Source organism: Aptenodytes patagonicus, chromosome 4 (assembly GCF_965638725.1).
Source record: "Aptenodytes patagonicus chromosome 4, bAptPat1.pri.cur, whole genome shotgun sequence".
Lineage (NCBI taxonomy): Eukaryota > Metazoa > Chordata > Aves > Sphenisciformes > Spheniscidae > Aptenodytes > Aptenodytes patagonicus.
In genome coordinates, this window is record NC_134952.1 from 54926677 (window position 1) to 55503392 (window position 576716).

Genomic DNA, 576716 nt, shown 5'->3' on the forward strand with positions numbered 1-576716 from the left:
ATTGTTTTTGCTCATGTTTGAGGAAAGCAAAATTTCAGCTGCCGTAACCACATTAAGTCAGTAGCTAGTAGCTCAGGAATGCTGCTATTGGCATGTGCTCTTGAAAGCTTATTAAGAGAGAAGAGAGTTTGCTACAATCATTAGATTTAATGAATAAAATCTTACTGGAATTTTGTGCGAATGGTAGATTGTCAAGTACTATATGAAATCTGTGAGAGATGTGAGAAACAGGTTGTATGGCCTAAAATCAGAGCCACTCTTAAAGAATTAGTTTGCTTTTCCTCCAGAGATTAACACTTAGCAGTTCTGGGCTAAATTTCAAGAAGAGCGAACTCTAACCTGTGCATTTTTCCTTCGCTTGTTTTTCTTAACCTGAAAACAGTCTTAAGAGTGTTCGCAATAAAATGCCAGGAAAAATAAAATGAAATTAAATAATCCATTTTCAAGCTTTGGGAACTACTCTTTTTAGTTTGTAAAGAAAGCTAAAAATACCTCCTATACTCAGCAGGCATTTGAAGGCAGGTGCATGCCCCTGTAGAAGTGCCCTCACCCTCCCAGATGAGCTTGCTCGTGTGTAGCACTTGTGGAACCTGCTCCTGAGCTAGCACGTGTGCTTCTGTTTGCTCCTCGTATAGGACGGGAGAGCTCCAGTCTGCTGCTCTTCTCTCCTTCCATCTCTGTCCAGGAGGAAGACTTTGTCCCAGCACAACTGTGATTCATATTTACCACCCAAAAGGTTATTTTTTTCTTCTCAGATATGGAGTATAAAACTAATATCAGAAAGAATGCTACAATAATAGCTATATGAGCAGCAAGTATGGAAGTGCAGTTTAAGGGAAGCCTTGGGAAGTGTACGTCAAGGCACTGTGTTGTCAAAATTTGAACATATTTGAACTCCCATTGAGCTGAAGGCTAATGATATTGTAGCTGGGCGTAGTTTTGGTGTGAGATGTGTATGTGCATTTTAATTTGAATGTTGTTCGTTTGCTCTCTTAGAACTATAGGAATCTCTCCTAGGCCTGAGGTCGTGGTAGGCTGGACCAGATGCCAACCCAGATCTAGGGAGAGGGATATCCAGGCCTGGATGCTCAGGGGATCAGGGTCCTACCATGTATTTCAGCACACTGCTGCTGTGGTTTTGATGCAGCTTTTGATTGTTTTTATGGTAAAAGTAGTAACAAAGTAATTTAAAAGCTGCCAGTTGGCCATATGTTTTAAACAGTTGTTCTCGGTTCCCATTCTTCTGTCTCTTGACTGTTGTTCACGTGGTACATAAAATTTTGTATCTGATATCCAGTGTTTTGAGATGCTCAATGTGCTGAAAAAGGCAAATATCTTAACATACTGCTGCCATCCAAGGGCTAATAAATACAGTAAACGCAAACAGGCTAATAAATACAGTAAATAGTTGTTACTTTCTGAGACATTCCTGTGGCTGTAAAGATTTACAACTTCTTTTTCATTAGTGTCCTCTATCCTGCTTGTCAATTTTAACCTCGATTTTTTTTTTTGAGGTATGATTTTTGTTCTTTACTCAGCCTAAAGTGTTTATTTTTCTACATTACACAATTTTCTAGTGCATAAGAACTTGAACATGAAATTGAGTAGAAAATCATTGTATAAGCTACCGTGAGCCTCATTTTTCTGCTTCTGTTGCCCTCTTGGATAGAGAACTCTGATTCTGTGATCCTGGACATCCTGAATAGATAAGCAAGGACAAAAATCACTTGGGATGTTTTCACTTATGTAGGTAGTTTTGTTTCAATTGACCTAATATGAAATAGGTGCTTTATTTTTGTACAGTTTCAAAATCAGTAAGCTCCCAGAAGTAAAATGCATATAGGAGAAATGAAAACTCTGCAGAACAAACTGATGTCCATATCCATGCTTTCTGAATATCTTTATCTCAGGTTTTTGTCTCTTGGGCTCAAAACTGGAATTTGGCAACAACTAAAGAGCTCCTAGCTTTGACTTGCCTGCCTTTTAGCTAACTTTCTTTTTTTGACTGAAATCCCAGAACTGCCAAAGCTACGGTATGATTCAGCAGGGCCCTGGGTATATGAATACTGACTCACGTGGTAAAATCACAGCACAATAATTAAAGTTATGATCTTTTAGTGCTAATTTAGATTTTTACATTTGAAAAATTAAAAATTGTGTATGAAATTTGCATTTGAAAAATGCTTTTTCCCCCTGAGGCAATAACTATTGAAATAGCTGATGAATATACAGGCATTCATCATGAAGTTGGAGGTTCTTAAAGAGTTAGAAGAATGAAAAAGATACTCCGCTAAAACTTTCGGGGGACTGTGGAATTGAAAGCTTTGTGAATTTTAATTTATCTGAACTGATTTCCTTAGATATAGAGTTAATTTTTAAATCCAGAGGAATTCTAAATAAACCCAAGCCATGTTAATAATAATTGTCTGAAATCTTCCCTAATCACAAGATTTCTCATCTGGTGCACTTGGAAAACATTTGTGTGCCTCATTCGCCTTTGACTCAGTAATACGTACATACATGTTAGCTGGATTTAGCAACATTTTTCCTTTGGGCAATGAGAATGAGTCAAAAGAAATGTTTGATAAAACTATGAGCAACTGAAAAAGTTGAATTGGATTGGAAACTAGGAAGTCTTCACTTAGAGGAATCTGTTTGTTCTTTTTCTCAGTCTTAGAACATATAATCCTTTTTAACCTTCATTCTTAATATAAATCATACTGTACTCCGTAGAGAATCCTGTTGGCTTCTTGGTAATAAAGTTGTAGCAGTGTGAAAAGTATCTTTGGACCATTAGGAGAATAGGGTCCCATGCCCAGCAGCAGTTTAAATTCTGAGGATACCACTCCTGGGTACAGGTCCACAGACACTTTTTGGTGGCAAAAATTAGTTTCTGCCTCATTTCCTCCAATTGTGGGTGCTCATTCTTACTATTGAGCTGCTCCAATAATGGAGGCAGCACAACCAGTGGCATGGAGCCGAGGGTTGGGTGATAGGCTAGAGGTGGGACAGGGCAGGATGCTCCTCAGCCCCATGTTTTCCCTGCAAACCTAGACGTGTGTCTGAAGTAGCGTCAACATGGATTGCTCCCAGCCATATCTGAAAACCTTGTAGTACACTTTTAGTTTAAAAGATAGGAATTCTTCTAAATTGGAAAATGCAGCATTTCTAAAGTGAGGTAAGGTGCTTTCTGAAATTTGGCACCACCAGAGAATGGCAGCTCAAAATCTCCCGGGTCTCATGCTCTCATTTTCTGGTGTCTTGAGTTACTGACTTGCACTGTAGCAGATACATGACTTCAAACACTTGCTTTAGGCACTTTTCTTTCTATCTTGGTACATTGTCTGATCATACTGATATAAATCAGGCATGAGACTTCTCATCTGGAAAGGTCTGTGATGAAGGTGCGTAGGGACAGTATTTGCAAGTGTTTTAATTTGCGCGGCTGGCAGCGTGCCAGCTTTGCTTAAACAGGGCTTGAGCAGGAGAGAGCTGCTTTTAAATTAGGACAATATGGTTCTAGCATTTGTACTAACGACACTCACTCTCCCCCGCCCCCAAATTTTGATTAATAAAGGAATTTATGTTAGAATTTAACCTCTGAGTGACCCCCTCTCTTTTAATACTATTTAATTGGTTGTGCACAGGCATAGAGATGACTTTGAATCTTTTTCTTAGCAATTATTTCATTGGGAAGTGTGGTGCTTGTAGGAGTGCTTCATGTGAGGTGGCAGATGCTAACTGCGGTGGCTCCGAGACCCCTCTGTTCCAAAGAGGTTTTGTTATTTTCAAGGAGGGCCAGGTTTTAACAGGTGTTGTAATAGGAGCAAGACTTCTTCAATATTGTGGGCTGTCTTGTTTGAGGAGGGTAGTCGTTTAACGAAGGAATAATAATTTCATGGACGACTGCATCAATGGGCAGATGTTATACAATTCAAAAAGATAATCTGTTCCAATAAAAAAAAGAATAATGTTGCAGGACTTGAGAGCATTGTTGTCTCCCTAGAGGTAGTATTAATTAAGAGGCTAAACCCAAGAACAAGGTCAGACATTTCTTCCACTTGGAGAGCTTGTTGGAATAAATTGATTTTTGTCTGAATTTGTCTTTTACTCATGTATCTTGTTAAGCGTGTTAAGTCAGAAGTGGCCTGTGAACAGCAAAGCATCTAATTTCTTTTTCCTGTGTTTTTGTGAGCAATAGTCATTTTTGGAGAGTATACTGAACACTTTGACTGCAGTAAAAATAAATATAAAAGGACAGCCGGTCGTATTTTGTGTATTAGCAAGGTCTACTAGTGCTGGTACTTTTTTTTATTAAAAGAACTGTTTTGCCACTTATGTGTTACTTCTTCCCTGTGCCTTCATTTCCCTGGACTTCACTGCCTTTCATTCAGCATACTTGTTTAAGGAAAGATAATTCTTGCACCATGCCTTTCACCTACCCTTCTCTTATATAAAAGGTAGCCACATTTTGGCCTTTAGATCATAAATCAAATGGATTGTGTTCCCTAAAATTGGACAATTTTTACTACCTACTGAATCAAGGTGGAAAGACTCAATAAATAAATAAGTAAACAAACAAATAAATGCAAAGGCATTAGAAAAGTCCAGTTCTGCCAAATGTTGAGCACATTTTGTGAGGAACTCATTGCCCTCAAATCCCTTGACGTCTATAACAATTAAATCAGTTAACTCTTTGCTGAAGAGCATGCCAGAAGAATATGTTAAGAATATATGTGGAAAGGTTGTTGAGGTTTCATTATTTGCAGATAAGCAGAAAACATGGCTTCTTTTTTTCATAGTGCTTTCCACTTGAGGCTAATTGTAAAAATAAAGAAAAAAAATAAATCTGACTTTTTTTTTTCCTCCCAGAAATTAACAATGGATTGTATTTTCTTCAGGTGTTTCTAGATTATTCTGTTTTTACAGAATTAAGAGGCAAAATATTTAGCAATAGCAGGAAGACTCTTCCACAGAAACAGACTTCGCAGACTTCTTGTTTTTCATTTGCGGTGTCTGTAATTTTCTCATTGTTTTAAGAGTTCCATAATATTTTGTTTTCCTGTAAAAACACCTGCCCTCATATTTCATCAGGTATGGCAGCTTTTGCACTGAGAACCATTTATTTTGGTGCAAACATCATAATCCATGCATTTAAAGTGATGAATTTTGTTAAATCAACATTTAGGAAATAGTTGCTCATAGCAGGAGGTCCTCTTTAATATGTGAATTATAAACTGGGAGGTCTCTTTTCTGCTCCAAATTTTTTCTCAAACATATTTAATCCATAAGATTAAAAGGTGAAAATGAATTCTTTGTACGTTGCTGAAACTTGAGAGCACAGTCAAGGAGTGAAATTATCCAGAGTTTTGGCAGTGCCATGAATTCAATAATACACTTTTTGTAATGCATTCATAGAGTACCCTCTTTAATGTTTCCTCACGAGAGATTTCAGTTTTGAATGTGTATTGTTTCTTATAATTTACGCCAAAGTGCAAACCCACTACTTGATGTTTTGGACCAGAGAAATTCTATAGTGGAGATATGCTGAAAGTAAGTTCCCCCGTGTGCTCATCTGATGGAGAAATACTGACAGATTGGACAAGGTGGCATTTGTAAGGCTCAATTTGTGTGAACTGCAGTGACGGTGAGTGAGCAAACCTCAACTGGACACAACGCAGACTGAGAGAGACAGTGAATGGTTTTCTAGGCTGGAGCTTTTTTTTATGGGAAGATGATACAGGACAAGGACTGCTGCCATCTCAGTAATTTGGGTTGTAATCCCTGGGCCATCCTGTAGCTAACTGAGATGTTATTTGTAGGAGTGTAACCAAAAATGAGAACTGTTACATGAGATCTTCAGTGCCAGTTTCGCATTTGCTCTGAATCCTTCATCAATGCATACTGTGCTGTGTTTGCCTCTGGTTTTCCTTGGGTTCTCTTCTAACATCATATTGTCCTGCTGCTAGTCCTGGCCAAAGTACTGTTATTATCTGACACTTTATGCAGACTGTTGACCAAGTTCATACAGAAACCTTTGAGTATGTTTATAAAGAAACAAATTCTCTGGTTTTTGTGTGAACCTTCAAAACTGCAAAGTAGTCTGTCAGGCTGTCATTGAATTCAGGAACTGAAAAGGAATATTCCATCTGCTGAAAAGGCTAGTGTATATATAAAGATGGCATTTACACAAGAGCAATAACTCTGTTCATCAGTGAATCGGGTTAGAGGATGATTAATTAGTCAAGCGCTCCTCATGTGTAGTAAACTGTCACATACAGTGGTAAATGTGTACCATGAAGAAATGGCTACATATTGCTTGCTCAGTAAAGGACATGCTATCATTACATGAAGGATTGAAGTGACCTAGTCACAGGTCACCTAAGTTATTCAAAACCAAACCCAATTTTCAAGATACCTGGACGGGCAACTTTTTCCTCCAGCACTGGGATGCCAGGTGGTACCAAGCTCATCCGAGTGCCTTTTCATAAAGAATTTTCTCATTCCTCATGTATTCATTCCTCATAGACCTTCTTCATTACTAGCCGTATCAGAGCTAGTAGTAGATTATGTCTGTGTCACACCGGCTGGAAGGGATTTGGCAGTTTACTTCATGCAGGGCAAAGGTTCCACATATAAGTGCAGATTCATTGACACTGCAGCTTTTCTGTATTTTTTGGCAGTAGTTTAGTGTTATTATTCCATCAGTTAGGAACAAGGATGTTACTCTTATCCTAGAAGATGAAATTTTGCTGTAATTTCTGAAAGTGACATTTCTAGCTCCCAATGCAGGCAGTAGCATTGAACAAACAGAAGCACAGCAAGATTTGTTTTATTCAGACACTTGCCTGGCAAGCTGTTTATCCTGTATGTGATCCAGCAGGCATTGTGCAAACTTTGACAAACCCTGTGTGGTTTTGACAGAAGGGAAAGTAGTGAAGTGCTCTAGCAACTCTGCTCTGACCTTCCTCCTTAATCTAGTTGTACAGTTTGTTCCTGCAGCTAAATTTCTGAAGCCATGCAATATTTTATTTCTGACCTTTTTCTATCCAGTACTGGCCTTTCCGCCAGTTTATACTGCCACCTGTCTTCCCGTCTGTTTTTGAGGTCTTCCCCTGCTGTGGTTTTTTTCTTATCAACAGTGCTCCTTTCCAAGCTGTATTTCCAGTCTGTGAGTATGTAAAGGAACTGAGTAAACTCTCCTTTCAGTGCTTGCTCATTTGCAAAGGTAATCCACTTTGCCTGAGACATGCTTGCTTTTGCTTAGCATATGATTAAATTTGACTCTGATATCTTCCCTGAGATCAATTGCTCGTTTTAGCTGTTGTTTTTTCTCTGAGTGTCTTGGGGATTTTTGTTGTTGCTGATTTTTTTTTTTCCCTCTGGCTTCATATCACTCATGCGCTACCAAAGCAAACTTGACATTCAAGTAGGATAATGTTATCAGTTTCATGTTGTACTGTACTGGACACATTCTACTTCATTCTCCTCCTGTCAGCAACAGCAAGTCAAGCAGTCTGTAAGTATTCAAGACAATACAGTAAATGAAAGAGAAAATGGTGTGCCTTTTTCTTGTTTATTTGTATGAAAAACCTTTTCACTGCTGAGGCAATGTTAATGTTAACTTTCTTTTTTAAAGATTAAAAATACAGCTGTTGCCTAAAGGATCTTACCTTTTAACTTCAAGTGGGGTTTTTTTGGTTTGTGGGGTGGGGGTTTTTTTGGTATCATTCATACAGTCAAAGAAAGTAAGACCAGAAGGGTTTGTTGAAAAAGTTGTCTGATCCTCCTGTATATCACAGGCCATTGTACTCCTTGCACTTACCCTATATTGAGACAATAAATTGTATGTGACTAACACAAATTTGTACTTTGTCATTGTATATATTCTGGAAAGGTTTCTAACTCTTAATCTGTTGGTATCAAGAGCTGAAGAACCCAACATGACTGGCTTTGGTAACTTAGACCATTGGTTAATCATCCTTTCTGGAACTTCTGTCCATAGCTGAGGTTTTTTTATGTCTTCATCAGCTGAAGCAAGATTGGTGTTTTCTTCCAATGGAGGCACTTGGAAACTGCAGTAAAGTCTGTTCTCAGAGCTTTTCTGTGAGTTAAACCAATTGAACTTTTAGTTGCTTACTACAAATCTTTTGTTGTATTCTCTCTGACTTTAAAATATCATTTAAAGGTGGGCCACAAATTTTTAAGCTGATTTTGATGTCAGTAATGCTGTGTGTAGAAACACTCCAGCTTGGTGTTGAACACTACTGGGCTAATATATGTTCTTGCAGAAGCTTGCTTGATACAGATGTTACTTGTAGAGCTCGGTTCTACATTGGTGATGACTCTGAGATCAGCCAGTCTTTTGAATAGGTGCTTATTAGTTACTTTTAGCATCAACTTTTTTGTTTTTCGATGTCAGATTATAAATGGCCTGTAAGTTATTTGGGTTGTCCTTCTTTGAATGTTGACACAACATTAACTATCTTCCATTTTTTTTAATGTCCTTGGTATTATAGACCTTATTAAAAGCTACTAATGGAGCAGAGATGACTTTATCCAAGCCTGTTAGGATTTATGCCAGATGCCATCAGGGCCTGTTTATTCACAGTGAGAAATGAACAAGTGGTACCTCATCTTACTGTCGTAGCAAGGTATTATCTTGCTTTTCTGGTACAGTGTACAATTAAGGACTATCACTACGTGATTAGAATGGTGCCTTCTGTCTTTATGTAATCTATGTGTTAGAAACTTAATGTGTTTTCTGCGTTGTTGTAGGATCATGTCCATCTTGTAATGTTGATAACCACTGTGCCCAATACTCTTGAAAAAGACCTTGCTATCCTTAGCATTACTAACCATGATCTTTTTTTCATCTTTAGCTTCACTATTTTGACTTACTGTAACTCATATAAGCCTCATGTAGAAATCAAGAGTGGTTGGTGTCCCACCCCTGGATCTGGAACCCTTGCCCACGTGCTTGCTGCATGGGGACCAAATCAGGCCCCTACATCCTGACCCATGTGTGCTCCTGGCCATCTGCTTCTTGGTCATCAGTCTGAGAACGAGGAAGCTATACCTGTAACATGAAACACCCTCCCCCCCATCCAAAGCCAACTAACCTACTCTCCTCTTTCACAGAATCATACAATAGTTTGGGTTGGAAGGGACCTCTAAAGGTCATCTAGTCTGCGATGAGCAGGGACATCTTCAACTAGATCAGGTTGCTCAGAGCCCCGTCCAGCCTGACCTGGAATGTTTCCAGGGATGGGGCATCCACCACCATCTCTGATGCAACCTGTGCCAGTGCTTCACCACCCTCAGCGTAAAAAATGTCTTCCTTATATCTAGTCTAAATCTAACCCCCTTTAGTTTGAAGCCATTCCCCCTTGTCCTGTTGCAACAGGCCCTGCTAAAAAGTTTGCCACCATGTTTTTTATAAGCCCCCTTTAAGTACTGACAGGCTGCAAGAAGGTCTCCCCAAAGCCTTCTCTTCTCTAGGCTGAACAACCCCAACTCTCTCAGCCTTTCTTCATAGGAGAGGTGATCCGTTCCCCTGATGATTTTCGTGGCCCTCCTCTGGACCCGCTCCAACAAGTCCGTGTGTTTCTTATGCTGAGGGCTCCAGAGCTGGACGCAGGACTCCAGGTGGGGTCTCAGCAGAGCAGAGCAGAGGGGCAGAATCACCTCCCTCGACCTGCTGGCCACGCTTCTTTGGATGCAGCCCAGGATACGCTTGGCCTTCTGGGCTGCGAGCGCACATTGCCGGGTCGTGTCCAGCTTTTCATCCACCAGTACCCCCAAGTCCTTCTCAGCAGGGCTGCTCTCAATCCCTTCATCCCCCAGCCTGTAGTGATACCGGGGGTTGCCCCGACCCAGGTGCAGGACCTTGCACTTGGCCTTGTTGAACCTCATGAGGTTCACACAGGCCCACTTCTCCAGCTTGTCCAGGTCCCTCTGGGTGGCATCCCGTCCCTCTGGCGTGTTGACCGCACCACTCAGCTTGGTGTCATCTGCAAACTTGCTGAGGGTGCACTCGATCCCACTGTCTATGTCATTGATGAAGATTTTAAACAGTACTGGTCCCAATATGGACCCCTGCGGGACACCACTTGTCACCGATCTCCATCTGGACATAGAGCTGTTGACCACTACCCTCTGGATGCGACCATCTAACCAATTCCTCACCCTTTACGGGACAGTCCACCCATCCAATCCATACCTCTCCAGTTTAGAGAGAAGGATGTTGTGGGGGACTGTGTCAAAGGCCTTACAGAGGTCCAGATAGATGACATCTGTAGCCCTTCCCATGTCCACTGATGTGGTCACTCCATCATAGAAGGCCACTAGGTTGGTCAGGCAGGACTTGCCCTTGGTGAAGCCATGCTGGCTGTCTTGAATCACCTCCCTGTCCTCCATGTGCCTTAGCATAGCTTCCAGGAGGATCTGTTCCATGATCTTCCTGGGCAGAGTTGAGGCTGACAGGTCGGTAGTTTCCAGGGTCCTCCTTTCTACCCTTTTTAAAAATGGGTGCAATGTTTCCTTATTTCCAGTCACCAGGAACTTCACTTGACTGCCATGACTTTTCAAACATCATGGAGAGTGGCTTGGCAACTACATCAGCCAATTCCCTCAGGACTCTGGGAAGCATCTCATCAGGTCCCATAGACTGACATATATTCAGGTTCCACAGGTGGTCATGAGCCTGATCTTCTCTTGCAGTGGGAAGATCTTCTCTTACAGATCTTGCCCTCATCCGTTGTTACCAGTTTGCCAGTATTGCTCATCAGGGGGGATACACTTCCTTTGACCTTCCTTTTCTGGCTGACATACCTGTAGAAGCCCTTCTTATTATTCTTTGCATCCATTGCCAAATTCAGCTCCATCTGCGCCTTGGCCTTCCTGACCCCATCCCCACACAACTGCGCAGCGTCCCTGTACTCTTCCCAGGATACCTGTCCCTGCTTCCACTGCTTGTGCATTTCCTTCTTGCCCTTTTGTTTGACCAGCAGGTCTCGACTCAGCCATGCTGGTCTCTTGCCTTCCTTTCCTGATTTCTTACACTTGGGGATCGAAAGCTCTTGTGCTGGATGTAAAGCAACCTTAAAGATCCGCCAGCTCTGTTCTGCTCCCTTGTCCCTGAGGGCAGTTTCCCAGGGGGTCCTATTGACTAATTCCTTGAACAGCTGAAAGTTTGCTTTCCAAAATTCAGGGTCCTGACTTTATTCTTTGCCTGACGCATATGCCTCAGGACTGCGAACTCCACCAGTGCATGATCACTGCAGCCCAGGCTGCCTCCAATCTTAACGTCGCTGATTAGCTCACTTGCATTGGTGACCATCAGGTCCAGTATCGCATCCACCCTGGTAGGGCTGTCTATTACCTGGCTTAAGAAGTTCTCCTCCATGCACTCCAGGAGTCTCCTGGATTGCCTACAGCTCACTGTGCTACTTTTCCAGCAGATGTCGGGGTGGTTGAAGTCCCCCAGCAGGACGAGAACCTGTGAGTGCAATGCCTCCTGCAGCTGGAGTAAGAAGGCTTCATCAATAGGCTCCCCTTGATTGGGTGGCCTATAGTAGACGCCAACCACAAGGTTCCTTTTGTTGCCTCGGTCTCTAATTCTTACCCATAAGCTTTCAACCTGCTTGTGGCTGTTCTTCAAAGACAGCTCTTCAAAATCTATCCATTTCTTGATGTGGAGGGCAACCCCTCCACCCCTCCTTCCTCACCTGTCCCTTCTGGACAGCCTGTAGCCATTGATAGCCGCACTCCAGTCATGGGATTCATCCCATCAAGTTTCAGTAATGGCAACTAGGTCATAGTTGCTGCTTTCTAGCAGCATGGTGGCTTCCAGCTCCTCCTGTTTGTTGCCCATGCTGTGTGCATTGGTGTAGAGGCACTTCAGCTGGGCTGTCGGCCACGTCACCTTCTTAAAGGAACACCACTTAATTCCTTTGAGGTGTTTCTCTGGTATTTCCCTGTTGGTTTCTATTACCTCAGGAGCCCCTGGCTTATCTCTGTAATACTTCAAGTGTGCTCCAATGTAGCCAGCACATCTCAGAGCAACAGGCTGAGGGCCCTTGCTAGCACCCTGTCCTTCTAACCTTGGTGTGTCATCCCACAGCTTGTCATGGGCAAGCCTGATATTACCCCCCTCTCCCTTCAAGTCTAGTTTAAAGCTCTGTCAATCAGCCCCACTAACTTGTGAGCAAAGACCCTCTTCCCCCTTTGAGAAAGGTGAATCCCATCTGATGCCAGCAAGCCTGGTGCTGTGTTAGGCCATCCTATTATTGAAAAACCCCAAACTGAGGCGGTGACATGAGCCACGGAGTCATGTATTAATGCCCACTCCATTTTCCCAAACATTATAACTTCCCACATTACTGTTATGCGAATCATCCTAGCAGGTTTCTGCAGCAATCCTGAGTTAGTGAAGTTGATTCTCTCCTTTTATTTTATTTACTTTTAAAATCCTCTTTCAAGTAACCCTCTAACAGTCCCAGCAGCTGACCTGAGCCTTCTGCCAGTAAATTGTGTTGCCACAGGACCTTTTCTTTGTAATGCTTCAGCTGCATCTCTCTTTTGCCAGATGCCAGAAGATCAAATTCCTGATTTGCAAGCACCCAGTAACACAAAGTAATTCAGAAACTTAGAAGGGTAGCAGTGGCTGTCAGGGAGTATCTTAGGAAATAGAAATTTTTACCAGGTTTTGTTTTGTCCTGTGCGGGAACAAAGCTCACGTAGGTATAGGTTTTGCAATTACAGAAAACAGCAGTAGGCCATTTCAAAAAAATAAAGGTTTCACATCTTTGAACACTTCTCAGTGTCTTGTCCTTTTGCCAGCATGACAGTTTGTCAGTCCTCTTTTCTTCAGTGCTAAAATTCTTGGCGTTAGAGATTTTGCCTTCTGATGTAGCTTAAGGAAATCTTTGAGGTAAGGTACATTAGCATATAAACTCTGGAACTTTTTGGTTGCACTTGGGTTGGGATAATAAATGTTTGTTCAGGTGCCCTGTCTTAGTAAGTGAGTGTTTTCTGCCTTGTCACAATACATTAGCTAACGTGCTGTATTTTTGTTAAAACACTTGTCATATTTTTCAAACCTGGGCTTATTATTTCTAATTTATGTTCCTCCCAATTATATATCTTGAATGTTCTTTTGATCTCACCTGCTTTAAGTCAGAATGAAAGTGTTCCTCGCGTGCATATGAATATCTCCATCCCTTGGGGGATTCCTCCTTGACTGGCAGAGGAAATGGAAAGGGATCAATCCTCTGTCACTTAACGGTGTTAAAGATGCTGTGAGCTTTATCTCCTACCATTTCTGATAAAATGCTTGTTCCAGTTGCATGGCAAGCATCCACGTTTGGTAGCTGGTATCTAGTAATAGTCACGTTGTTGTAGGGCTGGCCATATAGCTTGTACCTGGGCAGTGAATCTAAGTGCTCTAAATAGTGCAAATTTACTGTGTGTTGATGAATTGTGCAATTGTTCAGCACATATGCAATAAATTTGACATGTAGAATTTTTTTGGATTAATTGCACATACATACGCCATCTGTGCAGTGATTGTGCATTAAGTAAGGTGCATGAGCCGTCCTCCAGGATAAATGGCCAAACGAGTATTTTCTGTTTGAAGAAAAAAAAAAAGTGTTTTGAAAAATGAGAACACATTTAAACTAGCTGGAATGTGTGATAACTTCATTTTTTCTAAGCAGAAAGAGTATGAACAGAATGATACTGTATGCAAACAGAAGTTTAAAAAGTATATTTTCTTAGAGAGTTTACTAGGGACAGACGACATTTTCTATATTTTGTATGTGTGGTTTTATACAGGATTTACTTTCGGGTTTTAATAAAATTAAATTGTGCTGGGAAAAATCAGCGTAAGAATGGTCTACAATAGGAAGTCTGTAGGACATGTTCATGTGTCAGAGGGACCCTATCATTTGCTTTTCCTGGCTCTGCTGCATTTAAGTGCTCATTTGCAATATGGACAAACTCAAACACAAAAAGGAAGCCTACAGAGGGTGGAAGCAAAGACAGGTAGCCTGGGAGGAATACAGAGAAATTGTCCAAGCAGCCAGGGATCAGGTTAGGAAAGCTAAAGCCCTGGTAGAATTAAATCTGGCCAGGGATGTCAAGGGCAACAAGAAATCCTTCTACAGGTACATCAGGGATAAAAGGAAGATGAGGGAAAACGTGGGCCAACTTTAGAACGAAATGGGAGACTTGGTTACCCAGGACACGGAGAAGGCGGAGGTACTCAATGACTTTTTTGCCTCGGTCTTCACTGGGAAGTGCTCGAGCCTCACCGCCCAAAGAGCAGAAGGCAAAGGTGGGGACTGGGAGAATGAAGACCCGCCCACTGTGGGAGAACATCAGGTTTGAGACCATCTAAGGCACCTGAAGGTGCACAATTCCATGGGACCTAATGAGATCCACCCGCAGGTCCTGAGGGAACTGGCAGATGAAGTTGCTAAGCCACTATCCATCGTATTTGAGAAGTCGTGGCAGCCCGGTGAAGTTCCCACTGACTGGAAAAGGGGAAACATAACTGCCATTTTTGAAAAGGGGAAAAAAGGAAGACCCGGGGAACTACAGGCCAGTCAGTCTCACCTCTGTACCTGGGAAGATCATGGAACAGATCCTCCTGGAAGCTATGCTAAGGCACATGGAGGACAGGGAGGTGATTTGAGACAGCCAGCATGGCTTCACCAAGGGCAAGTCCTGCCTGACCAACCTAGTGGCCTTCTATGATGGAGTGACTGCATCAGTGGACATGGGAAGGGCTACAGATGTCATCTATCTGGACCTCTGTAAGGCCTTTGACACAGTCCCCCACAACATCCTTCTCTCTAAACTGGAGAGGTATGGATTGGATGGGTGGACTGTTGGGTGGGTGAGGAATTGGTTAGATGGTCGCATCCAGAGGGTAGTGGTCAACAGCTCTATGTCCAGATGGAGATTGGTGACAAGTGGTGTCCCGCAGGGGTCCATATTGGGACCAGTACTGTTTAAAATCTTCATCAATGACATAGACAGTGGGATCGAGTGCACCCTCAGCAAGTTTGCAGATGACACCAAGCTGAGTGGTGTGGTCGACACGCCAGAGGGATGGGATGCCACCCAGAGGGACCTGGACAAGCTGGAGAAGTGGGCCTGTGTGAACCTCATGAGGTTCAACATGGCCAAGTGCAAGGTCCTGCACCTGGGTCGGGGCAACCCCCGGTATCACTACAGGCTGGGGGATGAAGGGATTGAGAGCAGCCCTGCTGAGAAGGACTTGGGGGTACTGGTGGATGAAAAGCTGGACACGACCCGGCAATGTGCGCTCGCAGCCCAGAAGGCCAAGCGTATCCTGGGCTACATCCAAAGAAGCGTGGCCAGCAGGTCGAGGGAGGTGATTCTGCCCCTCTGCTCTGCTCTGCTGAGACCCCACCTGGAGTCCTGCGTCCAGCTCTGGAGCCCTCAGCATAAGAAACACACGGACTTGTTGGAGCGGGTCCAGAGGAGGGCCACGAAAATCATCAGGGGAACGGATCACCTCTCCTATGAAGAAAGGCTGAGAGAGTTGGGGTTGTTCAGCCTCGAGAAGAGAAGGCTTTGGGGAGACCTTCTTGCAGCCTATCAGTACTTAAAGGGGGCTTATAAGAAAGATGGCAGCAAACCTTTTAGCAGGGCCTGTTGCGACAGGACAAGGGGGAATGGCTTTAAACTAGAGGGGGTTAGATTTAGACTAGATATAAGGAAGACATTTTTTACGCTGAGGGTGGTGAAGCACTGGCACAGGTTTCCCAGAGAGGTGGTGGATGCCCCATCCCTGGAAACATTCCAGGTCAGGCTGGACGGGGCTCTGAGCAACCTGATCTAGTTGAAGGTGCCCCTGCCCATGGCAGGGGGGTTGGACTAGATGACCTTTAGAGGTCCCTTCCAACCCAAACTATTCTATGAATATTGCATTAATGTAGGGTTTTGGAGTGAATTATAAAAGGAGTGGGTATCAGCTTGCTTTGGCTGTAAAGCTGCACTCATATTTTTGGCAGTAGGTAAAAAGGGCTGATTAGGAGAATCTATTTCCTGTATGTTCAAATATAAACCAGATAGTCATGAAGAAGTCATCCACTGTTTTCCAAAGACCTTGTTTTTTGCCAATGTGAAATGGTAGATTGAGTGGAAAACTGGGCGATGTGTTAGTCCTTACACACAAAACAAGCATCAAGAAAAGATGACTTCCTTCTTCCCTCCCTCCCTCCCTCCTCCCCTCCCCTCCCCTCCCCTCCCCTCCCCTCCCCTCCCCTCCCCTCCCCCCCCCCCCTTCCCCCTGCCTTCCCTCCCTCCCATGTTAGTGCTTTTAATCCTTCAAAGCAGGATTGAAAGTGCAATTACTGTACATGAATATAAAAAAGACTCAGTTCAAGCAGCATTTTTGATGCTCCAGGTTTCATATCATTTTTAGAAATTAAGATCTAATCTGTAGTAGTGGGTGGTCCATATGCTAACTGTTGATGCTTGCACTTTTTTATGGTCATCCCTGTGAATACTTACATTGTCATTCATATTTAGATATGAGAGAGCAGTGTTTTTCCAGGTCCAGTGTGTAAGGACTTCTTTCTGGTGGTGTTCTTCTCTTGGCCTGCTTAGAGCCGCTGCTGTTTTTTCCTCAGGCTGGTCAAGCGGTGGTTGCTCTGAGTAGCTAGGGGAAGCTGTAAAGAACTTAGGTAAACAAGCGAGAAATAGATTCTGGGTGACAGTCAATTACACAGTGATAGTCACATTCTGCCGCTTACGTTGTGCTGGTGAATTATGTAAGGGGCTTTTGGATGACGTGGTAGGGAAAGTGTCATAAGCATAGGCCTATATATCCAGGGAATCTGTTTCTAATGAGGCTCCTTGAAGCAGAAGTACCTTAATCCTCTCTGCAGTGCTGCAGCCTTTTTTCCTGGCTGGGATCCTGAGTATCTGATGTAGCTGACCTACAGGTCCTTGTACGGCAGAGTGGCTGCACCCCACATCACTGGGGTCCGGGAGCAGGAGCAAATGAAGAGTCAGGGGTGCTCGATGGGCTGGGCTGCTGGCTTCATCCCCATACGTACTTTTGTAATGCTCTTCAGAGCAGGGGTCCTGCCTTCCCCTCTGTCTGGAAAGGACTTGGCACTACAGGTGACGGAGCAGAAATCTGCAGAGCTTTTGCTTAAAGAGAAGGGTCATTACATTTGTACGTAATGGAAGAAAGAAGAGGTAGAAAGACCCTCAGTGTAGTGTATATCCTTCCTCGAGACAGCCTCGGACCACCTTCCATCTAGTGGGAGTTATAACTGATAGTTCTTTAAGCATAATTCATTAAGGGGACATTGACTGGTACTGTCCCAGCGGTAGCCACGTATCCCTGTTAGGTTCGTATTGCCTTCCCAGAGCATGTAGTCCAGGAAGCTTGCTCTGCAGTCCTGCCTTGCTGATGGGCTTCTAGCTGGCTAACCTACTCACCTTGCCTCCTACAGTTTAACACCAAAAGGAGGAGGAAAAAAGTGTTCTGTTACCGTTATATCAATGTTCGCTGTATGAACTGTGACCTGACAGTGCAAACTTCCTTACGGAAAATGGCATCCCAGAAGCTCGCGGTGAGGTTTGGTGCTACGGGAGCTTGTACGCTCAGGCTGGCTGTGGTGCCCTACAGGAGCTGAACTCTTTGTACTGGTCTGTGCAGCTCCTGAAACTTTTTCCAACACAGGCCCACTGTTTCCATTAAAGGTTTTTATGGGGCTCCCTACACATCGTATCTTGCACAGCTTGCCATATTGGCTCTTAAAAGTGGCTTTGAATACAATGCCAGGGCCCCCCAGTAGCAGCTTTACGGGCTGCCAGTGAGCTGGGAAGCCCCAGTTGGCTATCCCCATACTAGAGGAGCCCCCGCGCCGGCTTTTCTAGCTAAAATGATGAAGTATCTGTTTTGTCTCGTTTAATTAAACATGGCTTCCTTGCTGAATAAAGCAGGGAGCATTGCAAAGTGCCACAAGCTCTTGTTCCAGCAGTGTCGCCTCCTATTCGAAGGAAAAAAATGGTTGTAATTGAACGCCAACGTCTAAGCCCTCTCTGTACTGCGCCATCAGTGCCTTCATAAGGGTCTTTCATGTAGGCCCTTAAAATGAAAACAAAAGCGTCATCATCAAGGTAGCTTCTGTTTCTTTCAGGATCTCTGGCATGAAATTATTTTTTCTTGTTTCCTGTTTTGCGGAGTTGGTAAAAAGCCACAAATCCAAATATTTTGTGGGGAAATCTGGCACTCGTTGCATACACATCGGCTTATATATGAATGCTGCTGGACGGGATTCCTAAACTCCTCAGTGCTTCTGGATCATTAGATGTGAAATAATGCGCTCAGAACGTTTTTGCCATTATTTTTGAGAGCCAGGTAGATGCCGCAGCCTATAGCAGCTGATGGTGGCTCAGAGGTGGGGTGCTGGCGGGCAGCAGCAGGCAGCAGCCTTACCCCCACCTTGCCTGCCCACAGGCGCTGCCTGCCCTAAGGGGCAAGCTGTGTCCTGGCGCTCTCAGGATGTCGTTGAAGTGCAAAGTGACATCTGGCAGCCTTAGGACGAATCCAGCTCTTTTTAGGGTAGATGTAAGGGGAAGGGTGACCCGCTCAAACATAAAAAGGGTTCTTGTGAGCGGCAGTGTTGTGAGTGTTGTGTTAAGAGGCGCATATGGGTGGATAACGCAGCTTGGCCTCGTTTTCTGCTGCCTGTGTAGTTACTTCCGTGTGCACGGGGGAAACAGGTGTGTAAAACCTGAGCATCTTATTGCATACTGATTTTAAAAGTGATAAAAGGATGTACTAGCAAGTGATGAATCAGGCACTTAAAGCACAGCACAGCTTGTTTTTAGCAGTGAAAGGGACTGAATAATATGTATTTTTGTTCTGCAGGCTTAATTTTAAAAGATGAGGGGAATAAAGCTGAATGCTGTATAAATGCACAGCATTTTTTTTCCTCAGCATAGAATTAAAATTCAGCTGCTTAGTGAACACCATTTAAAGATTAGAGCACTGAAGAAACAAACACTAGATAAGTTTTTAATATAACAACAATTAGTCTGGCTTCTTTTAAAAGAAGAAGAACACCCTAAAGATCATGTGCAGGTAAGAAACACATGAGAGAAACTTGCTAAAGCTGAAGTTTGGTGCTCTGTTTAACTTAGGTGTGAAGATGAAAAGCCTCTGGGAAACAGGAGTACAGGTGGAGTACAAGCAACTCTAGATCTAACCAGGCTTCATCACCAAAGAAAATTTGGGAATTGGTAGTACAGTTTTGAAAAGACACTGCCAGGGTAAATTCTTTTCAGTGTAATTAGTAAAGAAGGAAGAAAGCGTTCAGTTGTTTCATGCTCACCATCTGCCAGTATTGTATTTCTGTTTTGTAAGAATTCTCTACTCACATTGCTGCAGTTGATATTTGGAGGGAGGAGAATACAGAATATATAAGACAGCATTGGACAGGGAAGGGGTGAACTTAAAGATAGGGCTGGAATGCATGTGGATCCTTTCAATGTGTGGGAAAAGCCAGGCAGGACTCAGTGGTTTGATTTAGACCCAATACCGTGTTTTAGATAGCTTGCCCATAGCAAACCAGTCGATAATGGTCTCTGCTTTTGGTTAGTGCTTGTCCTCTAGATCGGAATAGCATGTCGTAGTGCACTTCCAGATGTGATTTCCTAGGGTGATTCAAAGGCTCAAAACACTTCCGTGAGTCACAAAGCAGGGTGTCGGCAGCCACGTTTTTCAAGATCGTTATGTTCAGGCAAGAGCCCGGAGAGGAGGATGTAAAAGGCTACCCCGCAGTTTGATTGCAAAACTGTTGGCTCCACGTTCTCGTGAAGTGTGTGTGTGACTATGGCTGGAGCCTGACATCTTATAGCTCTGTCATGTCTACACATTTTCCAACATCTTTTTTACACAAAGACTACAGGGAACATCAGCCAACATGTGTCTTGTGCTACTTTTGCGTTATTATTGTTAGGATTTTGTATGTTGACTAATCGGTTATTGCTGTGGTGTATCACTGAAACAAAATGTGGCCTTATTTTGACAGGGAAATGTATGTCCTGTGACACAATTGCTTTGGGATATATTGCACTGCCGCCTTAGTTTGATATTTTCCATTAATGTGAAAGGGAAGAGGAGAACGGAGTAGGGGGGCAGAAGAATAAGAGATGTTCATCTGGTCATGAATCTTCCCTCTCATAAGGGAAGCCTTGAAAGGCTCTCATGTCCTCTTACCAGTTGGTCGCCTTCCCTGTACTACGTGATGTGCTTGCCCACTCAGTTTAGCTGCGGTTCAGATGTGGTTTGTTCCCGCTGAAAAATCACTGCAGGTAAAGCAGCTCCACCAGTCTTCCTGGGTTGCCCTGTGGGTCGCTTGGCTGCCAGGATTGTGAAATAGGAGTGCGTTCTTCTGGGTTTAGCCAGAATATAAAGATCCAGGCATTTTCAAATAAGTGTGATCCTGTTTATTTTCAAGTGACCAGGTTTATCTGAGACAATTTATATAGATTACTTCAGACGTTTTGGGTTTTTTGTAATGATTTTTGATGTGAACGAACTCAAATTTTATGTTCACTGCCAGATTTGCTAAGGTTTCATGATGCAGGTAATATATGGACTTTACTGGAGATGCAGATTTAGGGAAGCAAAAATGATGCAATTATGTACTTTAGTGTATTCCTGTTTAACTTTTTGAAGAAAAAAAAAAGATCACAGAAGTTAGTTGAACAGTTAATTTCAACTTCACTGCATTTTTTTGTTTGCTTGGCTGTTCATTCTATTGATCTGATTTTATTCAGTAGGAGCAGCAATGGTTATAGGTATTAATTTCCAATAAAGGTCTTATCTTACTCTGTAAAAAAACCAACCCTACTCCCCCCAATATATTATATTATCTGCCTATAATAATATATAGTATATATATAAAATATATAGTACTATATATATTTATTATATATTATATAATGATATATTTTTATATTATCTGAATAGAAAATTTGAACAGCTGAAAAATCAGAGCAATATACAGGATATATGTGTAAAGGGTGTTTTTCTGGAGAGGCAGAGGAGGTGTTGATTTGGTAGGGGCCCTGAGATCTTCAGGGGAATCCTAAAACAGTTGTGTATGTTTAGTCGTACTGACTTTCTTTGAAATGGATACTTTTCTCAAAATTTAAAAGAAAACTCTGCGTAATACAGGCTCTTAGCTAGCATGCTTACTGTCTTATGTTGGACTTTATACGGCAGAGTGCAAATCTTTTATTTCTATGGCAGAACAGTTGCTCATGCAAAATTGTCCTCAAGATGTGACCGAGACTGCTCATGTCATAGCACCAAACCACGTGTGCATGCCATTGCCACCCGGGGTGTGAGGTTTTAGCCGGTATTTGGAGTTGTGTTTCAGTGGACAGGTGGAAGTAATGATGACAATAAGAATGTCTTTGATGCCATATTTAGCAAGTGCTCTTTTCCTAAAGTGGGAAGATCAAACAACGGGAAACAGTTTCCTCGCTTGTAATATGAAGCTTCGCTTTGCAGCCGGTGCCCTGTCTGAAAATCCGCTTCTCTTTTGCAGGAAGGAATAACCTGTTGATCTCCCTGCTGCCCGTGACTTCCCTGTTGGGTTTGCTCCTCTGTGCAAGTTTAATGCAGGAAATACAGCAGGAACCAAATCAGGTCTTCATCCCTTTAGGTACATCTGTACTATCGCAGTTGGAAGACCCTGAAAGCCTCCTGCCCCTCCTGGGTAGCTTACGCCTTGATTGTCCTCAGGGCAAGCAAAGTAAATCCCCGAGTTAGGGAAATCTAGCCATGGACCACAGGCTGTTGCATATTTGTCCCCATGAGTGATGTGCTCCAAAACCCTGATAGCTCCCGTTATGAATGTCAATCAGATCACACCAGGTGGCCCAAGAACTGCAGAATTTTGTCAAGTACATCTGTCAGAGACAGCAGATGTGTAACTTACTGTTCGTGCTGGTCTTTGAGTGGTGGCTTTCATTGTCTCAGCTGACATTTAACAAAGACCATTTTAATCATCCTCCATTTGGCTAATAAACACATTGACTTTGCAAGGGATAGTCTGCTTATAGTCAAACTTCCTCTAAGACATTGAGAAGATAAGCACTGAAAAGAAAGGACATCCTACTGGTCCAACTGAATGACTGTTGTCTACTTAAGAACTACCCACCTGTGGGAGTCAAATACAGTAAATCTGTCCTGCAGACCTGAGCCTCTCAGTTATATGTTCTTTAAAACAGGGACCCACATGGGAGGTATCTTTTGCTTCAGCTGACTTGTCATCTGTTGTCTTTTGGCACACACTCTCTATACTGTAAACCTAAAACATAACTGAGTTATGAAAAGAGGCGAGAGAGAATACTGATTCTATAAACTGAATGGAAAATTTTGGTTCCACATGTAATATTTTCTTTCTTTTGTGTTTCTCATGACTAATAAAGCAATGGTAGAGGACACAGGAAATGTACCCGAGTTGTGTATGTGTGGATGAGCTAACGTTTGCAGTCACCTGGAGCTGTGGACGTGAGCTGGTATATGCTGTTCAAGCTTGAGTCTAGCAGTGCTGTCTTTTTTCATGCTTTTTGTATTAAAACTGTGTTTGGCATATCATATTTTGGTTGAGGTGCCGGTTTGGAGTTCAGTAATGCAGCATGTATATATTCAGGGTCAGGTTTTGCACTTTCAGGTTTTTCTGATGTTGAAAGGCATCTGCCAATTAGTCTGAAACCTTCTGGGATCCCCCGCTGTTATTTTTCAGTCTTGCTAAAGCATATTCAAAGTCAGCACTGCGTGTTGAGTTGCTGGCGTTATTGGGTTGTTCTTCCTGTTCAAGGACTTGCTTGATTTGAACGAACAGAGTGTGGCTACCTCCCAGTGATGCCCAGTATACCAGTTACTTGTGGTTATAAGCATAAGGGAATAGCGCGGTGGCTACCGGCAAACGATGACTTGGCATGTTACACTATTCATGCTTTTTCTAGTGGCTGGATTTTGAAATCCTTATGTCATCCAGGAGGATGTACACAGACATCTCATGATTAGTGAAATGTATAAGCCCACCAAAGTAAGTATTAGGCAGTGCATATTCATGTGACTACTATAATGCTTGTAATTATGTTAAAGGTAGTATTAGGTACACGTATTTGTAATATTTGAATAATGGAAAATATATTCCCTGTATTTTAATGGCTTACTAGCTATTAAAATTTTCTGGTATTATATGCTAGAGATATATTTGGTCTATTTTCCATGGACATGTGGGTAAACATACTGCATGGGTGTTCCTCTGTTTCATAAAGGAAAGAGCAAGTATAAAGAAATTCCTCTTTCATTTATGTAGATAAGTTTCACATCAGTGGGTGGAAGGGAAAAGACTAAAAATATTGTCATGCCTGTAAGTTAGATTTCAGTTAGCACGAGCACTGTTGTGTGTGATCTCTTAATTTATGTGTGTGGCAAACTCAAAGGTGAGATGACCCAGATCTGATTGCGATCTTGTATCAGTGTAAAGCAGATGGACAGCGGCAGCTCCCCATGCAGCCATGATGCTCTTGTCGGTGGAAGTCAGCCCAAGATCAGAATCTGAAAAATTTACATATTCCAGATAAGAAGGCGAAACTTTATATTTTGTCGTGCTAGTTTTGAAGGAACTGTAAAGGAAACCACATCTTAGCTGGGTTTCTACTTGTCCTCAGTTTTCTACTGTCTCCTTTTCTTATACTGTGAAGTACAAGGAAAAACTAAGCTAAGACATTAGTGTAAAATAAAAGGCTATCTGGTACTTCAGAAAAGGCATCTACTCTGAACATCTACTACTAGTGGGCATACAACTGGGTCTCTGCAATAAATGTACCACAGGGTGCCTCGGGTCCTCTCTGAGCAGGCAAAAAGGGATTTCTGAACTGAGCGTGGTCATCATCACTGGAGACAGCATTTGTGGTTACAGAGAGTTCTCCTCTGTGTTCAGGATAGACAATAAGTATACTAACGTGATGAATTTTTGGCCCTTTTGACTTTTTCAGGATACTGGTGTATTGTAATGGAGCACTTGCATAAACTTGTGCCACATACGCATTTTTCGGATGTTGCTGGGTAAAAATAGCTGCAAGTTGCCAAGAACTGGCTTCTGGTGTATAAATGTGATTTTCACAAGTCTTTTTATTTAAGGTTAAATTAAAGTGAAACCAAGGGAAAGACCTCCAAGGTCTTTGTTTAAAAAAAAAAAACAAAAAACCAAGAAAAAGTGTGTTGTGAATGTTAGGCTTGGGAAAATCTTAATATAGGAAATAACACCCTAAAAGAAACAAGGGTCTTAGCCTCTGCTGGGATGTGATGGGTATCCTCAGCCTAAAGTCCAGAAGTACTAGATTTTCTTTCCAAACAGGAGGTGCCTTCTGTATGTGGATGAGGAGTCAGACAAATCAGTTAGCCAGAATAAGTAATAAAATGTTGCCTAGAGGCATAAGGCAAGGTTGCAATCCAACAGGACTTTAAAATTATGCAAGCTTTAAAAGGAAGGTAAGATAATACAAAAGTACTGCAGCTGATTTTAGAATTGAGTTAGGCACTGGCTTATACTTCTCCTTGTATGGTTTCAAGCAAATAACTGGAACTCTAGGCTTCTATTTCCCATACATGAATACAATGAGATAGTGTTTCTTACTTTCATTAGAGAAGTGAACATTGTTTCTCAAAAATTTCTTCTCTGTGATTTATTCATATTGTATGGGTTTTTTGGGTGGTGGGTGGTGGGTTAAGCTATGTCGTCTTATAAGCATCTTTGTGGAAATGTTTTCATGGCACTATGGAAAGAAAGATTTTCTCTTGAGTCTCAAATTGAAATTCTTGCATTGCACATTTGAGCAACTTTAATCTGTAATGTAGTTTAATGAAAAGTTATCAAGGAATATTTTAGTTATTTTATAGAGAATACTGAAGAAACAAATTTTTTTTTGTTTTCCTCAGATAGGTTATTTCTACATTTGGACTGTGGCACTCCATTACTGTGGATCTTATTAATGCCATCGTACATGAATTTTTCAAATTTCCATATAAACTATGTGTTTTTATTTCAAATGGTTGGGTTTTGGTTTTGTATTGACTGACTGTATAAAGTCTTCCAAAGGTGTGAATATATGTTTTTAAAATATTACTAAATGAACTATTTTGTAATCTCCCTGTCTTCCTCCTACATATATCCTCCAATTTTACCAGAGGTAACAAAAAGTTATGCTAAAAGAATTTGAACCTGTTGAGACCACCTCCCATTTCTAGGTTTGTGTTTGATTTTGGTTGTATTGAATTTGGAGCAGAAATTAACTCGGTGAAGGAATATAGTGCAAGAGCCTGGATCTGGATGATTGGCTTTCCTCCCAGTTTTCCCACACCAACCTAGACCTCCGAGATAGAGATCCTCCTCTCTGAAAACAAGACTCAGACAAAGTGAAAATTCTTCATTTCTGAAATCTCATTGTTGAGGCCAACAAACATGCAGGTCAACGTGCAGGTTGCAGAACAGAAACTGAACACCAGCACAGTTTCCCTGGATCAATGAAGTGTAATTTGAGGCTTGTGGTTGCCTATCCAGCTTGGAGAACCAGCACTGAGAACAAAGGCTCAACAGCGGTTCCTTCAGACATTTGAGCCGTAAAATAGTGTTACCGCTGTTCTCCTCTCATGGCGTTCAGCTCAGTGCTGCACTGTTTAGGTAGGGCAGGCGTAAATTTGTCGTGGTGGTTATGCCAGCAAATTTTCCTAGAACAGAGGCAGCTTGTGCTGTCCCTATGTAGGTAACTTGAAGGAAAAAAAAGGAAAGAAAAAAAAGATTTGAGCTCTGCAGATGTTCACATAGACTGTCTCTTACAAGAAAGCTTCTTGGCCAGCCTCTATAAAATCACTGAGAGTCCTCAGTGAACAATAAATGAAACACTTTACGCAAGTCTGGCAGCAGATGCAGATTAAAGAGCAGTAGATGTAACTCGCGATACTACAGTAGATGTAACTGGTGATACCTAACAGTGTTTTCAGCAAGACATGTGAAAGGTTAAACCCATAGCTTCTGCTTCTGCCAGTGGGAGATGCTGCATATGAATGTGTGCTGTCTTGACTTGAATGTCTTTGCAGTGTGACTGCTGCTTTTTGGATGGAGAGCCTTTTTTGGTCAGTAGAAACTCGGTCTCATAGTGTTTTGTTTAACTGCATTTCAGGATGCTAATTAATAATTAGGCTTCACCGAGTGTTCACTAGGATGTAATCAGATCCTTATTTTAAGCGAGTATGGTTTTTTGTTTGTTTTTACTGAAGAGCTCATTAGAAGTGGGTGGGAGTTGAGTGCATCTGGGCCCAATCATGCACCTCTTCCTGAAGTGCCTAATTCAATTGGCTGGGTTGTTTAGTGACAAGAAATACAATGTCAGCAGCACCTTAATTATTTAATCTATCTAACCACAACATGAGCATTATGAGTAATGCATAGAGGTAGATCAACACTCTTACATCTCCACGTCTGAGCAGAAACACTGGGAAAGGAAAAAGGTACCTCTTATTAGTGTGTATGTGCAATATTGTACAATTATGGCTTGACGTGTGTCTCCATAAAAGATGTGCCACACCATGATAATAGTTAAAATTTTATCTGTCAGTTCACTCAAGTGTGATTGAATTTATAATGCTTATGTTAAATGCACAATATCAAATGTAATTGATGTATCTTTCTGCTCTGTTGCAGGTTACACCATCTTACTTAAACTGCAAGACAAGAATATTTCTTGAAAATTAAGAGTTCTTCAGGTAAGTACTGAGTTAAGTAATTTTCTTTCTATAAAGATCATTGTTGTTAATAAGTACCGGCATGAAGGAAACACAGTTACTCTTTATGAACTACACTTAGAAAAGCTGAAGAAGAATCATGAAGAAGAATCACTTGAGATGTTCACGGTGATACAGGCTGTAGTAAACAGGCTACTTGAGAAAGACACACGTATGCATGTTTGGATGATCTTACTATTTTGAATGCTTGGTACCTAGGGTGTCTTCCAAGAAGGGATTGGTAAAGAATTGTCTTCTGGAAGAAAAATGGGAGCCAGCTGAGAAAGTGGCTGGAGGTAATGGGCAGCACTCTGACTCCAGGTTTTAGCAGCATGACCCTGGTGCTGGCTGCTTGTCATTGTCCGTCTCATATTTTCAGAGAAGCATTGGTAGACCTAAACTTCATGTTCAGGAAATGTCCCTAGTACCCTTGGGGTTATTGCTAAATAATAGCATGCCCAGCAAGTTAAGTTGTCTTTCTTTGACTGATGTCTCCCCTGGGATAAACAAGCAGTAGTTCTGCAGAGCGAAAAATCAGCAGCTCTTTGTTTAAACAATCTGTTAAAACTCCTGCCTTGTGCTTAAGAAAAAGGATTTGAGGCTTTTCAGGAGGATTGTTGAAAGATTAAATAATTACTCTGTTCATTATGGGAAAAGCCCCAATTTGCTGGAGATGGTGCCGTAAAGCCATATAGTCACAGCTGACATAAAAATAAAATGTGAGAAGTTTTACCTTGTCATGTAGTGGGGTGGGGGTTGTGCTTATTTTATTTCTAATGCAGACTGGTACAATGCAGGTAAGCAGTTTACTCGACTCCAAGTAGAGGAGAGAGGAATACATTAATTTGATAGATGTTTACAAAACATATGAAGATACCCTTTAAGTTATGAACTGTCAATTCACTTTTCCAAGGTAGCAAAAACTTTGTGAGCTGTTCAATCTACAGACCCCTTGCCATCCTTTCAGTTTCTTCCATTTATATACATCTATTTCATCCTAGAGCTTATAAACAAAATACAGGAAAATGTTGAAATTGGATAATTAAGCATTTTTCCATACACAGATAGCTCTTCCTGACCACACCATATTCTGTTACCTTGCCTGAGTATCATAAAGAGCCTGAAATTGAGGAATTGTGTTGAAATTCCTTTGGGTTTGCATTCTTGGAACTTTTCCTAGAGCAATTTCATGACTTAATTTGCATTTGGTGTTAGAAAATTTATAAGACTCTGGTGCTTTGTTACTTATGCCTAGGTTTTGAAAGGAAAAAGAATGAATGCCTGTTAAGTTTGAAATAAAATTGTAGCCTTTTCTTATAAAAATGGACATGTTATCATTGAAGTGCCAGTAAGTTGCATGGAGGTATTAAGAAAATAAAAAGCTATCTGTTATCTTCCAAAGCTTATAACCTAAACAAATGAATTAAGCATAATCTTTTCTCTGTTAATCTTTATTTATATAGGAACATGGTATATAAGAATTTTTAAGACCATTAAAATGCTATTAATTTTTTGTGTTCTGTCCCAAACCTTTGTCTTGCCATGCCTGTAGAAAATGATTATTTTTCTTGTTAGCTGCTCAAGCGGGTTTTAAACTGAGTTTAGAAATATTTCCTTTTACAAGAAACTTTTTTTTTCCTGTTGGTTTTGAATCTTTTTAAGGTTAGTAATCCATTAACCATCTGTAACTACATGATAGCAAATGCTAGTCCTGCTTCTCCAATATCCTAGTTTATTGTTTATCTGCTTGAATCTGAGTAGAAATGAGTACAAAGATGATAATAGTACCAATTTCATTGCATGGATGTATACATCACATTTGGTTGTACATCTGCATAGATGTAAATGGCTTTACTGCTTCACATTGAAGATCTTCTGAAGGTCATTGGATTACTCTGTGCTTAAAATGTCTCCCTGGAGGAAGGGGGTACCTTGGACATCTTGTATTATGTGCCTAACCAGTTCAATCATTTTAGGAAGAAAATGGACTAGTAAATTAAACGCAGAAAGAACCATGAGTAGGTCCGTGCTTTTTCTATGTAATTCCTGTACTGTTCCTTGTTTTTAGAGTTATACTTGCATAATACAAAAATTTTGAGCTGGCATACACTGTATTATAGGCTTCTGCCTGTAAAATGCTATAGAAGATTGTCCGCTCTTTTAGCAGTAACTTTTTAACACTTGACCATTTATAATTCAAATCAAGCTTTGAAGTTTTAGTGACTACTTAAATTTTGAATGCCCTCCCTCATGCGATGGTTGAAGTAGCTCCAGTGGGTTGTGCTGATTGTGTCTGCCAGTGCTTTACCAATATAGGGAATTGTTGTACTTCAAAGGCTGTATATAAATATTTTATTTGTATATTTGCACTACCATTTATTACTGGAAAAATCAGTAATAAATGATAGGAAAAAGTAATAATAAGCCTGGTGCTTCATGCATTGTGCACCTGAAAAACCCATTTGAGCTTGGTTTTGCTTTGAGAAGGACTTTAACTTAGTTGTGGTTATTCCACAGATATTTCTTCTGTGGAAAGAAGGAATAACAATATAATAATAAGAAGAAATAAAAACATAAAACCTAATAACTTCAGCTGAAAGCATTTTCTGCTAATATATCACATGGAACCCATGCAGCTGAGATAAGGATATGACAATATTCAGAAAACTGTTGCTCCACGGCCTGGGCTTGAAACCATTCTGATTCTTGAGCTGACTCTTATTAGGCCTATAGTGGGTTGTCTTAGGGAGCACAACCACCTGAAACCTATTTCTTTTGGGTATGGGGGACCAGGGAGGAAGACGACAGAGGTAGCTCTCATGTGGTTTAGCTTTGTAAGCTGGTGTCACAGACAGGGTCATGACAAAAGTAGCGGTAGTCCAAGGGAAATAGAAGGAGGGTGAGGGTGGGACTGGGAGACGAGAGCAGAGCAGTCCCTTCAGTGGCAACCAATGTCTGAGCTCAGCTGTCTCATAAAACTGCTCTTTGCAAGTCGGTGAGGAATCCTCCAGTCTGCTGAGCAGGGCAGAATAAAGGGGCGAGTCTCTTACTAGTGTCAGACCCCATGAAACATCGCCATCCCACTAGCTCCTAAGGAAAATACTCCCCAAGCCTCCCTCCAGCTCAGAGCTCTTTTAAGACTCCTGTTCTTCCTCCTCCTGAATCCTTTTGGCAGATGCAATTTACGTCACGCTCTGGGGATTTGATTAATTTCCTATTATTGGCCCAGTCCTGCAAACCCCCGCACTCAAGGTTGGCAAGTGTGCTGTTGCATCTCAGTATAGACGAGTTCTGCTCCTGCACATTCAACCTATGGCATGTTTATCGTACGGGAAGATACACCCAAACTATGTTTGCTTGATGAATAGGTGGCACTAGAATGTGAAATCTACCCTAGTAACAGAGTGACTAAATTTACTCAGTATAGAACTTTTAAGCAGTTTTTACCATATGCCTTAGTATCATAATTTTAAATTAAATTTGCTCAAAATGGAAATCCAGATTCAAGCTGACTTCATAACATATGACCTCCAGTAGCAGTGAAAATTGAAAACATGAGACAAGGGCATTAATCACTGAATAGTTTATAAGCTTGCCCTGAATGTTCATCTGAAACGTTAACGCTGTTTTATTATATCCAATAACAGCTTAAAGTCAAAATTTATGAATACTGTGGGGTGCCTAAGATAAGGTATTCAGACTCATTTTATTACACTCTGGCTCAAATCTTTTGAGCCTTTAGTTAAGTGCACAGAGCTTACTTGCATGCCTAACCTATTGCTTTTAGTGCATGCGTAACCTATTGCCTTTACTGGGACTGGAAACATGAGCAAGATAGTAGGGATCTGATTTGGCAGCTAGACTTGTGTGGACTCAGAAATTTGTTTGTACGTACCCAGTTGCAGGAGGAAGTATTAAATGGCCTCCGCGTGGTTGTGTCTGTGAAGTTAGGGTCATTGTTTTCTGGGGTTTTTTAGTTTGCTTAGCAATTTGAATTTTGGTTTGGAGTTCTGCGAGTAATTCTTTTTTGTAGAGATAGTTGTAGTAGTAGTGTTGAATGTAGTTTAACATGGAGTATAATGAAAGCAATTTAACTTACGTATGCATAACTGACCAGGGCTGTAATCAAACAGACCTTTTCAGACGACTTGATGGAATTACCACTTTAAACCAATTTGTAGTTTCATTAATTTTCTGAGTCTCAAGGTATTTTCATTGATTTTGTTTGTTTGTAGCTGGTATTTTATAATTAACAGGTAGAAAATTTATTTGATAGTTTGAAAAGAAAGACATTTAAGAATGTCATATTAACTTTCATTTGATCTCAAATTTGTAATGCTTCCTCTATAATATATTCCCTTTACATGTGACCTCATCAGTGTATCCCAGAATATTCAAAATGTGATGTCCTATATAGTTGACTTCAGTGGAGTTTGGAAAAACACAAGGGAAGGTGGGATCATTACTTTCCAAACTATTCATGGCTGCTATTGAGTGGAAGGTCTCCTCTCTTGTCTTGAAGAATATAGCTCTTGCTCCTTCTGCCCTCCCAGTATAGAAGTTAAAACTTTGCCTGTGGTATTTGTGTCTGGTTTGTTTTGTTCTGTGTATTTTTATTGTGACTTTAAAATATTAAACATGATCAGTCTTGCTTTACTTTTCCAGCTCCTGAATATGCAAAAAGTCAGCCTGAATGTTTAAAGACTGTGGGGTCAAAATATGATCTCACATTAGCAGAAGTATATGCATGTTGTGCTAAGTACTTTTGCATGTGTTAGGAAGGCATATTTAGGCCACCATCAGAAAAACCCTTCTAAGCCTTAGGGAGGAGGGCGTAGCTTATCAGAAATGGGACAATGTAAAGATAATTTTTGAGACATCCGGAGAACCACAAAACTTACCTGTTTTCTACCACAAATGCTCCTCTTTTCAATGTACCCCAGGGAAGAGAAGCATAATGTTTGAGCAAGCCTTGGTCTGTGCAGTTTGGAGTGGTATGCAAGCAAGCTGCAGCAAGAGGTGCAAACTTGCTAGGGCCCAGGAGTAGCATCATATAAATGAAGAATGTCTGATTGCTAATTATACGGAGTGCCTGGATGGGACTCCCCTTAGCTGCATGCTTTAATTCCCGAGTTGGAAGTGGGGGGAAACCCCAACAAAACACCCTTCCTAAGGAGCTGAAGTCTATATCTGGTGTTTAAATGTCTCACTTGTCAATGGAGAATCTTTTGCTGGGAGAGCTTCTTGTTCCTATGTAGCTTGAGCCAGTGATTTCAAAATAGATTTTAATGTTTTTATAGGTGAAAATGAGCTTAATTGACAGTGAGCTGGTTGTGGCTTTTGTATTTTGCTTTATTGGGTGGTTCCAGTAGTAAACTGAATTTATTGAAGTAAATCTATGGAATGACCTTAATTGCCTGTTCTCAATAATATTTTTAAGGAACTCCACTCTTTGCCTGTTTTTATTTTAAGGTAAGGTACATGGTGCAGCTCATATACGCGTATTGTTTGAAGGCTTTGAATGGCTTGCCTGTCTGATCCATTTTAATAGATTCCAGCCTTTTTCCATGACATCATTATTGTAACAGACTTCCTAGAAAATATGAACAGCTGCTGTGTATTTTTTTCCTGTGTTTTATATTAAAACTGTAGCAGCTTTTCCGTTCTCTACAAATGACAGCAATAGGCTTGTCTGATGTAAAACAAAATGAAAAAGAGTCAAAGTAAGGAGCTGCTAACAGGCCAGTAATGTAACAGGTCCCCATGTATGAATCATTTCATAATGCAATAAGGGATTACTTATGCTGCTGTCATACTGGTCAAAGGTTGGTCCCATTTCCTTCCCCCCCTCCCCCTGAACTAAACTGTGCATCATTAAAGATGATGAAAACAGTATTGTACTCAGCTTCCTGGCCCAGATGGCAATTTGCATGAAGAATTTTATTGTAATTTTTTTTTTCCTAATATCATTCTTATGCAGACTGTTCACAGAGGTTTTAAAGTTCTTTTCAGTTCTTACAGTTCAGGTCAAGGAGACTTGCTTCATTGTTTCTCTGCACATCCTGGCGTTCAGGGATGGTTTAGAGGCCACTTTACATGGAGCCTAGAGTATTAAATAAAACTAGGAATTCATCAATCTTGTTGTTACACCAAATTTTCTATCTGGCTCCATCTGTAAATAGCTGAAAGGTGTCAACGATGTGGGCCTTTAGATCGTTATATTGCGTTTTGTCTGGAATACCTCAATTGGAGTTTTAGTATCTTTTAGGTGACTTGTACAAACCAACCAGGAAGTTTGGTATGTTTCATTCAGCAATATCTGCATTTGATTTAACAAAAATAGCAGGTATAAACAAAACCTATCCTTTACGTGGCTCTAGATAGAAACATGCAGCGCTGTGCAGGATAGCAAGGTGCTTGTAGGTCACTCCTGCCATCCAGCAAGCCAGGAGTTAACAGCCAACTCGGGGCTCACCTGGGTGCTCCAGCTGGAGTAAGGAGACAACACTGATTGTTGATGGAACAACTGCTGCTTAGAGAAATCTGCAAAATCTACTGTAAAATCCAGCTTCTTGTTAGCTGGGGTGGGTTTCGCTTAATGGTTCTGTAACCAGGGCTCAACTTCAGCTGATCTTTTTCTTTTCTGTGTTCCTCTATGATTCTTTTCAGACTTGGCACCTGTCTAGAGGATCCAAAAATCAGACTGGGTTATTGGGGAAATGCCCAACTCACGTATTTCAGTATATGGTTGCAGTAATGCATGAACTGTGGCTGCCCCCAGGGTTGTCTGATCCCATGATAGATCATGGCTGTGGTGCTCAGCTGAACCCAGGGATGTGTGGTCCGGAGGTGTGCTGAGTATGAATTGCCATAGGAAGTTGGTCCCAGCTGCAGTACAAGAGCTCAGGTGCCAGTTTTGGGTGTTTGCTGTCCAGGAGTGCCCAGCAGGCTCCGGCCCTGCACCCACTCGTGTGGGAAGCGTGGCCAATCTGACTGGGGGAGGGCGTGCTGGAGCCCAGCCAAGCCTTAGGATGAAATATGGCCATAAGACTGCTCATCGTCAATTAATGCTGCTATCTTAGTCCTATGTCTTTTGGTGTGCTTTCTCCCTTCATTTGAAAATAAGACACCTGTATTTCGTCTCCTGTGTGGGGAAAAAAATGCAACAACTAAGTACCTCTCTCCTCTTTGTGATGCAGGGAGGTGGTTTATGCGCCAGCTGGGTGACTGTGACTAAAAGAAAACCAATACTAACCTTGCAATGAGAAGCTAGGTAAGGACAGGGCTACATTGTCCCTGTCTGTGGTGTTCATCAAATGGTGCCCATTTTGTGGCTGCATATATAGAAATAATTTCATGAAAGAAATAACTAATGCCTTCCGGGGATTATCAGTTAGAAGCCCTTCTTCATCGAGCAGGAACTTTACAAAAGACTGCTTGACCTGTTCTCCATTCGTGTCCTAAAGGAGACTTGAAAGCACATAATATATAAATAATATTAATGCAAATTATTATTAGCCCAGATGTGGCAGAACACATGAAAACTACCCTCTGGTTTATAACCACAGAGGGCCTAAAACAGCATGTGAGTATATAATGTGACTGATGCCTACAGAAAAAAGCTAAGGTCATTCCTTCAAATATTTGATGCATCGTGGTACCCAGCGACTAATGGTTGATGTCCATTGCTTCTGTGCTGTACACGCTCTGGGTAGGAGGACACCTTCAAACCGCACACCCCCTTTTGAAGGTCAGCTTGCGCCAGGGTGGTACGGTTAACACAAGTCCAGTTTCATTCCAGCATTGAACAATTTCTGAAACTCATTTTTTTGTCATTCTCTTCTTGTTTACATTGAAATGAGTCTGATGTTCAGTGGAACAAAACCTGTGTATCATTTTCATTTAGTTTTTCCAGGTAATTAGAAAGCGAAATGAAGTAACATCATGTTATGTAGAAAGTATTTTGAGACTGTAGTTCTTATCATACCACTTATGCTCTGAGGAAAGTGTCTGTCTCATCACCCTAAAATTCCCCAATATGGGGAAAGCTGTAGGGACAGACTTTAGCTTACTGTTTGTCTTTTTTAAAGCATGCAAAAATTAATTTCTTCCTTACCCTTCCCTCAACCCCCATATCATTTTAGAAATTATAGCTCTCTGTCATCGCATTTCTAGTCAGTCTGGCTTATTTCAGGTGTACAAATAGGCTGTGGATTGTTTTATTAGTTCATTTCAGTAAATAAATTTCTTTACAAAACATTTTTTCCATTCCTCCCCCCCCCCAAAAAAAAAAGAAGGTTCCAGAGAGTAACTGATATTTGCATAAATATATATTAATAGATTTTAAATAGATGTCAGATAAATATTAGACAGCTCAGCTTATACAAATTTTGCCTACAAAACACAGGTATTTTATAGCTATTATTTTATTTTTATTTAAAAAATGCAAAACCTCAAGCATCCTGTAGAGACAAAACACTTTATGGTGGAAAAGAATTTTGCAATCACTGATACATATAATCTACAATATAGAGCATATCAAGTGATTTAATTATAATAACCACATCCATTTTGACCTGTATGGCAAAGCAAAACTATGGAGAAGGTCCATTGAAATTAATGTAATTATTCTAAAGTTACAACACTGAGTCAAATAAAAATATGGATCATGTATTTGTAATTTGAATACAAAGAGATCTGGAAAATAAAAGTTCTACCATTCTTGACATGTCATTAAAAAATGTTTTGCATTTTACTTCATAGAACTCTGAAATAAAGCTTGGAATATGGCTTGGTAACAGAATATGTATAAAAAAAAAAGTAATTCAATGAAAAATTATTTAAATGTGGCTTTCCTACTGAAGAATCTCCTTACAGTGATAAACCTGAAATGGTTATTATAATGAATACATGAACCTTTCAGTGAGAGGAGAGGACAATGCAAAGTGTTTAAATTCAGTCTGTTTTATAAATAATAGTAAATTGTACGTAGAGGGTGAAAATTGATTTTTCTCATTTGCAGTACAGATTTTTTTCAATTAGATTTGTGCTAAAGTTAATGGTAGACTGTGGGAAGAAAAGTATGTTTTAATTAGCTGAGCATGAGTTTTCAGATGTTTATTGCATCTCCTAGCATCAGTGCCTGAGCATGAAGCAGGTCAGTCAGCTACTTCATCTGTTGCACCAGAACTGCTCAGAACATTGAAATACGTAAAACACAAAGACCTTCCTGAGGCCCACAGCATTTGAAAGGCTTTACTTATTTCTGTGTGTTTTTCTCTCTGCTATGTGAATGTGTATCCTCACGATAAACTCTTCAGGGTGTGGTTCACATGTTAGAGTATCTCTTGCCAAGACCGGTCCTTGTAAGCGTGGCAGTGTTGCCACAACGTAAAGGAAAGTTTTTGGATGTGTCTTGAAAAGAACTTTATCTCATTAGTCCTATTTAAAAATCCCCTACTGGGATTATTTTACTACCCCTTCAGTAGATACTTGAGAATCTGTGCTTTCCTGGCGTTTCCTAATATCGTGGTATGTGTCATACGTGGAGGGTATTCTAATGGTTGGTGTGAATGATAATAAGAGACTTGGGGTTATTTTTGGGGTGGGGGTTAGGGGTTTTTTTTGCTTTTATCACCATCAACTTCAGGCTGGCCCATGTTGGCAATGAGTATAATTTATTATAAGCTATTGCCTTTAAAACCAGTAGCCTGTTTTCTGTGAAATGAGTTGATGCCTATTAGACCAAATGCAGAAGTCTATGCTGCAAACCATCAGTACAACTTAAACATAATAGTATCGCTGTTGTAGCTGTGATGTTCAAAGACTAAGTGGGGCAGGGTTTGCAGGGAGAGGTAATATCTTCTATTAGATGAACCAATATAGTTGGAAAAAACAGACACTTTCAGACAGACAAGCCCTTCTTCAGGTCTGTGCAGGAAAGGCTTTCTGTGCCCAAAAGCTTGTCTGTTTTTTCCAACTGTATCAGTTGGTCTAATAAAAGATGCTACCTCTCCCTGCAAACTTTGCCTGACGGAAACATTAGCATTCCTGTCGGCGGCTTTAACAGAAAAGCCAGCAGCAGCATTCAGTGTTTTGCTGAATTTCATATGCCGTACCTCTGTTTGTGCTTTACCTGCCCTGCACTTCTCAGACATGGGGCAGAAAGGGAGAATATCTTCAATTACAAAGATGTCTCCTTAGACACAGACTGACAACACTCATCGGAGAGTGTTTATTGCTTTCCTTAACTTAAATCTTTCATGAAAAGGAAATTTTGCCTTCTGTGGGGTCTGTTTCTTTCTCCCCGCTTGAGAGATGTAGGTCCGTATCTCCCATTAATGCTAATCTTCCCTGCATGGTCAGCCCGTACGTTGGAATGGTTACTGAAGGGAAAATTGTTCCTTGGACATCGCTCTGCTTTTCTGATGGGTCTGATTTGTGATGTGCTTAAGTCTGGAGTGATGATACTTGCCCAATAGCTGCTCATAAGTCTCTTGCCTAGATTTAGAAAGGGCTCTCCTCGCAGAAAATAGAAGACAAAAATGTTCGGTGTCTTGATGGAAAGTGGGCCTAAAGGGGTCTGCTGTAATGTAAAAACAAAAGGAGCAGTGTTTCTAGCTAGAGCGCCAAACATCTTGGAGTCCAATGCGGAAAATGTTTATAGTGTTGTATAGTTTTTATTACTACAGACTGAAGGAAAAAGCTTATTGAATGACTTTCAGGGACTAGATTTTGTACCAGTGGACTATCAAATAGTGGACAAAGAAAACCCCTCTCTACTATGGGGTGGGAACAGGGAATCTGTGAAGAGTATTCAGCTTCCTTGTACAGTGTACAAGGACAAATGCTGTTCTTAGACTCATTAAGGGTCCTAAATTCACTGTGGGGAGTTGGGCTGCGATGCCAGGAGGCTGTGTGGATGCCCGTGGACACGCAGCTTACCAGGCTCAAGGTACTGCCAAGTCCTCCCACGGGGACACTGTGAAAACAGCATTTGTGGAGTTGTTGCCTTTCCAGTTCTCCACTCCCAAGACGCTTCACATAAAACCTGTTTACTTAGACTTGTTTTTTAGCTGACATTCTCTTGTTGCGTTTTACTCGGTGTTTCCTCGGTGTGGTGGGCACTAACACGCGCAGAGCAGTCACTTCTCTCTGCACCGACCCGACCATGTTTGATAACCGTAGTGCTTGTACCCCTTTTGGTGGGACTTATCTCTTCTCAGGCAATAAATGTTATTAAAGCGGCAAAGTTCAGCAGCAAGCTCATCAGTGCCATTTGTTTAACTTTCTTTGGTGTCTTTGCTGCTTTGATAGTGCTATACTAATGCCAGCTGTTGCTGAAGACCATAGCTGCAGCATGAGCCTAGGGCTGCTGTGGAGTCCTGAGGAGTTTGGCTTTTATGCTGTTGCAGCAAGAGAACAAATAGTTCTCTCCGCACATTGCAGAATGAGGTGCGAGTGAGCTGTCGTGTCGTCTCAAGAAGCTGGACCAGAGAGCTAGGCTGAAGCCAGGGCCTGAAGAATGTAGCCTGTGCCTATGTGCCAGGGTGAAAAATAGTTGGGCTGCCATTCTCCCTGTTGTGTTCGTAGGCAGTGACTGAGGAGAACTTGGATTTGAACATGAAAAAAAAAGATGTCTCCATGTTAAACCTACATGTAGACTAAAAATGAGTGAGGAAAGAAAGATATGAAGGAGGAAAAGGTAGAAGTGTGTTTTTTCACTGCTTTCATGCAGTGTGTTGTGTCCCTTACTCTTCCGCCCCCAGAAGAGAAATGTATTCCTCGTTTGGTCTCAGCTGGTGTGAGCTGGTCCACTTCCTCTTGTAGATCCCCAACTATTTTTGAAGCCTTTAGACTCAACACTTTTCAGCTCTCTCCTTCCAACAGATGCTGATTTGCTGAGTCCTTCTCAATTTCATAAGTTATATGCGCTAAATTTCTCCCTTCCTCCCGCCCCGAAGTACTGGGATTTCTTTGGGTGTGATGAGTGCCAGGGTGAGATCCTTCTTGACAGCAGCCTCCAGGTAGGAAGTGACAAATTGGCCTGAAAAAACCCTAAGCTCTAGTACCCTGTAGCAAAGGAGGCGGAAGACGTCCTTTCCATTTCGAATTCTGCGGCATTTTCATTGCTGCTCCACTGACGTGTTGTGCGCCATCCTCGCAGGCAGCCATTCTTTGATGCTTTCATTGCGTCTTGCATGGTTCTTATTAGCAGCCGTGATCTGCTGCAGCTTGGCACGCATCTCTGCAGCTGAAGAGGTATCCAAAAAATTGTTTACTTGGTTGCAAACATGAGAAGCCAGCTGTGATGTTTACTGCCCATTCATGTTTGGAAGGTCATTTTGCAGCCAAAAGAAAGCTTAAAATCTGGAGACATTTTGGCATTTGTCTAGCTGAGTGGGTGGATAGATTGTTTTCAAGCCTTGATTAAAGCACATGTGTTGGGGCACAAGGTTGGAGAAGCAAAACAATGCAAATGTAGTGTGAAGTATTGTTTAGGAGCTGAAATACAGATATATATGGTGACATGCCAAAATATAAGGTGCAAGTCTGGTGTCAGCAAATAAATGGCACGTATGGCCAAGAAAAGCCAAGGAGAGAGACTGAAAAACGTGACCTGAATAGGCAGACCACGGATGCTAACACAGTCTGTTATGTGTAAGGACTACATATGTGGGATAAATCACTGTCATCCAAATCTCTCTTTAAAAAATAATGAGACACACAGCTACCACCGTGAAAACTTAATGTGTAAGGTCTGCTGTAAATTACACTTCAGTGTAACGTGTAGAGAGACTCTGAACGCTGGAACTGGTGCCTCCCTGAATATAATTTGAGGCACATGTGGTAGTAATTCAAAGATACTCTCTTACCCTAATTTCTAATGTATGTATCTTGTAGTGTAGTCTTGTTAACTTTTGCCAAATCTAGGCTAATAATAATAAATAATACTTAATATTTTTGCTGATGTAACAAGCTTGGAAGCCAGCCTGTTGAATCTGAATAGCTTTGTGATGATAAAATACCAGCATCAAAATTTAAGGAAGCAGTGAGATTGACGTGGAATCTTTGTTTGGTGTGTAACAACTTTTTATTACACACCAGTTTTCACTTTACTACTTTGAATGTTGTGATGACAGAAATAAAATTCACTGGATTTGTTCTCTTCGATAAATGAAAGGTAAATATAGCTTATATTATTTTAATTTTTCCAACCTGGACTTCTTGTTCCTGTCCTTATCCATAGTAACCATCCTCTTGACAAATGTTTCTTTTCTAGGTGGTAACAGTTAGTTTCATTTCCCCACTTGAGCGAAATACCTTTCTTTTTTCTTCTCCACATAGATTACTAGGTGGGACTTATCTCTAGTTGCTGTAAAGTATGTGAATTTTAGCATATGTACATTAATCCTGTATTTTCATGTATTTGCACTTTGCAAACACCTCAACGAATTTTTTTTCTCCAGAAAACTTTTGGAATGGTTCCCTTTCTCCTTCATAGAGGATTCTTCATTATGCATCCGCACATCAGTTTGTACTCATGCACACAGGAGCCTTGCTCTAATCACAACTTTTCCACAGCCCCGCAGGGCAACAGTTTTCTTCTTCTATTTCCTTGTGCTGTGAAAGATGTACCTATTCCTTGTGTGTGCTTTCCTCCCCTTGGTTGGGAATTAAATGCTTTTTAATCTCTGTTCTCCCAAGTTATTGCTGGCTAAGTAGATCGGTCTTTCTCCTTTTCCTTAGTAAATCCATTAATTCCCAATTCTTCAGCTGCTTCTGAAGAACCTTAGAGCCTCCTCTTCTGGGCAGCTTGCTTCTCTTCCACCATGGGTGACTAAATCTTTCCCTTCTTTTTCTGGTGATAATCCAGGAGCTCCCTCCTCTCTGTTCTTCTCCCATCTCTCTGTTTATTTTAGAGGAGATAGAAGTGCTTTTGTCTAATGTCAGTTCAGTTAGGCGTATGTTATCTAATCAGTGACATTTTCTGGAGGTTTGCAACCTTCTGGCTTCGATTGTGTTAAGTATCTGACATTTTTCCATTGGGCTCCGTATCTTTCCTTCATTGGAAGAGGACATCATAACCCCAAACACCTTTCTATCACAAGCTATTATGACTAAAATGATTTTTCTCTGTCTCGGCTCCTGGTTGCAGAAAAATGTAAATGTAAGTTAAAAAAAAATGCTATCTTATTTTAAAAGCGCGTGACTCCTTATGTACTGCATTTATACCTTAGCCAAAAAGAAAGAAAAGATATTTTTCCAGACAATATAGTTGAACTATATGTAATTTCCAGGATGTTTTCATTCAGAATTTTGCTTATTTGTAGCTTATCTTTGAGCTGCTTTATTTTTAGCTTAATGAAGAATGAAGAAAAACAGTTTACATATGGCAAATAGACTAAAAATGGGCATCCAGAAGCTAAAAAGTCAGGCAGATGCTGGGTTCTTCATTCTCTATTCTCATATTTTGCAGTAGATAACCTACTAGCTGAGTGTCAGGCTTCGTTAACTATCTTAAGTTAATGCTTTTAAAACACTCGTCACTGCTAAGTAAAGTATTTCCGTCATTGTTAGAATAAAGAGTACAAAGACAAAATGTTTCATACACTTGAAAGATTTTATTTTTATTCCTCTACTTCTTACCTGTGAGAAAATGCCAACTCTCTTCCTCCCAGGTGAATGTTTTTGTGCTGAAACCCTCTTGTCCACTTGGACCTAAGTTGCAAACTGCACATCTGGCTGAGCACGTGTGTTTGCTGCAGGACTGATGAGACATCCAGGTTCTTGTCAGAGATTCTATGAAGCTGATATATGGCACAACAGATGATGAAATGGATTATTTTATGGGCCCCCACTTTTGAGTGCCCAGTTTCTTTTGACTGCTACAGCTTGAACATTTCCCAAAAGCTACCTGTGAAATATTAATGCAAAATTTCCTTGAGACTGGTTTCTCACCAGGATTTTGTGACCACACTGTCCATCCGTAAGTCTGTGTATTAGTCATGTTCAACCCCCAGTGACCAATTTCAGCCTAACTCGTGTGATGGCTGGAAGTAAAAAGACCCAAATTTCTGCAAGAAAACTAGAAATTGTGTGAAAAAGAGAGACAGAGAGTCAAAGTAATATAGCCCCTGAATTATATATGTATAAGCTTATATCAAAACTCTGAATTAAAACTCTGAATTCCCTTTGCATTTACTATTTTGGGGGGTTTTTTTAAGCTACAAGAAAGCCACACAACCATACTTTCTTAGGCTGCCAGCTTCCCAGATAGCTGAACAATTTGCTTGCTTGTGTTAACAAGCAAATACATACAGTTAATCAGCTTTTAATCAGTTATGACGTTACAGGGAGAGAGAGATGGTTGATGGCTGCATTTTATAACCCCATGGGCCATAATTGGCTTTCTTGCCACATGTTGCACACCCTTGCTGTGTAGTCATAAAATCAGTCTGCAACTACATGGAACAGGGTTCAGAACAGCCTTTCCTCTTTTTTTGGGTTTTTTTTTGTTTTCTTTTCAGTTACTAGCCAGTGGATAAAGGTTTTGGACGTGATATAGACATAAAGCAGGGAAGTTTTAAACAAAAGATTGTTTTTTAAAGGAAATAGCCAATGGCTTCTCAAGCTTTGAAGTCTCATTTTTAATAATTTAGCTTTGATAATAATGAGTTTGATACATGGGTTTGTCTTCATTACATATTAGCACTTTCCAAAAACATGTTGAGAAGAGTGACGGGGAATGAGTCCAAGACTGTGAATAATTGTGGAAACATCCATACCTGACTGAATAAATTATGATCTGTGGTCAACCAAAAAATTGTGGTACACAGTGAGAATTTTTCCATTAATTTCTTAAAATATTTCTTGTTTCTACCTTTTCCTCTAATCCACTGTTTAGAGCAGATGTATTTTCAATGTCTTTATATAGCTTATTTTGGAAGATTCATTAGTCGTCAATCCATCTGCCCTTTTCTGTAGCTTTTTTTTTTTTTAAACTCGAGCTTTTGCCAGACAACTAAAAAAAAAAAGGATTAAAAGCTCTTTGGATTGCCAAACTAAATGATTATGTGAATGTTTGACTAACGAGAGGAATTTTCACTGGTATGAGATAACTCTTAAATTTATAAAATTCATATAGTCAGTGCTGAAGACTAAGCAACATTCATATAACAAGTCACTCAGAGAAAAGAAAAGATTAAGAAGGAAACAACATAAATATGAGCCAGCAATGTGCCCTGGCGGCAAGGAGAGGCACCAGCCTCCTGGGCTGCACTGGGCAGCATGCTGCCAGCAGGTCGAGGAATGGGATCCTTCACCTCTGCTCAGCACTGGTGAGACACATCTGGAGTTCTGGGACCAGTGCTGGGCTCTCCAGTACAAGAGAGACATGGACATACTGGAGCCAGTCCAGTGAAGGCACCATGAAGATGATTAGGAGACTGGACCATCTCTCCTATGAGGAAAGCTGAGAAAGGGGACTGTTCAGCACAGAGAAGAGAAGGCTCAGGGGGATCTCATCCATATGTACAAATACCTGAAAGGAGGGTGCAAGGAGGGATGGAGCCAGGCTCTTTTCAGTGGTGCCCAGTGATGACAAGAGGCAATGGGCACAAACTGAAATACAAGAAATGCTGTTTAAACATAAGGGGCAAGAGGGGAAGCTTGTTTACTGTGAGGGTGTTCAAACTCTGGCACAGGTTGCCCAGAGAGGTTGTGGAGTCTCCATCCCTGGAGACATTCAAGACCCAACCAGCGAAGGCCCTCAGGAACCTGCTCCAGGTGACCCTGCTCTGAGCAGGGGGGTTGCATTTGACTCTCTCCAAGGTGCCTTCCAACCTCAACCATTCTGTGATTATACGAAATAATAAATTCAATTTGGAGTTGGGTGCTTTATCTAAAAGATAGATACCTTATTTCTCACCAGAACTGACCAAACAGTTTATTGGGCTAATCTGAAGGTATTATACGTAGTTATCCTTTTCCATAATAAGGAAACGTATGACCATTTTCAGACATGAACCACAGCAATGCAAAGCGTGGAAACTTAGTTTAAAATGTGAAGAGCAGCCTTCATTAATTAGCGTGCTGTTTGTGCCTTCCTAGTTAAAGATAATGTGATTACTTAAAAGAGTAATTGAGATGGCACTAAAATTATTTTTGTTGTTGTAAATGCAGCTTTTGAAATGTTTCATCTGTTACTTTCTGTACTTTCTGTACATCTGTTACAACTGTACTGTTGTACAACTTTTTGAATCGCTTTGGATTCATATAAATGGTAGTCATCTTCTGGTTAGAAGTTGTTCTGTGTGGGATGGTCTGAGAATACAAAGCAAGGAGCAGTACTGTAATAAACCCTGTTCAGATTTCACGTCAAGAATAGACCCAGCGTGCCTCATGTTCCTCCTGTGTGGTATCTTGGCTTTTCAGAGGAAGGAAGCTTGACAGCATGGAAGGATCAAAACTTGCCTGAAGTTTTGGTGCTGTTGATGTGATTTACCGCAAGGTAATAGAAAAAGTTGCTGTTAGCCTAGTGTAAACTCTGTGCAATTCTATAGCTGTCATCAGTAGCAGGTCTGTGTGGGATTTCTGCTGGTATAACCAAAGATAACATCTGTCCCAGTAGCACTAAATCTTAAATCAGGAGATGGTTACGTTAGAATATGTTGTGATGATGTTTAGATTATCACATTCATCGTGTGAAGGAAGATGCATGAGTAAAGTATAGCTGAAGAAATGAGGACATCAAATAACTAACTCTACTAAAAAAGCTAATTCTTACAGGATTGCAAGAAATAAATCAGTTGCGTTTGTCTGAGAAACTTAGGGAGTTGGTTTGTCTTTCCCATGCATTGGAGTCTTACTTATTTCTTTATTTTATATTTCTCCTCCAACAAACTCATCTTCTGACTGTCATACATATGCCTGCAATATGTATGGAATTTGACTCTAATCCAAATATTTAGTCTGATTCAAACAAGCCTAATTCACTGCATATCATTACCTCTCTTTTTCCTTCTGCCGTGAGTAGTGTAGCTGTCCAGCAGCTTGCATCCAGCTGTGAGTGCAGGCATGCAGCTGTCTGGGGAAGTCCAACATCAGAAATAAAATAAGGCACCTATAAGAGATGGGTTTGTAGATAAGTAGCATCATTTACTCTCACAGATTACACTGATCCTTTGCCGTTGAAAATGAACTGTCAGAACATGAGTCAGTAAGCTGCCTAATTGTGAAGTTAAAAAATAATTACATGTGTAAAATAATTATAACTGAAATGTATGCTGCTTTTTGACCTTTTTCTTGCTGTTTGTTATATTTGTTTGTTTTTAACAAAGTTAGAAAATGAAGACATACTGGACTGCAGAACCTAAGTAAACTCAGACATTGTACTGTTCAGTTAATTTGGGCTCATTTGTGCTACCATACAAAGCCATAAAGAAACAGGTATTCCTCAATAAGTGTTATTATAGATGTTTTTGCCTTCATCAGTTCTTACAAGTATTGTTTTACTGTGCTTGAGTACAAGCTCTGTGTAAGATTTTTCCAGAAGCATCTTAAAAACACAAATACATCAGAAACTTTAGGATATCCTACTGTATCAGGGGTTTTTTATCTGTTAATAAGAGATTACGTATATGATATAGTAGCTTTTATCATGGGAATGGATCACTTAAGTATTAGTTCTGATATACGTATTGCTTTTTCTTATAGGCAATCTTGCAAATTAACTATTGTTAACTGTTAACTGCTGTGCATGGTTGGTGCTCTTTTTTTATTTAACTCTACAATCATATGTTTTGAATATTTCTCTTTCTGTCTTTTCCTTCCAGGTTAATCTCTTCCTCCTGTACAGTATGCTTCTAGTCTGCTTCTTAATTGTGTGGAATTCTTTTAACCAATTGAAATTGTGATGTTTTTCTTTCTTGTAGTCATTAAGTGACAGTTATCTAGCACATAGTTTATTAACTGTGGTCTTAAAAGCAGTGCATTAATTAACAATGATTTAGCGAGTGGCTGAAAGTATTTAAATAGACTGACTTAGAGCAAAAGAACTTTTAAATGGGAATATTTTCTTCTCCTAAATGAAATTAGGCTCCTTTTAAAAACAAATTAAGGGGGAAAAATGTTCAGCTGTACGGCTTTCACTCTGACAACTCACTAGTGGTTTGCAGCAAAGTGGGCTCTTCGCCTGGTTTGTTGTCTTGTGCTTCAGGGCAGCATTTGTTCCCTGGCAGAGCCAAGGCTGTCATTTTTGTCCAGAGAAGAGGAAAATGATTACACTGTGTTGTTACAAAGCTACACTAATGTGGTTATAGATTATCTCAATGCCTCATTTCTTGAAAACATCTAGATCATTCTTACGGTGTATGAGTAGCCTGCACTAAATTTTTATTCAAGCAGCAGAAATTTTAATTGATGCAGCATTTGTTGATTGTGCTGCGATGAACAGAAAACCGAAACCACATTCCCCAAATTACCTACTGTGTGATGTCTTTATATTTTTAACAGTCTTCTCTTCAGAAGTCCTGTTACAGTATTGCTTTAGTTGAAAAGAACAAATAGGCTATTTATTAAGTGTGCAGTCAATAGCATTTCAGCTAATAATGAATAAGCACTTACAATAATCTATCAACAGTAAAGGTTTTTTGGAGTCATGTATGATCTTCCTGTCTGCTCCCTGGAGCCCAAAGTATTTATCACTTGGAAACAAAGACCCTTAGAGTCAAAGGTAAGCAACGGCATGTTGAAAGAGCATGAGCATGCCCGTAAACGGGAACACGGTGGAGAGCAGTTAATAATGGACCTCTAGCAGGGCCCACTGTACGTTCAGTCTTCTCTTCCCACCCCATCCCCTCTAAGCTATTTCAGCTAAGAGGCAGTTCCCTCTGGCCACACTCATAAAGAGGGAGTTCATGCATCATCATATATTTTACATGCACTCATTAGTCTACAAGGAATGCAATGCTCTTGCATGTTTGTTTTAGCCAGATAAATAGCATTTGGTTCTGCAGATCCCTCTTTTGAGTGTATTGTTGATTACTCTGAGTAGATTCAATGTTCTGTGCGGCTGGACCCTTAAACGGTGTTTGGATGAAAGCTGTTCTTAAATATGTAAAGCCTTCGTGACAGCATGGCCCACCCATGTTGTAGAGCAATAATCTTTGAGTGAGCATCCTTTTTCCACATTGTAATTCTTCAGATGTGACAAGTCTGTGTCATGGATGGGCATATTTAAGAAAATAACATAAATTAGGAATTAAATTGGTCTGTTTTCCATTAACTTTATGAGCAAAAGCTAACAACTCTTACAGTGCAGGATTCACAGAGCTCCAGCGAACTTGAAAAATCCAAATTTTGTTTTACTTTGAGCTGCCTACAGATAAATCCTTTAAAGCTAAATAGAATTCACTCTGATAAGTGAAGATTATTAGAATGGCTCATAAAGTGAGGATGAATGAAATATGATAAAGTCTCATTGCGATGTTTGGCACTTGTTCAGAGTTTCAAATAGGCATCTTCAAGGAGGAGAAAGAAAATTGGTTTGTTTGTGGGGTTTTTTTTACATATTCCTTCTCCTGGCATTTGAAATACTCTTTGAGGTATGTTTGATCAAAACAATTTCACAGCCAGCACTGACAACACTGTGAGATTATCTTCCTTTTAGAGTTCCCTTTTTGTGGTTCAGTTGTACACATGCTGCAAACAACACACCTAAGTAAAACTCAAATCAGTGCTGCTGTTAAAAATGTACATCCTGCTTGTCAGACCTGAGAAGGAGGAGATGGTTTGTTAGCTGAAGAGATCAGGATTTATAATGAAAAACAGGCTAATCATTAGGATTGCAAGGGAGAAGAAACTAGAAACCCAGAATCACAGGATCCTGAAGTTCAGATTTCACAAAACTTGACTTAGGTTTGTATCTTCCAGAAACAGAACAATGTGTGCAACCGTGTGAGGCTTACTGTCTGTGGGCTTTTTTCCCCAAATTATTTTGTTAGAATCATAAAGCTTTTTTACTTGAAGGAATGTGGAGAATCCTGTGGTCTTCCCCATAAATGAAGGGACCTTTTGTGGTTTTATTATTTCCTCTCCATTTTGCAAGCCCCTTTCTTCAGTGATAGCTATTTTATTGGTACTGTGTTTAATGAATATCTGAGGTGCTTGTTAAGGATGCTTTAAACTTTGAAAGTAACTGGTGATATTTTAGTTATGTCTAAACTCATATTTTTGAGCTTGGGAGGAAAACTTAAGGAACCATTTTTTTTAAGGAAGATTATCCTTTCATTAGAGCAGGTGGAATTAAAACTGTTTCACATACACTGTGCTGAATTGCTAGAAAGGAGTTTGCCTGTATAGAATTTTATCTCTATTCTAACCAAATTTCTTACATGGATTTGTATTAGGTCTATAGATGACTCCACAGATGTGTATATATATGTATCTAAACAATTAGAAGTTTTTATAATCCCAAGATGGGGAGAAGACGTCTGGTTTCTGTTGCTGCGTTAGGGAAGGATGTGCAAAACCAAGGACCTGCTCCAGAGTGCCCTTCCAAAGGAAAGCATACATGGAGGAATATGTATTGTAAATTCAGGGTGTTGAAAATGATCTCTGCTAATTACATTATTTTGCACATTTGCTTTCCCACTGGAGGTCTGCGACAACTCACTCTACCCTTCTGCCTTTTCTCCCCCACCTTCCAACGTTTTCCCAGGTGTTCTTTCATACTGACGGGCTTTAAAACTCGCGTGAAACATTAGGAAACAGTGACGTCTCTGATAAACTCAACCAAAATCGTTTACAGGATCAGTTCACATTCACTTCACTGCTCAGTCATGTGGCACCCAAAACACGTTTTATTGGAAGAACTCATTAGTAGACTGTGTAATGTTAACTCTGCAGCCGCTTTTGGTAAATAAATGGATGTGAGTCATTTACTCCTATAAATTCTGGCATTAGGGACTAGATTTGTTCAGTGGGAAATAAATGCCACTTGATCTGTTTTCACTTTAAGAACTTGCCAGCCTCTGCATTACTGTGTGAAAATAGCTCTTTGTGATAATACATCTAATTTTGCCACACAAATCAGAGATGAAGTGATGTAGAGATGTATCAAAGTGGCAAGGTATTGATAACAGATTTTTGACTGTACAATAAATGTCACACTGATGCTTAGACTAGGTGGCTAAAGTTTTTTACTGACCTTTTATATGAAATAAATCAAAAAGACGGCATTCCAAACAAGTCATCTATAGGTGTGTTGCTTTTGCTGTAGTTGTCTTTTGCTATAGCTGTGTCTTCTGTTGCTTATGGCATTTCTGAATAGGGAAGCGCAGTGATGTAGCTGGAAGATTACTCTTGATTTACTCTCTGATTAAACAGCTAAATTAGTTTTAGATTAAAACTAAAAAAGATTTTCGGGGACACCTTATTGCAGCCTGTCAGTACTTAAAGGGGGCTTACAAAAAAGATGACGGCAAACTTTTTAGCAGGGCCTGTTGCGACAGGACAAGGGGGAATGGCTTCAAACTAAAGGGGGGTAGATTTAGACTAGATATAAGGAAGACATTTTCTTACGCTGAGAGTGGTGAAGCACTGGCACAGGTTGCCCAGAGAGGTGGTGGATGCCCCATCCCTGGAAACATTCCAGGTCAGGTTGGACAGGGCTCTGAGCAACCTGTTCTAGCTGAAGATGTCCCTGCCCACGGCAGGGGGGTTGGACTAGGTGACTTTTTGTTGTGGTTTAACCTCAGCCGGCAACTGAGCACCACACAGCCGCTCACTCACTCCCCCCACCCCCGGTGGGATGGGGGAGAGAATCGGAAGAGTGAAAGTGAGAAAACTCGTGGGTTGAGATAATAACAGTTTAATAATTGAAATAAAATAATAATAATAATAATAATAATAATAATACACAAAGCAAGTGATGCACAGTGCAATTGCTCACCACCCGCCAACCGATGCCCAGCCAGTCCCCGAGCAGTGGCCCCCTCCGGCCAGCTTTCCCCCAGTTTATATACTGAGCATGACGTCACATGGTATGGAATATCCCTTTGGCCAGTTTGGGTCAGCTGTCCTGGCTGTGCCCCCTCCCAGCTTCTTGTGCACCTCCAGCCTTCTCAGTCGGTAGAGCATGGGAAGCGGAAAAGTCCTTGACTAGTGTAAGCACTGCTTAGCAACAGCTAAAACATCGGTGTGTTATCAACATTATTCTCATGTTAAATCCAAAACACAGCACTGTACCAGCTACTAGGAAGAAAATTAACTCTATCCCAGCCGAAACCAGGACACCTTTAAAGGTCCCTTCCAACACAAACTATTCTATGACTATTCTGTGATTCTAGAAAGACAATGAGTACAGCATATTTCGACTAACTTAATTTTTAAAGATTAGTGTCTCAAATGAGCGTCAGCTGAGTGAGTAAGTGAGAAAGCATTATTATACTAAACTATCACTAAGGCATTCACCTGCTGTTCATCAGTTTTAGGAGATGAGGAAGTAATTTTTGTAAAGAGCTACCCTGCTGTATTGAGGTGTGTTAAAAACTATTCCTTATGCTTGACCTCAGGCCTTAAAAGCTCAGGTATGCACTGGCTTCTTTTCCCACAGTTCAGTAAAAATGTTTTTGACTAGAACCACAGACATCCCATTATGTTTACTGAGAATCCTTCTCCTCTGACTTCAGCCTTCCAAGGCTTTGGAAGTTGTCATTAGTGACCCAAGTGTTGTTTTCACTGTGGTTTCTCTGTCTGTTCGCTAGTGAACATGAACTATAACATCCAATGCTAGAATTTGCATGCTGTATGAAAGTTAAACATACGGCATGACATGAACCAAATCTTTCCTCTGCCTGTGTGGTTCACTGGGAAGCATCTGTTACGGCAGTGAGGTCGCTGGTGCAGGAACCAGTCATTCATGATGGACATCTGTGGTCAGGGAGGCAGACCCCAAAGATGGTACAGCAGCTACTGTGTGGAGCTGGTGAAGTCAAACTCCAGAATGCTTAATTGATTATTGATTTTTTTATCCTTATTGTGAGGCCAATGAGTTAGTGCAGATTAAAAGTAATGATGATAAGTTACCTGTTACTTGTTAGTAATGGCACCGCCTTGGGACACTCTTGCGTTCCCACATTGTGCATTTCTGCTTGGTGGAGAGTTACTGCGTTACAGGGAGAACTTTAACTAAGCAGGGGATCTATTTATATTGTGTTGTCTATCAGACAGCAATTTGACTTCTTCCATATTTTTCTGCAATACCTTCAAGGTATTATTTCAGATACATGCAGCCAGAAGGGTAAACACAGTTTGAAGCCCTACTTCTCCTCCTCTGCAGCACCCTTAAGGTAGCATATGGCCATGCAGTGCCAGGACAGATGATGCATGATTGAATTCTGACAAGAAACAGACAGAATTTTTCAAATGGTGTTGATTTGGTTGGAAGCTGCGGGGTTGCATGCGCTTTTAAAAGTGGTTGAAGTTAAGTGCCGTATTAGATGTGTAGACTGTGGGAGCTGGTGTTAGTTTTTGAACAACTGACTCGCTTATTTCCTACGAGCTTCCCTCCTGGCAATCTTCATCGCACGTGCCCAGAGGTCAGACTGAGTAGGGGTTCTGCAGACATGAATATAGCTTCGTGGCCTTAGCTATGACATGTAAGTGTCCATTCACAGGGAAGTCTGAAGTGTTGTGTTGTAATCCGAAGTTTGAACATAGTGGTCACTTGGCAAGTCTAGCCTTTCTAGTTTGAGTTTTGGGGGTGCTTTTGCTTTTTTTTAATTGCAACATTGTCAAGGTTTTAACGGAAGTGTTTGATTCATTATAACTTAGCCTAAGGTAATATTTAGTTTGGAACCTGTAGAAGAACAAAGATATTTAATGTAAATCAAGAAAATAAATATTTGGGGTCAATTACTTTTCTTCTCAAAGTCAGTGATAGAGACTCCATGAAATTTCACTGAAGCTGATAGAAGCTGCTGGTAACTACTTTGAAAAAAAATCATCTTTTCAGTGTAGCCTTAATATGTATGCGATAGAATAAATTTGTTTCTCTTTGAAATTACCTTTTTGAATGCAAACAGTATTCTTGTGATGTATCCTCTGCTAATCATCTTCAAAATGAACATAGCTTGAAGTGGTTGATTGAGTTATTCTTAACAGCTTTTCTTCCCAGCTACTGCTTAATGGTGTCTTCCCAAGGTATGCTTCACTGCCCAATTGGTTCATTACTGTCATGTCCATTTCCTCTTTGATTAAACAGATATGATCTGTCTGGGCATCAAAGAGAAAGGAGGCAAGAGGCAAACATATTATTTACTTCAGTGTGATTTCACAAAGTTTAAGATGATTTTAATTTTCCTAGGAGGGAACGCATCCACAAAGCAGGAATGATTTTTCACAATTTCTGGACAGTTCTATATTATTGCGTGACAAAATCTCTGCTATAATTTCCACAAATTTTAGTGGTCTTTGAAATGAAGAAATGACACCATTAGAGGCCAACCGACTCCTTCTGGTTTACCAAGTCTAAAACCTTGCCTTTAAAAATTTTGAATTTCTAGATGTAAATGTCTTCCATGAATTATTTATGTTCTTGCTAAAATTTCTGTGCTAGATACTTGAACATCTTAATAAGAATGCATCATATGAAAGAGAGGTGGCTGTGATGTATGCATGGACAAACATTGTATATGTGTTTTCTTGGTATTGATAAGTCAGTACGTCAGAGTTAGTATAAATGGCGTTTCTTCAGCTGTGAATGTCTACAGATTGTACCTTTCTAAGGAACAGTGTGGAAGATTTTACTGTTACCAGCTATAATGAGCCTAGCATGCTGCACTGGTTGAAATGTGATATTAAGGAAAACCTTCCAGAAAGGGATATTGATAAAATAGGCAATGGTAATTAGGAATAGCTTGGGGTAAGTGCTTGATTGATTTTTGAGAAATTCTGTTCCTTCAGTACATTTCTGGTTACAAATCCAGATGAAATCCTGTCACAGTGGGAAAGGTAGAGAGAGAAGATAACTGTTGGAAACCCTCAGGGAACCTTGACCCCTTGGGGAATCCAAAGGCAGTTGGGGCCATCTCCTTAAGACAAGGTGGAACAAGTTTGGAGCCAGAAAACGTGGTCAGGATAAGCTGAACTTAGGAACCTGAGAAGCCAAAGATATGAGTATATGAAAGAAGAGAAGGCGAAGAGAGGAGCAGAGAGCCTAAGACTGTCAGAACCTATTCTAGAAGATAGCTGAGGATTGGGTAAAGCCTGTAAGAAGTCAGGAGCGTGAACGAGAGATGGCACAATAGTGGGCAGAAATCAAGGTACAGGTGTGAAGACAGAGGTGTATAGCTACAGCCAAATGGCACAGCTGTCATCAGCAGTTAGTCCAATTGTCCTCAGCTGGGTTGGGACGAACCACCAGTCAGCTATATGGGCCAGTCTAGAGGCTTAACAGGCTCTTAGTCACTGAAGAGACAGAGAGCAGGTCACCTGAGAGCGGATTGCCCTGGCAGAAATTGACAGTGGCCCTACCATGAGAGGTTGGGTCCTTTTTCTGGTGGGACTCACAACAGCACTGAGTCAAAGTCTGTATTCATTGAGTAAGCATTACAGAATTAGGTCCCTAGTTGTCAAGCACCCTGATAGTGGCTTTCATGAGATATCTTATTTTTTGTAAATGTGTAAGTGGTTAGAAACCTCCTGCTGGGAGGAAACATTATTTGAAATTAACTTTCAGACTCAAACTTACAGTTCCACAATTAAGGTTAATTAACATAATTCTGTAGGTGGTATACATTGTGTAACATTGAATGACTCTTTGCACTGAGTCACAAAACCCGTAGAAGAACTGAATGCCTCCAGCAATGTCTTTAAGTTCTTCAGATTTCATAAAAGCAAACTGAAGTCATGTTCGTTACTGTCTGCACAGCTGATAGACTTTCCCACTGTGCAGTGTACACAAGAGTAGGCTATGATGAAGACTGAGAACTCAAACTGAGAATGACCGCAACTTCACATACATTGCATTTGAAAATGCACCAGTCTAGATGACAGATGTTACTATCCTTGTGTGGTTAATATAGGTTTGTCTAAGTTTTTGCTACATTGTGAAAACCCTCAGAGGTTTATTTTCTTATTTTTCTTGGCCGGTTGAAAGGTACCACTACAGAATGCCATAGCATTTGGTCTACTGCTTCAGTCATCTGCTCAGAGAGCTCACTCTGAGTTTCTAAAGCATTTATTAATCAGAGAAAATAGCAGAAGAAATTCTGGAGGATTTGTGTCTCACCTTTCCAGTTAAAAGGGAACATAAGCCATCTTTTATGGTGTGTGACACACAATAGCTAATTCCAATATATACATCTTCAGTTAACTTCCTTCTTTGAGGCTTTGTTTTCTTTAATATAGTCATTTCTTCCTTTGTAAAGAATGCTGCCATTAGCATTGACATTTTCTGCGACTTTCCTGACGTAGTGGTGACAAGATCGGACAGAGGGCAGTGTGGAATTAGATGCTCATGTTTTACTCTGTTCAAACAATGTTTCCTCTTAGTTTTAAGACTAGATTTACGGGAAAACTGCCAAGCCATGCAATCGTGCTTTCGAGCTCATTAGGAATTATTGTGAACTCACCAAGTTTCTCATCTGATGTCTGTAATCAAAATGAAGTTCTCTGAAGGTGCTAAAGTTCAGGATCTCTAAGTATGGAATAAAAACTCAGAATTCCTTATTGCACGGTTTTCCTTGTAGTGACCACCTTCATACAATGACCATATCTCTGCCAAGCAGCAAGCACAGACTTCCCCAAAGTAGCGATAGAAGCACCAGCTGGTAGTACATGAGTCTTTCTAAGCACAAAAACATGACCATTACGCAAACAGAAACAGGTAAACATGCAATTAGTTTTTATAACATCTGAAAAGTCATTTTTGAGCTATTTGTGACTAATACTGGAGGTATCCTGTGTGATAATGGTGGGTAGAGAGGTAGAGAATAAGTCTACTCTTGGAAGAAATTGAGACAGATTTAAGTCTGCAAGCCTCACAGGCATAGAGCTTTTTGAACCTACAGGATCAAGTCGTAATCTACGTTTGGCTTTTAGCATAGACTTTTTTCCCTATTTGGCAGGAATAACTATGGAAGAAGTCTTCATTTAAGTGAGGATAAAATTTGCTCGTTCATTATAGGGAATAAAAACACAATGTACCATGAAAACACAGATGGAGATTCTCATATGGTAATGAGATTTTATATAAGGTGTTTGAATGTTTGTAGAGGCAGAATATGTTAAGGTAGTTTTCAAAAAATTTAAAAATAATCTTGTAGACATTTAAAGCTATTTTGTGGTTTCAGAACTTTTGGCATGATTTACCGTATCATAACTGATGTAATAAAAGAAAACAGAATGAGATGCTTTTAAAAATACACAGAATATTTGGAATATTTTTCATTATTTAAACTGGTTTATAGTTGCAAAAATCCAGGCTTCTGGGCACAATTCAGATTTTAGTGTCTGCTACAATCTTTCAGTTTTATAGCATTACTGGAAATAACTTTTTCCTTATAATACTTTTCTTGCTGATGGACACGTTCCTTTTTTCCTTCCCAAATAACTTGAATCTTTCACACTACTGGTTTTCTTTTTTTCAAGTTACTTCATTCAGCAGGTTTTTCCCTTTTTTAAGTCAAACTAGGTGATTATGAAACTTTGGTATTATTCATCTTGTTAAAAGAGGATTTTGGAACTGTACTGGTCCATACTGTTCATATACAATTCTGTGTCCCATGGGGATTATCTTCTCTAACTACAACACCCTTTTAAAATTTGATACTGTTGGCATATTTTAAGTAAGCCTACTATCCTTGATTAATATTAGTTGTAGAATCTAGATTTAGGGCTAACCAGATTGCATTTTAAGACTTTGAGCTTAAGTGATGTAGTAACAACTGTCTCATTATTAAATTGCAGACTTGCTGGGTATGCAAAATGCAAGCAAAAAAGCAGCAGTAATACATTCACATTTTTCTTGAGCTATCATTCTCCTTTCACAGACTGCAGGCTGTGAGTCAGCTAAACCTTGCACATGTTGTGGTTTGTCCCATCAACTTCAGTGGTCGGAGTAGGAAAGGACCTAGAAATGGATAGTTGGCATTTCCCCCAAAGCTCTCCTGTTACTGTAAATTTTGTGGGGGCTTTCAGAAACTCTAGAAAATATTAGGGTGACCCAAATTAGCATCCACTTCTTCTACTTTATGTGCACTCTAGCTGTGAGATTTTTATGTAAGTTATCATTTCTAACACTGGGACACAGGAGACTTTTTTTTTTCCCCTTGACTAATGAAGTGAATAGGGACAGTCATGACATTCAGCAGGTGATGAAAGACAATAATTTGGTTTTAATCCTTGTGGAGTATTAGGCTAAATTTTTGGTTGAGAGGAATCAGGATAATAAGCAGTTTCAATGTAAAAAAAAAAGAATGTGAGATTGGATAAAAATGTTTCTCAAACTTAAGGCAAACTTTGTAGTTCCCATATTGGTGGAGAATGGACCTTGTATTTGGGAAAAACCTTGTGTCCTGGTGAATTGAATGAACATTGCTCGGAGTCAAAAACCAAACTCCTTGTCTGTTCCAAGAGACGAGATCTAACAAGGTATTTTATGCTGTCTGTGGATTTTAAGAGGTTCTACTGACATTTTGTTAAAAAATTAGGATTTTTTTCTTGAATGTTTGGCTAACACTGCTGTTCCTCCCTTGCCCCCCGCAACAGACTTTTCCAGCATGTTATGCTGTCATTTTTTGTAAGCTCACTGCCCTTGTATCGTCTGATGTCAGTGATGCTGGTTTTGCATGCTTCATCACCTGTGTTGCAAGCCCTCTGCATGTGCAATGCCAGATAAACGTATTGTTAAAAAACAAGCCTTCACTAACAGAAGTATTTGTGGTATCCTCCTCTTGCTGTTGTTTACATGTCTCCTTTTGCTTTTGTGTGGAATGGTAGTGATGTGGTATGGTAGTGATGCTGCATATTTGTTTCCAGAAGTAGAGGGTTGTGCATGTTTCGTTAAAATTATAGGCTTCTCCTGTATCATTTCCAAAAATCTAAGATAACTCTCTATTTTACAGATGTAGATGTCCAAGAATATGTTTTGACCTTATACTACACATAAAGCTATGATAAATACTTCAACTGCTTGCTCTTTAATTTTATTAAACCACTCTGTTTGGTTTCTGGTTGTCCAGGGATTTATTTGTGGCAGCTTAAAAGTTTGATGGAATGATATTATGAAACTGTCATGTACATCATTGAGGATGAGAACTATGTCCAGGAGTTTTATGACTGAGAAACTTGTAATGAGCAAATTAGTTGGAAGACTTGCATCTGGCAGTTCACCAAGGCTTAGCAATTACCCATGTCATGAAAACATATTTTCATTTAAAGACAAAAGGTTTCTGTGGCATCAATGAAGAGCTTCTAAACCAAGGTTTTATAAACAGTGTCCATTTAAACAAAGTCCACTTCAGTGCTGGTGTATTACTAATGATAAACTTAGTGTTTCAAGCTGTACAGTAAAACTAAATAAATCATACGAAAGGAGAGCCTTAAGTCTGTGAACAAGGTACTAGGAGCACTTCCAAAAGCTGTTATTGATGTAAGTAGTGGAAGTAAAGCAGTAAGAGTTAACATATCTTTCAACAGATGCAGGAGATGAAATTCCTGTTTTGTTCCAAACTTCCTGTTAAAACTTCTTCACTTGACTGAACTGCAAATGAGTGGGTGAGCACTGGCCATGATCTCAGTGGTAACCTCAAAGGTGTGCAGGGATGCTAGCCACTGGATTATGCCGGGCTGTGCCAGTGGCTGCAGAAACTGCATTGTCTTAATCACACAAGCTTGATGGTCCTGTAAGCCTTGGAACAGACTTAAATTTATGTATAGATAATGTCCTGGGGAAAGTGCGGAGGGCAAGGAAAATTTCATGGTCATAAGCTACCTTAAAAAGACACCGATTTTGAGGTAAAACAAACTCCTGTAGCTCTTAGTGGTTAATGCAGTTATGATGTGGTTTATGTTTTACTTGGGCAGAAACTCCCAGTTATGCCATCTAAGGTTTTGATTAAAGGCAGGACATTTATCTGCATTTGTGGTGCCTGTCCCACAGTGTACACTGAGGGCATGCATCAAATACAGAATTGTTCGTGCCACTCCTGCCATCTTCTTTTCAATTTCCCTCAGTTTTCCATTTCAAGGCACCCATCTCTTAACAGCCCGGTTTCTCAGGGGGTTCATACAGATGGTGATTCTGCTGTTTGGAAGGATTTTTAAACTTTGAAACTTATATTTATTGCAGGACAGGATTGTGGATTCCTGCCCCCAGTGATGTCTCATGCTTACTGTCATGCTGTGCATAATTATGAACTACTAATTTGGGCACCAAATACCTGACTACTGACAGAAATTTTGAGAGGCAACGTTAATGTGTATTTTTAATCACACTGTGAATACCCATATAGTCTTAATGCTCTTGCGTGGATTCTATGACAAACACACACCTTCTTCAATTTGGAGAGCTTGTTTTATAGAAAATGTTTTTGCAGAATATTTTTACATCCACATTATCTGGGAATTAAATTCTATAATCGTAGCTAGATAGTATGTAGATGTGCATTGTAAGGGGGCTGAAACAGCAGTGCTTCCTCCTTCTTCTCCCTCCCCCATTTTTCCACCTGCTTGCAAAAAGCTGTACTTTTTCTTTTTTTTCAGACAAGCCTCATAATTACCCTTCTGTGCCTGATCTGGGCATGCAGGAAAGGCCCGCAGCATCTGTAAAGCTGGCAGCAGCAGAACAGTATTTCCAGGCAGGCGGGGTGGGGAGCCAGTCCATGGCTTTGTCTGAGCAGCTGAGAACTTCATCTGAGCCATGCCGTGGTGTACAGTAACACCGACCTGTGCCATCGGCAAGGAAAGCACTGAGCAAGTGTTGGGGCCAGTATTTATAGACCACTACGTAGCAGTCCTGGAAAGAGAGACGGAGAGGGAGTGCGAGAGAAATCTTGGCTGAACTGAGGGCAATTTTATTTCAGTTTTCTGTTCTTTAAGCAACATTAAATAAATCCCCCTTGTCAAGTTTAATCTTCTCTTGGTGAATCATAGCAGTCCTGCTTCATGTTATGACCAGGTGGAAGCAACAGATTTAAAACAAGACATTTGAGGGTAAGTAATTGATTTAGTGTCACTTTTACCTCCAGCATCCCAGCCAGCTCGCTGTCCTTCGAGGGCACTGCATCAAGAGCTCAGTGCATGTTGTGACTGAGGCGTAGTGGTGCCTGCTGTGTAAGGATGTTCTGCGTGCGGGGATTTTGTATACAGTTACAGAGGAATATCAGGTTGTTTCTTCATTTAGCAACATGCTTGAAAAGGTCAGTTAGCATCAGAGAAGAAATACACACAGTGGAAATACTTCCACTACTGAAAGTAGTGCGGGTCGTTTAAAATACTATCTCGTAGTAATGTCTAGGTAGCGTTTTAAAGCATCTGTTTCTTGCTGTATATACGTTGTACTTGCATGGCAAGCTTGCTATCCTGTATGCACAACTTTTAGTAGCAGAAAACAAGAAGTTCTGCACAAACTTCTGTCTTATATATAATATATATAATATAACTTGCTGTTATATTAGCAATCGGGGTCAATACTGCAATAACTCTGGTTTTCTAAGAGGAGCAGGACAGTAGTTAATGGATGTTCTTGCATACCTTGGTTTAAAAGATTAAAAAAAAATGGTGGGGAGGCGAGTAGGATATTAGGAGAGAAAAATTCCTCCTCCTTCATGAATTGTTCAAGGTGACATAGAACACACACCCCTGCAGGATATTCCCTGATAACAGGAGGGAAATGAGTGTTTACAGCAAACTGTTACAACCACGGTGAAAGAGAGAGTCTCCCTCGCCTACCTTTACACAGGCAGCTCCCTACAGCTTTTGAAAAATGAACCCTTTTCCATTACTCACAGTATCTTTTTCAACATCCTCCTCAATGCATACAGGCTGCTGAGTTCATTAGTCTTCTTTGTTTGCATATTCTAGGGTGTAATTTTAAAAGCCAGGTTACCTAAAAAGGGGATAATTCTTCTAAAACTCTCCTGGCAGCAACATGTGAAATCTGTACAATTCAACATTGATGTTTACTATGGTTAGCTCAGAGAAGATTAATGTTTTGCTTAAAGAACACAGCGTTTCCCTGAATGAAATTTATCAGTTGACAGCCCTGGAATTATTTCTTTAAGTTAAGAAAATATAGACTTTGGCACTGGTTGAAGATTTTTGGGGGTGAGTGGGAGGGTGGCTTGCAACTCCAGAGGGTGTTAGACACATACTGAATATGTGTTGAAAACAAAAGTGTCTTAAAATAAGTATAAGCTTGAGACTCAAACTAACAAATAAAAGGAAATGCAAGATCGGGCTCACGTTAGATCCTTGACTTTACTTGTTAACACCAAAGTTTTGTACGGATGGGGCATGTAACGTAAGCCACTATCCACCCGTTTAAGACTTACCAAGTAAAGGATAAGACAAGTGGTGGTTTCCAGATAAGAAAAGCAGTCTATATGAGAACCTATAGAAAAACACGTATATGTTTCATGATCATGACGATGATTATTTCCTATGTGCATCATATATTCCACATTTCGGTTAGAACACTTGCTATCACAAACACTAGAAACATTAAGAAACTACTTTGGGAAATGCAACAGGCAAGACACAATTGTGCGTTATATGGACAATTAACACTAAAAAAACTAATCTGCTGGGAAGTTCTCTCATTATGGAGCTATTCCAGTATGTGGGCATGGGGCGGGGGGAGGAAGAATCATCTGCCTTCTAACCAGTGAATTTTATAGCGGACAGCACTGTCACATCTCTTTGGGGTTTATGAATAAATGATAAATGCAAGCTGAAACCTCCTATTTTTTCCCTCTTCCTCACCCAAATTTATCTCTGCTTCTGTTTGAAGGTGATACGGGTGTTCTTTTGTCTAGTATCTTGGCCAAAAGGCAACTAATAAGAAGTGAGAGAAGCTATAGTTGTTGAAAAGGGACTTAGCATGGTGTATTTGGACACAGTAGATTACTAGGTGTTAGTCCACATCCTCTGAGTTGCATTGTTATGACTGTGCATCCCTAGATGATCACAGCCTCGACAGTTTTTACTATTATTGTATTTTACTATTACCGTGCCTTTTACTACCATAGGCATACAAATGATTTACCATTGGTGAACTGGCATGGTACTTACAAAGCATAAACTGTTCTTCAGTAACTGCCTGTGTGTATATCATTACCCTGTCTTAATATGGCTTACCTGTTGGTAATGGGTAAAAAAAAAGGTCTCTCATTTATAACCAGGGACCATAAACTGCAAGTGTGTACAGTGTTGTGGAGTAGCTGATGCAGAATGGGATCCATCAGACTTTACAATGAGGTAGGTTGTTTGCCTTCCCATATAATTTAGTAAAACATTTTCTATTTTGCATATTTAAGTGCTATTCAAGGGAAGTTGTGGAGAATAATGTCAGGATTGCAGATATTGCTGGTCTCACCCCAGGGAAGAGAATAGCCTCTGAGCTGAATTTGACCTGTTCACGAAGATCTTGGTGTAATCTCGTATGAGCTCTGTAGGTATTTTTGTTCTTTGTGATGGAGTTTTCTTGACCCTTCCTAAGCCCCACAGAGAGATGCTTTAATGGCACGTTAACCTACTGATCAGTGAACTCTGTGCTAATGGGTCAGTTAGAGGCAGAGATTTTCTCTCTGATAGCTGAGATTATCCATGGAAACTCCAATTACCTGCTGGGGCTGGGGTGAGAAAAGTCACACGCTGCCTCTTTAGCACTTGTGTCTGTAGGAATTGTAACAGCATTGGGTGTTGCAGGGGTTAATGTTGGGGCATTTTGACTACAGTTAATATGCCTGGGAGGGCTGTCATGTGGTTACCTGCTAGGGTGGGATGAACTCCCAGGCTGAGCGAGGCTGAAGTTCTCTTCCAGAGGTTTTACAAAACTGATGGCTAGGAAGGCTTCACAGGAAAGGACAGTAGGGATAACTTTTTTTGTGATGCCCTCCCATTAATAACTGGAGCAGGAGCAAAGACATAGAAACACATTAGTGGGCATGGCTCTGTCTCTTCACGACCATGTTGTGTTTGGGGTTGGATGTGGGTTATCTTTGTTTTTTTGAATGTCAAAAGCCAGCCTGCCCCTTTTCTTAGTCATTCTGGAGCTTGAAACTCATTGTATAACTTCAGCTTTAGTAGCTGCGTTTCCAGGGATGGCGTAAACTGGGACATTCGCTTTCATGTTGTGTTTGCTTGCTATTTAGCTTGCTCTCATGTCCCATTTGAGGAGTCCCCATCAGACCTAGGTACTCAGGTTGACACAACAGCATCATCCATGCTCTGCATTCATGGGGGAAATGAGATTATGGCGTAGCCAAAAAATGTACATGTGAAAAAAGGAAGGGAGGAATAGACTTTAAAAAAAAAAAGTATGCATGTGTACATGTAAAGGTAACTTCATAGAAATAGGTACATGCCTTGGTTGAAGGTAGTCCTTTGGCGTCCTTACGCAAGGTATGCTGCACAAATAACATAGGTAGTCCCTGGGGGGTTCGGTGATTTATCAGGGCGGGGAGAGGGCTGAGCATGATTTCTGACGTTATTTCTAATGGTGGTATGCCAATATGGGAGCTTAGCTTATAACACATCTGTTTTGAAGAAATTTTAATTGGGAAAGCTGTCTTGGATCTGGGAATGAGTTTCTAGTCAGGACCAGAACTACAAAGACTGTTATGTTAAATAGCCGATACCTGATGGAGAGAGCACATATGTGGGTTGTGAAGGATTCAAGTTTAATCTCATGGGTTTGCCTGATTCAGGTCAGGGATACGGGCCCTCATTTCCCACACTGTAGCTGAGCACTTCCCACACTAGCCTATGAAATACTGAGAGCTTCTCAAGCCTCTCCACCCGAAGCTATTTCTCTTTGTACATATGCTGAAATGCTTACTGGACTGGGGACTCAGACCTGGATGTCCCATACTGTAAGTGACTCTTCTAACGTCTGGGCTATTGAGACATTCTATGTCTTGTGATCTGTCTTAAGAAATACTAATTTTTGTTTGCAAATTCTGTAATTCAGAGCAGGCTATTAGGTATTCTGGAATAATATTTTCTTTCCCTCTGTGATTTTTGAGGAAATCTTTTTGAAAGATCTTGGTTTCAAGAGATTGAAGAGTAAAACCTCTCTCTTTTTTTTTTTTTTTTAAATACTCCTTTTCATCAGATTTCTTGGCCATCTCTACTAAGCCATCCCCCATTCAGACTTCATCTTGGGGCAAACTGTTTCCTAGTAATATACATTGCAGTATTTATTTTCATCTTCAGGTTGGTTTCCTCTGCATTGTTTTGTTCTTTTTAAAAAATGTATGTTCCCATGCAGAGATGGGAAAATGGGCATAAATTTACTTTTTATGCCAGTGTCGCCTCAATTGTGACACTTTTTAGTGTCAGAAGAGTGGCACTCGCATCTTTTCATTGCCATAGCTTGCTGATGATGACTTTGGGAGCTCTTCAGGTTTTGTAATAAACTTGAGAGCAAATAAAAAAAAGTAAAAATGCGCTTATGCAACCAAAGAAAACCATTTATGTTTTGGGAGTCAGTGCCCTTTCTATATTCAAGTGAGCTCCTGTTTGGCTCCCATCTCTCCCAAAAGTGATTTTGCCTTTTCTATTCCTTCCACCTTTGAATTTATGGCTGGGCATATTCTTTTCCTAACCTGAAAACCTTCCTAATCAGAACTTTTGAACCCTGCCTGCAGGTGTCCCGTACAGTAATGTTATTGGCATGATGCCATGAATATTTAAGAACTGAACTGCATTGGAATTTACTCCTTGAATGGGTAGCGAGTATTGGATTTTGCGGTTTGATTTGTATTTGCAAATCACTACGAAGTGCTTCTCATCACTGAATTTCCCCTATGGGTGAGAAAACTTTAGTTAAAGTGGTTACATCAACAACGTTATGTATAGATACCATGAGAGTGCTTAATGTCCGAGGGAAACGCTGCTTAGCCTGAGAGCAGGTGCACATTCAACAACACGTGTGTTTACAGAAGACTGTATTTGTGGGCACTGAGCCCCTTGATCACTGACCTTTATCTTTTTCCCTGCACACAGGAAGTCCAGTCTTATTTGAGCAAGACTTATTCGCTTAACTAGTGCTCATTTAGGCAGACCAAGAATGCAGAGAATTACACGTGGTTGCTTGTTAATGTTGGTTTAGAAATAGCATTTGCAGTGTGAACAGTCCTTTCAAGTTTATCTTAGTCTATGACATGATATGTGAGTACTTACAGAATGAAGAAGACTCAAGTTTTCATGCTGTTTAGAAAAAAAATGTGATTTTTTGGTCTACTGCTGCTTCTAATTTCTTTATAGTGTTTAATATTTGTGTAAAAAAATATATTGTCATTGCTAACACTTCTCTGTGGTTCGGCGTTAAACTACTGAGTACTGATAGCCCCAGACACATCTTGAAATCTGATCTAGACTGACATTCTCGTACTTTAAGAGTTACAAATGCACAAAACCTCCTTGCCTATACAGAAAGAAGGGTTTGGGAAAAGAGCTGGAGCTTTTAATGTGCTTTTTAGTTTAGATGCTGTCTTTCATATTGGCTAACATGTGCAGACTTTAACATGGATGACCTCAACAATATAACAGTGCTTCAAACAGTGACTATGCAGAGGAAGAACCAGGCAACTACTCTATGTTCTAAAATGCAAATTGAAAGCCTTCAGCCTGTTGCTTCCTATGTCAAACTGGCACTTAAGAATGCATTTCTCAAAGCAGAGGGCAAAATATTCTGATTTTTCTTAATCCTTTGCGGCCCACATTGTTACTTGGCCCACAGGCCATATGTTTGAAATCTCTCTCTTAAGGTCAGCATACCCTTTACTTAGACTTTGTACTATGTGCCAGGCCACTGAAGTGGGACCATGGTTTCTGTAAAAATTAAAATAAGCCAGTGAATTGTAGTTATTTACTGTATTTCATCCCACCTCAGAAAGCATAAGTGTAAAGCGTGATTTTTAATTAACAAGCACATTGTCCCAGTGCTTTGACTTGGAAAATTACATATCAGTATCTAGACAGTTTAGCGGACCATTCATTTCTCCCGCTAAGCCATAAATAATATCCTTCAACTTCCCAGGAATGTTTTTCTGCTTACTTTTAGCAGTCATAGGTACATATGAAGTATTAATGATCAAGGTAAAGATAAATGAAGGGTGGTAATTGAATAAGGCCGTGCCATTTGCTAAACAAAACAAAAAACCCAACCCTTTCCATACCTGCATCTCCTTTACTTCATCACTACAATGGCTCGTCATGACATCCAGCAAGAGTTTTGCCTACTAACCTTGAAATGTATCTTTGTGTTTATTGTCAGGACCTTGCTGGCAAATTGAGCTTGACAATGAGATGGTGAAGGCAGGGGGAAGCAGGGTGACCTGGGACACGCAGTTCTGCTAAAACCTTTCAAGGTCCGTAGAGTGCCTTTTCCTTTCCAACGAATCAAATTACCAACTGGGCGGCTAGTTCGGTTAGCTAATCATTAATGTGGGACCCGTGAATTATGGAGTTTGTAACCCTTTCTCTTGCTAATTAATTTTTTTTTGTGTGCTAAAATACTCTTCATCCTGATGCTGTGAGAGCCTTTAACAGAGGCAAGCGCACTGAAACCTGGCCCAGGTTGTCCCGGAGGTGGGCTGCCCAGCCTTCGCCCAGAGCCCCGCTGTCACCTTGGCTTGGAGGAAACCAGTTCTGCCGGCACCCTCTCATGGCCAGCAAATTTGGGGACTGGCCTGTGGTAGGTGCAGTTGGTGGGCAGCCCTTTGCAGCCCTGAGGGTTAGGTAGCAGCTGCCTGGGGGCTCCTGGCACCTGCGGAGGTGAGTGCGAGGTGAGATGCTACGCCGTGCCCTTCACTTGAGATGTTTTTCACTTGGGATAATTCCTTTCTCCTTGTGCTGAAAAGTGCATGTCTAATGAGTTTGATGCATGTGTAGCATCATAGTTCTGGTTACTTTAGTAAACATGTGACCTTTAGCTATCTTGTGCCAGTAAGAGCGGGGCCAGGTAGGCACCAGCTGATGTTCATCTCTATTCCTTCTTCACGCTGCTAGTCTCCTCCACACATAGTGCACAGGGTCACCGTGGGTTTGAGAGTAGTTTTTTATCTCATGTTTTCTCAGCACAATATCGGAACAAATTTGAAAGGATTACCCTTGCGTTTGCTTAGGGCTGCCTTGTCTCAGCCAGTCTCTAAGTCAGGTTCAAACCCGATGTCCCTTTCCTGTGTGTTCAGAGAGGCTGTCAGAGCACTTCTCCCACGTGTCCCCGCTGCTTTGGCTTCACAGCCTGTCCCTCCGAAAGCAGTGTCACACGAGCAGAGGCAGCAGTGCGGGCTAGCTGGCTCGATCTCTCTCAAACCATCCTTCTCTACCTCCCGAAAAGATGAAGAAGCGCATGTATGGTACAAGATTTTTGCTTTATTTTATACCTAGTTAGAACAAAGATGTTTCTTACTTCATGATAATAGTGCAGGCGTCGCATGGCAGGTACTAATTCCATTTCCTAAGCCACCGAGTGCAGCTGTGCATCTGTCACTAGGCAAAGAGTTTTTCTGCAGCCCTTTTCAACAGCTTGAGGGAAGGAAATCGCATACCCATTGGATGTGGCTGGAAAGGGATGCTATTTAAAATGCAGTCACTTTCCCAGTTTTGAACAAGTCCAGCTAAGATGCTGTGGGATAGGGGAAGTTTGTAAAGTGCATATATGGTCAGAAAATGACTGTGTACAAATGCTATCACCCTTCTCCAGAGATCCAAAATCTGTCTCTCTTCCAAGATATATCTGCTTTCCTTAGTTCAAAAATAAATGCTGATGACTTTTTACTTTTATTGGCTCTATAGCAGTATGAGAAAATGAGCTGGATTCTAGTCTGGTGTGTTGATCATCAACAGAATTGTTAATTGCTTTCTAACGTGAGCCAGAGAGCGTGCAGCGTGACTTCAGGTCAGGCTCCAGGTGTGGTTTGTAAAGCGGGCTGTGAGAAGAACAACTTGTTTTCTTCTTTTTTTGGTTTGTTTGTTTTAAACTTGTAAATTAAGAAAATGTACTTTGGAGTCATTGTAAGACAAATACTGAATTTCATTGTGTCGCTTTTGCCAGACCACTTTTCATCCTATACTTGCACTACCAAGTCTTATTTCTCTCATGGAGGTTTTTGAATATTTCTTCCAGTTAGCAGCATCTTAACTTTTTCCACCCTCAGAGCTCTTTAGAATAAAGTAATATCTACCACTTTAATAGCAATTTGCATCCTGAGAAGATTTTGAAAGTCTCCGTTAATGCTTCTTTCCTGTAGGGAAACGGCAACGTGCATCTTTTTAAGATGAAAGCTGAGAGTGTGTTAAGTAACTTGTTCTGGCCACACAAGGAATTGGTGCCATTTAATCTCAGAGTAAGTGACTTGAGCATGTAATTAACTTTCAGCTCTAAGCATATGAACGATTGAAAATTAATTATAAAAAAGAAAAATGAACTGCAGTGTGGTTACTCCACCTGTACTGAGTCAGTCAATTCTTTGTAAAATGTGCCTGGGAGGAGGGACTGACTCGTGGTCCTGAGGCCCGGCATCTAGATGACATCTCCATAATATAACATTGAAATAAGTAGGCATATCTGCCTAGCTCTCTAACTCAAATGAAGTAAAAGTCGCTATCTCTTTTCAGTTTAGGTTTTCCATTAAATGCAGGGCATGATGTAAATGACAGAGGGCTTTGCTTTTGACGTAGAGTCCGCTGCAGTCAGCAGTAAAACTCTTAACAGCAAGACAGCGAATCAAGGGATGCAGGGTCATGATGCAGTTCAGTGTGAAGAAACCACTACACTTCTTGGTTGCTTTCCGTGAGCAGTAATTTAATGGTTCAAAATGATGCAAGTCATATCATGTCCAGTCTGGGTTTTTTAATAGACTGTTTCTAATCTAGAGTTCAAGGTAGTTAGAAAGATGAATGGTTTAAAAAAAATTAAAACAAACTCTGATTTCTTTTAAAATGATGAATGAATTAAGAATGCAATTTAAATTAGGCTGGAGAGCATATCATGAGGTGGACATAATTTTGAGAACGTTCCCTAAAAACTCCTGATGTTGTTGGGTGTACATGATGTAGTTCATTAGTGGGAAGAAAGGGGAGATTTTAGGATTAGGTGAATTTATGCTGTGTTTGGTGTTGAACTACAAAGTAATGCTAGCCTGTATGCCCAGCTGGAGAATACTGTACGTATAGTCATGCTCAAAGTATATTGAGAAACCTGACATCTAAACGTTATAGCTGAGTTTTAAGCCTTCTTGTAAGCTGGAGCATAGCCACAGTGAAAGAATATAAATACTGGAAATCTTCTGCAAAGGAAAGGAGAAAGGAAAAAGTGTAATGAGACTAATCAAGTTAGTTAATCTAAGTAATAATGAATTTCAACATTAGTGAAAGTTCATGTTTATTGAAAATAAATAAATACACTCAAATACATGCTATCTGAAAATATTATCTGGCATATTCTCTCTAGGTTATATTTCTCTTTGTCAAGGTGAAATTCTACTCCATAGTAAAGGAGGTATCTTAGAAATCAGGTTGTTTCAGGGATTTCAGTGGCATCAGTCATGGAGGAGGATATTATTTCACATGGGTACGACTGGTAAAATTTGAGGCTGTGGTGGCTGGCTTTAAAATACTTTGCTGCACAGGTCCTCCAAGGAGTTATGAGAAATACCTACATTTCAGTTATTGACAGTATCATGCTTGCCTTATTTATTGGCCCTGTCATCTCCGTGCTTTTGGAAATATCACCTCTAATTGTTCTAAATAATTGCAGCAACACCTGCTGGCAAGCCCAGAGCTGATATACTGGAAGCTTTCCCGTGGTTGACGTCAGCCAACAAACCATTTGTGTCCTTAGCAGATGTTTTTCATTTCTTTTTCACATGGGATTTACTTCGATCTATTCTCTTACTCCACTAAAGGCCAGCCACCTCTTTCAGGCTGTTTACCATCAGAAAATGTATTGACTGGGTTACTGGCACCAAACTTATATGGATGTTATTTATCCACAATGTTGATGTATTTTGTGTTTTATGAATTCACTTCATCTTGTCTGTTCTTTGCAGAAGTTTGACATTTCATATTTATAACCTTCTAATTAAAAAAAAAAGAAAAGGAAAAAAAAGTCCTCTACATTGTCTGCCTTTAGATTATAGGTCAACCTGATGGTGTTGGCTCTGGTTTTTGGTCTTACTCTGTTACCATCTTGTAACAGTGACTTTTGCTTCCATCTGCTTTTAACATCCAGAGCGCTTGGTTCTTTGCTTGTTTACATTCTGTATGGTTTTACACATTTCTGATTGCTTCCTCACTGTTCCTTTCAGGTTTTTTATTTATTTTTATGCTATATGCCACGAAGGCTTTGGTTCTCATTAAAAAAAAAAAAAAGAATCCTTTTTGCCTCTTTCTCTTAGGCTAGTTGTTACCATTCTGTACCATATTGTGGATATTCTTTCTCTTAATGAAAAACCTCTTATAGGTATTTATTTTTCACCCAAGAGAGCTTTGTTCATCAGCTAGATGTTCTTTGTATGTGACCTTTTTTGTACAGGGATGTTAGTCCTCTGCCTTGGAATAAATAGAGAGGTAGATAAGTAAATGAAGGTATTTCAGTGACCCAAACTATATTATATTACTAAAGCTTAAGTGTATTTGCCCTACCAGCTTATGTGCTGAATAATGGACTTGCTCTGATTCTGCTTCTTATCGTTAATTATACTAAACCGACAATTTTGTCCTGTGACTTTTGAAGCAGTACGCCTGTCTGTTCCTTGACTCAAATTTAAAGTAAATTCGATCTCGACTTGGGGAAAGAACCACTTCTGTTATGCTCAGGTCTCATCCTAATCAAGAGTTTAAATTATATGCATATGATGCCCTATACCGATATATTCCTTAATATGATACAGTTTCAGCACGAACACATCAGGTTGTATTAGCTAAGTAAATTAGACACTCCCGCCTCCCCACCCATTCTTCAGTGGTAAGATACCAAGATGTTTGCATTGATACAGTTAACAGTTTACAGCCATTCTTTCTTTTGGAAGGTTTCAGTTATAATCATCTCCAGGCTCCAATTTGTGCCGTACATGGCCATCTATGTGGTTTTTTGTACCCATTCCAACCACCTGGGTCCCATTACTCCATTTGGTTCCCATTGCACTGACTTCCTGTCTGTATTACAGTATTTATTTTAATTTTTGAGCATTTAACATAAAAGGTCCTGTATGGTCTGTACGTGCAAAAAAATCCCCACCCCATAATCCAAAAGGTTCATTTAATTTCTGCATATTCCTACTTACTCATTGTGATATCAGTCCATAGGAAGACTATCAAAGGATAAGAATGCCTCTTGTCAGAGTTCCTCCATAGAGCAAAGAAAGTTTTTAAAATACCAGTTTCTAAGATCCCCATAACCCTAATTCTTACAGAGTCATAGAAAAATGCTGAAACAGATCTCCAAGGGTCAGCTGACCTACAGCTGTATCCCAAGGCAGGATCCTTATATAGTTAAGCCACTCTAGAGAGACACTTTTCTGACCTTTTCTTAAATGGATATTCTGCCAACTTTACTGGTGTCTCTAGACCACATGGTATGCAACAAGAATTTTGTGTTGTGCAGCAATGCCTGATGCTGAGGCTAAATTTGCTGTTCCCTTTCTCACTGGGAATTCATTGGAATTTATGGGATGCTTTTTTCATTTCCTCAAGCATTTTTTTTTGCTTTTTGAAACATACATATATGTGCATGTGTATATGTATGTATATAAAATGTACTAGAGCATCTTTCATAGCTTAAGTGTTTGCATTGTACTGCACTTCAGAGACTAATGGTAGGTAGACAGGAATAGTTTATTACTTGCAAGCAAGGATGATGATGGTGCTATCCAAAAACATGCAAAGAGCCTTAGAGCTTTCTACATGAATGTGTAAAGACAGAGGAAGATTTGGTCAAGACAAGAGAGTTCTTTTTCTTTCTAATCAATTAGAATTTTTAATTACATAGTAGTCCCACAAGCAAACAGAATCTAGCTCCTCTGGCAAAGCAGGAGGTAAATAGTGTCAATGGCCAACCTCCTCATTCCTCCTTTACTTTTCTCCTCAGACTAATGCCTTCTACCCCACCCTTACCATTATTTTCTTTCCCTAAATCTGATGCCAGAATCTACATATCAGATGCATAAAATAACCTGTGCATAGACCATCCAGTCTGAATTAGAGATTCTTGTATTGCGCTCGTAGATGTTTTTTCCAGGTTCCTGGTCATTGATACAGGAAGATATACTCACGTATGGGAAGTTACAGCACCCCAGCAGAAATAGGGCCAAAATGCTACTCCATGCCGGCTACCCTGCCATTTCAAACAGCAATATCAAATGGCTCTATTCCTCTCTCAGAAGATCGTGGAGGGGATACACAGTGACTGAGTAATTCCAGTACTTTTCACTGGGTAAGAAAGTAATTGAGAGCTAGAGAGGGATTCATTTCCATGGTCATCTAGCCTAGAGGCAAGTCCTTAAGCCATCTGAATGTATTTATCTCTGTTATATGCCTGTTGGGGTCAAGAAAGCAAAGGAGAAATATGGGTCTTTGCTTCCATAAACTGAAATGGCACATATGTAGAAAGCTATGCCATAAATACTAGAATTCTGTGAATTTTTAACTTGGTTGGAAGGTGAAAAGACAAAGGCACAGCTGAAAATGCTAGCTGATTAGTCTTGTGTATAAAATCTATTTAAGGGGCAATAGCAAAGTTCTGTATAAAAATTAATTAGAACATAGCACAGTCAGTTGCGATCAAAGAGCATACATTTATTGTGAAATATATGGTTGCTGGAGACAATTCATTTTTAATTTATTAGATTCCATAAATTGTTTTCTGATAGGTTAGGAACAGAGATATATCAAGCTTATTCACATAATACTGGCTCTGGTAACTAGCTAAGTGAATTATAGTTTTGAAGTATATGCTTACCCTTTAACAGTAGTAGACATCAGCAATGAAACTACATGGAAGTAGTGCTAGTGTGTTTTCAGGATTACAAAAGCACTTCTAGCATAGAAGAACGTGTTGATATTAGCAAAATAAAACCCTGTGCTATTCCTCTAAGGGGTGAGGGAGAAAGTACACATTGGTTTCCTCTTATTGGTATGATGTCTAGTATTTTTTCTGAGATGCAGATTTGAAAACATGGATTCTTGTGTCATTAAGGATCTGAAGTGGCTGTGTCCAAGGTGCTCTCAGGTTCTTGAAATGTGTATATGAATTTACGGTGGAGTTTTTCTGAATTGGTATTTTCTGTGTTGTCCTTGATCTTTCGCCAGGGACAGAACAAATCTATCCCATTCAGAGCACGACCACACCCCCACCCAGCTGGTTTAACTTGTGCCTTCAGAATTGCCCACATGGGTAGAAGTTGGCCCACGTCCTGCTGCTCCAGCAGCTGCCCCTGGTAAAACAAACCCGTAAAGCCTTGGTTATCTCTTGCTTTGTAGTGTTGGTTCATAGAGTACTGTTAAAATGTATAAAAGTCAATTTTGCTCACCTTTTTCCTTATTTATTTCTGGTTTTCCTCCATAATATGATACATGCTGTGCTGAAGTCAAGGAAGATGTAAAAATTACGGTGTATATAGAATTAAAAATACAGTGTCAGTCTGATCAGTTCAGTTTATAGGCATAGTGGCTGCAGGAGTATGGGAATGAGGGGAGGAAGGTAAGCAGTGTTCTCACGTTTGCAAACCCTCGACTGAACTGCATGCTTCCCCTGCTGTTCTCTCAACATAACTAGACCTTTTAGTTTGAACCTGTGCTCATTCTATCCCAGTGCAGACTGGGATTCCTAAGAAATAATCATTCTGTATTGCTGTGGAAACCAAACTTACTTATGTATATTACATAAAAAAGCATCCTTCATGTTTTTTTCTTTTTTCTGTGTCCTAGTGTAATTAATTTTCAAGTACAGCCTTTTGTGAATGTCAAAGATGATCTGGTAAAGTAGAACAAGATATTTTTCATTCAGAAGAATCCTAAAACATCTGCTCAGTAAAAAGACCTGATGGCTGAAAGATGGAGAGAGTGTATATATTTTCAGGACTGCGTTTGGGTATTCAGTACAGGACGTATGCCAAACTCTTCAGGAAAACAGCAGGATATTTTTGTTTTAAGATTATTCTGATACCTTGGGCCTTTTTTATGTTGTTCAAAATATCTGGTTACAATTTAAATATAATACGCTCACTGTCCTTGCTCTAATTTAGAAAAGGAATGAGTTTCTCAAAAAGAAACTGTCTTTTGGGGATGTCCAGGTGTGCACATATAAATCCCGTGGAAGGTTGCACAGCATCAGACTTTTGTTTTCTGAATAAATAAGCTATTGTAAATCAGCAGGCATGAAGCCAAGTTATAATAGAAGAATTTATTATAATTTAATGTAGATGGTGGATAGAATGGATAGATTGTAATTGAAGCTAAATGAATAATTCCAGTAAATAATTTATTCAATGAATTTATCCTGTTTTTCTGCTCAGAGATTGTTTTTACTCCCTCCTTCCTCCCCATGTTTTACAGCCCCTGGGTTTTTTTGTCTAACCAGAAGGGTGAGGGCTCTCTTTGTTTCCTTATGTGCTGTGCTGTGCTGGCCACCATGGCAGCGTTTCCGTTTCAAGCCTCTGCATCCCCAGGCACGCACAGCTGGGACCCCATGCTTTGGGGAAGTCTGGTGAAGTTAGTGGGGCTCCGTGTGGGACATTCCCACCACAGCAGCAATGCTTGCAGAGATGTGGGTCTGGCTGTGAGCGCCAGTGCCTGCAAACATTGGTCTTGCCACTGCAAGCAGTCCTCTCTATGCCAAGTGACTCCCAGCACTGCAGTGGGCATCCCTTCAAGGCAAGAATTACTTAGTTACATCATGGGGTTTGAGCTTCATTCTCTCTGTTCACAGTTGGGTGGGACCTACTCAACAAAGACCTACTCAAGACAGTTAACAAGGGACCTTCTAGAGGATGAGAACCGTGTTTCACTTGGGCCGTCAACATCTTCAGTTTGTTTTTTGTGTATGCGTGTGGTTTTTTGGTTTTGTTTTTTGGGGGCTTCAAGGAGAGACTAGAAATACCTGTGCCATACAAACTCCTTCCAAAAAATTGTCTCCAGTCCAAGTAATTTGTTTACTGAGTAGGAGCTGTGCTATTGGTCTGTAAGCCTTGTGGGGTTTTGTTTCTATTACCGTATATGCTAGCATCCTGCCCATTGATCAGGCTGGACAACATGCCGAGTCCGTGCCCATATCCTGTCTTGTTCTGCCTTTTCTTCTAGGGTTTTTTCCAGCTTTTAAAACAGTATTTCTGGACTTTGGAGGTTTTAATCAAGCTTTGTCTCTCCTCAGTAGCCCATGCTTTCTCCATCAGGAACTTGAACAAAGATTATTAGATGCCTGCACATTCAATTGATTCACTTTTTCCCAGTTCCCCCAAGGGCCCAAGCTAGTCCTCCACACTTCATGTAACAATAGATGCAGATTTTTGTAACATTTCCTCTCCTTACTGGTTTGAGTAGTAAAAGAGTTTCATGTCACAAGAATTAATGTTCCTAATTGATATTTGAAGTAGGACCCACTAAAACAAATTGAGCTGCTGACATCTTATACCTCTTATTATTCCAGATGGGTTGCAAACTTAAGTAGGCATCACTTCATCAAGATTACAATGGTCACAGCTTGCTTAGTGCTCAAGTAAATGGAGCACAGGCTGAGACAAAATTTGGCCAGTAGCGTGAACTTGTGATGTTTGATTTTGGAGCTCTGAGCCACCAGACTGGGATATAGAAATTAAACCTTTAATGTAGCAGGAGATCTAAAATGAAGCACTCATGGCATGTGCTCTTCCCTTCCTCCTGTGGGAGCCACCAGATTAATGTACAGTGGTGAGCAGGTCCTACCGTAGTTGTAAATTTGCCGAGTTCATCCCCGCAGTTGCTAGATCAAAGTCTGCAGATTTTAGTATTATCATTCTGTTGTATGTGTTATGTCTTTGCCCTTCATGTTTATGTTTAGCGTGTATTAATATAAAAATCTACTGCACCATAAAAGCTGCTCTTCCATGCCCTGTCTCACTTCTTGCTCCCATAGCTCTAAGACATCTACCTGTACCTGTGAAAAAGGGCTTTAATCCTAGCATTGCGTACTCAGCGCAAGTTTGGAGTGATATCACACAAGATCATCCATTTTCTCTGGGCTGCTGTGGGTCGGACTTTGTCATTGAGCATAAAATTAAGTAGCAGGTGTGATTTCTTAATGAGGCTTGCAATATTCTTTTGACAAAAGTGGAATTGTTTGGTTTTACATGGATAATCCACGTACTCTTCAAAGTGACACTATTCCTCTTGAACAGCTTCAAAACATTTGAGTTTAATATTAATTTAGAAAAGCAAATTATTTTAATAATAGAATGTATGAACAATAGTCTAATCTGTTCAGCAGTCTGGTGTATTTTTTCATTGATTTCTATATTAATATTGGAGCAAAGACAGTAATTTCTGGTGCTTTTACAGCTGTAAAAACATGCCTATTGCGAAAAGAGACTAAACTGTACCAAAGGACTGACTGTGCCAGCAATATTTAATACTTCATTGTAGGTCCACTGTTTTAAACATCTGTCCCTCATTTAGTATATTTTTAATACAGAATTTTTAGTGTGGACAAAAATGTAACTGTTTATAGTAAGATGCTTTCTCTGCTACTGAGAAGAAAGCAACATAGGATTCTAGGAGAAAAAATATTTTTAGTGATTTATAGGATTTGGGTCATTGGCGTTAAACTTCCATAAAATAGTAAGTCATTTTTATTGAAACGAACACGTTTCTAAGAACATGAATGTGGCCGATAAAGGAAGCTTCCGTGAAGTAAATATGGAAGCTGGAAAGGGAAAATTACTATGTAGCCCCCGTATTCTGCTGCGCATTGTGCATAAAAAGGAAATCATTGAGTTATTTGAGCTGAGGCGAAATATATATGAGCTGAGGCGGGTGGGTGCAGCGGTCTCCTGCAGTAAAAAGGAAGAATTAGGAAATGAGTCGCGTGTGAAAGATACTGAGGTTATGGCCACCTGATGTAATTATTAATGTTCTGCAGGCATCATAGAATTGTTCAGGTTGGAAGGGACCTTGGGAAGTCATCTAATCCCATCTAAAACACATCTTCAGATGGTGTGCGATGAGAATGTTGGAAAGACGTACTAGAGTCTTGCTGTGAGTTACAGTCCATCAGCTTGTGTAGGGACTGGCTACAGAAGAGAGCACTGTGTGTACACTGTAATCGTTCCACACTAGTGTAACTTCCACTATCATTTTCTGGAAGAACACTTCAGTGAGTGAATCTTCACAGCTTTTTATGCATGCAAAAATTAGAAAATCCTTGTGCTAGCTTGGCTGATGTGTTTTACTGTGGATGTGTAACTTTTCTGTAGTGGTGAATATAGAAGTTGTCATATCGAATACTCCTCTTTTTGTTTTTGTTTTTAAACTCTTGTTGTCTGTAAGTTTACAGCATCCCTGTGTAACATCCCTACAGTACATTAAACAAGTCCACACAAAAGCAGAAGAAAACACAGTGGCTATCACGTACTAATTTAAGTTTCCAAATCCATGGCAAGTGACCATGCCCATCTCATTTAAGTTATTTATCAGAAGTGCGATGGAGATTAATTCCTCCCTTCCACAGCTATGAGACTGCCTGACTTATTTATGACAAGAGGACCTAAATTTTCATCTGCAACAGCACAAAAAAGGTCTACCATTAACTGTTTGTCCTGCAGTAATGGTGCTTGGGCGCTAATCAGCTTGTTCAGATGACATTTTCCTGGATCAGCCATCCTAGAGTTAGCCTGTGGATGGAGGTGGTTTATGCTGCAAAGTGGGAAAAGAAATACTAGATTTGCTATTTTGATTTGTAAAACGAAGAGGTCAGAAAGGGAACTCTGTGTTGGGACTCAAGAGTTTAACGGTGAGACTCACTGACATCTTAATTACTACGAAAAATGTTATAGGCCTGTTTGTGTAGGAAGATTGCTTGAAATTATATCCACAGATACATTTAATACGGCTTCCATTTGTACTTGTATTACATCTTGGTATAATTTATTGATAGGGATTTACACTCTGCGTCTTAGGTGAAGGGACTGTCTGAAAGAAGGAAAATCGTTTGGCTCATATTAACGCTGCCTCAGCTATCCCTTCCTTTGTCTACTTTGTACAGGCATATTGCTGCCTCTGAAAATGGACTGAAAAAGGGCTAAACTGGGAACCTCCAAAAACCGGGCAAAATGCTCTTCTTTACCCAGGAAATGTGTCTTGGTTGTGTATGGCTTTTGTTGTTGCATGGGCAGGGTTTTTCCAACGTAATGTAACAGGGCAGAAAAACAAAACCTGTCTGTATTTATATCCAGACACTAAATATGTTTCTTTTTTTTTTTCTTTTTTTTAAGAAAATGTTTGTTCTCTTTGTACAGGTACATGAGGTCAATGTGAACTATGGGAATTCAACATCTTTTATGTTTTGGGTTTTTTTAAGCAGATCTATTTTTACAGTTTTCAGTGATGTGGTATGTGGATTAAAATTGCACCCTTTTTAGTGATGCACCTAACTTCAGAACATGCAAGTTAAAAAATAAAAACATTCAACAGTATACCTGACGTAGATGATAATGGTACTAGAAAAGGAAGCCAGGATGTGTCCCTCTTCATTTTCCAGAAGTGTTTTGGAAAGAGTCCCACAAGTATTGGCGGGCTTCATATCTTAGTGGAAAGCCATGTGATTCATTTTCCTTTCAGAGTTAATGCTTCACACAAACGAGGGATTGTAAACTGAGGATTTGTTTCAATGAATGCTACGGTATTGGTTTATAAGCAGCCTTTAAGGTAAATTTATAATTATTTCAAATGAAATAATTATCTTGTGAAGAGTAATTAATGAATTGTTCTACGTGGAATATATAAAAGAAGGAAGTCCACAGGTGCGATGTATTTTAGAAGACCCATTGTCAGTTGGATCACCAATCATTGGAAATGATTAAAAAAAAAAGTAGAGTTAACATAATTTGGGAAGACTTGATATTAGCTAAAAATATAAAACATGGATTTTTTGTAATATGCCAGGCATACTTTTGTTGCTGTGGAGGCAGCAATCATACACAGGTTAAAATGTTTAGAAATTTGTCAAAATATGTCAAAGACAGGGAACAATCTGTTTTCTTTTGAATTTTAGACCATTTACATACACTCCACTAGGGTCTCATTTCAAAGAAGAGATGTAGAGAAAAGTGTAAACGTGTGTCTCTGAAGATGGCCAGTGTGGGCAGTTTCTTCTTCTAGGAACCCTGCCCGCAAATCCTGAAGCAGAGTCTGGAATCGTCAGGATGTGGTCAGGACCAAAATCCCGGTTCAGAGAGGTGTAGGCAGGCTTGGAGGACTGCTGAGGTAGGAATCGTGTCTGATGACTCCTGTTATTGGCAACCCGGTCCCCTCTGCTAGGCCTCCGTCCTCGTAGGAGTGCCAGGATTAGGCCTGCAGCTGTACAGGCTTAGTCACTAATTAAGACAACCTGATTTTAATGGAGTTACATCCAGGGTTAAAACTCCGTATGAAGCCAATGGAGAGATTCAGAGGTACTGACTCAATTTGGATTGCCGTTGGGATCACCAAAAACTTGTCAATGGTAAGACTTATGTGCCCTTTCGTAAGGATATCTAAACCAAATAAAAACTCTCTGAATTATCTTTTCATGTAAAACTGAAAAAAAAAAAAAAAGGTTTCCCCTCTCTTGCCACCGTATGCACAGATAACTGTGGCTCACATACTTGTTTTAAACATTATAGAAACAAAATAACCCTAAAATATCCCAGTACTAAGGGCCTCATTCGTACCAGGCTCAGCAACACGTTTCAGTGCGCATTTCCATTTGACCATACTGCAAGGTAACATTTGCAAAGCAGCTCCAATGTAATAAAAAGTGCTGATTTCATAGGAGATTGTAAATGACAAGCTCTGTGTCAAATTTAGCTGCTCTTTGGAGGTAAAAATGGAAGCGGAGAAAATTAAGAGCCCAGTATAATTAAACATCTTTCTGAACTGTTGCATTTTATATATTACGTTAGTTTTCAAAGGTGAAGGCCAAAGTAAATGTTTGGAGTTCGCTCTTGGCACTGTGGTGCGGCAGAGATTGACGTGCGTTTACGGTTCCATCATGGACATTGGAAAAACCCCGCTCACCGTTGGGAGGAACGCGCTTGGCACCAAGTCAAATGCACGGCGTGGAAGCATTTGCCCAATTAGTGTTTTAACAGCTGCTTAAGGTTTGTTTCAATGGGAAGAAAATTATTGAGCACAATTTTATATAATTAGTAGAGCATAAAACACGTGGTGTGTCTAATTAAATGTTTAAAACTATTGACATTACGTAGCTACTGTTGAAGTAAATGAAGTGGAAAATCGTTATGATTTTTTCAATTGGTAAATTACTTCACAATATGCTCAAAGGCCCATTTGATAAGATGAACTCAATCCTGATGCGGAATGATGAGCACCAGGGCCTTTTCACACCCCACAGGTATGCAGAGGTCTCACCAAGTTTACTGGTGCGACTGGTTGGCGTTTCAGGGCTTTCAACTCCTGCCAGCATGTGCAGAGCATGCCGTGTTAAAACGCAAGTATGTCCCGCTCCTTTGGTTCACAACGCCTTTATCCAAAGGGTGACAAACTGTGCATTGTAGAGCTGAAGCCCTCACTTTCTGATCCCAAAACAATAAAGCCATTGAGTAAAGATCCAGCAGGGACTTACAAAGGAAGAGCAGTTTGGAATTGCAAGCAAATTTGCTTTTACAACCTGTCGTATTTCACAGCTTGCCGTTGTTGAAGTATTTGGCCTTTGTTTTGCAGCTCTCAAGATAGAAATGGAAATGTAATTATGTATCATGCAACATCAGTTGTGCAATTAATTTAAATCCAGTTGTGCTACCTGGTACTTCTGTCCAAGCTTCTATCCAAGCTTATAACATCCATGTTCTTATTTTTATTTACAGGAGTATTGAACAATGTTGACAGTGAAAACAAACTTTTGAAATGAATTTTTTCCCCATTTGAATTAATACAGCTTTCACCTAGCTGCTACTTAATGACACACTTCGTCATGTACAATGCTTTTTTTTCTATTTCAAATGCAAAATAGAAGAAACAAAACCAGGGGGCGATGTTTAATTGCAGCTGTGGCACTCAAATCCAGCAAAGACAACAGAATAACACTGAATTTACACTGGGCTAACTGAGGGTTCACCCAGCCTTTTTGTATTGAGCATTTATAGCTCTACAAGACAAGTTTATCATTCTGTATCATACTTTTAGTAGCTGTCAATGTAACCATAAAATGAGCATATGCATAGTGGAGAGGTAAACATTCCCTAAAAGAAATTATATTTCAGGGAAATAAATGAAATAAAGAGAGCAGTTGCCTTTTTTTGTTCTATGGTTTTGTATCTGATTTTCATTTGTTTTTTATGACTTTCAGGAAACCATGAAGTAGGGTTAGGCTGTGATTACAAGTTTGCATAAAACATGCTAGCACTGCCTCCTCCAAAAGGCAGCGGATCACTCTTCTGGTGAGGTAGAGTTGAAAATGTCATTACTCAATGTCTTTCCTCCAACGGATGGAAAAAATACAGAAGCCCCACATGTGAAGTACTGACTAATTCCTCTTTACGACACAGCTGCAAGCCCATAGGTTGACAAGAGGTACAATTTTGAATCTTCTAGAAGGAGGAGGAAGCCCTACTAAAAGTGATACGGGATTTATACCAGGGAAGGGCAAATGGCAGTAGCTCTTCCCTTTCCAGGGGCACCATCAGCCTGTTGTGCAAGTGCTAAGGCAGACTCCCCTTATGGACACAGCAGTGCCTTTGGTGATGGCTCACACCGCATAGATCCAAATCCAGAAGTATCTGGAATGCTCTGGTAGACTCTGGATTCCCCAAGAAAAGAGATTTGCAGTTAGTTACTCCTGCTGAGCCTTCCTGTTTCCTTTCTCAGTAAGCCTTTTACTCCTGGAAGCATCCTACCCAAGAGCTTGAAAGAGAAGAGGTTATTCTTCCTCTTACATAGGGAGGGAGAGAAGGGGGCAAATACGTATGAGCCAGACCTATTTCCCAGAAAACTAAAACTTTTAGCTGATTTCTGTCAATAACTGGAATTCTACTCAGGGAGTCCTGTCTTAAAAAACTCTCTGGTATGGCATGGAAAATGATCTACATTTTCCGGACATACCTCAAGCACAGTAAGAAGTCCATCTTTTTCTTTGAGGAACCCTTTCAAACTTAAATGATTTTATCTGCTATTTTAAATTTCCTAACATAATTTTTAAAACTACACTGGTGACTTCAGGAAGAGCAGAAGTGGTCATCCTTCACAAGACCATGGGAAACATGGATCTGCAGAAGTCTGTTGCGTGGTTTCACTGTGGGGCTTTTGGAGGGCTGTAGCAGAAGCATCAGGGCTATGTGTGAGGCTGTGGGGCTTTAGCTGTGAGCTGAAAGAGTTAATTTTCAAGTTCACCATGAGCTGTGTTTACTGATCCTTTCTTATTCCTTCGTGATAATTGGCACCTCAGATTCTCTACTAATTAATTGGGTTGCAAGGAGCAGGTGGCGCCATTCTATTTTGATAATCCCTGTCAGCAATGTCTGTATAATCTCTTTGTTTAATTAAAATGAATTTGTAATAGGGGTGCATGAACTTGCAACAGGTTGGGTTTTTTTTTTCCCTTCTCTCTCTCTCCCCCCCTTGTCCCCCCCCGCCCCCGGCTTTGCTTTGCTTCGCTTCAGTAGGCGTTCACTGCTGGGGGGCAGTTCTGCAGTTGTGGCACAGCCACAGTCCATGTGCCATTGTCACTCTCCAGTCTCTTTGGAAATGTCTTACCTCATTAACACTCCCCAAGCCATAAGCCATTTATTTTGAAACGCTTTCCTTTTTTTTTTTTAAAAAAAGAACATATCTGTAAAGAGATTTCAAAATTTCTTCCTAATTTAAGTTAAAAACTGTTCAGAAGGTGCACTGAGGATTAAAATGATTTTAGTTAAAAACAAAATATTTAACCATTGAAACACATTACTGTAATGTTTTATCAGTTCATTGCTCATATATCTCCATGGCCCTCACAAAAATTTAAAGCAAGCAAACAAAACCCAATGCCAAAAGCATTGCCTATCTTAACTCGAGTCAGTTCAGGCAATATGAGCAATGGTCAACTATTTTTAACACTCGCTTACTGAGGACAGATTTCAGAATGGAGAGCTGAAAGTTTAAATTTCTGCTAAGACATGCACAGTTTCACTGTGTGTTTTATTATGATTATTGAAACTTGCTCATGCCAACTGCAAATACCAAAGTGGATTGTAAACTTCATCCTTGAGGAGGTTGCGTGGGTCTGAAGGTCCCCTCCTTCTCCAAGGGCCTCCCTGGTGTTTTGTCTAGCTCGTCTTCACATTCCAGAGCAGAGGACAGAAAGTTGCAGGAGTTGGAACAAAATACAGGATTTGGTTTACAAACACTTTAAAGGGATAAGAAGGTGAAGGATAGATGCTGAAGGCTTCCTATGCCATGGAGGACATTTCACATCGTGTGCTCATCTCCTCCAGTGGCCTGACAGCTCACTTCTGCTGACCGCTGTTCAAGGGGAAAACTATATTCTTTCCTTTTTTTTCCCTGTGCCTGTACAGGAGGCATGCTGGAGCCTAGCAGAAATAAGAATCCCAATTTTGGCCAAAGTTTAACTGCTAATAGGTCACTAAAGCAGTCTGTTGAAGTCTTGTAGTAATGTGAATGCACACACTTGCCTAGAATCTAAAAGAAAACAAACAAAAAAAGGTGTTACGTAGTAGTTTAATTACATTATTATCCCCTCTGTGTTCAAGATGGGGCAGGTCAGGAATTGATAGTGGCACTCATTGCTTCTTTATGTTTATTTGAAAAGAATGGCACAAAAGATCACTTCTTCAGTGGCATCTGTCTCAGCATTTCCTCAGATCCCTAGGACTCTCCTGTCGCAGGTATTCTTCCCTGCTACATTTGACATGTTCGCTTGCATTTTGTGCTGAAGCCACACATCCAGCTCATTTTCCTGCGGTGTGTTTACTAGTGACACAGATAGGTGGGAATATCCCTGTTGTATATCTACAGAACTTGGGAATTGTATGATGCCAGCCAGCGTGGCGATGGAGGGTGCGTTTCATGCCGCCTTTCTTACCCATTCCTTTCCTGGGCTGTCTCCCTGAGGTCCTTCTTCCCTCTTATTAAAAAAGCAGCTGGTGGCTCAGTGTGAGGAGTTAAGGTCAAGCAGCACTCCAGTCGTCTGTCAGTGATCATCACACCCGGGAAGTCAGCTCACATGCAAGAGACAAGGTCCTAAAGTTACAATGAAGAATGTTTTAGAAAGTCCCATTTGAAAGTTTTTTTTTTTTTAAATAGATGGCAGTGAATTAGCATTTTCAATGGGAGATTGAAGGATGAGCAGGCAAACTTGTGAGCATCCCCCTGCAGTGCTCTGAATGGATGCACAGAGCTGCCAGGGTTTGTAACCTCATCATTGGCCTCCCAATAATTGCTCTTTGTCTGATATCCCTAGTGTTCACACTCAAGTGATCAAATGAAAATTTCTGCTTTCATGCAAGAAAGCAAAATGAAGTTTCTAGTTCTCATTAAGTCAGGGAGAAGTTTGAAAACGTGATTTCCAAAAGCTTGAAGACTAGCATGAAAAAAAAGAAATCAAGAAATTCTTGTGTTCAAATCACCTGTGTTATTAAGAGAGTATCCAAAGCTACGAATGGGTTTTTACTATTAAATGAGAATGAAAAGATAAAATGAGCACTGTGCAAACAATTGCAGGGTGCTTTTACCTCTCCTGAAAATCCCAACCTGCAAAGATGTAGGCACTTTTCCAAATGTATAGGCATTAGTGTATAGCAATCTGGATCTTACTGCCACAGTCATAAGCTGTCTGGCCACTGTTTGCCCCTTTACCAAAATGGCGCCGTGCAATGCCTACTTGGCGAGGGAGAGGAAGTTTCACTTCTGTCTCCTGGCATTTGATGAGCTTCATACTCGAAAGAACTTTTGCAACACAGCAAAAAGCAATCCCCAAACTTTTCTGGAACTGGAGATGCATCCACAGATTTACCTGCATCACAGAAATTGTTAGGTTTTTCTGTTGTAAAATTGTACCTTTGAGGTACAAGACTGTGCAGATGTTTAAAGCAGAAAAATATCTCAATGGCCGTGGCAGGAAAAAAAAAAAAGCTGAAATCGTGAAAAGCTCAAAAGGTCCAAACTAATCTGTTCTCCAAATTGTCACTGAGTGTAACAAGTAGGGATCAACTCAGCAGCATCTAGCCCTTACAGACGGTGTCTACTGCAAGTGTGACTACAGTGTGTTTCCTTTTCCTGTTAATGAAGAGTAATTGAGATGCTATTGTGTGAAGGTGTGTCTTCAAAGTTGTGTCTGGGCCCCCTACTCTTCGGCCTTATTAGTACGCTTCACATAGTAGTGATAGCCTTAACGGTTTTGCTGAGCTCTGTTTGTGAGTCCAAATGAAAACATGGGGGGAGTTGAAACAACTTCTGAGACATGTGAAGAGCTCTCTTACTTGGGGAGTAAATTGAATTCTTGTCCATCTGGCTCTAGGCGACAGATTCCCAGGCAATTTCATGGTTTCTTCACAAATATCTCCTCATCATGACTATTATGTATATGCAGTGTTAATTAATAGACTCACAATTCAAGTTATGACACTGGGTTTCTGAGAGATGTATGTAATATACACAAAATATAGTAATATGGATGACTGAAATGGCATTTCAGGTACTTCCATTCCTTCTATTTTGAGAGTCTCAGGTTTCATGGTTTAGTCAGAGTCTGTTTGGTTCCAGACTTAGTTACTTCTAGATTGCCACAGGCAAGTATGAACACGTTTGCTCCCTATTACTCTGTAGAACAGAGGTGGAAACTACTAAGATGCAGCATTTAATTTGTGAAAATCCAACTTTGAATGTGAATCATCATATATGGTAATTTCTGTCCAAGTTTTAATATGGCAAGACCTGAGCACCTCCCAAAGTAATCCTTCTCTTCTGCTAAATGCTAGCAATAGCAGAATAGCAATTCAGTTGCAAAGACTATCTTGCAGTCTTTGAAAGAATTGCATGAATGCTAGAACTGAATAAAAATTACTCATGCCACAGAGGATTAAATGCCTTCTGGGAACAAGGAATTCCATATCTGAAACACGATTCTGTTCTTGCTCAGATGCTTGAAATGGTAAGTCCATTTCTGTGGACTTATGTACTATATGTACTTGCTACAGAGAATCCGGCTTTGCTGATATGAAAGCAAGGAGTTAATGCTGCCAAATGGTCCCATTTAATTGCACTGCTTAGGTCTCCCATGTAGATCGTGAATAATTATTTTTAAGTTGAGGCTCATGACGTACAAGGGGATGGTGAGAGTCATCTGAAACTTTAATCAGGAGCAATTTCCCTCTCGCAGTCTAGAATGTGGGTATTAAGGAAATGCTGTTCTCCCCTGCCAGCAGTGGGTATTAAGGAAATTCTGTTCTCCCCTGAATTCAGCAGTTCAGAGGAAAAATTATATCAGCTAGATATTATATAGAAGATTGGTACTTGAACAAGTAATTGGTAGGGTAAAAAAGATTGAGCAGTAGGAAAGACTCATACAGTTGTATGGGGAAGGCACAGAAGAAGCTACATGAAAAATTCTACAAGTCAGTTTAGAATAAAAATGGTAACTTCTCTGTTTAGTCACAAAGTTATTTGTCAAAGCCACTGACTCCAACTGATGGACATAGGTAGCCAGTAAATGTGACAAGTCACATTGTAGGTTATTAATTTAGATCATTTCTTGTCCACTTCACAGGTAGTGGAATTATGACTTGTCAAAACCTGATATTTGGAGCTGGCAAATACAGTGGCATTGTAGATACTGTCCTGTTGGCAAGAAGCAATCTTCCTAAGTGATGTTGTGATGAATCCATTTGGGCAGCTGTTACAGAGACTCATACTGTAGAAACTCCACTCCTCTTTCTTGCAAGATCGTCTCTGACCATTTGAATGCTAACGTTCCCTTATATGTAGTGTCCGATGCCAACTTCTGTGAGTTACGTGTTCAGCCAAGGTCAATATTTCAGGTTGATTTTTGCCTGGAGTTGATTCATGATAGGTCTTAGATGTGAAAGCTCGTGCCTTTTTTGTTGCTCTGTAAATATATTGATTTTAATCTCTAATACTGCCGGCTATTGACTTTTATTTGTTTGTTGTCTTTTTTTAAGGTCTGAGTGCCCTAAAGTCTTAGTAGAGGTTGAAACTATTCAAGGTCTTGTAGGATAGTTCCCTTAAATTTATCATTAGTTGCTTGAGTAATGTTTTTTGGGAGAAAAAAAAAAAATCTTGAGTCTTCAAGCAGCCTTATGGGTCCATTTATCAAGAATTAAGATCAAAACTAACAAGTTGCTGAAGTGATCAAGATGCTGAATCATGCAACATAAGAGTTTTTGAGCAAGTACTACACGTTCTGGATTTATTTGACTCATGGAGGAGGGTGAGTCTCCTCAACTGTCAAGGTTTTAAATCCAAATTCTCAGTGTATATCAGTTTTATCCTAGGGACTATTTAGCATACTCTTTTTTTTTTTCTTCTGCTACAGGCAAGCTGTCAGCACCAGGATGTAACCTGGAAACTAAATATCATTTGTTGTAGTAAAATTTTTAAACATTATGGTGACTCTGCTTTTATACTTTGACTGTATTTTTAAATAGTGTTTTTTAAAAGGTAAACAGTTGCCTCTAAAAAAAACATGGAAATAACATCTTGATTTAGTAACAGTTCTGAGAAATAGCACTTCTTCAGTGTGCCTGAATTTAACAAGTTGAATAAATAATTTTTTTTTTTTAAAGCAGTATTAGTTAGTTCTGGGAGCCTATTGTATACATTACTGTTGTTGTAGGATTATTGCCTATTCAATATTTGGCCGGGATTCGAGGTCACAGCCACTCTGGCAGCTGAGAGTGACCACATTTGGCTAGCGGATGGCTTGCCTTTTGCACTCACGCACCACTGCATGGCCTCTCATGGCCTTTCTCATGCTCTTCATTGGGGCGCGTCGCTCTTCCCTAGCCAGCTCTTTTTGTTGCCTTTGAGATAGTTTGCTATTTGCCTCTAGCTTTGAGACCATATTCGCATCCTAGGCACATGCATAAAATACCATCTCAGTCTATATATTTTAATCATTGTAGCATATCAACCCTAAAGCAAAATACTGTCATGGGAATAATTGCCTTTTAGTTATCAGAGAAGGACTATAGTAAACGCTTTCAAGCTATATTGGCATGACACTGAGGAAGTTTAGGGCAGCACTCTTAATGTTTTAAGAATTATCAAAGAATTGCAATAATCCCCTATAAATTTGCAGTTTGCGTATTCAAATAGCTACACTTCATTACGTCAATTTTCAGACTTGTGTTATAAACTTGTGCAAGCTTATAGGTGTGAAGGAAGCAAGTAGCACCACTTTTTATATATTAGCCTGTGTCCTAGCAGGGTTAGAGGGCATTTCAACCCAAGATGAATGATAAACACCTCATTCAGATCCCCCTTTAAAAAGCTATTTGTGAGTATGGTTGAATAGCTCTTGAGAACACGAAAGAAAAGATCGGACAAACCCGTTCACGTCATGTTACTTCAGCCACTGAATAGGCTTGTGGTTACTGCCCCATCTATCTGGGGAAAATCCCTTGCAAAGGTTTTAAAGAGATTGTAATCAGCCGTAAGGTGATATGTTAAAAGGACTACCAACACCACCCATAGAAATTTGAAGCACTAAAGAGGCAAACACTGGAGACAGAAAATGCAGACGGCACAGCTACTGTATTGATTTGTTTTTCCTGGAATTACAAACCCATTCTTCACTTAAAATCAGTGATCGGCAGGAGCTGGGTCACCCAGTTCATGATCTAGACCCCACTTTTCCCTCTCTCAAGGACTGTGTGGTTGTGGGCAGGCCAGATGCACTGCACTGGTGTACTGCGGTCCCTTCCCTGCCGCCTTCTCTTCTGGGGGCTCTGAGAGAGACATGCATCTGTCCTCTTGCTAAAGACAGAATTCCCCCCGTCATGGTACAGAGGAATCCGTTGCAAGAATAACATGCCTTTTGGGTGTCTCTGCATGAAGGTGAGGCCTGTTGTGGCCAAAAAAGCATTAGCATCTCTGGTTCGGGTTGGTTGGTGGGAGCAGCAGCCTTCTGAAGCTGTGCAGAAGCACATCTCAACTGATGAGCAGAGAAAAAAAAAAGCTGACCTTTAAAAAGCTGTCTTTCAGCACGATCAATCTGGGAAACACTTTTCCCAACCCAGGATCACAGAGGAAATAAGGAGGTTTTCATTACATGCCATGGTATTTATGTGTGAGCTCCTGGTGTACAGGTTAGCAAAGCTGATCAGACCACAGCAAATGCCTGAGGAGATTTGGTGATGCTCAGCGATCAATATGTAACCTGAGCTCAAAATCAGAAGGGTCCGTTCACTTCAGTAGGCTGCTCATCTAATGTTAAGTATCAGAAAGCAAATTAGTAATAAAATAATTGACATCATCTCTAGCTTATATTTGGGCCCTGTAGCACCCCTAACCTATGCTGGAAATTCTTAGTCTGTATGATAGGCATCATAGATAATAACACTGAGCTCCCTTACAGTGCTGAACTCCAGGTCAGTATATTGATAAAGTAGGATGCAGACAGATGTTTGCTGCTGGAGCAGATGTGCTGGTCTTAATACATTACTGCTTATGTGCTGATGATTACTGCCTTTCTCCTGAAGAGAGGTGGCAAGACCGCTGAGTGCTTCTCATCTGCTTTGGTATAAGCTCGGATATCTTGCCTTAAGCTGCCGCTGAAGGCTGTTCAAACTAAGCCCAGCTAACTTGTCTGCGAAATAGATGGGGGTCTCACACGGTTCACTCTAGCTAGTGTTTTGTAAGGAGCGATAGCATTTCAGCAGAGACAGAAATGAATGTGATAACTTTCTGTGTGACTACAAAAAAAAAGCAAAAAACACCTCGTAAGAAGATCTCTGCCATGATCTAGATCAAGAAGATAGGAAGGGACATCGCTGTTACATTGTATGTACCAACAAAACCACCATTGACTTAACCATACATCTTCCTAGCTCATAACTCTTTAAAGTAATCTTAATCAACCCTTAGGGTTCCTAAATATACTGTACTTTCAATTTGGTCATTTTTGTTAGCAGCATGTACGAAGTATACAGATTGGTATAGTAGCTTCCTCTATTATTTGTGCTGCAGCTCTACACCGAAGTAGAGAAGCAGCATCTTTGCAATTAGGAAAATAAGTAGTGGAGCTAAAGAAACAAAACCAATGCGTCAAACGTATTCCCTAGATTTCAAGTAGAGAGTGTTTCTTTAACACTGATCTGATTTTGGAGCTGGGAGCGGGGCGTATATTTCAAGAGATGCCAGAAATATCTACGTATGGGAGTCTGTGTGGTACTGTGGCCAGTGTTTGTAAGAAAAAAATGTAAACATCTTAAAGATAAAATATTATGTGCTTCCATAAAAAGCAAAGGGTGTTTAATTTGTAATGTTGCATGCTTAAATGCAATGGAGGTAAGAATATACTGCTAATTGGCGTGACAATTCAGTGGAACTGACCATCTTTACGTACGGCTCCTGTTTCATTCAGTTCTACTGTCTGATTCCACAGGATGATTTAAAAAATAATAAACACATGAACATTTAAAAATAAGGTTGGACTGTTTCTTAAATACTTCTTAAATACACTGCCTCAGCCATAAAAGTAGCTCAGAATTGCTTCTGGAGGTTTCTTGCTTTAAGGTTAGGGACATTACGTTCATGTATTGTGTAGACTGCCTGCATGAGTTGCTGCGAAGTTCATTATACTGCTAAGGCTGTCAGTGGTATTTATGGATATTCATGTGCAGTGAACCCTTGAACCTGAGCCGGTCATCTGAGCGTTGCTTGTAGTTAGAGTTGTGTTTATGCTTAACATTGGTAGCAGTATTTAATTGCTCCCTAGGAAAAATAATTGCAATTTGAACTCAGTCGTATAGTAGACAAGGGATTGCGAAAATGCAAAGCTCACAGGAAGGATCGTCCTTCTTATACGAGTATTAATTATTAGACTTTTGTTTTCAGACTCCTGTTTCCAGAGTTTGGAAATGAATGTGGAACAAGTATATAATTTAAACTGCGCCATGTCCCACTCCCATTAAAATCAGTAACGGCAAAAATTGCGTTATGGAAATAATCCCATTCAAAAATATTTTCCAGGCATTTTTCGTGTCAGCTGCAAATGGGAGAAAGGGTGACGATGCCATTTTGCAATAGAGAGGAGTGGAGATCTCTCATCTGAAGAATTTCTAATTCAAAGTATTGCAATGTTATCCCTGCTAAAGTTTCAGTTCTCATAATATAATATCAGATGAGAAAATCCTGCGTAACGTCTGGTATGTCAGCAGAACTGTTATGGTTCTGAGCCTGGTGGTGGTATACGTGTCTTCAGATTGCATTTTAGAGCTCTCCTGCCAGTGTAAAGGGAGTTTATATTTCTGTAACTCTAGTGGGGATTCCTTTGGCTTGACACAATCCCGGGAATGTCTTTCAAACCATGTACATACACAGAACAGATGGCTTTCATGGGAAGCAGGAACTACCGTTCAGCATGTAAGATTTTTTTTGCATTTCTTGGTAGCTTTCTAACTTGAAATAATCCTTCCTCAGATACTGTGTAATGGGAACAATGTCTCGATTCTCTCTTTCTCCATCCCTCTCTATTTCTTTTTTCTTCTTCCCGTCGAATTCAAGGAAAACTGCTTTTCTCAGATTCCGAGGGTAGGGTTTTCTCCAAGCTTTAAATTCAGTAACTGCTGAATTTAAGAGTTTGGAATGAATGCTGAATTGCTGAAACTAAGCCTTAGTGGAGAATTTGACAATACAGGGCACTGTTTCCTTCCTCTCGGGCATCAATGCAATCTGAGCAAAACTCAGAAATGTAATTATTGATAGAAATGTAGCTGCATATGAAAAATAATTTTTAGAATGCAATGCATTTTGCTTATAATTTGATTAAATATGATCATTTTGTAATATCATATAGCAACATCAGTGAGTGATACGTTGTGATAGAATATGATATGAAGTGACCACATAAGATAATTAAAGATCATGTTTTGTCTAATTTTCACACTCTTGCACATAAAAGGTTGTAACCATAAATTGATAGTTAAATAAAAAATTGGCTGCCTCCTGCAAACATTGACTCATTAAATGGCTTTGCTTTCTTATAACGGTGCATTTGCTTTCCAAGTCGTTGTGGTCTTACAGGAAATTAGCCTTTTTTGGTTACAGAACAGCAGTAAACAGAACTACTTCTGCTTCTGTTGCATTACCCGCTCTTCTGCATGCTTGTCAGTCTGGCAGTCAGTTTCTCATAGATTTTGTTAATAGTTCTGTATCTTGATAAAGAAGATGAGAACAAGATAAAGGAAAACAAAAAATTTGGTGTGTAGATATCTTTGTAATAAAATCAGGATTTGACCTTGAAAACGTTTCCTAGTTACTACAAAGACAAAGAACAGAAGCTGTAAGTTAATATTCAGCTGCCTGTACAATAATGAATTACAACCTAACATTAGAGAGACAAAATAAGAGTAGTCTATTGTAATTCTTTAATTGAAAATGTATCATTGTGGAATAGTTACTTGGATACCACTCGTATTCTTATGGAAATGTGTTTCCTTTTATTAGCAGGTCGATTTATTTGATGATATTACAGAATTGTATGTTAATTTTAATCTGCTAACCCTGTGTCACGTTGATACTGTCCAGCTACATGTTTTAAATAAGCATGTGACTTCTAGTGTCTACTTCTTATTTTCCATCTGAATGTCTGCAAGTGCTGAGATTAACGTATTATCTACAGCCAGAGAACTAAATTAGCACATTTTAAAGAAGGTACATACAGAGAATATGTGAAAAATAGATCAGCCAAAATTAATGAAAAACGTGGCAAAACTGAATCTAGACATGAGGGACTTATTATGTTAGACCTGAGTGAATATAATAGGAATTGAGAGCATAAAACTGTAATGTCTGTCTGAATCACGTCTCTTAAGGATAGTGGAGAATTGTTCAAGAAAAGAAGTTGCATTTCTGTGTTTATTTTGGTTGCGTTAGGTTTGGGAGTCTCCCATCAGCTTCTAGCTTTCATCTGAGATTATGAGAATTACCACAGCCTGATGATGGTTTACGGTCATTGAGAGACAATGAAGATACCAGACTTGCATCAGCACATGAACTGACCGTGCAGATGTTGCTGAATCATCCCAGCCAAACAAAAATTATAGGCACTACACTTCAGCCTCCATCTTGCTTGGATGTTTTGGAGGAGGTGGATGGAGTTGCATAGGAGGCATGAAAAAAAAAACTATTGCAACTTCAGTTACATTTGGGGAGTTTAGTGGTAGAAGTTTAATGAGCTCCCAAGAGCCTCCTCTAATATATCACTGAGTCGCCTGTGCCGGCCCAGTGTGATTTCATGGAATAAACGTGTCAGTATGGTTTTGGTGTATGCACATGCTGCTTTTTGGAGATTGGGCAAAATTCCTTTTGTGGTACCAGAGCTGGCAAGGGCCAAGCCATTATTACGGATTATTTGAGCCGCCCTTTCAGCGATGACTGACTGAGGTGAGTTCAGTGTCGTAAGACTTGTGTGATAATTGTTGGGCTAGTTATTCCTGATCAGAGCAAGCACTTATTTCAGTTGCAATGAGTGGCTGGGAGCTCATTGATTGGCAATCTTCACTTTAAGAGCATACAAGAATTCAAAAGTGTGTTACTGCACCATCCAATGAGGCTTATACCACTAATTATATTTCACATGGTTTTTGAGAAGCGTATTTGTTCTATGGATGAAGCTGGAGCCTGCAGGCCAGGGCAGTGTACTGATGGTGCCCTGCAGCAGAGGAGGGTGGCAAGACTTGCAGACTTTCAGTGCATGGAGATTTGCAACCAATTCTATCTTAAATAAGGTGTTACAATTATGCAAAATGCCTTCATCAGTGAAGTCTCAGACATCAGAACTGTCCTCAATGGTGAACATACAGGTTGTGCCGTTAATATTTGCTCCCTACCACACTGAGATCGAGGGACAATTTTCACCTTGCCAGAAAAAAACGTGAACTGCAGTAGCAACTCAGGCTCCAAACAGCCTTCGCTGTGTGTTCTTAAGGGAGTATGTTTTTGAAAGACAAATTCTACACAACCCTTAAAAACTGTGTTTAATGCTTATTCAAAGTGCTAGCAGGGCGATCCTAAACAGTGACACATATTTATGGCTTAAACAAGATGATCTGTACTTTGAACCTGCAAAATCCTAGCATAATGGTCTGCCGCTGAGCCTCATTCCTTCTGATGGCATGAGACATCCCGCATCCCCCCCTCAGTCCTCGGTCTTTCTACTGTGACCCTCAGCAAGAGCACAGCAGTCGCTGCTGCCTTGGGTGTGGAACGTGCCCACTGGGGACCTGGTTTGTGATTACCAGCTAACTTCACATAACCACCCTAGAGCTGTTGGAGACAAATAAATCACTGCAGAGCTGTCCTGGATTTAAGCCACCGAAAGGCCTGTAAAAATATTTGTTATCCAGATACCTGAGCTGGCCAGCCCTTTCTACAGACTTTAAACTGTTTTACACGTTTTGCATTGCTCCTTTTGGATGGGTTTAGGCAGGCAAGTTAAGAAAGTAGGTTTTGACAGTTGGAGCAGGAAATGTGCGTTTGCCATTAAAGTGCATGTAAATAGGCAAAAATCCCATTAAATTGAAGTTGATGAGACCATGTACAGTGAAATGAAAACTGACTGTTTTGATAGAAGCAGTTGATGCTATAAAAAGTTTTGTAATGGAGCATAAAAATTGTTCCCATTTCCTTGCAGAGCAGTTTAAGACATCCCAGCTTTTCTTGCTGTCACTCCCAATGTCTCACTTACATCTGCTCATCACCAAGGCTTCTCATGCCACAGCATGGCTTGTAAGATCAGATAGAAGGCATATCTATAAAATAATCAGGCCTCTTTTTTTCCTCACTTTTGTTTCACTCTCTCTGCTCCCCCTGGGGAGGCTTGTCTCCCGTTCTTGGGAATGGCTGAGATGTCTGAGCAGCCAAGCTGGTTGTGGAGCCTCCCTCGGAAAGCGCAACTCCCCAGCTCCTTCGAGATGAGCACTTCCTAGGCTACCGGAGAGAGGGACTTGCCTACGTTTAACCAGAATGATGTACAGATAAAGGAGCTCGCTTAGCACATGATTTGTTTTACACACAGAAGATATTGGGGATTACACTTTTAATGCTGTTTTTCAGCTGGAGAGAGAGCTGCTGCCTCTCCGGATTTGTTCCAGCTCCTCGCTTGGGGCCAAACTTTGGTTCCCCTGCACCCTCTGGCTGCTGAGGGTTGCTCTGTGAGGAGGGCTGTGGGTGACTTTTTTTTTTTGCACAGAGATTGCTTAAACAGCCAATCCTCGCTCCACTCACCCAGGCGAAGGAAATCCTGTATGAACTGGAAAGTGTTAGAAAGGATTTAATGAGATTATCATGAACTGTTACTTCACAAAAAAATCTTAAACCCGCAAGCAGCTGTGCTGTGTAACTGGGGACAGGTGAAAGAATGTGAAGGACTAAAGAAGCTGTCTACTTATTTAAAGAGGCAGAGGCAAAGGGGTTTTTAATGTTTAATGTGCATTTTAGCTAAGAAAACACAAACAAACAGACAAAACCTTCTACCAGGTTTTAGGTAAGAAGGGATACCGTTGAAGTCAAATATCTTCAAATGTAGATTTATTTTTAATAATATTGCAGAAGTAAGCGATACTGAAATTACTACTTGAAAATTCAGTAGCCCAGTGGACTATGCAAGCTCCTACTTGCCTTCAAGTTCATCATACCAGTTAGAAGTGACTCAGAGAGGTCATATTGTGTCCACATCACATTAGGGACTGCTTTGAGGTTTTGACATGTCTTCTGTTGTAATACAAAGAATTTAGTAGCAATGGAGTGAAATTTGGTTATTTGGGTTTTTTTTGCTTTTTTTCTAACACGTGCTTGTGGTAAACCTGTAAATACAGCTGAGATTTATTTTGATGCCAAGTACTGCTTGTGCTCTTTGCGACACTGAAGTCATGAAATGCATTTACTTTCTGTGTGTTTCGTTACTTCTGTGGTCTTTGTGCACCTGTCATTATAGGAAAGTTATAAATAGTGGGTGTATATTACGGCATTAACCTTCCTGGAGGCCTGGGTACCTAAAAGCAGTGTGTCACTGTGGTTCTTCAAGGTCATCTGCTGTGAAGTCCAACCTATAGAGCAATGTGACTGCAAACAGAGGAACACATTGTTTTGCTCAGTAAAAAAAGTTATTTAAACGGGAAATTGTTAACCTGAAGTAAGAGGCGTGGAAGAAAAAATATCTTCTGCAAGCATTTAGTGTTGGATTTATTTTGGCAGATGCCTATCTTGAACTTGTAGGACACTTTCCAAATCCATCAGAATGCATTTGGGGGGTGGGGAATAAATCTATGTCCATTTATTGCTTGGGAGAATAGCTTGGAGGCAGAACTGCAAGCTGTGGTGAAAGGAACTTCTGAAATATGAAATTATGTACTGATAAGATATTGCGCCAAGAGACTCTGACATAACTTATTTGGTGAGAAGACTTTATGTTTTAGAAGCATTACCTATTATTTTTATGCATGCTTAAAACCTGTTAGCGTAATTTTTCTCAGTTATAAAAGAAGACAAAATTTACAATAGAGTAGCTTATTGATGTAGGTTTAAACCTTGACGCTTCACACTTTCAAATTTGCATGTTAGCTGGTGTTACAACCACCTTGAAAGATCTCGCCCAGCAGGGAGATGGTCAGTTTGCCTAACGACCTACCAGGCAGGAGTGGACGTGTGCAGAGATGCACGTGCGCTGCTTAAGCTCCCTAACGGCGTGCCAAGAATAGGACTGAGCCCGTCTGCCCTCGACCCTTCAACCCTTTCTTCTGGCCAGGCCAGAGGGCTAAATTTAGGTTCCCAGGTGGTGAAAGGGGCTGAAGAGCAGCTGCCAGCTCTGCCCGCAGCAGGCGAGCAGGCGGGCTTCCGGGGACAGGGGCTTTCGGCTCCCCGGTGGGAGGCTGGCTGTGCTGCCCAGGGAGAACGACATCCCGCCTTTGGCAGCACGGGCACCAAGGACGGCATGCAAACTTCATGCACCAAAAATATGTCTGTACTAATGCATACACGAGAGAGGAAAGACCTGAAAAAATAGTGTGAATGATTAAAAGAGTTATTTGGGGGTAGTTACAGCCCTCTCCTTACTCTCTTCCCCTCTGTACCCAACCATCACACCGAACCATCCATCTCTGTTGGTCTTCCTCTTCTGCGGTCTTGCAGCCTTATTCCTTGGCATATTGAGAGGGAAAGGAGAAACAGAGATTTGGGAGGCACACTGCTCCTGCCATGTTAACCAGGAAGGCAGTAATGAGTTACTTCCGGAACTGGTTTTGGGTATGTTAGGCTTTGGAGGAAAGAGTGACTTCAGAGGAGGAAAAAGTAATTACCTGAATTAGTTTAGATCAGAAAGAATCAAGCACAGCCATGAGAGGTTTGCTAAAGTGGTATCAATAGGCAGGTTCAAGTATTTTTGGCAAATGCACACTGTCAAATACGAAATCCTGGTATATTTCCTGAATGCTGACTTAACTCTGAGTACAAAAAATATCCTTCTTGTCCTCTAGAACAAGTCAATGAAATCTTCTGCTTTGCACAGTGAGAAAAGTGAATAAAACATTTGACTCCAAACAACAGATAGAGCTGATTTCTGAAAGTGACTGTGTCGCTCAGTGAGTGCCACATCGCTCCGGGAACACTGCATTCGTATCTGGCCACCTCAGCCGATAAAAAGGTGCAATAGAAATAGGTGGGTGACTAGAATACGAGATGAACTATCTCCTAGAGGAGGGAGGAATTTAAAATTTGGGGGCTGGTTAGAGAGGACTTCAATAAGAGGAGACAGAAGAAGGAAAATAAAATAATACATATAAAAAGAGGAGGCAAATTCAATTCTTCCATTTAACCTTTTACATAATAAAAGACAGGAGACATCCCAATGAAATTAAGAAGCGATGCACTTAAAAATTAATAAAAAGCAAATGCCTTTTATCAGAGACAGGAATGTGGACAAGCTGAGCTGTTGGTCTGATCCGGTGCGGCAGTGCAGAGATGGCTATGTTGTATGACCTTTTGGGGATGTCTTTAGCCCTTGTAGCTGGGTGTGGTTTTGTTTCCCCGTAGTCTGAGACATCTGGACACAAGCCTGCTCTGGCTCAACAGCTGGGTAGGTACAGTTGCTGTGGTAGTGGTGGTTGCGGTAGTTATGTTGCTGTGGGGTGCTCGGTTGTTTGAGCTGATGGTGGCTGCATGACTCCCAATTTGTGGGGATAACTTCTGGTTGGAGTACCGCATAAAGGTCTGTGCAGGTTCTCATTGCAAAATCAGGCAGAATATGACAAAACACTATAAATAATTGTTTCTGGTTTATTAAGTCAAACACGTGTCCAAGCTCCTTTAACTTTCCTACACAGACACCTTTTACGATGCTGGCTCCTTACTGAAGTATAGTCAGCCTAGCAAGGAGGTTTAGTAAAGGTAAAGATGCATTCTTCCCTCGCACATTCAGATTTTGATCCGGCTTGTTGGAGAAATGTGCTTTTATTCTAGAATATGGTAATGCATTTGAAACCAACAAATGAACTTTTAATGGGGCGAGTATCTATATGTGTATGTTTGTGTGTATGCTTATACTGGTAAAATAAATTAATTTATTTTCATCAAAATATTGCAAGTTTTAACTTATGTTTACAGGCTAGTTTTTAACCAAGAAAAAACCCCGCAGACCCAATCATCTTAGGCTGGGTAGGACCTATTACTAGGATGACTATCTTTTTCAAACTTTGTGATCCAAACGCTGTGTAGCCAAAAACTTTCTAATGAACACTTCAGTTAAGACTGAACACAGCTTTATAGACAGGACACTTGGACTTAAATCCGAGCCTTTATTTAGCGTACCATAGCCTGATCCCCACATGTGATGAGATGGATGGTTTGCTGTTCGTATTTTAAAAAGAACATGTTGCAACACTTGATGCACTGCCACAGCAGGTCCCCACTAGGAAATGTACCTCCTGAAGGCAGTGAGTGTCGGAACTGCTGCGGGGAACGGCTTAAATGACAATTTAGAGAAACTGGTGGTGGATTTCCTCATGCTATCATTTTGGATATTGTGCCTTTTATTGGAAGCTACTAGATCTTCTTGTGTCTGAAAACTACTTCCTCCTCAATATACTTTTCCCGTAGTTTAATCCAAAGGTCTTTTCACCTCTCTTGGCAGTGTGCTGCTCCTTTTCTCAAGGATCAGTCACTTTTGACATATAACTGAGAAATAAATGGCTTTAAATTGCAAGGAAAAATCCCCAACCAACCAGCTCTGGAAAAGCAGCAGAACTTCCCCACGATGAGATGCATCATACGGTGAACTGATCTCCCAAACTGCAGCAACAAACCCTCCATCACTGAGACCATCTAAAAATGAAAAAGAGAAAACACACTGAACTCCTCAAGACATCCTGTCCAAGGCTTTGGGTGATGAGTATTTGCATTTCGTACTTACTTATTTCCAGCCATATGAAAAAATGCCTTAGCTCAGTGATACTGCTGGAGTGGCCAGCTGTGGAAGAAAGTTAGTTTACATGGCCTAAGTAGGTTTCAGGGTTAACAAGCATAGTCTAGCAAAGCAAGTCATACCTTGTTTTGAGAGTCATTTTATGTTGTCTGCAGATATGGGGAATTAAAGATGTTTGAGAGCTAGGTATGATGGTTTATTTGGGCTGTTTGTTTGTTTCCATGAAAGTTTGCAGTCTACAGAGTCTGTTTTGTCTGTAAGGATGATACTGTATGAGAATTTAGACTTTACAAATTAAGCTGTGCCCTGCTAGTAAATACATTTCAGAGCAGCGCATGCATCACCTGCTGTGTGCTCTTATTTCCTCCTGACTCTCATAATTTAAAATAAATGTGCAGACTGAAACAAAGTTTATAAAACTAGTTGTAATTCCTGTAAAATCAGGGAAGTTTAAACGGAGGTGTCAGTCATTGCAACAGATGAAATGTTTTAGTGGTTAGTGATGTTTATAATATATTCTTTACAAAAGCATACATTATTTGAGGTAATGAGTGTAAGTATTTGCGTGTGGTGAACAATAGGTTCATGAGTTCTTAAGGATGTGATTTGCTTTAAGACATGTTTTGAAATTACTCAGTTTTTAGGAATGATTTTGAGAAATTACTTTGTTTTTGTAAATACGTGGCGAATAAGAGAGAGAAGGGTTTTGGTTGTTTGGCTTTTTTTTTAAAGGACCTGGCAAGCCCTTTGTTCGCCTTCCCTCCTCCCTACAGTCTGCCCCCCCCCCACCCCACCCCAATTTGTTAAAGACGAATTGTTGCCCGTGGTAACTGCAGAGAATTTGTTGAAAAGCACACTTTTAGAAGACAATGGGCCCCAAATATACGGTGGCACAGCTTTAAACTTTATTAAGTCTGTCTTGGGCTACCCTCTCCTCTCCCAAGTTAAAGGGAAGAAAAGTTTGGCAGCCTCCATGCTGTGAGCGTGATTGATGCCCAGAAGATCTGAGGGACTTTTGTGTCCAGCGTGCTCTCCATGAGTGCATAATGTGTGAATACTCAAATAAGGTCAGCCCTTATCAGATGTAATCTAGGCCTGAAAGCAGATCAACAGTGACAGTCATACCCCATAAGTGAGAACACAAATCATCCTTGCATGCTTTGGACAAGTTACGGGACTTTCTCCCTTCTCGCTCCCATTTCACCCTTTCCAAATGGGGGGAGGTGACAGAGGGGAGGGGAAACTTTGGCAGATCTCTGGAAAAAAAAAACAAACAACAAACCCCAGAGGAATACGTGCCTGGAATACTAGACGGTCCCTTCAGCCGGGCCGCAGGGGGATGGGGGCTGTTTGCAAGGTGGGGGCAGTCCCCTCGCAGGGGCCGGGGTGTGCTGCTCCTCATGGGGCTGCTGGTGGAGCACCCCACGGGTGGAGCGGGGTGGGAGGGAAGAAACTTGGGCAAAAAAGGTTCAACTCGCTTCTCCGGCGCCTTTTAAGAGTCTTTTCAGAGATTTCTAAGCACGTCACAGCTTTTGTTGTTTGCCTGTCCCTGGGTTTGAATGCCTCAGTTTTTCAAAGTGGAGTGAAAGCATCTTTTTATTCTTTTTGAGTTTGTGCTCCACGAATGGGGACGCCGTGTTTCACCACAACGCAAGTAAAAATATTAGAGAATAGTGCCGTAAATAATCCATTTCTGCCAGCTTTCGTGGAGAAAGCATCGCTAAGCAGGTTTCGTCTGAAGGAGAGCCTTCCGTTTGTGGATATTACTTATTGTAGTTAAGTACTGGATTGTTTTCTAAACTAGGGAAAAAAGAGAGCAGCAATGAAATGTTAATTTAGACTTTTTTGATTTGTGCTTCTGCTTAGAAAAGGATTTTAATGGGCAAAGAGCTTTTACAGAACACAAAATATATGGGAAAATAGCATAATTAGCAGGAAGAAATCAAAGATACAGTTACATCATTGATGACATTAACAACTATGGAAACAATGATGTCATCCTCTATGATGAGAAAATATTTCTTCCACATTTATGATAACTTGAAAATTTTCTTTCCATTTTTGGAAATATAATGTCCCTATCAGGGCAATAATTTGCAGTACTTTTGCTTGCTTACATACTCTCTATGAATAAGTGTGTAATACTGATGTATTCCCCAGGACTGAGGGGAAGATCCATGTACGCTGACAGCCTGCCTACAAACCCTGTAATTACAGCACATTATTGCTTGCTTCATTTATTTATATTGCTTTGTGCTCCAATAACAACAGGAGTGTCCTGCTCCTCATTGAAAATGCACAATAAAAAAAGATTCCTTAGTTGCCGCTCACACCTTGAACTCTGAAGACATTAAAGAAACATGAGCGGGACTTGTATCTGCAACCAACCTCTCTCTTTACTTTGCTTCCCTGACACTGAGCTGTCACCTCTTTGCTCTGCTGAATGGGACGGTATTATTCATGTTAAGGTCAGAAACACTGGAATATGGGATAGGACACAATGATCTCTTGTGTCATCAAATCCATGACCATGGTGTCTTGAGCAACCATGTCACACTTTTTTCCCCCTCATTTTTCTTTCAAAAGGTGATCAAGATATGTGTTAAAGTAATTTATGCTTTCTTTTTAGCTACTGTCCCAAGGAGGAATACCACCTGATATCCATATATCCTGTACAAATTTGCAAGGAAACCTAATTTAAAGAGATAAATGGTTGACTGTAAAAGAGTCCTCCTGCCATCCACACCCAAACAAATACCTATTAGGCACTGGTGGTTAATACTGAAAAAGAACTGATGAAAGCTAATAACTTTTAAGAGGTGCCCTACCTTGGCTAACTTTTGTGTGCCTACTTGCGGATCTCTGGTTTCCTTCAGTGAGCCAGACTAGCTAACCGTGGCCATCCCAGCACACGTTGAGTTAAATTGCCCCGTCATGGTGCAGCTTTCCAGTTGTATTTGAGGTTCTTCCCACTGTGAGTTTTGACCTCGCTACTGCACTGTTAATTACATCTGTGGAGAGATACAAACATGAATTAAAGACTGATTTTTAAACAATTATGTTTGCTTTAGTCTGCACAAGAAACTCTTTTTTTGATGTGCTAATTCTGCTGGCATCCTAAAAGCATCCCAGTCAGATTCCCCATACTTTTAATGGCAGTCTTTCAGATTCAGACATTTGCAGCTCTGAATTCATCCAGTCCTTTATGGTCACGCAACTGGGGCTTGTCGTGTCTGTCCCAAGTGCCCAAAATAATGATACTCTTGCATCTTGCAGTCAAAAAGGTCATAGGAGTGCCATCCTATGTTTGACGTAGGAAGAACGGTCTGCTCTGTAACGTTTGATGAAAGATGTGCGATATGTGGCAGTTTGGGATTTTTTGTTTTAGTAATAGAAACATTTAAAACGGTGTCAGCAGATGATAAAGCATTGCTCTAAGGGGTTTTTTTTGTGCTTATGTGGGAGCTTGGGAAGGAAACATCAAGCATGCTTTCTGAAGACAGTATATAGGTTAAATATGAATTTTAGAACTAAGATAATTTTTCCCACGAAAACTGATGGAGCAAATCTGTAATTAGGACTCATACTAGCAAATAAATAGTTTAGACACTACCATGTTACTTTCTTTCTATATATTCCAATGAAAACACATGAGAAAGACTGAAAAATGCTATTCACATAAATGATGTATTCCAATCATGTGCATAGAAATGTATGTCTGTGTTGCAGTTGCATTGTAAAATGGTGTAGTAGTCAAGCAGGTAATAGAGTTTTAAACAATAGGATGAGGAAAGAAAAATAAATTCCACACATCACTGGGAAGACAAGAGTAATGCTCATCACATTTATGATAGCTGGTCAAGGTCTGGTTTACGAACGCTTTGGCCAGATTACTCTCAGTCACATTAAGTGGAATTTTATTATGTTACTATTAATGGTTGCATGACAGCTGCTAGGCGGCCACTTCAAAGATTTCCATTTCGCTAAGCATCATCAAAGATGTGGATCTTCCCCAGAAAGCTTCTGGGAGATCCCTTTTTTGGAGCAAAATACCGTTTGAAGCATGGTAGTGGAATTTGCCTGCTGAGATGCCAGGCTTCCGTTAGCTGCAGCAGTCCAGTATCAGTGCCAAACTGAACAAACATTGTCAAGAACGAGCTAATGAATCACAAAACCTACTTTTCTCATTCTTACAGATAAAAATAATAGTGCTGTCATTAATAATGACTATATATTGATATGACGTTTATTTGTAAATACCTAGTTTACCCCTGCTCTTGGTTTTTTTGCTCAGTAGTAGTTGGGAGTCTCTTTTTATTGCGGTATGTCAGTCTGTAATTTTCCTGTTGTATTGCTGTATTCAGTGTTTTGGGGATCTCACCTGTGTTGTGTTCAAGAACACAGACCATGTACTTCTGCTGTTTGATGCCGTAACAGTTGTTCGAAACACTTGTTCCTATCCTAAGGGGCAGATGTGAAGGTGGGTTGCCGTGTGGGTTTGCATCCATTTACGCTACCTGAAGCAGCCTTTCTCTGGGCAAGAGATCAGAATTGGTGTATCGATTGAAAATAACATTTTGCTGAGCAAGTATCAAGAAACGATTAATGTAGAAGTCTAATAACCCTAGCCACAGATGAGGTGGCTTTGTTTTCGTGCACCCAGCGGAGAAGTGACACAACTGCTGTGCGCAGTGTCACTATCAGGGGTGAAGTTAAATCCATATGCATGCCTCATTCACTAACAGGCTTATAGGGAAACGACGCACCGCACATATGTTGAAGCAGCTCATTTAGTACTTGAAGAATGACACCAGCTTAGAAAGTGTTTATAACGGTTGCTCAGTGAAAAGCAGTTCATGCTGCAGGGGGGTGCCTTATCTTAAATAACGCCACGCAGAAGCCTAGCTTTCTGTGTTTCTCCTTTTTGCTGGCTGCTATCCGCTGTTGCTTGCGAGCACTTTCTGCCTGTGAAAGGGTCGCAGCTCCCGAGCGCGCTGGTGTGGTCTCTACAAAGGCAAAGGAAACGTTTGATGTGCGAAAGCCTGAAGCAGTTTGACGGGGCGGCTCTGGCTGCCTCGCGGGGCTGGGGGGCTGCCTCGCGGGGCTGGGGGGCTGCCGGCGCAGGGGGAGCCCAGGGGTCCCTCGCCCGGCGGCGGCTCCCCGCTCCCCCAGGGCAGGGGGCGGGCGAGCGGCCCCACTCTGCCGCCGCCGTCCCGCCTGCCCTTTTGTTGCCCAGTCCCGGCGGTGGCAGCCCGGCGGGTCGCCGCTCGCCCGGCTCCCTCCCGCCGGGCGCGCCGCCAGCCCTGCCCCGCCGCCTGACGGGGCCGGCCGGGGGCAGGAGCCGGGGAAGGGGGCGCGGCGAGGAGGCGGCCGGGGCCGGCGGCCGCTGCCATGGGCCGGCGGGAGGAGCGGCGCTGGCCGCGGCGCCTGTCCCTGCTGGCGCTGCTCTGGCTGCACGCCCGAGGTGAGCGGGGCGGGCTGCCGCGGCGGGGCGGGGGAGCGGGCTTTGGGAAGGTGTCTGCAGACGGGGCGAGGGGGGAAGGTTTTTAGCTCGAGGCGGTCGCTGCCGGGCTGCTCGGAGTGACGGTGCGGATGATGCTCCTGAGGCGCAGGGCTTGCAGGGACAGTCAGCGTGACGGGGGCGGCACGGACAGCAGCTCCCGGTGCTATTTGCTTTTTGATAGCACGACTTGAGGCTGCTTGCACCGCTCAAAAGAAAAACTTTTAAAGCAACCGCGTTGTATTAAATCTGCCTTTAGAAATCTCGAGCGGTTTAGGCTTACGCTTTTTGTAGCTTTTGTCTGTCTACCCCTTTTAACAGCGAGGGGCTTTTTCATAGTAACTGTAGACTAAGAAACATTGTGCTGCTTTCGCAGGAGGACTGAACTTGTTCATGCTTCAGTTTTAACAGGAAAGCATCATGCTAGTTATAAGTGAAAATGCCGTATCTACCCATCCAGAAGCAAAAATTCTTCTGCTAAGGAGCAGAAGCAGCAGCAGCGCCACTCGTGTAGTCCGTTTGTCCTGAAAGCTTTCACGTGGTGGGAAGCGGACGCGGTGTCCAGGGGAGCAGCTGGGCTCGGGGAGAGCGTGGTAGCTGCCGAGCAGCATTCAGAGCAGCAGTCGGGCTGCGGGGGTCTGTACCAAGCGTAACGGTGTACGCAGTTCAGATTCAAGCTTGCGATCCTTGGTTGATCATTCTCTCCTTGAATCACGAGAAACGCTGGACTGATGTTTTATATCTAATGTTTGACCTCGTTTTCAGACTTGGCTGCAGAAGCTGTATCTGAGGCATAGGAGCGAGCACGCTGCACAGTTTTGCGTGGGATGAGCAGATCTTGCAGACTTTAGGTGATACTGAAAACCTAGTTTAAAACCATTCGCTGGTGCTGTTCCTAAGTGATACTTGTGTGAAGTGCACGCTCTGGACAAATTGCAGTCACACCTGACGGACCAGCCGTGGATATTTTTGCAGGGACCCTCGGTATTCTGCCAGCACCCTCTGCTGCCGAAGTGGGGAGTGCAGCTGGGGCTGCATCAACTCCCCCGAAACCAGGAGTCATAAATGTTTCTGAGCCTTATTAGTTTCTCTGTTCCCTTTTAAAATTTTGATGGGTAAATGCTTTGACGCTTTTTTGTGTGTGATCCCTTGAAAAACAAGGGGGTTCTTAGATTATCCTCAGAGTTATCCATGGCAAACTAATGTGCTCCTAAAGACACTGAGAATCTTGGTGCGATGACCTTCAAGGAAATCAGATGTATTCTGACTGAGGAGCATCTGCAAGGGCATTAGGCAGATCTGTAGAAGAAATGCAGTAGGTTGCTGAAAGATATGCACAGAAAACTTCTCTTGTCCAGAAGAGACCAAGATTGTTCCCTCTCTGCAGAATTCCAGGCACGAAGGTGAGCATGCAAAAGTTATGCCAAAAGATAAGATCCTCAGATATTGTGTCTTATCAACAGTGTAACTACAAGTGTCAGTAGGAGATTCCCAGTAGCATAATTTTGAAGCCCAGCTGCTCATGAGTTCACAGTTTGCATTTGAAATATGTTCCAACTTCCCTGCAGTTGGGAGTCAAATCTTTTCTTGATTTTTGAGCAGTTGTACAAACTTTTTAGGAAATGTAACTAGCGGCTTGTTCAGCACAGGATTTTTTCCCTTCCGAGGACTGTGTATTTCTTGTTTGCCAGCATCGCTCAGAGGGTGAGAGGCTTGTGCTGGGGGATCTTTGCCAGGGAGCGCCCATGCGGGTTCACATGGGTGCTCTCACCAGCTCCATGTCCTCCTCCAAAATACTGAACATGAGATAGAATCCGGCCCAAAATCTTTCAGCAATTAAAGAAAGAGAAAGTGATAGCAATTGAAGCTGAGCACTTTAGGATAATTTTAGGAGCTAAATCCTTGAAAAAAACCTTGTAAAGCTATGCATTGTGTAATGATATTCTTTATGTATTTATTTCTTTTTAAGTTACATGACTGTAACACTTTGTTTCCTCCTACCCTTGGGGTTGTGGGTCAGTCCTATTGCTCTAGGCAGTTTCAAGGCCAGAAGTTGTTATGAAAAGAGAGCTTAAAATCAAATTAAGAGGTCTTTTTAGCAATTCAGTCCGTGCCTCAGGCCAAGAGCAAGGTTTCCTGAAGCCGTATTCATTCTAGCTTAAATTTGCTTAGTAGATGCTTCTATTCTTTCTCTTCAAAGCTTCTGTTTCCTTGCCAGATGATCACAGTGGGGACATGAATTATTAGCCTGTGGCGTCTGCCTTTTGACTGTACATACGCCTGGGGAGATCCTGATGGTTCCATATGGTTACTAATATAAAATATAGTTATATCATTAATGTAATGGCAGATTTGCATTGGGTATAGGGCAGGAAGGCAACGCCAAGAGTTTAGTCAGTCCCTCTGACATGCATACGGTGTTTCTTACCAATATGTGACTTTCCTTCAGTGATGAGGAGACCACAGGTTTCCAGGCAATCAGTTCCAGTGCCTCCCTATTGTCACCTCTAGAAAAATTAGTCTTTAACTGTACTCTGGTCTTTTTTGCTCTAGTTCAAGCCCAATTCTATTTGTCCAGTCTTGAGTGTCTCCAATTACTCTTGCTGACTTCTGCTGTGCATTTTTTAGTCTCTCCATATATTCCTCAAAATGCAGAACTCAGACCTGAGCATTTCTTTATTTGTGCAATTGCTTGCGTGCGTGCATTATGTTACACCAACCGTGTATTGCGTTATACCAGCTGAATAGCACCCACGCTTCTCCTGATCATTTCTCGAACTTCTTAAGAACATTTTTGAATACTAGCCCTGTCCTCCAGTTCATGTGCAATCTTGCTTGTCTTACGTCCACAAGGCCTGTACCTTGTCCTAGAGGGAATTTAAATACTTTTGGCATGGTTTCTTTTTGACAAACCTATGTTGGCCATTGCTCATCTCTGTGTGTTGCTTGGGGTATTTTTGGCTGAATTTAAACTTCTCTTCTCTAAACTTGAGATCAAAGTGTAAGGAGGAAAGGCAGAGCAGTTCAGTGAGACTGAACTGCAGATCTTGTGTTCAGGCTTTAGGACTGAGCGCTATTTTCTGTTTCTAGCTTGCATTACAGACTTACAGAGGGTAATTTTCCAGGCTGGAATTCAGATTTAAGGAGATCCTTTCTGAAGGAAACGTTCAAAAGTGAGGTCAGAGAAGGTAATCATTGTTTGAAAACTGAAGCATTAATAACGTAGGCCAAAAGCTAATTTAACTGGGTGTTTAGGAAGAATGCTTAAATGAGCTCGATGATGCAAACTAGAGGGTTGTAATGTAAAGGGCAAGTCCTGCCTGACTAACCTAGTGGCCTTCTATGATGGAGTGGCTACATCAGTGGACATGGGAAGGGCTACAGATGTCGTCTATCTGGACTTCTGTAAGGCCTTTGACACGGTCCCCCACAACATCCTTCTCTCTAAACTGGAGAGGTATGGATTGGATGGGTGGACTGTCCAGTAAAGGGTGAGGAATTGGTTAGATGGTCGCATCCAGAGGGTAGTGGTCAACGGCTCAATGTCCAGATGGAGATCGGTGACGAGTGGCATCCCGCAGGGGTCCGTTTTGGGACCAGTACTGTTTAAAATCTTCATCAATGACATAGACAGTGGGATCGAGCGTACCCTCAGCAAGTTTGCAGATGACACCAAGCTGAGTGGTGCGGTCGACACGCCAGAGGGACAGGATGCCACCCAGAGGGACCTGGACAAGCTGGAGAAGTGGGCCTGTGTGAACCTCATGAGGTTCAACAAGGCCAAGTGCAAGGTCCTGCACCTGGGTCGGGGCAACCCCCGGTATCACTACAGGCTGGGGGATGAAGGGATTGAGAGCAGCCCTGCCGAGAAGGACTTGGGGGTACTGGTGGATGAAAAGCTGGACATGAGCCAGCAATGTGCGCTCGCAGCCCGGGAGGCCAACCGTATCCTGGGCTGCATCCAAAGAAGCGTGGTCAGCAGGTTGAGGGAGGTGATTCTGCCCCTCTACTCTGCTCTGCTGAGACCCCACCTGGAGTCCTGCGTCCAGCTTTGGAGCCCTCAGCATAAGAAACACATGGACCTGTTGGAGTGGGTCCAGAGGAGGGCCACGAAAATGATCAGGTGGATGGAACACCTCTGCTATGAAGAAAGGCTGAGAGAGTTGGGGTTGTTCAGCCTAGAGAAGAGAAGGCTTTGGGGAGACCTTCTTGCAGCCTATCAGTACTTAAAGGGGGCTTATAAAAAAGATGGCGGCAAACTTTTTAGCAGGGCCTGTTGCGACAGGACAAGGGGGAATGGCTTTAAACTAAAGGGGGTTAGATTTAGACTAGATCTAAGGAAGAAATTTTTTACGCTGAGGGTGGTGAAGCACTGGCAGAGGTTGCCCAGAGAGGTGGTGGATGCCCCATCCCTGGAAACATTCCAGGTCAGGTTGGACGGGGCTTTGAGCAACCTGATCTAGTTGAAGGTGCCCCTGCCCATGGCAGGGGGGTTGGACTAGATGACCTTTAGAGGTCCCTTCCAACCCAAACTATTCTATGATTCTATGACTGTAAAGGAAACAGGTGACAAAAGCTCTTCTTGTCAAAACACCTATTCTTTATTTGGAAAACTCTCTTCTGTCCCATAATCTGAGCAAAGTTCAGCTCAAAAAAAGAAAGAAATGTTGCATAAGAGGCTGACTTTTGGGGCAAAATTGTAGTTTTGGCCCAAATCCCTTACATCTGGCACTGCATAGCTGTGTCAGTCCTATATGTGGAATGAAGTATAAGCCTTAACTGACTCTAAAGATGGAGCTTTATCAAAAAATGTAGCTTTTCCTGCCCATCTTACCTATGTAAGATAGAGGCAGGCTATTGATTGGACAGGTTTTTCCATCTTCCCATACTACCACTGGTGGCATCCCAAGTGGAGCCACAAATGAGCATCGTTCCAAAAGGCACCGACCGTGTTGCAGGCTTGTCTTAAACTGGTACGTGGAAATCAGAGAGATGTATTTCTGAATGAAAAAGTGTAGCGTTTGTGAAAAATATGGGGGAGAAAGTATGAGAAAACTGGGCAGGAGCCAGTTGTATCTTCAAGGAGTGTAATGCTTATGCCTATGGTGCTTCTGTTGGTATACTTCAGCCTCATGCTGTGGAGTGACACATTAGCCTTTACAATTAACAGATCCAAAGCCGCAGGGACTTTGAGTAGACGCAATTGTTAATTATCGTTGCAATCTGGTGAATATATAATCCTGATGTAACGAAATTCTTTGGTATAATTACTTGTCATACAGTTCACTGCTCAAGGGATTTAGCAGGCAGTACTGTACTTTGGTTTAATCCAAAAAAATTCACGTTCACCTGCTGGTCTAATTGTTGTCTGGCGAAGTGCCAGGCCTCCGCCTCCCGCCTCTGATATTTGCTGCTCCTTGATGCGTTTTAATGCTCAGAGGCTTAAAGCTAAAAATTCTGGGAATTAGGAGATAGGACCTGACATTGTTTAGCTTGTTGAAAGCTGAAGGATGATTCGGGAAACACGAGGATAGGTAACCTTTGGGCTGCTTTACTTTAGAGGTAGCTATGCGGTGTAGTTGTACAGCACGTGTTTAAAGTAATAATTTTGTAAGTGTAAACTGATCCTGGTTACCATATGTCAAAATCTACTGAAAGTATGAACCCAGCTGTTAAATGCATAACCATAACTGTGTGTTCAAGAGTTTTATACTGCAGCTATTTTGCGGCATCCCCAGCTATTAATCTCTCACTATTAATCAGCAATAAAAGCAGCTTGTGGCGAGCATCACAGATGGTCGAAATCTGATCTCTTCAGCATCATACCTGCAGGGAAGATAGCAATACTAGGATCTTTCCTTCCTTTATTCCCTCTCTCCTCGTTTTTCTGGGAGATACGGTTCGACCCAGGACACATGAAGCATACTTTGCACCCACTTGATCTGAACTGGAGTTTATCACCCACTGAGTGTCACGTCCTCAGCTGTCTGGCCTTGACAAAGATACTGGGTTTGAAGGCCTGACTCGTTTTGCAGTTTGGCAAACGCTTCACTTGTATGATTTTTGAATGCCTTTTGTTCCAGATTCATTGCTAGAAAGCAGAATATTTAAGTGGACTGAAACTAGATGTGCCATGTGTTACCCAAAGTAACCATGAAGCGTTTACTCTGCAGGTTACTTCAAACACGTATATGATTTTAAACTTGAATGGTCCTTTTGAGACTGACAGGAATACTCTTCCTTGAGTACTTTGCAGAAGTGGAGACTTAACTCGTTTAAAAAAAATAACAGGACTAGTGTGTCGGTTTGGTTATCCAGACCAAGGATAGTCATGTCTGTTTACTAACTTCTATTTGCAGCTCTACTATTTTTTAGTATTTGACACTGCAAACTGACTGTAGGGAGATATTTTCTAATGCTACTGATTTTTATGATGTCTGTTTGTGGAGTTACTGTGATGTTGCAATGGTACTGATGATCTGTCAGCAAATTTTTGGACTGTTGCTTCAGACGCAGCGTGTTCATGTAAATACAACTCAAAACGTGCACGTTAAGAAAGCGTATTGTTCTTCCTCTGCTGAAATCTGGCTTTACATTAGCTTCGCAGCGTAAAACGTACTCGCGTCTTAGCGTATAAACATCCCGTGAAAAGGAAATGGGATATTCATTGCTCCTCTTCTGAAAGATAGTTTGGGAACTGTCGCTTGCTGGGCTTCTTCAAATAAACCTCTGATCTCCTTTGGGACGGCTCTGCTGTCCTGGCTCATCCAGCGGCCCTGTTACATGCTCGGGGGGCATTCGAGGAGCACAAGGACGATGAGAGGTGTTGGACTGGTCTCTGTTGCTTTGCTGAAATTAATGGCCTTTTGATTTCTGTTTCAAAAGTATTCAGTGAGCCACACAGAGAGCTGCAGTCCCTCTATTATTAATCCACAGAATAATTATTAATCTTTTGTATTAGTTTTGCTTTGCTAAGAAGACCACATCTGTGTGAATTAAGTCATAGTATTTGTATGGATATTTGTATCAAGCAGGATTTTGAAGTAATTGAGTGCTACACGGTCACAAAGATTAACTCCCTAAAAAACTCTTCTGCGTTTCTCAATCCCCCAAAAGAGAGAGCATTCCTTGAAAGAGAGTGCAACCCTTTCTAAGACCGTTGCCTCCAGAGGGGTGAAAGGTAGGAACAGCTAGGAAAGGAAAACCTGATTATATTCTGTAGTAGCGCTTACCATAGTGATAACAGATCTGCTGAGACAGGCAAGACCTGGACCATGGAGAGAGACAGAAGCTAGCTGTGCTTGGGGATTTTATGCAAGACATTTATCATTGGAAAAATTGAGGTATTTAGTGCTTCCATGACTTCATTTAATTGTAAATATGACCTTAATTAATTTATGATTTCTTTTGCTCTTTTACCACGTTGACTCTTCCTTTCACTGCTCTTTTGAGGAAACCAATACAAGTGCGAAGTTTTGATGAACAAATAGTCTGAAGATGTCTCAGAATTTATTCATTTGCTTAAATATCCGATAGCATTCCCTTAAATGTGGAACAGGGGGGGTTGGTTTGTTCCAGCAGTATTTGGTGTCCAGGGTATGGTATCGTTACACAGAGTACCGTATGTCATTTGAGCTTTTTCCCAGCCTTCAAAATACTAAACTTTTGGTGGATAAGGAGTAAAACATAATATTTCATTTGAGTGTGTTGTTTATAAATGTTTGATACACTGGTGTTAGAGACAGTATTTGCGGTTGCTGTTTCTGGAATGAGTGGTTTGAATAAAAGCTAAGCAGTCTGCAGGAAACATAAGCATCTCAGGAGCTCCATGAATACCACTACTATAACCTAACCTAACCCGGTTGGGTGAAAAATGTGGTTTCCGTCTTCGTTTGAAAAAGTGTTTTTCAGGCTTACTGACATGCATCCTGCAAATTTAATTTTCATAAATATTTCATCTCTTTCTTATGCTCAATTTAATCTATCAAAGCCACACGGTGCAAGAGACATCTGGGATTGTGCTTAAGCAGCTGGGTTTCATTTGCAGGAGGTTTCTAGCAAATTTCTCTTTCTTGCCAACCACAGAATGTCTTGGTGACTGTGCAGTAGCACTGGGAAATTCAGCATAAGTGACAGCTTCAGAAACAAATGGGCTTAGTTTCTTCCTTTACCTGGGTTAGGTACCGTCTAAGACTTTTGATGGGTGGCTCTGCTCTGTGTCTGGTCAGCCTAAGCAATAAGAGAACTTTTTTTTTTTCTAACTGTGGCAACTTCTATACAGAGTGAACCTTTACAGCAGCCAGCTAGATTTTCCTTTAGCAGAAAAAAAGCACAAAAATCCTATTCTGAAATGTAATGATTAACAATCTAATTCTGCATTGACATATGTTGCGATCAAGCAACAGATGTAGTAAATAAATTAAATTAATTATTAATTAAATACACTGTGTAAGGAATGAAGATAAAAGCATTTCCCACGCTTCTCAGAACAGGACATACAGTGACAGAGTGTGTAAGTCAGCTTTATCTCCTCTTGGCGACTCAGTTTTATTAGAAGTATAAGGCAAGCACAAGCATCACATGGTGTGTTTCCTCAGTGTTGGCTGTAACTGAGCTTGTCTTGGTTTCTTCTGCCCAAATAGGTGCGGCTCACTGTGTAATATTTGAAGCTCTCACCAACTAAGATGTCTCAGCATAAGTTATGCAGCATCTTCGTGCAGGGTAGAAGTGTCTGACATCAGGTTGACGAAAAGGCGCCCTCCTGAGATACACGGTTCTGGTGGGTGGATTAGCTGGGTCCCTCCGTCATAGGGCAATCCGGTGGTCTCCTGGGACTTGCTCTGATTTATTCTTCCAGTGCAAATTAGCTGTTGGAAGCTGAACAAACGACGTTTTATTTCTTAAATCTGAATGCATATTGATTAGATCAATATGACGTTATACTAATATCTTTTCTATTGTGACTAAGTAACAAATAAAAACTCAGTATTTTATTTAAGTTTTTAAATATATATTCTATTTGAATAAGGGCCACCGAGTAGATTTTGTTGAATGAACGATAGCAGCCTGTGGGAAGTCACCAGCTGAAAATACAGCTACAGATGAAGAAATAACATTGCTGCCTTCTGAATCTGTCATTACTGACTTCATTTTTGTGAATAAATTTAGGCTTCGGGAGCATTATTTCAGATCAGTTTTCAAAGAGCTGGAGCATCTCGTAAACTATTTTTGTTAAATGTGGTTTTCTGTATGTTCTCTTATCAGTTCAGTTGTTAGTAGCTGCCTGAAGATGTATTTTATTTATTATTTTTGTTGCCTTATAAATTGGAAAATAAAAAAATATGTATATACCAGAAGGCATCAGTAAAAAGAAGGAAGGTAAAAAATTGTCTGCAGTGATTATGGCTTTTGTAAAATTTTATACCTGATTCTGTCCAAAACAGGGGGAGATGAAAAATTCCAGCTGTAGCTGCAATAAGGGAAATTTAGAGACATTTCTTACTGCAAATAGGGATAGCACAGTTGCAGCAGGCGTTTTAGCTGGACAGTGAGGATTAAACTGTCTAGGGAGAGGCTTGTTCATGTGGGAAAATTTGGGCGTGGAATTGCTGCTCTGTATGAATACAGATGCTGGTATGTGTAATGGTTCCTCCTTGGTTGTGGCTGTATTAAATGTACATAAATTCACATTTCTCTTACATTACTGTCTCCATGCAAACCCAGATATAGAAATATAGTTATATTCTGATAGTTATACTGGTCAAGTCTCTTTAAAACAGGGTTCTCCAAAACATTTGGGATGGATCCAATATCTTTAGTAGCAGTCAGTGATAGATGACACTATCGTTGTGGATGGTTATTAACAGTACTGTGTGGTCGTTTGTTTTTTGAGGGTTTTTTTAATGCTTGTCTTACGCCGACTTTTCTCTGGGATGGAGGGTGATGCTATGCTTTATACCACCTGAGGAGGATTCGGTCTGGAATATCTACTGTCATTGTACTTTGGTATTTTGTTTTTTAAATACAATATTGTAACTTTTTCATAAATCACTCAGAAATTCTTCTTTGGGGGCAAAAAAAAGCTGTAGACTCTTTCTTGTGAACTCAAGTGAACATGCACTTGAGTCATTACATGTTTTGTTTAATAACAAAATAGTACCACCAAAGAAGAGCAAACTAAATCTCATAAACAAATAAAATGGAATGCTGCTAAGTTATGGAAGCACGTAAAGCGCCTGGGCAGTCGTTTATGTAAAAATCTAACCTTTGTAACCAAGTTTCTTTCAGCCCCAGGAGGGGGCTGCCAAACACATTTCCCTTGAAACTTGTTTGTGCGCTAAGCTAGCATTCCACCACCAAAAAATGTGGTAAAATCAGCTTAATGGTATATCCCTCCTTTTGTAAGAAATAGTTTATGTTTATTTTAGGTAACAGAGAGAAATAAACTGTAAAACGAAGGGAAAATAAATTTGGTCTCTAAAACACATTGTTTTTAATAGGTGAAGAAGCTCCGATTTTTCTGCAAGTTCTGTAAGCGACGTGTTTGCAGAGTCCTCTGCGTGTTTAGAGAGCAAGGAGGGAATGTAATCTGTAGCTTTACAACCGTGGGCACCAGCACCTGCTAAGAACAAACGCTTCTACCTGTATGTTTTCATGTCCTGGTGCTAAGATGACATTGCTGCTTCTGGGAAGCACCTTCGTGCTTTCGGTGGGCGGTTGTTAGATGGGCCTTACATCAGAGAAGGGCTGCAAGCCCTGCCACGGATGTGCCGGCAAGTGGTGGGCAAATAGAGCATATGAGAATTGATGAAAAAAATCCCGTGAATGGTGTACTGCTCTCACTTGTGTCCAAATGATACGTTTCTGCTAGTGGACAAACACCTTCCATACTTGGACTTGCAGAGCTAGAGGAGAGCTTTGGTCCCGTGGCTGGGTTTAACACTTAGGTTTGACATCAAAAGGATTTTTCAGAGCTAACTAAAGGTGGTGTTGTAAATCTTTATTATATTGTTGTATAGATCTAAAAGATGCATAGAAATTTGTGCTTCCAAAACTGTTGGCTAAAATGACAAGATTTTTCTTTTTGCGTGACAGCATTAATGATTTTTATATTTTTGGTGTTTATCGGCATACTATTTCTTCTAGTGTGTGGACAGCATTAGGGGAAAAATAAGTCATAAGCAGCGTGAAAAAGAGCCATAAAACCCACCATTGCAACCATTTGGTATTAAAAAAAAAACTCTTTTTTTTTTCTCTCCAAATTTCTCTTGTCTGTTTAATGTTGTCTTGGTAGTAACAGAAAAGAGGACCTTACCAAAGGAAATAATACAGCTCAGTTTCCTGAATGTGCAATTTTGTGTTCAGTCCACTAATGACCTTCTAAAGATGTAAAACCAGAGTGGGAGTTAAAAATCTTAAGTTCATTTTGTAACTTTGTAGTATAGTCCCACCTAGATGCACATCTGATTTGTGGATCCAGATCCACCAAAGTTTTGTGGTGGAACCAAGTTTGGCTGATTTCAGTGGGAGTTAGGCACAAAGATACCTTTGTGAATTTGGTCTGCTCTCTTGTTTCACCTTCTCTCCTGCAAAATGGAAATAATAATGCAGTCTGACTCCATAGAGCTGTTTACGAGAAACATTAATTGGGAGCAGCTGTCTCCACTGGTGACAAAAGCCATAAAAATATTTGTAGATATATATATAAACAGCAACAGACTGTTGCTATTCCATATGCTGGACCAAATGGCTTTCAAAATTTGAGTGGTCCTATGGCAGCCCACTTAGGCTACAAGCTAGTTCCATGTTACGTGCCCATCATTTTTCTCAGGGCAGCTTAATCTAAAACAGTATCGAATAAATTTCCCTTGCAGAATGGCAAAGAGAGTTTTGTCATTCATTCATTTGCCTGTCTCACAGACAGGATCTTCACTCGTGGAGTGAAGGCAACCATGTTTTAGCCTCATCACAAGAACCGTAGGAGGGATGTAGTGGAGGAAAGGTGTGTGTCCCAACCTCAGTACTTCAAACTGAACTTGTTAATCTGGTCTCCTGCCTGATCTGGACCAAAGAATTTAACCAAATGCTTCATGCGCTCTAGCTAATACATTTTAAGGAGAGTAACATGGCATTTAGAAAGAAAATTTATAGATCTAAAATGATGGCAAGTCTGTAAACACTGCTTGGTAAGTTTTGTGTTCAGAGCAAGTCACGCTACACAAGCACAAAACCGGATGAAAATACCCTTACTAGTGTTGCATTCAAAATGTCTGCATTTATGTTGCACATGCAACCTTTGTTTGACCTCTGTGCCTATGCATTACTATGCAGTCTTTAATTGCATGATAACAGATTAGCCTTTCCATTGGACCCCTGCTTTCTTCAGTCCAAAGGATGGGCAGCACTTGCTTAATGAGTCCCTATTCAGTGTTTTATTTTAGTTGCATTGTTCAATGTGTGACCATCGCCTTATTTACTGCGTGCTATTCAAACCCTGCTGAGGCCATAATTATTCATTTCCTCACGTTTTTTTCCTGAGACACCCATCATTACAGTATCTGAATGTTCATTAACTTCAGTTTAGTTTCACAAATCTCCGCGGTTAGACAAAGAGAGATCTGTCCCCCGACTTTGCAGATGGAGCATTGAGGCAGAGGACAGTTCAGGCTAGAAGAAGACACCCAGGCTGTGGTTTCACATTCAGGTAAAACCAGCCTAACTTAGCATGTGAGCCGCAGTGTATACCTCCTTGCTGTTGATCCCTCTCTCCACTTGTCGCTGGTACTTAGGCAGCTGCATGGTGGAGCAGATCACTGATGTGACTGCAAAATAACCCTACCAAAACAGAAGGAAAACCAATTTTTGGTTGGACTATTTCAATGGAAGTGTGTTCTGACATTGGCTAAATCCACTTGTGAAATCACGCCGTCATTCTACCACGTGCTTGGTTTGAGGCACTTTGGGCTTGATCCCTTGGCACTTACTCAAGGTAAAGCACGGCCTTCCTGTCCTCAGTGGTACTTGTGAGTGCTCAGCGTGCTTGCCGATTAGACCCTAGGTTTTCAGGCTGAGCATGTGGAAAAGTGGACATCTGGGCATCACCCGAGAAAAGAGTGGCTTATATGTTTCTGCTGGCTTCACACCCAGGTAGTGCTGAGAGAAATAGGTCACAGCAAAGCTGCATTACTCAGAGATTATTGCTTTTCTTTTTCCATTTTTAGGAATTTTTTCTACTCATGGTTATTTACCTTACCTACCTTTTAAGTTTTTTTTCAAAAATTGAAAAAGGATTCTACAGGCAATAGTAAGTATCCTTTATTAAACAAACTTGCAGAAGTAACACTAATTTGACCATCTCCAAAGTGGGTAGGTGAGTAGGTAGAAGATTTTTTTAAGTGTGCTTTTAACATATTGTGGGTTTATAGGTGATTGTTTAGACTTGAAAAAAGCAAATGGAAAACAGAAGACCCGTCACGTAGCTCACACACCCATCGTGCCAAAGCATGATGCGGCATGATGACCATGCATATCCACTGCACAAAACTTCTCCCTTGAGTGAACAGAGTAAGTGGCACAAATAATAGGTTACAAATCTCCATGTGTCTAGCACTTGGAAGGGACAGGACATTTTGCCAGGGCCTTGCAGAAAGATTTTTCCACAGAGGAGCGATGAGATTCAGCAAACCAAAGTGCCCAGCTACGCTATGGAGAAGCATCCAGTGACTCTCATTCCCACTCGACTCAATTGTCCCCAGCCCGTTCCCCTCCTTCAGCGAGTTTATATAGTTGCAACTGCCCTGGTTTCTCAGCTCACTTCTGCTGCTTGTCAGGCTTATCGGTTTTACCTCCAGTGCTTTTTCTCAGCTTTTCAGTCCAGCTCGGTCTGTTTTCTCCACCCATTCTGACTCCTCATCAGATCTGCCTGTGTTTCCAAGTATTGGGATGAACGACAGTGCATCATCCGCTGTGCTGTTGCACAGCCTGCTATAGCCTCGGGCAGGCAGGAACCAAGGCTGCTGGAGAAGTCCTGCTGAGTTGGCATATGCCCTTTGGAGGTGACGTTGTCAGGAAATCCAACTCTTCAGGTCCCTGGGGTCTGAATTAGTACAGCCTGGGGGGTTTACTGGTCAAGCTAGGTTGGATTTTTGAAGGAACAGCAACAAACTCACACCTAGTACAAACTCTTCCACTCATGGCTAAAGATTTTGTTTAAGAAAAGGTTAATAGAACTGCTTCATGGAATGAACTGTAATGCTTCCAATTATATTTACTACAAGCCTGTAATATTGAAATGTGTTTGGAAGTCTCTAGGTCTGTGTGCCACTGGTAAGAATATAGGTCTTTAAGGGAAAAAAAATCAATCTATGAACACTTGGAACAATTTTTTTCTTGGACTCACACTATCAGTATTGTAGGAGTAATGGAAATCAAAGCTCATGGCAAAGTGTGCATCCAAGATCTGAATTTCAGTTTAAATGAACGGTGGGTTTTTCTCTTTTTGGAAATGTTTCAAATAATGCTCAGTATAGCACTGGAATGGCTTATGCTTTGTAGGCTTTGGAGTGTGATTCGCTGCTCAGGTTACATCCATAGCACCCTCCGCACTGTTCATTTCGACAGAAGGGAGGAACTCGGTATCTCACAGGATCAGGTTATTATTTGGATGGTTTTCGTATCCCTATAATGCCTAATGCCACCTGGCAGAGATTTTTCACTTTGAGATATATATATTATAGAATAGAAAAAGCTGTTTCTGCTGGTGTTAACAGTCAGCTGTTGGGTGCTTTAACTCTGCTGTTCAGGGAGGGTGTTTGCTCTTCCCTACCACTTTCATCACTTGACTCTAAGAAAGGAATTTTTTACTTAAGCAGAACATGGCTTTTTCCTGTCAGCAGCTGGGAGAATGAGGATTAAGTTCTCTAAACAAAGCTCAGTGACCTTGTCAGGTCTCTCTTTTCAGAAGGTCTCCAAAGCCATAATAATCAAAAGGCAGGTTTCAGGCGAAGCATTCCTTCAGAACACCTTCATGTGCTTCCCAAAGGATGAAGCTGAACGCGGCATCCTTGCAGTGTATTGCGCTCCAGCGGTGCGTCCGGGGCTGCCTCTTTGGAAATTTCCCCTGAAACTTGGTGCACACAGACGTAAAGAAATTCAAGACATTTCTGCAATGTTGCAAGCACTTGTTATCTGTTTCCTTAAACTCCCTGAGAAGGGACATGAAGGAACTCTTTGAAATAGCATTTTTCCTCCCTTTTTTGAAACGTCCTTTTGCCTGTTAGGGATCTAGGCTATACATAGAGCATTATTGTTTTTAGTAAAGAAATTGTATTGCCTGGCAGCTTCAGTCCAGCAGAGTTGACTCATTTTACCTCGCTCTCCATCTCCTTTCTCATGCATGGCCTTTGTTGGTTTGTTGGTTTGGCTATTTATTATCTTCTTTCACTCTGCACTGAAAATACACCTTCCCCTATGAAGTAACAATTTAGTTGCATGTGCATATGTGGCAATTCTGTGCTAAATGCAAAGTTCTCCAGCAGTGCGTAAAGAATGAGCTTTGGAAAGCAAAATTTTACTGCTCTGACAACCAAAATCCCAACTGGCAGAAGCTACCATTCACAAAAGATCGCCTACTGATCGCTGAATGGGGGAAAACACGTTAAATTGTATTGTTTGTTACAACTTCAGTTTGGCTCATTTGAAAAGTCAAGGCAGTTTATAAACTAAGTAACTTTATATTTCAAAATATTGATTAGTCTTTTGGAAAAAAAAGATTGCAGAGATGAAACTGAACATCTTCCAAAGGAAATTGCATTAAACAATTAAAGGTCTGGACACAAATGTGATATGGATTATTTTAGTTGAAAACGATGTTTTCTTGCCTTCATTAAAAATAATCTCGGAGATTAGGAAACATGGATAGAATCACAGCAGTTTTTAATGTTGCTTTGTTCCTCTGAAATTAAGCTATCATGACTGAAGAAACTTACTGCAGAGTCAGGTTCAGTGTGTAATAAAAATATGTTTTAATTTAGCCTAGGGCTTGCTGCAAATTCTGAGTCTCCAGAGTTAAGAAAGAGCAAAATACTGTAGTCTTATTATTTCCAAAGCTTCAGTGTCTCTTCAAAACAATTTTCCCCTCAGTTCCTTAGCATTTCTTCAGCTGCTGCTTTCCTTTTTTTCTTTTTTTCTTCTCTCTAGTGATAGCAGTCTGGATTCCAGACTGCCACCAAGACTGATACTATAACTGATCCAACCTCTATTCATATTCTGATGTGAACACAATAATGGAGACAATATGGAAGAACATTGTTGGAATCTTGGAATTCCAATGATGGAATTATCTTGATTATCTTGATAAGAGCTCTGTGGAGGATGGATCTTTTGGCTTGGTGGGCAACTAATGGTAATACAGAGTCATCATAATACGTATTTTATGAGCATTACATTGAAACATTTTGGTTTTAGATTATTTTCTCTTTTGTTCGTTAGGCCAAGTTAGAATTTCAATGTTATGAAATAAAAAAGTGAAAGTACATTAAAACAGTTTTGATGTTGTAAAAATTAGGAGGTTTGGATTCAATTTTTGAATGAGTCAAATTTGCATTTTGGGGCAAATTTGTAAAGAATGACAGAAAGTAAGTCTGGAAGGAAGTTTGAGTTGTCTAGGCTGTCCCTGCACCTGAAGGCACGTATAACTATACCTAAGCCATTTCTGACAACTATTTGTCTATTCATTTTTTAAACCTTTGGGAAGAGATGTTTATTCTTGTACCTCTGTAGACAATCTGTTCCCATTCTTAGTCAGGCTTTCGAAGAAAACTTGATTTTCTGAATGTCTCAGATCTCAGCGTTAAAATTTCAGCCTTTATTTCCCATTCTGTGCAGGTGCACGTGAAGCAGGAGTACATTTCATCTCTTTTTGCAGAGACCTTTTACTTATTTCAGAGCTGTTACCGTGTGGCCCTTGTCTCTAGACTAAACAAACTTCGTCATTTTAATCTTTCCTCATAATTCATTGTTTTTCAAATTTGTGGGGGTGCTTATTGTACCTTTCTGGACTTTTTTTCACAAGTTCTTGTCCTCCAGGAGTGGTGCTGCCCAAAGCACGACACTGCTCTTGAAGAGGCTTCCCAGCCCTGAGCAGGAGACTTGTTTCTCCTTTCTTATGCAGAACAGTCTATGGATATCTCCTGATATGGTAACTGCTTTCTCATAAATTATTACACTGATGACTCGCATTAAGTCAGTGACCCACTGTCTCTGATGCTGCAGATTATTGACTAGCCAGTTGTTCTCCATGTTGTATTTGTGTGGCAAAGTATGACTGTTCATTATTTGGACTTGTCCTTACTGAATTTACGGTGTGTCAGAAACGCCTCATATGGATTTGTCATCAGTGCACATTGTTCCTGTTGTTAATAATTGTTAATATTTTTACAGATGAAGTAGTTTGGGCTCAGGTTGAAATTACAGAGTATAATAATTTCTGGGGCAACACTTGAAAATACGTCAAACCTGTGAAAGTAAAAATTGCCATTACTAACATCACTTAGTGGTAACCAAGTGATAGCAATAGTTACTTTGTATTGTGTACGACTATTATAAATCATGCACTCATACGGTTTAAGAACAAGTAGCCCGGAGATACGAAAGGATGCGGTGCCCATGCACAGCTCCTCTCAAACGCGTGTGAAGGAGGATGACCAAATCAGGCAAGAACAGCGAAGGCAGAAGCAACGGGCATCCAGAAAAATAGAAACTTGCAGGGAGAGGAGTGGTTCTGATAATGTTGTAGCTGAGTAAGCTCTTAAAGTGTTTCTGGTGGCATGGTCCTACTCAAGGACAAAGCCATTGAAAATTACTCATATTCCTCTTCTTTGCCACTCCCAAGGTGATGCAGCTTTCTGGAATTTCCCACTGAATGGAACAGCTTTTTCTGTTTTCCTTTTTTGTTTATTTTTGAAAGGAGATAAAATAATCTGCAGTTGCTTTAGCAGTCTCGTCACAGGTGATATAGGACTGGAAACATGAGCCTTCAGTCCTGGGATGTACTACTAGAGAAGTCCATTTGAGCACATCTTTGTTATGAAATAGTTATGCTGGGTGTTATATTTTGAATGAATGTATGTATACACACAGAGTAAAAAAACATGTGTGAAGTAGTGCAGAGCTGACCAAAGATGTTATTAGCAATATAGGCACGATGGACTGGTGCATCCTCAGTGCTGGCAGGGGAGGGAGCTGGAGCTGGAGCTGGTGAGTGGGGACGGAAGACCGTGGAGAAACCATCTTGCCACTTGTGCTGCTAGGGGATGGGAAGAATTTGTCCAGGGGGCTGCGACCACTGCTGCTCTTGCTCTGCTCGGGCTCTCTGCCCCCATTCCCATGTGAGTAGCTCCAGCAAGCCTGGCTTTCTGTGGCTCGCACATAGGCCAGGCAGGCAACATGGCTGATGCCACGCTGCTTCTCCCATTGACGTGCTGCTTCAGTCCTGAAGAAGTTCCCTGCAGACCTTTATTGCTGAAACAGCAGTCCCCTTGGGGGGACGCGTGAGTGAGTTTTTTCTAAAAGGCAGGGTGTGCTCAGCTGAGAATTGGTTGGGAAGGAGACTTGGTGGTTCATCCGAACCTCAACGTTCATTTAAACTGCTCAAAATGTGGAACAAGTATGAACTACTGCAGCGATGCGTCCCCGACCTCGTGGGTAATGTGAAGTGATGCCTTATTCGCTGTCTTATTCGTAGTTAACTCAAATGCTGGAGGTGGCACTTGAACTGTAAAACCTGTGAAGGACATCTTTGAATGTCCATCCTAAATATTTAATAAAGTTGGTTTTCATTTATCTGGAAAGAATTCAGTGCACAGCTGTGGGGAGAGAACACCGTATTAGCAACTGCCTCCGCAGTAGAGGAGTCCGCTCGCAGGGACTGCCGCTGAACCCCCACAGCAGCGTTAGCTGCTCTTTGCTGTGCATTCCTGGAGTCGGGTGCTGCTGCCACATCCCTGTTGTGCTCAGGGAGGTACTCCCCTGCCAGCACGGAGGGAGGCTGCTATCCCACAGGACGTGGAGGGAGATCAGTGCCGTGGCTGCTTCCTGTCATCCGCAATTTCACATGTCAGTATTCTTGCTAACCTTTTCAAATAATACCAAGAATATATGATTGACGTCTGAAACAACACATTTGTTCCTAGCAGCAAAGACTAGACCTAGAGTAACTCGTTGTAAAGCTCTGTTTCCACCAGACAGCGATCCATATTGAAGCTTATTAAAGTCATGTGTTCAATTTTTTCATAATTGCCCCCATTCAAACCATGGCAGGCAGCCAATAAAGCACTAAGTGGAAGTTTCTGTCGGTCCACCTGTCTTTCTGTAGCTAACAAAGTGTGCCGTTTTTTGTCTTGTAGACGTTACACAATTCATTGTCAGAGGAACTTGTTATATATAGACTTAAAATAAATTAGTTCGAGACAAGGCCAAAGCCATTCAAATATACTTCTTTGTATAGCAAGTCATGTATTTATTATACAGAGTGACACGTTAATACTTTGTTTGGGTGGAGAGCTTATTCTTAAACAAGAACAGGCAATTCTGGTTCTTGGCCATACTTGTCTGTTAAATGTCCTAATTAAAAAGGATGACATCCTGAGCAGCATGGGTTTCGGCAAGGGCACCCACCAATCTGGACTATGGGCTCTGCTACTTTGGTTCATCAATTAGTTAGAAGCTCTTCCCCTGCAAGGGTTGCTGTGTTTTCAGGCCCTTGTCCTCTGCCAAAGCCCAATTTACAGCTGAGGTTTCCTTTTGCTATGCTTCAAACCATAGGAAGACATCAGCGATTGCCTCATGTTAGCCACACTGGAGAAGTGGGAAATTAATTTTACAGACTTCTAGGAAATAAAAGGTTTTTTTAAGTTTACCACTCCTGATCTCTATGAACAACAGGTATGCAGTTTATCAAACCTGTAATTAATTCGCAGTTGGAAGTGCCTCCAGGATCAGAAACTTGACTCCAGGAGAAGCAACACTGGCAAAGCAAAGAAAAAAAAATCTCCTGCTTTCTATCAGAACAATTCATCTTGAAAATTTTCTCTGCCTATGAGGAGATTGGCAAAGACAGCTGTTGCTTCATCCTGGAAAATGGCCCAAAAAGGGTCTGCAAAAAAAGATCTTGCAGTTATTTGATTATAAGCAGTAAGTTTAGCGTCAGGGTTCTGGATTTTCCTTTATTTCTGCTGTAAAATTCAGGTGTGCTGGGGTGTATTCACAGAAGGAAATGAGCAAGCCAGCAACTTTGCTTGCTGGCCATTAGCAGTGAAACGCTTCTGGATGAGTTAAGATAATTCTTCAGCTGAGTGATCTCGGCGTAAGACTGACACCTTAATTCTGGTGATACCCAAACTATGAGCACATGATTTCCTTGTCCAGCCATTTTGTGAGCAGCAAAGTATCATGTCTGGTCAAGCCTGAAGGAGAATAAAACCTGGTCTCCCTTGGATCAACTTTAGGCTGCCCTGATTGCTGTTACAGAGAACGTCTCGCTTTTACAAGCTGCTCTCCTGGAAGGCTTTTTCTGATTCATTTTCCCTGTTCACCTTCCACAGAAAGACTCTGTTAACAGAAGCTTCTCCCTACAGAGTCTTGCCCCTCTTTTAGACCTTTATATTAAGACTCTTCAGCAAAATTCATTTTTTTAATAAGTCAGTTCGGATACAAGGATGCAATTCACCTTCCTTTATGTCTCGCTAGCTCTTTGTTGTTGTTGAGCAATTTAGGAAAGGGGAGAGAGGAAAGGAAGGATGTTGAATAGGTTGCCAATGGTTAAATTCTTGCTAAGACTGGGCATGTGGCTTATGTCAGGTGACTGGGCATATGACTTGTCCTTTGACTAATAGGTTTTCTGGTTCTAGATGTTTTTACAGGCTGGATTAACTTCTGGGACCTGTTTTTCCAGGGTGAACATAAATGTGATTCAGACAATGTTAGACCTAATCAGGATTAGCTCCTTTGTTGATTTTGCTTGGAAGGATGACTGAGGTGACTGTTCACCATTCAGTAGATGGGACAAACACTGTAGGGGAAATTTACACACAGTTCAATCCAGCCACTTTTCTGAGTAATGCAGAAACTTGTCTTTTACTGAAATCTGCAGTATGCACGTTCAAGTAGCATGCAGAAGAGAATGAGACGTAATCTCCCATCTCTGTCCATGCAAAGACATTCATGCTCCCTTGGAAGATCTGGGTCTCAATATATGCACATTAATTGCTTTGGAAAGTTGGAGAAAACCTCCTAATATCTTGATGATCTGTTAAATAATTTGAAGACTCTTCTAAACACACTTACTAAACACTAAGATCTCTTCAGTCTATTCAGGAACTGGAGAATGGTCTTCTCACCAAAGCGGTGTAAAGGGGCCTTACCAGTGTATCTAATTTTAACTGAACCAGGATTATTTGTCTAGGGTTTTTCACACAGGCGTACTATTGGGTTCTTTCACCACAATAATGCTCGCTAAGATCGCTGTGTTGTTTTATCCCTTCTGAAGGAAATGCCAGAGCTTTGAGTTTCATTTTCAGCACCCCCCGTAATATATCTCACTGTTTCTATACACTTAACGTGTCTGTTCGCAAATGTATCCATCAGCATCTATTCAGCATATGAGAACTGGCACTGGACTTTTGACTTGAAGGCTGCACTTCTGTCAGCACGTAGGAGACTGAGACGAGAACTGGAGTCTCATTTTAAAAGATGTAGTAGAGACATGCACAACAATTTAAAGCTCAACTGGTTAGACTCAGAAGTTTCTTGCCCCAAATTATCATTTGTTTAAACTTTTTTAAAATCATAAAAGATTGTATTTATTGTACAAAATCCAGCACAGGGCAGCATTCTGTCCTTGTACACAAGTAATCCCAATGTATTGTGAGAAACAAAAGGCGGGGTTTTGACTGTCGGATTTCAGCTCTCCATAATCCATCTCTTCCTTCTGTTAATGAATAAAGGTGAACTTCTGGGTGACAGAAAGGTGGTAACGGAGAAAGAATTCAAATAGCTGTTTTGCCTCTGATCGGTAGAGCATGGAAGTAAATCCCAGTGCCAAACACTTGAAACTAACCCCCAAAATAAAAAATCAGAGCCATTCTTTTCTGCTCCTTCACTGCTGTTTTTCACACAGTTGGCAACAAGAAGTTGAAGTACAGACAGAATTATTTTTCAAAAGCAGAAACACGTCCAGGGTGAGCAAGTTTCATTTATAATGCTATTATAATGAGCATTTTACTTACAAACCCCCGTTTTCAGGTTATAACTTTCATTTAAAGTTATATAAATGAGGGCTAATGTCCAAGCTGGTGAATGAAGAGGTGTTCTTTGTAGGTGGTTTTTGGCAACGTTTAACTCTCATTCTGCTAAGATTTGCTTCAGTCTTCTCATATTATTCTGTGGGGAACAACATTCATACAGTCTTATCCTAGCAGGACATAGTAATGCAAAGTACAGATCTCTTCAGAGAATAAAGACCCTTGCATAATTTGGTCCCATTTTCAGGGGCAAACATTTATGAAAAATAATGTATTAAACCATTGAAATTAAACCTATAAATTCCCTTGGCTTCCTTGCAGCACTAGTCACTGCAGTCAGTAGCAATTACTTAAGATTTGCTCCACAGACTTTACATGTACTCTATCTAAATATTTTTTCTGTATTAACAGCAAAATATCCCACAGAAAGTAGCGTAAGACTGACATTTTGAACACTAAATGTTGAAAAATAGAAACAAATGCTGGACATCTAATACATTTTAATCTTGAAAAGGTATTTAATACTCTGAAAATGTTAATGAAAAATTTATTTCTATTGGCTTAAATCATGTCCCTGCCAGGTGGGCTGAAAGCAGAGGAGGCGGAAAAGGAGTGACGAGCGGTTGTTAGCAGTAGTGTGCTATGTGAAGCATGCTGAAGTTACCCTGAAAAGTCCAAATCAGGGACAAGGCACGCTGCCAGAACTGGAGAGCTTTTCTTACGGCTGCCCTGTAGTCTAGTAGAGACTTCATGCATCAGGACTGCCATTTAATTAGTGCTAAGTTTGTCTAATATTTGAAGCTAACGCTTATAGTTGTTTTACTAGCAAGCGCAGATGTTATGAGCTTGTAGCCACGTTGCATAGAGAGCCATGCAGAGTTTGAAAGGCATCGTTGAACCTTCTCCTTCAATACTAAACTCAAGCAGCCCTGTGCTAATAGAAGTGAAGCTGCTGTGGAAACGGAAGTGAACTGCCCTAAGAAGTTTGCATGCTGTGTGAAATGGTGCACACTGCAACACACCCGTGGGAGAGGAGACGAGATTCCTAGCTAGCCTTATTTTTTCAGCCCACCTGCTTTTTATGTGAGTTATGTCTTTCCTCCTCGCTGTCTCTTAATGAGTAAATGGAAAGAAGCAAAGCCAGCCTTCACGCAGTAGGATGTTTTGAAAAGACTTGAGTGATTGACTGTGGGGTTTGCCACCGAAGGAGAGCTACAAGAGAATACTTCCCTCCCTCTCAAAATGCCACTTTTCCGTGATTCCATGGGAAATATTTGGTGTGTCCTCCGTGATACTTTTTATCCGGCAGGGCTGGCCCCAGCTGTGGCTGAAACCCTTGTTTCACCCCTGGGATTTAACCATTGATGTGGAGCTGCGGCCTCCTTATGTATTAAAAAAATACATGCATTGGTTTGCATTGAGCCTTATTAAAACTCAGGATTACTTCTAAATGAATCATTGGCATCTTTGTGAGTCCAAACTTTTGAGGCGAATTTGTGAGACGGGGGTGTTTCCCAATGGTACGCTGCCTGCTGTGACGAAGTCTTGAATACTGAGAGGACGGTGGAATGATGACTTGTTTTAACTAGGACCCATTATGTCACTTTATTTTCACATCTAAATGGGGCTTTTTTAGATTTTTATCATAATTCTGTAGATATTTAAGTGACTATCTCATTATGGTGACAAGTGTCTACAGTGATTTCCTGTGAATTTTTAAGAGCTAATTCCCCAGCATTTCTACTTTTGGGGAAAAAAAAAAAAAGGCACTTTTATTTGGCTTTATCTTGTATTTTTTTTCAGTCTAACATGTGACCTTAACATCCTGTTAAAATTTCTAGATACATTAGGAAATTCCTAATTAACTTTTTCATCATTGTCCTTAATTTGTCTCCTAGAAGACTGGAAAGTGATGTGGTTGATAGAGCTGACTGAAAAAGTTAAGACAATTAAAAAGCATAAGAAAGTACAGATTGGCAGAAAAATGTTTTCTTTTAGGCTCAAGGCATTAACAAATTTGAGTTACGCTTGACTAATTGTTTCGACTAAATAAAAGCAGGATTTTTGAAAATTAGTACAACTCATTCTCAGTAAAATGTAAATATTTTTCCTTCAAAATAACATTTCTGTGTAAACATTGACCTAGCTCTGAGCAACAAAACCAAAAATACAATGATTTCAAGAAGCAGTAAATAATCTAGAAAAGAAACTAAATCCTTTGGGCTGAACAATATGCGTTCAAAGTTACATTTGCAGGTTGGCTGGGACATTATCGGAGGGAGCTTCCATAGCTTGTTTAAACTCATTTCCAATTTTTATTTTTTATTTAGTCACCAAATTTGAAAATTCCTTATGTGTTCATCCTCAAGCTTGGGCACCCCTATTTTATTTAAAAAAACGAAACCAAAAAAAATGACAACAGAAAGGCAGACCATCCAGGGAGGAGTATTACAGAAGTGGGAGTGAAAGATAGATAGATAGATAGATAGATAGATAGATAGATAGATAGATAAGGCACACAGCATACATGTGAAACCAGACCATGGAAATTTTAACTGGCTGCTTTTCAAGGTGCCTTAATACTTCCATACGAACTCCTCCATATGAGTGTCTTCTCCTCTTACTCGTATGGCAGCATCATTGGTGACACTGGCTTCTTCATGGAAAATGCAGTTGCTGTACTACTTTTCAAAGCTAGTTTCAAGTTAAACAAAGCATCTCCCATGCCAGAAATGCACATCACTTAGTGGCTTTGCTCAAACAGAAACTCCCAGGCGTCTTCTTCGACGAGCGCCCCGCGGGAGTGGGGAACACTTGCCTTATAAACAAACACGGCCCAGGGAGGCCAGTCTGCCGGCTTGCAAAAATAATGTATGCGGTGGCAGGGTAAATAGTTTACATCTCCTTCGGCCTCTGGGTTGTGTCATGGAGCTGCTAGTTGAAATGAGCAACTCTGCTGCGGCCTGAAACATGCGTCTCTGGAACGGGAGGATGGAGAGGTTGTGCTTCAGACAGCTTTTTGTGGCGAAAAAAGATTTCTACCGATGTCCTGTGGACCATGGCTGGCCAAAGAGCATCACTGCGTCTGGTTTTGGCAACAGGCATCAAAACAGTGTGTGGGGTTTGAGCGTTTCAGATATTTTGTCCTATTTTTCTTTGCAAAGCGCAAGTAGGAAAGGAATCATTTGCTTCTAATTCATATCTTTATGAACCACAAAATGCAAAAAGTGAAGAGCGTATCCAGACCAGGGGAGTACAATATATGTCGCCTCTCTTTTACTGCCTAAATGTTAGCTGTCTGCCCAGTGTCCATAGACAAAGGAGAGTGAAAGGTGCTTTAGAAATATTTAGATATTTTGGAAAGATGGGTCCAGAAAATGATTCTTTATATCTGAAATATGTGTCTGAGTTATGTGGGAGGAAACTTCAGTGACTAGGCTTTGACGGCTAAAAGGAGAGGAGAGGAGACCTACCCTAAATCCGCCAACCTCCAATTTTTGTTTACAGCTTAAATCAGGTATAAATCTGATCTCCGGGGACTATTTAGGTTTTGATTTCTGTCATTTGTTTTTCTTTAACGATAATCTCTACAGTTTAGGGAAGTCCCAGCATATGTGGTTTGGGACTGGAAGATGAAGAGGTCCCTCAACCAATGGCCTAGAAAATTAGGAGAGGGGAAACACGTGCGCATCCCTGCTGGCTGAGGAATTTTGAAAGGGGTGTTCCTTTTGGCAAGAAGAGCTCCCTAGTTGGGGTCACTGTGGAAGTGGAGTCCTTTGTCCATATCCTAATTGCTGGGGGGCGCTGAGAAGTTCATAAGCAGGGCTAATTGCTCGAGCACGTTATCCTCCATCTCTCCTCCTTGAATGAACCCCTGGAAACCTTTTATTGAGATGAAGCTGAGTGTCAGCCTCTTAAAATCTCATGGCTGGCTTTATTGAGGAAAGGTCGGCCCCCACCTGTCAGACAGTCCTGTGATGTCATTTGGGGGATTTTGGTGACCCTCTGCTCAGGCAAGTTGGAAGGAGTGTTGAGCTGACTTTCTCCTGGAAAGGGTGGCAGTGCTGGAGAGGAGACACTGGTGGGATGATCCATGTTTGCTGTAGGGCAAATTGAACAATGGATATAGCTTATCGACACACAGAAAAATTAGGAGGGGCAAATTCTTTGCGGGATGGGAGGAATTTTCTAGCACATCTGTTCTATAAATAATTCACCCCAGTTCTCCGCACATCTCTAAAATGGATGACTCGTGGTTATTTTTCAGTGTCTTGCTTTTTTTTTTTCCTTGTTCGCATATTTAGTTTGAAAGGTCTCTAAAAGAGAAGGAATGTGTTTTACTGGACTTTTTTGGACTTGTGTAAGAAATACAACATACAGACAGAGTAATTTGATTATGCTGGTTTCTTGTAAGCATGTCTGAAAAGCATGGTTTTTTTCGCTTTTAATTTGTCAGTATTTTGGTTTGAGCTATTCTAATACAATGATCTATATAAAGTACATCTGGTCCTTGCTAGAAGTGTGCTGAGCCCCATTTTGCCACCATTGTTATGGGCAGAAACTGAATTTGCCTTTGGCAGAAACAAAAACTCCTGAGAGTGCTAAGAAGGAGCAATTTTGCGGGGAAAGAAAAAGGTGGTCTTAAAACACTTGATTAATATTATTGCTGAATCTGAAAACATTTTATACTAGTGAAGGGAACCAGAAATATGATGCTAGAATACTGTTGTTCCTAATAATCTCTTTCTGAATGGGTGTGAGGTTTTAAAGTCAAGGGTTTTGACTTCTTCCCAAGGCTCCCTAGTGTTTCATGGGCTGCAGAACAATGAATGTGAAATCCAAAAGGGACCCTGTAAATCTATTACAGTGCATGCTGGGCTTGGTTTCACCTTCATTTTTAACATCACAACTTGGTTTATTTTCAGTGGGAACTAAGGTCTAGGTGAGAAACAGGGGAATTACTTCAGTACATAAATTTTTTAATTGACTTTCTCTAGCTGACAGAGAGAAAGCAAGAGGAATTCTGCACATACGAGATCCTGCCTTGAAATCCTAAACCCACTGGAGGTGATGGCAAAACTAACAACGCTTGCAGTAAAGCCAGGATTTCGTTCTCTAGCTTCAGGATTTTTAAGGGGGTGAAGATTTGAGATCATGTCCTGTATTAAAAATGTACAAACAGTTTGCAGAAATCACTGATTCTCTCCTGAAACATAGCCAGCTTTGGAATTGAATCTGCTCAATTTAATAACTCACGTCAACAGTCCTGATGAGGGTAAAACTGAAGAAGTATGGTTGTTTTTATCCTGAGTATATCACATCCTACTGAAACTGCAGCCGGCAGGATGTAGAATAAATTACGAAGTGCTAATTCAGTTATTTTTGTATTTAACTCTTCCTCTTTTGGATACTTTTTCATGGATATCCGATGCCCTTCTTTAAGTGTAGCTTCCCGGGTTTGTTGATTTATGACAGTTATTTTCATATAAGAAATTCTGTTGCTGAGTAACAAAAACATGTAGTTGATTGTACAAGAAAATACTTCTTTCTCTCAGAGTATATTCTGGACTTTCTGAACATAAATTTATTAACCTCATTCTTTCAAGTAGTTATTAAAAGGTTCGTTCTTGCTTGTTTTGAGGTTAGGTGGGTAACATTTAGTACAGAAGTAATGTGTATAGCCTACCAACACTTCCACAATCTCTAGGCTTGATGTTGAGCTATCGTTTTTCTCATGTTAGGAGTCAGGGTTTTAAACTTGAGTTTTAAGGCAACTTCCAAGATAAAACTAACAGAAAGTACCCATGACGTTTTCCCCACAATAATACTCGCTCTTACTTTTCTTGATACAACCCAGCAGCTGGAATGCATGCCTTGCAGCTCAGCTCCTAAAGAGGATCCTACTACCGTAGCTCACTGTCAATTTGGCAAACATTAGTCATAGTTGCAGCTGAATTTCCGATTGGCATTCTTGGGTTTGTGCCATCTGTGTTACGTGTCATTTTTCTCAGTGAACAAAGTAGGCGTTGTAGATATGTGGACCTGCAAGTGCAGTATTCTAAATAAATAATTTTTGAGTAAGATTAGTTAATTACTTATAACCTAACTATGGTATATTTTACAGAAGAAAATTATTGAAACTGATACATTTTCTGATGTCACACATATTTAAGCATTTACATTGATTTTCTGCTGAATGTATTATTAAATCTTTTAATTGTGTTTCCTTGGGCATGGTGGTAACTTAGGGCAAAAAACATGAACTCTGTGTTGGGGCAAATCAACTGGCCTTTTTTGAAGGATTTTTCCGCAGCCCGGGCATGGCGATCAGCCCGGTTCTTTAGCTCACAGAGATGGTACTTCTGTCCACCACCTTTAGTCCAAGAGGAAGCTACTTCGGAAAGGAAAGCAGCGTAGAAATATAAATTATTACATGTAGGGAAGTGTGTGAATGTCTACAGTCATCACATCCATCCTTAAAAACTGGTTTTACCCTTTTCCTTCTCCATCTGGCTGCAACTCAGTGATACTGGTTGGTTTATCCAGTACGGTCCCCACCCAGGAAAGGGCTTTAGAAAATCCTTGCTCTATTGCGGAGTTGAGTAGGGAACTAATTTAGCAGTGGTGCATTAAAAGAACAGCAATAAGAAATACAAGTTGGGAGGGAGTAATTTCAGATGACTTGATAGGAAAATAATACTCCCTGTGCTTATTTACAGAGTATCCAAACACTTTTTCTTATTCCTTAGTTAAGGTTGATCAGACCAATAGTCTGTAGCACGGAAACAACCTCTTATTTGTCAGAGACTTGACCACCAACACATTCTTTAAGAATTCTGCTATTTTATAGAAGAAAGCTGACTTCTTATATTTTTTTTACCTTATATTTGGCATTTATTCCCTTACATATTCTGATGGAAAATGTTGCACAATTCATGCATTTAGTTATGTTAACAGTATTTATAGTGAGTTACAGTACATTACACTAATGAAGAAGTTTAATTTTACATCTTTACCTAGCTATAAAATAAACTATTTTATACAAATGAAAAGTTGAAAGCTTAGGAAAATATTTTTCTTTCTCTCTGAAATTACACAGCATCTCAGCTTGAAACGCATATTTGCTGTAGGCCCCTTGTTCTTATGACTTGGAGTATTTTTAAAGATTGACTGGAGCTGAAAGAAATGAAATCTCAGCTGGATGACAATTTCCATCTCTTTAAAATAGCTAAAAAGAAGAAAAGGGAAAGAAAAATCTAATTTTGATTTTTTTAATTCATATCGATGAGCGTAGCCACTTCCTTGCAATTTCATGTGAGGTCTCTAGAAGACCCACGCTATTGTATTTTGTTGGAATTAGTTGTAACTTCTCATTGACTTTTGCTAAAGTCAAGGTTTCTAATTCAATTTTAGTGGGCTAATGGAAGCTTGGTGAACTTCAGGTGGGATCTCAGTTGAAATAAGTAGACGGCAGCCTCTGTTCTCTTATTTGGGTCTTCTCTAAAAAGTGTACCAAAACCAAAAAACTTGATCAAGGAAGAGAAGGCAGTTGCCATGTCAGCTGGTGACTTGGCAAGCAACGCGTTGCATCAGAGGACTATTGCCTGTCTCCAGCTTTCATTCTTACATTGTTTATATGGACATTGTCATATTGATAGTAGCAGTATTTCCAATTTTCAAAAATTTCATTTTCACAGTGATTTGTTCAGTGTAACTAACTCTTTGTTCCACCAATTCAGAGCCCTCATGGGTTATTTATTTACGTATTTCTTGTTTATATATAAATACATATTTTATGTATATAATATAGAAATAATATAAATATAAAAATGTATTTATTTATTCATTATTTATTTCCTTCAGAAAATCGCTACCAGCTTGAACTGAACTGGCCAAAGACTGTGGGTGCATGGCTTGCCTTCTCCCAGTGCTTTTGCCCACATTTTCTTTTCCTGGTGTCCTTATTCCTAGGAATCCCTCTTGGGTGTTTGTACGTTGAACAACAGGCAAAAGAATCACTGGAAAATACAGCACTGTTTGGTCTGCCGTTTTCCTCAGAACAAGCAAGTTACTGTAGAACTGGTTTTATCATGTCAGGATTATTAGAGTGTGTGGTTAGGCAGATATCCTCTAGCTGTCTCTCCTTTCTGTATTTTGTTATCCTGAGTTGTATTTGGGGTTTCAGGCTGTTCAGGACAATCTGGATGAAGCAGGGGAAGAAGGAATGCCTTGCAGATGGTATTCTTATGCCAGTCCTGTACCAATGATTTTCATCTGCAAACCAGAAATGTTTTTAAAAGAACATTATTAGGCTCTTTAGGAAGGACAGGCAGGGGAGACGAGGAGGGGGTGTCGCCCTCTATGTCAATGACCAGCTGGAGTGCATGGAGCTCTGCCTGGGGATGGATGAGGAGCTGACCCAGAGCTTGTGGGTCAGGATTAAAGGGAAGGCAGGGACAGGTGACATTACGGTGGGAGTCTGCTACAGGCCACCTGACCAGGAAGACCCAAGCGGATGAGGCCCTCTATAGACAAATAGGAGCAGCCTCATGCTCACAAGCCCTGGTCCTCATGGGGGACTTCAACCACCCTGACATCTGTTGGAGGGACAACACGGCAGGGCATAAGCAATCCAGGAGGTTCCTGGAATGCGTCAATGATAGCTTCCTTCTCCAAGTGGTAGAGGAGCCAACAAGGAGAGGTACTATGCTGGACCTTGTTCTCACCAACAAGGAGGGGCTGGTGGGGAATGTGAAGCTCAAGGGCAGCCTGGGTTGCAGTGACCACAAAATGGTGGAGTTCAAGATCCTTAGGGCACCGAGGAGGGCGCACAGCAAGCTCGCTACCCTGGCCTTCAGGAGAGCAGACTTTGGCCTCTTCAGGGATCTGCTTGGCAGAGTGCCACGGGACAAAGCCCTGGAGGGAAGAGGGGCCCAAGAAAGCTGGGTAATATTCAAGGATCACCTCCTCCAAGCTCAGGAGCGATGCATCCCAACAAAGAGGAAGTCAGGCAAAAACGCCAGGAGGCCTGCATGGATGAACAAGGAGCTCCTGGACAAACTCAAACACAAAAAGGAAGCCTACAGAGGGTGGAAGCAAGGACAGGTAGCCTGGGAGGAATACAGAGAAATTGTCCGAGCAGCCAGGGATCAGGTTAGGAAAGCTAAAGCCCTGATAGAATTAAATCTGGCCAGGGACATCAAGGGCAACAAGAAAACGATTCTACAGGTATGTCAGGGATAAAAGGAAGACGAGGGAAAATGTGGGCCAACTTTGGAACGAAACGGGGGACCTGGTTACCCAGGATACAGAGAAAGTGGAGGTACTCAATGACTTTTTCACCTCGGTCTTCACTGGCAAGTGCTCGAGCCTCACCACCCAAGCCGCAGAAGGCAAAGGCAAGGACTGGGAGAATGAAGACCTGCCCACTGTGGGAGAAGATCAGGTTTGAGACCATCTAAGGCACATGAAGGTGCACAAGTCCATGGGACCCGATGAGATCCATCCACGGGTCCTGAAGGAACTGGCAGATGAAGTTGCTAAGCCACTATCCATCATATTTGAGAAGTCGTGGCAGTCCGGTGAAGTTCCCACTGACTGGAAAAGGGGAAACATAACTGCCATTTTTGAAAAGGGAAAAAAGGAAGACCCGGGGAACTACAGGCCAGTCAGTCTCACCTCTGTGCCTGGGAAGATCATGGAACAGATCCTCCTGGAAGCTATGCTAAGGCACATGGAGGACAGGGAGGTGATTCGAAACAGCCAGCATGGCTTCACCAAGGGCAAGTCCTGCCAGACCAACCTAGTGGCCTTCTATGATGGAGTGACTACATCAGTGGACATGGGAAGGGCTACAGATGTCGTCTATCTGGACTTCTGTAAGGCCTTTGACGTGGTCCCCCACAACATCCTTCTCTCTAAACTGGAGAGGTATGGATTGGATGGGTGGACTGTCCGGTGGATGAGGAATTGGTTAGATGGTCGCATCCAGAGGGTAGTGGTCAACGGCTCAATGTCCAGATGGAGATTGGTGATGTGTGGCGTCCCGCAGGGGTCCGTGTTGGGACCAGTACTGTTTAAAATCTTCATCAATGACATAGACAGTGGGAACGGGCGCACCCTCAGCAAGTTTGCAGATGACACCAAGCTGAGTGGTGTGGTCGACATGCCAGAGGGATGGGATGCCACCCAGAGGGACCTGGACAAGCTGGAGAAGTGGGCCTGTGTGAACCTCATGAGGTTCAACAAGGCCAAGTGCAAGGTCCTGCACCTGAGTCGGGGCAACCCCCGGTATCACTACAGGCTGGGGGATGAAGGGATTGAGAGCAGCCCTGCCGAGAAGGACTTGGGGGTACTGGTGGATGAAAAGCTGGACACGACCCGGCAATGTGCGCTCGCAGCCCAGAAGGCCAATCGTATCCTGGGCTGCATCAAAAGAAGCGTGGCCAGCAGGTTGAGGGAGGTGATTCTGCCCCTCTACTCTGCTCTGCTGAGACCCCACCTGGAGTCCTGCGTCCAGCTCTGGAGCCCTCAGCATAAGAAAGACACAGACCTGTTGGAGCGGGTCCAGAGGAGGGCCACGAAAATGATCAGGTGGATGGAACGCCTCTCCTATGAAGAAAGGCTGAGAGAGTTGGGGTTGTTCAGCCTAGAGAAGAGAAGGCTTTGGGGAGACCTTCTTGCAGCCTATCAGTACTTAAAGGGGGCTTATAAGAAAGATGGCAGCAAACCTTTTAGCAGGGCCTGTTGCGACAGGACAAGGGGGAATGGCTTTAAACTAGTGGGGGTTAGATTTAGACTAGATATAAGGAAGACATTTTTTACGCTGAGGGTGGTGAAGCACTGGCAGAGGTTGCCCAGAGAGGTGGTGGATGCCCCATCCCTGGAAACATTCCAGGTCAGGTTGGACGGGGCTTTGAGCAACCTGATCTAGTTGAAGATGTCCCTGCCCATGGCAGGGGGGGTTGGACTAGATGACCTTTAGAGGTCCCTTCCAACCCAAACTGTTCTATGATTCTATGATTATTATTCACATCAATGATTTCCAGACGGCAAGGTGCATCACGGAGCAACTGGGATAAGGTCACATAGGTAGTCGTCACTTTGGCAAGATCTACTTTTGGTTTCTGCGTGTCATAACGTCACTTTTATGTTATGGTGTTTTGCAAGGTGCTTGAATGCAGACTTGCTCTTTTTTTGTCTCCACGATAAAGCTAGGAGAAAGCACGTTCAAATTTTTTTAATCGTTTTAATGGCAATGGCTATTCATTTTAAGAGAACAGAGTCTGTGTGTCCCACTGAAGGCAAAAGGATTTGTCTAGGGAAGGGCACAAGGCCATTTCAGGAGCATGAAGAATTGCAGGTCCAGGAAAACACCTTCTTGAGGAATACGGTCCTGTTAATTCAGTTGCTGAGATGAGTCACCCATATAAATCTATCAGACCCTCTTTGGAGAGTGGTCTCTTTACTCTATATTTATTTATGGGAAGAGAACCTCTCTCTCTCTTAATCTCTGTGTCATTGTCTTTAGGTCATTACTACCGTATGATGAAACTGAATATTTTTATTGAATCTATTGTGTAGTGCCAGTGGACCTGAATAGGAGAAATGATACTGGAGAGAACATAAAAGGAGTTTCTTTTCTTTTTAGATGGGCATAAGGGAGTTCAATATTACCAGAAAAACTGCTTTGAACAATGCTGATAAAGAAGAGGTTTAATGAGGCTGGGGCTGTTTGCGGAAAATTAGTCTGCATTAGGGTAATATTCCTTCAGGGAGCATTTATAATGCCTGCAGGAATGTGGGGGGCACGGATCGGATTCCGGCACAACCTTGCAAGCTTTCAGCTGCCGACACGCGGTGCACCTGCGTGTTCCTCTGTCTGACCTCAGAGCAGGCTTGAAAAGCTCTGGCATCTGGAAGTGCGAGGAAAGATCAGGTTTTTAGTTTTTGTGACAAAAAAAAAAGAAATTTCCATCTTTTTCTTGATGCTTAGAATGCCTTATATTTTACATCTTTTTCCAGGATACTGGGAACTATTTTGTGGGTATGCTTTTTAGTGGTTTGGGGTTTTTTTGGTTTTGTTTTTTTTTTTCTTTTAATTTTATTAAACTAGTATCTTAAAGATCTCATAGAGATATGTCCAAAAAGATGAATAGTATTCAGTAAAAAATTTGATTAGTTGGCAAGACTCGAGAAAATAATTTCATACTCTGTTGCTTATCTCAGTAAGAATGTTCTTCTTAGCAAGTGCAGATTCAGGCATGACAGCTTTGGCATTTATCTCATTCACAGAGGTCTGGGATAGCATCTCATTTTCGAATTGTAGCGATGTGGAGATAAAATGTAAATACTGCTCTACAAGGATTGCCACTTCATAATGTTATACTTCAAAACTGGTATCTGCGGTAGTAACTTGCAAATTGTAAGTGCATGTAATTTGCATCACTTGGAATTAACTGTTTTGTAATTACACTTTGATTTGTGTTTCTTTATCAGACATCACGGAGTAGTTAAGCTATGCTGCTTATGAACTTCCATGTCAGTAATTTCGCGGTATAAAATTGTGCTTATTAAATGCACAGATTTTCCTTTTTGGAATTTAAAAGTAGCTCACTTTGGCATCTGTAGCTTATTTCTTGCAATCTACTTAATTGAGTAGCTTCTCTGTTTATCTTAAAATGTAGATAAATGGCTTTCAGAGCAGTGTTTATAGCTTAATAGTTCCTGAAATAAGAGTCAACATTATCTCCTAGACTCTACCAGTCATAACTAATGATCCCTCTGCTTACACTGTTGAGCAAGTCAGGAGACACTGAACTCTGCAGAGAGCAAGGGCCCTGTGCAGTGGGAGGATAGTTTGTATGTCATGGCGCCTAGTAGACAAGGCTTTCATGGCTCAGTAGTGTTAATTGGGAACTGAAATTTGTCCTCGGCCACCTCTAACCTCCTATCACTGAACTACTCTTCTACGAATATGGACGCAGACCCGAGGGTGAGTTGACAGCAGGCAGTAGTCTTGCTTCCCTCATCATTTAAAGTAAATAATATCAGTTTACTCTTATATTTGCTTCAGTTTTGCCCATCAGAGCACATTTTACAACATGAAATCCCTGCAGAAATTGGGGATATTTTTAATGTTCCAAACATCACTGGCAGCCGGCCTAACGGAGGCATTGTGTTGAGGGCTGAAAGAGGATGAGAAAACAATTAGGCAGCTGGCAATTACTTCATTTTGTCCTAGGGCTTTTTTTATGACATTTTAATGTATTAATGAAAGTAAGATGCCTTTTTTATATTTTCCTGACAAGTCCTTTGGCTTGGTTCCTGAATGGAGAGTGGTAGGCTTTCCTTTGTAATAGGGTTAAGTGCACATTTCAGGGAGAGGGGAAAGAAAGAAAAAAGGAGTAGATTTACCACTCATGAGAAATGCTATATTATTATTACTTTGGGAACAAAAGCTGCTTGTTTATCCATGAAATTTAAATAACATGGGGAGCAACAATGCCTCATGGCGTTAAGCATTAATGTTCTTCTATACTTCCATCAACTTGTTCATATGATCTTTTACCTGAGGTTTTTTAACTTGCAAGAAAGAGCATTTATTGGAAATTGCAAATATAGGTGTTGTGAGATGGATATTGGCCTTGAAGAATTTCAGCCAGGAGAAGGTTCTGGTTTCAAATAGGCAATCCAACAGCCAGCTTTTTCTGGCTTTAGGTGAATTTTAGCTAGTGATATACAAAGCAGACTCCGTACCTAATTCCTATGTCTCCACAGCCATCTAGTCCACTGTTTTGAAAAGCTAATTAAATGTAAACATTTTTCTGGGTGACCGGTTGTAAAAGGAACTGTATATGAAAGCTGTTCCTACTTAAAGAAACTTATATCAGTCTTGTTTATGCTTCAGCTTCCATGTTTTCCATTGTTCTTCTGAGCTTTCACCTTATCTTAAAAGTAGGTTTTGAGCTTTGTATTGGCTGGAGAACAGCAGGCTGGTACAGAGCGCAGTCTGGGTAACACCACATACAGTGTAAAGGCCACATTATACAAAGAAAGCAAATTCAAAACACTACTTACAGCTCTGAAGATGTTTTTATTGGACGTTCCCATGAACGGACTACAAGAGACACAAGGTAGAATAAGCAGGGTGCCCTCGGAGAGATAAAGAGGAGAAATGTGATGGCTGCCAGGAGCACCACCATGCAGTTCAAGCAGTTTCTAGCCGGACCATGTTACAGCACTGCATTGGCGGAAGATTGCATGTCATGTATCTTTTCCACGTGGTACGCATGGTCTTGTTAGTATGTACCAGTAGCTCTCTAAAGTAGGGATGCAGCAGGAACAGACCAAACAGTATGGAGGAGGAAAAATTCAACCGTTGCCTTTGTTAGTACCGAATAGCTTTAAAAAAGCATGTGTAAGGCTCCAAAAAAGGAAATAAGTATTTGCGAAGACAATAGGCACAAATTTTTTGAAAGAGAAAACTGGAGGCAACTTTTTAATTTTGATATTGATGTTGTATAAAGTCTTGTTTCTTGCCTTTTCCTCTGTAGATCAAATCAAATATCGAGATACCTGTCTTTGGTTATTTCACTAGGAATCATACTGGTTTCACTCAGCATCCTGAAGAGTCAGCCCTTCTGTACGAAATCAGTTGAAAGTTCGTATAGTTCCAGATCAGTTTTGAGCATTTTCTCATAGGAATATAGCTCTTCAAAAACATACATTTTTCTTAAACATAAAATATTTCTTTGGAAATAATCCCATTGGTAAACAACAGCAGCAATAAACCTTCCAAAAAGGAATAGGATATATAATTTTGAATGTGCAGATATCTCTTATTTTCACTGCCAGTTTCCAAAGGTGGAATTAGATTAGGTAATGATGGAGCAGAAACTGAAGTATCATTTTGTCGAGAAAAGCCTTTAAAGTACAAAATGCTGTGATCGTGTTCTAACTGCAACGCCTGATGTTTACAGCTTAATACCAGAAAGAAAAAAAAGCTGATTAGTAACAGTAGCTATAGGTCATCTCTAACAGTTACATACTAGCATGGAAATGATAGATGTTATGTGAAGGGGGGTGATATATTAAATATATCTGGAATAAATGTCAATTACCAGATTAGTTTTCCTTGCATCAAAGTTACAAGCTAACTAAATTATTTCAAGGACGTGAAATAATAATCTGTGGGTTTTTTTAAAAATAATATTCTTTTGTTATATACCTGCTCGGATCACAATTACATGGATTTTTTTAACAGTGCTTACTCAACTGGTAGGATAAATATCAGGGTAATTAATTACTCTCAATGATTGTGTTTCTACCTTGGGGTGAACTTCTTGCTATCTTTCCATTAAGGGACCAGATTTTGCCCTTCTTTGTGTATAGTTTTTATTAAGTTTCCTATCTTTTTTTGTGACATGCTATGATAAAACCTGGTATACTGGTAGCAACTTGATGACCTCTATGGTGGCCCTTTCTCTGAAAAAAAACCCACAAATTGCGGGTTGTATGCCATCTCTTTTAATAGTCTGTTCTCTATCAGCGTTTTTTGTTTTGCCTACAAAGTAAACAGAAAGAAACTTAAAAAACATTGAAACCTTCTCGTGATTGTGCTCTTTGGAAAACATGTACTGAGTTGGATAAATGAGAGCCAGGCTGCTGTGGTGTATCCCGTGTCGCAAGTAGACCCACTTTAAAGGGAGGCAGGGAGCAAAAGGCTCCAGCTCCAGTGTGCATTTCACATACTGACCTTGGAAGCCGCTGTTAACCATCTGGAAATAGTTACAAAATCTGTATTGCTCAGAATCTTTATTTTATTTGTAATTCCAGGATTTTCTTTTTTCCTCCACCTTTCTACTGTCATATCCTATGTAGCCTGAATAGTGCTTTGCGCCTGGCTGAAATAATATTGTTTGCCAGCTTACAATCAAAGGGAGTACAGAGAAAAACAGCTGAGCCGTATTAGGCAGAGGCAGTCTGGACTACATTTCTTTACTGATGAATAACACGCCACAGGTGCAGGATTAGCCCAGCGTACGGTGCCGTGTTTGCTTAGCGGAGCCCCCCGAGTCGCCCTCTGCCTCCTCACATGACTCTCATCTTCGGGGGATCTGGCAGCGATGTAGCAAGCCCGCGGAAACCCAGCGTAAGTAGAAGGCTTAGCTTTTCAGCTCACAGAGCACTTGCTTTTTTTTTCTTTTATCTTTTTTCCCTTTTTCTTCTTTTTTACTTTTTTCTTTCTTTTTTTTTTAATTTTTTTTAAAGCCTGGTTTGAGCAGAACACTAAAGAGATTTTGAAAAAAAAAAAACCCAAAAACCAATGAGGTTCAGTGGGTTTTGCGGAAAGGTCAAAGAGGGAAATGCATGACTGAAAAAAAAGCAGCATCGCTGTCGTGCTGGCGAGATGCAGGGCTGCCCTGCAGGGCAGCGGGGAGCTGGCTGCTCGTGACGCGCCCCGTCTTGTGTTTGAAGCTTCAATTCTTGCGGGGGGGGACGACGACGACACACAACGTAGTGGAGGTTTCCTATTCATTCGCTTGGACTGTGGGTCAGAGTTTGTACAGTGTCAGGGGTCTGCTGCAAACCTTAAGGTGTGCTTTCGTTAGTTTAGTTTTAAGGAGAGAGGTGGTAGATTTACAGAGAAAATACCGCAGATAAAACAAAAGATTTCCTGTTCTCTTTTTTTGGTGAGGAACAAGGAAAAAAAAGAGATTTTTAGAAGACCTGGTAATTGGCATTCAGCCTGACAATGAATTTAAAAGGGTGCTTCTCTTTTTCTCCTGCTTTTATATTAATCTTTGGGTTTGAAGTCAATTTAAAAATAAATGTTTTGGCAATAATAGATCAATTTTGATGCCAGGTTTGCGTTTTGAGGATGAATTGCAGAGCTGGGACTGGTTTTAGTCTTAGCAATAGACACCTTTCTGTCTAATTTTAAAGGTACTTTGGCAATATATAGTGCATGTGTATGTCAATAATGCCTATTAAAATGCTGCATCTGTTCTAGACATTTTAAACACTAGTTAATTGGAAAAATAGCCAAATAATAAAAACAAATGTACTGTCTCTCCTAAAACTTTTCATCACTGTTCATATATGGCTGGTGCTGAAAAAAAAAGTTTTACATTTGACCAGAATTGTTTCTTGCTTCATACTCTGTAGAGAAAGTCTAAGGAGAGAAAGGTGGTCACGCAGCTCTTGAAAACTTCTGGTCAAGGAGAAGAGCACGTGGGATAAAAGTTTTAAGGGTGTTTGCAATTCACTTTTCTTTCTTAGGCTTTGAGGTGCTTTATGAAGTGTGGTTAGGAAGATGTATCCCTATGACATTGGAAAAAACCAAAGCAAGCAAACCCGGTGGGGCTGACGGCTGGTTCCTCCTCTTCCAGAGACCCAAGTGTGTGGACGAGCGTGGCAGCCTGCCAGCGGGGACCGGTTGGTGGTTTTGGCGGCAGTGTCATCAGGCACGTGTGGCATGTGCCTCCTTCCCGCCCAGACACAAGCTCAGCAGATGCTCTGAAGCATTCAGACAGGGAAATGCTTTTAGGCTGCTCAAACACATCAGGAAAACCATAGAGCTTATGTCTGCGGTCAAAATTGATTATTGTTGTTCCATGCATGCAATTAATTTTGGTTTGCAATAGAGATGCTTTCCTCCCCCTTTAAATGGATTTATTTGTTTTCTGTCAAAGTGAATAAGTCAATGATACTTTCTGTTGCATTTGGCCACGTTTGCAGAAGATAAGATTTGTGCCTCAGCCCTCCTTCGTGAACACAAAGATCTTCTTCATCGCTTACAGTTTCTACACATGCAGTTGAAATCCCTACTCAGCGTGTGTGGTGAGGCCAACAGTAGCGGCAGTCAGTTCAATTCAGTCCCTGCCTTGGCAGCTGAACAGGGCAAGAATTTATACTGTCACTTGCTCAATTACTTAAAGCACTGCTTGGCCTGGTGACCTGGCAGGGTGGCATCTGCCTCCGGGAAGAAAAATTCTTGCAGATCCTTGAGTGCTTCATTCAACAACAGTTAGTTGCTGAGTGTGTCATAAACACACAGGATTTAGGGATGCCGATGGCATCCGCCCATGAAAAATTATCAAAATATACTAGTGATTTTTTTAGACACTAAATAATCTGTCCTTCTGAGGGATAGACAGGCACTTGAGGAAAAGTGGGGAGGGGTGTTGGTAGGAAGCATCATCAACCCCATGATTTGGGAAGCATTTGTGATAAGCAAATCAATAAACCAAATTTAAAGAAAGTTCTATATGTACGGCCATAAAATTTTAAAAAAGCCATTAAAAATATATCATGCTTATTCCGTAAGATAGCTATATGACAGTTTTGGTTTTGTGATGTCTACATTATTTAATTTATTTGTATGAGAAGTGAGAGGGAACAACTCCAATGTAGTAGGATCGAGAAAGGAGTTTGTGATTTATGAAGTAGGTTGCTCTTTAGGCTGAGCTGGGGATATGTCACATCTGCTCCTGAACAGCCAAACCCAGTCAGTTAGAAGGGCAGTGGCACCTCTGAATAAAGTTGGCGCTATCTTCTGCAAGCATGGCATGTGCGCATGCTAGTTATACTTTAATATACAGGTGCAGGCTTTGATGTTGGGGTGAGAATGGCTAGCTGATATTTTTATCTTCCAGGCACTATTTTTGTCTTGACTACTGGCATGCTGCTCTTGGGTTTCTTTTCACTGGAAAAGGGAACAGGAGTGACAATGATTTATTAAACATCTAAGAGAGCCACAGGGTCAAAGCTGTCTGTTGCTGTTTCTTTTAAATGCCATTGTCTGAATGCCTCAATCTAAGTGTCATCTGAAATGATAATAAGTAAAAATCTACAGCTTGCCCATTGCTATCTTTGATGCTTTCCTAAAGATCAGATAGCAAAGCATAGTTTAGTAGTAATGGTATCACATTGCATTGCTTCCCGTCTGTATTTTTTTTTCCCCCTGTTGCTACTGTTCAGGACAGTTTTCAAGATTGCTTGTAGTGATGTTTGCATAATCTCCTGATGGTGGCATATTTGGTGTTTGCTGCTTGGAGCTGCAAGTGTACGTGGGGACTTGCAGCTTAAAAGCAGAAATAGCTAGCTTTGGATGTTAACGGCAACCTTCCTATCTTTCTTTACATAAAAATTTTCTAAATGAAGAGTGCGGCACCGACTCTGCTGTTTGTAGCTTAATATGCAGACTGCTTGTTTCACATCTTTGTACCTGAGCTTCCATTCCCTGTTTTGATCAGGTGATGCTCATAGATGGGAGATGGGGTTTCACAGCTGAGCCTTGGCTGGCATAGTTTTATGAGTTTTGATTACATTTAGCTAGACGTTTTCCCAAGAGGCTGTTGAGGAAGAGATGAAAAAGCTCAGGTACATAAAAGTGATGAGAGAGAAAAACAACCTCTTTCAAAGAAAATGCTTCAGCAATTTCACTGAAATAGTTAATTTTGTTTTCTGTGATAAGGAATATTTTAAGTTCGATAAAGACATGAGACTATCCTTTAATATGCCTTTGTACACTGTATGTATTCAGTAGCTTATTTTCTGTCTGAAGCTATCGTGTAAAGTAAATGTAGGCACCCAACATGAACCAAATTGATAAATGAAGCGATATGTAAAGTAATACCACCATGCAAAACTTAGATTTCTGCATGTTGTCTCACAACACTAGGTTAGTGTGCCTTTGAAATAAATATCCCTTTCTAATTATTTTGTGGTACCTTAAATACTAATACTTTGGGGAGATCAGAAGAGGTCTGATCTAGCTGCACCTGCATCTCCTCTTTTTTTTTTGTGGTTTTGGGTTTGTTTTTTTTTTTCCCTTCTCAAGTGATGCTCTGTTATGACTCAAAATCCTGCTGGGGATGAAGTCAGAAGAACCAGTCATTCTCAGATCAGACCTTGGATCTCACCTTAGTATTCCTGAAATACTTGCATCTCACTGTTCCAGTTTCATTATACTTGTTATCCTCATACATGCATCAAACAGTATTGCTTTTACACAAATGTTTGCAAAACGTTTGTTCCTTTTGAATTGTAGAAGAACACACAATTCAGAAAAGAATAGTGGTAGCTCCAACACATTTTACCTTTGCTGTGTAAAATGTGGCTCTTGAAAAGGGATCAGAAATAAAGAAAATATGTTGATATCTTAATAAGGATTATATGAAATACCTTTTCATTCATCTTTGCAAATATTAAAAACTTACTTACATTTTAAAAGCTTTTCTTTGTCATGGAACATTTATAGATGGAACCAAAGGATTGTGGAAGGTAGAATTAAGTGAGAGATTTGACAGAGCTGGGGAAATTCTTTCTTAATGGGGAATTACAGTGGGTAAGGGTAGACTTTACTGACTCCAAGCCGGCAGGCTCAAACCCTTTGCATGTACTTTCCTTTGGAAATTTAAAGAAGTCTTTCTTTTGTGCTTTTTTTTCTATTCTGTTGGTATGCTATCTCATGCTATGAAAAACGTGCCAACCAATTCTCATTTTCTTCCAAATGAAAAATGTCAAAGATTAACTGTGGATAGCAGAAATGAGAGGAAACCAGGAAAAAGTAACACTCAATCAAACTGTGATGTAATGGTGGGCAGCAAATTACATGTGCATTTTCCATGGGCTACGACACCAACAAAGCCTTTGCGTTTTTAAGTTGCAGGTAGTATCGTATGAGTATTAATTTGAAAGGTCTTGTCTCAGTGGCTTTGTCACAGCTTGTTACATTCCGTGCTGAACTTAACTGATTTAGCTAATAATGTCATGTGTGATTAGGACGGTTTAAACAGACTTATTGGAGAAAGGTGCTTATCCTTTTCAAATCAAATGCAAAAGCAATTTCTGAAAAATAAATACATTATTTAAAGCAGTGCCATATACACATAGCTATATTGGCACTCAGTAGCAATTCTATGAATATGGGCAGAAACAGTTTTTAAGAAAACTACCTTGACAGATATTTAAAATCACATCAGATTATAAACCTTATTTATTTGCATCATAAATAGAAGCAAAACCACGCCAAATTTTGAAATATACAGATGAGAAGGAACAGTGTGTAGGTTCTACGTACTTTGGTGTACAGGAAATCCAGCATAGGTGGGAAGTGAAGCAAATCATACATGATAAGCCCAACAATGCCACAATTTTTTTTAGTATGCCAATTTATTACAGTGGATGTGTATCAGGGTACAGCTATTTTCAAACACCATTTGATACGAAACTCAGTTTGGGCTCACTAGTGCAATACAGTCACACACTGAAAAGGAAAGCACGTTGTTTTCATTTTTCTGATGTTTTTATGCCAGATTTTGTTTTCTGAGGTTTTGGATCAAAAATATGCAGGTCTTGGCACCTGACCTTTCCTTGAGTTTTATGGTAGCCTTGAAGATCCAGCAAAGGGAAACTATCATGATCCATTTTTCCTTCTCTGTTATATGATTGTCACCAATAAAAAGTGTTTTACTGTTACCTGTTGACTGTTTTACACAGTAGATCAGGCTGAGTTAAGAGGTGTAATTTATTTCAACTTCTTTAACTGTGCTGTGTTTTCATTGCTGACTATTTGCCAAAAAATATCCCATGGAAATTCTTTTATCTGATGACTGTAAAGTACAGTGAGTTAGCAGTTAGTTATTTCCCTTTCTCTTAAAACAATCATGTCAATGGTATAACCCTGGCCTGGTGGGAAGTCATCAGGCTGTAGTTTATGATATAGCATAGGAAACTCTAGCAGGGTGTTGCATAATAGTTTCATATTTAATTAAAAGTATGACTTGAGGAAAAGCACACTAACTGTATAGGCTAGTGCAGAGTATAGACAAAGTAACCTTGTGATTTAAAATTTCCATCCAACAGTTTTATCAAGCTGACTGCTTTTCTTTTGAGGTTTGGGTGGTTTGTTTTTTTTTAATTACTGTTCAGACACTTTTGTATGACGGTACTTAATTTCCAGTCGAAAGCAGCAGTTGAAACAGCCATTCCATGATGTGCAAAGCTTCCTAGGTCTGTACCTTCTCTGAAGCAGTAAGCATCACTCCCCATCAGTGGGTGCTGTTGCTAGCCAAACACTGTTATTGGCCTGGAAAAATGTGAATGGATGGTACTGCATTAATCTGAGGCTTCAAATACCCTATGTAGAAAGAGGAGTGAGCACAGCACTCTCTTTTTTTTTCCTTAACAGACTTGTTTGTGGCCCTTAGCATCTGTTTCGGGAAGGAGTAAGTCTGACTTTTACTCCTGACAAACCCATGCAAGGGCATGGAAGTTCTGCTTTTTCACTGCATAGACAGCACATAAATCACACAGCTGTGGCACAGAAATCAATCTGTTAAGATAACTATTGCTAATTATGCATCCCCTGGGAACAGGATGGCTTAAGATTTGGACTACAGAATATGGAGTAACAGAATACAGAGCTTTTCATCTCCTACATCACCAGACTTGTTGAATCAGAGCAGTGCCCAAAAGTCATTACCATCTGATGGCTGTGGGCCGGTGTGAAATGAGTTATTGGGCTTTATCCAGATTCTAGCGGAGAAATTCCTGTCCAAATCACATAACTATGGCTACAGTTGGCAGGGGCTGCAGTACTAATTGGCAGCCACAGCAGAGAGCTTGAGGACTGAATGTACACTGAGATGGGCTCTCTAGATCAAATTTTTTTTGCACCTACATGAGTCAATGCAAAGCTTAAATAGGCGATTTTCCTTTTGTGTGCAAGGTACCACTGTCTACAGACCTGTCAAACCAACATGAAACAGCATTATTTAAAACCAAGATATAATTCATCCTGATGGTTACTTCACTGTGATTGTGGAGTGGGGATTGTGATCACTCTCTATCATTTAAAAAAATGATAGCAAAACAAACTTGAAAACCATGAAAGGGTTTGCCACATGAGAAAGTTAGTATTTAGATGCAAAAGCTCATAGATTACCATGAAGTCTAGGAGGGATGGGAAGCAAAATGGAAGAATATATCTAAGAAGGATTATTTGTTGCCATGGAGGTTAGTAGGGGTTTAGACTAGACATTAGTCATTCTCATGGTCATCCATGATAATGCCTTCATTTTACAGCACTTTATTTTTCTTGTTTTCCTTATCCTGGCTTCTGGATCTTTGTAGATGTGCCTTTCTGTAAAGGAGCTCACATGAAGCAAAGCATGGAGAGACATACTAACACATTTGGAAAAAAAGAACAGTAGCATGCTGCTTCTGAGCACACAGTCCCCATTCTCAGGTAGAGATTCATAACAGAGGCCATCACATCATAATTTTGAGTGGTCCCAGTCCTATAGAGGAAAATATTTCTGAGGAGCAGTACTCCAAAGAGTCATAAAAGCCTTGCTGGCCCCCTGGCTGTCCTTGGGGTGGAAGGTGCTTTGTACATGCTGGTGAATTTTAGTGGAAAAAGAAGGATAAGCTGAGAAAAATCAACTAAATGTGATGCAGGTTTACCAGTCTGATGGTGACCTTCAGGCTGTCAACTGTTTTGATTAATTCCCTGGTGCAGGCAGTAGGTTTCTCAGCAGACTACAATAACCTTATTTCTGATACCACTGTTTTTCTGCAGTTGTCCCAAGCTGTGCTCAGTTCATCAGGGACGGGAAGCTGGCCATAAGCAGACTGCAACAGAATAGGCTACAGAAGAGAAGCAGCCAAATGTAAACAGCCTGAAATCCCTTGCTTTCAGGGCACTTGGACATAGCTCCTTAGGAGAGCTTTCAAAACCCAAAGGGTTTTTTAATCCCTAGACAGAGCCAGGGCTGCATGACCAACATGTGCTTATTACAGTACAGCAGCAAATGCAAGAGGAGTAGGCTGTTCACCATCCCAAACCGTGCATTTCACACCTGAAATCAGGAGGAACTTGTTGCCAAACTGGAAAGCTCTTGTGGGTTTCTTCCTACATGTTACATTTTAGGGAAGGGACTGCTGAAAATCTTTCTGCTCCGAAGTCAAGCGACCTTGTTGAAACTCAACTCTGAGTGGGAGAAGAACATGTTCCACAGTCATCTGCTGGGTGAGACATCTGAATTTCAGAGCTTTATCTGCCCATCTTTTTAGCTAGCAGCTAGGAATCTAAGGCATGAAAGGAACAGGAGAATGACGTGATAAGAGTTTTTCTTTTTAGAAGATAGGAAAGGGCCTGATTGAAAGTATCTTATTCCTACCTCTTTAAATTTTATTTGATTTAATGTATTCAACACTAAACTGCAACGATTTTACACTAGTTTTGACCCTGGGCATTAGCTGAAAGCAAAATCCTAGGCTACATCCCTACTTCAGACTCTTGGAGAGCGTAAATTTCAGTGCCAGCCTATTTGTCTTAAGTTTTCTAAAAAGCAAACTACATCTCTAAATAGCCACCTGTGATGCTTTGATGGTACTTCAAATTTCTGTTTCTAATTCAGCAGCTCCCACCTGTCTTATTTTAACTAAGACTACAACCAGGTCCAGGGATGTAAGCTGCTCTTGTTTATGGCAAGTTCTGCAGAAGCTGTTCATGATCACATCCCTGATGAGTGATGGGCACAGACTGCATTGGAGTATGACTGCCTTATACATTTGTTGAAAAAGGGAATGTCCTACAGTTGTATGTATTACGAGGAAGGTATTTAGCTGTCTGAATTTAACATCTTCAGACACCGTCAAATGTGTAATTAAACTTTTCCTTTTTTTGTGCTAGGCGTAAAATGCTTCTGGTTTTGCACTCCTTGCTGAGGAAAGAACCCTGCTGAAACTGTAGCTAGCTTGTAGAAAGAGCCATGGAAATGATACACAGAGCAAGCTATTTCACTCAGTTGCCTCGTGAGCTAGAAGTTCACTTTGTTACCTCATGAGCTTGAAGTCTGAAAATCCTTGACAGGAATATTAATAGTTGAATATTCCCCATTCAATGGTAATGAAGTAATACAGACAAAAATTGCAAAGAATTTACTTCATCTCTAATCCTGTGACCCAGGGAGCAAACATCTGTTGATACTAATTTGTTGTACACAGACTGCATTTTAAAGTATCATAATTATGAGAAACAAACAGTGCATTTTTTTCTTAATTTAAGCACCTACTGCATCTTAAGGTACAGCTATGAGTACACAAATATACAATGCATCTTGAGTGAACTAATCCATTTAGTTCTAATTTTGCCAAATGTTAGTAAAAACAGAATGGGACTTTGAAATCCAGTTGTGTCATGAATCCAGTTAATACCTTGATGCTGGGCACAAGGGTTACAAGCCCATAGTTTGTATATGTTTTGTAACTAGTTTTCTGGTTTGACTTCAAGAAGAGGTGAGCTAATCAAAAATCCAGTCTGTTTCAGTGGAATCCGTAGGTACTGAACAAAGATCAAGCCTTATGAGTTTATTTCATAGGTGTTATATAGTCTGATATGGTGAATGATTGTCTTCCATGTGTATCACCTTAATATTAATATACCTCTTATGCAAGGAGTATGCAAGGAATGGAAGGGCTATAATGTTCAAAAAGCTAACACTTCTCTAAATGAGCTGTTTTTACGTGCAAAGCCCCACTTTTCCCAGAGCTAAGAAGTTTCAGCTTTTTCCTAGTTCGCTAGGGACAAGCTTGCATGTCTCTTGTTACACTGAAGAAAACTGAAGCCTGTCTGCCAGTTGTTGTCAGTGCCTGTCCATTTGCAGGGCCTTTCTACCAGAGCTGGCCCAGGAGAGGAGGGGTGCGCAGCTGGGAGGCATGACACACACGCTTGTGCTCAGGGCACTGGCTGGTCCCATGCGCCCAGGAGCACAGACTGGACTTCATCAGTCCTCCTAAGGGCTTGGGCTGGTTGAACAGCCCTGCTCTTCCTCCAGCCTTTCATTGCTTCAGGACCTTTCAGCCTGTTCTCGCCTCAGTTCTTGCTTGCCATCCAAGCCCTGAAGTGTAGCTACTTGTTCCCATCACCTCTGCCTGTTTGCCCACTCCATCTCTCTGTAGGGAGCTGAAAAGGATACAGTTTTCTGTCAGCTCCACAATGTATCAGTCCTGATGATGGAGGTTTGGGGAAGATTTTAATTAGAGTCAAAGCAGCAGTTCAGGAGCCAATCAAAATAATAATAATAATGCCAATTGTTTCTAAAGACTTAACAGTAAATCAAGAATTTCAAGCTTGCTTTTCAGCTACTCTGTTGGAGACAGCTGGTCATAAATGACTCTTTAGTAAGATTTCTTACAGGGAAGCAAAAGGAAAGTGAGAAACTGCCAGTTGAAGCTTTTCATGCTGATCTCATTTTTGTCTTTGAGGCTTAAAATATTCACAAGCACTGAAAGCTGATATTTATGAGTAGAGCTGGGGGTGTGTGTCGCTTAAACAGCTCCTAGCCCATCACGAACATCTCTAGCTGTACTCCACCAGCTCCATGGAGATTCAGTACTCTGGTATTTTTATAAGTAATCACCTCCATATAGTTCAGCATTGTTCATTCTAAAACACATTCTTGCCTTTTACTTTATTTATAGATTTTTTTTTTTAATAGAAATGAACTATTTTTCCTTGTTTTCCAAGTAGTGCTTATGCAATTCAGTGACAGAAAGTGCTGTTGAACTTGAAAGAACATCACTTTCTGTTAACTCTTTGTTAAATTGTATGCCCATGTTCTGCTCTGCCTGGAGTACCATAAATCCCACTCATTTTTATGGGTTCAGTGGATGTGGATATGTGCCAAGTATAGAGACAAAGAAAGCGCAAAGGTGTAACCAAGGACTTGACCTGCGTAACGCAATAGGAGAAAAGCTGTACTCTGCAATCTGAAAAGCACAACATATCTCTTTGGCAGCAGCAGAACTTTGATCTAATGCCACTGAGACCAAATAAGTCTCAAATACGGTGACCATTTCAGAGGCTTCTACAGAAAACCGCTCTGTAGTGAACACCCAGCTCAAATAACTTTCTCAAATTTTGATGGGTAGAATTACTTTAAAGCCTTCATTCAAAATCTTACAATCCAGCCTAGAACTGTTTCTTTTTTCGCCCCCTTATATTTATAGCCAATTTTCTAGACAACATGCCCTTGCGAAGTTCTGGCAAGTTGAGCATGGAGACCAGAAAAGAAGATGGTGAGAGCACAGCACCTGCCCCTCCGCAGAAGAAGCTGTCCTGTCAGTGCCACCACCACTGTCCTGAGGACTCAGTCAACAGCACCTGCAGGTTTGTGGGTTATATATTTGGTGGTGAAACATGGGAAAACCTATTTGTGGTAGCTCAGCAATCCCAAGTTGGGTGTTGCAGTTTTTGTTTAAGCAGTAGTATGTAAATGAATTGTTTATACATTGTATCTAAAAGTCAGAGGTAATTTTTACCTAGCTATCAGCTACATATTTATATTTTTATGTTAGGGTGTTTACATCTTTACAGTTTTAGATAATACCTGTGTTACTTCATTGCATATGAAATATTCTGAAGGTAGGAATTTGTTTTTAAAGGTGCATGCAGTTAATGAGAGGAGACTTAATGGAGATATATTGAAATGTCAGTAAATGCTTATGAATTTCTAGTCACTCTCTATGGAACACCATTTATAAGAACCCTCCTCTTGGTGTGTGTCTTTGCAATAGCTGAGCTATCTTTTGTAGGTCCTCAAGGCTTTGGTTTTTTTCTTGCTTCCATGCTAAAAGGAAAGTGATCTTTTTCTTGAGGTGAAGTGTTGAGCATTTTCTTATACTAGCTATAGTCTTCTGTTTGGTTTTGCGTTCAGAGTACTACAAACTTCTCATTTGGGTTGGATTCCACTTCCTCAGATCCTTCTGCCTCCCTGGGAGAGAGGCATGTCCAGCAAAGCACAGTCCCCTTGAAGGCTCAGCCTTGGTCTGTGTTGCACTGACACTGCCTGAAGCAGCAGAGGTGACAGGGTACCTGTGGTGGGACCAAGCTGCTGTTCCCCCACCCAGAAGCAGCTCTTGCTGGACACATACTATTGCTGTTGAATGAGGGTAGTGGTCAAACACCTCTGTCTTAGCTTGAGGTGCACGTACAGTTTGCTTTAGCTGCAGCAAAGTACGGCTGAGCTCTTCATGTTCCACATGAGGAATTTAAACTTTTCTGCTTACTTAGAGCAGGTAAGACACTGGAGATACTCACCAACAGCTATAGCCTAGTGGAGTTGTGGGAATGTGAGAAGCATCAAAGCAGGGCACAGATGTGAGCCCAGCTGAACACGCCAGTTGGGTATGCAGTGGTGTTTGAGATGAGACAGTCTTAACATTGTGTCAGCTCTTCAAAGCAGTGCATTAAAAAGATAGATGGGGAAAGCCTAAGGTTGCTGAAGATATTGATTACTTTGTTGGATTTTTGAGTGTTGTTTTGTAGCCTGACTTAATTCTGCTCAGCCTGCAGTTTCACACAGAAGTGTATCAAAGTTTTGATGACAGCTGTAAATACCATTTCCCCTTTCTATCCTCTTCCTTCAAACCCATGCTCTAGCCAGAAGTTAGACCTAACTGCTCTCACATGGCAGTCAGTTAAAAAAGCTGTAAAAACCCACTCTGATATCAATTTGCAGATCCCCTGCAGCATGAATCAGCTGTTTCCTGTTCCTGCCCAGCAAGAGCCACTGCTTTCACACATGCTGTCTCACACATGCAGTAACAGGGAAGTTGCAGACGACTTAAATCCATGAATTAGGATTCACATTAGGAAGCACAAAGGGATCCATGTTAAGAAACCCACTGAACGAGGTTTATACCCCAGCTGGGTAGGCCTGCTGTTGCACTTTGCTTCATAGGCATCATTGACATTAAGTACTTTTCATGTTACAAGGAACTATGAGTAAATGTCCTATTAAAATGGGATTTGTGCATTTTCCCTCACTGCGATACTTTAAAGAAACTCTCTTCAGAGTCCCCCTTACAGTGTCAAATACCAAACTTGTTTTTAGGTGTTAATGCCCAAGGATAGGCAGTTAAGTGGCAGTAAAACACAAAATTATAACCCCTTTTGTCTTCATAATCTTTGCACATTTCAGGCTTGAATGTTCTACTTGAGTGACAAAATTATTTTTTCCAATTTAGACATCAAAATAATAATTGAAACTGGAATTTACCCATCAAATATTAATCACTTTTCTGTCCAGGAAAAATGGAAACAGTCAAAAGACTTGCCTTAGAGCTACTCCTCTTTCCTATCCTGTGCTGTCACCTGAGCAGTATCCGCCTTGCCACTTGCCCAGTGAGCAACAGCATAAGTGAAAAATTGCTGAAGAGCTTGGAGTAATATAAAACAAAAAATTTAAATTAACTTAAATACTCTGCCTTCATGGCTTGTCAGCAATAATCCTTTTCAGGATGGTGATCATTGCTATGGCTCCCCCTACCTTGGTGCGAGAGCTGCAGTGAGGTACAAAGGACACAACACCCCTCGTTTTCCCTACATCTGCTTAACTGTTAGTCTGTAATCATTTGCGTCTTAAATTCCTTACTACATAGCTGGAATTATGGATGAAAAGTGAAATGGGACGTTACAGAGAGAAGAGGATCCTAAGCCTACTGTTGGAAAAGAGTAGTTATTAGGTCTCCAGTTAGCTGGCTGGGTTGAGACCAGGTTTCAAAAGATATGACCAAGACCAACCAGGTTAGCAGGGATTATTCATTTCCCCTGTGTTTTGGGATCATCCTGCTAGGCAGGCAGTAACTTAAATATTTCATCCTAGCCTGAATGAGCGTTGGCACAGTTTTAAAGCACTCAGGAATTCTCATTGAACCTCACTATAAAGGAAGTTTCCCCATATTGAAGTTCAAGCAGTATCGATTGCACTGTGTTTGTCTGAAGAATAAAGGAACTGCTCCAGATTAAAAGTTACTGCGTTAACTATCTGTTTCCCTCAGATGTAGCCATGAAAAGCCTTTTACATTTTATATTTAAAAAAATTAAACCTCTCGTCAGCTCTATCAGTCTGTTAAACTTTGGGCTGTGCTTGGACCTGCAGAGCTTGGATTTGCCAGCCCCGCAGGGACAAGCCAGCATGTGCTGGGGCACCCAAAGGCCTAGCAAAGCCCTGACACCTGGGAAATTCACCGAGCACATCCATAGCCAGGGCTTGGGCTCTGGAGAGCATCAGGCACTGTCCCTGCTGGGGCTCTCACCAAAGCAGGGAAGCCTTTTGTGTGCCCAGGAGCAAGGAGGGCTCTGAAAGTTCAATGGGAAAGCATTTCCAGCTGTGTTTAAATTAAAACTCTCAGAATAAAATAGTAGTCCTGCTGCAGTGACCATTAAAAATGTCTCATAAAAAGCAGTCTGCCATCCCACCTGAAGATTTTGGTCTGCTACCACAGGTATTTATCTATTAAAGTATAGATCCTGCCTGTAGTACTGGTAGTCTGAATGTTGATACAAAAATGTGGACATCTGGCGGCCATTTAAAATCCTCTCCATAATTGTATTTTTAGAAATTTTAAAGTCAATATTCTTCAACCACATCTGTATCAAATCCTCTAACAGCCTGCTGTGTTCCTATACAGAATTTCCCTTTCTTTATACTTCCGCAGCTTAAGTCCAATAATACTTTAGGGAGCTAAGGATAACGCTGCAGCTTAAAATGCAGATTGCTTTCTATATCAACGGAAAAGCAGTAGCTCTAGTTAGAGCATGCTTTAAAAATTAGGGCAATCCACAAGCACAAGTTTTGGAAGACCCATTACAGGGTCATCTCATCAAGAAAGGGTTAGCGTCAGGGAGCAGTGAAAGGGGGCCAAGCCAGGAGCTGAGGTTGATGCTAGGGCCAGCCATATCCTCACCCACCAGGACCCCATTTCCCCAAGGATACCTGAACACAACAGGCAGAGACAGCTCCCTTGATGGCCCTTCGCTGGCTAGTAGTGATCTGGATCCAGGCAGGAGATGGGGCTGGAGACAGGCACCCCTGTATCATCGCTTAGGAAGGAGTTTGATGCTCAGACCTGAGCTTAAATGGAGCCCCTGGGCAGGGGGTCTGTATGGGGGGGATGGGGTGTCGTGTCGTGTCGTGTCGTGTCGTGTCGTGTCGTGTCGTGTCCAGGTGGGGCCACCCTGGGCGATTGAAGCTCATTAGTGCACTCAGGGCCCTGACAATTAAGATCTTTGCAGAAGGTTTGCAATCCTCTGCTTGTAAAGGGTGTGTTAACCTGTACCATGTTGAAACGTTATTCTTTCTGAACATCTGTGCGATTCATAAAAGGCTTTCGGTAAAGAAGCTCAAAGCTGCTTTGAACACAACCAGGACCTTGTTTTACTGTTCCATTTCAAGTTTTGTGTGTACAAAGTGAATGCATAGGCAGTTGTGTCTAATCATAATTAATTGCATATTTTAAAAAGTAGTGTTAGATTTAATTGGCTTTGACTGTAATGGGATTGCAGTAAAGGCAGAGGCTGATTAGGTGCCTTGTTGCACTCTATTTTCCACTCACAAATAATTGCTGATACTTTTAAAGGTTGGGCTGATAGAGTTTAATTTCTTAAGAGTTGCCTACTGGTCTTGATTCTGTTTCTGCCCAACTGTGTCTTGAGGTAGCTTTGGTTATCCAAAGCAATAAAATAATTCAGTTGCTTTTTCAGTCTTATCAGAGATGATAATTCACTTGAGTGATGTTATTTTCGTTCTCCTGTTCTCCAGATGATAGGATTGAATTTTCTTTGTAATTTGGTATGTAGAAGGAAGAAGACTTCAACAGTGGGTCAAAGCACTGAGTTCAGGCAACTTTTCTTTTAAGCAACTTCAATTTTTAGGGTAAAGTTGAACATTTTCTGATAAAGGAGCTATGGTGAGATCTTACAAGTTAGCCTTTCAATTTTTTTTAATGTTTGTTTTTATTTTTTCATGTAATCCTTTATACAGGGCTGTACCGGAGACAGTTAAGTCTCCTTTGATGATTAAAACAAAAAACCAAAGGTCAACAGAGACAAATTCTTGCAAGCTCCAGTCTTTCCTTGCCCCCTCTGCCAGGACCGTATGTCTCATACGTGGCTCAGCAGGTGACTTCACCCCAAGTGTTTAAACTGAAACGCAAAGTCCCTCTCCCACACTTTTCAACTATGCCACAGAAATTCCTTGTTCTTAGTTTTGTTCAGGGCTTGCATTTAATGTAAACCTTAAGCTAAATAGTAATGCAAGTCCAGTCCCCCTGTATTGAGAGCTGTTGCATTACTCTCAGATAGTTTTTTAGTGTGAGGGAGTACTTTGGTGTTACTGTGCAGAAAGTGCTGGAATACCTAAGACTTCCCTTGCATATTCAATTTACTTATACCAAAAAAATCCAAAACAGCAAATATCCATGTTAAGTCTGTCCTAGCATTAAAGAAGCAGCTACATCATACAAATTCAACTGCAGTATAATCTTAAGGTCAAGTAAAAGGAAACATTTGGTCTGTGTTTAAATTTTGGAGACAAAAGAAAGGAATAAAAGAAAAAGGGAGAAGGAAACGAGGAAGATCAGTAGCTTTATTTTGACTATTTGCTTCTTGATAGTTCTCTCAGCTACTGCGATGGATTTTGCACATAAGTGAAAGGTGCTAGAGAGCCCTGGTGAAAATGCAGAGGTACCCATGCTTGGTGCTATTGCCATACCCCAAGTTGTGCTGTCAGGTCTATAGACCTGTCAAATCTCATTTACTCAGCATGAAGCCTGGACAGTTTCTAGGGCTTTCCCTCACAGATTGGCATAATGGCTTGTTTTCTGCGTTGTGACCTCATGTGTCAGGGAGAACTGTTTGATCTGATTCATGATTTAGTACAACAATGCAAGACACATTTGGTGGGCCAGGTCATGTCTCAGTCCTGGGAGAATAGTATGGGCAGGTGTGCAGAGAAAATAATGATTGATAGACCTATGTATGACATATGAAAAGATGCTCTGCTAGGATGGGTTTGTTACCCTCCTTTTTCTCTGTGTGAAGGGTCATCGTTGAGCACCCAGAGAGCCAAAAGGTACCATACACAGCAGAGAGTGTATGGTAGGACCAGCATCACCATCTTGGAGACTAAGTGTGGCCAGAAGCTGTGGCCTGCTGTGAGCCAACTTCTTTGCTTTGTTACACCTGTATGTCTCTCCTCGCGTTCAGAGTAGCTGTGCAAACATCTGAAGGTGCATCTGGCTCAACAACTGTGTAATGCTCTTCTCACTTGGTTTCATGTTACTTCCCTGATGCACAGCTGCTAACTATATTATTTTTTCTGAAAAATTAGCCTCTGTTGAACACATTTACAGTGACTCCTTGTTTTATGGATGGTGTCCAAAGACAGTGTTTTGCTAAATTTGGCCTTCATCATCTTCCTTAAGTGAAGGATGTGACAAAATACGTGAATTAGATGCAAACTGGGAGTCAGCCAATTTTCAAATTAGATTATTTCTGCCAGTCTTTACAGAAGAATATGAACTTCCCAGTTTCTGTTCATAATATAATCTAACGTTTTTTGATCATTTTTAAAAACAGTGCAGAAACTTGTCATGGTGCTTTGGATGGAAATGAAAAGATGCTGTAGCTCCTTCTGATACGAAAACCTCTATAAAGAGGAGGAGTGGACAAAAACTATAATACTTGTATGGACTGAACTGTAAATAAAATTAAAGATAAGGAATCTTTTCATCAAGTTATTTAACCCACCTGTTTGTGATAAGCCCTGAACGAGGGAAAGATGTTGCTTTTCCAAGTTATATATTGCCATCCCTGGCTGCGTCACACACACAGCGAGCAGGACAGGAAATCTTCAGCAGTCAAGTTTTGGTAGCTGAGGTATCGCATCTTCTGTGAGAAATGGCTGTTGGCCAGTGAGGACATCTGTGTGAGCAGCTGCAAAGCTGTTGGCCTCTGTTCCTCCCTTCTGACATTTAGTAAAGGTCTCAGTTAAGATCACCTCTTTCTTTCTGGTAATCTATAATTGTAGCAGCACCTTCTACATCAGTGTCTGTCAGTGTTTCTGCTATTAACTCCCTCTATTTTACCTGGCATTTGACTTGGCTGTGAAAATTCACTCTTGGCAAATATGTGACATACCAAATCTGTATTTATTAGTGATCACATCCAAAATGTATTTAATCGCTGTCCTGCACCATACTCTAATAAGATGATGCTTTAGTGAAAGAGGTTAGTGGGTGTGTACTTGGACGTATTCAGTAACATCAGGTTGAGTTCCTTCTTTACACACGGTTCGCAGAATCAAATTACACAGAATTCAAATTACAGAGTTTTTATTATTAAGAAAATAATAATTCTGTACTACAAATTTTTGCTAGGAAGTGGAGAATAGGTTTTTCATATTGCTTTGCACATATCGGCAATGTACATATGTTTCTATTTGTGCAATCACCAAAATAACCATAAAATTGGAGAGGATGCAGGTTTATCTGACTTGTTTCTGACTTGTTATAATAATAAGAAGAGTTTCATTTCTATCATAGGCAGGTAGGAGGTAGGTAATAAAACAGCAGGGGTATGCCCTGCCCTTTACTTGCAGCGTGTGGTCCGTCTGACATCCTGTGAACCAGGAGAAGAGGTCAGGGGTGGGAGGGGGGAAGCAGGTAAGAGACACTTCTTTCTTTTAAGAAGAGTCACTTTTACCTCTCGCCCAAACACCTGAGAAATTTTCAATAAGATAATGAGTTCTTACATTGCATGAAAACTTTTTAGTTTATTTTTTTCTTAGAGGTAGAAACAAGCGGTACCCATGTTTATTCTGTTCAGCATTGCTATTTTTAATTGTCTCACACTTTTCCTTCATTACGATACTGTGTCTGTAAAGAACATGATTTATCCTTATTGTTGGAGCTTTGTGACTTTTCCGTTTTGCTCTATCCAATCTAATTTTGTTTGTCTTTTTAAATTTGGAGTAAAATTTTAAGAGGGACTAAAGCGCTTGAGGAGCCTGAATTTAATTTTCAGAAATGAGCTGAGAATCGGTGTCCCTTGGCAAGTCAGAAAAAAAAGAAGTAAAACTGCTGACTTTCCTGCTTCTTTTTTCCCTTTTGCAAACCATTTGACTTTTCCTTCCCCTGCTTTCCTTTGGTGAACTGAGCATTTTGGTTTTTGCTGGGGACTGTTAGCTGTGGAGTTCATTTTTGTGTTTCACTTGATTGCGATTTATTGTTTTGTTGCTCTGTCCCCCGGGTTAAACTTACTCATTACTTTGAATCAAAGGCACCATGCAAACAAATATAATCTAATATAATATTCTACTCTAATGGATTCCTTACAGTCTCTCTTCTTGGCAATCCTAGTGTTCCTATCTTTTAAGCTTAAGCAATGAAATCAAGGTGGTTGTTGCCCAGAAGGGTTGCTGTCTCCCTTGCCTTACTCGTATGCACAATGTCAAAGAAGGGTAGAAGTCATCGCTCGCTTCTCCGAGAAAGTAATTTATAACATGCAACTGGTTACTTTTCAAATCCAGAAGTCAATAACCTGTGATAGATTATTATTTGAAGTAATAAGCTTACTGTGGCTAGACCCTGCACCACTAATATAAAAATATGCCACAGCAAATGTTTGACATGATCCTATCCAGCATCTCTCTGTCGTGTAGCTAATACTTACAAATTGTGTTTATCTCTTACATGTGTAACTGTGCCTCTCGTTTCCTACATCTTCATTGCCTTTGCTGTTGTTGCTCTGTTAGACTCTCATTCAAGTAAGGAGCAAATCATCCCAAATTTTGCTGTGTTTAAATTTTCTAATCCTTTTTTCTTTTTATTTCCTTGTTTTAACTGAGTTTGTTTCTTCTCTTCTGAAAAATACTCATTGCACGTAATAACCAGTGTTGTTTTCCTGGGGAAATAACAGAATATTTTATTTTTATGTGACTTAAATGTCTTATATTAAAGAGATTTTTCTTTATTTTTGGATCCTCTTCCTGCAAATCAGTCAATTTGTGTTTCTTACACACATTACGTATCTCCCTCAGAGTGCTCAGAAATTAATGTACAACAGTCTCAGTAAAATGCAGCCACCCTTTTCGTGCCCTCCTCCCCCTCTTTCCATAGCATTCAGGCATTTGACCTTCATCGCGGAAGGACATTTATCACCAGCACCATCTAGCCATCTGTTAGTATACTTGTCCTCCCTGGTGCACGTTCTTGTAAACGGAAGCGTTATGGATCACTTTAGGCTTATAACCCAAGTAAACAGTTATGAAGGGTGTTGATGATAACTCAAGGACTCATACACAAGAGTGTTGCAGTTTGTAATATGGTTAAAACAGGAATCACAAATCATTCTTAATAATATTTTATGTTTAGTATCTCAAAAATGTTTCTTTCTTCAGGTCTCCACCATGGTGCAAATATCCATGCCTTGTTCCCACGCACAAGGCAGACCTGCTGTAGCGTTGATGCTTGCATTTATATAGGTCTCCAAAGTCTTAACACACTAATGGCCACAGGCAGAGAATTGAGATGTTTGTTAGTGGGGTTTATAGCTGTGAAATGTTGGAAAGGTAAGTGTGTCAGCTCCAAGGCAGAGCCTCCTTTGTGTGTGCAAGAGCTAGTTCACAGCGCTGTCGGCTGTTGGAGTGCATTGCGAGAGGTTGCCTTGGGTGCCTGAGTCTTCCAGCCTGCCTTGCATCGATTTGTTAATGGCAGATTTGCTTTGCAAGGAGCAAAGTTTAAGACTATATTCAGCAGCACATTTTTCACTTCAAAGCCTTTTCCTGATTCATTCTTTCCAATCCTCAGCACTGATGGCTACTGCTTCACCATAATAGAAGAAGATGAGTCCGGTGGACATTTAGTCACCAAGGGATGTCTTGGATTAGAGGGCTCGGACTTCCAGTGTCGGGTAAGAAAGCATTTGCTGTCAGAGTGTCGCTTGGCTTTTTGATAGCTTTCAACTGAAGTGCAGTCAACAGACATTACTATGTCCATGGTTTTTACTATGTCCATGTTTTTCACTTTTGTTCGTTTGGCAGATAGTTGCTCCGCATTGATTGCTGAGGGGAATGCATTTATATCCCTGAATGGTGATATTATAGCTGCTCCTAACAATAACTTCAGTTTTTGGTTTTGGCACTGCTGTTACTAGTAACACTCCCGCTCAGAGGAAGTTTGAATTTAGAGAAATGCAGTCTTAATTCCTGAAGTCTCCATGGTAGCTAAAGTTAGTTAGGATGTTGTTTGATGGACCACAGCAACCTTTATGTCTTGCATGCAGTTGCACTTTGGTTTTGGATTTCTGGTGCCAGAAATTCCCTTCAAGTACAGTGATCACCTGATGGAGAGCAAATATCACTGCAGGAATGGAAGGGGTATGGGCAATGGAGCAAGGTGGCTCTAAAGTGTTTGCCTTTCCTAACGTTAACCTCAAATGATTTTACATGAGTACAGGAACAGTCTAACCATCAAGGTCCATGGAAGGTATTTTACCCAGCTTCCCCTGAGAGCAGAAGCAGCAACTAAATTAGTCCACACGGCAATTCCTGTATTATTCTGGCTAAACTGTTTTGAATACCCACGTTAACTTATTTTTGTAATCTAAGTTTAACTGGTGGACGTATGTGACTTTCACAGTTCTGTCTTGCACCTTTAGAGTCAATCAGTCCCTTCTGCAGCACTAGGGCACCAATAGAAACATGTGAATTCATCTCTTAATTATCTAGATGAAATGTTGCTGGATACGCTCGGTGGCAGAAATCCTTACTCCACACATCCTAGAAACCTGTAGCAGACTGCCGTCAGCTAACAAGCACATCTTTCTCTCAAATGCCAGAATGATGGTGTATATTTACAACACAGATAATGACTTTGCTTTCTGTCAAATTGTTTGTTGCAGGACACTCCTATTCCACACCAAAGAAGATCAATTGAATGTTGCACAGGCCAAGATTATTGTAACAAACACCTTCACCCTACGCTGCCACCACTGAAAAATCGAGGTAAGGGGAAGTAAATCCAGTCCCAGACTGATCTTTTCCTGCTGTTGCTCTTTGTGCCTTACGAAGAAACAAAGCCAAAACCAAAGCGCCCCCCTCCAACTGCACTTGATTAGAGATAAACTGCATTAAACAGTATCGCTGGATTGCTATAGGTTGTGTGGGGAGCGGTGCCTTGACCCGTGGTTGCTGATACTTGCTATTATTCCTATTGCATACATGCAGTGAGCATCAGATGCATTAGAGTCACACGATATTGTCCTAGCCCAGGCCAGCTGGCTATCGGTGATCATCCCAAAGACTTAGGTTAGTCGTGGCAGAGGATGCCCCTTGCTGTGTATGTTTTCAGCCTGGTAATAAAATTGAATCCTCTTTCTAGTCCCTGCAACATGCATTACTGTTGTTCATAACTCCACACACATCGGGACTAGGTCTCCAGTGGTTAATTAGTCAGTTCGAGTTGACTGAAGTCCATTAGGATTTTCTTACTTAAAAGACCTGATAATCCAGCACTAGGACAATAACTAGTCACTAAAGCAGATTTTCTACTTGAAAAATGTAGCTGAAAATAGAACGTAGAGTAAGAACTTATGCACTGATTTATTATTTTTGTATTTGTTATTTGAGAACAAGTGGACATGTATTAACTTGGTAGATTCTGGGGCAAGGTTTTAGCTTTTTTGTTTGTTTGTTTGTTTGTTTAAACATCACTTTCTGAAAGTTGGTAAAACTATTTTGGCTGGATGTTGCAGAATACATTTTATAGAAGTGTATTCCTAAGTAAGTGTAAATTCATCCATGATAAACTCTTGGCATTGGCAGCAATGGCCAAGATTTGTGGTAGTCAGCATGGAGTTTAGTCTGTGAGAGTCAGTTCAAGGTTGCAGGAGAATTTGTAATCGTGGCATTCTGAGTTGAAAATCCAGATCAGTGTGCAGATTCACTCTGAATTACACAAAAGTGGATACTTACACAAATGCATGCTCAGAGAAAGCCTTCACTAATGTAAGCTGTTCTCTTCACGCCTATGAAATTCTGCACAGATGGGCTGCAGAATCAGGCCTATGGAGAGTAGTATGTAAATATTTCACTTAACTAGCAAGCCGTTAAGTCAGCGAAACCTCATAAATTTCTGACTTCCAACATAAGAGTTATGTACTACTTTGCTGGCTTTTTCATTTTAAAAAGTTCTTTAGACTGAGAGAGAAGATGCAAAAGGAAGTCAATATTTGTTCACACTTACTTAGTATATCAATAAATATAATTTCAGTTTGGAAAACACTGCCATGATTTCTTCTTGCTGCTGACTGAGTTTATTCTATGTTAAAACTACTTAGAAATACTGAACCAATGCCTAACGTTAGATATCTACCTTATTAAGATTTTAGTTATTTGGCAAAACTATCTGCTGCTTATACAGAAAGCAGTAAAACAAGCTTTTGGTAGTGGCAGAAGTTGTTTGGATCGATGTTGGTTTTGCTCTGTGTGTATATGGGGTAAATAAAGCATCACTTGGGCACCGTGGTGGCAGACCCATTAAATAGCAGAGAGAATATTTGTTGAAAGAAAAATTTCATAGAGTTGGAACAGGTTTCTAGCTGCTCTGTGTTGCAAAGTTGTCTATTTTAGCATGACAAACAAAAGGCTATGTATTCACTCAACATACTCTGAAGACTTTTGTTTGAAATAAGCTCTCGCACTACCGGTACCCTGATAGTGTATTGTGGAAATACATTTCAGGAGCTGCTTCATTAAATGTGGCTGGACAGGGCTGAAGTCAGCATCTTTATTAAAGCCTTAAGTAAATATGTCATTCTTGGTGCCAGGCCTGTTTTAATTTGTTGTTGCTGTATCCTAGTATGAAAGCTCAGAGAAAAGCCATAGTTTGAACTGTAGAACCTCACTGCAACCAGGTACACACACTGTGTACAAATACACACTACTGCCAGTACCCAGTACTATGGCCGTGATCATTTTTTCTATCGGAAACATTTTGATTAGGCTGTGATTGACTGAGTACTGTTAGAATTGTGTATCAAACTTAACATAAACTGTAAGTACAAAGAAAGAGAAGATTAACTTAAAAACAAGCTTCTAGGAACAACCTCCTGACCTCCAGGATTCCATGAAAAATATGTATGTTCCTCAGCATTTCAAAACCAAACAGAAATTTGGCTTCTGATGAACTTACGTCCGAGGTCATATCTCATGGGAAACAGAGTCTAGGGATAGCATCCAGCTGCAGGTCAGAGGTTGTTGAACTGCAAATTAACCTATGCACCAAGGTAACATCTACAAAGGCAAGTGACTTGTGTTCTCAAAGTGCTTTTCCAGACCTGGCATGTGCTGGAAAGTGGGTTTTACCCACCCCCACGAAAAGAAAGGAGGACCACATACATGAAAGTGGGAGCTAGAAGAATTAACACTGGTCAAAGTAAGGCTTGTTAAGCAAGATGGAAGAAACAACAGCTAAGCCTAAGTTTTGAGCTCATCTCAGTGCAGAACTAGCAGGATAAAATACCCCAGAGAAACCGTGATGTCCTCGTCCCAGCTGTACTTCTGTCTTATTAAGGAAATGAGAGTCATAATTGGGTCTGATACAACACCTCTGCTTTAAACAATAAAAGATATTCCTGGAAATCCCAGCAAAAGCGCAGGCTGAGACCAGTGGAAAGGAGAAATATATCTTTACTGATTTAGAGCCTATATAAGCAGAAGTGGTGGTGCCACCGTGTCTGGCTCCCTGCCTGTAGAGCTAGTGATGAATGGGCAAGGGAATGATTGGAGGAATGATGGGGTTTGATGTGTGCACAGAGTCTCCACGCCTCAGATTTCACTGCAGTTTTTACTCGGATAACCGTAACGTTGTGAACTGGAGGGACCTGGGGAGGGAGGAGAACCTCCTCTCCCTTTGATATGCTGACTTCTCCCTTGAACCTGCTGGGTGGCATTTTCAATGCACTCCACAGCACGGTCCCGCGGGTGGCAGAGCGAGGGGAACGTGTGGTGGAGGAGGGGGAAATCACGGCAAAATAACTGAGAGGCAGCTTGGTATCACCAAAGAACCTCCTTTTGTTGCCATCTCTCCCTTTCTGTGCTGCTCACCGCTGACACCAGCACGCACCACTGTTTCCGTACAACATGAAACTGTTAACGTGCCGTTTGCTGGGCTTCGCTATTATCAGCCAGCCGAGGTATGTGAAGAAGCTTCCCAAACCTACCGCGTGTTTGTTCTGCGCTCCCCCCACCGTGCTCCTGGTAATCGCTCACTGCTGCCTCCGTGGAAGCTACTGCTTATTCTCATAACCCCGATGCTTGGCATGTTGCAGTTGCCAAGTAACATAACACTAAAAAGCCCAGCACTGGACTTCTTAAAGGACAAAGTATCTCCATCACGCAAACTGGCACCAACTGGTACCCGCCACAGTCTCCACCACAGAGCCCATGAGCCAGTGATTAAGTGGACTCACAGCTGAGCTGCCCCATCCCTCCACCTGGCCAAGGAGTTGCTTGAAAATGGTTCAGGGAAAGGGAGGTTTGTCCTGCTGCTCTGTGGGGAACAGCACAGGCTGTAGGAGGAGAGAAGAGTTGGTCTCCAGCAGCACCAGCCTGGCTCAGTTCAGCAGAACAAACAGACATTGCTGGTATAAGAATGGGGGCATGCTTTTAATCTTGTGTTGTCCACACGCCAGTGGGTTTATGAAGTCCTCAAGTGAGCAATCAAATGAAATTCTGCCAAAACGCTTTGAAAATGCAGGAAGTATTTGAAAGGTGAGACGATAGCTCACTTATCGTCAGTATTGCCTCTCATCGTACATAGCCAAATAAATATAAAGACATGTGGAAGTTATTCTCCTCTCCTGTGAGAGCCAGTTGCATGCCCATGCCGTGCGTAGTGAGCCACTACTAAAGCTATGTTAGCTGACTTCATCAGCATGGGGGACATCACCTACTGCAAAAGCGTAAGCATTGCTGCTGCTGCAGTCTACATCGGCCGCTCTCAGCACAGAGATCAAGACACATTCCTTTATGTCTTGCTTGCTTTCCTTGCACTTGCTTCACATAATTGCATTCGGGTACCAAAAAATTTTGCAGTGTTGGAGTTTGAAGTTTGTTTGAGAGCTACACAGCATTTCTAAAATGCCTCTGGCCTCTGGGAAAATCAAACTGCATTTATTTACTTTTCTGAATGGGAGAAGCCCATTAGAAACATTGAGCACAGGGTTTGGATCATTTAAACCCTAAAAATGATCAGAATTGGATTCAAGATTTCAGCATCTTTATCATCCCACTCCCAAATGTAGAAACTCGGACGCACACAGGCTGCATGAACATTATGGGTGCTTTACAAGTTCTGGTAGTGCAACACTTTGTGTCTGTGTAAATGCGCAGACTTCCATGGCTTTAATGTCTAGCATACACAAGTGATGAGCAATGAGCAAGAGCTGAATTGCTCCTTCTGCGTCTAACATCAACCTTCATTACTGCTAAGCACAAAACCCCAACTTCCATCGTGGCCTATTCTGTGAAGTGGGAAAACCCTTGCTGCGGACAGATACCCAGGTTTCTCCCAAGTATAAAATCCCACTAAATGGTCTGCGTGCTCTGTTTATCCTCTCCTCAGCTGACGGGCTGCAACATCTTAAACTGTTACAAACCACACATTTTAGAGGGAAATGGCTGGCCGACACAGGCTGCTTACAAAGCATGAACTAGAGCCCTTAGCCCTGCCAAGCAGCCATTGCCTTCGTGAGAGAGGTCTGGATTCCCCGGTGGGCTCTCGGTTTCGGCTCGCAGCCCACTTGGAGTGGCTGGTCAGGTAGAAATCTGCTGCGGCAGGGTGAATGATGGGCTCCAGTGTTTTCCTGATAGACATCGTGTCAGTGTCCCCTTTCAAAGGCATCGGCCGTGTCTTGAATGTTTACATTGTTAATGCTCCTGGAGCAAGTAATGGCAGGCTAAAACATGACCAGTGTGATCAAAAGGTGTGTTAGTAGGTAATCTCTGTTTGTAGTGGAAAGGGGAAGGGAAGAAATAGTTTGGGGGCAAAAACAGAAGGAGAAACTGGATCTTTGAAATAAAAGAGCCTGACAGTAAACCAAGAGTCCCTTAGGAATCTCCTTGTCTCATTACCCTTGTAAATCTGAAACGTAATAGCGCCGTTCCAGGATGAGTCAATACGGATAGTTTTCTTGCATTTTACGATGTGTTCGGCATTAGTGTGAAAGATACAAGACAGCAAGGCTGGGGGAGAGCTTCAGAAAACATAGTCCTCAGTTGCGTTATACCAGATAGCAACTTTGGGAGGGCGGTGTGTGTGTCTGCATGCTGAAATACCATAATTTTGAGACTTTGGGGGATGGTGGAGGTTAAAGAAGAATAGTGCTAGGTTTCTTTGTTTTTCAGCGGAGGAGCATCCATAAAGGTCAGACTCGCTTGTCTGAGTTGAGAATACAAATTTGGAGATTAATGGTATTCTTTAAAGGAGAATATGAGTCTCCCATGCAAAGATTGACTGATACATTTTAGTAGTTTTTATGTAGTGGCATTTTCTACAAGTTAGTTGACACATTTCATTTCCAAAGTGTTTTACAGAATAGCTGCTGGAAGGATAGTTTTGCCTACCAGCACAGGAAGGACTTATTGGCACATAGGGCTGCTATAGAGCAAATGGAGGAGAAAATTCCTGCTCAGGTGTTTAAAACAGGATCCGAGAGACAGATTATTCTACAGTGATGGAAATATACTTTCAAGGCCTCTCGTGGCCTGCCTTCTTGGGGGTTGGATGGTCCACTGTGTCTTCCCTCCTAGGATAAATGCAATTATTCTTTTTTTTTTTATATTAACTGCTCGATAGGATGCAACTTAATAAGAGTGATTTAAGATAGAGGCAGTAATTTTTGTATGTCTTGGCTGATCACTTAGGTTAAGACACAGAGCTACGGGTCTTAACTGATTTTTCATTCAGAGCCAAACAGGGAATTGCAAATCAAGGCAATGTTTGACCTGAGTGAGGGCTGAAAAATCAAATAGGCTTTTGGAGGTGCCAGTTCTGCCCTGGTCAGTGAGGGTCAAAGAGGAAGCGCACGAAATTCCTGGGGGTTCCAGGGGTATCTTGCACAGGACTTCAGTAGAAAAGAAAGGAAATGATCTTTTGCTCGCTGCACTTTTTAAGGCATGTGTGTCTTTTGATACTGACTTTGTACTGCCTCCCTTTCCAAATTTTCCACCTTCCTTCTTTTTAACCCCAGACTTTGCTGAAGGAAACATTCACCATAAGGCCCTGCTGATCTCAGTGACGGTTTGCAGTATACTTCTGGTGCTTATCATCATATTCTGCTACTTCAGGTAAATAAGGAATACTTTACCAGCTTGTTAATGTTCCTCCCAACATTTATCTTTTTATAGACTTAGGAATTTGAAAAAATAGAAGTGGACCTTAAGAAAAAGAAATGAGAAACTGTAATTTTACGATGAAGGAAAGTGTGTATTTTATTCATGCTAGTCGCAGGTATACCTGTGTGATGTGTTTCATATAGCATCTTTTGCCCAACATCCTAAAAAGCCATTCAGGTAGAAGCACAGATTATTCTTTACTGAGTCTAAGAAAGCCACAGAACAAACTTCATATAGGGTAAATAAACCTAAGGCTTATAAATGTGTTTATGTGGTGAAGAACTGATCATAAAAAAGAGAGGGATACAGGAATGTAATTAAATATGTCTAGAATGTTATCATAATCTATATACATTATTTTTAAATAATTTGTGACGTTTTTTAAATAGTCCTAGATCCCGTGACCTTACCTCCTCTGGCTCCTAAAAGATCCACTGCAGTCAGTAAAATAAAACTGGGTATTTACTTGGTCTGTGTTTTAAACATATTTAAGTTTCTGAAAGAAAAACATTTGGTTGCTTTGCAAACTTACACCAGATTGCACAGTCTTTGAGTTTTATACTTAGAGTTTTGGTGCTGAAAACAGTTGCTAAAAATAAAACAGAAAATTTTGGGCAGTGAGTTCAGCATGTATCTCAGGGAAACAGAGGAAGCTGAGAGTCGATAAATGAAGCAAACGTGAAGGACGATGTGCATTATTCATTGCACATGTGTTCATTGTATTCAAAGCTAATTTCACTTTCATGTAAAACGGCAGGTACAAACGCCAAGAGACGAGGCCTCGCTACAGCATCGGGCTAGAGCAGGATGAGACCTACATTCCCCCTGGAGAGTCCCTGAAGGATTTGATCGAGCAGTCCCAGAGCTCAGGGAGCGGCTCCGGGCTCCCTCTCCTGGTAAGGAAGCAATATTATTTTAATGCAAGTTTAAAAGGCAAAAATGAGTAAAGGGAGAAGACAAAATGAGGCACAAGAAATTATATTTATGTGTCCTCAGTTGTTGGTTTAGGTTTTTTTTCTCTCCCAGAATTGACAAGGATTTAAGCTGGAGAACAGCTGCTTTAGAAGCAGGAGACTTTTTTTCACGTAGACTAAGCCAAAAAAGCTTAGGTATTTTTTTACCTCAGCTCATTTCTTATTTTAGATACCATAGGGTAAGTACAGGCTAATAGAACTCACAGAAATTCATCAGGATTTACCCCAGTGTACAGGACAGCATCTGGCCCGCTGATCTTATTTTCTTGCTTTTTATGTGCAACACACAATAGCATTTCAAACACTGACACATCGTCTTTATGTAAAGGGAACTGTAATTCATCAAACCTGGAACCTTTTTATGTGTAGACTTCACTTTGCATTCAGAAGTCAAGAGCGAATTATTTTCCCTTGTAGTGTGGCAATCTCAAAGGTTAAAGGCACAGGGTTGGAGTTTGTGATTATTTCTGAACTGACTCCAGGATGACTGAGCCCCCTGAGCTCACCTGCTGAAAAGGCAGAAGTTTTACCTTCTGTGGCAAAACAGGTCTGTTCACCAGGGGTTTTTGTTTCTGGGGGTCATCGTTGCTTCTTAGCACTGAAAAAAAAGCCAGGTTACTCATTTAAAATACTGCCTCTGAGAAAATGAATTAGATTTCATTTTCATTTTTCAGAGATGATATGTCCCTCCCGTCTCCCAAACCTGTTAGTTTGTAGAGATCCTGTTACTGTAGATGTTGTCCAGTTTCCAAGTACTACGTACTATCTATCTGTTTTTTGCCCACACATCTTTTTTCTGCACCCTAAAGAAGAAATAAAATAGGAAGTTTTATAATTCCTTAAAATGAAGCAACAGGCTGAGTGGTTGGCAAAAATCTGACTAAACTCAATTTGTTCTGGCTTAGAGTCCCATTTAAATAAAGTGCTGACTTTTTTAAAAATTCAATTTTCTGACAATTAACATAGCTATTGAGAAAACAAGCCAAGCTGCCAAGTGGGTGCTGTGACTGGTGCTGAGCATGGAAAACCCACGGTCATTTTTCTCTGTTGAGAGAAACTCCATCATTTAGGTCTAGGCTTTAAGAAAGCTCTGTCATATCCCATACCAATATCCCTCTAGCAGCCATGGCAAGGGAGGGATCATGCTTACAATTTAGGACCATTCCTAATGAGTGCTTCCAGTTGATTTAATTGTGAGGGGTTCTTGCTTTTTTTGCTTTGTTTTTTTGCATAACACCTGCCACATCAAGGTCTTGGTCTGCACTTGGTGCTCCTACCTGTTACAGTGACAAAAATAATACAATAATTTAGAGCAAACACAAGGAACTTGGTGGTTCTTCTCTGAAAGTATGTGTTTCCAGCAGCCCACGTGGGTAGCAGGTGCCCTGGGGCATCTCGTAGCAGTGCATGGCTCGATACTTCATCCCAGGATGCCCTTGAGACAAAAAAGCTGGAGCAACGCTGGTTGTGACCGCTTGTGCTTTATGCCTTCCTCTGTCCCAGTGAGCTGGTTGGAAGTGGGGTTTACGGTCTTACTGGTGTCCCCAGGTCTACTCTTGCAGTGGACAGAAAAACTAACTTCTGCTAATTAACTGCTGTAATGGCCAAGGTGGCATCCCAACTGGGTTGTTGCTCAGTAGCTCTCAGAGCTGTGCTGGTGCTCCGTGAAGCAGAAACCATCCTGTCTTCTGCCAGTCCTCCTCTCTCCTCTCTCAAGCCTGGAGATTTTGCAGCCACTGAACCGAGTGTTCTTCCTAAAGGCACTCTTTTCCCCTCTCTGCCTACAAAAATGCATACATTTTTTTCCCAGACTTTCCCTTTAAGTAGTGATTTTCTGTGGAAGGGAAGAAAAACGAGAGCTATAATGAATCTTGCACTTGATAATAGTTGTTTGCTGTATTTCCCAGACAGCTACAACTGGTTCAGGCTCACTAGAAATGCACAGATTAATACCTCTGGGCCCATGCCTGAAACAAGTATATAGAACGTGCCTGGCAATAATGCTCTAGACTTTATTGTGGAAGAGTTTGTTTTTAACTGTATTATTTCTTATGCAAAGACTGAAACATCCAAAGTTATTATTTCAGGAAAGTAAGCCGCAAATTTATTACAAAATGTCACTTTCTGCTAAACAGTAATGTTTTCCTTCTGTGCAGAACATTTATTCTAATGGGTACAAATATTATACCAAAAACAAGCATTAACCAAGATTTTATCGATACTTTGACATTCAGCAAGTGTTCTTTCTCCTGACCCGTTCATACCTCTGACAGAAAAGTTTGCTGCAGGTCAAATGGTGCCAATCAAATTTTAAAAAAATTACAGTAAGTTGTAAATAAAAGCTTTGAGCCAAGAAACGGGGGTGCACAATCAAGTCTGTGCAAGCAAGGAGAACCCCATTGGCCTTGACAGAGCAAGAAGTGTAGGCGAAGCTTTTTCCCCCATTAATCCACATGCAAAATCGGGGAAGGAGATCAGATGCTGGGGACATTTATTTCAGTGGTCTGTATGAAGAGTTTGCTGAATTACAGCTTGGTCTCTTATCTTTTCACGTATTTTTTTCCTAATTCCTCTTCCAATGAATTTCGCTTTTCAAGGGACTGCGTCCCGGCCATAGGTATGAAGTTCTCTGTTCAAAATATTGAAGTTACAAAAGGTTGGTTTGTCTGAATTTTCATCTGCAGAAGCTGAACACATTTAGCTGAACGTCAGAAAAATAGAATGCAGAAAGTAGAAATAGTTGGTAATTGGATTGATTCCAGTCAGGGAGAGGAAACAGAGGGCCATGTAACCTTACCGGGCTGCTCACAGAGCTCAAGCAGCAAAATATACAGATTTGAAAAGAAAGAAAAAAAAACTAACCCCACTCAGTGTAAATAATGCACATGAATACATCATTCAGCATGATTACGAAATCAGTTCATCCAACAATTTTGATTAACTGATTTGTTTTAGAAATCGTAATCAGTTTATGATTCAAGAAAGGGCTAAATTCCTTAAAATAAAATAAATTGTTCATAGGAAATCATTTGACCAGTTCTAGCAAGGGGAAACCAGGTTAAGGCCCTTCACATAGTATTCTGCCGCCTGAAAACCCATAACAGAAATGTGTGTTTCATTTTCTTAATGTAATTTAATAAGGAACTTTTCATCATTAAGTATTGTAATTCCATGTACTTTATGATGCCATTACATATATTTACACAAATTAAGTTATTTTATATAACTGCATTATTGTTCAGGATGCATTTTTAAAATGGGCAAAATAGAAAGCAACAATGCTAAAATGACATTAAAAATGTTACAGCAAAATTCCAATGTAATATAACTATTGTTCCATCACTATATGAGGGTATAAAAGAGAATAAATCAATTTAAAAAATTAAGGCTAATCTCTGTTCTTGGCTTTCACTGATGTTAATCAAAAATAATGGCACTGAAGCCACCATCTTGGAAGTCTAATAATACATTGCAGGGCTGAAAAAATGGTATTCTGTTTAAATGACAAGAAGAAAGCTGGGACATTTGAAATAGCTTTGCATAAATACCACTGTATGTTTTTCTTCTTTAAATTGGCTAATATGAAAACCAGTAATTTATTTACAAAACAAATGATAATAGACCTTACCTAATAGGTTTTGAGTTTGTCTTTGGACATACGTTCATGCTGCAGTGGGGTTGTGGCAGTCCTGCTCTGCATTACCAAACTGGTAGTTTCCACTGGACCTCCCAGGGATAACAAAGGAAGCAGATGATTTTAAAATCAAGTTTTGATCATTTCTGTCAGCCAAGATGGCAAAAATATTTGGGAATACAGGAAATGCATATGATTCCATAAGGATTCAGACAGTGCACACTTGATGCAATAAACTGCTTGAAATGTGTATACGGATGGTGGCAAAACCAAGAGACCTCGAATTTGCACTTGTCCAGGTTTTGCCAATTGCTTGGGCCGGATGAGAAACTCGTTGCATTGGAGGCTATAAAGTTATTTTCTTTCAAAATCTTGTAAAATCCTACCAAACCAAAAGTCATTAGCTGTGGATTGAACTGGCAATACTGACGCACAAGAGGGTGACATTTTAATCTCCTGTTATACTAGGGTGAGGCTGAGTCAACCATGAACACCAGTGGGTTGTGTTGCAGCATCTACTTGAGTTTCTATTTGTGAACTTTTAGAAACACGTGATCCGCAGACATGCTCCAATCCTATGAGAATATGTTAGTCTCCATTTGTCCAAGATTTTTTGTAGTCATAAAAGCTTGTTAAATGTAGATTCAGTCCATCTGCTACGTGGGTCTGCCATCCTTATGAAGGGTATTTCTGCAATGCTGCCGAGTACATTGATCTTAGAATCATAGAATCATAGAATCATTGAGGTTGGAAAAGACCTCTAAGATCATCGGGTCCAACCATCGACCCAACACCACCATGCCCACTAAACCATGTCCCTAAGTGCCTCATCTACACGTCTTTTAAATACCTCCAGGGATGGGGACTCAACCACTTCCCTGGGAAGCCTGTTCCAATGTTTCACCACTCTTTCAGTCAAGAAATTTTTCCTCACGTCCAATCTAAACCTCCCCTGGCGCAACTTGAGGCCATTTCCTCTCGTCCTATCGCTTGTTACTTGGGAGAAGAGACCGACACCCACCTCACTACAACCTCCTGTCAGGTAGTTGTAGAGAGCGATGAGGTCTCCCCTCAGCCTCCTTTTCTCCAGGCTAAACAACCCCAGTTCCCTCAGCCGCTCTTCATAAGACTTGTTCTCCAGACCCCTCACCAGCCTCGTTGCCCTTCTCTGGACACGCTCCAGCACCTCAACGTCCTTCTTGTAGTGAGGGGCCCAAAACTGAACACAGTATTCGAGGTGCGGCCTCACCAGGGCCGAGTACAGGGGCACGATCACTTCCCTCCTCCTGCTGGCCACACCATTTCTGATACAGGCCAGGATGCCATTGGCCTTCTTGGCCGCCTGGGCACACTGCCGGCTCATGTTCAGCCGGCTGTCGACCAACACCCCCAGGTCCTTTTCCGCCAGGCAGCTTTCCAGCCACTCTTCCCCAAGCCTGTAGCGCTGCATGGGGTTGTTGTGGCCGAAATGCAGGACCCGGCACTTGGCGTTGTTGAACCTCATACAGTTGGCCTTGGCCCATCGATGCAGCCTGTCCAGGTCCCTCTGCAGAGCCTTCCTATCCTCGAGCAGATCAACACTCCCGCCCAACTTGGTGTCGTCTGCAAACTTACTGAGGGTGCACTCGATCCCCTCATCCAGATCATCGATAAAGATATTGAACAAGACCGGCCCCAAAACAGCCCTGGGGAACACCGCTCGTGACCGGCCGCCAACTGGATTTAACTCCATTCACCACAACTCTCTGGGCCCGGCCGTCCAGCCAGTTTTTGACCCAGCGAAGAGTATACCTGTCTAAGCCGTGAGCCGCCAGCTTCTCTAGGAGAATGCTGTGGGAGACAGTGTCAAAGGCTTTACTGAAATCCAGGTAGACCACATCCACAGCCTTTCCCTCATCCACTAGGCGGGTCACCTGGTCATAGAAGGAGATCAGGTTGGTCAAGCAGGACCTGCCTCTCATGAACCTGTGCTGGCTGGGCCTGATCCCCTGGTTGTCCCGCTCATGCCTTGTGAGCGCCCTCAAGATGAACCGCTCCATAATCTTCCCCGGCACCGAGGTCAGGCTGACAGGCCTGTAGTTCCCCGGGTCCTCCTTCCGGCCCTTCTTGTAGATGGGCGTCACATTGGCAAGCCTCCAGTCGTCCAGGACCTCCCCCGTTAACCAGGACTGCTGATAAATGATGGAGAGTGGCTTGGCGAGCACCTCTGCCAGCTCCCTCAGCACTCTCCGGTGGATCCCATCTGGCCCCATAGACTTGTGAGCGTCCAGGTGGCGTAGCAGGTCGTTAACTGCTTCCTCTTGGATTATGGGGGGTTTATCCTCCTCGCCGTCCCTGTCTTCCAGCTCGGGGGGCCGAGTACCCTGAGGATAACTGGTCTGCCTGTTAAAGACTGAGGCAAAGAAGGCATTGAGTACCTCAGCCTTTTCCTCATCCTCAGTGACAATGTTGCCCCCCGCATCCAATAAAGGATGGAGATTCTCCTTGGCTCTCTTCTTCTCATTAATATATTTGTAAAAACTTTTTTTGTTGTCTTTAACGACAGCAGCCAGATTGCGTTCTAGCTGGGCTTTTGCCTATCTCATTTCTTCTCTGCACGACCTAACGAGATCCCTGTACTCTTCTTGAGTCGCCTGCCCCTTCTTCCACAAGCGGTAAACTCTCCTTTTTTTCCTGAGTCCCAGCAAGAGCTCCCCATTATCTCATGCTACAGCTGCACAAATGGTTTGACTTTAGCATCAGTTCACAGTACAGCCACTGACAAAGCTGGTACGGACACTAGAAAGGGCAGATTTAAAGCTGTGCTTCCATGTCTTTGGAAGAAAACTTCTTACTTTTTATTACTGTGTAATGATGATTATTAAAATTAATGAAGGCACGTGGGTTCTAACTGTGTAAGTAGTGGTTGAGGTTCCTAACACCAAATTTATATTTTGAAATTATTAGGCATGGGACTTTCAAGGAAGGTGATGGGAAGCTGCTCTCAGTAATTTTGCTAGTTTTGGAGCGCCGATATGCTTTTGGCTCTTGTGAGCCCTAGCCTTAAGTCTCAACGGTGTTGAGTATGTAACGAACATCCCCATTTTAATTAAAAATGTGTTACCTATCCCTTTGGAATTTGGTTTGGGTTGGGGTGGCCAGGAGTGTTTTCTGTCAAAGCTTTTCCAAAAATAACAAAAAAATTTCCACAAAGTGGTGACCTCCCACAGGAAAATAAATATTTCAAGGTTGGTAGTCAAATATTTCCTTCACACAGACCGATTTACTTTCTTGAGAGGCCACGGTGAGTTTTGGGAATGTATGGAAAGGCTTCTTCACAGTGGCAGGAATGGCCTCACCAGCACTGCGTCCTGGGGGAAACGGGGAGCATCCGCGTTGTGGAGCTTTGCTGAAATCCACGTCGCAATGGCTGCGTATTCCCCTTTCCACTGGGCTTGCTGTGCGGGAAGCAAACACAGAAGGAGGGAGGTGAACGCAGAAGGTTTCCGCGGAGCACGTTGTAACCGCCCATCTTGGCATTTCACAGGTTCAAAGGACCATCGCAAAACAGATTCAGATGGTAAAGCAGATTGGAAAAGGTCGCTATGGAGAAGTCTGGATGGGAAAGTGGCGTGGCGAAAAGGTAGCCGTGAAAGTGTTTTTTACCACGGAGGAGGCCAGCTGGTTCAGAGAAACAGAAATCTACCAGACTGTCCTGATGAGGCATGAAAATATTCTCGGTGAGTGAAATTAAAGAGAATTATTTGATAGTGTACAGGTTTCTTAAGTTTAATAATTTTGTATTTGCTGTTGTCTGATGCCCTTTCCTATGTGCTTTGTTACCTGCTGTGCTCTGCAATTAGCCACCTAGCACTTTTCAAAAGAAAGATGTTTCAAGGATTGCTGAAACATAAATAGAAGTTAAAAAATAATGGGATTTGGGGGCTGTTACTCCAAACACCCCATGTCTGTTTCTGCCACCTGTATTTCCATATCTGGGCTTTCTGAAAATATGTTAAAAGCTAGAGGTGAGGCATAGTTGCATGGAAGTAAGATGAAAGAAATTAAATACGTTATTAAAATAAAACTATTGAAGTGGCTGACAGTCCAGAGTTCTGAGAAGTCAAAAAAAAGCCCTGAGAAGTATTAATTTGAAAATCATCTTTTTTTTGCAGGATTCATTGCCGCAGACATTAAAGGTACAGGATCTTGGACCCAGCTGTATCTCATCACCGACTACCATGAGAACGGCTCACTTTATGATTATCTAAAATCTACTACCTTGGACACGAAAGCCATGCTAAAACTGGCTTACTCCTCCGTCAGTGGCTTGTGCCACCTGCACACTGAGATCTTCAGTACTCAGGGCAAACCCGCTATTGCCCACCGTGACCTAAAAAGTAAGAATATCCTGGTGAAAAAGAACGGTACCTGCTGTATAGCAGATTTGGGCTTGGCTGTTAAATTTATCAGGTGAGTAGAAGTGAGGAGGGTGAGGGACAGTTGGTAAATCAGATGCAAACGCTGGTTTAGTTGTTGATCGAGCACGTGTAAGCACCTGCAGTGTATGTGCATACCTTTCACGCTATGCTCGTCTGTATGTGGGGTGGGGCTACCTGTGTAGATGAGGATGTCGCTTAAACACGATGCAGGTGTATATATAGTCGCTTTTTAATTATTGAGCACATTAGTTGCATTTACAAAAAGGACCAGTTTTCATCACTTCGCCCTCAACAGCAACCTGAGTATTGCTACCACATGCTAAAAGGACATAGCACTGACAGGTCGAAGTCACGTCAGTAAACTTGTCACTGAAGCTTTCAGCTTGTCTGATCCCAAGATAATTCACTCACAACTTGTACAGAATAATACTAATCATTTGCACAAGTTACTAATTGGGATTTATTGAAAAGCACCCCATTTGGGCTGCCTTTTGTTTCATTTCCTACAAATCAAATTGCCGAAGTACAGATTTGATTTTTGAAATGGCTTTTAAATTTGATTTAAAAAAATGGTTGTGTGTTTAAACAACTTAGAGCGGACAAGTAGGACTTACACACTCCTGGGATTCATAAAGGAGTCATTGCTGTCTGACAGCTCCGCTCAAAAGGAGCTTGAGCTCTCAGCAGTGGTCCTGGTGGTGGAGATGTGTGTTACAAAGTCTCTGTTTTTTCTGCGTGCAGAAGTGTGGCCACAGACTGAAGGTTTTGGTTTCAGAGGTCAGCTTTGAAACCATGGGCTCCCTGAAGTATCAAAAAAAAATTTAAGAATTCTGTACAAATCTTGAACTGAAATTATTCAGAGTGTAAAGAAGGCAGTTTTTATGTGCTCTTCTCACCATTCACTTATCTACCAGGTTTCTTGGTGAGGCTTTTCCTTCATGAACCTGACCTTTCTTTAGGAGATGAGAAAGGAATATTTTTACTTTGAGGAACAGGGTCCTAGAAAACAACAACTTGGAAATAAGCTATTTGCTATAAAAATTGCAGGGAAGAAATTCACCCTTTGCAGATATACCTTGCCTGACAAGTACAGAGCAGCACACTGCTTAGGTGTGAACCGAGAACTAGGAACTACCAAGTGTTGCTATAACAGAAGGTGAAATATGTATTTGTCATAGTCCAAATGGAATTTACATTGCATACTCAGCTTCTTTTCATACTGAATCCTTCCTTAGACAGCATTTCTCAGGCAATGACCAGGAACACAAAAAAGTAGTTGAAAGGGGTGTGCTCTGCTGAAGCTAATGAGTTTAGTAAAGTTCTCTGCATTTCTCATTTTATTCAAAATATTGCAAGACAGTGCAGGTCACTAGATTTATGTTACATTCTTGGAAGTATACAGAAACGCCACCAGCATATGTATGATTTAATGACTGTGTAGGTGACCAGTTGTACCTCACGCTCGGCTTTTTTTGCCATTTTAAAAACTGTAGGTGAAGAAAATTGCTGTAGGTGAAGAAATTTACAGAAGAAGTTGTATAATTATTCTGTGAGATTTTGTTGTATTCATGACATTTAAAATGTTTACATTTTGAAGGTGGAGAAAGGGAAACAGGCCTTTCTAAGCAAACCACAATATATGCCATATATTAAACTTTCAAAAACATTAAAACGGATGCAGCTGAATTTGAGTTAATAAGAAAAAAAGTAAAGCCAGTCACATATTTAATGGGAATTTGCTTCCTGTTAGATATACGTTGTCTCTTCTGGTCAATGTGTGAGGCGTGATACATTTGGTTAGATTTTTTTACACATTTACGTCTGTGTGTTTACACATCTTGATGTGTAAAGGTTGGGAGAGATCAAACATAATGCATGCACAAAAAATAGTTAGACTTATCTTCCTTGCAGATCTGATTTGCTACAGCTAAGTGATGCTGCCCAAGCTATTTAGTGTCCTCCATTAATTGCAAAGACTAAAGCATTAGGTGGTGGAGTACGTTAAGAAAACAGCATTTAATGAAGATTTGATTGTTATCACCAGCATTAGAGCTCAGGCTAGTGCTAATGAAATCTTACAAATGTTACAGCATCCCTGTTGAGTCTTATCTCCATTGTGGTTCTGCATTTGAATGCTTAACACAGCCTCGGGCGGGTCAGCCTTTTGAGGAGGGTTGCGTTCACACTAAGAGGCTTTCCTTGTAAGAATTGTTCCATTAAGATTATGCATTACTTTTGACCTCGTTTGAGAGTGGATGTAGTGTGAATTTACTAATTCTCCCATCTAAATTGCTTTCTTTTCAAGCCACTTTATTGCATGTTTGATGCCCTTTTTTTTTTCCTTCTTTTTCTTTTAGTGATACAAACGAGGTAGACATACCTCCAAATACCCGTGTAGGAACAAAACGCTATATGCCTCCTGAAGTGCTGGATGAAAGCTTGAATAGAAATCACTTTCAGTCGTACATCATGGCTGATATGTACAGTTTTGGACTCATCCTTTGGGAGATAGCAAGGAGATGTGTTTCAGGAGGTAAAGAGCTGGGAGATCACTTTTAATTGTGTCAGTGAACCCCATTTATAACCCAAATCTTCCATTACATCCTTTCCTCTGGGTAATTGTTTTTATTATAATAAACAAATGTGGATAAACCACACAGGTAACTCTCCTAATATCTGTTCTCTTGTTGAAACTTAAAGCATGAGCCAGTGCTATTTCAACAGCAAAGATTTAGACTGTATTTTAATGGCTCGTTTGAAGTCAGTGGATGCCTGCACTGAAGAAGGAGTATGGAACTCATTTGCGGGCCTTTTCCAATGGCAACACATTTTTGCTGGACTGGGGGTAATAGTTATTTTAGCAGAAAGAAAATAGTGATTTCTTTGTTTTGTTAGATTTAAATAGAAGGAGGAGGACAATTTGGGGGTATGCTGTGCCACTATTTAAAGTAAATAATCTATTTACAAGACAAGAAGAAAAAAAACAGAGCGAAGTGGCACTTATTACATCGTTGTCATACCAGTGATGTGCCTCATTTCCTTCTGATATCAGCCATTCAAGCGTGAGGACAGCAAAGATAAAGCAATGCAGCCAGCTGCAGACTTGGGGCATAGATCCATCCTTGTACGCATAGGTTATGTGTGCTTTCTGCATGTAGAGCTCAGTGTAGTGCAGAACTGATGTTATTACCTCTGTTTTGCCACTAAGGAAAGTTAAATGCAGAGAAATGACTTGGCAGCAGTTACGTGCCAGATTGGTGGCAAGTAAGAGTAGAGCATGTCTCTTTTGGGTCTGCGCTACCTTCACCAGACTTTATGGGTCTTTAAAGCCTGCAGCATTGTGCTGAATGCTCGCTCGATGCTTACCCTAGAGGAGCTGAATTTCACTGATGAGCAATGCGATCCCTGTGTTTACAAACTGGTGAAGTGTATTGCAGTGATGCGATATAAAATCTGTAATATTGTTGTCATCGTTGCTGTGCACAAAGAATGGTACCTTGCCATGTTCTGAAAAGGCACAGAAATGCCCTTTAATGTATACCAGGTCCACTGATAAGGAGACCTAATTCAAGGTTAATCCTCTGCCAAATTACTCTGATATGGGCCCTATGCTAATAGTTCTTTCTGTGATAACTTACTGGAGATTGCTGGACTGGACAGCAGTGGTAGAAACTGTCTCACGTGGCAAGTAACTGTGCTTTCAGATTAAGATACCTGGCCAGTCTTTACAGAGAAATGGTTACATCGGAACTTGACTGTGGAATAAACTTCTAGGGCAGGGAAGTCCTTTTAAGGAGAAGTACATCTAATTGTTAAACAGCATGGTCAATCTGTTATAAAATGAGAGGGGAAGAGGGTAGTGGAAGGTGTCTTCTGCAAGTGACGGGCAACTAATTGCTTCTTTCAGGAATAGTTGAGGAATACCAGCTTCCATACCATGACCTTGTGCCCAGCGACCCCTCGTACGAGGACATGCGGGAGATTGTGTGCATCAAGAGACTACGCCCTTCATTTCCCAACAGATGGAGCAGTGATGAGGTATCGTCCCTCTTAAAATGCAGCCTGTGTTTTTAATCAGAGTGAGTGAGTGAGGTTGACCCAATTCTGCATCATTTCGAGTGAGGAGGAGCTTTACCACTGGTGCTAGCACCAGTCATGGTGTAACAGGGCTCGGGAAGGAGTGCAACCTTCTCAGATATCCCCACTGAAGGTTTCAGAGCTCCAGGGGCCATAGCGTACGATATTTGCAAGCGGGTTCCTTGTGTGCTGTCTACCAGATCCCACAGCGATAGCAGGCTGTGCCTAGACCTTCTTAGTCTCTCTGTTTTCCTCTTGCATTCATTTTGCTTTCTGCTCCCAGCATTAATAGCATTAAATCAGTGGCTAGCCAAAAATTTTGAAAAAGAAAGTATTTCGTAGTGTATAGAGCAGCAGCAGCATACTTGGTGTACCAGCAACTACTTCAGCATGTACTGACGTGTGGGCTGTAATTCCAACCTTTTTCCTTTTTTTTTTTTTTAAAGAAGGAAACATCTCCTGTCTCGTTGAAATGAAATGAGCATACAGCTTTTCTGTGATCACAGATGTGCAGGCTTGGAAACACGATTTTACCGTGATTTTACGCTAACATGAGCACAAGATATTAAGTTTCACTCTTACTTGTTGGTATGCAATAGTACTGACCACAGTAGCTGAGCTGCACCGAGGAGCACCGATCGTTCACCCCTTTACATCGTACCGAAAACGGTGCTCATGTACCTCTTCGCATTTTAGCAGAGAGGGCTACAGATGTGGCCTTTCAGAGGAGACGTAGGATCCAGAAAATGCATTCCAGAATAAAACGAGGAAGTGAGAGGGCTGGGGGACAATCTGAACTCTCCCTGCTGAGCACCTGTAATGAAGCAAAGTTGTGCTCGTGGGATCGGAGACGAACGGTTGAGGCACCGCAGGCAAACCTGCCAACTGCTCTCAAGATGCTATGGAGGAGGGGTCATTAATCATGTTAATTGGTACAGTTTAGTGTTGTAAAGTTTTCTACAGTCACAGAAGACAGCTGCCATTTGGGAATAGCAGTGTGTAGATGAATATTCTGCAGGTAGATGAAAGTTTTAGGTGGCATGAGATGGAGGCAATTTGGGAATGTGAGGGAAAAATAAAGAGATGTAGGCAATTTGGGAATGTGAGGGAAAAATAAAACAACCTCCCTGGGAGGCCTGAGGACTTGTGCAACAGCCAGTGTGGGAAGATCTAACCGAGACTCATTTGCCTCATCCTCTCCCTAGCCAAATCCCTCTGAGCCTTCAGACCGGGAGTGGAAACACTGGAGGAAGCGCTGTTAGTATCGATCCCACAAAGGGCTTTTCTGCAGTGGCACGTAGCGTGTGTTTGGTCTGCTACCACACATATCGAGGATTGGGAAGACTCGTTGAAATAACTGTTCTTGAGTAATTGGTTAGCATCATCGGTAATCCCACTTCAGGCATTCTAGCGATGAGAGGCAAACTTGTTAGTGCATAAAACCGTGTGTATCACCAAAACGCGTTTATAAAAATCTGCATTAATCTGAAATGTATTAGGCTGGTCTGGGCACTGCTGGTGGTGTTTATGCTTAATGCCTTTCAGGGTCTGCGCTGCTTCTGGGCCAGGAGCCTCATGAAAACAGAGAGCAAGCTGGATGAGAGGGAAAACTTCTCTTTTCCTATTGTAGCAAGCAAATCTTCAGGCAGCATAAATCCGTAGGCTGACGGGGTCATCACCCGGCTGCGGTGGCTTACGTGGTGCTTTATGTTTGGAAGAAGGTGGTAGACGCAGAGCAGGGATGTATGCTCCTTTTCCAGCATGGCAAAGGCAATGCTGAGATGCTGTCAGCAAGCGAGTTGCTGCTGGGAGCCGGGGGAGGGTCTGGCTATGTTTCAGAAGCGAGCTGGGGATGGAGCAGGACAGGGTAGAGCTGAGCCGGGTGCTCGCAGGCAGCTTTCCGGTGGGGGCGGCTGGGCAGGAGCCGTGGGTGCGTGCTCATGCTGGGCTGTACCCCAGGGGCCATTTGCTGGCTGAGGAAAATGAATTTGTACAGCAAAGGGCTCGCTATACAGAGCCACACTTGTGCGGGTCAGGCTGCGTGGGTTTGGGGAAGGGGAGATAAGGAAAGTGCTTTTGTGGAACATACAGCCAAGTCTAGACTATAACTTGTCATAAATTATAAGAGTAATTGCCATGTTTGGAGAACTCTCCTTAATATACAGAGAACAAAAGCTCTTAAAAAGTGATACCAGCCAGCATCTTGACTTTTTTTGGCTGCCCTTAGAAAAGACCTTTTCCCTTCAGTTTTTCAGCATTGCCACCAACTGCGGTCTCTTCTTCCACTGACCCAGGTGGGACTTTCTCTCCCATTTCTCTCTGCAGTGCCTACGGCAGATGGGGAAGCTGATGATGGAGTGCTGGGCTCACAACCCCGCCTCCCGGCTCACAGCGCTGCGGGTCAAGAAAACACTTGCCAAAATGTCAGAGTCGCAGGACATTAAACTCTGATTCGGCCAGAGGCAGCTCTCGTGAAGGCCCATGGAAACGGACTTTCTCGTGCAGGCAGAAGTCCTGAAGAGGTATTGAAAGTCTTCGCTAATAAGTACCTTGAATGCAGTCATGCTTAAAAGCAGCTGTAAGTTTGTTTGACAGCTTTTGAGGAGACTATCCTTTGCAAAAATCAGCTGAATTTTGACATACGTGATTGGAAGAGGCTTGTCTGCCCTTGTTTACACGGGGAAATACAGTTTTAGTAACTGGTTTAAGATTATGCATGTTGCTTTCCGTGAAAGCCACTTATTATTTTATTATTATTATTGTTATTATTATTATTATTTTGATTGTTTAAAAAGATACTGCTTTAAATTTTATGAAAATAAAACTTTTGGTTAGAAGTAAAAAGATGTATATTGTTACATTAAAAAAACTTGGAAGAAACTGTGCTGAAAATGAAAGCAAAGCGACTTTTTCATTTATAGATTATTGCACTCCAGCATTTAAAAAAAAAAGGAGAGGGTCTGTGCAGCTCAGAGGAGCTGTAATGGAAGCAGTCTTAAACAGTCTCTGCCTACCTGCGGAGATGATTTTCCATAGCCCTGCCCATGTGAGCAGTTCTCTCAGTATGGAGATGGAGCCCAATTATGTCCCTGCCATCGTTAGCACGGGCGGCTGGGTTCCTGTGGGTGGTCTGTCCCAGGGGAGGTCGTACTTTGTTTAAGGTGATTGGGAGCCGTATCAATATGGTTTGGTGTGACTTGCTCGTTTGAAGAAGCTTTTCACGTTTCCAGGAAATCTGATGGGTATGGTACCAGGGTGGTGGTAAACAAGTGCCCCTTTTCTCGGCTTTTTTTTTTTTTTTTCTTTCTTTCCCCTCACTGCAAAATAAAGTGTTTTGTGTGTGAGTGGAAATGAGGTACGCATTTAGATCCGCTGGTAAATTTGAAACTGCTGTGACCTACATACACAACCACGGGGTAAGAGGAAGTTCCTTGTGAGGAAAAATTATTAACTTGCTCTTTCATCTGTGTAAAAGTGAGGTATCCATCTACAACCACAGTTGGAAAAAAATAATAATCTGTGTTCCCTTTTTTAAGGGAAAGTGAAAACCTCAAAAGTTCCCATTTTTGGGGTGGCAGTAATTTTTCTTTAAGCGTAATGAGACCTGGTGCCTCCTGGCCACAGTAGGAAACCGATGGGGAAGGAGCCTGGGACTTGGCTGCAGGGTGAGAGCTGGGCACTGCGGCCAGCAGCGGGTAGGTGCCTCCAGTGCTTCTCCCGCTGTAGTGAGAGGCACCACAAACCGAACAATTTGGCTCAAGCTTCATCTGCCTTACTATTTCGTGTGGCCTTCCAGCAGCCTCGAAGCCTCTGGGAGCCACCACGCTGTAGTGACAGGCTCTGCCGCCAAGCTGGGGCTGCGTTGCATCGTGGTTCCAGCAAGAGGAGCTTTTAGAGGAGAAGAGCAACAGGAAACGTATTTACCGTCTTTCCCCATTCCTCCTTCCTGGGGCTGCAGCAGTTGCTGTGATGTTAAAACTACAGAAGGGGAAATGAGAGGTGAAATATTCCCCATGGAGTATTTTCTTGAGAAAGGTCTCTGTTCTACATCAGGTTCTCAAAGCTGAGCTGTATGGGAGTTACCAGTTTACCCTTCTTTACCCTTCTTTTATTTATTTTTTTAATTTTTTTTGCCTGCCTATGTCCTGTTTCACTAGATGGTGTTCAGTTTAATTTTGAAATGAGTCCTTACAAATGCTGCTTTGATTATGCTAAGCCTATTTCAGAACTGAAATAATTGCCATGCTGGATTTAGCCTCAGCATTTCTGTAATGCTTCTTTTTTCCCTTTTTGGACAAAAGTGATTTATTTGTGGTAGGTAGGTATATAATTGGGGTTTAGCTTCACGGCTCCCTGAAGGTATTTCTAGTTGGAAAAATTACCATTTTATACTTTCAAGCTAACAGAGAAAAAGGCGCAGTTCAAGAGAACCAGCAAGACCTCCATGATTATAGGTGTTAAAAAGTTTAATCAGAGGATTTTCGTTAGTTAGAGTGCTTTTTCCGCAGTGCAGTTTCCCTGCCTGTACCCCAAAATACCGAGCCATACAAAAAGAAAGTCTCCGAGAGTTAGTAGTACACCGAACCCTGGCCCCAAGAGGGACGATGCTGGTTCCCCTGTCCTTAAACAGCGCCCTTGCGTGGCTGGGAGCGAAGTTTGCTCCTCTCCTTGGCTGCCTTGGCTTGAAGATTTGTGGCCCAAAAATGAGGAGGACAGCCCAGCCTCTCTTCACCTTTTTGTCTTAGTGAATGGAGCCATGGGGAATGAATACTCTCACTCCTTTCGCTTTCATGCCCTTTCATAAAAACCAGCGCAGCCCCGAGGAACGGGGGTTTCTCGGCTCCGGTGAAGCAGATGGGACTGTTGACTTTGGCAGCCGTCGGGGCAGGCTCAGTCGATCCCACCTCCAAGCCCAGTCCCTGCGGGTCCCGGGTAAGCGGTCGCGCAGCAGAATGCCTCTTCCCTGCTGTGTTTAGGTGTGTTTCACATCTGCTTTCCTCAAATAGATTTTTTTTTTTTTTTTACTATTATCATGGCTCTCCCCAGAAATGTTTCGGAGGGTGTTTTGCTAGCTGGCCGACATGTGGCACGCGATGCCCCCGGCACCTACCATCAGTGTGTTGCAAGAGAAAGGGCCAGTCACTGGTTTTCTGAACAAGTCTTACTTTTTTTGGTCCAAAAGAAAGGGATCTAAGATACTGGTTGATAGGTTACATAAAGCATGTATGTTAAATGTTCAAGTTTATGTGTGTTTTTTATATATATATATAAAAAAAAATATATATATATTCAATTGGGAGTCTGGAATAACTCCAGTATGTGGATTAAGAGTAAACTATTACAGATGATAAAGCACTAAATAAAACATATTTATTTATGAAAATGCATAATGGCAAATCACTGCAACTGTGCTATTATAGGAAAATAAATATATATATATATATATATAAAAAAAGGAGACACACCTCTGAGAAAGCAAAGGGTCTGCAGTTGTATTACTAGTGCCTGCCCATTTTGTCCCAGGACTCGAAAGGCCAGATTTTGCCCTCAAATCTCCTGCCCACTGTAACTGATGATATTGTAAAGGGATATTCCTAAGGGCAGAAAACAGCCTAAGGCAAGCTTGGAAGTCGTTTGTTCTAGCACTGTGACATTCGAGCTACCGCCTGCATGGTTGACCTTCTGCAACACTCAATGTGTAATTATTATGGTTTCAGCATGTACAGTGACTACAGGTTAGTGCATTTATTTTGCTAGGTGTGGCCTTTTAATGTTACTTCCAATGATTTTGGTAGTTTCACAGTGCACGTTGATGAGGGCTTTGAAGTCGGTGGTGGAGATAATCATGGCTTCATTGCCCGCAGATCTGGAAATCCAGTTTTCAAATGTAAAGCCCTGAAGGAAGTTTAGTTTAATGACTTATTAGCGTATGTAAGACGACATAGGTAAGTGGGAGAAGAAGGAGAAAAAACAAACCCAAAAGGAAGAGAGATGCCATCTAGCAGCTGCTGTCCATTCTCTAGCACAAAGTTATTTCTGTTAAAGAAAAGGTTGACAAGTAAAGACTAAGAAACTAATTTCTGTTCTTTTTTGAGAACCAGTGCCTTATTAAACCTGTAAATACTGTAATTAGAAAACCTGGGGAACAAACTGTTACGTTGTATTTGTTCAAATTGTATATGGTTGTTTTAACATTCCCCCAAATAAAATTGTTTCCATCTCCCCATGAAAGAGATTGCTTTTATTTCAATTTATTTTTCATGTGCTTGAAAAGCACCACCTTCGGGTTTCATTTCCCTGGCTAGATTATTTTGACCATGCCTCATTTTATTTATTTTTTTATAAGATTTTTCCTCTGAGCAAACAAGTAAACAGTAAGATGTTGCATATGCTTCCACTGGCATAAAAAAGCATCACCCCTTTCACAACTCAGTGAAGAGAGAAATAGTAATTAAAATAGTGTTATCACTAATAGAGCAGTCACTTGCATTTTGTGGCTGATTATGTAAATCTATAGAAATTTGGCATTCGCATAATATTTTTGTGAGGGCCCCCCTTCCCTTCTTTCCCCCCACATATTTATGAATTGCGACTACTATTTTTAATAGCACAGGAGGCACAGGAGGTAATCTGTGCACAGACCGAAGCTAGATTATCCAGCCCCGTGCTTCAGGAGAAGAAAAGTTGCAGCCTACATACACCGCATCAGCTGAAACGTGGCATTGCTTAGTGCCGAGAGACATCGGAGCGTATGTATCTCTACATACATAGAGATACTTGTATGTATTTGTATTTACGGCCTGAGCTCTCTTCTCATCCTGCAGTGCCGTGTTTCAGCATGCAGCATTCAGCTCGGCATTTCCTAATGTGTAATTACCTTGCCGGTTATTTTCAGAGAAGTGTGTAAACAGCATTTTTCCCTTGAGCAGTGTCTTGCCGATGACTAACACAGACCCTGCAGCCCTCCTGCTTTGCCTCGGGCTGTCTGCGATCAGCGGCAGAGTGTTCTGGTTATTCTCCAGCAGCATTTCCACAGTCCCTTGGCCAGGCCATGTCTAGATGGGAAAGCCTCGTGCTTGCTGCACGTTGTCCCTGGCATGTCACCGTATCCCATAGTTTTGGGGCTGTTTCTGCTCCGCTTGGCTGCACAGTGCTGGAGGCGATCTGGTGCTCCAGCACAGCCTGTCTGGGCTGCACCTTCTCCAGCATGTTGCTGAGATAGGTGTTTCTGCAGCTGCCTTCTGTATCTCTGCTTTTTCCCCTAACTTTCTAGCTACGGCTTTTGGGGGCAGTCCTAGGCTCTGTTCTCATTTTCTTTCCTCTCCACCTTGCTAGGCTTAGCTACCCTTCTCTTCTGCAGCTGCAGGCGATGCTGGGACTGTTTCGCTTCCATTCAAGGTTGGCAGAGTTACGCTACTGTCCCCTACTGAAACCGGAGCTCTGCTTCCTTGTGAAACACACTGAACCGTGCCTTTCACTACCTGGGAAGGAGAGTTGCAGTCCCACCTTCACATGCAGAAACACCGGAGCAGACACTTCCAGGAGTCTCAGGAAGAACAGCTAGAGGTGAGGTAGCTGAAGAAAAAGTCCCTGAAGATAAGGAGGGAACTGCTTGGCCAATGCAAAGACTGCAGGCTGCAGCAGACCCAACCCACAGGGGTGTCAGAAACCAAAGGAAACTCAAGTTTGGCAATATACGTAGACAGGGTGGGAATAGTGGTATGGACAGAAAAGAGCTTGTCTACTGTGAAAGCTGTATATGGAAAGACAAAACTGGAAGAGAAGGCAGACAGACACCAGGAAATGTAAAAGCAGTGACTGTGTCCAAAGCGGGCATCTTAGTCTTGGAGAAACCAGCCCTGTCTGCAGCTCAGCTCTCTTTGGCTGCAGGACCAACACGGTGGCCAAAGTTACCACTGAAGGAGTTATGCCTTGTGTCCCCCGGGATGCAGATTCTCCATTCACATCATAGCTCCAAGTCCTCTTCATACATAATCTACCTCTTCCTATTACAGAGAAGATAATCATAAAAGAAAAAATGAATAGTTCTCCCTCCATGTTGCCAAAGGTCCAGTGGCTTTTGGATGGAGTAAACCTGTCACTGGCGCTTGGCTGCAGCTCTGTGCCATGCTTGATGTCCTTCAGCAATGCCCAGTATTTCATCCGGACTCGGGGTGGCAGGTCTTGGCTCAGTAACCTGCCAGTCACCAGCTCCGTCCCCAATAGCCGCAAGGGGCCTCTGCCCGGCCTCCTGCGAAGAATTACTGCCTCTTAAGTATAAATAAATTACAGGAGCCAAAGGGTAGAGATTGCCCACATCCCATTTTTAGCAGAGAAGCCAGGGAAACGGAGGAGCCTTGTTAGCTATGCCTTTCATTGCAGAATGAAGAAGCCAGCGGTGTCCCGTGCTTAGGGACAACTGTGGGACTTCTGCCCACCATGTAGTTCGCGTTAAGACTTGCAATGGGAGGAAAATAAAATAAAGCTACCTTAGACCCTGGGAAAAGCTTGCTGTACTCCAAGGATACAAGGGATGAGTTTTTAAAGGTCTGCCCTTTTCCAGCTGGACTGCAGGGTCTCGCAAACCTGGCAAATGCATTTGTCGCCATGTTCTCGGCTTTTGAGCTGTTTGCTATGTTTGGCTTCGTATGCTATTGGAGTGCCTTTGCTTTGATTTAACCTTGACTTGCCTCCAGGGAGAGCTGCTGAGCGAGCACATCATGCGGCCATGCTGGCAGGCTGTGGGTCTGGCATATGAGATGGCAAGGGCTGAGCGTTCCTTGGCACGGCACAGCAGGAGAGCCCGAGGGCCAGCAGGCAGCCCTGCATCCCCAGGGGAGGGGACGGGACAGGATAGATGGGATAGGATGGGATGGTGTCGGATGGGATGGGATAGTGTCGGATGGGATGGGGTGGTGCTGACCCCGGCAGTGCACAGGCCCCCGTATCGCCTCCATCATGGGCAGGATGAGCTCCTCAGCCCGGGGCTGACCCACTGACAAGGGGCTGGCTGTAGGAGATGACTGTTTTCCCACCACCACCCCACTCCTCAGCTGGGAGAAGCAGCTGTGCTGCAGAATTGCCTCTTGCACCCCCTGAAACCAGAGTTTAATACTGAGGCTAATGAGAACCACCATCTCTGAACTTCAGTGTCTGGGCATTTTATCCACCTGGCTAAATCAGACATAAGCAGGACAGAATCACCTTGCCCAAGTGGCGTTTAGTTTGCCTCCCAGGAGTTTGCGACAAGCCCAGTGGGCTGCTCCCCTCTGCAACAAAAAGGCTGGATGTGGGGAGGGGAGCTGAGCTCAGTGGCTGAGGATGCGTTTTCTTGCCCATTGCTTTTCTCCACCTTTGACTGCGGCCATGAAACGCAAACCCCAGGAAAACTGTCGGGGGCAAATCCTCACGTAGATGCTGGGATAAAACCCCATGAGGAGGGAGAGGCACGACGATTTATGAAGTGCAGTGAAACAGCCTGCATGGGCATGTGGATGTCATGAATGGTATCTTATGAGGGAGACTACATCACAAGGAGTTCTTATGTGCAGATACGTTTCTTTTGAGCATTTGTTTTGGTTTGTTTTTTTTTTTTTTAAAGAAATTAAAAGACTCCTCTTTCCTTCCAAGCTTCCAGGAACTAAACAATTGAACACAAGGTAGTGGTGTATTATTTTTTTTTTCCAGTTGCTTATAAATATAATTTATTACCTGTTTAAAAATTCTTTCTTACACTTTGTACATGTCAGGCTGACAGAATAAATGCAGGCATTTACAAACAGAGGGAAGGAGAAAAAGGGAGGGGGGTAAGAGGCACACTCAGAACTAGTAAACCACACCTCCACTGTACAGCAATACAAATAATGCAATGGCTAGCACTTCTCTGGTAGTAAGTCAGTTTTTAGAAAAGGAATTGCATAGAAGATACAGCAATAGGGAAATCAAAACCAAAATAGTTCTCCAGATCTGAATAGCAAAGAAAATGAACCCTGGTAGAGCTGAGACATGGGAAGAGGAGGGAGAAACTCAATAAGCCCTCTCAGCCTGGGTTCCACAAACATTTCATTTCCTATGGGCCCTCCTTCTTTGCTTTAGAAAGGTACCAAAGGTACCATCTTCATGGTTTCTGGGTTTTTTTTTTTCACTCTTCAACATTAACAGACAGAACATGTGTTAGCAAAAAAGTCTACCACACAGATGTGCCAAAACGGTAATGCCAGGTAATGCCATAACTTCTCTGTCTCAGCTGTGTTACGCACCCTGCTTCAAAGTAGGTTATTGACTCACGGCTCGAGGGGCGTTTTTGCAAGGTGCCTTGCAAGGTCTATTGGAGAAGAGTGTTTTGCTTCTCCTTCTTTCTAATTTTGTTTACTTTCCAGACTGATTTTGCTTTTTATTCATACTGTTTAAGCTCCCAAATTCACTGGCAAGCCGTAGCAACAGCCAGCTGGCAGCAGCCAAAGAAGCTCTCGGGGCCACGCAAGCTTTTCTCATCTAGGGGCTATTGTCCCACCAGCTGCAAGCCGGCAGCTGGAGACCGGAGTGCCAGTGCTCAGAGAGCCACCTCACCGCTGCAGGAGGGCCCTGCCTGATCACATCCTGCTTCTTCACAGGCATCGAGAAGTTACTCGCATGCCATGGCATGGGATGCTTTTGGAGAAAAGGGCAGGCCCAGGGTTCAGCACACGTAGCAATTAATTTATTTGTAAGCAGTCGAGGAGACTGAACCACTATTAAATACATTTAACCAGCATCACAGAAAATGTGAAATACCTATTCGGTGATAGAGGTTTGTGGGAACTCTGGATTATCATTGCTTTTTTGTACAGGCAGAGCTTATCAAAGGACTTTCCAATAAAGGGATTTTCAGATTTCAGGGAGCAGGTGCCAAGCTTAAAGGACTAGTAAGTAAATAAACTAAATGCTCCTATTTCAAGCAAGGAGCTTGACCTACCAAACTTGACGGCTCATTTCTGTGGCTTTGGTTCAAGTCCAACTCTAGTTCCTTGCCAGTTTTTACTCTGTTGGTTCTCGATGTACTCCCTATTTGACCTTGCAGTGATGATACAGCACTGAATTTTGACCTTCACATTCCCAAGCAAAAGTTGGTCCTAAGAGGATGCCTACAAATAATATCAGAGCTAAAAGCCTCCAGCAGTAGGTGTCCTTTATTTTCTCCTCCCTGTCTGTCTATATATGTACACACACACACACACACTTTGCATTTCTGTTAAATTCCCACTTCAAAGGATGTCTGAAATACATGCTTCAGCATTTAAAAATCTGCAGTGCAGCTCATTTTATGAACTCAAGGTTTCACACACAAGCTAGGAATGGATTGCGGTGGTGACCCCAAAGTCAATACCTCATTGGAGTCCTTGCGGGAGAAGGGCCAAAGGTTTGGTTTTCATTCACAAACCACTCCGATCTTTGCACTGCCTGATATTAAGCAAGCCAGCGTGCAAACGATTAGTTACTTCATGGCCAGATGAGAGCCAGAGTAATACCTGAAAAGACTTCTGAACACTCAGTAAGATAGTCTACAAAGTGCCCTGGACATGAGATTAAAAAAAACCAACCTCAACAGTATTATCTTGTTTAAAATTAACCTCAGAGCTCTGGTAACTACTTGGCTAGAGCATACAATGGTCTAAGGGCCCCCCCCCCCCCCCCCCCCTTCCCCATACCCTCCACCCCCCAAAACAAGAAGAAAAGGAGAACCAAAAAGAAACTATTTTAGGTAGCAATACTAGACATTAGGGCACTGTCCACAGTGCTTACAGCATGTAAATACATTTATTCTATATGTAAGCAACAGAAATAGCACGAAACCCAAGGAACAGACATGTTTTGCTCTGTGGGCATCCCAAACTCCAACATGTCTCATGAGTGTCTGCATTTCTGCCAGTGATACAGAAAAAAAAGAGTCTCGGTCTTCCATGGAAGCAAATCTTGACTCAAGAGACCTCTTGAGTGCCTCAAAACTTTTGAGATTCAGCACTTAGGTCTTGCACTGTTTAGCGAGATACAGTGGATCAGCTGTGATCAGAAAATTCAGAAGAAAAAAAAAAAAACAAACCCCAAACTTACCCTATACACTGACAGCCACCTTTACAAGAACACAACACAACAAGAACTGAAGAAAAATCAGGTGAAAAGGACTGCCTCCGATAGCGTTTCTTACTCGGACATTAAAGGTTTTCCTTGAAGTCAGCAGGTATTTTATATATATTTATATAATATATATATTATTTATAGCACTAGCAATCAACGTGTAATGAAGAGATGGTGTGAAGAGCAGTGAAACTGCTACAGCACATAGCCGAAGGTGGACAACTAAAAGGATAAGCATTTAAAAAAGTGGTAATAACTGGAGGATAAGAAGCCTGCAGCCATTTTTTTTGTAAAAGTAGATGTGCTTACCTGACATAAAATGTTACAGTAACTCTTAAGAGTCTGTCTGCCAAACTTCTTTGCCATTTTTCAAGAGCTGCCCCACGGGAAAGCCTTTTCCCGAGCGATGTTGCTCGCCGTGGTGGCGGTGTGTTGGAGCTCAGCCCCACGAGATGGCACTGTGTCCACGCAATCCAGGCAGAGGGACTGCTGCTGGTTTCTCTCCCACCAAAAATAATACTCTGAGCGTATCTGGCCACCCTTGCTTCCCACCCTCCCTCCTTGGGGCAGCATGATGAGGATGCTGAGGGGTGCGCACCATCAGCCCGTCCCAGAGCCCTCACCCCTGCTGCACATCCTGCCAGTGTGGTAACCCTGGAAACAAAAAAACGGAGAGCAAAATTAATGCAGGGGGAGTGTCAGGTGAGGTGGGAGCTGCCGCAAGCAGTGGTGGCAAAGCACAAGTGCGGAGCTGCTGGGATGAGGTGTGGCTCTGTGGAGGAAACATCCCTGTCCCTGGCACCTTCTACCTGCCCTGCCAGGGCTGGGGCAGCTTGCACAGCACCACACTAGGACACTGCAAAAGCTGATGGAGCAGGGGATGGAGAAACCATCCAGCCTGTGATTGCAGTGGGTGAGGGAAGGTTTCTGAGCAGTTGGGACGGAAGAAGAGCAGCTCCACCTCCTAGCGATGGTGATGCCGCTGCCCTAGTGATGTTCTTGACCACCATCTACCTCTGTGGATGCTCCTTTTAATCAGAGCATGCCTTTTCCTCTCAATAAATCCCCTTTACAGTGACACAGTAAAAGGAAAATGCCCCAGAATATTTTAAGAAAGTTGCTCATCTGTTTTTCTTGAAGGAGGCATCAGGGGGTAGGTCAGAGAGCTGGCAAAAGGAGCATCGACTCATAGCAATACAGATTACTACGAGACACTTTCTGGCAAGGCCCCGGTGAGAAGGGTGCACATGCTGCCTACCTAGCAAAAGCTGAGAGCCGGGAGTACCAGTGAACCTGGGCATCAGCTAACAAAGACTGAGCTGAAGAGGGGAAGGGGCCGAAGGACAGTTCAGCTCATGCCTTGGAAGAGGAGCCACGCAGGAAGGACGCGTGGGAAGGGGGAAGAAACACAAACTAAGTACAACTGGTTACACCTGAAGATGGCACAGGAGGGAGAAAAGCTGAGACCTATCTTTTAAGAGCCATTTTAGAGCTCCAAAGTGAGTAAAAAAGTAGGGAAAGGGCAGAGCTGGAAGCCCCAGTCGAAGCCTCCTGAAGTCGAAAGCAAGATTTCCATTAGCATTGCAATGGGCTGCATCAGATGCTCAAGGTGAAAAAGATGGATGTTTGTGGAAAAGATGCCCTTTGGCATCGCCACAGTCAGAGAAGGCGGGTCTTACGCAGGCAAAATGCAGACAGATGTTGAAAGTTAAAATGTATGTGTTCTGGTCTCCGGTTTTGACTGAAATGCAGGTTTTGCAAACTGCCGGGTTACCTCTTATGAGGAAGGGAGTGCTTTGTGATCACTGCCCAGCGGTCAATCAAAACCCCGCTGGTGTCAGGGAGCTGAGAAATTAAAAACAAAAAGTCCCAAGCCTATGGAAATGTCAAATGGGAAAAAGGTCAGATGAAATTTTCCTTTCATTTTGACCAATGACATTTTCAAAGTTACCTTTAAAGGTGCAATCTGGAAAGCCTTGGGGAAAAACAAAACCAAAAACACAAAAGAAAACAAACCAGCTCCTGTCTTGGGAAGCAGCTGAAGCAGGAATACATGCGTGGGCAGGTTATGTGTGTGTGCACAACAGCAATAACCAGGGCCTGGCTGGAAACCTGGAGCAGACGTGCTGGGGAAGAAAGCCTTCTTTGCACCAGAAGTAGAGGACAGACAAGCCTGGCAGTAAAACTACTGTGATCCTATGCGCTGTCATGTACCAAAAAGTCAGTCTTTTCACTGAGCAGAAAATAAGTTTGCAGTGACAACCGAAAAAGCAAGAGTTTGCTCCTTTTGCCAAGTTCCCACTTCACCTCTTTGTGGTGGCCAAGAGGGACGTGGCCGAGAGGAACCAATGTCCCCCCCGTCAGCCAGTGAGGACCTGCACCGCCCTGCCCAGGCAGTGGAGGGAGCGCAGTGCAGGCAGCAACTGCAATACACAGGATTTCGACTTCACCACTCCACCATCCTACACTGGCCCATGCAGCAGAGGCTTCCCTGGCTGCAGCAAGCTCAGGGAGAGCAGCAGAGATCCGCTGAGCGCATCTCACCCAGAAATGACCCAGTAGATGAATCCTAGCAGCCCTGACCACCACAAACATTATGGGAGGAGGTGGGTTTCAGTAAGAGTCAGTACCTGCGGCTCTATGGGAAGCTAACGGGAGCTGGTGGCTCTCAGACCGCTTCAAAGCAAAGCAAGACATACGGAGGTCCACCTTAGACGCACAAATCAGATGGTCAACGTCAGTGCCTCCACATGCTTGCATCCATGCTCCTGAAACAGTGGGCTACATGTATGTGGACTGGGAGGCTGTCACTGGTTCACAGCCACCTCAGGACAGGATTGCTTCTTGGAGCAACCTGGAGGCACCAAGGTGGTGCAAAACATCCCATGGAGGGGTGCTGTTTGGATCCTTTGCGGTTGCAGATCAGTGACTTCAGCAGAGCATCACCAGTTTATACCACCTTTGCATTGGGCATGAAGCACAGCAATGCTAACATAAGGTGAGCAACCCTTGTGGGCTAGCAGAGGACTTTGGAGGAGGAGTACGACGGCTGGAGAAGGGAAGGACAGACAGCATATAAAGGGATGCGTCTTAGAAGACCTTCAGGAAGGGGACAACAGGTTCCATAAAAACGGGAATGATTCATTCTGCTGCTGACAAAATTAGAAATAAAGTAATAATGATAATAATAATAATAATAATAATTATAATCCTTGCACTAGATACTAATTAGTAAATAATTATCATAGCAACTTCTCTTTTTAATTTTTTTCTGGGTTTCTTTTTTTTCCCCCAACCACTCTGAATTGCATATCTGGCCCCCTCATATGGCAAAGGGGTGGAAGGGTGGTGTTATATTATGAATTGAAAATCAACTCCGATCCTACGTTCCCCACTGTCCTACAGCTATTCTCCACACAGGTTCAGTGGGACTGCCTTGGGGAAGGAAGGGGATATGTGTGTTCCTGCTTAGCACCCAGAGTACCTGCTTTCCAGATGCACACCTCTTAAACTATGATTTTCTTGTTTGTTTGGTTTTTTTACAAGTAGGTCTAGGAAACAGAACAATGACAGGAGGATCATTGTGAGACAATCGATGTGCAGAATTGTAGCCAAAATCTGAATTCACCAGAAACCAATAAGCTGAAATAGCCACAACCAACTGTCCATAGCCTTGTCTAGAATGGCTTTAAACAAAAAATATAAAGAGCCATGGACAGTCTCCTTACCCCTGTCCAGAATTTGATGTAAACAACATCCATAGAAACTGGGATTGTTAAGAAAGTTTATCCATATATCTGGATAGCAATAAAAAGCGTTTCCTAGGAAACTGTAAAAACCTGTACCAAGCAGTGTACAGCCAAGCCGAGAGGAACATTAGGTTGATTTATATTTTCAAGGTACAAGTTTGCATGATTTCTTTTAGATCCTGTGATAATGTACAAGGAGAGCACGTGTGAAGGTCAGGGCTGGGTTTTTTTTTTTGTTGTTGTTTGTTTGCTTGCTTTCTTCTCTGAAATGTCTCTTGTGTAACTCATTGGTCTGGGTTTTCATTTCAATTCTCGTTTGTAATAACAGGGCATTACCACTCCCTGCGTCTGTCCTTCCTGTTCACGGCAAGGCTGCATCAGTAATTTCCTTCTGCTGCCAAAGAAACGACGGTTTCGTGTCTTCCCATTTCTTCAAGAACCGCCGCCAGCATGCTCAGGTTGCCGTCAGGGAAATTCTGGGCTTCCCAGAGATCCAGGATCACCCCGGTGGGACTCGATTTAGTAGCAAAATAATTTAGGTACCTGCAACAAGCCAAAAGGAAACTCATTTTCTGAGCTGCATGAAGGCTACCTGAATTTTTATGATTTCAGCCCATCCCCATTGCTGGTGCGGTCAAGGTGCTCATCTCCTGTGCAGTCAGTCTGACCAGTCTGTAGACACATCTGCTGTCATTCATCTTCACCAGGACCCTTTTGCACATCCCTCCCAGGGGGCTTCACTGCCCGACCACACATAGGCAGCCCTGCTCACCTGTCCAGTTTCAGCTTGTGGGCCAGCATCCGCCAGTCGTGGCCCCTGGTCTGGGGCGCGTCCAGGCTGCTGCACAGCTTTTGCCTTATTGGGAGGGGGATGCTGAAAGCGCTGGGCCCTACTATGGTGGTGATGGTGCCTGCTGAGTCCATGGGGGGATAATCGATGCCAGTAGGTTCCTGAGGTTGGAAAGAAAGCAAAAAAATATAAAAATACAGCAGTTTTGTTACTGAGTGCAGAAACGATTGTAGAAGTGTATCCTCTGAGACTCAGTGCTTTTACTTGCATTAGAGGGGAGCAGCCCTCTGCTAATCAAGCATTTATGTTGATCAGCTGAAAAAGAAATATTTATAACTGACTTTGGGTAGACAGCAGATTTTTTTTTTCTTTTCTTTTTTTTTTTTGGAGGGTGAAGATTACTGTGGCTGGACAAAATTGAGCCCAGCTTAATTAATCTCTTACTGGAAACAATGAAAGATCAGGCACTCTGACACATTTAAGAGCAAATTGCTACTACTAGGGCAGAGCTGGGCTTTCCTGGCTTGGCTGGCAGGACCCCCTTCCCGGCTGCCCCCCAAGCCCCCCATGGAGCCAGCACTGGGCTCATGCCGCTGACATCCCTCTGGCAGCACCCACGCTCTCTGAAGCCTCTGATGCAGGGCAGACCATGGAGAGACAGTTAATACCATCCCAGGCACAAGCTGATCCCTCATTTTCATGCAGCTTTAACTCTGTGCTGGAGATAGATGGAGCGTGTGTGCTCGGGGGGGCAGCTGTTGGCCTCCTCCCCAAGACCAGCGCTGCGCTCAAAGGTGGTTGCAGCAGTGTTTCAAGGGGAAAGTCACCTCCAAAGCCAGCCTGTCCCCTGCGGGTACGGGGTTGATGCTCTCTGATGCGGTCCTCAGCTGGGAGGCTTCCCATGACACAGTAGTAATGTGGCCCACTGGGAATAACAAGCGGTTGGCTCTTCTCGGCAAGGATTTTATCTCTTCCTTGGCCTGGAAGGATTTAGCACCCACAGGTAGATAGAAAGAGGGGCTCAGTAGCTGGTAGGACAAGGGTAGTTGGTCAATTTGGATGGTTGGATTTGCTTAGGAATGACAAGGTCCTGCAGGATGGCTGAAAGCCTTGCCAAACCCCATCGACACTGACTGGTCGCCCGACTGTGCAGCGGGGACTCTCCTCCCACACACAGCACTTGTCATCTCCAGCTACCAAAGCACATGATGGAAAAAGCAGCAAGCAGGGCTGGGTCTCCTTTCATGCCTCTCACCCGCCTTCTCAATTGCTCTCCTTTGCAGCGTGACAGACCTGAGGCTGGGCTGGCAGAAACAGGGGAGCTGCTGCATCTCCACCTCTGCCCAAGTCACGGCCCCAGGCAGCCAGAAACACCCGTGCAAAAGACTCGTCGTTAAATGTCAATTTGTTTTCTCCTCTGTGAGCTGTCTTGTTCCTTCATGTCAAGCTGGCTGTTGGGAAGGCCCTGTAAAACCTGAAACTGTCTCAAAACCAGGTAACGCCCAGCTTAAGCTGCCATCGCAAATCCCCCAGGAAGCTTGTTGGAGGTGCTCACTGTCACGCAGTCTTTGGCTTCCCCCAAAAAAATGTATGCAGAGATGGAAAGGGGAGAGCCAGTATCCATGACCAATGAACAGAATTAAACCTCTTTTGCCTCCACTCTTTTATCCACACCAATTAATGCTCATCCACTCTATAAATATGCCTTTTTTTGCATTTTTTTTAATTTAGAAATGGCATTTTAGGCAATCAGTGAAATTTCTAACCAAGGAAGGTTTATGCCACACTGTAATGTCCTCAGTTAACATGCCCAAAGCAGTGCCGAATGTGGCATCCCTACTTGGGCGCCAAGGCCCTGCGTCGCAGGCCGGCTGGCCGGCCCAACCCCACCGCTTTGGGCAACGAGCTACTGTCCTCTAACTGCCTGGCAGCGGGGGCTGCCCGGGAGCCGGCAAAATGACTCGTACGCCACCGCTGCTGCCTGCAGGCTCACCCACGCTGGCAGGTCAGAAGCGGCTGTAGGGTGGTGACTGGTGGCATCACAGATGGACAACCTTCCCTTTTTATTCTGGGCCAAGGGACACAAGCGATACTTTGAGGCAGTGCTGCCCTGGCTCTCGAGGTGGCCTGCTGCCCCAGGTGCATCAGGATGGCTGCAGAGGGAGCCCAGGTATCCATGGCGGTGCCCTGGTGCTCTTTTGGGTGAGTACCGACAGCACAAGATAAAAAGGGGGCTTCAAAAACAAACGGTGGGAAACCTTTATCTCACTCTTCCTCTTGCCTCACAAATTCGCATGTTTTGGCACTCATTGCATTTGTATTTTTGAAGTCCCAGTGGAAGACACTGTATAAAGCCAGAATAAGACAGTTTAATCTGCAGAAGTTTTACATCCTTTACAGGGGACAAAAAACAAAGCCTATAAAGGGAGGATGCAGGAAACGGTGTTACTATATTTTTACCACAGGGTGACAGAGGCAGAGAGGCAGATCCAGCAACAAGGAAAGGCACCAGCATGGTCCTGCAATGCCTAACCACTAGCTGCCTGCCTCCCCCACAAGAAGAGAATAATGTGTGCTATTGAAATCACCAGAAGCAAACCAAACCAGACACCATCTGAAAGCAGAGACCAAAACCCTTACATGACCTTGTTAGTCACCAGAAGAAAGTGTGAGGAACCATAGCTAAGGTTTCCTGATGCCTGGTCTGGTGTCTTTATGACAACAACCCCTTCCTCTTATGCCTCTAGAGGCATACACATCGGTTTCCAGGTTGCTGCTATTCCACTTCCAGGTAACTTTTGTCATCAAACCAGCTGAGTTTTAGGCTTTTTTTCTAGTAACAAAGTTGACACAACCTTGTATGCCATCCCTTAGCAGCCCAAGGTCCTCCTGCCCCTCACCTGGGCTCAGGAACATCACTACATGTCAACCAGGAGGAGCAATTTTGCAGTAGGCAGCCTTGGTAGTGGCGGTATTATCCCCTCCCTCTATTCATCCCTGATGGATGGGATTGCAGCACAAGACAAGAATATTATCCTGTTCCCTCTGAATCCATTACCAGGCCCTATTACACACAAGCAGCTGAAGATGATTATAGTGTATACTTGCATTTCATTAGTTACTCTCATTTCTTTCTCTTCTCTGTGAGGTTAAATTAGAGATTACCTCAATGCAGCACTTATTACAATAATTGTTTATGATACTTGTTTTACCATCTGTCTTTAATGCTGTGTAGTCCCCAGCTGAATATGTAACTTTACACCAAATAACCAAGCAGATGTTATGGGTAATGGCACACACCGCTGGGGCCCTACAGCACAAGTAACTTTTGTCTGTGGTCTCCCAGCCCTTCCCCAAATCAGCCAGCAGCGACTGCTGCCCAAGAGCCTGCTCTTTGTAGCTGCCAAGCTGCCAACAGCCACCAGCACATTCACTGAAGTCAATGCCACTTCACACCTGAACATGTCGCTTGGTCTCAGCCCTAAGCTTGACTGCCCCAAGGAGCGAAAATTCTCCAGGTGCTACGTAGCATCAGCAAAGATGTTCCAAAACTTATGATCATTTTTCTACTGGAAAATGTCAGCTGTCAAAAGAAAAATTGTTGAAGATAATAGTCAGGATTTGTAGCAGTAGCAAAAGCTGAGGAGAAAAGTCTATTGCAACTAGACCATCTGATATTCTGTCTTGCACAGCAGTTATTATGTGGGAACAGAATGGAGTGGCTCATGCAAACATATGGCAATGACATTTTCCTATTCTCCTTCCTTCCTCTCCAGGGAAATGTCGGGTATGATGGTCTTGTAGACTGCCAGGAAACAGGACCATGCAGTGCTTCACAAGATGCGTTAGGGAGTGGTAGTCAAAGAGCTCCTCCACACAGACACAGAAAGGTAGCACTAGCAGGGAAACCACAGCTGCCCTCCTCCCTCCCTTGAAGGGGGGATGCTCCCTTCCAGATGAGAGAAACTAAGGGAAAATGCAACAGGAGATACAAAGCAACGACTTAATCCATCCCTTATGTCCATCCCAGCAGTCAGGAGGGAAATGGGAAGCACTAAACAGGTAGTAATGAGAAAAGATGTACCTCCTTAGCCCTCCCACGTTCCTGCAGTTGGATATAGAAGTACATGGATGTCATTTACCTCTGAGATGGAGCAGTTGAGCTGGAAGATCTGCCCTTCTCCTTCAACCTGCCGCACACAGAGTTTGCACACCAGCTCCAGGGTATTCAGGCTGAACCTTTCCAGCGTGAAGGTGCAGTGCAGGTTCTTCTGGCATCCACTCCAGATGTGGTAAAAGGGAATCTCCTGCAAGAGAAAAGCAAAAAAAAAAGGTATAGTAAGGAAGGGATGAGGGACCAGGGCACGGATGCTATATGACCAGAGACCAAGGGTTCCATGCTACTGTCACTGCAAATGGTCCAGGGAAAAAAATGTCCACGGCACTGCAGCCTGGCACTGGGTGTTTTTTAAACACCCCTGTGTGTCACTGTATTTCTTTAAGCCTCACTGCTAGGATCCAATGTGAATGGTTTGTGCTGCTCACCTGATATTTAGCCAGCAGTTTGCTCTTCCAGAGAGAGTGGGCAACGTCATGAATGGACAGGCGGAGGTTGTGGGTGCTTCCCTTAAAATGCAAAGCTTTGGGTTCCTCCAAAAGCTGCCCACCCATCTGCCGCTCCAGCTGGAGGACCTCCTGTGGTATGGCGATAACAAGAAGAAAGCGGTCAGGTTTCATTAAGACAGCACACTGGTCTTCTGATTCCTCAAGATTGACTCCTGTAGGCACTATAACTTGTATAATACAGAAAAAAAATGCACAGGCATTGCACAGACTTGTGTTTCCCTGTGAACTAGAATTGCAGTAGTGGATCTGAGTATAACCCCCTCGCCCCCATCATACAGCAGCAGCCCAGCAGGGGTGCAGGCACCCATGTCTACTTTGGGAGACATGGCATTATCTGACATGTCCTATAAGCAGAAAGCTTCGTTGCATGCAATTATATTGAATGCAAAGACTTTGCATAAAGGCACTGTTTGAATACTGAAATATATCAGTCTTCTCCATCGCTCACCAAACTGGACATCTAATGGTAGCTTTACTATTTTGCTTTTGGAAGCTCTTATTTGCATAGATACTGCTGGTATGGGACCTGTGCATACTGCTGGTCCTTCAGCTTGCAGCCTCCTGCCAAACTGCTCCATGACAGAGCGGTACAGGAGATAGCAGATGCCTACTCTGAGACTAACAGTCAAGCAGCATGGTATAAAAACAAGAGCAAGACACCATGATGGAGCATTTTGTACATATGAATACATAGGTTCAGGGTTACTGAAATATTTATCTTGTAATTAAAAGCTAGTAAGCGAAGAGTCTGGTCATTTTCTGCAGCTAAAAATAAATATATGCCTGTAACTAATGAGAACACAGCGGATCGTTGCCTACAAACAGCCTAATTGTAGTCCACAAGGAAAAAGCAAGTACAAAGGCACCTACATGAGCCCCATTAGAAACCAACACAGCCAAACTCAGCCATATTTAATCACAAGAGCCAACCAAGCAACCAGTCTCATGTGGTCAAAGCCAATGCCACACAGAGTGAGCGCACTCAAGGAGTACGTGGGCACACACACACAAATCAGGATGCTAACCCAGGCCAACTACAGAGGTCTCCGTTTTAGCTAAGCACAAAACAAGCTACTCTTGATCACGTTCAGGATCTAGTCAGCATACAAGAAAAGCCCCTGTCTCTGGCAAGCCCAGCACCTGGCAGATACTGAAGCTAAAATGATGTTCGTTTATCAGCCATTAGGGGAAAAGAAACAAAATCAGGAAACCTTTTAGATTAAGGTTATGCCAATGAATCAGTTCCAGCTTCTTTCCAGTGCCCCCTAATTACCTCGTCAAGATGTCTAAAGAGCAATCGATAGTAATTATCTGATTACTATAGATCTTCATTACATCCAAATTACCTCCCTGGAAGGGCCAGAAGACAACTCGCGGCACTGTGTGAGCTAATTGCAGATGCCACCTCTCAGGCACGCAGGGCACAGGGGCTGAATGACCGCTCCTGCCTGTGCAGTGCCAGCCCTGGGAGCTGCACTACCGTGGGGAAAAACATTGCAGCGTGATGCTGCACCATCCCACCCACCAAATCTGGGTGTCTAGTTTCAATATCCCACTTTTGGTAACCACCTTTGGTCACCGTAGCCCCTCTACATGCTCCAATTGGAGGACGCTGAGCAGCCTGTGCTTCTCCCATGCCGCTCAGCTAATTAATTCAGAATTAATTTGGAGCCACGATTTGCACAGCCCTTCAAACCTGAAGGCTGGCTCTAGCCATACGGCATTTTATTCAGAGCAGTGCTTATCCCGCTGGCTGGCGCCTCTATGCCCCCCTGAGCCAAAAACAGCTGTGCATTGCTTGCCCTGTGCAAAGGTGGCTCCAGCCACCCTCACTATCGCCTCTCACCACGCCTGTGGGCTGGGACTTAAGCCCTTACACTCTTCCTAGGACAGGGAGCTGTGTAAGGCATCGCTCCACCATCAGTGCCACCAGGACAGCCACAACCTGTATTTGGAAAGGGCTTCCTCATTAACGGGGCACAAGCAAGCAATGGCATTCAGTTTAAGCTGTTGCCTTTCTTCATTAGAGGGAAAAATACGCATTAAATAACCGAGAGATCACATGCCTGTCGTGCACCACGAGGCGGGTTGGGGGGTGCCACCCTGCTACAGCCTGAAATCATTCACTCGCCACCAGTGTGGGAGGCAGCCGTTTCCGTGCACCCGGCTGCTCAGCCCTGGCTATGCTGCCACACGCAGCTCACATACCTCAATCTCAAAGCCATACATGAATAAACAGAAGAGAATAAAGCAGCTGGATTTCTTTATAGTTATCGTATTATTACTTTTTTTTAAAGCAGACTAGCTTAGGCATCCCCCTCAAAGTGCAAAAATCAGCCTGAAAAAAAGAGGCCAGTGCTCAAGGTCACAGCTACCCTCGCCCTTCCCCAAAAAGCATTTTTGTAAGCATCCCACCCGGGCAGCTCAGGACCTTGTGGGGCAGAGGATGCTGCATGTGTGATCAGTGCAGAGCCCACTCTGCGCCACAGCCCCCAGGAACGCCTCCAAGCCCTTCCCACAATAACCGAGCCCTTATTGACGACAAGTCATTACACTTCCCTACTGTACTGCGGGCGCCGGCAGTTTGGCAGCAAATGCTTACTCTGCATGATGAGAGGAAAAGCCTGCTGGATAAATACAGCACTGTGTCTTATACCACAACTGCTTGTCTTCCTTTGGTGGCTGTTAGGACACATTCAGCATATGGTACACTCATTCCTAGTTGTAAATAATAACAGAATGCATTTGGTTGCCTATTAAAATAAACACATAATCCCCTACAAAGGCTCTTCCAAACCTCAGACATCCCAATGTGGGAACATCTCACGCTGCTCTTCCCTCCCCCTGCCATGCCTTGCCTGGAGCAGCCAGCCCCAAGACACCGAGATGTTGCAGCTGGTGCCTTGCTTGCTGCCTACAACTTTCCCACCCTCTCCAAATTACTTTTAACCTCAGGACCCACTGGTCCAGCCCTGTCTGCACGCCTTGCCCCACACAGCCAGTGGTAATTGCCTGGTGAATGCCTCCCCTTCGGCAATATGGCAGTGCCAAGGACCTCCTCCCAGCATGGCTGGGGCTGCTGTGGTGCCAGCTGTTGTGAAAGCATGCAGCAAACACCACAATCTTTTTTTCTTTCTAAATAGTCATGATTTGAGTTTACACAACACCATCACACAGGGCTGGTTTGTACACACCGGTCCATGCTCAACCCTTTCATCTTACACATAACCCAGCAACCAGGCACCATTCTGTGACCACCTGCACAGGTCAAGGGCACCCAACCTACCCGACCCTCAAGGCAGAATGGTGGGCACTTGTCTGAGGGTAAAGGCTGCAGCTCCAGCTGGGGGGTCTGCACCATCTACCCCAGCGGCGGCCGATGCCTCCACCCGGATGGAGCTGCTGAAGGGAGAGGCTGCGGTGCAGACCTCAGGCTGCAGGAAGTGCCCAGACCTCTCTCCTGGGGCAGGGACAGGCAGCACACCTGCCCGCAAAAGGTGTGCCCAGGTGGAGGACCTCCTGCAGCAGGTGGCTGAGCTGCAGGAGGCAGTGAGAAGGCTGCATAAAATCAGGGAGGCAGAGAAGGAGCTAGATAGCTGGTTCCAAGCGCAGTCTGCAGTGGACCCACAGCCCACGACCAAACAGCCCAAAACTCCCCCACTGGCACAAACAGAAGGGAAGGGGGCCAATAACAGACGGTTGCAACGGCAAGGACCAGCAGGAGGAAGAGACTTCCCCCAAAGCCTGAGGTGCCCTTGCAGAACTGCTTCACCGCTCTGCAGACTGAAGAGGAAAGACCCGTCACACCAGGAGAGACACTGGAGCTGAGTAAGGCAGCCCGATTTGCCCCCTGTATAACAACCAGGCGCAACTAAAAGGTGGTGGGTGATAGTAGTAGGTGACTCTCTTCTGAGAGGTATGGAGGCACCCATTTGCTGACTGGACGCACTCTCTAGAGAGGTGTGCTGCTTACCAGGGGTTCATATCAGGGATGTCACCAAGAGACTGCCAAGCCTCGGACAGTCCACTGACTATTATCTGCTGATGTTGTTTCACGTGGGCACCAGTGACGCAGCCAGGAGCAGTCTGAGGACTATCAAGGAGGATTACAGAGCCATGGGAGCAGCAGTAAGGGACTCAGGAGTGCAGGTAGTTTTTTCATCAATCCTGCCGGTCAAAGGGAAGGGGTTTGAAAGGGCCAGTCGAATCTGGCGAGTCAACAAATGGTTACAGGACTGGTGCCACAGCCAGGGGTTCGGCTACTTAGACCATGGGACTCGCTTTGAGAAACCTGGTCTACTGGGGGCTGATGGGGTCCATCTGTCAGAGAAGGGGAAGAGCATCTTTGGTCATAAGCTTGCCAAGCTGGTGAAGAGGGCTTTAAACTAGAGATGCCAGGGGAGGGGAACTGCAATCCATCCCACTCCTACCAGTTTGATATCAGGGCCAGCAATAGATGCCCAGAGCCTGGAGAAGGAACCCAGGTCAGTAGGAGAGTGCCTGAAGAGCAGCACAAAGGAACTCCAGCCACTCCAGCCAGTAAGTCAGCTTCATCGGGGGCCCAATTTAAATGCCTTTATGCAAACGCACGTAGCATGGGGAATAAACAAGAGGAGTTAGAGACATGTGCATGCCTGCAGGGCTACGATTTATTGGCATGACGGAGACATGGTGGGATGGCTCCTATGACTGGAGTGTTGGAATGGAAGGATACAGGCTCTTTAGGAAGGACAGGCAGGGGAGACGAGGAGGGGGTGTCGCCCTCTATGTCAATGACCAGCTGGAGTGCATGGAGCTCTGCCTGGGGATGGATGAGGAGCCGACCAGGAGCTTCTGGGTCAGAATTAAAGGGAAGGCAGGGACAAGTGACATTACAGTGGGAGTCTGCTACAGGCCACCTGACCAGGAAGACCGAGCGGATGAGGCCCTCTATAGACAAATAGGAGCAGCCTCATGCTCACAAGCCCTGGTCCTCATGGGGGACTTCAACCACCCTGACATCTGTTGGTGGGACAACACAGCAGGGCATAAGCAATCCAGGAGGTTCCTGGAATGCGTCAATGATGGATTCCTTCTCCAAGTGGTAGAGGAGCCAATGAGGAGAGGTGCTATGCTGGACCTTGTTCTCACCAACAAGGAGGGAGGGGCTGGTGGGGAATGTGAAGCTCAAGGGCAGCCTGGGCTGCAGTGACCACAAAATGGTGGAGTTCAAGATCCTTAGGGCACCGAGGAGGGCGCGCATCAAGCTCACTACCCTGGATTTCAGGAGAGCAGACTTTGGCCTCTTCAGGGATCTGCTTGGCAGAGTGCCACGGGACAAAGCCCTGGAGGGAAGAGGGGCCCAAGAAAGCTGGGTAATATTCAAGGATCACCTCCTCCAAGCTCAGGAGCGACGCATCCCAACAAAGAGGAAGTCAGGCAAAAACACCAGGAGGCCTGCATGGATGAACGAGGAGCTCCTGGACAAACTCAAACACAAAAAGGAAGCCTACAGAGGGTAGAAGCAAGGACAGGTAGCCTGGGAGGAATACAGAGAAATTGTCCGAGCAGCCAGGGATCAGGTTAGGAAAGCTAAAGCCCTGATAGAATTAAACCTGGCCAGGGATGACAAGGGCAACAAGAAAAGTTTCCACAGGTACATTGGGGATAAGAGGAGGACTAGGGAAAAGGTGGGCCCTCTCTGGAACGAAACAGGAGACCTGGTTACCCGGGATATGGAGGAGGCGGAGGTACTCAACGACTTTTTTGCCTCAGTCTTCACCGCCCAAGCCACAGAAGGCAAAGGCAGGGACTGGGAGCATGAAGAACTGCCCACTGTAGGAGAAGATCAGGTTTGAGACCATCTAAGGCACATGAAGGTGCACAACTCCATGGGGACTGATGAGATGCATCCACGGGTCCTGAAGGAACTGGCAGATGAAGTTGCTAAGCCACTATCCATCGTATGTGAGAAGTTGTGGCAGTCCAGAGAAGTTCCCACTGGCTGGAAAAGGGGAAACGTAACTGCCATTTTTAAAAAGGGAAAAAAGGAAGACCCGGGGAACTACAGGCCAGTCAGTCTCACCTCTGTGCCTGGGAAGATCATGGAACAGATCCTCCTGGAAGCTATGCTAAGGCACATGGAAAATAAGGAGGTGACTGGTGACAGCCAACATGGCTTCACTAAGGGCAAATCGTGCCTGACAAATGTGGTGGCCTTCTATGATGGGGTTACAGCGTTGGTGGATAAGGGAAGAGCAACTGATGTCATCTACCTGGACTTGTGCAAAGCATTTGACACTGTCCTGCATGACATCCTTGTCTCTAAATTGGAGAGACATGGATTTGATGGATGGACCACTCGGTGGATAAGGAATTGGCTGGATGGTCGCACTCAAAGAGCTTTGGTCAAAGGTTCGATGTCCAAGTGGAGACCAGTGACAAGTGGCGTTCCTCAGGGGTCGGTATCGGGACCGGCGCTGTTTAACATCTTTGTCGGCAACATGGCCAGTGGGATTGAGTGCACCCCCAGCAAGTCTGCTGATGACACCAAGCTGTGTGGTGTGGTTGACACGCTGGAGGGAAGGGATGCCATCCAGAGGGACCTTGACAGGCTTGAGAGGTGGGCCCATGCAAACCTCATGAAGTTCAACATGCATGCAAGGTCCTGCACATGGGTCAAGGCAATCCCAAGCACAAACACAGGCTGGGCTTGAGAGCAGCCCTGAGGAAAAGGACTTTGGAGTGTTTTTGATGAGAAGCTCAACATGACCTGGCAATGTGCACTTGCAGCCCAGAAGGCCAACTGTATCCTGGGCTACATCAAAAGAAGCGTGACCAGCAGGTCGAGGGAGGTGATTCTGCCCCTCTACTCTGCTCTGCTGAGACCCCACCTGGAGTACTCCATTCAGCTCTGGGGCCCCCAACATAAGAAGGACATGGACGTGTTGGAGCAAGGACCACAAAGATGATCAGAGGGCTGGAGCACCTCTCCTATGAAGACAGGCTGAGAGAGTTGGGGTTGTTCAGCCTGGAGAAGAGAAGGCTCTGGGGAGACCTTATAGCAGCCTTCCAGTACCTGAAGGGGACCTGCAGGAAAGCTGGAGAGGGACTTGTTACAAGGGCATGTAGTGATAGGACAAGGTGGCTTTAAACTGAAAGAGGATAGATTTAGGTTCGATATAAGGAAGAAATTCTTCACTATGAGGGTGGTGAGGCACTGGAACAGGTTGCCCAGAGAAGTTGTGGATGCCCCATCCCTGGAAGGGCTGGATGGAAGGCCAGGCTGGATGGGGCTTTGAGCAACCTGGTCTAGTGGAAGGTGTCCCTGCCCATGGCAGGGGGGTTGGAACTAGATGATCTTTAAGGTCCCTTCCAACCCAAACCATTCTATGATGCTATGATTCTGTGATCTACAACTAGTTTACTGGGTTCGTTTTTCTTAAACCTTCTTCCCCAGACCTTTCTTTTCCAGAGAAGTGCAACTGATACATTCATAAGAGTTTGTGGCCAGCAAATACATATGCCCGTCCTCCTGTAAACCACCAGATAGCTGGGTCTTGAACCCCATGGGTGGCCTTCCAGTCTTGGGGTAGATGTGCCAAAAAGAAGAAAATTAAAATGCAGGTACTTTCCTGTAAAAAAGTAGTAACTATGAGTGGGATGGTGGCCATCTGACTTTACTCACCTTTCCTCACCAAATTACAAGCTCGCTTTGGGGTCTACCTGCAGCAGAAGCCCAAGGACTGGCCTGCTCCTCTCGCAAATGTTGGCTGCAGCTTCTCAGGTGAAAGATGGTCCCTCCGTGTTGCCCAGCAGCTCTCCTGATCCCTTCCACTATCGCACCAAATCGGATTAACTTTACCTCACAACTCTCCCCACAGTCTATTAGAAACAAACCAACAGCTCTTGAGTAACACCTAATTGGATTCCACCAGCTCTGACTGCATTAGCTGTCTGTCCAAGGCCCTTCCAAGTCACTTATTATTACCTCAGGTCTTGATGAACCCGTGGAAAATTGTATTACGCAGCACAGGCATAAAACCATCAGGACTTTTGAAGGTTGATCACTACAAAAGATCCTTTTCACTTTTTTTAAAGAGGAAAAACAAAAGGGAAATCAGACTGGGGAAAATAATTGTTTCTAAAATCCTGATAACACCAACGCATTGACAAGAGGCCAAGCTCCCAGGGCTCATACAGACAACACCATGCTGAAGTCACAATATGCCTGCTTCAACCCTTATACTTTACTGCCTTTCTTACATACAGCGAAAGAGTATCCCCCCAGCAAAGCCTAGGCAGGCAGGCCTTGATATCAGATAGTACTGGGGAGGAAAACGGAGTGTGCATTCACAGTGATGGAAATCACTGCTCTGAAAAACACAAGCATCTCCCAGCCAGTGTATGTGGGTTTGAATCCCAATAATTCCCATGCGGAGCTGAGGAAACAAAAGCATATACAGCACCAGGATGACTCTGCTTAGAGTCAGGCTTTGAACTCATTTTGCTGCAAAGAGGCAGTTGGGAAGTTGCACTGGCTACAATTAAAGAAAAAAAACCCCATCTTTTAATAACCTCCATTCTTACATGTGCAGTTGGAGCTACATATTTCATGAGTGCATCTATTATAGATACCATATGTATAAATACAGGTATTTTTAAAGAGAAATAGCAAGTATGGTTATCTATCTGCTCATCTGTATGTAGTGAGTGTGTGTTTATGTGCATACCAGAATTACGCAGTGAGAGTAAGGTTATATAGTTAGAGATAGCAACAGCTTTGGTTTATTTTAGTTGCAAATTTCCAACACAAAAAGCTGCATGCGAAGAGGTGTAATAAAGCAGTATGAAAGCAGGCAGTGATTAACAGCCCAGAAGCTTCTTTTATCATTATCAACTATTTACAAAGAAGCATTTATATGTTTCCCCATCTCTGGGGAGCTGGCACTTAGCATTAAAAGTACATGAATAATGAATGAAGCCCCGTGTACCTTATGGCCTTTTAATAATGCAAAAATCTTAGGATTCAGGATATGATACAGGTAAACAAAGGGAGAAAGGCTGGTGGGCGGAAAATATTGTGAGAACCCTATGCAAAGGACAATTTATAGCGTGTGGGGGTTAAACTGTAAAACAGAAGCTTGTTGTAAAGCTCTTCTAATTGGAAAAATAACCCAGGAAGCAGGAATACACAGAGCAGAGGGTCTAGTCACCGCTATGACTGCAGTCCTGTGAGAGCTGGAGAGGGAGTGGGAAAGTGAGTGAGAGAGCAACAACCACCTTAAGGGCATCCTGCGTGTCATCGAGGCAGTAGACCCGGATGCTGTACTCCAGAGAAGAGCAGGACAGTGGTCCAAAGATGGCCAGTTTGAGACGTTTGGCTGCTGCTTTGGTGATTGACTGTCCCACCAAGGCATATGTGCTGAGGGTTTCTGTCAGGATATGGCAGGCCTCCGGGTCCAGCTGGATATAGCACGGAGTGGTGAAGTTTTCCTCCCCGACCACCACCACATCCTAAGGGAGAAAGAGGCCAAGTTAGAGCTCCCAGCCCCTCAGAGCTGCTCGCCTTTGAGACAGTAATGCCCCTTTCAAGCCTGGATGATGCACAAAGTCCTTGCTGTTTGCACCTTAGATTAATCAAGATTTAAAATTCCTGCTTCTGGCTTTTCTCCAGCGTAAGCACAGGGAGGGGATGATTTCTCTGGGGTGCTGGTGGTGATGCTGGTGGTAGAAACCTCCTTCTGTCCTCACTCACCTAAGACTTGTAACTCTTGCCTCCGGGCCCTGCAACAGCTTTTAAAGCCCTGGGCTTAGGCAAATAATGAAAATATCACCAGTACTTTATTGAAAAAGATATTGCAGAACTAATCATTCGGTGACCATGATTTAACATCAGTAGTCGCAGGCGTGTTGAAGAAATAACTGCCCTTCACTTCCTAAGCATGACAATAAGGAGTTATAAAAACTCAAGGAAGGGAAGTAAGCTCTACAATGGCTGAATGCCACATCTACATGAAATATCACCTGCTGCTTCATCAGAATAATCCTCCGTGATGACACTGCAGGGTGAAGAAAAAAAATACAATACAGCCCGAATACAGACAACCTCCCCACCCTGCACGTAAAGGAAAACAGCTCCCCTGCTAATTTCTCTATTCAACCCTGAGTGTAATATCCTGCACGCAACACAAGGTGCTTTGAATGGCTTTGAGAGAGAGCAGAAGCGAAAAGGCAGCAGTGGATGACGGACACCTCTTGCAAAGCCACCAAGCACCACATGATGCTCAGCACAACTCATCTGTTTCACCCCTGCTGCCTGCAGGTCTGCAGCACAACATACACATCTGGCAGCTGAGCAGCGTGGGCTCAACTGAAATTTGGCATTAAGCTCAGGCCCCCTAGTCTCAGGAAAGGCAAACATGCCATGTTTGCAGGGGTGGCACAATCCTTCTGGAGGGCAAGGTGCTGCAGAGCTGATTGCACCCCCCCCTACGTCCACGCCAGCAACTGGCTCTGGCAGGAGGCACTGGCCCTGAGCGATGCTGCAGGGGCGTGCATACATGCGCGTGTGTGTGCACGTGTGTGTATGCATGTGGGCGTGCACATGTGGGGCTCAGCTTGGAAGAGCTGCTCCAGAATTGAGTGGTGGAAGAAGATGGTGGTGCAATGGCCAGGGACCCTGTGGACGCTGCGGAGGCTGTGCTGGCACCAGTGTGTGCATAGCCGGAGGAGCAACTGCTCTGTCAAGGGCAGGAGGAGGACGGGGGAGAAAATGAAGAGGTGCCAGTAACACACAGACACAAATAAGGAACATATGTGCAGTGCCAAGAATCAGGCTGGTGGGGTGCAGATTAGTTGGCGAGACAGACCCGTGTTTGCTGCACACTCCTCCCCAGTGTGAGGAAGAGCCGGTGCTACAGGCAGGGGACAAAAGCAAGAGCCTTTAGAAGGCAATGCCGGACATAGCACTCTTGCTGCTGTCAGCCCAACTGCCTTCAAAAGCCACCCTGCCCTCATTAAACCTACCGGTAGGAGAAGGTGCCCTTGCCAAATTAATTATGTGAGACCAAACTGGTGGCAGCAGGTACCTAGGAGCACAGAGCTGGAAAGGAAGGCTCTGCCAGCATGGCCCAGCCTTGCTGAAAGCATCACTTTATGCTCCAGTTACAGTGGGAGATCCTTCTGCCACCCTGCCCCAGGGCATCCTCCTGCTGCACTACTGGCAAGGAACCACCCCAGGCTCCCACCAAGCCTGCATTGCCCAGCAACACTTGTGCAGGTCCCGAGTTAAGAGGGTGCAGAGTTGGATCCCAGCCGCATGAACTGAATCAAAGTGATGCTCCACCAACACTTTAGGAGGGAAAAAGAAAAGAAAAGTAAGGCCTATAAATTCTATTAAGCTGGCTGATGTCTTGATGCTGAAGCAGGAGTTCATTTGCAGCATTATTTTCACTTTTTTGAAAACAGACTATAAACCAGGGGAGTTCAAACTACTCTGTAAAAAACATTTTCTTACTTGCAGAATCGAGTCAGAAATTATTTTCAGCTGTTGTTTTCTATTTTGCCTTTTCTCTTCCCTCTCTCTCCGTGACTTTGGCACAATATCCTGCCATGACCAAAAGCTCAAGTGTCAAAATCCTGCGACGAAGGCTATTTAATGGAAAATAGCCAGAACTAGGAGGCACCAAATTGCCCCAAGACAGCATCTCTGTATAGGCACTGGGCAGCTTAGATACCTGGTGTACTCCTGCCTGCCCGCAGCAGCCATGCATCTCACACAGAAAACCCAAAATACAGGCATCCTGGTTCGGAAAGGCAGCTGAAGGATTAGCAGAGAGCCCTGCACAGAGTCAGCACACAGGATGGAGCTCTGGAGCCTCACCTCCCAAGGCCCCTGGCCAGCCTGGTGCTTCAGCTGGATCTGCCAGTCCTCCGTGTTCGGTTCTGCGCAGTGGTGCATGGTTAAAATGACGGGCCGGGTTAGCAGCGCTCCTGGCGGGCCGCAGCTCACCACTGGCGTCAGCAGAGTTTGGCTGTCTTCTACAGGTGGCCTAACAACAGGACAGTAAGATGGATATGTTAAGTGAGTTGAAAAAGGCAAAAAGGTACATTCAGATATGTAAAAATAAAAAATCCTTCTCTTAAAATGAAAAGATTGTGCAAGCAAAGAATGGGTGGGTTTGGTTTGTTTTTTGGTTTTTTTTTCCCCAAATCCCAATTTTTTTTTTTTTTTTTGCCAAATATCACTCATTTGTCAAAATGTAGGTTTAGGTGGCAGCAAATTATAGACCACACTTGCTAAGCACCCCCCACTCTGAAGGATCCTTGCAGACCATATGCAGAGGCGTCATTTCACCCACTGCCGAAATGCGGTCACTGCTGCATTTGGCAGTTACTTAGCAGCACACAAAAATGAGCAGTGGCTCTTGTAAGCACCACATGTGAGAATTATTTACTGTCTGGACAGAGAAAATTGAAGAACAAAGGAAGAGAATGAACTAATGAGCACGTCTGAAACCTCGTAAGTGGTATACAGCACATCTGAGATGTGTAGTTTGGGTTCAGAGCCATCACCATACCCACTGATACTCCATTTTACTTAAAAGGCATTCAGATCTACTAGAATGGCTTTTGCAAATATGCCTGCAGGGAGCAGGTGTCACCGGTGGCGGGGGAGAAAGGGCGAAGGGATGGTAAGGAATAGTGCAGAGGGCAAAACACACTCGCAAAGCCTGAGATTTCTAGTGATAACCCAGAGCTGTTCAGTTAAAAACATGGGTATTGTCCAGCACGCTTGCGGCCAGCCACTAGGAATGGGTGATACGGGAAATCACATAAATATATAGGACGCATTGCATACACTGTAGTTTGTAAACAAGAGAGTGTGTGTGTGCGCGCCCGTGCATGCGTGTGCATGTGTGTGCATGTGTAAACTATCCCAGACTAACTGCTGAGGAGCTTAAAATCAGAGGAAGCATGAGTGCCTTTAACTATCCCGACATCTGGTGTATGACAAATACAGCTGAACGTGCCTCATCAACTGCTTCCCTAAACAATACAGAGGACAAATTCATGATCCAGAAACCAGCAAGCTGGAGATTAAAAGTGTTCAATGTGATCTGCGCTTAAACTCCAGATCTGCCCATAGGACCTCCCATCTTCTGCTCCGGCTAAGGGTTCAATCCCTTGTTGCATTTACAAATCCTTATATTTACACCTGTATTGGTCTTAGTGGAATTAGAGACAACATTAAATACTGTTTATTTCTGCAAGTCTTTGCATTTACCAAAAGAAAGAGCAAAAAAAGTAGCCGTAATCTTAGATAACATTTACAAGGAGGCCAAATCAGGAGAGAAGCTGTTTTGATATCCTATTTATTGCACCTATTCTGGCTACTGCAAAGATATGTCCACAGGCATATCCTAATTTTGCCCACCTTAATTCTCCCTGAATAATCCATTAATCCTACAGAAAATGAAAGACAAACTTTTGAGAAATCCTTTTTCAAAGTGGGATGAAGACACTTTTGAAAAGTGTCTCTTGTTGCTACAAATGTTGTGGGAGGCTTTTATAACATTTGAGGAAAAAAAAGGTCTGGCATAGAAAAATTTAAATCTATGCAAAACAGTAAATCCAGATGATATGCATCTGTGGAAATTAACTGAGGAGTTTACTAAATGACTTAACAATTGTTTCTGAAAAGCTGTGGACTGGAAATAAACAGCTGCGATAGCTGCCTTCTAAAAAAGATGTAAAATATAACAATCTGGACAGCTATCATGTATTATGCCAGTTATTTTAGCCTAACAAACAGTACACAAAAGAAATGAAACACTAGGTACTAGTCCAGCTCCTCTTGCATGCTGTAGGGATCTCTGGGTTCAGATTAAGACGACCAGGGATCACTCTCTTGCAAGACTGAACTGAATAAATAATTGAGCAGTTTTTGACTAAAATGTTGCTTCTTTTTCAGATTCATTTACTTCAGGTTTTTTTCATAAGAATCAACAAGAAGCTAAAAAACGCTCACAGTGTGGTGGTGGTTTTCAATGGTCATCTACCTTGTGCATTAATGGATATTTGAACACTCTCCTACAGTCTAAACCAAGAAATTTCAAAAAACATAATGTCTTATGAGAAAGATCTTTCAAAATTACAATATTTGTCTGGAAAGCTACAGCTATGACAAGCTATAGACTTGACCATCTAGTTAACCTAACTTCATCTGAAAGACTACTGACCCATGAAGAAGGAAGGAAAAAAATACAAGTTATCATAGTTTTTTGGACTGAATGACAAAACCAGCAGTCAAAAAGAATATAGGAGGGAATATATCATGATTGCCATAAAAAAATTCATACAGTGTCTTTTACGTGAAAAATGAGTTAAAATCGACAAGAATCTGAGCACTGATGCATGCAGTTAAAAAAAGCCAAAAGGTCATTAAAATAATATGGTATTGATAAATCATACAGCCTAAAGTTGTCTCAAAGTAAAATTAAGTTTAGTCACTGCTCTGTGACGAAATTTTGTTAGCTGTGAAATTCTCTGATGGAGGGCACGATTCTGCGCCGCAGCATTTTATATCCGATTAGCACAAGTATAAAAAATGATGCAGAACACGAATTCGGGAGGTGCTCCAGACCGCACAGTCAGCAAGCGAGGTGGGAAGCAGATACAAGCATACAAAAGACATGCAAAAAATAGATAGGCTTAGTATTTTTTCCCCAAGTTGGTAAACAGCAACTTTCTCACCAGACTTACAAGATTTATTGCCAAGTGGATGAGATATGCATGCTCCTGATCTGGGTGTTATGATACAGGACACTGATGAGTGAAGAGCAGAAAAATGGGCCAACTGCAAGGGCAGTTGACTTTGCAGCCCCCAGTTGCCAACCAAACATGCATCTGAGTCTGGCACCACAAAGCTATGGAACACTGCTGGTCCCAATGACTCTCCTCCACCACCCAACTTATGCAGATACTGACCCACCTCAGCTCTCCACCAATTTTGGGACTGCAAGTGACCTAACTATTTTAAGCCTTTAAAAACTGAGAAATAATGAGTTGCAGAGAAGTTCTCAAGTGATGTGAAACAGGGATGAGTGTCACTGAATAGGTGAAATCCCAGCTCTATTGAAGTCAGTGCTAAACCTCTCCCTGACTACTGTGAGGCCAGGATTTCTACTCACAATGTGGAAGGCAATGTAAATAGCAACACAATCATTAAATTTACAGTTAACAGTAAATAAAGAATCATTGCAAGTAACAATGAGGGCCAGAAAATAATGCAAAAGATCCAGAGAGGGTAAAAATATGGGCAGGAAATAAAATCCTATTAATTGTACAGCAGCTCATGCTTCCAGAGGAAAAGAAGTTCCACACATAGTTATTTAGTAGCAAAGAAAAGCAACAAAAGTGAAAAAGATCTCAGGTGAGCTTACTGCAACGCAGCAGGCATCAACTTGTAATGTGACACAGTGGCAAAAAGCAAATCTGATTTCTGGGGCTGTATGGGACAAGGCATGTCAGAGCACGCTGAGGTGATATTCCCTTTCCTATCCAGCTCTAATGTGACTGCAGGTAGCAGGGTGTTTAGGGACCACAGCAAGATCTTGGAAATAAACACCTGAAACCCGGAGGAATGAGGCTAAACCACGCAATGGCACATACAGCAGAGAGGTACCCTATGACAAGTGACAGGAAAAAGGAACAAAAATCTCTTTTCTTATTTCTCACCGTTTCTAATTTCCATTTTAAGACAAAAGGATTATGCCTTACTATAGCTAATGAGAACAGAAACAGATGCAGTAGACAAGATATATTATACAAGAGATATTAATCTTTCTGCTTCAAGGCATAAACCCAACACTAATTGATGGGATTAGTAAACAACAAATTCCCCTGAAGACAGGTTATTGTGTAGTCATTCATTACGAGCAATTTTCTACCTTCTCCTGGAGCAGGTGATGCAGCACCAGGAAAGCCAAGACACTGGCCTAGACAAGCGCCTGTTTTAATCGAATATTGCAATTTCTGTGTTATAGATCGCAGGAAATCCAGCACAAACACAGACACCAGGGAGCATACAGAGCAAGGGAGTTATCTCCTCTAAAGCAGAAAGATCTTTGAGCAGACATCTTCAAAACTGTGGGCCAGAACCTACTTTTAGGCTGTTATCCAAAAAAGAACCCCAAACCCCAAAAAACCCCATCCACATGTGCTTCACTGAAGTGAAGCAGCAGTCTTGGGATGACTTATTACATGGGACTGGGCATTCAGCTGTGCTAGTATGACTCTAAAGTCACTTCACTGCAGGCGAAAGAGATGTTTTTGTTTTACAGAGATCTGACTGAGACTAAAATTCAATCCCCTGTTTAGCATTACTATTAAAAGGCACTAACAGTAACTGAAAGGTCTTCAGATATTTTTAGATCTCGTCCCATCCCGCACCGCTTATCAAGAACAGTCACCTTTTATTTAAAAGCAAACAAACTTTTATTCATTATATCTGGTCCCTTCACAATCAAATTTGTGTTTTTAATGGGATTACTCATTCAAAACCGTCTCCCTGTAATAAGCCAGACCATATTCATTAAGGTAGCTGTCAGACAGCAGATGTGAGCACAACTAGAGAAATCTCTGCTCCTCAGTGGGCCTACATTGTGCTCCCTGGCACCGTGCGTAGATGTTGCAGGCAATCACAGCAGCTCAGGAAGCACAGGATGGAGCAGGAAAAGAGGAATGGCTAACTCATAGCAACAGATGGCAACCCTTCTACACAGCTTAGCCAAAAGTCAGAGGGAAGACATTTTATTTCTCCTTTCATTGCTGGGGCTTTATTTTTAATATGCGTTCCTTCTTAAGTTTCAAACTTAATATTCTTGACTGACCCTGGTTCTTCTGCTAGTCTATCTTTAGAAAGAAAATGATCTGAAAAGTTTTCTTCCCCTTTTGTTCATGCTCTGGTCTTTTTTATTTTGACTTTTTCCATTATAACGACTGGCACTTCATGAAATTGTCTTCTGGAGTTGCAAAGTAATTTTGTTTATGCAACTGAGATACAGAAGGAAGGTGGAGAAACAAAATGTGGAAGACTTCCATTTCTTTTATTTCACATCACTAAGCTTAGAGTTTACTGGTGAAAAAGGCAACATTGCTCCTTGGATCAAACTCATCGATCAGCTGCGTGACTTTAATATGAAGTCTATACATACACTGTGAAGCCACTCATCCAAATCCTGACAAGGCTCACCCGACTATTCTCTCTTTCAAGGTAGCTAATTTGGAAGTTGCGCAATTTGTGTGTGTCTTCCATGAAGATCTTCAGGACGCTTGCTCTGTTCTTCAGGGTTGTCACATTTCATGGGCACGGCGAGATCCACTCTCATTTGCACCATCTCCCGTGTGATGGCTTATACAGGAGTGTCCTTCACTGTGCCATATTTAGTGCAGCTCTTGCCTCTGATTAGAGTATGCAAGAGTAGCTCCACCTAAAGCTGTGCAAGCTCGGCAGGGGTTCATGCGGGAACACGGGAACTGCCACACAAGATCAAACCAGTGGTCCATCAAGGCCCAGACCCCGTCTAGCACTGACCAGTGCCAGATGTTTCCAAAGGAAGCACACAGCTCCGCTAATTTAGCTCACAGCTAAATTTGTTTTTTAACCTGAGGCAGTCAAGAAAATCCTGAAGGTTGGAGGTTTACACTCATGCTATTTAATCCTAAATTGTGTAAGACCTAGGCTCTCACAGATGCTCACGGGAACAGGCTCTTGCCAGGTACTGGTCACAACAACGTGTTTATTTTATAGCTGAAACCACAGCTCAGGAAGGCACCCCTCCTTGCAAATCTCAAAGTCAGTGATACTTCCCCAGACTAAGGGAGAGAGCATCTGATCACCATTGAAAAAGCCAATGAGCTTCAAGACAAAAACCTGCAGATATTCTCATAGGCTTGTCATTTTTTCAGTTATATATATCTATATACAAACACATACACGTATGTGCACAAACATAGATATCCTTTTCCCCACTGTAGCTACTTCACAAAGCACATGGACCTTTCCACGAGGTCAACATGAATCTCTCACGCCAGCCAGGGATCAGAGCCCAGTAGCTGCTTGCCATCCATCCTGCCCTGAATGACAGGCAGAATGAGGATGAGCTTGCAGTGCAGGAACAGGAAAACCAGACTGTATCAGTCTAGAAAAAGAGAAAACCCACTGAGCCACAAGCACGCTAACACACTTGGAGAAAACAACTGCCTCCAAGTAGTGTTTATTGCAAGCCATCAGAACCCCAATTCACCGCAGAAAGATAATGCTTTTAGGGTGACCCTCCTGCCATCACATGCTTTGATGGATATGAAATGGAATAAATAGAGTGTCTCGGAAAGCTCTCCTAACCAATCTGCAAGGCAACACTTATTATGTTGGGTTATGAAGTCTCTCAAATGTCTGTACTACAGGTTTCAGAGACTAACTGGGGAAATGTATGAGGAAAACGAAGGAAAAGAAAAGGGGAATTCACAGGAGTCTGAGGGATAACAGATTTCCTGTTTCAGCTTGACTGTTCAGAAGTTGTTTAATATTTCTACAAACAAAGTGTGAGCTAAATTTTAAGCTGCTGGAGATATGTGAGCTGTGATGGTACGCCTTTCTGTGGCTGCACTGATTCCATTTAGGGTAGCGCTACAGGGACCACATTCTCACCTCAATGGCGGTTGTATATCAAGAAAAAGAGCCTGCCTTCATTTCTGATTGTAACACCCATTTTATAGTTTCCTCTATGTCCCCTTCCAAACTACATAAACACATGACAGGACTTTTCAATCCATACACATTTACACAGTGCACATGAAAATAGGGTCTCACAGGGTTTATTGAACACACTCCAGTTACTGCTTGGCCACAAAAGTGAATGTCTGCAGCTAGTCCTTACTGTGGACTATCACTCTCTGCTGGAGTGCTGTAAGAGTGCAGCAGCGGATTTAAAAGATAATTACGCTGCACACTAACTTGTAGTACCCGTATGACTCCAAGTATATGAAGCAACATCTGTGGCCCATACAGTCAGAAAAAGAGGCTTTGACCAAGCTGCAGCTCTGCTACAGAAAGCAAAGTGTCTGGTAACACAGTCGTGCAGCAGGAGACCATTACAGCTGGGTGCTGGGTGCCACCCACCCCCTTCTGCTCCTGGGCACCTGGGAAAGGGAGCAGGTAATGGGGGAAGACGTTACAGTTCTGCAGTGTTTAAGCCCTGTTCGGTGACTATTGTGTTCTGAGTGATCTAGACAACACCCAATGAGCTCCATTTCAAATGTCCTAGAAGTGGTTGGTTTCCATGAGCATGAAGAGCCTGGCATGCTGCCATAAATCAAACAAGCAGCTGGGGTCTGTGTGCCCAGGAGGCAAATACCACCATGATGGGATGAGCCCTGCTGCCCCGATGGCCAAGGCAGCCCGCTTTCTACTCTCCTCTCCTAGGGAAAGAAATCACTTCTCAAGGTCATCATTGCAAGTGAGGATTAGTGAGGATTCACACCTTTCCGTTCACTTCTACAGGCATACTTCAGCACACTTGCTTAGTTTGGCAGAGCACAGCTCCAAGCATGCTTTTCCCAATACAGGTTAACCTATCCTTCTACCCCCTGCGTGACCTGCTGAGTAACAGCTATCACAAAACATGCAGAGAAAGCTTTATGACCCTTGAAGAAAATAAATCAGACTAGCATGTGACATTGGTTGTCCACAGCTGCATGAATAAGGAGGCAGGGATTCCCTCCATAACTGGCTGGAAAGAAAATAATTGCACATATAGCTCCTCCTAGGAATGAAATAAAATGTTTTTGGAAGAATTAGATATTTTAAAAAGGAAGATTTGGAGGCAAGCTGAATAACAGGGGATGCCCCCTGATTTTATTTTTTTTTTACCTTCTGCAGGAAAGAGTCCTTTTTCAATGCTGTTTATAAGTGTCTTTAAAACACAGCCAAAAGTAATAGGAATACAATCAATACTAGATATGAACAGAGACACTTTTTCTGTAGCTGCAATTAGCTGCTTTCAAAGAGCAGGCGATGAATAATGTATGCAAAAGGGTGGGTGGAGGGTTTACTTATTTTTTCTTTAAGCAGATTATTTTAGCATGGGTGAAAGACTACCAAGCTAAAGAATAGTGTTCAATATCACGCAGTGTATAAACAGCTGTGGCTTAGCACATAATAAAAGCCATTAAGGGGCTGAGCCAAAAAATGTATCTAGCTATGAGGAGGGGAAAGAGGCAAAGTACCATGTAATGATTGCTTAGATTCACATTTGCCATGCAGCCTTTGTGCACATGAGTCCATTCTGCAGACTAAGATCTCGCCTTTCTCTTCATTAGGTCTTCCTAAACTGCTTCAAATGGTATCTTGCTGTTTTCAGAAACTTTTTTGATGCCAAGGCTGCCCGATCACTCAGTAGACATTAAGATCTAGAGTATGAATTGGCCACGCATGCAGATAACAGGTGAGAACAACAGGAGTCATCCCAACATTGGCTCTGGGTGGCCCTCGGCGTGCTGTGCCTGGGGCTAAGCAGGACAACTACTTGCTTACTTCTACCTCGTAGCAAGGAGGGGTGAAGGACACCAAAAGCTTTGGCTCCATCCTCTTCACCGCATGGACTAGCCGAGCCCATGAAGGGTAAGATAAAAATTCACCTTCGTAATAATAGGAGAGGAGATTTTCCAAGCCAGGTGCTCCGGCACCTGTCCCTCTGCTTAGCTGATTTGTCACCCTGCTCCTCCGCTCCCTTCTCCTTTGCAGCACAGGTCTTTATTAAGAGATTACCTCACACCTTCGCCGCCGCACCAAACTCACACTGGCACATTTTCCTCACTTCTGGCTATGATTCAGCATCCCCCCCAGCTTGAGGGCTTGCTGCAGAACGCAACTCTTGGTTAGAAAAGCAAAAGTCTGAGCTGGTTTTGTGGCAAAGTTTATCTTTGGCTTTGCTCACATTTAGCTCCAAGTCAGCAAATAGCTTCAATGCAGTTGACTTTGCATAAGCATATTACCACAGGTCTTTAGTTACTACATTTTGCCCCTCCGTTAATGCACAAGCAAATAAAGGCAGTCTTTTTACCTCATGTTCTCCTTCCTGTGAACTGTCACATACATTTCATAGACTCTCCCTTGTGGAACGGCCCCTGCTGGGATCAGCAAGCTTACTCCTGCAGAACAGAAGAGACACAAAAGATAAAATGGAGAAAAAAAAGGCAAGTGGGCCTGTGAAGAGCAGTGACAGGAGAGGCAGAAGACGAAGCCTGTGATGCCAGATTTTCTCCCAACCTCGCCAGCAGATTCTAAATGACCTCAGCAACTCGGCAGAAAAAGTATTTACTGCAATCCTGGCACCTCCGGTGGTCAGCTGGTCTGTTCTTATTCCTCTTGTGCATCGGCACTGAAATAGGGGAGTGGAGAAGAGGATTTTCTTCCCTTCCATTTTATCTTATTTAAAGAGCAGACAGACGGTTACGCTGCTGCTTACCTCGTAAAATGATGGAAAAACAAACAACTCTGACTAAAACTTCCAACAGCTGTAACGGGACATCTCTCCCTAGGCAATTCTTACTTAATTAAAATCAGGAAAGAAAGGCAGTGCAGCACTGTCCCAGGAAGCAACAAGAACTAGTTGTTTTCTGAAAGATGGCTTCTGCAACTGGCATCCTGTCTTTCAATGCACTCAGCTTCTAATTAGACTACCGGGGAGACAAAACTGGGCTTCTTGGTATTTTGAATGTGTCTAGTCCTGTAGAGTGGCTCAAAATCCGGGTATCCAGCCTTGAAAAAAATGTGGGCAAATATGCTCTGTGCCCTTTTCAGTGCTGATTAGCTGCACACTTGATTACAAAACACTGTTCTTACATTACAGCCATTTCAGAAATGTAGCGAGTCCCCAGAAAACAGAGGGTCCTGTCGTTACACGACAAACATGGCACATGAACCAGTTATTTCACTCTGCTGGACATGTCTCAGCCAGCTGCCTTCGCAGATGTGGATTAGCTGGGAATCAGCAGCAAGGATCTTAATACAGTTATTACTACATAGCTGAAAACAAACCTACAGGCAGATTATTTACATATATACAAATGCACAAGAGAGGCTTTATAGAAACTTTGTACAGCTCCGTCTCCTCTTCAGCATACATGGTTTGGTTACGCTGGTGCCCTCCCATGTGTTGGTGTACAGGGGCTCAGTCCCATACCTGGCTTTGAAGGGGAGGGATTAGCTAGGAGAGCATTTTGCATGAATGCCTTCTGACACTTGTTTATTTACAGGCCTGTTACAACCTCACTTGTGCATGTTCTCAGCTGTAACAGGGCAGGCGTAGCGTAAATGAAGGGCTTTGATCATATCACTAGGAGGATATACATACATCTAGAAGCAGCACGGAGGCATACATGGTAGCAGTAGAAAGATTGATACATTTTACAAAACATATTTTAATCATTTTGAAGGCATTACAGCAATAAATAACCATTTTTTTTTCTTTACAAATTGGTATTAATATATGTGAATTAAATGTGACTAATAGACATCGCTGACAACGTGCACCACCATGGCATAAGAAACCTGAGTATTAATATCTACCTTCAGCTGCTACTTAGAGAAATGTGAAATCCAGGATTGTATAGTATGAATTTTCAACATTGCTCAGCAGTGAGCACCAGATTTCTTTAAGTAGTTCAGCTTTCACTCAGGCTCTTAAATTTAATAGCTGTTTTTGCCCCCTGTTCCACGGTAGCTCGGAGAGGAGGGCTGCTGCTCACCGACCACTTTTGGCTGCTTCCTGGGCAGTTTGGGGCTGCGTCCCGGAAGGACCAAACCACCTAGGTCCCGGGCCACCTAGGCATTTTGCTTTCTCCATAACATCAACAAACAAGAAAAGATGTAGCAAAGGAGCAAGAGGCAAGGGTAGGCACTATCTCCTCAGTCAGGGCACCGTGCTGTAAATGGCCAAGAACTGACCACCAGATGTAAGGGAGGAAGGCAGAAAAGCTGTGAGACCTTGAGCTATCTCATCAGCAAGTTGTGGTCTCACATGTATTGTGGTCCTGCCTGGACTCAGAGCTCCAGAGAAACCGGGCAGGGGGACTCATGACCACTGTATAGCCTGCATATTCCCCACATCCAGTGTTTTATGCATTTGATTCAACCCCACTTCAGATGTTAATGTTGCTCTTCATTAGCACGCCAAACCCATGGGAACATCTAGGTGCTGAACTTCCTTTGAATGTCAACACTTCATTTAGGAACCAAACAGCAGTATGGCCCTCCTAAAATATCTGGCTGTGGAAACCGAGCTCTCCCAAGGCTGCCCAGGAGCTCTCTGGATGCTCTGAAACTGCCTCCTGGTGCCTGGGTGGCTTGAAGGAAGCCCGGCAGCCTGGCTTCATACCGTATGAGAAAGACTGAGCAGCACTTTGCAATTACATCAAAAAGCACTCGCTGCTCAGTCCCTGTCTTTCCTAGTTGTAAAACAAGTCGACAATATGTATAACAAGGAGAGAAATATAGAAAAGACACTCTTGGGCCTTATTTTCCTTGGGTGTGTAATGTGTGCAGGAAAAAAAGCCTTCCAAAAATTAGTATTCTGCTGTCCTGCTTCAATACCACACAGTCTGCAATGAATTGGAAGTGGAACAACCAATTTGTTTTTTAATTAATTTGTCCTTTTTATGTGTGATGACAAGATTGAGACTTTCTGGTTTGGAGTCCCTTTTCCAGAGCTGCATGAAAGGAAAAGGTCAAGGATGTTGAATCTCACTTCACACAGGGAAGCTCTGAAGCCTCGCATGTCTCAGAAAGTGGCTAAGAGCCCTGCAATATTCTGTTAAAAAGGTGGCCAGGACTTTGGGAAAAGAATACTTGAAATACTTTGGTAGACCTAAATGGAGGGTAAAAACCATCTGTTTGTTCTGAACAAAGAAAAGGCAGAGTCTCTGGAGTGACCCTGCTTTTTCCTGCATAAAAGCAAGTTAAGTCCACTTAAAAACACAAAACAACTGAGCCTTAAAGCCAACACGGCTAGCACTTACCTGAATTGGGAATTACTAGGTGACCTCCTAAAGAGTTGAAGGTCCCAAATGCAGTGCACGACGGGTCTGTTTGCCGAGCAAGGCTCTGGTTTTTCATGTTCAGGGTCTCATTCTCCAGCAGAGACTGTGTGATCTGCGGGGACAGCTTGGAGGAGAAGTCAGAGAGGTCATCCTGGGGAGTGACTGCGCCAGAAGTGTTATAAACCTTGATTTTCAGATTGGGCAGCGGATCCAGGATTGGAGAATTGGTCATTGGGATTTTATCAGAGACATCATGCAAGGCGTAAACAGGACCCCTGTACATGGCTGCAGCAGAAGTGAGGTCTGGTGGTACCGCCAGGAGGTCTGCATTGGAGATGAGAAGGAAGAACCGTATTACTTCTCTATTCTGATGACTTTCTTCTGGGTAACGATTTGGGTTTGCATTCTACATTTTGCATTTTGCTTTTCATACCAAAGGTTAAGATACGCAAAGTCCTTGCAGACTGACCTTGGTCTCCTTTTCCATGCATTTCTCCAGCAAACTCCCAGGGCTCGTATTGCCCCAGCCGCTATGGAATCTAATTGTCATACAAAATTACAGCACGTTTCTGCTCTAAGGATTTTTCACTGGGATTATTTTTCCAGGCTGCACTCAGATTTCCAGTATGACATGCTTAGCTTCAGGGCAAGATGTTTTCCATACTCAGTAGATCTAGTTTTATTAACTAATACCCCCTCCCTAAATGCTAAGTGAGAATCATTAACCCATTTTTCTAATTGGCCTAACGATAGCATTCCTGAAATAAAGGCCAGAACAAACCTATGACGTCATCGTGCCCATGACTCCCCGCAGTGGGGGATTAGTACCTGCATCACACTCTTTGGAGATTTGTTTTAAAAGTATCCCCAGCAAAGAAAATGACACTTCTGCTAATCTTCCCACATGACAACTCTCTTGTCATCTTAACTCTTACTTTGATTTATTCTTTTTGCACACATATCGGGAAAAAAGAGGAATTCTACAGCCCTAATATGGGTCTTGAAAAAGCCAGCACTAACTTTAGAGTGTTTTTTTCTGGCCAATGAAGTGTGGAAATAATCAAGCTGTTATGCACCAGTGATAAAAATGCTCATTATTAAATGATGTTCTACCGCAACTACATCTTCTACATTGTTTATTGAAAGTACAGTACTTCTTAAACTACTATTTATGCCTGTGGAGACGGGGCACAGTAAAAAAGGCTATTAGTGAAACAAAGGGTAGGAAGATGTGATAGAATTACTGTACTGTAATATCACTCCTGTGATGAATCCTGCCTCCGTTGTTTCTGTCAGAGCTTTGCCTTTGATTTAAATTTGAGCTGGACCTGTATTTCCCTAAATGTCTCTGTGTTTCACTCTCACATTCACACTCTCTCTTCAGAAGTTAAATTCCTCTGCTTTATGCTCTTGAGCACATCTGAAAAATGCCAACGTGGGTTTTGAGCACTTGACCATCAGAAACAAATGGATATAATCTTTCTCCCTTTTATGAAGTGCCAACAAGCATCCAGCGAATATCATTCATGCAGCCCAAGAGACCACAACCTTATAGCATCTCCCCAAATTGGTCAACATGGAGTGAAATGACAACTAACCTTGCCTTGCAGCCTTGATGTTAACAGGCTGAAATCCCCCATTTAGTGCCGAGGAGTCGATAATATCTGACTCAAAGTCACGGTGGTTCTTGCGATAGACAAACAGGGCCACAACCACGGAAATAGCCAGGCACACGATCACGGCTATGACGATCCCAACGTAGAGAGCAACGTCATCTGAGTCAGGAGCAGCTAGAGGGAGAGACGCCAGGAACCTTGAAGAAATGTGTTCCTCACAGGGACTTTCAAGAAAACACATTCTTACTATTCTCGTTTCCTGCAGATATTTACTACCTTTTTTATAGGTTAATTTAAAATCCATTTCCAAAGCTATATAACAGGTCTATGCCCTTTTGACGGAAAATGATCTTTGATTTCTCTCTAACTTGTGTTCTGACTCTTTCCCCATCTACTCGTTCATCCAGCTAGTACCCAGGCTGTGAACTACTAAGCATAACACACGTTATAGACTTAGTCTCATGAAGCAAATTCACCCTATGAAATAAAATAGTATGTCATAGTGACATAGTGTCATAATATTGGTATTTAGTGGTTCATCTGATAACAAAAAAAATCTTGTGGGTTTTTAAACTTCAGAAGCCTTATTTTTTAATTAAAAAAGAAGTCAAAAACCCCAAAAAGTCAATTTCCTATGGAATACCTGGAATATCAGGATGTATCTTTGAGTTTGCTTTTTTTTGAACTATAATTTGTCAAGCCATTTTTCCCTTCCATCCATTTCCCTTTAAAAAAAATTAATCTAGTAAAGCAGAGAATCAAACACTGAATTCTCATCACTGGCATTAACACATCTGTATTTGGATAAAAGCCAAAGCAAGCACAAGAAATAATGTGGTAATTTACAAAAAGGAACCCAGATTTATTAGAGCTGTCTTGTGAGAAAATGGCTATGATATTTCTACTAGCTGCTTATACCGTATCTTCGGCACTAATTCCAGGCTAATCTCTAGCATCATTATCCACTAGACATTTTTTTCTGAAAGGTCTGAATATATGACCAAAATTTGATGTGCTTCTATACAGTGAAGAATCCCAGTTTTAGAGAGAGTGTAATGAAAAAAGAAAGTGCAAAAACAAATAAGACTTTTTTAGTAGCCCATTTTTGTTAGTTTGAAACATGTGAAATAATTTTTATTTTACTTTTTTGCTCCCTGCCTTCTAGCCATTTAAGCCAGGCTGCCCTCCAGGGCAGAGGTGAGAGCTAGCAGATGTTGAAAGGGACTGATCAATCTCTGTAAGCTCCTAGCTATCAGACCTTCAGTGTACCAGCCTCGAAACATCATATTTTTTTCCTCAGCGGTTCAGGAAGCAGATCTCTGAGTTCCAGCTCAAAGAAAAGTTACCTCTCCAGCACATTTCTTCCATTTGCTAAGGAAATTTTAATGAGAAGGGGGTTCATTCTCTCCAGTTTCTGTCGCTGAGGCAGCATCTTCTCCCATTTTCCTCGTGCATAAGGGCCATTATCATTCTGTGTCAACCCGCTGACAGAGAAACACTGCGACTGCTGTCAAGCAAGCAGCATGCCACTTACTCTGCCAGATAGGTCCCTCTTTGCATAGTCACACAGAGCTGGCGTAACAGTAAAGCTTGACCCAAGGAACAGCATCAAATTAGCATCCAGGAACATAAAATCAAACATTAAACTTACAAGAAAATCCATATTCATTCTGGGTTCTCTGTTCAGTTGAAATAGGATAAATGAAACCTTAAAAAGAAAGAAATTAAACAAAAATGGGAACAAAATCAAATTAATGAGGAGAACAAAAAGGGAAGCATAAAAAATGGTTTAATTAAAAAAAAGAAGGAAAAGAAACTGATGGCACTTTAAAATTCTGATACAGCACAGAATTATGATTTTGCATCCCCTGTCTCCTCCAGAGTCTTACTAAGAATTAATAAGCAGGCAGATTGAATTTCTAAGCCAAAATCGGTCTCGAGTCACTAACTTTGGAGTGCTTAAAGTCTTTCTTTTATTGAGCATAAACTCTAATGGATCTAATTTATTTCAGACATCAAGGGTCATTAGCATATGGAAAGTCTTTTTTCCCTATCCCTGCCATATGCTTTAATTCCCAGGACATGTTCGGTGAGGCTCTAACAGTTTTTTTATTTAATTATAGTAGCTTGCTGTTGATCTAATAGAGCTAAAGGAGACCTGTCGTCACTGGTCAGAGGTTAAATACCCATTTGCTGAGCAGAGTCCACGCACAAAGCCCTCTCTCTCTATTTCCCTGGAATTATTTTATCCTGTCTTTAATACATGTTCAATAGGAATTCCTCAGGGAGCAAAGAATTTGTCAGCAAACGGGGAACTGAGTGGCTTCTCTTTGAAATTATTACAAAATCAATAAGGCCCCTGGGGTCATAACATTATTTATTTGAAATCTTTGCAAGCACCGTATATCGACAAAATCATAACACAATTTACAGCTGTATTTCGGAACTGATAAATAAGAGAGATTGTTTCCTTTGTCTTTCCTTTCTGCAGCTCCTACAGCATGGCACGCTGGAGCTGCTTAGTTCGCACGAGCCCTATGAACTCGCTAAGCACCTCCCAGCTGCTTTCCATCCATATGGGAAACGAGTGAAATGCTCCAAGTCCCATCCTGCCGGAAAGGTAAATGACAAATCCAAAGTATGCGGGGGAGTCTCTGTCAGGGACGGGATTAGAGTTGGTGTAAGACAGCAGGTACCTCTCCTCCATCACCTTCCCTTCAGTGCTTTTGAAGGGAATTTCACCCCCTCTCCTTGGATCGCACTGCGAGGAGCTCGCACAGCCGGGGACTCCCTGCAGGTGAAATGAAACTGGAAAAATGCACTCCTGGCGCGTGCCTAATGCACAGGACCACATTACAGGCAGACCAGAGTAATAATCCCCAGCTCCCAGAAATGCTGAGTTTAGGTGCTCGGCATCTGTTGTGCTCTACATAGCTCTTCCTGCTTGGCTGCGCTGCTTGCTAATGAAGATATAGTCTATCCCAATTGCAGGTATAGACATACCTCCTCCCGAAATTTCCAGACATTAACTATCACGTAAATGCTACCTTAGCTGAAATACCAGATGTATTGGGTTTGCAAGGCAAGGTTTTGGTAGCGGGGGGGCTACAGGGGTGGCTTCTGTGAGAAGCTACTAGAAGCTTCCTCTATGTCCGACAGAGCCAATGTCAGCCGGCTCCAAGAAAGACCCACCGCTGGCCAAGGCCGAGCCGATCAGTGATGGTGGTAGCACCTCTGCAATAACATATTTAAAAAGGGGGGAAAAAACCCAAAACAAAACAACTGTGCAACAGCAACTGCAGCCAGAGAGAGGAGTGAGAATATGTGAAAGAAACAACTCTGCAGACACCAAAGTCAGTGAAGAAGGAGGGGGAGGAGGTGGTCCAGGCACTGGAGCAGAGATTCCCCTGCAGCCCGTGGTAAAGACCATGGTGAGGCAGGCTGTGCCCCTGCAGCCCATGGAGGTCCATGGTGGAGCAGATATCCACCTGCAGCCCGTGGAGGACCCAACACCAGAGCAGGTGGATGCCTGAAGGAGGCTGTGACCCTGTGGGAAGCCTGCGCTGGAGCAGGCTCCTGGCAGGACCTGTGACCCATGGAGAGAGGAGCCCACGCTGGAGCAGGTTTGCTGGCAGGACTTGTGACCCTGTGGGGGACCCACGCTGGAGCAGTCTGTTCCTAAAGGACTGCATCCTGTGGAAAGCACCCATGCTGGAGCAGTTTGTGAAGAACTGCAGCCCGTGGGAAGGACTCACATTGGAGAAGTTCATGGAAGACTGTCTCCCATGGGAGGGACCCCATGCTGGAGCAGAAGAAGAGTGTGAGGAATCCTCCCCTTGAGGAAGAAGGAGCGGCAGAGACAATGTGTGATGAACTGACCACAAACCCCATTCCCCATCCCCCTGCACCGCTGGTAGGGAGGAGGTAGAGAATTCAGAAGTAAAGTTAAGCCCGGGAAGAAGGGAGGGGTGGGGGGAAGGTGTTTTAAGATTTGGTTTTATTTCTCATTACCCTCCTCTGATTTGATTGTAATAAAATAAATTAATTTTCCCCAAGTCGAGTCTGTTTTGCCCGTGACGGTAATTGGTGAATGATCTCCCTGTCCTTATCTTGACCCATGAGCTTTTTGTTATATTTTCTCTCCCCTGTCCAGCTGAGGAGGGGAGTGATAGAGTGGCTTTGGTGGGCACCTGGCATCCAGCCAAGGTCAACCCACCACACCAAAGCAAGAAGAGCTGCTTTTTGATGATGATGTTTTTTTTCTGAGACATCATGGGATAGACTATATTGCCTGTAATATCTATTTAAGACTTTATTTCACAGCAATGATTCCAGCCTTATAATTGCTTTTAGAAATATTATGTTCTTACATTAATTTATTTGGTACTTTGTCGTAAGTTCACCTATGTGTACTCTCAACACACGTACTCAATCTTTCGTAATAACTGTTTCCTACTTCTACTAGTGTACTCCAGGTATTGGTCATAAAAAGTCAGGCGAGCAACTTCTGAGGGCTTGAGTGAGTGCTCAGCAAGTCTGGGCATTAATTTACAGTACCCTAGTTACACCCCACTTACTCCCCAGATGAACGCTGAGGCCCATATTCAGTCAACCTCAATTTCAGCTATAGCCTTATGCCCAATATTTCCTTGGGCAACATGTCTCTGGAGACCAAGAGGCAGCCAGCAGGAAATACAAGGCACAAGGACAAGGTGGAATTTAAGCTGACTGCATCTCTGAACACCTTTTTGCCTCATACTCAAATCCATTGGGAAAGCTGAGGATGTCTCTCTGCACTTCATGTGCTCCGGCATGTTCTCGGCGGAGCTGGCATGGGGCAGCACGCGTCCCCTGGCTCTGCATCACCCACGGAGCTCGAGCTCACCCACGCAGAGCCAGAGAGGCTATTCCTCTCTCCTTACGTTGCATTTCAGCTGGCAAGTTTTGCATTCAAGGTTGTGTGTCATTCCTGCCACATGTGAAGTGATCTAGCAACTGTCACTCAACGGGCACAAGGGACTGGATTAGCTGTGATATTATTGAAAGCGTTCTCTCCTCCCGAGAAAATGGAAATCCAAATTCAGGTCTTTTCAGCAAAGTAAACAAGCGTGGTCCTCAAATACTCTAAAAGAAATCTACCTCATTGCAACCTCTTCATAGACGCTGTTTGTCACAAATACTTATTTGCATCTTACAAGTTTGCATAGATTCTCTTACTGATAACTACGGAGAGCATCCTTGCAGCTACATAAGAGTGACACCAATTTCTTCAGCAGAAATGTTTTGTGTATGTATTCAAAGGCATATCTATTAAAATAGGAGGATGAGGCGAGGATACTGCTTGCTGCTTCCATTAGCCTCACAAACCAACATGCTTAGTAAAGTGTGCTTGATTTTATTCTGTGCGTGCTGCAAGCTGAACCAAGCACCCAACTCCAGCCAACTGTTTCTGTGCAAACATAGCCTGGCTTGCACAAGTGTCTGCGAGGACACATTTTCAGCCTGAAAAACATGTGTTTTTTACATACAAGGAAGGCATGGCGGAAGTGGAAGGGTTAAGGGCTGCTGAGTGAGATGCCATGCATTTGAGTCATGGGCGTGCCAATTTTTTGCTGAGGGACAAGAGTCATAGCTGACCAACCTGGCTGTAGATGGATAGGTGGCCACTCGTCCTGGATGTAAAGTCCTTGTCGAGCTGATGGCACTACACAAGCTAGGCTGTGGTGATCATACAACCCTGTTTGCTCACAGTATGTGGGCAGGCTCCCCTGGCTGAAGCTAGCAGAGACCTTACCTTGGGTTGACTTTCAGCATCCCAGCCCAGCTGGCAACCCCAGCTGGCCAAACGCCAGCTCCATTTGCATTTGCAAATTAAGCACATTTGTTGGACATCACGCAAACATGGCAACTACAGATGCCTTCTGCCATGTGGGCAGGACTTTTTAGAATAAAACTACTTTTAAACACTCCTTTGTCATGAAAGTGCTCTTCCAAAAGGGAGCCGGCATTGCAGTGGCAGCAGTAAGGGGAAGGCTTGCAGCCATGCGCTGGTGGTGGTGGCTGGGCAGGAGGTAGAGTTATTGCCATGCTCCCAGCACAAGAGCACAGGTATTGCTTTAGAAAGTTGGCGTTCACATTGGTCCCTCTGACTACGCCTTCAAACAATGAGAGAGGACATTTTCATCAGATAATGATGCAAACCTGCTGGGAATAGTAACTGAAATAATGAAGAATGACTTCCCTCCTCTCTTCAAAGTAACTGCAGTGAAAAGAGATCTTTTTCTTGTGTTTTTTTTTTTCCTCCTTGTATCAACAGCGCTGCTTGGCAAGTACCTGAGGGTCTTCTACCAGGATCATCAAAATTTTTAATGAGGGTGAATTTAGAAAGGTGCTGGTGGATTTGACTCTAGGAAGGCTGCTGAGGCTGCTGACTCACACTTGGAGCAGCTGGTTTCACAGTGAGCTACTTGCTTTGAGAAAAGTAATTTAAACTTCTTCCTACAGCTTGTTGGGAAATGTACATTTTCAAAGGGGCTTTTGATGTTTTGTTGTGTAACTTAGTGTTGGATGAGTAAAACAGTAATAATCATACTTTACACTTGCGTAGTCCCTTCTGTTCGAGGCTCTCAGAGGCTTACCAAAAGCGGATACTTATTTCCCTCATTTTACAGGTACCTCACCCTATGTCATACCTGGAGAATCAGTGGGAGGCTTGGGTTAACGCATAGAAATTGCACCACTGTAATTGCACGGTAAATGCATTCATTAAAAAGCCTTTCATTAAGTTGATGTTTCTCCATGCATTCTACTTTACATTCCACTTTAGGCTTGTAAATACATTTTTTGTCCCTGTGGAAGTGCTTCTATTAAGTGTTAAAGGTGGGCTTTTTTTAACTAATGTAATTACACTAGCACAAATCCTTTGTACAAATGCAGAGGTATCATTATAAAGGTGCATTACGTAGGCATTGCCTATTCTTTTTCTATAAAGCATGCAAAGAGCAATTTAAGCACCTTTATAATGATGTAACACAGTGAGAAGAGTGAAGAAGGGTGAATATGTCAGATTGTACTGAAAAGATAAACCAGTCCAATGTTGGTATATAGAAAAGACTTCAGCAGGCTTTTTATCAATTTAGTTTAACTGAATTTCAGCATCAGTCGCACTTGCGCTGATTTGGTGAATTGTGTCCATTTAACTAAATAGATTTTCAAGCTCATTTAATTTATTTGGTGCAGTTAGTGAAGGCAGATGATCCTCAAATGCTGGAAGTCCAGCCTGAGCATTCTGGTCCCACATGCCTTGCTCTGACCTTCTGGAAACACATTTGTGCCAGAGACCTCAGGAGACTCAACGGCGGGTCTCTGTGGCTGAATGGCCTTCAGCGTATCTCCATGTGTGGGATCATCTGCCTTAGGGGGTTAGCTTTGACAAATAGGCAGGCTGACCCTTTTTACAGCATGAATTCATCTGCTGTGATTTTCCTTGGGAGAAGTAGATAAATCTTCTGCCAAGTTGGGGAAAAATGAAGCATTTGGGAATGGAAGAATCTCAGACCTATGAAAGATAATTTTGCAGAGATTATGGCACTGACTCCCTTGAGACTGAAATTGAAACAGTGTCACCAAATAGTCACCAAAACAACTTTTCTAAGCTCGCTCTTCCGCTGCGGAAGAATCTACCCCTCAGTCTGTTCATGGGCATATATACACACACATGGTGCTCAGACTGGGAACTCAACATCATGACCATGGGCACCCTGAAATCCTGTGTTTGATTTTACCTAGAAAGCCCTGGGAATATACTGCCTTGGCCTGCAAACTGGTATGTTTTAAAGACAACTTTTATCCCTGTGGTATAAAACACTAGGTCACGGCTTCATACAGAGTGAACTTTGTAACTGGCTCTCCTTTTTGGTCCTTAATAGATTTTGCTAGCTTTCTAGTCATGCTGAATTTGTATTAATGGATATAAATTTTAAAGTGAATTGATCAGATTATGAAAATATTTTATTCTGTTGCTTGCAGAAAATAAAATCTTCACATAAGAGAGAAAGAAAAATTCCCAGTTTTCCATTTGTATTTTCCCCAGCTACTTTCTCTCTTCCCAGCAAGTAACTAGGTAAGATGGTGGAGTAGCTGAAGGTGATCTTTCCGGTCACATATTCACTAGGGCTTATACAGTTCGGGTCATATTTACAAAAATATTTACAATTATCCTGCAAAGAAATTGCTTTATACCATTAGCTGCTGAGGTCACAGTTAATGATACATATTTTGAGACTGTATCAAGGTCAGTGAGAGTTGGAGACATGAACTTTCATTTAATAAAGTGAAGATTGCATAAAGCACGCCATAACTGCTTGTTTCTTTAATGCATCACATTTTAATCCGGCACCACTTGCTTCTGATCTATAAATGCTCTTTATCCTCTATGTAGCAGTTTCAAAAGGAGCTAAGGTCACGTAATTATGTGGCCCTTTTGAAAGCCTAGCCACATGACATGTCTCAATAACATCCTGTTGCAATGAACTCAACAGGTTGAGCATAATATATTCTAACAGCACTTTCCCCCTTCTGGCTCCAAAGTCAATGCCCTTAAATTGCCTATAAGAAAAGAAGAGGGCACACATTCAACTGCTGCCTTTCTTTCTCTACTTTGATGGCTTTATCCAGTGTAGCGACACTGAAGTAGGAATAAGCTCTTGCTGGCAACAGGCTCTGAACCACAGAGCTATGATGGACAGATGAACAGAGACTAATTCTCACATGTCGATACCTAAAATTTTAAGGAAGCAGTTCTCAGATGATTTAAAGTAGGTATGTGGTGCATCGTGACATGAGAGTTTACTGAAACAACCCTTTGTTTCTCTGTGATACATACACATCAGATGAGTTCCTGTATTTAATAACTCAAAGCCAACAAGCTGGTCATTTTTCCTATACCAGTCCCAAACAACATGGACGCAATTGCTTCTGTTCTTAATTCCCATGATGAGGTCTTTTTTCAACATTAATTCAGTTATCTTCCTCTTTTCCCCAGCTCCAGTGGCTCAAAATTTCATTTAAAATCTTTGCGCTTGGCTGAAATTTTCTATAATCAGTCTCAGTCTCAGAAATTATCCTGAAAAGTTTGAATAAAATTAGGTTAAGAACCCTAATAAATTTTTTTTGTTTGGTTTTGTTTTGTTGATTTTTGAGTTCAACGGATCTCAATGGGTAAAAAGAAAAGTATATATTGCTCTTTCCAAATCCCAGGTTCTAGAAATTCAGCTTCTCTCCCTTTTCCTGTAAAATGCCATTCTCAATTCAAAGTCAGCCCAGTTTCAGATTTTGTAAAACTCTGTACTCCTGGGAAGAGACATCCAGCAATTCTAAATTCTGAATTCCATTATAAAGAGACATTTTTGAGACAAAAAGGCACATGCCCCTGCAGTGTTTGCAGTGCCATGACTGTAGCAGTGACCTAGCATTACTGGTCCTGTTTCCATCTTATGCTTCCTTTTGCCTCACCCCGTTCACCATCACCTCTCAGCAATCCTACAGCTATCGCCAGCTTGCTGAGTTTCTTCATTATTTTTAAAGGAAATTCTAGATGATCAATACAGTGTGCAAAGGCTCAAAGCTTTCAAAAGACACTTTCTAAAAAGACTTTCAAGGGCTTTCAAAATGTTAATTCAGATGCATTGCAATGCTATAGGTTTCCATCTAGTCCCCATGATGGACAAACAGTCACACATTCTCATGTTAGGAGAAGGAATTTAGGAGACTTAATTTGACATTCAGGAGTTTTAAATTGCTCCGTGCAGGCCCCACTGTCCGGAGGCCGCGACTGCACAAGCAAGTAAATACTGGAAATACTGGAAGTATTTCATTTTCTACAAGGGGGCAGACTTAACGGTACAAGAGCAACCTTTGGGTAAACCCCGTATTCTGACTGTTTATTTAGTAAGGCTTCATGTTCACTTAACGTGTTGCTAATGCAGATTTACCACAGGAGAAATATTAACAATAATCTTTGAATTGTAATTGCTATTAATAGTTTCTCTCCCCTGGAACTCTAGCACATACAGAAGAAGACGTGATATCTTATACCTTATTTGTGGTGATTAAAAATTAAAAAAACCCAACAACAAACAAAGTCCCTGGAGCCGCAAAAAACTCTCAGACAGAATGCGCCCAGCTTCTTCCTATATTTGCTATTCTAAAGAGCGAGCTTCATGTCTGCAGTAATGATGCTGAAGGTCAGATATGATATCAGGCATCCCAGAGGTAATGCACAGTAATTTATTTTCCTTCTAAAGGACTAATTATTGGCATGTTCAGGGTGGGCTAATAAACAGGGAGCTTGAGGTTTTGTGACTGATTATTTACTTGGCTATTATCTCAGATCTTTCCTGAGCAGGTAGGTTAAATGGGGAGTCTCTCTTGTTCTGTCCTTGAACAGAAGTTTATGATATTCTATAATTAAGATTGCAACTATGTTTTCATTTTAAATTAGATTCCTGACATTTTGTTAACATTGTTAGAAAGGTCTTGCCTGAGTTTAAACATGCATGTCATCTATATGGGGGTGGGGAAAGATGGAAGAGTAGGATAACTTGTTGCTAAAAGTTGATGTGGATTAGAATAGGCGATTTTGACATTATGCAATCTTTTACAGTTAAGGATTTTGACCTTTTGGCTAAATCTTATGTCAGTCTTTAGTATCTTAGAAGCACAGAACCTTAACATTGGGTTTGTTATGCATGTTTGACAGCAAAAGAAAACACGTCTAGCATTGCAATTTGCTAGATTGTGTATTTGCAAATTCCACGTTTGCAATGACTGAATGTTAAATAGACTTCCTGGGGTTTGCTTTGTTTTGCAGTTGTAGTGGCACAAGAGCAAACGGGTTACAGGGAGAGCTGAAATAAGGACATGGGGCAGCACTGAAGAGGGGACACATGGCAAAAAACAAGATGAAGGAAGGGACAGCTGGGAGGGGATCTAGAAGGGGGATCGAAACTGTTAGGGCTGCTGGGAAAAAGTCTTGTGGAAAGCATGAGTTATCCACATGGATGTTCAGTGACACGGATCGAAATCTTTGGCAGGTCTATAAGCTCACAGGTAAGGTAACTTGTATTCTCTGGCTTTCTGGCTTGTAACCTCAAAAATCCCTGAGACTCTAGAATCTGTTGATCAGCTCAGTGTTCATTTCCCAAACTATAGAAACTTCCTTCCCCAACATGAATTTTCATTTAAGGATGCTGCCAATGTTTTTGTTAGCCCTTCATGTAGAACACAGATTTAGAAATAGAGCGCGCTGAGTTTTACTCCTGATCCTAACACTAACTCCATGATGAGCCTTGGGCTGCTCATGTAACCTCACTCTGCCTGACACCCTGCCAGGAAAGCAAAAATCACAAAATATACCCACCTTTGTACATGTTATGGAAAATATAAACACTCATTATTGTCACTGTATGGTTGGTGTTTTTTCCACGATGAAGTTAATGTATCAGTTAGACTTTATTATAAGCTTGCATTTTTCTTTGATCTGAGTAACTTTTTTTTTTTTTTTAATGTGCAGAGGAATAAGGGAAGAATAAAAGAAAAACCCAAAGGAATTAAGAAGAATGAAAATTATAGACGGACAAGGTTGGGGTTTTTCTCCTCTCTGCATGGCTATAATATTTTTTAATTAGTTGAGATTTTTCAAAACAGCCTAGAGATCTTAGAGCACTTGCCTTTCATTAAAATTAATGTGGAGGTGGCTTTTTCTGAACTGACTGGGGTAAGACACAGCGATTTACTGGGTTCTGCTTGTAGCTCTGCACTTCTGTTTTCTCTCAACACTTTTATCTGCTCTGAGCAGTAGGTTTTCTAGGCAAGAGCTCTCAGTTGCAGAGGGCCCACCAGAGCGTGGACGCTTCTCAGCTGGGGATTTCTCATGTTGCTACAATACAAATAAAGACGAGTCGTAACTCTGAGATGTGTGCATAAACTCCCTTGGCTGCTACATCATTACATAGTAGTTGGGTTAAAAACACAATAATGCATCATATCAAATAACAGTATTACAGAAAACTTCCTCTAGGAACAGATGAGATGCATTCTTCAAATGAATGAAACTGCCCCTGCAAGGACTCAGTGAAACAGGCCAGGTGGCTAAATCATTATGCTGACAGACTAAACGTATTGGAAGTTCTCTCTTGACCCACATGCTCTTAATAAAAGGTTTTATTTCATTCCTTTGCACACACAGGCTTCTGTTGCAGTCTCCCTTGAGAGAGCTTTGCTTACCTCCTGGAGTCTGGAAAACATTCCCCTGCTCTTTGCACACTAATCTGCTCTGGAGGACCAGAGGTCCTCATCAGACTGCTCTGCCCTCTAATTCTTCCCTGAATGCCTGCTTTCAAAACAAGCCAAAAAGGGAAATGAATGCTTATTCCATCAGAGGTTCTGGCATGTTACATTAAACAAGCAGGGCATGTGCAGAATATATATGTTGCGGGAAGAAAGAGATGTTAGTATCAGGTTAATCTTGCTTTCTACTCAAGATCTGTGTATAAACAGGCACGAGACTGGAAAAGGGCAGCAGTTAACTGTTTCGTGCACAAGCATGACAAACTGCATCTTTTTCACTCCCTTAGGCACTATCATTGTTAAGAGGGAACATTATGAACTTCATACCGCCTTTCAGACAAGGATTTCAAAGCGCTTGGGAAATATAGATTTGCCGTCATCATTTCACATCAACTCACTCTCGACTAGAAGGCAGCCTTTTTTTAACAAGGAATGGAATTACTAGTCTGATAATAACATCTTCACCATGGTATAGGTGCCTTTTCCTCAAGTGGTGTATCCGCTATTTGAATTTCCAAGTACTTAAGCTACGTGCAGGGAGAGAACCAAAGTGACCCAAGAGTTAGTCCAGAGCGTTGTCCGGAATGACGGGTGAAGATGTTTTGAATCTTCTCTTCCATTCTTTAAGCGATAGTAGCACATCTCAGTCTGTTCATGCTCATTTATTTAAATCCAAAGCAACAAAGGAAAAGTCCACACTGGACCTGATGACACTTGGCAATGATTCACAAGTGGAAATTTCCTTTTGGCCTTATTCAGTGATGGATTTGTATTCCATATTGTGTGACAGTATAAAGTGAACAGTTTTCACTACACAGAGCAACAGTACTATTTATGTAACTCTATAATCCACAGTCCTCAAGCGACAACATATGCTTCGGTATTACCTTGCTGCTGTAAGATAGCTAGCCCTGTGTTTTGGAAAAAATTGAAAGCACAACTTAGCCAGCCTTTTATGAAAAGCCACTGTGGTCTACTAAAGCTGAGAGTGAGCTGAAGAAGGGGCACTGGTTGTCTCCCTCTGACTGTGCTAGCACCGACCCTGCGCATCACAGGCATGATTTCAGAGAAGACCAACAGCTTTAGCAGCATGCTCAGGCACCGACCTCACGCCTATGGACTTCCTGTACTTACTTATTCAGGACAGGGAGAATACAGATCTGAACACTGTCACTTCAGATCCTCAACAGAAAGGACACAGGTGACGTGCTCTGAGAGTGACAGCTGCACGTCACAACTCATGTAACGAGCCTTCAACATAACCATGCAACACAGCTAACTCTCTTCATAGGTTGTCCACCTCTTCCTGATTACCAGCAGCATTCTACACACAATGCAAAGCAGCATTTGGCCCACCAGGGACTTTTAGCATCTGTTTGGTACCACATACATGACCTCGCAGTCATTCCAGACTGGGCCCAGCAAAACACTTCCCCTTGTACTTTGCTTTAAACATATTTGTGATCTAGTGAAGGGAACTACTTGTGCTGAAGTTTGAGCCGGCAGTGGAGTGCTTTGCTTTCTTAGTCCCCACACAGAACGCCCACCAAAGTCATTAGGTGGGATGAGTGGAGGGCTAATGGCAGTGTTTCAGTTTACAGCGATCCCCTGTGAGATGCAGTGCGTGCCTTTAAAAGTGTCGTTCCTTGCACTTAAGTATTTACCACAGTACTCATACTTCAAATGGGAAATAATGCAACTATGGAGGCAATAATGCAACTAGTGTGGGTGGTACCCAGCCAATTCTTCTTACACCTACAGCATATTTTATTCCAGAAGATCATATTAATGCTATTATGGGAATTACAAAATTGTTATAATGGGACCTGCTAGGCAATATTTTGTATTTGGAAACTTAAAATAGTAATGACCGCCCTAAATTTTCACTACAGCTGCTTTTCTTCTTCAATTCAGCCTGCTGTCTCTCTGCAGGCTCTCTAGTTTAATGACTGTTCATCCTTTCATGTTAGCAGAAAAATACTAACTACTGGATAAGGGAGTGTATGTGTGTACTAGCAAGATCATTAGTCTGCATAAATGTGACAGCAGAGTTGCACAAGAAATGCCACAGTTAGTGGTAAGCACAAACTACAGCTTTGGGTGTAAAATACTGTAATTACAAGGGATGGAGAAAGCTCCACAGTTTTTATCCCCACAGAAATCGATAGTGGTGCAGACTGCTGCTCTTTGCTGGAGCAGGGGCAGTCTGATGAAAGAGCTTATTGATTTATCCAGCTGATGCTACTGTAGTGAATAATAGACTGGAAGAGAAAGGGTTTGTAAATTAGACTCGTTCAATCCAACATTTTCCAGGATATCTTTTATGTACAGCTATATAGAGATATGTATTTACAAGTGGGTTTTTGTCAAAGCAACAGCCCAGTGACTCCTGGTAAGAGGGTCTGTCTACAGTCTGTCAACTACACTCATGGTACTAAAGTCAACCTTCAAGCTCTCACTAAAGACTGACACTAAGGAGGAAGCACCAGGGCACCTAGAGCAGGATTTGGCTATGGTGCAGGTAAGCACCTGGTCAACACATCTCCCGGAGGGCTATGGCCACAGAGGAAAAGTGGCCGTGGCTCCCCCCATGCCACCTGTGCCATGACAGACCCACTGGCATGAAGATGTTGGAAAAGTCTGCTGTGGATCCACAGGTCCCCAGGCTAGGAGAAATGTCAGTGCCAAGCCAGTCCCCACCAGCCTCAAACAACGTGGAAAGAAGCATGGTGTTTAAGGAATGAAAGGAGTCCTGTATTTCTTCTTAGCTCAGCAGGCAGATTTGCTATGAATCTAGATCCACACCAGCAAAAATGTTAGTGTTCAGATTGGTTTTGCATAAACTGAGAAGGACAAAGAAAAAAAAAGAGAGAGAGAGCAGCAGGCACACTGCCACCAAGTACAGCAAATCAATCTTCTCAGCAGTGATGGATCAGGGAGCAGGACTGTAAGTTTTACAGGTATATGAAACCCCGCAAGTATAAAGACACCATTAAAACACTGCCATTAAATTCTAACACTGAAGGATGATCACAGGCCCTGGAGCCAAGCAGGTCAATATGTGACTGTATATTTTTCATTACCATTTTTTATATACATATATATGAAGCAGAATAGGATTCACAACAGCCTCACCCTCTCTCCCGCTGAAGACCTCTGCTTTATACTCAGCATCCACTTTCACAAATAAAATGCAATATACCATCAACAGATAAATGAGATCCCTACAGGGCTTTTATTCTGCTGTTCCATTATATCTACTTTTCCACAAGATTTCTGCTTAAATGGCTCTCTTTATGCACATACACAAAGATGACATACACCTGTCTAAATATAATCCGATAGTGAAGAGCTCTTCTGTATGGGGAAATGTATCTTTTCTTCCTAATTTACCATAGTGACTTATTCACACCACTGGAGCTAGGGGTATGTTAGCTTCCCCACTATAAAAGTCACCAAGGTGTTATACAGTAAGACGTGGCTGGATTTTTTTTTTTTCTATCTTTAGAAAAGAAAAAGAGAGGAGCTCTGAATCTCACCTTTCTGTCTTCCCCATAAAAACAAATGCTTTGAGGAATTACAGCTTTGTAGGCTGCTGACACTGACTAATGGTTTTTAAAGTGATGAAAGTGTTTGTGCGAGCCATGCTGAAGAAGCCTTTTTTGTAAATCTGGGAAACCTCAGAGCAAATGGCCATGCTGTGCCACAGGGTAGCTCAGAGATAGCTGCCAGCACAGTAGCCACCTATATGGCACTTATTCAAGAAGTAGACCTATTTATTAGCTAGTAGCATCACTTTTCTGTCATTGTGACTATTTCAGTCAAAAGTAACCTGCCTCAGAGAATAAAAATTCCTGACTCCTTTTTCATGACAGAAACGCGCTTTTTTTGACATTTTTAAACACAGAGGTTAAAGTTAAACTTGGCCAGAAATTCTTCTTTAGTAGGAAGATATTTAATGTTAAATCAAAGCATTTTATGATTTGGACACATAGATACCGGCTAGTTACAGCCACAACTCTTTGGGCAACAGAGAGCTGAGACTCAACAGAGAAGTACTGCAGAGAGACAGGATGAAGGAACAGGAGAAAGGTGTATGTGAGGATTTTGGCTCGGGTTATTGTGCTAACGAAATGTGAAAGGAAGTTTCAACGCACCAGCAGAACAGAGAAGACCTCATTTTTGAGAAGGGATGGGGTGCAGAGAAGACTAATTGTTCGTCAGCATATGTCAGAATCACACTAAAAGCCTACTTTTTTTTACTTCTCGCCCTTATTAGTCACAAAGGCAGGACCATGGTGTGAACAGGCGCAGGCAGAATAGACTTCAGTGCTAGAGCTGATCTTCATGAGGCTGCAGCATGCTGATAACTGAAGTTTGCACAGGCACTGCATGGATACAGGGTACCTCTTTCTACTACAGGGCACCCCAAATTCAAAAAGGGGCATAACTACTATATGTAGAAAGACATGCACCCGCCGTTCCTGACAGTAAGAAGCCACAAGCTGATCTGCTTTGCCAAGTTTACTCTTTTGAAAATGCTGGCTTTGCCCTAAACCCTCTACTTTTTATTTGCATTGCCGTAAGAGTCACTGCCAAGCTTCCCTGGACAGATGCTGAGCCGGTATTAGAGAGAAGGGCTGTTTGGTGGGGAGGGCAGGGGGGAGAGGGCTCTGTTATGAGGCTTTCTAATTCTTCACTGCTCAACTTCATAAACCTCAGACAGTATTACATCCATCTTCATGGAAGAAGAGTGGGGTGTCCAGACTGGTGAGAACTGGATTCACTCATTTCTCCATCCTACAAATGATTCTGCGACTTTAGGTCATTGATGCTGATCTGCAGCTATTGCAGGTTTTTCTGCGGCCACGTATATCTCAGATCCCGGAGGCGTCACAGCAGCACTTACCCTGCATGCAGAGCCCATCAGTGCAGTTCTTGGACTGCAGCACCAGCCCCTCGCAGTCCTTCCCTCCATTCTTCGGCGCCGGGGCTGTGCACTCCCTCCGGCGCCAGTGGGTGCACTCTGTGCCGCAGGTGGACCACTTGCTCCAGGATGTCCACTTGCCGTCCACTGAGACAAGGAAAGGACATGACTTGTTAGGGGGTACATAAAAGTGAGACTGAGCGAGAGCAATGCATGTCTCGGCACAAGCCAGCCTGCAACTCCCGGCCATTCCCAGCAAAGCAGAAGGATCGTCAGTCTGCTCTTCTTAAAGTCCTATTTCTGGCGTGTAAAAGCACATTTGGTCTCCCTCTCCTTTCTCTCTGCCCTGGCCCCATTTCTGCTCTTTCCTCCCCCTTTTATTAACTTGTCAGCAGTTTATCTGTGCTCAAAGTGTACAAGAAAATGAACAACAAGTTGGAAATATGTTGGTTTTTTTTTTTTTTGGCATTTTTAAACACAGAGGTTAAAGTTAAACTTGGCCAGAAATTCTTCTTTAGTAGGAAGATATTTAATGTTAAATATTTTCTATTAAAAGAAGTATCTAGAGGTACTGATCTATTTCACATAAGCAGAATCAGGAATGTGTTTAGCGCCTTTCAAAATCCTGCAAATGATTTTCAAAAGCACTAAATTGAACAGCTGAAGAACAAACAATGAAATTGTTCCAGTGACACAGCCTGACCCAGGAGTCTGTCACTTGAAACAGCGACCTGAGATGAAATTTCAGCTTTTAAGTTTCACCCACCACTAAGATCCGGAGTTGGATGGCCAAACTTCACAAGCTAAAGACAACCCCACTGCCATCGATTCCAGTGGGACTGCAGAGGTAGGAAAGCACTGGACAATAGGACAAATGGCAGAACATTTGTCATAGAAAAGCCACCAACTACCTTGCGTGTCCTGAAGCAATTTTGTATTTTTCAGAAGTTTACATTTAAATACCTTTTAGAGGTATGCATACACATCTCTTTCCAGTATAAACATCTTTGTATTTGAAGTCAGGTAAACACGTGCCTCAAATTTAACATCCACACCCCAGACGCACCACTTGCTGTGACAGCTGGACTGAACAGACATTGCAAATATATTTACACCACAGTTTCTTTCTATATTCAAATTTCAGTCCTTCTCCAGAGCTTTCAACCTTGATCTCCTATAATTTGAAGCTCTGAATGTCCCCCAAATCCCCTGAATTACCAGGGCTGAGACACGGGTGCAAGCTGCATCCAAAAGTGGGTCTGAATCCTCTGCTGCTTGATATAATGTGCTCACTATTTTATCTACTTACATAATATAATTCCATATTCATACACTGAAATGTTGGATTTATTAATAAAGAGAAGGAGGCTTTTGTAACTAATAGTCTTCTCCTGAAATGACTGGTGACAGACAAACTATTTATCTAGGGCTATGTACTGTTCATACTGAACCTGGACACAGAGTGGTGCAAGCTATTTTCTGAACACTCTGGCCCTCGCAGAAGGCACCACCGTTGAGTGGGGCAGGATTGGTGCAGGTCCTCGTACGCTTCTGAAAACCTCTCCCACATCGGCTGTTACACACTGACCACTCAGTCCAGGTAGACCAGCCTCCGTTCACTGAAAAGCAAGAGAGAAAGAGTATGATCGCGTAAGCAAGCCATCCTGTTCAGCCCAAAGGCGCCTGTGGCTCTGTGTCATGCTGCCTCCGACAGCAGTCACAAGTGATGGCTGGGAAGAGCACGAGAAGCAACACTGAACAGACACAAACTCACGTCTCCAACATACCGAATGTACAGCATGCCAGAAGTCATTGTACAAGTCAACGAAATGCTGACGCTGAATGAAAAACACCATTTGATGACTATTACAGCTGGCAGGTGACCTGCCTTCTCCTGAAAACCGACCTGACCCAGTACTAAGCACCTGGTAGCATGTGTGGCATGGCCAAAATCTCTGCAGGTTCAGAGAGCACCCACAGCTCTGCCAGCCAGGAGCCTGCACTCTGAAAGCTGCACCATTTTCCAAATGGAGATAACCTGCACTCCGGCTCATTCTCAGATGTACCCATCATCTATGCACGTCGAGAGACCCCCATGCTTTGATTAGAAATTGATAATTTTCTTTCCCTTTCTTTCCAGAAGGTGATTTCAGGATGTCAGGACAACTTCACTGACCCCTCTGTGGACATAGCTGGTGCATATGAATGTCTCGGCACTTCCATAAGAGATATTTAAGCTGTTCAGAGTGAATTCACACTAAATACATTTTTATTATTGGACTTTGGGAAGATATTTATCTCTGGGAAGATATTTATGTTGACTCTTTTTCACCCACCTCAGTTTCTGGGATAGATGAATGGATGAAAAAGGAGCTGTGCTGCTCTATGTAATAATATCATCGCCAGGGTATGGATAACATACTAACTGCTCAGATTCCTTAAACCCAAATGTTTGTGATATGACACAACCCTTAAGCAGCTCTGGTAGCAAACCCCATAAAAATGGCTGCTCCCCTACATACATCTCTCGACTGCACTGTTGAAAAAAATGCTGTATATGTATGAGGAAGAGTTGCAGTATGCCTCCATCTTTATGTTTCTGCATTCATCACAGTTACAAAACACAGTGCTCTTGCATGGTCCATCCCTCAATATCATAAACACTGCTAATCAACTCAATTCAGTCAGTTTTCTATAAAAACTGAACTAAAAGGCCCTCATTGTAACTTCAGGGAAGCAACTGCTTACAATTAAATCTAACTGCTACCCTGAATATGAAATGAATATTAGGGATAATCATAGGGATTTTTTCCTACTTGTCTATCCTATAATTAAGCTGATTGTAAGGAACACCAGGACAGTCAGCTGGCACATTGTCAGAGCAGGTTTTGTTCTGGTGGATACTCCCGCCTGGGACGCATCGGGCAGTAACTTTGCAGGGGCAAAGGCTCGGACTGGTGGGGCAGAGTTGCAGCGCAACACAGCCTGGAAGAGACCCCAGGAGGGCATCTCATCTGGTCCCTCCCCAGCCAAAGCACGGCCATCCTCAATATTAGAGCGAGGCTGCAGATGCAGACACAGAATAATGTTATCCCATGCTTCGTATTCCCCTGATGTTTATTTTTAAGCTAGGTTGTGTGCCTATGAACTGCAGTCCCAGAGTGCTTTGCTACTTTGCCCCTGACATCAGAGTATGTTTTGGAAGTAGACACCAAAAATAAGTTTATTTAAAGAGATCTAAGAAGGTGGAAGATTCTGCTGTGCTCTGACACTCTTACCAGTACCTGGAAGCACAAACTTCCTTTCAGTTTTACTTTTATTTCTGAAAAGGGACACTAAGAACCTGAAATGCATTGGTAGAAAGCAATGCCTTGGATGCTCCTGCTGGAGGAAGTGCACTAATGTCTCCTTGCTGCATCCAGACGGCATGTGTTACGGCAACGGGAGCAACCTCCTTCTCTTCAATGAGGCAACCGGCTGTTTGTGTAGGTGCCTGTTCCTCCTTTAATGCCGTTGTCTGTCACCAATAAGCCAAGATATCAGATCTGTACTTCGGAGTATTTTTGGTAATGAACCCTGACTGCAGTCACTGCATACAGCTGCAAGTCAACAGGCAGCACAGGCGGCCCAGCCTGGTCACTCACCACAGGAAGAGTTGCATACAGGCATTTTGCACCCCCCTCCTGTCCCACCGCTTGCTTTGAGCGTGCGTCCATCCATGTGCAGCAGGACGAGACGTCACTTACCATAGACAATCACAGTCGCTGTGGTGCTTTTCCTTTTGGCCACAATGTTTTTGGCGACACAAGTGTAATTGGCTGTGTCAGAAAGCCGGGCTTGCTTAATGATCAGGTTGTGATCGATGGTGATGTAAAAATTTCGGTCTTCCACGGGATCAATCACCTCTTCGTTCTTCAGCCACTCCACCTTAGGGTTTCAAAGGGCCAGAGGGGAGGCAGTGAGTCAGCACCAGGACACACCACAACGGGCACAGTATCTGTGATTACATTGCTTATCCCAGAAAGCGCAACAAGTCAAGCCACATCACGAAGGACTCACCTGAGGCATGCCAACTGAAACAAAACACCACAGCAGAAATGCAGGAGAACACCCTTCACGCCTACCCTTTCCTTCAGGTCCCCTTCCCTCCCACCTGTCCACACAACAGCTGTCTTGCCTTGCCTTGAAAATATCAACGCATTTTCAAAGGTTGCCAGCTACTGTACAGAGACAAATAGCTGATCTATGTTTTCAGAGTCTGAGGCAAGGGATAAGGAAGGGGTGATACCTTAGGACCATATCTACAAACAGAAAATTCCCTCACAACATCAGAAACCCTAAAACAGCAGAGATCTCATCCATCCTTTTGTATGTCTTGTCTAATTAGGCAGTTAATAATGCAGTAAACTTGTATGTACCTGCCTTGGGTCTAACACAATGAGGCCCTATACCAGAGTAGGTCACACTAATTACAAACACGCCAATGATGTTTTTAAGTATACATGTACTCACATGTACATGCATGTTATTGTTTTGCTGCAATCAGGATTAAACAAAATAGAGACAGTTACCAAGGAAATAGGGAATCACAAAAACTACATCAGTGCTTATTTTTCCCTTTTCTTTATGTAAGCTATATTTTATTTTAATAAAGCGTGATTTCCTTGGTTACACAGAAAAATATTTTTATATGTGATTTTTAATCTAGACAATGTTCTCTTTATTGCCTTCCTAAAGAAACACCCTATTATATCCCAGCTGACTGCTGTGAGCCACCCTAATAAAATTTGGCTGCAAATCTAGTAGCTTGTTTTCATTTGAATTGAGCGTGCTCTGAAGGATGGGACTGGGGCCCTGGATGGATCAAAGCCGGGCCTTCATGTCACTGGATCACCTCAGCTTGTGCCCAGGATTTAATTAAAGGAAGAAAAACATAAACACAATCAACCTGCCGGACCCGCGAGGTGCTAACTGCAAAGACCTGCTCTCACAAACCCCACTTTTCCAAAGACATTTGAGGAACTGCCCAAGCATCAACATACCCCAAAACCAACAGAGAACCTGCTCCCCCCCCTGGAGACAGCCATACAGACTGCCCCGAGCTGTGGGGAGAAAACCGATGGCCTCTCCCAGTGTTAAACACAGAGGGCTCGATTCATCCCCAGACGGAGCCGATCCAACACTGCAAGACCAGCACTGGCAGATGTGGGCTTGGATTCAAGCTGCCCACCACCCGCTCCCCATCTTTAGCCCTACTTTAAGCAGCTCCAGCTCCCCTACCCCAGTTTGGGTGGATGTGCATCAGGTGTGAGCTGCTTCCAAAGACGTACACCTTAGTGAATGTAAAGCCGCTGCCCTGAGGAAGGCTTGATTTAAACCCTTCACTCCCACAGCAGATTGCTGCAGTATGTGGTAGCCTCACAACCACGATACTGTATAGCTTAAAATTGGTGGTGCAAAAAGGGCTGTGGAAATGGATACGTGTGTCTGCGAGGAACAGGGAAGGAAGAAAAAAGACATAAAACTTTGGAGGCTGTGTTTCTGTCACTACAACGTTCATGTTTTACCATGGAAGATACAAGCTCTTAGTCAATAACCTGGTTTTCCTTGCCAGGATGACTAAAATTGTTCTTCCTCCTTTCTTGAATCCTAATAGGTATTACGTATAATCAAGACAGACAGATTCCTGTTCAGTCAATGGCAATGCTTAGCTCCTTCCTCACCCGCAGGTCAAGTCTGCATGCATCCCAGACTGAAAAACAAGCCAGAAGCTTACCTCTCCACCAGTGGTAGGCTGCCACTTAACACCTGCCTCTCACACAAACAAAATGTCTTTCTTGGTTTTTAATACCATTATTTATTTCTGGGACGGAGTACAGACTTGTGTCAGGACTCTAAAAGATGCTACACGTGCTGCCACAGCTGTGTACATATCACCTTCAAATCCACCTGTACTTTTCCTGTGCTCTGCACATTGAGGACATCAGGACGTCAGTGAGGACAGGACTACAGTCTACATGGTCTAAGGCTCAGTCTAAAATGTTTCTGGTACGCCCATCCGATCACATACTCTAGCAGCCCTCAGCGCTATGCATGGCTCCATGCTCCACACGGTTCTCTTTTTCCAGTACTCTGCAACACTTTCTCTCTCCACAAAAACACACACATGCATATTCAGTCTGGGTCTCAGCTGATTAGACAAAATTAAAGCTATGAGCATTAAAATCCCTGTCATCCCTGCAAAAACACCAAAGATGATATGAAAACAGGAGCTGCCAATATCAGAAAAAAAAGATACTCTCTACAATTCAGTATACTGCCTCTGGCTCTTCACCAAATCTCTTAGGAAAAAGATCCTTTTCACCTAATGGCTCACAGAATTTGCTAACAATAAAACGTTAAATTTGCAGAACAACAGGATGTCTTTTTTTCTGAAAAATCTGTTTTGCCAGTACATCAGTACTGTATGTGCATATCTAAACCCCATCTCTTTTACAAGATATCTCTTTAATACATCTAATTCAGTCTTCTTCTGGCATCCAGGTTTTTATGATGTCGTGAGTCTGTTCGTGTTGCAAACTGTAAGGTTGTCAAATCTGAACGGAGGAACTGATGGATGATTTGACAAGAGGCGAGAGTCTCCTTTCATACACGTTTTACCCATCAGTAGAGCAACACAAAAAAGAGCACACCCCTCCAGTGGTTGTGTTTTCTCCCTCAGTCCTTGTAGAAATGGTATCTAATTAAACACATTACAACATGTAAATGAGACTTTTGTTGGTACTTATTTTCAGTTACTAACGGCCTCATTTTGTCTGGTGCAGGTGACTGCAGTGCTCAGCACCTCCAAACTTCAGATTTATTTTTTTGAGGTAACCAGAATAGGTGGGAGCAGGGTTGTTCTGTCACGTAAGTAGGAAGAGATCAGGTGTCAAATACAAAAGAGATGAGAACAAAGTGGAACGAGACAGTGTGATTTATGAATGACAAGTATGCAAACTGTTATTACAGAAGTTAAAAGCAACGATCTCTTTTGATGCTATGTCATTCCCCAAGGCGCAGCCCCCTCGCTGAAGTAGGCTGTTAATCCAGTCAACGCAGAAACTTAGCATGAATTTAATTCTGCTGCCTGGATAACGGTGACTGGTGCCCTGGGGAAACCACCATGCTTGCAAGATGCTGACGGATGAGGCACCGGACATTTATGTGCCAGAGACCTGCACCCCTCCGGGCGAGCGGACAGAGGGGCAGCAGGATACCCATGGGCATTTCAAAGTGCACAAGATGCCTGTCTTCAGGGTCATACCAAATCACGCCCTCATAGCTCCGTTTTTCAACTCTCTGGAGAAGACGTTTCTAGAGCAGATGTTTGCTTTTGCCTAAATATTGAGGATGTATATTTACTAGCTATAGTCACAATGATTCTTGAACAGGTACCTAGCTCTATTTATTCAATTAAATCAGGCATGTCCCACCAACTGTTATTAATAAATGTACAGATGGCTGTGCATATACATAGAAAAAGCCTGGGCATCAGTTTTTCCTTATCATAACAGAAATCATTTAATTGGCAACAATACTGCCATGAAGGATGGGGTAAGTGTTCCCTTGTGGAGATGACAGCTATGGAAAATTACAACAACATGCAACTGTTTTTTCTTACATACCAGCCCCTTGGAACAAAGCAGGCACAAAATCCCCATTTCTTTTTTTAGTTTTCCACTCAAGAAGGTATTTTTGTCATATGTTTGCAAACTGACTGGCAAGAGAAAGCCCCTCTGTACAGGTGTGAGCACACTGAATGAAAAAACACTCACAGCAACTGCGGATGCTTAGAAGGTGGAGCACGCCTGAAGTCAGCTACTTTTTGGTCAGCGCTCCTTAGTGCTCTGGATGTAATTTGCAGGGCAGTGAGGCACGCGGCTCCTGCCAGCTGTGCTGGATCTACACATCCAGTGCTGCTAACATGCTGGCAAGCCCTCCACGAGACTGAGACGTCCCCGCGACTGGTAGAGGAAGCGCACGATCCAAGGCAGCTGTAATTTAGAGCAACATACCTTGTAGCGTCTTTTCTGTCATCCCGCTCCCCAGTGAGAGACAGATGTGTTGTCGCTAATTATTCTCTGATTGGTATCGGGAGATACATTAACATAATTGGCACATTTGTTCTAATTAACAGAGGGAACCTGCCACATGCCACCCAACATGAAAAGCGAGACCATCAGCAAGAACAGAAAATCCGCAATCACTGCCCCGGCTGTACCTTGGAGCTGCAGCCAGACCCGTGCTGCTGCAGGATGTTTCCAGCAGCAGCCTGAAATAAGGCAGCACATGCAGAGACTAAGACTTGCAAAGCCAGGCCAGACTTCTGTGCAGACTAAATGAACACAGGGAACATAAATCACAGAAGCGATTACATATGCAGGAAAACCTATTACGGAAGCTAATTGCTGACACAAATTTAGCCATGCCAAGTTACTAGCATTACTAGACACTTAAATCTCTTGGCACACTTGCATATGCGTGACTGTTTGAGAATCTGGTAGAGTGACAGCACATCTGCTCCAAAAAAACCCCCAAGAATGGAAGAGGGATACAAGCTCATCTAGATCCTCCCCTCCTGATCGTACGAGTCATTCCTTACACCTCTCGCAATCTCAAGAAGAAAGTCAGCAGGGTGCAAGTCCTGTATCCTGGTCTCTCATTGCCTCCACCACACCAACCTGCCCTAGAGTCATCTTCAGAGCAGAGAGCACCTGCCAAAAACAGCAAGTCTTCTACCCTCTAGACACAGGCAAAGCCCTCCGGTGCCCATGAGTGCAATTCTCCAGAAGAAACAAGATGCAAATGGCTGGGAGCAGCGAGAGATTTGCCTCAATAAAAGGCGATTTAGGATTCTGGGAGGTGAGGCCATTGCACCCCTGCCTTCCCCGTGCCTGGCCGATGTGGCAGGATCGCTCTTCATCTGGTCCCCCAACCATGATGGCGTTGCGGCTGGTGTTCTCTGCAGCTGTGCTGATCAGTCACAGCGGCACCGCTCACCTTGCCGCAGTCAATGCTGAGCTCGCATCGCCTCCAAGAGCCACAGGGAAATCACAGCTCCCCTGCTTCACCTGAATTGTAACAACAGACACGCATCCCATACCGTATTGATAGTAAGGGCACACATACACATGTCAGTAAGAATAAAACATTTGTGAAACTAACTACTGATTTGGACACAGTACAAGATGCCCAAGTGAGACTGAGAAAACTTTAGCAGTTTTCATACGGGCTATTGAGCCAGCAGCGATTTCAGGTACCTTGAGACTTGAGTGCCTCTTTGAAGAATATTATTTGATTTTTGGATTTGGTTTCAAATGCACACTTTCATCCCAGCAACTGCCTGCTGAAGAGGATGCTGTCCTCCATGTACTACTTGCCGGAAATAGATTTTGTACCCATTTAAGGTTAATAAAAAAGCAAAAAAAAAGGTGGTCTCCAAAGAGGCTGAAATTACAGCTATGAGAGACTGCAAAACACATATTGAGAATGAGACAGCAAATGCAAACCACCATAACATTTTGTTCAGTTGCTGCTACTGTGCTTCTGCTGCCAATAAGGGGAATTTGCATTCCTGCTGTGGAAACACTTCCTTAACTGCACACATATCCAGCTTTCTGCTTGAGTACTAAAATCTACACAGGGTGCACGTACAGCTGCTGGATGTCTCCGGCCCTATTACAGCTTTGCTTTATGCACAACAGGGAAGTGAAGCCTCAGAGAAGAAACTTCAAAGGCTGAGGTGGACTGGTAGCAGCAAATGGAGAACTTAATTTCATAGACCCTCAAATTCAAATACAGATCACGGCATTATTAACCAAAAAACACGGCGGCTGCCATGTGGCCACCAGGAGTTGCTGGGCTTCCTTTCCCACCTGAAAGAGGGGCTTGAGCTGGAGGTCCCATGGCTCATGTGTGTTGGTTGGCACTTTTGGCACCACGAGGGCATGTGGGCTCCCCAGTCCCTGAAGCAACTGGGAGGGGTCTGTTTGGAAACAGCTTTAAACGAATTACCAATGTGACGTCTGCGGTTCTTTGGTTGGATGGAAAGATGGATCTCATTCTTCACAGCACAGAGCTATATGCTTTTCAGGATCATTAAATTCAATAAGGGAACAGGATGTTGGGGAGTGGCTGCAGTCCCTGAGGACGGCCCCTTTCCCATTCTCCCTGAAAGTTGCATAGTGCCTGTTGTCGTACAGACAACTCCTCCTACCAGTTTTAAAAGGCATACAGGATTTTGTCCAGGTTACACTTTTTAGTGAAAGAAAAGCATCAGCTCTAGAAGCACACAGAAATTCCTGAGCAAAACCTAGCAAAACCTGATCAAACGACTCTTGAGTGACAGCTGACGTGTGTTCTGCTGACTGCATTTTGGAAATACTCCATTAAAACATGGGAGCATCGTAATTCTTCATGCCTAAGGTGAGCACTGCATCTGAAGAAGTTACTGCCAGAGGAACTGACCAAGGCACACACTATCACCGGGTGACTGAGGGTGCTGGTAAGAACCGGGGGCTCTGCAAAGCCCTGCCGGCGATACCTCTCACACTTCAGGCACCACGAGGCCTGTTGGCTATAGGGAGCAAGAATCAGTCGGTGTCAAAGTAGGACCTGATGGACTAATCTTGTAGGCATACAGAATAGTATCTCCAGGATGAGGAGCTATCTTCTCTAAGAGGAAAGTTGGGAGGTATTCTCATCTACCTCATCAAAAAATGCAGCTAAAAGCTGTCCCCCACATTGCGCATCTTCCAAAAAAATGTGTAAGGTAAAATGCTGCTCTTTCTGAGCACAGCCTGAAGAAGTTTGTGTTAGCTAAACCAGCATCCCAGAGCCATCTTTGCTGCAAAAAGCAAGCTGTAGAGAGGATAAGCTAGCGGGGTTCATGTCAATGCTCTTGTAGAAAACCTCCCGTTGTAATATTTGATGGAGGAACTAGAAACCTAACTGTTCTCCAGTCTCACAGATCATCCTTGCCTGTGGTCAGATCCAATCATACAGCAACTTGATTCACTTAGGAGCACGCTCTGCCCTCACTGACATCAGCATCAACGGAACTGCACTGGAAAGGAAAAGTATAGGGGTAGATCCCATAGAAAATTCGGGTCTCAAAAAACTCGGTCCTGCAAGAAGATGTGCGCATCTTGGCATGGGTTTCTGCACTGTGGAAATGAACTGGTAGGAAATGTAAAAATAAGGCCACCTAATACACTAGCAGTCAGTATATTTCCTGGGAAAGCACAAGACCCAAATGCAAGCCTATCCTTAAGCAGGGGGTTGTAACCTACCTCTCATGCTTCTCAAAAGAGTGCCCTGATCACCCACCAGTAGATTGGGGCGTAAAAAGTATGTAAAAAGGAATAGAAATGTATGGGACCAGACACTGACAATTGCGGGGAGCTTTATGCCGTACTTTTGGAGAAGGACAGGCCTGCATTGCCACATCTTACCCAGTGGCTCTCCAGGGCAAAATAACTGAGCAGTCCTCATTCATTTTGGGCTGTGCTCCTTCTGCACACAAACCCGCCTCCCCCTGCCCGCTCTTCCTCCCATTGACACCCGAAGGCAGTTCTGCTGTATGTTGCAAGGCAATGCAAAGGACAGTGTCACTTCCCAGCTAATTAGTATTTGTGGTCACAAACTCCTCTACTCGCCTCTCTTAGAACTCACTTTCCTGCCGCGAATATAAAACACTGCCTCGGCGACACACACCTGCATGGAAATGCATACACATGAACTCCCAATTAAGGGATAACTGCTGCAAAACATAAGTAGCTCTTATGAAACAAAGCAAACAGTGGTCATATTAATAATCAATTAGATGGAGCAGCCACCTGATGCTGCCTATTTGGAGAAGTCCCCAGCTTCCGTGAGCTTTTGCCCGTGCAAGAGCAGCTGAATAAAGTCTGTGTCACAGTCACCTTGACTCGGCAAAACACCGTCTTCTGCCTCTTGACTCAGGGATGCTTTTCCCCTTGCTCTAGTTCCTAATTAAAGCCATGAATGTGGATAAATATGTCCAGTTTTAAACCCAACTGGGTCACCAAACTGTACGTTACACCCTGTTCTGCAATTAAACTACTCTGTGAAACACCTCAATTATAATTAAAGAAGCAATTATCCCTCTGTTAAAGGCACCGCAAATCATACATTTCAATGCAAAAGTTCGTCTGGCAGCTTATGGCATATTATCCAATCTTACATCTCATTGATGTTTTGATCTATAACCTATCGCAATGAGCTGATTTGATGTGACTTGGTGTCTCTAACTGTATTTTATCATGTGCAATACAATGCTGGCATCTTTCAAAGAACAAATTAAATGAGCTAAGGGGTTAATTGCTAATAACTCTGCCATTACTGTTGGAGCATTGCAGAATGGGATCCTTCCTGCCTTCTCAGGTTAGGTTTGAAAAAATGCACTCACAGAAGAGAGTGGAATTGAAATGGATGTTTCTGTTGACACCAGGGAGCTGCAACTGTCTGATTTCCGCTGAGCACCATCAGCTCCCGCCGAGTCTGGCAGGTCAGGCTACTTATCTCACCACCTTATCCTATTTCTCCCCATTGAGGAAAAGCAGAAGGCAGGGAAGCATGGAGCTAGGGCAGGGTGTTGTTTGTTTTTATGTCCGTTCCTTTTTTTTTTTTGCCCCCCACAGCAGGAATATGTGAGTTTGCCCCTTCACCCCTCAGCTATGTGTGGAAATCTCAGTGTAACATCGCCTGCGCTGGTCCTTCTGCTGCTTGCCTGGGCCACGCACTGGAAAAGAGAAAACATTTACGCGGGTGTTTCAGAACCTGTAGGTAGGTTCAGCTTGATATTGGCTATAAAACTGGGAGTGGGGAGGCATGCCACGGTGCAGCTGGCACCGACGCTGGTCAAGGCTGGTGGGCAGGGGTATATGGCTGCAGAGAAGCTGATCTGGTTTTCCCAGAGACCAAGCAAACCCTCGGTTCCTCACTTTGTCCCAAGTGAACAAGCAAGACGCACTTTGATTTGACCTCAGGCCATGAGGCTGGTGTGTGTATTTTAACACACCTTCTTCTATTTGGATCTTGGGCTTTTTTTTTCTAGTGGTTGTGATCTGAGCCTACTCTAATGCTCGTCATGTCCTAGTGGATCTGAGGGACTGGTAAGTGCTGCCTTAAAAGCTTTGCCTGTCCATCTCTGTCTTTGTCCTTCTGGCCCTCTGCAGCAGCTGTATGCTGCTATGTGGTTCAGATCTTCAGTAATAGTAAGATCTGCTCCAGCATTGATCCATAAGAGCTTGACACAGTTAATTGCAATTAAATATGCTGGGAATTATAAGACTAAATGCCCCAGCTACTGAAAAGAGGACAGAATGTATCCCTGAGCATGGTTGTTCCCACCACTTTGAAATACCAGGAAAAAAAGAAAATGAAAGGGGAGAATAAAATGAAAGAGAAAAAGCAAGGGGAAGGTGCTGGGACTCTGGACTCCAGCATTATGTAACACTGAATGTGTATTTTGTACAGTTTCACAGCGTAAGCTTTTCTTCCTCTGTTTTGTTGTTAAATCCAGTGACTACTTCAGAAGCCAGTAAGTGGAAAACAAAACAAAACAAAACACAGTGCCCAGCGTGGGAAGAGTCTGAGGTACATGCTCACCAAAGCATTTGGAAATGCTGTTCAGAGCTGCAGCGTATGCATTATCCTACTCTACTTGGAATCAAAGCAGTCTTTCAACAAGACGGAAAATAGCCTCAGCCTGCTGCCTGCCTTCTCCCAAGTCCTTTCTTACTTAGTTACCTGTACCATCATATCAGAAACTTCTCTGAACAAATAAACGAAGTTTTAAACAAAGAACTCATTCACCTCTAAATTAAAATAATCATGTAATCCTTCAATCCACCAAGTTACCTTTCATCTTTCCATTTTTTTAAATTTATCTTACCAGCTTCAGCGAGTGGCTGTAATAAAGTGTCATGTTAAGGTATTCATATTCATTAGTGTTCAGGTCTTTGTTCTTTTAATAGTGTTGGAAAGAATCTACAAAGAGGCTGTATTAGGCGGCTGTCCAATCTGGGTGTTTGATCTCCTTCTGACTTCAAAAGTCAGAAGAGGAAAAAAAACAACATCGAGAACGGTTCTTTTGAACGTCAGACAGGGAGTATATGATTTCTGAGCCTGCCAAGTGTTAATTGGTGTCTGCCCCGACCACAGTACAAATAAGATTGAGAGCCAGTTAATGTACAGTCATGAATCTCGGCTATTGACAGAGTGAGTCAGGATACTAGAAGGCAGGAAAAAGTGCAATTATTATGAGAGCAGCTCACAGAGGATCTTTTCAGAGATCACTTCCACGCATCATTTTAAATCATGCTGTTTGGGTCTCAGCTGCCTGACCGGGCATTACAATCCTTTCCGAGGGAATAACCGGACTGGCTGCTGAAATTTCAGAGGTGCTTGTAACACTGCGTTCAAACAAACTACCCGTCGTCATCAATCTCGGTTTCTAGCAAAGGTAATGAAGTTCCCCAGTACTATCCTGCACCGCCTGAAGAACATATCCCATTACAAACACTCCTGTCATGGCACAACGGCAAGTTGATTTGATGCAAAGAAGCATCAGAAAGGAAAATAAGAAATTGCTGCTAAGTTCCTGAGGAAAGCCAACTGATTAATATTACAGCTGTCAGCAAGCTGGCTCGGCAGACCTAAATGCTCTTTACAGTTTTGGGGATCTTAATGGGGAAAGAAAACCGCCTATGGAAAAAGAAAATGGGAAAAATCTTCTATGCTAATTATTCCTTCTGATGTTTGTGGACACATTTCTGCAATTCTGATTAAAACTAAACTTGGGTTAGATGGGGAGGTAACACTTTAAGCTTCAACTCCTGAGAAATCAGTCATCAGTACTGAGTGACAGCCACTTTGCTACTTAGCCATGACAGTCTAACTTATCCTAATGCAAATTGGCAACAGTTTCTTCTGTGCATGGCAGAGGACAACCAAGGAGAATTCAGATAGGGGAATTACCGTCATTAACAATCAATTTTTCTCTTAACAGCTGCAGCGGATTTAGGATTTCAGAGGCCCCCCTGTGACTCAGAGACACCCCTCCCGTGAGCAATGAGGCTGAACCTGGAGCCACCACTGCACTTAGGCAAGCTCCTGTTCACAGGAACACCCGCTGCTGTCAGTGGGCACAGATTTCGCTGAAGGGTGGGCTCACTCCTGCCAGGTGGAGGGCAGGCTACCCACTCCGGGTTTACTTAAATGCCAGTAGGAAAACCAAGTAAGTCCCTGAAGATGGATTATTAGGGAGACACATTCCCTACTTGCCCCCACCTCATGCTGCTTCACCTGGGAGCCTGTACTGGACCACGGTACATCCTCTTGTGCCGAGCTGGCCGGTTGGTGCACACACGAGCACGTGCACAAACACGTGAGGGAAATATAATCTGGCAAACTAAAAATTAAAACCTTTTTATACTATGCTTGAAAGGTGCCTCTCAGAATAAGTGAAATGTTGTTTTCTTTAAAAGGAAAAGGAAAGATAGTAGGCTGGTATTAACATGTTCCACCAGCTACGTGTCCTTTGGATGCCAGATATAACTGTGATTTTTGAAAGGGAAGAAAAAACTGAAACCAAACTGACCATAGCTCTGTCCAGCAAGGCACCACAATCCAAAGCCATTAATCAGTTCCCGACCAATCTTGTCTACGAGCGGCAGTCAGTCAGCTCTCCATTACCACCCATTCATCATGCCATGCCCTAACTCACTGCACCATTAGCCACCGATCAGGCCTTAGTTGGGATGTCCAAGTGCCAGGACACTGCTGTTGCTGCTCACCTCGGCTACTGGGATGCCTTCGGGGGGACGGCACTGGAGCAGGACCTCTTGCTCCAGGGACACTTCTTTCCCCAAGGGCTCCTGCTCGAAAGTCTTCCGGAGATCTGGGGAGGGAGGAGGAGAAGAAAAAGAATTAGTAGTATTAATAGCTGGTCGTTTAAATTACATTTGATTGCCATACTGCATAAATGCGAGAGATCTTTCTAAACAGAGAAAATAGCATTTCTGCTCCCTGGAAAGTGAAGCACTTAAAAAAGACTGGGACATGTTTTCACTTCATTCCAACATTAAGCAGTCAAAGGTTTCACAGTGGATTTATTATTTATATTGTGGTAGAGCATGTGAACCCAGCGAGGATCCAAGGCCTCACTGTGGAAGGTCATGTCCAAACACAGAACAAAAGGCGAAACAAGTCCCTTCTTCAGATAATTTATGGTTGGTAAACTATGCCAGTAAAGTATTAAAGAAAGTTATGGAAAATTAAATAAATCTGTAAAACTACAGCACATAGGCTGAGTTGCCTTAAACTCATGGATGAAAGTGCTTGTGCTGCGATTTAATGTACTTTTAGTTTATAAGCATTACCTTTACAGCTTTAGCTAATTTGTCTTCACCTTATCATTATCCCTGCAGCACTAAATAGATAATAATAATAATAATAATAATAATAATAATAATAATAATAATCGTAATGTGGAGCTGAATGGTGCTTGGATCCCTGCACAGCGCCACAGAAATGTGGCAGGCAGAGAGGGCATTGAATGCACCTCCAAACATCGGACCAGTTCATCATACTGGACAGCTGTGTACTCTGGCTTTTTTGTAAGCTTCTGTAATATCTTTGTGATGATAGTAAAATGGACTTGAGAAGTTCGCTCCTTACCACTGGCTCTGTATTTCTGCTACGGACTGGCACCCTCTCCGCTGTGCTAGGGAGGATGGGGTTTTGAAGAACAGAGCATTCAGCCCCAGTAGCGACTGGGGATATTTCTCCCTGCTTGCTGGTTCCTGCTGCAAATGGACATGGGGCCACATTCAAAGTCACATCAGAGAGCTGGCCTGACTTTAAAAAAACCCTTGCAAAAAAGTTATTTTTATTTTACTTTTTGTTCTGAAGTCAGACCAGTTCCCTATGCCAGCTCATGGCGAGGTTGCACGAATACTTGTGTCATATTGGAAACAAGTCACATGGGTACAATTTAAAAGGCAAATATTTCATATTTTGAAGCCATAAACTGTGGCTGTGCTGGAAAACAGATCCCTGAATTGAACCAGTTTACAAATAAACCATCCAAAGAGTTATTTTTCATCTAGATTACCTTCAAGATCTCATTTACAGCTGACTCCACAAGGACCTGCATCAGCACTACCAAAAGGCAAAACCTGGGGCAGGCAAATGCACAGATGGAAAAGGAGATGGGGTATCTGCCACCAAAATCAGCTCCTCTGAAACTCACCTTCGGATAGCACAAGACCTCTGACTCTTAGCCTATATCGGGAAAATGTGGTTATTCAACTACCTGGAATTAAATGTCAATGTAATTGTACCATGGGAAAGTTCTGACATAGCTGGAGATGCTGATATTAACTTAAGATGATAACGTGGTAAACTTCTAACGTCCTTAAACCCATGCATTTCCTTAGTGAAACTGAGGCATCTCTGTTCTTCCCCTGCACCACAGGCACGAGAGGAGAAACCCCTAACCCCATTCCCTCCCCACCACTGGCATTCCTGCTCCCTCCGGCACACAGGGCAGGGATGCTGAGAGCCCCTCTGATGGGACGGGATTTATGGCCACAGTTTAGGGCACAGAAAGATAAGCTTTGGCAGATCTTACTGTGGCAATATAAGAAATTACTGCCTCCAGCTGTCTGCTTGTTTGGGGGTTACCCTCTGTCAAAAGGAAGCACATGCCAATGTCACAGCTACCTCACTACAAAATCCACCATTTTAATCCACCAGTTGTTGATGAAGGGGGCTTTAACCTACAACACCGGATAACTTACGGCAAAGAAGAGGAGCAAACATCTGGAAGTGATCATTTCTTAGGATGACATACCAAGCTTCACCAGATTGTGCTTGTCAGCATCCTTGTCACACTGTAGTTATTCCAAGCCAGCGAGGCTCGTTCATGTGACAGTGACCACAGCAAGACAACCAGCCAGATTAGGTCAGTATCCGACACCTGTACGTAGCTCCCACTGCGTTGCCAACTCCAGCATCACCAGCCCATCAGCTTCATCCCACCCTCTCTGACAGGCTAACCAGGGAACATTTGGGTTGTATGGCTCAATTTGAGTAAAACCAAAACCCTCCAGGTGCGCTGTGGGTGGGAGTCACTCCAAGGACAAAATGCTGAGTTTTGGCTTGCTGTACTTCTGCATGTTAAACATAGACATGAGCAGCTCTTTCAGGAGCTGGTGAGTTTCTCAGGACACAACACCCTTCCTTTGGCCCAGGCTCCTCACACAACCTGTGGGCTTGATACGTAACCTAGGCGCACACAATGCCAGGTTAATGCAGTTTGCTTTAGATTAGTAAATAACCCAGGTTATATTGCTAGCAGTACCCATATGATCATATTATTGTTAGTTCCACAGGTATTTCCAAAGGAAAAGAATTGCCTGCACATCGGGTACACCATAGTGCACCAAACAGGTACACATATGTGCACAGAGCAGACAATTTTAACAGATATATCATGCTCTAATATCATGGCTGAGGATAAATGAGAAAGTTACCGTGCTGGTAATAGAAGCATATAAGCACAGTAATAAATAGTACATTAATAATAGCTTTCAGGTGTTAAGATATGGAGGGATGAAGACAGTAGAGGCTGATTAGATAGATAATAATCTGAGTTTTTTCCTTGACACATTGATTTACTGTCCTGCCTACCTTCCTGAAACATTAATAGAGCTCTGAAGTTCTCCATAGCCTCACATGCACAATAATCACCTCTCTCATAAAGCACTTGCCTTTAAAAAAACCCCAAATTTTAGTGCATACAAAAGTAAAGAGCATTAGTCTAGAAATGTGTAATAACAGTAAAAAATCATACTTTAACCTCTTTATTATCAACAGCTGGAATTGCTGAGTATGAACAGCCCCTTTTCCATGGGAACCGTTGCAGTGGGACTGCGGCAGGTGAGACGAACCCTGCGAGGCCCCGGCTGCCCCCCACTCATGGAGCCTTGCTGTGTGCCAACGCTCTAACAGCGCCATTGGATTTGAGTGGGTCAATGATCCACAAACTAAAAATACACTAAGTAAGGGCCTTGACATAATAGACAGTAATGTTCTCAAAGGAGCCATTAGATACTATTGAGTAAATGATACTAATTTGTGGAAAAGAAAAAAAAAAAGTACATAATTGTGTATTTACAAGATTGGGAGCTCTTATACCCTATTCTGTTGGCTCCCTCCCACGTGTTCCCAGCTTTATCTCACCAGAACTACTCACTACCTCCCGCCACAGCCGTGCCACCTACAAATAGCTACAGATGGCAGCTGTGCAGGGCAGGTTTTACCTAACCAAGCATAAGGTTCGCTGGTTGTAATAGACAAACAACTTAACAAGGTGGTTTTTTAAGTGATGAAGAAGCGGAGGGTCTGGACAAACAACTTCGTCACCTGCTCTAACTATCATGAAACACCCTGCTGGGACAGCACTGGGTTTAGAAATGACTGGTTTTTTTCTGTGGCCCTTGCATTATGATTTCTGTGGATAAAAACAACGCCCTTCTAATTCTTCAATCTTCAGCTTCCTTTGCCATTTAACAATTATAGTCATCATGGCAACTTCACACTGTCGACCAGGAGTGGGTGAGCTTGCTAATGTACTGAGGGACTTTGGAACTTTTCCAAGCAGAGTATTTTCAATAACGTTCTTCACTTTTTCAAAGTGTCATATAAGTTACAATTGCTTACAAGCAAGGACAGAAGGGATACATTTTCCCAGAGAATGGTAGAAGACAAATAAAATCCCATTTTTAAAAAAAAAAGGAAATTTTTAACAACCTTCAGAAAATATGCCTGAAGAGGCAAAACAATAAAACATTTGGTCCATTCTGGGTCAGGACCTCTTTGTCTGTGAAGAGGCAGTGTGAATTATTAAAGCCTCGGGTCAGCAGCAGCCCTGTTAATGTGACGCTGAGAGAGAGCCTTCTCTACCCTCACTTTTGATAGGGAGAGACACAAGAGAAAGGCAGTTGCACTTTCCTTCCATTATTATTTTGGTAATGTAGAATAATCCCTGATTATCTGTGTTAGCAATACTCTTCCTCCCCTTATACAGGTAATATTGCTGCCGCAGCTCATCTCTTCCGGAGCGGGGCGAGCCCTGGTGGACAGCGATGCTGAAGGGTCCGTCTTGTTTTTCTCACCAGCTCTCTCACGTATTTCACCCAGCTGCAGGTGGGGATGTCACCACCAGGCTCAGGGGACAGCCTGCACCCCCATCAGGCATTTTCCCCCCCCTCTAACTTCCCTTCAAGGCTGTCTTCATAAAAAGAAACCAAGGAGAAGAATTAAAATTCTGGTCTGCCACCTTGAGCCAGACTCTATTTTCTTTACTAATGTACAGTCTTGGTAAATTCAGAGGGGGCTCTTGTGGCATATATCGCAGCACATTTACAGCATACTTAAGATGAGACTTTCCTCCAAGACTCCTAAAATACTCCTGCACAACCCTCTCTGGTAAGGACAGATGGCTGCATTCAGAGCTGCATTGAAATGAGAGAATTTCCACAAGCATAAAACTGAAATAGTATAACAGGAAATCAGAATCTCAGTGTACACCATATTGTTAGCTTTATTCCTGAATTGCTATGCTTTTTGGGGAGAGGGGCATTAGATCTTAATTTTGATGCACTGCTAAATGACTTTCTTTTACGTTTAACGCATTTTTAGCTTACAAACCACTCAGAAGTTGCATTTTCGCCTGCTAAAGGCAATAGTGTCTACAGGAACTCATGGCATTTCCCCGCTTCCTTTTCTACCTGTCAACTTCTAAGAAAGAGCAAAGAATGACCCTATTCTTTTTTTTAATCAAAGGTATTTTATCTCTTTGCTGTTCTGGGTTTTACTGTGATGGGTGGGTGGGTAAAACTTTAAGGATATCTTTTATCATTTCTGAGAAATGTGATAAGAGGCAGACCAGACGCCTTCAAGGCAGTGCTAATGCAAGGGTGACTAATGAATGAGCATGAAAAACGGACACTTGTCAGCCAGGAATTAGATGTAAACCAGAAACGAACAGAACAATGCAGCATTACTGTCAGGGAAAGATGGATTTCTGCCCTTGGTAGACCTTAAAGACTCTCTGCTCCTTCTAGTAACTCCAACGTCAACTTTCCTTCTATAACAAATAATTCAAAAAATGAGCAAGCTTTAAGAGTACAAAGAGAAGAAACACATAATTTTCTATCCAACTTTCATATTAACTGTGCCCATTGAAAGAAGTACGTTTGGTGTGTGCTTTCAGAGCACACAAGAAGTACATATTTCCATATAGAAGATAGCTTGCTTTATATGGGTATGTATATACAGGCATCCATATAAAACTAAACATGTCATTAAGCAAAAAATGCAATTAAAACACTAGAAAAAAAGGGAATATGGCTTGGTATTATTTTAACCATTAGCCAAGCTCTCCACTTCAAGACTACCTCCTACCATTGAGAGTGTTCTCAAGAGGCAAGGTTCAATGCTGTTTTAATTTTACCTAGCCTAATAAGAAATACCCAAACAGAAAAATAATTGTGGAAAAAGAGTGGGAAAATGCTACTGATGTTCTACAAAATAAAAGAGGATCCACATGCTTGTGAAAACACATCTCACTGCATTTATTCCCAAACTTGGATGACTGATGCTGAGTTAGAGAAACATGACTAATACTGTAAAACTGGCCTGTTCCTCTTCCATCGCTTTCCACAATGTGGGTAGAGTTAAGAGACGCCTTTTTTCTGCAAAAAAAGGCATTAGAGACTGAATTGTAATTCTAAATGTAAGAAACCATGTGCTATCAGGTATATTTTGGCCTCTCTTTTCTGTTCGCAGCTGAGTCTACGACCCTTGTGCGGGGATCAATCACACTGGTGGGTAAGTAATGGAAAGGTTAGGTACAAAAAACTCCTTTTTTTTCATTTTGTCCTTGTGTGGTTCCAGCTCTCTGTTGTTAATTAGACCAAACCAGATTTCCACTGAGACAGTCAACAGGAGTGTCATCAGTCTGTAACCCAGGGGATCCCTCCGAAACCTCTATTAGTTGCTTTTTTAAGTGTGGCGCCTCGCCCTGCGGAGTCCCCTGCTGTATCAGCCACACGCTGGGTGTTGATCAAAGCCTCCTGCCCTCCTGCAGTGCGCTGCTGCTCACAGGATGAGATCGCGGTTGGACAGGGCTGCGCTCTCAGCCAGCCCAAGCATCGGCAGCTGGAGCTGAGGACAGAGGAAATAAGTCAACACCTCGAAACCCCGTCTTTATGCTCAATACACGACTCTGTGCCACTCTTTCCTTCTCTGGAGGGGCTGTTTCACATCTGGCCAGCCCTAAAGACAAATGCCGCGGCACCACGAGGCTGCCCCAGACACCTTCTCAGCCTGGAGAGGAACATCAGGGACAGTGGAGCTTCCCCCTTTCCAAAGATGCCTGGCAGCCCGCGGCTTGGGCTGAGCTTGTCTGTAGCCCTCCGACGGCCCAGGGAGCGAGGCCTTGGGCTGCCATCCCACACAGCCAAGAAGCAGCATCAGCTTTTGAGCAGCTGATGGGGACTGAAGCAGACTTCTTGGAAGTGCACAACATTTTTGGGGTGCAGGCTGCTATATCTGCGGACCCGAGGTACGGAATGAGGTGAGGAACACCCTTTGCTTGCCAGGCTACAATCTGCAAGGCACTTGGCCTGAGCCCAGGACCTTCTCTCCTCTTTTATCCCCTACATATTTACAGCCTGAGCAAACAGGAGGTGCACACCTGCCAGCCCCTCATTCTGCCGATGGCATCTTCAGCCAGCTGGGGATAACGTTGCACCCTGACAACTCCTCGAAGACTCACTGCCTGCACGTCTGCAGAAAAAACACTTCTTCCCCTCCTCTCCAGCTCGAAGCTAGTTCAGCCAAGGTGCTGGTAAGACAAAACACTCTTTTGCAACACAGCTTCCATGTGGGCTATGCTTATAATGAAGAACAACCCATTCAACACATTTGGTATTGATACAACTGTAAAAAATACAAGCAAGCAAACTTTATCAAGATTTCACTGAGCAGATGGGTTCCCAGGTGTACATCGATCGCACTGTTCTTCTCTTATATTTTTACTTGATAGCTCGATATTTCTTGGTTTTTTTTGTAAGCTTAACCTGTAAACTAACTTATAAACTGAATTCTATTCATTATTGTATTTGGTGATTGAAGACAAAATCCGAAGTTCTTGTTTTTCAAATAAATCTAAATGTAAAGTTCAAATGACCTAACCTCAACAGGTGCCTTTTTAGATGACAGATATACTAAAGGTACTAAAGATAGACACCAGAAACATCAGGTGTACATTGCAATTCATATGTAGAATTGAATTTACAACACACTGAAACACTAAACCAGAAAATAGTTTGTATAAACGTGGTATTTTGTTGTTGTTGCTCTTCTCTGATACGCTAATCTGACTCACACAGCTGTCTGGTCACTACCAAAATATACCCAAAATTTTGTTAACTTCCTGACTGCATCTATGTTTCACCATCAAGCACTAAGCAGACTCTACTGAAAGATTATAATTTCTTAGGCATGACAGTGTAGGTAGGATATTCTCAAGGCTCCTACTGAGGGATTAAATTCATATAAATTCAGTAAAGGGGTTTCCTTTTGTTTTTTTAAGCGACGCTAACAGCAAAGTCAAGTCCATCTTAATTTATAAAGTCTTAGCTCTTTATTACAAAGCAATGTGATTTGTATTTATTACTGTTGCAACTGCATCCTTAAGTCTGGGAATTTGTCATGCCTGTTAACTTGGGAAGTGGCACAGAAACATGCCTGTCAGGAGCAAAAGCAGAGTGTTAGTATCAAATATGTTAAATGCTCAGTTAACTTCTCTGCTGCCCTTTCTGTGATCTGCCGTTCTCTCTTCAGTAATCTCAGATCAAGATCACGTGCCTCAGTTATCCCTTTATTAGCTACAAGCAGCAGATATCGATTAGTAGCAACCTAAACGGTACACAAGGAAGGAATTAAGGTCCTATATCTGCTAACTCTCACACACTTATCAAAGTGCATAAAACACATTTTTGGGTTATTTTTTAGTACTGCATATCCTGGACGTACCTTCCTATTAAAATTTTCAAGTGACGTCCTTCCCAGCTCTCTCTCCTTGTCTCGACATCCACCCAACTTTGTACCTATTGCAATGTGCTCTAATACTTTGGTGGCTAGGGGAGCATATCCTCACAGCATTGCTTGGATTAGGTCTGTGAAGAGAGGGAAGAAAGGCACTGCAGCAATGTAACGCGGAGCATGGGCCCCAGTACTAAAAGGTGAGATAACCAAGTGTCAGTAAAGAATCTGTGATTTTTTTTTTTTTCATACCTGTTTCTTTGTACGACTGTATACCCCTTCTAAGTAGAGATAAACCATCAGGTGAACTAGTCTACTTTTCTGTACTGCATTTATCTTATTAGTATACAGTATCTGACATGCATATATTAGCTACATTCCTTTGAAAAAATGTCTGGGGGAAACAAGGCTTTTAGATAAGTACATCGGAAACTAATATCAAATTATACAAAAGATTAACAAGCAGAGTTCCTTACTACCTCAGGGCTTTTTAAAATGATTTTTTTTAAAAAATTCTGATTTTAGATAATGAATAAAGGAAAAGAAAAGAATACTCGCATTCATTACACCAAAAAAGATCAGGTAACAGAAATTATGGAGAAAAATGCTATTTTCTTATAAGTTTTAAACAAATCCAAAATCAGGCAGCAGATTTAGGGCTTATATTCTCACTATATTTTCTTAAGGACAGCCTGGGTTAACATCATGAAGTCAGTGAGGCTACAGCAACACCAAACTGGAGCAAATGAAAAGTGAGGCTGCTTTACGCACATGGGCTCAGAGCAATTTGTCTTAGCCACCCCTTTATTATTTGATCTAAAAATTAGGTCAAATCCTGCAGCTATTGTTTAGTCTTTATCAGATGTATTTTCCAGTGAGTTTAACTCTACTCTCGGTTACATAGGCTCAGGCCTCATTCATCCTTTTAACAGGAATTTTGCCCTGTTAGGTTTTATCTGTTCAATGACATCAGTCTTGTTACATGAAATTCACATTAAAACTTTATATTGGGCTTGGGGTTTTTTCAACCAAAGATAAAGCCACTCAAACCCCCTTCTTCCTCCCTCCACAAAAGTAACATTTTTTTCAATTGAGCAGAAAAACTGTATCAAAACATATTAGTGACTCCTAGTGCTCCTGATAGGATGTGCCTAGAATAAATAAGAAATGTGTGAATAAACAGGAAATGCATTTTAGCACTTTCATAGGCCAATATCTCAGAAAATTATATCTTTCCAGCTCCACCAAGATATACATTAGGTGTCCCTACTTTGCTGGTTACTGAGATATCTAGAATGGCAAAGTGAAAATTAAACCCAACAAATCTGCTTTTTTAAGAGGATGAAATGCTCAACTCTGTTCTCATGGGGACACCAACGCCTCAGGAAGATGAATTCCATGAAATAGGAAAAAAGCTGAAAATAATGACGTTTCTGTCACCTACTGTTTCTCCTCCTTTTCAGAAGAAGCCTGCACAGAAGGGAGTGATTTCCTAGCATACTCATCGTCCAGGAGTGCAATGGCGAGACGCCATTAAATGCCCTGAACACTTAGAGAAGCCAGGATGTTGGCTTTAGACTCAGACTCTTTTCCTGTTTATATTGCTAGCATGGGCAGTCTTTGAAAACCAGCAGCATCTTCACTCCGTATTTATAGATTACTCCCTTCCTGAATAACTGAAGCTCTTGGCCGGAGCGATGTTGCAATTGATTTTCACAGAGAACTTTCATTGACTAGGTTGTTATGTACTTTCTGACACATGCCTGACCCTGCATTAAACAAATACAAGCTGCTTTTCCAGGATGCACATTTTTCACACTTTCAAATTACTTTTCAGTTAATTCTATTACACGCTCAGTGAACAGAGATGTTGAATGCTATTTTTTTCGTTTGTTTTAATGGAGTGCAGCTCCAGCCCTTGAGAGGACACAATAATTCCAGAATAAGTCCAGTGGGCATAAGGGAGAAAAAAGAGAAAGAGAAGGAGAAAAGAAGGAGGAGAAGGAGAAAGAGGAGGAGGAGAGGAAGAGGGAGAGGGAGAAGGAGAGAAGCTTTTCTTAATGTGCTAGGTATGGCTAGTTATGTTACAGTTGTACCTGTCGAGATGAAATCACCAGGTTCAGGTATTAAAATAAATAATAACATAACTTAAGCAGAGCACTTTACATGCTCCATTTACCCCTCACCTTTCCCAAAGGTGTCAGTGCTCACTTTTTGTACAAATTAGAAGTGAAGATTGCATTGGTGACAAACATGCAACTATAGCTGCAGACAGAGCTGGAGAGATGGGCTCTTCTGCCCCTCTTAAATTTTGAACACCCTTGATTTTCTAGATTAATACATACTGCATGGACACTACCTTGCATCCCAAACTCACGGCACATTGTGTAGCCATCACAAGACTTACCAGCTGTGTTTAAAGTTTAGATAGGAAACAACTATTACATTGCCAGTACAGATTCAGTCCTCTGAAGTCAAGCCTGTGAATATAGATGGGTATCGGTATATCTGAGTCCACAGTTTGAAATAGGGATCTTGTAGATCAAATGGCATCACAAAGTAAGGCATATACCCCACATCATATGTCTGAGTTCCTAAAAAAATAGTGCTGAGTTACCTGAGAAATTTATAGAAAACTGTAAAATTGGAAATGGACAATTTTGCACAGAACGTGCTTTTGCTGCTGTTTGAAAATCTGCAGTTTGAAGGCCTAACACTTCAACCTTTAATCCCAAGGAGTCTAAGTGATTTGCCTGTGTCACAGCTGCCCAAGAACCCCAAATTCAGGACCAAGAGGTTAAAAAAACTTCACTAAAATACAAAGCCACATTCGAGTTACAGGCCCATAAAACTCCCTGGAATTTATTTAATTAGACTGTTTTAAAAAAAACCACCAAGACTTTAGAAAAATCACTGAACTGATTGTTCCTCTCTCTCCAAAATATGGTAAAAAAAAGAAGCAAACTTTATATCATGAACGCCTTCAATAGAAATTTGGACACCTGGGAAGAAATGTCAATTGATACAAAATAACTTGCATACACATACAATGATCATGTGTTATATAGAAATTAAGTGCATAGGTATGGCAGTATACAAAAGTTACTTAACCATCAAGTGAAATACACTCAGGCTTCTAAACTGCGTTAATTTAATGGTCATCTGTCAAGGGCTAACTGGCAGGACATGAAAATCTACTTAATGAGTTAACTTAGTAGTCATAATCTAAAAAACCTGTTCAAACATTGCTAAGCCTCTCTGAAGTGCTTGACTGCTTAGAAGAAAAAAAATTGAAATAACTCTCTTTCATTTAGTACAGAAAAAGAAAATCCTCAAAGTCTTGAAAAGTTTCCTGCCATGGGAAAGCACTATGCACATATGTAGTGGTGTTTCTAATTTTGCAGAAAGGCTGTATAATAATTTTAATTCCCCTTAACCCTGGGGAAATTCTTCGCCAAGGCTAGTCCTGTAATCAAAAGTACGGGTCCTCTACTTCCAGTCAGTTACTTGGACTAAAAGCATTCAAAAATGGGTATTTAAATTGCACCTCCTAGATCTGTATCTGGATATTTACACAGAAGGTAACTCCTCTTCAAGGATTTAACCCCATAATACTTTCGCAAGAACAAAAGGAGAATCAAGCTCTAAATGGAGAGTTTTAAATGACAGAGAGTCCTTCTTCTAACGTGTCTGTGAAAAGCTTTATTTGGCTGGAAGAATTCTCTTCTCTCATTATAAATTGTTAGGCACAGTGCAGGAAATATAAGTATGCCGCAAACCCAGCTTCTAATGACCTTTTCTCACAAAATGTGTTTTTGCTGAGGTGAAAACAGTGGAAGAGGTACAATTCTGGAAGATATATTTTGCTCCCATTATACAAAACAGGATTTCATGATGTGAAAGAGAAATGGGAGTCCCCAGTGTGACTACTCTATTACAAAGAAAAGCACCTCTTTCAAAATTAATGAACATTAAATATTTGTACAGTCAAATGAAGATCTGTTTTCAGGGTACTGGTTGCCCTGTGTTCTTGGGGTCTATGCTGGGAATGGTTCAAAATAAATACTGAGGTTAGTAGCCATGAATAACAATGATGAAATATTAGGGTTGAGATCATAGAATCATAGAATCATTGAGGTTGGAAAAGTCCTCTAAGATCATCGAGTTCAACCGTCAACCCAACACCACCATGCCCACTAAACCATGTCCCTAAGCGCCTCATCTACACGTCTTTTAAATACCTCCAGGGATGGGGACTCCACCACTTCCCTGGGCAGCCTGTTCCAGTGTTTCACCACTCTTTCAGTAAAGAAATTTTTCCTTACATCCAATCTAAACCTCCCCTGCCGCAACTTGAGGCCATTTCCTCTCGTCCTATCGCTAGTTACTTGGGAGAAGAGACCAACCCCCACCTCGCTACAACCTCCTTTCAGGTAGTTGTAGAGAGCGATGAGGTCTCCCCTCAGCCTCCTTTTCTCCAGGCTGAACAGTCCCCAGTTCCCTCAGACGCTCCTCATAAGACTTGTTGTCCAGACCCCTCACCAGCCTCGTTGCCCTTCTCTGGACACGCTCCAGCACCTCAACGTCCTTCTTGTAGTGAGGGGCCCAAAACTGAACACAGTATTCGAGGTGCGGCCTCACCAGGGCCGAGTACAGGGGCACGATCACTTCCCTACTCCTGCTGGCCACACTATTTCTGATACAGGCCAGGATGCCATTGGCCTTCTTGGCCGCCTGGGCACACTGCCGGCTCATGATGATCACTTTCAACCTTGTATTATCAATCTGATTACATGATACGCTAAACACACACTTTTTTTCTTTGTTAAGGAACAGCAGCTTTATTATATGATTGCAGAGATAGATATTTTCAGCTTTGCAGAAAAGGACCTGGGGGTCCTGGTGGACACCAAGTTGACCATGAGTCAGCAATATGCCATTGCTGCAAAGAGGGAGAATGTTATCCTGGGCTGCATTAGACAAAGTATTGCCAGCAGGTCGAGGGAGGGGATCCTTCCCCTCTATTCGGCCCTGGTGAGGTCACATCTGGAGTAGTGGGTCCAGTTTTGGGCCCCTCAGTACAACAGAGGCATGGACATACTGGAGAGTTGCTAGTTGCTGAACTAGCAAGGGGCCACAAAGATGACTACCATCTCTCCTACAAGGAAAGGCTGAGAGAGCTGGGACTGTTCAGCACAGAGAAGAGAAGGCTCAGGGGGATCTCATCCATGTGTACAAATACCTGAAGGGAGGGTGTAACAAGGATGGAGCCAGGCTCTTTTCACTGGTGTCTGGTGACAGGACCAGAGGCAATGGTCACAAACTGAAACACAGGAGGTTCCCTCTGAACATCAGGAAACATTTTTTCACTGTGAGGGTGACCGAGCACTGGCACAGGTTGCCTAGAGAGGTGGTGGGGTCTCCCTCCTTGGAGATATTAAAAAGCCATCTGGAATCAGTCCTGGGCAACTGGCTCTAGGTGGCCCTGCTTGAGCAGAGGGTTGGACCAGATGACCTCCAGAGGTCCCTTCCAGCCTCAACCATTCGATGATACTGTGAAAGGAACAGCTGTCACCTCATTTCATAGGTTTCTTTGGTAATATTCCTACTCATTAGCTTCAGACACTTTTCTTGAGACATATAACTGCTGTACTCGAGAAATATTGTTTTTGATGCTTTCCCCCCACACAAAGGAGAAGAATTGAGATTTTGCTCTTAAGAACAGGATAAACTGAAATTCTTATAAATGCTTCTGAAGGCCTTATTTTAGTATGCATCAATAACTGCAGAAAATACAAAGCCTAACTGGTCAGAAACAAAACGTCTCTCCCGAACGGCAGAGACTCCACTTTTCCTCACCCAAACACCATCGACTCAACACGCAGAGTAAAGACACTCACATGCAATGCGGACGTAGGCTTTCCGGCTCTTGGTGGTGCCTGCAGAGCTCCAGGCAACGCACTGGCACCAGTAATCTTCGGGCCCGAAGAGCTCCTCGACTTGCTGGCGGGAAATCTCAATGCTTACCTCTCGGACAATCAGACCTGTCAGGGTACAAGTAACGCTGGTCAGTGTTATGCTTACAGATAGAAAGAAAGAAGTGTAGGAACAGAAGTCTGCTTGCAAAGTTGTTGTGAGACCTCACAGCTACCAGTATCTACTTAGCAACATGGACTGTCATAAGGATGTGAAGGAAAAAAAGCAACACTTTATCTGCATAAAAAGAGAAGTGGGTGAATGAAAAACTAATCACTGCAATTTTGACTTTCATCACATACAGCGTGTATGTTAGACAAAGAAGAGGAACAGCACCTCAGCTGATATAAATTGTACCATGTCCCTAGGACGATTTACATCAAGTGACGATCCAGCCCAGTTTTATTTTCATATGAATATCATAAAACCACAGAGTCATTCAATTTATATGACTCCCTCAGCCCTCCTGTATTTCATCTCCTTTTGCTAGGCAGATACAGCACAGGGAGAAGACTTGTTCACTCTGACACTGAACTGCCCAGGAAAATGGATTTTGCCATTGTAGAAAATGTTCCGATATGCTGTAATGATGGGCACATGTGCTGTGGTACAGTTATTGCAAGCTGCCAGTTTGGGGACTATTACTGTCACGTATACTACAGATACTGTGATATTTTTTAGGTGATTTTATAATACAGTGCAATACACTTCAGTGCCTGACAGTCTCCCTGGCCCTGCCCTCCATAACGCATCTCAGCACAACCCCCCCAAACCCACAGTTGCACCGACAATGACAGTGACCCACTTGCTATCCTTTCTAGTAGACCGATATTTGCCCACATTTCCCACACAGTGCTCTCTGTTGGGAAGCTGTTTTGCGTCTTCTAAGTGCAAGGAAATATTGCGGTGTCTCAGACACCACTGCAAGGTTCGTTCATAATGTGTTGATCCTCTAATGACAACCACTGTGTTTCATACTGACACAACCCCTTTCTCTGCCTCAAAATGCACTGCCTGGTCAAAACGCTCTGAATTCCAGCCAAGATACTGGGTGGGGGGTGGGAGAGAGTGCTTACACCTCTTGTCAGCATATTTCGTCTTTGTTGCCAATGCCAAAGTATCAATAAACTTCTAATGTGTGTCTGCCTGTAGAAAACACCATCGCCGTTTCAAAAATGCACTCTTGCAAACAGCCTTGAATATATAAATTCACACACAAATATTTTGTGTAGTGGGACTGATTTTCTTTTTCCTTCCAGAATTGCCACGGAAACTCAACTGAAAGATCCTTGGATCACAGCATGCACACTTTGTCCCCATCACCAAACACCAAAGGGCAGGTCTTTCTGCTGAGCACAGACTTGAGCCCGTGGAGGCCAGCTACCCTCAGCCTCCTGCCACACAGCTTACAAGGTGATATTCATAACGTGAATGTTCCCAATTGTACAGCATGACACGTTCCTCAAGTGCTGGAAACCAGGCCAGCCCTTTGATTTGCCTCCAGCCTCACAGAGGCTCCATTCATGGAGCCAACGATTAATTACTGTTTGTACACACTTGTGCACTGTCATTGAGGCTGCATGCTGTTTGCATCCAAAACCTGGTTAACAACAGCAGAAAGGAATTCATGCATGTAATACCATAGACTTCTCTGGTGGGAATGCCTTCTAATGAGATGCATTTTCCTGCTAGACACTATCACAGCCTAGCTCCCTTTTTATTTCATTATCCTTGACATCTTTAGCCATTGAATAATCAGCTGCTTTGGGGGAAAAACTTAATAGCTTTCCTCCTTGAAATGAAATACTCAAAATATGGCAACTTCCATTCCAAAGAATGGAAATCAAAGCAGTACATGGGCATTTGATATGCAGTGAACACTGTGTTATAAACTTGTTCTGCTTTGATGAGCTAATTTGGCTCCAAAAGAGGTCTGAGGGATAGCTTTTGTCCTGTTGAGAAGAGCATGAAGAGGGTGCGGAGGGAGCATGTACATTACATGCATAAAAATGGTTATATTTTCCCAGTGCAACTGCTGCTAGCCTAAAGATTACTTCAGTTCATTCCCAGTTTTTACAGCACTAGCCCAGGGAGCCTTTGAAGGTTACAATATTATGTTTTTGTAATAAGGCTGATTATGACAGAGCTTGATGGAGCAGTGAACTTTGTTACCTGAGGGCTAAAGCAAACAGGCTTATAACGACGGTACTGGTTAATAATGATTATGAAATAGTCTTAACATTCAGGCTGTTTTCTGATAGTCTGCTGAAGATACAAAACCATACGATAAATAGCTCCCACTGAACGCATCAGCAGAACTTTTTATCTCTGACTTCCTGAGATGCTTTCTAATTCAAAATAACAAGCTACTCCAGGTAATGTCTTTTGGGACATCCATGAAGTACTGACAGGTTTCAGGTTATTCAAAGTAATTTGGCCTTTGATCTTTGAGTAATATCAACAGTTGTGCCATGACCAAAGAGATGCACACCTTCTTTACATACCAAATAGATGCTGCCTCTTTCTGCTTACAAGCAAAACATATCACTGTGTCTTTGTCTCTAAGGTAAACTATTTTTCCCAGAGTTCAAAATGTACCAAACCAGTTGTGATGCCATGAGATCATCTGGGATGTAAGGATCCATGGCCAGGACTCAAAACTGGTTCAACCACTCCTTCCCAGCATTGCCCATTGGCACTTCATTGTACAGACAGACACGTCGATTTAGGAGAAACGTCTCACCAGCTGAAATGCACCCAGCCTCAGACTCTGGGGCAAGCGCAAAGGGATGCGTTTCCCTTGTTGTACCAACTCGCAATCCTATTCCTTCTGCTAACACACTTCAACGTAACCCCTAATAGAAAATCCCCTTCTAGGCTAGACTACAAAAAACACAATTTGCTGAGATACCTCAGATAGCAACTGCCTTGTTACCAGCTGACATACGGCTGTACATCAGATTGCACAGAGGAGCTGGTACAGTCTGTCTGCTTTCACTCAGGAGTGTATTGCTTATCCACCTCACGTGGGCACCAAGTGCAGGACAACCCTGGTATGATGAGTTCAAACAGAGATCTTCATCTTATCCCTGTTGAAGCTGCTGCTGCTGCTTCTACATCAGAGAACAGTAGCTGGAGTCATTAAAAAAAAAAAGTGCACAACCTCTGAGTGCAAAATTAGAAGTCACTTTATAAAATGAGTCCCTATATTTTGCCTAAATATATTTAGGACAAGGCAGATTAAGAGATTAGCGGTAATTTATGCAGCATATAACCTACCTGGTATTGGCCAATTCTACTTTGCCACAGTCCTAAGTAACAAAATGTCACCCTCTCACAGAGAATATCTCCTCTACCTTACCTTCTTTATTAGAAATATGTTGAATTTTTCAGTCTAGTTCCTCATATGGCTAAGCTATACAGCAGGTGAAGATATGCAGCATAAATGTTTTCTTACAACACTTGAGTAAGCTGCACATTTCCAGAATTAATAGAATCACATAGATGGTGGCACAATCCACAAGAAGTCAGGATCTTCCTATTTAAAGCAATGCAGTAACAAACACAGCTGAAAGGAGATAACAGAAATGTGGGCAGCTATAATGCTTGACAGGTCCGTTCTAATGCGTATAAATCCATAAAGAGCATCTATATAGCATTTCTAACTCGTACTGTCCCTGTGATGAATAGCTAGAATATGACAGGGAAAAGCATTTGTTTGCACTGTCCAAACTTGATTTGCATTCAACAAAGTGACAACTGTTTCTGTAGCCTCTTGCAGCCCATCTGGATCTTGGGTGTGAAGACAGATATGTGATGATATTGGGTCTAATTATCACCATCCTATTTCTGGCAACAAGAAGATTGTGAAGAGAGGAGCTTTAAAATGAAAATGCAGAAAATCAAAGTAATTTAAAGCAATTCTCCAAAATAAACGGCAATTGTACCTTAAGATTGTTCACTGAAAAAAACATAGATCCTTAAAAATGCATCCCCAGGTTGCTGGGCTCTTTCTGCACAAGCGTTTCTTTTCTGATCTCAGTGAATAACTGCAGCATTCCCAAGAGAGAACCAACGTAAGAAGTTTTACAACTTGAGTACGGGGAAGTAAAAAAAATTCGGGGAAAAAACAAAACCAAAAATATCTGCTGTCCTCTCTGGGTCCTGAGTATACACATCTGGATCTGCTGCGTTATAAAAGATGTCACAGAGGTTGCTCAAGGCTGGGGCTATTTATACACACGGATCAGTCAGATTTAATACACTTACTTAAACCTGGCACCAGAAAAAGACATTACATTGGTGGAATTTCCCTAAAGAGAGGTCCAAAACCCTGTAGCCATTAGGAGACTAAATAAACCAGTCTAAGATATCCTTTTACCCCTAATAGTTTTCTGTCCAGTTGAGGACGGAGGATGACTTACAAGAAGGCTCAGGGCGTTTGGCATAATCAGTCTGTGATTATATCCCAGTCCCATGAATTAAATAGGTTCTCCATGAGTGAAAATTTTACATATTTAGTAGCACAGCATATACAACTATTCATTTCAATAAAATAAATGTATCTCTGGGACTAATACAACTTGGGCTCTGAAAAGGAGTAGGGAAGGAACTGGAACTTTACTTATTTCTGTATTTGCATGTTAATGAGGGATTAATGGGCGGAGAGAGACAGAGGGCGGAGGGAGCCTGCCTACTGGTAATGTGTGCAGCCGAATGAGCACAGGGGAGAAGCACTGGCTGATGATATATATCAAAACAAAATTACTACCCCTCCTGGAGCAAAAGGAAGCATGAAGAGGGAATTCTGCCTTATATACATGGTCTTTTATTATAAACTGTATCCTAGAAACACAGTCAAGCAAAGACACACTTCATTCACATGGTCCCCAAGCACTTAACTTAGCTGGCTGTACAAACTGTGAGGTAGATTATCTGGTCTTCAGAGGCAGAAATGTTATCTTTTTTAATGTATGCAAATGTAATGTAATTGTATGATATTATGGTGGATTATTAGTAACTGCAATAATAACTCATGGGTTCCATATTGCACCTGCCGAAGTAATTGGCAAATTTCCCAATGATTTTAATAGGAGCAGATTTGCCAATCATCAGACTCATTTCTTTCTAGAGGGAAACAAAAATGTCTTATAAGGTTCTGCAAGCGAATCTGACCACTCAAGACAAGAAATGATCACTGTAAATGTCTGAAAACAGAAGATTATTATCAATTAATTGAATGTAATTATCCAGCCTGGAGTCAGTCCAGGTCATAGAGTTAGTATCTACACCTCACTGGGCATTGTTCTGCCAAGAAATTATTTTCATGTATTTTGGCTGCCATAAATGTTCAGCATTTGATACTAATACCCCTCATGTATGAAAATATTCCTCAGGACTTTGATAGAGCAATTTTTGTGGCAGTATTGTAGTGGCATGTGTTTGACCCTCTGGCACAACGCTAAACAGGAGCTATTTAGTTGCAAGACTGAACTGCACTTACAAACTCTAAGAAACTGCATGGATAATCTGTTTATTTTCTCTGTAAGTAGAAGTTCAAACAATTTCTGTGCTTTTGTGCTTTCATTTGCCCAAAAGGTATTTCATTAATTAGTAATCACATACGCCATAGAACACATTTCTCAAGGAGACGGAACTTTATGACCTACTGGTCTGGAAAAAGACATTACTGTAATACATGCATATAGATTGCAGGTGTACCGCAGCCACTGTAAATAAGTATGGAAATACAGCCCATTTTCATGCAGGTAACTTACAACCCTTTACAAGTTCAATTTCTTGAAATCAGTACTCAGAGCACCCTCCCAAACCTGACGTTCAGTGCTGTCGGCTCCCTCCCTGCTTAGACAGGCACAGATTCCCCTGATTACATGCACCCCCAAATCTCCCTTCCTGCTCTGAAGTGGGTACACAGAGGGCAGGGACGGTGTTTTTTTGACGACGTAAAAGAGGCTTTGGGGAGTCAGCAGTAAAACAGCTCCAGGGTAGGGGGATTCTTCTGCACGTCCATGCAAGACATGCTGCTACAGAATCAAATTATACAGCATGTAACTTAGAAAACCACAGTGCATCCCCGTTCAGATCCTCAACCTAGACATAGAGAAAAATGTGGTGGCTTGCTCAGTCTTAAAATAAATTAGTGCCAGTCTGAAACAGTCCATGCTTTCTGACTCACAGTTCCTTTTCCTATTTATTAGGAGTAGGAGAGGAGAGTGAAGGAATACTTTATGAATGTTGCTCAGTCAGGACAGATTTGAATGACATAAGTACACATACTTTTTAATGCAAGACGAGGGTGGAAAGAGAATCCTGATACCAAAAAAGAAAATGGGAGTTTTGCAATAATTTCAGGAGGGGCTGGATTATCTCCACAGTATTTGGCAAAAAGGATGAAAGCATTTTCAGTTCTCATAGTTCCCATCTGTCTTACATTTCATACAAAGCTTCATCAAAAAAATCCTTAAATCAGCATCATATTTTTTGCTTCATGAAAATGGCTAAGACCATACACCTAAGTGGTATAACTGTAGACAGACTTAATAAAAGGTAAAGAGATTGCTTTCACATTATGCAGTCCTTTGTCATTAGGTTGTTCTCTGATGGTAAAACTTAAGTGACCAAAGCCAAGAATTATGATCTTTTTACTTACTTATAGTCTAGAATGACCTGTTCGATTTATTAAATCGCTCATCACAGGTGCTATAAACAACCTGCCTCTGTAGCAGAAGGCTGATCACTTTACTTGGTGAAATAACTTTTTTACAAAGGCAAAAATAAAATCAGTGCTATGTCAGAATTGAAATTTATTTACCCTTTTGCAAAGATAGACCCCTCACAGTAAGAGAGTTATTCCGCTCAAATATATCAGAGTACTTAAGCTATGGAATTTGGTGTTTAAAAAATGAATGAATAGGCTATGCACAAGAAGAACGGCTTCAAATATTGAAGTTCTTGCTGAGAAAAATGTACTCTGTGCATCCTAATGGGACAGAGATGATTGCATAACGGCACACTTTGCCTATAGCTTATTTTCTATATAGGGTATCTGCAATCTTAACAAAACATAGATAGACAGATAGATATCTAGAGATAGTTTAAAAGAGCAAACAGCTTTAACACCCAGTAATCCTTCACGCCGTGATTGCATGCACCTGGTTTTGTCTCAATACTGCTTTTCTGTAAATTGTGCCTGGCTGGTGATATGAAATGACTGCATGAAGATCACAAACAATTTTCCACAAATATTAACTTAAATATTTAAATTAAAGGCTTCCAGCTATTTTTGCTCTCTTCATAACTTTCTCTTTAGGAAACAGATACATTCTTGACTCAAATTAATACAGATGAAGGCAACAGCCTAATGAAGTCAAGTTTGCACTGGTTTGCATCAGTTAGCTATATGGTATCTAATTACCAGCTAATGGTAGCGAGTAAAGCTAAAATCCCAGCTCCCCTACTATTTTTTAACTGACTTCTTACACAAAAATTACAAAGGGCTGTCTTCAGAGGGATTTTACTTTGAACTGGAATTAAAGAATACGCATTCTGTTTGGGTTTTATTTTCTTTTAGTGACGACAAGGCCTTTTTGTTCTTTTCCCATTAACATCTGAAGGACCAAGTTGTGTAAGATGCAGGGAAGATTTCAAAACTGAGTTCTTGAATGCTGGTGGAAAACAAACCGCGTGCCCTGGTCCCTGCCAGTGTGGTGGAGGTGGGCAGTACAGCCCTGTGGGTTTGTCCCCTTGGGGAAGGTAAAATAGCCCCTCTGCTATCTCCTCCCCCCGCCAACCTCGGCAGTTGATTGCTTTACATCAGCCTTGAACTATTGCCGTTTAATACCTCAGAACAGCATTGGATTGCTTGTTCTCAGCCTGTAAACAGTTCAGAAACAAAGGAAAAACACCTCCCCCTTTTTTTTTAATGGAGGCTATTTTCTGGTTGACGGCATTTTTTGTTAATGTGCACAAATTGCTCCAAAACACGTTGTTCTCTTCCACATGTAACAATGCGTGCCTATTGTTGCCACTTTCTTTTTTCCTTTTTCCTGGTACAAAAGTAATAATCATGCTCCGGTGTAGCAGGACTCCAAAGAAAACTTCACTACAAGCATATATTTACATTCAACCATGGGCATCACCATTTCTGAACTCACACAGGCTGAGGAATAGGAGCTGAAACAAATGTGAGTTGAAGCATCTTGACCCAAGCCATCCCGACACTAAGCAACCCCGAGCGGCGGTACCTGAGCAATTCTCTGCCAGGCTGGTGCTACTTACAGGGAGCAGGAAGAAGAGAGGTCATCTGCATAGGAAAACATGAGTATGAGCTCTTAGCAGCTCCAGCTTTTGGGTCAAAGCCCAATCTTCCCTTCTTTTAGTTGAGGCACGTGCAGCTGAGAAAAGATTTTTTTTTTTTTTTTCCAAGGGCCAGGAAAAAAAATGTGCCAATGGTTCATGTTTTACTTAAAGCTGCAGTTGAGACTTCACAAAGAAAATCTGTGCACTTTTTATTTCTGGTTCAGAGGATTTACATGCTCTTTCTAATGATCTGGGCCTTCAGCAGTGGGTAATGTTTCCCAGTCCCCAGCTTAGTGCTCATGCAAAATTGAAGCACTTTTGAGGCAGTTTAGAGCCTACAGATGAATCTCAATGTGCAGGCAAAAAGGAATAATGGTTGTTTAGCACTTCACTGAAGAAGCCGAGGAAATTATGAAGAAAAAAAAAAATCTATTGAACTTCAAACATCTGGGAAGCCAACCGAGAGCATCTGAATTTTGAACAGCGTGTTTACATTCCCTTTGCATAGTGGAGGGGGGGCAGGGAAATGAACAATAAATGGGTTTGTGTGTAAATTTTTATGTAACAATATTCACCAAGTTGTTTATGTTATTGACTTACTGACATATATGTGTGTGTGTATATAAAATACGTATCTGCACATGTACTTATGTACCACACCCACTCTGCGTGGTTTTGAGAAGCAGAGACAACGTGAAAATGCCTTATTTCTGTGAACTTGATGCAATGACACAGTTCAGTGGCTGGTGCAGCTATTGTGGGAACAAGGACAGTCACAACGTGACACAAGGGGTCACTCGGGAGCCTTCCTCAGCAGTTGTTTTCCTATTTTTTTAGTCCACAATGCGCAGGAACAGCAGGTTGGGGGAGAAGTGTAAAAGCCCCACCATTTTTTGCCGTTGTTGTTCTGCATGCTAGGGATGCCATTTCACAGCCGACTTAGGTATCTTGAAAAAAAATTAAAAAGAAAAAAAGAAAAAGGCAAGCAGCTGCTGCTTTCAGAGCAGTTTTGTCCAGTGCACTGTCAAGTGAAGTGACTTTCACCAGACAGAGATGAAGCTCTGGGAATTCACTGTCTGCTCCCGCATCCAGCGTGTTTTCAGGGCTGTGCCAGGCCAGCAGTCAAAACACCGGCTGCTGAACGCCAGGAGATTTTTCTTAGTTTGTAGTGAATAAAAGAATCATCGCAGAAAGGCATGCAAAAAGGCAGCCTGGTGGTCACAGAAGTCATTTGGTGTGTACATGTTTCTGGAAACAGCACAGCTCATGATCCCCGTCAGCTACAGCGAGGCACCGGGGATGCGAGCAAGTTGCTCTGCAGATCCACGCGACTTTCACATGAAAAAAGACCTTTTTCATTATGTAAGTAAATGCCACCAATAGTATCCTTGTAATTCTGGCTGCCTGATTTATTTATTTTTTTCCTGGGTACCCACTCTGACTGAATTCCAATACTGGTTGCCACCATAGTTGAAGAACATAAGGATTAAAACTAAACCCCAAAGCAAGCCTGACCCACTTCTAGGCATTGTTATTCTTCAGGCCTGGCAATCCTTACTCCTCTTCAGAGGAGTGCACGGCAACTGACCCAGGTGCAGTGTCAGCACTCATTACAGAAACATCATTATACAAGTCACTGGGAAGCCAAAAGCAGCAATCAAGCAACTGAGATCCTCTCTAAAATCAAAACCTAGGAGCAAATAATAGAAGAGGACACGAGGGCCTAAAGATCAGTATTCAGGGGGAAGAAGAGACACAGAAGAGTCTGACAAAAGACTCCCTTTCTGCTCTCACAATCAAAATATGAAGAGGGATGAGAAGTTATGAGGAATTGTGAAAGGCATCCCATCAAAACCTGATGAGAAAGAGCTGTACATAACCTTGCCAGTGAATGGCAGTCCTGCTGGTACCTACCACATCACGCTGCTCATTTATGTACGAATCAGGAATGCATGGGAATAAGAAAATGAATACAAGCGGTGAACCTGCAAAGGCAGCACAAAATTAGATCCTGTAGGGGTCAGAGCTGCATGTGACAGCCACCTCTCTTTCCCTTACACGTTAGCGATGATTTGGTACCCTACCCACATAGTGAAAAAAGCCTCACTAAATCTGATCTATGTGCAATGGTTGTTCCATATAAATGGCCTTTTTTTCAGAAAAAGAAGGATTTCTCCAGTCTAGTTTTAAGCAATAGGAATTCTTCTACCTCTCTTCAGAGAATGGTTTCACTGTCTAATGAGCTAATAGAGAAAAAAGTAGAAGATACTACTCGGGTAACTGAGATACAAGCTTACACAGACTTCAAGGGACTCAAGACAACATCACTTAAATGTCTTGCACACTCATCAAGACCCTAACGTCTCTAAATAGGGTTAGACTACATTTCCAGTGACTGCATCAGACTATAACTTGTTCTCAAGAAGGAAAAAGTAAGGTATAATTTGGACCTTCAATTTCCCTGAATATTTTTAGGGATTTTCGCAAAGAAACTACAGAGCTATTAGTCCTACTCATTCTCATATTTAATTAACTGAAAACCCTACATTTATAGGATGCAAGTGTTCCTGCCATTGCACTGCCGGGGTGCTACTGACTGCAGCACTTTTGTTTGACAGCACACAAGACCTTGGCTCTGCTGTTCTTTTCTGCCATTCCTGTATCCAGAAAACAGTTGTTTTCCATTTAGGCCAGCAGATGCAGGACGGAGACTATTCTTTGGGACTCACTTCCAAACCAAGTTGACATTTATTGTCCTTTCAGGCACCAGACCACCCTCGCCGCAGGGGCTCCAGATCCCACACAAAGAGTGTTCAGCTCCAAAGGAGCCAGGGGACACGGATGGAAAAAGGAAGCATTGCTGTGCAAAGCTGTGGCTAGTCTGAAGCTGTGGTGGGTGGACTGATGTCTGAAGATGTCTTTTGGGGAATTAATGGGATTACGAGTGTATAACAAAGGGTTTAATGAAGGAAAACCTTGGAGGGAGATAAGGTGTAGGCTGGAAATATTCAGAGGGGTATCCTCAAACGCTTCAGATGAATGCACTAAGCATCCATATTCCTCTTCTTATTATTTAAATAACTTTATTTCCTGTCTCAGATTTGTTTTTCTAGAAGCCCACTGGAAACCTTCAGGACAATTAGGTGAACAGCTGCAGATAGGAATTTAATGCTGCAATAAGAAATGAGTAAGTATCCTAAAGCTTTTATCTTGTGGTCCCAAAGCACTTTGCAGAGGTAAATAACAGAGACATTGAGTGATTTGCACACAGATACATGGTGAAACCACAGAAGATTTGGAATAGGTAAATGACCCTTCCCATGGACCCATCATTACCCACAGGAAGAGCATGAGCAGGACTAACTTGCAGGAAGAATAGCTCCCTCTGGGCCCCCCTGTTAGCATCCCTGAATACCCTGAAGGATACAGCAAGTGCTGAGGCTGGAAGAGCCCGGCTCAGTCAGCTTAGAAGCATGAGGGCAGAGGGTTCGCGAGGTCCATGGCTGCTGTCTGTAAAGGTGGCGGGGCACACACCCCCACAGGGCAAAGAGCTGCTGGAAAGGACAGCATTAGCAGAACAGGCAGGTGACAATGCCTGTGAACATGTAAAGAAGGTGTCTACATGTAAGAGCTAGAAGCAGCCTTCCACAAAGACTTATAGGGACAAAACCCCCACATACAACAGTTTGATTAAAGAAGAAATTAATGATATGCTAATATATGTTTTATAAGTGTGTTATACATGGTGGATACTACACTCAGTGGAGTCTAAACTCAAAAACCCCACAGTCTCTTGCAGGCTTCTATACAAAAAGATAATCTTCCTGGGTTTGAGGGGTGGTTTTGTATTGCCTATAATCAGATTTCCCTCCAGAAGCAAATATCTGGCCCGATGTTCTTATTCTGTTTATATAAAAAGATTATTTCTCTTCTTTAGGTCAGGAATGACCTCAGTGATTTCTCCACTGACTTCAACAAAAATAAACACCATTTTGAATTTGATCCTAGAAAATGGTGATTCTCTGTCTCTGCGTGTGCCGCTTCTGAAGTTTCCAAACTGGTTCTTTTTCTATCAAAGTATACTAATTACTCAAGATAAAAGTGGAGACTTTGCCTGCTTGCAAAAAATGTCTGCAGCAGCTTTGTTGTCGGGTATTGCCTCGATCTGGGCGTGCTGGGGACCACGTTCCCAACAGCTGATTTTGAAGATGCAAACTGCAAGAAGAGAGAACTTCTCTTGCAGTGGTGATAGGCATGGGGCTCCACTTCCCCGGGAGAGCTGCCCGCCAGGCCACGGGGAGTGATAGGCAGAGAGAAGATGGCCCGAGTGACATCTAAAATGGCTGCAACCTAAATGTCAAATAGGAAAAAAGTGTGGGTTTGTTCATATACTTTTATGCAAGTAAACAGCCTGTATTTTCCTGGAGAATTCCAGTTCTTTGGAGAAATAGCGTTGTCTGCTCCTTTCTGCACCAGTTGCAGCCTTTCAGACCACACATATAAATGCATTTCACTTACAGCATCCTTCCAAAGAGGGAACAGACTTCGAATTACTAAAGAAAATGGACTGTAGTATCAATTCTAACCCACATCTCAAAACTATTAATAGAAGCATTTGGGAAGAGATACACAGACACATTTTTAAATTTCCTTGAAATGAGTTGGATTAGGGCAGAGTATAGAAGAAGCAGAGCTAAAAATTGGCAATATGTTACTGAGAAATAATTATTTTGAATTGGGGTGCTTGATGTTTGTAATGGATTTGATCCGATGATAAACGGAAAATAAAATGACTTGTGACAACAGGGGAATGAAAACAATCCTTATTTATGATATGTGGCTACCCTTACTGACATAACCCCAAGGTATTCTACCCCAGAGAGTCAAAATATTGCAGGCTAAGTATAACTGCAGCATTTAGCATCACTTGTCATCTCCTTAGTGAAGTTAATGGGGAAACTGGCCACATTTGTTCAGAAAAATAGCTTTTTTCCTTATCTTTTGGACTCTTGAAAAATAATACAGAGAATTAGGAGGCTACAGCAGCAAAGAAAGAAAAAAAGAAGCAGCAAAAAGAAATTAAGGAAGGAAGGTGTGCAGGGAGGGAAAAGAGCATTAAGGAAAGGAAGATCTGTGGGTCACAGAAAACAAGTAAAATGGTACCCCTCTGCACTCCTCTCCCTGAGCTGTCCTTACATGCGGGCAGGGGGCACCTGAATTTCATATTTGGGCTTCCAAATTAAGTTCTTCAACACTGGTATTCAAAGAAGTGCTGTATTTAAAAAGTAACGATAAATAAATATTCTTATTTATAAAAAAAACTAAGACAAACGAGCACAACTGCTCAAAATGAGAGGCTACACGATGATCTTTGCTGTATAATCAAAAGCCCCACCTTAAACAAGGTCCAAACAAGTTGATGGAGCTTTTGTCATTAGGGCAATGCAGCCTTCCAAAATGTGGTGCCACAAACACCAAAATAAACAGCTTTCATGAGCTGTACACACAGAGAGGAAGATAAAGCGATAGAGCACGGTGTGCTGCAAGTGATTTTTCTGCCTCTGCACATGTTGCCAGAAGAGCAGATACAGTCACTGTGGAGGTTTCCCCACTGCTGTCTTGGCTGCAGCATCTTGTAAGAGCTGTTTTAAAGGCAAAAGGGCAGACGTCAATCTTTGATCTTTCTGTTGAGAGGGTGATCTATTAAAGACTTAGCTAGCTGGGGACCTACTCCCTCCACAGGCTGCCAAACCCATTGCTTAAGGTAACAGCCTCCTATTTGCCAGATCAATGCTGACCCTACGACAAAAGCTCGGTCTCCTTTCGTCAAATCTGCAAGTCATCCAAAAATACTTTATTAATGGGGAAAGGTAATGGTGGGAGGTAAGTGTGGGAATCACAGCGGCGGCTATGTAAAGAAACCGAAACAAAGAAGTCCAAAATTTCTGTCTGAAAAGAAGAGCCTATTCACCCACCTCAGTGCAGTTTGAGAAACCCTCTTAATCAGACAAAAATCTTATTCTGAGCCAGATTCTAACTTTATCGTTTTCGTTGATTTGTGGGGAGGCAGAGAGTCGAAGGGGCAGCCGAAGGGAAAGTCTTCGGAGCCACCTATTCGCCTTGCTGAAGGCTGGGTGGCACCGGGGATGCTCCTGGGGGACTTTAGGTCTTCTGAGAGCCTGCTTCTGAGGGCAGGACATGGGAAAAAAGATCGGCGACTTCACTGCTCCTTAACAGAGCCTCCCTCAGCATGCCTTTCCTCTGAGATTGCACAGATAAGCCTGTTCATTTTGCATTAGCTGGGGCCTCAGGCCAGGCTCAAGAGTCCTTATTCCATCTTGCTGCTATTTGGGAACACGGAGGAGGTCATCAGCAAACTCCCTGAGCCGTCCTCTCCCTGTGCATCCCAGCAAAAGAAGACAGAAAGTGTAGGCAAACAATAATGCCGGCTGAATTGCCCAATATGTCTATTTAATTAGCACTTAGAAGAGTCCCAAATGTTGTTTTCTCCTTGCTTGAAGGAGAGAGAAGAAGAACATGCCACTGGCATTGCAGAGGGCAAGAGGGGTTTTATAGATCATTTCACCTTAATAGTCATGGAGAAACTATTACAATGCATCTCCAAATTGAAAAGACAAAAACAAGGTCCCTGTAGTCCTGATTTTTCTCTGTTGTACATCACTGGGATGTGGGGTTTGATTTAACAGCATTTAATCCCTCTGGACAAATTGAAGGGGTGCAGGACACTGATTTTCTATACATCCGCAACTCTCCCACCACTGCAGAATCGGTGTGTGTGTCTGAAAATATTTCTCCATAAAAAGCACACATGCAAAATAAAATCTTTTGCCATAGTCATTTTCAGAGGTACAGTAATTTGGAAAATGTGCACAAATTGCTCTAACAATTATTGATGCTATTGAGCTTCCTGCCCTGTGACAATGGAATTTCCTTGCCCTGAAAAGCATCAGTTCTGCAGGGTTCCTTTTACTTTCGTTGCTGTTATCTTTTATGACAGTCAGCCATAAAATCAAATGTGTTCCCTCAAAACAACTTTCATCTTTGTTTTTTAAAAACAGTGTTCTTATTCTTTACATATATTTTTCCACATTAATGGGAAAATATTCCAGCAAAAACATAAAAAAGACCATGCCCTGCCTTGTATTTCACGAACATAGGAAATGAAAGAGTCAAAGATATGCACTAAAGATTTTCAAAGCACCCATTTGACTTCTTTATGAAAATGTTCAGCTTTTTCCATAAAGAAGAAAAATTCCAGCAAGTCTGAGGATTAAAAAACTGAATGTAATGATCTTCTACGTAAGCTTCTGGCTTCTCAGACTCGATCATTGGAAATTTTTTTTGCAAGTCTCTCTCTTCAGGATAATTTAATTAAATAAAGTGGTACTAGAACACCCTGTCACTATTACTGTTCTCATCCTCCCCAACCAGAAGGCAACAACTCCCACAGAGTCCCTGTGCAAGTTCTTTACAGCAATGCTTTACCTACTGTTTAAAAATATCCCACAGTGCAAAGTGCCTATAACGATAACTCTTATATTGTACCTTCTCTCTGTTACAAAGAAAAAAAATATATATACATCGGAAAAAAATACAAATATTTATTTTCCTCTCTTAAAAATTAACCTTCTTAATATATTCAACATTTCTATCTAGCAGCTTTCTTCAATGAGAGCTCAGCTGCACTCTCATTCCTTCTCTTGTGCCACTGCTATTACTGTGCTGTTGTCTCTGGTTTTATCAATGACAGAAACAAATTTGCCTTATAAGAAGAGTTAATCTTCTCTACATAGATTTCATTCCTACGCACAGGCTCAAAGTCCATGAACACATAATCTTTTGCAAATCAAAACCTATTTCTCTCTTTCATGCATCATTTACAATCCCAAGATGATGTACCGCTAGCGTCACACCTGTATTTTAGTCCTCTTTCTTCCTGATTACCCGTCCTTTAGAAAAGAAAGCACAGGTGACCTTTACTTTTTTCCTCTCATATATTTTATTGCCTGTTTGTCTTGTTTTCTTTTGCTTTGCTTTTCTACCTAAAGAACTGAAAGAGAAAGCCTGGTTCAAAAACGACAGCAGAAGACCGCCTCAGCATGGTGCTCTTCTTCGTATTTAGGCAAAACAGACCTTAAGAATGGTAAAATATCAGGAAAGAAAAATGAACCCAGTTTTCAGTTGCTGGGATTACATGACTGATCCAGCAGAAACACTACGTAACCGAGATCCCTTTGAGCCCCGGGTTAGCCGTGTAAAGGCTACATCTAACCTCGTTTGTGGGCAATTTCTCCAGCCTCTCTAATTGCAAGCCTGAAGCCAGCAGCAGCATAGGCTTGGGCTGCCATCCTTACGCCACCCTCTGAGCAGCTTAGTCACTACTGCTGTGCCCTAGGTTACACCTACTGCACCAGCTAGCCAAAAACAGCAAAAGAAACCAAAATAGCCTCAAAAGGGGTAGAGTCAAAGGGCTTTGCCAGCCTGACTGGTGCAAGCTGCCAAGCCAATACCTCCTTCTTTGGGCACCAGAATGAATCCTCACAGTCACTGTCTTCTGCAACTTTTTCTCCAGCTCCATCTGCAGTGGATATATTTTCCCGAGCTTCCATTGCTTTGAAGAAGATATTATTTTACCACTACCTTAAATACATTGTTTACCCATTTCTATACTATGTGCTATGAGCCCTAGATTCTCAGTCTACTTACAGGAAGGTGCACAAACACTGCAACCGTGACATGCATTAAGCAACCTTTTGGCAACAACCAGGTTGACTGACAAATTTAGGTTCTGATGACAGTTTCATTTTAACAAGCTATTAGTGTGACTGGGTTTGTGGCTCTTGTGCTAATAATCTGATGTGCACAGCTTTTGACACTCTCCTCCCCCCCAAACTGCAGTAGATTATGTTAATCTCTAATTGTATATGGGTTTCGTTTGCATATAATTGCTGCTGTTTGTTATGCAAAACATTTGTCCTCTAATATATTCAGATGCATCTGTTTTCAAGACTGGCCTTCTACATTTGTAGAATGCAATTTGCTTTACGGCATCATGAAGTTTTTCTACAATGAGATTTTTGAGAAAAAAGAATGAATTTTTCACCTGTAGTGAAAAATTTCACCTGTAGCAAAACATTTTCATGTTTCTGAATGCTGGTGTTAATAAAAGCTTAAAAAATTAACACAGTGATAGCTGCCCTCCTGCTTGTCCTTCTTCATTCCAGTGGACCCCCACGGATGAAAAAAATTGAAGATGTATTAAGTAACAAGAATATCTTTTATTATTTTTTCTGCTGCAGTCAACTTGTTGGAAAAGCCAATTCTTACAAACAAACAAACAGGCCCAAAGTTTAATACAGATTTTTTCTATAGCCTTTCTTCCTACACCCACCTTCCCTTTTTCAAGCTGAGAGCACCACAGTACCATTAAAAGCTTATGCTTTTGATCTCTGTGCAAATAAATGAGCTGAAACAAATAAAACCCAGTTCACAAGAGACTTTCAAGACATCTGGTGGAGTTATTTTTCTAAGTAATTAGACCAAGTAGTGGTGTAATTCCCAAATGAAAGGTACCTTCTTGCTTGGTATCCAGTTATTTCTCAGAGCCATCAAAACAGCAGTAAGTCCCGCTTCTCTCCTTGCGTGTGACTCAAACTCTATTGATTACCAGTCTTCCCAAATGGGAACAATCATATCTTTGATATAGGCTGGTTTATTACTGAAGTTTTTAAACCTTTTTTTTTTTTTTTTGGTACTACAAGGGTCCTGTTTTTCTTCCGTGAACGTCAGTGGGATTTCTGGTATTGACTGAGGAAGGATGAGGCTCTTGGCTTCTTTTTGTTTTCTTTTCCTTGCTAACCTACTCTAGTTCTGCTTCACACAGGCTCTATGGAGCAGGCAAAAAAGTGTAATGGAATAACAGCCAGGTACTTGCTCTGGATCAATACACTACTCTAAACTGTGCCCAGGTGTGCTTTCTCCTTCTTTCTTGCTGGAAGCTGATTAAATTTCTCCTTTTTTTCTCGAATCTCCCCAAGAAAACATCATTCTAGGACCAACCCAGTTGCTCTTCAGCACTTTGAGGAGAATGTGGTTCTTGGTCTGTGACTACGATACAGTGCAACCACTGGGAATTTGTGACACTGGGGAAGTGAACAGGGAGTAGACCTGGCTGAGAAAGCAATTCCACTTTGTTTGTGCACGGTTCCCCCATTTTTTTTGTTTCAAATTCGGGCAGAGTGCTCTACAATCATGTTTTACTAACTGACCTGGATGCAGACACCACCTCTGTGCTCTGACAGCTAATGTTCAGTAATGCCAGATACCGAATTCACAGCTGTATCGAGAGTAAAGAAAAGCAGCTGCCATATGAAATAGCTGCTAGATTACAACGGTGGGCTTGATATTAAAGCTTTTTCATTCTCATCCCTCCATGACATAACACAAACTCACCAGAGGTTTCATCTACTCTCTCATCCACCACATGGTCCTTCTGATGAACCCATTCGCTGTTGCACTTAAAATAGATCTGCGTGGCTGGGCTCGCTTTGCAGTACAGATTCACGGGCTTGTTCTTCACAATGTAAGCCTCTTCAGGTTCGATGAGGAAGTGGGGCAATGGCTCTGGAGGATCAGATGGAAAAGTTTCTGGAAGTTCATGAAAAAAGTCATCATCTGTGGAGAAGAGACAAAAAGGACAAATGAAACAACCAAAATTCAGCTGGCAAACACACACAAGCACTTTCTGAAAATTTCAAGAGCATACTTTTCAAATAAAATGTTATCTTAGGAGCATTCCTAGACCGAGGCTTAAATGCACTGCTGTTTTCAGACTAGAAGAAATTGTTCTTTACATCCTGAGCTCTCTTTCTTCTACGTGATGTGACAGGGATGTGCACATTCACGTGTCTGGGAATGGTCCTTTGTTATCATCACCGGCAATACTAGCAATAAAGCATTATGTTAGCGCTTGGGAGAGTTGCCTGCAAAACCGTAAAAAGAAATAATAGAAACTTTTGGAAGCTTCAAGGTCACACTTTTCAATAGTGACTAATCGCACTGTTTAATCAAGTGCATGCACATAGCTAGTATTGGCTGAGGCTGGTACAAATAGGAAATAGCGCCTTTCGTTTCAGATGAGCAATTTGAAATCTGCTCTAAGGGCAAAAGACTAAATGCAAGTCCAGTCTGTGCTTCTTTGTTCATACTCTGACTCTCTTCCTAAGACTGCTAATGAAGGTGCCCAGCTATGCTTTCTTTACTTTGTTTGTAGTACACTGGTCTGTGCAGTCCTCACTATGGAGAGGAATCGAGAGCTGGGACATAGGGCAGAGAAGCTGTGAGATGGTGACATTTTGGGCCAACATGGACGCATGCTACTGACGCAAGGAACCTCTGCACCTCTCTGGTGCTGCTGGTAATGAATAAAGTCAATATGAGAAGTCTAGAGAAGGAGGAAAAGAATCCAACACACAGGAGGCAACACTGAAAACACCTAACACACATACTTTCCTTTCTCTCTCCCTCCCTCTTCACAAATCCCCCTTTACAATCCCTCTGCCCCTTTCTGCAGAGGAAGTCTTCCACATCAGAAAGCACCAATTCAGCAGAGAATAACCCTCTTCCCATCCACCTCCCCACCTGCCGTCAGTGCACAAGAACATCCAAGAGGCTCCCAGCAGCAAAGGGGTGGGGGGGCACCAACTACTGAGAGATCCACCAGCAGCAAGCTGACAGTCCTGAAGGCCTTATTCAATCTCCCCCTTTCTGCCTCTGAAGCAGTTATCATCATACACAGTGACGGACGCTGCTGATGATCAATAAACACCACAGAACATCAAACTAAAAATACTGCGGAAGGCTGGCTATCTTCTCCCTGCCAGTCTTCATGAAGATGAAATGTCAGATGGCTACCTCTCCGTACCTGAGACATGCCTGTGCAGGCTGTGTCCAGAGTTACAAGGAACATGAAAGGCTCTCCTTCCAGCTACTGCTTTTGCAGAAAGACAAGAAAAAACAGGAACAGTTGAAGGAGACAGGGGGAGAAGGTAATATGGTACCCATCCATGTAGCTATATGGAGGTAGACTGTACGTCTTTATCAGTGATGGGAATACCTTACACAGCAAAAGATTTTGTGAACCTCTTGAACTGTTTATGAGGAGAACATATGTTCACCAATTTGTGTTGTTGTTGTTTTTTTTTTTCCCTTCATATTAATTTAAAAACACTCCTGCCCTTTTGGGTGTCTCATTTTACAAAGAGCAACAGGCCTGACTCACTACCGCATCACCCCCTGAGAGTTAATAGAAGTGAACTGGTGCAATGATAGAAGAAAGTGTCACTAAATAAGGCCTGGTATTTTCCTAGCAAAGGGAAAATCTGTGACATACTATAACAATTCCATTTCCATCTCCATCAACTAATCATCTCTGAATACTCAAATTAAATTTAATTTTTATCACTTTTCCATCCTTCCTTTTTTCCTGCGGTTTCCTTTTCACTCTGACCACACCAGCCTCCTTTTACTGCAATCCTATTTTCTCTCCCCGTTAGGTATTCCTTCCTTGCTCCATTTTGCTCCCATTTTTTCCAAAGACAAAGACGAGTTACAATAAGTTAATGGGAGTCCACATTTGGTTTCATGACAATAAAACATGTTTGAAGCAAAGCAAGAGGTTTTTCAGCATTCCTCATCCCCTTCTATCCATACCTCCCCCTCTTCCCCACTCCCTCCCTCTCCCTCTCGCACACGCTGCTCCATAGACATCCACAACACAGAAACATTAGAGATGAATCATTTCCCCTGAATTGCCACAGGACGTATCTTTTTCTTCTGGTCATTTAATTGCAAATCAGCGAGCAGACAGATGGAAACTAACAAAGCACACATATGTTTTATAATTAAACAAGTATTGCTTCACTAATTTCTGGTGACTGGAAGAACAAATGTATTTATTTTCACCACTAGGTTTCTGCACATTATCAAAGACAGTACTTACGCTGCCTGACCAATTAACTGCATCTTATCAAAGATGTAACTAGAAAGTCTAAAAGGAGGGATCAGCAAGCTGCAGAAAAGAAGAAAGGTGGTTTTAAAAATTATTTCTTTAATCAGCCTGGAGAATGTGTGTGGGCTTGGGCCTTCCCTCCTGAAGGTAACTGCTTCTATAGTTTAAATATTTTTATGTTAAAGTGGATTCACAGTACTGCCCAGTACACGACAACCTAGTCTCATGTTTTGATTGTGGCGATAGCTGTTTCTCTACACCAGCCTGGCATCCTGCAGTCAGGTACAAGCCAGTTTTCTTACTGGCTTCTTGCTATAATTCCACCTTACTCTTCTTAAGCAATAATAAAGCTCAGCTTTATTTTTCCACGCTCTTTCTCATTGTTTTTGAGAGGCATCTGAACATCTTAAATGTTAGGGATATAGATGGAAACCATTCACAAACTGTCACACAGAGTGCACAGAGGCTGCCTTGTCCCTGGAAACTGGCATTTAAAATCTGCACTTTTAGAATAAATTTAAGATAGCAGCTAAGAGATATTTTTTTGTTTTTTAAACTGGAGTATATTCATTCAATCCCTGCCCTCGTACCGTTGCTATTAGTAGCAACTTTGGAGCTATTTTTTTTATAGAGCAGATTCTTAAGAGGGGCATCCAGAATACGACCACGACTGGGTTTTTCTGTGTTTGGCAGAAAAAAACCCAGTCACACTGCAAAGCTAGTCTTACCTCCATTAGCATTCAGGGCCCCTCGCTCCTGCTATTCACCGCTGACAGGTAACAGGCGGCTTTATCAGCCTGTGCAAAGCGCAGCCAAAGTCACTTGGTGTTCCCTGCATTCCCCAAAGAGATGGGATCGGCTGCTGCCGGGAGGCAAACCACCACTCCCCTCCCGCCCAGGCACGCCAGCCGCCACCAGCTGATGTTGCAGGATGGTGGTTTAAAGGTAGACAGGGTGCGCAGCCATGGTTCCCCTGTGCTGGGCTGCGGTACTCACCTCTCGGGATGAGGACGCTTTGAGGAGGAAGAACCCTAAAACCCCTTGTGATGGCTTGCCCATCACAACAGGCACAGCTGCGGCACGGCTTAGGACAGTTGGCCGATTCGGCTGCTGATTTGGGACAGGGTTTTGAACCATCAACCTTAACACACATCTTGGATCCAAGTCTTGCATTTCATTTTTTTTTTAATTAGACTGATACGCTGTTATGCTTTCAATGTAATGCTTGCAGCAACATGCGAGCATAATTATAACGGCAGTGTAATTATATAACAAAATATTCTTAAAAATCCAACACAAATATTTACCTCTGAAAATGTCAATATGGGACATTTGACTGTGTTGAGATTTTTTGCAACTCCCTACAAATCGAACTTTTGGTAAAACGGAAGCAAACTCATGAATCTGTGTTTTCACAAGGCCACAGTTTCTAACAACCTAATAAACACTTCCATCAAAGTTTCTCCTGACCGGCTCTGGTTGAACACAGGTCATTGCTCTGTCCATACAAAGATTAAACTCTGACTTAAGTTTTTCAGGGATGACTCTGTTATACCCATATGGCCTGCCGGGCCTACAATTTGGATGGGGGTCGCCTCTCGTTGCGTGCTCCGTATCTGTACAAGGGGATAAATCTTGCCTGAGACTTTGATCTGAATCTTCCTGATGGTTATCACTGGTTATTTAAAATCTTCATCTTCCCATGGCACAACAAAGCAGCAAACTTCATATCTCTCTTATTTAACTCTCCTAAAGAATTAGATATTTTTTCTTCTGTCTGGAGGAAAAAAGCTAATTAAACCATTTGGGAGTGATGTGGGAGTGTAGATACAAACAAACACTGAAAATTCACATACTTCATTTCCAATCATTATGTCAATGCCATGTGCAGCAAGTTCCCCTTACAAGCTTGATCAAATGCAAATACGAGGCACGCATTGTTCTCCCCTGTTATAACAAAACCCTTCTGTGCTCAGTAACTTCGAGCTGCAAGTTTACTTCTGCAGTATGTCACATTCATCTTCATTTTTACATAATAAAGTATACAGTCCATCTGTTGTTATTGACTGATTTATATTAGCATGCTGGTTTTGACTGGGGTAGAGTTAATTCTTCATAGTAGTTAGCATGGGGCTGTGGTTTGGATTTGTGCTGGAAACAGCGTTGATAACACAGGGATGTTTTCGTTACTGCTGAGCAGGGCTTACACAGAGTCAAGGCCTCTTCTGCTTCTCACCCCACCCCACCAGCGAGCAGGCTGGGGGTGCACAAGAAGCTGGGAGGGGGCACGGCTGGGACAGCTTGACCCCAACTGACCAAAGGGATATTCCATACCATATGACGTCATCCTCAGCATATAAAGCTGGGGGAAGAAGGAGGAAGGGGGGAACGTTCAGAGTTATGGTGTTTGCCTTCCCAAGTAACCGTTAGGCGTGATGGAGCCCTGCTTTCCTGGAGATGGCTGAACACCTGCCTGCCGATGGGAAGGAGTGAATGAATTCCTTGTTTTGCTTTGCTTGCGTGCGCGGCTTTTGCTTTACCTATTAAACTGTCTTTATCTCAACCCACGAGTTTCCTCACTTTTACCCTTCTGATTGTCTCCCCCATCCCACTGTGAGGGGAGTGAGTGAGTGGCTGTGTGGTGCTTAATTGCTGGCTGGGGTTAAACCACAACAATTAGCCAGACAAAAGACATGATTAATGGTACCGCTAAACTGGTATCGCTCATGTGATTCATTCATATTAAGAAAATAAATTTTTAAAAGCTATTTTAATCTATAAACTTAATTTCGAATTTTTATTTTAGTTGTTGGCCCAAGTACAGATACGCTCTTTTATTTGCCTTCTGTAGTATCTGACAACTATGTATTTTTTTAAAGGCAAGTCAAATGTAAAATCTATAGGAACAGGTGAAGTGTCACTGAAATCAGCATTGATAGAAGCTGGCATGGACTGTCACACATCGGAATTTTAGTTCAATTATCTTCTAAGGTAAAACAAATCTTTGCCCGAGTCAGGAACCTTTTGATGCTAGGGAAGGTCTTTATTCTTTTCATGCATTTGTTTGTAAAACTGTACATATTATTGCTCTTCATGCATAAAAAGTGAAAAAGGAGATTTTATGGTATACTTCCCTTTTTATGGACTAGTACCCCTGCTCTAATCTGTGGCAGGAAAATATTGTGCTCCGTACACCAATCTATTAATCTCTAGATCACTAGTTTTATTACTATATATCAAGCTTTAATTCTCATCAACCCAGCATATAACTCACTATATTTCTGAACTGCGAGACTTAAACTATTATTGCTTAGATCATAATATATTGGACCATTATCTCTTTGTGTGAGACCTGAAGCAAATTCTTCTCAAATGGAATTTACTTCAGAATGATTCAAGAGCAATTTAAAATGAATGGCTGCAGAGCTAATTCCATTTGCATTTGGATGCCCATCACTTGGCAAGATCATTCCCCACACGTTGCAAGAAAGGCAGCTGGAGTTAACTGTATGGATGGGATTTCTGTTCAGTTTTTTAATGTTATGATTAAAAAGCTTTCTAGAGCAACAAGTACTGTTTACTGTGAAATTAACAGCAGGTGCTAGCTCAGTAAGACAGCTTATCAGGATGGAGGCAAGGGTTTGGTTTACAGTGCACACATTTTCAGGAAGGGAAAATTGCTCAGCTGGAAGTCCTTTGGTCGCAGGGTTTTCTGTCCTCCTAGAAAGGGCACACAGTATCGTGGTGCCACCAAATGGGAAGCAAGGAAACAAAAAATCCTGTATGCCATATAGCCTGCCTCCACCTCAGGGTCCCGTAACACCGATGGAGCTATGAATCAAAAATTAGGCCAAGTTGAATGAGAAATGGGAGAAAACAGGACTTTTTCTAAGAATTACTAGCGAGTCATTTCTGTGTCAGAGGGCCCTCTTGTCCCCGCCTCAGCCCTGGAGACCACACAGGGACAGAGAATGGGCACAGCAAAGCATAGCCCCATGCCCTGACAGAGAAAGCATATTTTCCTGCCCTGCCGGGGGGAAGACGAGGAGGAGGGTGGCTTTCTCAGCACTCATCCTCTGTCAGCCCTACCTCCAGCTGACTGCAAGGTGGGCATGCAATAAGGCAATCACACATTATTCTCCAGCATCTTAAAAGTGGAAGATTTCACCAAATAGCCCAGGAAGATTGCAATTTTATAACAGCATAATATTTGGCCAGCTTGGGAGCCCGGCATCCGCTTGCTTGTAGCTGAATTCACTGCAGGCCTTTATGTGCCTGAAGACGAGGCTTGGTTTTGTGGCAGCCCACAAACCAGATGCTTGCTGAACCTTGCTGAACTCTCAGGGGAGCAAGGGCAAGGGAATTTCAGACTCAAATTTACTGAGCACCCACAAAATGAAATGCTCTTTTCAGCAGGAGAAGCAAAGTGCAGGCATGGTCTGGGAAAAGCAATAGAGAAATCGATAGGGCATGCAATATTCATCTTTTTTGGGTGATTTCAGTCTAGAAACAGACTAAATAAAGACCGCAAAGAGGAACGAACTTCCCCCGCACCTGCAGTGGCTCGGTGAAGACCCTCCTAGCAGATCTCAGCCTAACAACACATCCCCAGGAGGTTAAATGCAAGCTTTGCATGCACTTAGAGAACGAGGAACATATCCACTGAGTGGCTACATATAGATCAGAAGGCTGCTGGGCAAAAGTCTCCCCCCCAAACACACACACGTCAAACAAAACCCAAACACATCCTTTCCTATCCTCCTGTACCCCTACCAAAGAAGCAACTTCCACAGAGGCATGGGAAGCAATATGTGATCCACTGTCAGCCACAGGCACCAACATGGAGCTCTTTCTAAAACCCAGATGATGGGCATCTAAGACATCTGAAATAGTGGATTTTTGGCTCAACTAAAGAGTTCAGGAAGGAGGTTTCCGTTACTCAATGACAAGCCTACTACATTGGACATCCCAAATAAATAAATAGGCTACCAAAGGCCTAATATAGTAATCGTGTTCGTTATGCCCACCTTACCTCGACTAGCCTTTCTCAGCAAAGAGAAAGAGGGAAGAAAATGCCATGCTTTCCCTTGCAACAGCAGTGCACGGTTCGGCATTAGGCAGGGTGCCTGCTAAGACTGGGAGCTGTGGTTCAAAAGCAGGGACATTTCACAGTCGCAGAAGCCCAATGAGCGGCTGCTGGTGCTCCCCACTGGCAGCACCGCACTGAGCAGAGGCCCCTCGCGTTGTGCACTTCTCTTCAAGCTCCTATTTCACATGAATGCTGCACGATCAGATATAAAACCAATGGCAGAGGAAGATGAAAGAGTAAACAGTTGTCACTTGGCCATGGTCCATGTGGACACTGTGCAACCATGTTACCTACGGCAATCAGCTTGTGCTCCGTTTCCCCTGCTTTGATAGCACCATCTCTTTCTCTCAGGTCAATGGTTGGAATATATTTTGCCTGGCTTACCCTAGTAAACTGCACTGCTAGTAATCAACAATTAATTCCAGTGGAGACAGATCTGATTTGCATCAGAGTAAGGAAAAGGCGAATCAGGTCTGGATGAGGAAAACACCAACTGTACCAGCTTTATAAAGCAGCTTGCAAGTTACATGTTACTGTCTGGGGAAAAGGCATCTTCCCCCAGTTCGTTTAATTCATAATTATAATTAAAGTTTCTGCTTCTCTTGAGGCTAATGGCAATTTTGTCATCAATCAGATCAGAGGCAAACCAAAGACAAAACGTGTCCTCAAAATGATTTTTGCAGCCTTCTGAAAGAGAGAGGTATTTCTTTATACATCCCACGGTGAAACCAAGACGGAAAATGTGGGTATATACACAGACATGACATTTAAGGTGCTGTATGCAGAACTTCATCGTTGCCCTGAGACAAAGTCTGTCAGACTACCAGCTGCTGCCTAAACATGCAAGAGATGGTACAGGTACTTGTTAGCATTGGACTCGGTGTAGGAAAATGCCAGAACATGGTATGATTTTGCGCAAGGCAATGAAAATACTTTCTGTTGCATATGAAGAGCACCAAGCTGTTCTTTGAGCAACGAGCTTTATGATAATTGTTGTCAGTATAAGAAATCTAACTCAGTAATCTGCAAGTGCTATTTATCATGAGGCTGCCTAACCATATAAATAGATAAAACAGGACGGAGGCAAATCATCAGGGGGTGAGGCTGACTTACGAGCACTGACAGTGTGAAATGTCAAGGGAAGAGGCAAAGGTCCTGTCTCTCTGCTGCCCTGTCCTGTGCACCGTCAGTCACATCCCTCTTTGCAACGCTTTCATTAATTCCGATGGAAACTTTGCTGTTGTGCTTCTACAGAGCTACTGGATAAGGTTGGCTCAGTTACTGTGCCAAGGCTATCAAAAGTACAGCACCTGAAAATAGAACTACAGTGCTTGTGCAAACAGCAGATGACATCAGGGACATTTCTTGGTAATTATTATCCTGTGGAAGATTGCTTTCCTTTGTCCTGTTGCTCTCTCTTTCTATTTGTTTAAAACTAATAAAATATTCATGCTTAAAAAAAAAAAAAAAAGCGGGTTGCAGACTGTCTCTGAAACTTTACCTCCCTTACTCTGTCATGTAATAAAAAGAGAGTGTTTTGTACACATGTGTGTGTTACTTTGTCCAGCACACACACTGTATTCCGTAAGTGTGAGCACCACGCATTTAATCTAATTAGAAAATTAACACGACTCCTGTTAGACATGCTTGTGCTGGTAGAGTTCATGCAGTTTGGCTGCATATTATTGCTACTTCTGTTTTCTCTGATATGAAGGCAACGGAGAAACTTCAGTGTCAGACCACGAGATTTTCCGTCCCGCCTGTAAAACTGAAATGCATTTTTTTCCATTTGAATTCTAGCTTGTGAAGGGTCTGTATGATGGCATGGGATCCCCTCCTAACCACCTGCAAGCAAAGTCTAATTTGAAACATTTCTGCCCCAGCTGCCATTAGTAGTCATAATGGTTGACACAGGGTCAAAAAATTATTAAACCTCTGAGGAGCATCATTTCCTCTTCAGTGTTAGGCTTCACTTTCCTTTGACACATTAGTCCTGAAGCAGCTCCAGGCTCTTGACCCCTCCTTTAACCCTGATAACTAATTAAAGATGGACAAGGCTTAGGCTAAAACACTTTTTGTTAAACCTATTCATTCTCGAGTCCCCTTCAGGCACTCTTTGTCACACAGGACAGAGCCTGCCATATTTACATGAACATGAAAGTAGATGCCTGTTACAATAATACAAAAAATCTCTTTTTACAAGACCTAACTTAACCTTTGTGGTTAGCTGGTAGGATGCATTTTATAGCACATAAAATATATTCTCAACGCATACTAGAAACAAGTTTCCTGGGTATAGTCCAAAGCATACAATTCAGGAAAAATCCAAGGATAATTAAATCTGTATGTATTTTTAGAATTAAAAGTTCAGACTCAGGTTCTTCATCGGACTGCTATTTCAACAGTCTGAATGTGGTGTCCCGAATATGCACAAATGAAGAATTGATCCTACCTTTTCTCACACGAGGATTTCTTAAGGCTCTATCATGTACTAGAAACAATGACAGAGCTCAGACTAGAGTCGTCAGCTGTAGGCAGATGGATTTTAGGGCCAGCGGTAAATCATATCACACAGGAGAAGTTGGTTTAATATAGATAAATCTGTGTGCAACATATTGTTGATGGCTAGGGCACAATGAAAGGAGTCCCATACTGCTAGCTTGAGAGAGGATCTGTAACTGAATGTGGTAATTTGCAAATACTTTCTTAGCTTTTCATGTTGTTTCATATTAATAATTAAGCTTGCTTCTTGCATCAGTATGTTAGGGTTAAAATGTCAATCCTTTGGTTCTAGCAAGAATGGCTATTTTTATCCTTACTTTTCCCATTATTAAAACTGCTGCAGAGCTCTGCTCCCAGATTTCTAATGCTTTCAATGCAAGCATTTTTCTCAGCAAAGAGTGATGATCCAACATCTCGTGATTAATAAAACTGAGATCTAGTGGGATGTCATGGATCCTGATTTCATGAGCTATCTGAAGTGCACAGTTAATCTAGTTAGTGGGACCACTCCACCCCAGAGAACACAGGACACTTGCCTATACCTAAAATAATAGCTCAGTCATATAGCCACCTGGTTAAGGCATCAAGCTGAGACCCAGGGGATAGATATTCTTGTGTGACCTTGGGGAAATCTACTCTGCCAGGTTCAGGGTCCCATCTGCAAAACGGATGTAGCAGCCTAATAGGTAGCACTCTAATTCACTACCTTCGAACTGAGTAAACAACTCAGTACTCCGATTCTTCCTTCAAAATTTCTCCAAAATACCTGTCAGCATCATTTACTAAACAGCAAACAACAATTACCCAAAGGACCACAAACAAATCTATGTTTATGAAACGATTAGGAAGCAAAGTTTGGCTATTTTGGAGCTGATGCAAGTTTTGCCACTGGTCTTCCTCTGTATCGATAGAGAGGTTGAAGAGCAGGATTTGGAGCAGGAGCCTGACCTTGGGTGCTCTGAAGGGCTCTCTCCATGGGCTGGGGGCACCCTGGTGAGACTGGTGTCCTGAGACTAACATTAGTCCTCATGAATATCTACCTACTCACTACTTTCTTCCATGGTTCTCAATGAGATTATTATTTGCCTGGTGCTAGTTACCTAATTTCATCCACAGCCAATTTTTCAAGAACCGTAAACTATTTTGTATGAGGCTGATTTATCCCAGCAGAAGTCCAAATTGAATTAGAAATCCATTAGCTAAATTCTAAGCAGGAGCTTCTGGGGAGGAGGGGAAAGGGAGGGTGGGAACCTGGGAATCTGAGCACCAGATGTGGAAAAGGCGAAAAAAAATCAACCTTAAAAGAAGTAGAAAAGGGAAAGAAAAAATAAGTATCTTCTTACTGAATTAAGCACCCAGGTATTTAGGGAGCCAGATGGAAGAACACGGATTATTGCCTAGGATCAGAAACATGACTCAGACATTTATTTATTTATTTATACTGGCAATTGGTTTTGTAAATACATGAGACATTTGTAAGCAGATGAAAAGCATTGGTCTGCTTGAATATCATGGTTGCATTCATGCAAATAACAACAGATTGTGTGTACTATATATACTAATAAAGCTAATAATAAGGTGTTCAACCAAACCTTAATACAAAGATTTCTCTCTGAGGGAAAATGAAAGCAAGAAAGGCTTATTTACTTTGGAAACATACAGGATGATTTAAGGAGCTATCACCCTTGATGCAGAGCCTGCATATTTGAGGAAACTGATGGACAATGTACCTCTTTGACCACACATTTTTTTACAGGAGAGCACATCCTCTCCTCTTGCCAATCTACCCCCACCATCGGTACACTCAGCAAATGAAGGATGATGGAAGGAGAATGCAGCTAGTTCATTGACATTAACACCCACCCTATCATTCTAAAGCTGGAAACTATGATGGATGGATCCCAGGGCCCACAGAGGGAAACTGCAGTACAGTCCCTCTCATACGAGTTACAGAAACAGCCTGCATCCACACAGTCATTTCAGGAGTCCACAAAAGGTCTGAAGTATTCAGTTACAGATTGGAAATTTCCCCCTGCAGTGACTAATTGCATTCACACTCATTTCGTAAGTCTTGCTGATTTCTTACTTTCAAACTCTCTAACAATTAAAAAAAAAAAAATCTTAAAATTCAAAGAGCAACCTGAGACAGCAGGCTCCTGACTTTGCTTTACCTCCAACTCAACCTTCAGCCCAAGTGCCTGTGAAATATCACCCTTTCCATCATCAGGAGTACCCAAGATAGCTCAAACAGAAGTTGTTGAGACCAGATAGCAAACATGCAGTGCCTGTGGGAAGCTCTGACATGTGCCATCAGACTTCTTCTGGATCACAGCGTGAGAAACTCCAGTACCAGCAAAGTGCGTGGTCACCCGTCCTAGCAACCACCCTGCCCTTTGTCTCCAAATCTTTTCAAGTTCACTCTGTGGCCACTAACAGGAACAACAAACAAGGGAAGAAAAAGAAAAGGAAACCTAAATACTCAGAAATCACAGTTATGACTGGTAATGGTAGTTAAAGTAGAGAAATCCCCAGCAAGTGCTGAGAACAGATCCAGCACTGATGTTTTGTGGAAAGACAGACAATGCTGATGTTCAGAGACAGGCAGCCAAAGTTTAACTCCTGGATCTATCACAAACTGACTTGCTTCCCTTCCGTATCTGTAAATAGTTTCTTGTCTGCCACATCCATTTTTAATGTAAGGTTCCTACAGGGACTGCTATCTCTTAATATGCCAACAGAAAATGCCACTGGAAGAGGGGCTTCAGATCCTGAGAAGCAAAAGACTCACTACCAAGTTACATACGCTGTTTCTCCTCAGTGCTGTGAATTGGTTTGGACTGAATCAGAAGCACTCTGAAACTATACGTCAGATAATAACAGTATTGAGTTTCAGTAGCTGAAAGCACACATGCAGAAACAGAGCAAAAAGGCGGCCTGAAGTGTTTCTAGCTTGACCGCCTCTAGCAGCAGGGATAAGAAATGCTGGGAGATATCTGCCTCTGTCTTGTAGATGCCACAGGTGCTAACACACTGTACAGCACTCAGGACAATATCGTTTAGCCAGTGTGAAACTGTCCCTTAAATGTGCATTGCCTGTATTGGGACACGTGGTCATTTATACCTGCCATTGACTCCCTTGTGTCTAAAGAAAGCGGTATCGTTCAATAATAGCCCAGATCATTCCAAGAAATCGCATTTGTCTGTATCTCAGCCTAGTCCAAAACTGCAAATCTTTGAGGTCTCAACTCCTTGCACAAGTAACTTTGCTGCTTGTGCCAGAGCCTTAGCCCTAACCAGAAGCAAATAGATTCCTTTGGTTTTGATTTTTAAAATACGGACTTGCACTCAAAAAGACAGCACAGCAATGTTAATGAATGAATCCAAAATATAAAGAAAAAGAAACACTGTAGAGGAATAATGGAAATGCAATTAATTTGCAGGCTTTGCTGGATGTGTTTTGTATTGCTGTATCGTATTTATTTATTCAGCACTCCTCAGCAGGTCAGCTGGAAGCTGGGGAGCAATGAATCAGTGCTCTAATCTCCCTCCCCATCATCCCCAGCCTTTCTGAGGAAACTGATATCCAGCCCCAGCTGAATCTGTCGAGTCCTGATCATAAATGCCGTCACTAGAGAAACACAGACCTAAGCTATCTGACTAATTTGAGCATAAAACATACGTATTTCAATCCCACTTTCTGTTTTCTCATCTCTGACCTTCTTTATCCCTTTTCTTGGGTTTTCTGTCCTATCTTTTATTCCCCATTTTTATCCTCTTCTTTCTTGCCTCTAGGCTCTCTACCCACTTTTTTTTTAATTCCACGTCCCTCCCATCCTTTTTTCCTCAAGTTCAGCAAACCTGACTGGTCAGGAATCTCCCTATGTTGTTACAAATGGATAAAGATTAATAGCCAAGAAGCAGAGACAAGAATGATTAAGGACAGAAATTTCGCAAAAGCCAACATCAAACCTAAATAGTTTTACCTACTTTTATAACTCTCGGAATAATTAACTACAGATCTTTTTTACTCACATTCATGCAAAATCCATTCATCTATGCAATAGTAATAATATTCTAATATTTAAAGAAGGCAAGAGGTAATCCCGCTTTATTCTAGTGTCTAACCAGAGACTACAGTTTAAAGTGGTTCTCCAGTTAGTTTAAACAGCTTTTTCTGCTCTTCATTTGGCAAAATGGGCTTGAATAGCACAAGTTCATTTTGACGTTAGGTAGCCTCATTCAGCAGGTTTCTAATTTGTGACCAGCAGAGCACAGTAGTATTAAATCAAACATCTGTAAATATATGGTAGAAGGTCACATTCTGTGACTGTACAAGGCTTGGGGCAGAAAGGGTAGAAAACATGTAACATTAATTATTAGCCATAGTATGTGAAGGTTTTACACCAAAAAGGTCATTTGCAATAGTTCCATTTCACTCTCTGAGCCACATTTCCTTTTAAGTGGCAAAATCACAGCACACAAGCAAATTAATATCTAAATTAAAACAGCAGCTGTGCATTTGGGTAGTAATTGTATGCAAGAAACCTCAGAAGCTTATTGCTAATACTTAAAGCGAGGGGTGTATTTTGGTTGGATTCCCACCGTACTCAGCGCTGATGCCAAAATGCATTATAACATAGCTGAAAACAGGTATTGTACGAGCAAGACAGTCAGCATTTTGCCTCAGGAGTCTGGGCTGTAGCTTCCTGTTAATGAACAAAATCTCTGTTAGATGAGCTGCTTCTTTCCCAAGTCCACCTCTGCTGTTTGGTAACGCGTAGTACACTGTCACCCTATCGACACTAAACAGAGCACAGCACCTGAATTTGCCACCCCCAAAAAACCCCACTATTATGTTGATCTTTGCCAATATGCTGAAGTTAGACTGCTCTGCACGATTTACTCACTCACAGCTGGAGCTGCTTTTTAAGTGACTTGTTCTCTTCCAGGATCCTCCTGGATCCATGTAGGACAGTCTATGCTCTGGCCAGGTGAGTAGAAACCCAAAGGGTTTGGAAGTTGACTGGGAAAGGACTATTTTACACATAAGCCAGGCAGCAAATGGGCCAGGGTACTGGGGACACACTCTAATGTATCGCACATGCTTCAGAGAGAACAAATTACCAGCCTGTTTCTCTACTGCCCCACACATGGCAGCTTCTTTAAACTCCCGAGGATCTCCCGCATAGCACCCCTCAAACCCTGTGACCTGCAGGTTTGGAAAGGGGATGTCCTGCAGCATCCCCACCACCTCCATGCTTGCCACAACCACCATTACTGCCTGGCCCCATGGACTGCAGCACCTCCCGGCTTCACATCCCCCCGGTCTGCTACTCCCAGGTGGAAAAATGTCATTACCCAAGAATATGTTTAATGTATGCAAAGGTAATCTTGGACACAAAAGGAAAGGGGGACTAGGTAGCAGCAGCAGCAGAGAACAAGTTGCTGTACATGACAGTTCATTTCTGGATAGCTAAGGAGATTAATGCCTTCACCTGCTGCTCGTGCATTACTGTCCCCAGCCATACAGAGATGAAATGCTGTCATGTACAGCAACTTGCTCTTCATTGCTCAAGCGGAGAGAGCTCATGCAGCGACTGCTCTCCTGAACCCCAAGCCACGGTGAAGAATGTTTAATTAAGGAAAGCATGAATACGAAGCATGCATTGTATTTAAATAATGCACTATAAATGCTACATCCCCAAACAACTTGAGGAAAAGTGTAAAAACTGATGCAGCCATAAACTATCTTAGCACAGATCACAGCAGTCAGCTATGAAACGAGTCTTCTCTATCTTTGTTAAATGAATAACATCAAAGAATATTGTTCAAATCTTTCTTCATATTTGTCCCACTTTCCCTGGTTGTATTACTGCTCTTATCATTTGCCATTTCTAATATCTCCTTACAAATCTGAAAATAACTGTTCCCCAGATACATTTTTTGAAATTTGTATTTGTAGCATGAATTAAGTACTAGAAAAAATGCTAGGCTGGTTGCTCCAACACCCAAAACCAGATCCATCAGGGAGTTCCTGCAAGTGCACAGTAATCCTGCCCCCCTGCCAGACAACCTGTCCATTTCCCTGTCAGCAGTGGTCTCATGCATCTTGGAGACAAAAATTCTTTTTTTCTTCTTTTCCTTTTTTGTTTACAGCACAGGGACCCTGTCAGACTGGAAACTGGTTGAATCAGGAGTCAAACCCACTTTTCTGAAATCTCAGTCTAGTCTTCACTCTTCTAGATTATCCCTAGTCATCACTTAGACAAACTTTTCTAGGGGTAGGGTTGTCACTTTGAGTTGAGATTTTTGTCATAGCCTAGAGAGATTAGACTCTATTCTTCCTTTAAGTTTGTCTAGCTTTACTAGACTGCTTTAAAAGAGCAAACCTTATCTCTGAAGCAATCTAACTCCCGGGCTCTTTGCTGAGGTTGCAAATTGTGACCAATCTAGGTGCCAAGATTCATGCAACAGAAGAGTGTTCATTAGAAAGCCAGCAAGAGCACAAATTAACTTCACAACTCTCAGGTATCACTCGACTTCTACAATAAGAACTTTCATCTTCAGCAACCTCAGACCAGAAATAAACCAAAAAATAAACCATACTGCTGTCCCCGCCTCTTCCAAACAGGTCCTTTCCACTTGGTTGTTTCCACCTACACTCTGCAAGTCAGAATACACCTCAGCCTGTAACTCTGAACTAAACAAATGTTTGTCAACAAAGTTCATAAAACTACCTGAATATCTATATCCCAGTGTATATACACCAACCTTTTCTACCATTAAACTACAGCAGGGTACACATGATTTTGATTTGTACATCAGCATCATGATAGAGCCCCAGCTCAGGAGGGGTTCCTGCAGTCAGAACGACTCACATTACAGCTGACAGCTTGGAGACTTGGCGGGTCTAAATATATTTGGGGAATATAGATATATTTCACTTTATAGAGATAAAGAGATGCTTTTCTTTAGAAAGAATAACTAAATGTTTCCTTCTGAAAAGTAATAACTTGCACCAAAATGGGCATTCCCGAGCTTGTATTTATTGGTCTTGTAGCTGCTTCCACTAATGTCATATGAAAACTATTGCCTTTATCACGAGTAGCATTGATCCCATTATTTGGTACAATTTTCTCAAATTATTTACTTCTAGCCTTATTGTCTCATCAGCTATATCCATTCATTTCTCTTGTTCCCCTGCTTCAGGGCTCCCTTATCTTATTTCTGGGACGACACAGGTTTCAGCTGCTTAGATACAGATATTAGTCAGTCTTATACACTCCGTAAATACCTCTGTTTATGTACACTAGCAACCTTACTGAGACGGTGCAGAAGGCAAAGCATCTTAATTCAAGAACACCCACATGGATCTTGACAGGGTGTGGGCTGGGAAAATAAAATCCATTTCTTCTGTTGTGAATGTTGACATTTCTATGAACAAGAAGTTGCAGTATCTTCTGTTTCCTCTAGAGGGGTAAGGCAGGTGGGACAACGTCATGGGACCTTTGAAGACATGTGGGTTGAGATTTTATGCTCTCTGGGCCACTCCATTTATTTTCTCCTTTGCCTATAAACTCAAAGGACTGTAACAGGGTAAATGTAATCTGAAAGAGCCATCAGATTGGTAACATTTCTTCAGCCAAATCCATCTGCCTGAACTTGATCCTTGTTTGGAAGAACACATCATTGTAATTATTTATTGTATAGAATTCCTCCCCACATTCAATTTTCTGACCACGATTCTCTCCAGAAGAAGTGACCCAATTGAGTTTAAAAAAAAAAAAAAAAAGAGAGACAGAATATGAAAGCCAGAGAAAATTAGCATGCAATAAGCCATTTCTTCCTGTCAATTTTCTCGTCTCCTTTTATTAACAGATTTGTTTTTGAAGCAATTATACACGTGCAATCCATTTGCGGCATCTCTTTACTTGCCTCCTGACATAACCATTATTAGGGCTGTCACAGCTGATCGGCTAACAGCTAGAGAAAGGCAGTTCTGCAGTGTCCTGGTACTGCCAGTCAATACCAGCCGAATAATAATACCGCAGCCTGCGAGCTGCCTATTATTTTTCTTTCCACTGGCTGTGCTGAGAACAGTTCCTGCAGAATTTTGACAGAAGCAGGGGAGATGGAGGATGGTCTTCGTGTGCTCCCCGAATCACGTGCTAGCTGCAGCCACTGCTGTTTCACATATCCTTACAAGCAGGCGCCCGCCGTGACTTGCACTAAGCTCTCAGCAATCCCCATTACAGCCCCAGCCAGTACCTGGTGCACTTCAGAAATGATTCAGGAATATTCCCACGAACGTACGGTGCTGCTGGTCCTGTCTCTCTAGAGCAAGCTGAGTATGCCCTGAGGTTTGCAAAACTGAATGCAACCCAGCTGCCTGGATGAATTTCCCCCCCGGTGGAGAGGGAAAATTGGCAAAGCTGTCCATTAATATGAAGAACCTGTGAAAGCAGGGCCGTGAGTGCCAGCACTATTTTTCAGTCATACATCATTATGGAACATTTGATTATCATTGCTGTAAAGCATACTGTGTGCTGACTATATGAATTTTGCCAGGAAATCTGCAAGCATGCTGTATTACAGCCACCAACAGCTGTGTCCCATGCTGCAATGATATCTCAATTCTCTGTGCAAGGATGTGCCAGTCAGGTGGGAGCAAGACTTTGCACCTGATGCACGTCCCTTATTGGCTTTCCCCATGCTCTCAACATCCTACGTGAGGACAACGTGAAGTGCACTCCTGCCAAGCATGGAAAGGAAGATTTAACATGTCACACAGGAAACAAGCCCAGCCCAATATAACATAAACCCCGTGGCAAAGTCCTGAGGGGAGGGAAGCTGAGCTACATGACAGATGTGTACACAGGGCTTACGAGGTCAATCCCAGCTCTGCCACAGACAACTTGAGTAACCACAGGCAAGCCATTCAGTCCGTAGGATTGTAGCAGTAATCTTTATTCCTTCCACTCTTATTTTACCTCTTAATATTTTGAAGTCTTGCAGGGGCAAAGATGACCTTTCACCACGTTCACATTGCATCTAGAATGGAGTGAGCTTAGCCTTGAAGTTAAAGCCATGGCTACATGTCTACAACAGCCTTCCCAAAATTACAGAATTTAGGCGCAGATGCAACAAAGTATTTACACTTCTAGCAGGAAGACACTTGACCTTCCGCCCGTAATGAGCTTATGACTTTGATCAAAGAACCGTTTCTTTCCAAGACAATGCAAATAAACTGATTAATGTATGAGTTTATTTTAAAATGAGCCCTTCAAGAAATTGGCCTGTGGGTGTCAGACCATTTTCTTCTCATTATGGAATAAGATGGATGCATTATGCATCCCTTTGAGTTAAATCTGGGTCTACATCACAATTTGAATTGTATTTGCAGGCACCGAGCCACTTTAATCTTTATGACTTGGACAATAAAAGCGATGAATAAGTCACAGGTTTGTCTTCAGTACATTGTGTGCCGGTCCACCTGGGACCCTGGATATTTAGCTTCCATCACAATCTGCAATGCTGGATCTTCAACAGTGTTTGTACCAGTGGTGCCTAAGATAAATGCAAGCTGCGGTATGTCTAGATATTATGCAGTCAGAAATAGCCAGGGACTCACTGAACTAGCACGCAGAAGCTGGGCATGTGGGAAGGGAGGGAACCTTTTAGTATTTTTCCAGTGATTCTTTTTAACTTTCAGCACATTTTTATTTTTTCCAGCATGAGCACATGATTGTACCATAGAGAATTTAATGTAGAATTGCCATCTTTCCAAATGGCCATAATTTCCTATTGCTCTGAAAGGAACAAAGGTCATAATTTACCCACTGCTAGGTGGCTATTTTGAGAACATTTCTCTCCCATTATTCACAAGGGAACTGAGACTACAGCTAGTTCCTGAAAAAGGCAACTTCACTTTTTTGAAAACAATGAAGGAAATGGTCGTGTAGAGAGAGGGCACCATAGCACAGCTCTGTCACCGGTGTCTTGATACCAAGGGAAGATGGCAGCAGTCTTGAAAAAAGGAGAGCAGGCATTCACAGCTATGGGGTGGGAGGCCCTGGCAGAAGAAGGGGATACTGCAGAGAGAGGGAGCGTAGGTGCACACGGGAATGTGTGTGTCCACGGGAAGGCCAGAGGCATGGGAACGCAACATAATCACACAGCCACAGAGGAGAAAAACCTAGAAGAACTGCCCTTCGAGATCATCTTAACCTAATCCAGGACCAGAAAGGTTAAATGCGTCACTCGTAATAATAGGGTTGTAAACTGGGGGTGGTGCGAGTTAACTTGTTTGGATAGTGAGCACTCCCCTACCTTGACAAGCATGGATCTCTGAACTGAAGTCTAAATATCCTGCATTTATAACCCTTAATTTGGGATAATTGTACTGTGTTTCGATCCACATTACAGACATCTACGTTGTGCCATTGCTCCATTTGAACACAGGCTTTTCCTCCTACTAGTATTATTCCATGAAAAATAATACCAGTCCTATTCCAAAATATAGTTACACAATATAGGGCACCTTTACTGACTTGCTCTGGTGTTCTCAAATGCTTCATCTCCTATTCCTCCAGCAGAAATGGGCTTTTGTGCAGAGTCAGATGAATCCTTACCCAACTCTTGGCTACTGTAAGTCACTGCCTTGTACCAACTGATGAGCTATTCCTTGTGTCAGGATAGTATGTCCTTCAGCCAGCTGGGACTGAAGGATTTGGGCTAACACACTGAATGTACATGCAAATGGGAGCATTTACCGCTGTTCTGTACTTATTCAGGCACACAATTAGTCTTTCCAGTAGCAAGTGGCCTTCGTGTCCTTTGCCTGTGCAACACGTTACACAGACCTGGTACAACCGGTTGGGGTTTCTAGTAAAACTGTCATTTAAATAATAATAAATAATACTGATCTTGCAAATTCTGTTGTTGGAGGAGCCTGGGCTTATGAAGAAATAAATGCCAATTTGTTTCTTTGCTCCAGGTGTCCCTGTGCTCTAGATTAAACAGCAACTGGACACTGCTTGCAATGAAGACGACGACCATGGGGTTGTGTGGATACGTGAAGCCTGGAAGTCAAAACACCACTTTTTGCCCTATGCCTGTGGCACGGGCAGCCCAGAGCACCATTTCAGTTCTGCCTGAGCTGCCTCCAAACCAGGCTGCTATCGCAACACCACCTGGATAAACGACATGAGTAATTCTCTGCCTGGTTATTCATGAAGTCATGGCTGACCAAGACCAAAGCTTTTTCTGACAGGCAGTGTGTATCTCTGCGGCATAGTCTTTGAGTAACAGCAGAGAATGAGATTGAACATGCAATAAAGTTGTGCTCTCTGGAAAGGGAACTGTGGAATGAATCAGGCAGAAGAAAAATTTATCCTAACAATTTCTTTTGCTGGGTGAATCAGTAGCCTACCAAGAATAAAATCAAGACTTGAATAAACTACCCATGCCTTAAATTTTTCTATCAAACAACAGCTCTGGAAGTATATGATATAATACAAGTGCTAAGCTACTTTTCTCATTGAAGAAACTAGCACATGAGAGCATGGGTCTTCGAAACTAATAAAAAAATGACTGCTCTCTGTGCCACCGTACAAAAATACCTGATTTTTTTCTCCTGCCATTCAAAAAGCATTTTTGCTTATTATATTAATTTTATTCTAAAAGTTAGATTTTCTCAAGATGTTAAGAGATGAAAAACTAGTCTTTAAAAGCCACACATTAAACAGGCATTACCCTCAGTCTCTCACAGCCTACAGCCTTGGACAACATTTGGAAGAGACTTGTTTCTAAGATCTTGCTATCCTACCCTGTTTTTACTTGGCCTCTCTGCCTCTCTTGATGTTATTTAGATGCAATGAGGAATTGCTTTGGAATCCAGATGAATAAAGAGCCCTTGGCACAACCTCATCTCAGCCATATTAAAAATGCTCCTTCATTCCTCAGTCTGCCAATAGTTGAGTTCCTCACCTGTCCCAAATCAATACTATGATAGAGATTGTACAAACTTAGGTATCGACCGTGTGAGACTTCTATTTTGCTGTGAAAAATCGAGAAGAGCTTTAGAAGGACCACATTAAAAACAAGGAGTTAAAAACAAACAGATGACAAACAATACATGACCAAGCCTCCCAGGCTATTAACATTTTCTACATAGATTAATGAATTCTGTTGAATTTCTGTCTCTTACATAACAGACCCTACATGTGGCTCGGAGTCATAAGTCAAAAGCTAATTTGATACCAAGAATAAACAGGAGTAAGCAAAGGCTGGAGGTGTTCACTGATTCTCAGGGATGGTTATTTTTACATGTGTTTATGAAACCATTCTAGATATAGGTTAACCTTTTTCTCCTTAGAAAATTGCTACACATGCTTTGGCTCAGATTTTTTAAATTAAAAACAAGATGTGTTTGAGATAATTGAATTTTCCATCATAGCCTCTGGAGCTACTTGCACCCACACCAACATCCCTGCCTGCACCCTCTCATGGTTAGATCCCGCTGACTCCAGTCAATGGAGAAACTCTCTTCGGCATCTGTGGGATTTTGGTCTGAAACTTGCGGTATAATATTCATTTCATATAGGAAAACAGCCTCAGTTAATGCTTTAGGTTACATAATTTCAGTGCTGTGCTGTTGCAAGACTAAGGAAAGAAGGGCCAGATCTTCAGCAGCTCCAAATGATATTTCAAACACCACCAGTAGAGCAAAATTTCTCAATATCAGCTGAAGGTCTTGTCCCTAGAGGAGTGCAGGTAAAACACACGCAGTCTTGCCACAATAACTGAGGCAAGAGATGACACGTTTTTAGGGTGAGAACAGTATTCATGAAGGAACTGTGACAAGAAATCATTTCAGCCTTTCTTCCGCAGCAAAACATCTGCTTAGTTCCACATCTTGAGACATAAAATGCATAATATAAACACTGTAGAAAACATGCCTACCTTTGCACACAGAGACACAAATATTTGTACATTTGTTGCCAATTTGTTTAGACACTTTTTTTGATTATGCATCTCCTGTCAACAGGGATATAATTAAGCTGCTTCCTATCTATTGAGTAGTAGTATGCTACCCGCTACAGCTATTTCCTAAAGCCTGTAGCAGTCCAACCACATAATCACATAAAACTTTTGCCACTGATGCCTGTTGTTTAATGCTAATTTCTTTGTGCTTACTAAGAGAAATTGCTATTGACTGCTTTCATTAGGAAACTATTGACCCTTATCCACTGGAGCATCCTGGAGGAGAAACTCACTAAATGTGCCCATATTTCATTCTCTGAACATCGAGGTAGAAGAGTCATGCTGAAGGATATGGTTTATTTAATCCAAAATTAAAATTTTATAGGCTACATTACCTAAAGTAAATTGCTTAATACATTCAGATGAACAGCTGCTTTCTAAGTGTTTGGCTTCCATGTTTTCAAGGCCTAAATTAAGCTAAACAATAGAATATAACTGCTAGCACCATAGACTTCCAGGAGATGAGATGTGCTATACCTAAATTTAAGAGGCAGAATTTAGATGCAGCGAAGCAGTGATTTTCAGTGCATTCATCTAATACACCACAAGACTATCACAGCCTTCCCAAGACTCTCACGGCCTTCCCAGTTTAATTTTCCTTTAGTAATAGCTTTTTCAATATACATTTTACATACTCGTGAACTGTATAGCGAAGAGAAGTGTAACAACTTAGTTATATTCATATTTGCCACTTGCTAGCAATTATATAGAAAACCACCAAAGTATAGAGATCCAGTGTGCCCTAAAGATTTTGGAAGTTGGCCCCAATGTCAGTCCAGTTACTCTCATGTCCCAGGCAAATACATCTCGCCAATGCAGAACAATTTTGGCACAGTGAGTGACGTTGTCCTGCTTGTGCACAGAGCCACTCGGTATGTGTGCCGTGAGTCAAACATATAAGGAAAAGCCCTGCCCAGGCCCTATATTTTATGGCACAGGGGGTACCTATGCCACTGGCTGGGAGACCACTCCAACTGCGGTCCTTCCCTGAAAGGCACTGATGAAGAGTGACAATTATGGACTTTATGTGGTAGTTCAGGCTCCATTTTGGCTAATGTAGAGTAGCACTTCAGAAAGTCAGGACCTAGCAACACTGCCATAAAAACCACCAGATTCATTCGCAACCCTGCCATCAATAATCTGTGCAGCTCTGCAAACTCCCTTCAAGCCAAGCTGAAGAACGCAACATCAAATTCACTAGTAAATGCCAATGGCACATGACATCTGCTAACCCCTCATAACTGAACCCAAATGTAACTTTCAGAACCACATCACAAATTTATGTGTCATAATTTTGACCATTTACCTGCTTTCTCCTTACTGATCTATATCCTTGAACACAAGCCCAAGGAGAAGCCACAAATGCTCACTCCAAGATGCTGACCCACTTCTATCAGCTGCTCTTCTAAGTTAATTTATTCCCCTTTTAAACGAATGTATAAATGGAGAGCAGTAGGAGAACACTATGTGTGGAGTAGAAAGCTGTGCCATAAAATCTGAGAGGCATACAAGAATTTATCACACCTTTGATGAACTTCCTTGCAGGCTGTCTCCTACCACATCCATCCCCTTAAGACTTCTAATATTACAGAACATGTGAAGAGTTGCAAATAGTCACCATTGTTTTTTCTTAATTCATTTGGAATTGTGAAATTGTTTTGCCAAAGTTATGGCAATCTGTAACACAAAACAGTCTGTTTTCATGCTGTACTGATGCAAGAATATGTATAGAAAAATGTGTACAGCAAAGCTATTTTATATGCCAGACTTGTGACCCGGATTTTTAAGTGATCAGCAGAGGCACATACCAGAAAACCAGTGCAATTTTCTATAAGCCTGATTATATACCTTACCCACAAATTAATCTCATTAAGATTTATTTCAGCATTCCAAACTTTTATACATGTGTCTGTGTGGCTCTATTATTGATATAATTATTGTTTATTAGTTTTGTTATGGTAGCGTTCAAATACTACAATTAGAACGAAGCCCAAACATGCTGTACAAACACCTATTAAATCTTCCTGCACTGGCAAGCATAGGGTCTAGAAAAAGACAAAGGAAGGTGAGAGAAAAACAGAACAAAACAGTGAAAAAAGCAGACCTGCTTCTGATCGCTGCCTCTGCTTGCTTCCAAACTGTTGTGCCATTTCCTTCAGCATGAAATCTTCGAAAGTTTAAGTACAACACTTCTTGCAATAAAATAAACCACTGCCTTTCACTAGTGCATCGTTATTTTTGACTCTTTCTTGTCACTGCCATTATTTAAAGACCTTCTGGGATTATTAAAATGAGTTTAGTGATCTCTGTACCCATTCAGCTTCATAATGATCTTTATTAAACACAACTCTTCCCAACATTCATTACATAAACGCACTTAGCTCTGCCTCCTCACTCCTGATGTCAATAAAGACACCCACTGCCGCAGGTTTGGACCTACCCCCAAATGTCCCCGACTACAGCCCACTGCGCCAACATGCTTCTCACACCGCGGGCCATGGGCCCTTGCTGGTGGAGGTGTGTATCCCTACGCGCGCACACGGTGCCTCCACATAGCTTGAGCCTACGGAAATAAGCAATAAGCAGACTAACTTACTAATTGCTTTCCCAAAACTCAAAGGGACAAAAATATGTGAAGTTCAAATTCCCAAACAGCCAGGCAGCAGCCTGAAAAGTGCTGATGGAGCTAGCGGGGCTGTGGGACCGGATCACGCTTTCCGAAAGGAAAGAGCCAAATATAGGGCACAGCCATTTATTAAGTTGGTTCCATCCATTTATTAAGCTGCCTCCTTTCACTTGCAACCTTCCCTTGAAAAATGGTCATAATACATTTTTACACCCACCAGACTCACCTGGCAGGAGTGCAGTGAGGTTTAAGCAATTAATGGTTACGTGTTTCTTTGAGACTCTTCTAGGAAAGCTACTCCATTTATTACTAGTGGTAATCAGAAGAATGATTACTGGTGTGTTACTTCCAATACAGACTTGTACAAAAACTTTACAGATTTGAATAGAGCAACCAGAAGAGATCCAGCTCTTGCATAGCTTCTGATAAGGGATTTGCAAGCTCCTGGCAACTGATTTAGAAAACCTTTACAGTGTACTCTGTATGCACTGTTTTGTAAGATAAGCCACCAAGAAAAGGATTTATTTGAACTTTTTCAAATGTCTTTAAAAAAAGCCTCGCACTGTAAAGGGAGTAATCCGTATGTGCATTCACGCATTTCCAAGGCTTGTCAAAAAGTTACATTTGCTTACACCAGAGTTTCCGCATTCTTCTGCAAAACACACCGTCACTCTGGACGTAACGACAGTACAAGGGCAAACAAGATAAAACAGCAGCAGATGTTGTTTCTGTGCCCCTCTGCAAGAATCCCTGCCAGCTTGCTTTTCCTCCTCAAAATCTGCAGAAGAAGTTGGGGCTCTCATGTCACCTTGCCTAGACAGCTCTGGGCCTTTTATGCTGTCTAGCGTTATTACCAGCGATACAATAAGCATAGCTACATCTTCATCTAATGCTATTCACTGCATGTACTTAGTGTCTGCCTCTATTATGCCATTGTAAGTGGTGGAGGAAGAAAAGGGTAAGCAAGAGGAATAACAAAGAGGATTTTCTTGGAATAATGTTTCTCAGCCTTGGGCTGACGATGGGCTGCAGTCAAATACATTCCTGTCATCACTGGTACACAAAGCTGTCTAACTTCGTAACATTTGTTTTACTAATTGAACAATCAATTTTTCACATTCGTAAACAGCACTGCATACAGACACTTGCTTGATCTGACAGAGCCTCTGGTCCAGTTTATACTCCCTCAAGCAACTCAATAGCCTCTAGCGTCTATTAATGCTACCCTCTTGTACTGTTTCAGCTCCCTGGACTTTGCGTCTGCCCCTAAATGCCACTTGACATGGCCCAAGTAACTGTAACACCTACGTTCCTTAATTTCCCCATCTGCAAAGTCCTCCAAGTCCTTCTCTCCTTATCAGCACACTGACAGGGTAAGTTAAAATGCAAGTTAAGCACTCCGCGCAGCTTTTTGTCATGAGAGTACAGTTTATTTGGTCACAACAAACTGCTTTGAATCTCACCATTTGACTCCAAAACCAATGTTTCCCAGTGGGTGCACACTGCAAACTGTGGAGAACCCACCTGACATGAGAATCATCCATCCCTGAGCTTCAGTGCTCCCAGATCACCATCAATTTGAGTTTACTCCCATTAATTATGCTGCAGCCACCACAAAATCTTGCTGCTTTTCCCTCCTGCAGCAGCAGCCCCTCTGCCTGCCCCGGGAAAGGACGAGCCCTTGCTTCGTGGGAGCAGGCAGCCCACCGGCCCTGAGCTTCATCTGCTAAACCAAGGCTGAAGGTCAGCCTGGGGGAGTATTCATGCCAACGTGTAAAACCTCACATCAAAGCTGAGCCCACAGGCTGTGTATATGTAAGTAGGCATCAGCCCATGTGGATAATGATTTTCAAAGCAAGATTCTTCTGTTATCAGACACACTTTCTGAAAGACAAACCCCACTTTTTTAGTCATCTTACTGCAGTTTCGGTCCCACCTGGGAGCTGCATGGGGATGTTACGTAAATGATCTGAGACACTTCACTTGGATCAAACGTGCTTATCTCTGCTGCCCCTAGCCTGCTCTACTTTGGTGATGAAAACAACCGAGCTGGAAGAAGTATCAGACTTGCATATACTGATGGACTACTCGGTGGATAAGGAATTGGCTGGATGGTTCACTCAAAGAGTTGCAGTCAAAGGCTCAATGTCCAAGTGGAAACCAGTGACAAGTGGCGTTCCTCAGGGGTCGGTATTGGGACCGGCGCTGTTTAACATCTTTATCAGTGACATGGCCAGTGGGATTGAATGCACCCTTAGCAAGTTTGCCGATGACACCAAGCTATGTGGTGCAGTCAACATGCTGGAGGGAAGGGATGCCATCCAGAAGGACCTTGACAGGCTTGAGAGGTGGGCCCATGCAAACCTCATGAAGTTCAACAAGGCCAAGTGCAAGGTCCTGCACATCGGTTGGGGCAATCCCAAGCACAAACACAGGCTGGGCAGAGAATGGATTGAGAGCAGCCCTGAGGAGAAGGACTTCGGGGTGTTTCTGATGAGAAGCTCAACATGACCTGGCAATGTGTGCTCGCAGCCCAGAAGGCCAGTCGTATCCTGGGCTGCATCAAAAGAAGCGTGGCCAGCAGGTCGAGGGAGGTGATTCTGCCCCTCTACTCTGCTCTCGTGAGACCCCACCTGGAGTACTGCATCCAGCTCTGGGGCCCCCAACATAAGAAGGACATGGACATGTTGGATCGAGTCCAGAGGAGGGCCATGAAGATGATCAGAGGGCTGGAGCACCTCTCCTGTGAAGAAAGGCTGAGAGAGTTGGGGTTGTTCAGCCTGGAGAAGAGAAAACTCCAGGGACACCTTATTGCAGCCTTCCAGTACTTGAAGGGGGCCTGCAGGAAAGCTGGAGAGGGACTTGTTACAAGGGCATGTAGTGATAGGACAGGGGGTAATGGCTTTAAACTGAAAGAGGATAGATTTAGGTTCGATATAAGGAAGAAATTCTTCACTATGAGGGTGGTGAGGCACTGGAACAGGTTGCCCAGAGAAGTTGTGGATGCCCCATCCCTGGAAGTGTTCAAGGCCAGGTTGGATGGGGCTTTGAGCAATCTGGTCTAGTGGAAGGTGTCCCTGCTCATGGCAGGAGAGGTTGGAACTAGATGATCTTTAACGTCCCTTCCAACCCAAACCGTTCCATGATTCCATGATATACAGAGGCTTGAACATGTTATTGCTGCAGTTTCACCAAATGCAAATTTCACATCCTAAAATCCTTGTTAATACTACCTTCCTGCTAAGTAAATAAATAAGTAAAAGAAATAACAAACTGCCTTGGCATTAGTCTTGAGTTAAGGAAATAAATTTTGACAGTCTCCCCCTTTCCCCCAACCTACAATGACATTTTAAAAATCCTTCTCAGATTCCTCCTTGCATTTGGTCTGGGAGTCCTTGAAAGGCCCTACTCATACTGAGGCTTGTGGGAAAACCATGATTTGACTGTTTCTCCTGCCTGTGCATACACACACACAAACACACTTTTGAGGATTCAATTCCTAAGGGTTTTCGGAAATGAATCCTGAGTGTGGTTTAAAAAAAAAGAGGAAAAAAAGCTTATTGATTCTTTGCTGGTTTGTTTGAGGATTCAAGCTGAAGAAATCTGAGAGAAATTCTTCCACGTGTAGCTGCTGTCCCGCGACTGCGAGCAGGCAGGCATGCAGGCATGCCTCCCAACACTCCCCAGGTACTTTCAGAGGTGCCCCCGCAGAGGGAGTTTCACTTGGTGGGAAACGAGGGAAGGAGAGCTGGGATGGGAATAAACTAAAGCCGGAGCAAAACTTTCCCCCAGAACCGCCAAAGGCCATAAACATGAAGAACACAAACCCTAGGCTGAGTTTGATGTGTTTGCAGCAGTGTGGCTTGGCAGTCTACGCCGACAGCGGTGAATGCAGCTCTGCTACGTGAACCCCATTTCCAAACTTCAGAGCAGCTCTTGTTCAAAAATAATGCTCAGCTTGGAGGCAAGCACGAGACAAAGTGTAGGAAGACACTGAATATGCAGGAAAAACACTGGGAATCAGGGCCCCATCCAGCAGTTTAATCCATTAAAGTGCAGAACATCAGCCCAATGAAACAGCATTTTGTCTCAGAGTTAGGCTGGGCTTGAAGAGACCGAAAGTAATTAATCATTGCTCTCAGCATCCAAGCACTCATGCCAGGTGAGCTCTTAAAATACCCAAATATCTCCTCCCAAGTAGTCTACTTCCTTACTTAGGTGAACAAGCCTGGCTTCTCACCAGTGCATTCCAAATATGTAACAGATGGTTATAAATGCAGGGTTAGCAAAATTTGCAACAAGTCCCAAAATTCTTTTGCTTCCCTCTTCTACAAATTCTTAGAGGAATTTTTGCCTCAAAGTACCCCTGGCATTGGTATATATACTCCAGTAAAACTGAGAACGAGAAAAATAAAATAAACTATTTTTGTCTACATCCTCATTAAAATATTTATTGCCAAAACAGGTAAGATAGAGTATTGTAGACAAGTACACATTGTTTTTTGAAAGAGGTAAGAGTAGCTGTCTATAGTGTGTGGGAACTGGATTTTAACTGATTTTATGACAAAAGTAGTAAAAGCCAATTACTCACTTTCTGTTTCACTTTTCCTAACCCTGATCCGTACAGAGGAATTCAAGTGTTCCACATGCTTAAGCAGCTATTGGTAACATGATTAGCAACATTCCTGCTTTTTTCTTTCGATATATACTGTGGGCATGATTGAGTGTTCCAGAGTCTTAAATGATTAAGGAGACAAAAAGACAGACAGTGACAAGCAGGAAAAAGAAGATAAGAAATGGATTACTCTCTAAGAAACTGAAAACTCCTCTAGAGACCCTAGGCCTTCAAGTTCATTTAAACATTAACGAACTTTACATTTCAAATCATATCTAGGAGGACAAGCGATAGGATTACACAGCTAAATCTATAAGCATTGATTTTGTCTCAGTCACAGATGCACACTGTGCAGTATTGGAAAATCTGCTAAGAAGATAAGGTTATGACACACAGCAAATAGCATGCAGCCGTGGTTTAGATAAACCTTTCTGTGTCTTCAGAAAAACCCACCCTCTCCCCCCAAAGAAACCCAAACACCCACAAGTATCACATTGTCTGAAAAATATAAATGCTTCTAGAAGCATGTGCAGACACTTCCTGATGTTGGCATTTCATTTAGAGGTTGCTACAGAACCTGTGTGAATCACTGTTGCCAGAAAACAAGTGTTTTGATTGTTTTTAAAAATCACCATGTAGCTCTACATCTTAAATTCACCATATTGTTTTGTACAAAACAAGAGATTTGCGTTGTGTATCTCAAGACACATTTGCTATGTTCCCAGCTCAAACAATCCTGTGCGTCAACAGTGCACCATTAGTTTTAAAGCAGCATGTTTATATCCCTCAGATTCTTGATTTCTATGGAAACCGCTATCTAGGTTCTTAAATGATGGAGAAATGAACTCACAGACCAGCTCAAGAGATACTGCAACTCCATTTCTTCCTCCATAACTACCCACAAACAAGAAGTCTTCAAGAACCCTGGAGTAAGAGTGGCAAAGATGGGAAATGGACAACGTTGCATCATTCCTATTTAACTTTCTTCCTTTGGGTCTTTATCATATGCTTCTTCAGCATAACCAAGAATTGTCACAGGCTATGGAGTTAAGGGAGTAAAGCAGGGAAGACACCTTCCTAAAGATTTATGGCTGCAAATTTGGATCTCATTCTGAAAACCTCCAAAGGTGGCTGCCAGCTGACTCAAATTTAAACAAGTCCTGTTTTATTTGAACTACGAAGTCAAAGGCAGCAAGACATAACTCCCACCACATCCATTTGGAACTGTTGATCCATAAACTGCTGCCCTTTAACTGTACTAGAAAGGTGTACAACTAGGTATTTTGATGCAGTTGACCTACACCTTTTTTAGGTTTTTTCAATCTAAAAAGAGCTATGTACAATATGGCCGCATATCATTACGCTACATAACATCGCTCTAACGGAGAAGTGTGTTATCGGAAGAGAATTCTCCCTGGTACCTTTTATTTGGCTCTGGTAAGTACATGTCACTAACACAAGCAGAACCTAAAAGGCCCATACAGTATATGACGTAGTATGAACCTCTGCTATGTTACAGGACTATGGTTTACGCAGCCCTGTTGAGAAAAGGTTGATGCTATTTAATCACTGAACTTAATTTTCTGTCTTCTGGTACAAAGCAAACTTAAGAAAATTAACTTCTTATAGAAAATACTGGGATGTATTAGGAAGAGCTTGGGACCAGATGTTCTGGTTGCGAGTCTCCAATGATATGTACTTTGTGTCATCTGTGCAGAGGATTACCAAGTGAGGGGAGGACGTGCTCTGGTCTTTTTCTGGCAAACCTGCTGCTAAAATCACAACCAGGTAGCCATAATGCTGTTGTGTCATTTCCCCTGATCCTTCCTCTGTCTTCTCTTCCACCCACGTAGGTCTGGACCTGGAGGTCTGCCTCTCCTGGCTCCCTGCTCGCATCCCACCTGCACATTTTTTGGCTCCTGACCTTGAACAAAGTGATATTGAGGGGACGGACACTGTCAGTGCAAAGTCATGGAACGGCAACCTCCACATCCTGATGCTACGAGCCATCCAGTGTTCAAATTTACTGACTTGCAAGTGGGCATTCAAAACCAACAGACCAAACCCATGCTTTCTTTCCCCAGCACTGGGCTAGGCAAAGTTAGAGCTTTATTTAGCCCACTAGAGCCCACAGCCGATCTGTGGTCTTAGATCTGTAGCATAACCCAAATACAATCTTTAGGTCTCGCTTGTAGAAAACACAGAACCAAACCTAGTGAAACATACACTGATATATATATTCAAAAATGGGTCATCTCTGCAAAGGAAGAGGTGCATGTGTTAACATGTAGGCATATTTTAGGGAGTGTGGGGGAAGACAGGAAGTAGGACAGGTTTTAGGGTTTACATTTTTCAACCTAAGTTTAGAGGGAAGGATTATTTCCAGTGTCTTTACATACTTTGAACTGAAATTTTAAGCACTAAAATCAAGGATCTTACAGAGCCCCATGAGGTCTGATGGACATATACTGCATGTGATGTGATCACATATGATCTTTGGTAACCTACAATTATTATAGTAAAACCTGAGCTCTGAGTAATATTGAACAAGCATCATGATGCCAAAGAATTCAATCTCTGAGATGCACGAATTGATTCAAGAAATAACTCAGTGAAAATGACATAGATTTCCAAATTTAACTTGGAAAGACCCCTCATAATTTTTACTGAACTTCTGATATACTGATATACATCCAGTTGGGAATGGGCAGAAATTAAGATGGAATTTTAAGACATGCACTGATTCTGCACACGGACAATGACCCACATTTGGGTTAAGAACTGAAGTAAAAACACTTTGCATACTTGAACCTGGCACCTTCCTAAAGTTTAGAGCTCTGGCTGCAGTGATTGAAGAGAGACACAACCGAACGGGAGCTGTATTAAAGCGTAAGGAGACAATACCCAGGAGAAAAGCTAGACGACCAAAGGAGGTAGAGTATTCCCAAAACTTACTGGATCAGCAAATCTGAGTGGACAGGACATCTGAGCTCACTGTCTCAGAAATGTTAGTAATACATAACTTCATAATGAAATATTTTAAAAATAAGTGTGTGCATATGTACAGGCATAATGAGCCAAATTCTGCTTTCTGTTTGCCCGGGTATAAATCTAAAACAGACCTATCAATTTCAGTAGAAATACGCTTAATTTATATCACTGCAAATTAAAGATTTTTTTAACACAATTAATCCAAAAGATTTGTGCTTGGTGAAGAAAATACAGGATTAGGCAAGAAAGTAAGTAGCTGTCTGCAGAACTTTAGGACTTAAAAATGGCAAACGTCTGCAAAAAGTTGGCGATGAAAACTGGGGGAAGACGAATTGATCTCTGACCACTGTAAGTGCCTAAATTACCACTTTTCAAACTACATATTATTTTTATTTTTTAAGAAATACTTAAAGAAAACCCAACAGCTAAAAACTACAGTATTGCAGTAGTAGAGTAATAAATTTGAGGTATAGGGAAAAGCTGTGTAATCCATGCAAAGACATGTAAAATAATTCAGGGAATTTTATTGTATGAAAACTGCATTTTTCCCCTCCTTTTCAGATAATACTGTTTGAGTTTGTCTTTGCTCGTAGCATTTTCCCGGTAGTTTTAGAAGATAAGTGCTTCTGTACTGTGTAGACATCATGTGCTTTATGAAAAAGAAATAGCTATATTAAGACCTGGATAATCCCAATCCCCATCACTTGTAAAATCATAGTTCTACTTTGGATTTTAAATCCTTCAGGAAGTTCAGATTAATGCCTCAACAGCACATGCATAACACTGTTTACTCTGCTTACAGGTCACTCTTTAAGCTTCTTGAATACTCCAGCATCTGGACAAGCCAAGCACCGATTAACCAGGTCAGCCCATGTACATACACTCTTTGTCTCATCACTCTTTCTTTTATTAAATATTGGCAAGATCCCCTTTGCATGGCTGCACAGACTGTGCATAGTTTGCCCAATATCTGTCATCCTGCCACCTTGCATTAATGAATGCGATGAGACCATACATCAGCAAAGACTTTTACCATTTTCCCTATCTCCTCGGCCATTTATTTTTTTTTAAAGAAAAAGAAAAAGCCTGCACCACCTGATGCATAAAGAATAACCAGCCAAGCACAGGGCTTACTTGAATAAACATGCCAAGCAAATGTCCTCCAGGCAATGGGGTTTGACAGAGACCCTTTCGGCAACGGGATAAATAGCCACGCTGCTCTTTGATTGGAAAATGATTCTCCTATTTAGCCCCAGCTTCATCAGCGCTTGGCTGCATGCAAAATGGAGGGTGAGCAGGTCCTGCGGGGTGCGCCACGCATGACGGGTTAGCTGTCAAACGCTCCATTGTCCAAATGACGCTGCTGCCGCACACTTCCCGTGAAGAAGAAACAATTTACTGTGGTGTCGTGTCATCAGTCTTCTGGCCTCTAATACAGTTAGTTTGCAGGTATCAGAAGCTGATTAACTTACTAGGGGCATCCGAACGCTTCCTCGAATTGCCTGTCACATATTCACCACAATTTCTGTTCACTGTCTTGTCAGCAGGGTACGATAATGGGAGATAAACACCCAGTGTAGCGTGCACAGAAGAACCGCTCTAAAACATGGCGTGGCATCAAAGCTGGGCAGCAGGTAGTTTGACAATTAGACAATAAAAAGAAACTTAACTTAAAAACCCCACTACTTTGTCTGGTGCTTCCTTTTGAGGTAAATGGTACAGACGCAATGCCATGACTTAGAAAAGGAGTACCTTTCACTTGCTAAACGTATTTATCACAGGCAGCAACCAAAGCAGGGTACAGATTGGCCAAAAACGTACACTGGACCCCAGGCTACAGACCCCACCTCTAGGGCCAATATAGGGGGGATGAGCTTAGCAGCAGCTAGCTGCAGTCTTGGCCAGCATTCAGAGACCCGCATGAGGCACCCCTGGAGCCAACAGGCAATTTTTACAGATTAAGGAGTCTGCCCTGCTTTCCAAACTGGCAGAGGCCGTACTGGGGGATGAGGGCCCCACACACCATAGCTGGGCAGGCCAGGCACCCAGAAACAGGGCAGGCTTCAAGGACACTCGGTGCCTCTGGAGCACCCTACAACCGCCTGGGGGACTGGGCCGTACCTGGTAACTCTGGGTAAATCATTCTAAAGCAGGACTTTCAGAAGCGCCTGGCTTTGGCCAAATATGCCTCCTACTGACGGTAGCGGGCAACCTCACTCTCAAATGGCTTATCCATCTCCAGGGTATGCAGAGCGGTGCCCAATACCTCTGACGTGGTCTCTGCACTTAACCATGCCTAAAGCACCTCCATTCCTTACGCCTCAGTACTGCTAAGCGGGCAAACGTACTCATTACTCACCTGAAGATTTACTTCTCTTTCTTTTTAATTTAGGATAACTACCTCAAGCTGACATGCCCCTACATGCTCCTCGACAAGACGTGGCATTGTTCTGTGGCCACCCAAGGCAGGTGCTTGGGCACCATGGCAAGAATACTGTCACTTGGTAGCCATCATCAGGTGACCAAGTAACTGATGCAGGTAACCTGAAGGGAAAAGTTAAATCTTCTTACATATCAAAAATGTGAAAATTTATTATCTATACAGTTATGTTTATCACATCCATTTAAAATTATTCCATTAACTTCCATTAACTGTTCTGTTCATTTATTAGCTTCGTATATTTACATAAAATGCTGCTATAAGCTCTTTGTTACCAACTTGAATTTTGATTACTTTTAACCACAACAAATATTAAATTAAAATAGAAAAAAATCCCTCTCCAATTGCATACATTTGTTCTGCCTCTTTTTGCACAGCTACCTTTGCACAGCTTGGTGAGAAAGCCACAAAAATTCTCACCATGTCATGTAGGTGTAAAAAGCTCCATCAAAGAAGATTTAAAAATAATAACCTGGGGTGTGCCACTGACATTATGGCTTCATCTATAGCTGACCTAGCTCCAAACCTTGTCCTGTACATGAAGCACATATGCTTGCAGTCCCAGCTTCTGGCTGGCAGTGCAATGTGACTCAGAATGAGCTGCAGTGGCACCGGGGTGATAAAGAGGGTTGGCTTTTCTAGCATGCCCTCAAACCACATTTTTATCTATTGTGTTTTGTTCATTTGTGTTTTCATTATTTTAACAGCTGGACTAGCTAAATCTCTTGTAAAACTTCAGGCTTTCTAAGATCAATGGCTGACTTCTATCAAAAATACATGAAATCTGACAACGGTTACGAGGCAGTTCAACAGCTGAACAAAACTCACTAGAGTCCTGCTTCACTTTACTGTGGGTACAAAAACAGTGCAAATACTCAGTATTCAGTAAGCAAACACGGATACTTTTCAATGAAGACTGCATACTGTTGGTGACCTATTTTTATATAAACATGGCAAGCCTTACCCATGATGTTACCTAAAAGCATTCTCTGAGAAACAAGCAACCTGGTGAATAGCAGATGTAGGAGGAGGAAAATAATAAGATAGCAAAAGCCATCAGTACTGAACCATTGGGGGTTTTTTAAAATGTGCAATTGTATTACATAATACTATTGTGCAATGATTTTGTAGTTATAAAGACCACTTCTTGATTTAAAAGCTCAATGCACTATTCATTATAGTATTTTAGTGGATTAGTTATATAAATCCAGGTTGCAAACAGATTTCTGCCATATAATACTCTGGCAATCTCAGCAAACCACAGACTATATCAATGCAGACTAGATGTGCTTAAAGTGCTAGTTCTGTTTATCTGCAGCTGCCTTTGTCTCCTTGCGAAAAGCACCAGCCACCCAAGAAGGGCGTCGGTAACTGCTGGCTTCCGCCTTTGTCCTTTCCAGCAAGTCCACAAACCATTTCCCAGCCCAGGAGTAGCGCACGCTTCACCATCCTGCCCAAACGCACTGCTTTCCTCTCTTTCCAGTGTTAAGCTGATTCCCCTGCTTGGGGCAGGGTGATGGACAGACAGCCAGACAGCCGAAGAACCAAAAAATTCAGTCTGGCCTGGGTCTGGAGCAAATCCCGAGAAAAAGCTCAGTGATCGGTTAAGATGGGAGACTAAGGCACATTAACAGGCAACGTGAGGAGCTTTGTGCTGCTGCTACTCCTGTTTTAGGGCCTCTGGTGACAAAGAAGGGTCTTCCCTCTCCACCGCTTGTCCATCTGGCACCTTCTACAAGCACTAAAAATTCATGCCCAATTTTTTTAATGTATTAATTCCCTTTAGTTATTAAATTACATCTTAAAACGCACCATATGGGGAGCAATCTGCAGATGGGAGGGTGAGGATAGCTCAGTATTTTACTCTGTACATGCGCTTACTGGAGTTCAAAAAGAGAGTGATATTTTGCATCTGGGAAAGGAGGACACGAGAACAACGCTGTATTTTAAACCTGTCATTTTAGGATGCATCAATGCAGGAGTTGATAGATTTCAAAATAACAGCAACAGGGAAATTTAATGCTGTGCTCCTCAAGCTGCTAAGTTAGAGGATACTTTACCACGTTTAAATATATACAAATAGAAATACAAGGCAGATATGCTACTACCCCAGCAGATTTTTTTGCCAGAGCTGATAGTTCCAGCTTACTCCCTGGGCAGCACAGTGGCTTTACTTCTTTTTAGTGGTCCATCACCAATCCCAGCAGGAGTCACTAAAAATCACCCCAAGAAGGTGGTTCCCTCAAAGCTAGTGGATCAGCTACTAGAACAACCCTATTAGCAAGTTTTTGCCTCGCTTGAGCAGTGGCTTTGGAAAAGCAGGTTGTTAAGATGAAGGAAATCACAATATGTGGTTGAGTTGGTGGCAGGAGCCAACAGAAGAAGGAAAATGAAATTTCACCAGACCTATAATGGGAAAATCATAGTTTGGATATGAAATAATTGTGAATGACATCTTTGACATGAGCTCCGCTTCTGTTCCACACCTTCTGCGCACTCTCCAAACCAGAAAGGTTTAATTAAGAAACTGAGCAAGTCCTGTGCAAAGGCACAAGATGCTCCACAAAAGCACATTCCACTGGCAGCTGTTGATAGCAGAAACTTCATTTTCAGCAGACTAAAGCCTCCCAGTTTTGTAGGAAATTAGCTAATAAACTGAAACAGATGTTGCATGGCCTGATAAGGGAGGAAGGTTGCCATCTTTCCATTGAGCAAAGACAAACTGACAGCCGAGACTGCAGAGTTTTAGGGTGCGTGGGAGCAATAAATATGGGGTACCTTGACACTGTCAGCCCTCGCTGGGCCAGGGGAGTGTAAATCACACCCCAGCATGCTGGGCCGTCTCCTGTGTTGCACAACATTGCACCCGGGGTGGCGTGGGGGAGAGCTATCATCCCCATCATTCATCTCCTTCACTTTGACCATCTCTAGACATCTGTGGGTGTTTATGGGTAGCCTTTTGAGGCCATCTCAGGTTCTCCAGCTTGTGTCACTCCAGCGTGCCACCTACTCAACAGGCCCTGGCCAACTTTAAGCTGTGCAGACTTTGCTCAGGTACCCAGCACAAAAGAGAGATCATCTACGTTAAGCTATGTTGCCCTTCCCCCTTGAAAACTCTCTGCTCTGAGGGCCTCTGCATCAAAGCTTTCGCTAACTTTTGTCACCGATGTTATTAAATACGTGGAGCTTTCAGCAAATTCAGCTGTACTGCTAAAGCTGCTAAGAGGACAAAAAGGAGGTACATATCTGAAATATCTAATTTGAAAGTCAGAAAAATGTCAGATGGATATACTAATTGCTTGAATTTCACAAAATAAAAACAAGCTACTGTGAATATTACTGATCTAGAAAAAGTAACTGCTTAGCACTGCCTCTTATATGTCACAGGGAGAACTGCAACCATGAGCACAGCATCAGCTCGCTATCAGGATAATGCTGGAGAACAGGCACAGGGGCAGCATTCACCGAAATCTGCCCGGTTTAGAAGAGAAAAAATTCAGCAACCATGATGCTTTTTAGAAAATGGTAATGAAACCCTTAAAACCCCAAACTGACAGTCCTGAATCCCTTTATCAGTACGGGGACTAACCGCAACTGGAAGATATATCATTTCCAACCTTCTCTTTCTGCCTGTGTTTATCAAGAATAGATAACTAAAAACATCCTGAAAGCCAAGGAGAGTTGCTGCACTTATTCAATAGCCAAACCCACCATTGAGCCCCTCTTCCCAAACACGACTTAATCTTTCCTGGCAGAACCATCTTTAGGGATATCCTTTCACACATGAGGACACAAAACATGTCTGTAATTTTGGCCAGACTCTATGCATCCTTTCCCAACCTCTCCCCCCCGCCCTCATCACCCATTCTTTTTTCCCATTGATTTCCTTCCCCTATCCAATATAATTTATTACTCTTTTAAGGAAGTAACAGCTTAAGTTGTGATTACTATAAAGGTGAAGATTTGAATTCAGATAGTACTGGGAAAATAATAATGAGAAATACTAACAGAAAGGGGGAGCAATTGGAAGAGTTACTTATTGAAGTTATTTAGTTGGTTAAGCACAAGCTTGTGGGGTGTTTGTTGCACAGGCTATCTTTTGTTCACATTCCCTCTCTTTTTTTTATCTTAACTCCTGTGGTTTGTGACATTCCTCCTTACTCCCACTCCCAGACATATACCAGACCCTTGGACTATGGAAGTGGTCGTAGGGAGTTGGTGTATATGGTGTGCCGCGCTTTTTTTTATTTATTTAGAATGAAAATCTTTGTACTCCACGGTTCATTTGCTGAATTCAGTCTTTGCTCTTACCATAGTCCCACTGGTCAGACCACAACTGCATTCTCAGTGCCACCATTTGGATAAAGGTGCTACTGGGTCTTGGACAGAAAACATGTAAAAAGCTGGTTTGAAATCTGTCCTCGATAGATCTTCTTCTTGTTCCTTTTCGAATGAAGGAGTTGCTGTAGTTCCGCAATATGATTAAACATATTTTTTCAACTAGTTAAGCACACACACCTCCTACCCTCCAGAAAGCTATGCCTTTTCATTGCAACAATCTTCAATGCATGCTGAGCAAACTAAGGGATCCCTAAAAAATCCACTATGTCTTCCTGTCTCGTCTATTTATTAACACTGGGCAGAAGAAACAAACCTACATCTCTGTTAATATATAACATGAAGCCCTTACATAAGGACCTAACCATTTTCTCTCATCATTTTCATTTGATGAGACAGAAGCAAGACAACATCGTTTAAGTAACCCTATGTTTTATATAAAGGCCATCGCATGTTGCAAATTATACGTCGTATCATCAGGTGTCCAAACCTATTGCAATCCAGTCACTGTGAAGTTAGCATACAGCCAGTCACTATGTCAGAAAAGAAGTACAAGACTTCAGATGGTATAAAAATGAAAAAAGGGCTGGAACAGTTTTGCCACCAAAATCTAGTTGCCTAATTTTTCCTTCCCAAGTACCACGATACGGGGTTTCTGCTGAGCCCACATTGCCTTGCTTGAATGCTAACTGCTGGTTTGCTTTTCAAAAAGGGTTTTTTCCCACGGTGGGCAGGCTTACCATAGCTGCCATTCCAGTTGCAGTTGTTCTTTAAAAAAAAAGAAAAGGTCTCCACAATAAATTTGAGCTGGTTTCCTTAGAGGACCTGGGAAAATTATTCAAAAGAGAAGTCCACTCTGGAGAATCCCAGAAAGATCATCAGAAGGAGCAACTTTGTTCCCAATGGAGGTAAGAGCTCTCCTCTAAAAAAATCTGTCTTCAGGTCCGTTATTTTATTTCCAATCCTACCATGTCCTAGACTCTGTCAGTAAATTATGGATGGGTCTGTGATGCCATAAGTAAGTTTAAGGTCTTAAAGGAACAAAGGTGGTAGAGAAACAGGCATCAATATTGTTTTAACTGGCACCTGACTTTATGGGAAATTTCATTTCAAAAAAGCGTATCTGTAAGTTATGAAGACATTTACGTGGGATCAGTATCATTAATGTTATTTTTTTAAACAGCCATGGGATGAAAAGGCTCCATGGCCTCTTCATGGCCAACATAGGCTAAATGAACACCTATTACATTGAAATGTTACAGCAACTCCTCTCTTAACGTTGAAAAGATCCTGGAACTTGTTTATAAGAACAGCAAAAAGAAGAATAACTTAAAAATCTGAAGCTCAATGGTTTAACAAAACCTGCATTTAGAAACGTCTTCTCCCTCTCAAATTCATTAGAGGTCACATTTTTTTCTAGAAGCCCTGGTGGATGATCTTTGAGCATTCTGATGCTCCTCCATGGATTTTTATTGGCTATTATTTAATCTGGCATCCTTTTCTAACCTGTTACCTTAAGACTTTTTAGCAGTTAAGAGGTGAAAAGCTTATAGCTGGCACCTGCACCTTTCTAAATGTGTTCCACATAATTGTATTTTTCTATGTCACATTTATTTCAATTTAAGGACTCCAAGTAGAGCTTTTCTGATGTTTTATTATGGACAGCTGTTCTGTAAATTACAAAGGATTTTATAGACTATAAGAAGTGATTCACAGGCAATCTGCTTTCTTAAGATAACTTACTAAAGGTCTTTCCTCTAGGCCTTGAGGCTTGCAGGAAGAATTTTGAATTTAAACAAGATTAAAGTTATGATTATAGTGTCCTATTATGAAACCTGTTCCTGGCAAGTTACACTGAGAAGGAGGAATAAAGCTGTATGTCTTTGTTTATGATAAAGGCTTCTTTTTTTTTTTTTTTTTTTGTCTTTCAACTTATATGTCCCTTAATTCATGTAGCTGATCACAGTGATACAAAAAATAACAATACTATGTTATTCCTCTCTAGAAGCATTATTTATTTCTTTGTTGAAAAAAGGTTACTAGCATTTGGTCAATTTTTCTTTTAAGCCAGTAATCGATATTTGAAACTGTTGCGTAAGAAGCATTCACTTAACAAACTGAGGGTCTTTTTATTTAACTTCCAGCTGTTTAGAACTAACATTTTTCATGTTTCTTTCATAGCCAGAAACCGGGAAATTACTTTCTTTCAGACAGAAAAAAAAAAATCCAAAACACAAAAAGAAACAAGATATTTTTTTTTAACCTCCATGCTCGCTGCCGCTTACCCCTGCCCTGCAAAATGAAAGCTGAGACTGTCAGCAAACAGCCAGGGAATGGCATATCAGGCGAGTGTCTCTCAGACTGCCACAAGGAAACCTCCTTTGTGTCACTTAACAAAACCAAACCTGTTGTCTTTTAATGAGATAAAAAATGCGGCAGCTGTTGATTGGTAACAAAAACCCAAAGCCACTGTTTACCATACCTGCTACTTCAGAGCCAAAGCAATACCTTCAAAAGGCAATCAGCCCTGGATCTGCACAGTCACTAAGCCATTAGTCATCCCTGGAGCCTCTTTCATTGTACAACAAAAGCTGCAGAGTGGTGGAGAGTAAGTGCAATTCTTGTGAAGTTAAGCTCCCAAATATGCAGAGACCTCAGGATCTCACCATTTGGTACTGCATTTGCAGTGAAACAGCCTTGGTGGGAGAATGTGCATGTACGTGCTGCGATGGGAGAGGAGAGATGCTGCACTTTCCTCAGGACAGAAAACAAGACAGAACAGTGAGCTCATCCAGTATGGCAAGTCCTTTGTGTCTGACCTAAGCGCAGCGTGTAAATTAATAGCTATTTTTCACAGTTACTTCAGTGTATCCCATCTTACATATATTCCGTGCCTAAAGGCTCAAACGCCAATGCTCCAGAGAAGTTTAAAGCCAGAGCAAGACGCTCCTCAAGTCTACTTGCACATGACTCACAGGGAAAGACAAAAATACTTGGTTATGACTCCTGTAAGAGAGACCTTTTTTAATCATCGATTATAGCTTTACACTATTTTTATCTGCTATGAAAACAATCCTGCTGAGCCGAGAGCAAGGAACGGGGAACGCACTGTGCACACGCAGTTAAAAGCAACCGCGTGGCACTGGGAACCCTGAAGAAACAAAAAATAGAATACGAACCAAAAAATAACCTCACTCTCCTCCATTCGCAACACCTAAAACAACAGGCTGTGAAAACGGTTTCATTAAAAAATAACAAGCGCACGCTCACCAGGGGATAGATCAGGGCAAACTGAATAAAAAATTCTTCAATCATTGCTGAAGTAGGTCAACCAGAATTAATTCAAAGGGCAAACATTCAAACTGAGCCTGCCACCCCCCCACCTCACCGCTGCACGTCTCTCTGCCTGCCCTTTGACAAGGCCAAGTGGAGACCCGGACTGACTTATTACTTAATTTTGTACAATGCACTTGCCACAGTGGGTGTCTTTCTCTCCTCAGTGTAAACTGATAGGCCACAGATTTCCTCCAGATTTACACCGGTGTGAAACACAGCAGAGCCTGGTGGTGTCTGGGAACACAAAACATAGAGCAGCGTGTCTCCCCAGCTCAGAAGACAAGCCCTAAGGACAGCTTCCGATAGGGCACAGGTTGTGCAAATTTCTGCCAAAGAGACATTTATGCTGGCCTAGAAGCCAGAAAATGTGCAGAAAGCAAACACCAGGAGATAGGAGTTGGATGAAAAAGCCTATGCAGTAGCCAGCCGCAAACCACGAAAACCTGGACTGCTCAGCCAGGATCCACGTCCTGCCCTGTGCTGCTGGGACAGTGCCTTGGGATGCAACGTCTTAGCTAAGTACATCAGTTGGACCAGGGCATCGTTCCCTTGAGCTGACCTTCTGTCAGCATGAACTAGCTCTGATGTATTGTACAGTATTAATTGACTTAATGGCTTTCAGCTATAAGGCTTTTGTACGCTACAAAGCTGGCCTAGCACTAGATGTTCTTCAAAACTTATTTATCTTGCGGCAATGGATTTTATGAATCGTTATTTGGTTTTAAATCCCCTCTCTCTTCTCCCAGGTGAGCTGTCATTTCATTTATAGTAGGAGAGAATAGTTCAGGTCATCATGAAAGAAAAGCTTTTTTTTTTTTTTCCTTAGCTGACTCTAATAAAATACATTAACCTCCCCTTCCCCACCCCATCAGCCTTTTCAAACCTAACTTCACGACTGAGCTTTGAAATGCAGGCAGGAAAGGTTAACTCTGGGGAGTGCAGTCTCTTAACTGTTTTATTCAACATCCCATCTAATGAAACAGCTGTCACACTTTCCCTCCTTTCCCTCTCACTGCCCTAAAAAGCCAATTAACCCTATCCCTAGAAGAGCACATCCTGATGGTATAACGAAGATGCATCACTTTTCCTTCATCGCCAGCGATGCCACAGACAGACCAGGGACGACAGTGTTAAGTTGTGCCCGGATTTCCAGCCTGTGGAGGGCACTGCCCCAGCTGGAAGGGAATCACGGCATTTTGGGCAACAACCAGGCTCCCCCCAAGCATGAAAGGGAGCTGCTTCTTTGCTGCATCCACAAATATCAGAGTCAGCCCTTTTAGTCAAGAGGCAAGAGAAATAACACAAAGCTTTGGTGCACTTGGCGCTTTCCCCTGGAAAGCACTTAAGGGAACTGGGATCCTTACAATACCTGTTTCAGATTGCCTGTAAGACGAATGCAACCAAGCTTAAAAAAGTTAGAGGTTTTCTTCTTTGGGACAGAGACCCCTCCTTATACACACCACTTAAATCACAAAAGCTGGATTCTGCTTCCACCAGTATCAATAGGGATTTTGTCCTTGATTTTAGTGAGAGCTTTATCCACTCCTAAGAGAGAAAATCAATGTCCTATAAAGCAGCACAGACATGAGATTGGGTTGCTAGCAGCCCTCCGCTGGAAGACAGATTGGGGCCGTAGTTTCTGCCGTGCTCTTTTGTGAAGCCAACATCAACAGATAAGGGAGCAATTCCACACCGTTTCCTGCGCTGCGGCTACGTGCAATCTTCCAGTGTATAATTTCCAAGAGACGCATTTAAAAACCTTACTGGATTACTCAAGACAAGAGACTGAAAAAAGTCTGCCGGTGTTTGCCTTACAAACAGACCCCTCATAACGAGCTTTTTCCTCCTGTTCCTGCCAAAAGCATCGCCTCCCCCGCAGTGGGTGCGCCGAGCCGCAGCGTGTGTCCCACCAGCACACAGCGCCGGGCTCCTCTGCCGTGTCCTGCCAAGGGAGGCAGGAATTTCAGCAGCAACACATTTATGTCGTGCGTATTGTTTTGCATTACAGCCGCTGTCATGGGTGCAATACAGAGCCTGCAGAGCCCCCAGCTAAATTCAGCACTTAGGACAAATGGAGTCAAACTTTGTTGATCTGCTCAGGAAATAATGACTGACATTACGGCGTACGTCAAATATCTAAGCCTGGTCTTGAGGGAATAGAGGACATTTAAATGAGCTCTTCTGTGCAAGGCAAGGAATGCGGATTACTTTATTGTGCTATTACAGAAAGATTATTATCAAAAACATTATCCTAAACTCTCATTTATATTTAAGAGCAATTTTACTATTAATTGTCTGGGCTCTCCTACTCCATAATTCAGTGTGTCCAAGCCTGTTTCAGTTTCATGAAACTGGCATCTTTATTGCAGCCTTGGGCTACAATTTTCCAACGAGAATTGTCTAAATGCAGGTTTTTTTCCTCTTCCTGTGTAAAATGCTACTCTCAATTACCTGCGAGCTCGCTCCCAGGGGGCAGGAGAGGAATTTGTGCTACTGAGTATCTGTAAATTGAGACAAAGGTGTCCATGTCCATCATCAACCTCTCCCACCTGGGCTTTCAGACAGCCTGGCTAATTGGTAGAGGGTCTTTCCCACCCCTGCTCATGGACAGAAATGCTCCCCTGCCAAAGACCCGAAAGAACATTTATTTCCCCTCCAACCCTGAAAATAACGAAGCCGACAATTTGACATTATTTCTCGCATTTTGGCATCTTGATTTCTTTCCAACGTTATTCTCTCTTAGAGAGTCTTTGTAGCATCTCCTATCCATCAGGGAGTCCTTGCCTTTTGTTCCTGCAACTTACGCCTGCGAAGTCTTTTTGGCACGCCACACAATCCATGTCCTTGTTCAGATCTCTATTTGGAGACGAGACGATACACCACAGTTGTTAATTTAAAACAAAAGAGCGGAACTATTACCCTTTTGTACTCTGCTTTCTCTTGCCAATTATATGTATCTGGAAGACTTTACTGTGCTGGTTTTAAAACACACATAAACGGAGCATCTGGACTTTGTCTTAATGAGATAAAGTTTGGTCTACACTTTCTCAGCGGAATTATCTTTACTGTATAATTGGTAGCAATGATTTCAGAAGCGAGTCCTCATTCTGCCAACAGTACAGTCTGCGAGGAAATGAGGGAGCTGGGGAAGGCAGGCTTTCCTTCTGAGGAAAAATTAGCTTTTGTCTAATTAAAAAAAAAAATCACAGAGGAAGAAAGTCCCATTCTGCGGACCTCTCAAATTCTCTGAACGCTGTGGAATAAAACACGTCCTCTTTTGAAACCCCAAACCATGAGATATTTGTTTTTAGAGATGAGCTTTGTAATGTCAGGCCCTCCTTGCTGCTCCTTTAGGATGCTCTGATACAAAATTCTTGGCAAACATCAGAAGCTAATACTTTATCCCCACTGCACTGAATTATCAACCCAACTCTTAAACAGGCAGACTTCCTATTCAGCTGAACGCTGAGAATTTGGAAGAGATACCCATAAATCTTTTGTGAAAAGGCCAGCCTTTTGATCCCATGGAGGAAACCAGATCTCAGCCTGCTTTTAAAAAACAGTCTCTAGACGTTTTCTTTGTAAAGCTGGGCTTGAGAATGTCAGTGACACAGACTTCTTGCTGGAAGTGAAAGGAGTATGAGTAGGACTTTATTGCTACCCAGAGTAGAGAAGATAAAGTCGACTTTTCCCCTATCACATACTTTGAAGTGAAATGGATCAGTTCGTTTGGGGTTTATAGCAAGCGCCTCCTTCAGAAACGTTCTCCAAATCATTAGGTACAGCCTGTGCATAGGAAGGGAGACAAACTGATTTCTTAGCACTGCTTCAAGTCTTCATTGCTGAATCTCTTTTCTCGCTTCTATTTGCCATTCCTCTCATCTTTGGTCAGCTTTCCCTCGCTCTTTTCTTTGCTATCTTTTACTTTTTTTGTCAGAATAAAATGAGCAAAAGTGAAACCCTTAATAAAGGTGAAAAGGTAGAATAGGCAACATTATCTCCTCCTTAACAAAATGCAACATTTCGGTATTCCACTCATCATCTTTCTCTGCCACACAGGTATCCTTAGCCATCTATCTTCAGTGCCGCTTGGCTCTGTAAGGTTAAGTATGCTCGTTACACGTCTGCGCTGGGATGGGTAAGGGAAGCTGCCCGGATGCCTGCACAAAGCTAAGTGACATGTTGCATAAACACTCTGGGGGACACAGTCACATGTACTGTTACTACAGGGGCAAAGAAAAGGCAGGCAGTGCCCGTCTGATGCTGCTGTGAGCAGTACCTACCTCAGACACCCCCACGACACGTGATGCTTGTCTCCCTTCCCTCCAGCCACAGGGCTGAATTTATTCTAGAAGGACTCAGGTGTGCTCTGATGTAGAAGGGGCAGGTTTTTACCTCCCATCCCTTTATCTCCTCTAGGGGTGGCTCGGGTTAATCCAAAACTTGTCTGAGTGCTTGCCAAGTTGTTCTTTCCAGTATGCATTTCACTGCACCTGCCTATCTTGAATTACATTGCCCAAGTTTCTAGCTTGGACTAGAAATTTTCAGTGCACTGTGTGGCTGCACAAATGAGTTCCTGTTGTGCCAGCAGTCACCTCTTTCCTCCCCCTCCCCTCCAAACATGTTTAACAACACCCGCTCTAGGTTTGAACCCTGCGGCTACGTATTAATAACCTCCTTCTGTGCTGAGGCATAGATATCGGTCCTTGTATTCTTTTTCCCTATCTGTAATCTAGGTAATCTAATTCCCTTTCTTCATCTCTGAACAGATCTAACTTTACCTTCACCCTCTAGTTAACAAATTTCATTAACAGACTTCATAAAAAGAACTTTATAACAAGACATTTGGAAAAAAATAATTAGTTATATCTATGTTCTAATAACATGGGGGGGTTCTGCATTGTTTTAAATATTTTTGTTAAGCCAGTTAAAGACTGTAGGACATCAAAAGTAATAGTATGCTAATTTATTAAAACATCATACATCTATTTTCCTACTATGAAGATTAAATTCGCTGGCCACAGTATCATTCCTGCCACTATTCTTGTCTTTTTAAAAGTCTTTTCAATTGACAACTGTTCTCAGTTAATAGATGAGGTTGTTTTCAGTGATAATCTATACATATTTTTATAGTAACTCTGCTACTGCGTTTTTTGGAAATCTCAGATGAATGCCATCTGGTCCCAATGATTTATTGACATTTAATTTCCTGAGTTCTTCCATTTCACACACACACAAATACATATATATAGATACATAGAGAGAAATTTTTTTGAAACATCTGTGAAAGGGAGCACTGCACCTTTACTCTCTGGAATTCCCCCACTCCAAATTTATTCATCATTCTCAGTAGCAAAGACCAAGGAAAAGAAAATCTTGAAAGTCATCTGCAATACTCTTATCTTCTCTGATTACTCCCTAAATCTTGAGGGACCTGCTGATTTCTGTGGCTTCCTGCTCCTGATACACTTCAGCATTAACTTGTTATTTCCCTTTGGCTATACAGATCTTCCCAATTCTCACAGCCCCTGATGAGTGCCCATTTAAAACTTACCTGCCAATAAATTTTACTTTGTACTGTAAGCTTACAAACAGAACATAAGATGAATTTCCATCTTTAACACTGCTTTCAAGGCTGAGGTCAATTATATATCTTGTAATGCAACTGGGCTTCTTTTGCATTAGATGATATGCCCAATGCAATAAGAAGTTACAAACATTTTTATATATTCTGCATATGTGTGAACACATATAAGGAAATCTTAAGTCTTTTTCAGTACCAGGTCCTTCTACTAACACTAGACAATAAGAATGTCACTTTGCATTACGGTATGAATTACTTATGCATATTTTATTACAAAGTATGAATTAATTATACTGCCATCACCCTACAAAAGGGCTTAAATCAGTTGCCTAAACATAGGCATCTAATGTAATTTGAGATGCTCTCTCTTACAACTCATGCATCCACTGGGTTGGCAAGAGTTAGTAACTTGGGGGAAAATACTCTGGTTTTGTTCTACATAGTATTTTGAATACCTTTTTTCAAGCAGCAAGATTTACCCATTAAAAGGGAGTTGATTAGAAAGGAAACTTTCTGGACATATTCAACAGACCAAAGCAGAATGTTAGTTTTCTGTTGTTTTTTTTCCTGTGTTACCAGTGTGCGTAATAAATACAACTCATTGGAAGAAACCTTTAAGCTCAAAAAAAGCTGAATTATTTCTGCCTCTGGAATTCAATTCACAAAATGTGATGCTCCCACACCACCACCACCACCACCACCATATGTTATAGTAAATCTGAATTAGACAATGAAAATGGTCTTCATTGAGGTACTAGCTCCAGACAGACCCTTCAGAAAGGGGGGAGGGAAGAATAATATTTTAAAAGCAACTCTGAAGCTAGTACAGCTTCAAGCTTACATAGATTCACACACGTCTTTCTGATATATATATATCACCCCCCTTATCCTTAGGAAAAAGACACTGGATCATGACCTAATTCCAGTAATACCTGAGCACTAATAGGGATTTTTCATGTCCCTATCAAACCCTCACAACTCACCTTGAAATAAGTAGGTATTATTTCTTACTCTTACAAGGCTAGAATTTGCAAAATCTTTAGGTCTTTGTAATTTAATTCATTTCCCATTCAGTGACACTAGTGATGCCAGGAGACACAGACATGCGCGCAGGCATTTTGAGGACAGGGCTCTTGATAAAGGTGGTAACTAGTGCCCCAAGACAAGAAGTGGATTTCTGGAAGAAAAGACTGCAGTGAGGGACCAAAATGAAACCTTCAGAACAACTCTGCTGTGAAACTCTTATTGTAGACTGCTGCTTAATGAGATTGCTAGGTTGAATTCACTTTCAACTCTTATCTGACTTTGATCTCAAATAACAAGAGGTCATCAAGATAAATACTGCTCATGCTTTAAATAACATAATGATGTTCTTAGGAAAACCTGAGGGATTAAAAACTAGCCCATTTATTCCCACAAACAGTCCCAAGAGACTGTTGAGACCAACTGGATGCACAAATTAACCAACCTTATATAAAACAAGCATTATTTAAAAAGTTCACTCTTCATCATAGATGCCATTTCTATTATTTGTGTTTCATCCAGCTGAACCAGTGAAATAAGGAACATTATATAGCACTTACAGTTTCTATTAGGATCAAGATCTTAACTCACGGGTACTGTACTAATACCTATGTAGCATAAAGCACTGCAAATCCAGCTCTCAGAAGTATAAGCCTTGGGTTTTGCTGAAAAGCAAAAAAAGAAAATGAAAACCAAAACCGTCAAAAAAACCACCCCATGAAAAACACAGACCTGTCTTGTCTCATAATTTGGCCCCATCTTACCCCTTTTATCCTCTTCTGTCGTGGGGCTCCTATGCACTGGCAGCTCAGGGCTGCTTCACCTCTGCCTGCCCAGGAGCTTCCATGAGGGCCTAGTATTTGCTGCTGGCTTACGGCTCTTGCAGCATGCCTGGGGGCTGTGCTCCCATGCACTCAGGTCTTACTCCAGTGAAGATTCGGGATGCCATCAACGTGCACTCCCAAATCTCAGACCCGATCAGTGCTTCTAAAGCTTAGCTGCACCCAATTAAACCTACCTAGTAACTGCCAAAGCAAATTAAAGGCTCACATATTCTTCAGAGTGTAATGTGGCTTCTTTGTAAAAGCAGTAACTTTAAATGGTGCACTTCCTCAACAAATAATCTTTAAAACCCAATTGTTGATAACACAGCATTTATTTTTAGGCATACTAAGACAAAGCACCGTGCTATGTTTAGCAAAACAGCGCAGGAGAGCTGAGCAGTGCCACCGAAGCCAGTGCTCCTCCTTCTGCAAGCAGAAGAGCTTCACAGGTAAATAAAGACAACCGGGAATGCAGGATTTCTAGCCGTGGCTATGGTCCCTGAAGGGAATATTTTAGGAATTCAGTGCCTGCACTGTTAATAGCAGTGGGGACTGTAGCCTTGGCAGATGGCTGACAACCACTGCCCTACCAAGCACTGCAGCATCTCGCTGATCTCACGGTTCAAGATGGTGCTTAAAACTGTTGTGTCGGCTGGCTGTGCAGTTCTGCTAACGCGCCTCATCTGGGGTCCCAGCAGAGATAAACTACTTTACCCAATTGCAGTGATTTTTCTGTTGTAGACAGAGGCTGATTATCTGCAGTGATCATTACTGCAAGGTACTGAGATTCCCAATGAAGCACCTGTACTAAATAACACATTGTCTGCAGCAAAGGTAGAAAGAGAACTGAAGGAACAAATCTTGCTATGCGTTAACTCCTTAACAATTTGATTCACGTGCTTCCACCTAGACTCTATAAAAATTCTAACAGCAGAAATTTGCACAAGATTGGTGTGTTAGCATATGCATTTTGTCCACAGCAAATGAAAATACTACAAACAAGTACCAACAAAATCTAAAAATTCCTAGAGAGCAAGAACATCAAACAAATTACCTGCCTCACTGAGAGAGCAAAGCATCTGTTTTCCAATGGTAACAATTACCAATATGGCTGTGCTTACAAGTCTAGATGCTGAACTGAACTGCTAAGTAAGTTAAAACAGCGTATTTAACAGACCAAAAGTGTATTTTCACCAAGGTGCAGTGCCATATGAAGGTGACACATATGAAGGGAGTACCACGTACATGCTGTTTCTGGGGTGAAGATTTCTGGGGAAAGCAAGCAAACAGAAGGGACCTTACAAGTGATAAAATACCAGCTTTCTTCAGTGCTTTTAAAGCAATCTGAGAGAATACCAGAGACTCACGTTTACCTCTCAAAGCACAACCACTCCCTTCCGTGCCTCCCCAAGCAGGTTATTTAGGTTAATAGAAGTATCTGTATAGTAGGAAATATATAATGCATCATCACTTCTGTCTATATGTCAAAAAGTGAATTGGGAACATCCATATTAGAAAAAAGCCCTGTGAATTAATCAGGCTTAAGCAAGAGACCTGGAGACCCACATCACCCCTGGGATGCAGAAAACACAGCTGGTTACATAAAGACTAGGTGAGAATTACAAACTGCCCTCTTTGGGGATTTTGTAGCTGAATGTTTGAGATCAGGAACTGAACAGGGGAAGAATTTCAAGTCAAGATAAGGCTTTAATTATTGATTTCTTAATACTTTCCTGTCCCCCTCAAGTTAGTGTCTCAAAGAGACAACTGCCATCTAGCATAGCTCCATTTAATGTAATGAGCAGCATCAAGGATGTATTTGCTCCCACAGCCTCAGCAATGCCCCACATAGACAGTGCCTGACTGGTGCCTGTGCTGTGCCTGACGTGAGGCTGAAAAGCCCTGGCCATTTTTTGCTGCACAGACCTCAAAACCTCAGCTAGACCATGACATCTGCTATCCTTCCTGGCTGTGCTGCCAGAGAAGCCAAAGCCTGAAACTAAACCAGGCAGCAAGCAAAAAGACCCCACACAAATGACAAAGAAAAAAGGGGTATTTCAGCGAAATGGCGTGGTTTCTAGGCATTGCTGATGTTTAAGCAACCGCCTATTGCCAAATGCTTGGGCAGAGAGAGAAGCACATGGAAAAGGCCCCATCCCTGGTGGGAGGAGGTGTAGGGAGAGCAGTGGGTGCAGCACTGCAAAGCTAAGAGAGAAGCAAGCCCCAGGCAGGGATGGGGGCACCAGGTACACTGAGCACTAAGTAGCTGGCAGCTCAGGGGTACAGAAGAGCACCCAAATGGGCTCCTTTTTGACCGCCTTCTGCTCGCCCCCTCTTGGGGCTGCCTCTGCCCGGGGGCAAGCAGCCGGTTGCGATCCCCTCCTGGCTCCCCTGGGCCCACTAATGGTCCACGGCCACAGGAATAATGCGATTTGTCAGGAAGGGGACAAATGCTGCAATAACAACGTCCACCAAAACTCAGGCAATGGCGCGGTTTAATTGTCCCTGCAAGACACCCTCGGTAGAGCTAAGCTTGGGAAAGCGTAGTAGAGAAAGACATTATTTGCCTTTCCTTTATTGAAAATTTCAAGAAAACCAAATGTTGCTGTCCCTAGAGACTTCAGCAAGGAAACTAAGTGACAGGGAAGATAAATGCTTCCTACTGCCAGTGACATACCCAACACAGAAATATAGAGAATATTTTCATAACTTTGTGCTTTAAATGCCTTTATTAGAGAAGCAAGATTTATGCTTCTGGCTCTTGAGGGAGGGCAAGAGAAACTTAAACTGTACAAGTAGTTGTGTACACATGGATGCATGCATGTGCATATCGCATCAGGCGCAAGGAAGGAAGAGGATTAAAGATAAAGTAATCTACCTCTGAATAGAAAGGCCCTGCCTGCTGTTCTCAATTTTCCTGACTTTTGTTCTCGTTAGAACCTCTGAAATAAAGTAAGGTACAATTCAATATCCTATGATCAAAGTCATAGCCTCAAAGAGGAACCAACCTAGCTTTTTCTTTTATAGTTATGTCATAAATAAAGTCACTAGAGGACACAAAAAGGAGGTATGATTCTTCAAGTAGTTGTGTGTATGTGCATTGTAAGCAAAAACCTAAAAACATTGTATATATTAAAAGAAACCCACAAAAGATAATTTTTAGAAGGCATAAGCCTCTGATGCCAACTTCAGACCAACATAATTACTTTAACTTCACAGTTACCCTTTGACTGGTAAAGAGAAGAGAATGAGGGCCAATGACATCCATTCTGCCTATTAGTTCACTGCCAAGAAAATGACTTAAAATAAGGAAAAGGAGAAGCACTGTCCAAATCCAGTATTTCAAAATAAGCCCCTCTGAAACATGCAGACCATGCAAAGATGAATGCATAGAGAGGAATGCAGGAAGCATTTTTAAATCTCTACTTTAAAATGTTTTCTAGAATCAGTAAAAACACAATAAGGATGGAGCTAACTACTTATCTTTCTAAAAACTTGCATATGCTTCATGTCTGTCTTTAAATCCTTTGGGGTTTCAAGTCTGTTTATACTTTTAAAGGTGTTTTTTAAATCCTAGCAGGCACACAGGCAGAAATAGCTGGGTTTCTGTCCCCTCAGCAGCTTGATAAATGAGCATTTGTTACATGAAAAAAAACAAACTGTAATATAGGGCAGACTCTCTGTCCTATATTCCAACAGGCTTCCCACCCACGTTGTAACAAATACACAGATTATGTGGTTGACATCAGGCCAGACTGGAGAAGATGCTGCTGTCTTCAAAAACAAGCCCATAAGGCAGGCTAGCCTGTAGTTCTGTGATCTGCTGGGAAAAAGGGGCAGGGAGCAGCGGGGCTATCTGGGCAGCAAACTGGAGAACAAGCAGTGCTCCAGATCAGGTCTCAGCTCCCTCTCGGTTCTCATCTGAATATAAAGGAGCCATTGAAATCTGTAGCCAGTGAAAGTTGTGGTGCTTTCCCCTCTTCTATGGCCATTTACTTTTTCCACCTCCAAATGCAGATCCAGATGGTTCTCCTACCTACCTCATGCCAAATGGCCACAGGTTCCCTACGGACCTTCTCCCAGAGGTGAGCCCATCACAGCTTGGTCTCCGGATTCAGCAGGCTCAATACAGTGAATAATGCAAGACTAATTTTCATGCTTTCACTTTGCAGGAGATAAACAAGTTTTACACTGTGATTTATATTCAGATGAGATAACAAACATAAAGTCTCAAATGTTGGGTCTTTGGGGATTAAAAGAATAACATAGGCCCACATACCAAAGTCAGCATTTGGAGTCCACCGCAAATTTGGCTGTATTTGGCTGTGGCTCTTCTCTGTGTTAGCCCATATGCGGAAAAAGAACTGTTATGCAATTTGCTGATTTCTCTGTACTAGATGCATGAAATCGTACACTAACCCAGATTTACCCAGACCCCTGTATAGAGCTGAATTCAGCCCAAGATTGCCTGAAACTGCACCAAAGCTTTCTGAAAGCCTTGTATACCAGAGAAAACCATTCGTCAAACTGGGGCTGGCTTCTGAGCTGACAATGAAACCAGAAAATGAGGCAGTTTCACGTTTAATTATGAAATCAGTCTACCTATCTATCCTCCCTCTTAGATGTTTCTGGAGAACAAATCTGTGAGTACCCACTTGCTAACCTGTCAATTATACTCATTTTTGTTGCCATAACCGAATTCCAGCAGATTGTGTCATTTTTCCTCTCTAACATGCTTGTAGATGAATACGTTCAGCTCGGGCATACTGAGCAGCCCTTAATGTTCACTACGGGCTGAAGTGAAGATCAGCAACAAAAATGCAAGGACTTACCTGGCTCTAGCTTTGCAAAGGAAACAAGGTACCTATTCCTAGAACCAGAGGGCAACTTGGCCTCCCCGTCCTGCGTTCCTGCACAGAAGTTTCATAAAATTTCTGCCACTTCCCACTGCTCAACGGAACCAGCACTTTCCTTTGAGGGTCTTGGCCACATCCCCTTCTGTACTGATACACAAAACTGTTGCTGGTTTCTAGCAGCAGAAACCAAAAGTGAGACTGGCTCAAGGAATTATAGAAATGGATTTGGCTCCCTGTAACTATGCAAGGAATTAGGGCTTCATTTGCTATTGTTAGCGTTCCCTCCATTACCCTCATGCGAATTCTAAGGCTACCGTGACCTCTTGCAAAAGCACTTCATCTCTTCAATATACCAAGTTAGAAGACATCACACCTTTAAACACAATTACATTCACGCAGTATGTGCTCCTCTATTTAAACGTCAACCTCTGTCTGATGCGAACATGCTTTGTCTTTAAGGTTTCTTCCAGAATTTATCAGGTTGTTAATATGTACAATTTTTTTCCTGCTAAGATTTGGAGCTGTTCATGGACAGATCAATCCATAGATAAAGAGAAAAAAAGATTAAATGTGATTTCTTTTTCCAAGGAGTGAAGTCTGTATGAATAATATAATGTACCTCAGACATTTTGGTGACCAAAAGAATTATACAGGTTGTATAGCAGCATGAAGATAAAATTAATTGGGTCTCTTTGCATGGTATCTGTTATGAAAGCAGCTAAAATAGTTTTGTATATTTTGGATGAGTTGAGGAAATGTCACTTTCATGATTTTTTTTCCCCTCTCCTTTCAATCAGTGTCCTTTTATTTTCATTTTCATACACCTGCTAAGTGTATCCTGCTGTATTCACAGTTCAGCATGATGGGTTTCATATTTAGTGGAAAATGAACAATTCGTACCCTGAAGATTCCAATTATTTGGTTCCCTCAAAGATTCGTCTTCGGAGTATCAACAAGGAGAATGGAAAGTTAAGCCAGGAAAAAGTGAGAAAATATCTTTTTTCCAATAAAATGTTGTTTCAGGGGAAGGGGAGGCTTAAAATCAGCAGCTTGACAGCCAAAAAGAAACAAACTAAAAGCAAAAGGTTGTTGAAGGAGATCTGCAATTTCACACATTTGCATCATTATTGGGACAGCAATAAAACTGCCAGATATGCTTGAAGGGAAAAAATAATAATAAAAGGAGGCCGTGCTTCTCCTCCATACTGAACAAATGACTGTGTTCTTTCAGAAGAGTGTCAGAAAACCTGCAATATCACTCTTTCCTGTCCTTGTGACCTTTTGGTGAGGAGTGTAAATGTAACTCTCCGTCTACCAGGGGAGGACTTCCTTGAGCATCTCGATGCAATTTTGAATCTGAAGTCGATTGTTAAATCATAAGCGCATTTATTAAATCATGGTCAAATGCAACCCTGGCCACAGGGTGTGCCCAGATCCTATGGGACACTTAATTCCCACTCACAGATCTGGAGACTTTGAGATGTTAACTGGAGGACAGTTCAAGGCTCTGTGTTCCTGGGCTTTCTGCCAATTGTTCACCAGAAGTGAAATATCAGACGTTCAGATTTACTGCATAAAGGGTTAAGGGCAGAGATTACTCTTATTTGGAAAGCTTGGGCTCAGTTTGATGAGCCTATGAATCTCTCCAGCGTTCAAAGTGTTTATATTTTCCTTTCCTCTTTCAAATACTCTCTCCTCCTGGATTCAGATGTTTTCAAATTTGGGATGGATTTGACTCTGAGGTACCACCCAGCGCCACCTGTATGTCAGGTGTGTTCAGAGCACTTTCTATTCTCAATTACACCACACTGGCACTTCCAGCCGAGCAGACCAGCAGCTTTGCGTTACAGGTGAGGCAAAAGAGAGGAGACAACCCAGTTGACATGAGATAATAACGACCATGTGGTATCCAAGACAAGGAAAGGTTAGCTTCCATTTACTGCAGAAGCCCCACTCGTGTATTTTCCAAGCCTTGGACCAAACTCCCACTTCTACATATAAGAGTCCCAAACAGAACCAGAAACGAAATGGTCAAGACACCACAAGACAAGCTATTTTTACAATCATATCAGTGTATGTAAAACCCAGAACAACATGAACTTTTATATATATACAAAAATGGTTCCCAAAAGCCACTTCTTCCTCTGACCTTACAGCTTTAGATATTCAAATAAATGTTTGGTGAGCTTTGGGATTTTGGTGGGGCTCTACTGATCCTGTAAATTACCTAAAATTCCTCTACATCTACAAGAACAACCATCATAGGAGTAAAATGAGGAGAGACAGACAGGAAATAGTACTGCTGTTTAAGTTCTCTTCTGGCCACCCATTTGATCACAAAATCCCATGCACTCTCTAACCAGCAGAGTTTCCTTTCTAACCCTCTGCAATGCAGATGTGCAATCAACTTCAGAAAATAGATTAAGGTCTGCCATTTCCATTTCACAATTTCTAATGCAGATAGATAGGAGCATTTTGCAATAGTGGTATCCACTAAATACATGTTCATTGTCATCTTTGTTACATTATTCAAGTAACATGGGAGCATCGACGGTTCGCAAAGGACAACGATAAAGATTGCAATGGCAACTGTTGTATATAGAAAATCCTGCTTCCTTCTGAAAGGGTTATTACATGAATTACTTGGTTTGGTCTTGTTTCAGTGTAATAACCTGATGGGAGAGAGGGAGGGAGAAACGTAATGAAAAAGAAAGAAATTGGAGAGCAAACAACCAAAGGTCTGAAATGTACCTTTGGACAGAGGTATGATGCATGGGAACAGAGTGTATTTATAGCCCACCGAGGCCTGTCTTTTACTACAGTAACAGGGACATCATTTACTAAACAAACACCAGCTGCCTATAGATCTCTGACAACTGACCATTTAGGCGGTTCAAAAACCTTCATCAAACACAGTCATCTATTAAAAAGCTTTCAGCGCTAAGAATCAAGGGAAAAAATAATATGGCTTGTTCCTCTCAAAGATACGGGAAATAATTTTTGGACAAGCATTTCTTTTCTTCCTGGGCACACTACATCAATCTGACAGAGCTGTGTGCAGCAGGGAAGGGAACACTTCTCTTGTTTTACCTGGGAAACAATGCCCAAAACAAGGATGGCTGTTTTGAAAATAAACAGACGCATGGGCGTGCTTCCTCAGTTTCCTCAGTTGGCAGTTCAGCCCTGACTCCCCAGGAAGCTTTCCTTCAGGTGCAAAGCTGGAGGAAAAAAACATAAAGCACTTGAAAATATACTTTTGCTTGCTTGGTTTTCTATTCTCTCCTGCACATATTTATTTCATAGGCAACATGGATCGCTTAGCAGTTCTGTAGCACAACTGAAAGCCAGTAATTGCTCAGAGCGGTTCAAAGGTCCATGTTCACAGGATGGCATTGCTGCATTTGGGCTGCTGGAAAGTCTTCCCACCAGCCAGATGGGCCATGCGTGATTATCAGCATTTGTCCCAAAGCGTTCTTAGCAAAAGCATCAGAACCACTTCTTCAGTATTTCACAGTGAAATAGCTAATCACAGCAAGTCAAAAGAACTAGAAATTACCTCCTTCACTCTTTCTCTTTCCAGAGCTGCCTTGATGGCAACATCTACTGGGAGAAGAGCTGCAAGACTAGAGTTCTGTAATCCCCTCCATCTATCCATTACAACATGCCATCCAGAATGGAGGTTGATTGCTTTTTAAAGAAATTTCACAGAGAGTGGATGGCAGAGTTGTGAACCACACTGTATGATCTGGGAGGACATCTATACCCGCCAGTGTTAATGGAGTGCCAAGGTCTCTGCAGTCATTCATCACCACCCTGTAAATCTGCACCTGCTTTCCAGAGCCGTTATTTATTCAGGAAGGAGATCCTAAAATTTCTGTTTGCAACTGCCTGAGGTTCAACCGGAGAGCAACCTTGAAAGAGAAGAGCAGCCTTGAAAGAGAAGAGCATTACAGTTTAAACAATAACAGAAGGGCATTTGCCCACTGATTTATTCTCTTCTGCTTTGCTAAATTTGGCTATTTTTGTTTGCCAAAAGCTTACTCCCCTTTGGACCATAGATCTTTCCACTTAACGCTGAATAAGGTCATTGACCTTTCTTTGCAATTATGTTGTGTTTCCAAACTAGTGCACTGCCACAAATACAGCACTATTTTGGGGGCTTACAGCACTTTAATCCTACAACCCAGCCTGGCCAAGGAGAGTTAAATCCAGGCATAACAGTAATAACTGGTGTAAGACCCGCTGTCTTTCTTCCCTGACCCTTGGGAATCACTGAAAACAGACATCACCCTTCAGTCCACAGGCAAGATCCATTCAACTTAGGTCACGCTTATGACACGCGTCCAATGAGTTTTTAATCCCCTTCAGTGCAGACCTGACCTCCAGGCAACTATCCTGGTGCTTAATTATTCTTCTCCTTTGAAAGATTTTCAGGAGATCTACCCGAATCTCCTTTCCTGTAATCTCAGCCCCCTCAGCCTTGTCCTGTGAGAACACAGAAAGATGTCTGATCCCTTCTTTGTAGTAATTTTTTTCATCTGTTTAAACACAAATATCTTACCATCAGAATTGGCATGGAAATTAATGAAAGTAAGTGAATTTTTAAAATCTCCTAAAGATAAGCAGTCCCTAACTATGGAATGCTATAGTTGTAAGTATAAAATTATGTGCTACTCAAACAAAAATTCTATGTCTAAAGATAACTGCCTAAGGTGTGAGATCCATGGGGCCCTTATCATCCACATTATCTTAACATCTTTTCAGTTCAGACTCATATTGCAAGGGACAGAAATATACAGGATATACTGAGGTTTGAGAGCAGTCAAGTGCATGTGCCATAAGCTATAGACCCACATAAGGTAAGCAGAAAGAAGCAGGATGATTTCTTGCTTTGGACAGCCAACTCTAATGGAGACACAATTCACATTTTGAGAGAATGGCCATGTGAACCATCGAATAGAAGATTAAAAATCCACAAACTATTGTTTGGAGGTGATGGTGGGAATTGTTTTGGAGGTTACATAGCACAGCTACAGTAACTGGCAATACATTTCTTTCGTAAGCAACTATCATGGGAGATAGTAGCTCCTTTTAATATTACACTCTGCGCGAACATACAGCATCCCCGTCTCAGACTGTGTGTTCTTCAGGACAGATAATGTTTCCTGTAGGTTATTCTACACTGCCAGTCATAAATGCAACCATCGTCTTGACCGTAGTTACTGAAATATTAAAATAACTCCGGTGAACTTTACTTCACTCTGTAACCTGAACTCGAGGCTCAGCTTAAACTGCAGACAGATGTAAGATTTTCCCTTCGCGCATTTTCCTTTCCCTTTGCCTAGTTCATTTTATCAGGTTAAAAACTTGGCGAGCCTCAGTTGATAAAGCTGTGTGGCGGTGAAAGGCCATGCACCTTCAAAGCAGCAGCTCTGCCGCACAGGCTTATTTTCAGCCTGCTTGCTCCCTGGCTACTTTTTCACTCAGCACTCAGTTGGGATGTTCAAAGTAAAAGCGAAGCCAAGACTTCAAGCCATTTTATAAGCTCTCAGGCCGAAAGCTTGACATATCTCTGTGTCATCTCATGACTGAGCAGAATTCTTTAATTTTACGTGCCTGGAGGACTAATAGATTTGCTTTCACATAGTTGTCTGTCTTTTGTAAACTTCTTAAAAAAGTGGACTTTCTTTTACTGACTTACCCTTTTCTGGCTGCAATCCCCAGCAACAGTCAAATTCCTCCCTTTGTGCCTGGAAATCTTCCTTCACAAAACTCTGCGCCGGAGATGTGGTTGAAAATGACAGTCATTTATCTGGTGTCACTTCATCTGGGAGTGCCATGCCCTCACCTGTCAAAACTAAGCCTCTTTACCATGGTCCCTTCGGAGACTTCCCGATGCCGCTCTGAGCCGCAAAGCTTTCCTTTCACACTCACATCACCTCCAGGGCCGGATGAGCTCTGCGGGCACAGGCAGCCCACAAGCCCCTCGGTGCCCGTGTCCCCCCATGGTGCCAGGCACAGCCCAGCACTGCCCAGGGATGCTGAGCATCCTCCCAGTCTGCTGCTATCGCCCCAGCTGCCTTTCGCTACTCACTTCTGCAGTGCACACACACACAGAAGAAAAGTCCTTTTATCCACCTTCAAGCATTTCATCTTCTCCCCAGACCCACGCCAGCCTTTACCCCTCAGCTCCATCACTAGAGCTTTCTTTTTTAAATAAACTTCACAGACTCGTCCTCGCTCTCCGGTGACCCCCATCTCTGCCAACCTTTCCATCTGGTACCTTTCTGGCTGCCCAGTTGTATCAAGAAACCCTCGCTCACACACGTTTGCTGGCCAAAAAACGTATGAGTGAATAAATAAATGATTTAAAGGAATTTGAACAGTCAGAAGACTGCCCATTGCCCTCTGATGTTTGCCAGTGCGCAGCTAATTTTTCCCTGACAGCAAAATGGCCTGGGGTTAAAACAGGGCAGTTTTAAGGAGAGAGAAGATGGTGAAGGGCTGAGGCGTGAGTTTACCAGTGAGTAACAGAAAAAGTTAATATTTCCTTTTCATCAAGACTAATTTCTGGAACTAAGGATTGCTGGAGGATAATTCTCTAATGGCAGGGAAAAAAAATGATGTGAATCCAATGCTAGAGATTTTGGCAGAGATATTTTGCCTTAATTTATTTAGAAGTATATAAAATCAGAAAGCCATCCACTGGAGGCTAGTGACCAGGGCACACTGAAAGGAAAATAATCATGGCTGGGGAACGCTGACACACATCTGCTCTTCTTAAATGACTCGTTTGGAGGCATGTTAGTTTGCCTGTTTATTTTATAAAGTGCAGGTGGATCAAGAACACATGCAGTCAGAAATGAAGGCAAACAGAAGAAAAAAATAGGGGGAAACTTTGGCTTATTTTAAAAGTTCCTATTCAAAACCACTCGCGTGATCCCCCTCCAGAAGGCAGGGCAGACCTCTAGATAAGGAGTTAACATGATGGGAGGGCTCATAAAAATTGGAATACAGCCTAAGCAATTAGTAGACTGTCAGTAATTGGAATTAAGTAATCAACTTCAACCACTATGAGAAGGTACTGTGGGGAACACTCTTCCATTGGCAAGGAGATGAATGGGATAATTGTACGGCTTTTCCATCTCTAGCTGCTATGATTTGATGGCAGAATAATCCATGGGCATTTGAATGTCTGCAATTCAACAATGAAATACCAGGATCAATATTTAATTCACAATTCTCTTACCTTTTCTTCAAATCCACTTTAAGCTTATTAATGCTCTGAACACATTAAGAGGCTCTTACTCCTTCTGGGTGAGTGCATCTGAAGCAGAATGCCGCTTGCGTGGTCTCAGGTTGCGGTATGTATTGACCCACGCGTTTTACTTTGCATATATATTGTGATAAGCGTTCATTAAAATCACAGTAAATAAAAAAGCAGGTGAGCACTTGAATCCTGAGACCCATCCTGAACTCCACTACCGGGTCCTATGTCACTTTGGTTGGGCCATTTAACAACTGCCTGCCTGCTGAACAAATGGTACAGCAGCGTTTACTCACCTCACAGGCACGCTGCAAGGCTTAATGAAGGTGAAACTGCAGCTGCTCCTTGCAAAGTGGCTGAGGAAGAGAGAAGAGGGGCAGGACCCAGCCATAACTCAGTACTCCCAAGCACATGAGGCTCTTTGGGCAGCGTGCCTACTGCCAGCCCCAGCCTAAGGGACCATAGCAAACTGTGCTGCGGACGCAGTTAGTGTTTTGCCCATCAGCGGGTGCTGGGGGACCACATTCTGTTTCTCTCAAAGGCAGGTGCAAGGCTTGCTGGTGCCCTTGGGGAACCTGAGGAAATCTGCATCTTCACCTGCACCAAGCAGACCTGCTCTTTGCTCAAACCACTCTTAGGAGCACCCCAGCGCTGTGGCTCTGCCTGCATTACTCAGTGCTGTACAAACATACAGTAGGGTTATCACGCTGGATGGCAGCTTGTCCTACTCGCATCTTGGCCGTACATCTGTCTGTAGCATTGCCTAGCTACCTGCTAGGGAAGAGCAGAGAAAACTATTTCAACCGCTTCTGTAATTGTTGCAGACCTTCCTTTCCTGAGCTGACTTCCTGGGAAGGATGTGCAACACGGCGTTACGGGCTTGGAAAGCGGTGCTCGTAGTGCTGCACACACCCAGATGCTCCGCTCCTCTCGTGGCACTGCTAGCAGCCCCTGGGGCAGCCTGCCCGACACAACGCAGCCAGTTCCCTGACTGGTCCCCAGATAACAGCTGGCAAGAAACAAAAATAAGTTCAAGACCCTGCTTAGGACACCAGCCCTCGCAGCAGCCGCCCGGCTGAGGGACCAGGCGCCTGTAATCGAAACACGCCTTGTGCAGAGAGGCACGCATGAAATATTAATTTCCTAGATTGCCTGCATTTGCATAGTAATAAAAAGTTCATCCTCATGGCCCGCTCTGGCCCCCGCTAATGTTTTTATCATTGTACCTGAGGTTTGGGGGAGGAAGGGAGAGTAACGGCCGTGGAAAAGCCTCCTTTGGAAATGACAGCCCTAATGGAGCTTATCTCTACCAGCAGTAATTTAATCCAAAACGCTGAGGCGGAGGATTGCAGCACTCTGTTAAGAAAACATTCTCTAAAATAAGATCACTTCTAACTTCAATTAGGCCCTAGCCTTTTTTTCCTTCCCTGCTTTTTCCCTTTTCTTCCTTTTAACCTTCTCTCCTCCCTCCCCACCTCCAAAGTCAAAGGCCTGGCAGCGAGGCCAGGATTTTCTCCGGAGAAAGCCACGTTGTCAGTTGTGGATTTTGCAATGGAGATGTATATGACTGTCTTAACTGATGCACTGCTTATGACAGTTCAATTAGCCCAAATGAAGACCCAGTGTTCCTACGATAAAGCCCTAGTATCTCCCTCTCCCCAGGGGTCTCAGGAGAGGATGCAATCTGGCTTCACTTTGCGCATGTTAATACAGCAAGTTCCTTAATTACTTTTATAGCAAGGACAAGTGGTAGTTTTCCAAGTTCGCAGTTTTTCCCCAGTGTTGCAGAAAGATGAACAACCCCTATCATTAGCTGAAGAGAAATGTAGGCAGGAAGACGCTGGAGACAAATCAAGTCCTAAGATTAGACTGGACAGTTTGTAAGGAATTCAGATCTTTAAGTTACTGCTGGTAAGATGAGAAGACCCCCTTGGCTGGGAAGCAGCGAAGCAAAGCCCTGTCTGCTCACTGCACGTTTCCAAGGACCTAAAAGTACTGCAGGACACTACAAAGAATTGTTGTAATTATTTTTTTTTAACATGTAAAATCAGCTACTTGAAAGTACACACTGCTGCTGATCGTCACAGACAAGGCAGATAGCACATACAGCATGATACCCTACACGTTTTGAGTAATGAGGTATTTCTGGTAGCAGCTGGTCAAAATTTATCTTCCTGCTTCAGTAACTTTTCTGGTTCAGATTTGTGTTGGTGCAGCTAAGCAAACCAACAAAAACCCCTGGACAAATATAGAAGCATTATTGATCTCTTGGAGGGCAGGCTCCTTTTGGGATCAACTCGCACAAAAAGAAACAAGCAATCTCAGCACATACCTGTAAGTGTTCAGGAAAGGGCACCCTCTGTGCCTGGCTGCTCTCACGAGATAAGGCATTTGCATACGTGGCAACCAGGTACTTGCTACTACAAGAGGATTCATAATGGAGTTTCAGGGGATTATAAACTGTAATAACCTCGTAAGTGAAAATTTCAGTGTAATCTGTATAAAACAAAAGCATCACATAATGTCAGAGGAAGGGCCTTGTTTTCATGAAAAGACAGGGAGCATTGGAAGAAATATGGTTTGCAGACTGTAAGGTTCAGCTTGGCACCATCTAGCTAAGGCATTAGGGGAAAATCTCTCATATATTAGCAGGATTCAACAGCTAAAGGCACCGGCACATCACTCTTGCTGAAGGAGAGGAGAGGCTCATGAAATCAACGGGCAAATATGTGGGAGCAGGATGGGATAGGAAAATGAAAAATAAAACCTGCAAAAAGCCTGGCCTCCCCGAAGCATGCTCTGGAATGCTCTTCCTTCAAAGTGTCATCCTACCTCCTTCCTGGCAAGCACCTCAAGGCGAGGAGTACAGCCCTGGGGCATGCAGAGTGCACCTCCCGCCTCCTTCTGACTTACCGCTCAACTACCTTTTTCTTCCACCTGTACCAGACACAATGCTGCCAAGAAAAACAAAACCAATTGAACCTTCCCACTCTGATCACTTAGGAGAGTGAAAGATGGAAAAAGAAAAGGTAAAGGAAAAGGAAAAGGAAAAGGAAAATTAAGAAAAAAGGATCTGCTCAAGGTCCTTTGCAGTTTTTCTGGGACGGTCCTGCCATGCCTAAGGTCATAGTGTCAGGCTTCTGCCTACAGCGATGTAGGTTAGAAATCACAAATACAAACTGCAGTCCAGCAGCTGTGGTTCTAACGGGACCCCAAATGCTGCAACACCTGCGAGCACCCCGTGAAAGCCAGCCATGCTCCAGGCCTCTCTTTTACCCCACAAATCACATTCCCTTCCCAGACACTGGGAACTGCCCTCCCATCCCATGGCCACCCAAGAGCAAGTGAGTTGCAAGCAAGGGCTGACAGCCATGGGTAGCTCAGAGATGCTTTTGTCCCAGTGGTAGCAGCATGGAAAGTCCCTCCATTTACAAGATGGTCAGGGAATAGAGGGGGGGGAAGCTCACAATGGCTATCATTCAGATATGCCCTACAGCTGCTAGTTTTTCCACATTTTCTCCAGCAAAAGAAAATCAGGAACTTATTCTTCAAGATGAAAGTGAAGTTTTAGAGGGCAGCTCCTCTAGTTATTAGTGGGACATGACAACCTGGCATCTTCCCAGCACCCATGTTTTCACTAAGAAGTAAACTCAAAATGGCTTTTAAAGAGAAAAATCATGAAATAAGTCTACTCTGCCTTTGAGCTTAATTATAAGCCTACACAAATGTATAGATGCACATACACATGTAAGGGCAGAAAATATTTGGGAACTTGATGGTAGCTGACTGGCAGAGAACAAACAAAATGAGTAGACTGAAAAAAAGACCACTTTTGAACTGAGAACACTGAATGAAGTAACCATTCAGCCACGGCACTCATCCGATGGCTCACACGGCTCTTAGGTTTTCAGCTCCAGAGAGTGGCATTGAAGTACCAAGGTCTGATCTCGAAACAAAGCCTTGCACCTGCATAAATGAGAAAAAAAGGTGCTCTGCAGCTTTGCACTGGGGTTCCTGGGGTCCTTGTGAGTTTTGTTACTGCCACAATATTTGTTATCTACATTTATCTCTTCATATAGAAAATCTTTGGCATTATTAAGCACAACAGAGCCTAGTCCTGCAGCCTGTATGCACACCCCAAATACTCCAAAACAGATTTCTGTAGCCAGTCTACAGGATCATACCTAAGGATTTACAAATTCAAAGTCTGCATCCCTCCTGTAGTTCCTCCTCAAGTTTTACAGCCACTTACTAGTTATTTAAAACAACTTCATATTCCTCAGTGGGAAACAAGCTCAGCAATTGCAGGAACACAGAAGTTTCTTTTTATTCCCATTAAACTGTGGGGTTTTCTTAAAATATATTTACACAAGACTTCATATAGCAGGATTTCAAAGACTCTCTGAAGCTAAAAAAACAGAGGGGCCCAGAAGAGACAGCAGCTGCTGGCCTCCGAGCCTCAGTGCAGACCCGCGAGCATCAGCAGAGCAGACAGCTTCTCTGCAAAGCGCTGTGCGAGCCCCTGAAGCCCACCTACTCCCACCAGAGGCCAAGTGGGAAAGCCTAGCAATTCTCCCCCTGCGACAAGGCTGCTCCAGTATCCCTCTCCCACTAAGCCATCTCTTACGCATCCAGTCTTTAGGCACCACCCGGATCTTTAGCTCCAAACCAGCTCTCTCTTTCACCGGCCACCCATCAGCTCCTTGTAATGGCTTCTAAAAAGACAGCTAAAAGCTTTAACCCTCCTTGCCCTGTTTATTTAAGGCAGCGTGATTTAAGTGGCAGTAGCTGGGGGGGATGAGCAAGCTTTTCCTGGGTGATGGAGACCCTGACATCAACCGCCCAGCTCCCTTGGTCCATGGGGCGCTGCACCCTGCCTGCTTCCCCAAACTTTGCTTTCGAGGCGCCCCAGGGACAGCACTTTCTCCACTGAGCAGCCCAGCCTCATCTTGCCCTGCATCCCTGCACGCTGATGCTTGACTCCTCCTGAGCCTTTCTTTGCATTTTATTTGATTCCGGCAAGAGCCTGCTGATTTCCAGTGCAGGCTGCCAACCTCAGGAAGAGATTAAGTCTTTCCATGCTTAAAGTCTAACCTCTATGTGTGCCTCTTGAATTGTACTTTATTACATGACTCTCAGCAGTGTGCCTGGACTCCGAGACAGTTTCAAATGGAGAGGAGCAAACGAGACACTCACAGAGATGCCCACACGTGGAAATGAAAAGAAACATTTTCAGGTACCAATGGGGTGCACAAAGCCTAACCAGCACGGAGGCGCTCCAAGAGCTGGAAGGAAAGGAGGAAGGCAGTGCCCATCCTACTGGGATTGTTGGCTCTTTCTAACCTGTGCACAACCCTCTGGGCCCCGCACTGAGGATGCTCATCACAGAAAGCTGAAGGCAGCACTGTGAGAAAGCAGATGTACATATAAATGTAAGTAAGTGCAGTTACCCCTCAAAAAAAATTAGATTCAAGTGAAGACAGCTTAGAAATGGCAAAGACCCTTGAGGTTAGTTCTGCAATCTGTATTTGCACTTCTTCCTCTACTTTTTTTCCTTTTTTTTTTAATTATTATTCCTTGGATTAATTAATTAGCTGCAGTGCACCCTAGAAAGAGTCTCTGAAATTCCTGACATACTCTGGACTCTTTCCAGTCATTAGAGGAGCCTGCCTTCATCTGCCTTCATTACGAATTGATCCAAGTATGGTTGTGAATGTAAACAGCATTGTAACTGTGCCCCGAGTCTACAGCTAGTCAGAAAGAAGGAAGAAGATTCTCTTTTACAAACTGCTGATTTATCCCAAAGAAACATGCACATTCCCTCTACTGAAGACACTCTAAGTTCACATGTGTTTTTTTCCCTAATATTAAGCACACATATATACAGTTATATTGTTATATTCTGTAATATATTACATTTGGCCTTTTGCCCACAGCAGAACAGAATGGGCCATTTGTAATTAGAAAAGGCATTCTCTGTTTGACTGTACCTTATCGCTGCTCTCTCTTCTGTCTCCTGCTTGGAAAAACAGACATCACAGTGGTTGGTCAAAGCAACATTTTTTCCACTGGAACATGACCAAACCCATACTGAAATTGCAGAAGCAATTAAATGTCTCTGATTTACAGATTAATAAGGGAACCCTGTCTCCTGACTAGAGAGGGTCAGCAAAAACAAGCATCAGAAAAGGGAAAATGTTTGCACAGAAAACGTATGGGGATTGTAAACAACCAAATGCTGGGAACCCACTACCGTTATCTGATGCTCTCGACTAAACCCCACAACTGTGTTGCTTCTACTGAAAAGCAACGTATCAAAAGACCAAACAGCCTCTGCCTCTTCGCTCACAATCAATTCAATGTTAGTAGAAGCACTTTAAAAACTAAATTATAAAATTAGCACAGAGCCTTTAACAGGCTCTCAGTAAAACTGTCTTCATTTGTATAATCCGGTCTGACATTCACCGTGATACCTTGAGGACAATAAATTTGTAAAATAGAATTTCTTAGCCGAAATTGTAGCATAAAAGCTTTAATGGGCTCCATGGAGAAGGGCCAACTGTGGAACCAGCCGCAAAGCTCCCGCGTGCCCTGCTAATACCTGACCTATCTGCAAATCATCAGGGGAAATGTAGCCCGACTGCAACACCACTGCAGAAGACGAAGCGGAGCCAGAATAAATGGATGGAGTGAATTCTCAGGCTGGATCAGTATTTGCTGGGGAGAAGGTGCATTTTGATATCAATATTAGGAGCTGTTGCAAAAAACAACTGTGTACATCGGACCCAGCAGGAAGAAAATCAGTGCTTATCCATCAGCTGGGAGGCTCCTTAGTTTTAAGGCCCAGGGGACAGCAGAGGTCTTCTCCAGAAGGACTTCCAGCATGAATTCCTCTCTCCAGGGAGATCTAGCAGAAGGCAAAGGCAGGAAATACAGTAGAAGCCTTCCCATTTTCTTTATTTCTGGCCTGATTTTCATTTCCTAACACAATAACTGCAGTTCTGTGGCATTGTCCATTGTGCCCAGGCAAGCATAAGTAATTTATTGCTTGGTTTAACTTGGTAAATAAGTGCTGAGCCACCAGGACAAGAGGCGCTTAATAAATCCATAGAAGAAATTAAAATAATTCATAACGAGGATGCGAAGGCAGCCAAAAAAGAGTTACGGTTACTTGTGTGAACACCACTGCTCGGCAGTGCTGGTCGCGCCAGTATCCTACCATGTCAAGTATTTCTCTAGCTGTCTCCCCTCCACCCCAACCTCGCCCCTGCCTTGCCCATCCCCTCCTCTCATGGGAAGCACCCCTGTCATATGCCAGATATTGCAACGACCCCCACACAGCCGTTTCCAGCCCCATGCTGGAGAAGGCAGATGCACTGAGAGCGTCCCCACCACCTTGCTGCACTCGCCCTCCCACTGCTTTCACTCACAGGTGCCCCACTGCGACGATGAGGATTCAGCTCAGAGAGGTTATATATCATCCGCGTCCTGCGTGGATGTTAAAAGCCCGCAGCATAAAAGCCCGGTGTCAGGGCTTTGCGTGGGATGCCCGTTCCCAGGGGCTGGGGGCTGCCTGTGCCAGGCTGTCCCAGCGTATCCCTGCAGAATTGCCCACTCGCCAAGCAGCACAAGGACGAGCCACCGTGGTCCCCGCACCACCCCAGCGCTCGCCGTGCCCCATGGTGAAATTCTTATTTCCAGCTGCCAGCATCAGCAGGCAGCCAGCACCTGCCCGCAGGCACGGGCATTTTACCAGCAGCAAAAGGAATCAGGAAGTTTTCGTGGCAGGGTATAAAGCTCTGAATTGTTTAGGGGAGCAAATCTTTCCATTATTAAAACTGGCATCCCTGGAGCCTGCAGCTGGTAGCAGCCGCCTTGATGCAAAGCAGCGATGCTCCCCGCGAAGCAGGCGTGCTCCCCCGCCTGCCTCCCGAACCCCAAACAGCTCACTGAGCCTCTTAGGGCCCTGCCAAGGACGGTGGGGACTTTTATCCGCCACCAGCAGATACCAGAAAATACCGTTTAGCTGACTGTAGCCCACGGAGACACTGCTGGGATTTGGACCCAAGAGGTCCCGGTCCTCCAGTTCACGCAGAGACCAACCGCTTGAGCAGGGCTGTGTCTCTGTACGTGCTTTCTGCACAAGAGGACAGTCCTGGTCCCCTTCTAGATAATCCCAAATATTGCCTGGACACTAGTGAAGCCTGGCATGCTCCTGCTCCTGCAGACTGCATGCAAGTGAAGTGTAACAAATCGTAAATGCCAATAATGGTTTATCACTGGACCTCCCCCCCGAAAAGAAAGGCCAAGCACAAAAAGTCATTGCTGAAGGCAAGGGTAGATCTGCATTTTGGTCGCACTGACATTTTCGATGTCACGCAGAAAATTTAGATTTGTAAGCAAGCCTGATCGAAATAAGAGTTCCTTTAAATCTGAGGTTTAGGTTCAAATCATTCCTAGGAAAAAACAGAGCATATCAGGGAGAACGAGCATTTTTTGCTGTTTGTAATTTCACAGTTAAGAGGAATGGATTTATACGGATGGATGGCTAGATGGATGGATGGGTGGATAGATAGCTATAGACAGACATGTATTATTTATTATCTTATTATGTTATAATATATACAACTACTTTTTAAACATGATGGTCATTGTTACAACCACAAGCTTGTTTAGATGGCTTTCAAATATGAAACAAACAGCCTTTTTTTACCAAATACATCTCACAGTTCACATCTGAACGAAAAGTGACATGGGAAAATGTCTTTTTGGGCAAACTGAGCTTTCTTTGAAGTGTCTGTAACTCTGAATTGAAAACCCTAGTCTTAATTGGTTAGATGCTTGATTCTTCTTTCTTCTAAGGATTATTTAAAAATTCAGTACAAAGACATCAGATCTGCAGTGCTGTCATTATAAACTTAAGTTAGTGAGGCAACAGAATAAGAAAGCCATCTTGGGAGTTAACACAACTTCAGCTGAATGCTTTGTATTTGCCATTTATTTTTGTGATTCACATTAATCAATGAGACAGCTGTAAGTATCAGATTTCTGAAAAGTATCATGTTGGTAACTGCACTAGCCTTATTGTATTTTATTAAGCAAACAGATTAAAACATAAAATTCCCAGGGCTGAAATTTTATATGTGAGCTTTTTTTCTTCTTTTTCTGTACTGAAACTCATCTTTGTAGGTTATTTAGCATTCCCATAGCTCAAAAGATGTATAATCTAAAAAACTGGATGTTGATTAAAGATTTATCGATCTGCACTCTACATAAAACTAGAGAAACCCTTTCAACCATCGTTAAATGGTAGGTTAGTGAGTCTCCGAGCCAGTAACATATTTTCTGACCATCTTCTCTTGGGTAGATTTGCAAGTAACAAAAGAAGTTTACCAACAGAGATGAACTATGTGCAGCTTTACAAACCAGGGAGCCTGATCTTGTAAACGTAGCTGATGCGAGCAGTCATATTGATTTGAGTTGGAAGAATAAAATGAAAACAGATTATTCCCCTGTGCAAGGGCTTGAAAGAATAAACCAAAGGGTAAGAAATGGGTCACTCAGGTGCACAGCCAGGGGATGTTGTGGGCCAGACCCACTGCCGAGAGTCCTGTATGTTTTCCCCCTCCCTGTGAGCACGGGTGACCACACTCCTCCGCTCCTGGGCAGGGTAGGGAGCGGGACGATCGGAGGAGCTCCCACAAGCAGGGCCAGGGGTTAAACTCTGCAAAGTTACACCACCAGCAAACCCCAGTGATGCAGAAGGAGTTATTCTGCATTTCCGCTGCTGTGACAATTGGAAGAGCCCAGACATCTCACCGGCCCTGTGTCTGGCACACTGCATGACCGCCACCCACCCCGCATTTGTCCGGTACTTGGAGGCAGGCATTTGGATGCTGCAGCAGATGACAGACATCTGGCTCTCCAGAAAAACCTCCAAGGAGGAGAATCTATTTTTTGCTTCTGCTTTGGTTGTACTCAGCTAATTAACTGCTTCCAGATCTACCAGATATGGAGCACTGTTTGAGTGTTTACATTATCGTACAAAATTGACAGCCGACCAAGAGCAAAAGCGGAGCGTGCTTACGTACCTGTGAGGGCATCTGGGAACAAAATGGGAACTGTGGCCCTTCCAGGTCACACACATAGAGCTGCCCTCGGCGACACATCCTCAACATCGGTGAGGGCTCTACATGCAAAGAGCAAGGGCAGCTCACCCACCCAATGCTGCACAGGTACAGAGGACGGCATCACAAAACACAGAGCAGCGTTAAAAGTGTGTTGGAAACTTTGGCACGCGGGTATTTGAAGTGGCACAGCAGAAGCTCCATTTCCAAAAGCATTCCCAAGAACAGGAGGTCATCTCTCCCAGCTACGTCCACCATCAGGTTGCAATTCGGGTGCTACCTGTCTTACCGTTGTGGCCCTCCTCCTCCTCTGGCAAGCCTGGGCTGAATCGGTCTGCAAAGTGTCACACCTTGCTTTAGCACACAATTTGTATTAGTCCAGAGGCAAACTGAGTTTTAACAATATTGTTGCCCCCCACTGGCAACCCCGAGAAGTTTCTGACATTCAGCATGTCCCATCATTAGCTTTAAGGTTGTCTGCGTCAATGCTATTGAACCCAGGTGACCTAAGTCAGTTCCAGCCACAGCAAAGCACGCAGGGCTGGTCGGACACGGGTCGCAGAGAGCATTTCTACACACAAGCCATGCGAATGCAGGTTCTGAACTAGAGAGAGAGTGCCTGGCTGCGGACACCCTTTGAACATTTTAACTTAATACTGAACGTCAGAAATTATCGAATAAGAAGTGTGGAAATTTATGTGCAGCTTACTAATTTAAATCACCTTCCGGATACTCATCCCAAACCAATCCTTTACAGTTTGCCACCTCACCAGCTTTAAAAAAAAAAAGAAAAAAAGAAAGAAATCTTTCCTCTCCAGACATTTAGTGGCACAGCTCCATTTTGCGGTCTTAATGACTTTAAAAGGGCCCTACCTCAGGGTAGTGTTTGGTCTTAAGGTCCAAAATCTGCAAAAAATGTACACGCCTGCTTTAATTTATGGAGCCTAGGTGAAATCCTAGCTGGCCATAGGATGCCAAGATTTTATCTTCCAGAGACTTTCTTTGATGTCAATGGACGATTCAGCCAGTACAGCTGAGCACATGCAGGATCGGCCCATAACACGGATGACACCTTTCTCTGCTTGTTGAAAGCAGGCAGAGAGGTATGTGTCTTTCCAAAGCAGCTACAGGGAAGCCTGTAATTGGAGCAGCCTTAATGTTTACACTTACGAAACATTGCATCTCCTTATTATGGGGTAATATTTTATAATTAAGCTCTCGCTGATGTTAAGGGACCTTGAATACTGTGGATAGTAACAAGCTTATTATATTAGTGTCTGAAAGCACACTGCAAAGGAATCTATTTCCCCATTAGTGTCAGAAGTAACAATATGAAAACAGGCACTTACACTCACCTGAAGCAGTGAGTGGGGTTTTTTATATATATATATGTATATATATATGTATACATCCATACACAGAACCTCCCCTTACTTTTGACCACTGGATTATATAATGACACACAGACCGCATGGCTCTTCTGCATTAATTCCATTAAAAGAACCCCCAAATGGGATATTGCTTCTAGCTCACCTGTGAATCTTTTATTTAGCTTTTATTTTTTTACCCTATAAGCTAAAAATCCATTTTCAAACAGCTTAAGGAAGAAACAAAGAGATCTTATTTGAGCTTACTAGCTATGGTGCCGTCACTGTCAGCTATGGCACATGATTCTGCAGCTATTTTATAACTACGGAAAGTGTCTTGAAATACAATTTCTAAGCAAGATACTGTATACCATACGAGCCAAACTCTAAGATTGTGGCTCCTAAGGTTTCAACGTACAATAGTAGCTGAGTGCTTCTGTATAGCAAGCTCTGCTGACAGTCTCTACTTTTTGCTACAGAATAGGTCAGACACAAGATCTGGAGCTAAATATATTTACAAATGAGGTTCCTAGATACCTTATAAGGTTTCCAAATCATGCTGTTGCGTGGGCACTTACAAGTGCCTAAATATGAGGTCATTTTTACTCTTGGTGCTGAACTACCCAAAAGCCCAGACCCGTTGAGATCTGGTGTTTTGGCTTGGCTGAATCTCCCACATAATGCACCTGTATACTTTAGTATCTTTCTGATTGGTCAGACTATTAAAACGTACAAATATAAATACTGGACCTTCAAATTGCCTGACCATGCCTGCAGCAGACCAGCTTAAATCCAGAGAGACAATGAAATGCAGAGTTCAGTCCTCCATTCTGCTCTTAACACATCTGTTAGGACAATACATTGCAGTTCATACGGTCTTCTCTCGTGCAGAAATAGATCCATGAGTAGCCAACACATTTGGCAACAGCAGCATGAATTCCGAACGGACTGAAGCTTTAAATGGATTTTCCTCATTTTTTAGGTTTCAGTCAGACCATAGCTTAATTTCAGAATAACGAGCAAATGCTGCATACATCAGAAGAGCATTGCTTTGGGACCTTATCTTGCATATTTTTAGTGTGAAATATTCTCAAAAGTTTTCCCTACTTCAACTGAAAGCTAAGAGGTATCTGTCTGAATGCAAACCTTCCAAATTAATATCATGCGGATGAGAGATGAAGAGTGTTTTCCCAGTACAAGAGTTAATGGGTCCAGTCATAAATCTTGTCTCATGGATTAAACCCAGAGGATCAAATGCAGAGATTTATTACTTCATTTATTACTCCATCCGAGTTAATCACTTTCAGGAAATAGTTCATTCAGTGAAACTAGAATGCTTTTTTATAATCAGGTCATGGTTTCCTCAGACATACTTGTTATTTTTTATGACTATGGTTTATAACATTTATAGTGCCGAGTGGGTTTGCACATACAGCAAACCTACAAATGCCCCATAAAGGACGTGGCTTCAGGTCTGGAGCCTATCCCTACTTGCACGATTTGTTAGGCTGCATTCCTTCCTGCCTCCAAAATTTCCTTGTCCCAGCTCCAGCAGTTTCCTTCAGCTCCTTCTGCTAAAAGCAGTGAGTTTCCTCTGTTCCCACATCTCCAGCCTTTCCTGAAGTGCAGGTATTGGTGATCCGTGGTTTCGCAGTCCTTGCAGGCCCGGGTAAGGCGGTCGGCACATCAAGCAATATTATAAATTATAACTGGAGCCTGGGCCCTTCCAAATTTTTGGCATGTTGACTGGTTAATAGGAAGCCTTCCTCCATAGCGAAGGTGTAATTAGCTTTTCTGTCCCAGTTCATTTAGCACTGGAGTTGAAGAAGGTGGATATAATCACTGGAGTGCTGCTTAGACACACTAATGCAGCAGCAATGATAAGATCTAATGTAATGCTGTAGGATGCTGAAATGAAAGCAAACTGCACATCCAGAGGAAGTCAGCTAAATTGTTTTCCAGGCTAAAAATAAATAAAAATAGAGTGGCATTTTCCTTATCAGGGACCAAAAATTTAATGTGATTAATTCTGCAATTTAGCTGTACTTTATTTGTGCATTAGAGATAACAGCAGGGCTATGGGTAAAAGCCAGCTCACTCGTGCTCCTGACTATTAATAATGCGTGCAGATCTTATTCACTCACTGAAACCAAAACAAACCAAACTGAAAAAAAAGAAACCAATAAAGGAGCTCTGCTGTATGGAAAATGCATTTAATGCTTTTGCCCTCTTCTTCCCAGAGAACACCTCTGCAACACTTTTGTTAGCACTGCAGGTAAATCAGATTTATCTTGCTAGTCAGTGCCATTTTTTCCTCCAGTTTTAGAAAAGGATTATCTTGGATGTGTAAAGCAGCAGAAACGCAGTACAGAAATAGGAGAGTATGCCTATACAGAATAGGCATAGCAAACACACACTACCTAGATAGATCTACCTAGATTACATAAAAAGATTCCATAATGGTTTTTAATTTTTCCTACTGATAGCTTGCATTACTCAGTGCCTAGATATGACAGTCAAAATGGAGCTCCCCTCGTTCTGGGTATTGCACATAGATGTAGCGAGGGAGCGTGCAAGCGCTGGCTAGCAAGAATTGATGCAAGGCTTGCATGCTCCCTTACTTTCCCATCTCGTTGCCTAGGTACGGGGCTTTGCTCTCCTGGGTTTCCAGGCATGAAGGAGCACCTGTATCCTATGATTCTTACATACTCCTTATGTGCTTCTATTGTGCAGTATCTATGGCCCCACACTGGTGCGTGCCATGGCTTTTCATGGAAAGCTCAGGAGGATCGGATGCATGTCACCAGCTCCACAAGACACCTCTCTGAATCTAACCTTTATCGCCTGATCCCTGCACACAGCAGATAATCAAAGATCTCTTCCACCTTGTGAGTGCTGCAGATCACACTGGTCCTTGACTTTCCAGGCAAAACTGCAACATTTACAGAAATTAGGTTACTACTGATCCCTAATAAAATAAGCTGAGGATGCAAATTAAGAATAAAAAGAAGTGCATTTCAAAGCTCTAATACCTCTATTCTACATCCATGCAGCAAAGCCCAGCTGGGTGCAGAAAAAATGCTCTTAAGCTGCTGTCTCGTCTCCGTATCCTTAGTCCCACCCTGTGGCATTCTTGGATGTTGGATCTCATCCTCCTTACTTCTTTTATCCCGGACCATGGCCCATGTAGGCATAAATAAATACAGAGCTGCGTAACAACTGACAGCATGGAGCAGCTTTCTCATCTTATACGTTTTGCTGCCCATCACCAGTCCGCCCACTGACCTTGGTGGAACTGTGCTAGGTTCATGTCTGCACAGCAAAGGCGCGTCTCCGGCGAGTCTCCAGCATCTGCGCGTGCTGGACAGGGGGGTGCTTGCTGCCATATAAAGCATTCATGACCATTTCTGTTTGGTCAAACACTATAGCATGAGACTCTCTACAAGCACATTGCCCTGCGTGTGATCAGGGCAGCTATGCTTCCACTTCCCCAGCACCGCCGGCAAGGGGCTTCTGCTTAGCAATTGCTAAGGCTCTGCCACATGCATCAGAGAGAGATATTTACGAGCTGATATGTGGACTGAGAACCTCAGGAGTATTATGCCATCCCACGCTTGTATCTGCTGCATGAGTCGTGGCCAAGGGTAAGAATAAATAGGACAACACTCAGCAGTGAAAAGAGGCCATCAGATTAGGCCTAGGAAAATATCCAGGGGATTAGGTTTTCTGTACATTGCCAGCTCAGCTACAAGACTTTCTACCCATATCACAATATTGGTGGATAACGTTTTTCTTGCTGTTCTCCAAATTCTCTTACTTGTGAAGCATTATCACATATTTACTAACACACATTTTCTCTCCCTTGCTGTCTGAGATACCCTTCTGCACAGGCACAGCAGGACAAAAAAGGCCTCCAGATATGCACTAGGCTCAAAGCAAAATATCCTCCTGCGCCTCATTTTTATCACCTTATTTATACAAGAATCCTTGTCAAGATTGCAGGCAAATACAGGTAAATAACTATGGTTAAAACAGATGCGCAGGGGAGGCAGAAGAGAATAAAACCCTGTTACTACCCCACAGAGGGCAGAGCAGCACTGCCTCTTTTACTAGCAAAAGTAGAGGGTACAAATTAAGTGCTCTGACGATAACGTGCTCTTTAGGAAATAGGAAAGCTTTGCTTTGTCTTGGCTCCAAGAGCACTGCATCAAATCAAGCTTAACTAAGGCTCTCTCAATCCACATAAAGCCTCAGGGGACCTCAGGAGCTCAAAACTGCAGTATTTCAAAAGGAAACCGCACAGAAATTGCAACAGTACCAACCCCGAAACTCTGGCGGTGTTCAAGTGCCCTGCCAGCCAAAGCAGTGGGACTGTGTCTGCTGCAGTTTTAGCCTTTAACTACTCAAGAAATACTGCTTTGGTTTGGTTTTCCTTTTTTGCCCCCCTCAAAATACTGAGGGGACCAGTGATGAAAAAAAATACTGATCGTTTTCTGTAGCAAAAATATGTAACATGGGAACTCATTTAACCCCAAACAGAATATGTGATAAAGAGTCAGAGTATCTGATGAAGATTTAACAATGGTAGTTTTGCTTAAGTATTTTATATTTGGCCATTACCTAGAAAGAAAACTGGCTACTCAACAAGAATTAATCCATTTTTGCAGCAAACAAGTACATTTTTAGAGGCAAAAAAGTAAGCAACAGCAAAATAGTGAGTTACTAGATTATCCTCTGAAGAAAACCCTTCAGAAAGTCAATGGGATCCTACTGTTCTGCTGCCTGGTTTTAATCACCCCATACTTTTACACTCATTTTCTATGTGCTCAGAGAAATTCAATACTGTGGAACAAAAAATTTCAGCAAGAGGGAAGGGAATGGTAAACTCAGGATACTTACTGGCTTACCTCACCCTCCAGAGCACTTCTTAAAGGCAAGGAAGCCCATTATATTGCATTTCACAGTCCTACGGAGAACCATGGCTTTCTGGATGCCAGCACTTGACAGTTAAGAAACATCCTGGCTATCACAGCAAAGGAAACCTTATTTGTACCGCTGTGTGTCATGGTATCTCCTAGCCTTGCCTGCTCTAGCTCAGGAGAGGTTTTCGAGACTCACTTTGGCCCCTGTGACTGCTGTGATCTCCGGCCAACGTTTGGCAGAGCTCTCCATGAAGGTGTCAGATGTCCTCCCTGACATGCTGGGTCCCACTGTGGGAAGGGCCTGGAGCAGCAGGAGTACCTGTCAGCAGGTCACTTCCAAAAATGTGGCAGGATAGTTGCAAGACTGAACTCCAGGTACAGGAGCAAAGCAGCCAGGGCCAGAAGGTTCATGGAGCTCAGGTTCCCTGCACGGCTCCCTGCTTACTTAAAAAAACCCAACTTCCAGGAAAATTTGGACTGGGAAAATTTGGGAGAAAGAAAAGTGGGGCGAGAGCGGGAGGGATTAACTCCTCTTCCAGGTCCTTGTCTACATCAATGTGTCAGAAGCAGAGGGGCACATCTGACACAGCTGCTCCCTCGCAGGAGCTCCATGGGATTTGAAAGCAGTTTGAGGAGGGAAGGTGACAGTTCGGAAATCGAAGCACTGAGTATGTCAGTCATGAAGACAAAGAGAAAAAATAAAACAAAGACAGACAAAGCTGCTGCCTTATTCCCAGTTTGCTGTGAGTTTCGGTGTGCTTTGGCAGAGGAAAGATCCTGAAGAAAACAGAACATGGCAGTGAATTTCCAGAAGTCTTTTGTCCTTCTGCTGCTTCTTTCTCCCTTGCACTCTGAAAGGCACTTGAGGAAAAAACTATTTACTAAATGAATCGTGCAGGATTCCCATTTATCTTTTCAGTATTGTTTATTTTTCATTTCTTTCTTAATTTTTCCTTGATCACAATAAACCCATCAGGAACCAGATCTGAGAAGCAGATTATTTTAAATTCTAATCATAGCAGACATTATTTGTACCAAATATTTCTACAGAATGGCTCAGGTCACCTATTAAGTTAACCTACATAGATACCCCTTAATAAGGCATGCTCTTCATTATAGCCCTTGATCATCCCTAGAGATACACAATGCCCCATCAAAGGTCTGTGACATCCAATACTGTGGAGTAAGACCTCTTTTGCAGTAGGGCTGCGATTGTACAAAGCCAACATAAAATCAATACAGCTGACGAATGAAGGATCCCTTTGCTTATGTGGCCAGACCCTGAAGTGGCTAAAAGCTGTCAGCGTAGTGCCTACACCAACTGCTCTGGCATCCATTCTAGAGATGGGCAGAGATGCTGATGGGACACAAGCTAAAGGAATTCTCCCCAAATCAACAATGGCCACCCAATTTTCTATTGAACAGATAGCTGGCACAACTCGGAGCGTTCTCCAGAGCCCCAGCCTTGTACAACCTGTGCAGGAACTGAGAGACACAAGGATGCCACAGTCCAGGCAAGGGTTTGACCCCTGGCACGAACATGGTTGAGATTTTATATTTCCAAAGCAAAACAAAACAAAAAAGAATTACAAACCTGACACACTGATTGGAAACAGTTTACTAACTGCAGCACTCTGGGTTAAATCTCCAAGTCCCTGAGTTTCTTAGCAATTTGGAAGGATTAATTTTGCCTAGTACATATTCCGGACTGTCCTAAGAACTGCCGTTAGCAAGTGGTTTTGGTTAATCTTTTGATTAATCTCTCTTCAACAGGGGGAATTGTTTTTGCCACTCAATTACTATACAGCAGGCTAAATTCTGTTCTCATCATTTGACTTATAAATCTCCCTGTTATTAATTTTTTTCTCCTTGGTTTTCTAAAAACATGCTATCAATAAATAATAGAGAAGAAAACTAAATCAAACTCAAATTCTTACTATAAAAAAACATGCAGATGACAGCATATAGGTCACCAGCTGTAGCGCAGCGTAATATGAAATTTGCAGGAAATCAGTTAGAAAGACAATTTCAGCAATGAGGAATACATGATAGCATAAACAATTTCACACAATGATCACAAAATGAACCTGCCCTTCCATTGCCCTCCTATTCTCCTACTGTTGTTTCAGATTTGCCTCTTTATTACAAGAAAATATACCTCTTGGTTTTATTAGAACGCGTCTGAGGGAACGCTCTGCGTGATAGATAGCAGAGAGCAAAGCAAGACGTGTGACTCAAAGCACATAACAAGCCTTATCTTGTAAAACCCCATGCAACTAGCACTTAGGATGCAACACTCCTGTGTTACTTGCCATACAAGAGTGATTTTTTTTTTTTCACTCTGAACACGGTTACCTGCTCTTACCCAAAAGCTTTCCATCCAAATTCAGATGTAATTTCCAAGGTTTTCAGTTAAATACTGAAAGCACAAAAGAAAAGCAAGAACAATACATCATCCATCCAAGAAATGTTGCATAGCAGTAGGGACATGAGGGAAATTCTGAACAATGACACCAGGAAAAATCCCTCTGCGGCACAAAGATCCTCTTAAAGAATGACACGTAGCCAACTGAACTTCCATTTTTAAGGTCAAGTCTGAAAAATCTACCCTGTGAATGGCATGAAACCCTTTGAGCTAGTATCAGTGGTGTTACTTGGGCAAAAAACCCTCCCGTAACCAACCAGAGAGTTGATCTGTCTTGAAAATAAAGGTATAAATGAAGCTTGCCTAAATTCGAGCTGATGGCCCTAGGGAAGGCAGATATTTCAAACCAGATGCTTAGACCATTAGACCATCTGCTCTAGAAGTGTCTGAAAAGCCAACTGCTACAATGGAATTCTTCTCCCTCTCTCATTTTCTCCTTAAATCAATAGGTCTCTTTACACAAAGTACCTATACTGAGTAATTTACTTTTTCAACTCCTTCTTTATTTGTAAATCCTAAGGATCTCTTCTGCCAATGGACTGTGAGGAGAACAGGAGTATTAGTTGATTCCCACCAAGCAATGGTATCTGTTCCTTCGAATTGTAAAAGCAGACTATTATTTATTAAGGAGTATTCACTTTTAAAAATATACAATTAATTTGTGCAAAATCATGTAAAAATATTGTCAAAATCATTTGTTATGAAAATGGATTTCGCATGCAACTCTGCTTGCTTCCCTTCTTCAAATGAAAAGAGTCTGCAACTTGATCTTCAATTTGGGGATACATGTTACTTAGAAGTATTTGCAAAATAATTCAGAAGAACTGGTCATTTAAATCACATAAGATTGTTTTTCTTTGCTAATTCACTGACTGAAATATTAAAAAAAAAATTAAGGAGTAACATACAGCAGGTAGGAAGCAACACACTGTCAGTGATAAAATTAATGAGCTGTGGTTGCTTTGGGAACCCATTAGTTCCCTGAGATCATTCCAACCCAAGTAACTTAAGTCTTTTGATGCTAGGTCTCACAGCACACAGAAGCACCCATGACCTTCATCAGTGCTTTTGTTTTACTTCTCTCCCTCTCACACTAGGCAATTATCATAGAATCACAGAATCATAGAATAGTTTGGGTTGGAAGGGACCTCTAAAGGTCATCTAGTCCAACCCCTCCTGCCATGGGCAGGAACATCTTCAACTAGACCAGGTTGCTCAAAGCCCCGTCCAACCTGACCTGGAATGTTTCCAGGGATGGGGCATCCACCACCTCTCTGGGCAACCTGTGCCAGTGCTTCACCACCCTCAGCGTAAAAAATTTCTTCCTTATATCTGGTCTATATCTACCCCCCTTTAGTTTAAAGCCATTCCCCCTTGTCCTGTCGCAACAGGCCCTGCTAAAAAGTTTGTCCCCGTCTTTCTTATAAGTCCCCTTTAAATATTGGAAGGCTGCTATAAGGTCTCCCCGGAGTTTTCTTTTCTCCAGGCTGAACAACCCCAACTCCCTCAGCCTTTCTTCATAGGAGAGGTGTTTCATCCCCCTGATCATTTTGATGGCCCTCCTCTGGACGCACTCCAACAGGTCCGTGTGTTTCTTATGCTGAGGGCTCCAGAGCTGGACGCAGGACTCCAGGTGGGGTCTCAGCAGAGCAGAGTAGAGGGGCAGAATCACCTCCCTCAACCTGCTGGCCACGCTTCTTTGGATGCAGCCCAGGATACGCTTGGCCTCCTGGGCTGCGAGCGCACATTGCCGGGTCATGTCCAGCTTTTCATCCACCAGTACCCCCAAGTCCTTCTCGGCAGGGCTGCTCTCAATCCCTTCATCCCCCAGCCTGTATTGATACCGGGGGTTGCCCTGACCCAGGTGCAGGGCCTTGCACTTGGCCTTGTTAAACCTCATGAGGTTCACACAGGCCCACTTCTCCAGCTTGTCCAGGTCCCTCTGGATGGCATCCCATCCCTCTGGCGTGTTGACCGCACCACTCAGCTTGGTGTCATCTGCAAACTTGCTGAGGGTGCACTCGATCCCACTATGTCATTGATGAAGATTTTAAACAGTACTGGTCCCAATACGGACCCCTGCGGGACACCACTTGTCACCAATCTCCATCTGGACATAGAGCTGTTGACCACTACCCTCTGGATGCAACCATCTAACCAATTCCTCATCCACCAGACAGTCCACCCATCAAATCCATACCTCTCCAGTTTAGAGAGAAGGATGTTGTGGGGGACCGTGTCAAAGGCCTTACAGAGGTCCAGATAGATGACATCCATAGCTCTTCCCATGTCCACTGATGTAGTCACTCCATCATAGAAGGCCACTAGGTTGGTCAGGCAGGACTTGCCCTTGGTGAAGCCATGCTGGCTGTCTCGAATCACCTCCCTGTCCTCCATGTGCCTTAGCATAGCTTCCAGGAGGATCTGTTCCATGATCTTCCCAGGCACAGACATGAGACTGACTGGCCTGTAGTTCCCCAGGTCTTCCTTTTTTCCCTTTTCAAAAATGGCAGTTACGTTTCCCCTTTTCCAGCCAGTGGGAACTTCTCTGGACTGCCACAACTTCTCACATACGATGGATAGTGGCTTAGCAACTTCATCTGCCAGTTCCCTCAGGACCTGCGGATGGATCTCATCAGGCCCCATGGAGTTGTGCACCTTCATGTGCCTTAGATGGTCTCAAACCTGATCTTCTCCTACAGTCGGCAGTTCTTCATGCTCCCAGTCCCTGCCTTTGCCTTCTGCGGCTTGGGCGGTGAAGACTGAGGCAAAAAAGTCATTGAGTACCTCCGCCTCCTCCATATCCCGGGTAACCACGTCTCCCATTTCGTTCCAGAGAGGGCCCACCTTTTCCCTAGTCCTCCTCTTATCCCCAGTGTACATGTGGAAGCTTTTCTTGTTGCCCTTGTCATCCCTGGCCAGGTTTAATTCTATCAGTCCTTTAGCTTTCCTAACCTGATCCCTGGCTGCTCGGACAATTTCTTTGTATTCCTCCCAGGCTACCTGTCCTTGCTTCCACCCTCTGTAGGCTTCCTTTTTGTGTTTGAGTTTGTCCAGGAGCTCCTTGTTCATCCATGCAGGCCTCCTGGCGTTTTTGCCTGACTTCCTCTTTGTTGGGATACATCGCTCCTGAGCTTGGAGGAGGTGATCTTTGACTACTAACCATCTGTCGTGGTTTAACCTCAGCCGGCAACTAAGCACCACACAGCCGCTTGCTCACTCCCCCCAGTGGGATGGGGGAGAGAATCGGAAGGGTAAAAGTGGGAAAACTCGTGAGTTGAGATAAAGACAGTTTAATAGGTAAAGCAAAAGCTGCTCACGCCAGCAAAGCAAAACAAGGAATTCATTCACTCCTTCCCATCGGCAGGCAGGGGTTCAGCCATCTCCAGGAAAGCAGGGCTCCATCACGCCTAACGGTTATTTGGGAAGACAAACACCATCACTCCAAACGTCCCCCCCTTCCTTCTTCTTCCCCCAGCTTTATGTACTGAACATGACGTCACATGGTATGGAATGTCCCTTTGGCCAGTTTGGGTCAGCTGTCCTGGCTGTGCCCCCTCCCAGCTTCTTGTGCACCTCCAGCCTTCTCTGTCAGTAGAGCATGGGAAGCTGAAAAGTCCTTGACTAGTGTAAACACTACCTAGCAACAACTGAAACATCGGTGTGTTATCAACATTGTTCTCACCCTAAATCCAAAACACAGCACTGTACCAGCTACTAGGAAGGAAACTAACTCTATCCCTGCCGAAACCAGGACACCACCTTTCTTAGGCCCCTCTTCCCTCCAGGGCTTTATCCCATGGTACTCTACCAAGCAGATCCCTGAAGAGGCCAAAGTCTGCTCCCCTGAAGTCCAGTGAGCTTGCTGTGCGCCCTCCTCAGTGCCCTAAGGATCTTGTCCTCCGCCATTTCATGGTCACTGCAGCCCAGACTGCCCTTGAGCTTCACATTCCCCACCAGCCCCTCCTTGTTGGTGAGAACAAGGTCCAGCGTAGCACCTCTCCTGGTTGGCTCATTTTATTATTATTGTCATCATTTTATTACTATCATTATCATCATTAACCTAATGTCAAACAGAAAAATTAAAAAAGAAAAAGGTCAAGGAAATGGTTTTATGCTCATTCAGAAACTTCTAACTTGCAAAGTTGCCCTGGTCGGTCCGTCTGCACTTTGTGCAGCTGTAATAAAGACCTAGCCAAAGTAAGATCTTTTCATGTGTTGCTCTTAAAGCAACTGGAAAAAGAGAAGGGAGAAAATAACAACCAGATAGTGAAGCATGAATAGCCCTATTTATACTTGTTTCGATTACTAAGTACATGGAATTGAAATAAAATGTCTCAGAGGTGCTGTGGTCTGCGAGAACAGGCAGAGATTTATCCTATCAGCTATCTGGAGTTTATTTCCTCCCAACGCGGCATCCTGCTTGCCATTAAAGTGACCGCTTCTGTTCTCCCTGCCTCGGTCACCACATCTGGGAAACAAGGAAGGCCACAGTACGTGCAGATGTCCCTGAGTTGTGAAGAGTCAAGAATGACATCAGCCAGCAGAAAACCTTGAAACGAAAAGAGCTCAGTCTCGCCCATTTCCACCTTTCTGAAGCAAGAGAGAGACACAGCCCCGTCATAAGAGCCTGCCTGTTCCTACAGCATTGATTCCAGCCAGGACCAAGTACTTCATGGGACGCCAGAACTGAACATGCCTTTACGCCAAGCTCCTCATGTATGAGCAACCTAGCAGTATCCTCAAAAAGGTCAGGCTGCTGAAATAGTTAAATATTACTCGTCACTATTTCAAGCGCTCTTATCTTGAGCTAATCGAATCCATGTGCACCAGACCACATCGAATCTCAACTTTTTACAATTGTTCATGAGGATAATTTATAATTTGATTTTTTTCCCGTTCTGGAATATACTTGTTGTGGTAGCCAAGAAATTACTCCCTACATATTTAAACCCTAAAACAGTAGATACATTTAAATAATTGTTGCTGGAAAGCAGATGTAAACATAAAAAAAAAAGTTACCTCCTTCCCCAAATTTGTATTTTGCAAAAGGCAAAACATCTGAATGGTTTTATTTTCAGCAAGACTTACTACAAACCCAAAACCCAGATGCAAATAGCCTGAAGTTTGAAGAGCTGGAGCCACATCTTAACGTTGTGGTTCTTTATTTGCTCTTCATCTTAACCATCTCTCATACGGAGAAAAATCTTCCTCAATTTTGCCTTCCTTCCCTTGCCAACACTTTACAATACCCTCAAAAAGGATTTAGGACTCCAGCTGCCCAGTTTCACTTTGACTCCCATCCCATTCTTCTCTGCTCACCTTGCTCAGGCTATTGGAGCATCTTCTTTCATTTTTTTATGACTTCCCATAATGTCCTGCAAATATACTGCTCCTTCTGACCATCTGCACAAGGGCTTTCCACTACAAAAACTCATTGCCTATTTGCAGTAGGCTTGGCATGAAACACAGAAATTGGGAACAAACATGGTGATTAAATAACAAAATCTGAGTATGTGGTTTTTTTCTATTTCACATAAAATGTTGGGATTAAAGGAAACATTTGCTCCTCATTCTTAGTTAGGATTTTCTGTGTGTGTTAAGTCAATTAAATCTTAATAGGGCGATTCCCTGGTTCTTTATCTAAAACAGAACAAGCAAAAAGACAGAATACAAATAGTGTGGAAAGGTTGGACTTTATATTTTATTTGCACCCATATGGCATGCAGCGTTGCTCATTTCAATAATAACGATTTTTAATTAAAAAAAACTCCATAACTTTCACAACAGTCAAGCGGGAACTGCTGAAGAAAAGATGTTTATTATCCTGGCAATTTTCCTCGCTCCTCAAACTGGCACATCTATCTCTTGCACCCCAGTTGCAACCAGCTACAGCTAATGGTGTCCTCTGCATCCCAGCGCATCTCTGCGGAGAAGAGAAGCAGGAACAGCATGTGGGTGGGTGGTGCTTTTCTGTTCTGCGAAATTAGTTCAGCATGCTATAAAAACATGATTAGCTACAATGCCTCAGCCTTGTTTACGCTGAAGTTCTTTCAAGGCTTTATTTTACCAATTTGTAAAGTGAGTAATATTGACTTTTCCTAAGCATTCCCATTGTCATAATGGCATCATAGCTGAGCAATCTCCAAATTAGTAACAGTTATGTCACAACAACTCTACCGAGAAAGTGTGTTTACTTCTCATTAAGAAATGAAGAACTGAGTCATGAAAAAATCACGCGTCCGGACCGACAGACGAAGTCTCTGCAGATCCACAGCTAGCACCCAGGCTCCCTAAATCCGAGCCTAATCTATTATCTACACAACTCGCAGCCCATTACGGTAATGACAACTACAAAATGGTGGTTTGCATTAATATTTAAACATTTCTGGTTGTGGGTAGGACAGCAGAAACAATGTGCAGCACAGAGTAAGGCAGCCCATAATATGAAGCTGAACGCGACTATATTTAGGGGCTGTTATAATACAGGCCAACTAGAGGCATTAAACTGCACCAGTGTCTTACAACACATGGCCCATGAGTCTCCTGGCTGTGAGGCTTGCCTGCAAGGGGAGCAATGCCGTACGTATGAAGACTTTGCTGAACATCTCATTCAAAAATGCAGAGCACACAAGGAAAGCCAGATTCCCTTTTGTATGCATGGAAATACCCTTCAGCAGAGTGCTCTCACTCCCGGCCTTAGCATTTGCACAGAAGAGGCTAAGCAGAAGGGGAGGAGTCCTCCAAAGCACTCAAGAAATCTCTGGGTCAATGAGAATCACGGCAGCACCCAGTCCTAAGTGTTTTAACTGATGTAAGAACATGAGAAATTAATAAAGCCAAGCTGCGAGAACCAATTTCATCTAATATTGCTTGTAATCACTACCAAGAAGACGCAGAAAGTCTGCAGACAGAGTTTGGTGAAAGGCCAGGAAGCTAATTTGCCATTTGCATAAGTCATTTAGAAGAAGAAACTATTTAAAATTATGTATCCATGACACATTACACGTGAACAGATGAACAGTAATCTTGAATAATAGTTCGGTGTGTATGTGCAGAGGAGGGGGCAGGGAGCTGCCTTGATAAAAGAGCATAATTTGCAAGCATTAGAGCAGAGGGATGAAACCATCCAGGTTACAGACTACAAGACGTGAAGAAAAGCAATTTGAAGATGCTGCTTCAGGGCAGACATTTTGTTTTGTCCCTAACTTGAAGGGAGAAAGGAAGAAGTAGCCTTGCACGTATGTCCCCCAAAGTTTCACTGCAGCAGTGATCCTGATGGCACCATACTACCATCCAGGATAACTCGTCATTCTTCATACTATTTCATGCCATTGTCTTTTAAAATATCACTACTGAAGCACAGTGTTTTCATCATGCGTAGGTGTAAAAAGAGAGCTGTTTTGCCCAGTGGTTGAATTTGATGGGAGAGGGAGAGGGGGGCAAAAAAGACACACACACTTCACTTTCCCTGAAGAGCAGTGTGAGATTTCCAATCCTCAGCTTTAACACATAAAATATTAAGAGCCAATTTTCAGCTGCACCTCTGTCACTTCCATTATCATTCTACACGTCCAGAGGTGATAATGGACTCTGTAAATTGCAGTCTCTTTCCATCCCAGACCACGAGGGCTTTCACCTGGGGACAACTCTGCACAAGGGGCGGCCCAGATATATGCTAATGGCATCCAGCAGCAAGGCGCTAGGGAAGACAACAGGATGTGTTCAAAAAACCAAGGTACTGTATAACAAAGGCAGGAAAATGCCCAGGAACAAAGCAAAACCGAAAAGGAGTGAGCTTGCTCCCCGAAGTTATACGTGTATTGCTATCCTCACAGACTTTGGCTGAAAATACGCTGGGCAGTCAAACTTTTTTTCATTCAGACACATCCTATCTGAGCTGCTTACTGCTTCAGTTCAGCCACGGTGCCAAACATTACCGAGAGCAATGATTTTTTAATTATGATGTGACAGCAAAATGGACCACAGCGTGGGTGGTGACGGAGCTGCAACTGGTATTCAGCGTGTCCATTGAGCTCACAGGCATGTTTCAGAGCCGGGCAAACAAAAGCTACTTAGAACGAAATACTGCTGCTGCCGGCTGCAGCCTTCGCATGGTCCCAGCTCTGCTTGAGAGCCCGGGACATCACACTTTTAGTGAGACGCACTGAATTCCGCAGAAAATCACCCCAAAAGCTGGTGATTTTAAAATTATGACAGTGTAAAACAGCCTCCGTAGATCATAAGCATAAAAGGTATCTCTTTCTTTTCCTGTGGATGCAACAAATCCAAATCTCAAATCCGGCAAGTAGATGGAAAGTCTCCAATTGGTACTAATGAAATTGGGATCACGCCCAATACACTGCAGGGCTTTCCTGTATTAACAAGCAGCCTTCAAGGAATAAACTGCAAAAATAGAGAGCCAGACCATGAGGGTGTTGGTCAGTACTCAGAAACCTCCATCAAGGCTGAGCAACCTGGTGCGCTCGGGTCGTGGGGACAGCATCCCTCCTGCTCAGGCCCCACGAGCATCACGTTTTATTTCCCTGAACTGAAAACTGAACAAGCGACATCTGTTAAAGCCTCCATCCTGCCACACTGCTGAAGAAGGGAAAGTGCACTCTGCTACTACATGCTGTACTTCAGTGGTTATTATTTAATTATGTTTTTCACCAGCGAAACATTCTTCACGTATAACAGGAAAGCGAGACAACACGGAACATAGTTAGCAGCCAAACACGCTTTTTTTTTCCCCTCCAAATGCACATCCAAGCTTTATAGTTTAGATGACCAACGCAAGGGGAAAAGATCTGGACTGATAAATTCTGAGAGTTCAAGAAGTCACATTTGATGTGGGCTTGAACTTCACAGCACCACAGCTAATTAACAGCACGGAGTGGATATGCAGCCAAGAGCTCTACGCAGCCCATTAACAGCAGCAAAGCATTATCGTTTACTTACTTCCCAACTATCCTACTCAGGCACTGCATCCTGTTACAGCACGTATTATCGTATCAGCGCTTAACAATCTTTAAACATTTTTGTCCCTGCGAAGCTACGTATCAATTTTACCTGCACTTACTGCATGTGCTTACAGGTATATCATGCGTTGGATGATATTATCTTAGGAAGTCAAACAGCAACACTTGATCCAAATTGTAAGGTGGCCACAATTAGCTCTGATAAGAATTACAATTTCGAAAGTTCACAAGGTTGGATTACTCCAGCTGCATTTCAACAAGTACTAATTTTGTATGTGCCAGTCTCCTCACAAAAATTTCATTTCTATGAATTTTTAATGATGCAAAGTAATTTTTTCAAGGTCACTGAGAGACTGAGCAGTTATTCAGACATTAAATTTGCTCACAGTTTCTGGCAGCTTTGCAAGAAAGCGAGCAAGGATGGTGTGTGGTGGCAGTTGGGGGAGGGAAGAATGACGGGGTATAAGAGCAGAAAGAAAGTTAAAGAAAGATCAGGCAACAAACTTGACGGAGAACTAACTTTGAAAACAAAGCCGTGGGTTTTATTCATGTCCTAAAAGTAGAAAGGAGTAAAACTCGTGCCTTGGGCACATATATAATCTTTTAAATCCCCTTCTTAGCATTTTATTCTGTTTGAACAAAGAGGAGGAGGGGGGAATATTTAAAGACATTTCATTTTACTTTGGCTTTTTTTAAAGTCCATTTATGTCACGGCAGATTTTCCAGTAACCTAAACGTGGCAGTATCAAAATGACTGCTTTACCTCATTAACCAGTTCTGTGAAAAAGCTGGCATGACATTGATGGAAATTAACAATTCAAGTGGTTCTGGCAGCCACGAGAGTGCCCGCTTCCAAGTACTTCACCTCCTAACACCACCAAAATCCTGCCGCTACGGGAGCTTAGTGCCTACAGCTGTGTAGCACCACCACCCTCTCCACTGTTTGGGACGGACAGCTCAGAGCTTTTTTTTCTATTTGTCAAATATTTCCTTTTCTAGGCTTCAAGGTGTGACCGTTTATTAAAGCGAGCGATTCCCAGGAAGAGTGTCCACAGGACTCCCCTACCTTGCTACTGCAGCATCTGCTGGGGTAGCCCACGCTACAACGTACATGTACAAAATAAATGTAGGAACATCACAGGCAAAGCTTGGTACCGGGGACGTAATACTGCCGGGCCTGAGGTCCCGATTCACCTCAATAAAGTCACCTGTGTCCCCAAGCCCCCACAGTCGTGGGCTTGGCAGTGGCAGCCAGCGCTGTGCGAGAACGCGTGTTTTTTCCTTAGCTGGCTTACACACTTTCCGGAGGTGGCTTTGCACTGCCTGAACAACCTGTGCTGCCTTAAATCTTACCAGACAGACAGCTTTCCCTATCAAAGAAAGGCTGTTGCAATAACCACTGTCTGCATCATCCCTGTCACTCTTCATTCGGGCGAGCGGAGGAGACTCCCTGCCAGCGGCAGCGACGCAGGGAGTGGGCGAGCTCGAAGAAAACCGCCTGGAGGAATCTTTGGCCTGTGCACACATTTCCGATTCACCTGCATTTAATGCCATTAATATTTCAGCAGCTGCAGTGCCAGGGTCAAACTGAAATTTTGCACTCTCTGTTTCACTCGGAAATGTCAGTCTCAGACCTTCTGCTGGATTTTTTTTTTTTTAAACACTAGTGAATGAAGAATAAAAACGAAAAGAGCGAGTAGCAAAAAGTTTACAAAAAGGTCAGAATACTCATTTCCACGGCCTGTAATTTAAATATTACTTGGTACAGGACCTGACCTTGCCATCTGTCTAAGGCAGGCAACATTTCCATGCAATGCAAAGGGAGCTGTGTGCCCACCATCACTGCTGGATTCTCTCTTCTCCAGCAAAATCCACGACAGCACAGAGGGTGGGCTACACAAACCACCCTGTACCCACCGCCTGAGAGGAACTTCCCCATCCTCTGCATGCTCGCTGCGGGTCCGAGACCAGCAGTGCCACATCTCCGGTGTGGTACCAACCCTGAGAAGTAGCTAGAGGTAGGAGCTCCCGGACATCGCCTGAGGCACAGGGACGGTGTAATCTGGGAGGAACACGAAGGGCAGCAGATGGGACACCTCACCTCTACCTGCGTGACCCTGAGCACTCACATGAGAGCATCCGCAGACCATCTACGGGATCATTTGAAAGCATGAAAACACTCCATCGAGTACATTGTAGCAACAGCTGGAATATGGGCCTGATCCTTAAATCTGAATAAAGGTTAACATTCATACAGATAAGGCATCACATCGCACCGTTCAAGTTGACTGTACCCTGCAGCTGTCCCTGCTCGGTGCAGGACCAGGGCCCTTATTCCTACAAGAAACTCTAAGGTGAGAAAACAATTCAGTGTCCGTTTCTGTTCAGCTTTGCTACATTTCAGCTGACACACTGAAGAAAGTTGTCAACAAATGTGTGAGTTGTATCCACACATGTTCATTCATACAACCAGAACGTATACTCTTAAGTATATAGAAACTGATCTCCATACGTACTGTAGCTTTGCTTTCTATTTCTTTTAGAGATGTAAATTTTAAGACCTCAGATTTCCCTAGAGATTTCTGAAATAGAAGTCATTTACCTGTCAGACTTTCTGTCAATATTAATGCTATTTATCTGGGGGGGACACGACCAAACAAAAAACACCACCTTAATTTTTTCTTAAAAACTAAAAGTTAAGCAGAAAAAAACCCTGAAAGGAGGCTCTCAGGTTCCTGCCACCTTTGACACATTTTGAAGACACAGTCAATACAGAAAACCAACCCCAGCAGCATGATTTTCACAGACATGCCAAAGTAAAGATTAACTAGCCGTATAGCTTCTCTCACTGACTGTGTGCATTTAAGCCCTTCCTTGCCTCAAGACAGGCAGGAAATACTCAACAGAAGGATGCCATACTACCTTCAGAGATTAGGTGCAGGACTCGTGGCTTCAAAGGGACTCACAGCTGGAACGCTCTGCTCCAAAGGCATGGCCGGTTCTGAACACCCATCCTTGAAGCTGGGCCACTGTGAGATGCCTAAGGCCACAGCAACCAACTGCAGGAGGATCGAGTCCATGACTGGGTCTGGTCTGTGCTCTCCACATTATTCCTGATGGCACGACCTCCTCTGATCATTAGGGACTCTGGGGGACTTCTGGAGGTGTCAGCAAGTCACAAGAAAGCTTAGCAAAAGCAGTTCAGGTAAGGAAGTGCTTAATGAACTCGGATACCCAAAGAGGACTTTGGCTTTCCATTTAAATATTCAGTATATCTTTTTTTTTTTTGAGCTGGCTCATCCTCAGAAAGGCAGTTTGGAGCAAAAACCACCTGTTGACTCTTTTCATCCATACATCCTTTTTTGTCCAGTCACCTACCAATAGTCCAGCAGACCTGACTGGACTACATCCCTTTCTCTCCTTCAACATACGGGACCAAATTCACCACTGCCTGGCCATCACCTATAACTAAGCTTTTCAGTTATGGTCTGTAGACAGTTACTGAGCCAGTAAGTGTTTAAACATCCCCTGTCTCCCTCCTGCAGATGCAAAACCCTAGACAAAGGAGTACCAAAATGGACTTCTAATTTCTATGAAAACTGATGATTCATACTGGATAGGTCAGCTATAAATTTAACAAGATTCCCGGGAGCATCCTTATTTTCCCTCTAGGACCAGGTATACCAGGAGCAGTATTAAAAATTAAAACGTTAGCTGTTAGTTTTAATGAAAGAAAATTAAATGAATAAATATTAATAATTATATTCCCAAAACAGTCCTGTGAGCTAAAGAATTAAAATTTAAGTATTTTTTGCAAAGAATAAACACTATAAAATTCTGGTTGATTGGGAGACATTTGCTTTTTATGGCAAACCATGAATGAGATGGAACTAAAGAGATGTGTCTCTCCATCCAATGTTGGGGCACTGTAGTAGACACTCCAGACTCATTTTCTCATTTTGAAAGGTGGAAAATAACCTTTTTTTGCAGTGTAAAATAAGCAAAAAAAAGAGGCAATATTAGGATCTGATGATCAATCTCAAAAGTCTTCCTCTCCCTCAAGGTCCCTCTTAATTCGAAACTCAGCCTAACCTGGATCTACAGCATTAATAAACCTGCGGTGCAAGTCACGTATGTGATAAATCACAAGTGCAAAGCGTTCTTGCCAGCTGACGCTGGGAAATGCCACAGGATGGCACAGCAGACCTGATCAGAGGGATTTAGCCACCAAAGTGCAAACGCTACCTTGTAAACCAAGAACAAAAATTACTCAGAGGTGGGTAACTTCTGATTCTCCCTCCCCTTTTGTTGGTCTGTTGGGGATGGGGGAAGAGCTGCCTGCTGGGGGCTTCATTAATTTTTATTTGCCCAGCTGATTCCCCATCAATTGGCTAATGAATTTTATGATACAGACTCTATAGCTGAAAAATAAACATGCTATCAAATGAATGAGGGATACATTCATGAGGTTAAAAATGCTGGATTTTAGAGTTCATATAAACAGTAGAAGTATGTGAAGATTATCAACACCAGAAAGATTTTCTGACCACCTAGCTTGTTTTTCAAGACTCAAAATGTTTTTTTTCCCTTCTTGATGAAGACAGGATAGTCAGCTTCACACTTGTCTGCGGTCATTTCCTACTCAATTTTACTTTCATAGCATCCTGTCTGAAATTCAAATGCTTAAGAAGAATTCCAGTAATCATCAATAATAATGCATGATCTGTCTAATGCGAATGGATAGGTTAGATTGAATTCACATCCACTAAAAGTTCATATCCCTTTAACAAAGGAACTGCATTCATTTTGTGTCTTCATGTGGGTACCTAGTTCTGAAGCGGTGATAGCCTGTCTATAGAAAAACCTTTCCAAACTAACTTTCCGTAAAACAAACGATGGCCCTACATTTTTTTCTCCCCTTAATATACCAGTCCCAATCCTGCAAGCTGATGCACAGAGATGCCCTGTCCTGCTTTTGCAGAGCTCTTCAGAGCTCTACGTGAGGGCAGGGCTCTGTCAGCCTGCAGACATCCATTTGCAAGATCTAGCACTTAAGAAATAACACTTTTTCCATTCCTCATTTGCATAACGATTTGCCACATTTTATTTTGACTCACAGTCCACAGTTATAAAGCTAAGGGAGGTACAGCTCTATTTAGGACAAAATTCATGCCGGTACCATACCATTTACATGTTTAGCTTCCCATTGCTCTGAGAAGGGCAGACAGAGCAGCTGCAGAGATAAAGGCTGGATCAGCCCCATGTGCTTGGAAGAGTGGTTTGCCACAACCACCTGGCAGGTAGCACCTACCCTAGGAGAGCGTTTAAGCCATGGTGTGAAAAACGAGCAAAATGCAAACATCTCAAAGTACGGCTGCACCGGGACTATAGGTAGCTGCCATCTGCATCCAGCTCATTCGAGTACAAAAGAAACGTTTCTCCGTTGCACAGATGGGGCCAAAAGATACAAGGGAAACAGGTGTAGTGTTGGCTTTTTATTCAAGCATTTTTAAACATGTTTGTTTTTGAAATATCTAAGTCTTTTTCTTTCGGGAGTAGCCTATAAAGAGAGTCTTTGTGCCTGAGCAGGGTCTTCGTATAGGTGATGCACCATGCACAGCCCCTGACTCCCCATTCGACCTTACAGGACCCTCGCTGTGCTACTGCCAGCGGCCCCTTGCCTTAATAACAGACAAAGTCCACCTGGACAATCTGCCTGGGGGACCCTAAGGATGTCTTCTTCCAAAACATGGGGCTCACGCCAGCAGTCCCGGGGAGCCTTTACCAGTACTCGCCGGTGCTGGCTTTTCCTTCCCTGTTCTTTGCAATGCAGTTCTCATGAGAGCTGTTTCACTGCTCGCAAGGAGAATGGGAAAAGCAAGTAGGAGGCACGGGATGGCTTCACAAAGTCCCTCTGAAACACAAGTGCTCACCCACCGGCTTCCCCTTCTCCGCACACCTGCCCACAGCTGCAGGGAAGCACATGCCACCACAAGAACCCTGCTTGTTCGTCGCCGAGCTTTTCTTGGCGTTATTATTCTCTTGCTTGTTGCTTTCCTGAGCTGCAGCTTCAAGTTCGAAATAAAATGTTAATGAATTCGGTTGTTTTTCATAACTTATACTTCGTGAGATAAAATATTCTCATTTCTTACACATTCTAGAAGAAAACCTGAATTCTGCCTTCCTTCGGTTGTTCCAACGGCTGAGGCACAGCAGAAACATTAATTTTAACTCGTCGTGGTTTTTTTTTAATTAAAATTGATTTCCTAAAGGATCATGTTTGCAAGAAGGCTTTGAGCAGTGAATATCAGCAGCAATCAGTGTGGTAATGAGCCTCTTTTGTTAGCCTTCGTTACGGTACAACAGACATACTTTACTTAGACGTTGTTATAAGCTCCACTGGAAGAAACCAGTACCATATATGGGCAAGCACTGGAAATAACTGGACTAAATACCTCTTTCTGCAGGCAACGTAGGACTCTAAATACATGATGGCATTAGACTTTGGGAGTGAAATCCGGGTCATGTCAAGGCTAAAGGAAGCTTTGCCTTTAGGGGGCTATGCCCATGCCTAGGAGGATACAAAGGGACGTGTGGGGTGTGACAGCCGACCCTTTGGGGTCTGGCCCCGCGCTGGGACTGCCACACGTGTCTTTGAGGGAGTTACAGAAGATGGTGGCTAAATTCATTTAAAGTTGTCAAGCGGTAAGCGAATGCCCCGAACACACCAGCCATGCCCACACGCACCTATAGGCTTTCGGCTTCTTGGAGATTTTTGGCATTGCAGGGGTTAATAATTGCCCTTGAACCCCTGGGAAGTGGACTTGAAAAGTTCCAGAGTTCAGGCGCGATGCCATAAGCAAGGTGCTAAATAATAAAAGAGCAGCCTTGTACAAGTCTTCCCGGCAGGGGATGAGCCTGCCAGAAGCTCCGCCCGGGCTGATGGTCCAGACCGGGATGCTGGCAGCATAATTTCTACAGGGTGTCAGAAAATGCATTACTACTAAGTGGCATCACTCTGAATGAAATCTGTATGGGTCAACTGCAGGTTAAGCTAACAAAACAATAAAAAATTTAAAATCTAACAATTGCAGAGGCCCCCTGAGCACTCGGGAGAAGGAGCGATGGGTGGTTTCTCATGTGGACAAAGGAACAAGTCCCCACCTCGTTTTTATTTTTCGAAGCGATAGCGAGACGTTTGCCCTAAGTGGGTTTCACCAGCTTATTGCCTTGAAAACTGGTTCATGATCTTCCCTTTCGTTAGTGAGAAGGATCTCAACTGATAATGTTTGAAAACATGGCCTATATATAAGTGCTCACTGTAAACCTGACTAACGTCTGTCGGTGGTGAGATCCCAGTGGAAGGACTCACTTTCTCTACTACTATTGTATATAGAAAGCATGCGGAGGATTTGGCACAATTTGTTGACAACGGTTGGTATATAGCCATGCTGTATGTTTGTGACCAAACTGTGTTCTTGGAGGCAGCTTTAGGAAATGGAAAACTTCATGGGATACCTGGGGCAGACATTTTGGTGAGGAGACCATGGGCAGCCGGACATCTCGCAGCCTCCCTGAAGAAAGACTTTGCTGCGACAAGCAAAAACAGGGAAGCGGCGGCAAGCCACAGGGGGATGTTCGTTTCAAAGGAAGGCGTGCTTGGGGGAGAGACGGTGCTTCTGGGTGAGGAGTGCCTCAGCCCAGGGCATGAAGAGTTCCAAAAGTCCAGGACCAAATTTGGGGCAATGGAGGAGCAAACGGCACAAACGGGTTCTTATTCTGACAAATGTCCTCATTCCTCTTGAAGACCCTTCCTACTTTCACGTGAACTCAGTCATACTATTTTCTGCATTAAATCACAGAATGAAATAATTGTGAGGCTGGGACACACACTGGTCTCGTGTTCGGTAAGACAGTCTCTTCCAAATCAACAGATAATAAGGCAACTACGAAATATATTTCATCTCACAGCAAGTTTCAAAGTATTTCTGTGCAATCCCAAAATGTGCTTTGTCTGACATGTTTACATATATCACTGTATACGGGCTCATTAGCAATGAATTTTGGTTGCGTTTTGTCTTCGAACCTTGCGCTTTTGCTCTTAAAGCACAAAGGAATGCTATCTATATACATCCTGCTAATGGACTTTACAAATAATTATAGTGCTTTTAAGACTTCTGTATATTTTTTTAACATTTATATTTGCAATGAAAAACTATTCTGAGTCAAAGACACATTATTAAGCTAAACCTAGATATATATGTGTATATTCTAATGAAAAGGCTTCAACCATGTCTGAAAAATATATATTTACTTAAATGAAGTTAATGGGAATAAATAAATGGGAATCATGAGCTCTCTCCTTAACTTCAAGAGCTACTCAATTTTTTTTATAATTAAATTGGAACAACGGCTTTACTTAAAAACCAAATGAAATGAAATAAACATCAGAACAGAGGAATGGAAATCCAAGTAGCAGAGTGCTGTGCTGGTCCACAACGATGTTTCCTTAGTGAATGCAAACCAGGAATGGAAACCCATCAGAAACAGAAAAGGCCTGAATCTGTTCAGATTTATGTCAGTATTAGTCATTAAAGTGGAAATAGGAGAAGGTCACTGCTTTACCCCCATTCGAGTGAAATGCAGAAAACTAAATGTATTCGTTGCAGTTTGTAACTTTTTTCCAAATTGAGTAATATAGAAAATAATAAATACCCCTGAAATATGACCCAGTTTTGTCTTTAAAAAAAACTAAGGAAAATTAATAGCATTGTCTTCTCTTTACAAATACTATTACCATGCATATTTTCTTCATCAACATAACAATTCAACTAACAGACCACACCACCACTCCAGGCTCTCCTTAACAATTTCTTAAACTTCATAATTATTTTTCCTTTATTTTTCTGTGCTGCCCGTCCTGCTTCCATTGGGTGACATGAAGGGACTTACTTGTTAGTGTGTGGAATTACAGAATGTCCAGACAGTGCTCTTCAGTTAACAAAAACACATGTGTACACACAAAAATAAAAAATCTCTCTGTCATAAAATGCTTTTCCAGGGCTGACAGCAAGTAGTAATTTTGTTTTTATAAATATGAGCAAACTCCAAATTTTGTGATCCCCTGTACACTTGGATTTTTGTTAAATTTAAAATCATCCCAGCATCTATCTATTCATCAGCCAATCCATCCGTCTAGCCATGCCTATAACACCCCCCCCCCCTTTTCATAAACAGCTCTGCTAATTAACTCCCACATTGTAGCAATCTTTCCATTACAAAAAAAGGAGAGAGAGATTGAATTTATCTATACGTGATGAACAAATGCCCTGGAGAAGCTCTTGTAATCTATCACGCCAATGTAGATGAACTCCTCGGGATTTCTCTTCTTTGTTTTACCATCCAATAACAGTAAAAATAACACACAGAAGAATCCCAGTAGTTAGGCTACACAGCGAATCAACGTCTGGAAAGACATTCAAGGTTGCTCTGCATTTATCCTTTTTTGAACAATAAAAGTTAGGGGTGACTGCTCCTGGGTTTGAGGTCTAATTACTATAACAATTAGGCTCATCAGTGCATTTATTATTATTAAGGAATGACGACAGAAAACTGATCTCCATCTGATTAAACAAAATAAAGCACTAATTGAGAAGAACAGCAAGTCCATTATTTTGCAAGTCCTGAAAAAGGGCTAAACTTCACAAATGGAGACAGCACTAATCCTTACTACAAGGAAAACGGGTAAGAACAGGCATCTTTCTAAAGAGATGTGGAACAAGCAATGTCCCAGCGCAGCGCATAACGCAGCACTGGCGGGTGCTTCTCCACACCCCGATCCCGGACACACTAGCCTGTCACCACGATTTTCAGAAGTCATTTATTACCGTGACACCTCTCATTTAAGATCAGCTCTGCACTCATTTTTGCAATGATTTGTTAATGTCACAGTCTTCACTTACACCTTTTTTTTTTAAATTTTTCTCAGTTCTGTTTGGGTACAGGCTCTCATTGCGCAGTTACGTGGTTAAAACTTGCTGGAGCGGTGGGCATTTTGGCTGCAGACCAAGTGGGAGCCCTGAGCCGCTAATGTAGGAAATAAAATCCCTGTTCACTGGGTTTTTGAAAACATTTCCAACTCTGGGGTACATCAAAGGGAGATTATCACGGTATGTCACACTCCTCTGTCTTCTGTGAAGCACAGTGCAAAAGAGCTAAGGGGTTTTTTTTGCCTTTTTACATAGACAAATATACCATTATTTCAAAACTACTGAAAAAAAAATCAAAAAAACCCAGAAGACTAATTACTTCAAGCCTTAAACTTTGATGTAAAACCAAACAGAAAGAAGTCCTAATTAGGAGAGATGCAGAATAACCCCAGTCTCCTTCTCGCCCCCCATCTTTCTACATTTTCAGTAAGCAAGAAACTGTTTTGTTTTGTGGGTTTTATCTCCTTGCATGCCTGAACAGGTCACAGCAAACCCCATTTCAGTTCCAAAATCCACCTAAATGAAAAGACTGTGGCTTTTACTTGGCAAACCTCCCTTAAAAACTGTCTGCAAGGAATATTGTTTGTAAAAATATCATGAGATGCAAAGCAGTAAGCAGTCTCCAACCAGTTATTTAACCCAAAACAAACTAACAATGATGGTTCCACTTACGGAAAGAAAAGAAGACTTACTCACTTTCAGTGGAGAAGGAAATACGTTGTAGGATGAAAGTAATCTACTTGCTTGCAAACAGATACACTTTCTTGATCAATAAGAAAAAAACCCTCAGCTCTGCATTTCTCAGACCAATTCCCCCTTTTTTTTAATGCAGTATTTCAAAGCTACGCATACATAATGCAGCTGCCAAAATATTTGTTGTGGTTTTAATGCTGATGAGTAAAGCAATCGGAAGCTTTTCACAGGAATTACAAAAACTTTGGATTTCTAATGATGTTGAACAGACAGCTAACAAACAAACATTCACACAAGCAACTTCATGACCGCATTTCACCATAATCACAACAGGACACTCTTCTAACAAAAAAAGCTGCCAAGAGTTAGGGATATGCGCTTTCCAAGATGCACAGTTCGTTTTAGCCTGTGCAGCACCATTTCACAGGGCACCAGATTTATCCAGAGCACCGCCTGTTCTGAGCAGCATGATGCAAATGTAAATTCACCTTTCAATCACTTCTGCGGGTTAATGACACTGAGTAATAGCACATTAGCAAAGTGCCACTCCAGACACCAGTCAGGCACGCCAAACAGATAATCTGACAAACGTTTCAGATTCATTTTCCATGAACAGAAACACCGTTCGGGCTTATTAACTAGCAAATCTGCATACAGTGCAGTGCAGAGCACAGAGGCTCCATTAAAAGTAGCAATCTATCTCATTAATGTAATATATAATGGTATTTGGCCTCTTCTATTGTTGCAAAATTAAAAAAAAATATGCTTGTGCTCCATAATGTTGTAGCATATTTGCACTAAATGCTTCATATACTGCGGTCAAGTTTTTCATATAGAGGAATTCCCCCACTGGTTTAGAGAGAAATTATGTTTTCAGTTACTATCACTTTCAAGAGTGCAAATAATTCAGATAGCCTTCCCAAACTACTCGCTGTACTCACTTCATTTTTCCTGTTTCTATTAAATGCTTCCCTTGCAAAAGCAGTGTATCTACATCTGGTCTTCACGTCTGTTACTGCATCTCTGCTTTTACAGATGTTATTTGAGCACGCGGAGGAGTAGAGTTACAGGGGCTGATTGCTCACTTAGTCCAAAATCAATAGGAGATGAACAGGATTTGTCGTCTTATCTCCAGCATATTGATAACCAAATGGGAAAAAAGGCAACTAAAAAAGAAGAACAGTTCCCCAAAATGTTCATTCAAAATCGTAAATAAAATTACTTGAGTGCTTTCACAGCCTTTAAATATCGATCTTACCAGAACGCTAGAAAACAAGAACGTTGCTAAAACAATACATTAAAAGCAAACTTCCCAGCAGGTTTATCCAAACCCAATTCTAACAGCAAACACACGTACCGAAAACCCAATCAAAAGCACCGTTCCCATCCAGAAAGCAGAAACAATGCTGTGTTATCCATATGCCAGCTCAATTCGTAATTTTTTTTAACAGCTGGGATTCGGAAAACTACCTATGGACATTTCCTTTGTTGGCTAAATCTTAACCATCTTCCTTTGCCTAGCTTGTTAGCTTCAGTTCTTTGGATCTTGATACAGTAGCAGTGTTTTAATCTGATTTTTCCCATGTAAAGATTGGGGGGGCGGGGGAGCAACTTTTTTGTTTTGCCTAAAGCATCTTAACACATCCTCTCTAGCCACAGAATCACTCCCTTGCAGTGTTCTGCCTCTAGGACTAGGAGTCACAGTTGACCATCGTTTATAACAAAAGGTAGGCGGAAAATTAGCTTTCTGTCCCTTTGTTGGTCACCCTGTGGCTTTCTTCAGAGCTTTTGTTTGAAAACGAGGCTGCAGGCGATTACTCCAGTGGACCACCAGCCTGCTCAGCCACGTTTCAATTTTCTTTAATGCTGAATTTGGAATTTCAAAGCTGCAATTTGCTGTTCTGGATTTCCCCTTCTCTGCCGCGCCACTCCGTTTCAGGGTGTCAGAGGCGATGGGGGCATGTTCTCGCTCTTGGCCTCAGATCAGGGTAGCCCAGGTCTATTTTTTCCTTTTTAATCTTGTGTTTCATTTTGCATTCATTTTACAGTGCTATGCAGAGTAGTAAAGAGGACACGCCATGGTGATATGACACTGCCAGGCTTTCTCCAGATTACTTCAGGAAGGATTTCAGGTTTGCATCGCTGGGTAATCATGTATTTTGCTTTATTGTTAGTGATATTGAACGGCTCACACACTATTTCCTTGAGAAATGCCTCAAGTGCCCGCGTTGGTTACAATTCTTAAATAACCTAGTTTTTAATGACACTGCAGGGTATTTAACAACAAAATACTGCTGCAATTACAGGATGGCAAATAAACGTGTTATCGATTAATTCAGAATTTGTGATGAAGATGGTGTACCAGGACTCAGGAGATTCAATCGCCAGCACATTTGTGAAGACCTTGGGAGATTATGGGCAAGTCTGTTAATTTTTCAGTCTGCCTCTTCTGCGGAATAAGGATGAAAATACTCCCTTCTCTCCAGACTTTTTGCCTGCTCAGACAAAGCAAGCTCCTTTCTGCTGGAACGGCTACAGTGCGTGCAACAGTCCAGCCAAGTAAGCCCTGATCTTGTGCGAGTGCCTTAGGCACTACATTGCTATACAGCAAATCTGCTGCTATGAAATACTAAATTATAGTTAGAACAAAGAATTTAAGTTGCTACTCGTTTAGGATTTAGTTCAATGGACAGTGGGTTCCTTAAATTCATAGTTCACCGCATTCCACATATTGGTATGTACAGCAAGACAGTCAAACCCTTGCTTTTCATTGAATCATACTAATTGTTTTACATACATTACAGTCCACGGAGACTCAGCAACAGAGAGCAATTAAGAAAACAAACAAACTGTAGTAATGAACCATATAAGGAAGAAAAGCAGAAATGTCATCACCAGCCTTCAAACATATGGCTCTCCAAGGCCCTCCTTGCGCCATGCAACTTCCACTGCTCCATCAAGCCCAGATGCCTGCTTATTTTGGAGCAGAATTTGCTTAGAAAATGTCTCTTGGCCAGCATGATTTCATACCTCATTAGCGTTGTCCTGATGCAAGTAATGGAAATAAAAGTCCTGGAAGCCAGCAATTCTGTACACATGCAGAAGCTGCTTGCTTATCAGATCCTTAAGGAAGCTGTTGGAAACTGAAAGGAGAGTAACCCAGCAAGTGGTAGGATAAAGGTAACTATCAAAAGGAGGGAGAGTAGAGTAGGCACCAGTGGTATTTGCAGCTTAAGACAGTGTTGTCTCCATCACCTGGGGATGGGGAAAACAGCTCACTGTTTGCCCAGTTATGCTGATAATTTTCGAGGGCTTATTACAAGCTGCATTGGAGAAGCGATATGGGTAAAAAAAATCAACTCTTAATCTCTTCTAAGGCTTTCTTTCTCAACTCAGATCATGTCAATAAGGTTACAGCACTGCCCCACAAACACTAGTGTGGGCACAGGCAAGAGGGAAGAATCTGGTGAAGTGGGTGATAATGAGCAAAGGAAACCCTGTAAGTCAACTTTGCTGCCAAGGAAGGGCGCATTAGTCAGGCACAAGCCATTAGTTAGGTTATTTGGTAACACATCTAGGAAAACACTCAGCAATCTCACTTAATTTGCCTCTATTAGACTTCTACATCAGACGTCCGCAGTCCAAGAAAATTTGTCGAGGTAACTTTGAGTAGGTTATCTTTTTTCACATGAAATGGAAACAAATTGGGCATTTAAAAGTAGAGCAGCGTTTTAATGACAAAGTTGCCATTAGGGCTACTGGGTCTCTGAAATTTGGATCTCTGGCCCACTGGCCACCACTTGAGTAAACAAGCCAACTCTGACTTGCTGTCAAAATCCACAGTATTTTAAGATATTCTGTCACTCACACAGAACAGACTGCCAACAATCCTCCACGGTGCATAACATGAAAAAATCCAGTGAAAGAATGCGATGTTCAAATGAACAGGAAAACCATTCTTTCAGACTTCCTTTAGCCCATCAGCTGAGCACCACTTTAACACTAGCTAAGCTATCTTATTGCATTGTAATTAAACTTCATGTCTGTTGATCACTGCAAAATTTAGTTGTGTTTTTCAAGTTGTTAGCATTAACAGAAACGTTAAAACAGAAGAAAGAACCAGCGCAGTATCCTGGTTTAGTCATCTTGGCTGGCCATTATCAATAATAAAATGTTCAATTTGCAGCTGCTCTTTCTTTCTCCATTATTGAAACAACTTGAGTTTGTGCAGAATGGCCCCGTGATCTCAAAGCAGTAACTTATTGATTTGGCAAAAATTTTTACACATTAACAGTGACACAAATGGCATCTCTAATGACGGCCAACATGAAGACTATTTTGAGAAAGAATGAGCTCAGATATGGTCTTAAAGCAAGTTTGTGAATGCACATAGACACAAACAGGAATATTTTGATCCTGGAGAAGGAGTAGGGAAGAGTGGAGGAAAACCAAAAGAGGGAAGATTAACAAATAAACCCGCTGCAAGCGCTACTGCCTGAGAAGGATTCCCCCACCCTGCCATACCACCACACCCTGCTCCCCTGCTTCCCGCAACCCCACACTTCTTAGGGCTATTTAACACAAGAAGTGGTACCTTGATTATCTCTGAATGTCATTGCGTAGGAAAATGAAGGCTGATCACACAACAAAAACATTAACACTAAGGATCACCATAAAAAATCCAGCAAGGAGACATTGTTATGCTAAGGACTTGTGCCAAAACTACCTTCAGCACACCCTGCAGCATGTCGGGGCTGGCAGTGCCCCGCTGCTGTGCCCTGTGCAAGAACAGAGCATTTTCAGGTGATCCCAGAGTGCCTTCCCGGGCAGCAGCAGAGCTCAGGCACTTCCCACAGCCAACTGCTGCCAGCCCACTGCAAGCAACACGCTTTCATTGCCTCTCCTTCAGGATCCCCTGTCAGAAAGCAAATGCCCAGGCCTCTCTCTGATATGCCAGGACATCCACTAGCAAGCAACTCTGGCTCCATCAAGCATAAGAAGTCATCAGTCTTATAGCCGGCACATAACTCACCCCCGCCATTTCCTCTCTTGTTTGGCAGCTGACCTCCTATGGAGGCGGCTGAAAGGGGCATTAATGGTTTTTGTCAGCCCACTTTGTTTAGCAGCTATCAAAATCAGATCAATGCCTCCTTCATTGTCTTCGCTTTCTTTTTTGCAAGTTTTTTCTGTACTTCACCTCATAGTCGCTGTGGGCTTTGGACCATCATTTATCACCAGGTTCACAAGGCTGCTGCTTCACGGGAGCAATACGCAAAAGTGTAATTCCAGCAAGTTTGCTTTTCAGCGTGTTCTTGCTGAAGGCAACAGCTATATCCACGCTACCCTTAAACATAACTCATGCCCCAGTGTTTCCAGAAGGAAGAGACTGAAGAAAGACTTCAGAGAAAATCTTTTGCCCTTCCCTAGCTCTTCCTTCCTTTTTTGTCCCTGTATCTCCCGGCTCCTGCCGCAGCTGGAGACCAAAGGCCACCTGCAGGGAGACTGCAAGCTGCTGCAACGTTGCCAGCCGCAGAAGAAGGATGGTCTCGAGGTTGTGGGTCCTCGCACAGCAGAAAGGCAAGGCAGGGTGGTAAGGGCATGCTCGCAGGAGGCAGTAAGAGAGGGCTGGTCCCTCCCTGCCCCGGGCTGAGTGTGCTCCCACACCCCAGCTAGCGCACCTCTGGTTTGGCATCTGGGTCACTGCTTAGTGACCCAGGAAATGCTAAGAGTAAGTCTGGCAGGAGCAGATTGGCAGAAAAAAAAAAAGTCATATAATAAATTGATTCAAGAAAATAATATTTAATGCTCACCAAAGACAAAGCTTATGAAATAACCAATATTGAATTACTCACTGAGCTCTGATCCTACAGTCCTAATACAAGATCTGTCCTGCAGTAGCATACAGAATATGGTCCATCATTCTCAGAGGTACTAAAACCGCTTACTTTTATATAGGCAGTTATAGATCTTGTTTATACATAAAATTTCATGCTTTTATAAAAGTAAATTCCAAAGCAAATCTAACTCTTCAGAGCCATCATTACCCAGGGTTTTATTGCCAGGCTTGTTAACTCTCTTGATAAGCACCAGGTCCAGCCACTCTGCTCAGTCTTGACTCTTCTTCAGAGGCTGGTTAAGATTTATTTTAGTGCCTGACACCTGAGTAAAGTACACTTTCCTTTAGTTTCTGCATATGTTTACTGGACGGCAAACTTGCTCCTCTGTTTTATCTTGTACCTTCTCTCCCCTGTATCCACCTCACACACCTGTTTGACTTGCAGTCAGCAAGTGTGTTTTATTAAGTGTCTTCAGGATGATGCCTGCTTTTTTCTACCACATGTTTGCAATGCACCTACTGCAATTAAGCCCCGATCTTTACATGTGGCCTCTAAGGACCACAGTAATAGAAATAATAAATCATTTTAAACAATGCTGTCACAGGGAAACCCGCATTCTCTTCCCTTTTACCCCAAGGTCCCCAGCAGGGTGTGTGGGTGAGGGTGGGAGGTAAGAGAAACGGAAGAGCCCTTTGATTTAGGAACCTGTGCAGCAGCACCATTTTGACATGCTTTAAGCAGAATGTGGGAAATAACAAACCCAACAAAGAAACAATACCACAGCGTGCCAGTACGGATGTTACCTCTTACACTGGCTCCCTTGGCTAACTCTACAATATCGGAATGAAAAATACCAAGTATTTCTTTCGGGTGATGCAAGATTGCACTGGGACACTGCAGGAAGACTGAGGCATTGAAACTTTTCAAAGGCTTAAATGAATCCTGAGCTTCCTTTTTAAAGTTTAAGGAACAGTGCAACGTTTTCTTTTTTTTTTTTTCCTTCTTTTTGACAAACCAGATACCCTAAAGAAAATCAGTCGAAAGGTCTAAAATGAACCTGCCTCCCCAGTGCTCACAGTTCTGCATGGGCAAATTTCTGCACAGACAAACAACTATGGAAGGAACGTGTCAGTAGGCAAACAAGATCAATCCACCCCCAGGCTGTTTCTCTGCACCGAATGAATCCAGTCGTCTCAAAACAGTTTGGAATATCTGACATTCATAATTCTGTCCCCTTCCATCGCAGCAGGCATTTCAACTGTATAAAATTTATATTCCACTTACATTCAGTACTATCCTATTACTGAAGTGTCTCTGGTGAAAGTTCTTACAGAAAGAAGCAAAAATTCACTAACTCACTGCCACTAGCCCACATTAGGGAAAACCAGGCATCTTCAGGGAAAAGAATTTTCCCAAGAGAGATGAAATACAAAATTCTCTTTCAAAATGTATATACATTGTGTACATACATGCATACAGGTGAAGAAGAGAGAAGCAGGGGAAATATAAATCAGAAAATATTAATTTCAGAGAATGTAGCAACAATAACATGAAGACTTTTACCCTAAAGCACTTCATTGTGTAATACACAGTATTCATCTATTAAAGAGGCTCAGGAGGGCTAAACCAGACCAGACGGCCTCAAACGTGAGTATTAGTACATTTCTTAACATCATCAGTCGCTTAATGTTGCATTGCCAGCATCATGTTTGTTTTGCATATTATGGCTTTTCCACAGAGTGCAGAGTCGCAGCAGATTTTTGAGATCATAGGAGGGCACGCGAGCAAATGAGCCAGGCAGATAGCCTTATGATGTCTCCCGTACCTCCTGATCTTACACACTGACGGCATCTTCTGCTTTCTACTCACCGCTTGAAGAACAGCACAATGCTTATCAATGAGCAGTAATTAGTACAGGCTTATCAAAGAACTCAAAATAGAAAGTTTTACCTTCTCGATAATGTAATCTATCAAGCAAGTGAAGCCAAATCTCACTTCCATGGATATCAGTGAGTGTTTCCCCCTGACTTCTTGTGTGAATAGATTTGGTTCACTGAAGCTTTCCTGTTCACTCTGTGCATGCGCCGCACAGGAGGAAACAGAAATGATGCTTTAAAGCAAGCTACTCGGGTTGAAGAGCATAAGACATGTAAAGGGACATTACCAAGATAAACACCACAGGCCAAACCCTTGACCAGAGCCCTGCTGGAAAGAAGCAGGCAGAGGCCAGCCAAGGGCTCTGCCCTCTTTGTGTCACCTTAAACTTCTTACCTGCTTTTTTTTAATTGCTCTGAGATCATTGTAGCTAAAAGAAATTTTAAAGCGATGCAGTTTACACTGCGTAAGATATGCTGTTAAGTCAAAATTCCTTACGACACGTATTCAGTATCAATTTCCCTCTCAAAGGCATGACTCAGTGCCTGTGCCTGAGTTTGGGAACACGTCAGACTGGTCGTTATTTCTGCAGCCCTACGCCTACACGAGCTACTTGATTTCCCAGCTCTGCCCCCCCATATCCTGTTCTGTTTTCAGGACACCCTTAGAGGGACAGGGCCTTTCTCCATACAACAGGCAAGAAAATATTCTTGTTTGCACCCTTCTACCAAGGTCAAGCATCCAGAAGCCAAGTACCAGGTATTGCCAGCCCAGCAACTCCAGCAACCCTCCAGTTTGCTTCTTGCTCTCTTGTCTGAGCTCCGAGTACAGTGAGAGTGCCCAAGCTCTGTACAATCTGCAAGATGGGACATGCCAAAGATATGATGGCCTGCAGTGATCCCGAACTAATTAGTCGGGGAAACATCTTTATTTGTGCAATCACTCAATCCTTTACAAAAATTTAGACTTCATGTACTTTTGGGAACTGAAGTTTTAATTGTGTTTAGAAGTCCAACTCCCACAAATGCAGTGTTGTGTTGAACAGACCGTGACTTGACTGAAGACTTAAATCACATGGAGGCTTAGATGATGTATTGAAATGTATTCCCCATGCGTTTATCTCAGCTTGGATAATGAAACTAAGCTGTTTAGCTTCATTACCCATTAAATACCCTTAAGAAACAATTGTGCCGTATTACAGCGAGCAGAGTTGACTTCCATTTTTACACTCTTTATCTGCTCTGGCCTGTGTCTTCTTCTCTGTGCCTATACTGATTTGGGGAGCTGTGCAGTGGAGGAATCATGCCTTCCTGGCATCTCTGGGTAGATCCTACAGCATGTTGGGTATTCTAGTATAAACAGCTAATTGTAATAATTCACCAGTATCAAGTTTTATGTTTCAAATTTCCCATGCTGCAGCATATGGAAACGCTTTCCACCGTGCCACTTTCTTAAAAAAACAAAACTAAAAAATCTTTGCAAAATAAAGGCAAACAAAAACCCAAGCATATTTATCTCTCTTAAAACCAAAATGCTGGGAGTACATCTTTAGCCTACGTAAAGTGCAGTTTATTTCAGGAGCAACCTGTGACCACCAGTGAGCTAAAGGCAGGTGCACCACGATAGGTCTCAGCCCACCGGAGGAAAACCTTGACTTTCTTTCACTGCTGGTTTCATCGTCTTTACTTCACTGCTCTCTTATGATCAGCCCAAGTAGACAACTCCCAATGATTGCAAAAGGAGCATTAAACTCTCCACAAGAGGTCTTAAAATGGCCAGAGGTACTGTCAGCTTGCTTTCTTTTCTTCTTGGCTCAGCACACATCAGTCATGTGAAAGTAATTTAAAACAGATAAACTCCCGTAAGGAAGTGACTGATATTTTCTTTATTTAATTTATGTAACAGGTTTTACTTTTTACTGATACAGTGCACCAGCCTTGCGGCTGCCACAGAGCAACCAAACAAAAAACTAGGCATCAACTAGTGGACAGAAACAAGCAAAACAGAAATGAGCACCTGAAATTCCCCATGCTGCCGTGCCTAACGCAGAATGAACAAACCTGAACATCTTAATCACTGGGGAGCTGAGGGAGTGCAAGACTTTGGAGTATGCTTAGCGCTTCGCAGGATTGGGCCCTTTCTCTTTTTCTCTCATCATTCCCTTGACAGGCAGATGAAGGTGGGTTTCCACCTTAGATAGAGGAAGATGTGAATGTGTCACAGGGCACCCAAGGCATGAGGTCACAGTGCATCCCTGAGCATCACCTCGGAGCTGCAGACAGAGAAGAAGTAACATTATCATATATACCCGGTGGCTGTGATTCATCTCAATCCTAAAGCGAGCTCGTCAGCTCCTAAACACTAAACTCTCTTGTCATTACTTTTGTTTCAGTCATGTAGAATAGGTTACTTCATTGCACCATTTGTTTAGGGAAGGAATAAATGTGATGTCCATTGTTTAAAATGTAGTAAAAGCCAAAAGGCAAGAGGCAATTTTAACCATTTAACAACCATGTGAACTTGTAGGAGAGAGCTCTTTTTACATCTACTGGTTGAATGACTTGAGAAAAATTATTTACTACGTAGGGATAGTTAAAGTGCAAGGGCTTTCTGCTGGCCTAAAATCAAAACCTAATAGCTAACCCTTTTACAATAAATCAAGAACAAGCTAGACTTGATTTGTCTTCTTGTCCATAGATTGTATTGAAGATATAAGTAGCTATTGATGTTATGTAGTAAGTACAAAGCTGGATAAAAAAAAGCTCCAGAGTTTTATATGCTGTAAAGTGATGAACGACTGGCAAGAAGGAAAACTTGGGGGGGGAGGGTTGGTAATTTCATACTTTCAGCTCATTTCTGTCACCTACAAAAAATACTCAACGTTTGAAAAAGTTACAGGATTCTCAAAAACCTTCTATACATATATATGGAATCTAACTCAAAAGCATGTATTTTTAAGAAAGGATGCAATATTACTCTTTCTCCAGCCCGCAGAAAGGAAGCTGATGACTGCTGATACAAATCGTCACACATAAAAATATGATTCAACTATTTCTTTCTGTAGGTATGACAAAGATTATCTGATATGCAGTCTAACTTGGCCTGGAATTTATAGATGAGTGAATTATAATAAAAATTCTACCATAATTGAGTAATAACATATGTAATTACCTCAACAAATAAATCAAGTCAGTAGGTGATAGCATTAACATAAGGGGCTTGAATTTGGTGACCCCTGAGATACAGACTTAGCTCTCAAGTCTGGTGCTAAGTAACTGGGCTTCTCAGGGCATGTGAAACACATCCGACCCTTTCATGCAGACATTTGTCTATAATTGCACGCGGTTTACATATGACTTCAGAGATGTTGGCACATTTTACTGAGGACATGGCCAATTAATTATGATTTACTATAAAACAGGCATAGCGCTATTTTTCCTGCCAGATAACATTCTCTGTTCATACCTTAAGTGCCATACTTTATGCAGCAGGTTGCTACACGTAAATATAATGATTTATGGATCATGGATCCCCATGGATAGATGGGGTACTGGATGCTGTCATTCTTTCAAACGTCCATACTTCTGCTACAGTACATCATACTGCTATGTAATGGATTTAGGGAGTAAGAAGGACAGACATTTGGGGACCCCTTTCATTCAAGTTGACTGGAAACTGGCAGGTGCAGATATATGCGAATTTTGTCTTTAGAGGAATGGATGCCTAAAATGTGTATTTCATCACCCGTGCTTGCTAGCCAATTCAGAAACATTTTTAATAACAGCCTTAGGCTGGGATATGATGCAAAGGTTGTCTACAAAGAAGTTCATGGGACAATCCTGATTTTATGGGGAGTATCTCACATCCCACAAGCTTAACCTAAAGCTTTGTTATTGTTCTGAACTAGTTTGGGTCTCCAGGACTCCTGAAACTTTGCAATGGAATAACTTGACCCAATGCTGCAACTTAATCAAATTGTGTTAATTTATGAGGAAGGTGTCTTGTCATATAATGACATAAAATCATGACAGGACATGCCTTCATCACACATCAACACAACATGACATGAAACTACAAAGAGCGAGATGAAGTTATTCTGTGCAGTACAACAAATATGATTATCTCTAGTGGAAAACCAAAGAGAAAAACTGTGAGTTATGTCAATTGTAGTGACAAAACAGCCTGTAGTACAAATCCCTTGGAGTCCGGCCAAAACAAACAACTAACAGAGACAAGATCACACACTCGGAGTTGTAAGAGTGGCAAGCGGGTACTGCTCGGAGCGCTTCTCAGAAGCAGCCGTTCCTTGCATGCATTTTTTTGGTGTTAATTTTTTTGCCATTGATACAGTGCTGAGGCCAAGTAAAGTAACTCTGAATATTACACACCGTATAGTTTAACTACTTACTGCCCTGCTTTATTATTTCTTCTTTTAAAACCATGCCAATACGTCTTTAACACGAACGGCCAACTTTTGCAAACAAGACAGTTAAGTGGAGAACGGCAGCCCTCTGAAAACTCGGCCAAGCCTGGAACAAAAGCATCTATTTAAACAGCGAACATTGAAAAGTCTGTTAAATCATCTGATTTGTGTAACCTGAGCCACACCATGTGAGGTGTTTCCTCTCCACTGGCCAACTCTGACCACCACAAGGGTGAAGAGAACAGGGTTCCTTAGAAATGTCAACTTCTGTTTATCAAAGAGCTTTGTAAAATTACTAAAATAACATTTCAGCTACAGTGGCCGCCCTTAGAAACTTGCCAAATGCTTCTGATAACTGAATAGGTACCTCAGTAGTCCCAGTATTCCAGGAATTTCCTATCGCAAGTAGCGGGAAACACAAGTCAATGCTCAGGCACTGCAGCATCTAATGCCACGCTGGCAACCTTATGTGGAGCGCACGCTGCAGTGCCCTACACCGGCATATTCAGCCCTGAGAAAGCATGATGCATTTATCAGTTGGGATATAAAAGCAAAAGTTACTCCCTCAGCAGCAGAATTGCTGAAGCCTGGTTTCCTTTAAATTCCTGCCTTACATCCCCTAGACCTCCTTCCCTGGTCCCAGTGCGCTCTCACCACTGGCATCACCACAGTCTTCCTATTGCAGCTGCTGGGGCAGCACGGAGCAGGGCTGCAGGGGCAGGGTGCGTGCACCCTTTCCTCCACCAGAACATCATTTAGGTCCTCTCACACCCTGCTAGTGATTTTCACAGAGCTTGGAGAAATATCTTGTGGGGTCTCTTACCTTCTTCTGTTGAAATGGGGTATTTAAATAAAAAAATACAAAGTTTTTGGAGGGGCAGCCTGCTTGACAAAAGCGTGAGTACCTACATCTCACGTCTCTAGGAAGCCAAAATGTTTTCAGAAGAGGAAACGGTAATGATGGACAGGTCATGAGAACATTTTGGTGAAAACATGCATATAAATGGGTAACCTCTGGTTCCATTAGAGATGATGACAATTCTGCCACCACCGCTAGTAACGTCAGGGCTTCACACTGACTTCATGATTGACATATTTGGAATGATAAACATATACTTTCTATCTATTCACCCTTTTTACCCTTTTGCTTACTTGTTCTCCAGTAACGCAGTACTATGGTAAAGCAAACGTACAGCTTGAGGAACCAACCGCATTGATTAGCTTTAGACTGACTTTATGTGCTCCCTGAATTTTCTTTCTGAGCTGTTAACATTTACTGGAGCTGACCTCCTCTGTGCCAGCCATACAGCTCCAAGAGCTTCTCGCTGATAATTAAAAGCGACAGTGCTCCTTTTGGTTAAAATTAACAGAGGTGAAACTTAACAGAAACTGCCTACTCAAGGAGTCGCACCACTCTCCATTATCAGACTCTAAATTATTAACTCGCCTTAGTTTTATCATGATTAATTATTAAAATTCAGCTGCTTGTCAACATATTCATCATAGAACCGATGGATTAGCGGTGTCTCGTGCTATATTGGCTGTGCTCTAAACAGTGACCTTTCAGCAGTATTTCACGTCTCAAAAGGATTCTTGTAGTGGCACATTTTACTCAGGATAATAAAAGAAGAAGAAACAGTCACCACTACACTGGAAATTTAAGGCAAATCCTACCCTCCCTTTTATCCCAAATATCTGACTGAGTTAAGGGGGAAAACAAGAATCAAAGGTAGTTGGTATGTGTTCTGCAGCAGGAGGAGGAAGGGGTTTTCTCATATTTTTTTAGCTTTATTCCCTCAGTACTGTTTCCTTTAGACTGAAAATTTAGAAGGATTGTTCAGACACTACATGCTGCTTAATTGTAGCAAGGTTTGCCTCTAGTGTCGAGAGGCTACAGTTGAAAGTATTCATTTCAACATGTTGTACTCCTGGCACTAAAGACAAAAGACTTTGTTATTTGAGGAATGATTTTTTTTTTTTTTTAAAATAGCAACAATTACAATTCTATGCAGTGTTCTGCATATTTAACACTTACTGGAAAAGTCAGGTGAATACCACAGATTGCAATCAACATCTTTCACAGATGCCAGTCTTTTTTTTTTCCTTTGAATGTTCAGAGCTTTGCAAGTCATTAGTCCATTAGCACGAAGTTAAAGTATGCCAGTCAATGTCATTTAAAGCTGTAGGTCATCTCAGGTTTTCATAAACAATCTTAAGGCTAATGACAGCTATGTACCCTTCTGCTCTCATTTTCATTTCCTCTGGAGCTTTCTTTGAAACATTAGATTTGGCATTTGCAAAGAAATAAACCCACTGCAGGTGCTACTTTTCACCATTATAAAACAGAAATTATGTTCTCAAAATTCACTAGGAGACTTCAGGAAAATGCAGGATATTGTGACCTGGGTTTATTCTTAAACTTCTAATATCATTGGATTTACTAGGATGATGTGAAGGAAGCCGTGCCAGAAAGAACTGTAACTGTTTGGCTTTAAACATGTTTTATTCAAAGGTTAGAAAAAGTCTTGAGCTCAAGTTACACGGCCGGGCAACAGCAAATTCAGGTCTGAGCTCCAGTCAGACCCCCTGCCCAGCCTTAGGCATATCACTTAATCTCTCAAAATGTCTCCATTTCTCCCTCTAAATGAAAACAAACCAGATTGCCTGATATTTTTCCCCTTTTTTCAAGACAGCACACTGGTGCAGACCATTCTACTAAGCTGGCAGGGAGTTAAATAGCTCTTGTGTGTCTTCCATCAACCTACTGCTTTCTGCCTACCTACGGGGAAAGGCCTGTTTGGGAAACAAAACTGCTGAAATCTGAAGCCCAGACCCAGAGCTTTCCATGAGGGATGACAGGGTCGTTCGCAAAATCTGGTGTCATCCTTGCACCGGCAGCGGACAAGAAAGCATATTCACTCCCTAGTCTATCAGACGTCAGGTAGCTGTAGGGGGATGCCGTGGAAAGGATGGCTGGACTCCCTGTGGAAACGTGGGTGCGGAGCACCGCGACGCTGGGAACAGTCAGGCACACGGGGCTGGTGGGAAGGAGAGCTAAAGACAGCTGTGCTACGTGGGAAGAAGGAAGGAAGGGGGAAAGCTTTGCATCCTCTTCATTTCTGTTCAGCTATCAAAACAATTTTTCATCTACCCTAGTTTTATTTGAAGGTAAGGTGCTGTTGTTACCTCAGGCACACTGCGAGACCCTGTGTAGGAATCAAGTACTCTACTCAGGAATAACTCCCCACCAACAAAGCACTGCAGCGACCCTGGGCAACTGCTTCCTTGAGCTGTAAATGTGTGCTCAGAAGTTGTCCATGGGCTCTAACTGGCAAGATCACTAGGAGACACAAGGACTCCCTTTAGCGCTGAGTCTGAAGGACCGTGAAAGGACACCAGGGTTGGGGTAAAGATTTTCCCCAGTGCTTGTTGCAAAGAGTCATCATTGTATCTCAGCTTAGGCAACAAAAGGATCCTCGGAGGAGGGAGGGAGAGTGGGTACCTATATGACATCTATATTTTGTTTCATTCTTTATTAGGTTAGTTGGAAATTTTTAGACTTATTCCTTTTGCTCCCTCCTGAAGGAAAATTGGCATAGTGTCCATAATGAAAACAATTTGATGAAATAAGCTTACTTCTCTGAAGCTTTTGCCAGCTTTCTTCAGATCAAAGATACAAGTTCCAATTCAGAAATGAACCCAACAGCCAATAGTCAGGACACTCAGTGGGTGTTTTTCAGTAGAAACTGGAATTCAGGTCCCTGGTCTGAGTCAGACAGAATGGAGACTCGACCCTGTTACGCCCAAGCACCCAAACCGACGGGTGCTGGCTACTCTCGAGCAATTAATTCTCCCATGAACAGCTTTGTTATTCTAAATGCCATCTTTGATAGGTCTATAGTTTCTAGCCCTATTAAAGGCCCTCATCCCATCTTTGCAACAGAAGAACATCCCTACAGGTTTCTTTTTTAATTCCAGAAAAGTATCTATTTTAAAAACAATACAAGAAAGAGAATTACTGGAACAAAACCTGAAGGTTTGTTGAAAAGAGCAAGACCCTCTCCCAGTGGGCATTAAACTGACTTAGAGATGCTCTCTCTAGATTCTCCGCACCACTCTGGTAAAAGAGCTGAGCAGGAAGGCAGAGCCATTTCTGCGACAGTCTTGCATGAGTCCAAGCCTCTCGGTGTTCATAGCATCCAGTGTGTTGTCCACTTCCTCAAGGCCTTAATAGAACAGCTTTCTGCCTGGGAGGTTTTTGTTACCATACCATCTTTATCAGAATAAGTGGGTCGAGTAAGTGCCAGCTTCCTTTCTAACACACATCAACTCTCCTGCTAATTCTAACTACAGAAATCTTTCTTAAATATCATGGATTTGCTTTGCCTAACACCCCTCTCACCCAACCAAGCCACCCTAAGTAAAATAAGCATCGTGGATGGAGTTACTCCAGATGAGTCAGCAGGGCAAGGAAACATGCAGTTGTGCAGACTAAGCATGCACTAGGTTCAAACTGGGTTTGCAAGCAAGCTGGCTAGCTGCCAACTTTTTTTTTTTTTTAATTTATTTTGTTCCTCTTCTGTCTCTTTTTTCCTTCCTTCCCTCCTCCCTCCAGTACAAGGAATAACTTTAAATTATCTTGCACCAAGAGAAGAAATAAATTGTCTATTCCTGATTACACTCTTTTTAGAGCCTGAAATAATCTCACTTCCCTATGATTTGGTAAGTCACCATTTGATCCCTCACCCCTTAGGAAAAAGAAAGGTATTAATTTTGACTGGAGAGATGAGCAAGAGCTACTATCAATTACAAGAGCTACAATTTCTTTTATTAACCCTGAAACAGCTCTCCATGGTCTTTTATTAGGCCATTTAGAGGATGATGTGAAAGTGACGGTGAACCCTCTCCACCAGTACTTTCCAACAGTGGCAACTGGTGGCATACTGATGGCATTTGTTAATTACTAGAGCGTTCAAGGCAAATGGAGAGTTTTGCCATAATGAACCCCATGTTGTGTGGAGGAGCATGTGAGAAGAGAAGGAGTCAATTCATCAATTACATGTCTTTGTTGGGTGAAAAAAAGCCAGGTACAACTTCCACGAAAACTGAAAGAGGAGTGGAGCCAAATGGAGAGAACGTGGAGATGCCATTAACCACAGTCTAGTACAAGTATCCTTCAGGTGAATCTGTGGGGTTTTCCCTATTACAATTTGACGTTTGGGTGCTCAGCCACATGGAGGCCCCTTAAAGCCATGAATGGCCCAGGAAGATCTTCTCCGAGCAGAGAGCTCTGGCCTGGCTCTGCCTACCTTGTCCCAGCAGTTGGGGACGGCTGCAGAGCTGGGCACTCACGTCCTTCTCTAGCTCAGCCCCACCAGCTCAACCCCATCACTGGGACCTGCACAGCACGACACCAGTTGTGGTAACCCCGAATCAGACTCCAGCAGACAGAAGGGCAAAGTTAGTCGATCATAAACACTACAAAGCACCATTCCCAAGCCCTCTGCATTCCCACGTTCAAACGTGGGAATCACATTCAAATCAGTGGCTTTTTCATCCAAAGTTGTCGTACATGTAATGTCGTGAAACTACCACTAGGAGCCTTGCCTAGACTTAAACCTGGCTTATATTGTCTTCATCTGCTCGTGTTGAGTTACAGCAGCTGAAACTTAGGGTGGCTTTTATACAGGTAGCAGTTCGCGGGAGGTAGGTCTCATGTTTTCAGCTCTGTTTGCACTTCCTTCCACCACACCATGTCCCAAAGATTAATACAGCAGGCTGCAAATACTTCCCTCTGTGAGGAGCAGGATCACACTCTTGACCTCTCTAAGGCTCACAAGCCCTTTTCAGCCTCCAACAGACTCACTCATTCCCTACTCCCAGCTCATGCCGTTCAGAGCTCCTCCACAAGCTATTTTCTCCACTGTTTGTGAAGGGTTAGGGCTAACCCTTCAGCAGGACCATCATGCAGTGCCAGAGCTGAAGAGCACTGATGGGCAACAGAAAAGCCAGTTGATGGCAAATCATTGCCATCAAAAAACTCCAACCTTTGTTCCAGTTGCCAAATTGCCTGGCATCCACCATTAACCTAGGTTACAATAGTCATTTCACGCATCAGCCTAGGCTTTGATACATGGTATTTATCAGCAGAAACCCCAATTCTCAGCCTGCTCCACCCTCCTCTCCAGCTCTCCATGTTGCCCCACACTCTACAGAGAGCAATTCCCTGATAATCAGAATCAAGCATTGACATTATGAACCTTTTCATTACAACACATTGTGGCGTATCACTGGTTTGTAAAATATAGATTAAGCATAGAGTCATGCTGTGCCCTACATCAGGCTAGTGTTGTTACGTTTATTAAGAAAGTGATTTAAAAGGGAGATCATGCAGTGAATTACCGATCCTGCACAACCTACTAAAAACTGGGTGATGAAACAACATAATCATCATACATCAGCTTCCCATTACCTGATTTAGGGTAATTTGTATTCTCTGCTTCTGTGCAAACAGAATGTCACTTACTACACTGTCAAACTTTATTTTAAGAGTTAAAAGGTGGGTTTATTATTCATAATGCTAACAATTGGGAGTAACTAAAATGTTCCATATGCCAGAAATCAAAACCTGTTACCATGGAACTGGTTACAGGAGATTTAAAGCAAATTAAAGCTCTGACAACATTAGTTTTAGATTGGGAAAGCATACGAAAGAAGAGTTGCACAAAGACTAATTCTATGCATCTGCTCCTGCAGGCTGTTTTTGTATTTCAAATGCATATTGAAAGATAGAAAAGTTAATTATTTCTCTGGGCTAGGACAGCACGTGTGCAAGATGGCGAGCACGTGAGATGGCAAGCGTGTGCACCAGAGAGAGTCAGATGGCCCTGGTTTTGTCCTCTTTCCTCGTTTTTGATAGGACACCTGCTAACACCCGTAGGCAACTGCCACCCAGGGCTCTTGTGGCTCTCCAATTCCAGATCTCCGGTCAGGAAGTGTTTTGAAGGCGAGTAAACCACTCAGCCCTGGTCTCCTCTTCATAAATAATTCCTCTTGGCCACTGAGGAAGACTAGAGCTGGCTTTCAGCTTCATTATGGTTACTTGAGAGCACTCTCTGGTCTGGCATCTTCGCCAGCAGCCTATTCCTCTGTGGGAAATCCTAGTGGGCTATGGGGAGTGGTGAAAGAGAGCCGTCAGCAGTGACTGCTCGCCTAGCTGGAAGCCACACTCCTGTGCACTTTTCGTGCAATCAGTCATGAAGGAAAGGTCAACAGACAGCTTTCAAATAACCGATCCATTTAACTACTGACATTGATCTGGGCCAGAGAAGTGGAGCTGGTGGGGGGAGGGAGGAAGGGAGGGTTCAGTGGTCAATCAGTGGAAATCTAAACCCCTTTCAGCCTAATGGGAAGACTAAACACAGTCCTAAGCTTTCTGCTTTAAATCTCAGAGTGATTTGCCTAAGGCACTACAGGACCTTTACATGGATGTCTTAAAAAGTAAAGAAAAGAAAAAAACCATTATTTTCCTGCATAAAATTAAATACCTAAACCAGAAGAGATCCATCTTTCACTGCATAATGCAGTGCTGTACCAGTGAGTGTGATGGGTGAGATAGAGGAATAACAGAGAAAGCCCCTGATGTGATCCCAGGGCCAACAAAACTCCAGCTGTGTTGCTCTGGCTATAGTTTGGAAGACGTTATTCCTCTCATCCTAAGCATGTCCTCCAGTGCAACCCAAAGCATCCTGTCACCAGCCATTCTGGAGACCAACTAATTACCTTACAACTAAAAGAAACAAAAAACCCCCAAACCCACAATTGCCAGCTTAGGGCTTTCCAACCCTGAACCCTCTTCTGGAGAGCCAACATCATAGAATCATAGAATCTTTAAGGTTGGAAAAGACCTCTAAGATCATTGAGTCCAACCGTCAACCCAACACCACCATGCCCACTAAACCATGTCCCTAAGTGCCTCATCTACACGTCTTTTAAATATTTCCAGGGATGGGGACTCAACCACTTCCCCGGGCAGCCTGTTCCAATGTTTAACCACTCCTTCAGTAAAGAAATTTTTCCTCACGTCCAATCTAAACCTCCCCTGCCACAACCTGAGGCCATTTCCTCTTATCCTATCGCTAGTTACTTGGGAGAAAAGACTGACACCCACCTCGCTACAACCTCCTTTCAGGCAGTTGTAGAGCACGATAAGGTCTCCCCTCAGCCTCCTTTTCTCCAGGCTAAACAACCCCAGTTCCCTCAGCCGCTCCTCATAAGACTTGTTCTCCAGACTCTTCACCAGCTTCGTTGCCCTTCTCTGGACACGCTCCAGCACCTCAACGTCCTTCTTGTAGTGAGGGGCCCAAAACTGAACACAGTATTCGAGGTGCGGCCTCACCAGGGCCGAGTACAGGGGCACAATCGCTTCCCTCCTCCTGCTGGCCACACTATTTCTGATACAGGCCAGGATGCCATTGGCCTTCTTGGCCACCTGGGCACACTGCCGGCTCATGTTCAGCCGGCTGTCGACCAACATCCCCAGGTCCTTTTCCCACAGGCAGCTTTCCAGCCACTCTTCCCCAAGCCTGTAGCATTGCAAGAAATCTCACAGGAACAAAGCAGAACAATATGTCACAAGTCATTCACTACCCAGGCTCAGTTCCAGATAACTCAGGTCCTTAAACTATCAATAGAGTCCTAAAGCCACCAAGCAATATTCTGTGCAGGGTGGATTTTACTCTCATTGCATATATGCCACTGAGCATAAAGTTGAGTGCGTACCCAGGAGAAAAAGAGCAAGGAGAGAGAGAGAAAGCAGATTTGCTGTTCTCACTTAAGGCCATCATCCCAGAAGGATGGCTAGTCCTGGATCCCAAGCTGTGCTCCCAGAACTGTTTCCACACTACTTCGCACGAACTGCATCATCTGCATAAAGGATACATACATTTCACCTACAGCCACTTGGCAGGGCCTTTTGGTGACAATACATTGGAATTTATCTAAACGAGGGCTTCAGTAACTGAATTCAGTCTCTTGCCAGATCAAGCACTTCATCTCGCTGTACTTCAAATCCCCATCAATAAAGTGGAAAGACTATCGCTTCCTTACCTCGCAAGCATGTAGTAGGATAAATATATGTATTATGATATGCTCAGTGATACTGATAATGAAGCATAAAAGACAGACGGCCTGACCAAGAGATAACTGAAATCAATGGAAGGATTCCCTCCGTATTAATTGGGCTTTGGCTGTAGTCCTCATTTAAAGGGAACAAGGCGCACGGGGATTTCTCCGTCCCTAAGCTGGAGGTATAGAACAATTCTCTGAATCCCATAGGACCTATTTCTCAATCAAGTGTGGTAAGAAAAGAATCTCTGCGTGAGACACTACCACAAAAAAAAAAAAAGACATGAAATCCTGTGCATGTTTATGTATGTGTGTCAGGGGAAATAATATTAAATTCAAGGGGAAAAATAGAATTAGATATCAAAAACAGGATTAAACCATAAAAATCTATCCACTATGGAGAATCCAGTTTGTAAGATAATCTTTTCTATAAAAGGCAGAATATTAAAGTAAATAACTCAGAAAAGCCCAGGAGAATCTGAGCTTTCAGTAACCAGCCAGATGGAGAATGCAATATAGGCAAGAGCACTGCATGCCACACCTCATATATCTAAGAAAAAAAAAGCTATTCCTGGGGAACGTTATTGCTCTTCATGGTTTTCTCAATTATTTCTTCGTTCTGCTCCTCCCCATGTGCATCAACACCACTATTAGTAAAGTCAGCCATTAACACTGAAAAGTATGATTTTGTTGCAGCGCTAATCTTAAGTTTCCTGCACTCTGCCATGACATGGAGAGGCCCCAGCTCTTCGCTCCGACTCCCTGCCATGCTGCGATCTGTAAATACATTTCTTGGACCAGAGCAAGGAAGCCAGCTGAAAGGTACACATCAATCTTAATATGCTTTTCAATCTTCATTTCGTCCAAACAGAGAGGGCTGTTATTTTGTCCTTTTCCAGGGGAGTCTACGCAGAAAGGCTAGAAATGCTGACAGACTCTTTAAGGGAAAAGTCGGTGCTCATGACAGTCTGCAACCAGTAACACCACGGTCCTGCCCCATCTCCACATAACCCTTCCTGCCTCCACCCAACCATCACACTACAAATTTACCAACAGAAATCACCCGCATTTCTGAAAATCCAACACAGTACATACTCCAAAAAATGAGCTCCATGTATTTAACTTTCAAAAAATAGACCCTTGCTTTCCTGTGTCTTAGTTAGTCTTCTAGGAAAGAGCACAAGTAGCCAGGTTTTGGGGGGTACTAAGATATGCCATAGTATGCTGCCAGTCCTCATAAATACTAAACAATAAGCAAGGGATTACAGCTACTAAACTGCTGTGTTATTTCAGAAAGGTATTTATTCTATTTTATTTAAATTCTCTTTGCTGTATTTTATTTATTTATAATGAAAATAAAACCCTTTGTGGTAAACTGAGGTTCTGAGGCTTAATTAAACCTACAGGCTGCAGGAACACAGAAGAAAACTGTTCTTAATTGCAAAGCACAGAGAAGATAATGCAAGAGGAATCACAACTCCACAGTACAAACTATCTAAAACCCAATTAAAAGCAGACATAGGCCAAGCTAAGCAGGGAAATGGTACCCCAGGAAAAAAAAAAAGGCATATTATATTTAAATGAACTTTGTTTTCTAAATACCCATGGAGATCTAGATTTGGTATCTAAATGTCTTTGAAGATCACAGTCATAGCTATCTCCAGCCAGCTTGCATCCACCCTTCTCCAAAAAGCCCCACTAGAATCAGTGGCTTAATTCTGGATCTCCTTCCGCCCTGTGTTAATTATTTACATGTGTAGAATTAGTGTGAGCTGATCTTGAGCTTCACAGCGCAAGTGCCAGCAGAAACTCCCACCTGATCTATTACGTGACTAAGACAAGAATCATTCAGCTCTGGCAGGAGGTTTTATCATCAGCTTTTATCTAAACAGTGACAATATCTGCTATATTATCCCACAGGGGCAGAATTCTGTTTTATCCAACAGTTCGAGGTTGCTTCTTTTTGGCTGACGTGTCACAGTCGAGGAAGGACAAGGACGGGGAGACTGGTATAGGAATAAAAAAGGAAACGGAAGCATAAACATGTTCAGAACAAACAAATAACCAAATAGGCATGTACTTTACTGAAATATACACGTTTCTCTTAAAACATAGTTCAAAAAATGTACGATTGTTTAATGTGAAAAACAGAAATCAAGCTTTGGTGATCCCCAGCTCTTCAGCTGGATAAACAACAACTCGCCCTTATTTTGATCAAGGAGAGTGATTACATGTTTTTCCTGAAGCTGTTATTCTGCTAGGAGCATGTTGTAATTTACAAGTCTCTCCAAAAATGTCCCTTTAATGAAATGAATAGGAAATTAATGCTGTCAGGCAGAAAGCTTTTAGCTAATAGTTTCTAACACTTCCCTCTTTGAGAAATTGGAGAGCAATTTTCATTTACCAGCTATCTAAAGGTGAAAACAACCTGTAGTTTCACTGATAGCACCTTGATCCTCTTGTCTGCAGTTGTCAGACATTTTTGGTTTGGGGATAGCATACAGCAATCGTTGAAGTCTTCTGCCCAGCAACACTGCCACGCAGTATGTGCCTAGACCCAAAGTGACAAGAATTTCAGAAAACAGCATTCCACTTAAGGCACAAATGGGTCTAAGATGCATTCCTATTCCTAATACGATCAAGAGAAGTTGGGTTTAAAACTCCCGCTGGCTCCTATGCATTGATGGAGATGTTAGATAAGATAATGGTGAGACCAAAATATACATTTGTCACAGAACAGTGGAAGGGTCTACCCAGACTGAGACTCAGAACAGCAGGCATGTTGCACAGAAACAGCAAGGTAAGAGAAATAATGTCTTTACATCAGTCCAAAGCAATGTCATGGAAAAAATGGTAAGACTAATTGAAAGACTGAGATAAGAATGGATAAAATCATCCTCAACCAGCATTAAGAGCAATTTAACATGTGTTAGTTTCACCCTGTTTTCTTACTCGGAAAACATAAAAGTACTCAGTTTGCTGAAGGACTCGAGTACCCCTCCTAACACTCACATGACTATGGCTAGATCCTGGGCTAGTGAGCGGGCCATAGCAAAACACCACCAGTTTGTACCGGGATCCCAAACTTCATCTTTGAATGGCAGCTGTAGCAGTGGGTGTGAGAGAGTGAGGCGACCACCAAGAATGAGATCAGGCTCTAAAGCAGAAGTGTGCAAGTGATTCAGGGATGCAACATCTGCTGCTGTCAAATCAACAGCACACACCACAGAGCCACATCACCCCATCTGCTGCCTTTTCCTACCATGGGAGTGCAGGATACCAGCTGGCAAGCACGCTCCGGACCCAGTGCTTACCTCACACTGATGTCATATTAACGGAGCCATTTTGAGTGTGAAAATACCATGAGTGAGATCAGCGCTGTCCCTTTCTGTCTGAGGAAAGATGGCGCAGAAGGAAGGGCACGGCCGGCCAGCTGAACCCACACCAATGCTAACAGGCAGCGGTGCTCAGGCACAGCCGGTAATGCTGAACTCGGAGTCTTTGAGATGGAGATGAAAAGCCACGTCTCTCCCATTAGGAAAAGTTAGGTGGGGAAAGGACACAGGGAGTACTGGCTGTGCTTCTCTCCTATTAATTCTTCTCTCAGGAGCCCTACTTTGAAGCGCTCTTGAATTACATGCCTGACACTCGCTTTGAACACGGTCTCAAAGTGATGAATGTCCCCTTAACCGACTTTTTATTTTGAAATACATTATTATATGGCCTTCTAGCAAGATGGAGTTGTCAACCACGTGAATGACAACCTGGCAGAAGACCAGCTCACAAATCCCATCTTTCCACTGTCGCTTGCACAAACCTTAAAGCCGAAACAAAAGCAACTAATTCATCATCACTCACACGTCATCTAATAGAAAATGGTTCCAGCAAGTGTAGAAATAAACAGACTATTGACAATTTTTTTTTTCTTGGGAAATAGGCAATTTTCTCTAAAGAAGACGAGAGACTAAATTGTACTGTGGCTGGGACCAGCTCACAACTAGGGCTGGCTTTTCTCAGCTTCAGGCTTGCTACAACTTTTCAAATATGGCATTTTCTATCTAGCTGTAAAAAAGACAATCTTAAAAGCGAAAAATTTCCTACACTATGTTATCCACTATGCACTTTTTTATTATATTAGTAAACAATCTATCAGAGACCTTAAATATTAGCTTGACTTTTTGGTCAAGAAGCCAGGAATTTCTGAGACCGAAGAGAGGATGCAAAGATTAATGTTACATGGGACATTTAAGCACAAAATAAGGAGAGCTCTGATGCAAAGCAGCAGACAATCTTTCCAGGCTGCATGTATCATTGCTAGGATACCCACAGACCAGCTATCACACTAACGGGATTGTTTCACATCAAGGAAAAAAAAGGCGTGGGGGCAAAGACCAGACCCTGGGCCTTGGATTTCTGTGCTCAGAGCCATAATTAGGGGATCTCAGGTCACGCTTCCTTTCTTTCTCGCTATCACTTTGGACCAAAGGATGTGTCCTTCTGCTCTTCATTTTGGCACACTTCACAAAGGAGATCCCAGGGGGCAGGGGATGGTTTCTCACAAAACAGCCTTATCTTTGCGATCAGAGCCGTCTCCTGGAAGAGCTCGGTTTTTGCAGGGAGAGGAAGGACTGGAAGCTGGACTCCCTGGCAGTGCTCAGATCATTAAAATTTCCATTTAAAGAAACCCCACACTTCTCCTGAAACTGGGAGAAAAAAAGCAAGCATCCTGACCCAATTAATTCCCATTAAGCATCACAAGGATGCTTAATTTCTAAATTGTTCAGGCTGTCCACCCTTCACCTAAGCAGACTCACCAAGGCCAGTGGAGCCAGTCTCTCGGGGCAGGGCTGAACCCTCTACATGCAGAGCGCTGTGAAGATGACACCCTCTTTATATGGTTCCTGCTTCTGCTGTGTACCTTGCCGAAGCACCAGAATCACAGCATCAGCAGATCTTTTTTTCCAGTAGGACACCCATTGACTTCAGAGGGAAGGGCAGACCTGCACAAGGACCTACTTGCTGGTATAAAATACTCAGGTCCACTGAAACCAGTGTCACCAGAGTCCAACAATGGTCTGGTGGATATGAAATGAAACTCCTTGAAACAGTAGCTGCAAGAAAAATGAAGGCTTCCATCTCCATGCTCCTTTATTTTTCAAAAGCACACAGTTAAATTGGAACTTCAGTGTAAAAATAAATTTCTCCCTTACCTTATAGGTGTGTACAAACTCATCCCACAAGAAAAGGACACTATGCCCACAGAATCAAGTCTTTAAATTTATTTCACCTCCCCTTACTTGCATCTGTTTCTGTTTTCAGAACCCCCTCCCTCTTCACTATAAACACGTCACCCTCTTTGTCTCTCTGCAACTCACATATTGGTTTTGATAGCTTTGTTCTACAACTTATTCCATATGTTCGCTTCTCTCTGAGTAGAACAGTTTTGCCTGCCTTCTCTTTCGCTCTTAATTTCCTAATAATTAGACTGACTGCGTAGCTCACTCTTTTTAAAAAAAACCCAACACACACAATGCCATGTGAATAGATTCCTAGTGGTCTACTTTATCATTATCATTTTCAGCCTCTATTCTGTTAATGCTCTTGTTAGGTCATATTAAATTATTCTCTACAAAAAGAGATAAATGGTTCCTTTATTTTTGTCTCATTAATAAAAATTAAATCAAGAAAAGCAGTGACAAAAAGAGAATAGGTCCCTGGCCATCCACTCCTCCCATCTTTGAGTGGAGGACAACTGCAGTGAGTTCTCAAAAAAAAAAAAAAAAACAAAAAACAAACCAAAAAACATCCACGCAATCTGAACCCTTTATTGTCCCTGAGGTCTAGTTTAGAGCCTTCAGTAATAGCAGCAGCTCTTTGGATCTATATTCTTCCATTTTACTGACAAAGCCTGTAAATACCTGTATGCTAGCCTAACATTTTTAAGGATGTTTTGCTGCAATGGACATTAAATTCTGGCTCATTTTGAATGAAGAACACCACAGTCAAGATGTGGTCTAGTTAGTGTGATTTAGTCTTTTTATTACATCCACCTTTTCCGTGATGATATTGCATCTTGCAGCAAGCTGCATTTCCTATGCATTTACCTCTTGTCCTTTAATCTGTGGTTAAACTGGAGAAATTCCATGAAGGATCTGGCCTAGAAGACCAAAATCCCATCGATTCTGTCTGTTTATATTCAATTGCACTGGTAGTCCAAAACAACGACAGCTACAGTGAACCCAACTGCTCCCCTGGTTACCTTACCTACACTCCCACTCCTAGAAGATGGGAAAGCTGCCCAGATGCAGAACTCTCAGAGCTCTCTTCAGACAAGGGTGCTCAGCTTTATGGAAAAGAAAATGCTTCTCTACCTGCACATTATTCCCCTCCTGTTTCATGCTAAAACATAGGCATGGAGTGGGCAGTTCCTAGTTCAGCATTTGTGTTAAACCACGACAATTTGCCATATCAAAAACTTGTGATTATGTATTTGAAAATTCATACAAACATATAGCAAAAGAAAAAGAAAGGGTGCATAAGACCTCAACCCTCTTTTCTTCTTGTCAGTGCTGCCTCTCAATGGCTTGGGTAAAAGGGACCCAACCCCATTTCATCATTCTTCTAGCCTTCTTCAGAGAAATGACATTTTTCAGCTGTAATGAAAAACCCTCCAAAGGAATGTCCTACCAAATCTCCCCCAGCAGACCCCCAGCAACCCAAGCCCACAGTTGCTGTATTCTTCACCCTTTTCTTTTAAAGAGGGAAAAAGAGATTTCTGTTGTTCAGAACATTTTCCTGATCTCCAGAGGACTGACTGCACTTACTTCCTTTTAGACTGGTAGAAAATTATATCCAGAAGGACAATATTATCAGCTTATTGTCAGCTTACCATTAAACAACTAAACATCTCCCCACTCTTGGAAAAGGCATGCACGCAGGTGTGAAAACGGGACATGTGCACACACAGGGCCAAGAAGTACTTTACTATCTACGAAAACATGAGTAAGCAACTACGGGCTCTACATACCTAAGCCAAGTTTGCAGAGTACCATGGCCTTGGCATCGATACCAAATTCAGGTGCTATTTTGAATCCAGCTGGCAGAGCTGCAGGGGTGATGCACGCAGCTCGAGGCAGGGGCGGGGGGCTGCAAGTCCCCCTTCGGACGGTGCTGCTGCCAGCGGCTGCTGGCATCCTCATCTTGGGCTAGTTATTATCAGCAACTGTATTGCAAGACCGCCTAGGAGTGCTTGCCATGAAGCAGGACTACCCCATGCTAGATCTGGATAAACCCACCACTTCCCAGCCCCAGGCCTTGTCCATCCCTTTCGTTCTGAAGCACCAGCTACCTCATTCCCTTTAGGTTTTGCAGAAAGAAAAAGTTCCTGGCCTTTTTTTTTTTTTTTTTTGGCCTTCTCACCTTGTTTTTTCTCAGATTAGTAAACAAAAACATTTTGCATGAAATTAGAGTAATTAGTCTTTTCATGATCTGGCTTTAGTTCAGCCTTGAAAACTTGGTATGAAGTGGCTGGGGGGGTGATTCACCACTGTTTTTTGCTATTTTTCTCCACAGTGTCTGGATCTCTCTCAGAAAACAGGCTCCCTGGCACAAAACGGTTTGCCATAGCCTCTCACTTACTATAAAAACAGAAGGAAAAGAACTGCTGCGCAAATCTGCCATTACATGACTCGTGATCCCTCCACTTCTCCCATTCTCAAGCCTGCGCAAAGCTGTTCCCGCTCGTGCCTGGCCACGGATCCATCACGCTAAACATCTCTATTGTTCCTGGTTTGAAATGCATCTTTGTGAAGCTCACTTTGTTAACAGTGCTCCCAAAATGCCAGAACACATGTTAAGCACTGTCAGCCCCTCTGCCTTTTGAAGTAAGCCTTTGCACAGGGCATCTTTCAAAACAATAAATCCTGAATATTTAAAAGTCAGCGGCAGGGTAAGAAAAAACAAACTTTTCCATAGCCAGTGATTACAGCGCAGGGGCTCATTTCTTCGTTCTTGAACTTGCAGTAATGAACTTGAGCATTTTAGAAAAAACAGGAGACAAGGGTGTTGCCTAAAGTCGGTGATGGAGTTAACGGCCGCTTTGTTCATTACTGAAATTTGATTCTGAATCATTCCTTGGCCCCAACCAACCCCCGGCCAAGCGGTGCGAGCGAGCCGTGGAGGCCCAGGGAGTGCCGCAGGCCCGTGCACAGGCCAGGGGAGGAGGGCAAACAAGAGGCCGATTCAGAGGAACTGGAATGGATCCCAGAAAAACAAACGGTGGAAACACTTCAGCCACCGAGCCTCTCAAAGAGGACGTTGGTACAGCTGGCTCCCGGTAAAGGCTACCAGCGAGCTGCAGAGCCGGCACCAGCCCGGCCGCCCGCAAGCATGCCAGCAGCGGTACGGTGCGCCTCCTCTTCGGAGCGTCTTCTTTCGCAGCGTTTTCGGTGAGCAAAACGCACGTGTGGCGGTGAAACATCAGGCTGCCCGGGCGCTAGGCTCATCTGCCAGTATTTCGCATTTGGAGTGTACTCATGGGAAACTGCTTACTCATTTCGCTCCGTAGGAAGCGAAGCAGCCCCACCGCCTCAAGAATAATTTATTGTCATTAATAATAATATACTGACATAGAACTTTTCATCCCAAAGGATCAAAAAAGCAATTTACGATCTCGAAGCAATTTTCAGGGTGGAATAGTTTGTGCTTTAAGGCACACGCTGCAGCGGCACTTGAGTGTGCCTGGGTGTGCCCGCGCGAGCATTGCGCACGGAGGAGGTGCGCCATGCTGCTGACTCAGCTGACACCCCCCCTTGGCACCCCAGGGAGAAGAAAGGGTGGCAGTGGGTGAACTAAATGTGGCAGGGGCTGCAAAGCCATCTACTCTACTGAATTCAATGGGATGAAGCCATTAAGGCCACGCTCCCCCTTCCTCTGGGCAGGGGAAACAACCCTCCATGTGTGAATCAGTGCAAAAGGAAGCGGCGATGGACCAACTAAAGGAGGTTGCAGAAAGGAAAGGAGGGTGAAAGCAGAGCAGAGGGAGACCGGCGGTTCCTGCACTCATGCTTCCTTTGCTGCCCAGAGCTAAGACGCAGTGCTTGCCGGACATCAGTAGTTAAAACATGAGTATGTCCTTGATGCTTTTGTATCTCTCAGGCTGGGAAAAAAACAGGCAGCAACAAGAACTACTTTTTCGTTGCAATTTCACATTGCAACCTGGGTGCCAAGTCTCTCTTGCACAGCAAACTGACTTCAAAACAATTAGGCAAAAATTAAGAAAATATAAAGCTGCACAAATATTAGCAAGATTGTACAGTTTTAGAGTAAGGTATTTCTTCTGTATACCTTATATATCTTCCTTCCCTTAGCATTTAATGCATAAGCTGGAGAGATAAAAACATAACTTTTGCTTAATGACCACATAGAGGAGAGGGCAATGCATCCCTCCAAGGAGCGTCGGTTGCATAGAATTTTTCACCATAGGTCACTAATTCCAATCTAACCTACTTTACTAGTGACTCAGATGTATTAGTGTCTACTGTTGCTTGGTGGCTTACAAGTAAAATGATTTTTTGATCTCAGATGAGTTCTTTGTGCATACTAGTCTCCAGCTTATATAGATCTTGTATAATCGCCAGCTGCATAGAGGAGAGCGAGGGCCAAAGGAGCAAAGAGGCTCTCCCTTCCCAGTTGACCCAGCTGATCTGTGTGGATCTGGACTGGAAGATGGGATCTCCATCCTCCCAGCATGACCCTCTCGTACCTCTTCTTCCGATCTCCCTTCTGAGCCCTCTTTCTTTATTTTTTTTATTTACCTAATCCTCTTCTTTGGCTTTCTACTTTTACAATCCTCTGACCAGCTAATCAACCAACCCTGTTAGCACTTCCCCTCATCATGAACTACAGATCTCTCTTCTCCATGTCTCACCCCTTAGCTTGTTGGGAACACAGTTCATTTAGGAACTCAGAAATTAAAACAGTCAAAACAAGGTTAGAGGTCAGGTGGAGAATTCCCCATTACTACTCAACGCAGCTAGTTTTCATTACAGTGAAGTGAAGTGGTGCTAAAAATAGGTCTGAGTAGGAAGCATTGTCAGTACCAAGACTCCTATCACTGCTAACCCTGGGAATGAGTTTATGAATTTTCCCAGTGCAGATAGAGCCTTAAAAACACACTTCTGTGATCTTCTTTGGAAAAAAAGAAAGAAAAGGAAAAAAAGGAAAAAAAAAAAAAAGAGACCATGTCAAATATTTATAGAGCCATGAATCTGTTTACCTGGAGTGTAGGTAAGATAAACAAGTATGCCATATATCAGTTTGTATTATGGAATGGAAGAATCTACTGTTCTTTGCATGCTATCCAGCTTGCATCCATGAATTCTTTTATAAGACTACACTGAAATTTTCATTAAGCATTTGGGGATTTAAGGAATCATTTGTGTGTATTAAAATCAATATTAACTTGTATTGTTCACTGGCAAGTCACCCTAATAGCATTATACAAAATGTTTTCAACCATGCTGAATGAGTGATGATGGTATAAACCAGTTTTGAGGAAACTCTGATTGCCCTAAGTGCAGGGTTGTTATTTTATTCTTAAACAGCCTTTACCAGCATCAAAGGGATATAATTGAAATATGTTGCAATGATTTCAAATGATGGCTGCTGACATACGATTTTACAAACATGCAGACAGAAATTAGGATAGCACAGGCTATTACAGCTACAAATAAACTTTTAAGCAATTTAGGAATACATTAAAGGAAGGCAGAACACTCAGAGGACCGAGCAGCTGACTCTCACGGCTTCTGATGGATAGGTAATGATAGATAGTGCAACATAGCAAGAGCACGCTTGCTGCCACGCAGAGCAGGTCTGGAAAAACCAACAGTCTCCCCACCCCCAAATCATTACAGATAAGACCTGTAAAACCAGGATCCTGCCTGCATTGCACAACCACGAAACTCCCAGGGAACTTTCGGTTTTTGACCACCAGCTTCCATGGTGGTCGAAGCGTTTCACCCCTGTCTTGCCGAGCCCTGGGCCTGAGTGGGTTTCCTCCCGGGACGGGATGGTGGTCCACACATGTCCCTAAAGCTCCTGAACGCCGAGTCTTGCTCTACTGTGAGTACTCCATGTGACATTTAAGACGAGTGTAAGCTGGGGCCTCCTGCCGTAACAGAGGGACAGTGACGCTTTCCCTGCCTTGCGGTGGAAAGAGAAGAATCAACTGCTTCCTTTAAGCATGCAAAGCCTTGAGCATTTGCTAATATTGTGTTCAAAGCATACTACCAACATGGTGCCAATAATGAAACTCCGTTTTCACTGCAGTAGGATGGAAATTACTTTCTAAATTTGTGCATTCCTTGTTATTGTACACGTGTGTGTGTCTATATATAATTTTTTTTTTTTATATATATATATATAAAAAGCATCTCCAAGAACATCTGAAATGAGCAGAAGAGATGAGTGTCTTTCTCTACATGCTGACCAGGGACTGACACATCACCCCTATAAGAGTCACATCAGGAGCCACCCTAAGCACCCTCTTCCGCTTTCAGGTCTTCCCTTCCAGGCTAGACAGTCCACAGGGATGCTAAGTAACCTCTACCCAACGCTCCTCTACACTGTTCTTCTCTGATATCGTCCTTTATGCCTTCTCACAGTATGAAAACAGCTTACAAAAACTTTATTATTTTTGACGGAGTCACACTTTATGTGATATTTTAAAAAAGAAAAAAAAAAAAAGAAAGAAAAAGATTTCCAGGCGCTAGAGTTTTTTATACTGGTTTATGGTATATGCTGCTGAGGTATGTATTATACATAAAATTAATGATAGGTTGTTTCACTTTGTTTTTAAATCTAGGCTTCTCTGAGTTCGTCCTCAAAGGAATAAATAAAACTCCCTCCCCAAATTATTAACGAATAATATATACAGTGGCCAGATTTTCAAATTGCTCTAAATCGCACAGTAACATTGATTTGAATGTGGTTACAGCAGTTTACATCACTGCAAGACCTGACTGAAATGAATATTTCAGGCAGTTTAGTAATATTGGTACAGGCTGTCCCCATTTGTTTATTTAATAGCCAAAGTTAAGTGTAAATTTGCAAATAATAAATGTGTTAATGACTATATTTATATGCACATGCTTCTATCAAAACTTCTAACGAGGCCTGAAACACAATAATAAACTGGCAACAAAGCTGAATATTCAAGCCAGCGTGTAAGAGCAGACATCTTCCCATACTCACCCACGGATGCAGACGCTTCCAGAGAAAGCAGAGCCGGGCGGGTGGGGAGAAAGGGCCGATTTGGGGGGACCATACATACTACTGTGTGTTTTGGGAGCACCACACCCTCCCACCGCAGCAGTTTTCTTGTGGTCCAGCACAGGCTGCAGTAGGGGTAGGAGGGGTTGGCACTGGGGCGGCTGCCTCGGGTTAAATCATGCATCGTTCTACACTAAATATGGGACAGGACATACGTATTTACACTATCCATACAGATACGGCTTCAAAATATCGTTCTGATATTAGTTGTACGGGAAGACTTCTCAAAGACCTGTTACCTGTAAAAACGAAGCTCCCAACATCTCAGACCACAAAATCCCAATTGCACAGACAGGCAGTAATTCTTGCAACCTTTTCAGTTAAGTAAAATTTTATCTCTTTAGTAGAAAATTAAATCGAAGCATGTACTTATGCTTCAGTGGACAGCAAGGGATGGTGTAGAACTCATTCCTGCTCTGCCATCCCCAGATTCAGTGCATCAGTCAAGCAGTCGCATCCACACTCGCGGGTGTTGCTAGCCCCACAAATTACTGCATTTCTCAAATCATAAAGAAAGGACCTGGAGTTTTGCAGCTGTTATGGCTATGTTAGTCCCTTAACTTCTTTTAGAAAGTTACAAGATATACCACAGAACGTGAAATGTAAAAGGAATAACTCTCCGAGTTGTTTTTTTGCTGTTAAAGATGACTAGAAATTCCAGTTAAAACATCCGCGTGGATGAATCCAAAGTGTACCTGCAAAAATAACACGATCAAAACTTCAGACATTACTGTCTTTCCCAGGTTTTTAAAATCTCTGCTTCAGCGAATGCAAGGGATCGATAGCAAGAGTTGCAATCTTAATTTTTAGTTGCTGTGGAAGTAGTTTCACGGGGACTTAGTGGAAGCATTAAAACGCTTTAAATGCTTGCAGCGTCCCTCCACAGCAAAGCCTCGTTAGAAGGCTGGCGACACCACCGACTATTTTTCAAAGCAAGGGGTGCATAACATGACATTCTCCCCTCCGAACCAGCCCGAGCAGCTCAGCCCGGCCCGGCGGGGCCCGGCAGCCCGGGGGCCGGGCCGGTCCCTCGCGCCCCAGGCCGGGCCGCCAGAGGGCGCCCTCAGCGCAGCGTGGCGGCGCGCGGCGCGCCCCCCGCGCCCCCCCGGCTCCCGGGCCCAGCACCCCGGGCGGCGGTTTAGGGGAAAGAAATCGCCGGCTCCTGCCTTTTGTTATCGTTCACATAGGTGCCGTCGTTGCTCTGTGTCTTCTGTTTTCTCTTCTCCCCTCCCCAGGCGCGAAAATTCGGTCCGGCAGTGATTCGTACCCGAAGTTTGAAATCGGGAGGATTTTGCTGAAATCGTATCGCGCAACTCTGTAGCGGCATAATGCAGACAACCTCAACAATGAATGACAAATAACTGCTTTCAGAAGGCTATTAAAACTCCCGGGTACGTTAGCAGAATCAAGTCGGTATGCCCCGAACTTGATGTAATGTGCTCTGAGACCAGCCGTAGCATTTTCATAACTCAATTTGCCTCTGCTCTGACAGAGATGTATAGTATTGATATGCAAAGAAGAAAAGCGGTTGTGCTGGTGTCAGGGACAATTAAGGTCTGTGCTCCCGTGCCCATTAGCTGAGTGATTCGGAGCTGCTGGAAAGGTTTAGTCATTCCTGGGGGGGATAAAGGACATGGATACTCTGTCTGGGGATATTGATTGAGAAGGACACAAACAGTAGCTAGGATACTTTTTCAGTGACACAGAAGTTAATGATTTAGTGATTCATACAAGAAAAGCTGCCTTGCCACCTTTGGTAATTGTTTGCATTGCAGATAGTGCCACATGAAGTGACCTTGTCAAATTAGCAAAAGCCCAGAGCACCATACAGCCGGTAACTCCCTGGCAAATCACAGAGGTGAGTTTATCAATAAGTGAATCTACACACACACCTACACACACATCCCCACACAGGCACACAGTGTTTCAGCCGTGCTGAGCACAGTTTCTAGGAGCTTTTTTTAGGACCCAGTAGTTCAGCACTGTATTTCTGTTCTGCTCGTCCCATCCCTTGATGAAAGGTCCCAGGAAGCTCAACTCTGACTTTCTAACAGACAAGAAGACTAAATCCCGCTCCCCTTCTTTTTCTCTGCAAACACAGAGTACAAAAGCAAAATTAAGAGACAAAACCTTAGAGCAATCCTTCTCGGGATCAACAGGAGAAGCCAGAGAAAGGAAACTGCCTAACTGCTGGGGAACCACAATGTTGTAGCAGAGCACAGTTGCTCCCCAATTTGCTTGCAAGCTGCAAGCACAGCAAAGCAAATGCAAACGTGAACCAAGCTCTCAGAAAGAGTAAGAAATGGGCTCAGCTGCAGGACTACAGGCCTCGAGGGACTGTTAATGGGCTACAGAGCCTGTCACCTGCAGACTACTGTTCAGCTCAAATTCACACTGGCTGAAAGTTTTCACCAGATGATGACTTGCTGGTGGTCTGTCTGGAATAAGCCGGTGCCTTCCTATCTGCCTTAAAAATAGCTCTTCTAATTCACACTAACTTTGTTATTGTGTCTGGTTTATGTTTTCTTCTTACCTACATTGGGATTTTTTTTTTATATTTCATGCCTATCTAGCAAATTCGAAAAACATTGGTGTGGAGAGGACACTTTTTGAAGCAGTGCCATTTAACTTTGCTCAATAAAGCCGATGGCTTGTGTATTCAAAAGCACAGGTCTCGATGCTGCTACAAGAAAAAGTATGTGAAAGCTTTTGTCCTCCATGTTTAGAAACAGCTGGGTTTTGCCACTGGATGTGTAACATGTTACCCGTCACATGGTAAAACTCTACACAAGGCAAAGCAGAGCAGCTTTACGAGAAGTGTGGCTGAGCATCTTCCCCCCACCTTGCCCTGGGGGGAAAAAAATTATAATTTGATATTAACACATCCACAGGGATTTGTAGCTTTTCCATTAAAGTGTTCAACACAAACAATATATTTCATGGTCTCCATGTTTTTAACAGACTTTTGTGATGGAACCGCCTTGTTCTCCTTGAAGCTAATGGAAGATTCACCGTTTAGATCAATTACATTCACTACGTCCTGAAATATATACATATATCAGACCATGTTGCTTCCCAGCAGCCACCACACCTCCCTCTGAAATACAGTAATTTATGAAGATGTCTAAGTAGCAAGCTAGAGTGGGACTCAAACATTTTTCCTAAACACTTCTAATTATTTGCACTCAACTCACTGGTGTGACTCCAGTTTCGTTTCAGTGGCATTATACCTGTGCAAAACTAAAGTACCATTGGAGGTAATCAGGCCCAAGACTTTTAAAGTCCCATCCTGGTTTCATGAGGGATTAATTAAGGTACCTCAGGAGCACTGGGTACTCAATATCTTCCTTTTTCTTAACCCTAATTAAAGAAAATCTTTTAGCTAAAAGCAGAACTTTGATGTGGGTTACTCATATCCTCTTCCCTCCCCTCCAAAGTGTACAGTGTTAAGCACGTAAATCATACTGAACATTACCAATCTAAAGGGAAGTGACAGATGACTGTAACTGCCATTAAATGTTTATTGCATCCCTGCCATGTAATGCAATTACATGGCAAGGAACATGTAATGTGTATTGCTCTGGTGGGAGAATGGAGAAATTATTGGATTTTCTCTCTTAATCTATTTATATCTTGCAGTGGGGGCATTAGGCAGATTAAGCTAGGGACAGTGTCCCCATTCAGTATGCTAAGTAGCGTTTGTCACTCATTGCATTATACAGCAATAACAGCTGTAAGAGTCCCACACGTTGCAATAATACCTAATCAGAGGGAAAATGGCTGAAGAAGTCTTCTGCTACCAGAGTGCTCTTTTAAGTGCTTCTTACAGAGGGATCTGGACAGGCTGGATTGATGGGCCCAGGCCAACTGTATGAGATTCAACAAGGCCAAGTGCCGGGTCCTGCACTTCGGCCACAACAACCCCATGCAGCGCTACAGGCTTGGGGAAGAGTGGCTGGAAAGCTGCCTGGCGGAAAAGGACCTGGGGGTGTTGGTCGACAGCCGGCTGAACATGAGCCGGCAGTGTGCCCAGGCGGCCAAGAAGGCCAATGGCATCCTGGCCTGTATCAGAACTAGTGTGGCCAGCAGGAGGAGGGAAGTGATCGTGCCCCTGGACTCGGCCCTGGTGAGGCCGCACCTCGAATACTGTGTTCAGTTTTGGGCCCCTCACTACAAGAAGGACGTTGAGGTGCTGGAGCGTGTCCAGAGAAGGGCAGCAAGGCTGGTGAGGGGTCTGGAGAACAAGTCTTATGAGGAGCGGCTGAGGGAACTAGGTTTGTTTAGCCTGGAGAAAAGGAGGCTGAGGGGAGACCTCATCGCTCTCTACAACTACCTGAAAGGAGGTTGTAGCGAGGTGGGTGTCGGTCTCTCCTCTCAAGTAACGAGCGATAGGACGAGAGGAAATGGCCTCAAGTTGCGGCAAGGGAGGTTTAGATTGGATATCAGGAGAAATTTCTTCACCAAAAGGGTTGTCAAGCATTGGAACAGGCTGCCCAGGGAAGTGGTTGAGTCACCATCCCTGGAAGTATTTAAAGGACGTGTAGATGTGGTGCTTAGGGACATGGTTTAGTGGTGGACTTCGCAGCGCTAGGTTAACGGTTGGACTTGATCTTAAAGGTCCTTTCCAACCTAAACGATTTTATGATTCTCTCAAATAAGGGGCAAAACCCCCTAAAAAAAAAGTCACTAACTCTGGTTATTTATTTATTTCTAGGGACTGGTGCTACAAGAATATCAAAGTGTGTGATGTGTTGCTTTAATAAAACACCACTGCGCTCCTTCAACAGTGCTTTATATGCAAGTAGCTCTTCAGCCTCTGCTGAGGCTGAAAACTTCAAACCTTAATGAACTCAGCTTCACGGTAGCTTCTGGAGGTCAGCAAGTTAAAAAGGTTCTTCATGTTAAAGCAGGGACATGAAGCCATTAGAGGGTACAAGTACAAAATAACAAGTGAACGGACAAGCGAGCAGGATCCAACACTCTGTTCCAGCTTTGCTATTGATGCATGCCCTTCGTCATTCAAAAATTATACCTCCGTATCTCTGCAAACTCCAGCTCAGACCCTGTATTTTTCTCAAGCACTTCTAACTGAATTTGCAGCCCGGCTTCTGCAGCAGGCTCTGTGGGGGCAGAGGGGTGCTTACGTGGCTATGGCTTCAGCCACACCATAGCCCTGGGACCACATCCTTCTCTGTGGTGGTCCGATCCCTGCAGTCTCAAAGCCTCAGTATGGATCTGTCAGCAGGTGGTTTTTTCAAAAGTTAATTAATCCTTTGAACATCTGATCTCAAAACTGTCCTCACAATTTTGCTAGTTCAGGCTTCCTCGGCAGATTTCTAGGGTATACTGACTCAAACCTAGCGATGGTTGCTAATGACAAGCTAAATGGCCAGCTGTGGCTCCTTAATACAACCTCACGTAATTGCTGCTCTAACATCCTTCTCCTCCAGCCCTCACATTCGTTCATCTGAGGTAATGGATAGGTAGCCCTAGAAACCAACGGCCTTTGTTCATGCACAGATAGATTTAACGTGGTCAGGAGCAATATAAGGCTTCTCTGAGACATCCTACTGATGCACTTTCACTCTACACTGTAGCAGCACGACTGAAAGTGTATCCTTCTCAGAGGGTTAACTCAGCGCTTGCTCCCCATGTTTGAGCATTGGGCTTAGCCCAGCACAGCCCCCAGTGCCTACGTGGTTTTCCTGAGCCCATGTCACCTCATTTTTGCTCTGCATGCACAGGAGAGTGTCTGGGATTTCTGAAGCCCTGTTCCACTGCTCTTTGTGCTGCAATAAGCTCTGCTGCTCTGCTGTAGTTTCCTAGAAAACTGGGAGGACGTAGCCATCTGCCTGGGCACATGGCAGAAGGCATCGGAAGACTCCTCCTCCTTACGTGACAGCCTGCGTCCTCTATAAACACATACTAGGGGAAATGAAACTGAACCCCTATGCAAAGCCATGGCTGCCAACCCAGCGACGTAGCACAAACAGTATAATTTATTTCGTTAACTGCTTCGGACAGCTTTATCTTCAGTCCTACCACCCTCTAACCTCCTCATCTCCCCCGGCCCCTCGCGCGAGTCACCGTGCTGCAGTCACAGCCACGACTAGCGCCCGACAGCCTTGAATCTTCTCAAAAGGGTGTGTGGCATTGCATTTGGTGACAGAGAATTTGCAACCCTGCTAGCATTGAATGTGGCAGCAACTCACGTGCGGAAGGACTCAAGCTGCTGTTCTCACTGATCGCTGATGCTTGGGGTAACACTTTGAGCTGCTGCCACCTCCTTCAGTAGAGAAAAGTCTATGCAAATAAAGTTCCATGTCACTCCATCTTTGTCGGGCGGGCTGGCAGCACTGTACTACTCTTCTTGCGGCTGCCATATGTGATATTTCAGGGGGATTAAAGACACGCCACTTTAGTAACAGATCTAGGCCAGAAACTCAGAAAACAATGAGGACTATTCTGAACTCACCGCTTGGCCCGAGGAATTTGAGAGCCATGACTAAACTGAGCTTCAACTCAAAATTCTCATTTATACATTAACAACCTAACAGGAGCAAAGACCTTCCATGGAGCCTCCTGCACCTCTCCAAGATTAAAGGATCGTAAGGGTGGAAATCTCCTCTCCTGGGGGTGGGCAATTACCAGGTGAGACCGTAAGTGCCCAGCAAAGTCGGAACCGTTCTGGTGCTTTCCAAGGGCTTTGTAGCAATTCAGTTTTCATGCCTTTTCCTTTGTCAGGCAAAATATTTGAATTGCTCTGTCTGATGATGGGATATATATTCACAGTGAAAATCCCAGTCCTTCCCACAGTGTTATTTTTACATTGAGCATAGGAAGGCTAAAAGTTTCTGACTGACACCTTTTCATTAAAGGGAGAAAAAACTGCACACATCTATCAAGTCTCTAGATGTAATAACGTAATATGATTATTGCTAAAAATAAGATCAATTTATGGTACAAAAATCAATTCTAGCAATTTCCACTGCTAGATATATTGCTTTTATATCCTTTTGTGTACAGTACTTCAACTAACTGAAAACTGACACTCAAAAATTCTCACATGAACAGCTAGGCTTTTCAAGAAACTAATGTAAAAAAAAAAAAAAAAGTATTTTCTCAAGCTATTAAAGTGGACCAAATGGAGCCCTCCTGGAAAGACTGCAATATAAAGTCAGTAGAGCTGCAGTTGTTTATACTCAAGCAGAAGCTGTCCATGCAGAAAGGCTCGGTCTCCTTGTATTTCTTAGGGCTACAGAAATTTGATGGCAGATAACTCATCTGTAAGCTATACAGGCAAAGCATATATTCTCTTGAATTAAGACAAAGGAAACTCATTCTGTCTGCCTCTCAAATTTAGGAGATTAATAGTATTATGAAGGGAAGATTTTATTACTACATGTAAATCAGGCTTGGAAAACCAAAGAGTGGAATAATACTTCATCCTCCTACAGAGCCAGTTGAACACCACTTTGTGAATTGGCAAGCCGCTGCATTTTAATATTTTTTAGTACTGCAGAGCATCTGCAAACCAGTCATGCTATCTGATAATCTTTTTGGTATTTGATAATATGGTACTAAAGGCACAAGTGAACAAAAGGCAGCCAGGGAATTATTTGTGAATTATACAATATTGGTATTCAGTAATTAAGCCTTAGAATTAGTTGGGAGAGGAGAGTATTAGACTTCAGAATTGCTCTACTGAGTACAATATTTGTCTTCAATGTCAAACACATTTATTCAACTGAATCATGCAGATCCGCTTCCAAGGTTTGAGACTTTATGCCTACTGAAGGGCTTGAAAATGACTGACTCCAGCTGAAGACAAAAGCGTTTACCATACACTCACAGCTGAATCCCCAGCCCCCTTTCATTCCCCAACTTCATCAGCCAGGCAGGACTGCGAGAATTAAATCTCTATTCTGTATGTACAGGAATATCCTGGTTTATATAATGTCATGTAAGAAATACTTATTTCCCTGACTCCTTGTTTGACAGTAGGCTTCTGTAGGTAAATGTTTACTACATATTCAATCTTCTTTCTACTGAAGGCAGTTTATAAAAATCCCACTAACTTCACGTAGAGCTGTCAGACAATAAATGTTTGTTACAGACTGCTAAAATGGAGTGATTTACATCTTATAAAGGAGGTATCCATTAGAGTATAGATTTAACTGAAAATAAAAGAAATTATGGGCAACAAAGAGCAATTTCATTGTGAAACTGATGCAAGGGACTATAAAACATCTGGAAGATGTTAGCGACTGCATTGCCTGTAATCACAGAGCATGCTATCTATGCCCTGAGAGCTGATTCTCCTTGACTTAAAGGGGAAAGAAAAAGTCAAGCAAGATAGCGGATGTGTTGTTACTCAGCGTAAGCTGGCACTCCTCATGCAAGCACTGATAAAATACCAGAGGGAGGCTCTGGCTCTGCTAGTTCTCCAAAGGGGAGACAGACAGCCTAAGCTCCTTTCCGCCAGGTCTGAGTGTCACCACTGACAGGCACTCAAGAAACACGGCGTGTGCTCAATCCCAATACGTCGAGCGCTGCACAGCCTCCCACCGCTTATCACCCCTGCGGATACTTTGAGGAGGGAGGAACTGCTCTCTCCTTCTCACTTACCCTCTTTCTCCACCCCCACCCCACCCCCACTTTCAAAAAGAAAAGGTTTATGTGAAGTCTCACGGGTTTTACTGTTTGAATTTTTTTCTCCCTTAGAGAGATTTTAAATGCTCAGACATTTTTCTCTGAACAAGTATTTGCAATTATAAAAGAACAGTGTACACTCAGGTAAAATGCCTAGCGTGATGGCAGAGGCAGAATGCGACGGAAGAAATTGTTACAACTGGAGTGGGAGAGCACAGTAACATGTTTCAGTTGCTTTTGTCTCTCCTCTCCTCCAATTTTCTCCTGTGCCCTCAGGGGTACAAATTCAAGCAAGCTGAAAATGGACACTCCCCGTCCTGTTCTGAAAGGCAAACTGTGCTCTGCCATTGAAATGCATGTTTTGGTTCTGGGGTTTTTTTAAAAAGTAGAAGTGCATCATGAAAAAGTCCTGTACAGGGCTGGTTCACTTGTAGCTTCACGTTGGTGTTCCCTGAATGCACCGGGTAAAGTCCTGTCCGTGCCGACGTTAAAGGAGGTCTTCCCGCTGGCTGCTGTGGAGGCAGGGTTTGATCCCTGCTGAGTCCTTCCTCCCCTTCGCGCCATCACCCCTGCTTCAGGTACCAGCCCCACTTCACAAAACTTCTCAACTCTACTTGCGTCAGGCTACTGATGTTCCTTTTAGCTTGTTTCATAAGAAAAAATCTGCCTTTTATGTGCAGTGTATGTCAAAGGTGATAACAGAGCTGTTCAGATTTATGTTTCCCAAAACCCAGTAACTCAAATGCGCATCTGGAAATAACCACAGTAATTCTGATTGGTGCTGAAAAATGGCAGCAAGAAGATGAAGTAGTGGCAAAATATGAATTATCGCGTTCTTCTTTACAAGTTATACACCACTTTATTTCTTTCTTAGTTTTATTTACAATCTGATCTGAATATTATTCAGCTATGTTTGCTGTTTGCCAGTATTCACGGAATTATTTTCATGGAAAATTTTTATGTACACTTTACTCCCAAACTCTTTGTGTTGGCAATATACCATTTCACCTGGCAAGGCATACAAGATATTAAGAGCCGTTCCTGCTTCCTAGTGCTAGAAGATAGTAAATCATAAGTATGCTGCTGACACCCCTCTGATACGCAATACATTTTTAATACAAATTTTCAGACAAATGATCAATCACACCACAACTCAACAGACTTTAAGGATTCGCAAATAATTTCAATACTACCTTATCCAGATGCTGAAAAATAGTGGTGAGGATGACCGAAAGAGTAACAAAAATTAAAACTAGTGACATACTGACAAATATGCTAATCCACATTAACACTTCTGTTTGCTCTGGGAGATAAAAAGCATTACAACTAATGGCAGCATCAACCTTATCAACAACGTCCAGAGAAGCAACAAAATATTTGGATAGCTGTTGGGAAAGCTTCTGAAAATAGTCTGCAGAATTCAGCCAGAAACTTTTAAAAAAAGGTTGCTGGGGGTGGGGTTTTTTGCGAGATATAGGCTGGTCTCCTGACTTGCAGGACCACCGCCAGAGGCAAACCTGCTGCTCTGTCAGGACCGTCCTTCAAAATGATGTGCAGAAACAAAATATGACAATGAAAAGCATGCAAATTAACTGAAGGTTTTAGAAACTTCAAGAAGATTCAAATTTAATTCCAGAATATTTGGAAGAAGTATGGGGAGGAAGGAGCTGGGGAACGAGGCAGAGATTAACTTTTGAGAATTGTTTCATGCAGTCATAGAAGAAGAAATTGGAAGGAAAGGCTAAGGCTATGCTAGAGCGAATTTAACATGCTTTAACATATTTCTGCTTTCATTTGTTTTATGCTCGGAGAGTAGTGAGAACAGACAGCTACAATGGATGTTATTTAAATACAAAGCAGAGAGCAAATCCTAGCGGCATGTCTTTTAAAAAAGGAAGGAAAAATGCCAGTTCTCAATTACATGTTTTCATTGCTAAAGTTTACATACAAAATAGTTTACACAACACCCCAGCATTGCCTGCACGTATTTCTGTAGTCAGAGAGCAAGCCAACAGCAGAACTATTTTGGCTGGGAGACTCAAAATGACTGGAGAGCTCTGCCTCCCTGGTCTGGCTTCCATCGCACCCTTCACTGACCCAAACTTGCCAACGAAGCCTTGAGTATCAGCATGCACACACGAAGAATTTCCTAAACTTTTTAAAAGTAGCATTTTTTTTTTTCTTGTGTTGGGGTTGATGCCAAGAAAACTGGCAAGAATTGGATTAGTTAAAGTACATATGCAAATGTAACTACATAATGGCTGCAAGAGATTAAGGCAGCCAAACTTGCTGGTATATAACTGGGAATGGGTGCTTCTCTCTTCATTCTCCCAAAAGCTCCCCTCCCAACAGGAAAGGTTAGAATAGAATAGAACAGTTCAGTTGTAAAGGACCTACAACAATCATCTAGTCCAACTGCCTGAACACTTCAGAACTGACCAAAAGTTAAAGCAAATTATTAAGGGCATTGTCCAAATGCCTCTTAAACGCTGACAGGCTTGGGGCATCGACCACCTCTCTAGGAGGCCTGTTCCAGTGTTTGACCACCCTCTCGGTATGTTCTGGAGTATGTTTTGGAGACTCGGGTTGTCTGAAGCCATCATTTAGTATTTCACACTGCAAACCAGTACAGGTATGGTCTCTCGTTCCCCACAACAGACTCCCTGGCTGTTCTGCTGCATCTTTTCCGTACCTTCCCTTGAAACAACAAAGCTGCACTTGTTAGGAACATTTTTAAATATTTTTGCCCTTATCCATGAAGATGCAGCACCCTTGTAGGCTTAAAAAGAAAAAAAATCGGAGTTTCTAGGACTGCAAGGCACATGTAACTCCTGTATCATTAGCCCCCAGCAGAAGCCTTGTGAATAAGGGTCAATGGGAAATTGGTACTTCCTGCGCATCGTATCCAACGGAGAGCAATGAGAAAACATTGCTGCTCGCTACATCATGTGTCTATGTCGTGGCATGTATCTATGAAACTTCAGTCCACAGTTCTCCAGAGTACACCTACCTTTTCATAACTTCTTCTAATGCCCATTTAAATGGTGCTAATGCATTCCAAAGAACATAAACCCACTATGTTGCCACTGAGACATGGCTTTACAGTATGAGAAGAACTAGAAAGCATCACTCGGTTTTCACTCCAGTAAGCTGTTGCTGTCCCTAATCTTCAGTTTCAGTATGTTATTAATACACAAAAATTGACTGACTAATCTAACACTTCAAAATATTCCACAGAAAGACAAAGACTGTTATAGAAAGCACAGTACCTCCATGTCACCAAAAGTGGGCAGTTGCATTAGACACATGATTCCAGTTCCCCAGCTCAAACATTTATTCCACCATATATAAATTAAAGTGAAGCAGATTTATTTGCAGTATAAAATACTGCAGAATATATTAATTGACTGAAGCAGATTTATTATGTGCTAGACAGACAGACAGATTTGAAAACAGCCTTTTAAGACAATAGAAGTATGTGTAATAATCCCAATCTCAAAGCAAGATTTAGGGTGGTAAACTATATAACAAAATACATTTAAGAACAGAACACAATCTTAAAGTCTTTTTCCTACCCTGTGCAAATGAATGACATTTCTGAATTTAATTCATACCTATGTAAAGGACCTATACAAAATCTCATTGACACTGAATTCCTACTAGAATGTTTTAAGCAAGACATAAGCGGTGTGTAAGTCACTCTTCACCCATTAAAAATTACAATATTACACCAAAGAGAATGGAATGTCCTTAGGACAATATAAAAACCTGCAACTCCATTTTCCCCTATTTTTATCAGCAGTTTAAATTCTTCAATAATCTGACCTTGAATGTAACAGACAAGTAAAAGGCAGTCCTGACCATTTTAACCCTGACAATGTTTTGCACAGGGACAGAGTAAGAGTGCCTCTCTGCGTAGAAGTCCTAGTCAGGCTACTTGAAGGGCAGCCAGATGGCGGACAGCCCAAGGTGAGTGCAACTCTATCATTCTTCTCCTCCTTTCATTTTGTGCAGTACTTACTATAGCATTTGGGAGAAATAATCTAATATCCATAGGTTATAGAGCTTCCTGATTTGGAAGAAAGGGGGAAAAAAAAAGAAGGAAGGAACACAAATCCAATACCAAAAAAGTAACCAGCAAAAAAAGACGTATAAGTTGTTTTGAGATACTTTGTTTCAGTTATTTTTGAACTATGTGTTCAGAGAAGACCACAGGATGAACTTCAGTGGGAAACCCCTGCGTAGTTGCTCGCACAGGAGCAGCAGAAATACGCCATGTGCCAAAAACCCCAACTGTATCTAGGCCAAAAGCAAGTCCCGTTTCTCCAGCTATCAGTTTCAGAAGTGACTAGAACAGGCTATCACTGCAGCACGAATCACAAGAACATAATTCACTTTACAGCGCCACCGAGAACTAACCCTCCATGTCTGAACAGCAAAGTGAAGTTGTGCACTGCACCAAGAGAGTACTGCCTTTGTTGTAGACCAGGGATTTTTGTTTTGAGTGACCTTCTGTAGAAGGTGCAAGGTTCAGCTGGCCTCCCACAGGAATGTCATGCAGCTTCTTACAGTGAAGGCATGAAGTGTTACCTGCTACAGCAGTGCCAGTCACCGGTACCTGGGGCAGTTCCTACAGCATTTGCTCATCAGGGTGTCCTGGAGGCTGTGCTTAACACACAAGTTGTTACATGAAGCCTGCAAAATGCCACGCAGAGGAAAGGGGAGGAAGGGGGGGATGATGGAGTTTGTGCATGGGCAGGGATGCTTTTGAGCAAAATATGTGGAGGGTTAATCACAGCCAGAAAGCCAGGGATACTTTAAAGGCTACTGCAACAGAGTCCCATTTTGTAGCTAATAATGATTTGGATGAAGCTTGCACTCTTGTTCCACACTTCCAAAAAGCAAGGGGTTTTTTGGCCACTTGCCTAAAGTATTTTGCCTTCTTGGCTGTATTTGTGGGGAGTTCATTTTCCTTCTGAGACCAGTCACATGAGTGCAAGTGCTTCGGACATACCCAGGCTTTAATCCCTGCTTCTGAACTTGCGGACAATGTGGTTTGCCTCTTAAAGCATATTAGATACCAGTACCACTGTACCACGGTGGTACTTCTGTGCAGGAAATCACCATTTCTGGGATTCAAATACCCATTTGGACCCAAAGGTATATAACAAAGCAGTAACAAAGATATTCTCAAATTCAACAGCAGGCAGAAACCTCATTTAGCCTGGAGAAGTCACCAGCTCCACCTTGTCCAGAGAAGCCCTCCAGTATCAAAGGAAAGATAAAAAACAGACAGCCTTGTAACACGGGTCATCACTTCTTAACTTCCATGAAGCAATAAATGCCAAAATACAGGTAAGAGTTTCTGAATGTTAATGGATTCCCAGACTGATGGGAAGTGCTGGGTAGGAGGACCCAGTGGAGCCAGGGGTAAGGTGCAGCCCACCCAGAGAGCAGGGCCAAGGCTTTCAGAAATGGTTAATGATTTTGCCTAACTCCACCATGGGACGGTTGAAGCACAATGCCTGCTGGAGAAGCCCCAGAAACTGCTTTAAGAGGAGCACCCCTAGGTCAGTAGCTATTTTTTCTCCTTTGAATTATGCTACCCCCTTTCCATATCATAAATCAGTCACCTCGGCAATCTGCAGAAGCCAGGCAGAGGGCTAGGCAGCAACATCTGTGGCAAAGGCCTCAGTAACAGCTTTTATTTTACCGATAGACATATCATCAGCACTTGGCACAGACATTTGGCAGGTGCACTCACCTGCAAGCACGCAGAGGCTGGTGTGCGCAGTTCAGGGACAAAGCAAGCTGAGTCACCAGGACTGCAGATGTGGCTGTCGCTTCCCGGCAGTCAAATGTCTCCTCCGACTGCTACGTGCTCCTACCTTTGCCTGGTGCTACAAGGTACCGACAGCTAAAAACAGCTTTGTTTGCACTCATTTCTGTTGTCAGCTGGATTGTGCAGGAGCATTTTTAGACAGCTCAGCACCCTCTCTCCTATGCCCAGCCTGGCCACCAAAGCCATTGCTTACTGCACGCTCGCTCTCAAGCACACTGCCAGGAAGAAAAAGTAGCCGTTTCTGGAGCACGTACTGTGCTTGCAAAGGATTGATTAATCCCAACTATCTCTCTTCAGCTTTGCATCCACCCATTCGTCTTGTTGTCTCTCTGTCTATACAGTTATCTTTTTCAGTCTCTTTTCCCAGTGTTTTCTGTTACAAAACTGGGAGCGTCTGCCTTCTTGGAAATGTACCTGGAGATAGCGTATACAATTGTGCTTACTCCTTATATTATTACTAGAGTGCCAGGGTCCAAATACTTCTTGGCATCCTTTAACACTAAATGCTCGTTTGATCAATAAATAAAAGAATTCAGTAGCTTAGCTGAAGTAGAAACTAAATATTAGCAGCCATCAAAATGTCTTTAACTTTCAAATACATAAATCTACTGATGTATTGACATCTCAAAACTACAAAGGAAGCTTAACCAAAATGTTCAATCAAAAGGAAAATAAGCAAACCCTTATTCTTTGTATTATTTATACGTGAAAACAAAAGGTAACATGCCTGCCTGTCCCTCTGATTCACTTACATCCTGCAACGCATTTTAGACATATCGTTCAGGTAATCCTACAGTTTTCTTACAGTATCTCAGAAGGTTCCTCCAGCTGGTTTCTGGGGGTGCTCCCACCCAAGGAGACCCAAGCAGTGGATTTTCTAGATACATCTTCCAAAGGAGAAAATAAAGAGAGCCTAAAGTACTGCAGATCTCTGTCCTCCAGTACAGACATAATTTCATAAACACCAGAGCCTGAGCGGTCATTACTCAAATTCCAAACCAGTAATAGAACACATAATGTGACTTAAAAAATACAAAAAGGAGAATTGACTTGTACCTGTTTCATGAGCTGAGAAATGCAGCAACATCTAGCCCCCAGTTTCATGACAGCTAATAAAAGTGCAAGAGCCGAGCTAAAGACCACTTCTGTGTCTTGGGATGCACCTCTCTACAGCCTGATTTTGTAGTGCTCTGAAGGAGACTGGAGCTCCAGAACAGGAAGCAAAGCCATTCACCCTCTGGGCACAGGCAAAGTCTTGACCCACTGTGCGATGCCCCTCTGGCAACTCCAGACCAGCATCTCTAGCCCATTCCGCCCTCTTCAAATAGAACTGGTGCCTGACACAGGGGCGAAGCGAGGGCACTTCTCTTGAGTAACTGCACCAAGACCCTGAGGGACTTCTGGCTGTGCAGATTTGAAGCACGCAGCATTGCAGTGCGGCTCCTTTGTGTGAAACCCAGCACAGCCACCCACCCGAGCGCAGCCCCCATGGGGCACGGGGGCAGTGGTAGTGCTGCATCCCCTCACCTTCACTGCTCAAACGGTCTCAGAAATGCTCTGAGAAGACTGTCCATCCGGTGGGGAGAAAAGGAGGCTCTTACAAGGGCAGTAATAGAAAAGTCATGTGAGGGGTGTCATTAGAGTCACACAAACTCGTGCACTTAGGCGAGGAGGCTGGAGAAAACCACATGGCGAGGAGCAAAACAGGGAGGGCTGGTCCTCAGAGGCACCAGCAAAGCAGGACCAATGGCTCTGTGGGACAGGGCTCTTCCAACTGGGCTTTTGCAGCCAGCCGCCATTCTCACCGCAGGTCTGTGGAGCCAAAAATCAGGATTAGGAGCCCCACTCCTAATTTTGTCTCTACCAGCAACTTGCTGACCACCTGATGAGGATGAGCGGCAAAGACGAGGTGGGCCAGGAGCAGTTAGGTTGGTCACAAAGCAGACTGTGGCGTAAAAAGCCAGCGTCCGCTTCCTACATTCCCCATGGCCTTTTGATGGAAACAAGCAACACCAGCCATTTTCATACCACAAATTACTTCCATGTTTTCTGTGAGCCCACTCACGGTGTCTGCTCACTCCTCAATGCTGCCTCCCGCTCCTCTGGTTTCCATCTAAAAATGGAGATAATTATACTTGCCTCTCTCCGATATGTTTTTCCTACTGCAAATAAAAATGCGCAACAGTCGCTCAAAGGCTTCTGAGCTTCTGACGAGTGTGATCTGAGCTTTCACTATGCAAAGGCATCCTTTCTTGGGGGGCATTAGCTTTGTACTTCATAGCCAAGATGGCCTTCATTAATTTAAGCAGTATAAAAAGAAAATATGTTTAAGAAAATAATGTGGAATGAAATAATACACTGAAAATTCTTCCCAAATTTTATTATGAATAGTTTTTAAGTTAGTGCATAATTTTTAATCCAATGTATCATGTTTAATGGTCTACCAAGCCAAATCCATAGACACCCCCAGCTCTTTACATTTCTTCCTCTGTTAGCATAATATACTGGGTCAAGTGTGACTACTGTTTATTTTAACTTTGCAAAATTGATCCCAGCTTCATATTTTTGAGAAAGATTGGTCCACTTTGGTACATTTCCAGAATAAATCCTGCCTGTTCTTTTAAAGTGGGATAGACTCTTGACATACCACCATTGTGACTGTGGAAGGCATTTCTGGCACGCATAATGAGTGATTGACTTCCCTGCTTGTTTTCATAGTGATAAATATGTAGTACCATTAGGCAGGAAAACAAAGTATTCCCAAAAAATCTCTGCTAAGCACATTTTGGAGTTAATGGGTCAGTATAGATACATCATGCTCTCTTTCTGTGCTAAGAGGTATTTGATTCCATGAAATTCACTCGCTCTCACATAATTTAAACCGCCAAAATGGAACATAGTATTTTCCCTTTTCTGCACATGTAAAAAGAGCAGACAATCTTGCCAAGGTTAACTATACAATCTTGGTAGGCTTCTATAGATTTCATTAATGCCTCATAAAAGAGAATCAATAGAACTCCTTGCATGCCGGTACAAAAAAATGACCTTTCGATTTACTCTTTAAGATACCAAAAAAAGAAACGTAATCAATAGACATCATCAAATCTTCTCTGATGAGAGCTCCTGCAATGGGGAGTTTAGATTAAGAATTCTTCAGAGAAGTTATGTTCCTGCTCTGAACTCCTTCCTAAGGGACTGTTCCTGATCCTATTGGGAAACTTTGGTGGGACTACTCATTTTAGGCCACAACCTTGCAAATCTGCATATTAGAGGCATGGGATTACTCACACGCTGAAACACAGATGCTTGCAGAAGTGTCGTCACACTTCAAAGGTTAATAGGACTGCTCACAAGAGAAAGGATTTTTACAGAACTGTGCCTTTAGTCCCATTTATGCTTTAAATTTTCCTTTGACATTTTTCCACAGGTATGAAACCCCACAATGCATAAATTTACTTTGTTGGTTCCTCTTATGTAATTTACAGCTTAGCGTACCCAGCAAGCACACCAAAACGAGACCTATCTCAGCATCCCAACAGGAGAGTCACTGGCTCTGCCCTGGCAGCAGCGTTAGCACTTGAAAACAAGGGCCTGATCCATGGCCTTTTCACTGAGGCTTTCCACCTATTTTGCTCCAGATTCCTCACTCGGACAGCTTGTGGGATCCCATTTTATGTTGCCTTTCATTTTACAGTTTCCTCTTGCATTCAAAGGTAATAAAGACCATCTGATATCTTTTTTAGTGGGTAGATGGACCAATTCAGAAAATTGTTCTAAGTGCTCTCCTCCCACTTCTGCAGGATTTCTTACTCAGATAAGAAACAGCCTCACGTAAAAAAACCCAACCCAAACCAAAACAAACAACAGCAGCGTCAAGAGATAACCTGGCAGCAATATTAATTTTTTGTCTTGCTTTTAAAGTACCTCTGTTATTTAATATGCCCCACAGCCACAATATCATAGATAGTTCATATAGGTAATGACGCATTTATTTAAAAAAAATAATCCCAAAACTTAAATTCATGGGACTTTTCTTTTGGTTTTCAAGGAGTTCTTCCTCCCTGCTTGCCTCAGCTCATACGGAATTGTCTTCCAGCCTGAACTGAGGATCCTGAGGTCTTTCCCAAAGCAGCATTTGCCTCTTCAAACATTTCTCTGGCATTTCTTTATGGGCACCTGCTGCTGGTAATTCCCGGCCTGTCTCCTAACCACTTCCCCTGTTTTATGTCAGGGCCACATTCAGTCCACTCGATTGCAAACAACTACCAGTGTGAGACGGCTGCATGGCCCCTTGCGGTCATTAGGCAGGGCCAGTCCGCTTTGGGCGTGCTGGTGTCCTAACAAAATGGAGCAGTTTCTTTATCACCATCTTCCCTTTCTTGCCTCAAGTAGCATCATGCATAACATGCTTTGATAACCTTTAAACAGACCGCCTGCGTGCATTTGTGTCTGTCTTGTGGTTTTGAAGTGGCTAGTAAATACATACTACTCTGCTCCCCAAAACATATTTTTTATTTAGCCGGAGGATCAAAACATCCCCTTTCTCCAGCCTCAAATCCCACGGATCAGTTTGTTCCCATCGCAAGTTTTCATGCAAGAGAGAAGAATGTTTAGTCTATACCTTGTGTTTATAAACATGTATTTTGGGGGAAAGAAGATGCTTTAACTTCTTTATACAGTGCAGTATTTGTCTTACCACCCAGGAAATAAAAATAAATACTGTAGTGCATTCAAAACTCTTAATTCTCCAAAGAAATGTGTTTTTTCCCCACTGTTACCAATTAATATTTGAAACTGCTAATCCTAACAGGTCGATTTTTGTAATTTTTAATTTTCCATTGCCTACTTTGAGAGAAGACAATGAGGAAAATCAAGTTTTATTTTTGTTATTGTAAATATCCTCTAAGACAATCAAAAATGACCGGTCATTGCCATAGCTAGAAAGACAGCCTCAATAGTACAGAGACCTGCTGAGAAAAGTTCATCTCAAGTTTTGATCAGAAGTAGGGTGATGTTCTCAGAACAAACAACTGCAGAGAGCAGGGGCATTGTGAACATACAGCCTTTCCAGTTTAATTACTAAGTCTTTGCAAAGGCTTTGCATCGGTGGGGTGGTGGGTGGCTGCAAAAACTTCCAAAGGAAATTTTCTTTTTAAAAAATAAAAAGCCCCAAGCAACTTGTAGTCATAAAACAGCATTTTACCCAATAATTGCCATTCTAGAAGCCTATCTTTTCTTTAGGCTGTCTTAAGTGGGACAAGATCTTGTAAAGATACAAGCATTTTCCTCCTCATTTTAGTGGCAAAGAATTTCTTTGTTAACACCAGGATCGCTCTCTGATGTACTTTGGAGTGTCTGCTCCTTTCTTTCCATTTTTTTTAAAACCGTTCTCAGAGTCATGGAAATTTTTTCTGTCCAAACAGATGAGAGAGAAATCTCTCCACCACGAATACAGTCTTACAGAAATGGTAACTGTTAACAACCCTCAGCTGGTGCAGAACCGAGGCACTCACTGAACTTGGGGAAGCTGTGTTGGTTCACACAAAATGAGAGGCTCAGCTGCAAATGCGTTTTGTGAAGGCCGGCTCCCCACTTAGAAAGTTCACCTATCCGAGCATAATCAGAAGTTTCAAAACCTAGAGCCTGTGGGCTGAAATTTATTAGGAACAGATGGGGCTAAGTGGCATACACAATTTACCTGTGCACTTAAATACAGCTATATATATTTATAAGCATAAATAAACCAGCTGGTATCCATTTCCTCGCTAATCAAAACACCTTCGGCCTTCTCGAATTCCAGACCTTCACCACTACAACTACTTGGTTTTCATACGCACAAGTCATACCTGGTGGCCCTCAAGTCATGAAAACTCGATCTTGAACAAATTCTCATGAACAATTTTGGCTCCTATAGGAAGACTCATGCTACTGATTAGATAATGGCGGCAGCTGAAATCTAAAGGTGATATCACCTAATAGGAAACAAGCCGGCATTTGATAAACTACTCAGAGCCCAGGTCAGAAGAAGTGAATTTTGAAGCTAGGCCTATTGTCAGGTAAGCTCTTTATCCTTGCAGGTAAGTGCGTCTTCCCAAATAATATTTCATGGTCAGTAAGACATTTCCTTGGCAAGCAACTTGCGTGAGCCTTTAAGCTGGGTTTGTGGGAAGGAAACACGTAGGCTTACATAAGCTATTTCAGTCCAGAAATTCCTTGTGGTTAGGTAATTATATATACTAATAACTTCCCAATGACAGTGTCTAGATGCAGCCTGCACATACACATAACAAAGCAATTTCATATTGTTCATGCACTGCAATGTTCTCAAGCAATGACTCACGCTTCAATGCAAGTTCTCATACTACAGAAAACTAAGAATTGGGACTTCAGCTTTCCAAAATCGAAGTACTGCATTCAGGAACCCCTGTGATCTCTCTAGAGACAATGACCTGCTACGTATTTTATAGTAACACCTTTGCAAATCATAGCTATGTATTCCTAGGTGCCCATAGGATGCTGGTAGGGACGCTTGATACTGATCGCAAGATGATGACACCATGTGTTATTATACTGATCAAAATATATTGATGTATCTTAAAATACTGACCATCTAAAAGCAAGGCAAAGTTAGATGAAATCTGATCATTAAAGCGTATGATTTTTTTCTTTTAAGGACTGCCTTAAGCAAAACCTCCCCTGGTACATTTATTTTCTAATATGCACAAGTGATAATAAATAGACCAGTACTTGTATTTTTTTTTCAGATGCCATTTCAGAAAACAAGCAATACAACAGTTTTTACCTTGCACTGTGGGTAAGAGTTACTTTGATCAAACAAACTAAACTTCAGTAGCTGACAAAAAAGTAAGAGTGTGTGAAAATTAATTTTGACCTTAAGACCAGACCATGTGGCAAATATAATTCCCCACTAATGTACTTCCATGGAAGTGCTAAAGTCCACGGCTCAAAACAAGGAATTTTGATAAGAGCAACCAGACTATCTTCTTTAAATGTAGATAGAGAAGAAACAGAAAAAAAAGCAAATACACTGGAAAGTCCTTACTTTTTTTAGTCAAATAAGAACCCTTTCATAACTTGGGAGTCAGAAATGCGTTTGTATAAGCCCACCAAATTCCAAAATGCCTGGATATTGTAATAACAGAAACCTTGGAAAATCATGTTAAAGTCAGACATATCACTGAGAGCTGACGCAATCAGAACATTCCAAAAGTTTTGCTTGGTACAGGCTTTTGCTTGCATAAATGACCGCATGCAATCATTTATTGTCCTTAGCCAACTGCAGAAAACATTAATGGCAGCTTAGTGTGCCAGTTATGCCACGGACCTTCATCTGCCTCCTACAAAAAAAAAACTCTGCTGAGCCACTTAAACTGCTTTTCCCCTGCTCCAGCGTGGGTCCTTCCCACAGGCTGCAGTCCCTCAGGATAAACCTGCTCCAGCCTGGGCTCTCCAGGGGCTGCAGGGGGATCTCAGCTCCAGCACCTAGAGCACCTCCTCATCCTCCTCACGGAGGCCGCTCCTGCAAGCCCCCACTGCCAACGCCTGGACACCTGCACCCAGTGCAGAGGAGCAGCTGAGACACCCTGCAGTTTCCATCCGTCCTGAGCCCAGGGGCTCCCTTTGCACGGACACACACCTTGGGGAGCTGAACACATCTGTAGGCTTTCTTCGTCCCCTCAAGGAGGTAGGAAAAAAGTCTCCTGCAACATTTCCCAACGTTACCGCCTACCTGATAACAATTTTCAGTTGTGCCTTTTATTTTGGGGGGTGGGGTCCTAAGCTTGAGAGGCTCATGACTCAGAGGAGACAGCGTTCATGAAGGAGCCTGACACAGTTTTGGAGACTAATAATTTCTTCAGACAGCGCAATGGCCAAAACATTTGAAAATTTATGTCAACTTTAGTGACAGTGTCAACTGCAGAACAAGGGCAAGAAATCCCCAAAGTCAACATTTTTCAAATTTGTCTTTCAAAATAGTACTTTGATTACTTCATTTCTTATTTTGTTTTAGAGGTCAAAGAACATTCCCAAGTAAACAAAAATTGCAAAATGTTTTGTTTTACACAACTGTTTTTCAAGGTCTTTGTTTGGGGCAGAGGAAAATGACTTGAGGTATGATTATAAATCTTTTCCTGAAATTTCAAGGCCTTCTGCGGAACTGGACAAACTACACGCAGTCCTAACTCACAAAGACAGTTTAGTAGCCTCATGCAACCTCAAATATTCTGCAGTAGACAGACTATCGGTCTCCTTTTCCTCTTTCTATTTAAATACAGGCTCAAAGCCTTCCCAGAAGGAGGGGGCCCAGCACATAACAGTCTCGTAGGTCCCCCAGCACTCCACTACAAACCTGGCTCCTGGTCACCTGTGGTTTTCACAGTCCTTTGGGCACCTGAATTAGCTGCATCACCAGCTGCTTCTAACAGTTTTATGCACGTGTTTCAGGCCTAGTATACAATATATGGACATCCAGACAGATAAAAATAGTAAAACTTGGAGAAAGACAGAGTATTGGCACTGCAATGCCTTTTCCAATGAAAAATAATCACAGCTGTATTAGAGCAATTGTCCCGTACCAATGTGAACGGCGTCGTTTTGTTAGCTCCAGCATAACTCAGTTACATAATTCTCCCAGCTCATGAATGTGTGTATATTTACTTTTTTATAATCAAATACAATAACGATTTTTTTAATGTTTTTCAGGGAAAGTAGTACAAGAGATTAGGAAAGAACATATGGAAAAAGTCACTTTTGACCTATGTTTTATCCTTAAAACCCGAAAGTGGATTCAGTATTAAAATCAAAGCACTCCAAGTACAGCTGTTATTACTGCCTGGTTTATGTGTGCTAGAGACCAGGTTATTCAGACTGGTTTCACCAGCAATATGTTAGTAAACAGGATTTTGTTTGGCAATTATATTAAACATGTTCATATAAGCTTGGAATTAATTACAAATGGTATTTTACCGTACTTGATAAAAGCACTAAGCAGCAAGAACTAATGATGGCAAAAAGGTCTTGTCTCATTTTCAATAAAGCTTTCCATGTGAAAATCTGTCAACATGAAAAAGTTACTGCTTGTAATTAAAACCAGGCTTTAGTTCAGTAATATGCTTACATGTTATGTTCCAGAAGGGGAAAAAAATGCAATTGAATTACTCTCCTTAAACTCTGTGGTTTGCAAACACACGATCTGCTCTGGGCATGCTACCGATATAAACCCCTTCAGCCTGGGAAGACAAAAACTTCAAGTTCAGCCTCATGACACATTCGAGAGTTTTGCACTACTAACACAGTTTGTTAAGAGTTTAAGTGAGCCCTCCAGATATGCTCACAGGATTTTTGCAGTGGGTATGTCTACCCACGTCAGGCATTTAAGCTCTACTCCTGTCAGTACTTGTACAAGGTTTCACTAATGGACGGATGACAGCAAAGGGGAGGTGGAGGAGGTTACAGTAATACTTCACCATACTTGGGAGCATGTCAGTAAGCGACTAATTACCCCTCTGTTTCCAGCTCTCACATTAACTTACTAAGTGACCCTTCACCTGTCTCCACAATGGCTTTATAGCACAAGATCTATTTTCAAAGCAGACTTCAAAGTGACTTTTCAGAATTAGACCGGTTGCCAAACCAGGTGCTAAACCGTGCTTCAGCGGGTCCCAAGACCGCAGTACGAGGACCTCAGTCTGCTTGGTTGCTTTTGAAGATGAATAACAAGTTCATCACCTATCATACTTCCCTTTACCAAGCACGCACCATTTTTTCCACCATACTTCTCAACCCTCTTTTTGATACGCTGAGATGAGTAGATGCTATTTGCTGTGCCAATAGTTAAGTAGAATTTAAGGCCATAGGCATACAAACACTATCTTGACAAGTTTAAATGTTTTCACACTGCTGTAATGAGACATATTTCTTAAATAGCCAGCAAATAACCTTTTTTTTCCATGGCAACCCAGTGCTGCACATGACAAAGCATCTTACTGACTTCAGTAGAAACTTTTCTTGAACAAGGTCATAATGTATTTAATGATAAAGAACCAAGCAGATAAGCAGCTCTGTGGTTATCCTGTGTTACAGAAGCCTGTATACTAGATTTGCTAATCTAGCTTTAATTCAGAAACCTGACACGCTCTGCTTTTCTTGTAACCATTTTCATTTCTTGTTAATGCAACCAGATGGTAACTACAGTTTGATTACAAATCTCCCTACTTTAATGTGAACTCTTCATCTTACTACTATCAGATGACATTTGCTTTCCTTAATGTACATAGTTTTAGAAAAATTACAGAAGTGCTATTGCTGCATTACATGAAAAATTCCAATGTACATTTAGCTGACATAGCATCAGCTGCTGTTTAAACTGGGCTTAGCTAATGGACTTTTAATGTCAGCGGGGTTATGTGCAGTTACTGGCTATTAGCAGGAATGGGCCCTTTCTATAAAAATCACTTTTCCTCAAGTGTGTTGTTTGAACATTCCTTCCTCTGATTTAGTGACTGTCACCAAATACAAAACAAATGCAAGGACGCTGGAATCTACTGTTATCTTTAAAACCAACTTAACCTCAGCCCAGCCTTCATGAGCGAAATATGTGTTCTGCATTGGTACTAGTGGATATAAAACTTTAAAGACAAAAGACCAAATTTTCCTTGTCTTGCTCCGGTGAGTAAATCCCAAGCAATCCAGTGAAACTAATCGGACAGAAAGCAAAATTTGATCGAAGTACTGCCATCAGTTGATTTCCCTAAGAGAAAGGACCTTTGCAATGAAACCAAGTACTCATAAAATAAGCTTATCGGTAAAACATAGCAGATGAATAGTCCACGCAATGTCGCTTTGTCGTTTTAATTCAGTTTTCTTTACAAATGTTTCTTATAAATGCAAATTTAAGACTTTCCTCTCGAGACTACAAAATGATAGAAATGTTTACAAAGCAAGTAAGTAAATTAGGACTTTTTTTTTAAGATTTGGAAGGTTTTATCTAATAGCTATGTTTACTACACAGAATTAATATGTAACACAGCAAAAAAAAAAAAAAAAAAAGGGAAAAGAAAAAGATCCATACAGAAATAGTGCAGGACAAGCAAAGGATAAAAGCTAGCAGGAGCTGAACAACTTTGCCTTTTCCAGTGCTCGTGAAAGGTACCTGGCACTTCTCATTCTACTGCCTAAACCAGGATAATAAGTGCTTTTGTTACCAGCTACCAGGTTGCATTTCTAACTCAGGCCTTTGAAGGCCATGCTGTTAGTAGTAGAGGTCTTTAGTTAAAAAACGACTGATTGCTGAGGCAGGAAATTGCCACACATTTGCATGTAATAGATGTTTATGTGGATATCTGCCTACAGTTAGTGACATTTGGCTGTCAGTGTTCTTAGATGAAATAACGTGACAAAACCCAAGAGAAAAAACATCTACCTGGAAGAATCTTGCCAACACATTTTCAAGTGGGGCACTGTGTTAATCTCTCTACAGCAAAGAGCCACATTGCTACGCGTAAGGGAAATGGAAAGCCAGAAAAATCATTCAAATTATTGAGCTTAAAAAAAATAACACAAAAAACCCTTGCCAGCAAAAAAGGAGAGATCAAGGTCCATCCATCCTGAAGTCTCACTCTACTGTGTCGACATACAGAACCAGATCAGCTTCTGAGGTGTGTGCTGGCTTTGAAGTTAATGAAGCTATATTTGTTGGTGGTCATAACCTGGCCTTGTATAGTGTAAGTCTATCCTTGGTATAAGCACTAGGGATTTAAAAAAAACAAAAGGAAACCAATAGTAAACTGACATGTCCCAGTACTGAACTTTCTAGCTACAAACTTTCTAGTTACTTAGGAACTAAAAAATTAGTAACTTCCTATTTGCTACAGCACAGCTATTTTACATGAGGAAGAGAAGGAAAACCAGCACTCACATTCTTGTCAGCAGAGATCTGCTGCATAAGAAGATCGCTGCATTTTATTTGAGCAAGAAACCGAAAAAGTTACCCTCACCTTCAGAAACTGGTGAGGAAGCAGAAAGGAAGTCCCTAAAGCTACGTTTGCAACATCTGCATGAAAGGAATTTGTAATGGGGATGATGACTTGCCAAAAACTAGTGCAGCTTTGGGGCCAAAAAGCTTAGAACAAGGAATACTAGTAGTTCATGAGCCAATTCAGTGAGATTTTCAGTGAACGACACTGGTACAAGGGCACATTCACCACCATTTAATTATAGCCCCATCCCTTAACTGGACAGACTTCTAGTTTCCCATAATCAACTCTGATTTTCAGATCTGAAGTGACCGAGTTTGACGGGGGAAACTTTATCTCCTAGCTGAAAGCACCACTGAGTTTTGTCCTAATCCTAAAATAAAGGCTTGCGCAGCAGAGGTTTCTCTAGGGTCTCATCTGACTGCAGACCACCCGAAATTTCAGCCTGGACACCTCACCGTTACCCTGTTAGCCCCGGCTATTCACCGCTAGTCACGGCTGCTCATCTTGTGTATGTGTAGAGCCGCAGAGTAACCAGGCAGACGCATGAAGTTGTTGATGTTGTAGAGAAAGGTGAGAGGAATACATCTGTGCTAACTCCGTAAGCAACTGGCAAAGCTAGGAGATATATTAATGAAAGAGAAAATTAATTCAGAGTAAGGCAGTGTGCATGTCTGTACTCTGAATTACTCCCGGTAATTACCTGCGCTACAGTCAGTGTAGGTAAATCCAATGCGCATGAGAACAGAATTAGCCTCGCTTGCTATTCTGTCCCACTTCTTATTCCTCGATTTCAGTTTGACTGAACTGCAATTAACCTCATTCACTGAGACCATATTATTATTTTCGCTCACTATGTAAACTTTCCAGTATAAACACATATGTTGGGACTGGATAAGACAAGCGATGTATTTAAACAATAAATAAATACACCATATCATGAGAGTCCAGCAATTCATGTTCCAGACATTATTTTAGCAAATTTATGGTTGGAAGATAGCACTCCAAGAAGCTCTGAATTACTAATAATACTGTGGTGATCACTTTTCACTGCCTGACGTGAAACGCACTCAATTCAAGCAAAGAAACACCTGGGGAACAACGATCAGTTCAAACAAGTTTCCAAAACGGCTGCGATAGAGTCAACCTCTTTTGACAGATCATTCAAGGCTTGCTTCCACGTTTCCTTGATGAAATTCAAGATTTCTCAAACAATCACATTCAGTGCTCAGGGGACCAAGAAGAACGCAAGCTTTCCTTTTTCTCAAAGGATACGCCGTTAATCCACAGAGCTTAACATTTCAACCTCTCACTCAATATGAGACTAAGAAATAAAGCTACTTTGCTTCTTGAAAATAACTAAAAAGGGATTGGCAGGAGCTACCTAAGAAGAAAATGCTCAGCTGTTGCCAGGCTAGTAAAACCTATCCGACCTCCTTAACGTCATTGTTGATAATGTTACCTCAACAAGGAAAAAAAAGATACTGATTTAATTGCCTAGGCAACCTCATAGCTTTTACGACTTTTAAGGGAATGGGGTCCTTTGGAGTGAAGTCATTCATTCAGATGAATGAAGTACAGTTGAATAAGATAGTCCTGAATTGCAGGTTAAACCCAAACAAAACAAACCAACCCAGGGCAGTGATCCTTATTCCATTTACAACAGTGCTGCAGTCATCTGCTGGATCCGCTCTTGCTCCTTCCAAATTTGGGCTAACGCTGTGGATTTCGCTAGACGAAGCAAATCCTCCCAAACCACCTGCCACTGTAAAGTCGGAGCTTCCAGGAAGCATCCCTGTTTCTGAGCAAGAGCATATGGGTTTGCCCTTCATCTTTTATACATATTCCTAGATACCAGCAGATATAAAGAAACCATTAGTGAGACCCAACAAATTTGACATTGGGAAGGCACCTGAGAGCCTTCAACGTAGCATTCCCTCCGTAGCAGCCAACTTTGGGATTGTCAGACAAGAAGGAGGATGGACTGGCGCACCAGAGTCTTGGGCACTCAGGAGCCTCTGAGTTCACATTTTGGCTTCCTTAAACATTTGCTCTGCACCCTTAGGCAATTCCCCTTATATCTCTCCACCAAAGAGAGATAAATACAGCTGTCTTCCCAATGCAGCAAGATGGATTAAAGATTAAATAGCTAATGCAATGTGACAAATAAGAACCTCCCATTGTCTCTAGCAACGCAAACATGTAGCAAAGCTATCCTAAAGATGCAACTCAGATGTCCCCCATGGGAGGTATCACCAACTAAGATGAGCATGCACAGCTTTTTGACTGCCTCTTCCTGTCCTGCCTGTGTAGGACTCGTAGCGAAGGACAGTGAGAATGTGGGGAGGTGCTGATGCACTGCAGCATTGAGTACTGACATAGGGGACATCCCTGCCTTGATGGGATTACTGCACAGTCATGCAAGCTAGAGCAGCACTGCTTCTATTTGGGGAATGGTAAAGGTACTCACCTAAATCCAGCATTGCCTGCCCTTTCCTGGCAGCATTAAGGGCATGTCTGGCACCATTGAGAATCTGGGTCTCTATCTCAATCTGCATCACAGCAAAATCAGTGTGATTTAAAAAAAAAAAAAAAAAAAAAAGAAGAGAGCGAGACCTAGAAATTGCTGTAAATATATGCCTTAGCCAGTGCTTAACCAGGACTAAGTCAAGTTTAACAGTGAGGTTTTTCACTAGGCTGGTTGAAATATATGGAAAAATGTAAATGGAAATGAAAACTGTTATTATCGGAAGACTTTATAACTTTTAACTTTTTCATTTTCACTGAACACCTAACAGATTTTCAGAGAGCATAAGTAGAAAGAGTTTGGCCAGTGAAGTAAATACTTGGGGCTTTATTGACCTTTTCACTAAAATAACTGAATCTTTTCTGGTTTTGATTAAGGTTTCTTGGTTTTTTTTCAAACCCCCCCCCAGCAAATAAACAAAAAGGACTCTTTTTTTTGTTTGTTTCCCCCAAAATTTTCCATGTTGATAAAAAGGATATTTTTCAGCGAAACTATTTTTGCATGAAGCTTTTCTTCCCCAGCCCAAATTTTTAGATAATAATGTGCCAGGCTATAAAGGGACTCCCCAAATCCCGGCATTTGATGAATTAGGAGGAAATCCCACGTTTCCTGCTTAACGTATGTGTGATTTGGGATGGAGTTATAAAAGCAAACAGGAAGCTGTTCTAGTGATGACTACCTAGGGAGAACGCTGTATACAAGCATCTCTGAGGTTACTGAAAGCTGGGAAAACCTCTGGCAGCTCCTGCCCACTGCTCTGACTCGCTGCGCCTTACTTGTGTGTGTTGTTTGTACAAGCAGAGCCAGCCTCAAGGAAAGCAACTGGAACACAACTACAGTTTGGGGCTTTCTTTTACCTTCTCCAGCTAGCGTGCACGCCCACGGCTTACAGTCAGTTTTATGCTACATCCTTACCCGAGAAAGACAAATCTAAATACAAAAACCACAAGTGATGCTCTGCAAGCAAAATGTTTAAGCAGACCTATCACAAAAACAACGACAATACTAAATAAATCCTCTCCCCATCACACTGCTGGAGTTTGGGGTCAGAATATCTGCAGATGACCCCATTAAATTAAACACAGGGAAACAAAGACTGTGCAAAATTAAGGGGAATTTTGTTGTTCCTATTTGTTCGACGTAAGCTTCTTTATAACCATTTCCCTTTCAGCACAATTTCAAATGCTTGCTTACAAATGATGCAAATTAAGCCTTTCTTTGGAAACAGTTTGCCTCCCAGAAGACTTAATACCGTTTCCTTCAGATCGCCTCTTGCATAATGTTATGATGGAAAGCTCCAGGGGCGCCTGCTCCCGAGACTGGACTCTACCGAGCACACGCAATAAATCACTTAAAACACCACCATCCCTTCAGTCCTTGGAAGCAGTTAGCACTGAACTGTGCCTCTGCACAACATTATTCTGCCTCTGTGCTGACGGAGGTTGTAGCCAACTGGAAAACCGCTGCTTGTCTCTTACTCCTCACTTTTAATCCTTGGCTTACACTTTATAAGCTTGTGCTGTTTTATACCTCCAAGTCAAATGTGAAAGCAAAGATGGCTAATGAAAATGACAGGCGATGTAATTACTGCTTTATTGGCATCGATACCAAGATCTGCCTGCTAAACTTGAAGACCTCCACTGGGTGGCTAACAAGACGCGCACTTGACGAACTAGCACAACCCTCTCCCCACTCGAAAGGGAGGAAAGAGGGAATGGGAAAGGGAATGTCATTTTTTCCTATAGTGACATATAGATAGTTATATGAAAAATATTGCATAGGCAGAGCACCCACGATTAAACTAACTTTTATCTCAAAGATAGCCTCCAGTGACGTGTTTTCCATGACAAACCAATGATCTGAACGTTTGAGACTCACATTGAGTCGAAGCCTCTTTGACTAAATTGCAGCAAAGTGTTCACTACTTTGAGCAATGGAAATTTACCTAGGAATTCCCCTTTGCAACAGCAATTAAAACATATTTTTCTGATAAGCTGTAAAAGCAACTTTTGTGCCTTTTTCCAGAAAAAGTAACCAGAACTGATTCCTCAAAAGGCCAATGATTTAAAATCCAGAAAGACACCAGAAAGCAACAAACATAGCCATACGCTATAAAACGGGTTACTCCAAACAAGATTACTTAGCTGGTAGCATGAAATAAATGTAGCTTCACTTTTCAAAGTACAGTTCTCCTTAGTATTTCACATATACACAAAACTCTGGCCGTATACTGTACGGAAATGCTCAATTGTTGTCCTAATCAGCCTGGGCTCCTCTCACCTTCCACGGGAACTGATATTGCTTTGCATCCTGTTCAACTGAACTGGACAGACTGCACCTCAAAACACCACTCTTCAACTTGCACAAAAATCAAGATATTTACTTGAAAATGTCTAATAAATATAATCCACATTTTCTCCTCTCTTGCTGCGCAGACCAGCTATGGAACTGATTTGCCTGGCCTTGGCACAGAGTTGTATTCCTGTTTTCAGATGTACTGTATTTGGAAAATTAAATTAGGAAAATCTTTTTAATATGGTTAATACTGTTTCCTGTTTCTGACTTTGGATGTCACACACAAAGCTAAGTCCCAAAATATAGTGAATAATCAGGGTTTGAGACCATTACCAAAGAAAGAAAGAAAGAAAAAAAGCTGTATGATGAATGATCTACGTAAAATGATTAAGTGTAAATATGCACAATTGTGGAAATGTTTAGATACACTCAGGCATTCTTACTGTACGGAGGAATAAACGACACTGACAGTAATGCTGAAAAGCCATCAGAAGGGGGCTGTATTTGATGTATATACTTTTTTTCGTAACTGTTGCAACCAGCTGCCAGAGACTGCAGCCGGAGGAAGAGGAGCCCAGATTCTGGCTCCCGTGTTCCCGGGGAGGAATCCCTCCTCCACGGACAGATCCGTCCGCTTCGTTTTAATCCTGCTTAAATTGCACCTCAGTCAGCAAAGGACACCCGGTGGCTGCTTTGCTTTCAGCGAAGCCTGCTGCAGTACTAAAATGCTACTCAGGGCCAGTATGGGCTACCACATCCAGCCCAGACTCGTCAACATCACTGAAATCTGCCAGAGCACATCGCTTTAAAACTAATGTTCCAAAGGGGCTTATCCATTCACAACAAAATACTACTTGCCCCTCGCTCTACTATTACAAATACTATTATACCCACATGACCAAATACAAGCGGTCCACTGATGCATCAAGATAATTAAGTCCTTTTTCCCCCTTTTTTCAACAGGATGTGTTTAGGTATTTAATTAAGAAGTGCATCCCCAAAAGGTTAGTACATTCACATGTTACATTTCACTTTTTCCGCACCAAGCATTTTCAGACTGCTGCTGTTGCTAATAAAGACTATGCTGGGGCAAGACAAATATCTGCACATATGGCTCTTTTACAGTTTTCTTTTTAAATTATCACTTTGATTTAATTAGGTTTGAGGGGTTAAGCTTAAAAAAATGTACTCTGTTGTTGTAAAGGAACAACTGAAACAAAAACTCATTAATATGTAGTCCCTTTAGCTTTTCTATCCATCTCTTATGCCACCATTAATTAGCCCATAAAGCTGTCTGAACCATGCTTGTCACTACAGATAGACAGCCTGACCCTCCCTCTCAACACACCTACCCCTCAAAAAGGTGGGGGCCACAGGGTAAGTTCTTCAAAGTTTTAATGCCCAAAGATGGGAGGGGGGGTGAAGTAGGGAAGCACCAGGACTGAAACCCAGTAACCCAGTCTCTGCTGCCTGAAGAGCCAATGGAAAAGTTGCTCTTACGGGAGATGGCACTAAAATGCCGGGCAGGGGTAGGTCCTTGGGTCCAGGGGTGGTTGCTCTTTCTCTCACAGTTTGGGATGTTTGAATTCTCATTCTGATGTAGCTTATTGTAGAGGTATAACAAACGCAGCGAACGCCAGATCAGAGTTGATTCTGGCTTGATAATTGCTCTGGCCCCATTCACCCCACTTGGAGAATTAAGGGCTGTCTCTATCATTCTGGCCATTTCCTGTTCTCTCCTGATAACAGCGGAAAAATACTTAGACAGCTTCAGATAAGAAGATAAGAAATGCTAATAAAACAAAAAGTGTATTTAGCTCTGCTGAGAAGCTCACAGGAGCTGATGCTGAGATGCAGCGGTATGAATCTCTGTACCAGGAGTGTGGGGGTTGGTCCACCAACTACTCAGTTAATAAATTTATTTTCTACGAGGCAGTGGAAAAGGAAGGCATGAAAGCAGAAGCCCCAGCAATGCTCACGACCTCTTTAGCCTGCTTCCAAAGATAAAGGCGGCTGGGGAATGGAGAAGAAAAGCAAAACAAGAAATAGTACTAGCAGCAAGTACTGGAAAAAATGTGCACGCCCTCTTTCCCTTCCTCTACTCCCCTTTCTGAATCGTAACTATGTGTTTGCCGTATGAAGACACCACTTTAAGTTTTTTCTCCTTTTCAAGGTATCACAAAGGAAGATTGAATTTTCTTTGCACAATTAAAACCAAGTCAGCTGGCTCCAGACCCACTGAAAATCAGAAGACTGAGACTAGTTTGGAGTGTAACTTCCACGTGTCCTATTTCTATTGCTCTCAAAGGAATGCAACCGAAAAGACTAGAGGGGCGTTTCCATTTCGAAGGAGATGGACTGAATGGAGGATGACTTTGGAAAAAGAAGTTGGGTAAGAATCATTTCAATGGTCACACATTTTTGGAAACGTATAAATAAAACAGAGGGAAAACTTTGCCCAGTGCTATATGATGAGAAAACTTCCTGAAGAGGGCATAGTTAAACTGTTGATTCATTGCCTCACTGAAGCACCACATACACATACATGAAGATCCCCACGGCAAACACCAATCAGAAAATCCCTCAGCTCTGGGAAAGATGGCAAAACCAGGTCTGCACCCAAATTCTGTGCCTGGTCCTAACAAATGGGAAATAGAAGCATACACGGAAAAACAAGTCCAAGACAAACGACTATATCCCAACCACTTTCCCTGGATTTTCCACTCTGTTGTGAAAGTTTATCATACACCGCACAATGGAAAGCGTTGCTGAAGAGCTCTGCATCCCTTTCTGTGTAGGCGAGCACACCTGTCTCCTGTGACAGGTCCCACACATGCCGCCCTTCGCAGTGTAGGTGCAGGAGGCCAGGCTCCTCTCCCCTCGTGCCATTTCTGTCCCACAGCGCTGTGTTATGGAGGGTATGCGCGGACAGGAGAAACCATCTGAAAGCGTGGGGTATGCCCTGTGGCACCGAGATGTGCGCTCTGAAACAGCCGAACGCAGGGGGTCCTCTCTCCCCCGCTCAGGCCATCTGTCATGTGAATTACCCGTGTCCTGCCAGCAGAGCGGGCAGGCTCCTTTCTGCTCCAGGTCCAACTATCTGAGACGATCTTTCCTCTTCACCACGCCCCCATCTACACAGACTGATATATACCCACTGACATCTAGGTCTACGTGCAGATGGTACTATTAAAACCTTTAAACACATAACATCAAACCTGTCCTATCTTGAACATGAAACCGACCAGTGAAAGGAAACCAGTGAAAGGTACGTAAGACACAGAAGAAACGTGACACGACGCATAAGAGATTGTTGTACTCTTGTTCTCTGCTACCCCCTTTTCATGACCAGGTTTCTGATCTTCCTGCGAGATAAACGCCCTGTATGGGCGAGGGAACGTGACTCTGAGGACGGAGTAAGTACCAGCGGGAAATGGATTAGCACCGTTACATGTACAGACATGATGTACAGACATGATGTACATCCAGCCCACCGGCAGCAAGCCTACGGCTCCCGAAAGCCTGCCAGGGGCACTGGGAGTCAGAGCAACCAGCACCACTCTCCTGTCAGAAAGGCCATAGAGGAGTGTACTTTGTAATGGCTAGGTGAGAGCACAGGGTCCCCCCACAGAGATGATGGGGGGAAAACGAAGCATTCTTCCACTTGCATTATGCTAACAACTCCAAATCAAAGCTTTGGTGCATATTATTATTTCTTGGTGGCATATATGGAAAAAAAAGAACCCCAAAACAGCTTCTAAAATTCCTTTTCTCTTGTTAACCATATAACCAGGATTTCCAAGTGCTTTAATGAACCCGCACATCCTTGCTATGCGCAGCTCTGCCCACACGCAGCAGCAACCTCTCTCTCCCTCCAGTGCTAAGGAGGTTGTAGAAAAGTATTTCCCAGCAAAAGCCACCCATTTCCACTTTAGGTCTAACTCCTGGGAAGTGAGAAGAAAAGCACCAAGAAAGTTTACCCGGCATCAGCTCGCAGGAGAAAAAGCCTCCTGCTGTGGCTGTCTGCCGGGTGGGTGACACACTGAGCCAGGGCTCTTTGTGATGCTCTCAAGACATCGCTAAACACGCGCTGAGAAGCAAGACATTTTCACTTGGAAAGGGGAATTTATACATGGGCTACAGGGAAAACAGATCTAGATGTACTCCAGAACCCCCGACAAGGGAGGGGGAAAAGAAAAAAAAGAAGCATAAACAGAGAAACATGGTAACTCCCTTCGGGTATATCATGTTTTAAACACGAAGAAGGAGGGTGTGGAGAGGAGACTGGGGGCTCACGAATGACCGTCGCCTGCAGAGCCCCGGGTCACGGCTGTGCCGCTGCAGAGGGACACCCGCCTCGCACCTGCCTTTCCCACGCACCTTGCCAGCCCTCCGGGGCGCACCGGCGCCGCTCCCCCGCCCCGGAGGGCTGCCGGCGGGGCTCCTTCAGCCCAAAGCCCCCCCCTCCGGCCTCGGTGCCCCGCTTGAGGACGGAGTGCAGGGAAACGCCTGTCCCGGCCAGGCTCAGCAACGACAGACCCGACCCGGCGGGGGCGACCGGAGCCCCCAGACCCCGGCGGGGGCCGTGCCTGCGGGGGAACGCGCTGCTTGCACATAAACACACACACACCAAAAAATCACGGCATAAATTCGCCTTTTCAGCCCGCACCCGGAGGATGCCCCGGCCCCTCTCCATCCATCCCCCGCCTTACCTTGCGCCGCGGAGCCGGGGCGGCTGGCCCCCAGGACGGCCAGGGCGGGGAGCACCACGGTCTGCAGCAGGTATCCCAGTCCCAGCCCGCAGCGGGCCGCCGTCCCCTCCAGCCCCTTCCCCATGGCCGGGGCAGGGGGGGAGTCGCGCAGAGCCGCGGAGCTTTCCTGTGCCGCCTCTGCCTCCGCCAGCCTCGTCCCACCGCCGGGCGCGGAGGGACGCGGACGGGCGCGGAGCGGCGCGGAGCCCCCGCGAGGCGCTCAGGCTGCGCGGGGGGCGGCGGGGCGAGGGGCACCGCTCGTAGCGGGGGGGCAGGGGCGCTGCATGGCCCCGCGGAGGGGCGCGGAGCGGCGCGGAGCCCGGCGGAGCGCTGCCTTCTTCCCGCGGGCGGCTCGGCGCGGCTGCCTCCACCCCGGGGGTGGGCGGGGGCCGGGGCCGGGGCCGGGGCTGGGGCTGGGGAGCGGGGGCTGCGCCGGCCGCCTGCGATAAAATGCGAGCCGGAGCGAGGAGCAGACCCAGAGGGAAGGGGGCGGGGGAGGCTGGGAGCCACCCGCTGCAGAACCGGCCCCCTTTCGCCTCCCCCGCCCGCGCCCCCTGCGCGCACACCCGCGGGCACACTCGCACGCAGATGCTAGTGCACACACGTGCGCGCATGCACACGCACAAACACACGCACACACACACTTACATTCCCCCCCTCCCCAGCCCACCCGGGCCGTGCAGCCGGGAGAAGCCCCGGGAGCCGGGGCTGCACTGGCCGGACCCCGCTGCACCCCTAGCTCTCCCGTCCCCGCACCGTCCCTGTGGGCCTGGCACCCCCCACACACCTGCGGGGCTCTGGGGAGCCAGGGCCATCCTTAGGGAGCCACAAAATGCAGGGCGGAGGTGCCCCATGCTGGCCGGGGGGCACCCGTCTGCTCCCACGAGCAGCAGGGTGAGGGGGCAGGAGGAGAGGCAGCACCAGGAAGGATGTCGGGGAACCCCCCCATCCCTGGGGAACATCTCCCTATTTGCCCCCCCAGGGTAGGGGGGCTGTGGTCGCTCCCTGCCAGACCTTACCCTCCCACCCTCCTTACACCCCAAAAAAGCTCTCCCTTGGCTTCTGCCTTCACCATGCGCCCACCAAATCTCAGTGGGATAGCAGTGCCCACATCTCAGGTTCACTGCTCAACCACGGCTCACTTGGGTTTTACTGTTTTGCTGTTGCTTTCTGGGGCTTGTTTTGTTTTGGTTTGTTTTTTTTTTTTAAGTTGCCTTTCCCTTTGCAGAGCCCAGGCAGGCTGTCCCCGGCAGTGACCAGACAGACCCAGCTACTCACACACCAGGCCAACTCCAGGGGGCTGCGGCCCCACAGCCCTCCTCACATCATGATACCCCAGGGAGCATCGCCTTCTCCAGCCCAGAAGCTCCCCCAAGGCAGGGCTGCGTGCAAAGCAAGGAGCGCTATTTTCCTCTGAGGCGCGTCTGGGATCTTCCCAGACACGCTGGCTTTGCCTTCCGCCCCGGCAGGAAAACAGTAGCAGCATTGCTGATGCTGCAGGAGGGTTTCCCAGGGGCCACAGGAGCTGTCTGCCCCCAGGGAGGCTCTGTCCCCCCTGCCCCCTGACTTTAATGCCCTTCCCAGGTAATTACCCCAACCATTCCCATCTCTGGGTTTGGCAGGGCTGGGGGGGGTGTTCTCCTCCACAGCACCTGACACAAAGCTGCAGTGCGACAGGAAAGCAATGTTTCTTTTTTTGTACAGGCACAGAGCAAGAAAAAGGGACAGATTTTGTTCTGGGCAGTGCACCTGGGTACACCTGGAAGGTGCCCCAGGAAGGGTGCGTTTCAAGCCCAACAGGCTGATTTACCCAGTAACTCTAAGCAGTCCCCTTCAACTAGAGCACTCCAGCTCTCCATCTCCTGGCTGTACTACATCTCTTAAGGGCACGAGTCCCATCCATTTCAAACACTATGGCACAGTTCAGAAAACATTAAGGCTCCACCATAACCCGTGAGTTAAGTCCTGAGGCTGTATAAGCGGTGGAAAGGAAACTCTCAACTTGTAGCCATGTTCAAAGGAGAATGTGGCTCCTGAACAAGAGCTTTTTTGATTGCATGTGCTCCTCACATCGGTCCCTGACCTCATGCTCCCTAGCCTTATGTCTCAGGTTGGTAGTCAACAGAGCAGTTCCCCATGTATGATGTTTGCTTGCCAGTTTTGCCGTAACTCTGTAAGTTGGGAGCATCTCTCATTTGTTGGGTATTACTGTTTCCCCTGTGCCAGGGGCAAGAAAAGAGATCCCTGAAAGATGTCACACGTGGAAGATGTATTCGTTGCAGCACCAGCTGACGGGCACATCTACTGCCACGAGGGATGGAGAAGGGAGGGCTTGCTTCTCCATTAAATGGAGTTAATTTATTTTTGATGTTTTGGGGCTTCCCAGGAGTAATACCTATAGTTCCAGGCTTAGTTTCTAGTTAGTAGTTCTGTGACCTCATTAAATAGGTTCATCCCAATTTCAAGACGATGTCCCTGCAGCCCTGCCCAGGGATCCCTGGTGGCTGCCAACCCGTCAGCATCTCTGCCCCGGAGTAGGTGCATGGGGGAGCATTGCTGCTTCACAGCCGTGACAGAAGTGACGGTATGGGCACCGCAAGCTCTTGGCTTGGGGAGGAACCAAGTCTTTTCCCAATACCCAAGGTGTGGCGGACAACAGAGGAACAAGGGTAATGCAGCCTGAGGTGTTCAGTAACCACTTTTCTACTGGAAGTAGATATACCTTGACCTGGAGAAGATGGTTCAAGCAACAGCAACAAATAGCTAAACAGGGGTCTTCTCTGGAAAACGTGCTTTCAAATCATTCTATGCTCCATTATGCGTGACAGAGGGCATCCAAGGATGCTCCATGTCCCTACATCACGGAGCTTCCTCAGAGGTCCTCCATGCACTGACAAATGACACTTGTGCCTGGGCCGTCCCTAATGCCACTGTGCTGGATTTTGCCCATTCAGGAGCCAGTCTGTCCCAAGGGCTCTTTACCTTTCTCCCTATGAGATAAGCAGAATTATTAGCCCAGCTTAATAAATTTCAGATTTGACACAGGAGTTAAAGGACTGAGAAAATTCAGGGATTTGGGATCGGAAAGTGCAAATTGCCTGGGTTTATTCCAAAAGTGGTTTTTTTCCCTGATAGAACCTGGCTGGGGAGGTGTTTTCCCAGCTGTTTGAAAAGTTAGTGACTGAAAGTACATGTAATGTAAGTTTATCTTTTTTGTCACTGTCACCTTAATGTCCTTAAAAATCACTGCATACCCTTCATAAACTCATCTGAAGCAAGTATCAAGTGTCAAACAGTTTGCATTGGAAAGTGGATTTAGCAGCCTAACAGGTGTTGCTTTAGCTAGTTTTTCAGGTAAGTTCAAGAAATTGCAACGCCAAATTAAATACCCACAGTAAGTGACTATAAAATCTAGAGTAACATTTAAAATGTTTCTGTGTATCTTGTGTACTAAAGCATTTGTTTGTTTGGTTTGGTTTGTTTGTTTTTCCAAAAGAGCTTTTTAAATGAGTTAGGTTCTAAATCAGTACTTGAAGTTTTTCACCCCTACTGTCAACTCAGGAATTTCAAGCTCTTGACAAGCAGTTTTTGAAAGCACAGAGCTGGTGAATTTGACTTCAGTGTATTTTATTGCCCAAGCAACTGGAGTTGCGAAACAATCAATTAGAAGGCATATTGGATTTGAAAAGTCCTATCAGCTTTCATAATTAATATCGTGAATGGTACTATAGGTACCAGGTTTTGCTCTAGATGTTTCCTTAAGATCCTATACATTCATAACTATTTATACAAAGCTTAACCTAATTACAGAGCTCAAGGGAAATTTATATTTTCTTTTGTTACAGTGGCACAGCTCAGGACCACATTGCAGCAGGCACTGTATGAAAACAAAGAGCCCCGATCCCCATTGCAAAGAGGTGCGAAATTTGATTAATGACTTCGGAGCAGAGGTACTAAGGTCCCCTGTGTTACGTGGGACTTGAGCAGTGCTGGTTTGAACAAGGAAAGTAATCTCTTCTGTGCATTGACAATTACGAGCGAGATTCGGTAACCCATCCTCACACTGAGCATTGCATTCCTAGGCGGATGCTGTCACCTCTGGGCAACCGGCCTGAGGATTCATTTGCTACACAAACATTAACAAGGGATACAGATTCAGGCTCCACATCAGGTGGCTATGTTTGATAGTCAAGATGCTCTCAGCTACTGAGATACACCTAAAGCAGTATGGAGTATTTGAGCGAGGGCTGTATTTTGCAAGCTTCTCCACTAGCTGTTTGCAATGCTGGGTCGCATGCCATGAAAGGTATATCACACACCTGCTTTTGGCTCTGCCATTCCCCCAGGCTCTACCATGCTGCTCGTTTTTTATGGCAGAGCCCAGCACAACACAATCCAAAAAGCAAGCGTGTGACAAGCCTCTCACTTCACTGACATACATACCACAAGCTACCAAGTACCGCAGTTTTCTCTCGCAGTTTAGATAGGCGATTACTTCCTCTGCGGTTGCCTTGTGTGATACTGTGGATCAGCAAATGAAACTACCCTTCTGGTATCTTACATTTCAAGAGCAACACGACCTCATTCCCAGTAAAAACTTCTGAGCGCTTTTTTCATGCCAGGAATGACTGTTCGTGGTGGAACTGTGGTCCAAGGAAAATTTCTTTCATAGCTAGTGAAATCTAATAAAACAACTGATTGTGTTTCAGCTTCCAAAATCACTACTTTGTTTGCCTATTTATGGAACCAGATCTTCCAAAGGTCATCCATACTCATGCGCTACACCAGAGTGCTAAATTTTCAGCCTCGACATTATATTGGCAAGACCATGGGTCAACATACATGTTACTACCCACAGAAACAGTTTAAACAGTGTTTCACCTCCTAACAACTATCACTCTGGAACTGTGCTGAGTCACCTGGGAGGCTATGTGATGTCCTGCTCCTGATGCCTTTTCAGGTGCATACGCTCCTGTTTGTTCAATAAATTTATGGCCATTAACAACTTTGCTGTCCTCACCGTTCTTTCAAACGGTCCTCCTTATAATGTCTGAAGAGGACATTCTTGAACTAAAGGACCGTTTCGAGCAATTATACTAAAGGTAGGGCCGAATTCTGTCCCTGTATTCATGCTGAATACTGTGCATATCATCCTGTTGCATCCTACTGCGCGTAGCATCCTGTTGTAACTTGTGCAAGAGGATGCTGCCGGAGCTGGGCACTCAGGGAAGAAAGGTAAAAAACTCAAAGGCGTTTAAGTTTCACTTTCAGCAGTCAGGGGCATGGTATTCTTGAAAGGCAATGGGACTTGGGCTCCTTGCCCATTTTTGAAATCTGTGTCCTCCAGCTACAGCCAAGTAATGCATCCAAAGAGCTTTTTCTTTCATGCGAATGATCTGTAAACAGATCACAGATTTCTTATTTATTTATTCTCTCTTCACATTTGTTCGGTGAATGTTTTCTCTGAACTGTTCCTGAGCTGTAGCTCATCCGTGCACAATTCATCGTGAGCATTCGAGGTTCCGTATTCAAACTATTTTCCTTATTCCTGCTGCATGAGACGATACCAAAACATTTCCCGCCTGCGAATATTCGGTAACACTTAAAAAAAAAAAAAAAAAAAAAAGAAGCAGCTTGATCGTTGTAGTCTCTGTATCCATGTGCCTGAAGATTCACCGCAAAACTGCGAAAGGTGGGACCTGCGCCGCGTTTGCGTTTGCCGAGGGCTGGAGCCGGCGCTCCCCTCGCCGTCCCGGCGGGCGCCGCCGGCCGCGGCAGGCGGCGGAGCGGCCGCGAGGCTGCCAGCAGAGGGCGCTGTGGCACCCCGGCGCCGGCCCCCGCCCGGGCCTCTCCCGCCGGCGGGCCGTGAGCGCCCTCGGAGCGCGCCGGGCGCCGGCGGCTCCTCGTTACCTGAGCGTTCCGGCCGGGAAGGCGCCTCTCCGAGGTCCGGCCCCGTGAGCTACATCGTCCTACACCAGGTTTCCTCGGGCTGCGGCTTGAGCTGAGCTGAAGGACGTGAGTAACTCGAAAAACACCTCAGTCTGTTGCACAACACGGTTTTACTCCTCTCTCGCTCGCTCGCCGCTGGCTTTTTATTTCCGTAGCACGGTAACTATGGAGCTATCTTTGAGTTGAATATTAATGTCACTGACGGACGTCAGTCTCTGCCCCGGGATTGTCCCCATCAGTTTCCAGTGAAGTGGTTTTTGGCTCTATTTACCGAGCACTAATTTCTCATTGTCCAGTTCAGGGTGGGCTTCCTCCGAATTTCTTTACTGGTGTCACAAGAATCCTCAAGAGACGCTGCCCGCCTCTGCCTTCGTGTTTTCTCCCTGCCTTACGCGCCAGGGCATAAAGGCGTAATTGCAGTTTGGGATCTTTGTTTCAGATTCTCCCTGTGGGTGTGTATGCTGGGTTGCTCCTACTCCATTTGTCATTTTCTGGATTCTCTTGCCTGATACACTTTGCATAAGGTGACATTAGAAAGAATTGTAATTGCAGTATTTACTAAACCGCTTCTTAAGGGAGGAAACTGGTAGCATGCAGAAAGAAATATAAAGGAAGAATAAGGAAACTTTCTGGCAAAAGATGTTTAAGAAGATGCAGGTTCTATGAAGAAACACATTTTCCGAGAAACTTAATTTTTAACGTGGTATTTTGGTGCTCTAGAATAAGATCAAACTTACACACTGACCTGTATAACATTCATTTGTCTTCTTCTAGATCAAAATTGGCATATTTTTGATTGTTACCGATTTTCTTTATAGTTCAATATATCTGCAGTTTCGTGCATGAGCTATTTCGTGAAAACAGATCACATTAAGCAAACTATGGGAGTTTGAGAATATGGCAATGGCCCCAGCCTTCCCACTTACGACTACTTTGTGAGAAAAAACAGCTATGACAAGAACAAACAGCCTCACTTGGGTTGTTTGGGTTTGTTTTTTTTCTTCCTTTTTCAGTTTGAAACTTGACAAACTACTCTGTTGTACGGTGGGTTTGAAATGCAACTCTCCCTACTAGCTGCTCTACTGCACCTTCCTAGAATGCATTTACTCTCGCCGACGTACAGCCGGGTTATCTTTTTTACCCAACAGAAAGAAGCTTTCATAGGAAAACCCTCAAATTCCTGAGCAGTGTGCGACAGTAGGAGGAAATCTGTTGTAAGTGCCTGTAATGGGAAGCCTGGCTGTGTGTTTTCAGTCTTTTTTCTCCTGGCCTCTTGGTGGCAGGGCAATTAGAGCTCAAATGTACAGGGAAAAGATATCCCAGTACAGTAATCAAAGCAAACATTATATAGATTTTGATTGCTCCAACAAGAATGAAGTCTTTGTTAACCGAAGTAGCTTTATTGATTTGAATGAGGAGACGTATTTATTCTGTTTTGTGAAGTGCTCCAAGCTGTGTGTGTATTTAATGCTTACGAATTCAGAGATGAAGGAGTAGAAAAGTTCTGTGTAAAACCATAGAAGAGAAACTGTATCATTCCCGGAACATTTAGTCTAACATTCTTTTCATAAAGGCAGTTATAATACTTGTGGTTATCATTATCATCTTATAATAGACCTTAATGTTTCACAAACGGCATGATTTGTTTAAGTCAAATAATTAACAACATTCTTGACTGTTTAGCAATAAATAGTTTGTTTTCATAGAAATACTCGGTTTCATCTATTTGTACAGAGGCTGAAAAATGATGGAATAACAAAAATGTTCAGCCCCACAGCTGAAGATGAAAAGTTTATGAATATAAAAATTGCCCATAACAACAACATGTGATCCTGTTTTAAGTATGACCTTTAGCTCCTTAAAGTGCATGTTATCCAGTGATAGAAAATAACTTTATGTGGTTTGTGTTACTACAGTAATCTAAATTGACAGCCTTAAGATTTCTTTGTCTGAAGATGTTATTAGGAATTCAGCTGCGTATTTCCTCATGTGCAACACAGATAATATCAAGCAAAACTTGAAAAATAAAGAGAAGACTCCCCTTACTTCTGTAGTCTAACTATGACCACGTGTTTCTCGTAACACACTGAAAAAAAAGGTTTAAGTTTTGTCCTGAGCAGATGTAGCTATTCTGGGTCTGCTCTTATTTCAGATGAAGTTCCACAGAGATTTACAGAAACCAGCTCAAGCCCTTTGGGAATAAATCCTCTATGTGAAAAACTTTGTGCCCTTTCACCTATGGGTCTCTACTGTAAAGATAGCGAGAGCCTTATTTTGACCGGGGAGCACTGCAGGTTATCTGCAGCTATCCAGTTTACTACTGCTTTAACTCGAGACCTACATTTTTATTCATTGTTTCTGTTTTGAGCAACGTTTTGAAAGGTAATATCAAATAAATGGACCCTTGGCTGTAGCCCCACACAATGCTTTCTCTTATTAGATGTCTCAGTTGATCTGTGTTCAAGGATGATTAAAGTATCTTGCACTGAGTTTCTTAGTTCATTTCATTCCATGTGCATTCATAAATTAGTTGATGGTAATCTATTAATAAAAACTTAATATTCTACATTATCCTCTATAGAATGTTGCAGGGTTTTTTCTCTTTTTTCTGAACTGGAACTATTCACAAACTCTTTTCAAGAGTCTGATAAGATACAGATTACAATATACTGGCTTGATAATGGCCAAGACTTTTGCTTCCTCTCTGAGTAACACGAACTCTAAGATGAGAAGGGATACCTTACCTTCATAACTAAAATATCATTCATTATTTAGTCTCTAGGTTATTAAAATCAGTTCTGAAATGTGGAACAAGAACTTACCACTGAAAAACTGGATATGGACCCAACAAAGCAGTACCAGCGATCATGTTATCGGCAAGAAAAAGAGCAATTGCTTACATCCCTAAAAGCTCCTCTTTCTCCAGACCACAGGAGGTGAAAAAGGGAAGAACACGATTTTGACAACAAGGTTAGACCATAACAGACCTGCCTGGGGACTCATCGATTTCTCTGGAATTAAATTGTTCCAAGTAGCAACAATGCCAACTCGCTTAATGATCCCTTTGAAAAGCAAGCTTTAATGATCAAGTGACCAAGATAGAAGGCATAGAATGGAAGAGAGTAGACATGGGAGGGGGACGGGACAGCACATTACTGGATGGTCTCAAAATTCACAGAGAATGGCAGTAAGTTCATTAACGGTTGGAGACTTATGATGTTTTCTGCCTGCTCTACATGCTCTCAAACATGTCCTGGAAGAGGAAGGCATAAATTGGAACTGAGCACGAGTAGAATTTTGGAGGCTGCTGGCTGACTTTTTATCCTTTGAATTTTTAATTGATAAGGAAGATTTGGTTACTTTAGAAAAAAAACGAAGAACTGATCACAGTTTACAAGGATGAGCATGTGGGAGGACTGCAGGGGATGGAACACTAAAAGTAGCAGGACATTATATATAAGCAGCAAGATCCTCTTTCTTAGAAGAATCAGATAAACAATATGATCATAACTAGGACAAGATTCACAGTTACAAGCCAAGAAGAGATTTCATGATTCTTGTTCCTCCCCATACCTCTAGCATTTCAGGGATTGTCAAAATCCCTCCAGGAGCACAGAACAAAGTAGCTCACCCCATCTTTAGCCAGTTTTCCCCCTTTATTTTTTTCCTTTTTTTTTCTCTTTTTTTTTCCCCCCAGAAAGAATTTATTTTCCACTTAAATTTACTTTTACTCCGCACATGCTTTCCATCTTTCTCTGCAAGGAAAATCATTCTCTCAGTGATGCAGCTTGCACTATGGCCCTGTTCTGCTTTATCCTCCCCAAAGGGAAGGCCATCAGCTGAGCGTAGCAGCCAGGGTCATTGTCATGGCAGGCAGAGAATCCACAAAGACCTTAGAGGGGTGCTCTAAGGGGTGTTCAGACATGTCTTAACAGCGCAGCTTTTGGTGACTGGCCTCAGCAGTTACTCACTCATCATCCTTTCCACAGTGATGCCATGGCAGCAGCGGTTTGCACAGCAGTATGTGCTGTGAGCTGGGCTGCCTTTGAGTATGCTGTGGAAGGTAGCTCTGTGACTTTATCCATCTAGCCAGATCTTTGTGCCTGGTGGAGCTCCAAAAAAGAGTGCAGAGAGTGCAAAGGAGCCACTGTGCAGTCTTACCCCATTTTGGCATGGGTCCAGACCTTTCGTTGCCCTTTTAAGGACATTCTTCTGCCCTAGGAGTACCGTGTGTCCTTAATGTTTACAAGAGAATTAAGATCTCCAGTGATAGTGGTCTTAGGATCAAGAGGCAAGTCTACATTCAATACCGTGTTTGTCCTCCTAGCTGGTTTTCCCAGAATTAGTACACACATCAACAATTCCATAATGTATGAGTAAGATCTGTTTATTCCTTGCCACAGCTCCAGCATTAATCATTTGTGCTTCTCCAAACCACCAGTAAAACTCTGTGCCGTGGAAAAGTACTAAACAACGTGTAGTGTCTTGGAGCAGGATCAGGCTCAGTCCAGACTTAACAGTACAGTTTTTCACTGGGACATTACACTGCAGTACGGCTCTCTGCCCCCAAATAAAGGAGTTTTTCAGTTTTCCATTCAGCTGATTATAGAAAGTATTGATAGACCTGTTTAGTCACATGCCTTGCTTTCGACCAGTAATTTTGCAGAAAAGATTATCAGAGACATCCAAATGTAACCATATAAACAATTTTGAGAACAGCAGATCATTTATGTGGCACTTTGTATCCAAATTATAGAAAAAAATTATAAGCTGGGAGGACCCCTAACGTTTTACAGTGCTGTAGAAAGGCACTAGGCCAAAGCTAATGGAGTTTGCTTGGGTATCGGACTGGTGTCATGCTTATTCTCTGCTGATGAGTGGCAAATTTAAGAAACCTGTGCCAGTCTGGGGATTTACAATAGGAGGAAAAAGACATTTTTAGATAACTGCATCTAGTTGATTCATTTGGAATCGCTGATAAATAGACACAGCTGGTGGTGGAAGTAAAAGCTGAGCTGCTCTTTTTTTTCCGTCTCCTATTGAGTATTAATACAAGGTGAAGGTGATTGGTATTGAGAGGCATAAACTGAAAGCAACTGGAAGAGAAAATAACAAAGAGGAGGACTAATATTTGTCTAGAGTCACCTAAAATCCACGAAAACATGAAACAAATCTTCCATGCTTTGTCTGTTACTGGTTTCCTGAGAACTCCAGCAGATATCACTTAGTGAACTAACTCCTTCTATAGCTACTAAAGGTTGCATGTGCGTTAGCAGATTGGTCATGCAACTACCAAGCCATTGCTGCAAATCACTGCGGGTGTGGGCCACAATACTCGGTATGGTTTTCACCTCTCACTATAATAGTTTTCATCTGGACCACCTAACTGCTTGCGGTTTTTAATTCAGCTGGTCTGCAAATAAAGATGCTATTTTCCCCACGTACAATATTTATGCCCTTCCACATTTAAACCCCAATAGAATTAGTGCCAAAGGTGAACACTAAACCAAAGAACGATTCCTTTAATTACATCTGCTACTGACACAAATATTCTTTATAACAGGAATTTCCTGCTAGTACTCTTATGAACTACCGTATACCTCTGGCGGGAAAATAAGTGTTCACAAGCTTAAGGAATTCCATATGCATTTTATTGATGGTAATTCAGTTAGTTGTGCACTCTGAGGCTGCTGCTGGAACAAGGACTGTTTTGGCTGATGGATTCTGCACACAGAGCATACATTCAAGAGGAATTCACTAGGGAATTGAAAAATGAGCCATTACCCTTGTGTAGACATTGGGAGAAGAAAAAAAAAACAACACCCCAACCAAAACAAACCCAAAACTTAATACAACAATATTTATCAAGTGTGGTTCAGCCTGGATGGTGGGGTTTCTAGAAACCTTGCTTAAACGTTTGTAAACCAGTCCAACAATATGACGATTTAGTATAAGGACCTAAAACATATGTAGATGGCTTACGATCTTTCCTCAGACATTTCTGAAGATATGCGCTCCACATGGCTTATCTTTCTTTGTCTGTCCCACTGACATACACAGTCCTCAGCATAATCTCAGAGTTTTTTTCAGGAAGGTGGGGTGGGAACCAGCTGTCATTCTCGGTTACTTATGGAGACACTTGCTTTCTTGCCCTAGAGTAGCTCGGCTGCCTCCAGGAAGGCAGGCAGCTGGGAGCTCCTTGGCCAGTGGAAGTGCTCACAGTCAGTAACCACAACCACGACTCACTCAGTGTAAAGGAAACGCGTTGCCTACCAGTACTGCTTTTCCCTAACTCTTCACAATTCCCTTCCAACCTTTTCGCAGACTTTTTGAGAGCTGCAACAGACTGAGAAACACTGGCTTAGAGGACTGCTGGTGGCCTATTCAACCCCTCTGCAGAAACCAGTACAAATTGATGGCAAAGGAAACTACCCAGTTCTGCAAATCCCAGTACACATGAAAAGTCCTGGCAATTTATTTCTGAACAGATTTTGGAGTAAGATCTGATGAACCTATACAAAATATCTCTGGGACAAGTCCTATTTCCATTAGAAAAGAGCCCACAGAGAAATGCTTGCCACAGTTTCTACCAAAACTTCATGAGCTCCCTCCAGAGAAAGACAAGGGACAGAAGTACTTGTCACTAGCTGTAAAGTGCCAATAGGCATGACACAAAGAGGATTAACAGTGTCCAGAGTTTGGGAACTTGAGGATGAACATTTTTAGTCTAAAGCCACAGGGTTTTGTGCTTCCGGACTCTTCAGGTCATGCTTGGTCTGGGTGCATCTTAACTAGACATTAAATGGAACTAATTTTTCCCTTAGAAGTCATAGAAAGAAAGGTTGGAAGTTGATCTCACTGCCTGAAGGAGGGGTAAATTAGCCTGTGTCTCAAGCATGCTGTTAGGAATGACAATTAAAATCTAATTCTAATTAGCAACACTGGATGCTACTCTAAATAAACAACGATGCGCAGGTTTGTTGTGCAGATTCTTAGCTGCAGAAGTAGGCAAGTAGTAGACAACGTGCAAGTTAATCACCTCTGCAACAGCAAACGGACTGGCTTGTAAATACATAAAACACACACTTGAGATTTCTTTTGCAAGATGAATTATTGTGAGAGCAGACATTAAGGCTGATACTGAGGTCAGGGCGGCCTCCTCAGGCTTTAGTTAGTGTCTGGTTCGATTTCTGGTTAATTAGGGCTGAGAAGTTGGAAAGTTTGCAGCTCTGTTGCATATTCTTTACCTGCTCTGAGGAGGTAAATTAGGAGAAACTCCAGGCTGTCAGTTTTCTATCTAATAATCATCCAATAAAAATTACAGAGAGGCAGAAAGTCTCCAGCTGCCAGCTTGGACTCATTACTGCTGGCCATGTCATCTGGAGAGCCAAAACAAGCGAGGATCCAGGAATTCGAAGCATTAAAGGTAAATTGTCTTTTGTTTAACCATTAATATTGAAAACTTCAATTATTGAGATCTCCAAGCTGTGTTCCAAATAAGGCAATTATAGGGTGCTGCATTTGCTCCTCTCGATTTATGACCACGGTCCTAATGCACACTTTCATTAATTTCACTAGCACTAGCTCCTGAGCCTGCATATATCCCACCATGCAGTAACTTCAGAAATGTGACTAGTGCTATTACTATTCATGTGTGGACATCCTGCAATGTGCCTAGGGCCAAGATCCTCGAAGTTCAGCATCTAAATATCTTTTGAGATTACGGCCTACATTAAACAGAATTGAATTTGAGATACATTTTGGCATAATACTTCCAGAAAGTACGCTAATAACTGTAATAATACCTAACCTAATTGTTATAAGGGAAGGGAATCATGTTAGAATTATAAGAAACAGAAACACATGGAAATATTTAGAGTATGTCATCCAACATTATCTATTGTGCTTTTTAATTGCAAGGGAGCTGGGACTGCAGTGTAAAACAGCAGCACTCGTGAATTTGGACTGCCATTACTGTCACATTTTGTTGAGTACTACATTTATACGCATTTTAATGGTACTCAAAATAGAATGCCAAACCTGCTCAGCTTTGCTTGCTCTATAAAAAGAATCTGAAGTCAAAGTCTAGAAGCAAAGGAAAGAAAAGGAAAAAAAAAAAGATTAAGAAAGAATGGAAAAAGAGGAAAAACCTAAGTGGTGCCTTTCCTGGAAGCAATTCCATGGCAATAGTAACGATAAAACTATTCTAGAAAAAAGAAATATAATGCCCTGCTCCATAACAAAAGTAGATCTTTTTACTACTGCATAACATGTGAAGTGCTACCTGCCAGTAGTTAAGCATAAAACAAAGCTTTTCTCCTCATCTTCAAAACCAGAAATCTGAAAAATTGACAGCAAAACTGGGCTAAATACAAATCCAGTTAGTTTCATTAATCCCATTCTGTACACATTTTTAAATAGCCCTTTAAAACTCTGCTTGATTACCATTTATGTGCAAGTCTTCCAATAAAGCCCCAGGCTTTCACAAAAATATGTATTTTATGACTTCATGAAGGCAACTTAATGTATTACGAAGGAAAAGGAAGAGGAAAAGGAGATAATTTAGCCCAAAGATGTTTGGATACCTTCTTGCTTGTACTTCCATATAGCAATAAAACTTCTGGCAAATAAGGGATAAAATTGTCCTCTTTTTTGCATATATCAAATTGTACAGCCCATATTAATATTCATGGCCTCTCCTCTATCCCGCCTTGAACAGCTTCAACTACAACTGAAAGTTTGAGTCTAGTGCTTCAACAGAGACCTGTATCTTGGCACTTACTTAAATTCTGCTTCCCCAAAGTGGTGTAAGTAAATTTGCATACACTGAACTTATAACATTAAAAAGATATGCTTTCACTTCCAAAACACTACAATCCCTGTTTCTGAGCTAATTAAAACTTAATTCAACTCAACCGTAACTGGACCAAAGCTGTAGAATGAGGTCTGCATACACTAAAGTGATGGATACTGAGTTGCTGACACGGTAGCTGTGAATTGGTATTTAAGCTGCCTTTCAACTTGCTGGCAGCGTCAGCTTTTTAAATCATTCCTCAAAATGCAGCTTTTGAACATGTGATGCCTAGAAATGTTATTACAGTATCGGGTGATTCTTATTAATTCAAATTATTACGTCACTGCTGCACCTCTGGAAGTCACGCCGAGTTAGCCTACCAGTTTAACCAGGATGCAGGCAAACTGCATATTTGGGAGGTTTGTGGAGAAGTTACCTTTGTTTTCAGAACTTATCAAAGGAGTCCCAAGACACTGACTTCATTTCAGGATCACGCATCCGTGCCTCAAAGATTAACACATTGCCAGTAATAATAATCCGAGCTCTTATTCCTTAACTGAATTTAAAGGCAGTGACATGTATAAAATTAAATCTTAAAATTAAATAGTTCAAAGGACTTGATCTCTCACTCATACAGTTAATGAGAGACGTCTATTACAGAAGGCGGCCATACAAATATCTAACTTAAAAATGCAAGTTAAAGAGTGCCTCAAAACATTGGAGCAACTTCAGAAGAGCACTGACTCTGTGTAAACATTCTTCTGCTAAGAAGATGCTAAACTACTTCTAGGTTAACACAAGGAGAGTAAAACTGTTTGTTTGAAATTCAGTGGCACATGAACTGGACTTGAATTTCTTTCAGCAAAAATGGATGCTTTGCTATACTGCCTTGCAGCTCACACCTCTTACGGCCAATTGTATTGTGTAAAGACGAGCTGCAGAGGTTAGCAGTGTAGTTGTACTGCTTGTGAAGATGGAGTGGGTTTATAAGTACATATGCACATGTGGAAATTTGTGATTGGGTCCTATATCCATGCAGAGCAACATTAAGATTAGCGGGGCTGAACTCAAATTCAGGGACTGTCCCATACATACTCCTTCATGGGCCTAGAATGAAGAAAACTGGGGAAAAGCTCTGTAGCAACTGTGAAAATATCCTTTAAGATTTTCCTCCTTTTCCCATGGCATGGACGTAGCAGTGTCTCAAATGATCTAGAAGTGATTGTTATAATGATTGACATACTCGATTGGGAAATAGACTGAATTTGCCTGGGGGAAAGAGGCAAAATCTATTCTAATACAATTATTTTCTATGGGATGCAACAGGTCATGTATGCACAACCTGTATTCAGCATGGCATAATTATGTTTTTTTCTTTCAGATCACCAAAGCAGTGCAATAGCGGAAGTACAAGAGCGGCACGAGCTAAATAAAAATACAATCAAGTTCTGAAATATTTAAAATTTATAGCCAAATGTATCCTGCCCAGGATACATATCCTGCTGCCAGATCTGGATATGACTTTTGCACAGAAATCAACCATCCCCTTGCTTTGGTAGCAAGAATTCACAGTAGCAAGTGCTTCCCATTGAGGGTGTAGCGACAAGCTGCCTGCTAATCTTGCTTCCTTGGAGGGCCTGCAGCTGGCTTGCTCAGCACTTAAAGGAAGTTAGATAAGTGCTTATATATCACAGCGACAGGCATTATAAATATCCTGCTCTGCTGTGTGCTTATGAAGCTGCATTAAGCCCAGTGCAATTTACATGTGCATCTCGAGGCAAAACGTTCAGTGTGGTTTCACTCGTTACCCATGCTTATAATGACCTTCCCAGCTATCCAACTAAAATGCCTGATGTCCAAAGATGCTGAGGTGACTCCTTTCTGCCAGCACCTACCTGGGAAGCACCTATGTCTATCAGCAGAGCTGCACTGCAGATGTGGCCGAGTGGCTGCTCTGTGCACTAACAAGCGGCATCAAAAAGGACCTCAAGTCAGTGGCCTCGGGGAGAGTCAGCACCTCCTCGCTGCTTTCGTTCCCAACAACTTCAGTGGGAACTCAGGGCACTTTGGGTCTCCCAGTTCTGTGGCAGCCCAGCTATCAATAGGAGTCTCATGCCATGCAACATTTTGGAATCAACCTCTGTCTTTTGCTTCTAACGTGACCTGCAGTTGAGCCATTGGTGAAAGAAGTTCCAGCTCTGAGTAATTGCACTGTCCACATCAACATGATTAAACAAGCAATATATTCAGAGCTTTGCATATGAGATAAATTAAAGCTTTTTGTTCAATGGCACTGAATGCGTTTGAGTTAAAAAGGGTGCATAGAGTGTCCCTTCAGTAACCCTGCTTTGTCATCGTGATACACCACCCTGTACTCCTAGGCTCAGGAAGATTAAGAGAAGCATTTACATCTTGCATTAATGAAGCAACAGATTATGGGGTTGTGCACTCTGTTACTGCTTGTTTGCTTATTTTTATTTATTTATTTATTTTACAACCTAAGCGAATCAAAGTTACAATGGGCTGAAGAGGATGATCTCAGCTGATGTCTGGAAGTAATTTTATAATTGCCCTATAAGTCAGAAATGACAAAACCTACTTTTTTTCCCATGGCACTGAGACCACCAGTTGCTGTATTTCCTGCCATGCTCTATGCTGTTTGTACTTAAGAGGTTTCTTTTCAAGAGAAAAACTGTTTACATCCATGAGCTAAGATAAGATATATTGTGTGGTGAAGGATATTTGGTTAGAGAAGAAAAACACTGGGAGACAGGGAGAGAAAATAAAAACAATAAATGGCGAGTTAAGCCTTCAAACATTCTCCCATTTTTTTACTAGTGCTTTGGGCTTTTTTTGGAACAATTTCCCAGCAGAAGTCCAGGGGTTTCTCACAGATGAGAGTTATGTATTTCTCCCAATTGTTTTTACTGTCTGGTCGCAGAAAGGAGCACAGTTGCTCTCAAACAAAAGGCACCTGTAACCCTACCATCATTAGAGAGGTTCATGGTGACTCCCAGCAGTCTTTGTATGAGGGAACTTTGCTCAAATTGACATTGTAGCAGCAAAGCCTGGTGGCAAGAGGTGCAAACGTGATCTTTCTTATTTAATCCCAAACCTTCTGTAAACCAGCAGGTAGCACTGAAGTTCAGAATTACCTCCAGGTCTCTCTCCTCAGGGTGAAAATGTAATTCTGATAAATCCTACTTCCTCATTGTACCGTTATAGCTAAAGGTAAATTGAATGAGTCAGATCTCAAAATTAACAATTACTGAACCCCTTTCAGAGCTATTAAAGTATCTCTTTCCCTTGCCTAACACATGCTGTCTGCTGTCTTCTGCTTGTATGACAGATGATCTGCGGTCAGTGTTGACATTTGTGTGGTCACCCCCATTCAGATCCCAGGGCACTGAGAAAGGCTTTTACTTACGAGTACATGCAGTACAAGGAAAAGCTGCCATACAAACCAAGAAGAGGCAGGACGCAATGAACCAAGCAGCCAGCCTTGTGCTTGGTATCACGTTTAACTCCCTGCTCTCTGCTAGAGAATGAGGTTATGTATTACGTACCCAAGTCAGGCCAGCCTTTTGTGGCCGGACACCATCAACCTCATTCATGTAGACTCTCTGGTTTTTGATTGCAGAGGCTGCATTTGTACACCCTATAATACAACAAAGTCCTGGTCTCAGGTGGGACCTGTAGGCGATATTGCAATAAAGTTAATAGGGAAGTCATATTTTGTGATGTCCTTGGTCTTTTTACAAGGGCATTAGGCACCCTGAGGTTGGCCTGTTGGGATTACTCCTTTTTGACTGGCAGGCTCCAAATTATGTCTCGTCTGATTAACTCCTTTTATAGTTTATCTGCAGGTGTCAGTGGATGCAGTGGGGCTGCCTGTAAGCAGTTCTTCACTGTCACAAACTTAGAGAGACCAAGTGACTTTCCAGATATTTTTTCAGGGTGCCTGCTGCATATAATCTGTCTTTTTGGCATCTACAAGCCTTATGATCTGCATGCCTTCTCATCATCTGCTATTTGGCTATTGTCTTGTTTAGAAAAGGTTTTTTGGAACTTAAATGTCAACAGGTGTGGCAGACTGTATGAAGGCATGCAGTACAGAAATGTGGCTAATGATAATCTTCTCACATTTTTTTCCTGTTAACAATTGAAGTTAAAAATAACATGTGCATACAGAACCCCGTGACTTTAAAAAAATGTTTTCTAATTAATGAAGTTTTACATTCTGTGTCAGTCATAAGTCATCCCAACTCATACACATCTTGCTGCTTTCTGCAAGTAATAACTGCAAGTCTGGAATCAAACTGACCTGTCAACCTTTTCGTACACGACATTTCTGGAGTAGGGGCAAGGGTCTGACCAACATCTAACTGACATAAGCAGCATCCTAACAGATGGGATTGGAGAGCTGGCAGCTGAAATACCCGTTCTGTTCATCAGCTGTGGGCACAAAGCATAGCCTGTCCAGCCAGATTCTGCATCTTTAGTTAGCATGCCTATGGCAAAGGTGTTGTACAAGGAGGTCTGTGAATATTTTAGAGCTCTGAATTCCAAATATCACTGATGTTGAAGTGCCAAGTGGGAGAGAGTATTTGTCTCTCATTAAAGTGCTCCTCAGCATATATTTCTGCAGAACGGCATTCCACAAAGAGAGAAACAATTTTTGGCTCATCTGTTGCTTTACAGGTGAAGAGCTGGCAGCGGATCGGGAGCACCTGCCTCACTATGACCTATGGCCACAAAGAATACACTCTCTACCCTTCCCTCTTGTTTCTCCTTAGAGACAAAAAGGAAAAGAAAATCCACGGCTTGTGCTTCATCACATACAGTTGCTTACACTGAGGGAAAAGAAAACCACATGGCCTCTCATCCATAGCTCTCCAAAAAAACTAACCAAAGCACCAAGAAATGGGCTGCCCTTAACCTAAAGGATATGATCCAGAATACCTACCTTGCATCCTAAAGTGCTGACTTATGCTTATCTTTAAGCATCTATAACTCCCTGCCCTGTGCAGCTTTATTAGGCTAAATAAGGGAAACATATCTGAGGGCAAAAGACGGAGAGAAGCAAGGCAAGGAAATGCCTGTATTTTTATGATTATTCACAGGCGATGGATTCTTCTCAGTGCCTTATCATCAGTCTTATAATCACTAGCTACTCAGAAGCTCCTCTTTGCTACACTCGGGGTCAGAGCAAACACTCCGGATCATATTTGTGTATACTTGTTTGTGCAAGCGCGGGTGAGGTAAAGGGAAGAATGAAATGTTAGGAATGCCAGTGTTGTAATTCGACCCTCTTGCTTCACACTGAGATTTTCCTGTGTTCCAGGTACTGCCCATTTATCTGTAACTGTGCCATTGCCTCTCCTACTCCTCTTAATCCAGACAGTGCAGTAAGGTTAATGCAGAGGCTGGGCACGGAATCTTTTTGCATTATGCCAAAAAGATTCACCAAAACACGTCTGTGAAAAAACTTAATGATGAATTCAGAAAGCCTCCTGTAAATGCCTAAGGAGTTTGCACCCTATAAATATTTAAAACAAATATCTCCCAATACATAAACACTCTCATTTCCTGCTGATAAACCCAGACGCATCAGCAGGGGTGGAGGGAAGGCAGTTATCTTTGCTCAGATGTTGTTTAGCATATCCCTAGATGCATTGAAACTTTTGTGTTAATTGTTCCTTTTCACTTATCCTTTTCATCATCATATAGTGTTTCAAAAATGCAGGAGATGTAATCCAGCTCCTAATCTTAGCTAATGGAAGCTGTGCCTAATTAAAAACTCATCAGTGTAAAAATATGTTTTGTTCACCGCGAAAGTAAAAAAAAAAAAAAACCCTTAAAAATTCCATCCTGCAATTTTGGTACTTTTATTACTTGTGCATGATCTGTGCAATTAGATAGTACTTTACCTCAATTAAACAACATCACATACTTGCAAAAAAAGTCTTGTTTACACTAAACAGTTTGGGAAGAGGAAAGCTGTTTTCTAACACGGGAGCCAGCTCATCCACTACCAAAAAGTAACAACTCAGGGGCAATAAAGTAGCTCCTGACAGCTCAGTGTAGTATTACACAGCAGCAGAGAATTAATAATAATAATAATAATAATAATAATAATAATAATAAGGTATCAAGTTCTACCTATAAAGGAAATTCTACACGGGAAGAATGTTTCTGTATAATGAACAGAGAGGTACCAATTTCTGCTTAGTGGAACAGCGCATCTGGGTTATAAGGGTCTCCAAATAATTAGGCCTCATTTTCCACTCTCAGCTCTGCAGTGCCTGCTCTGATGCTCTGATCCTGCCGCTGAACAACTGCAGGTTGGATTCAGGGAGTGAACGCGTTCAGCAAGTGCTGCCATCATGTCTGAGGCACTTGGGCTCCTCTGAATGCTCTGCTTGGTAGCTGAACCCCGACTCTGCTCTTCTGACCTCGTGCCACCTCTGAAAGGACACAAGGATGGCTAGATATAGAGACATATTCCAGCATCCCGAAGTCTGGCTCTGTCCCAGAACTCCAGGAGTTGCTTCACTGCCCTCTCCCGAGATCTACCAGGGGGCGGGTGAAGGCCCAGAAAGCATGCAGACTGTTGTCTTTGCGATTTTGTAATTTACATCCACTGCAAAGCTCAAGTACCTACGTTGTTTACTTATCAGTATTTGTTTGCATTGCTGCATTGCTACCATTCCTACTTAGAGAACAGTCTTCCTCTCCCCGCCTTCCAGAACAATGCCTTGCAGGGAAACACTTACTAACGCACTTGGGAGAGCTCCTGCTGCCTTTGCGTGGGAAAGAGTGCCGACTGCATGTGGAGACAGTCAGGTTATATTTCTCCCTTTCTAAGTTCAAGTAAACTTCTTTAATTTATTTGGTAATGTGGAATTAACTTTACATTTAAAATAGGTCCTGTCCCTGTGAACCCAGCATAGCAGGAAAACACTCCTTGAGTTTTAAAGGTTTTAACCCTTGCAGATCTGGGGAAACTTCCTCTTTCCCGCCTTTGCTACTCTTGAGTCCCTGTAGCAGCCGAGAACAGCACAATAATTGGAGGTATGTCAGGCAAGCTGGATGACTACAAAGATAGGCATACAGACCTATGCACGACATTTTATATCTGCCCCTACAGATGTGAGAAGGTTTTTATTTTCTATTTCTGTCCCTTGCCTTGCATGCTTCATTTGTTGCAGAGCATGATCTTTCTGTTGAAGCGGCTCTACGGATTCCCTTATTTCAGTACCATATTGATGTCTACCTGTGGCTGACAGCACGCAAGAGTTGCCTGGTACACCGTAAGGGAACATGCCAACGAGTGTTTTTGGAAGCCATTCATGGGCAGCTGTATTTCCTTTCTTTTAAATACTCCTTTTTACTCTTAGGTAACTAAACCGAACCATCTAAACCGTGTATCAGCTGAGCCTGTGTTGTTGGTGCTTCAGAGGACACATGTCCACCATGCCGCAGGACTGACTGACTTTTTTTTTTTTTTTAAGTAACCAGATGGAAAGGGAAGCAGGCTTGCCACTGGAAACTTTAAGTTATTATTATCGCTGTGTTATCAAATATCTGTAAGCTAGACTTGTCATGTACACTTGCATGACACCTACGACAACCAGGGCTCAGGCTTGGCTGCTTGAGGCATCATCATAATAGATGGCGTGGTGAATTAAATTCTGATACTCTCCAAAATAGCATAGCATGCTTGTTGCACGCTGTTCTATGACTTTGCCTCAGCCAGATCCATAAGGCACACAATTGCCCAGCCTGTGTCTTCACTCCTTCCAGTGTTGCATTAAGCTATTTAAGGTAAACGAAGTCCAGATCAGACTGTTACGTATGTACACAGTGAAGCTAGGAAACTTTAGAGAGACACAGAACCGGTCCAGCCAAGAGCACTGACAAAACTCAAGTATGGCATTAGATCCTATGCAAGGAACACAGGCAAACAGGAGGAAAACTTGTTTCTCTGTGTAATTGGTGAACAAAGTACTACTTGGGCTGAGCTCTTGAGTCAGCGGTTCTCCTGATGAGCCACTCTGCCAGGAAGAAGTATCAGCCTGAAGGACACCATTTCTGCCATCAGAGCTACACCACTACTGCTCTGAGCCCCTAGCTGGACCTCAGCTGTCCCAACCCTGAAAGCCTCCTAAGCAGGATATGCCATGGAGATGAGCATTGCTAGACCCCCTGGAACTGGTGTTCTCACCGTGTGTCTTCTCTTTTTAGTCTCAATTTCTCTCCATTTCCCCTTTGCCTTCAGTTTTGACTACCTGGTCAAGTGAATCCCTTGTGGTACCATTAAGGCTCTGTAACCAGTGAAGCCGTTAACAGCCACACACTAAACAGCACAGAAAAGAGTTGCAAGCTTACTGGGTTGTGGTGGGCTTCGGATTGTCCCTGTCCTCACCCATCAGGGGACTTGAGGAGTGCAAGGAAGAGTCACCATTAGTGGCAGAAACTCCATTTGCTGTGTGAGTGTTTGTTTTCAGGAAGCTGAGGTTAGACTTTAATGGCGACAGTCTAGACTACCTCAACAAACTTGCTTTTTTTCCCCCCAAACCCCAGTTTCATCCTACTTAAGACAAATATTTGCTTTCTGTTTCTCTAAATAAAGCAAGCTCTATAACTAAAGGGTTAAAGGAAGGCTGAGTGAAAGCCTTAATACTCTGCATTTTAGTGACTTCAATGTTTTTCTTCATTTTTCTGAATCTTTAATGAAAGTTAAAAGATTTTTAATGGTGCTATTTGCCATGGGACTCAGCTGAAGTCTCTGTGCTCAAAACCCTGAGCCTTGTTTAAGCGTACAGTGACAGGGTCGTGCTAATGCCTTTGACTCTTCAGGCCAATTTATTCCATTTAAATTAACACAACATCGACGAGCCCTTGGCCTCTCTGCTAAGGTGGTCAGCAAGGCTGCCAGTTGTGATGACGGCATTTGCAAGATGAAACCTTGCCTGCTGTGAGCTGCTGGGATGAAAGGAGACTGCTAGACATTTAAATCTGATGTTAAGCAGAAGTGTGATGATGTTTTGGGAATGAACTTGTAGTAAGCTTCCAATTTGTCTTAATTTCTGTGGTACCGCATTTCTTTAACAACAGCCTGAATCATACCGTGAAGCTTGTCTTCTTACAGAGTATAGAGCAGGGCCTCTCCTTGCATGGCCTATGTGGTCTGAAGTCTTTATTTATATTTCCCACTTCTATATTCCTTAAAAAAAAAATCTGCAGAGCAGTCGTGTAGTTCTTCATCCCTTGCCCCTTACCCAGATTTGATTCCCCCTCCTCTTGTCTGCTCCCACAGATGTAGAAATGAAGAGAATTTATTGGTTTTTTTCCCTTCCCAAAGGACGAACCTGGGGAGCATGTCTTCCCACCTCTTTCAGTCACCATGCTCAGGTGCCTCGCTCTTCTGACCTGGGAGGTTTTATTCCCAGCTTGTGAGGCTCAGCATTCACAGGCAGGTGATACAGTACTGTGACACGTTCTCAGCTAGCAGAAGCAGTGAAGTTATGGATGGTAAAATAATTCACTCACCAATATTTTCTGTGAAATGAAACAGATTCTGTTCAAACAGGGCAATATCTATCCTGCCAATTGTACGGAGAGGCAGGCAGAGGCAAGCCTAGAAAGGCTTTTTGCCTTTTTTTTTTTCCTTCCTCTCCAAGATCAGATTTTTGCACAAGCTTTCTACATTTTTGATTCAAAAGTAAGAATAGGTATTAGCAATTACATATGCAGGGCCCACCTCTGCTTTGAGCTCAGTGTAGTCATTTATACCTATACTAAGCAACTACAGAACAGCACCTGAAAGAAAGGCAGAACTCTGCACCTGCTCCCTGGAAGCATAAGTGCCTACAACACACGCTGCAAAGGAGATACAGCCTTACCACGCTCTACTGTATACACAGCGATGTGTGATCCATCAAAGGACCGGTAGGAGGAGCATTGCCAGTGCAAGGAACTGGGAAAGGTGGAAGGGAAAGCAACTGAAGCATTCGGTGGTGATAAAGAAGCACTTTAATGTATTTCTGCTTCAATGGCAGAGTAGAGCGTGATGAGGTTAGAGGAAGAAAGGTGTGCAATATGCAGACAGCGGTGAAAGTAGCAGTGGCACAAAGTGGAAACTGTGCTGTAGGTAGGCACAAATGAGCAACTTGGAATGGCTTTTTTTCTACTCAAAAAAGAAGAGAGCTTTCACACATACTTAGTAATTAATAGGGCACCCTTCACATGCAGTATCAATAGGAAGTGTAAAACCTAACTATTTTGTTTCCCTTGTAGGAGGTTTTAATCACTGAGCAAGCAGTAGCTAAGTGTGCTGTAGGAAGAGCTATGATAAATACTAGATTTTCATAGTAAGACAGAGCTTTTGTCTCTGCTCCGTTGCTGACAAATTCTTGCTATGCAAGAAGCGTGACAATTAATGGAAGAGATTCAGGTTAGAAGACACAACATGGAAGCGGTGATCTGCTGCTGCTATTCCTGCACTTCTCACAGGAATGCTCCTGCTCTTTCCAAACACCTTGCCAAGTAATTTTTATTTCCAGTGGCTTACATCCATTTCCCTGGGGTAGGTGGCAGAAGTCATGGTCATTTTTAACAGCCTATACAAAGGCAAGTTCATCTACTTCACTGGGACAACGGTTACCTGGCGTTACGCAAAGTGGGAAATTCAGGCCGTATCAACGACAGTGGGAGTTTTGAATGAGGCAGCAGCAGGGCCGAGCTCCACTCAGTCTAAACGATTGCCTGAACCTGCAGGACATGCCTGGCTGCATTACTTGAAGCTGAGCTGATGGAAAGCCTGGCTGTGACCAGCTGGACGTCAGAACCAACCCACCAAGCAGAGCTGGAAATTTTTCTGCATCACCACTCAGACTGTCTCTTGAATTGTAAAAGTTGTTAACAATATTTAAGAAATAGTGGATAAAAAGAGATGAGAGGGAAATAGTCATATTTTAAATAGTTGGTTTTTTCCTTTCTGATTACTGACAAAGTTGGTTGGAAAGGATCGACATTTTTATTTGAAAATACACTGAGATAAAAAGGGAAACATATTTCTCCTGCATCTTTTTTTCTTTGTTTGACTTCACAGCAGAATTAGTTGCCGCTTCCTTCTTTATCTGGGAAGAGGGAAGCTTCTGATCCAAAACGACATTGCAAGGAACACATGGAAGCAGAAGTGGGCACAGGTCTTTGGGACTTGGACAGAAAGAACAGCCACTTTTGGATCAGAGGTGCCGGCAAATCATTGAAATAATCTGTTGAGGCAAAGAACAAATGGACTGCACACTGGATATCAGGACTACGTACTGCCTGTAACACTTACCTACTGTCCAAGGTTACAAACCTAGTGTAAGCAAAATAAGGTCAAACACAGCAGCATCTGATGCATTCAATGTATTTTTGGACATGTGCAACTTCTCGATTTCACACCTCGCAGCAGGGCTTGATTCCTGTGCTACAGTTGCTTCTGACTCAATAGGCACTACAAATAATCAGTGCTCCTTGATTTCCCCACCTCTCTTCCCAGGAAAACTGTTACCTACATTTGGTTTTATGCCAGATCAGAAGTAACCAATTCCATTTTTAAGCCTGAAGCTGTTTAATAGTTTCTCTCCTCTTCCACCCTTTTCCCTCACTGCGAGAAGGTAAATGACCTGTTTTTGAATGGGTCTGTAAGAAACCCCATCCATCACACAATTAGCTAGTTTAAAACTGCTCCAGAAGATCTGTTGGATTCACAAAGAGAGGAAATAGCCTTAAAAGTGGGTCTTAGAGTAACAAGAACAGTCAAGCAACTTTGCTGTCATGCAGCTAATCACAGCTCCTACATTTCAAGCATTTGGGGTCTTGAAAGAGGAGGTCTCTGCTAAATTTCTTTAGGCAGCACAAAACATGCTGGAGATATTTCAGTTCTGCCCGCACCATCGTCACACACAGATTGCATGCTACTCCTGCACAGCTGGGTGAAGATGCCTCTTTGCAGAGCTATCCCCTCTGCCCTATGACCAAATGCAGTGTACTTGATTACCTACCTCCACATTAAATTCACAGCAGGTACCAAAACACACACAGGGTACAATTACTGTAGACTACCTTACTCACCTACCTTAAAGCTCTGTTGGCTACTGTAGATATTAGTTTGGCCCTTAATTGCCGGCCTGCATGTTGTAGGAGACCTCTGGAAACAAAATTAGCTCCCTGGGAAGCAACAGATTTCAGGGAGGAGAAAGCTTTGAATAAAGAATTTCTGATGGTCAGAGAAAGAACAGACAGGACAGGTAAAGGGGAGACCTAGGAACAAGGATCTAATGATCCCTCTCAGCTTGCTTTTGTTGGTGCAGACCAACGTGCAAACGTAACACAGCTGCTCACAGCCCTGTGGGCTGCACTTCCTTCGTTTCTGCCTCCAGCAGTACAGGCAGCTAAAACTGCAAGGGTAGAAGTCCCTTACAGACAAGCAGAAGCCACAGTCCTATGATACTACACGGGTTAGCACGGCCATACCTCTAACTGGAATATGTATGGCTGTTTTTTACAGCTTTGTTCAGGAGTTTGCCTTGGAAACTGCAACACTTCAGCCTGTGCTCCTCAGCAAAGTCCTGGGAGAGCTGGTCACTAAAGAAACTGCTGGCTGCCAGGAACCTTACCTTATCGTTGTGGGAGTGAGTCCCCATTAGCATATTGCCATACTCAGCATAATGTAGTGGGACTGATGAGTGTTTATGTAGAGCACTCACGGACAACATATGCTGTCAAAAAACTCTCTTGTCCTTCACTGATCCAAAAGACAATGCTCCCAGTGTTCCAAAAGACAGAGACATTGGTTAGACAGATCACAACACATGAGTTTGTGTGAAAATATTGTAATGATGTGATATCAAATGGATAGCCGGGATTTTATATAAACGGGCTCGATGGAGTTATGAAGTATTATCTTGCGACTTTCAGAATGGGGAAGTTCATGGAGGTGCTCCAAACATCCGTGACTGGAAGACTGATATACAGAGAACAAAGTGAACATTACTGGGGTCAAGTCACAAATTTCACATTATGAGTGACAAACTTGCATTTACCAGGGACTGAATGTGTCAAAATTAGTCACATTTTCCTATTTAATCTGATTTTTGCATTTTCCTTCCTAGGAAGGATCATCAGTATTTCAAGTACGGAGGACTAGATACCTGGCCAAATACCATAGTCTTATTTCCACTCTGACTCTTATTCACATTTCATTTTTTTCCATGACAGCTGTGCTTCAGGTGCTACCTCTGCTTACAAAGCTTCAGTCCTTTTCAGGCTAGCAGTAAAAGGAGCTCAGTGAATTGAAGAATGGCCCTAATAATCAACAGAAGCCTTGACCATGTTTGTAGCAGGCGCTAGCCCATACATATCACACCCTCTTTCAAGGTAGTTCATAAATTAATAAAATAATAAGAGCACATGAAATATTATAAATGGTATATAAAATAATAAAGACAAAACCATACAAATATTTCTCATAAAATCCCTTAACAGGGATTCTAAGTATTTCAGTTTATTAATAAGGATTCCAACCTACAGCTGACAAACACCCTGGGGAAACAGAAACCACTTAATCAAGCCTTTCCTTTTATAAAAATCAAAACAAACCATGTGTTTCATCTAGGGTTTAGGTGGGAACAAGGAGTAATTTTTGCCAACTACAGTGGTTACTAAAGTATATCCACCCACCGCTGTCATAGGTATTGCAACTGGAAGAAGCCCAGGTGGCTCAAACAATGTTTATCAATCCTGTCTTGACAGAGCGACTACCTTTTCCTGAGCTGATGTTGGTGCTTGCAAGCAGATCGATTGTATTCGGTCAAGGTGATGGTGTTCATTCTGCAAAACCTCCTTGACCTGCAGGATATTTCGCTTTTCTGCAATGCACTGCAGCGACTGCATGGGTAAGACATGTCCCTTTGGTTTGTCATTTATCTGGCAAGCTTATGTATCCACAAGCATGTCAACACCTCTTTGGATATTAGCGGGAGTATAAATGTTAGTTTATGCTAATAAGTAATACAATGAAAAACAAAGAAAAGGTCAGAAACTGTAGTTTTATATTAAGTGTGATTTCCCAAGACAAAATAAATCCAATCCATGGCACATGCTTACAGTTTTCCAAGAGATATATTTATAGCTGTGAATATGTACTTTGGCTAACCCTATTGTAAGCACAGAGAAGGGAGGAGGGTTTTTTTTTTCACTTTTAAAGAAAAAGAGGGAGGTTAATTGGTTCTGCTAGCTGAAGGGCTGTGCACCAGGCAGCGGGAGCATGTATTGAATGGAAGAGCTACAGAGACAAATGAGCCAGTCTACATGATGAAAATATCCACCTAATGCCTTGGGATAAAGAGAAAAAACACCAAGACACCAATAAAATAAAATAAAATAAAATAAAATAAAATAAAATAAAATAAAATAAAAGCAAGAAACCTCTGGCTACTTCAGGCGCAGTGTTATTAACCAGCATCTCATGAAAATAATGAATAACTCTTTGTTTAGAAGGGTAAAGAACGTATTGTTTCTTTGCTGTAATTGCTAGAAAAGGCAGTCATGTCAAGACTGAAGTAGTGCTCAGTCGTCGCCTTCATATTTACCCTTTCCAGCCCAGAGACTCTAGATCCCAAACTAGCTAAAGGCATTTCATCTTTAAAGGTTTCTCTCATGATCACAAAGAACAAATCTCACTTATTTTCTCCGTTTAAATCAGGGATGAATGATTTGTATGAGCAAAAGAGCAGTGCAGTAAAAGCAAGCAGGAATAGACCTCGTAGGCCTTGAAGGAAAATCACTAAAGAAAGGGACAGTTACTCCATGGCAATGTTTCACAGACACTGGCCATCATAAACATGTACGTAAACTCAGCACAAAATAGCTACAGAAGAAAGGGGAGCTCTTGATAAACAAAAAGAACCTCTGCATAATTTTCCTGTTTATCCAACTTTTTTTCTGCTTAGTTGCAAGGAGCCCATGGGCAAGATGCACAACTTTGTGTAGGAAAATTATCTTTAATTGTCTTCTTTCTTCTGATTCTGTCTAGCTTGCTGTCTTTCTATCCTTTCTTTCTTTATTTGGCAGAAACGACAATTCTTCTTCAACAGCTATCTGGAGAGTCTCCCAGCGTACTTATCCATCACTCTTCACTTAAGGTCACACATTATTTCCAACACTGACTGAAAATAGTACCTCGTACCATCCCAAGCTGCACAGAAGCCAACGAGAGCACCTGCAGTAGCCCATCCTCAGGAAAAGCGTTAGATACCACTTACTGTACTGACAAAACTTCTGTTACAATACTACCAGTTTCTCTCAGGTCTTCATTTCTATTCACAGCCTTATAAAAGCTCGGGAAGCGGTACTATCTCTGTGGTACAGATGGAAGTTTTTGAAAACCTAGGGAAGGAACGATACGAGCCAGCACCAATATGTGACAACAATTTCCTCTAGACCTAGCTGGAGCCAGAACGCACAGAGCTTCAAAGGTGTTTGATTCAATGGGAATTAAGAACCTGTATAGCTTTCAGGATCTGGGACAGCAAGATTAAGAGATGGATGTCTGGAAGATATTTTGGTCTGACTCTACACAGACCTAAGTGACTCGGGGTTTTAAGTCCCACTTTCAAATACGACCTTCATTTAACAGCTTAGGATCACACCTTTTCCGTGATTTTCATAGGAATGTCCACCTGGATGAATAGGAGTTTGCAGCTTGGATTAGATACAGTCTTTTCCTGCTAATAGATGTTTTACTTTACTGGATGTCACAACTCCTCAGCTCAGTATTCTTACCAGTAATTGTTAAAATTGTAAAAATTTTGCATTCTGCTCTATAAAGTGTGAAACGGTTTAAAAATGGATATCACTAATGCTAATGCAAGATTTGGAAATTCTGCTGTGCCAATTCCATGGTGCCCTGCACTGCTGAGGTCAGAGTCTCCTTTCCTTGCGTCTCTTTTTAAATGGACTTGGGGAAGTAAGACTACATTTCCTTTGGTAGGTCAGCTGTAAAATTTTGCTTAGTAACTAAAATAAAGTTAAGAAATTATTTCCACTGGAACTGAACAGATGTGTAACTTCAACAGAAACACAGAGAAGCAGATTAGCAAGGAGTCCTTTTTCTTTAATTGCTTATTAGTAGAACACCAAACCACGAAGCACTAACATTTCTAGAGTGAAATTTCTGTTATTTTTAACAGGCTGCGAGTGCATACTTTTTTCATGTGCTTGGCATATATAAGAGAACAATATTATTACTTTTTTGTCAAGGTCATACATTAAAAGACAAATCTTAAAAGTTGTCTAACTGATCAAGCTCAGTGCATTGCTATGCGAATGTCTAGTTTTTGTAAGAATGGGTGGATACTGTGTAAATTAGATGATTTCTTTTCTCATAGAAAATATTGTACATTAATATACATAGTATTCATATACATAATATTCATAAATTCATGGCTTGAAAAAAATAGTAGCCATCTGCAAAAAATATCTTTTGTGAAATTAAACATTAACATTTGAATGATTTTGCTTCCAACATATCATCTTTATTTTTCTGGAAGGGGTGGCTGTTGTACAAAATTCTCTGTTACTCTCTCCAGTAAAAGGCCACGTTAACATATGATGAATGACCTAGTTTCCAAATTTTCTACTTTTTCCCTCTTACCTCATAATGATAATTCTGCTGTGCTTGTATTTATGTTAACATAATCATTTCTGTTTCTCACTCTTATTAGAAAGGACAGATAGGATATTTATGGGAAAGCATGTTTGAATGACCAGTCCTTGACATGAATAGCTGGACTATGAGCAAATTCAACAGCTGACATCTCCCTTTAGAGTCAGAAGCCGGGCTTACTCTTGTTTTAAAAACCTAACTTTCTTTTGCTTTACTATCAGCTAATAGGGCTCCTACCTAGGAGCGGAGATCCACGGTCGCCTTCTGGCACCTTGTTTTCTAAATAGTCCTTGTTTAGCAGTGAATATTTAAAGGTCCTGACTTAGTGGTGAAATGAAGTACGGAACAAATGATAATCTGTTTTTCATTAGCTTTCAAGTTTATTTTAATAGGCAGAATCAAGGTTAAGCGTGAAAGGATTATGATTTGTTTCCACTGCTGAGAGACGCAGCATTTGTCCACGCATCAGTCGCAGCCACAGGGACGGGGTGAATTGATGTGCTGACATGCCAGGGTAACGGGACTGCTTCCTCTGCCCGACCATAGCTGCTTAAAAGTCAACGTGGGTATCTCAACACCACGCAGCAGTCACTGCTATTACCGTAGAGTGGACACACCCAATCTCTTGATTTTATGCCTCAGATAATGGGTAGTAGAGAGGAAGCGGGAGGAGCACCAGCTGCAGCTGAACAGACCCACCGTAGAGGAAGCGAGTGACAGGAAGATAACTGAGAGTGACTGGTACGTGCCTTTTGTTTCTCTTTTGAATTAGAAATGTTCTCGTACAAGGTCATTGCTAATCCACAGCCTCCTGAACTCTGGGGGAGTTTCATCTGGCTAATAAAATCATTTAGATACATTTGTGGTGATTTCTACCTAGTGTAAACAAGCAGTGTGCCACAATGCAGAGGCAGCCTCGACGCCAGTGAGTACACGGGTGTGGTGCAATGCCTTCCAGAGACACTAGCTTGGACTCAGAAGGAGAATATTTATCTTGAGAGTCCGTGTGCCTTTAGCAAACAGCCTCATTTATCTGTACGGTCTCTCTGTGCCTGTGTTTTCCCCCATGCACACCCGATGCGTGGTTAGACATTCCCCATGCTCCTTCCTACCTAAACCAATACAACTAGAATGATGAGAATAATTCCTGGTTTAGTTCAGTTTAGCTTCAGAAGACACGTTTTCCAATGCTTTCAAGTGACCTGCAAGGTGGGATTTTTTGTTAGTTTGCTTTTGTTTTTTCAAATTGGAACTAGAAGAGTCTTATTTCTTTCTGCATTGTTGTTGACTGGAGATCTTTTAGAGGGGGAACATGAAGAACAGAGGACCAAATGAAATAGTTCAATGAGAATGAATCAAGACAGTGGAAAAAACACCATTTTGATTTTGCCACTTTTAAAAAAAAAATCTGAAATAAGCAGGAAAATTTCAAAATGTAAATATTTTTAAATGAAAAATGAAAGCCTTTTCATTTTAAAAAAATCATTCTGGAAGTTCCAAGTAAAATATTCACATTTTTTCTTTTGTCTTTGTTCTTCTAACAGAACAATTCAGTAAAGCTTACTGGAATATACATCCCCCCAATATACTTTTTTCTGCAAAAGAATTGCTTCAGCTAAAAATTGACATGGCTGTGAAGAAAAGAAATTTGAATATATATTATTTTGTCCTTACTGTCATTTATTTGCTTCCCTGAAAAGAGAAGTCTTTCTGAGCCTTACCATTTGATGCTCAGGTGAATTTAGGATAGTTGGAATGGAAATTCTCAGAGAATAAATAAAAACATGAAAACTGAGAAAAAAAAAAAACCAACAACTGTTGTAAACATTTAGGACTACTATTGTATGCATGGTTGAAAAAGTATGTATTTTTAATAGTTTAACTACTGAGATGACCAAAACACTAACTTCTCATTCACTTTTATGGGAACGTTAAAGTTAATGATAAAACTTCATAGAAACCTAGTCTCATCGATGTCTCTCTTTTTAAACCAATTGAAATGTAAGCTATAAAATGTGATTGCATACCCCCTTTTCACAAAATGCTTTAAATTTTATTTTTATTTATATGAATTAGATTAAAAAAAGAGGAAAAAAGAAAAGAAAGGTTATTATATTTAGATTTTTTTTTCATTATGGAGATCTTTGAAAACTCCATTGAGACTTTTTGTTAGTATAAATAATGAAATCATTCGAGCGGATGATTTTTTTAGAGTTTTTACAGTTCTGTCTTTTAATTAAAAGTTTTTCAACTTTTATTTTACTGCTAGAAAATCCTCATTGCCATTTTAATTTAAACTAATATGAATGATTTGAACTTTTAAAAGCTCTATTTAATAAAAACATTTAACTGAAGCCTATTTAGTACATATATAATTAGAATGAATTAAAATGTCATTAATCAGACTGTTAGATCCTGACGCTAGATTTGTAAGTTTCTCAGAATGGAAATAAAAGTATTTGCTTGTCTACATACATGCTTGTGCATATTCCTTAGAAGAGAGAATGGATTTTACTTCTACTATTGGATGCATCCGCCTTGCACTACATAAATCCTTAAGTGCATTATGGGGTTGAGGAAATGAGCAGTACCTATAGTCAACAAATATCAACCAGAAATATCAGACCTTGCATTTTTTACTATTTCCAGACAAGACAGAGAAGAAACTGCACCGTCCTCTATGCTAAAATTGGGCTAATCAAAGACATCAATCAACTTCACACCGTGGAAGAAGTGTTGTGAAAAAAACGTTATAGTACACTGAGTTCTCTGTTGATTTTAGCATTCAACTATGCACCATTGGCATCAGAGACTAGAATATCATACAGTGTCTGTTAAATGATGTTCCGTTCCATGCAACGCTCTCACAATGGCAAGCACATTAAAATGGAAGTAAGGGCTCTGCTTAGGACAGGATGAGCAATATCAGTTCTGTTCAGTGAATTCCCACAACTTGCACCTTGTGGAAGAAGTGAGGCAGACTGACGCAAGGCAAGGAAATTGGTTCCGATGTGTTTTTGCTTTCATATCAGAAAATATTGAAATAAGCACTCAAGACAAATAGTTACCTTTTTCAAAGCTGCCCAATCTTCCTCCTTCATTGCCGACTCTATCAGTCTGAGAATGGGAGTGAGACATCATTTTGCAAACAGAGGTCATATTGGAAAGAACAATGCCATGCATGACTAATGAAGTCCTCTGATTCATGAGGAAATTTTGATTTACATTTCAAATCAAGTGATCTCTACCCAAAACAGGTTTTGAGCAAAGAAGAAAGTGAACTCTGCATTTCCATGGAGATAGTTTGTGAAGCATAACATATGATGGGGCTAATCTTCTTTCATATGTCATTTCTCACCACCAAAGTACGCGTTACTCCTTGCTAAAAGAGCACAGCAATTCATGAAAGCAATCTATATTTTCCTGTTGGTTATACTCCACTCCGTATATATCTAAAGAAGTGAAGTCCTTTATTATCCAATTATTGATATTACTTTAAATAGTTTTCTGTCTTACATATAATTGAGATAGATTGTAGTCCTAAATACAGAATAGTTTCCATAATAGCTTAAAAGGAGAAGAGCAAGTCAATGCTATCACTAATAAAACTTTCTCATCAACATTATAGTACTTAAAAAATCCTTCCCTTTAGCTGTGAAAGGTTTGGTTAGCGTACCTCCCCATGGTTTGACTTTTGTTTCCTGTGCAGGGTATAAAGCTGGCAGTCTCAGTTATGGTTCATGGGAAAAACATTTTTGGGTTTTCTGCTTTCTTTTGTCCCTGTAGTCTTTGCCAAGAACAGCTTCTTAGTGCTCAGCACAGCTGTAAGGAATGGGTTGTAGCAGGGAGACAAATACAAATGGTTACACCAAAATAGGTGCAAACCCATGTGGCCGTCACCTCTTCTGTTTACATGAACAACAACACACTGAATGCGCAGCACCAAAGCTTTGGGAGTGCTTAAAAACATTTTCTCTGCTCTGGCAAAAAAGAAGCAGAAAGCAGTCCCTCATTCAAACCGACGTCCAAATTCCCATCCGTGGAGCAGGTACCCGAAGTGTATGCCTCCATCAAATTGTGGGAATGGATGCATTTCAAGACAAGCTGATGGGGATTAGTGACAAGAAAGTGTCTTAGCTGCTATCTTATTTTTGCTAGTCATGCAGATCTGGCACAGAGCGTGCCTGAGCTGGATTCTGCTCTCGTTCACAAGAAACCTGTTAACGCAGCTGCAGTTGCCAGTCCAGATGTGCCTCCATGGCCCCTATGCAGTTCCACTGTCCACATCCCTTCAGGGATATACAGGGAAAAAAAAAATGTGATGGGAGCTGAGGCATCTGACGGCAATGAAGTTGCAAAAATGTAAATTAGGAAAGATTTTTCCCTGCTAGTTTTTTTGTTGCAGATGAAGTTATCTCCGCCAGGCAGAATAAAGATGGATTTTCAGATGCTAACACTGGCAGTAGCTGAAAGCACTGACCATTAGAAAATTCCTAGCGCACTTTGCCTCAGACCTTTGTGAGTAGATACTCCAAACTCTCACAATGTTGCTTTCACAGGTACAAGTTTCAAATCATAACTGTGATTTAAACCTGGAAGCATGCACACTGCTGATTGCATGCGAGGTGCCTTCTGCTGCCTGCCTGCACTTCAGAGCTTTTCGTTTGCCTAATGGGGTGCACTCTCCAGGTATAAGTATTACATTAAATCCTAGTACAGGACTATACAGATGACAGAAAGCACTAAATTACTGAGGAATGTGCTACGTAGAAAGAGGGAAAATGTGAAGAAAAACGGCACCAAAAATATCACATAAAAATTCTCATACAATAAGAACTACCTCAAACCCTGTCGTTATCCTTTCCAAAGACTAAAAAGTGCTTTGACCTTGTCTTCAAAGGTGAACCCCAAAGCATCTCATAGCAAACCACAACATTTCCCTCTCTCCATAACTTTTTGTCTGGTTAGAAGTCAGCTAAGGAGAAAGCAAAAAACATGAAAGCTGCCACTCACCTGGCCTAACACCTCTCTGGAATAGTCATGGGTGCAGAATAAGGACATAAAAAGTATTAAACTGAATTCTGTGATTTAGATACAGAATCAAAGAGAGTAAAGCGAGGACATGAAGGATTAGATCTATTACTGCGTTAAAAAACACAAGTGGAAAAGGCAAAGGAAGAGCCAAGTCACTTTATTTGACAGCAGCTCCACACAGCTGTTTTCTTTTTTGAAGGAAAGGGAAGGAAGAACAGGGTTGTTTTTTTCCAAGTGAAACTGCAAGTGGAAATTTGAGATAAAGATAACCTAATTATATAAGTGGATTTTAGCTCTGACAGCAAGGTTAATGATCCAACACTTGGAAGTATGCCAGGACACATTAGTGACCATAAGCAGTCGTAAACTTGGTTTTACAGTCAAGTGAAAGAAGCCCTGCGGTACAGCATCTCTTGTCATCCTGGTGAAACGTTGGCTATGTGCTGAGTTGGGAAAAAGAAAACCTTTGCATTCAGTAACATCCTTTCCTGTGATAGCTGAGTTGTATCTGGAGATCACCCATTTGAATCCCGAGCGCAATCGTATTTCAGTTACAATAATGTATTATAATTTTCTTGTTGGTTTTGTTCTTTATACTCTGAAATACAGCACTCTACAGGGATAGTAAAGGCCCCGCTGTTCTACCTCAAGGAGTATTAAACTCAATAGTACATGAACTCGTATGTGAAGGGGACAGAGAGAAGGGCACTAAGGCCAGTTACCACATTGCAAGATACACACTGCAGCGTTAGCTGGAAACTGTGGAGAGGGGAAAACTCTCCTAGATCTTTTTTTTTTTTAATTTTGGGAAAATTAAGGTCGACTATTCAGACAGAAGTGATCCCAGCTCTAGATGATACAGCTGCCCACAAAAAGAAAGCAGAGAGCTGAAAAATGCCAAGGGAACAAACAGCAGGTCTAAAGCAAGTAAGGGGAGAACAAACAGTATGCTGACAGAGCAGACAAGAGAAATAATTCAGTCAAACACAGTAATTAAAAGAAGACCAAAACCCAAAGAACCCTGTCAATTTAACATGGCTTTTAAAGTGTCTAGCTTGACAGAACCTTAGGAGAAAAAGATTATTTCAGTAAGAAATACTGATGACCTTTCCTGCTGCACAAGGAGTCCTACAAGGAAGCCTTGGCAGGTTGGAGCTGGGAGGGACCTCTGAACAGGCCTGGGAATGTCAAACAAAAGGAGTGGGTTTGGATGAAAAATTTGCATAGTACTACCTTGAAAATGCAAAACCAGACCACTACAATACAGATAGAAAGACAGATAGATCAGAAACTGAAGATAAACAGGAACTGACTTCATTAAATAAGCACTCAGCCGATGATAAGCAGGATATTGCTTGGCCAAACAGTGCACAGGCAAAACTTTTCCAGGAACAACTATATTCAACAGTTATCTTTGTTTATATTCACTGTAAATACACTTTCCTAATGTATGTCACAATAACAGCTCCTAATTTTTCTCTCTCACTGGATTTACACTTTTGTAAGTGCATTGGCTTCATCAGTGGGCCTCCCAAATTGCTGCAGGCTACGTGAGAGCAGCTCATACCAGCCCAGTGTAAAAGGAACACATTTCCACTACAGGCACTGCAAACACAATTCTGTTTCACTCCTACTTGCAAATTCCCAGAGCTCCTTTCTGTCATTTTTCATTTCTGAATCCTTCCAAATTTACTTTCATTCCTTCTCATAATTTCATTGGAGCCCATTGGCACTTGTAACAGAGCACAACAACATATATTTTCTAAGCGATGGGAAACACAACTACCACAAATCCCCATACAAGCCCTGAGCGGTCTACCCTGGTTCCCTGCAAAGCCCTTAGTTGAATTCGAGCCAGAACAGTTGTTTTCAGGTTATTGGACTGACTCACATTGATGTTGGCTACCAGTAGACCAGGGCTCTGGCTTCCTCAGCACCTCTTCCTCATATCGGTAGCTGTTTGCTTTCTGGTTTTCCATTTTAAGCTCACGCATAAGTACCCTTTGGGACATGAGTCCATTACAGCTGCAGACCATAAACACCAGGAGCTGCCCACGCTGCCCTACGAGGTGCAAGCAGGGATCAGGCCATGCATAGTGGGCACAGCAAAGGGGGGGCCTGGGGCGCAGCAGTACCTGAGCACAGCAAGCTGCTCCCTGCTAACTCTCGTTACCTTCTCCGGCTTTCCAGAGCTGTGGCTGCTCCGTTCTCTGCCTAGTGGCTAAATGCTACAGCTGCCTGTCAGTATCAAAGCACAAGGTTAATGGTTACATTCACAGCAGGAGTCTTTTTCTCAGTTCACATCAAAATTGATGTGTCCTGAAGAGCCAGTCATGTATTCCTTCATACTTTAAACCCCCCCGACTTCACTGAGAAATTTGACTGAATGAGCAATGCAACACAAGAGTTTCAGTGTCAGCTTCAACACTCAGGGAAATTGAAGAAAATGCTCTGATTCATTTTAGCGGCCCTTAGAAGGTAAACTTATAATTATTTCTATGATTATATCATGTAGATTTTTATAGCTTACAAGCAAGAGCCCTTTATGCTGGGCAAAGACCAATGATACTTTCTGTATTTCTCTCCATGTATCTTGCCTTACTACAATGATAGCTGCTATTCTCTGCCTCTGAAATAAACTGAATATTTAAACAATATAATTTTAGTCTTGTTTTGACCGAGCTCTAGTTAATTCATCTTCCTCCATTCCCTATCTCTCCTTGGCACTGAGAAAGCCTATACACAACACTATCTGTATTTCACAGATATAGGAAGCTATGGAAGAACAGAATGAAGAAGGAAGAACTACATAAAAAAGATTTCACTGTTTCTGAAAGGGTGATCATATGTTCATGTTCAAAGACAGGAGGAAATCTTGTAGATATCTGCCAATATTATGTAGAAAATACTCAAGCTGTATTTAAATAAAGTACCAGGAAATAATTTCATAAAAATACTTATGTTAATACAATGAATTTATGCCTAGTTTTAAATTAAACGTCCTTTTGGGGAGAAGGAAGAAAGTTGAATTGATGGTGAAGGCATGAAGAATGTGAGCCTTTACTGGAGGCTAGCCCCACATCAGGAGGGGATGTAGGGTATTTACACCAGGCAGAGTGGCATGTTGACATAACTATAGGGTATCAAGGACCTACAGAGCCTACGCCTCATTCACAGCAAGCATAGGCATTTCTACAGACGGCTTCTACTTCCTCTTGTCTGTAAATGGCAGAAGTAATACCAAACACCTACACTTCTCTCATGGAAGTATCTAACCAAGGAGATGTCAGGCACTGCGGAGAGGTATGATGAAAAAACTGCAGATGCAAGGCTGCTTTCTCACTGCCAGGGCAAGGTGAAGGTGAAAGGTCTTTGTATAGCTTCTTTTTTAAATGCTTATGCACATAAACTAGGAATAAATTAGGAATAGCTTAGCAACAGACTAACCAGGAGATGCTCAGGAAGACCTTATTAAAAAGTCAATGCATATGGCACTTCAAAAATGAAAAATCCATTATTGTCACTTTCTTTTTGAAAAACCTATTTGAATACAGTCTGTCGTGGTTTAACCTCAGCCAGCAACTGAGCATCACACAGCCACTCGCTCACTCCCCCCACCCAGTGGGATGGGTGAGAGAATTGGAAGAGTAAAAGGGAGAAAACTCACGGGTTGAGATAAAAACAGTTTAATAATTTATGTAAAATATAATAATAATAATAACAACAATCATATACAAAGCAAGTGATGCACAATGCAACTGCTCACCACAGGCCGACCGATGCCCAGCCAGTCCCCGAGCAGCGGCCCCCCCGGCCAGCTTTCCCCCAGTTTATGTACTGAGCATGACGTCACATGGTATGGAATGTCCCTTTGGCCAGTTTGGGTCAGCTGTCCTGGCTGTGCCCCCTCCCAGCTTCTTGTGCACCTCCAGCCTTCTCAGTCGGTAGAGCACGGGAAGCTGAAAAGTCCTTGATTAGTGTAAGCACTACTCAGCAACAGCTAAAACATCGGTGTGTTATCAACATTGTTCTCATACTAAATCCAAAACACAGCACTGTACCAGCTACTAGGAAGAAAATTAACTCTATCCCAGCCAAAACCAGGACAGCATCCACCCCTTATTCTAGACCATCTACGTCATGCCCAGGTCCCCCACTTTCCAATACATTCCCATTAATCACCACCCCTTTTCCTGTTTTTTGATATATATACACACCGATATCATTCCCTTAGTCTATGGGCCATCCCTCTAAAAGGGATGTTCGCCGAGATCATTTAGTCCATGACTTTGGGGTCCATCTGTCATAACAGTCTTTCAGGGCAGGAAAGATGGAGATGGTATGCGGTGTTGGATTGTTTCATGTTGAAGTCAGTTCTGGTTCCATCACCACTGTGCTTTGTTTGGTTTCATTGAAGTTCATTCCTCATTAATCTGGGCGATTCTTGTTGTAATACCATTGGTATGGCACATAATATTATGTAGCAATTAACATCATACAGTTCAAATCATTGGCTATTCTCACCCAAAATCAAATCCCCTTGAGGTACACGTCAGACTTCCCCATCCTTCTGCATTATCCACCAAGTGCACCCAGGTCCTTGAGCAAAAGCAATCCCACCGATGGGTTTGCCCTTGCCCGAGGCAGGAATAACCCAGACTGTCTTCCCCAACGTATTTTTTATGTGCACTACAGGGACTTTATTCCCATCTACAGTATGTAAAAGTTTTGACTGGGCAGGGCCAGCTCGATTGGCAGATCCCCGAGTGTTGACTAACCAGGTGGCCTTCGCTAAATGTGTGTCTCTGTGTCCCAATGTTTGAACGTCCCACCACCTGTTGCCCTCAGCGTAGTCTTTAACGGTCCATTGTATCGTTCAATTTTCCCGGAGGCTGGTGCATGACAGGGGATGTGATACACCCACTCAATGCCATGCTCTTTGGCCCAGGTGTCTATGAGGTTGTTTTGGAAATGAGTCCCGTTGTCTGACTCAATTCTTTCTGGGGCGCCATGTCGCCATAGGACTTGCTTTTCAAGGCCCAGGATAGTGTTCCGGGCGGTGGCATGGGGCATGAGATATGTTTCCAGCCATCCGGTGGTTGCCTCCACCATTGTAAGCACGTGGCGCTTGCCTTGGCGGGTTTGTGGGATTGTGATATAATCGATCTGCCAGGCCTCCCCATATTTATATTTCAGCCATCGTCCTCCATACCAGAGAGGCTTTAACCGCTTGGCTTGCTTGATTGCAGCGCATGTTTCACATTCATGGATAACCTGCGCAATAGTGTCCATGGTCAAGTTCACCCCTCGATCACGAGCCCATCTATATGTTGCATCTCTTCCTTGATGACCTGAGGTGTCATGGGCCCACCGAGCTATAAATAATTCACCCTTATGTTGCCAGTCCAGATCCACCTGAGCCACTTCAATCTGAGCAGCCTGATCCACCTGCTGGTTGTTTTGATGTTCTTCAGTGACCTGACTCTGGGGTATGTGAGCATCTACATGACGGACTTTGACAACCAGGTTCTCCACCCAGGCAGCAATATCTTGCCACAATGTGGCAGCCCAGATGGGTTTGCCTCTGCGCTGCCAGTTGCTCCGCTTCCATTGCTGCAACCACCCCCACAGGGCATTTGCCGCCATCCATGAGTCAGTATAGAGATAGAGCACTGGCCACGTTTCTCCATCAGCAATGTCTAAAGCCAGCTGGATGGCCTTTACTTCTGCAGATTGGCTCCATCCACCTTCTCCTTCAGCAGTTTCTACAACTTGTCGCATGGGACTCCATACTGCAGCTTTCCACCTCCGATGTTTTCCCACAATGCGACAGGACCCGTCAGTGAACAGGGCATATTGCTTCTCATTTTCTGGTAGTTTATTATACAGTGGGGCCTCCTCAGCACGTGTCACCTCCTCCCCTGGCGATATTCCAAAACCTTTGCCTTCTGGCCAATCCATGATCACTTCCAAGATTCCTGGGCAATTGGGGTTTCCTATTCGAGCCCGTTGTGTGATCAGTGCGACCCACTTACTCCACGTAGCATCTGTTGCATGATGTGTACAGGGGACCCTTCCTCTGAACATCCAGCCCAGCACCGGCAGTCGGGGTGCCAGGAGGAGCTGTGCTTCAGTACTAACCACTTCCGAAGCAGCTCGAAACCCTTCATATGCTGCCAGTATCCCTCTTTCAGTTGGAGTATAGTGGGCATCGGATCCTCTGTATCCGCGACTCCAAAACCCTAGGGGTCGACCTCGAGTCTCCCCAGGTGCTTTCTGCCAGAGGTGCCAAGTAGGGCCATTCTCCCCGGCTGCGGTGTAGAGCACATTTTTTACATCTTGTCCTGCCCGGACCGGCCCCAGGGCTACTGCATGAGCTATCTCCTCTTTAATTTGTTCAAAAGCTTGTCGTTGCTCAGGGCTCCATTTGAAATCGTTCTTCTTTCAGGTCACTTGATAGAGAGGGTTTACAATCAGACTGTAATTTGGAATGTGCATTCTCCAAAAACCCACGACGCCTAAGAAAGCTTGTGTTTCCTTTTTACTAGCTGGTGGGGCCATGGCTGTTATTTTGTTGGTCACATCCATTGGGATTTGACGACGTCCATCTTGCCATTTTATTCCTAAAAAGTGGATCTCCTGTGCAGGTCCCTTGACTTTGTTTTATGGCAAAACTGGCTTTCAGCAGGATTTGGACTATTTTCTTCCCTTTTTCAAAAACTTCTCCTGCTGTGTTGCCCCACACAATGATGTCATCAATGTATTGCAGGTGTTCCGGAGCCTCACCCTGTTCCAGTGCAGTCTGGATCAGTCCATGGCAAATGGTGGGGCTGTGTTTCCACCCCTGGGGCAGTCGGCTCCAGGTGTACTGGACGCCCCTCCAAGTGAAAGCAAACTGGCCTGCACTCTGCTGCCAAAGGGATTGAGAAAAACGCATTAGCGGTATCAGTTGTGGCATACCACTTGGCTGCCTTTGACTCCAGTTCGTGTTGAAGTTCTAACATGTCCGGCACAGCAGCACTCAGCGGTGGCGTGACTTCATTCAGGCCATGATAGTCTACTGTTAGTGTCCACTCTCCACTAGACTTTCGCACTGGCCATATAGGACTGTTAAAGGGTGAGTGAGTCTTGCTGACCACTCCTTGGCTCTCCAGCCAACGAATCAGCTTATGGATGGGAATCAGGGAGTCTCGGTTGGTGCGATATTGCTGCCGGTGCACCGTTGTGGTAGCGATTGGCACCAACAGTGTTGGTCTTTGACCTTCAGCAACCCCACAACAGAATGGTCCTCTGAGAGACCAGGCAGGGTGGACAGCTGTTTAATTTCTTCCGTCTCCAAGGCAGCTATACCAAAAGCCCACCGGTACCCTTTTGGGTCCTTGAAATACCCTCTCCTGAGGTAGTCTATGCCAAGGATGCACAGAGCCTCTGGGCCAGTCACAATGGGGTGCTTCTGCCACTCATTCCCAGTTAGACTTCGGCTTCCAATACAGTTAGCTGTTGGGATCCCCCCGTCACCCCAGAAATACAGATGGGTTCTGCCCCTATATAGCTTGATGGCATTAGGGTACACTGTGCACTGGTGTCTACTAGAGCCTTATACTTCTGTGGGTCTGATGTGCCAGGCCACCGAACCCACACAGTCCAGTAAACCTGGTTGTCCCTTTCCTCCACCTGGCTTGAGGCAGGGCCCCTCTAGTCCTCATAGTTGTCATAGTATTCATTTCTCATTTCCTGTAAATATAAGTCAGAAGTCTCCTGATTAAGATCAGAAGTAAGATCGGCCCTTCTACTTTGTCTGGGGAACCACCCGCTGGAAACTGGAGCAGCAATTTTCCTGGATGAACCCCCTTTTGTGATTATTTTTCCTTGCAACTCACATATCCGTGCCCCTAGGGCTGAGGTAGGTTTTCCATCCCACTTCCTCACATCCTCTCTGTGGTCACACAGGTAAAACCATTGGGTGCCCCATGGTGTGAACCCTTTATATCCTCTCTCTTGAGCAAAAGAATGCTGACTCCTAATAGCCGAGATACTGGTCCGTACAGGTGGGAGTAGGACCTATCCTCTCTGAGTTGCTGGACCTTCCGGGACAGTTTCTCCACAGCCGAGATGAGGGAGGAAGAGAGGAAGAGAAACCAGGACACAGTCCTAAATATAAGGGCTTATTGATAATTTGAAAAAATAAAACCCAACAGCTGAATGAGAATAGAAGTGAGTTTGAGATCACAGTTCTCACTTGCACTGGCTAGCTGGATGGAGGTGCCAAAGTAAAGCAGAAAGGTGGAAACAGGAAGCAACATTTTCCAGAAGTTGGTAGTGACAGTGGCGCTTAATCTGTAGACATTCACTACTCAAAAGAGCTAATGCCGGTTTTTTATGAGGGCTGAAACCCCTGAAAAACTGGAACTTCTGGAGCGGGGGGTGTTAGCCCTTTAGCATCTGAGCCATTATTTGTCTGAGGTTGAGCATGCAGAAACTGAGCCCTGCTAAATCTGTGTGCAATCCTGAAAATGCTGACTTTAACTTTTTAACCCTCTGCTAATTTGCCATAGTAACTTTTTATTTCCCAGCTCACTGTACCTGCAGGATGTACCCTGCTAGATGACTGCAGCATCTCTGGAGGAAATATACCTTTTCCATCTACAGAAACAAATGTTATCAAGCTGGCAGACTGAATGGAAAGAGGTCGCTTTATGCCCAGAGACACCTGCCTCGGGCATCACGTCCCTGACATTCAGCTTTCTCTGCCTGTGGCTTTGCCCCTCCCAGGCTGCTATTATCTGCCATCCTATGTTCTCATGTTCTGTATATCTGCCAACATATGTAGCAAAATTCAACCACATCTGTTGGATAATGTCTTAAGTTTCCTGTGCTGTTTAGGTCTCTGGCCTACAGTCTCCAAAGACAGATTTAAACTGCTGGTTTGCCTACGGCTTCAATCAGAGCTGCTCGCAGAGCTACGTGTGTGTGTGAGCCTTCCCCTGAAGTAATTTTCCTTGTTCCCTGTTTACAACAACCAGGCACTTCAGCACAAACTGGTTTTGACAGGGGAATAACATGTGTACTGTGCAGGAATATTTAGCACGAAAGATGTTCACTTTGCTGGAATTTGCATAGGAAAACTCTGCCCAGAGCCCTGACTGGGGAGCCTCGTCTGATCTGCAGTAACTGGAAATGGACAAACAAATTATTTCCATTCCCCAAGACACTGTGCAGAATTTGCACAATTTCAAAGCTAGCTGGGAGGAGGAGTTTTACAAAGCCTTGGGGCAAGGTACTCAGAGGTGTTGTGAAATGCCAAAAGGATTTCTCAGTGGGCAAAACAAAGGTTATGTTTTAATACGGAGAAAGATCTCAGATAATCAAGGGAGATCTTAAGATTTCCTCCCGCTGCTCACCACTTGATGCTACCAAAACATATGTTTTGCTACCTCTCAGGAGGCACAAGTTAATGCTATATTTGGCTGTCAGTGGTTTTCTATTGGTTTTCTCCTATTCAGCAATCACTGTCCTAGAGACGTCTCAATTCTCACACAGGAAAGAATGTTTTTACTGATAAAATTCCCTTAGGAATAACACCAAGTAGCATTCAATTCAGCCAAAAAATATGCAGGCATATTACCAAATCGTTAGCTCTTTGGACAACGAAGAATCTACATAAAATCAGGCTTCCCCCCCCCCTTTTTTGGACTTTAAGAAGCAAATCCTATTCCCCTTTGGGCTTCTCTGCAGGGCATAAGAAGATCCCTCCTCTGCCTCTATCCCGCAGCACACTCACCCCTATCCTGGAAGCTGTCACTCAGCTGGCCATGTGAGACAACAGCCACGTAACCAGTCTTGCTGGGCTGTGAACAGAGAATGTTTTCTATTTATACTACTGGTGCTAAGTAAATGTTAGTATTTTCTTGGTAAGAGCAGTTCTTAGTAATGAAAGAAACCATGTGGTAGGCATGAACCTTGGTGTGCCCTTAATCCATTAAATGGGCAAACTGAAGAGACAGTTCAGGTCCCAGTGCCTGACTATTCGTTGCTCTGCCAGAGCAGATTTCTGCCCTATTTCAAAGAAGTGATATCTATTTCAAAAGATAATGCAATTGCTTGATTTTCTGTCTCTCTGTGCCCCAGCTTGAAATTCAGAAAGAAAAGATTGCCTGAAGTTATTTAATAGTAAGTGGTTCTGAGAAAGCCAGAAATCAAATATAATAGATATTTTCTGGTTCCGAGATGTTTCTGTGGATGTGGAAAAGGATTAGATGATCTCTTTAGCTCCCTGCCAGACCGTCTCCTATGATTACATGCAATCAAAAAAACCCCTAAATCAGTCAGCCAATACTTCTCCTAAATACTCCACAGTTCCTTTTTTTTCCCCAGATACTATTTCCAGTGGCGGAGAAGGGTGACTTGGTTGTTTTTTAAGGTGTGAGCTGAAAGACTGGAGTTGTTTTTCATTTATTCCAAGTTGTTTTACCAACTATTCATGGTTTCAGTTTTGTAAATTGTGGGTCATTGAGTGGTCAGTTCTCTTGCTCTTTGGGCTGATTTGGCTTTTAATCTTCAGAAATTTAGGTGTGGGCTGTTTGAGTCTTAGTTCCAGCCACAGCACTGAATTCCTCTATAGCTATTAGCATATCTCTAATGCTTCCTGTCTCTGCCATCGCTGCCCCTAAGTAGCCGCTACCACTTCTTCATTCATTCGCTTCCTCTGCTGTTTGGCACTGGCCAGCTGTGAATTGCTGTTCCTTGGCCACTAACCACAGGTTTCTAGGGAGAAATGTAATTTATAGACTTATATTTATCTACAGATCCTCAGACTACTCTATCTTCCATATTATAATCCATATTATAATGTAGTATATCACAGTTTGTCCCACCTCCCAAAGGAGAACATCAATGCCATGGTTCCCACTCCCTTCCCTTTGTCCTACACTGTCTTTCTGCCCTGGGGCCCTGTCCTGGTTTTGGCAGGGATAGAGTTAATTTCCTTCCTAGTAGCTGGTACCATGCTGTGTTTTGGATTTAGGGTGAGAACAATGTTGATAACACACCGATGTTTTAGTTGTTGCTAGACAGCGTTTACACTAGTCAAGGACTTTTCAGCTTCCCATGCTCTACCAACTGAGAAGGCTGGAGGTGCACAAGAAGCTGGGAGGGGGCACAGCCAGGACAGCTGACCCAAACTGGCCAAAGGGATATTCCATACCATGTGACATCATGCTCAGTATATAAAGCTGGGGGAAGAAGAAGGAAGGGGGGGACGTTCAGAGTGATGGCGTTTGTCTTCCCAAGTAACTGTTAGGTGTGATGGAGCCCTGCTTTCCTGGAGATGGCTGAACATCTGCCTGCCCATGGGAAGTAGTGAATGAATTCCTTATTTTGCTTTGCTTGCGTGCGCGGCTTTTGCTTTACCTATTAAACTGCCTTTATCTCAACCCATGAGTTTTCTCACTTTTACCCTTCCGATTCTCTCCCCCATCCCACCGGGGGGGAGTGAGCGAGCGGCTGCGTGGTGCTTAGTTGCCGACTGAGATTAAACCACAACAGGCCCCAATTGTATGCCCACATTTTCCTCCTCCACCTCCACAAAGCAGGAACCCAGGCCACAGTAAGTCTCTATAAGTAATAAAACATGAATCTTGATTACACTCTCCTTTACATTAGTCGCCACTTTAATTATGCAATAATTTCAGTGAAATCCATGGTGCTATTTCGGAGCTGGTGTAATTAAAATGAGAAACCTCCTCTTTCTACAGTGTTAAGTAAATTGTTATCAGATGACATCTGCACGATGACATGTGTGAAGAGAGGTAGTGGTCCCAGCTCACCTTGCATTTGGCACTTGCAGGGCGTTCTTACCTGCCTGCTACTGCTCACATTGCATCCCTTCAGACCACGACTCCATTCTTGTAGCTTCAGACCCTCAGTTGCATTAGAAAGTTACCATAGTTCTACAGAAAAATCATAAGACCAAATGAAGGTTAGCAAGTGCTACGGTATCCATGCTTCTTTCCATTTTTCAGTATTAACTGTGGCACCCATGCTTTAGATACTGTGGTAGAAAGTCAGGCAGGGCACAGCCTGACTTTTTAGTTCCAGATTTATTTATTTATCCTACCTCCAACAGGATTTTGCAAAACCCTACAAGTATTTTCAGGAAAATATATTTATTCAAATTCTTCCAGTATTTTCTCAAAGGCTAAAAAAAGGTGGATTCAAATCTTACAAAACATTTTTCTAGTTCTGTTTATCTTTCCCTCATCCTGTTTTGTTGCTGGGAGGGAAAAAAAGTTGATAGAAGAAAGAAAAATCCTAAAAAATGAAGTAATGAAAAATAAATTAAAAACAGTTCTGATGACCCCTTAGCTCTGGCTCTAGAAAATTTTGTGAGCAGTATCAAGCTAAACAGAATTTTAGTCTAATCTTTTAACTAAAAAAAGGCTTGCTTTATAGGTTCTGCTCAACAGGGGTGGCTCACATTTACTGCATACTCCATATCTACTACTGGTCATGCTTTCTCTTCCGACTTCCAAGACAAAGCCGCTTGCTCAAAGAGTAGTAGCTGGTTTGTAGGTCATCTGCCTTGCTTCCCCTTTGACTTTTCTGTACAACTCTTCTCAGTTTTTTCTGTGCTCCCTCCCCCTTCTGCCCTTTTTCCACCCTTAATTTCTAGAGGGCATTGTTCCTGCTCGCTTTTCAGCTATTGAGAGACGTATATTTTTAGCAGACATGTCTCTTCTTATCTACTTGGAGGCAAGGGATCCTGATAGTGGGAGGGCACCACAGACAGACTGGATTATTGTCTTTCCTAATGGCAGCCTAACCTTTATGGTCTTAACCTTGGGATGGGTGGCAGAAGGGGGATCTTCCTGGCACCCACACATGTCCACTGAGGACTCAGAGGAACCCTTCTGCCAATGCTGAAATCAGGTTTCAATCAAATCATACCATGTGCTTAATTTTAAAGCAGTGAGATTTTAAAATCGTGACACAATTGCGGTTCATTTTGTTCTTTGCAGAGTCTTATCAGATATCCAGGTAACAGATTCAAATCTTTTTTTCTGCACTTATGAGGTATAGAAACCTTTTTGTTTCTTTTTTGTGATAAAAAATGGTTTCTGGTCTCACATGATTGTAGGACCTGAAGCACTACGTAAAATATAAAATAAAATTTAAAAAAAGAGCGGGTATTGATAACACTCAACCTGACTGAAATACAGAGTTTTAGAGGCAGTAAACTGGTGCCTTTGCTCTGCATAGCTGAAATGAGAATAGGATTCTTACAAAGTGAATTAAAAAGGCAAGACAAAAAAAAAAAAAGCAGTTTTTCCATTTCATGGAATTGTAATGTCAGTAGTAGAACTACTAGTTTAATATGTATGGGCTGTTTATCAGGAAAAAGAACTATCATTTTGTTCAAGTAAGGAAATGACCATCATTCAGTAGGTGGGACAGACTGTTTTTTCCACAGCACCTGGCTCAGATGTCACCTATTCAAGATGACAGACTACATGGATGGGCAGGTAAAGGGAACATAATTGTAGCGCAAATTCATATGTTGCTTAAAAATGGGGCTTTCCAATATGAAAGAAAACTGGAGAGGACATGCGGAAGATAGATAATATTCAAATTAAGTGGAAATAACTATAATGAATCAGGCTGTCAAAACCTAAGCTTAATACTGGATACTTTCTTAAACTTGACCATTAGGATTCAAAACATTTTGTACATACAAATTTTTTTTTGTGTATCCTTATGTGGAAAGTGAACTAAGTCTTGGATTTTTTCCTGATAAATATGCAAAAGGTTAATATATTCCACCACATACAGGCCTTGTTTCACATAATTTGAGCAATTTAGTTATGCAAGTATTAGATATGCAGTGGGTAACTCCAACAGGAACTACGGTTTAATATAGTTTAGTGTCAACGATCTGACAAACTGACAGGTAAGCTAGAATTATTTAAGTCAAAAATAAAAAAAAGGCAGAACAGCGTGATTTATAGAGAACAAAAGTTCATCCTTGGGTCTGCTCCTAGTTATACTGGCATGAATCAGAAGTAACTCCAACAAAACAAGATTGGAGGAGCAGACATTTGCTGTTGAACTGCCCAAGTCCTGGAAAGGGAACTTCAGCTCTCTTGTTATTTAGGTTTGCCTTTTAATGTCATCCTTTGGATTTTCATGTTTAGTGTTCTATACAGATTTAACTGGGCTCTCAGGCAAAAATACATAATTATGAAGTTTTCTAAAACCTGTATTATTTAATTCACTGACCATCTGCTGTATAAATACCTAAATAATCATCTTTGTTATTTATAGATCGTCTCTCTATATGTTCCAAAAAGAGCTCTTTCAGTCTTTTGGGTAAATACTGAATAAATCTGAAATAAAAATGTTTAGGTATCTTTGAAGTAAAATTAAATAAAAACACTTCTATAGTGCAGCAAAGACATTAAAAATGCTTTGTTGTTGTTTTTGAATCCTTTATAAATGAAGGAAAAAATGCATGCCATTTGTTGCTCTTTTACACGTGTAAGACAGAACTCAGACCCCAGCAGTGCCTGTGACAGTGCTGTGGAAAGCATTTGGTGTTCAAAGTCAGAAGTACACAGCTGATCCTCCCCCACCTAACACCTACATGGCGAACATGCGCTTTGCATAAGAAGGGAAAAGCCAAAATATAGAATGGAGCCCGACAAAGAATAACATTATTGCCATTGCCATGTTTACCCATGGACAGCCCCTCACAAACACACGCCGTTTCACACGCTATAAACAGGGTCCCAATCTGGTCTTGTCACTAGGAGGCTCATGGAAGGGAAAAGAGTGAAAACAGACTGATAATAAATGAAGAAAGAAAACCTTGACTTGCTCTAGCTGTTCAGGGGAGATGAGTTTGGGATCTTCCCTGCCTGAATCACTCTCCGCTTTCGCTGCCTGCCACAAAGGCAAACGACATTTGCAAGCCGAAGTGCCTGGCCATACTGTCGAGCTGTCTGCCTATGTAGTTACAGGCTAAAGCAGCTCAGCCAGCAAAGAATGTCCCCTCACTCGTGCCGGCCTAACTTGCCATACTTCCTATGCATAAGCTATGCAGTAGATACATTTCCAGCATGTTGCGTCTATAGCTGATGATCACCTTTTGTTGAAGTGTATACAAGAGAATATGGAGGATAATTTGGGCAAAACAGAGTTTATTGGACTGGGCGTGCAACCGGACGACAGAAGCGCTTTTCTCCTTATTGCCATCTTAGGCAAGCTACACTGTAAATCTCTTTTTCCAGCCTTTTAATAAGCTTGATAATACATGAGATCTTGCAGCTTCGTATTTTCAGTTAGCCTGTACAGGCCTTCCACCAAACATCAAAAACCTATAAATACAGGGATGCTCCCTGCCTGCTAAACAGATATATTGCTGATGATCAATGTCTGCTCCAGTGTAGAGGGGCATTTTGTACATTACATTTTATGCAATATTTGCACAGATCTGGAAGGCGGTAAACCATTTCTTCTTATTGGGTTACAGCTGTTCCTCCATGTTTTCTGAGCTAAATACTCATTAAGACATTCTTATCAACAAATTAATATGTGTGTTTTTTTAAGAAGCCACTCAGAATGCTAATTTTAGGAAGACATTTGAACAAGAAGCAAAATTTCTCTATAGGCAATTTATATATCCACTTGAAAATATGGTTTTGTAATGAAATGCTGAGACATCCTTAATTATTGCAGCTTTAGTGGCACCATTATAATACTAAGAAGAGGCCATCTAAAGAATAATTCCCTTCAGCAGAGATTTGCTGACTACACACCTGCTTCAGCAAATGAACACAGAATACAGTGTCAAAGCATCCTTTTGACTTAGTGCTGTTTTCCCACTCTCTTGGTCTCAGTATATCTTGCACATGACTGACAACTATATCTGCAAAATAATAAAATGTGAGAAAAAAAATAGCCTTCTAGTTAGTGTTTCTGCTGATGTATTAATTCATTTTACTTCCTATGTGATATCACCATTATGCCTAAGCAGATTTTATGAGAAGGCTCACTGAAGTGAAAATCAAGTCAATGAATCGTTTAATATGAACTAATGAAAACCAGATATAAAAGGCTTTCACAACTGGTTTGGAGCTTTAATTGTCAAGCTGATGTAAATTCAGGATACTCCTAAGTAAAGCAACGGGACTGCAATGCAGAAAATGGGATCACTTTTGTTGATAATTTGTTTTAATGAAATAGTCATATAAATAGCTCTGTCCTGCAAGATACTAAGTGAAAGAAAGAGTTTGCAAGGTTTAAGTTGGAATTGCTAAAGAGTGTGAAAATGGCTAGTGCATTACCATTTGTGCCTTCTGCCTTATACTTCAGCTATAACTGCTGATGAATGTATCTTGCTATAACTTAAATAATCAGTCTTGTCACAGTGGCATTTATTTTTGCTTGATCAACAAATGCTTCTTCACTGTACAACCTGAAACCCAAACGAACTGGGTACAGCTGATTTCATGTTTGAGCCTCTCCCATTGTTATACTGCAGTATTGCTCATGATGCCAAGTCATGGACTTGGAGTCCACTGTCTTAGGGTGTTCGTCCCTTGACTGTACTCATTAAACTCCTGCTGGGGTGAAATATGCCCTCAGACAAATATCAGTATGATTTCTGTGAGACACTTAACATTTCCACATTGATAGGCACTTAACAAATAAAAAACAAGAAAAAAAACATGTATAGCACTTCTCCCCCTAGCTGTGTTCCAGAAATGCTGAAGAAGATTTTAGAAAAGTTTTTTGCATTTTATCTATATCTATAGCTATAGCTATATCTATATGACTTTGCATTTTACATAACAATCCTGGGAAGCAATGGCTATAGTACTCTCCGTAGAGTTCATTCTTCACTAGTTTTTTTCTTATACTGCTGTCATATGCCTTCAGTGGGTATTTAATATTCAGATTGGATAATGCTTCCCACCCACTTTGTGCTCATCTTGAATTGGTGGAAACAGTCAACCTGTGGATGCTGCAAGGGAGGATCAAGTCCTATATTCTAAAAACACCATGCTGAATGGCACCTGTTTTTCAGATTATTTAAATTCCATACGGCCCACATGAATTGAGAGACATATTTAACCAGAATTCAGTGTTATGTAATAAAAGTCATGCAAAAAGGAGGGAGAAAGTATCTCCTCATGCTGAAGGGATTATCAAAGCTTCATATTCTGGAATTTAAGTTTTTATTATGTGCAGAGACTTACCTACCCTCCAGGATAGTGGTCTAGAACTTATTTTAGAGCAGAATAAGTTCTGTTCCAGTAATCAGCTAATTTTGGCAATCTTTCATATTTCAATATACACTTTTAGCTAAAGTAATTTCTAGATTTTTAAGCTAAAAGGTAATTACTTTGAGGTAAAGAAAACTTGAAAAAACATATCCATCCAAACCCTCCATCTAAAAAGGCACCACAACAGAATTAAAGGAAAGAAGGGATTCTTCAGGGTACGACAAAGGGAACAGCCACACGCCAGTAGACCAGGACAGCTTGTATGCATTGATCCAAACTGAGGAGGGAGAAAGACTGCTCTGGGACCATTTCACCACTGTGATAAAACCTAACAGTCTTCTCTCACTGTGTCCTCACCCTTTTCTATCTACTGCCAGGAGAATTGGTGCTTGGCCTAGCTAAACAGCAGGAGTCAGAGGAAGATGCTCCAAGCACCACAGAGATCCTTGCAGAAGAACCTTTGCTAATACAAACACTCAGCTGCTTCCTGCATTATGGTCTCTCAGTTTCTCTTGCACCCAGTTTCTGGTGCTCCTGATTTTTCTGTGTTCTGAGATAAAGTTATAGGGGTCCATTCTTCGCTTTCAGAAACATGACAGTTCTTTTGCTTCAGAAGGTCAACACATTACATGCCACAGAACAGAATCAATGTAGGAAAAAACTGCCCAATTTCACTAAGCTCCCTTAAGCCACAGGACAAAACCCTAAAATGAGTCATATAAACTGTGAAAAGCCCAAGGGTTTGTTCTGGTGCTGGTCAACAACATGGGTAGAGTTTGATGTCATATCATCTCATAACTGGCCAGAAGATGGCTTAGGCTCTTGCTTTCCAGGCCGCATCATGGTGTTGAGAGAGGGGTCATCACAAACTGCGGGAGGAAAATGGGTCCATACTCCATTTTTGCAAAATGTTTAGGAAGCTGGAGAAGGTTTACGCCAGTGTCTTGTGATTCAACCATGCAGCTTAGAAGGGCACAGTTTTTCCCTGTGCAGGATGTCCTTTGGCAGTATAGAAGTCCTTACTGCTCTCGGTCTGACAGGAAGCTGAATTGCAGTTCCCTAGTAGCTTTCTGTGGCATGTTGAATTCCATCCTGCTTGTTGAAAAGTATGGATTAAAATGAGTGAAGAATAATGTTTGATAGGTTCTATTTAGCATGCACGTTCATCAATCTCAGGGGAACCTGGAATAGAAAGGTCCATGAGGAAGGTAACAATCCATAAAAATCAAATGTAACAGTGTGCCTAATACTTAGTGGCAGAATAAATATCTGTAGGACTTTCTGTTTTGATGCCTTTGAATGATGCCACAGAAACCTTATGCTGCAAGACTGACGGAGTCAGCAGAGGTGATCGGAAAAATGGGTGAAAATTAACTCAGAATCTGGCCTCCCTGAACAAGACTGACTTTAATCGTTTCATTCATGAAGATAAAGTAACTACAGGGAATCTAGTTTTATCCGGGGCACTCCTGTTTCAACTGATTTGTCTTGTCACATATTGGAAATATGCTGTAGCCCACAGACATCAGCATTTTCTTTGGAAAGGTTTGACTTAACTAGCTGACTTTGTTTGGAGATGCAACAGATTTATACCACAATTAGTATTCACTTCTGAAACAGCAAAACATTCTGCAGAAGGTGGACCTTTCTGTTCCTGCCAGCTTCATTCTCACTTTCCTCTGTTGTGTGTGCACGAGTAAAAAAACCCCCTGAATTCAGCACATTTTGATTTTTTTGCAAGACGAAGTTAATTTTGTGTTTTCCTCATATATCTTCATTATGCTGGGCATAATTATCAGGCCATCCAAAGCAAACTCTTTGTTTAATGCATACAGAAGTACAAGTGCATATGCTCTGTCTCATTATTTCTCCATTTTCACCGGAAATATTAAAGAAAAGAGCTAGCTACAGCATACAGATGAATGGATGAAGGACCTGGTCTTTGGAATTCATTTACCCATATGTCTCCCTAATTATATATTATCTTTTGAAGTACTCAGCTCATACTCTTCAGCATGACTAGCTTTCTTCTGTCTACCCATCAGCGGAAGCACCGTTACGTACTGCATTTGCTCTCAGATTAGCACAGTTGGTCTCCTCGGTACGGTGGAGCACCCAGAGAGATCAATCAAGCAACGGTCTTTGCAGGCAGTGGCATTTCTGGTATCAATACTTGGTGGCTCCTGCCTCAGCTCTACCTGGATAACCTTCCTGGGAGACCACACGCTGTGAAAGCCTGTCACTTTTCCCCACCAGATGGCAATGCGATAGCAAGAGGCCTACTTCATCTGGCAGGAGGGAAACAAACAGCACTTTCCTTGTTGCAAGTCATTTCCATGTGAAAATTCACCCTGTTGCAAGTCATTTCCAAGTCATTTCCATTTCATGGATGATGGATGTACTTGGAAGAGTGTTCTTGCTTACTTCTTTCCTCCCCATTTTTTTTTCTTTTATTCAGTCTTTTGATTTTTTTCCTACATTACCTACTCTTGTTTACAGCTAGAATGTTAATTTATCTTTTCTACATTAAAACAGGCTTTTGTTCTCTCCTTTGCATTGTAATCATCCATAGCAAAGTATGATAACAATACTTAGCATGTACATAAGGCTTAACATCTTCAAAGAACTGTAAAAAATATCCCCACTTCTGCGAGGTAGGAATCAGCTATGTTTTACAGAGAGAGCAAGTGAAGCAGTTAGGTAAGTAACACGGCTAAGGAGAGACCAAATTAGCGGCAACCATGACTCAGAAGTTCTTTCCATTCTTAGGTGTTGACCATTAGGTAACACAACTCTGCTGCTGTATTTACAGCTGTTTCTCTTTGTTCTCTTTCAAATGCCCAAACCCAGATTTTGTCTTTGTTTTGGAAGCACATTTCTTACTTCATTTCATCTCAGAATACGATAGGATTTTTTTCCCCCTACTTGTATTTCAAAGCAGAATTCTGCTGCTCAACTAAAGCAAGGTTCTTCTTACTGGTACCTCTTTTTGTAGTTCAAAGCAGGATTTTTTGACTTCTTGAAGTTCAAAGCAGTGGTCTTTCTCTTGTAGTCTAAAACCAGGGTTCTTTTTAGCTCAACCCTAGATAATTTGTTCATTTCAGTGAATTAGATATGCTATTCATAAGTATTCTGGACATTAACTCTTTCCTTCAATACCAAGACTAATCAGTCAGTTTCAAAATCTTATTGCTTCCCATCATCTCCTTTGGCTGACTGTTTCTCTCATGACCCCTGGTGTTTTCTATTCCGTATCTAATAGTGATGATATATTCAGTGCAGACATAGACATGCACAGTGCTTAGACCACGTTTCCAAATGGAGCTTCCCTATTTGTCTGATTTTGGGGGGAATGCTTGTTTTGAGACACTGACACGGCTGGAAATACTTCCCACCATCCTCTGTATTTCTGAAAATGTACTCCTGACTTTTTTCCTGCTTTCTGAAGTGCAGAGGAGTTACTGGATTCTGTTTCTCTTCCTCTGCCCCGACACTCCAGAACACCAGGGTAATGGCTATAGCTAATGCCCAGCCATACAAGCAATGCAGTGAATTCAGTTACCTGACACATAGGATACTGGCTAATACATATTGTACTTTGAAAACCAGACTTTTTCCTCTCACTTCTTCATACTGTCAGCCTTTTTCTGCACATAACATAAATGAGATAAAAATCCTCTAATCCAGACAAACATTATTTTTTAAAAACATTTCATGAAATGTCTCTCACTGGGTATTTTGGGACAACCTAAAATTATCAAATGCAATGTGGAGACCCTAGCTTGTTCCACTCATCAATTTTTAACCCTTACTTATCCTACATTTCAAAATGTGTCTCTGTGGCATGACGGTGGAAAAGATCTGTGCTGACAGAGTTCCATATACATTATAATGCTGTACTGAAAAGGAAACAGAAATAACTGGGAAACATATTTTTAAATCTACACAACTCTTAGGAGAGAGGAATGAAACTGGAAAGACTGCACAATGGGGTCTCTGGAAGAGATTTTCAGCTGTGGGCTACCTCCTTGTGCTTGTTTCAACTACCAATTGCACCTTGTGCCCTTTGGCCTCAGTGATAGTATTTAGCGAGGAGGAGGAGTACCTACAGACCTGACGCAGCAGAGAGAGAATGGGCCCTGCAAATTGGCGGAGTTTTTCAAACTCTGCTACAGAATGTATGTGAGAGTCTTTGCTTTTCCATCTGCGAAATGGGTTTGATAATCTGTGTTTCTCTGAGAGATGACAGAAACTTCTTATCTCAGTTAGTCATACCATCAACTGGTATAAATGTGGTGTGGCTCCATCTATCATGAATCTATGCTATCCTTATACAGACCATGTAACAGAAATATATTCTGGTCTTTGATTAATAATACATTAAGTGGTATCATTTTAAGCACAGAAGATTGAAAAACTAGAACTCCTTAAAGTGATTTACAGTTCTGGCAATTGAAAAACTTTTACTACCTCACCACGTGTGCTGTAGTCTGAAAGAGCGAGTGCTCATCTGGTCTCAAATGTCACCACGCAATTAAAAACAAGAGGCCTTGGGATTCCCCATTGTGTGACTGGGGCTTTAACTTCTTATATAATTGTCCATTTCGTGTCTGCTTGTGTGCTGAAAATCTGGTCTTAACAAAGTTAATTTTTTCACCTAATACTCCCCCTGCTCCTTTCTGAAGAAGAAAAAGATTTCCTGCGAATTGGCTAGAAGCTCTGTTAGCTTTCCTCTCTCTCTGGAGGAATGCATTTTAGTCATGGGAGTGCAGCTGATAATGGCTGTAGAAATAACACTTCAGCTCAAAGTTTCTTTAAGCACTACTTTGTCTGTCACCTGAGTATTCTCAGGAGTAAAAACTGTTATTCTACCTGCACTGAAAAATGTGTGTGTTTTTGAAAGCGTTTCTCTCTCACCCACAAATATGCACACACAATACCTACCTCTGCTGAGCAAAAAGCACTTACACTTATCAGTATACTTCTGTTTAAGTCCTCCCCCCAGGTTTCTCCTATTCCTTCTTGCTTTATTAGTAACAGATTTGTTATTTTCCAGACAGAATATCCCTGCCATTTAATATGTGGGAAAACAAAGTCCATCTTCTCAGTCTTATCTGACAGAAAGAGGGATTGGGTCCCCAGGAAGATAGAAAAATAAAGACAGAATTGCTCCATCTAGTAGCAGCAATGACTCAATAATTTTGTCTACCAACATTTGTATCTACATTCAGTGGAAAGCTAAGAGATGGTGTTAAATCATTTTGCACCAAATTCTTTTTGAGCAAATATATTCCTGCCTCCCAAAAAAGTAGCTGTGGTCATAGCACTTACCCACAGGGAAGCCAGCAGAGCACGCCTAAGTGTGCATGGCAGCCTAACAGCCTACATCAGCTGCCGTGTTCTTCACACCTCTTGTAAAATATCAGGCTCTTCTCTACATGGATAAAGGAGACACGGATAGGTCTAAGATCAACACTAAGGAATCTGGTTTATTCCTCTGCATGTTATTTCACAGCTATATCCTACAGCCATGAAAATAGCCAGCTTACTTTCACATACCCGGCTAACTATCCAGAATCTTTGTTTTCCCCAATGTAGCTATGCCTAGATAAATCATAGAATCATAGAATCATTGAGGTTGGAAAAGACCTCTAAGATCATCGAGTCCAACCGCCAACCCAATACCACCATGTCCACTAAACCATGTCCCTAAGTGCCTCATCTACTCGTCTTTTAAATACCTCCAGGGATGGGGACTCAACCAATTCCCTGGGCAGCCTGTTCCAATGCTTGACAACCCTTTTGGTGAAGAAATTTCTCCTGATATCCAATCTAAACCTCCCTTGCCGCAACTTGAGGCCATTTCCTCTCGTCCTATCGCTTGTTACTTGGGAGAAGAGACCGACACCCACCTCGCTACAACCTCCTTTCAGGTAGTTGTAGAGAGCGATGAGGTCTCCCCTCAGCCTCCTTTTCTCCAGGCTAAACAACCCCAGTTCCCTCAGCTGCTCCTCATAAGACTTGTTCTCCAGACCCCTCACCAGCCTCGTTGCCCTTCTCTGGACACGCTCCAGCACCTCAACGTCCTTCTTGTAGTGAGGGGCCCAAAACTGAACACAGTATTCGAGGTGCGGCCTCACCAGGGCCGAGTACAGGGGCACGATCACTTCCCTCCTCCTGCTGGCCACACTATTTCTGATACAGGCCAGGATGCCATTGGCCTTCTTGGCCACCTGGGCACACTGCCGGCTCATGTTCAGCCGGCTGTCAACCAGCACCCCCAGGTCCTTTTCCAACAGGCAGCTTTCCAGCCACTCTTCCCCAAGCCTGTAGCGCTGCATGGGGTTGTTGTGGCCGAAGTGCAGGACCCGACACTTGGCCCTGTTGAACCTCATACAGTTGGCCTCGGCCCATCAGTCCAGCCTGTCCAGGTCCCTCTGCAGAGCCTTCCTACCCTCGAGCAGGTCAACGCTCCCGCCCAACTTGGTGTTGTCTGCAAATTTACTGAGGGTGCACTCGATCCCCTCATCCAGATCATTGATAAAGATATTGAACAAGACCGGCCCCAAAACTGAGCCCTGGGGAACACCGCTCGTGACCGGCCGCCAACTGGATGTAACTCCATTCACCACAACTCTCTGGGCCTGGCCGTCCAGCCAGTTTTTGACCCAGCGCAGAGTACACCTGTCTAAGCCGTGAGCCGCCAGCTTCTCGAGGAGAATGCTGTGGGAGACGGTGTCAAAGGCCTTACTGAAGTCGAGGTAGACCACATCCACAGCCTTTCCCTCATCCACTAGGCGGGTCACCTGGTCATAGAAGGAGATCAGGTTGGTCAAGCAGGACCTGCCTCTCATGAACCCGTGCTGGCTGGGCCTGATCCCCTGGTTGTCCCGCTCATGCCTTGTGAGCGCCCTCAAGATGAACCGCTCCATAATCTTCCCCGGCACCGAGGTCAGGCTGACAGGCCTGTAGTTCCCCGGATCCTCCTTCCGGCCCTTCTCGTAGATGGGCGTCACATTGGCAAACCTCCAGTCATCCAGGACCTCCCCCGTTAACCAGGACTGCTGATAGATGATGGAGAGCGGCTTGGCGAGCACCTCCGCCAGCTCCCTCAGCACTCTCGGGTGGATCCCATCCGGCCCCATAGACTTGTGAGTGTCCAGGTGGCGTAGCAGGTCGTTAACTGCTTCCTCTTGGATTATGGGGGGTTTATCCTCCTCGCCGTCCCTGTCTTCCAGCTCGGGGGGCCGAGTACCCTGAGGATAAATGGTCTGCCTGTTAAAGACTGAGGCAAAGAAGGCATTGAGTACCTCAGCCTTTTCCTCATCCTCGGTGACAATGTTCCCCCCCGCATCCAATAAAGGATGGAGATTCTCCTTGGCTCTCTTCTTGTCATTAATAGATTTGTAAAAACTTTTTTTGTTGTCTTTAATGACAGCGGCCAGATTGCGTTCTAGCTGGGCTTTTGCCTTTCTCATTTCTTCTCTGCACGACCTAACGAGATCCCTGTACTCTTCTTGAGTTGCCTGCCCCTTCTTCCACAAGCGGTAAACTCTCCTTTTTTTCCTGAGTCCCAGCAAAAGCTCCCCGTTCAGCCAGGCTGGTCGCCTTCCCCACCCATTCTTCTTACAGCGTACAGGGACAGCCTGCTCCTGTGCCTTTAAGACTTCCTTCTTGAAGATCATCCAGCCTTCCTGAACCCCTTTGCCCTTCAGGACCGTCTCCCACGGGACTCTCTCAACCAACGTCCTGAACAGGCCAAAGTCCGCCCTCCGGAAATCCATGGTTGCGGTTTTGCTGACCCCCCTCCTTACTTCACCGAGAATTGAGAATTCTACCATTTCATGGTCGCTATGCCCAAGACGGCCTCCGACCACGACATCTCCCACCAGTCCTTCTCTGTTTGTAAACAGCAGGTTGAGCGAGGCACCTCCCCTGGTAGGCTCAGTTACCAGCTGTGTCAGGAAGTTGTCTTCCACACACTCCAGGAACCTCCTAGACTGCTTCCTCTCTGCCGTGTTGTATTTCCAGCAGATGTCCGGGAAGGCAACAGGTCACCCTAGGCAACCTCCTGGATAAATACAACATAAAACAAAATAAATACAACATTAGGAGTGGAGCTAGACCTAGTGAGTTCACAGGGAGTTTAATTTGATGTAACGTAGTTGCTAACGAGGCTGAAATTCCCCACTGACATGTATGGTTCAATCCTATGAAGTAGGTACGTAAAGGGCTGAGGACCTCCACGCTGACAGTGTTCAAAACTCACAGACTGAACAGCTCACCAGGAAAAAACTGGGGCCTTGTTTTCTGACAGCTCTCTGCCAGGTCACCTGAGCATCGTGAACTACAGATCTCACAGTGATGTCCCCTGGTCACTGTGGAAACCTTTTCCAGTAAAAAGACATCGGCACCATGGTAGGTAGGAGATAGCGGGAGCTGCCTGGGAACTACTATTAGATGGTTCCTGGACAGGGTAGGGTGGACACCCCGCTTACACTTCTGCCAGGAAACAGTCCCTCTATTCCCCTCCTCACCAATTGCTCTGGATAGCTCTCAATGCAGTGCTTGCAAAAGTAGGTCTGAATGACTCATTTGCAAGGAGTAATTTATCAAATTGATTTAGTCTCATTTCCTGTTTGTGGGACTATCCACATGCAAGTCATGATTTCCTTAAATGTATTCATTATCCAAAGTTAATTTTGTTTAACCACGTGGACGGCATATGAACTGTTCTCTGTATTTAATCTCCTTTGCTCAAAAAAGACTGGCAAACAATTGCAGGAGGTTGAATCTATCATGTGGCTTCACTTCTGTTTCTTGACCAAGTGAAAGCAGTGTTGGATGTGAAAGCTGCAAAAAAGGGGTTCAGTAGATGCCTTGCATGTGACTCCAGGAATGAGAAGAACAGGATGGCTCCGGCTTTCACATCTTGCATAAATGACCACTGGCTGGCATGAATTCCAGTCAATAGCATCACTAGGAGAAACTGCTGCCTTCTGCTCATTTCAGTGACTGACATCCCCAAGCAGATCTTTCGTCAGCATAGATCAAGACTGCGCCACTGAGGAACTGGTCCCCAGTATATAGTCTGACTTGTTCACCTCTTTGCTGAGAGCTTATAAAAATTACTTTTTACTCACAGTAAACTACGGCACATCTTTTTAAAATTCCATTATATAACTTTTTTCTGTGACTGACTCATCTCTCCGTTATGTCACTGTTATATTAGTAAATGCACTGAAGATGTTCCTGATTTAAACAAACAAGCAAGAGGGCAATCAGTCCCTACATACTTAGGCAAACAATCTAGAAACTGAATTATAGATAGGCCTAAAGTAAATGTATGAATGTGTTCAAGCTGATTTGTTGACTCAGTTCTATAAACACCTCTTGGATTTTAATCTACACTCTTCTGTTTTCTGTTTTTATGCATCATTCTATTTTCTTACAATTCATCTTTTGTGTGAGATTTCTTCATGTATTTTGTCATTCAGAGGCTTATGAATGCAGCACATTTCAAGATGTGGATGTGATATATATCTGTTTTTCTCAGAAAAAATAAAAAATAAATATAAAAATAAAAGCATAAAGAGTGAAAATATGTAAAACCCAGCAACAGCAGCATCTGCAATAACAAAAGCAACAAGATGTGCTTATTCATATCTGAACAAAATCTGCATTTCCCATTGTATTTTACCGAGATATCTGATTTTATCCAGACACTGTCTGTCTCCCTTGGTCTCCTACACTCTCCTTGGTGTACATCTCCACTGTGGGGCTGGTCTGCTAAGCCTTCCTGCCTCTTCCTGTTTACTAACAGTCTTCTTGCTGTTTACAAACAGAGAAGGACTGGTAGGAGATATGGTGGTCAGAGGCCACCTTGGGCTTAGCGACCATGAAATGGTAGAATTCTCGATGCTCAGTGAAGTAAGGAGGGGGGTCAGCAAAACCACAACCATGGATTTCCGGAGGGCGGACTTTGGCCTGTTCAGGACGTTGGTTGAGAGAGTCCCGTGGGAGACGGTCCTGAAGGGCAAAGGGGTTCAGGAAGGCTGGATGATCTTCAAGAAGGAAGTCTTAAAGGCACAGGAGCAGGCTGTCCCTGTACGCTGTAAGAAGAATGGGTGGGGAAGGCGACCAGCCTGGCTGAACGGGGAGCTTTTGCTGGGACTCAGGAAAAAAAGGAGAGTTTACTGCTTGTGGAAGAAGGGGCAGGCAACTCAAGAAGAGTACAGGGATCTCGTTAGGTCGTGCAGAGAAGAAATGAGAAAGGCAAAAGCCCAGCTAGAACGCAATCTGGCCGCTGTCATTAAAGACAACAAAAAAAGTTTTTACAAATCTATTAATGACAAGAAGAGAGCCAAGGAGAATCTCCATCCTTTATTGGATGCGGGGGGGAACATTGTCACCGAGGATGAGGAAAAGGCTGAGGTACTCAATGCCTTCTTTGCCTCAGTCTTTAACAGGCAGACCATTTATCCTCAGGGTACTCGGCCCCCCGAGCTGGAAGACAGGGACGGCGAGGAGGATAAACCCCCCATAATCCAAGAGGAAGCAGTTAACGACCTGCTACGCCACCTGGACACTCACAAGTCTATGGGGCCGGATGGGATCCACCCGAGAGTGCTGAGGGAGCTGGCGGAGGTGCTCGCCAAGCCGCTCTCCATCATCTATCAGCAGTCCTGGTTAACGGGGGAGGTCCTGGATGACTGGAGGTTTGCCAATGTGACGCCCATCTACGAGAAGGGCCGGAAGGAGGATCCGGGGAACTACAGGCCTGTCAGCCTGACCTCGGTGCCGGGGAAGATTATGGAGCGGTTCATCTTGAGGGCGCTCACAAGGCATGAGCGGGACAACCAGGGGATCAGGCCCAGCCAGCACGGGTTCATGAGAGGCAGGTCCTGCTTGACCAACCTGATCTCCTTCTATGACCAGGTGACCCGCCTAGTGGATGAGGGAAAGGCTGTGGATGTGGTCTACCTCGACTTCAGTAAGGCCTTTGACACCGTCTCCCACAGCATTCTCCTCGAGAAGCTGGCGGCTCACGGCTTAGACAGGTGTACTCTGCGCTGGGTCAAAAACTGGCTGGACGGCCGGGCCCAGAGAGTTGTGGTGAATGGAGTTAAATCCAGTTGGCGGCCGGTCACGAGCGGTGTTCCCCAGGGCTCAGTTTTGGGGCCGGTCTTGTTCAATATCTTTATCGATGATCTGGATGAGGGGATCGAGTGCACCCTCAGTAAATTTGCAGACAACACCAAGTTGGGCGGGAGCGTTGACCTGCTCGAGGGTAGGAAGGCTCTGCAGAGGGACCTGGACAGGCTGGACTGATGGGCCGAGGCCAACTGTATGAGGTTCAACAGGGCCAAGTGTCGGGTCCTGCACTTCGGCCACAACAACCCCATGCAGCGCTACAGGCTTGGGGAAGAGTGGCTGGAAAGCTGCCTGTTGGAAAAGGACCTGGGGGTGTTGGTCGACAGCCGGCTGAACATGAGCCGGCAGTGTGCCCAGGCGGCCAAGAAGGCCAATGGCATCCTGGCCTGTATCAGAAATAGTGTGGCCAGCAGGAGGAGGGAAGTGATCGTGCCCCTGTACTCGGCCCTGGTGAGGCCGCACCTCGAATACTGTGTTCAGTTTTGGGCCCCTCACTACAAGAAGGACGTTGAGGTGCTGGAGCGTGTCCAGAGAAGGGCAACGAGGCTGGTGAGGGGTCTGGAGAACAAGTCTTATGAGGAGCGGCTGAAGGAACTGGGGTTGTTTAGCCTGCAGAAAAGGAGGCTGAGGGGAGACCTCATCGCTCTCTACAACTACCTGAAAGGAGGTTGTAGCGAGGTGGGTGTCAGTCTCTTCTCCCAAGTAACTAGCGATAGGACGAGAGGAAATGGCCTCAAGTTGCGCCAGGGGAGGTTTAGATTGGACGTGAGGAAAAATTTCTTTACTGAAAGAGTGGTTAAACATTGGAAGAGGCTGCCCAGGGAAGTGGTTGAGTCCCCATCCCTGGAGGTATTTAAAAGACGAGTAGATGCGGCACTTAGGGACATGGTTTAGTGGACTTGTTGGTGTTGGGTCGATGGTTGGACTCGATGATCTTAGAGGTCTTTTCCAACCTCAATGATTCTATGATTCCAATGTCACCACAATCAAGTTAGACCTGCCAGTTAGAGTCTATCAATGGATTTAAATGGATAGCCTAATTGCTTCCTTTACTTGCAGTCTTCCTAACCTTAAAACCATCAAAAAAACCCTAGAGATTTTGTTTTCAGGGGAAGAATGGGATACACAAGCTTTTCAAGACTGAGAAGAACAGCATCTGAATCCATGCTACTCAACCCCTAACATTATCAACCCCAAATGCAGACCAGGGGGAAGAAAAAAAAAAGCACACAGGAGAGATCGCAGTTTCAGAGTGGTAGCTTAAAAAGAAACAGGCAGCTATTTTTAGCAAAAGAAAAAGTAAATTGTGTTGATTTTACCAGGCACAACTGTGATGGGTATGTGGATGTGAAAATCAACTTGAATGAAGTGTTTACCTATTTGTCCTTTAGTTTGTGTGTCTGCATTTTCTTCTCCAAATAAACAGTCCCTCAGTCCTTCCTTCCTCTTTCTTTCTATCTTTGTGTCCATCCTAACAAACTAACAAATGTTTAAACTAGCAAACAAATATTAGTAAACTGTTGCTGCTCCCCATGACACTAGGTGTATACCACTGTACTCAAATGAAGTCAGAGCAAACCCTGTCTGAGTAAAAAACACATAGCAAGCCATTGCATCTGAATTTAGCCTATTTTACATCTGCTCAACACCAGCACAACAGAACAATTAGGTCGCTCATTTGTACAGTATGTCTAACAGTGTATTGGAATGGTGGCTTATCTAATTACTTTTGTATGCACTGGATTTTCATGCATATAGATATTTTGTGGCCTGATCCTAATTGCTTCATTTAGTTCCATAAATCAATTTTGGCTATAGATCGTTTTATCTAAAATGAACTAGATATAGAAGCAGATACATTTTGTACTACTAATTGTTTAACCACGTGTCCTAGATATAGCATCTCAAATTTATAACTGCAAATTGAAGGCTAACTCCTTAGCTCCTTTTTTTTTTAGTTTATCCTGAAGTAAGTTTGGTAGCCAGGCTTCATTAAATCCCTGAAATAAATGACTTTGACAAGATCTCAACTAATTCTTCTGGCTCCTGGACCTTTCCTTAGAAGAGCGGAACACAGTGCCTCTATGGCTCATACTTAAACTCGCCTCTTCTTTTTTTTTTTTTTAATCCATGTCACTTTTATCTAGCACCCATCCTACATGCGTGACAAGCAGCTGAAACTAGGCTGTTGTTGGTTTCTAAATATGTATCACTGTGTGAACACTTTCAAATAAGTACAGATCCTCCAGTGAAGTGATGAATTCAGCTGCTAACGTTATATTAGACCCATTCCATTAAAATCATTGCAGGATCCATTTTAGACACATGTGACCTTAAGGTTACCAGGTTCTTCCTCCTGCCAAGGTAAGACTGCCTCTTACAGTGTACTTATCTTCCACTGCTTCTCAGGCACCTCAAGAAATAGGTCTCTTGGCACATTTCAAGGGAAACGCTTCCCTTCTGATAGGAAGTGATATTTAGTTTGAATTCTCTTAATATTAAATTTGAATTATTTTCCATCCAGTGTCACACTGACAAATCTGCCTACTCTCTCTCTTCAGTGTTCAGGATCAGTATTTAGAGGCTATTTGGAAGTTCATTGGGACACGTCCCCCACTGAGCTAGGAAATGCCAGATCCCCGTTTGGTTGTATAATGTTAATTGTCCCCTTCCCAGCATATCCTGAGAAAAAGGATAATATAGGAACAGACGTGTAAATATCATTCATATTTGTTTTTCCTGAAGACTGTGAGAAACTCGGCATGTTTTTCCAGACCGCATGCAGTCATCTCAAAGTCTGTGAGGCTAATATACTTCACAATGGCACTGAGGCAAAACACCAACACCCTTACAGAAGCTAATGGCCTTATCAGGCCTATGTAAAACCTGCAAGAGAGGAGGAGATCAGGAACAAAGGAAATAAATAAGGTGCAAATGAAGACAGATTTTAGATGAAGATCTATTAACTTTTCTGGTTTGAATTTCATTTTATAATTTCCTGCTCACAGTTCCATTCTCTGTTCTTATTTCTTTCCTCAGTGGTGTTTGAAGTTCCTTCCAAGCCAGGGTCTTTTCAGCCAGTTTCAATCCTTTTGACTGCACTCACATCCAATTCAATTTGAATTATCGTTATTTTTTCTGTTCAAGAAAGGTTATGCATGTCCAGTCTGGAGTTTCTAGGACAAAAGTCAAACCAGCTGCCCACAGACTTCTCATATTGCTTGCTATTTGTATTTGAAATCTCACAGAAAAGGAAAATTATTTTCTGCACAGTGCATCTGGGAACAATTGATAGAGTTTATGAGACCAGCAGAAACTCGAGGTGTATTTAAGCAGGTTTTGGAACACTGTAACAAAGACCTGACCCCAAGCCTGCTGAAGTAAATGGAAGCAAATTCCCACTGATTCCTTTGGTCTCTTTGCATCAGTCCCTTAGTTGCTTAAGCCAAAGGACACAGTAAGGCACTTCAGTAATTAGCAATGCCTGACTTCTTTGCCAGTGACACAACCTCTGGGGGCAGCATATGTACTCTCTGTTTCCTGACTTAGCCTCAGAGCAGGGGCATGGCAAACTCATTTGATATAAGTACCTTAAAGTGATTTTAAAGCCTTACTGCAGCTCTGCTGGCCCTGTGGCTTTGAAGGTTGTATATGGACCTAAGGTGATCAAGGATGCAAGATGAGCACAGACTACTGCTCCTTCTGTGTATATGAGATTCGTACCCTAATGCTCTGTATCAATAGGGAAGCTGCAGAGAATAAAGTATCAAGGGCTAAAAGAAGACTTTTCACTGAAGACAGTAAGCAAAATGCTGAATTTATGCACAAGGTTTGTTTCACAGAAGCCCTCGCTTGGCTTGTTTCTTATTATAACATGGCTTTTTGCTGCCATGCCAATTTCCCGATCCTGGGCCAGCTTGTTGCTCAATCTAGAGCAGCCCACCACGCAGGTGATCAGCCTTTGGTGCACTGCATAGCATCTAGGATTGCTGTCAAGTCTTCTCACAAAATATACTGTGTCCTAGTCTCTTTCACTGACTCGAGTGCATCTGTGCAATTCTGTGGAAAATGATGGAGTTCTTTTCCTACTAATGTGAACAAGAAGAATCTGGCCAACAAAATTCAACCATATTTTATATAGCTTTTTTTTTAATATACCATGTATTCCTAAATACTTTATGCAGTTTAGCAACAAAATTCATGGGTTATATAATAAAAACCTGCAAAGACAAAATTAAGAGTTATAGGCAAGTGCTAAAAGGTACATCTTCAGCTGAGATTTGGAAGAAGGTGGAGAGTTTATGAGGCAAAGAACTATAGAGAATCAGTTTCAGATGTCAGAAACTGCAGTAAAAATGTGTCAGAAACCACAAGTGGTGAGTTGTACAGAGACAAAATGAAAATTCAGCTGTAAGATGAGTATGAAAAATAAGGAGGGTGACTGTGAAAGAAAACACCCAATGAAACATCCTGGGGTAAGGTTTGTGTAGAGCTCAAGGAATACGAACTGCAAGTGAGAAATAAATAGGGAGCTCACAAGAGAGGCAATGCTGTCTTTTTGAGAAGGTGGGTAAAGCCCCAGGAACCTGCTGCTTGGGAATGCTACGGAAGAGAGAACTGAACTAGCTGAGGTAAGTGTATACCGATAACATGGCAGAGGAATCCAGCAGGCATAAAAGCAAGCAAAGGCAGGCTTGGGCAGTGCTAGGTAATTGCAATGTCAGTAGGGTGCATGCTGTTTTCCCTGGGAAGAGATTGCTTTGGAGCACCTATCTCTCTACAGATATCTTTGTAGTATCACACCATTAGCACAGCACCCCACAAGTTTAAAGACCATTATTTATCCCTAGAGATTATAATTCCAAAGGTACAGATCTAGGAACAGAGGCACAGAATCAGATTGCTGCATTGCATATGTGTATGCCACCTGCAGCATGACGGAGGAGCTGAGCAATGTTTGTGCATTGATTAAAATTGCTTCTTCTCTTCAGACTTGCCATACAAACAGGTGAGCTGTCTCTCTCAGTCCACAGTGCTGTGAATGACCAAAATATCCAATAAAAATAGTACATATACATAATTTTTGGTTTAGTATTGCCCCCGGGCCTGATCAGAGGGATTGAAAATGCTGGACTTTTCCCATCAGCCCTACGGGCACTTAAGGAATTTAGAGCTCTTCTTTCCTTCAAACAGGCAAGAAACCATGGTGTTACATTTGACATTATCTCTGGCTGTCCCTTTTCAATTAAAGCTGGTCATAGCTGACCTATTCTTTATTAAACGCTAATCCGTAGCTGCTTCTGAGACACAGCGAATTCAGGGTCTGGACTTGAATCCCAACCAGCTCCACACTATTAGGCAATGATGCAGGAAAAATGCTGTTTGCCCCCATGCTAAGTTTGCTTCTGTAATTATCACCCTGTAATGTGAAGGTTCACAATTAAAAGAGAATGGAGTTTAAAAAAGAGCTAGTTAGTGTTTCTAGCCACTGTTTGTACCAATAATATTAAGTATAACTTGTAGCCAGTGACTTTTCTGTAAAAACATCCTTTTTTTTTTTCAGGAAGCAGTCCAGTTAGGGAAGAATTAGCATTGAAATATATGAATATTTTATGTCTAAAGTGTGATAGGCACATATTTATTCACGCAGAGTTTCTCACAGCTCAGCATTTATGCTGTTTGCTCTGCATTTGACATGATCTGAATAATATGAAAGCTCCCAGGCATTTTATACTTGACAAAACTCATGCTTTTCTACTCAATTGTGCCACAAAATTTTCAGACTTATATTCTTTCATTATTTCAGCTTAGTAAACTTTAAAAAATTAAATATCACATCAGTCCTTGCAACTTTTTATTCAGAGAACCTTGTTTTGTCTTCCTTATGCCTTCATGTTTATCTGAGGGCTTCTGGTACACTCACATAAGGTGTTGACTAGGCTATGCACATTATTTTCTTTCCACAGTCAAAGTCCAAAGTAATTTTTGATACAGGTATTTCTTATCAAAGTAAACAGCATCCTTCATTTAAGTGCAATGAGATATGGTCCAGGAATGCAGACCAGTATTTTAACCTTCTTCTCTGAACTGTTAAAGGAACCAGAGTTCCTTCACTTTTTTCTTCTAGTGCCTTGGATAACAAGTGCTTCCTCTGCACAACCATCTCCTATTCTTTTATTCTCTTTTTCTTCTCAACACTATCCAAGAGCAAACATCCTCCTGAAGAGAACTTTCTTCCTTGCACCATTTGAGGTTTTCACTACCCTATTTCCCCATATTTCTGCCCTATTTCCTCATGACGTTTCCATCAGGCAATGCTATTTCAACAACATAAAACTTCTCTCCCACGTCAAGACCACCAGGGTTCCAAGGCATCACTGCTGCTGAAAAGAGGGACCGAGTGATGATCCCTGTGGAGTAGCTGCTACTTCTTGTAATCAGCAGGGATCCATCTGAGATGGTTTCTTCACCTCTGAGGTTCCCCATCACAGATTGTGCGCAGGAGAGCTGATTCCTCCACCCAATCTTTTCAGATTCCCTACTGTATCAGACATGACTTGTCTAAAGACTTTCTGAGGCCATGTAAATGACAGGATATAATACATACCATGAATTGTTGCTGGAGGATATAACTGTGCCTTGGTTAACTGGCAGAGCTAGTTAGAAAATAACACAATTTGACTGCAGTTTCCCCATCTAGTACACATACTTATCAAGCAAGTTTACAGCAGATGACTGTCACATTCTGACACCCCTCCTTCTTGTATTAACATGAAAAAATGGGGCTCTTAGCTGGGCCTTGTTAGCAGTGCTTTTGTATGCATTAACCTCGTGGGTGGCTGGAGCAGAGCAGCAGAAGACAAATACCAGTGAGGAGACTCATTGTGATTTCCTCTGGTACTTAACATTTTTGTGGATCTGCTAGAAGTCAGATAAATGTTTTAAAATCCAATGAAATCTGAAACTTCTGCTTTCCCAGGTGTTGCTGCCAGGAGTTATTTTCCCTGTTTCAGAACTATCATGAATCTCTTAGCTTTGATAGACTCACTGAGGAGGACAAGTTTTCTTAAAGCAAAGACATAGTCTCACATTTCTAATTGTCAACCCAGATATGATAGATGAGTCCAAATCCAGATGCACTGTCCTCTATTTTTTTTTAACCCCTCTCTGTCTTTCAAAATTCCTTATTTCAGGCATTTGTTTGATTTGTCACATTATTTGATTCAAGAACGTTTAATTAAAAAAAAAGGGTGTAGGTTTTGTTTGTATTCTTGCTAAATGCATACTTCATGAAGAATAACTTTACAGTGTACCTACTTCGGTTAAAATGTACACCATCATTACAGTAACACTGAGTAGTTATTTAGTAACCTAAGCATCATCTGAAGGCTGACATTACCATTTAGGTACTTTCAACTTGAAAATACAAGCAACACAGTAAATCATAGAATCATAGAATCATAGAATAGTTTGGGTTGGAAGGGACCTCTAAAGGTCATCTAGTCCAACCCCCCTGCAATGAGCACGGACATCTTCAACTAGATCAGGTTGCTCAAAGCCCCGTCCAACCTGACCTGGAATGTTTCCAGGGATGGGGCATCCACCACCTCTCTGGGCAACCTCTGCCAGTGCTTCACCACCCTCAGCGTAAAAAATGTCTTCCTTATATCTAGTCTGAATCTACCCCCCTTTAGGTTAAAGCCATTCCCCCTTGTCCTGTCACAACAGGCCCTGCTAAAAAGTTTATCCCCATCTTTTTTATAAGCCCCCTTTAAGTACTGACAGGCTGCAAGAAGGTCTCCCCGAAGCCTTCTTTTCTCCAGGCTGAACAACCCCAACTCTCTCAGCCTTTCTTCACAGGAGAGGTGTTCCATCCCCCTGATCACTTTCGTGGCCCTCCTCTGGACTCGCTCCAAAAGGTCCATGTCTTTCTTATGCTGAGGGCTCCAGGGCTAGACACAGGACTCCAGGTGGGGTCTCAGCAGAGCAGAGTAGAGGGGCAGAATCACCTCCCTGGACCTGCTGGCCACGCTTCTTTGGATGCAGCCTAGGATACGGTTGGCCTTCTGAGCTGTGAGCGCACATTGCCGGGTCATGTCCAGCTTTTCATCCACCAGTACCCCCAAGTCCTTCTCGGCAGGGCTGCTCTCAATCCCTTCATCCCCCAGCCTGTATTGATACCGGGGGTTGCCCCGACCCAGGTGCAGGACCTTGCACTTGGCCATGTTGAACCTCATGAGGTTCACACAGGCCCACTTCTCACACTTGCCCAGGTCTCTCTGGATGGCATCCCGTCCCTCTGGCGTGTCAACCACACCACTCAGCTTGGTGTCATCTGCAAACTTGCTGAGGGTGCACTCGATCCCACTGTCTATGTCATTGATGAAGATATTAAACAGTACTGGTCCCAGTACGGACCCCTGCGGGACACCACTCGTCACCAATCTCCATCTGGACATTGAGCCGTTGACCACCACCCTCTGCATGCAACCATCTAACCAATTCCTCACCCTTTACCAGACAGTCCACCCATCAAATTCATACCTCTCCAGTTTAGAGAGAAGGATGTTGTGGGGGACCACGTCAAAGGCCTTACAGAGGTCCAGATAGACGACATCCGTAGCCCTTCTCATGTCCACTGATGTAGTCACTCCATCATAGAAGGCCACTAGGTTGGTCAGGCAGGACTTGCCCTTGGTGAAGCCATGCTGGCTGTCTCGAATCACCTCCCTGTCCTCCATGTGCCTTAGCATAGCTTCCAGGAGGATCTGTTCCATGATCTTCCCAGGCACAGACGTGAGACTGACTGGCCTGTAGTTCCCCAGGTCTTCCTTTTTTCCCTTTTTAGAAATGGTGGTTATGTTTCCCCTTTTCCAGTCAGTGGGAACTTCACCGGACTGCCACGACTTCTCAAATACGATGGATAGTGGCTTAGCAACTTCATCTGCCAGTTCCTTCAGGACCCGTGGATGGATCTCATCGGGTCCCATGGACTTGTGCACCTTCAGGTGCCTTAGATGGTCTCAAACCTGATCTTCTCCCACAGTGGGCAGCTCTTCATTCTCCCAGTCCCCACCTTTGCCTTCCGCGGCTTGGGCGGTGAGGCTGGAGCACTTGCCAGTGAAGACCGAGGCAAAAAAGTCATTGAGTACCTCCACCTTCTCTGTGTCCCAGGTAACCAGGTCTCCCGTTTTGTTCTGCAGAGAGCCCACATTTTCCCTCATCTTCCTTTTATCCCTGACGTACCTGTAGAAGCTTTTCTTGTTGCCCTTGATGTCCCCGGCCAGATTTAATTCTGCCAGGGCTTTAGCTTTCCTAACCTGATCCCTGGCTGCTCGGACAATTTCTCTGTATTCCTCCCAGGCTACCTGTCCTTGCTTCCACCCTCTGTAGGCTTCCTTTTTGTGTTTGAGTTTGTCCAGGAGCTCCTTGTTCATCCATGCAGGCCTCCTGGCGTTTTTGCCTGACTTCTTCTTTGTTGGGATGCATCGCTCCTGAGCTTGGAGGAGGTGATCCTTGAATATTACCCAGCTTTCTTGGGCCCCTCTTCCCTCCAGGGCTTTGTCCCATGGTACTCCGCCAAGCAGATCCCTGAAGAGGCCAAAGTCTGCTCTCCTGAAGGCCAGGGTAGTGAGCTTGATGCGCGCCCTCCTCGGTGCCCTAAGGATCTTGAACTCCACCATTTCGTGGTGACTGCAGCCCAGGCTGCCCTTGAGCTTCAATGAGTGTGCAAGATTTCTACAGTAGTTTTATATGCAAGATTTGCATACAAGCAGTGGCTAAGAATCACCTGCAAAATAGCTACAATGGCCTGTAAAGTGGCAATTTAAGATGCAGCTACATGCATATGATACTAGAGTCAGATGGAATATTAATATAACCCACTACTTATATGTACATGCATGCATATAGCTTGAAGAAAAAAAACAGGTCTCTAATGTCAGGTTGTTTTTTTTTTGGGGGGGGAGGGTGTTTGATATTTAGGATATTAAAATAGCTCCATACAGGATCTATGTTTATTAGATTTTTCAAAAACTTGGATACACAGTAATTTCAAACATACAAATAATATACATAACAAAAGAAATGTAAGTATATGACTCTCCTCTTCCCTGCTCATTACGAAGTGGAAAACACTGATGGTCAGTCTGGTGTTTGCAGTACAGATCTATTCAGTTTAGCTTACATAGACGCATGTGTTGAGAGTAAACAGCTTTACTCCAAATAGCTCATGAAACTAGTGACACTGTCCTCAAGAGATGTGAAATGCACTGTGCCATCACTTTTACACACTGACTTTTACTTACGTGTCAGGATTCAGTTCGCATCCAACAGACCAAAATGTGAGGCACTGTGCCTACCTGCTCATATAGGACCGACTATTTGACTGCCTGCCCTATAACACTGGTTCTGCAAAAGCTAAGAGAAGGCAGGGATGGATGTCATATTGTCTGTGTGGTGCGATTTGTATTTTGAGGTCAAGAAGTCAAGCGTAATACTGTTCATATTGCTCCTAAAGAGAGGATCTAGATAATTTTTAATCTGCCATGGCTCCAAGTAATACATTGGAAACAAGACTTTCCATAAGCAATTTTTAAATCAACTACCAGAGTTCTCTACCTGATGTAGACATTGGTTACTGGGTGATCTGTGAATCTTTTAGCAGGAATGTAAGTTGTATAGGACTACTTTAATTAGGTAATCTCCTGTCCATTTTCTCCTCCTTCCCAAATGTAAAAAATTAAAAGGATATGCCAATAAGCTTTCATTAAAAAAATAATTATTAAAAAGTAGCTTGGATGTAATTTTCAGATAAAATCTCATCTCATCATATTTTCTGTCTCAGCTCACACAAACTATTTTGTAAATCCTTACAGTGAACTTCTCAAAACAAAATCCTTCTCCTGTCAGTCTTGCCATCACCATCTTGCACACCTTTCTCTAGTTTCACAAATGATCATGTTTGAGGTTTGTTATTGTTTTTAGAACTACAGAACACAATTCATCACAGTGGTGTTGTCAGACATCAAATAAGAGCAGAAACAGTCTGCGGGATGCACCAGAGCTAATCAATAGTACTAGAAAATGGAGGATTTCAATCAGAAGTTTTTACTAGTTTTTACTAGTTTTACTACAGTACCAGCAACACATATCCTGACTATAAAACAATGTCTGTAGTTTCTGATTCCTAGCATACAAAAGATTTCATTTAATTAATGCAACCCATATTCTGATATATGAATATTACACATTTCTTTTGCCTTTTGTTTGCAGACTTATTAAAAATCCACTGCCTATTTACTGTATTTAGAAGTGATTTTTAAAACAGGTTTTCACAGTCTGGTTTTCACTAGTCTGTTTTCACAGATCTAGACAGCCTGGAAGATTGGGAGACCTAGTTCTTGCTCTGAGAATGAACAAGCCTTAGGATTACTACTGTTTTTCTCATTCTGTTCTTGTTCAGTGTGAAGGAAGAATGTAAGTCATCCTGTATTTTATAAATTACTGTTTTTATCATAAGATATTATTGTACCTTCTTTATCAACTACAAGATGAGTATCTCATTCTCAGTTCAGTCATGGCAGCGTCATGCTTTGTAGTCCTATAGCTTACCAGGGATGCTCACGACACAAAAGAACCCCATGACACTACTGTATGTAAATCTTTGCTATAGCCCTATGAGTTACTCTGATATGCTTTTGAATCTGATCTTTACACTTCCCTTACAATCTCTTTCTTTTTGTTACTTCATACAGACCGTTTGCCATTGAAAGCACTTTCCAGTGATAATGTTCCTCCATTTATAACATCTTGGATCAAAACAGCTCCCAAAGCATATTACCAACTGGCTTTATTGCACAAACGAGCTACTCAGAACTACTTTCTTTTGGAGTATAGCCATATTCAAAGAAAAATGCTTCTGCTGCTTAGCACTGCACTACTATCTTAAGCAAACCTTCAAAACAGTTGCTTACACTAGGCACAGCTCTGAGCAAGAGGTGAGTGTAAACATCCCAGAAATAGCCCCACTAAACAATGAACTCATCAGTACATTTTCATGTCACATAGGGAAGTATTTTAGTAATGGTGTCTTCTGAGGACACATTCATTCTCCTGCTACTCTCCCATGCTCTGCCTTGGTAGCAACCAAATCTCCCAAGAGATAATGAGGAATATGACATGGCTGCACAGCTTCTGCATAATGCAGAACCCTGATTCCTATGAGGTTATCATATAAAGACAGGCCAGGTCCATGGAAGCAAGCAAGGATGCTCCTACAAATATCATCACGCCATATAAAGTCTGTAGAAGCTATTTCAGCAAGAAGGCAGAGGTGATCTCTCGGGAGACACTATTTAATTTTCTTTCATCCCAAGTTAATTCCCTTAGCACCCAGTTTGATGCTTCTGAATTTCACCCTGAATTATCAGTAGCAATCAGCCCATGTTTGGGAATGGAGAAGGTCTAGGCAAGGAGTCCAGTGCTGAAGTGCAGTCTGGTGGAAAGTCTGGCTTTTGGGAGTACTACAATGATGTGAGTTGCTGTCGTGGCCTTTCTTCCAATTCAGAGCATATGTGAACCAGATCTAGAGACTAAGGTCCTCTGGTTTTAATTCTTCTTCACTGAACTAACAAAAAAAACCCCACAGGGGGATGCAGATGCAGAAGCAAGAATTGCAATCTGCATCTCTAAAGATCATAGATTAGATTTGCCCTGGAAGGAAGATTCAATTAGGCTCCTGTTTGAGAAAAATATTGTAAAGTAAGGTTTATTTTGTGCATGATTCCTTTTTCAACAGGAAGCAAATCACCACATATTACTTCTAAGGATACTGTCTGCAAAGTCAAATAGTTTGTAGTATGCTAAAGCTAGACTTCAGGAGTTTTTAATTATACGATCCTGTTCTACTGGAAAAGTATATTTTTGCAGTAAATAGGAATTGGTTAGGGAAGACTAGGTTTGTTCAAGTATATGATCTTATACCACTAGTGTTTAACAGTTTTTGTGAACTAAAAATAAAGAAACTGCTATGGCAATAGGTCCAAATTTAACTGCCATGATCCCCAGAGACAGCAGTACAGATTCAATGCAAAGATCCCAAAGCACTGCCTCAGCGAAACTGTTTTCATTGCAAAAAATACAAATAAAATTCTTCAATGAGGAATGACTGGTCACGCTTCTGTACCAAAGGATGGATGATAGCTTGCATGCAGCTAGAGGAGCAGGAAATAAGTCTCTTCCTTAAGCAATTTAAGGAAGGGGGAAACCTCATTTTCCTATGAAGATCATTACTGCAATGGATGAAAATAAACTACAATGGATGAAAGTAAACTGCAATCTGATGTGACATGTTGATGAACAAAGAACTAAAAGTTTAAGAGTGGAACATGTTACACATAATTAAATATGGATCCTTACTAATCAACAGTGAGTGTATAATTACGTTTCTCAAGGTTAGTAAGGTAGGGTGTTGTGAGGAGACACAATTAATAGAGTCAAGTAGACAAACTAGAGAATCAAAGATGTGCTCTGCATGTCTGTGGAGGCTGTTTGCAGTCAGTCTTGTCATATTTGAAAGGCTCACACTTAAATTTTTACCAGAAGTCTCATTAAGAAGCCACCAAGCAAGGTTATGAAGGCCTCCAAGATGAGGCAAATCCACTTAAGCAATGCTGCAAAACCACTCCAGCAATGTTGTCTGTGTCTATCTTATTCCAGGGTATCTCTGCATTTCTACAGTTTGAACAGTAGTAAACTGAACCAGATTAGATTCCTTCAGAGAGTGAACATTGCTTTCTTAAAGCAGGTTTGATAAACCCATCTCTTTAAAATGGTAAGATGAAAAGTGTTTAACATTTAAGACTACAATGCTAACTTCCCTGATGGAAGGTTCTGTTGCAAGCCTACATCTTAACCACTAGACACAATTACAACAAAAAATAGTATTTAGAAATACTTTAAAGAAAATGACTAAGCAATGAGAAAATTTGAAGATGTCAAGTAGGCATACAGGTGCCACTGCTCATCAGACAGAAATACCAAGCAATATAATTGAGTATATGTGCTAACTTTGGAGTTAAAAAATCAATACCTGAAATGCTGTCCTCCCACAAATAACATCTATTTTCAAAGAGAATTCATGTGAAAGCAGCTTTTAAACTTTTGATTTCATCATCTTTTGCCCAGTCATTTGGATCCTATTAATTTGAAAAGAATCCTACATCCATGTGCCACCTCTCAACAGCAAGGGAGCTCCATGCAGCACCCTGAGAGTGCACACCCCCCCTTCTGCCCCTACCAACACTAGCTCCCATCACCGATGCAGACAAACTGCAACATTGACTGAGAATGCATAAAACCTCTGATGAAGTGCTGAGGCTCTGACATACACAACTTCAGGGTGAGATTCTGTAAAACACTGTCCTGTAGCTCGCTGTAATCGGAATTCCTTTAACCAAATTCCTACAGTAGCTATAATAAAAATACTGGAATTTCCTTCAAATTTAAGTTAATAAGAAGAGATGAGGTGAAGGGGAAAAAAAACTGATCAAGTTCAAATGGCGCCAGTGAAGCCAGTGGTTTTCCAAACAGGCCTTGATGGATTTTTGGTGGGTTTTGGTGGGATTTTTTTGCCTGAAAGCTAGATCATCATCTTTGTAATCATACAGAGACATAATCTACTCATACTGATTAAACTTGACAGGAGCTCCAAAAGCACATATACAATGGATGCCATACAGATGTACAATACCTATACTGAACTTATTTAGGAGAGTAAGAGGAAAAAATACCAAGTGGATAGAGCTTCAGATGAAGATTTCACTTCTACCCATCTGGAACTGTATGGCCTGAGCAAACTCTCTATCAGTTTTTCCCTTAAAAACAAAACTGTTACTTCTGGGTTTTGTGTAGCATTTTGTGATTTCCTGATGAAAAAGCTTTAATCTCTGTAGACACTCAAAGTTACACCAGATTTCCAACAGATTTTTACCAAAGAGGATTTAAGCTACAAGGATGCAAAATAGTAAATATTTTCTCACACAAACATTTTTATTTACCTAAGCCATAACAGTAAGTTCAGCACGATTGCTAAAATAAATCAAAGCCACTTAGGAGTCAGACTGCTTCAGTCTTAGTCCTTTTGACTCAAGTTTTCTCTATTGAAAATTTCCTATACATTTATAGTTACTGTTTTGTTTTAGCAGCACATCTTCATATTAGCACTAGAACTGTATTAGAATTTGTCCATCATAATTTTTTCCAAATGGTACTGTTCATGACTTCTGATAAGACCAGATGGGGAATAACTGGCCTATAAGCAGAAAAAATACTGGAATAATGGTACCAATAAATGCATTAAATTTGATAAAGCACAGACTTTGCAATAAACTGTAAGGTTTTCCATTACATGCATATTCTCTCCCCGTTGGACATGGCTTTGCTGGATGAGGTACAGAGCATGCAAACACTTCACTCCAGCCCAAGAGGGCTGGTGCTAGGTACTCCTCAGCTGGCAGCTGCTTATATGCTGACACAAGAAATAAATGTAAGTAAAGAAAGCTGTGTGCATCGCAGTGTAAACAGCTTCTTGGCCCGCATTCTTCTGAGAAGCTGTTTAGGAAAAATAAGCCAGAGGATCTGTTTTTGAGGTAGAGGAAAACCCTTATAAATATGAACAGGACATCTTTATTTAATATCCCTTAGAAAACAGATACAGAGTTTGAGTCAGAAGTGATTAATAAAACTGCCTAAATTAAATTCTGTCACTCTTAATCTAAGCATATATAAGGGGGTCTAAATGGATATAAATTTGATATCACAGAGATGAAAATTGTTTCAGTTTAAACAGACTGCCAGGACCCTGACACTGGGTTAGCTCTGAGTGCCCATGTCAGATCTGGGCTCACGGGCCGTGAGCAAGACTTCTCCCAGACTCAGGAAGGACAGGAGCCAATGGATTTCACTCATTACTTCACCAAGAGGCCTCAGTGCAGAACTTCATTATTTAATTTGTCAGCCAGACTGGGATTGCTGTTCAAAGCTCACAGCTTGTTTTACAGTGCAGTTTAATTTCTATATACCTGAACATTCTCCTTCACCCACCTAGACCAGGTCTGCTTTTTGCTGTAAAATCTAGGCATGTTAATAACAATCAAGGTAAACCATTTTCTCACAATTCTTACCTTACCTCTAAGATACCTGTTGCTGTCATGAATTCTCGCAGGAGAAACACACCAGATCCTGGATGCTGGACAAGAGAAGAGAGGAAAAAATTCTTCTCAAGAGTTTTTTTCTAAAAAGTACTTGAAAGTTTTAAATGCTGCTACACAGGCTGTTCTCTTACTGAGCCTTAAAAATCCTTTTTTCTTTTTTCAAAGTTTCAAATTAGACAACCAAGTGTGTTGCAATTGCTTCTGAGCTGCTTGTGAGTGCATAGTAATAGCAAGGCCAGTCCTCCAATACTGCTCAGCTGATGAAAGTGAGCATCACTCTCATTTGCCCTCATTCAGGAAAAGTCTTAATGGGAAGCAGAGCTCAAAAGAAATTGGCACTTTGAGAAAAATGGCTATATGGGGAAGAGCACTTTTGTTAATAGTAATTGGAGGACATACTGCAACATCTTTTCCAATTGTCTGTGGACAATCCAGAGCCCCATTTACCCCCATTTTCTACCAGAGTAATTCCACTGACTGCATTGTAATGATCCCTACTTTACACCAGTGTTAGCAAGAACAGGATTACACTCCTGTGCTGAAGTCCCTAGTGAAGGCAAAAATGTCTAAAATCCAGAGAGAGCAGATGTTTAATTCAAGGCCCACATTATGCCTAGAGTTCAAGGCTCTGAGGATGAGGATAAAAAATAAAAAGACAAAAGAAATTGTATTTTGACTCAGTGTCTCACTGTAAAATACCAGAAGCATAATGACATAATGTTAACTTCAGCAAAGGATACAGAAGGTGACAAGGTTATTTCTTTTTATCAGCTAAGATATCTTCTGTGACAAAACTACTGTTCTGCAGTGCAGCCTACTTCATCCTCATACAAATGCAGAACAAAGAGGGTGAAAAAAGAGCTTTTCTCTCCCATCTTCTTCTAATTTTTTCCACAGCATTACTCAGAGGCATATTTCAGCCAAGCTGAGACATGGCCTTTCAGGACACACTGTACTCAATAATTTCATAGGTACAGTATTAGACAAAATTATTTGCAAGCACAAAGTGGAACAGCAAAATCTCTTCATTTCTAGTGTGTAGCAGCCATCAGGTAGGGAGAGGTGCAGTTCTTGGCAGTTCAGCTGTACCCCTCCTTTCCTTGCTATCTGCCCATAGCGATTCTGCAGTTCTGTTGTGTGTTAAACGCGTGAAGTAATGACTAAATATTTAAGAGTATTCTTTAACTTTGATGCAGGTCTAAGGGATGAGTGATTATTATATTTAAGACCACTCTTTAACTAGGGTGCAGAGAGTTGTAACCTCAGGAGCCTGAATCCCCAAGCTATCACCCTGTTGTTCATTCCTCCTCATGACTGAGTTTGGGTGAGGAACAGTCACATTTTGCCATAGACTATGCTTGCTTCTCCAAAGAGAAAATGAGAACTGGGAATGAGAGGAGGCCAGCTGGGAATCAGTTTAAGAGCTCCCTGTCCCTGCTATGCTCTGTGCTCCTTATTCTTGCCCTTGCTGTCACACATTGCCATTCCCCCAGTCCTACCGGTTCGACCATTTGTGTGTCCACACCATTAACCAGATACATGAAAGAAACCAATAAAAAATAGTAAAAAAGGAAAAATTGTGATGAAGTAGCTGTTCTGCTAGTGCAAGTGAAGGGACTGGAGCCCTTCATGGAAGGGGAAAGGGAAGAACAAGTGCAAGAAGCCAACTCAGGCTGGGAGCACTAATAGTACAGCCAAGACATACTACCAAACAGGCCTGCGGTGTCAACAATTTGGCTCTTCTGATTTCAAAAATATTTTTTTAAAGTCCTGATACTTCTTAGACAATTGTGTAAGACCTGTCCTCAGGTAATCTGGTGTACACAACAAAGTGAAACATTGTAGTGATCAATCTCTGCAAAAAATAGTTGTGAACCACAAAGCCCTGTATTCCAGTAATTGTATCTGTAGCCAGGGTTCCCAACTAAACATGATTTACACTCCTCCTCTGTATTAGTACAAAGAGTACCACTGAAGAGAGACAAAAAGATGGATCCACACATTATTCTTGTGCCAACCACCATATTTTAAAAATACATTATAGTACATTTATCAAGAAGTAAAGACTGTGAGTTTGTACAAGTACAGAGCCTGGCTTCAGCAGCTGTGGAGGTGTTATCCTTGCTAGAGAAAGAAACGTTTGACTTTCCAGGGCTGTTTTCATCTCAGGGCTTGATAATAAATTTAGGCTTGGAGATATTTTCCTTAAATAATGGTTAGGAAAAGTAGTGTAAGGTAGAGCAACTTTTCACAAGGTGTTTATTTAAACTCTTCAAACCTTCTCAGCAGGTGTTGTGACTTCCTTCATTTATCTGTTTAACTAACTGAACTTATGAAGTCCGTCAGTAACAATAGCAAAGCTTGCAAGTCCTTTGGTTTTCGATCCCTGTTCTCAGGTTGGGTTGTTTTCCTGTGAAGCTGATCAGCTAGAGGATTTGCTTCTGTTACTGTCCAAAGTCAAATCCAGTACAGGATTAAATATGCAAGGAAAACATTTCTCCCTAGTTTCAAGACTTGCCATTAATTTAGTTTATTTGGTTGGATATCTTCTCCATAATTAGTCTGTTGAATAATATTAAGTCAAATATACTTCACTGGCTCAAGTAATATGCAGTGGTTTGTATTCAGAAATGTTAATTCAGCCACTGAAAGTCATCTGCTTTTAGTGGAAAAAGCTCCTTCTCTTTGGTCACCGAGTAAAAAACCATTGGAAATAATAAATTTCAAGATCAATTCATAATGCCATTAAGAAACATGTCAGAGGTTGTGTCTATGTATCTCCTTTTGATTCATAACATCCTACCTGTTTCTTGTTTCATATGGTAAGTAAGTAGACAATCCAGTCATTCTTGATACCATGGGATGAGACAAGAGAATCAACCTATTTTACATGTGGGCTGCTGGGAATATTACATACGGAACATATGTAGTCGTTTTTGCTTATTCTTGTTTTATGTTTTAAGAATTTCGGAGTTTTCTCATGACTCGTTCTTAAAATGAGTGGAGGAAGACTACAGAATGTTTTAACATTAAAATTCTGGTCCTTGGAAGTGTGACACAGTGACAACAACAAAAAATTGTTATTAACAAAACATACACAGCCAAATACAAAGAGGATGCATGGCATACCACAGATTTCTTGCAAGTTGTTAGTTTCTCATACTTGGTATTTCATTAAAGGTACTTGAAGGGAAATTCCAATTAAGTAATGGCTAGCAATGTCCTTAGGCTCTTAAAGATTAAAATTATAACAGAAGTGGGTTGAATATTTGACCTTATGCCAATTAACACCAGCTAATAAACAAATCAAATTGAAATAATGTTGTATGGGGGAGAACTATGGATTTCCTTAAGTTTTCTAAGGATTTGTTCATGTTCAACCAATTTTAGCTGGGAAGTGCTCAATATTCTGATGACATCGGCAGTACAGCATGCTCTCACTAACAAATAAATGTCGTAGCTGAAAATTTACCCTGTGGATGTAAGCCAGTCTGTAGGCTGTAGGTGGCCTTAATAATATTGTTTCATTCCTTGTTTTTGCACCTGACCTATTGTGTAGGTTTTAAAAGTAATGGATATCATTTCTTAGAGAAACTGAATCACTGCTCTGCCTTTTTTTCTCCTTGCTTTCTGGTATTCAGTAATGTGATTATAGATTTTCATGGGCATGATATGATTGCCTTGCCAATCTCACTTCTAATTCCTACAGCTGGTCACATACAGTCTCCTTCGCAGCTTTGTCTTCTTGCCATTGCATCGCAGTCTTGGCCAATACAGTCCCTAAAAAGCATCCTAGTCATACTTTCCACTAAAAATTATTTTGTGAGTGTCAAACTAACTTGCCAGAAGCCTTGCTGTTCTTGCAACACTTAGTCTTGGCTGTGTCCAGATTTGTATCCATCACTTGTGTGCCCTTGTGCTCTCCTTCGGGTGAGGCACTGCAATATTTTTATAGTATTCTGATACCTGGCACTATGTTAAAATAACAGACAACTCAAAGGACATGGGGAGTAAAACTGAACACACAGGGGAAGATGTACAGGTAAGAGATCAAATTCTTCCAATTTACTGCACATCGGTATTCTCTGTATACCTGAGCTGATCTGTGTGAGTGTGTGTGTGTGTGTGTGTGTTTGTGTGTGTCCATACATTTTTCTTTAAACTCAAGTTACATTTATGCTGTGTGCATGGTTTATCAAAAGTGAACAGTGAATAATATCCTATGGTTTCACCCTGAAACGTCCAAGTTCTCTATACAGTAACCACAGAAATGATCCACTTCCATTATACTGGTCAGAGTAATTTTCATCATTTTCCCTTTCTCTCAGACTCTGAAATCAAAATCACCACGACAGCTTCCTGCAGCACTGAGCTTAAACCTTAAGTGGGATTATTTAAAAGAAGATTTACTATTTTTCTGCTGTACAAAAACAATAAAGAGGTTGCAGCTATTACACATGACATACCACTTTGGAGGGACATTTGCAACACGCTCTCAGAAAGTGACCAGTCCCTCCAGAGGTGACATGCAAAATATCTGACAGGTATTTTTAACAGGAAAAGCTGGTATTTTGACAAACTGTATTTCTCTCATTGAAAATAAGTAGCCAATGACCAATGTAGGGTAAAAGTTATGGTGAGTGACTGCAACATTAATAGACTGGATGACAGCTCGGCTGCTATTCAGCCCAGTGTGTGATCTATGTCTATCAGCTCACCTTTTTTTTCTCCCCCATTGTTTAACTGTTGCCTGTTTATCACTTCTCCTGTGGTCGACTCAGAGAAGTTTAGGTAGTCGGTTCTCCCTTTAGAGAGGGGAATTTGAGCACAAGGTGAATAACAGCTCTTGACATTTGCTTGAACAAATCCCACTGAAGGTTCTTTTGCCAGAAAATCTGACAGCAAATCTGTGAGGATCAACTCTATCTTTGAACAGAGGATTTCGCTGTACCGCGAAAGTCTCTGATCACTGTGTATGACACACCAGGTGAAAGTACTAGGCACCAGTGGTATCTTTAACCAGAGACTCAACAGATAATTTTAACGTGGGAAATTTTACAGGAGTAATTGGGTCAGCCCATTCCCGTGCTTTCTTCCACTGTGCTTTATAATTTTAGCAAAATTGTAGTAATTTTTCAAAAATTATTTAGAAGAACTTCACACACTTGATGAAGGGCTTGTGGGCCTGAGAGTAGCAGTATGAGTCGTCGGGTAGAACATATTATCTTTCTCAAGAAAATTTGCCTTTCTTCCATCAATAGGCATGTGGCTATGCCTTTGTCTATATAGTTCATCTTCCCTTCCTACAGAGGAATATAACATTGAAGGGGTGGGACCTGGCAGCTGGAAGGAATTCTCCAAAACAGCATCTAATATAAATGAATATATAAGTGACACTGCAGAATAAACTGGTTTAAGGGAGGAGAACGTGTGTTCCCTCTCAGACAACTTGTGGTTTGCTTGTTGGGCAGTAGTTAGCTTCAGCAAAGGTGGAGGGGATCAAAAGGAGTGGGAGAAGGTGGTAGAACACAAAGCTGCAAGATCAAAGCCTCTGTCTAATGCCCTTTGATTTTAGGGTGTTAATTCCCAAGTTGTTGAAATCCTTTTAACACATATTCCCTCAAGAAGTTGTCTATAAGCTGTGTAGGACTTAGGAGAACCTGAAGGGAAATTCTGTGAATGATAACAATAAATAAAATAAAAAGCAAACCCCAAAGCACAATTGTTACTGTAGTGGTGGATCAATACAAAAAAGTATATCACAACATTTAATAATTACTTAATCAATATAAACACTGTAACATGATAAGGAAATAATACACGAGTCATAAAGGACAATTAACAATAAACATATAATCCAAACCAACATTTGGTAGAAATCACATTATATTTACAGCTATTGTGGTGTTCTAAGGTACATATGACTTCTTTTTCCAGAGATTTACCTGTGTCTGAATACAAATAACATACCAAGTACTAAAGATTTGTTCATTTAAAACATGTGCAATGCATTTACTCATGTCATACCATTTGCTGTGTTTGTTCTCACTCTATAATGGCCTCCTTTGCATGCACTACTACTACTAATAAACATACTGTCTCTCCTCACTTTCTGCTATTACTGACCTTCTCCACACCCTCTTGATCTTGACACTCCTTTCTTCTACTGCTTCCTTAGACACACACACACACCCCACTTTCCTGCTTCTATCCATTTGCTCTCCTTGACAGACTGTCATTTGTGCCAGGAAAGTGCACTGATTCCATTATCCCAACATCCATTTTTGCTGAAAATCCTGGATTTTTTTGATGCCTGTTTTACAGAGAAAGAATGATCCTGTGGTTAAGACACTGGGTTAGTATTGTAGGGTTCAGATTGTGTTCCCTGGCTTCCTGCCCAGTTAATGTAATATGGTTTTAGTGTAATTGAGAATAAGGAACGCCACACATGTAGAACTTTTAGCAAATCACTTAAACAAAATGCTCGGATGCCTGAAAGCTTTCTCCAAGGTATTCACTGCTCTGCAATTCCAATGGGAGTTGAGGGCATACAACACTATGTAGGACACGTTCATCATGTTGAAAGATTGGGATTAGTTCACCACCTGCAAAATGGGGCTAATTCTTACTCAGCTCACATAAGGCTTATGATGATGAAAACAATCTATTAATGTTCATTATGTGTTCAGTTGCTACAGTAGCGAGTGCCAAGAAATAATTCTCTCAGTAAGACGAATGCCAGCTAAAATAATTCTGCTCTAATAGCTTAAATTCAATGCAAGGTCACCAATCACCTTCCTACAGCACCCTTTATCTTTAATAAGTTCCTAACACGGAGTGAGTCTTTGGAGGAAAAGTTTAACATTAAAGTCCTTGCCTGTAGGAACACATATCAAAGACCAGTGATACTTCTCTTAAGCAGAGGAGTATGCTCTAGTGCTCATGGCCACAGTTCCCAGCTAGGCAATGTGCTGTTTTTTATGTCTTTTGGCTGTCAGATTTCACATTACAAGTGTCTACAAGGCAGCAGCGAGGCAACTTCTGTTGATGTTATGTTGAGTTCAGAACCACCTATTCAAATTCACTCTTTGTAAATTACCTCTGGATTAAAATACACTATTATTTTTATTACTAATATACTTCTCTCTCCTAATCCCACAATTGCAGCCATCTTAGATTTTTTTTCCCTTAATTTTTTGAGCCTCTTCTTCATTTCCCATTTCTTTCCTATCATTTGGCTCCCAGCAATTATTCTATATAATAGCCATTTCATACTTTTCATCTTCTACATCTACTAACATCTTTAATTGGTAGCTTAGCTGATATTATCTTTCCCCCTCAGTGCAATTTTTCATATGAGTTTGTTTTGAACTCACTGTATTTTGTAATTTCCTTACCTGTGCACAGATCATAACTTCCATTTTATAAGCTTTTCTGTTTCTTCTTATAGCACTGGATTTACCTTAACATAATTGAAACTCCATTCTGAATGCAAGAAATAGAGCTTGTGCACATTTATGTTTTGCTGCATGTGCCTGAATATCTTGCAGATGTAACATGCTATTTTTGCAGAAGTAGGGTGTACCTCTCAAGTGTATTCAGAAGAGAGAATGGCAGAACTGTAAAATTCCTCCTTTTCTTAAGAAAACTGGTGACATGAAATATATTGATATAATATGATATTGTTATTTTCCTCTTCTCAGGTGGCAGAGTAGAGAACTGGAGGACTTTCGAATAGCTTAATCGTGAACTCATTCCCTGAGAAATAACTTTATTTCTCAGTAGGAATAAGGAATAAGGAATAAGGAACCCTGAGGTTCCTTTACATATAAAAACTGAATGGTGCACAGACTCCTGCTCCAGCCAGGAGGATCTGGAGAGCCCACCTAGGATAAGGAAGACCACGGTGACCGAAGTCATAGGGAGCAGTGCTGCCATGGGACGTAGGCAGAATGATCACTGTGAAGGGTACTCCGCAGACCTGCCTTTCAGTGCCTATAAATGATCATGCTATCATCTGTAGGAAGCCTCAACACTTGTATTTCATGTATTTGGAAAGGAGAAAAGCTAGGCTAAGAGCAACAGATAGATCATCATACCCTGAGAACATGAGATATCAAGGCCAGGAGCTTTATCTCAAAGCTCTTGCATTTTGTTACTGGCTTTTATTTTTGAGGCTGTCATAGCCAGATTCTTCATACACAGATCCTAATTCTGCCATTGGACAGCCTGGCTCCCAGAGAAGGCAGGGAGAAGCTATAGTGACATAATATTGGGCGGACTTCTTATCCATAATGCCTATGCCCTTTTATTTCATTTTGTCTCTCCAGAATAAACAGCAGTTCCAACTTTTTGTTGCTCAGTGCAACTTGATGTTTCATATTAATTTCAGGAATCACTACTTTCTGAGCTATAAAAGTATCAACTTTCAGATTAAAACAAAACCAAACGAGCTCCTGCAGCGGTCCTGACCAGACGACCACTGTACAACTAGCAGTCAGTGCACATCTAGCAGTTAGCCTGAGCAGGTGCAGGCCCGTGCTGTGCTGCATGCCCAGCTGGCCTTCAGGTTGTGTTGGGCTGCATAAATCCTTTGGTCGCAGGATACACTCGGATAGCTCACTGTAAGAGAGGAGCCTGCAGGCAGCTCCTACTTGGTACTTTGCCTTTATCTACAACTGCAGCAAGAAGTTCTCGTGTGAACATCCCTTCTGTTTGACAGTAGAAATGATGAATAGAGTTGTTTTCTTGTAAGAAAATCCTATAATAGCTCGATGACCAAAATGGAAGAACCTCTTCTATGGACAGGGTCTGCCTGGCACGTGGTCATTTTAACACCAACATCACTTGGGGTTCCCAGTGTATAAAATTACCTATGCTATTCTCTTCTTATAGTGTTAGCTCTAATAACTAGCATTTTAAATGATAACTTACAGGGTCTTAGTGTCTTTCTAACTAGGATTGCAATGGACTAGCACCTTCTGGTGCAAAGCAGCTCCTTCCTTTCCCACTTGTTGGAGGGTGGACTTCATAGAGTTCAGGTTCTTCCTTTCCCAGATAATGACTATGATTTAGGTCTTTGTATCAGCAAAACATTACATCCAGTTTGATCCAGCACAGTACCAAGAAATGTTCTGAGTTTTAACTGACATTCTATTTAATGGGAACTGAATGTAAGCAGCATGCTGTCCCTTGATATACTGGCTTGGAGGCATTACAGTACAATAGGTAACGCCATGTTTGTGACCCAGCTGTTCAAAGGCTGAGGATCTGTAAAGTGCTATTCTTTTGCAGTTACATTTCCCGGCAAGCTTTGAACAGAAGTTTGTACAGTCTCCAGTGTCTTTGGCTGTGTGCATACAGCCCAACACTTTGGCTCAAGTTCTCCTTGCATTGTCTTGGCAGAATACCCAGTCTTCAGGAATCCTAATCTTTTATTTAATCACTTTATCTTTTCAATTTCATCCCTTTCTTATCCTAATTCTTTCTTTTGCATTAAAGCCAGTACACAGAGATCAAGCTGGTAGAATGTGTTCTGTAGCTGTCAATCAGTGGGCACAAAAAATATAAAATGTGAATAGTTAAATCAGCAGACTTTCTGCTGGAGTTATCTGCATGGCAAGGATGTCAGAGTATTGTTTCCAAGCCTGACTTCTACATGCGGGGAGTAGCAGAGCATGTCCTGGCCTCTTTTCCTCAGGAGAGCAGCCAAGTGGCATAATCAATTCTTCTAGGCTTTTGTCTTTCACCTGATGTTTACTTTGCTCACTGCCTAAGGCTCTGCTGTTCTTCTGCTCCTTAAAATGTATTTACTTTCAGATGTTATGAAAAATAAATGTAAGTTTTGCATGGTGAGGTCTATATATTAATGGACTATATCAATAAAGAAGCAGGTTTCTCATTTTCTCCAATTACTATAACCGCAAACTTTCCTTAGTTGTTGAGAAATAGCCAGGCAAACAGAAAATTAGTGCTAAAAAGTTAAAGAACAAGGACTAATCTTCCTTGTACAAGCTAATGAGGGAATTTTAGTTACACAGATGGTTTTGATGAGTTCACTTTATTGGCCTGTGGTATATATTATTTCAGCTAACAGAGGTCAAATGTTAGAGATGTGACTCTTCTTGTAGCTCCTGGTATTAAAAAAAAATAAAATCTTGGACTGAGAAAGCCTGTAAAGCATTTAAATAAATGCAAGGTGATTTAGCCAGCACACGGCCAATGCATAAAGCAAAATTAAAGTTGGAAGGAAGACCAAGCTAGGTTTTACTGTTGTTTTGTTTTCTCACTGATTTAAATTCATAGGGCTGAGGTACCATAACAGGATAATAGTGACAGTCATGATAAGAAAACACGTCCTTTCATTCACGTCAGTTCTTTCAAAGTCAATGTCACAAATTTGGGTTAGTAGACATATAACATTTCTTTAAGAGCAATACTTTTGCAAAGTATATATTTAGTACAGTCTTTCAGAAAATAACAAGTATTTCTAGTGAAATAAAAGGTGGAATTGGTAACTGACCAGTGGGTATGGAAGATAAAATATCAAATGTAGTGAAGCAGGTTTCTGACTTTTAGTATTTAATGCCACAAATTTTTGTGGACTCAAATTTTTATGTGCTCTGTGTTTTCTATATGCAATTTACTCTAAAGGGAGCTTCAAATACAGAATGGAATCAGGGTCAGGTCCACAATGTAACTGAAAATACCTGTTATACAAACCTACAGAGATGCCCAGTTATTGAACAAAGTAAATAACGGTATTTTAAAATTATTTTTGTGATAAGACTCTTAGAGGGCTTTGTAGGTTGGTCATTTTCATGGCATTGTTTATTTTATGTTTTACTTTCACCTGCTTTGTATTAAAAGGCTTAGTTTAAACGTGTGCACATGGATCCTCAAGTGAAAGAGCAGCCTGCCTTATAAAGGAATACTTTTCCAATACTTTCCTTGGAAAACTTTAGACAAGGAGAGTTGATCGAAGTTAAAATTTGTTTTCAGGAGTTATTTTGGATAGTGTGTTACCTCTAAAAAGAGGAATGGGCACAGTTAGACAGTCAAGATTAGAAATAGAGTGTATCACAAGAAATACTTGGAACAGCTGGAAGTACCAAAACAATGCAGTGGTTTCCCTGTAGTTATGCTTATTTCAGAAATACGCATATTTGGTCTTAACTTTGAATTTCCTCATTTTCATGGGTGTTAACAGATTTTTTGTAATACACTCTGCGAATGTACATTTTTCTAATATTTCATTTCTTGGAATACTAACACTGTATAACACTGCCACTGTAATGAAAGCTGCTCTATTGCCAGGGCATGAAAAGTTGTTGCATGATAATGAAATGTGATGGATATATGAAGTATCAGTCCAAGAACTAATTGTTCATGGAGCTTTAAAAAAGCACTCTCCTTTTAAAAACAATAATCTTGCTGAATTCTTGAATATTGCATGTCTGGAGCTGGAAACAACTATACATATGGATTCAACTTCCAAATATGAATAAAAATCCCCAATTCTTATCTAACTTTTAAAATGTAACTAGAGACTATAAAGTATTATTCTTCCAGGATTTAAGTGCCAAAGAAGGATCAGGAAACAGCAAACAAATCCACTCAAGACAAATCAAAAGTGGGAAAGGAGGATAAAACATATTCCCTTACCCTGTTAATGTCTCAAAGTTTGCAAGAATGATTTAAGTCTCCAGGCAGTTACAAGCAACTGGATGAAGACCTGTGTCAGGAATGCATGCAGTTGTGCAGTCCTTGTTACCACTTCTTTTTGTTGAAGTGCAATACTGAGCATGCAAAATGGTGCTATTGACTACTGTTGGCATAAGTCAATATTTATCTCTTGGAACAATATATTCAGGTATTCACCTGAACACAAAGTCAATGAGCTGTAAGTACTGCTACGCCCATTCATCCATAATCATTCACAGAACGATGGTAAAATACAATCTCTCTCTAAAACATAAAGAAGAAAATCCCTCTTTATAATAAATATATCATATTTAATATCATATAAAATAAGATAAAAAGCTGAAAACCCCTAGAAACCTCACACAGAATACACAGATTCCCAATACTCATTTGTAAGGGCTTCCACTAACCTCATAATTGCCGTGGAAAGCCATCACGACCAGGGAGTTGTAACTTCAACACACTGTAGAAAGACCTCTAGTGGTCTCCACCATCAGAACCGCCCAGCAAAGGAGTATACGTCATCCCTTTCTTGGCTTCACTAAGAGGCCGCCTGGTTATTTCTCAGGGGTTGGTGAAAATCAGGTTATCATCTGGGTCAAATTGAGACTGCTTAGAGACCTCAGCTGACAGGCACTGAAGGTTTCTAACTCCTCCTAAGAAAGGAAATTCTGAAGAGAGAGGAGGCACAGAAACAATAAGCAAGAATTTCATAGGCTGGCATTGCTCTTCTTTCTACAGACTAAATTTGATTGTATCAAAAGCTAAGATTTTTATCTTGAAATAAGATTTGTAATTTTTTGATTTAAGCTTTTAAATTCAAAAGCAATTGAAAACATAGGTAAAGAATACAAATATTTACATCCTCTACCTTTCCCCATCTCATTGCAGTCCTTGGCACAGGGACCACAGATGTGCAGGGCTGGGAGTTTATGAAGGGCTCTGTCGTCACTAGAAAGGCATCACTGGCCAATTTGTGGCTGTGCAATCAGTGGGCCAGCTCCTGACCAAAACCTAAACCCAAGGTCGTTTCGGCGTCCTAAACCAAAACAACAGCAATTCCACCAGAGGAGGTGAAACTACGTTAGGCATCCAGCATCACTGAATTAAGACTATGACCTGGTGGCACTAGCTGCATCCTATCAGAAGTTAACTTGCCCATCATGATTTTGAACTTCACTCAGAGCCAGACATTTTGTCTTAGACAGAAAGTATACATACCCTTTCCTACAAACTGTTACTCACTGCCATAGCTCACTGAATAGGTTTCTGTAGCTCCCTTGTGCACTGAGCAAAGGTATCATGATATATATTAATATGCTTTTTAAAGGGCTCCATTACTTTCAACCGAGTAGTAACTCAAAGGATTTATTACAACATATGAAAAGAAAATTTCTTGTTTAGAATGGTCCTTTAGGATGTAATTATAACAGTACTGAAAAATTAGTTTAAAATCTGTAAAAATAAACAGAAAGTGAAAGAGGGTAGCCTTCGTCTACAGTACAGCTAAAGTTCTGACTGCTGTTCATCCAGGGATTCCCACTTATTACAAGGAAACCATTTAAGTTCTGCCATTGAGGTATCATCACAGCCTGGCATTCGGCATCGGTTGCAAAATTTACAAATGGTGCATGAGCTAGTTTAAACCTCAGACAGCATGGTATAATCGTAATGAAATGAAAGGCTAAGCATTCCGTTTCAGTCTGGATGACACATTTAAGATTAAGACAAACAATGAAAAATGACGAGCGAAAAGGAAATCCCGATGAGAAGGAGGAGCTCACTCTGCTTTCTTCTGCTCTAGAATTAAGAGATTAAAAACTTGCTGCCTCAACAGCAGAGATGAGGGAGCTCTTATATTTCAAGGTGCAATACGCAGAAAAGAAGTATAGCTTTTCCAGGGAAACCCTGTGGCTACAAAATCTTATTTTTAATTACAGGACACAATAGATTTTCTGGTAAGAATAAGACATTCTGAACTTAAAACTGAGACAGTACCATACTTAGCTTGCACATTCTATCACCAAGCTTGAGCCCAACATGACAAGCCTAGTAAAGCATGTCAGCCTTTACACTACATGTCTTGGCTTTTATCCATTTGTCATCACCTTAAGGTTATCCAAAATGCCATTTTAATTAACAAGATCGTCCTTGCTTTTCTTCTTATAACTTTGTATTACAATGAAATGTTAATGGGAACAAACCTAAAAAACCCAATGGAAGACAGGAGCTGTACTGTCCCAGTTTCAAGGACTCTGAACAAATGCATCAATAATGGACACCGGACACGGCCCAATGGGAAAGCACAAAATTATGGGTGTGAAAGAATACTGAAGGGAGGTGACGAAAAAGTGAAATGGCATTTGGGGTGAAAACTTTCACCATAACCTTTATGATAAGCACTTCCAGTCAAATAAAACTGAAAAATCTCATTGACACACTGAATTCTACCTTCAGAAAAAGACAAAAATATTTTGGTGGAGGAGGTTGGTTCACTATTATTTATAATGTATTTCCTTTTCTGAAGACACTTCTCAGAACCAGCCAGTCTCAGTTCAGCCAGGGAGGATCCCAGAGGAAAACACTGATCTAAACTGCCTGGCATAAGGATAGTCAAAGACCAGGTAAGCGTGTCCATCCTGAACAGGACACCTCCCTGGCTCCCAGAATCTGAGCTGTTCTCAAACTTGGAACCTGACAGGCAAAAAAATCCACCATATTTTTAGTAGTAGAAGGCTATGGGGAGAATATTTTTTTTAAAATGACTGTTTAAAGAGCTTACATTCAATTTTCCACACTGAAAACTGGCACTTGTGAGTTAGAGTCACGTAAATATGCTTTAAAAACTGGGCCAAACTCACTTGGCTGCTTTGAAGGTTTTATAACCCACTTTTTCATTCACTCATTTGCATTTCAATGGCTGGTAAGTAGTTTCTCTGGATTTTTTTTTGTACAGACATTGGACTCCACTAACAAGAATGGTTCAGGAGGTTAATCTGCTAGAAATATGAAATATTTTCATTTAGAAACAAAAGAAGTATTTTAGACTATCTCAAACATAGTTTACATCTGGCCCTCATACAAAACTAGGACGGGGCTCACTTGCACATTTACAGATTTTGTTTAGAAAGGACAATCACAATGGGAGGGACACAATTGCTTGATGGGACAATTTACTATTAGTTGTGAAATAAATAAAAATGCAAAAAAGTTCACAAAAATACTTTTCTACTCCACACAGTCTATTAATAACTCATTTCCTAACTGCTCCTAATTTAGGGGAAATGGGTAGTTGCTAATCCAAATGATGCCATGAATCTGGCTATCAAATCAACCTATATTGTATTAAAGAGGATATTAAAGCCTATTTAGAAACTCATTAAAGACAACTGCTAGAATTTATTGTGTTATTCTAATAAAATATTCCCTTGACTCAGGGAATTGCTTTAATTATTGTGATTTCAACTATTCTGAACACTGTACTACATGTAGGCACCTCTTTGCTTCCTAAAGCTTTTATGTACTTCCTTTATCAAGTGGACAAAAACGTGCACAATCAATACAGAGCTGTTTTCAATGATTTTCCTACAGTCCCTCCAAGATTTACTCTTGCTGTGATCTAGGGCATGTCTATGAATAAAAACTCCCAAATAATCCATAAATAAAATAACCCTGGGCAGAAGGCATAACTGTTGGGAAAATAACATATTTAGTAGATATTAAGAAAGAATCATAGCAACAGCACATTTGAAATCCACTTTTTAAATCACAGATTTATATCTATGATCCAGATTTGCCCATGTAGCCTTTCATAAAATAGTTTAATCTTAAATCCATCTTTGAAACAAGATGAGGCTCTTAATAATTAGTAGGTTTGTAGAAATAAAGATGTGGTTGTCCCTGTGTTGTACAATAATGGAAACAGGATTACAGATTTTGTGGACTGCACAATAAAAATCAGACATGATGCAAGTGAACACAATGAAACCCATTTACAATCAAGCCTGAAAGTCTTTTAGTTCCATTGAGTGAGGATGCTACAATTCCACTAGAATCTAGGCAAATATTTCTTAAAAAAATAATTAATATGTTATTGATTGGATAAAACAAACCCAAACCTCACTCCTTACTTTTGACAGTTTTCTTTTCCAGAATGTTAACTTCCTGGAAAGTATATTCACAGAAACTATATTTTATTTTAAAATTTCCAAAATATTTGAAAGAAAGGAATTATGAAACCTAAGTGCTTAGACTCAGAAAACCCATATTTTATAAGTCAATGAACAAGGCAACAGAAAAAAATGTAATATCATAGTCACCAAAGACTCCAGTCAGATCAGAAAATAAGAAAACGTGAACTTGGTAATACTGACATTTATAGTGAAATATCTCTTAATATTTGCAATGAGGTATTTTGAATAAATTTTCAAAATTGTTTGGAGAGCTTATTCGATGAATAGTACTGGAAAAGACACACTTCACAAAATCATGTCATGATAATGAAAAAATAACTAACATCCCCTCCCCCATTAAAATGACTAATAAATAGAGTAAGATATTTTCTTCAAGTTACTCACTAAATTTCAGGGTAAAAGTCCTGTGCTTAGACATTTGCCTAGAAAAGGCTCAAAATATTTATACTAGCATATGGTAAATGTCCCAATTCAGCAGTATACTTATTTAGCAAATTATTGTAAGTATCAATTGTTTTCATGCCAGCAATGTTGATATTTCCTAAGCATTGTCTTAAAGCATACACTTAAGCAGTCTGATGAATAGGATGGATGTGTGGGATACTGTGGTAACCACTGGAGACCTCAAAATTCAGTTTATGAGAATTTGTCTCAATTGCACATATAAATTCATTGGTCCCTGAATGAAGCCATTTTCTGAAGCAGATGAAAAGTGTTTATAGAAGTTTCTATGAACTGTTGTTTTTGTGGATTTTCATCAGGTGCTGTTTTACACTTGTCTGAAGAACAATGATAAAACCTGTCAGGACAAAAGTTTAAATTCACACCAAAATCTGTGGTGGGTTCATTTTTCATCAATCTTGCTGCATTAGTTTCTTTTCTGTCTGAAATGACTTGTGTTCACAGAATTATTTTTTTCAGCATGAATGCTTATTTGTAAACAGCCCTTGTTACAGGGCAGTAGTGTAGAAGTGCAGAGATAAACCTAGCTATTACTTTATTATATGTTAATTAGCTTAACAACTTCATCAGCATAACCATTGTCATCCAGGTTGCAAAACTCTAGACTGAAAAATGCAAACCAATAGAAGATTATAATAAAATATGTACAGTAGCTGTAATGGAGATGTGTATATTGATTCTCCTTGTGGCATAAAATGTTTGTGAAAATCTCCTGAAAACAAAATAGTAACATTACATTTTATTCTCAGAGAATATTAATATCCTTAATTTTAGAAGACAAAGCAGAAATATATTTCGTAGGAATCACCCTGGCAGTGTATTACTTGTATTTCATATGCATTCGAACAGTAAATTAGCAACCTGCTCATAAATTAGGTGGGAAATAATATATAAGAATAAGACTATAAAGATCTTTTATTATTGCCCACAATCAGAAGGTGCACAGTTAAACCTACACTGTCAAAGTGGACACATAAATGCTATCCTTTTCCATTTAAACAATGTTTTCCTTGTTTAATATATTCCATGCAGCAAGGTATATCTGAAATTCATCTTAAATAGGACAGCAGGACATTTAAAACTTGAAATTCTGAACTATAGGGGCAGAACTATATTCCCAGGTAGATGGCCAGAGAAGGCCTAGTCATGCAATGCAATATGTGATAATTTCCTTGCACTTTCCTTCGTTCTAGAGTGCCTACCATGTGTTCATACTGAGCAGTACCTTTTCCATTGCAACTGACAGGAAAGAGAGAGGAAGCAATTTTCATTCTGCATCAACTCAGGGATGAGAGAGGCCAGAAATTACAAAGAAACGTTTCCATAGTATGCATGCTGCCAAATCCCCAGCCACCATAGTGAAGTGGACTTTAAATCAAAGTAAATGTCAATTTTCCACTCAAAAAAATATATTTAAAGTGAGAAAAAAAAAGCTCTTTTGCCTGAGTATGGGTTATATAAGCACTATTTCAAAAACTGGATCAGGAAAAGGCAAAATAATTTGCACTTTTTACCCTCATTTTGATCAGCTTCAATTTGCATATGTGGTTTTTTTTCTCCATTTAAGACATTGTCACTGTTTCTTACTTCAAATGATGTGCTGAAATTGGGAGAATTACAATCATTAGAAGTTATGACACTTACATGCCCAGGGTATCGGAGAGAATTAGCTCCTGCCTACTCTTAAACTTCACCTGTTAAGAAAATATTAATTACTGAATAGAACTCCAGGCCCTGGTAACATATATTTACATTTATATTTTTGTCTTTCAGTTTAAACTTTTAGTAAGTTGTCTAATTGATTTATTTCTCAAATATTTTCACGATTTATCGGTAATGACATCCAGTCCAGGAATTTCCTGGCAGTTAATGGCCAGCTAGAGCAGGAAATTCTTCACCCAGAGTTCCTTAGTACTTAAATATTCTTAGGAGATTTCCAAAGAGTTCTTTTATTTCAGGATGTTCCTTATCCTGCTCTGTCTTTCCTTCATGGAAGTAACGGCCTATAGATGGCCGGAGATTTTGAGAACTGTTGATGAATATTCTTTTCTTTTTCTTCTGAATTTTAATTCAGTTAAGGAAAAATAAGGGGAACTCATGCCTTCATTACTCATTTATGCCCCTATAAATATACTTGTGCAGTTCTAAACCTGAGAGGATCCTTTGTGGTGGGCTGGAGCAGAATCCTGGCAAGTTTGATGGACTTGCTTTATGGAAAAGGCGTATCACATCACTGAGTGGCAGAGGAAGGGGCACTTAAACAGCTGCTACTGAGGCAATAAAACTAAGCTATTGGATTCAAGACAACAGTTAGACCCACACTTTGTCTTTATTGGGATTGATGATGAACCATTTAGAGAGGCAATCCAATCACATTGCAATGAGAGTGCATGATGCTGTAATTTTATAGTTTGCATGGCCTCATTTAAACTACTAATATTTTACAGGTACAGTAGGAAATTGGAGATATATATTCATCATCATTTCTACGCTCATTACCAGTAATGAATAGGTGTTATAGAATAACATTAAAGCAGTGTATTTAGCAAAATGAAACAAATGCATGTATTGTCTAGATCCCAAGGGCTGCACACACTTTTGCCTTGGAACACATCAGTACATTACTGTTCTCTTAAAAACTAGAAGTCCATTGTTAGGTAACAATGATGAAGGACACTTTTCAGGTCTAATCCAGAGTATCTTTCACAATCCAAGAGACAAAACTCTGCCTGAAGACTCAGCACAGGCCTGCTCACATGGATGCATATGTTTCATAGCTTTCTAAAATATGCCTTAGTACACCCTTGTCCAAATAAGCAGTGACTGTCATGCATACACCTGCCATATATTACCCATACTGTCTGATGAAGACAAGTACTGAAAAGAGCCTCTTCCTTGTGACCAGCTGATTGTGCAGGACTATCCTGATGGGGGGATCTGCCTAGCACTCTACTGGCGTGGCAAAATGCAATGTTTGTGTCCTGCTTTAAACAGATGTTTCCTCCTTGAGTGTTCTTGATAATTACTATATTACCTGATATATTGTAATGAGCTCCCATCTCCCAAACATGCCGCCCTGAGATCAGCCAGTGTTGTAAGCCAGATTTTGCAGGTAGGGAAACTAAGGCTAAGAGTAAACTAAGGGACCTGTCCAAAGTCAGACAAGAAGCAATGAATAGGTCTACTGCTGTAATGAGACATCTTAAGCAGCAAGATAGGAAGAGTTTAGGGGTCATACAGAGCCTGTGTCCAGGACATAAAGGCTGGACTAGGATGAGCTATCTCAGGCGTGGGTGTAAATGACACAACCTGAGCAGCCTGGCCATTTTGGACTGCCTTCTGTGGACTCCTGGGTCTTTTTTCCCATCGATAGGGCAATGAATGACTTTCATCTGATTAAGGGCAAAGGAAGCAAATTGCATGGTTACCTTTCTCTCATCCCAGTTCTTTCCTCTCCTTGCATTAGACTTTAATGATTTTTTAAGTAAGTCTGTGCTTTTATGCTATAAAAAAGAATGCCTTCAATCTAAAGGAGACTTAAAGTCTTCACAGAGAAGCTATTATGTAAGTCATTATTGGAACAGTAGTTAGCTAAATAAGGAAGAAAAAGCTAGCAACTCAAAATGGCAATTCATGATCAAGTGTCTGCTGCTTTATGTGCTAACAGCCTTTCTCAGCTTCCTTTAAGCCATCTGCTTGTTTCAGCTATCTCTCCATACCACCAGCCTCTCCCATTCCACGCCTCTCCATCTCACACATTTCCCAGCAGATATCTCATCAGTACTCAGGCTTTTTCCACAAACATATTTGTTCTAACAGGTAGAAGCATCAGCAGATGCTGCTTATGCAGAAGAACAAACTTGTGTTAGCTCCTTTTTGTATCAGGAAGCACCTCCAAAAACCTTTCTCCATTAAAATAAGGTGTTGAAGGACAACAGAGAAAATCAGCAGATTTTGGCAGGCAGGAGTAGACGACAGGTACTTAGGGATGACAATAATATAGTGAAAATAGGAAGAAAACCACATGTGGAAATTTTTGTCTTACTGCTACCACGAGAAGTCTTTCTTTTGCTATTTGAAAACATAGACTTAACTGAAAAAGATGTTGTTGTGTTGATGTCATTGTAGTATTTTGCAAATGTCTAGCTACAAAACTGCTGGGTGGTGGGAGTGCAAAATGCCAAGGAATTGCACATGTAAATGTATAGGAGCATGAAGACTTGAGTATGCAAGCTCATACTCCAGATGTATGGAAAATAACTACTACAGCAGTAAGTCACGATGTCGCGAAGCACGAGGCTGAAGGCTAAGTACTTGCAGCCATTTGGGAAATGCAAACACTCAGCAAGTTTCGTTGCTATGAAAATATGGGTCATTAATTTAATAAATCATTAGGGGGAAAAAATGGAACAGGAAACATAGAGTTTAGTGCTGGGTTGAAATGAGGATCTCGTGGAGGTGAGCAAGATGAGGGTGGGAGATACGCAGAAGTGGATGGAGCATAGTTCCTAAGGGTAGGAAGGACCTTGTCCCAGGAAGCATCAGTGTGTGCCTGGCAGAGAGGAGGCCCTCTGCAAGGAGGCCAGAGGCACCCTGCACAGGGGAGACAGGCTGTGCATTGCCTCTGTTCCCAGAGAAGATTTTGTCTTATAGGACCCATAGGGACCACTTAGTCTGCTTGCTCATTTTTAAGGAAGAAAACTTTAAAAGCATCTGTTAGATCTTGGACTGCTATTGAAAAGACAGATGGGCAAGAAGAGAAAGGTAAATAGGTGCCAGTTCCTTCCCATGATTTATAATTTGCTAACAAATACTGTTGTGCTGGAAATTTCTTTCCAGGGAGTAGCTAGATACTATGAGGTCATTTCCATATTTACTATTTTTTTTAATGACCAACCAAATAGATATGGAGAGGTCAACTTCAAATAGCTTGGAGGTTTGGGTTGGCAGAGATGTTTTTCTGAAAAATGAATTTTTGTTACAGTTACCCAACATTTAATATAGTGCTCATAACACCTTGTATCCAGATATTGCACAAAGTAGAATCCATAAGCCACTGTGCTGACCTAGCTCTAGCTTGAAGGTATAAAAAGCCCCACAAAACTAAATTTAGGACCATTCATCTTTAATATCCTAAATTCTTTAAAATATGACAGGCTGTAATCATGGTCATCTATACACTACTGAAGAAAACAGAGGTTAGTTCCAAATGCGCTGGCAAAAAATCTGAAGAGTTTAAAACTTTCTTGTCAGCTACTGTAAGTGGAACTGGTCAAATAATACAACACGTGATAGATTCACGCCTCTTTTCTGAACAAAGCTGAGGGGTCACTCCAGTGCTACTACTTGTAAGTATTATAGATTTGATCAGATTTTGAAATAATCTAGAATCTCTTTTTCTACTGACTTCAGTGAACTTCAGTTCCAGACCCATTCTTCATTTTTTCCTTTCATTCAAAATTTCTAATAAATAGAACAAGCAATATAACACACGTCTTCCTGTGTTGGACAAGTCACTAAAAACAACAGTTTGCAAGCAGCCTTTGTTGTTATTACATTCTTCACTGAAACCTGTGACTAATGTACATATATGCACAGATAGCAGGATCAGTTTGAGAAAGTGCAAGGCTACCTCTATCAGATAGAATAGAATAGAATAGAATAGAATAGAATAGAATAGAATATTGACAACCAATATTTCAATTACATCTCCTTAAATCTCTGTCCTGACTGATGTGAATCATATTCAAACTTTCAAGCACTCTGAGGAATGCAAAATAAGTGCATATTTTCCATACTTCACCCCCTTCGTTCCCTTTTAATATCTGATGTCTTGTACTCTGCATAGTCATGCCAGTAATGCAGGCAATGTTTTAAAGACAACTGTAGGAACTACCTTAAATATCATCCATCAACCACAAAATGAAAGACTGTATCACAGTGACAGCAATAGCAATTACAATAATCACTATCTTTTATTAAGCTTTAAAAAATAATTAAAGCTAAAATCTGTCACTGGCCTTATAAAAGTGATCATCTGTTTTTCTTTTAATTCTGCATAAATTAAAAAAAAATATTTGATGTTAATTAAAAACATGGGTTTATACTTGTATTTTATTGCAAATAGATTTGTGGTAACGTGTATATGGATGACATTTAGCCCTGGTATAGAATAGACATTTTATTAAACAATGACAAGCAATAAAACCTGTTGTTCTGAGGAAGGGAAGGATGCCCTGTTGGCCATCATGCTTTTGAGAAGCACAAGCGATTGCCTTGTATTCAAATGGTATAGAAGGTAGAACTGCAAAAGAACAATGAATTAATTAGAGCAATCATTTCTGAAAAGCAGTTCCAAACCCCATTTTAATTAGCAAATAAAGCAGGATACTAACTGCTTAAGAACTATTTTTGCTTTCTGATTTACTGGGTGATGGCAGTTGTACTGCACTTTGTTACAAATCACAAAATCTAGTGCCTCATTTTGCATGTAAAGTGCACTAAAATACCTTCTTTCCCATTCTATAGGGGCCTTTAATATATATTACGATGGTAAAGTCTGTACAACCCAGCACAATTATTTTCTAATTAGCATCTTTAAATGTTGCATTGTGGCCTGAATCAGTTTTAGCATTGTCAAAGAGTTCTAGAAACAGCCCTATCTGTACAACGCAGGCCACGTGACAAAATTAAATTGGCACACTTCACTGTATAGACCTTGTGCTCCTGGCAGTGATAGCCAGCTCAATACCTCAGAGAGAAGGCTCAGCTGTCACTCACTGACCCATTAACACTCTAGTTGCATCCTGCAGTGTCATATTCCTCGTTCGCACAAAGATAGTGCTCCCTGGAGATCCCCAATACCTGTAGGAACGAGGGAAGGACAGCAGTGACAGCAGCCTATCAAACAGGGCAGCAAATAACATAGCACGAGAGCACCTTGTGCCAGCATCCCAAACTAGAGTTGAAACCCACTACGCTGCCCTGGCGAGCCAGTTTTAAGTGGGGTATCATCTCTAACAAGCTGTCCCCTTCAACATCATACACACACACACACACACGTAAAAGGCCACTGCCGAGCACCTTTGGTGTACCGCAGGAACACAGTTTGCTCAATTCACGCTGTGGACCCATCCACTGAGGTGTTAAATAAAACAAACACCTGCTGCTGCTTCTAAAATGTAAAGGGGAACTACTGGGAGAATAATAAGGAAAATCATGCATCAAAATGTTGCCTCTTTTCTTCTCTCTATCCGGAGTCCTGTTACTGCCTGTACACAAAATCATTTGAACACACTGCAATGCACTGTTTAACGTAAAGAGAATATTGCTTCCGGCTTCTGTGGGGTTTACGCTATGGGGAACAAAACCACAGGTCCAGTTCAGTGTGGGAGAAGATAATGTCAATGTCACTCTGCCTGTAGAGCTCAGTCACATCCGCCCAGCAGTTTAACACACTGGGGATTCACTGCATATATATGATTTAGGCCATGCTGTGTGCACTGGGAAATAAAATTATACTTTACCTATAGTGGTGTGTGGCTGTGTGTGTACATATGCATATGAGGACAAGACAAAGTATGCGTGTGGGCATGCGTGCACGTGTGCATGCACATAGGCAGAAAAATGAGAAAAAGAGACAAATAAAACCAGTCTGAAACTTAACGGAAAAGATAAATTCAGGCATGATTACAGCTGTGAGGTGAAAACGAAAGTCCCAATTCTGCTGATTATGTGGAGAATGATCCAGTAACAAGGTTTTATTTCTAAAGATTCAAACCACTCTCTTTCTCTCTTCTCTAAAACAAACATCTATGCCACACCCAATGCAAAAAAAGTCACAGAAAAAAACACAAGAAATTTATACAAGTGTGAACCAAAAAATATTTCTTTTTCGAAAGAAATAATTCGGTATTGGTATTGTTGCAGGGGACTCAAACTCCGTACATTGCAGACCCCATGTTCCAGCCTCTAGGCCACATTTACTGATGGACATAAAACAACGTAAAAGAATTCTGCCCCCCAGGTTTTGTAAACAATGACAAAACCAAAACCCAAGGAAAAGAACAAAGGGTGGACACTTGACTCCACTTGTTCTGCCCACGCAGAATTGAAAGAGAGATGAACTCTGCCGCTTACGATTTATCATGAAATTATTTCTGGTTGACAAGTAGACATCTGATCTCAAAAAAGGAAAGAGAGTAAAAGCCCAGTTTGCTAGTAGAATTAAAAATATTGGAAAAATGTCTTTTCTGTATGGTCAGTACGCAAGATGTGAGTGTTCTTATTTTTCAGTACCTAGGTTTGGCCATCACTTAAATCTGTATCTGCTCCTGTTTCCCAAGCCCGGCTGACACTTTAGGCACATGCTCCAATGAAGTGCATGTTTATGCCTTGCCGAGTCCAGAGAAACACTTATTTTAATATATGGACGTTACAGCATGTCCACATGGGGGTCAATTAGTTCTAAAGAACATTCCTACTCTGAAATGTGACCTGGGGGAAATGGGTATCGTTGGGCTGGATGTTTACTCTGCAGTAACTTTAAACTCAAACTGTCTTGAGAGTAGCTTAAGCCTTCTCTGCCATGGTGTCACAGGGGAGTAACAACTCTCGCTTTAAATGGGATTATTTCTGGTGCGCATTCCCCAGCAATTGCTCTGCTGGACAGAGCAGACAATGAGCACCACTGTCTTCTAATTATATGATCAGAATCATCTGGGTTGTCCTAGTGCTCTCAATGGGATTGCATAGGGGTAGCTGAGATTTAGACAGATAGAGGTTTCATTATATAGCAGTACAATTATAAAATTTCATAATAATGAATTACAGAATTAAAACAATACATACACACACATATTATACTAATATATATTTAAGCTATCATTTCAGAGCAAAATTAATTAGAATAAAATGCAACTCTTCTGAGGTCGCTGGCTTTGCAGGGCTCCTTACACTGCTAAGCAGGAAGGATCCTACGCAGGCACTGAAGCCAGCTAATGCGATTCTGGCTCCTGAAAGGAAGCAGAGCAGTTGAATATAATGGTGCCATGTTATAGGTTCTCACTTTTCTTATTAGACACACACTTTGAAGGTTGGAAAGGGGATTTATTTATTTCATGCAGCACTATATGTCTAGAGGTTATTAGTGATTTAAGCACATAAAGGTTGGCTATTTTAGGATTTTCCGTGACAAATTTCTCGGCGGTATAATTTCACTGTAGCAAATGAAATTATGGGAGGGAAGAATTTGGCCTTATATACCTTAAAACCAAATGTTGCTGTCAGCATTTCAAGGAGGTTAAATACTTGCAGAGTGTTAAATTTCAAGGTTCAGGCAGTGAGCTGCACTGTCAGCTTAATGCAAGGCTGTAATCACGCAGCGATTTTAAGGCCCACAGCCATATGGTCAGAAAGCAATGGGAGACCCCCTCGCTTTATAGAGGTTTAAAGTTATTCCCCCCCTCCTGGCCCTCACTTTGATGTGCCGAGATGCCCTCACGCACTGCTCCTCTCCGTGCAATGGTCACTAGCAGGAGACCATCTGAAGAACATGGAAACCAACAGAGTTTTCAGCCTGCAAAGGAAACTTGTTGCCTCTGGGGGAAATACGGCTCAGCTGCAGCAGACATTCTCCTTATTTTTGAAGTACAACCAGACTGCACTACATATTCAGGCTGGCAGTTGCTGCCCATGGCACAGTGCAGACGGATCACAAGAGAGCTTGGTGCAGCGCAACTGCAGGGAGACGGCAGCAGTTTCTGAAAGCACTGCTGCCCTAGGGCACAACGGGGTGAGCGGAACACAGCCCTCCCACATGCCGCACCTTGTTCGTTTTCCCCTAAACTCCCCGGCTACCTGTTTCAGCTGGGAGTGGGAACTGAATTGACTCAGGTCTAGCAGGAAAACTCTGAGTTGCTGATTATGCCACTTTTCTGAAGCAGCAGCAAAGAGAAGTGACAGAGACGAAGCGTGCCGGTTACCACACTTCAGGGCAATGAGGTATCAAAAACACAGCATGAGATTGTGCTTAATTCATAGAGGTAATGAAATGTGGTTTTACTCTTCTTTTAATAATAAAAAACAAAGCAGGTTGGAGTCAGGAAGACTCAGAAAAATAAAACACAAAACCACCTGTTGCCCATTTGATCAGAAGTGTACACAGAAGTGTACAACACCAAATGCTCACGTTATGGTGCTGTTTCATATATATTTCCTATTCCTCTTTGCTTGTTAAATGAAAAAAAAAAATAAAATATGGTAAACAATACTGTGAAATACAGCTTATGCCGAGAAAGGCAATATGCTCAGATAGACAGTGTTTTCCAAATGTTACTTTCACTTTTAATCATATTTTAATTGTACATCACTAATATTTTATTCATGTATTCTCTCTCTTCATTGATTCATATATATGTATACATATATATATATTCATACCCACACTACCCAAGCATTCATGTATATAAATACACACACACACACAAATCTGAGAGTGTGAAAATGGAAATAAAATTAGACAACAGCAGAGTACAACAAAGCTGTCACACTGCTGCCTTAATGATAGATAAATAAATGCACAGGCCGAATAATTTAGGAAAATAAGCAAGATGGGCTGAGTCCCATGACCTTTTGGACAATGGGAA

The 576716-nt window shown here is 42.3% G+C and overlaps 2 protein-coding genes across 3 annotated transcripts; one reads left to right on the top strand and one right to left on the bottom strand.

The window, feature by feature from the left end:
- Positions 1-21696: 21696 nt before the first annotated feature.
- BMPR1B (bone morphogenetic protein receptor type 1B) lies at positions 21697-186957 on the top strand. The gene is made up of 12 exons (XM_076336780.1): positions 21697-21731; positions 26787-26848; positions 153765-153924; positions 163407-163509; positions 164500-164602; positions 170851-170947; positions 171753-171891; positions 179130-179322; positions 179758-180055; positions 182382-182557; positions 183932-184062; positions 186427-186957. Exons 3-12 carry the CDS (start codon positions 153782-153784, stop codon positions 186550-186552), a joined length of 1509 nt encoding a protein of 502 aa, XP_076192895.1. The 5' UTR covers positions 21697-21731; positions 26787-26848; positions 153765-153781; the 3' UTR covers positions 186553-186957.
- Positions 186958-195817: 8860 nt separating this feature from the next.
- UNC5C (unc-5 netrin receptor C) lies at positions 195818-468692 on the bottom strand. Of its 2 annotated transcripts, XM_076336781.1 has the most exons (17): positions 468524-468692; positions 297310-297531; positions 278442-278585; positions 264219-264322; positions 252102-252282; positions 249807-249974; positions 248338-248502; positions 232732-232788; positions 231063-231254; positions 229444-229788; positions 226488-226575; positions 217244-217412; positions 214642-214875; positions 205300-205449; positions 204897-205061; positions 200737-200915; positions 195818-200507 (listed from the first exon to the last, which is right to left on the bottom strand). In XM_076336781.1, the coding sequence occupies exons 1-17, from the start codon at positions 468645-468647 to the stop codon at positions 200342-200344; spliced, it is 2853 nt and encodes a 950-aa protein (XP_076192896.1). In that variant the 5' UTR covers positions 468648-468692; the 3' UTR covers positions 195818-200341. The 2 variants fall into 2 exon arrangements, with proteins under 2 accessions (XP_076192896.1, XP_076192898.1); XM_076336783.1 differs by lacking the exon at positions 232732-232788.
- Between the last annotated feature and the right edge of the window lie 108024 nt (positions 468693-576716).

What these genes read in the sequence shown, in the direction of transcription:
- BMPR1B (XM_076336780.1), top strand. Translation starts at nt 153,782, where the DNA reads ATGCCCTTGCGAAGTTCTGGCAAGTTGAGCATGGAGACCAGAAAAGAA. An exon ending in ATCATATTCTGCTACTTCAG is followed by an intron (nt 170,948 to 171,752) that starts GTAAATAAGGAA and finishes GTAAAACGGCAG; the next exon opens with GTACAAACGCCAAGAGACGA. An exon ending in AAGGAGATGTGTTTCAGGAG is followed by an intron (nt 182,558 to 183,931) that starts GTAAAGAGCTGG and finishes TGCTTCTTTCAG; the next exon opens with GAATAGTTGAGGAATACCAG.
- UNC5C (XM_076336781.1), bottom strand. Translation starts at nt 468,647, where the DNA reads ATGGGGAAGGGGCTGGAGGGGACGGCGGCCCGCTGCGGGCTGGGACTG. An exon ending in CACAGGAAGGAGAACATGAG is followed by an intron (nt 217,413 to 226,487) that starts GTAAAAAGACTG and finishes TCCTGTTGTTAG; the next exon opens with GCCACCTGTAGAAGACAGCC. An exon ending in AACTGCTGGCTAAATATCAG is followed by an intron (nt 205,062 to 205,299) that starts GTGAGCAGCACA and finishes TTTCTCTTGCAG; the next exon opens with GAGATTCCCTTTTACCACAT.